Here is a 575,205-nt window from a genome sequence, read left to right as displayed (position 1 = left end):
TGGCTTACTCTCTGCTAATCTCTTTTCTTACTTTTCGAATCTAAAATCTTTGGCTTATCTGAACGCATCTAACGAAACTCAAAAATAAATATAATTACCTCCATTTATCTATTTCGAAAGATTCGAGCTCCAAGTAGCAGTTAACCCATTCATAGAAAACTAAGCCATCTTTCCGTGAAGGCAATAGAGAGCAATAATTCTTGGAAAGTTTTATGGCAGAGGCGAATCTAGTACAGCGAAAGAAAAAAAGTAAATAAATAATAGCAATTACATGTGAGACGGGCCGGGCCAATAAAACCGGCAGCAGCATTACATAAAACAAGCGCCTCTTGGCCAAGTTCGTGTGGAGAGCCTGGCTGAGCGCGCACTTGAGCGCGTTTATAGCACTTTAAGAGCCCCGCGGTAAATACATAAAACAAAGTTCTTGTCGAGCGACTGACAGAGTTGACTACCTCCCTAATCAACGGGAGTGTGCCTTCAATTTGGACACGTGCAAGTCTCGAGTGTTTTACAATTTTTCATTTAGTCGAAGCGAGCAGCAGAAAGAGAGAGAGGGGGAGAGAGGGAGCTAGCAAAGAGTTCCTGGAAAATTGTTAACAGGCGTCGAAACTAGTTTACGGTAAATGCTCAACTCCAACTAAAACTGAGAAATTCATATATTGCGACGATTAAATTACTCATCAGGAATATTTGGAAATTTTGTCATGCGTCCTCTAAGCCATAACTGAGTATCTAATGATAATTGTGGGGAATGCCGTGCACGTACCCGGCTCGTTAATTCTACGAACTCAAAAATCATACACAATAACCAAAATAATAAACCAAAAAAAAAAGAAGCCAAGACAATTAAAGCATATTTTTTTCCTGGTAAAACGCCACACGTAACCTTGGCTGCATTTTAATCATCAGCAGAGCTCTTTCTTTATATACACACACTTGTACATAATGTACTGTATATATTTCTGTAGTTCTGTGTTGCTTTTGACGAATTTCAATGGGACGGTTGCACGTGCTGCACTGTCTACCACATCAATCAAAAATAATTTATATGAGAGCAGAGTCGAACAGGCAAAGTCTTAGCCGCAGTCAAAGCTCGTGGCTTGGACATCTAAGATAGCGTTATGGTTATGCTTAATGGTTACAGTCATGCCTCGACTGTAAAGAACTGCCCAGAGACACGTTGATAATGCTCAAAAAACAGAAAAGAAACGAAACCAAATCCAAAATGCATTCCGTGGCAACTTCTCTTCACCTTTGTAGAATCTTGAGTATGCATGACAATTGCTCGCTATAATTTACGAGCTCGATTTGCTTACAAGCCTGTCCCCAATTAATTGATTTATTGAAGTCCGGACCTGAACGTGTCGAATAGTGGGGATTTGTATACGTATCTGATGATTAAAACAAGACTATGTGGAGAAGGCAGGAAAGGAAAACTAAACTCGAAAAGAAACTTTCTGTTTGACAACTGAGAACCGCAATAAATTTTTGAGTAAATATAAGTACAATAAATGGCAAAAATATACAGCTTGGGGCTCAAAAGACCATTAAAAATAAAGTTGTGAATACAAATATTTATGAAATGTGCAATAATATAATTTATAACCAAATAAAATTATCTTCAAACACTTTTAAGATAAATAAATGTAGTTTTTGTTTGTATGCATATTATTAATAATTATATTAATTTTACTGTACATTTTATATGTGTTAACATACATATAACAAGTTATATAAGTAAAGGGCAAACCTTTATATGCTCAAAATATTTTTATAAAATAAGCATACATTTTCCATGTTTATTTAAGGAATTTTTAGAAATATTTTAAATGAAATCTTGTAAATCGTTTTGCTATTTGATTGCTTAGTTTGTTTTTTAAAGTGTGTTTAATAGATTTGCACAATAAAGAATTGTTATATATGAATTTGGCAAGTCTCTCTGCACTTAATAAAATTATATATTTACAATATACCTATTTAAAAGATAATACGAAAATTTTTTTGTGTCATTAATTCAATTATTTTATACAATTGTGAAATGTGAAATCAAACAAAAGATATATAATTCTTGCACATTCTAAAGATTATTTTAAAAAAAAGTTTAAATTGTATTCATTACATATAAAATAAGATTATTTAAATTAATACAAAACAGAAATTAAGTTTCAGTTCTAATATACATATATGGAAACTGTTGCATATCCCACTTTCGCGGACTAAATTCTTTTCAATTTAAATGCAGTTAAAATCCAAATTCAAATGCTTCTACGCTTCACCAAAAACTCCTTAATACTCATAATAATAATAAAAGTAATAATAATAAGAAGAAATGAGAATGTTTGCTACGTGCGATTCGACTGTCACGACCTAGAGATAAACATTTTCAGCGCCTTAGCACATGTCAGCCAGCAGCAGGAGCAGCAGCAGCAGCAAAGGGTTACGATTTTGGGTGTACGCGGGGCTCGAGTCGGGGCTTAAGTTCTTTAAATTATATTTAGTGCGTTTAATTCCGTTATCTTGTGGCCGCAGAGCGCAAAATGTTGCCAGCTGCCAAAGGCACAAAGAGTTTTATTGTCTATTATTTACAAAATATTTGTGCCAAATGTCGAGCCATATACATGTGTATATAAAGAGAGGGAGTGGGAGTGGGAGTGGGAGAAGGAGAAGGAGCTGTAATTAGATAGTCAAATAACTTGACGCGCAGGCCAAAAATCAATAGCAGCCACCACCAGCGAGCCGTGAAACCGTGAGCCATCCATCAGCTGACAAAAGATGCTCGGGTACGTCCATTAAATTTGTCACCCGCGGCTAAGCTAAATGTCAAATAGTACTGCGAGCAGTCGCACACACGCACATACACGCACACACGCACACTCGCACACACGCACAACAATAACAGCATCAATTTGACACGTACAGGCGCTAATGATGGGAATGACCAGCCAACTGAGCGATCGAATCCTATTGACCGACCGCTCAACATGCCCACAATTGTGCCTCGACCCTGGGACTTTCCTCCACCTTTCGCTCGCTCTCCCTCTCCGTGCCTCCCTCTGCCGGTTGGGAACTTTGGGACTTCCTGCCGCTCTGTATGCCAGTTGACATTTGGAGTTGGCGCGTCTCAGCGACTGCCAATTTAATTCCCATTGACAAAATGCACAATTCTATGGCCAGTCCCTTTGTCGCCTCTCCTCCCCTCTCCTCTTGCGCTCAGCTTTATCCTGTGTCCTTGTGCTGCGTACGTTTCGCCTTTTGTTCTGCTTTGCTTGTAACTGTTGTTGTCCGCCCGTAATTTCTGTAATTTCTGCTTGTGACAGCCGCCTCAACCACTTGCTATTAATTATTTTAGAAAATCGCTTGTAATAACAATAAATTTTTGGCCCTAAGATGCCGCAACCCTCCTCGCACTCCCTCACCCGTCCCCTGCTCCAGCGCGCTCTCTTTGTTCTCTGTCTGGCTAATTTTATTTTTTATGGTGACACAACTGTTAAATTTTACACGACAATCAAATATTTGTGCGAGTATTGCTTTACTTTTCAGCGAAATGCAATCAATGCAAATGTTTATATTGGGCTTTTCAACTGTCTGCTGTGCTCTACTGGGAGGGTTAACATGACCCGCGTTGCCTCTCTCACTCTGCCTCTCTCTCTCTTTCTTTTTGGTTTGTATCTGTCAAGGTCCCAGACATGCAAAAGCAACCACTTTCAATTTTGACGGCATATCGATTTAATAAATTTGCGTGTGCGTCCCTCGCGACAATTTGATTGACAAGCCACGTCCGTCCGTCTCCCATACCCTACATACCCATCCAGTCAGCCAGCTCGCCAGCTAGTCAATCAGTCAGTCAGTCATTCAGTCAGTCAATTGTTGGGGGTTTTCCAAAAAGTGTGCTGTTTACATTTCGAGTGTGAGCTCGGGTCAGGTCTGTCACTGCGGCTATGATACCGCTGCTTCTTCTATGCATTTTTCCTATTTTTTCCGCCGGTTTCGCCTGGGAAATTGGTTTAATTTTGTTACAAATGTCACTGTTTGAGGTTGAGATTGCCAAAAAAAAAAAAAAAAAAAAAAAAAAAAAAAAAAAAAAAAAAACTGTGTTTGCTAACGATTCGTTTTTGCCTGCTTCCCTCCGTAGACAGATAGCATTTAAAAATATCAAATTGGTTCCACTTTGAATTTTTGAGAGCGGAAATAAATTGATTAAGCCATAATTCGGTTCGGATTTCTAACACATTTAAAATCCTGCAGAGGATTTAACGAAAATGATTAGATTTATTAACCAACCAATACCAATAGGTATTCTCTTTGTGTTTGCAAAACACTTTAGCTAATAATTAGATTTTATTAATTAATTAACTTTTGTATGGAAAGCTGAAATCGATGTAATATACAACGAATTCCTACAGTTGAAACCAACTTGACGGAATGTAATAATTGATGAAAATAAAGTAATGAAATATTATCTGTACTATTAGTAAAAGAGCTCCAGATTGTTTGTCAAATATACTTTCATGCTATGTAAATAATTATTGATTAGTTATCCTTCTCATTAGTAGATGTATAAAAATAATCATACATCAACAACAACACGAATATAATGCTTATATTTCAAATCTTTAAAAGAGATCCTTATGTAAATAAAAATAAATAAATAAAAAAAAATAAAATTAAAAAAAAAAACAAACATAGTACAAGTAAGAATGTTGTTCCAATAAGGAAATGAATTAAAGTGAATTTTATTTATAAATATATATATATATATATATATATATATATATATATATATATATATCTCAGCTTTTTTTTTACATTGTCTTCTATGTAAATTAAATATGTTCAGATTGTTTACTGCTCTTGCCTAATTCTCTATACCATTTTAGGGCTATTTGATTTTATTTATTCTAAATCGCTTGCAGTGAAAAACAAAAATTGAATTACATTTAAATAAATAAATAATTTATATTAAAAAATATATATATATATATTATCTATCTTGACTTTCGATTAAAGAAGACATTCTTTGCAATTATAACAAACTACAGCCCAGCCATCCAATGAGACCTAATGCATTAAGAGTAACCGTGGCCCTAGCATACAGTTGACAATTAAAAGTTCAATAGACAATGGCTTAGGCACATATCTTTAAATCAGTTTGGCATGCGACAATGGCTTAGGCAGCATTATTTTGGGGTTAGTTAGATCTCAATATATTGATGGAATTTCACAGAGTATTAGCTATTTCTGTGACAGCACTGGAACTAATTTGAAGATAGCTCTAAAGTCTCTATATATTTATAGTCAGGGAACGTCCAGTTATCAGCAGCAGCAACAACAACAGCAGCAGCTGGTGGGTGCTTGGCTTGACAATTGTCGCCCCCTGCCTTGCGGTGCACCCCTTGGCGCAATTTACAACACTTGCTGGCAGCACACACCAGCATTATCAGCACTGAACGATCTTATTTTGGGTACCATAGATACCAATGGGCTGATATGAGAGAAAATAATGGACGCGTAGACAGGCGTGGTTGTTGTCTCTCTGTCGTCTGTCTTCTGTCCTCTGTGCTCTACGCTCTCGTCCGCTTTCATATATAAAATGAATTTCAATTTTGAAAAATTGCCTTTCGAATGGCTGTGTGAAAAACGGAAATGCCATTTCCCCCGCCACCCCGATCAAATGCCACTCGTCACTCGCACACTTGGCCCTTTTGTTGTTTCCTCTCTGTCGCCCAGTCGAGCCGAGGAGCGTGCGCCCAAATTAGAAACCAAATGCAGAAGGCGTCAAGCCCTGGGGTGGGGGTTGACACTTTTAGTTTTGTGCGTTTTCCACATTATGTGCGGGTACACGTTCGCAGTTTTTCTATGAAAACTAACGGAACTGCCAACTGTGAACCGTAAGAAACAATGCCCGACTGCTTTGCATGCCCCGCTCAAGATGCACGCACACGAAATGTTGCACCGACCCCTACGAAACCATTCGGAATTAACATACATATATTCACCTAAAAGTTTTTATTGCTAAATCCTTATTATGTGGGAAACTATGTTTCGAATTTCGTATTTTAATTATCGGTTGCATGTCACCGCCTTTTCAATACCTTCATTACGAACGCCTCTTTTTGCTATAATTAAGCGCGCCTAAACATAAATACGCATACAGAAATACCGAAAAACTCTACCCAAAGCAGACAGCGAGACCGAGTTTTAATTGCTCCCCCAGTCGCCCATTGAAAACTATCTACCGAAAATTCAAGAGGTGCGCGCTCTGCGAGTGATAAACACAATTTTATTCAAATTACCCGGATGTTAACAATTTGCTGCGCGCAAGGTCTTTGAGCAGCGGCAGCAGCCGAACCAAAGTTGATTTATGTTTATAATTTGAAAACAAGGTGGCCCCAGTTCTGGCTCTCGGGAAGTTCTACCAATCGGGAGAATAATAATGCTCATGGGAATTCTTGAAAAACTGTACCACAAACCATTATTGTATCATGGAATCGTATGAATGGAAGCTAAGCCAAAGATGAAAGATGAGAGCTTGAAAATCCTGAAATAATATGATATGAAATGATTCCATATACTCGATAGTAAGAGAACTCTTGACTCTTGCCATATGCTATATGCTATATGCTATATGCTATATGCTATATGCTATATGCTATATGCTATATGCTATATGCTATATGCTATATGCCTAAGTAATATTTGTATATACAAATATAGAAACAAAGTTATTTCATATATGACTCAGAGTTTTTCTCCCTCGCTTTATAGCTCTCATCCCTACAACTGCTTCAAATCCTTGACAGCATTTTCGCCAAGTCATATTCCAACAAGCAGTCAGGTCTCCGTTGGCAACGGCTTCGAAGCAAATTGCAAGTCGAAGCAGCCGACGCACCCAACTCTGGATGCAAGCAACCCTTTCGACGTTAGCGACGAACACAAAAGCCTAAAAACAAATCAACAGCAACTTTTGCAATACGGCCCATTGAATGGCAGACTTTAACCCGATCCATGGGTCCATCCACACCCCATCTCAGCCACTCCACGCCACAGCATCAGATATACCCCTCATCGTGTTCTTCTTCTTCCTCGCTGAGCAAGGGATAACTACGTACAAACAATGAACTCATAACTCAAGTGACACTTTTTAACTTGACTGCATTTCATCATGTGGCACATGAGCGCTTCTTCTTCTTCTTCTTCATCGTATTCTTCTTCTTCTTGAGCTGCTGCTACTGCGTCTTCATCTGCCGTCTTGGACTCGAGTTTTGCTGCTTGCCGTTTGGTTCTTTGGTTTTGCATACCCTCACCGTGGGCATCATAATATACCAGAGAGTGTGAGATTGGCAATCTCGATATGATATTATCTGAATAAGATGTTTGCATAAATATTGGAGATATTCATTTGAAGCATGGATCCAAGCATTGATGGAAAATTGTTTCGAGTTACGAAAATGTACTTTGATACAGAACTGTTTATATTTTATTAAATTTTTAGTTTTAGTTAGTCAATAATTTAATCAAATAAAATTTCCATAGAGACTTATATCAAAGCAATTAAAAACCCAATTAAAATTGATCATACATGTACAGCATTTATCATCTAGAAATAAATGTTAAAACGGAAGGATTTTTCAATATACTTATGTATATAGCAGAACTTTATATTAATATTTTAGTTAAGATATAAAAGTCTAAAAATGTATAGATTGAAGAGTTTTTGCTCTAGCTAAATAGCTAGTTAAATTTATAAATATATATAATAAATAAATAAAAAAATTTTAAAAATATTTATAAAATAATTAAAATAAAAATATTCAATAAATAAATTCCATAGATTTTATATTATAATATTCTTTATTATTTATTATAGCTGATATACCTATGTTTCAGTCAATAGTAACTGAACATATTAACGTTTCCCTCTGCATAATACTTCTCTGTAGAGTATAGCTTCTTCAGATCGGGTTGAGTATATCTTCCTCAGAGAGTATATCAACAGCGCCATCTCTACGCCAACAGCTTTATCTTTCGCTCTTTTTTTTTGCGTCTTGTTTTCAGTTTCAACAATATTCAAATTGAGTTTTCCAGTGCAGGCAACGACTGTAGTCATCCATCGTCAAAGTTTCTTTTTGTTCCTGTTGTCATTGTTGTTGTTGTTGTTGTTGTTGTTGCCTGTATTTGTTAGTTGATAAAAGGCCAAGCCATTATATGCATGGCCAAGCTGCACAATTTCAAGTGCCGCCTCTGTCCAGGTTCCAAGTCGAAGGCAAAGTCGAAGGTGGTAGATGGGGCCAGGGGCTGGGGGGAGGGCTGTTCACAACAAATTTCGTATGCATACGGCTGCTATGGCTACCGCCTGATGCGGGGTTTGGGCTTGTTCTTGGGTCGAACTTCAACTCCAACTACGACCCGGTCTTTCCTTTCAATTCAAAGTAGCTCAGCTCAGCTCGGCTCAGCCCAGCTCGAACTCTGCTCGAATCTCTTTTTCTTTCAAATTGGAAACGCGCGTTCACTGTCCTTCAAAGAATTTCTTTTCTTCTTCAATTTTGCTGTTGTTGTTTTTGTTTTGTTTCTTGTTTTTTTTTTTTTTTTTTTTTTTTCTTTACACATACTACAAAATTTCGTTGTCTCATGTCGCCTGGGCTTGTCAACCTGCACCTTCCACAGCATCTCAACCCCATTGCAAGTGCAATGAACTGCTGCGCGCTCACAGGCTGGCGGCGTTGATTTATGTTACATCTTCTATGATGACATTGGTCCAAGAGTTTCCCCACTCATTGCCTCTCTGCCTTTCAATCCAGTGCAGTCGCTTGTAACCATAAGCGCAGCTCATATGTTACGAACAGAGAGAGAGAGAGTGATAGGGGAGAGAGGGGAGTGGCGCGCACACACGCACATGTGAAAATGATTTATTAGCGGTAATTGGTGTCACAATGTTCCAAAGAAACTGAAAAGGATTGCCAGCCATATCCCATTGCCCATGGCCATGACCAGCTTCTTCAGCTACAGCTACAGCTACAGCTACGGCTACAGCATCCCGCATTCCCACTTGGCTGCCTCCCCCACTCCACTCGCTGCGTTGTTTTAATTATCTTGATTTTAAACTTATTAAAATTGACAAATGATATTCGTAGACAACATCGCGCTGCTCTCTTGCAGGAAACAGGTTGTCAATGGCTGTTTCCTAGAACTCTCTGACTCTTGATAAATCACATTGAGCTATATGACATTGGGGACCATCATCATCTCAACTGTTCTGTATTCTGTGGGGCATTTTCCAAGAGCATTGGTCAGTGGAATTCATTGTGCTGTCATCTGCCTAGGATGATGGAACACACCTTGTGCATCGAGCTGCTGTGGCTCTTGCCCTGTCTCATAGCGGTTTCAGATAATCAAATGCAAGATTAGAATCGGGTATTCCAAGCTATTCAGTTACAGATAGATCGTTATCTAACTTATTCTTTAAATTTCTTCAAATTCGTTTCAAGGAACGGCTCCACTAGAAGGAAAGAATGATTTCTTCTAAATAAAATGTTAATAAAAATAAAAATTATATATTAAGTTAACTTCTGTTTCCATTCTAGTGCCTAATTATGCCCCATCGTTCACTCTCACTTTGCATTCAAATTGCTTTCATAATTTATCTAATTAGAAACACTTTCATACTTTTTCTGCCCAACACCGAAATATTTAATGCCGCATACAAAAATACAAACAACAAACATTTATTAAACATTTATAAAAGACCTCAGAGCAGTCCAGGAGTGCATGTTTTGCATAGGGACAACTCCCTTTTTAGTGGCCGCCCATGACGGCCTTGTGCTCCTTGAGGCACATGAAGATCTTGAAAGCGGTGTCGCAATCGTTGGCGCCCTTCATGTCCTTGCAGGCGTTCACGCCGGATGTGATTTCGCCCATTTTGTCCTTCATTTGCGGCACATTCTTCAAGGTGTTCAGCAGGGCCTCCGCATTGAATTGGCCATTGACCAGGTGACCCTGTTTCTCCATCAGGCACTTGGAATAGCATTTGAGATTCTCATTGGCATTGCCGTTCATGCCGCTGCCCATGAACTCCTTCAGCTCGGCCTCCGTTAGCTTCGTCTCATCCATGCACTGTTTCATTAGCTGCTGGAAGTTCGGATTGCACTGCAAACAGAAAACAGCAAACAGCAGAAATCACATGAAAGCTTCAACTGAACTCTGTTTGCCAGCTGGAATTACCTGGACAGCCGATATAGCGATGACTAGTAGAGTTGCTGCACACAGGATTGCCTTCATTTTGATCGAATGTGTTGCTCTAGCTGCGACGGTTCTGGATAAACTGACGGAACTCGGCTCTGCTTTTATAGGGCCCCATGAACAACAACTGAGCGCAATTAAGGCAATTAGAGTTTTTGCAACTAGTTCGCAATTTAATTACGCACAATGCATCACTTATGTCATAATCGAATTTAGCCATCAAACACCCTGTTGTTCGACATGTTAAGAGGTATATCCATTGCACAGGTCTTACACTGTATTATATATTCATATATTATTTATTTATATATTGTTTTCTTTACTATTTAATTTGGGTTTGTTTTTCTTATAATCCAAACTTTCTTTTAATAATATTAATGTATTTTTTAAAAAATGCAAAAAAATTTAGTGATTCATAAAATTTATTATTATTATTGTATTAATATTAATATTATCATTATTATTAGGAAAACCTGCTGTAATAAAAATATATTTAAAATGTGTGTATTTCAATTATATAAAATATCTAAAAATTAATATACTTAATATTATTTTATATTTTGCATTTGACAATAAGAATTGTTTGTCAATTGTATATTTAAAATTAACTCAAATCAAAACTTTTTTTAAATTATATATATTTATAAAATATTAAATATAAAAAATATATTAAATATGTAAAATATTTTTTTATACATATTATTAAGTATATTTTTTTCAGATATTTAATTCATATGTATGTAAAAATTTAATTTATTAAATTAAAACATATTATTCAAGTTATTTATTTTCTTTTCTTAAATTCTTTATTTACTTTTGTGAATAAGACCAAATGTATTTATATTTATGCATAAAATATTATAATAAATATGTATATTATATATATGATAATATATTAGGATTTACAGGGTATTCTCTATCCCATATCATCCAAGTTAGTTATTTAACTTTGTAATTAGATTTTAGTTAAAACTAACAGCTGTATCTATGACGCAATGCATTTGTCGCTGACTAAAATTATAAAGCACAGGGTACACTCACACTCCTACACACACTCACATTCGTACTTACATAGTTACTCACACTCACACTCACTCACACACACGCGGGCAACACATTAGCAAATCAATTATTTATTTATTGTTCTGTATGCGAGTGTCTGTGTGTAATTGTTGCTTTTGTTTAAGCCTTTGTCTAAATTATTCAGCTAGACGAAAATTACAAATTTGTTGTGCGCGTTTTACACTTGACCAACAAATCCGCAGATAATTTCTAACCAACTGACAATTGCAGATTTTTCGGCCAAGGCCCTAATTAAATAATCACCAAATTATCAACGCCGCCCACCCCTCTCCCTCTGCCCCACCGTTATATAAAATGTGAATGAATTAACGAATTATTAGTTATGGTCAATTGTTGTGCCATAATTTGACAGCCATCAATATAAAAATCCGATTTGCATTAAATTTTTAGAGGCCTTTTTTTTTTAGGGTGACAATGTTGTCAGTCTGACAATGAATAAAATAGAAAAAAAAAATTGCGCGAAGTTCTCAATCGACACGTGTCGATAATATGTCCACCAACATTTGTATATGGAAATATCTAAATATATAAATTCTATAAAATTTGCTTCTATTTTGGGTCGGGTATTACCGACTACAGAATACTTATTGAATACTTTATTCGATTTGCTACACCCGTAGGGGGCGGATCGGGATACTTTATACATATAAAAGAGTAAAGGGACCTCAAACCCAATAAACTCTTTTCATACTCTTTGAATTAGTAGTATAAATTCAAGCATTTAATGTTTAATATATTTGAAACACATATATCTTTTAAGCATCTCAATAAATAATATGTACATAATCTTTTATTCTGAATAAAACGATATTTATGCTTTTAATCTACGTCAATAAATCGCATCAAAGTGTTTTTGCCATGACAACCAAAAATTATCAATTAAATAGACAAAAAGTCGTAAGTCCCCCTTGAACTCTTGCATCGATAGCTATTGAATGAATACATAAATTGTCTAATACTTTTGGCCACATTCAAATCAATAGGCCAAACAATAAGTCGAGCCAAGTGCCTCTTGCAGGCGCCGATACGTTCGAACTATGGCTGCGAAAGCAATGCTGACAGTGAAAATAATTTATGCCTTTGTTATAAAATGCGCACCTGCTCTGTGCTCTGTACTCTGGACTCTGGACTCTTTACTCGGGGCTGTGGTCCGTGGCCCTTGCCACTTGTCACGCCCATTTGGCCGAAACTGGGGTGCAGCCCCTCTGCAGTTGTTGCTGCCGCTTGTAAGTTGGCTTTTTACCAGGCAGCAATAAGACAAACGCCATTAAACCAAGGAACTGGAACTGAATTGGAGCAGAGGAATGGAGACAGAGCAGGAGGGAGAGCGAGAGACATGGACGTACAGCAAGTTGGTTAAGCTGGCCAATGACTATGAGTAAGAGTCGTTGACAAAAAGGCAGCAGAAGCTGAAGACAGGATGCGGCAGGAATTGGCAAAGTGCTACTGCTGCCTGGCTGCCTGGCTGGCTGGCTGGCTGCTTGTCATTAGTCAGCCAAGGATAAGCAAAAGGACATGGCCATAAAAAGGGCAATGCGAGCCGAGTGAGGCAACTAAAGGTGTGTCCTCTGAATGAATTGCTGAGTAACCAATAATGAAGTAAACTCTGCTCCAGCGTCCTGAATGTGTCATTGTGGCCAGAACGAAACTCAACCGAAGCACAATTCACTGTCAGTTGCATTGTTTTGACCTGATTTACATGCCGAACCCAGCTACAGGCCAATAGAACAGCCAAGAGACCGTTCAACGCAGAGCGAGAGCGAGAAAGAGAGCGAGAGAGGGAAGGAGAAAAAGAGACATAGATAGGATAGTCTTGTGGACATTTATAAATTACAAAAGGACAACTGCTGCTACTGCTTCTTCTGTTTCTGCTGCCAGCCAGAACTCACAGACGCCGATGACAGGGCCAAAACAAAGGCCAACGTTAATGAGCCAAGAGAATGGCGCGAGCCGTAACAAACGCTCCAGCTACAGCTCCTGTTCCAGCTAGAGCGTCAAATAGAAACGGTCGCAAATTGTAAGAAAGCAGAAACTGTGTCACAATGTTTTGACACAGAGCAAAAGGAAGCACAAGGATAAAGCCAGAGGGAGACGGGGGAACAGCCAACAGCCAACAGACGGCAGCAGCAGGACTAGCTAGTTAAGGCAACAGACAAAGTTGATAAAATTAGATTTGTATGGTAAATAGTTTCGTGGCTTGGCAGCAGTTGCTGTCGCTTCCTGTTCTATTCTATTCTGCTCTGTTCTCTTCTCTTCTCTTCTTTTCCCCACTGTTCTGTTCTGTTCCACTTCCTCGACCCAGGCCCGAAGAGTTTAATAAATGTATAAAATTAATTAGCCAGTTGAATGTTCATTAACAGCTGGCTAGACAACAAACAACTGACAACTGTATTAAGCTCCGCCCCTGCCCTAACCCCACGCCAAGCTCTTCTTTCACTCTTCTTCCAGTCGGCGCTTTTTGATGCTCGCAACGGGCTCTGCCAGCTGAAACCAAATTCCCCACTTAACACTCATAATTCAATTTTAATGTAAAAATTTACAGAATAAAAACAAAAACAAAAACAAAAACAAAATGAACCGCTCTCTGCTCTCCTTTTCCGACTGTATTTTTCACACCTATCGCGGCCTCGCCAGCCACCCGCTGTGTGTGTTTTAACCATAAAGTGAAAAAAAAAGAAATAAAAACGGAAAGTGAAAAACTCCCTAAATGTTGACCTTTAACAAACGTCACTGTAGGAGCCTCATGTTGTGAGGGTTGCGTATTCATTTCTTCTTTCTTTCATTGTTATTATTATTATCATTGTTGCATTGGCTGGCTGCATTGGCAGCAAACAGCGCTGACCACAAAAGTGCCGGACAGCAGGAAATGAAATCAAAATTATTTTTGGGCATTGTGGTAGAGTAATTGGTTTTTCAGTCAAATTCCATTAAATACAGAAGACCAAAGGCTGCTGCTGCTGCTAGGAGGGGAGGGGAGCGGAGTGTGACGATGAAGGATATTGAACGGAAATAATATTAAAGCAGCATAGCTAATAGATTACGAAAGATGGGACCAGCTGAGAAGGAAGCGGCGACGGGATCAAAAACATTTGCGGTTTCTTCTGGAGAAGCTTAGTTTGTGCTTCGAATCTGTAAATAAATAAAGATGCATTCGTATGAAAACATGTACATATATCGAAGTAATTAAAATTATAATCACTATACTATAAAGCTAATCAATTAGGTATAAAATTCTAGATTAAATGATGTGAATTTAATTATTATTACTTTATTTTATTATAAATACTTTTTATAATTCAGTCAGTAAATAAATCTGACTAAAGGCTGCAAATAAATAATAGACAAAAATCAGCAGCTTTTTTTTTATAGGATTTCTAATAATTGTAAGTATTTAAAAATAATTTTTTTTTTTTTTTTATAAATTCCATATATATATTTATAATTCATTTTAAGGAAATCGTAAATAGCCATCAGTATGTTTCCCTTAAAAGTGAGCCTATCCAATATCTAATATCTGATACCAAAATATTAGTCCATTTTTAAATAATTTTATAAATTATTTTTATAAATTAAATTTTTACATCATTTACTGTAAATTTAATCGACTTTCTATACAGAAAATAGTAATTAGATTTTCCAATGACAACTGAGCTCAGAGTTCTGGTAAAAATTCTGGTAAAAATTTAATTTATATAATTCAGTGCCAACACTTTTCGCTATTGGCAGCTGTAATTGAAATTGGTTGATGGAATGGGTGTACGAATGTATGTGTACGTGTGTGTGCGCGCATGTATGAGCAGCACTTGAAGCTATTTGGCAGTCAAAGACACAAATACTCAAGAGGGCGCAAAAAGTACATATATATATATATCGAGAAAGATTAAAAAGCGAACGAGCAGAGTTATTGAAATTAAACATCAAATGTCAGTAGCAGGCAAAGAGAAAAAAAAAAATGAGGGAAGGCCAAGGCACGCACAAAAGCGCAAAAGTCCTGCCACATGCAACACAGCGAGATGGCGTTAGTAAGAGAGAGAGAGGGTGAGAGAGTAAAAGAGAGGGCGAGAGGAAAAAATGAAGAAAATGGCTGCCACTTGGCTGACAAGTTGCAAAAGAGCAAGCAATTTGAATTTGTGTGGAAATGGAGAGCTGCGAGAAGAGATGCTTCTTCTTCTTCACTTTTTGCCAAAAATAAAGTCGATGCAAGGCGCCAGTATCGAAGACAATTGCCACAGCAAATGAAATCAAGCACGAGCAACAGCAGCAGCACGAGCAGAAGCAGGAGCAGTGGCTCCAAGGGGAACAACTAAATACGACGACAAGGGCTGCGCGCACAAATACAATTTACATGCGTACGTGTGACAGGGCTGGCTGGCTGTCGGTCTGTCCGTCTGTCTGACTGTCTGACTGGCAGGCAACGCTCTATAACATGTCCTTAGGATATTTGTATGCAAACAAGCACAATGCTGCGCTGAAATCGATATGCGGGCGATGTCTGGAAAGAAGCTCAAGCCGTAGCTGCAGCTGGCTGCCGCGGCGCGTCGGCTCAAGCCGCATCCACTGATGCTCGCTGCCTGGCAGTTGACAGCCCTGTGCAGCGGCGCAATAAAATGAAAAATAGTGCGAAGACGAGCGACAGGACGACGACGACGATGACGCCGCCGCCGCCTGCAGCTAAAGGCCTGCGGCAAGAGCAATGAGGGCAGCAGGAGGCAGATTTCTGATATATCGACGCTAGGGTTGGGCAACTAAACTCTGATTTTCGGCCTGTTGTACATATATCAAATTCAAGATCTTTATTAGACAAGAGTAGTTCCAAACATCTTTTCATTGCCGAAATTTCGCAGTATGGGGGCAGGATTTATGAGTATGAAATTTGATGCAATTCTAATGACGTGACAGTCCAGTGTTGGTAAACGAAAAGCAAATAAGCAAATAGTTTCTAGAAAGTGGTGATCGAATAGAGAGGTGTTTCGAAAATCAAATTTTATTATGTTAAAGCATATAAAGCGATATCTATTGTGAAAGATAGCAAAAAATATATGATTATTTAATTCATTTATATATTTTATGTATATAGCCTGTCAAATTTTAATTATTATCTAGTGCAACTAAGACAACTGAAAATTTTTCATGGCATGATCAAAGGAAAAGCTACAGTATTTACAAGTACGACAAGCTACCGTTGGTTTTCAAATACAAAAAATATATATTATATAATTATGTGCTATATTTGATAAAAATATAAAATATATTACAAATGCATAAATTTAAGTACTATCAAAACTACATTTATTTCCCAACATATTTTTCAGAATTAAGAAAACGAAGCGCTGAACATAAATTATGTTTTACCAACTCAAGAGAGATTTTGCAATACAAAAGAGTTTTTGAGTATGCAGAATCAGGCCTTACAGCCTTAAATTAACAGCATGAAATTTTGATTTCATTCTTCCTAAATATCACATTTTCCGTAAAAAAAAATTGTTAAATAAAATTTTATAAATATATTATTATTATAAATTATTATTATAAATATATTATTTTATAAATATATTATTATTATAAGTTTTTAATGTCGAATTGAAAGCAAACGATCTTATTTCTACTACAAAAAAAAATAGAATATTTATAACTTCACATTACATTTGTACATTCACTCTCTGGCATTTGCCTCGTACTACTGTTTATACATATAATATTATTATATATAGTACTATCCTACTATTTTATTTTATGTTAACAATTTTAGACATAAATCAAGATGTTGCACATTTTACACAGCTTTTACAGAATTTAACAGCGACGCTCTAACATTTAGAGTAAGCAGTTTATGTGATTTTGTGCATCCAGCCCTGGTTACGCTCTACAGTTATTGCTGCATGGCAGTGTGTCGCGTTTGATTATATCCGAGCGCTGTTGCTTGATTTGTTTTGCACACATTACCAAAACTGGATTGTCTATGCCACGTACTAGCATATGCCTCGAGCCCCACTCGCCGGCAGTCAACAGTTGCCCCGCTGCAGGATGAGCGCGCACTCGAATATTCAATACCCAGTATATCGTAATACCCATTACCCTAAAGTCTTGCCTCATTTTATGCTGGTGCGTCATGCGTTGCCTTTACTTGCCTTGTTCTTTTCAGTTTTCTTCTTCTTTTTCTTTTTTTTTTTTTTTTTTTTTTTTTTTTTTGATTGTGCAACTTTGATAAGCAATCCTCCCCACAATTTGTGCGTGTGTCACCAGCAGCAGCAGGCAGATGTCTCTCCCGCCCCAGTCCTCTCTTTCTCTATCTATTTCTATCTCTTTCTGTGTGCCTCTTTAGATAGTCATCAAATTAAGGGCGAAGCAAATCAATGCATTGTAGCTGCCTCAGGGCCTGCTGCTCATTGTTTAGCCAAGCTAATTGCCAGTTTTTACCTTTATGGACAGGTGAAAATTGTTATGAAACTCCTTTGGCTGCGTGTCATCTTAACCCTTACGAGTGCACACACACACACACATGTTCTTTAAATGCAAATGAAAAACTTTTAAAATATGCCAAAAGCCGAGCTGCCTGCGCACTTACATGTGCTGTAAAATATGTGGGGCTTGATCTCTCTGTGTCTGTGTGAGTGTGTGTGTGTGTGTGTGTGTGTGGATGTTTTCTTTTTTTACGGTAGCAAATTGGTTACAAACACAGCTGTCGACCCTTACGGGCCATAAACTAAAAGACAAAAGGTATTTGCTTCTTCATCTCCTTTTTTTTTTTTTTTTTTTTTGTTCTTCATGTTCTACCTTGCCCCCAAAAATTACATTAGAGAGAGAACAGCAGAACACGTGACCCAGAGCTAAAAGAGGAAGCACAAACCGACAGAGTTTAAATAATGCGGCTGCGAAGTTATAAAATGTTTAGGTATTTTTTTTTTTTTTTTTTTTTTTTTCATGGGTGGTCAAAAGGTTCAAGTGGAATGCCAATGCAAATATCGTTGCCGGCCGTTACAAAAAGTTGTATAAATATTTACGTCTTACTGTCGCTATTGTTGTTGCTATTGTTGTTGCTATTGTTGTTGCCGTTGTTGCTGTTGTTGTTGTTCTTGTTGCTGCTGACTGTTGACCACAAAAAGAACTGTAACTATGTGCGGTTGCCAATTGGAAGAGAGGAAGGGCGAGAGAGAGAGAGAGAGAGAGAGAGAGAGAGAGAGAGAGAGACAAGTTTGGGAGAGCTCTTGAGTATAGCTATCATTGAATTGTTTCTAGTTTATGCATAATTCAAGTGCAGGCTTGACCTACACAGAAGTGTCCGAGTTGTTTGTTGTTTCAAAAATATTTCCAAGACATATTTAAATGTTTGAGTATCAACAACAGCCTTTCAAAGGGTCTTTGAATATTCAAATATTCAGAAATACCTGCACAGAAAACTAAAATGAAACACTTGGGACTATTTTTGTTCTTTCGATATTTTGGATACCAAAAAAGTGTAAGGGGGTTAAGGGAAATTAAATAATTGATTACAAGATAAATAAATTGATTATAAATAATTTATACATATAAAACTATTAAACAAAAAAAATGTTTTGAATATCAAACTAAATAAATATATTAATTTTAATTTATAATTTATTAATATTTTAAAAATTTTTATTTATTATACTTTTTTTATTTTTTTTTTTTTAATATTTATCCACAATTTCTTTAAATTTTTATAGCTGTTTATGTTATTCATTCAGTCTTTTAAAAAATTTTTAAAAATAATATTATTTTCCCCAATAAATTCTTTATAATATTTGTATAGGTATATTTCAAAATTTTAAAAATATATATAATTATGAACCCATTTTTCTCAAAATTTTGAGTTCATTTAAAAAGCAAATATAATAAACTCTTTATTATCATATGGGACTCCATTTAAAGTTGATATTCACTGATATTTTTGCACCTTTATTTCGAGTGCACTTCAGCTATAAATTGAGCTCTCTAAATCTCTGACAATATGCTGAATGTTTTGTAAGAATCCTTTTCAGGCAAAACATCAACATATTTCCTTAAATCTTGTCTTAATTTATAGCTCCAGCTTGCATTTCATGCACCACTCTTGATTGTCTGATGTTGTATGCCTTTTGCTTCTTCTTTTTTCTCTCCAAAAACCAAACAAAACATAAATATTCACCATCAGCTGTAGAAAACTGGCACAACAAACTACACACACACACACAATAAACTTTTATTTGTGCTGGGAACCGCCTCTTTGTCTGCCTGAATAAATATCTATATATATACGGAACAGCAAGATATATTCCACTATATGTATATGTATGTATATGTATATGTATATGTATATGTATATGTATATGTATATGTACAAATATTCCTCTGGTGCTGCCTTGAAGCTGATTACGATTGCGAATTGCAAATCGATGCCGAAGATATAAACGTAAAAACCGCACGGTAGGAAATTTGAATAAAATGCAATAAGACAAAGAAATCAAGACAAACACACTCACCCAGAGTCACACACACACACATACACATGCACATGCATGATAATTTGTAAACGTCGTCGCTGTTGTGTTGTCGGCACTTTGGGCATCTCAACCTGCCTTTCCTCGATACTACGATATATACATACATATGCAAAGCTAGCAGACGCAGCTCGTGCGTGCAACTCGTGATGATGATACAGTAAAAATAACAACGAGCGCTAAACAACCTCAGCCACAAAATACATCAAAATGATGCGGTTAAAAACCAATGCAAAAAAACAAGTTCTCAAGTGGTTAAAAGGTGTCTGAGCTCTATTTGTGTCTGTGAGTGTATGTAGTTTTCCCTCACACACACACACACACACATAGACATACCTAGTCAGTGAGCTGTGCATCGTACAATGAACTACTATCGAAGTGCTTCGACTATTTTAAGTGGAGCCGTGTTCGTGGCAAAAAGTCAGACAAATGTGTTTAAAAATCAAAACAGAAAACTTGATTGGGAGCTTTGAAAGCTGGTGGGGAAATGCCAAGGGTTTACCAGGTTCATGGCGAGTGTGTGTGCATGTGAGTGTGGGTCTATGTATGCATGTAGTATTTACTTAAATCCTTGAATTGTGTTATTGTCTTAAAGACGTGGGTAAAATACATTAGTAATAATTTCTAGTGATATGGAATATTTCAGATATTCTTATATTGAATATATTCCATTAACAAAAATTAAAAAAAAAAAAAAAAAATCAATTTAGGTAATAAGAAACATTAAAAATTTAAGAGGGTATTTTCCAGATTTTCATTAAGTTATTGCATGTAAATAAACTTAATATTCGTATAATATTGAAAGTAATAACATAATAACATATAGTACCTAGACTGCTTTAACATATAGCCAAATTGATTTAGGGAACTACTAGAAATTCCATATCATATGCACCCTCTCTCTATCTCTACCTCTCTCTGCCTCACACTGTCTCTCACTCATCCTGACCCTCCCAGTCTCCTGCTCATCAGAGTACCAGACTACTACTTCACAATTGTGGGCGTTACGAAACATGGGAACATTAGGTTTATTACCACAATTGCAAGGGTGTATGCACAACTAATGGCAGTAGTTGTGCAGCGGTCCTTGAGGATGGGCAGACGGTGCTCGAGGCTCGGGACTCGGGAACTGTTGGCAAATGCAACTGTCTGACCTTACGAGCTGTAAATTATGCATCTATGCATAATTTATAACTGGGACCCAAACCCCCCGAAATCCATATATAGACAGATGCACAGACAGACAATGATTAGAGCCCACACACACACACACATTAAGGCACACACACATAGACAGACACATACCTATTATTAATATTGTAGCCCGGGTTGCACTGCCCAGTCGTGTGGACAATTGCAATTGCTTGGCAGTAATTTTCAATTTAATTATAGTAATACACACACACTCTTACACAGACGCTCACTCACACACACATACACTGAATAGCAGACACAGTCACTTGTCTAAGTGCAGATTTGAGCGCATTTGCACTTAAGCCAAAGTTTTATGGCTTGACTTTGCCTTAAGGGCGAGCCGACGGCCCTCGTGCCTTAGAGGCTGAGCTGTGTTTAGTAATGACCGCGTGACACGAACAACTAAAAGTTGACACGATGGATTAGTGTCGAGATTTATTAATAGATCATTCTTAAAACTAATTATATACTTTGATTAAGTATAGCTTGGCAGGACTTACTGCGATCTAAAAATCACTATGAGTTAGATTATAGCATTTTTAGAGTGCTAATAAGCGACTGGTTGGTTAGATAATATAGAGTTAAGCAAAGGCTAGTATAACCCTGAGGAATTAAATTATATATTTTTTTAATCGAATATATAGAGCATATCTTATGAAATTTAATATAACTCATGTATGTAAGTAACATAATATGTATATATGAGTTATATTAGAAGAATGTCCCTTCAAAATATTTACAATTGTAGTTATGGTAATCACCTCGATTAGTAGATAAAATAGAGGTAAATTCAACTTAGCATAAGCCAAGTAGATCCTCGAAAATTCCAAAATATATTTGTCTATACATGCTATATATAAATATTAGTTGACTCGACCCAGTACAAGTTTTTCAGACACATCTGAGATATTTCTTATGTAATTCCATAGAGTTGCAGAAGCGCTGAGAAGTTCGACAATCCAACACGAATTTTCTATATATAAATTGAACTCTTACGAATCATGCAACAGTCCTTTCAGTTACCCACTCACGCTCCCATCTCTAATGGAATACATTTGTGCGTTCTGAGGGACTGACCAGTGCGTAAATCAAATGCAAATGTCGTGTGCGTGTAACAGCATTGACAGCACTGTTCTGCCCATCCCCTCGAGCCAGCCTGTTGTTCTGTTTGTCCTGTCCGCCTGTCTGTCCGTCCGTCCGTTCGTCCGTTCGTCTAGCTGTCCGGCTTGCATTTCGCCATATTAATTATGCGGTAAGTGCGGTAGCTGCCACTTAAACGCTTGCATTCACAGTTATCTCTCATTACAGCCACCCGAAAACCCCCCAACCAATTGACTTTGATTGTAGTTTTTGACCTGGCCAAGTTTTCGTAGTTTTCATTTTCGCACGTAGCTCTAGACCCAGCACACACACACGCACATATACATACATCGCAAATGAGTAATCAAGCGGTTATAGAAGAAGAAGAAGCGGGCAGTACATTGGTTTCTCTATCTCTCTCTCTTTCTCTCTCTCTCTCTGTCTCGCAAAATGATGATCACGTAGGCTGTACGTGCTGTTGATTTGATGGTCAGTTAATTATTATTTTTTCGTGTTTATAGAGCTCAGGCTCTGTACCTGGTCTGCATGTTGGCCATAATATGCATGCGATATACATCGCAAATCAGAGAGCGGGTTCGGGCTCGGGCTCGGGTTTGGCTTTTGGGTAAGTCAAGAATAGATTATGACTGGGCAAGCTTTATGAAGTGTCCCATAAAAGCGACATGGAGTGACTAACCAGATATAAGGCAGAGTGGAAACTATGCAATACAATAAAGCAGAAGATATATGACTGGTACGATGATGCGTGTGCGCATAAAAAACACCGAGTGAAGGAATATGATAAATAACAGTAACTATAAATTGTGTAGTAAATGAGATTCTTAGCGCTTCAGCTATTCAGTAGTTGTAGAGCCTCAGTACTAAGAGAAAATGTTGCTTACGGAAGTTTTTTAAAGCTTATTAAGTATAGGGTTCTAAGGTTATCATTAAAATGTCAATATAAGATAGATTTGAATATACATTTCTACCCAATCGTATATAATATATTGGGTTCCAGTATACATAATTCTACCTAATCGACTATCCATCCAGATTAATGAATGTACAATATTAAATCATGTATTTCTTCTTGGCATTATGTTCTTTATCACAACATTTATTCTATTTCAATTCATATAAAATACCAAGAAATTGAAATATATCACAAATTTAATTTTTTCCCAGATCATATTTCTCAACGAATTACGAATTAGCAAGAATAATTAGAAATTTTTACATTAGAGCACAAAAGTTCTTCTATTCATTATATTTAGTAATTTAATATTTATTGAACTAAAACTTTAAAAATTTCTTAGAGAATAAAAATTGCCAAATGGAAATCAAGATAATGAATATTTAAAATATATTTTGCGGAATAAACAGATAAGATTTCTAAATATGTAGTTCGAAAAGCGAATTATTCAGAATTCGAAATTTTAAAATATATGCCAATCGACATAAGAAACAGCAAAGTTTGAAGAATATTTACAGGTTGGACAGAAAACATTTTTAAACAGACTGCCAATTAACGAAATTCCAATATATCTAATTAAATAATAATACTAATTTAGCTATAAGTACTTTTTAGCATCTGTAACCTTACATATTTCTCAGTATAAATTTCCATTACAATTCCGTAGTTTTTCTAGCAAGCAATACAAAGTATATTGATAATCGAACATCAATACTTTAATATATTATCGATTATATAAGACAGAATATTCGATGAAATGTGCTACCACAATGAATCTCTGGTTGCGCCCAATCAGTCGACAGCACGCAGCCTGAGCCTGACTGAAATTGACCCTTAACCTGGCTGCGAGCGAAACACTTCCTTCATACTTATGATTAAGAAAGTTTTTATGGGTCCGCAGTCCAAGTTTAATTTGGCCCCGCCCGTGTTTTGCAAGCCTAATACCACAAAATTCGCTGGGCCGCATCCGTTGTAATGAGATGGCTAAAGCCACCAACGCCAACCAGAGCATTTCCTATATTAATCAATTCTATATGGAGCGCGCGCGCACACACAACACGCCGCTGGACCATAACAATCCCTAACTGGTTATCCTTGCAGCAGCAGCAGAAGCAGAAGCAACAAGAGCAACAGCAGCAACAAGAGCAACAACAAGTCAAAACTCATTTCGTGTTGCGACTTTTGATTATGATGATTATTACGCGTAATCGTTGATACATGTGCTACATGCAGCGCCATCGCCCCATTGCCACAGCCGCTTATTGATGAAGTACGAAGCTGACGCTGCCCCACGGCCAAAAAGAGACCTGGGACACCTGTGTGTATATTATTATTACACATGCCACATGAGGCATGAGGCATGAGGCATGAAGCATGAAGAGGGGAATATAACATATTCGATGTGTACGGAGCATTGAGCAAGGCCCTGAGCCTGGGCCGACGAATTAAAGCAAGATGCACACACGCTGTAAATGGCCACTAATGTGGAGGCCCAATCATATGAGCAGCGAAAACAACTGAAACAGTGCGGGGCAGCTGTATAGAGACGGAGATGAAGTACGAGGAAGATTTTGGAACTATACAATTAGGTAGACCTAGAATGGTTAGAAAATATTTTAAGTTAGAGTTTAATAAAGCTAAAAATAAATTTGAATAATAAATTAAAAATGTAAATCATGAAATTTATATATTTATTTATAAATTCTCTTATACAAATTTATAAAAATATTTCATAACTAAAATATATAATTGAGATGTTTATATAATATTTTCTTCATGTTTTTTATAATATGGCAACATCTACTATTCCATTAATAATATAAACAGTCAATATTCAATAAATTACACTTATTCACTCTAAAATTAATTATTAAAAAATAATTTAAAATTATATTACCAAAAGAAAAAAATCAATGCATGAATTCGTATTCAATTTTCATGTGAAACTTCTTCGACTGCCTCTGGCTGTCTTTATTCAGCAATCAAATGATCATCAGAGCATATGTAAGAGCTATATAGCAACTCGATATATGTATACAGATAGACACTCAAGCTCAAGAGCAAACTCACTGAACGGCTGACGTAACAACAAGTTAACAAGATAATGACAGTAGCGGCAGCAGCGGACGAATAGGTTTTAGTTAACTTCAGTCTGTGCGCAGAGAGGTTGCAACTAAGTTGCCTGCGTTGTGCCCCGCTCTGTTATTTAGCTGGGTGTGTTTGGTGTCTACATAAGTGAGTGTGTCTGTGTGTGTGTGTGTGTGTGCGTGTGTGTGTGTCCGCTTTGAGTGACGTGCCGTGCGCATAAGTGACTGATGGCCGGCGACGTCCAGCGCCCAGCCCCTTTCTTTATGTTGCCCCTGCTGCTGCCTCCTGCCCCTGCTCCAGCCACTCCTCCTTCAGCTGCTGCTGCTCTTGCTCTGGCTCTGACTGACCAAAGCCCATAATCAAGTATGCTAAAAAGACGCGCAACCGAAAAGGAAATTGAAATGAAATATGTACATACATAAGCGCCTTCATGTGTGTGTGTGTATGTGTGTGTTACCTGTACATAAATATATACGTATGTGTTCGTGTGCATTGTGTCCCAAGGTAGGCTGCGACCATTCGCGTTTTACTCTTTCATGGTATTTCGCACCTGGAGCGGCGGCTGCGAACGGCGGCGCTCGTCTTGTTAAGCACAGCGTCGTTAACACTTAAGGTTGTTATACCCTCTAAGCCAGTGGGGAAACAGGTATGACAGGGAGAGAGCGAAACATATGCAAATCAGTATATGATCTATGATAAACTAAATTTATAAATACTAATTTACGTTTGCTGGTACTTGAGCTACAGATATCGTAATACCGTGTAGAAAAGAGGTTGGCTAAAAATCTCTTTTACTTAAGTGGCATGTCCTAGTCGAGCATACTCCACTTATCTGTTATATACATATCTATAATATCTTTTACTTGAGAAAATATCAAATACAACCTAAATCTTCTTCAACTCTAGCTCATCTCATCCATCTTCACCGTATGTCCTAGTCGAGCAGACTCCACTCAAACCACTCTTATCTGTCTTAATACATATCCCCAATAAATAAAACCTTAAACAAATTTCAATTCAAATCTTCCGAGTTCTTCAACTCTAGCAACTCTCTTCCATCCAAGCGGTATATCCTAGTCGAGCAGACTCCGCCCAAAGCACTCTTACATGTAACTAATTGTTGTTGTTGCCATTGCTTTAGCTGCTTGTTTCCCGCTTCGTGAAGCTCTTGCATTGCCAACGAGCTCATTAGTTTCATAATTAGCTTTCGTTATGCTTTTCGTGTATTAATTAGAAGTTATTGCCCAGCTACACAGAGTGGAGGCGCCACGAATAGTTCCACACTCAACACCAGGCGGGAGGAAAAATAGCACTGGACACTCCTGGCCACGCCCACCAGTGCGCCCAATGTTGCACTTGCGCGACTAATGCAACACAAAAAGTGGGAGTAAAAAACTGGCTTATCAAGAGCTCGTTTCCCTCACAATATAGTCAAGCTCTTTTTATAACAGATTACAGTTTTTTTCTTCCTCTCAGCTGCTCTTTTTTTAGCCTGTACATATAGATATATATGTATGTGTGTGTGTATATATATAAATTTGTATATACACTGGCCAGCCACGACTAATGCGCAGATAATGATGCTGCGGCTTTGATCGATTTGATAACAATTTAATTTCGAGTGCACGCACAACGTTTTTTCTTGCTTTTCTCATTTTCTCAGGCGAGATTTGCGCGATGGATAATGCAAGATAATGCAATGCGGTGTGCAGGGCACGTAGACAGATTAGTTGATCAGAGCGAATTACATAGTCGGGCGAAGTGTGGGATGCTTATAGTCTTATGTAGATGGACATTTCGACTTGTTGAATATTGAAACTTAAAGCAATAAACACAGCTTCAAAATTTCATCATCTGCATTTTTTTTAATTAAAAAATATTAAACAAGTTATCCATAAATGTTGTATATTTTATGTGCAAACAGAAATGTTTAATTTGTATAATTTATATCTGTCTATCTAAAATGCTTACATATCATAAATTCCGATTGCTGCGATATTTGAAACGTGGAAATTCTTCAGCCTATCATTTACGCCTTTGTTACACATGAAATTCCTCTAAATTGTTTTCAAGAAATATTTATTTAAACAAGTAAGAAAGCTCTAGTCGGGACTGCTCGACTACGAGATCCCCTGAACCCTTGGAGTGCTAGCTATTTCAATAATTTTTCGCGTCTTTCAGCTTACACAAGAAACACACACACATACACAAACACATACACACACATACACAAACACATACACACACAAGCACCCACGCATAAACATGCATGGGCTGCAGTGTGCGCTTACTATGAGAACTTAATTGTTTAATAACTTTTTTTGTGGACGTACGATCTTCATGAAACTTTCAGATTATGATTATAACATGAATATGCATGTAATTGCTAAAGCACAAGTCTCTAGTATTTGAAATACGCTTTTTACAAAAGTGAGGGTGAGGGGGTGAATTTAAGGGTGGGGGGTAAATTTTAACAAAAACCGAAATTGTATAAATTGCATATAAGCATACATTAAAAATTTGGAGACTCTAGCAATAAAGGTGTAGAAGATATAATTTTATAACTGGTTTTCGATAAGGTTTTTTATCGATAAAAAAAGATCGGGATGAGTTATCGAATTTTAATGATAAACTTGATATGCGCGCTGTAATTACGGACATTTTAAAAAAAATTTGAAGTCTCTAGCTCTTATATCTTCTGAAATCGACGCGTTCATACATACGGACAGACGGACAGACGGACAGACGGACAGACAGACGGACAGGGCCAAATCAACTCAGCTCGTCACCCTGATCAAGAATATATATACTTTGTGGGGTCTGCCACGCCTCCTTCTCCCTGTTACATACATTTCAACAAAACCATTATACCCTGATTTCCCATTGAAAATGGGTTCAGGGTATAAAAATTGATTAAATGTGTTTATTTTGATTGTTTTGCTTTTATATCACATACAATACAACAAAGCCTTGCACAGACATTCATAGTATCGAGGACAAATGTCAAAAGTGACGTCACATTTGATAAACAGCGGCAGACTGCGTGGTGCGCACCTCTAGTTGACTCTCTCAATGCCAAACAAACAAAGAGAATTGAGCAAAGGAATGTGCATATGTATGTATGTATGTATGGAAGTGTCACATTATCGCGACGTCAAAGCAGACAGCCTGGCAACTTCACGAGTGTCCGAAAAGCGACCGAAAATTGAGCACAGGAATTGCAATAGAATCAAGAAAGAGTGTGAAGGAAGAGCGAAAATTCCATCTGCATTCAAATGTAAATGGAAGTGTGTGTGTGCGAATTCACGCAATGTAAAATACAAATACATATGTATGCCACTGTTGTTGGCTTCAGCTTACATTCCAGAGAGCAACATGTATGCACATACATATGCTTATGCATGCAAGTGTATGCGTACGTACATGTGTGTATTGATGCGCTCTGCTAGTGCAATATAAGAATTTTCTGCGTTTTACATTTCAATGAACTTAATATGTGTATTATTTCTTAATTATTTAATGCATGACAATTAATGATTTTATATGATTCATGAAATTTAAATTTAAACAGATAATTGATCTATTTATACATTCCAGAGACGTTTTGTTGTGTGTGCTTCATGTTCCTAATCGGCCAACAGAAATTGATACTTTAAATGCACTCTCGCTGTGCAATTTCAATGAATTTTACTAATAACACTTGGAAACATTTGATGCAAATGTAATTGACACCAATCTGCAATTAACATGCACTATAATTATCAGTTTTATTTTGTTAATTGGCGAATCAAATGCACTTGCTGCAATCGCGAGAGCGAAACAGTGTGACCAGAGTGCAGAAAGCGATAATTATGCAAACACACAGATAATAAAGGCGTGGCAGCATTCCGAACAGTGGCTGCTATCGATCATCATTAAATGTGAATTGAGATTTAATTTACTACTGAAAAAATACCAATTGTTTGCCAGTTGGATTTCTTTTAACACATTTAATTTATTGCGTAATTTAAGCTTGTCGACTTTCATACGTTGTGCTCATTGTGAGCTGCAGCTCAAATGAAATCAAAGTTCACTTCAGTATTTTGGTATTCATTCTGTTGTTTGCTTGCACAATTGCTTGCGCACAACAAAAACCAAATCTCGCATAATAAACATACAATATATAAATGCAGCAACAAAAAGAAATGAAGAAAAAATTGCTGAGTAAACCTTATTAAAAAGGGATAACGGCGCACGAGCTACGCTAATGACAATGCCTGCGAGGATGGCCCGAATGGAATGAATGAAAAGAATGGAAGGTTGGGTGTGATTGTGTGCATGCGTGTATGTGTGTGTGTGTGTGTGTGTTGGTTGTGCAAACACACACGTCACTCAGCCACGATTTCCTTCCGGGAACAGCACCGGGGCTTAACGCCGTTAATGACCAAGAAGAAGAGCGACCTCGCCCTTCCAATCAGAGTGAAGTCGTACGCTGCAACGGGATGGACTCGTTATGACGATTTTATTACGTGTGTATATGCCACAACAATTGATGCTGCAATGTCATACGTCAGCAGAAGGTGCGCCAAATGCGACCGAACAGGATAAACAATTGTTACACTAAACAACAGCGAATTGCGACCCACAACTCAAACTTATTCGAGAGAAGTTGAAGCCTGTTCACTGCGAGCGTAACTATTTTTCTAGTATTTAATACCAAGTCAGGTATTTTTGCTCAGCTTTATCCTTGTATTCAGCATGACTCGCTATTCAACCTAGAGTCCAACCATGTTGCTTAGTGTTCGCTTTGTAAGTAAACGTAAAAAAAACTGCAGCATAATGTTTATTTGCCCGGACAATGAAAATTTATGTGTTGCTGCCGTCTGGGCAGGGCATTAAAAAAAACTTTTGCCCAAGATTTCATTTGCGCAAAAGGGTTGCACAATTTCCACTCAACTCTCAGCATTCCACTTGCTCCCAGTCCCTCGCACTCTCTCACACTCGCACGCCACCCGCTGCGTGGAAGCTGGGACAAATCTGCGTGGCCAATGCAACTTAATTAAATTTCGAAATACTTTTTGCCCGAGTCTTAAGAATTATGCCTGCAAACTGTTTTTTCGCTGTTAATTACAAATTTCATACAACTCGAAAAAGTTCCAATTGCAATTTGTATTCATTTGCGAAGCCGCCATTAAATTTGTTTGGTAAAATTATAAATTAATGCGGGCGAGCGGCCGTCACAGCGGACACCTCCAACTCCACCCAAGCCCCCACTCCAGCCACTGCCTCTGTCCCTCTGCCTCTCTGCCTCTGCTCAAGCATTCAGCTATTCAACCACATTATTTAAATGCATTTCCTTCGGCGCATTAATTTCCTAAGCTTTTTTGCATACCGAAATCCCCGTTGAATGTAATCCCATGAGCTTTAAAGTCACGTGTGTGCGCCCCCTGCCGGAGGGCAGCGGCGGCGGCGGCGGCGGCGAGACTGACGCGCAACAAAAGCCACTGTGACTGGTGACGGCGGCTGCGACGCCAGCGCAGGCAGCGCTGGCAGCGCTGGTAGCGTTTCGTTTATTTGTTGTTGTATTTGCATGTAATAAATGTATTTGTTTATCCCCGACGTCTCTAATTTTTACTGCATGTGAAAAATATTTCACAGCCAACAACAAAGCGAGACGAAACGCTCCATGGGCAGGGATGCCTGTTGGCTGGGGGCGTGGCAGGCGCAATGTTGCTCTATTTGTTGTTTATCCAGCGCAAGCTTTTGCGTAAAGTTTTTTTTTTTTTGTCAGTTTTGTTCTGTATTTGTTGCTATACAAATTGTCCTGCGGCTGGGCAAAGGGCCAAAATTCAATACACTGGACCCGTTATATATATGTGTGAGTATGTATGTATATGTGTGTGTTTAAATACAAATGTGCATATATATTTTATTACAGTCGGCGTATTTTTAGAGAAATATGTGTGGAAATATTTGCCTATAGTCTGTGTGTGTGTGTGTATGGGTTTTTGGGTATGTGTGAAGTATGTATTACAGAATGTGAATACATTACTGAAGGTCGCTTCAATACTTTCACGACTTTCACTTGGATCTTTCGCCCTGAATTGTCTACAAAAAATGCATAAAAATTAAGTTGAAAATTTAAACTCCAATTCTTTGCGTATTTTTATGCTTAAATCTAAGCATTTAATTTATTTATTTTTTTTTTTTTTTTTAGTTTTCTTTCAGTTTAATTATTTGTAGTTATTTCGTTGCGTATCTTTAAGACTCAACCTGAATAATTTCTATTAATAACTTAAAAATAGAATAACACAAATAATTTACGATTAGATATAAAGAATTTCATATAAATATTTACGGTAAAGATAAAAATAAACTCACAAAATGAATTGGAGAATATAGATATTGAAACAAGTTCTTCAGCTCATTTAATTATGTTATTAGCTTGAATTTATTTTAAAGCAGCGCGTTGGTCATCGGTCCTGTGGCGCAATGGATAACGCGTCTGACTACGGATCAGAAGATTCCAGGTTCGACTCCTGGCAGGATCGGATCGTCATTTTTTTTTTTAATTTATTAAAATTTATAATAAAAATATAATTGTGAAACTAGCAAAAACAACCAAACCCAAAATCTAATATATGTATATGAAATTTTATAATTAATACGTAGTTGTCTTTTTTTTTTTTAAGGGCAATTATAAAATAATGCATTAGTGGTCAAGCACATGCCTTTTTAAAGGAAATATATGAGTTAAGAGTTTTTAGAAATTAGAATTATATGCATAAATATATATATAAATAAAAAACACATAATAAAAAAAAATTAAAAAAATTTACTTTCGCCCAACGTGGGGCTCGAACCCACGACCCTGAGATTAAGAGTCTCATGCTCTACCGACTGAGCTAGCCGGGCACTTGATAGCGCGATCGCCGAAGCTGTATAAACGCGAACTCAGATATTCTGGCATACATTTTCAATTGAGATTTCTTTGATAATTTAGTTTGCTCGACATTGAAACTATTTTAGTTTTATTTTTGGGCATATGATATTCTATTAAAAGTCAAAGTATTTCTTTGTAATAAACTTAGTTATTTTACTACGAGAAAGTGATCTTTATTAATAAATAGAAATATTAGCCTTATGGATAATTTAATGATATATTAAAAATATTGCTAACTGCAATTAACTAATAGAATAACATTCCTACGTCTCCAACATTCCAAAAAGAACACATACTGTAGACTGTATGTACATATGTAACTTCTTTAAACCGAATCAAATCGTGTTCATTCATAAAACTTTTAACAAATGAGTCTGCTCTGAGGTGCTCTGTAGATCAACAGACGCATACATTAGGGGCACACACAAAGGGAAGTACGACGAAGTAAATAGCCCAGCGGCATAAATTCCATTACGAGTCGGATTCTGTTCCGTTTTTCTCAGGGCAAAGCCTCTCAAAGAGGTGCCACAACGAGAGCTACATACGAAACTTATGGAGGAACAAAAAAAAAAAAAAAACACTGTCTAAGAAAAAAGATAGAAATGGTTATTCATAATCATTTGTAACGCTTAATTGTTGTCTTTGCGGTTTACCTCATGGCTGTGCTTTGTGCTTTGTTTGCCCGACCGCAAATTGTTTTTAAATTCATTTCTCGCTCACTCCGGATTCTCGGATTCTTGTGCGTTTGCGGCAAATTACAAAAGCCAAATGGGTAGCCTGAGAATTTTTGATTATTGTCATTATATATTGGTAACAAGAAAGAGAAAGAGAGAACAAAATAAAACCAAACGAAAACGATTTGAGAATACGAGTATGTTTCTGTGGAGTCATGTGTGAATCGCTTCATACTCGACTTATTTCCCACCATGGCCGTGAAATTTACGCCCCGACTCGATCAGCGCTCGTATACCCTGTACACTTCATTAATAAGAATTAATGGAGGAGTATTCAATTTATCAGTTGTACTAAGGATCTGTCAGAGTGAGGGCTTTCTAAATTGGTATGCAGGATTCTTCTGCTAGAAATACATAAATGTTAAGGATTTGCGTGAAAAAATCTCCGAAATGTATGTTGCTTGATTGAACTAGGGCTCTGTTAGACTCAGAACTATGATATTTGGTCTGCAAAAAGTAACCTGTAGTTAAAGCAGCTACAAGTAAAGTAATTTTAAAGAAGTAAATTTAAAATGCCGATTGAAGATTTTTAGAGAGATCTACGAAATAGTATAGGTAGATTTCTTAGAATTTTGATGCTGTAAATAAAAGTTTAGTTTATATTCAATAAGGTAATTTTCTACATATTGATTGCTTAAAAAGAGAGTCATAGGTAGGTACGTGACTTCATAGATTATTCCAATTATGAACATTCATCCCGCTCTTCAGCTTATATATTCCTTCAAATTTAGATCTACATTTAAATGTATTCATTTATCAAATCCTTGTGGCAGTAGTTTCATTAAAATTCTAATCCAAAATAATTTTGCTTAAGCCCTTCGCTCCACACATAGCTTAAGAAAGGATATTACAAGCGCTCTGATTTATGGGCTGATATATTCCGTGGCTGCAGGGCGACTGTTGAGTCGCTTATGCCCGACGCAATATTTATTTTTGTTTGAAAATTTAAATCCGCACGCATTCAGATTTCTGCCTTTGCTCAAACTCCTGTTTGCCTTTTCCTGTTGCTGTTGCTGTTTTATTATCCTTTGCTGGCACTTTTTTATGAGTTAAGCCAGACGCGGCTTATCTATGTGACAATGCGGTAGGCACCCAAAGGGGCGGGGCAACCACCACGTGAGTGTAAGTGTGTGTGTGTGTGGCAATTGCTTTTATTGCCAGCCTACCAGGCGTCGCAGCATTCATACCCAGCCCTGCCATGCCACACTCCGTTTTACCCCCTCGCCAGTAAATTTCATTCATAAATAAATTAAATAAAAATATTTTTTCAAGCCGCAAGCCATGCAACAATAACAAATAAGAAGCAAAAAAAAATGCGAAAATGTTGAGCGGCAAGAAATCTGCATAATGAAGCGTAATACGCAAATGGATGCGAAGTTCCTGATTCGGAGTGAGGGCGGCGGCAACAAGCTGAGGCGCCCTCTATAGATCTCGCTGGTGGGATTGGAGGGTTAAGTGAGGTTTATAGCCCGCCACGCTCACAATTGAATGATTTAAGGTAAACAGCATAATTATGCAGAAAATCAAAAAGAGGCATGAGCAGTTACGGCTGATTTTCTATAGCTTTAAAGATGCCAAGAGACCAGCATGCAGAGTAGTTAAGAGAAAGAGAGAGAGAGAAATATCCGAACCATTACTTCCCAGAGAATTATACAAATATTTCAATTATTGGATTTTGTTGTTTGGGAGTTTTTCGACAAGTCAGTGACTTTTTGATTTGAAAGGATCTCTGCTTGCCTTGATACCCTGCCTTTTACTGTAAGCAAGCAGAGATATTCTTGAGTCGATTAAAGATCAAAGACTAAAATCTTGCAATATATATTTTTGAATATCGTGATGGAATGCACTGATAAGTTCCATTATATTATACTAGCTGGCCCGGCAAACGTTGCATTGCCCTCTATATTATTTCTAGGTAAAAAATTGTTGAAAGCTATGTTGTTCAGGTTGGGATACACTGATAAATTTATTAATCGGATTTTCATTCAAGCACCTTGTTGTAAACGACATTCTTCGTTTTTTGGTCGGGTGCAAGAACAAATAATGCGGATCGTTTGCCAACACGTGAGCATGCCACGTACAATTGACCATGAGAAAAACACGCATTTTCTAGATTGAGGCCACAAATAGTCAAAGATTGGCCCTGTGACTTGTTGATCGTCATGGCGAAGGCAAGACGAAGCGGGAATTGAATTCGTTTAAATTCAAAGGGCATATCTGTTGAGCTCATCGGAATCCTAGGAATAAGAACTTCCTCATCTTTAAATTTTCCTTTGAGTATCAACGCGTGAATCACATTGCTCATCAGTTTTCTTATCACCAAACGCGTTCCATTGCACAGTTTTGGTTGGTTTAAATTTCTAAGCATGCAAATCATGGAGAATTGCTCTTTTCATAGCTGTGTTCATTTCTTGACGCCGGTCAAGTTGTTCTTCCATATTGCCCATGAAGTATATTTGCAAGAATTTTTGCTGTGCATCTTCAATAGGTTGCAATGATCCAATGCGATGGCAAATCTGGCCTTGAATCTTTAAATTCAAAGCCATAGTTATAGTTATATTTACAAACACTATTTACAGAAATCTAACAAACTACATTATTCAAAATTTTTTTTTGGCAGTCATAGAAAATAAAATTTTTAACGTAAATTACCTTAAATATCCGTCTCCAATATTTTCCGCCCCAAATTATGTCATTTGGAAACAGGCATTGTATTTTTGAGTGTTCGCTAGAAAATGTCGTGATTCTAGTGTTTCGCCATAAAGCAGGGAACGCAATGGCTATGGTGACCGCTAATGGCAATGTCACTTTACCACTAAGGCAGCACAAACCGGGCGTTTCACCAGCAAACTTCAATGCGCCACAATGCTGGCAAACAACGTCCATTGGACCAATGCAAACTAAACGATTCAAGCTGTAATCAATGGTGCAATCATATCGAAACGCTGCTCGATTCAAATCAATCCTTGAACCATTTCTTATTGCCATTTCACGGGCTGCCTCTCTTTGAGAAGCACGAATTAAGGCCCTTCTTCCCTGGGTACTAACGCGGAGCCTTTCTCGGGCGATTTCTCGCTCTTCGTCAGATAATTGACTCGCGCTATTCCGTTGCCTAATTGCATTATGGGTCCGCCGGGAAAGATTAGATCTTCTAGGACGCGGCATTTTTATTAATAGTAATACTGCCCTCGCACAAAACCATATAAAACAATCGAGAAATATAAATATAAATAATTTACACAAATTTATGTTTGAGACAAACAAATACCTGAACTTTCGAGATATTTAGCTTTTGTAAAAGTCCAAAAATACAATTTTTAATAATTAACTTTTTTTTTTTAATTTCGAATTTTGAATTTTGAATTTTTTATTTATTTTTGATTGTTAGGTTTTAATCTTTTGATTTTTTTTTTAATTTTTGCAGATTTTTGATTTGAAATATTTATAAAGTTTAAAAGTCCGAAATATAAAAAGCCAAAAATACACTTTTTAATAATTACCTTTTTTTTTTTTTTAATTTCGAATTTTTAATTTTTATTTATTTTTTGAACAGTCAGGTTTTAATCTTTTGATTTTATGCAGATTTTTGATTTGAAATATTTTTCCTTTTGATTTGAAATTTTTTTTTTTTTTTTTTTTTTTTTTTTTTTTTTTTTTTGAATAGTCAGGTCTGCTCGAGGTCAGGAGACCGTAGACTGACTGACTACATTTGTTTATTTACTTCTACACTATTGTCAAAACTGTCACTGTTACCAAGCCTACTGGGTATAAAAAAAATTTGAACATTTGGGGAAAAAACCGCGTTTTTCAAGTATTCGGCAAATTTTTTCAGTATTTTTAAGACCCTATACTAAACTCGTTGCGGAGACAAATCCAACAAATCAAAAACCATGAAAATTGGTTCAGCCCAAATCAAGTTATAAGCAGTCTTCACTTTTACACAACTTTCTTTTATATATATAGATTACACTTATGATATATACATATATAAATTTATTTTTATATAAATACATATATATAATTTTTTTTTCTTAGCTGTTATTGAGGCTGCTCGTGCTTGTCAGCATTTTTCGTCTTTCCTTGAACTGAGATTTTAGTAGTTGGTATTGCTTCCTCAATTGGTCCGCTTTTTTTTGAAGTAAAGTGACTTTTCTTTGCAGCCAATGTTCCTTCCTGCTGTCCACTTTGGCCAAGTATATATCAGCTTTGTCTATTTCCTAATCAACAATTGATAGTAACATAAATTAAATATAGAAAGACTTCAACTAATACTCACATGTGCTTCTTTTGTTGCGTTCACAAAAATCATGGAGAATACAAATGACCAGACTATGAAATCCTTGAACATTTTATAGGTCCAATTCTTATAGACTTACGTAGTCGAAATTGCAAATAGAACTGAATAGCCGGGCTTGTTAAAAACTCTCTCATAATAGAGCAATTAAATTTTACTACCGGTAATCAAGTTGAACTAATTAATTCGAAAAGCCTTCTGAACAGTTGGAATCGCATCAACCTTAGATTCTGCAGAATGATATATTGAAACGTATTGAACGTAACATATAGAGCTGAGCTAAATGCCAAATCGGAACTATAGATCTCTTGGAGTTTAGATAAAATGCAATACAATCGGATGAATTTAGCTGAGCTAGTTTATGGCTGAAATCGATGTGAACTTATAGGTTAATTTATTGTGTTTATGTTTGTATTGAGGTAGTTAATTCGCTTTACTCATTCTGGCCAGCTGTGCTTTTAGCCCTTTAATACGCTTGTTCGCTTCGATTAGCATTGTCTTGAGAGAATTAATTTGATTATTCATTTTGCCTGCTTTGTTTAAACGGCGTTCGTTTTTCTTCTTGGTTTCGTCTAGTTGATCGAGATACATCTGAATGGCACCCGTCGGCTTGGGTCTCAGTACTATAGCCATCTATGGAGAATTGATAACAAAATGAACTGATTACACAACGATTTCAACAGCTACTCACTTCCTCTGCCTTGGCTGTTTCCATACAGATACAGCAGCAGACAATCGCCCAGACTACAAAAGTAATCAACATTCTACGATTTTCGCGCTTATAGACCAGCATCTTTAAGGCTTCGAATATAACTAAAACTGCTTTTCAAACGAGTTGCGATTGCAAAAAATCAACTGTCTAGAATAGAGCATTTAGAAATGGACTAATTGTAATAAAGTTGAACTAATTGTTTTGAAAAATCATGTGATAAGAATAAAAAATTTATATGTTATACTTACATATATATTTTATTGATATACATTGAAGGAATGGATTTTGGTAAGCTTATGGTAAGTTTATTCAATATTTAATCGCATACAATTGATTAGCCGAATTTTCTAAAATTAAACATTAATTTACTCCTTAAGTGAACGAGCTGTGTGGAAACCGTTCATTTTCACGCTGCTTTTGTTCTAGCGCAACCATTTTATTTATTTATTTATTTATTTTTTTTTTTTCATATTAATTATTATACCCTGAACCCATTGAAAATGGGAAATCAGGGTATAATGGTTTTGTGAAAAAGTATGTAACGGGCAGAAGGAGGCGTGGCAGACCCCACAAAGTATATATATTCTTGATCAGCGTGACGAGCTGAGTCGATATAGCCCTGTCCGTCTGTCCGTCCGTCCGTCCGTCCGTCCGTCCGTATGAGTGCGTCGATCTCAGAAGTTATAAGAGCTAGAGAGCTGAAATTTGGCATGCATACTCGTGAGTACCATACGCAGTACGAGTTTGCTTTATTTTTTCGATAAATCGTCCGATAACTTTTTTATCGAGAATAATCGAAAAATTGATTTTGTTTTTTTAGCCTAATTTGAACATTTTTAGACCTGGAGTCTTCAAATTTGCGTTGTATATAAAGTTAATCGATACAAAGATTTTGTCATTTACAAATTTTGGATACCACGCCCCCTTCTCCCCCAAGTTGTAAAAAACGCATTTCAAGTACTAGAGACTTGGGCTTTGGAATGTACACACATATTCATCATATGATTACACTCTGAAAGTTTCATTAAGATTGTGTGTCTACAAAAGACATTATTTGACAAATAAATTCTCATAATATTGCCCACACTGCAGCGCAGCCCAAGCGCAGTCGCTGCTTACTGCGCAGTTAGCAGAGCGCAGGCTTATGTCTGCGTATGGACGCATGTGTATGTATGTGTGCATAAAAGAGGTGCAGAATAATTAGAATATCAGCTTAGAGGGTTCAGGGTATCTCCTAGTCGAGCAGTCTCGACTGGAGCTTTCTTACTTGTTTTTAAAGCTGAACTAATTGATTTGAAAAGTGTTGTATGCATGAATTTTCAAATTGATTGATAAATTTATAAATAAGGATTATATTTGGAATAGTTATATTTTAATTTGTTTCAAAATACATAGCACTTTTTGCCTTAGCTCGTATTTTGGAATAAATTCTGGAGCTTATTTATTATAATTTATTCCTTTTTAACTAAAGTCGTAGCTGCGTGGGCGCGATCTATGATCAGTCTTATTGTCATCTAGTATATGAAGCAGAAAATTGATACTTTTTTGCATAGAATTTATGTCAGATTGAAGCAAAGTGATTTGTTTACTATATGCGTCTAACTTATCCCTTTGCTGCTTAACTTGTTCTGCTTTTTTGTTGACGTTGGCTTTATAATTCATGGGATAGGTGACCTGTAGTAAACGGAAAATGGATGTAATATGTATTAAGAGAGATATTTCATATAACATATTTCAATAACTCACTCGTGCATTTAGTGTTTGTACGAAGATTATGGAGAACATAGTCAACCAGGCCATTAAATCAATTGACATTCTCCTACTTTCCTGTGTATGGACTAGCTTATTCAAGAATTGAAATATAACTAAACTGTTAAGAAATAGCGTTGTTCAAAACACTTTATGCTCACTCACAAAGTGAAAGAGTATATACATTTTTTTGCTGTGTGTCTTGATGGATGAAAAATAGGTACACTATGGGCGTGGCAAAAAGGAAAACAATAATAAATTTATCCACAACAAGATTTTGCAACCACATCTTTAAAATGCGAAAATTTAGTAGGACCCCCTCTTCAGATGTAAAGAACCAGAATTTGGAGCCTAGACCAGTATTATGCAGTCAGTAGAATTATTATTTGCTCTTTAATAGGGCATTGCGAAAGTGAATAATTGCAGCAAAGTTGAACCAATTGATTTGAAAAGCCTTTAATGCATCAAATAATAATTCCTACTAAGATCTTTCCTATTTTAACATGTGTTTGCATTTTATTTATTTATTTAACAATTAAATTAATAATAATAAAAATAATAATAATAGTAATTTAAGCTGTAATAATAATATTCTTACCTTCTTTTCAATTATATCATTCGTCACCTCCGACAAGTGCTCTCCCTCTCTCCCTCTTTCTCTCTCTCTCTCTTTCTCTCTCTCTCTCTCTTTCTCTTCACTTTCACTTCTTATTTTCAGGCACCCCAAAAACAATGAAGATTTGTAGCATTAAGTTCAGCGGGCCAACTCAATGTTTTGCATCTGAAATATATTCCATTCCCTGTAAGGTCTCACTGCCCAATAGAATTCGATATGCCCATTGCTGAATCGTTCAGATTTCCCTGTGCCTCGGTGGCAGCATTTGTTTGGGGCGTGTTAAAAGTTAAAATAAATCAAAGACCCATAAATTTTGGCCTCTTTTGGCAATATGGGCAATTCGATACGTTCATCAAATGTAAAAGGGTTCAAGCGATGCGCGTTTGCTATCTATCAATAAATGTCTCTATATATGCCGGCCCGGAAACACCCACCCATCCACATACATACATACATACGTACATATATACATATATGTATATAGATATATTTTATCAACAGCATCAGACGACGCATACTTTGGCCCCTTTCAAATTTAGCACACTTGTCAGGCCAATGGAACAAACAAGAATTGAAACTTGAAAAGGCTCACTGGAAATACCCTTTCAAAGGTATGCTTAAGTAGATTTGGTATAAATACTAGAAAAGTTATGAATTTTCTACAGAATGAAAATACGAAAAATTAAATAGTGAAATTTTTTTGAATTATGTTACATTTTTATTGGAAAATTCAAAATCAAACTTTGATTAGCAACTTAAATATTTTAAGAAATATATTTATATACATATTATCGATTTGCTTGTCAGTGTGTATTTATTTTATCTATTTTTTGCGTACAAATTAAATTACTTAAAACATGTATCTTTATATATATAAATGAAAATAAATATATGAAATACATATAGAAATAAATAATATAAGATATTTGTAATCATTGTCATCAATTAATTCAAAATCACTTTTTTTTTTATTATTATTTTAATGTGTAATAAAATATTATAATTATAGCTGTGATAAATTAAAATTAAAATTAAAATTAAATATAAAAATATTTATTTATATTCTTCCTATTCTTGATTCAATACCGTTGGCTACACTCTTAAAAAAAATTAAATAAAATAAAATAAAAATTATCATATAATAATTAAATATGTTACATAATTGCTCAAAAAATCAAAGTACTCCCTCTCGATAAGACTCGCGCAATGCCCCTTAGCCGACGCACCCAAACACAGAAGCCGCCAACTGGGCCGGCTTATGGAAAATATGGCGCAAAGGGGTTAAATGACGTATGCATTGCTGCTATATTTCTTTGCTTTGCTCTCTGGCGGGTCGCGGCGGCAGACTCTGATTTGCCTGCCGATGTCTCAGTTAGCAAAGTGAAGTGCCAAATTTATCAGCTGCCTGGACTGCGTTTGAGGCTTGCGACTGGCCAAAGGATTGGCCCATAAGTCTTCGGCCAAAAATATGATCAATAACGGTCGCAGTAGAGTGCAGCTAAGAGTAAACAAATGTGGGGTCATTTACAGTTTTCAGTGCTCCTTAAGTCCAAAAGATTAATCAAAAAGTCAATTGTAAAAGTGAGAAAGTCTAGTGAGTTACACAGTATTTAGGGCAGAGTGCTCCAAAGATATAGAAAAACCGAAAAACTCTATCAAGTAGTCAGAGATTAACTTAACTGTTATAGAAGCATATTTAAAGTTGATAGTGTTGGAAAAAATACAAAATTAGAATTATTCGTAATTGACCTAATATGATGACAATTTATAGCATAGCCTAAATTTAAATTAAAAATTCTTTAGATTCAGAATTTTTTGCAATTTAATTCCTCAAAAAATTGTTTTCAGTGTATGCCAGCTATAAATAGGAATGCTACACCTATTAACCGTAAGTTAAATTGTAAATGTCCGTAGTTAGTCTGACGGATGGCCCCGAAGTGGTCTGCAAATATTTCATTTAAATTATAAATAAGCAAAAGTTAAGTAAATAGCAAATGTGAATAACCTTTCGGACGAATGTGAATAGCCGTTTCTTGACGGGGTGGAGTGGAGTGGAGGCTGCAATAAAATATATTGTACGATTGTCTGATTATCAGAGCAACCGCAAAACAATTTAATACTAAAACCCAAACCACATGCTCTGGCACGCGCATCCAGTTCCCCTTTTGTGCGAAAACCCAAACTCTCGCGTACGGACGACCACATGCATGATAAATGCACAAAATCTGCAACAAAGTGTTGGAAACACGCACTTTCTGTGTGGTAGGGGTAGGCTATTCACATGGGGTAGGGCTACCTTCCCTCTCCCTCACTCCATCTCTCTCTCCCTTTCTCGCCCCTTGGGGTTTAGTATTACAAGCTGAGGCCGTGTGCGCTGCGCCCTTTGACAAATGGCACAAACGCATCGAGTTACAAGAGTTGTCGAGGCTCAAGATTCGAAGATTAGTATTGAAGTATTGTGCCAGGGTTACCAAACAAATTTGTGTACTACAATATCTGCCAGGTAGAAGTAATAGAGGATGCAGCGGATGAAAACCTCTATAAAAATAATAATAATATTATAATATCAGAAAAACCAGCTATAGAAATGCATATCGAACAATGCACAATGTGGCAAAAGGATAATGTCGAAAAGCCATTAATATGCCCGGAACATTAACATGCTGTTGTGACAGGCAGTCAAATAGGCATAGAATGGTTTCGGCCCGGTGGATGAATTATCAAACAAAATGGAAAAAGGTGCAGGAAATGCAAGCTGCAGTCCTCCAGCCGTTTGTCCTGTCAATGGACATGCAGCGCCTGTCGTCTGTCGTCTGTTGTCTGTCAGTGGGGGAACTTCATTTACATGGAATGCAATAGATCGATGCATTCTTAGAAGCCGTTGACATTCCAGCCGCATAAATCAACAGACACTCGGTCAGCGCGGCGAGGGGTTGCGGGCTAGCCGCTTGCCTAGCCTTTGAGACTTTTGTTATTACAGATTGCAAAAAGGAGTTGGAGTTTGAGCTGCAAATGATATTGATACGACTATGAGAACTCAAGTATTTAGTGTTAAAGTATTAGGGGTTAAAGTCCTTCGACTAAGAGTGAAGTAGATTGTGAAATACAAACATAAATAAATAAATATATAAATGTAAATGATGAGCTACCTAGTCGTTGAGACTTTTGAATAAATGAGGAATAGATTAATGTATGTCTAAAAATTTAATTAGTGAATGCAAACTTAACATTACATTTGTAAAGACAGCCGGTGTAAGCTACACTGGGCAATCCGTAAAGACTATCCTCAATTTATATAAGATTTCATCTAGCTATGACTTCACCAAAGATTGAAGATTGTGAAAGGTAATATATAAAGCATAGAGCAGAGCCGGCAAGCTGGACATAGAAAAATATAAATAAATAAGAAAATATTATTTAGAAATATAATAGTCAAATATAAAGAAAGACGCTATAAATAGCTTTTAAAGGAATTATTAAGAAATTTTTAAAGGCTTGAGTCCCTTTTTGGCGGTTTCCTAATGTTTCTCTACCTTTTAACTTCTGCTGCTATATGTTTAATTTCTACATCATTTCCCATATTCAGCTTATACCATATAATATATCTCTTTCTGTACTCCGCCCATGATTCTGTCTTTCTCTCCGTTTCCCTCTCTAAAACATCACTCCCGAGTTCTACGCTCTCGTTCTATTCCCTTCTCTCTCACACTGCCTCATTTCTATCCTCATTTTAATCCTTCTCGTTCTTTGTATCTGACTGTGTTTCTCATTCTCTCCGATTCTTTATTTCTTACAGACTTTCACTCTTTCCTTGCATCTCTTGCAACTCCACACTCCCTCTCTCTATATGTGTACCCCTAAAACTGCACTCACGTCACATATAGACTTTAAACTAAGTTCTGTGATATTATCCTCATAATTCGAAGAGATACGCTAGCCATTAGCAAAGTCTGTTGCTTGTTGACCCGGGGATTAGCAATGTTTGCCAACTTTGAATCTCGGTTAAGTCCGCAATGCAACCACAAAATCGCATAAGCACAAATAAGCTGCAGCTCGCGCTGTCTGAACCAACGCCATTCGAAAATCCAATTTGATAAATAGAAACCAATAAATGCAATAAAAAGCAAGCGAAATGAGCTCTAACCAAATATTTTCGCATTTGCGCACAAATTTAGAGCACAAATTAGCAATATGCCCGAATTTATGAAATATGGGAAAAACGTGACAACAATAATACGATACGCAGGCCATCCGAAACCGACCCACACACCCGGAACATTAACCCCAGCAAACATTTGTTGCAACTGCCCTTCAAATGCCGAATGAAAGGCAAAAAAAAAAAAAAAAATTGAAAGCAGAGAAAAACTGAAGAACAGCTGAGTAACTAAAAATGAAGCCAATATAGAGCACAGCTATGATTACAATAAAAACTGGGCTCGGTCAGTGCCACAAAAAGGGCTGTATGCAGGGTGGCTAGCGCCTGGTAGTGGGAGGGTGGGGGGTAGGGGTAGGGGTTGCAGCAGGCGTTGCGAGTGTCATAAGTGCATAAAATGTTTTTGTGTTTGGCACAAAAGCGAAGCGAAAAGTTTAATTTTCTCCAGGGCGCACAACAGTGCCGGGTAACCAAATCCGTTTAGATCGAAAAAACATAAAGAACAACATTAAAAGGTGATTGCAAGCGGAGATAGATAGACTGATAGATGCCCTGGAATTGTTGGTATATCTAAGCAGTGATCTAATAAATATTATATTATATTAAATTATATTAAATCATTAATGTATATGCATATATTTATAATTCTAGCAAGTGTTAAATATTTATCTCTTTGAACTTGGCATTTATAAAATTTAAAATGTAAGGATTTTAATTAAAGTTATTTTCCATGGATTTTCATAGAAATAAAAAGCTTTTGCCAAAATAGGGCTAAGAATATTATATGTACAAGTTAAATTTTCGTTGGTCTAAGGATTGCTGAACTCATGCAGCTCAAGAATATATTATTAATTTGGGAATGCTCATTAGGATAAAATATGAGGTGAGAAAATTAAGTAAATTTTACATATGATATTTACTTACACATCTTAAGATCTCCAATCTCTGCCATACGCTCTTTACACACACTTCCTAGGGTATGCACAAAAATACAATAATAAATGTAACAAATGACGCACACGCTGTTACACTGTGCGACTGCTCGGGTGGGTTCGCCATACGCAACACGGCACTCGGCACTGGGCCAGGGCCTGGGCGTTTGCAATTTTAGATGAAATGGCCGGTGGCGCTATATGAGAGCCAGATATCGTTCCTATATATGTGTACACACACTTATTTGACTAATGTCTTTAATCAAAAATTACACACGTTGCAGACGAGAGAGAAAAGTGAAAAATTGGCAGGCTGGCAGTCGAGCCATGTAGAGCCCATGCCTTATAAGAAGGGTAATGCGCACGCTGTAATACTTGCGGCTTACAAAAATTTAGCATTTCATTAGGCAGTCGTATAACCACCCCCGGCAATTGCCGTGCCACCCTATACTCTTAATATTTACTAATATTGACAATACTTAAAGAATTTTTTTTATACATATATATATTTTTTGGCTCGCAAAGCTGAGGGCGGCCAATGGGCCATGGTAACCAGAAACTTTGACATATTTATAGTTGACAATGGTATAGGGGAAGGCAAGAGAACAAAAAAAAAAAAAAAACGAAAACAAGAATTTGTAAACCCAACCTTGACAATTGTAAAGTGGTGGATGGGAAGCATCTATGGCCGGGTTGGGAGTTGGTGGTGGCCCTGCTTTTGGGATTTACACAATATTTTTCAAGTGCTCGGTAAAGCGACCACCGCTCGGGTCCCCTGGTGACTTATTAAGGGTTGCATTTAGCGGGCTTTTCTGTCATTTTATATGCAAATTGGATTAAAAACGAAACGCGCCCGCCGTACACACAGCAACGCATTTCCACAATCCACAATCCATATCTGTCCAGTCGCATTTTCTGCTCCACGCGTTTACTAAATTAGCATTCATCTTATTGGCATATAATGCCATAAATAATGTTGCCGCTGCCGCATCGTATAGTGCGCATCGTCCTGTACAATTCCTCAATACGGTTTATTAACTGGGAAATGCTTTTGATGTCCACGATTTTCATTGCGCATTTCAGTTTAAAATTGTTGCCTGGCGGGTGGTTTTTGGGTACAAATCCCTAAGTCTATCAGGCGATTAGATTTCCTTTATTTATAAATTTGATTAGACGATGTGTTTTTGGTTGCTTAGCTATTGTCGCCCAATTATATATTGAATGATGAGTCTATATAGTTTGATAGACTTGATTTTGAAATATATTTTGAAATGGAAAATGGAATTAAAAATAATTATTAGTGTTCAAATGAAAACTAAAATAAATAAAATATTTATGCCTATACTCATAAAATAATCAGATGTAGACTAATTTTAATACAAATAATAATGCTTATAAAAATACGAATACTAATAATGATAATGCTGATTCTTCTATTAATGAAAATACTAAATACTAAATTATACATATTCTAGTAATATTATTACTAATACTAAACATAATACTTAACTATTACTAAAAATACTAATACTTACGCTCATAATAAATACTAATATTAATACTTAGTACATTCAAATACTAATTCTAATAATTATATACGTAAAATCCTAATTGTAATACTAAAGCTAATACTCATAATAATGATGCCTAATACTACTACTAACACTAATACTAATACTAATAATAATAACAATGCTGATACTTATACTCATACCATGCATTATTAAAATGATAATATTAATATTACTACTAATAATAATACTAATGCTTAAAAGAATACAAATTTGATTAATAATACTAATTTTTCTAATTCTTATACTAACTATAATAAATTGCTCTATTTTTTTGTTAAACTCTATAAAATATATATAGACAATGATAAGGCAGATATCCTTAATGACAAACAATTCCGTTTATAAATAAACTCCGATCAGCTGTATAAATATGTCATTAAATCAGATTTGGAGCTGTAATTGGGGTGTTGGCTGTGTAGATGAATAGAGCTATTTTATACGCTATGAAAATATAGTTTTATCTACTTGATTATGGTCATCAGGGCGGCATATTATTAACTTAATTTAACAGTAGCACGTATCATATTTATTTGGTATTGAACCATGGCACATTGACAGCAATTTGTGTGTACCTAAAAAATGATAGCATAACTATAAGAATAACAAATGTGACTATGTGAGTTTCACTCTCTATCTCTCTATATATGTGTGTCTCTGTCTCTTTCTGTTCACTGTGGTTACCTATGGAGCTGCTTTCAGTTGGACTATTAAACTAATTTCCAGTTGTCATTGACAAGCACGCACACGTCCTGAACTAGGACTAGGGATTGGACTGAGGGTGGAGGGCTTGGGCTGAGGTTGGCGCTGAGACTCTGACAGGGAGGGGCAGGCTGCTTCTCAAACAGGGCACAGTCACTGAGAGGCCTGTGCAGGAGAAAAACATTTCAACTATGTTAAACTTGGCTGCTAGCCGACTCCAATCTACAGCCTTGTAACATCCTGTAGCCCCCATTCACCCTGGATGCTGATGAATGCTGCTGATGTGTCGCAATTGCCTCTGCCTGCCAATTCCTCCGCCTGTCAGCCTTGACTTGCAAATGAAGTTGACTTTGCTGGCACGATGCTGCTGTGCTAGCTGCTACCGGTGTAGCTACCTGAGCTACCTGGGCCACCTGAGCTACCTATGCCTCGTAGGCATTTTTGGGGGGCCCAGTGCCGATGCACAAATTCCATATTTACTGTCAATGTTAATTGCTCCGAATTGCACTAAAGTGTTGACTTTTGTGCCGCACAGGAAACTTGCGTTCCACATGCCACACACACTCACGCACACACACACGCAGATGCTGTTCGTGTGTGCCTCGTAGCTGACTCATGACTGTTGCAATTTGGTCAACTATTTAATGACAAGCTTCGTACGTATCGGGCAGCGCTTCCAATTATGCAATTGTTTGCATTGGCCCCATTTCGAGTGGATATCTTTCGAAATGTTTTTACTAAAACGGCATTCCAGCGGGAATTTTTTGTCATTTATGAAAAGCTTTCAACATACAAAATTGCCAGTCTTGCAGTGTTTCATTATTAACTTTTATTAGGGCCTGCGTCGAAGTTGTTGGAGCAAGTTTTGAGTTTCAGCTAATTGTTGGTTGCTTTATTTCATTTGATTGTCGATAAATTGTTATAGGTAGTGCAAAAGGTTTAATACTGAAATATTCAATTAAAATGTTATGATTTTGCAATTTATGCTATTGATATCATGTTATAGTAAGTAATAATAAAAATGTATTCTTGAAACACAGGAAAATAAATTTTCATGGCTTCTTTTATTCCATTTATCAATAATTGATTTGTATAATTTGTATTAAATACTATTTATTATATTTTATTAATTTTAGTAATTATTTATTATAAACATATTTTTATTACCTAATAATAGTCTTCTAAATAAACTATTTGATTTACTTAAATTATTACAGCTTATGTAAATAAAACAAATAAATTATAACAATATAATATAAAATGAAGTAAATTTTGTATATTATTTTTTATTTATTAAAATTAATATCTGTTTATTATAATAATAGCTAGTGTATATGTTTGCTACATTCATCTAAATTTATTTACTTATTTTTTTTTTCTAATTAATTCTTTTTTTATATATGTATATGTATAATAAAATAATTTGTATTTTAATTAATATGTACTATATTTAATTATATTTAAAAAGTAAATTCAATTGTTTTCTTAACCTTTCTACGCTCCATCCACAATCCCTTTTAAGACTCACACCCATAAGTATCAATTCAATTCCCATTTAATTAACCTACACATACACATATATGTATTTAATCCCGTGGCCTTTGCCAACTTTCACTTTCAATGTATTTATTTGTTCAATTCCTTCTTCCTCTTTTTTTTTTGCGCTGTCTTGAGCTGTCCCTACAGGACGTAAATAGACAATGGGGCAAATGATTTCTAGCAATTCACACTGAGCTGAGCTCGTTGCTCACTTACGAGCGATACTCTCGCCCGAGCATCATTTGCTACTTAAGGCGGCAACACATGTCGGCTTAAGCATCCTTTTCCTCTGGCTCAGGGCGCAGCTTGGGTTTCAGGCTCTGAGATGCAGAGACTCAGAGTTGGTTAAAGACATGTGGCGCACATTGTCATTGTCATTGTCATTGTCAGATGTCGCCTTAGTCTCGTCTTACGCGCTGTGTTAATTATACTAATTGCACTAAATCACTTGAAAATTTCTGTGCAGGCCCCGAGAAAGCAACAACAGCAACAACAACAACATCAGGAATATAGTCAATGTGTCTCGTTAAAAAATAGCTGAAATTAGGGCGTGTAGCACTCCATCTCCAGGCTAGGCTCTGTGAGAAAATTTGTCGTAGGAAGCGTTGGTAATCCTAGCATTTCGGCATATTTTTCACTCTGTTTCGACTTTTTGTGTTTTTGCCTGGCATGTGGTACCTCAAAATAAATTACGAAATCTTAGCTGGGATACTTAAAAAGCAACGGCAACAAAAATCCAGCACATTTCTTTCTCTTGCTTCAAAAAATAAAATAATTAATGGTAGATGCCTCAGGACTAATGAAAACGCCTACAGTTTTTTGGAGGTGTTTAGAATACGGCTTTTGGGCGGCGGGCACTAAAGTATTGAGGGGATTTTAAATAAATTGTTAAAGTTCAAGAAAAGACTGTGGGAGACATGGGAAATTTGACAGAAGTTTAGTTTTATTTTGCTTCTTCTACAACTCTCGTTATTCTCAGCGGGTTTCGGTTTAACATAAATTAAAAAAAAAAAAAAAAAAAAAATATTTTATTATTAGACAACAAATGCTATATTAAAATGAAATCTAGGAGAGAATTGAGCATATTTAATAAATAAATTGTTAAAGTTAAAGAAAAAACTTTGGGAGGCATATGATATATAACTGAAGTTTGACTTCAATATGGGCTATGAGTCTATGAGTCTTGTAATTCTCAACCTATTTCAATTTGATATAAATTATTAAAATGTTATGAAGTACTGGATATCTATAATAAAATATGCAATTGTCACTGTTATTAGACATCGAAAAGACTATAAAAATTTTTTGGGATATCCATAATACTAAAATGTTTTATTAGATATCTTTTATTAGATATCTAATGCATAATGCTAAAATTAAAATGTAATTTACTATAAGCCACCTACAATATTATAAGCTGCAATAAATATTAGCAGAACTTGAGCAATTCAATATCTATTCATTACTGAAGTATGAATTCCCATCAACATTGTGTTCGATAAAAATCATTGATTGCTTGCTATGGAATACGTTCCCCTAAGTTCTTTGATTCTTATGCAAAAGCAAGTAATTATTATGCATATCAAGCGATTCCCAGTGCAACCCTCTGGCCAGGGCTTGACGCTCATCTTGTGCAAATTCTTAAGGCCTACTTCAACTGGAGACGAACTTCCATTGTGCAGACAGCTCGCCTGTGGAGAACCACAACCCCTAGCGAGCATAGCAGATGTGTGTGCGTGTGTGTGTATGTATGTAGTGCCAGTCCAGCCAACCCATTATCCGTGACAGCGCGCCTACACGGGCAGTGCAACCTGTTTCCTGTGTCGTGAGATCTGGCACGCAGTGTGGGTCCATGTCGTGCATTTTCACAGAATTTATACCAATTTGTGCGCAACGTTAATAACAGTAAAAGGCCTATAACAATAACCCACATCAATACGGCGGCACGTAGTCGCCGCACGTGGTAGAGGCAAAAGGACTTGCCCCGCTGTGCGACAAACAAGGTGAGTAGGTAAGCCGGCGAATGCAATCAGCAGCAAGGCTGTCTATGGCTGTGCATGCACCACCCACACCACCCACATCAGCAGCAGCGACAGCAGCAGCATGGCATGCATGCAACCCTTACCGAGAACAGCCCCAGCCCCCTTAAACACCCCCAGCTTTCCTCTCCACAATGCGCATTGTAAGCCGGCAAACGCGTGTCCAAAACACACGCGCGGCATCTTTGACGGTCTCTGGAATCGGGCACGGGTTAGCTGTGCACAGCCGCATTTTTGGAGGCTGGGTATTTGGCAGTTGGGTACTGGGTACTGGGCCGCTCGCTGGATATCTGCGTACCCAGCACCCCTGCTCGCACTCATTATATTTGTGCATTGACTTTGCACATGCCCTGTAAGGCAGGCATCATCGTCTTTGCTGCTGCTGCTGCTGCTGCTATTTGCACAAGTGTTCCATCCTTTTGCGCTTTGAACAACAATAAAAGAGATTAATAGATGTGGGCATGGATTGTGGGTTGAATGGCGCGATGGTGGCTGCCTCGATGGTTGGGTAGCTGGCTGCCCAGTCGCATACTATGCACAATAATTGGTGCCTAAAAGGCTTGCATATTTGTCTGCCGGGGTAGCACACAAAGGACTCTCGTCCGTGGCATTCGGCAACAATGATCGATCTGCAAAATATTTCAATTTAATGAATTGCGTGCACTGTGCGTAGCGAAAGGGTTGAGGCACAGTGGGATGAGATCGCTGCTTGTTGAGAGAAACTCAGTGCTATGAAGTAATTAATGAAAGTAAAATGTAGAACATTTTGACTATAATAAATATTTGGTAATAGTAAAAATTCAAAATATAATATATTTTATATACAATTAATAAGAGGTGACACAATAAACATATAATAAATACAATGGTAGAGGGAGAAATAATAATGATGCCAACATTCTGCAAATTATTAAAAAAGATAAATATAATATAAACTAAAATACTAAATATATGTTATTACTATAATAATAATAAATTAAATATTTTGGATCATTTATTTTATCCAAAATTAAATTAAAGATATCTAATTTAATAAACATAGTATTTGTATTTAATTTCTTAATCTTAAAATAAACTTAATAGAAGTCATACTCATTGTCAATTGATGACAAATTAAATTAAATAATGGTATTTTTTATATAATTGTATATATAATATTATCAATATTATTATATTATATTAAATCAACAAAGAAAGTTTCGTATTATTTCCAAACTTCCAAGTAGATCAGCATAAGGATTTTGTAGATAAATAAAAAGATAAATAATGCAAATTAAAGTAAAAGTCGCTTATTATTTAAAATTAATATACTTTACTAATATTGAAATATATCAAAATATGAATTTGTATGATTTAAGTATGTATTATATAGTGACTCTGAAATAATTTGTTTCTGTCTATCCGCCAGAAGTGAAATAAATTAATAATCAATTAGATTTAGAATTAGAATTATTGATCAGAATGTTGAATTTTGATTTATTTGTATTAACTTGATATAAGATTAAATAAGAATTTATAAATTACTGCTCTCTTTGAACTATTTAAAATATCTACATAAATCCGAGTTTGTTTCTCTTACCCACTGTAAGCTCTGTAATCGGAGCCGCTGGCTACGTCCAGAGGTTGCTGTCTACGCATTAACTGTAACTTCAACACGCTTATCGCTTATCGCTATTAATGACCAAATATGCGGCTCAAGTACGCCGCTTATGAGTCGCTCATCACGTGGATAATGTTATCCAGCTCATCGTTGGTGGTTGCTTGTCAATCAACTTGATTCAGGGGGGGGCCAAAGGAAAAAGGGTTGCCTCTCCCGTCAGCGTATACGAAAAATCAAGCGAAAAGCCTCGAGTGCCTCTCGACGCTTAGCTCTGATAAGAAGATGCTGCAGGCACACAATGCGAGTCAATTTCCCTCTCCGCTCTTCCACTTTATACAATTGTCAAATATGACAGTTAAATGTTGACGCTCGAGTGCGTGCGTAGCAAACTTTTTTTTTTTTTTTACCTGGCTAAACTCTGCCTCGCTCCTTTTTTCTGCTATATATACATGAATATTTTTTTTAATTTCCAACTTTTTGGCCGCTTTGCCCGAAAATTTTCCACTTTCCACCACTTGGCACATAATTTAGTCATTTCATTTGAAATGCTCGGTTGAGTTTTGCTCATTCTTTCGCATCTTTTGTTGCTGTTGTTGTTGTTGTTGCTCTGCTCTTGAATGGGGTCCGCACTATGCGCGATCTGTCAAATGTCAAATGCATGTCAAAGGCAACATGTCAGAGCCATTTCGTACGCTTCAGATTGTGCTGCTTCTTCATATACAGACATATTTTTTAACATTTCAGTTTTGTGTGAATGTGTGTGTGTGTTTTTTTTTTTTTTTTGGTTAGCGGTACAGGCGTTAAATGTATTGGACAGCGCTCTGTGCCCTGTCTGTCTGCCAGGTCTGCTCTGCTCTGGTCTGGTCTGGCATCGCCTGCCCTGGTCTGTGGGTAACTCTTGGCGTTTGGTTCGGCTCTCGACTGCGCTGGGGTGGGTCGATTGTCATTTTTTGCGTTGCGGCAATTTGCGGCTTTTGATTAAAAAATACACACACAGCACTCACACATTCACACTCTTGCACACTTGCACACACACACACACACACACACATACAGAGACACACTCCCAAAAACATGTCGAGGGAATAATGCGACTGTTTTGTTCACCGCTCCTCAATGTGGCAGAGCAAATGGCTTTTGCCTCTCGCCTCCGAATGGCTTTTTGTTCTGCTCTGTTCTTGCTCTATGCGGCATGAATATTGGCGCGTAGTTTAATTTGCCCCATGACAACCTAGAAGAGCGAGAAATGTAGCGCTCTGGGCTCAAATAGAAATAGCAAAGTCCGTGGCAAATTAAGTAAAAAACCTGAAACATATTGAAATATTGAACAACCAATGCATTTGGCAGGACAACAAATTTTGTATGAAACTAGGGCCATGAATTGCTACCCAAAAATAAATATGAAATGGGCTCAATGTATTGAAAATTCAAGAGTAAAAGTTATTGGGTCTATATAAATGTAAAGTAAAGTTATATATCCCTCCCTCTCTCTTACACTCAATTTTCATTCTATCTCAGTCAGTTTCACTCTATCTCTGTCTCTGTCTCCGTATTTCAACTCTCTATCTCGCTATCGATGTCCTCCATCTCTCTAACTTTCTTTCCGTCTCTATAAATATATCTCCTTCACTAACTTTTCACTTGATATCTCTCCCCCTCTCTCTGTCTCTCTCTTTTATTCTCCCTTTCTATACTTTTCTTAGCTATCTTAGACTCGACAGTAACTAAAAAGCCATAGTTAAGAGCTAAATTAGTTTGGACGCTTATTATCATATAATCGATATTATCTTATCTTTCCTAACTTTTATATTTAGCTGAAATTGAATTGAATGGATTGTAGAAAAATGCTCAGTAACTTTTATTATTATAATGTAATCTGCTAAGCTGGCATTGCCACCTACTTGGGAGAAGCCTCCCTTCATCTACCAAAACTCACTTTAATTCAACCACCACATCTACTAAGTACAACGATTTCTTACAAATAAGCAGTTCAACAGAACTCTCAGCCAACAAGGGGAAGGTAACCATGAATTCACCGACTGCTCGTAACTCTCGATTCTAGTACCTCGATTCATATTTCCTTAAGTTGAAAGACCCTTCGAGGTCTCTTTCCAATCTCAACTACAACCAATTTCACTTAGCCCAGAGCCCACAAGGACTTTCGGAAATATTAATATAGTGAAGGCCTAACCATGTGATCATATTTTACATGCCATTTGCTTTTGTCATTGTCGCCGCAGCTGTTATGATTTTTTTCCAGGCCCTTCCGTCAGAATTGTTAGGTCCTGTCAATGCTCTAATTGCTCCTACCACAGAGCGTCCGTAACATTAATCACAAGAACTCAACTCGTCTAAAAACAAAAAGAAGAGAAGCAATGGGAAATCACAGTCATTTGCTAAGCGATTGAGGGCCAGCACCAGGTCCGGGTCCAGACAAAACCTTCCCCCGTTCCACCCACTAACACCTCTCATCCCATTCCCATGGCAGCGTTTGAGTTATTGTCAGCTCTGGCTGGGCATTCTAGATGCATTCGAGTGTAACGCGAACTTCTCGATTTTAGTTTTTTTTGCAGGCCTTTAAGCGGACACCGCAATGAAACGAAACGGAATGGAATGGTATGGAATGTTGTCGCGTGCACCGCCGGAACTGACGCAGGAAGCGCAGTACATCAGGCGAACGCGTTGACAATGCACCCGGAGAGGTCGCCCGGAATAGACAAGGGCCAGAATATACGCAGCACAGTTATTGGGCTTGATAGATGGCTGACTGGCAGATGGTCTGCGGGGAAGTGGGGGGCCATGGGTCTTATAGGCATTGCGGCATTATTAGCTGTCAGTAAACGGAATTGTCGCGACGCGACTTCAACGCTCTTTTTCTTACTCTCGGCAACATTTTAACATAATTGGCCTTTATGACATAAAGGCCGCATACTACGAGCTATATGGGGTGGGCTGAGTAGCTCTGGCAATCACTTTTTACTACCCGCTAGCCAATGTTGTATCTGCAACTTTGCGCTTGAATGCATGCAACAGTAACAGTAACAACAACAATAACATCCCCTCACACCTACACACATACACACACACAGTGAGAGACACAACAAGCTATTGCCGCAGTACGCGGGCCACTTTGCGTGGCTGCACTTTTCCAAGTTAATTTCGCAAAGGCAGCAAAGAGAAAGTTGAAATGCAATCAAGCAAACTGAAATTAGACTATCAGAATACCCTGTAAATAAATTTTGGCGCAAGCAAGCCGCTTGAAAATCAGTGTGAAATTTCGTAAGAAATTGTTGTTTAATATTATTAATATACTATTTAATATTATTATATTAAAATTAGAGAATACTATGTAATAATAAATTAATTGTAGACTTTTAATAAATATTTATATATAAAGATGTATTCAGCTGGAAAATGTTGTATAAGCTATAAGGAAGATCTTTGACATATATGTATATATATGTTATATATTCAAATATATTATATATTTGTATATATATGTTATATATTTATAAATTCTATACATACTATAATTTATAATCAAGTTTTAATAATAAATAAATGTTCATTAAGCCTTAAAGACTTTTCAATATCTCTTATAAACTCCACAAAGAAATAATCGTAAGTCAAAACCCAACTTACCGGATATTATATCTAAATAGTTCACTCTGTAAATATTTGCTTCAAATTCAGCCAATTCTCGTTAACAATATACCCCATAGAGACATTTTACATATCGAGTTAATAGCATGAAAGAAAAGTATGTATATTTGCCTCTTCTTTTGCGCAGAAAATGGCTTGGAAAATATTTTTCAATCACTTTAATTGTGAGCAGCAGGGAGGCAGCGCTTCAGATACATCAAATTGCATTGGTATATGTTAGGGTATTGGTTAGCTCGGGCATATGTTGTTGTTATTGTTGTTGTTGTTCTGTCGGGCAGGCTGACAGGCCCGATTTGATACCCTGCCACTGTCCTGACCTCACCCCGCCCCGCTCCCCGTCTGCCTTTTCCTTTTCCATAAACAAACTCCGGCAAGAGCAATGCAAATTTAATGTTGTCAAGCTGTCGTATCATACTGAAATATGCGCATGACTCGCTACCTACCCTGCCCTGCCCTGCCCTGTCCCCCCTGCCATATGAGAGCCCCCAACGGCATGGGGACAATGTTATTGGGGTTGTGTATTCGTACTAGTCATATGTCCAACCACCCAAGACGTAATACGAAACGAGGCGGCAGTCACGCCTTATAGCATGCATGGCACTTACTTAGAGCCGAGGTGGAGATAAACGAGGGGGGTTAAGACCCGAGTATAGCTTACTTATTTTAAGATAAAGCCGGCAAGTAACAAAGTCTGAAAAAAAAGGGTACAAATTTCCTGTGCTTCCGTTTCGCCTGTCTGACATTGCTGACAGTGGAGAGTGTCAACCCAGGGGCGGGAGCTGAGGCCCCCTTACCTCAATGCATATGAATACGGGTTATTATCGCCTGCAATATGGCTAGACCCCCTTCTCTCCAGCTCCAGCTCCAACTCCCGGCTTATATAACTGCCGGGCATTTGTAATAAAACTCAAGCGCATAATTGTTTGCCATATTTCTAAACCTGTGGCAGGGGCAACGGCTCCCAATTGCATACTTTTCGGGGGGAAACATGCCCTCCATACCCTAACCCTCTAGGCCAATTTATGAGCAGGTGGAATTTTTAAGTAGTGCATGTCGTACTCGGGTTGTTCTCGTAGTTGCGCTGATTTTCGAGCTGATTGCTTTAGAATTTTTGATGAAGCTGCGTTTTTACACAAACACACACACACATACGTATGTACAAACACACGCTCACCACTTCTACGCGCTCAGATTTGGAAACTAGGCAACAGCCATTGCAGCCGGTGCTAATAATTATGGAAGGTGTGAATCGCTTATGCTTCTCTGAGTAATTTTCAAAGGGTTCATATTATTTTGAAGCCCTAAACTCAGTTACTTCTATAGGCATTTGGCTTTAACTTAATTTAGGAATAGTGTGTTGTATATAAAATATTATTTGAAAAGTGTATTGCATGTGATAAAAGTTAAAAGTTAGTCTTATTAGTTTTTTATAAATGGGAAATCAGGGTATAATGGTTTTGTGAAAAGGTATGTAACGGGCAGAAGGAGGCGTGGCAGACCCCACAAAGTATATATATTCTTGATCAGCGCGACGAGCTGAGTCGATATAGCCCTGTCCGTCTGTCCGTCCGTCCGTATGAGTGCGTCGATCTCAGAAGTTATAAGAGCTAGAGAACTGAAATTTGGCATGCATACTCGTGTGTACAATACTCAGTACGAGGTTGCTTTATTATTTTGATAAATCAACCGATAACTTTTTATCGAGAATAATCGATTTTTTAAAAGCCTAATTTGAACACTTTTAGACCTGGAGTCTTCAAATTCGCGTTGTATATAAAGTTAATCGATACAAAGATTTTGTAAATTACAGATTTAGGGTCCACGCCCCCTTCTCCCTCAATTTGTAAAAAACGCATTTCAAGTACTAGAGACTTGTGCTTTGAAATGTACACACCTATTCACCATATGCCTACACTCTGACAGTTTCATTAAGATCGTATGTCTATAAAAGAAATTATTCGACAAATAGATTCCCATAATATTGCCCAGACTCTTCTCGCACACGAGGCACACAGTTACAGATTTCACTCGAATTAGTAGTATATGAGACTCATTGCATTTTACAGCTATAAATCGATGGCTCTGAATTTGTCATTGGCATAAAAGCTGTGAGCGGGCCGAGTAAATAGGGCAACTGCCTGAAACTTTATAAAGACGCTGTCAGCAACAGAATGGCCTGCATGGGTGCAGTGTTGCATTGCTGCCTGTGGAGCAACTAAGCTCTAAATAAAACTAAGCTCTAAATAGAGATGTTGGTACATCCTTTCTATATCAATGTCAGTTCGAAAAGAGAATACTTATATTAGTGGTCTAAATAATTATTATAGTTGAGATTTGGCTGAACTTACTGAATACATCTTCTTCTTGAGACTTTCAACTAGGTACATATAAAAAGAGAGGAAGAGAGAGAGAGAGAGAGAGAGAAGTGCCTTCTGCTTAATTTTTGATGTAAGTAAGACTTTCAACACAAATTCATTTTAAGCTGAAGCTTAATTTAGAAATATTTCCTGTGTAAATTTGAAGGCCTGACTTCATCATCCTTCAATCCGTCCTCTGTCAGAGCTTTAATTCCGCCTTCCGCACTCACTTGCCACAGGATTGTCTCAATCAAAATTCTTAAGCTGCTGCATCTCACTTCCCACCTTAATTTACAAAGCTCTCCAGCTGCCACGCCCACAGCCACCTCAGCTCGACGCCTCGCAGCTACAGGGCAACATTGTGATGCTTATCCCTTTTTGCCAGCTTGTGCAATTATGAGCATATTTGACGCATGCCCAAGTTTCCTTTTTTACTTGCCTCTTTTCTCCCACGCTGTTCAGTTCCTTTTTTTTTCGTAGCTTGCCTTGTTTGCAACTTACCTTTTTGCAAACTCAATCTGAGCCAATCAATGGCGTTACGCATACGCCGCGTAAGCCGCGTTGCCAACGCCTCGCTGCAAGTGCCAAGGCAACAAGTACAACGGCGTCTGCTCCAGCCAGACCAGAGCCGCATCCAAGCCCTCTCCAGCACCCATGCTGGCCCACACCTTGCTATTCATTACGCTGATGTCGTTGCTGCCTGCACAAAGGCTCTGTCGACTCTGTCGTCTGTCTCGTCTGTGCGCCACGCCCCCCTCTTAACACTTGGGCTATTGCCGCCCACTTGTTTTTTTTTTTTTTCGGGCAAGAGCTTGACAGCAGCCTTAGCAGCTGCTTTATATGCACATGGCGTATTCATCAAAGTGGTTTTTATATTACGTGATATTTTTGGTGCCTTTTCGCTTTATTTTCCATGCTTTTTCTTCTCTTTTTCTTTTTTTTTTTTTGTTTGCGTCAAACAACAAAATTTTGTTGACAATATTTTCGCCTCTTTTATATCAGTCCCGCCTTCATTCTTTTTGTTTTGCCAAACTTTTCACACTTGTGGGCGTGTGCTCTCTAACGAAATCATAAATATTCAAAACACATTTAAAATTCCTTCAACTTTTTGCTTTTTGCATTTATTTCGTCTCTTTCGACTTCCACTTCTTCTTCGCCTTCTTCTTCTTTGCAGCATAATTAGGTTTTAATCATCAAAATTAATGAAAAAACTGTCAATATTTTTATGAGCTGCCACACATTGTCGTTGTGCTAGTTAGTCTGATCAATTCTGACAAATGAGGATGAATTTTGTGAAGCAATAAGACACAGAGCAGCAGCAGCAGCAGCAGCAGCAGGAGCAGCAGGAAGAGGACGGAAATTGTGGCCTGACCGAGGAAACGCGCCGAGCGAAAGTAATGAAAGTAATTTTCAGAAAGCTGACATACACTTCTGTCGGAAAAGTTGTAAATGCAATTGCTGCTTCTCATTAAATGAGCCAGAAATACCCTCGATATGTGCCAATTAGGCAACGGAAGCTGGAAAAATGTGACAAAATTTGCCAATAAATAATCAAAGAATTGAACTGCAAATATGTTGAGAGATTGATTATATAATCTAAATGTATGAAATGATGATTTTAAATTAGTTACATCAAAATTTTGCAAAGCTCCATTGAATGCTAACGGTATTTATATATAGGATATTTAGGATAAATGTAATTAAAGCACGGACTACATCACCTCTGCAGACAGCTCCCAGCCTCTACAGAGTATTCCCCAATCCAAGCAGCCCTATTAAACGCTTTGGGCTGCGAATGCAGGAGACACTTCATCGGCTTGTGCGGCTGAGTGGCTTATCACCTGTTCCATGTGTCAGCAGAGCTGCCAGTTTCATGGCAACGGGTCCACAATGTATCAACCTTCAAATTGACTTTTATTTCGCTGCAGCTTTGAGGTCGCATCCATGCACACGGCCATGTCAGACGGGGCAGACGATGAAGTCGCGGAGCAGGAGACTGAGGCTGAGGCTGAGGTCGCAGCTGGAAGCTGGCAGAGCTGCCAGAGCTGAAAGAGCACAGCGCGTGCGGTTTTTTGATTGAAATTGGAGATTGCGCCTGAGCTGTATTTGCAGTTGGCGACGGAAATTTGACTATGTCGCGATATGCGACCAGACAATTTAATACCCACCAAAAATGCCCGACGGCAGGATGAAAATGCGTTGGCTGCCGGGGGACCCAAGCTGCCAACCGCCAACTGCCAACTGCCAGCTGCCAAGTGACAAGTGTCAGGGCAACAAGAAATTAGTTTCGAATGATTTTGCATAGTCATAAGAATGAGATTATCTGGGATTCGTGAGCACAGCCAATATAGGAGTCGTCCAAGAAATGCAATAAAAACCAAAGTGCTTTAACCAAGGAAAAGACGATTAGAGTTTTAATAACCTATTTGGAGCATTTAAAAAATCATAAAAAAGAACTTTTGTAAGCATTGTTAAGATAACACCAAAAGCTAAAAGTATATTAAATTATTAGAAAGGAAATATAAACCTACAAAATTGCATAGGACAATTTATAATTATTATTTAATGTACATATATATATAATAAAATATGTATTATATATATAGTACTAGAATGTAAAATTAAAATTCATGTTATTTTAAATGAAATACATATATTATAGAGCTTTAAATTGAAAATTAAAAATTATTTATTTTGAGTACAGAATGTATTTTCATTATATAGATTAGATAGAATAAAAAGTTAAAGTGATATCAAATTAGAAAGTATATATTTATACTCAAAATAAATTATTGTATATAGTCTTTCATATTCCAGTTTTGAATTTTATTTTATCATAATTTGATATATTTTTTACTTTGAATTCTATCTTGTAAGACAGAACTAAATGTCAAAATTATAATAAAATATAATAAATAAAAGAAAATATATTGGAGAGGCGTTATAAAGTTAAGCTTGCTTCAAATTAATTGCTTAAAATTAATAAATGTTTTAAAAAATGGAAAATATTTTCCGTTTATTTAGAAGTTTTTATGAATTGCAAAAACTATCTTAAATTTTATTTATTTATAATTTCTAAATATTTAAGATTCATGCAAGAATACATTACATAATCAAATACATTACAAATCAAAGATCTTTAGCCAAGCTACCATAACTACAATGTGTTCTTTGCTCATTGCAAACTCTTTTAACTCTTTTATTGCTGCTTTATGCGAAAAGTTCGCACACAGAGCTAATTTCTGTAATGCCCTGAGAACTATTTCCATAAATCTCTGACAGCCATCTAGGGCGCAGAGCCCACATTCCACACTTCGGCCCGTCTGCCCGTCCCCCTGCCCGTGCCCGTGAAATGCTCGGTGCAAACAAAGCGTACACTTTGTAAATTAATAATGCACGCAAGTAAATTAATTTAAAATCATATTTATAGCATTTTAGTTAATTAAATGCGCAAAAATGTGTCCACTCCGAGTGAGTGGCCCCCTCGGAGAACCAGGGCCAGGGCCCAGGTGAAAGTGTCATATGCACGAGTGTGTTGACTGTTCCCGTTGCTTTGTCTGGCGCAGTTTTTCCATAATACACGCACACACACACATGCATAGCCACATAGATACACACCTCTTTTTCGCCTTGACTGCCGCTGCCGCCTGCTTGCCGCGACATTTATGAACTTTATGAAGTCTGCTTCATAAATCATCTTACACACACGGCAGGGCAAACATTTTGCTTAGGCGAATTTAATGAAAAACCAAAAAAAGAGAAGGAATGAATGAATTCGAATACAAATCTTGGGGTCTAACTGAGCTTTAGATACTCTTATGAAAATATATAATGACAAAATATTAATAATGAAAATAATATGTACTAACACATATATATATATATATATATATATATATATATATATATATATATATATATATATATATATATATATATATATTTTAAATATTTTTAATTATATAATCATAATGGCGTGGAATTTAAAATTTAAATTTAATTAATTAATCGGAAATTTAAAAAAATTAAATTAATTAAAGTGTCTTACTAAATAAAAATCCTTAAAGTATAGTTATTCTTTTATTTATATATTTGGCTAGTTCAAATTAAATTTAAAAATATAATTATACAAAATTAAAAAAAGAACTAACAATATTTTATTATAATTAAAATAATTGAAATAAAATTATTTTCTAAATTAAATAATCAAATTTCAATTTTTGTGCATCAGTCTTTTTTTATTTTTCTTAACATTTTTAAAATTTAATATTTGTAAATTGGTATTTTACTTTTATTAATAAATAAATTTTCATTAATAAGATATTCGTAATACAAGCTTTTTCATGCCATGGAAAAATATATTTTTATAGATATTTTAAATTAAAATATCATTTTATGCTTTCAAATTATCTAAAAATATAAATATTGTTATTATATTTTGATTATATCTTAATACTTAAATTTTTTTTAATATATTATGGGTTAAGAAAAATTGAAGGGTATTACACTTGGTGCCTAATAACATCATGCAAAGCATGAAGATTTTCGCTTAAGTTGTCCGCACGAAAGCGAAAGATGAAATCATGCGGTCGTTGCAGAGACGATTCGCTCTCTAGATGCTTCAGCAAAGGTGAAAGGGGCGGGGAGTTAAATGCTGGAACAGGTGGATACTGAATGGGTGGCTGGGCTGGCTGTCCAACTGCCAGCGCTGCGATGCTCTATGCGGTTGCAACATGTGTGTGCCGCAAGCAGATTGCCACATGGCGCTGCCTGCCGCCAGACAACTAGCGACTTTGACTGTTTGTTTGCTTCGCATTTCTTCATGCTTTTATTATTATTATATATATGTATATAAAAATGTGTGTGTGTGTGTTTTTTTTTTCATATATCTACACTCCGAAGTTGGATTATTATTTTGCGCTTATTTCAAATTTTTTGCGCATTATCTTGGCTTTGTTTTTATTTATTTGCGTCGTGATTTATAAAATACATGTGGGCACATATATATTTGTGTGTGCGCTGCAAAGTTAATGTGGCGCATTATGGAGCCACATAGTTTCAGTTACGCTTGGATTATGCAAAATTATGCCCATCCGCCCAGCCCCATCTGAGTCAATAAACTGCACGAGACCCGGACGCATATAAAACAATTTGCCTACCAAGGGCCGAAACCATTTTGGACAGCAATTTAAAATTGTTTATAAAAATAAACCACCCAAACAAAAGCCGCCCCGCCCCCTAAACACATATGAGCAAAAAACTTGCATAGCGCTCGGGCCGCGGCCAAGATGCGGCCACAATAGCTCCCAGAGGTCGACATTAAATTCTGCTGCTTGGCCTATATAAAAACGAATGGAGGGAGCGATGCTGCTGGGGTGTGGGAGCTGCCGGCCAGCCTAACTACACCATGGGGACAGCAATTGATGATAGTCTAAGGCTTAAGATATGTGTGTAGCAAGAGCTAAGGCCACAGCGAATGCTGCAGGATATAAAAGGACTTAGTCGCATGTTAACGCAACGCCTACGCAAATCCATAACAACAGCAAGCCAAGCCTGCCCAAACCAACCCAAGCCAAGCCATCTCCCCTCAGACGCTGCAATGCAGCTCTTGGCTCGGGGCTCTGCGTTGGTCTGGTCTGGTAATGCCTCCCCAAAGTCATCGTCCTGCTCCTGTCTAACTTTCATTATGAAGTCATAAACGCACATGCAGCCAAGCCGACAAAAAATTTGGGGAATGCCGCGGGTTTCTTTTTCTTGAAATTGGAATGGTGGGGGTGCTGGAGCTTTACTTGTTTTTGTATTTTTTTTTTTTTTAGCACATGTAAAAATGCTTGTTATAAAAAAGGGCCAGCAGATGCGAGGACTGTAGAAGAGTGAATACGCTTACTGAGATAAATTTGATAATGACTGTCATTCCTAGCAAAAATCAGATTTGTAACTGTTTAGATCGATTGATGATAGGGCAGTAATCCGATTTAGGGTATTCGAAGTATAAGTCTGTTAAAAATGTTTTTTTTTTTTTTATATAAGAACTTTCTTCATGGTTTTAACTGTAAGAATCAAGAATCAACCCATATTGCAAAAAAAAAATAAATAAACAAATAAAAAATAAATCTTAAAGGAATAAAGCTTATGGATGCTCAATTTTTCTTTTTATATGAAGAAAAATGATTTCGTATGTATCCTGATACTTTCGTATTAAATCCAGGTTATATTCTTATGCTTAAAAGAGAGAGAGAATATTTGAATGATCAAGAAGATTTGGGTCTGATAAAATATTTTCCGAAAATAAAAACAAAAATAAATATATTTTTTTTTTTTCGTAAATTATTTTATATTTATTGATTTCCAATTCCTAGTTTAATTGGTATAATGTATTTACGAGAAAAAGTATTTAGTTTAAAGAACTTAGCAATGTCAATCTTTGTTAGGGTATATTCATATATATATAAGAAGAAAAAAATTAAACAACGAGATGTGGACAATTTTCGGGCAGTGCCTCGAGCTTAAACTGTTATTACTAGTCGGCTGAGGGGCTGCTGTTTATGAGTTGTAAAGCCCTCAGTCAGACAATAGCCTCATCGAGGCTGCAGCAGCAGCAGCAACAACAACAGCAACACATGCCAACTAAGCCCCAGGACATATTACGTAGCCAGTGTGGAGCCATTGCCCGGTCTAGTTTGCTATTTTAAAGGGCCTTCAGGGCAAAGCGGGGCTCATGTACATGTGTCGAAGGGGAGGGCGGAGAGCGAAGAGCGGTGAGCGGTGAGCAGGGGTGGCGATGAGGGGTGTTGGCATAGGTATTCACGTAGTTGTCAATGGTCTGTGGTAGCTTCTTATGCCTGGCTGCATTTTGTATTTATGTTCTTTTTTGCCGCCCATAATATGTGCCAGGCTTTTCACAGATCGGGCGCTAGAAACAGAGCGGGAGAGAGCCGGAGCGAGAGGCGGAGACAACGAGCGGGAACAGTAGGGGATTTGTGAATGCTTTGCTAGGTAAGCATTGTAAATTGTGCAAATTTCTTTGGCCTAACAACGACAGGCAACAACTCAATTTCCAAGCGACATAAAAGATATAGAAATAAATTTGCTTTATATACCTATAAAAAATATAAATTAAAATAGGTCACAGGGTTTTAATATACATATTTAATGTTTTATTTCAGAATTTATATTGTGGAATATTTTACTTGGGATGCTCTTAGAATATTCTTACATGGTCGTATTATAATAAAAATATATTTTATTTATAGAATTTCCTTGCTTTGAATATTACTTTATTTTAATTATGAATCTCTGAATTACTTAAAGCGGAATGAATTAATTTATTATTAATACTATATACTATATGTTTATATATATATTATTTTTTATATTTATTATCAAATACGAAAAGGTGAAAAATCATATATTATTTTACACATTTCTTGGCCATTCTGCTGCTCATGTATACAAGACCCACTGCTTTAACAACTAAGACGTTGCTTCATGCTCTTCATTTGATACCACATAAGTATTCACTTAATTTTATTAACTTGTCACTTGATGCCTATTAAAATTAACTAAAAATGCATGTAATAGAGTTTATTTGCCCGCCAATAATTATATGCTCTAGGTTCGCAAACATTTCCAGCCCTAATAGGTAATTACAATGTTTCTACATATCCACTTTCATATGCAGCACACCCACATTTTGCTGCCAGCGATTTTTGACCAAGCTTCGTTTTTAACTGCATATCGAGTTTCATTCACTTGCTTCTGTAGCTTTACAAGTATCTCTCCGGCCCCTTTCTGATGTAAGATGAGAAGCAATTGTTGAGCCAGCACTCCGTAACCCCCATCGATGCCAGCCCAGTTTTAATACCTTGGGGGTGTTAAACTAATTGAATGGCTCACTCTGCGAAAAGTTCGTTATCTCAAATTTCGCTCGAGCAATAGGAAGACGAGGCCACGCGTCAATTAAATTGAAGTGCATGTAAAATGTATTTTAAAAGCTTGGCCAATATTATTTTACTCTCCAATACATTTGATTCGTGTAAGAAATCGCGTGAACACCAAAGTCCAGAGCTGGCTCAGCACGTGCCTCGCAGCCAAAGAGCTTGTTAAGCATTCAATTTTATGGCATTACTTTAAGTTCCACTGCCCAAAAGGCCAACAGCGCGACGTAGATGTGTGATAGTTGATAGAATTTAAAATACTCTGTGATAGAAAAAAAAACGAGAGAACAAACTTCATTTGAAGCAATTGTTAATTTGGCTTAAAAGTTTTTAGCTTTACTTTTTATTAAAAATTTATTTCTTCAACTTTATTGCTTAAACTACCCTCTTTACATATTTTTCAGGGTATACAAAAAGTAGGTTTTCGTTGGACAGTTTACAACACATTTTTGGCATACTTCACACAATCTACTGATGAAGTCAACTGGAAAACTCGCATTGCTTTGATGTTCCGACAGCAATTGCAATGTGTATGTATGTGTGGGTGTTGTATACACCACCAACTCACACCCTACACACACACACCCACACAAGCACAAAGCATGCCATTCGTTAAATGTCCTTTGGCGCATTTCAAAGCCCAACTTCAAAGCCCGAAAATGACCTTTGTATGTGGCCAAAACTGCGGCCAGGTGGCCAACATCGTATTTCTCGGCCAAATATATAAAAGGTGCCCACTAAATAGTAATTTACTAAATTAGTTTGTTTTTCTAACTGGACCACACAGCGAGAACGTGCGAAGGCAGCAGGGCTCTCATCTCTTGCGGCATTGCATTGCAATTTTGCCTAATTACTCTAAAAGGATTTCAATTAGTGCCTGAAACTCATGTTAAACGCAATGCGAAAACCCTCTCAATACCGGCAAATTATTAATAATAATATTGCAAATAACTAACTAAATTATAATAAACACAACAGCAAATGCGAAGGCAATTAACACAAAATCGTCAAAATGCAATTAACGTTACATTAATGCAAAAATAATGAAGCGTCGCTCGCAGAAAATATAGAAATGGTGGGAAAAAATAGATAATTGCAATGTATGAATAATAACAATCAAACGTTTTTAATTAATATGCCCAAACGCTTTTTGCATGTTTATAAAATGCTTGCAAAAAGACAAAAACAAAATACATAAAACAACTGTAATCTAGATATTTAGTGGGAAAACACTAAACTGAAAAGCGTGCATTTTATTGCGGTTCAATGGACAGCCCCGGGGCATTGGACGGTAACAAATGTATTTCGGCAAAAAATCTAATATTTATAGATTTTAATCTTATAATTAAACTAATGTGTGCAATAATTAAGAATAAAATAAAATTTGTAAACCAGAAACTAAATTTATTGAACAGACAATGAAATAGTTGTGAAATGAATTTTTTAAAACTTTAATAAATTACAATAATATATAAAATATAAATATAATATAATTATAAAAGTACCGTATATTATATAGAATATATTATAAATCTAGAAATGAATGAACAACTTTTTAATTTAAATACTATATCAAATCTAAGCGGTAGCTATAAAACGCATAAAATTAATCAATTCGAAAATTTTCAATTTAGGAATTGTAAAGAATTGTTTTAAGAAAAGAATAGGGTAGAGAATGTTAAATATAAAATAATAAATACATAAATAAATATAAACAAATATGAAAGTAATTAATTTTAAATTATGAATACAAACAAAATAGAAAATATATAAAAATATACTTTTTATAATGTAAGCCTTTGAAAAAGAAGTATATAAAATTTATAAAAATATAGAATTTTAAAATATTTTTTTTTTGTAGCCTTACAATTTATTGTAAACTGTTACAATAAAATAAAAAAAATTAAATAAATTAATATAGCGTAAGATACTTTTTTTTATCTAAACTTTCATCCTAGCTTAAGTTCTAGCTATAAAAAAATTCTATTCTCCTACTCAAATACAATACTAAAAGTTTATAAAAAATTTTTTAAATTCGCTGTCATTTCAACAAATTGTATTTTAGTAACATAGAATCAAATCATGTTCTGTAATAACTTTACAAATTGTATTTAGTCAATTAGACTAAGCCGACTTTGTCGCTTATCTGACACGCTTATCAAATGATTTCAACACTAATTACACTCGCGCATTACGACACACTCTGGCCATGGCAGTGACAATTGCAGCCACTGTACTCATATGTGCAGCGAGCGTAACTAGCTCTAGATCCACATCATCATTTGAAATAAAGCATGAAATGTGCAGTTAGAAAATTCGCCGAATGACTATAAAAGTGCAGCTCGGGCTAAGGGCAAATTAGTGTGATACGAACAAGCTCAGAATGAAGTCCAAATTTGCATGCATTTTGCTTTTCAGCTGCCTGATTAGCTATGTGGTGGTAAGTTCGAATCGAGTGAGTGAAGCTTACAGATTAAATCTCATATATTTGAATTTAGGCTCAGAAGCCCGAAATGACGCAGCAGGTTGTCTCCAGCTGCATGACGGAGAATGGCGTTACGGAGCAAGAGCTGAATGGTCTGAAATCTGGTGAGGTGAAGCTGGAGGATGTCAAGGACAATGTGAAGTGTGCCTCGCAGTGCATCATGGCCAAGCTGGGCTTCATGAATAGCAAAGGAGTGCTACAAGACGATAAGATAATGGACTTCTTCAAGGACGGACCCATGCAGGGGCAGGCCGAAAAGGCTTTGGAAGCCTGCGGCAGTACCACCGGTGCCAATCCCTGTGACACGGCGTTCCAAATTATGGTCTGCCTAGAGAAGCACGTCAACGAGCTGATGAAGGCATAAATGGAGCTGCAAAAGGGGAAGCCAGGGCATATATATATACATATATACATCTATCTATATATAGAATGTTTGGACATTCGCAAAAACTAATATAAACACAGAATATCTACTTGAGCGGAGCAAATAAATTTCTTAAGCATGCTTTTATTAGTTTCAAATTTAATATGGAATTTTAGCAGTGCAAACTCTTCGAATATTTCCAGCATCGCTGTGGTTTCGCTTGCGTAATTGAGTTCCAGCAACTGCTCAACAGATGGCGCCACCATGAAAAACTTACAAGTTTTTCCTTTCCTTATATTCCCTAATAGCCCAGAAATTTAGTTCATTTACGCTGCAAATATCTTCAATATTTTGTTGTATTTTTTAGTTTTTTCTCTCTCTCTCTCTCTCTCTCTCCCGCCACTGTCGACCAACAGATGGCGCCACTTGCCACTTAAACAAGTTTCTTGGTTAATTTTTGATCATATTTTAAAAGCATCTGCAAAATGCTAACAATTTAATTATATATTTTGAACTCTTGGCACAAGACAAACGCAATACTCATAAAATCATAGCCCCTGGCAACAATTTCAATCGAATTGGCAGGGTCGGGACAGTTCGATGGCTTTGCTGTTGTTGTTGTTACTGTGTTATCGGAAGGCTAAGGGCATAGAAAGTTTTGTTGTTAAATAGACAACGCACTGCTCTGACAGCTTGCGGGCTGAGTATGCGCCGCTCTATGGTCGTGTTCTATTATTATTGCAAAGAATTTTTAATTTGTGCATTGCGAAAATATTTATTGAAACCGAAAAAACGCCAAGAGGCACAAGAACTTGACTTCCAAAAGACGAGGATGTAGCAAAAACAAACAGGAAGCATGAAATTGTGAAGTTAAGTGTGCTTGGCTGAAAGTTAGGCTGTGAGAAAGTCTAGAATATGAATACCCTAAGACGAGTCAGATATATTGATTGGTCATAAATAAAGAAAAGTATTATATATAGAACAAGTATTTATCTTTATAATTATTATATATTACTAAGTTGATAGATATATTTATTATTATAGCTAACTCATAAAAATTGTAGTGAATTTTAAACTATACCAAGCTCTTAAATATTAAACTATCTCATGATTAGTAAACAAATATTTTTATTTTTTTCTCTTTAATTTTAATGTGTATTACTAAAAAACTAATAAGCTCTTTCTTAAGTTCTTTCTCAGTACAGGGTATCCAAAGGCCAAAGAAAAACAAAAATCGGAAAATAAAAGAAATTGCCGACTTTGCGATTCACTTGTTCATACACACACATACTTGAAAATATATCTAAACGTACATATATATATATAGAGAGAGAGAGAGACAGCTTTAATAGAACAAGCTGCAGCTTAAAGTGCGTCTAAAATATATATATATTCAAGTGAATTGCAATGCGGTGGCAACCCTTTTTTCTGCCAGCTACTAGGAGAGCTCTGTTTGTCAGTAATAGCCACTGAAACCTGGGCAAACAAATTGAATGAAATCAACTCGTTAAAAAGTAAATAACTCTGATGAATGGACTGGAGCACACAAAGCACATACCTGAACTTTGCGCCCAGGTAGCCGCCAGGTAGGCGGGCAACGGACTCTGTCAGTCAATTGAAAATGAAATACAAATAAAAATGCAAACAACGGAACGACTGCCGCCTCCCCAAACGCATTGCCCACATACAAATGTTGGGCTAAGCAGACAGCCCAGCTCTGGACTGCCTGGCTGGCTGGCTGCCTGGCTGGCAGGATATGCCGCTGACGACGTCTGGACTTGGCCGAGGAAATTAGTCGACGACACAGAGGCTCAGAGCACCAGAGCCGGTGGCGCTGGCAACTGCTTACAATGTGGCATCGCATATATACAAAAGAAATTGAAAATTGTGAAACGGGCTACAAGGAAATGGACTGTAAGCAGCCGCAAGGAAACAGGAGGCTCACAACTGCAACTCGCAGCTCGAAACTCGTTCGGTTGAGTATTCCGGGAAACTGAAAACTGGATTTCGCATTCATCGATGAACTTTCAATAACAAAACTTTCCGTTTGCCGTTGATATTTTTCCCCCTTCTTCGTTTTCTATTTGCTGGCCTTTTTTCTTAGCCATATTCCATGCTCTGCTGTTTTTAAGTTTTCAAGGATATGACATTGAATTGCACTGGCAACTAGCTGAAGTGCCCCTGCAGTCGGGCAACCATATAAAAAGAGAAGAAACGAAGTTTTACCACCCACGTGAAGTGGTATTTGAAAAGTTTTTTTATTTTTTATTTTTTGCGCTCGAAAAGTTTTTATTACAAAAAATGAAAATGGCATAAGAACATATGGTTGATTAGTAGCAGTAGTAGGCGACAGGGTTTCTATGAAAGAATATTACAATATAAGTAGAGATTCCAAGAGAGGATAAGGTATGGTAAGGGTTTCAATGAATTTTAGATCATATCTGCAGAAAATATATAAAATAATATATCATATATATATATATATATATATATATATATATTAATTTTAATAATTAATAAAAAGACATAAATAGGAATAAGTGCAATAATTAAGTATAATAAAAACAAAATAAATATTTATGACTATAACCAGAACTCGATATAATAATAATATATACAAGACATTAATTTTCTATAAGCCTGTTCACTTACTTCAATCATAATTCATAAAGAGCAATTACCTAGAACAAATATATAAGTAATTATATCCATCATAATGAATAGACTTATAATAATAATACAGCATATACATTCACTTGCCTTGCTTTCAAAGGACTCGAGCCTCATCAACTGATAGAATGCTTCACTCCAACTTTATGGCCATTGATTGACTAAGTGCTGAAACAAGTCTCAATTCCAGCTGCTAAACAAATTCAAATGTAATTCATGCTGAAACTGAGTTCCTTCCACCCAATGCTTAGCAGCATAAATGCACAAACATTTAATCGCCCTTGACAGCTTTTGCATGTACACCTCATAAAGTTAATTACATTCCATAAGCGTTCAGTAAATAAATCGCATCATGCAGAAAATTCATACCCAGTTACGCACCTTGGCAACGCTTGGGTAGCAAACTTTTAGCAGCTGCTGTTGACAATTGCCAATTGGGGACCTTCCAGCTCGGAGAGAGAGAAAGAGAGAGAGCTGTATATGTAAGTATGTGTGTATATGCTCTAGATGCAGTTCCTCAGAACTCACTCCATAGTTAATTAAAAGCTAAACAGTGAAGTTCTGACTGCTGCCACTACTACTGCTGCTGCTGCTGTTGCTGCTGCTGGGGAATGCAAATGCAAATGCATAAGCGTTACCAACAGCTACGAAAGTCCCCTCCCGAAATCTCCTCAAACCAAATCCGTAAAACCTCCGAGCAAGTCAAAACCCATTCAACAACAGTTTCGCATAATTGTAAATTCAAGTGGAAATGAATGAATTTACGCTGAACTCGACAGAAAATACCAAACCAGCAAATGCGAATATGGTGCCCGTGCTCTCACTCTCTTTGTCCTCTGATGGTGGAAAAGCGGAAAAGAGGTAACGGTAACGTTAACGTTAACGGCAATGGCAATGCCATTGCTAACGGTTACGTTCACCTCCCCCCAACCCCACCCACAGCAATATGGCGACGCGTCGCTGCGAATCACGTTGCCTGCATATTTTCATTCATTCATTTCAACGTCAACGTCTGACGGCGACGACGACGACGACGTCGACGGGTGCGACGACTACTCCCAAGTTATGGAATGCATAACGGTACGCTCTTCTTTTTCTGTAGCTCCCCTTCACATGGAGTACTATAAATTTGTCGAGAAATGTGTAACGCTTAACCAGAGGGCTAGAGCGGGCAGCGAAATAAAGTTGATTTTTAATTAGAAAACTAAAATTGTGCTGCTCTAACTCTGAATAGTTGTCCTCGTGAACTGAGATCTCCTTGGGCATAGCTGCATTGATATTGGTACATGTGCTTATTCCAGATGATGTATAATGAAATTAATTAAATATCGCTGACTTGCCACTAGTTAATAAAGTTATGAAATTTCGTAGAGATATTTCATTTGATTCTATCTTTAACATCTATTAAATGGAGAATATTCCTAGTATTAGTCAACTGTTGAGTATTATAAAGTTGAGGATTATAAGAGTATATTACGAAATTTAAATATGTATTATTATTATACTTATATTATATTTCCCTATATTTTAGTATTATAATAAATTAATCTTCTACTCAAAATATTGTTAGCTCAAAAAATAATATTTAATAATAATAAATTTATATATACATATTCAGTCAAAATACTAAAGTATTTTACTTAGATGTCATGGAAATCCGAATTATAAGTAATATAAAGATTTCATAAATGAAGGAATTATAATTTTTTTTTATTAACAATTCACTTTTAGTGTATTCAAAATTCGACAAACCTAACTTTGCTATTATATTTTTTTTTTACTATTTGTACATACACACATACATTCACATATATATGTATATCCATAACGTCCAACACAACAGCATTTGAATGTTGTGCCTTGTCGCTGCTTTGCCCTTCAAGTATTTACGCCTTTATTTATTTAACATTTCAATTGCATATTTTCGCACAAAAGCGCGTATAGCTCCCCAGTGTCAATGGCTCTGAAAGGGTTCACATTCTGTGGTTTGGGTATTGCAAAGAGAGAAATTTCTTGAAATCTTGCACGTTTTTTCATAGGCGTGAGCTATGCGAAATGTCCAAAGACCAAAGCGTTGCACTCTACTACGTGTTGCAGTTGACTAAAGTGAACGAAAGGGTTGCTGCTGCTGCTGCTATTGCTGCTACCACAATGAGGGGCACCCAGGCATCCGAGCAGCAGTGCTAAAGAGTCTTCAAGACATTTGGCTAGCGATAAAGTGCCTGTCAAAATCAGCTGTAGACATTTCTAACATACTTCACACATATGCAGCACATACTAAATAAACCATCGAGATGAAAATTATTATTTCCAGTTTGCAAGGGATGACAACATAAAGGGCGCTGCCATTGGGAATCGCTGAGTCTGCCATGATTGCATGAAATATGTAGTAAAGCTTGAGCCAAATCATATAAAGGAAATTCTTAAGCTATAAGAATGTGCAAAAATAAATTGCGGTAGAAATTTTAATGCAATTTATCCGTAGATTAACTCGAAAGTTATTAATATTCTGTTATACTTCTAATAAAATATGTAAATATTGATATGTAGAAAATAAATAATGAATATTATTAAATTAGTAAAATTTTAAGAAATATTTTTCAAAGAAAACGAAACTAAAACTTTTAAAATTATAAAGAAAATGTATTAATGATGAAATAATCGTTAAAAACGTGTTCAAAATGCTAAACAATAATATTCTTAGGATTAAAGAAAAACATACTACTTTTAAATTTTTATAAAAATATTTTTATAATCTAAAGAATCAGTATATATAAGTAGTAATATATATAACTTTAAATACTTAGAAAATTATTAGATTTTATGTTAAATATTATTAATATTTAATATTATGCGTATATGCATGTATATGTATTTTCCAAACAAATGTACAAAACATAGTAGTGTTCAAAAAGTAGGCCAAAAATATTAAATATGATATACTTAAATAATCAATGTAGCAATACCTTTTATCGAGCAAACACCTCTTGTACTTGAGGTCTTTGAAGCACAGTTCAAACAAAGAATACACCCAAGATGTAGAAGTAGTGTTTACCTTGTATGCTTTGTGTCTAGAGCAGACAGCCCGATCCATTCCATTCTTTTATATGTACCTAGACCATATATCATCTCGTTCCACATATTTGCGACAATTTCGTGTCGCGCCTAAAAGTATGCGACATCAAATGCGTTTTCTACTGCTGCTGCGGCTGCTGTTTGGGCTTTTAGTTGAGTTTCTTTTGGGCTGCTGCTGGTGACATCGATTGTTATTGTTGGGCAAACAAAAGGCATTGGCATTGCCATTGGCATATCGAAATCCACAGACATTTGCCTATCAGACGAGCGCCCACACATAAGTGTGAGTGTATCTGGTATCGAGTCTGTCTGCGTGTCATTCAAGATAAAGTAGCTCAAGATTGATGGTTGTCAGCCTAAATGATACCTGATTGAGTGTGCGTGTGTGTGTGGCATATGTACACTGTATTGCCACACACACTGCTGCCCCTCCCAATTGCTGCCACCTTTAAGTGTCATTTTGTGTTCTCGACACGCATTTTTGTCAAGCGCTGCTCAACAAACTTTTCGAGCAAAAATTTTTGCACGCTTGATATGCTGACACTGAGTGTGATAAATGGTAACAAGTTTGTAGGCCAATTTGCTAACTACAGCCAACTAACAGGCGCCACACACACACACGTACTTCTTCTGCTATGCTCAATCAGCGTTCAGTTGCTTGGCTGCTGCTGGGCAACACTGCACTGCCACGCCCACAGCAGCAAAAGCAACAACAACAACAACAAGAGCAGGAGGCAGGCAGCGATCATCAATTGTGCTGCACAATTAGCCAGGCCGGGGTCACAGTCAGGCATTTTAGCCATCATCAGGCCGCATTGGCTGCGGGCCTATTTCACAGTTGACTTGACGCTGGCTTCGTCTTCCTAACGGTTTCTGCCTAGCTCTCGACTCTTAGCTTGGCTTCTTGACTTTGCGCTCGCGGCGTTTGTTGTAATTTTCGCGCCATCAATTTAAAAATTACTACCCGATCGGCTTAGCTGCAGCGAATTACATGCTACATTTGGCTAGCAACAACAACAACAACAACGATGACAACAACAGCAACGACTGCAGCTGGCTTAGAGTCCAACCAAATGGCCAACGGCTGCATCTTGGCCAGGTGAGCAGCGTTGTCTTTTTCTCTCTGCATTTTCGTTTTCCTCTTTTTTCCATTGCATTAAGTAGCGCAAATGTTATGCATTTTATGCAAAATGCACTCAATCAACATTCTGCCCAAGTGTTGGTAAGCGACGCAATTATCGATAAATGGATAAATATGTATGCATCCACTTTACGTTTCGTTATGAGAACGAGTCGTGGGGAGCACAATTGATATTAGTTAGTGCTGCAGTGATACGGGACAATTATAGATTTGTGATATATTATTGGTAACAATAGCTGAATGAGGAAATTTCTATAAGTGTATATAATATTGTGCAATGGTAAGCGCTTCACTTACATCTGCAGTCACATTGTCTCAGCATATGGAGGCAAATGAAAAGCTGAAAATCCCAAAAATAAATTAATGATAGTTCTACAGATTTATAAAATATTGTACATTATAACAAATATGTATTAACAATATAGAGTAATTAAATGTCTTATTCTGTTTATCAGAGCTGCTTAGAGTACATAAATTTCTTCAATGCCGTGCGTAGTAAATAAAATACTCCAATTATATTTTTTCCCATGTGCCCAGTAAAATACCTGTGACTCTGTTTTCAATTGTATAGTTATAAATAAATAATTAAAAAACAAATTAAAAACTCCCTCATTATACCTCATCATTTGTAAATGTTTAGTACATTATGATTTTTTGGACGCAGCTCATATTATTTGCTTGCTAGACATGAAATAATAATTTGTGTAAACATTTTTCTAGTTAAAAACTGTATTATGAGTTATTTTTGTTAGCGAGCGAAAAAAATGAAAAGCTAAACAACTCTTCGCTCTAGCCACGGGCTGTAACTCCCCAAGTCTCAGTTTCATTCCTGGTAAAAGTCAGAATTTATGCTTTTTAGCGCTGCCAGCTAAGGGAGCGAAGGGTCAGCACACTCAGCATCAGGCTGCCCACCCCGCTCTAACCCCTTCGTATGCTCGTTTGCGAAATGGGAAGAGTATATTGGCTGCGTGCAATGGACGACCTACTCTTCGTGTCGTCTTTCGGGTTGATGAGTGAAGTTTTCAGAGTAAACTATTAGAGTATTTTTTATATATTCTAAAAATATGATAATACATAATATAATATTATTATGGTAGTGGTAACTCTTGAGGCAGACATGTTATACTATATTTTAAGATTATTTCAAAGCAAAGTCGAGTAAAAATATGCAAAAAAAAAACCTTATATATATTTCTCAACGCATGATAAATGAATTCTGATTAAATATATTATATATTTGTAGCACCGCTCTGGTATTAATCAGTCAGTTACGCCCTAGTGTAGCGCACTTACTTCATTTTCCTGCCGCTTTTGACCCCTTTGCGCAGTTGAACAAAAAACTGCATTCATCTGGATGCTGGCACAAACAGTGGCATGCCTCTTGGGATCGGGAATGGGCATAAGAATGGACAGGAGAACGGTATCCAGCTTGGTATGGTGGGATACTTGGACGCATACTTTGTGCTCGCGACTACTTTTTACTTTTCTTTAACATTATTTTGCACTTTTCAATTAAAAAGTGTGCTGTACGCTGTGCGCGGCCCACGCAGCAGCAGCAGCAGCGGCAGTCGACGTCCAGGCATCAGGCACCAGCTATAAGGGCGAAAGTAACCCCAAAAGCTGATAAAACCAAGTTACCAGCTAGCCCGGCCATCCAGCCAGAAAGACAGGCAGTCGGACAGGCAGCGAGTCAGCCAGCAAACCAGCTGCCATAATTATAATTTCTTAATGCAAATAAAAACTCGCTGCTGATTTTTCACTCTCTTAATGTATGTGTGGGTGTGAGTTTTTGTTTGTGTGTGTGTGTGTGTGTGTATGCGGCAGTCAGAATACCAGCCACAATTTAAACATAATGGAATTTTACTTGGGCGCGTCGTTGTACGCTTATTCTTTCATTTGTCTAAATACTCTAACCGCAAAGGTACTTTAGATCGAGCTTGATTTAAGAAAATGAGCTCTTATCAATCTACGATTGATCCATATGTATGTATGTACATGTGTATGTAAAAAAGCTTGAACTGATTTCTATTGCAAACAGAAAGTAAAAACTAAAAGAAATAATTCTTATTTATAAATATATAATAAATATTGTCATTATATTTATATATGATGAAATTAATTTATTTGATTTAAATTAATATAAATATATAATTATTCGTATTTTCTAACACATTTTATTATATCTCAACTTCTTAATATTTATTTAACCCATATTCTTTTTTTAATTGGTTATACTTATTGTATTAAAATGATATTTATTGTAATTATATATATAAAAATTTATAATAATATATTCTTACAAAATTTAACTGGTTTTTTCGTATTTACAGTAGTACGGTAATGTTTAACATAAATTAAATTCTACATACACAACAAAACTTAACAACGTCTGAAACTTAAAATATATATAATTCTTAAACGAATTTAATTATATATATATATTTTTTTTATTTTATTTTATTATAAATCAATTAAATTTATTTTACATTTTTTGTAACCTTCATGCCCATATTTTTATTTTAAACTGGTATATTTTACAAACTGCCCTCGTAAAATGCCTTGTATACATTTTTGCCAATACATATTTTATTTTAAGGTACAAAAGCTGCGACTTTCTGTATTTTGTAAGAACTTACATTGTTATTATTCGGTTTTAATACCCTGTAAAAATTTGTTTAAGGTCGTCATAAAGTTGTGTTAATTTAGAGCCGGCAGCCGCATTTTGATTAATAAGAAAGCGAAGCTTTAGTGAATCCATATTGTAAAGAGTTTAATGACTTTTCCAAACTGTTACCAAAGATCGCCACAAAATTTGATATCGGCTACAAAATTTCAATGAAATATGCGAGCGAGATAGAACAAATAACTCGCTTAATAGAAGAAATTATATTTATTATAGAAACCTACATATGTATAATATAATATAAATAATATAAATAATATAAAGTACATCTAATATTTTATATAACAAAAATGTTTTTTTTTTTAAATATATATATTTTTTTTATTTAAATTAAGCACGAACATATTTCGGGCATCCCACAGTCATATCACGAGGTCGTATATATGTATATCGTTTACCTATAGAGCATATTTAACTAAAATGTTTAACGCACTTCCGCTCATGCTCTGTAAAAATAGCCTAAAGTTAATTTGAATCATAATATAGTTCACTAGATTAATTTACAGGGTACCTTTTAGTCTACTACAATCCCTACTGACATTTTTATTTCTTGCGTAAGGCCAAAGAGCAAGTGAGAAGGGTTAAAAAGTGGATTGCTTGAACTGTTGCGCCCATAGACTCCCCCACCTTAAGCTATTTCCCCCCTCGCCCTCTGTGGACCCTACGCCAACTCCAGCTCCTTCTCGGCCCTACCACAGCCAGCTGGTGTCCTTTATGTCCTGGTCATTGTGGCCGCAGCTGCAGTGCAAATAAACATGCATAGTTTATGAATGAAATGAAAAGCGGCTGCTGAAGTTGGCCAATGCACAAATACTTATTTAAGCGCTTGGCTTTTCAACACGCTGCGCAATGGGCTTACATGGCGTATAATTAATATTAAATGTTATACTTATAAATTAAATAAAAATGTGAAAATGTGATTGCAAAGAAAGCAAGCAAACAGAACACATATACACACACACACCGACAAGGGGAGAATAGCAAAAAAATGAAACTTTTGCCTCTTGTGCTAGCAGGATTGATGACTATGGCCGTCAAGCTTATTGCCAGCGACACGTATGTGCGGCTGTGTGTGTGTGTGTGCCACCCTCTTGTTATAAATGTGGGTTTTGCCAAGTTTGACTTGGAGCTGAGCTAGCGCCAACTTCCGCTGTGCGGAAAAATGCTTTTGATTTGATTTTCACCAAATGTCAACTTGACGTCACGTCGCGACGCTGACGCTGACGCTAACGACGACGCCAACTGCGACGCCGGCGTCGACAATGTCGCCGCCTTTGTTGTGCCGTTTCCAACTGCATGATTTATTGTTTTGATGAAATTGCGTGTAAACAATTTAGTGGCTGGTTGGCGCCCTGCCCCCGCCCCCAATTCCATACCTCTCCACTGCCTTTCTTCTGCTTCTGCTTCTGCTTCGGCTTGTGCTTGTGCTTCTGCTGCTGCTTCCTGTTTGTCCCCGTTTCAATCCCCGTTTGCGCTTTAAGTTTATGAACTTTTGAAAGACTTGATTTAAGGTTAAATATAACAATATTTCATGGCCCGGAAGCATATAGACAAACTTATAAGTTGCTGTCAAATGAGCCCTAAAAATGAACTCGATTGAAATCCTTGTTATGCCACATGAGCTGAGTTTATCTGGGCAACTGCTCAGAGCTCTAACTACATAATAATATTTCTTATGGACTTTTTATGCTAATTCACTCACACGAGTTGAGAGTGAATATACCGTAATGTCTTAATTAAGTATTTAATAGTGCTTCAAACTAAACATAAATCATTAAGAAAACTTGATCAAAGTGGAATATTTAACTGTTCAGTGTGACTTAGGTAGGCGCTTGTCACTCAGAAGAAGCTCAGCTCAGATTATTAGTTAAGCTTAAAAAATTAAACAAACGTTATTTAATAATGAAATCTCTTCTTAATTTTCATTATTTTATTAGTCCTGACTGCTTGACTATATATTTTTTAAAATCTTTGTATTTTTATATCATTTTGTATTTTTTTTTGACCATTTGACTATGGGTTGGGGATAATAATATATCTCTTTAGATAGTAGATTATGCAGATCAAATATCTTAAAATTCAATGCCTAATAAAATGGTTTGAATTCAAACTTGACTTGTAATAAAAATTTTAATTTTAATTTTTTTTTTTTTAATTAATGACAATCAGAAATATCTCTTCACTACATACAAATATTTTCTCTCCAAGTCCACAAAACTGAATAAGCTTGCCACTGCGAAATAAAAAGTCCACAGCTAAAACTTAATTACATTTCTCAAAACTTCAAAGAAGTGTGCTCAAGGTTGGTCACACTGTTCTACAGTGTGACTGTTGCCCGCTTTGAACTATGTACAAAAGCCAAAGTGAACTTTTGGCCATGTGTGAAGCAGTGCAATAAACGTGATTACAAAAAGTAACTCATCTTGTTGGTTTGTTTTAGCACAAAAGTTGCTTTGTGCACATTCCTTGGCGCTTTGGCCAAATGAAAATGAACTGAAAATGTGATATTGGAATTCCAATGGCTTGGCCAATACGGACAGCTGGCATTAAACAATTGCAAAGTTGCAAAGTCTTGACCACAAAGACCAGCCACACGCAGTCAGAGAGCTTAAAAACCACACACACAAACACATACACACACACACACACACACACATACACGCACATGCAGTTGTCTTGGCCGAATCGAATGGTATTGCCCTGCTGGCCATAGGTAACACTTATCTGGGCCAAGTTATGTGGCACTTCAAGCAGTTGGCCAGTTCGCACTATCGCCTGCAATTTTGACTGGCAATAAATATGCCATAACAATAACTAAAACCAACTAATATCCGATTACTTGGGCTAAGGCCACAGTGGAAATGTAGCGTGAAAAGCTGCAAGCCAATTGCGACAATAAACCAACCCCATCTCCCACTCTCTCCAACCATCACACTCTCCCTCTCTCTCTCTCTCTCTTTGCATCAGCATCATTTTGCCAAACATGAAACAAATGCATAAGTAAATACCAGAAACGAGTGACTTTCAATATCCTTACAGGCTTATTGCTTACAGCAAATTTCACGCCAAAACCCAAGCAGAATGGCGAGTCGAGCAGGCGAAAGTCGAAGAGGAAGCCAATGCGAATGCATTTACACATTTGCAAACACAACACACACACACGCACACACAGATAAATACCCACATAGCAGACAGATGCAAACATGCAACATACAAATATGCGTACATCGACAGAGAGTGGAGCCGCCCCAAGGGATCCGCCAAGGGATCTCTGCTGAGGCTGTGGAGAGGTCCGGAGTCGGAGCATGGCTGTGAACGTCTGGAGCATGCGATGCGATGCGATACGATACGTTACGATACGATTCGGTTTCGGTCTGCTCCATTTCAGTTGGCAGGGCTATGTGAGAGTCATGTGTCTGAGTGCGTCGCTGCCTGGAACGCATTTACGTTTATTGCATTTGTAAATTATTCACACAAGGATATTAAATGCAAATTGTGAAATAGACGACACATACAAGCGCTCCCTCTCAGTCGCCCATCTATATATACATATATGTATATGGCTACAATATCCGGCGCTAGCCCCCGCCCGACCCAATTCGAAAGCCAATCGAATAGCAAACCCAATGCATAGCGCCACGAATTACTCAAATGCTGCATATGATTGTCGCATTGACAATGCATTCATTTTTGTTGTGCAGACGAGTGTGTGTGTGTCGAACTGTGTGTGCCGACTGCAAATGCAAAGAATCTCATTTCATATAAAGCCATTAACGACAACTCAGACAGCAGCAACACCCGAGCGCCTACAGCCCACTGAATTAAACACAATCGAGTCACGACTTTCAGCAGTCGGAGGAGCCGAAGGGAGTCGAAAGCAAAACGTCAAGTAGCTATTTAGCAACCTGAGTATTTGATTAGACACTCAACAAATTGAGCCTTAGCCTTCGGAGCAAGCTTTGAAGTCAGCAGAATCAGCATCGATTGTAAATGAATAGTATTTATAGCCTAGGATTACGTTTGAGTATCACAAGTCCTCAGTAAAGGCTCAAGCAAGCAAAAGCAGGTCCAATAGCTAGTTAGGTAACTTCAAATTTAATAAATTGAACTCGACACATGGAAAAGTTCTGCTTTGTATCGTGTGCAATTGGCATGTTCAATAGAACTTCTGGTTGTTTGCACTCGCATCGTGATTATATAGAAGAAAGTTTCTTAACTTTCAATTGTATTTAGAATATACGCAGTCAAATTCGATTTACATTATATAAAACGCGATTTACCTGTTGCTCTAACGACTAAACTTTTATGGAATTGCAGCTCGGGGTTTCTTACCTCCGATATGACGTCAAGAAATAAATCTTAGACTCCTCAACATCGAAGCTGTTAATAGAGCAATCCCAAAATTTCAGTTTGGATTCAGACTACAACACGGCACTCCGGAACAGCTACACAGAGTTGTTAATTTCATCCCAGAAGCCCTGGAAAAAAAGGAGTATACAGTCGCCGACATTTTAGACATAGAACAAGCTTTTGACAGAATGTAGCACCCTGGACTTCTTCATAAAGCTGAGCGCCTGTTTCCACCACACCTGTACGAGCTTATAAAGAGCTATTTCGAAGAGCGTACATTCAGAGTAACAGTTGATTGCTTCAAGTCCTCTGCTAAAACAATAGCAGTCGGAGTCCCTCAAGGCAGCGTCCTTGGCCTGTTCGTCCTACTCAATTTGAAAGGCACGTTACTTCGCTGCAACAGTCGTTCAGGTCCAATGTGGCTAAGTTGTCTTGGCTGCTAGCAGATCGTAATAAACTCTCTTTGGACAACAAGGTCAAGGTATACAAACCCATATAAGATAAAACTTTGAGGAAGATCACTGGGACTCCTTGGTACATAGGAACCAAAAACGTCGAACGCGACCTCAACGTTACCAAAATTGGTGACAAAATCCAGGAGCCAGCCAAAAAATACCTTGAAAGACTAAACTCGCATCCAAATAGCTTGGCCAGGCGCCTAGGTTCTTCAGTGCAATACTCATTCAACTGTCGTACTGGTATTTGGAGGAGACTCAAACGCCACCACCCCCAAGACCTGCTGGATCGGCTCTTGACCTGAACATTTATGCATCTTATAAATTCACTAAATATCTGTTATTTAATAATATATACATACTAATACATTATAAGGAAAGTATTTCGCAACGAGCTATAAATATAAATGTGCTCTATCTGGTCTGTATAAATAATCTTCATATTTTTCATGACACAAAATTAATAATGTTTATTGACAGATGCTATTAAAACCGAGGGTTGACCAAGCACAGGTACATCACAATTATTAGGAACTGATTTCGGGTTCAGAAAGGTCGGCTGGCGAAGCAAAACCAATAAATGTCTCAGTTGAAGATATAGTAAACCTCTTTTAAAAATTAATTAGTATCAAAGGGTATATATATATGACTATTAAAATTTTCATGCTACGGAATTATACATAAATCCATTGTTTTACTATATTAATAAATTTTTAAATAGTTATCTATATACTGTTAATTAAGAAAAGTAGTGAAAAATAATGCAAAACGATTAGTTCATAAGCTTGTGCACTCATTATTAAATTATCTTGATTTTGTTTAGCTATGAAACTCACGTTCTCTTTGTATTTATATCTTAAAACAACCCAGTTTCAACTGTCAATTCTTTAGGCAAGCTCTCAAATAGATGCTGTCCTTTGGAAATTGTTGTTCTTAACTTGGGGAAAATTAGATTTGCATGTTACGCTCGCTGGCACCTTTTTGGGCACAAACTTTGTCCACATGCTGCTGCTGCAGCTCCTGCCGAACTAAGAACTAACTGAAGTATATCTAAACAAAAGTCTAATGTCAAATGGTTTTAGTGCACAGCATCTGCATGCGTGTTAAATTTCGTTAGTGAAATTTCAACTTTATGAACTTTTCCACAGCCCGTGTTTTCCGATCCTTCTTTTTTCACTACCGAGCATTGCCCTGTGGGGCCTGGGTTTGTTTTTTGTGTGTGACATGTTTTTGACAATGTTTCTATTTTGTTTAGTTTATTTTATTTATTTTTTTTCTGCTTTTTAGGCTAAAGGAGACTCAAGTTTATAAGCTAGTTAAAACTAAGGAGAGTAATGGGGGTGTTGCAAGGAAAGTAGAATAATCTCTATATATGAACTATTTCTATGAAAGAAATTCTCTTTCTATTCAGTAGTAATTGCATAAGATGTAAAGCTGAATCTTGATCTACGGAATGTGTTACATATTTGAATAAAATGAATAAAAACCACAAGGCTATACTTTAGTATTTATTAATTAGTATACTCATACATAGCAATATATACTTCAGTATTTACTAATTATATACAACAAATTTGTCTTAAGTGCATTATACAATTTTAATATACAAATATATAATATTTATTATTTAATATATGACATGCAAAATGTTATTAGAATTATAATTGCATAAGAAAAATTGTACTTTATAAACATTTAATAAAAGCGTTCCGGTGGAAAATGCTCGACTAGAAAACTACCTAACCTTTTTTTGGCTGAAAGGAATGTATGTGTAGATAATAACTTTAGGTGTAGCTCAGGGTAACTTCTTGTCAGGCTAATACTTATACATAAATGGATTTTATTTAACTATATATATACATATGTAAAAAATTATGTATTCTTAAGTATTTATATATTATTAAAGAGACACATTACAATTGTATAATATTTAAACGTAAAGTTAGGTTCGATATGTAAATGCGATAATTGCATGTTTTGCCTGAGGTCCTGTGGGGAGAACTGTAGCAGCTGTCAACCGAAATCAAATTAAATAGCAGCTATTAACTGACAATTATCTACTATGCAATTTTCCTCACCTTATTTATTCAAATTGCAGTCCACTTAGCTCGCAGCAAACAGCCAAATACGAGGCTATAAAAAGCTCAAATTATGCCAACGCTTTTCACAGTCAAAATGTACAAGGTGAAGGAGCTGCAACTGACGCAGGATAGCTTCGATAATCCCATTTTCAGCCTGCACTTGCGCTGTTTTCGCTGGTATGGCTATGTGGCCTCCATTGAGCAGCGCCATCCGTGGCTCTCGCTGATCCGCTGCACCATCTTCACGGCCTCCATTTGGGTGAGCTGTGCGATGATGCTCTCGCGCCTCTTCTTGTCCCGCGGCTATGAGAGCATCAACGAAGACGCCACCAGCTGGGCAACTGCGGTACAATATTTCGCCGTCTCCATTGCCACGCTAAATGCCTATGTGCAGCGAGAGCGTAAGTAAGATATTTCACTGGGAGCTGTTTCAAGAATTTTCTCTCAGGAATCTCTATTACCTACATTAAATATTTGATAAGTATCCATCGGATCGATTTTCTCAATCGCAAATCAAACTAAAGCATTTGTTTAAAAAATATCCTCTTGGGAACTATATTCGATTTCAATGAGTGCATTATTTTTCATGTTTTGCTTAAAGCTAGCCTTTTTCAATTACATAATTGAAATACTTTATTTTATTATATATTTTATCTTTTTATACAATATATCTTTCAGAATCTTGAATAGTTGAATCTTTCTCATAATATATATATAGTCGTGTCCCGACAGTTCGATTTACACAAAAATTAAAATTATCAATTTTTATCGAGTTTTATATATCTTTCTTATGGTATTAATTTTTTTTTTCTTTGAACAATGTTGTATTTTTTTGTTGGCAAAGGAAAGTGAAAGATCACCTTTTTAACTCAATTAAATATATGTATATAGACGGCACCAGCCAAATATCACACATATAATTTTACCTATAATATCGCTTACACATCTATTCGTAAAATTACTCACTGAATAGTTGAATCTTTCTTATAATATATATATATATAGTCGTATCCCGACAGTTCGATTTACACAAAAATTAAAATGATCAATAATTATCGAGTTTTTCCATATGGATTTCGATTTTCGATCGTGATTTTTGATTTAGATATTTCCTAATGAATCGCTCGTGAAATTCTGTACCATTAAACTAATTTTAGAATATTTCTTGATAATCATAGTGGAATTCAGTAAGCAATCTCATTTACGTATCTATCTCACACAGTTCTATTATAACTTTGTCTTTTTGAGTAATTTCCCCTAAAAATTCTGTTAAATATGTTTCTGATCAACCTATTACATTTATGTCTCTGTAACATCCCTTCACCACAACTAGGCGTCATCAGGATGCTGCGCACAGCTCATGTAGATCTGCAGCAATTGATAGTCGAGTCCGATGCGGAGGAATTGGATTTGCTGCAAGACACTCAACGCTATGTGAGGACCATAACCTTTTTGCTCTGGGTGCCCTCGGTGGTGGCTGGCATGATGGCTTATTTGGATTGCATTTATCGCATCATCTTTTTGCCAAAGACCGTTTTCAACGTGGATGCGGTGCGACGGGGCGAGGCACAGCCCATTTTGCTCTTCAAGCTCTTTCCCTTTAACGAGCTGTACGATCAGTTTATCGTTGGGTATCTGGGGCCGTGCTATGCCCTGGCCCTGGGCATTACCACAATTCCCCTCTGGCATACTTTCATCGCGTGCCTCATGAAGTATGTGACGCTCAGGCTGCAGGTGCTCAAAAAACGAACACTCGCCATGGATGTAAGCGCATTTATTTAGAAAGTGCTCGCATATCATCTTATAATTTACAGATTAGACATCTAAAGCCGAATCTCGTGGATCATCACTTGAGTCCGAACGAACGCATTTATTGGCAAATGCAGCTCTGCAAATACTTTGTCCAGGAGCAGCTGAAAATACGTGAATTTGTCCGGCAAATCGAGCGGCTCATTCGGATACCTGTGATGGCCGACTTTATCATATTCTCTATACTTATTTGTTTTCTGTTCTTTGCGCTAAATGTGGGCGTAAGTATCGACGGGAACTATTATGATTTATTTGCAATCTGCTAGCTGACAACATAGCTAATAGGATTCAAAAGGTAGGCTTGGGTTAATAATATGCTTTGACTTCTTTTCAGGTGCCCAGCACTATGGATTATTCCTTTATGTTTCTCTATTTGTTTGTCATGGCTGCGATCTTGTGGATCTATCATTGGCATGCGACTCTAATAGTTGAAAGCGTAGGTTGAAAAATATAAAAATTAAAATTATTTTTAGGGTCATTCAATTAATGTAAATTCATAAGTTTAAAAAAACAAACTTTATTTGAAAACAATTTTATTATATAAAAAAATCTTTTAGTTAATTTATTAGTTATTTTAGCAAAAATGCATTTAAAGTAGTAGTTGAATTGTTTTAAAATTTGTATTGTTGTTAAACTCGAATTTTTTTTGCTATCAATATTTTGTTATTATTTTTGTTAGATTTTTTATTAAGTTTTTTTTTTAATTAAAAAATTTTTTTTTTCTTTTTATTTATTTATTTTTTTTTTTTTTTATTTAAACAGGCTTTTTACTACCTAATTGGTAGCTTAACAAGTTGAACATAAAGACACAATTATTTACAGAACAACACTACAGAAATTTCATAACAATAACAATTTACAAAAACATCAACAAACAATAACAATTTTTAAGTAAATCACATTCAATTTTACTTGATACATTTTTATAGCAACCTCGCAGAGAGGTCCTGTCGATGGCACTTCTTTAGTATTCTTTTTCTGACTGCTTTCTCGCCAAAGGATTTGAGTGGCCTTCGAGTCTTGCAAGGTAGCTAGCAGCTACCTTTCGCATTACGTCTCCAACTTTGGGGACCCTGAGATCTTTTTCAATGTCCCTGGTACGCATGTACTAGGGAGCATTGCAAATTTGCCAGAAGATTTTTGCTTGCGCCACTCTTATTTTATTTAGGTTTGATTTTGCCGCAATTCCATAGATTTGAAGCGCATATCTCCATATGGGGCTGAGTATTGTTTTATAAATTGTCACTTTATTGTACAGTGACAATTTTGTGCGGTAGTGTTGAACCCTGCATGCTAATGCGACCACAGTTTAAAAGCCTTGTGGTAAACGTAACGTTTACGCATTTGCTCCCGTTAATTCCAATGCGGACCCAGTCTTCAAAACTGCTCACATACTGCTGCAATGACTGTGTAGTCAGGTTGCAGGTACTACTTGTCAGTACGGCTGTATCGTCGGCATACGTGGCTACCCTACATTTTTGTGAAAAAATTATAATTTTTAATTGTAGTACAACGCAGCTTATTTTTTTTTTTTTTTTTTTTTTTTGTTTGTATATATATTTTAAGCGCTGAATCTGTACAATGCAAGTTTAGTACCTTAACAACACAATTAGAATTTTTATATAACACCTAACCTTCTGATGTATTCAGGAGGACTTACAAATATATATTTACAAGTATCCCTAAACGACTTATCTCATATTTTTGGCAAAACCCAAGCGTTTTAATCGCCTTAGTGGTCTCGCAGGAAGCAATCTTCTCGCTAGTCTGCTCCGGTGTCTAGCCAGTCTGTCACTATATCGGCTAGTGTGTCTCCCAATCTGTTCCTCCACAGTAAACAGTTTCAGATCTCGATGTAGAGTTGAGCCGCGCACATACCATGGGCAGTTTGTAATTTGCCGCAATACACGATTTTGCAGGACCTGTATGCGTTTATAGTTTGATTTTGCGCATATTCCCCAAATCTGCACACCGTAGAGCCAAATTGGGGCTACACAGTGGACATAAACCGCTCTCTTAGCTCTGAGTGACATGGTGCTGCGTCTGTTGAGCAGCCACCGCAGTTGTTGCATGAACGCAGCTTATAAACAAACTTCTTTTTGCATAATTTTCAAATTTAGTATGCATTCTGTTTTGTGGAATACTTTTAGGCATGGTCTAAAAACATATTTATTATTTCTTGTATTTGTTGCTTTGTGATTTAATTATAATAATATATTAAACTGTTTAAACGCTTTTAAGCACCTGCCTTCACACTTCTTTGAATACATTAATTCAAATTTGCACATCGAAATAACAGAGCAAAAGGCAAAGAGTCAACTTACTACTACCATTATGTCGAGCCCTAAGACAATGCCTTAAAGCTTCTTCATTTGCCATCCTCTTGACAATCAGAAATACCTCCTTTAATGAATAGCTGACGATGCTTGACGATGCTATGTTCTTTCATTACAAATCGTTTTTGTTGTCCAATCAATCGAGCTGACATTCATTGGCCATGTTTAACCTTTTGTGAATTGCAGCAGAATGAATTGTGCTTTGCCTTTTATGATGTCGATTGGTACCAGTTTGGCCTACCTGTACAGAGGATGCTGCTGCTAATGATGATGCACACCCAGAGGCCATTGAAGATCCGCGCTCTGCTGGTCGAGCTGAATCTGAAAACCTTTCTCGATGTGAGTCTGGCGTCCAAGTAATTCAATGACTGCTTAACGAACTTTTTCACTCTATCTGCAGATTATGCGTGGCGCTTACAGCTATTTCAATTTGTTGCGTAGTACGAATTCGTATTAGATTTGCTTTATCACTCGCAGTGCGCTTTACGCTCTGCGCTAATCAAATGCCGTTGCGCTTGTCAACTCGTCGTTTGGCTAACATGACAGTTAACATGGCTTGCAATTCATTTGCAAGGGAGAACAAAAACGAGTTGATAGACGACGAGTTGGCAAAATGCTAAAACATTTTACAGCGCAAATAAACGTGATGCCTGCTACTCAAAAGCCAATGGCAGTAACAAGCAACATCATTTATCACTTTTGAGTTGCGTCTCTCGAAGCGAGTGTCAGGCGCATTGTGTTTGTTTTATTGTAGAAATGTATATAGGTATACAGTATTCAGTATACATATATGTATTTGAGTATATAGCCAAAGATTTTTGCAGTTTTTACTTAGATGTAAGTATGCACATGACAAGCAGCCAGGCCAGCCAAACCCACCCGCCCACCGGCCAGCCAACCACCCGCCCAATTTCAGCTGCCTTAGTTCTAATTGTCTGGGGGGTTTCTCCAGTTACAGAATTTATGCGTCTGGTCTGCGTAATATCGGAAAACGGTCTGTCAAGCAACCACCACCAGGTCCAAAAAATAGAAACTAACCGAATCAACCGAATTGTTGTACCCTTGGGTGTATTTTTTAATAATATTAAGAGTATAGACAAAAGCAACCGCACTCAAAACAACAGTCACCGAGCCAAGCCAACAAACAATAATAAACACGCATATTGTTTGCGGTTGTTGCGCGTCCCGGGGATTATATACACAAAGTGGCTAAATGGCTGATAAAGGCGAACACACAACACGCTTAAGTGTGTCTCACTGCCACACAGCGAGGCACACAGAGAAAAAATGCAGATACTAATGAGTATTAATGGGCTCAAGCCATGGCAGGTATCCCTGCAGAAAGGGTGAGGGTGCATATGGGGTGCCAACTAACTACTCCTAACAAGCAACAGACACAAAAAAAGGGTTGCTCTACACACGGCTCAGATACGCATCTCTGAAAAGTGAGCTGTTGATGTGAAAAAAAAAAATTAAATGAAACAAAGGCACATTTAGCGGCATTAATATACGGAAAAACATGTACTTTAAAATATATGTTTCTCAATTTTTTTACTAAAAATGTTAAACTTTATATAACACTTTATTTATTATCAACAAAGAAAATGAATGTTATTAGAATATTAAATGAAAATAATTAACGTCAATTGACGAGGCTCGGATTCGAACCCGAGTCTCAAGAATAAGGTCAATAAGAGCCATTTAATTTTTTTTTTTAATTTCAGCGAAAATTTCTCTTAATCGCCGTACTTGTAGAGAAGACTCAAACCTCACCACTCTGAAGACCTACGATGGATCTGATCTTGACCTGGACACCTCCTCATTCTTAATGACTATATATCTTGTATACATTTAAATATATTTTCTTTCCCCTACATAAGTATACTATATTAAAATTAATATAATATAATATACTATATATATATTTTATTTTGATTTATTAAAGCCATACGGGGTAGTTTAGAACCCCTTTGTGTGCTTTTTTGCTATTCATTCAGCCCATTCGGGTGCGCCGGCTAACTGGAGTTCGACTTACTGTTAGCATATTTGCTAGCCGATTTTTGTGCCGCTCCAACCGGTTATTGTACCGACTCGAGTGCTGGTTTATTGTATCAAAGACAGTGGCTAGTTTCAGGTCTCTGTGCAGTATGGCGTTTCTAACAAACCACTCACATCCGGTAGCCAATCTCGTGATTTTGTTCTGGGTGGTCTGAATACGACGAATTTGGCTATCGCAAGCCAGTCCCCAAATTTGGCACCCATATCTCCATATTGGCGCTATAATCTGTTTGTAAATTATCATCTTATTAGTGAGTGACAATTTACTGTGCGAGCAGAGAAGCCAATAATGCTTCTTCACAGCCGCTCGTAAGCGCATTGTAATATACTATAAATAAACTTCTGTTTAAATTAAGTTGTCTAAAAGTTAGCTAAGCTGTAAATATATATATTTTATATTCTCGTTTAAAAAATGTTAAATTTTAAATTGAAAAACTAACCTAAGCTAACACTAACATTATTAGCCAGAAAACATTTTACTAAAATAACTCACAGTCGGCTAGCAAGAAAGATACGAATTATTCGAATTACGCTGCAAATATATAGTGTATATACTCAAATATATAAGAATATATTTATATAAACATAATAAAATATTTAAAATAATATTTAAAATAAATTTTAAAAAAATTCCACAATCTCTCCCCGACGGGGAATTGAACCCCGGTCTCCCGCGTGACAGGCGGGGATACTAACCACTATACTATCGAGGATTGTTGAACACCACCGGCGAAAACTTTTATTTATACTCAACGCTGTGCTCGCTATGTTGCCTAGCACATTCTGTTCATTTGATGCGTAGCACAGCGAGAATCTATAAATAGACTGGCTGCGAACCATTCGCTCGTGTCCAATTGTTGCCATCTGTTGCGGACTATTTTTAGCAATATTGGCAAATTTTTTATGGTTTTCGCTACGCTGCACGTTTTGCGATTATTTATGACAACGCATAACGCTGGGAGTAATGGATGTTCATTAAACACAATGAATGTCATGCATATAGCTCCCCCTAGATACGCATACTACACATGTATGTGCAGTCAACCCTCTTCGAACTGCCAGCTCTTGAGCAAAAGGCCATTAGTCACCCTATTTTTCAGTTTTGCCAAAGAATAAAAATTAAAATTGTTTGCCTTTGAACACGAATTTGCACACATGTAATGAATATTTATCATTGCAAGTCAACATTTTTTGGAGCACAAAGGGAACTGAGTGCTGGGCGGAACCAAATATATATTTGACTAATAAAATTGCACTTCTACTATGCACATGTGTGTGCCTGCATTTATATGCATATGAATTGGATTTTATAATGCATATATTTTAAATAAATTGAATACTGTTCAGCCCGATTGATAAATATTAATAATATGAAAAACGAAATAGTACTTTACAAATTAATTTCAATTATAATTTTTATTTTTCAAATAAAATAATTCAGTACATTATTGATATACATTTTTTAAAGCGCAATATCGGTTTAAAAATCAGTTAAGATATAAAATATAGCACAATTATCAATCTATTGATTACCATTAATATTATCGCAAATTAATAAATATATAGAATAAAATCAAATTTAAAGAACTTTTGGATTAAACCAAATTTATTTAGGTAAAAATTCTTTCTAATAATACAGTAAATTTAGAATTCACAATTAACTTACGCTAAATTTTTCTACTATGAATTAAAATGAATTTTTTTTTAATTAATACACTATTTATTGCAGTTTGCATCACTGCATTTTGCTCAACTTAACTAATTAGTCGGATAGAATGTAGGTATTATTTATTGAAGCCCAATTCTAAGCCTTTATGCAATATTTAAATTGGTTCGCCGACGGTCCAGATGATGAATATCTTTATTTATATATATACATATATTTGGAAAACAACAGTTGGTTATCTAAGGAATGTCTGCAAGTTTCACATGCAAAGTTCATAAATCAGTCCACATACTGCCTGCGCTCCTCCTCCACAGCCCCTAGTAGTAAATAGAATAAAATTCTTGAAAATTCCTGGAAAAGAGCTGCCAACTATTTCAGTAGTGCAGCCCCCGGCTAAGTCTCGAATGCATCCATACACAACATTCGATCCAACTAAATATTTTACTGGCTACGTGTCTAATTCAAGCTGTTTTTTTTTTCTTTCTGACTGCCACCCTTTGAAGAAGAAGTTAAAGCAGAGGCGAGTGGGCGTGTTTAGGGGCGTTCATATGGGCGGGTCAGTTGACGCTATTGTTTTCATAAGTTGTTGTTGTTGTTGTTGTTATTGCTGCTGCTGCAGTTGTTGTTTTGGCATGTTTATTGCACTGTCAACGGCAATGCATGAAAACTTTTAGTTAGCCAAGTTAGTAGCTGTTCCTCGAATGTTGGTGACAAACCCATCGCCCTCTCTGCCACTACCCCACCCTCTCTCTCTCACTCTCTCTGCGTGCAAGTTTACAATTTTTTCCTTTCTCTATTTTTTTTTTTTTTTTTTTTTTTTTTCAACATCGACCGTAACTGTTAATGTGTTTGAAGTCAAATTGTTTTCAGTCACGTGAGCGGCAACAACTGTGAACACACAACAACTTTATTCATGATTAATCAGTTGCATTTAAATATATATTACGAGTATTGCCCCCCTCCGTGGGGTCGGCAATGCAGCTAGCACGGCTCCTTCTTGGCTCGGATCCTGGCAGCTCGACTAATTTGTGCGTTGACTTTTGTTTTTAGACAAGCTTCGCTGCACATTTGGGAACAACAGATGGGCTACCCCTGCCCCCCTACCCTATGCTTGTTGGCTCGCTCCTCATCAGCATTAAATATTTAAATTTTGTGCAACTACAACTTCATTCATTTTATGGCGCTGGTCAACAAATCGGCTTACATTACATTGGGTAGTCTAAAAAGTTTTTTCGTATTTTGCCAATAGATGTCGTTGGCGTCATATATCTCCAGTGCTACAAATCACATGATGTGCACATTATGGTGTTCGATTGGTAGCACTTTAAGCTTCGATTGCCAAAAAAAAAAAAATGTAATTCAAAGAATTTGAAAAAAGTTACAGCTGTTCAAAAATGAGTGAAAATAAAGAAGAAATTCGCTATATTTTGAAATTTTTGTATAAAAAAGGGAAGAATGCCACGCAAGCCACTAATGAAATTTGTGATGTTTACGGTGACGATGCTCTATCAGTTCGTGTAGCACAACAATGGTTCGCACGCTTCCGTTCAGGAAATTTCGATGTGAAAGATGCACCTCGCTCTGGTCGACCAATCTTTGAAAAAGTCGATGAAATTATGGAAAGGATTGACCAAGACCGTCACATAAGCAGCCATGACATCGCAAATGAACTAAACATTCATCATCAAACGGTTCTGAACCATTTAGAAAAGGCTGGCTACAAAAAAAAGCTCGATGTATGGATACCACATGAATTGTCTGTGAAAAATTTATTGGACAGAATTAACATTTGCGATTCTTTGCTGAAACGAAATGAAATCGAACCATTTCTGAAGAGAATGGTAACAGGAGACGAAAAATGGATCAAATACGACAATAATGTGCGAAAAAGATCATGGTGCAAGAGTGGTGAAGCTCAACAAATGGTCGCAAAGCCAGGATTGACGGCTCGAAAGGTAATGCTGTGTGTTTGGTGGGATTGGAAAGGAATAATCCACTATGAGCTGCTTCAGCCTGGTCAAACAATTGATTCGACACTTTACTGTGAACAACTGGTGAGATTGAAGCAAGCAATCGAAAAAAAACGGCCAGAACTGATCAAAAGAAAGGGCATCGTATTCCATCAGGACAACGCCTGACCGTACACATCTTTGATGACCTGGCAAAAACTGAGAGAGCTTGGCTGGGAAGTTTTGATGTATCCACCATATAGCCCTGACCTTGCACCTTCGGAATACCATTTATTTCGGTCAATGCAGAACTCCCTTAATGGAGTAAAGTTGGCTTCAAGAGAAGCCTGTGAAAATTACTTGGAGCAGTTTTTCAAAGAGAAACCACGAATGTTTTACACGAATGGAATTATGTCTCTAGTGGAAAAATGGCAAAAGGTGGCCGACCAAAATGGTGCATATTTGATTTAATAAAGTTTATTATAAATATTAAAAAATATGATTTGAAGTTTCACTACAAATACGAAAAGACTTTTTAGACTACCCAATATATTTAATAACCAAACGCGTAACAAACAGCTGGCAATTTTTTTTTTTTTTTTTTTTTTTTTTTTTTCATTTTCATTTTTAGCGTGTGTCGCTTTAACTGTGCCCCATAAATGTTTAATGGTCCAAACACTTAACGTGTGCCGTGAGTCAAAAACAACACGGCCAGAGTTCGTAGGTCAAGCGATACCCAATTTCAGGGCTCATTTTAGACAACTCAATGATGTTGTAAAAAAAAAAATAAAATAAAAAAAAAAAAAATAAAAAAAAAAAAATAAAAAAAAAAATAAAAAAAAAAAAAATAAAAAAAAAAAATAAAAAAAAAAAAAAATAAAAAAAAATAAAACACACGCACGAAAGTTACCAAATTGCTAAGATTATTTTAACAAATAAATTTCAATTTAATACAAAAATTAAAATTCAGTGTAAATTGAATAAAAGCTGATCTTACCACAAAACTGATTTAAACGTTTAAACGTAAATTAAAAAGCTTCTATTTTTCATCCTTCTGCTTTCTTTGCCTACATTTAAAAAATTTCATTAGATTTTTTGATTCATGAACACTAGCAAAATAACCTAATCAAAATCACAATCAATTAAGGTTCCTGAATTAAGTAACATTTCATACTACAAGAACCCACCTTAATGTCATCTGCTTTTAATTATGTTCAAGATACTATGATACGATTCCCAAACTCTATTCAGACTCTTCAATACTTTGGTATTATAATTGATGATATTGTATATAATACAATAATAATAATAAGCAAGATTACGCATTCAATAATCAATCGATCCCATATATAAACCTTCCAGCCGTTGCTTGATTTATACAATGTCAATGCTTACAAGAGATCGTTACCTATAAATTTCAATTCGTTTTGGGAGTACATTGTTTTTATGTTTTTTTTTTTTTTTTTTTTTTTTTTAAGAAAAACAAAACCCCTTCCATTTGGTGGATTTGGATGCGCTTTTTAATTTAATTTTCGTAGGCTCGCCATGCACTTGAAACCGCTTTGCGTCGCTGACCAAGGGACACTCACTACACATACAAACAAAAACAGCCATATAGAACATTGGTTCACCCGCGTTGTCAGCTTACAAAAGCGCAGTCGCCCAATGCGAACAAAAATAAAATCACCCAAAAAGCCGAAAATAACAAGAGAAAACTCTAGTCGAGATGCTCGACTAGATACTACCCTGAACCCAACAAATAAAAAGGCCCATTTAGTAAGGCTGAAATTTCAATTTCGATATATTTAACAAGTAAGAAAATTCTAGTCGAGAGTGCTCGACTAGATACTACCCTGAACCCAACAAATAAAAATGCTCATTTAGTATGGCTGAAATTTCAATTTCGATGTATTTAAAAATATAAATAAAATACCAAACTCATTTAATAAAATATAAAAATATTTTGAAACAATTAAAAAAAACTAACATCAGTTGCATCGACCGGGATTCGAACCGCGACTCCTCGATCGAGCGTCATGCAGCTAACACACTAGGCCACCTCACTCCTGCTAGTGGCGCTGGCAAAACTCAAATAGATTCACTGCTGCAGCGCCATCTACCAAAACTAAACGATACTAGCTGCTGATGTGGTTCTAAGAATCTGCTAGAATAACCAAACTATTAAAAACGCACATAAAGTATAGTTAAAATTTCAATTTCGGTGTATTTAAAAATATAAATTAAATAGAAAACGCATTTATGAAAATATAAAAATATTTTGAAACAATTAAAAAAAATTAGCATCAGTGTTGCACCGATCGGGATTCGAACCGCGACTTCTTGATCGAGCGTCATGCAGCTAACACACTAGGCCACCCCACTCCTGCTGGTGGCGCTGGCAAAACTCAAATAGATTCACTGCTGCTGCGCCATCTACCAAAACTAAACGAAACTAACAGCTGATGTGATGTTTTTGTTGTAGCTGCTGCACGTGCGTTTGTTAATTGGCCAAATATTTGATTATTTTTTATTAATTTTTGACTGAACGGAATTTAATGAAACTTTCAGCATATGATCTACATATTATATTGAATATTTGAGAAATTTTAAAAAAAGAAAAATCATTCACAATTAGCTATAGAGGAATCTGATTTGAACTTGAATGTTTTTACTCGATAAAAACATAACGGAATGATTTATCTAATTTTAAAAGCAAACTCGACGTCCGCGCTGTATATACGGTCATTTAAAAAAAAAATTCAAGTCTCTAGCTCTTATATCTTCGGAAATCGACGCGTTCAAACATACGGACAGACGGACAGACGGACAGACGGACGGACGGACAGACGGACAGACAGACAGACGGACAGGGCCAAATCGACTCAGCTCGTCGCCCTGATCAAGAATATATATACTTTGTGGGGTCTGCCACGCTTCCTTCTGCCTGTTACATACATTTCAACAAAACCATTATATCCTGATTTCCCATTTTCAATGGGTTCAGGGTATAAAAATATAAATAAAATACCAAACTCATTTAATAAAATATAAAAATATTTTGAAACAATTAAAATAAAATTTAATGAAACTTTCAGCATATGATCTACATATTATATTGAATATTTGAGAAATTTAAAAAAAGAAAAATCATTCACAATTAGCTATAGTGGCATCTGATTTGAACTTGAATGTTTTTACTCGATAAAAACATAACGGGATGATTTATCGAATTTTAAAAGCAAACTCGACGTCCGCGCTGTATATACGGTCATTTTAAAAGTCTCTAGCTCTTATATCTTCGGAAATCGACGCGTTCAAACATACGGACAGACGGACGGACAGACAGACAGACAGACGGACAGGGCCAAATCAACTCAGCTCGTCACCCTGATCAAGAATATATATACTTTGTGGGGTCTGCCACGCCTCCTTCTGCCTGTTACATACATTTCAACCAAAACCATTATACCCTGATTTCCCATTTTCAATGGGTTCAGGGGTATAAAAAGCCCAAAAACCAAACTCGAAACTCGAACCACGTGGTGCCCGCTTTCATGCGCTTCGTTTAGCAAAGTGGATGTTAAGTGTAATGCGATTTTTATGTAAATTTTCGCCCAAAGAAAAAAAATGAAGGAACACACGCCAAAACCACTGCTGCCAATTTAGCTTTTTCCCCGTCAAATCTGGCTTTTTCCGAAGACCAATTGCGGGAAAAATTTGTGAATTGCGGGAAGCGGGAATTCCGGCTTTTTTAGAAATGAATTTCGCTTTTTTTCGGCTTTTTTTTAATACTGCCACCAATTTTATGAAAACAAGGTTGCCACTTGTAAAAAAAAAGTTTGGTATCAAAATCTACCATTTGCGATCAATTTTTGAAATTTACCAGTTTTGATAGAAATATACCAAATGTAAAAGAGTGGCATCTTTGTCATACGTTTATATCGATATTCGACAATATCACCACCACTACTTTACGCAAAGTGTGTTCAAAGTAAGTGTGATTTTTCAGAGACAAAATTCAAAATGCCAAAAGAATACAAACAAAAATACCGAGATGCTTGGATAAAGAGCGAAGAATTTAAAGCGTGGCTTCGCAGGGATGACACGGACGACACAAGGGTCTATTGCAGTTATTGTAAAACCACAATAACTGCAAAGCTGAGTGATCTTCGTGCTCATGCAAGTACAAAAAAACACACAAGTGCGTTGGGTGGCTTCCAACAAAAAAATAAAATTGATTTTAGTAGCTTGCCTACAAAAACTTTGGAGCAGGAAGCAGCATTATGTCTATTTGTTGCACAGCACACAGCTATGGCACAAATAGATCATTTGGGCAATCTATGCTCCAGTCATTTTGATAGTGCAACGGCCGGGCGAATTAAGCTCCACCGCACAAAATGCACCGGCATCATAAAAAATGTTTTGGCGCGACATTTTGACGAAGACTTGCGTAGCGATATAGGCGATTCTAAGTTCAGCCTTTTACTTGATGAATCAACGGACATTAGCGTTACAAAAGTTTTAGGTATTTATCTTAATAATTGTTTTTGTTATTTTAATATATTTAATTTAATATATTGCATGTATGTGCAATATTTATTTAGGTTTGGTAATTAAGTATTTTTCCTTACCGCGAGGTGAATTCGTCTCCACATTTTTAAGTCTAGTAAAACTAGAAATTGGTAACGCTACTTGCATTGTTGATAGTGTAAAAAATGTGTTATTGTTACATAAATTAGATATAAAAAATCTAATTGGTATTGGAACAGATAACGCTTCTGTTATGGTTGGCACAAACAAGAGTGTCTACACAGAATTGAAGAAGGAGGCTCCACAGCTAATTTTGGTGAAATGTGTTTGTCATTCTGTGCAACTTGCCGTTAGCCAAGTCTGTAGAAAACATTTGCCTGAGAAATTGGAGTTTCTAATTTATGAAACCTATAATTGGTTTTGCAAAAGTTCAATTCGGCAATTGGAGTATAATAAAATTTATAAATGTATTAATGATGATAAGGTTTGTGTGAAAATTTGCTCATATCTCTGTTATATGTCCTTGAATTTGTGTTTAACTTATCTACTTAAATGTGAGTATTTTATTTTTAATGTGCCGGTTTGAATTTCGATTATTAACATCGTTATTGTACTTTTTTATTTTTCAATATTTTTGTTTTTTGTGTCTCGTTTCGTTGTTGTCAACAGAGTGTTTTCTCAAACGTTTCAGTTTATTTTTATTTGAACGTTCAATTTTTTTTTATATTTTCCAAGGCTCCATTGAAAATACCTAAAGTGAGCGACACCCGGTGGCTATCCATTGAGTTGGCTGTCTCATGCATTTTGGCGCAATGGGACGAACTTAAATTGCATTTTCAATTGGCAGCGACAAAAGAAAAATGCTTTAAATCACAAATTCTTTATGAATTGTATAATGACCAAATAAATCAATTATATTTAATTTTTTTAAACCCAATTCTGTCGGACATGCAGAAAGTTAATAAGTGCTTTCAAAGCAATAAAGCAAATGCCACAGAATTGCTAAACGATTTAATGTTTGCAATTAAGTCGCTGCAAAATTTAATTATTCCACCTAACAAGGAAATTGATGTTTTGGAAACTGACAGCTTTGAAGAACACGCAAAATCCGATATGTATCACGCAATCCGATATGACTTTGAAAAGAAAATCAAATCCTTGAATATCGATGCAGGCCTTGAAAAAGAAATTCGTGCTCGCTGCTCTTATTTTGTAATTGAACTTATCAAGCAGCTAAAGCAGAGGTAACCAATTTGTCAGATTCTTCTACCGACCTTTAAATAATTTTGATTTTATTTTCAGGCTCCCCGACAATTTTCGAATTTTGAAAAACATTAACGTTTTTTCCGTTGACCAAATTCTGTCAACTAAAAAAAAAGGAATTACAGAACTTTTAGAACACCTCCAAGTAGACAAAATAGCAGACATTGAGCGTCAGTACAATGATATAAATCTTATTAAGTGGGAAAACGTCAATGACAGCACAAAATTTTGGAATGAGGTCTCTCAGTACAAGGATTCTGGTGGCAACCGCAGATTCCTTGACTTGGCAGCTGTTGCCCTGCAAATGTTGTCTTTGCCATGGTCCAACGCGGATGTTGAACGCCTATTTAGCCAGCTTAACTTGGTAAAGTCCAAGTTAAGGAATTCAATGAGCCTAAGCACGATAAACAGTATTCTTAGCATAAGGTAATATTTTTTGAGAGTGAATAGATGATTATGATTAATATATTACTTTTTTATTTAATATAACACACAGATATGGTTTGCAAAGACTAGGCAAATGCTGCTATGACTATAAAGTCCCTCCGAATTATCTGCGCATGATAGGTACTAACCTGTCATACGATTCCGAAACCGATGCTAGTCGCGAAGAACTAGATAACATTCTAAAAATCTTATAAATTTCAAAATAAAATAATCAAAAAATGTAATAAAATAATCAAACCATAAAAGCCGCTTTTTTTAACGCTTTTTTGCGAAAATTTTCAGCTTTTTTTCCCCTTGCTTCCATCCAGAAACAGCTTTTTTTTCTGGTAAAAAGTTGGCAGCACTGGCCAAAACCCACACTACTATAGACAACATGATTGAAGAGACAGAGCAACCGAGAGAGAGAGATGAGGCAACAGTTCTGATGGCTCCGTTGCCACGGCCACACGCCAGATTAAAAACTGGAGATGCCGGATAAACAGCAGAAGTAGAACTTGACAGACGGACGAAATATCCGCGATTCGCACCTGTGTCAAACATGCTTTTCCATACAAATCTTAACAGAGTTTATATGAATTAAATGGAAATATTTGTATAATTGACAACAAAAAATAGAGCAAAATCAAGCACATAATACAATACTAGTGCTGCAAAAATATCGGATCGAAATCGTTATAATCGATATTTTCGAATTTTGGCAAAAGATCGATATGGTTTTCTTAGTATCGATATATCGAAAAAATGGTTATTCTTGGCGTTGGTTTTATATGTGAAAGAAGCGCATTTATTTAATTTTGCTAAATTGTATACAAAATTGATTGATTTAATTTAATTGCAATAGAAAGAACAAAAATGGATCAGTTTTTGGGAAGAAAACGTAAGTACCATTGATATATCCTATTGGAAAAGCTTGAAATCATAGCTTGTGTGTTTTAGGCGCGGCGGGGGTCGACTCCGATGAAGAAAATAAGACCGTGGGAACCCCAAAAAAATCCGAAGTGTGGAAATATTTTGACAGAGGAAAGGATGGTTGTGCGGTGTGCAGAAAGTGCTTTAAGGTCTGCAAAACAAGTGGAAATACCACAAACCTTAAAAATCACTTAACACGCATGCATCCATCGCTGCAAGAGAGTGAATTGGTACCCAAGTCCGGTAGCATTTTGCACTTCGTAAATAAAAAATATGAGGCAACGTCCCAAAGGAAAAAAAAAATAGACGACGCATTAGCTGAATTTGTGGCCGCAAGTATGCAGCCCTTTAGTCTAGTGGATGAGTCTTCATTTAAAAAATTTTGCCAAGTGCTTGATCCACATTACGAATTGCCGTGTAGGAGTACTTTAAAACATGTTCAAATGGAGACAAGATATATGTCTATGAAGACCGCATTGTTTGATATTCTTGAATCCATCGAAAATTTGGCCATTACTACCGACTTGTGGACGTCTTTGGCAAATATGTCTTACATAACCGTAACTTGCCATTTTATTGATAAAGAGTTCATATTGCGTTCCGCAGTGCTGTCGACGAACACACTTAATGAACAGAAGAATCACACTGCAGAGAATATTGCAGATTCGCTGACAAGCATTTTAAATGAATGGAACCTACTCCATAAAGTGGCGGCAGTTGTCACTGACAATGATGCGACTATGATCAAGATGTGTAAAATTATCGCAAAGAGAAATTTGCCGTGCTTCGCGCACACGCTTAATCTAATAGTAAAAGAATGTCTTAAATTAGATAATGTTCACGTAATAGTCGCCAAATGCAAAAAAATTGTTACTTTTGTCAAACAGAGCAATATAACTTATGCTAAGTACAGGGAAGCGCAATTGCCAGAGGCCAAGGTGTACAGCCTTAAACAAGAAGTGCCCACCAGGTGGAATAGCACTTTTGCTATGGTGGAGAGAGTATTGGCCACCAAGGATGCCCTTGCTAAAGTTCTTTTAAACACGGTTAAGGCACCGCCACCCCTGACTGCAGAGGAGATAGATGTTATGCAGGATCTCGTTCATCTTTTGCAACCATTTGATGTTGCCACAAAAAAATCATGCTCCTCAAATACAGTGACGGCGTCCATAATAATTCCTCTGGTCTGCGAACTCTTGGATAAAATGGAATCTTTCAAAAACACGCTTCTAACGCAGGAAGGTCTACAAATGCGTGATCTTTTCGTGGAGAAAATAAACGCAAGGCTCCTGGACTATGAGTACCGCACACCAACGAGATTGGGAACACTGCTGGATCCAAGGTTCAAAAGAGAAGGATTTTCGTCACCATTCCACACGAAAGAGGCTATGAAATTGTTGGAAAATGAGCTAACACTTTTAAATAAAGATTTGCAGCTGCCAAGAGAGATCTCTCCAAAACCGAATGAGGCAACCGAACCCAGCCAACCATTTTTTAAAAGAGTAAAAAGAAATATAGAGCAAAAAATTCAAAACGACAGAGCTGACTCCATAGTTCACATCCGGAATTATTATACAAATCGTAATCTTGACGAAAATCAGGATCCCCTAATGTATTGGAAGGTAGTTATTGCGCAAATATATTTGACTATATTAATAAATATAAATTTTCGGTAACGATATAATTTTTTCAGAACGCCAACAACGACGTTGCATTTAAAAAAATTACAAAAAAATACCTCTGTATCCCGGCAACATCCGCTGAGAGCGAGAGGATGTTTAGCAAAGCTGGAATGATTGCTAATTCCAGAAGGGCGTCATTAAAACCGGAAACAGTCAACAAACTAACTTTTTTAAATAAAAACCAATGGGTTTTGTCTTAATTTCTTTTTTTTTCAAACTGCCATGGAGGCAATTGTTTTTGTTATTATTATAATATAATTTTAAGGAGCATAGTGAATTTGAGCTTTAATGAATTGCTGTTTTAGGTTTAAGTTAATGAAAAATAATTTGTTATACGACTTTGTTCGGTTGAATAAATTTGTTTTTGTTTTGATGCTGTTGCTTTTATTTTAATCTTGAAATGGTTGCCATTTTATCCATTAAGAAGTCATAATTAATATAAATATTATAATAGATTCTAAGCAAGAAAATTAACATTTAAAAGAAGTGTTCGATATATCGTTTTTATCGATCTTTTTCTCTGAAAATATCGTGAATATCGATATTACGGAATATCGATTATTTTGCAGCACTATACAATACTCGTACGCCGCAATGAAAAACATAAGAATAACGCGCTTTACACCCCCCTGACACATCTTCTCTTCATAAATACAAATTTATAAGAGAAACCGTCACTTTCGTTTTTAGTATATTTTTAGAAGAGAAATTGTCATTAGTTGAAGACCATCAGTACGACCGACAACTCTAGGCAGGAGCAACCCCGTCAGAGTCGTGGTATTAAATTATAATCACAAAGAATCATAATTTTGTATCATCAACTGGCCTTTTAGTATTTGGGTAGAACGTCAGTCTACCTCTACTAATGACAATCGTTTCGTCGCAACGTACAAGCAGTCTAATAGCCAGTTGTCAAAACACATTGAGAATTCTAAGGCACAAACGGTAAAAAAAAAGAAACGAAACACGTTTTGATCGTTGTTTCCATGACATCACCAAATTTATTTTGAAATAGCTAAATATACCAGTTCTACATATGATCAAGTATTTTTGCAGACCCTTTAAAGATGTTTTCTGTATTTAATGGATGAATATGATTATATATTATTATTAACAAAAGAAAAACAAAAAAATTGCTTCCCATACCGGGAATCGAACCCGGGCCTTCTGGGTGAAAGCCAGATATCCTAGCCACTAGACCATATGGGATACTTATACAAGAGTAACCATTGCCGGTTTTGTTATATTTATATTTCCAAGAACACAACTTTAGATTTGCTTCAGTTTTCATTATAGTTACAGTATATAACTTGATAGTTTAGTTACAATGTTAACTTTACTTTCATTATTCCATTACCATCATTCAATATTTCAAATATAATGGAATTTCCAAAACAAGAATATTATCAATTAAAATTAAAACAACTAATTTCATTCAAAACTGAGTGGCCATAGCAATAGCAAAAGTAATAATAATTCTTTTATACAACAGAAATAAACTAAATTACTCTAATAAATTACTATAATAAAAAGCAAAAAAAAAATAATAATAATTAAAAAAAAAAAAAACCTGCGCTTTAAGCAATCTTCCCATACCGGGAATTGAACCCGGGCCTTCCGGGTGAGAGCCGGATATCCTAACCACTAGACAATATGGGATGTGACTTCACGGCATCCAAATTCTCAATATATATTTACTAACACAGCATATTTTTCATGTATTATTAAATCAAACAGCAAAACTTTGCTGATGTCAAGTAATTTTTTTTAAATATTATATGAATTCCAAAAAACATAGAAAGAAAAACATGTGTATATATATACAAAAACAAATATGTATACTTATTTAATATATTATAATTAGAAAATTTCTTTTATATTTAACCTCGAGAAACTCTAGTTACTGTGTATAATTTAAAATTGTGATTTTCAATCGCCATGGGCTTAACAATGAAACAAAATGCCTGAATTGCATTAACCATCCAAGCAGAGTAGTTGCCAAAGTTTATGCTTATTATACTATATAACAAATTTGGCACGTCGACAAGCACATCCCATATTGTCTAGTGGTTAGGATATCCGGCTCTCACCCGGAAGGCCCGGGTTCAATTCCCGGTATGGGAAGCAATGGCGATGAATTTTTTATTTTTTTTAAGTTTAGATTATTAATTTAAATATGTATTCACATGCATGTATGTGTGCACATATGCTACAAATGTATATTATTTCATGTGATACAATATGTAAATGAATTTCGATTGGTTTTAGTTATGGCCTTCAAAATTGTGACTCACAAGCATTTGTTAATACTCAAATATGTTATTTGACAACACAACCACCGGTCCCATATGGTCTAGTGGCTAGGATATCTGGCTTTCACCCAGAAGGCCCGGGTTCGATTCCCGGTATGGGAAGTAACTTTTTTGTATATTAATTAATATATATATTTTTTTTGATTTCATTTTTCAATTATAAAAGTTATCAAATTATTCCAAGAATTTATAGCGTTCTCTCCAGGTTTGTATACAATTTTTTATGTAGAACTAATAAAAAAAAAAAAAATTGGAAACCCATTTTCCAACCAACTATATTCTAGCAGAGCAAGGTTTCGATCCTCGGACCTCTGGGTTATGGGCCCAGCACGCTTCCACTGCGCCACTCTGCTTGTTGTCTGGGTTTCTGCTAATGTGCAATAAAAGACTGCAGCTGCTCAACACAGAACAGCTATTGTGGATATTGTATAGTATTTTGGTCTCTCTCGCACACATGCGCATCGCTGCTGTGCTCATTCTTTGAGTCGTCGCTGGACCACGGATTCACGTGGATTACGTATTTACTTAGCTGTGGCCACACACAAGCGTTGACGACTCTTATCGCAACGTTGCATGCGGACGCTGCTTACACTCTCAACTATGCCCCTCTCCAACCTTCTTGTTCTTACTGCTGCTGCTACTACTGTGTCGACAATTTTCGCCTTTAGCACAAATATGACTTTAATAACCGCGTGTCCGTGTGTCGCGTGCAATTTCCTGTTGATTCTTTTACGTTTCTGTTTGCTCTGCTTGCAACGGTAGCCCAAGTCAGCAAGTTGAATTTCAGGTGACTTTAAATATGCTAAAAATAGCTAGCATATACTAGCTGGATTGACCAAATGATATATTAAACTTAAATATGAAAAGAGTTTTACTAGTTACAACTTAGTAAATCGTTAAAAAATTAAAATTTTCGTAACAAATTTTTTGTTGCCCTGACTCGCAGTAGCAACTGCTTGTTTAGTGAGTTTTGAGTGTCGAAAATATTGATCAAATTATATGAATGAATGCGGGCCTGTAATTATATTGCAGAAATCATGTTTTTCGATTCAATGCAAATCAAAGTAATTTGCAAATAAAGTCATATTTTGCTATATTTGCATTCAAATTTTCTGTAATAACTATGGCTCAACTGCAGCGTAAATATGATTATTTGCTACCCAGTTGTTGTTCTCCATGAGGGGGTATGCGAAATCAAATTGACATATTTTGTCAATAAATTCCACATTTTAATTAATTTTCGCGCGCCACTTAAAAGGCAGCAGTACCGTTACTGCAGTGCACACACACGACGGACACGCCCAATGCCCATTTCAAATGGGAAAATGTTCAGAGACCGCAAACACTAAATTGCAAATAAATTTGTTTAAATATGCAATGGTAAAGCGTCAAGTGTGTGAGTGTGGATGCTTGTACTCGTATATATATATATATATGTGTGTGTGTGTGTGAATGGAACTCCAAAGCTGCGGCATGCCACCTGCTGGGAGGGGATGCTGCGGTGCCTGCCTGCAGCAAGAGACATGAGACAAGAGACAACGTGCGCATCAAATTTTAATAGGAAAACCCCAAAAAGTTCAAGCCACAAAGTCCATTTCCATGGCACCCCTTTACGACTCGCACAGTAACTCCTCGCTCGCATCCACCCCCCACCCCCCATTTCCCTCAGGCACTGTTGCTGCTGCAATCCCGTTGGCCTCGACATGCCTGATGTACGTTTCTGGTTTCGGCCACCAAGATGTTGCATTGACATTGAATATTGATGAAAATAAATCGAATTTCCGCCAGGCAGCAGAATTTTCCATGGCCAAAGCCGGACGATGCGATGGATCTGCCTGCCCAGCAGCCAAAAAGAAAAAAAAAATTGCCGAGAAAAAAAAAAAACTCTACAATATCTCCATATGTAGAGCTCCATGTCTGTTTATATTGATTGCCAAATGGTTTGAGCCGGCAAAAAGGGTTCCGGCTGAATACATCTATCTGTTTGAGTGTCAAAATCCCACGATGTGTGTGTATGGGTTGAGTGTAGCTGTGTGCATGTGTGTGTGTGCTGCATTACGAGAAATTTGCGGTTTTAGAGATTCAAAGTTTTGCTAGAAGACAAATGAGTGACAGTCAATATGGCTATAAAGCAGGAACGTGTTAAAGAGATAACATCGGAGAGTGATTGCAATACTATTGGAAAAATATATTTCGAATAATCTAGGGAGTACCTATATTATAACTATAGAAAAGTATTTCTTTGGTTGATCGAGATCTAGCGATCAAAAATCTGCTCAATAAATTAATATTAAAATGTTTAAAATTTGAATGTAGTATTAAACTTTAAATTCTCAATAACATTTATTTATTGACTTATATTGATTATATTAAATGTGCTATAAAATACAGAAAATTAATAATAGTTAAATAATATTAATTTTAATTTATTAATTTTAATATTTTCAAACTTTGATATGTTTCGTTATTCATGCAATTCAAAATAGTCTTCAAATTAAATTTCTCTTCAATGCCATTATTCGTCAGTATAATTGTAAATCTAACAGTTTTCTACTATAAATATATTTTTGTAGGTCTTTAATGATTTCTACTCATTTAAATATTTTACAAGAATTTAATTTCAAATGAAATAGTATATATAATTATTATATAAATATTTGCACTTCCTCAGCTTTTCACCTAAATCTTAGTATATAAAACTTCAATTTCAAATATCGCACAAATTTGCACATTATATAAATATATATAATAAATGCATAAATTTAATAGCGGATTTCCACTCACTTCCTCAACTTTTTAGCCTTAATCTTAATACATCACGCTATATCTACCATCGGATATTTGTAACAAGCGCCAGCCTCCTGGTAATCAATGTGCAATCAATTCAAATTCAAAGCGAAGACTCATAAGCCCATCGTCAAGTGCCTGGCCTCATACATCATTTTTCGATGAAATTTTAAATCGTTGCGCAAACAGCTTTGCAGCAGCCCTTCACTCCCTCGTTCTTTCGTCCGTCCTCGTCCTCATCCTCTCCCTTGCCCTCGCCCTCGCTCACAAATGCTGAAAATTGGCTTTTGATGTGATGCTGGGGCATAAAGCGGCGCAGTTAACACTTGATTTGTATTTAAAAATTATTGACCAATTCATGGTTGCTGATTAAGTTTGTGTTTGTGCTTGTCAAACGGTCAGGTGCAGATGTGGGTGGGCGTGGCACTGGATGGGGCGGAGGCGGAGGCTGTAAGCGCTTGTTTGTTTCAACATTGGCAACCGATTGATTTTTGCAGCCACAAGGCTATGGCCACGGCCACGGGAAATTGCATAAACGCCACACACACACACAGACAGACACGGACTCGGGCCCATATGAAAATCCAATTTTCCAGTGATTGATCATACAAAGAGAGAGAGAGAGAGAAAGAGCAAAAGAGACCGATAGAGAGAGAGAGGGAATGAGCTAGGGACAGAGCGTTGCTTGTGGTTGGAGGTAGTTAACCACACACATGAACACACACATACACACACCAGCACACACACACGTGGCTATATGTCAAGTTGGTTTGTCTGCTGGACCATACGCAAAAATAATGTAATTAAAGCAATGTTTGCATAATAAAAACAAGTAAGAACGTTGCAGTCGGGCGATACCGATTGCAGAAGACTCATTCACAGCCCAAACGCTGTCAACCAGAGTATATAGTGCAATTTTCAAGTCTAGTGCGCAACAAAAAACAGGGCATGATCCCATTTAAAATGGGAAAATCATCGATAGCTATTGCTATGATCATTGCATAATTGCATTCAAATTACATGCATATGTATATAATTTATACAATTTTGACTTTTAATAATATACATGTATTTATATCCATATATTGGATACCGGCTTCAAGCTAGCAGCAGATCAGCGCGATTTTACTATACATGTGCACACACTCATCGTCTATTCTATGCGTACAGACAGAAGCGCGCCTTTTCTCACATTCTTAGAATTTCGATTGATTTCTGGACTTTCTAGCCGTTACTGTAGTTTTGTCTGATGACGCTCTCTTATTAAGCTATTCTATTTTAGCAGCTGAGTGCTCGAGCAAAGCAATGGCGCGGGTGCTAAGGGCGACGCAAGTAACGTTAGAGTAGGGAGGTTCGAACCTCTACTATGTTTTTTTTTTTTCATACATTTTTCGTTTTTTATAAAATAGATATTTTATTGGGAAGGTGCGAGCTTGACTGAATGGCACTTAATACTTTTCATTTTCTTAGTCGAATAATTTTATAAGTTTAAATTTGTTTCTTCTTAAATAGCCCTCAAATACATATATGCAAATACATACATATGTATATATGTAAGTCTGCACGCATAGCATCAAGCATTCCAGCCTTATACACGCGCTCATTTGTATGTGTGTATGTATGCACACATAAATGCGTACTCTAGCATATTCTAAGAATCTCGTTGCGATTGATTTGTCTTTGCATTGTTTTTGAATTTCCAGCCACCACTCTGGCTTTTCTTTGCTATGTGGCGTCATAACAATAATGTGATTTCGTTTTAACTTCTATTGATCGAAACGACGCGGTGGTGCTGTAGGCTGAAGCGCCGACGATCATTATTTTAGCTATTTTGACAAACATGCTGTTTGGGTTGGGTGCGAGTTCAAATCCCGCGGAAAACACTTTTTTGTAAATTGCAAATTTTTGTTATTTTAGCTTCTTTTAAATTTTTTTAAATTCATAAAAATGTTTCCTTTTGTATTATGAATATCTATTAAGCTTATTTATATGTACAAATGCATAAATAGATGGCTGACGCATATAAATGTCGCGATACGGGCACTGTAAATGCCGATTGCCACGCCCCTAGTGGCCGTCAACTCCTCAATTTTAGCCAGTTCTTAGAACGAGTAACCGGTTACCTAAATGCAAAATTTGAATTCTTACGCTAAAAAAATGTGAAAATTACAGGGTATTTTTCGATATGCCACGCCCCTAAAGAGGCTTAAAAATTATTTTTGGGGCATCGATAGAGGAGGCTACCAGTAACTTAACTATCCAAATTTGAAGCTTCTAGCTCTTAAATTGTAGGAGATATAAACTTTTGCGGTTTGCCACGCCCCCTATGGGCGGACATATATCTACCATAGCTCGTTGGACTTGGGTGATCAACCCGCGTATATATACCAAATTTGAGATCTCTAGCATCAATAGTGCCTAAAATATAGCAGAATTCGAAAAATCACTATATCTTCAGGTCCGATTTGCCACGCCCCTAAGGGACGTAGATATATAATTTTTTCACCCATCTTCATAGAATTAAAACATTAGCTTACGTGCAAAATTTCAGCATTCTAGGTTTATAACTTTAGGAGATACAGTTTTGTCCGATTTGCCACGCCCCTAATGGGCGGAGATATATCCGCCATAGCTTGTGATCTTGGGTGGTTGGCGCGGACCTACATACCAAATTTCAGCTTTCTAGCTCTTCAACAAACATGATTTCTGGTATATCGGAAAACGCATTTTCCGATTTGCCACGCCCCTAGTGGGCGGATCGGGAAAATTTTAACACTTTATAAATCGGAGATATACACGAGTATGTGTTCCAAATTTCAAGTCTCTAGCTTCAATAGCGCCGAAATAGATTGCGTTCATACGGACAGACGGACAGACGGACAGACGGACAGACGGACAGACGGACGGACAGCAAGACGGACATTGCACAAAACCAATATACTCATTTCACTTTCGTGAATGAGTCTAATTAATATTTGTTGCATTTTGTGCGACGTGCACACTCGCACACACTCAGTGAAAGGTCCAGTCATTGCATTTATGACTCCTGCTCTGTCCTCCTGCGTCTATCTGCTTAACTCCTTTACATGTTTACCTAGGTGGCGGCAGTGGCAGCGGCGTTGTCTGCCCAGCGCTTTATGCGGGCTGTCAAATTCAGACAGTTTGCACACATGATGTACAATCCGCCCTCGTTGCCCTCTCCTAAAATCCCTTGTGGCGTTAAATTCCCCCTGCAAAATCCAGAGATTTGGACTCTATTGCAGCTGCTACTGCTACAACTACTCCTGCTGCTGCTGCTCCTGTTGCTGCCCCTGCTCCTGCTGCTGCTGTCCAGAGCCCGTCTGTTTGTTCAAGTTTCGTTTCAGCAAATTATGTTCGAGCATATGGAGGGGATTTACATTGGTCCGGCAACTGTTAACAAACACTGGACAACACTGACAAACACTCACAACACTGGCGCAACAACACTGCTTCCTGCACACCGGAGGCAGAGTTGTTGTTGTCTGTGTTGATTGTCTGGGCTGTTGCATTCGACGTATGCAAATATTGAAATAAGTCTTAATTGAATACAAATACTCAATTACATTGCGGCACATCTATTTTGTGGGCCCGGCTCAAACAGTTTCTCTTCCAGGCAAACACACACGCACAAAAGCAACTCCACTTCTTTGCAATTTTGTCAATTGTTCCACATTTTTGCTTTATAATTTCAATTTTGTTCATGGTCATAAGTGTCGTCGTCGTCGTTGTCGTCATCAGCCTCATCGTCCCCCCCCCCACCCCTTTTTTTCAATCAGCTAACAGAATGGTTATGGTAATGTATTTTGGCAGGCTGTGCCTGCGTTTGGTAAAAGGGTTAAGGATTAGTCTGTCATATTATGAATGCGGGCTCTATGCTAGACTGTTGTCTGCCGGTGGTCAGACAATTATTTTCAAAAGCAAGGGCAGAGGCTACAGACTTTGTTTAATAAACCTACATATATGCTGGTTACCTTGAACGGAAATGTTGAATTATGCTTTCAAAATGTCATTGGTTTAATATATGAATTAAATGTTTGTTTGTTTATAATTATAAAATGTATAATATTCTTGTGGTACTTTGTTTTATTATTTATAATTTAATTTTTTTATCTTCATTAAATATAAAATTAATTAGTAATTTTTCCTTTAATTTTTTTTTGTATTTTACTTATCAGATATATTATAAATTTTCAAAGAAATAACAAGAATTCCTCTATTTATTTCAATCAAATCGAATTTTAAATGATATTAAAAAAGTGAAAAAAAAAATAAATAAAATAATTGAAAATATGTATTATGCTTAAAACACTTAAAAATAAATTTTACAAAAAAATCTGGTCATGGCCCATGGGGGGATCGAACCCGCGACCTTCGCGTTATTAGCACGACGCTCTAACCAGCTGAGCTAATGGGCCGATGTGAAGATGTGCAGCTCAGAGCAGTACACGAAATGAGCGTGCAACGAAATGTATTTCGAGGCATACACATTTTATTGGCCACATTTTATTTATAAATTATAATTATCTCTCTTTCTGCTTTAACGAGATAAGATTATTCTTAATTTATTTTACTGCTCGTATGTTTATATTTAGTGAACATATTTTTGCTTTTTTTTCTGTTTAGTTGAGTGAAATAAATAAAAACGAAAAATTTGATAAGCAAATTTAGTTTCTGTTTCGTTTGCTATATATGACATAGTTTACTCCGTTTTATTTATTTATTTATTTATTTATTTATTTATTTTATTTTATTTTATTTATTTTTTTAAATAATATAAATATATATAGCTAAATTCTATTTATATAAGAATTAATGTCAAAGTGTATCAAATATATGCATATACAAGTACAAATTAAAATAGAATATTTGTATATTATAGAAATAATATACTAGCTAAATTATCTGCTCAGATTTCTTCAATTTAATTTAAGCTCTTGCCGTTTACGACAAACCGTTTTCAGTGTAGTTTCATTGGAGTCATTTGGGAGTACAAGGACTTAATACTTCATCAGCCATTGTTCTGTAGCATGACATGCATCTTGAAGCTATGCTCCGAAGCGAAACACAAACCCAAACCAAGTAACACGCATTTGACACTTCATTAAAAAGCAACATTACCAAAATCAATTAGAGTGTAGTCCCCTAAGCCCAGGACATAACCAGCAAAAGCAAATAGAGATGGATGGACAGAGTTGTAGATGGATATATAGATACAAACAGAGAGAGATGGAGAGAGTTGCACAGTATCTTTGTTGTTTTTGGCTAGCAAATAAACAAACAATTGAGCATACACGAGCTGCTACCCATTGTATTTGTTGTTGGCTCACCCAACTCTGGCGCTGATTCACAAACTGTTTGAGAAACAGGCGAACAGAGTAGAGCCGAGACTATGTTTGCATTTTGAATTGCCGGCACCGATATTTGCACTGGTAAATCGCCAGACGGCAAACGGCAAACGGTAGACGGTAGACGGCAGACAATAGACGGTGCTGGTTAAAGTCCTAAAAAATTAATTAAAAACGTGTTTATTCATAGTTATTGTCTGTGAATGCGTTAACATAAAAAACAAATCACTTTTTCACAAATATGCAATCGGGCGCACTCTCTTTGATAACCGTCGCTAACCAATTTCTTATCTGTTCTGATGGCTGCAGCCCCTCCAAGCGATTTAGCTCCTGGCCCTTGTGCATAATCAGTATCGACGGCACAGTACCCACATTATACGATAATGCCAGATCTGTCAATTCATCGATATCAATGCGCGCCATCTCCATATTGCCTCTCTGCTCATTTATAATACATTTGAGGCGGGGCATGAGAGCTTTACAGGGCGTACACCAACTAAACGGCATTCGGATAAAACACTTGATCGATAGCTGGTATAGTTTAGTCTACGGTTAGTGCACTGACCTGGCATAAAAATTTACTAAAACTGGTCTCTTTGAACGTCGTACTTTCTTTTCAAAGTCGCTCAAATTGGATATGTCAAATATGGTCCGGCTGGCAATTGTTTTGCGGGAATTCAACAAACTTTTCAGCAGTTTAATTTGTATGGAATTCCTGTTTAACGACATTTTAGCGGTAATTTTGAAGACTTTTTATTTTTTATTTTATTTTCGGATTCTGTTCTAAAGTTATATAGCCAAAAATTAAAAGAAAATGGGAGGAAAATTTTTCTGTAAATTTGTGAGGTAGGTCGAACGAATAAAAACTGTTTTATAGAGAAACATGAATTTATACTTGAGCTTAACACTAATAGAAAAGGTTGCTTAGTAATATGCTTAAAGATTTATTTCAAACTACTTAGCTAAGCTCTAGGCCCAAGCCCGATTCCTATAGAAGCATCGATAGATCTGAAAGCCGGTGTCGCACTTATTGGCACCTTTGATCGACGCACAGGTGGCCAGAGCGGCCTTCACTTGATCCGCTCCGGCGGCGGGCGCCAGCTTCTGCAGCACCGCATCTCCGTTGATCTGACCCTCGACTATAAAGCCAGCCCTCTCCAAAAAGCAATTGGCATAGCACTTGACCTTATCGTCGGCATCTTCGAAGTTTCCATTGCGCAGCGCAATCGCTTGCTCCTTGGTGTTGCCCTCCTGCTGAGTTCATTGCATGGCATTTGCACGAATCGTAGACCTTTGTTCAGCAGTTAACTAAGGTAAGATTAACAGGTTATATTCATATGAAATATATGTTATTATTCTTATTGTAATATACTAAAATAAAATATTTATTAATATGATATATATATTATATTTAATTATTATGTATTATAATACATATACAATGTAACAAATAATGTACTTTTATATATTTTAATTATTTTTTATTTTTTAATATAAAATCATAATCATTTACTCACATCGGCTGCCAAGGCCATAGTTAGAAAGCCCATTAAAACTATTAGCAATTTCATTTTCAATGAGTTTTTTATATATAGTCTATATGTTTGTATATATTTATTATTTATCTATATATTGATAGTACTTATATTGTAGAATATTTTCGTTGGCCTTTTGTATTCCTTCTGTTAACTGGTTTTGTTTTGCATTGCGCTTTTATATGATTTTTGCATTGATTTTTCGATTTTAATTTCGTTGTGGAATAAGCTTTTATGTACTTATTGAAAATTAATTTTGTCAACAATATAATTCCAAGAATTATGTTAATTCTTATAGTTTTTTGCTTCCTGATTATTTCATGAAGATAATGAAATTTAATTAATATGAAATTTCATTTATTTAAAAGTCTTTTTATTAAATTCAAGGTGGTCAAACCGGGTTTTTATGTAACCGATGAAGTATATTCGAGCCTATGTACTTCCTTCTCCTCAGATCACATCTTTGTCTTTGTGTGCTAGAGTAAAATACTTAATTTATTAAATATAAACCTCTTCTCATTAATGCACTCTGATATTTATCCCAACGCTTAGCTCTACAGTTTCCTTTCAGCTTTATTTATATATATTCTTTTATATTTTATTTATGTGTTTTCTCTCGCATCTCTAAAATGTATAGACCCGTTTGCTCTATAGCTACAAATATCTCTTGGTGTCTTGGCCAGCTTCCAGGCTAATTATGTGACCTACTTGCCAAAGCGTCAATGAGATTGCTTTAAATTTGTTTGCCTTGGTCAGCAGCTACTTATGCCTCACATACACACATCCACCCACCCACACACAAAATATATACTATATACACATATATATTTGGGTCACATTAGATCGCATAAGGCTGATAACATTAAGCAGGCACTTTCTTCATTTGGCCATGTTTGCTTGCTTGAAATGAATGATGAGCTCTCTGACTATGTGTGTGTGTGTTGTCTAAACATTTTTATGATTCAGGGTTAGAGATAGGATACATTGCTGTCATTCAGCTAGGCTTTACATAATCTACAGCCTTTCAGCAATTAGTTTTTGTTTTTGTATGCCACAGATGATAAGTAGCCAAGTTCTGCAAAGAGTTTGCTTTCAGAGATGGATGGCTGGAAGGATGCTTGATTGACAGGCGTTTTGATAGAAAGTGGGTTAGGGTTGCCTAGGCGAAATCAAATTTAATGCAAATATCAGCAAAATATAGCTGGCTTTAAAGACAGTCTATGATACAGCCCATTCGGTTATTCTGCATGAATATGAACTACAAAATATTTGCATGCTGATAAGAAATTAGTTTTTTGTTATCATTTTCAAATTGTTACGAAATTAAATGAGTTTTTCCACACACAATCATAAACCATAAAATATAATATACATAACCATGCATATATATTTATGCGCTATGAGAGCTTGTAGCCTGTGGAGGCGGGGGGAGGGGCCGGCAAATGTAATTAAAAAACTTTCCAACCGCATCAACATAAATGTATGGCGCATAAAATACTGTGCATTTGACAATTTTTGGTTGACATTTTCTCACTCTGGATGTGTATGTGTGTGTGTGTGTGTGTGTGGGCGTCACAGAAACCGCTAAAAAGTTGGGCGTGACGCATTGTATTTAGCCATTTTGCAGCTAAATTAAATGCTCGAAAAGTTATTATTGTTGTTCATAAATAAATGCCGGCTGGTTGGATATTCATCGATGAGCGGGCGCTCATTTAATGTGTTAAATGCTTTTACGAGCCAACAAGCTCCTGCCCTGTACTCCTTCTATATTTATTGTTTTTGGTAATCGGGTATGTGCGGGTGGGGACCGTACGCAATTTCATTTATTTTAATTGAAGAGAACGGCTTGGCCTTTTGGGCCATTGCTGTGGCCATAAAGTGTGTCCAAAAACCGTTAAAGTGCTCTGAGCAGAGGTAAACGACTGTTAACTACCCTGTAGAGAGCTTTAAGTAAATGAAGAATTCTGTGGATGAACTTAAATTGATGTATGTACATATTATAGGGGTAAAGATAAGCGACTGCTAAAAACCCTATAAAATATATAAATTCTTCATGTATCTAACTTTGTATTTTGACATGAAGTTTATACCAAATTAGTTAAAATCTTAATGGACTACTGGTACCTTGTATGTTAAAGTATCAACAAAGGCATTTATAAGGGAAGTATAATGTAATCTACTTATAAGTATAGAACTAGCTCGTTAAGTGTGTTCGGAAGATATGCTGTAAGAAAATTGAACTAACCTGAAGAAATCTATATATTATATCTATATATATAAAAGAAAGTTGTGTAAAAGTGAAGACTGCTTATAACTTGATTTGGGCTGAACCAATTTTCATGGTTTTTGATTTGTTGGATTTGTCTCCGCAACGAGTTTAGTATAGGGTCTTAAAAATACTGAAAAAATTTGCCGAATACTTGAAAAACGCGGTTTTTTCCCCAAATGTTCAAATTTTTTTTATACCCAGTAGGCTTGGTAACAGTGACAGTTTTGACAATAGTGTAGAAGTAAATAAACAAATGTAGTCAGTCAGTCTACGGTCTCCTGACCTCGAGCAGACCTGACTATTCAAAAAAAAAAAAAAAAGAAAAAAAAAAAAAAAAAAAAAAAAAATTTTCAAATCAAAAGGAAAAATATTTCAAATCAAAAATCTGCAAAAAATCAAAAGATTAAAACCTGACTGTTCAAAAAATAAATAAAAAATTAAAAATTCGAAATTAAAAAAAAAAAGGTAATTATTAAAAAGTGTATTTTTGGCTTTTTATATTTTCGGACTTTTAAACTTTATAAATATTTCAAATCAAAAATCTGCAAAAATTAAAAAAAAAATCAAAAGATTAAAACCTAACAATCAAAAATAAATAAAAAATTCAAAATTCAAAATTCGAAATTAAAAAAAAAAAAGTTAATTATTAAAAATTGTATTTTTGGACTTTTACAAAAGCTAAATATCTCGAAAGTTCAGGTATTTGTTTGTCTCAAACATAAATTTGTGTAAATTATTTATATTTATATTTCTCGATTGTTTTATATGGTTTTGTGCGAGGGCAGTATTACTATTAATAAAAATGCCGCGTCCTAGAAGATCTAATCTTTCCCGGCGGACCCATAATGCAATTAGGCAACGGAATAGCGCGAGTCAATTATCTGACGAAGAGCGAGAAATCGCCCGAGAAAGGCTCCGCGTTAGTACCCAGGGAAGAAGGGCCTTAATTCGTGCTTCTCAAAGAGAGGCAGCCCGTGAAATGGCAATAAGAAATGGTTCAAGGATTGATTTGAATCGAGCAGCGTTTCGATATGATTGCACCATTGATTACAGCTTGAATCGTTTAGTTTGCATTGGTCCAATGGACGTTGTTTGCTAGCATTGTGGCGCATTGAAGTTTGCTGGTGAAACGCCCGGTTTGTGCTGCCTTAGTGGTAAAGTGACATTGCCATTAGCGGTCACCATAGCCATTGCGTTCCCTGCTTTATGGCGAAACACTAGAATCACGACATTTTCTAGCGAACACTCAAAAATACAATGCCTGTTTCCAAATGACATAATTTGGGGCGGAAAATATTGGAGACGGATATTTAAGGTAATTTACGTTAAAAATTTTATTTTCTATGACTGCCAAAAAAAAATTTTGAATAATGTAGTTTGTTAGATTTCTGTAAATAGTGTTTGTAAATATAACTATAATAACTATGGCTATGGAGCAATGTGATTCACGCGTTGATACTCAAAGGAAAATTTAAAGATGAGGAAGTTCTTATTCCTAGGATTCCGATGAGCTCAACAGATATGCCCTTTGAATTTAAACGAATTCAATTCCCGCTTCGTCTTGCCTTCGCCATGACGATCAACAAGTCACAGGGCCAATCTTTGACTATTTGTGGCCTCAATCTAGAAAATGCGTGTTTTTCTCATGGTCAATTGTACGTGGCATGCTCACGTGTTGGCAAACGATCCGCATTATTTGTTCTTGCACCCGACCAAAAAACGAAGAATGTCGTTTACAACAAGGTGCTTGAATGAAAATCCGATTAATAAATTTATCAGTGTATCCCAGCCTGAACAACATAGCTTTCAACAATTTTTTACCTAGAAATAATATAGAGGGCAATGCAACGTTTGCCGGGCCAGCTAGTATCTTATAAGTATAGAACTAGCTCGTTAAGTGTGTTCGGAAGTTATGCTGTAAGAAAATTGAACTAACCTAAAGAAATCTATATAATATATATCTATATAATATATAGTATATATCGATTCTAATGCGTATTTAAATATATTTGAAACCCTTCACTGCACGGAAAGATAAGAGACGTTGGAGAAAATCACATAGGAATACCGAACATATATATACGAAAATACATACATATGATAAATAAATGTGTCTGTTATAGATAGTACTTATCTATAACGGACACATTCGTATAAATAAGTACTAAGAGCATCATGTTCATTTAAAATACATATATATCATAATTTAATGTTTAAATTCTGGCTATAAAATTTGATCGAAAGCAGATAAAAATGTACCTATAATAAGGTTTAGGTTATTGACTAAGAGATGCTCTATAATGAAAAGTATTTAAAGTCAAATATAAGTTAATTTTATAAATAAAACAAAATAAAAATGTTCTTCTTTGAATGACATCTTAACTACCCCATTAAATATCATATCAGTACCTTGGTGTCTAATGAGTTTTATGTTATTTATGATCTCGAAATAGATTTCAGTTCGCTCAGACATTTGTACAGTCTGGGAATGCCATTTCTTAAATACTCCGATAGCCAAAGTATTAAAAAACACATTTCGTTTAATTGCATTTAAATCGCAGGCCCAAACACGAGCCCAAAAAACACCTTAATAGGCCATTAAGGTGCGCGCACCGCCCCCAATCTCAAAAAAGGTTTACTTGCAATATGTGCAGGCAATAAACGTTTAAAGTTCGCATTTAACTGCAAATGATAGCCCATAAATTCTCGAAAGGTAAATTTAATCAATTATTTCGGGACTCAATTGCAATATTGATAAAATATAGGCTATCATTTACTGTCTAGCCATTCCCTTTAAAACCATTATATATATACATATACATATATATAATATACATGTATCTATATTTGTAATATCATATAAATAACTTGTATAGCAACAAAGTGGCGCCAGCTTCTTGGCATCTTGTCTGCTCCCTCCGCCTGGAGAAATCCCACTTGCCCGCTAGCTCCATAATTTTCCATTAGCTTTATTATATACTCATTTGCGCAAATGTCTTATATCATTGTTATTAGTAAATCTTATGCCTATGATTATTGCTTTTCTAAGTCTGTGTGCGTGTGTCAGTGTGCTCTTGTGTGTATCTTCGATAAGCTCCCTCAAAAACAGCTCCATCAGACACATTTCCTTTGGGGATATGGCGCAAGGTTGTTGAACTCTGCCTTACGGTTTTTGGGGTCAGTTGGCAAAATGTGTGGATAGTTCAGCAAGCAAAATAAAATAGCCGCGAAATGGCATTACGAATGCCTACTTAGGGGTTGGCTGTGCCCTAAATGAAATTTCGTCTTGTTTTATCTGATAATTTTGATATATATTTCGACGAATATATCTTTAATAAAGTTCTTTATTGTATTATAATATATTGACATAGATGGGGTATTTGTTTTTAGCGGTTTTTCAAAAGACTTTTATTATATTAAAAGGGGGTTGGTGGTTTGAAATATTAAAGGAGCTCTTTCAAGGATAAATAAATATAATTATAATTAATTAATTATATTAATTTTTTTTATTAGTATGATATATTTATTTATTGGGTATCTCAATATAATGAATTACAATATATAATAATTTTTAGTTTACTTTTGAATTTAATAATGCACTTTTATTATTTTTATTCTATTAACCATTTGAAAATAAAACGTAGAAACAAAATAAGAATATTAAAAAAAAGGAGAAAAAATAAATAAAACTACAACTTAATTATTTATATATAATTCGATTCAAATCTCATAGAATTAGGTAGAAAATAAATTCAGAATATACTCAGCGACAAACTCAAATTGCAAAAGCTTGCATAATAACAAATTAAACACAACTCCAAAAAAGTTCAGATGCAAATGGAAAAGTTTCTGTTGCTTGTCTGTGTAGATGTGTGTGTTTCACACAGTCATTTCGTGGGTGAAACTGGTTTTCATTAATTTAATTACTGATATTTGCATATTTTTGTGCAGCTTTCGTCAAATTAAAATACACGTGACAAAAACTTAACGTGAGAGAACTCATGAGTCTCGTCTCTTTGTTAAATAAATAATTTATCCATTTGTTGCACTCGCAAATATAAAACCTTCTGTTCGATGTAGCGAATTTGGAATGCTCTTTAAATTATGACATTTAATGATAATATGAAAATTAAACTTTGTTACTTTGAAAAAATTACAACGAGCATAAAAGGCTTTAGTTCTAAAATGTAAAATTATTTTGAGTTAAATGTTTAAAATGAAATGTTAACAAAGTTGTATAAACTTCTTATTCGTCTATCTATTGCAATTATTTACTGTCTGCATAAAAGCTTTAAATAATTGGCATACACCATTTAGCATTTAATTAATAAGAGTGCAATGTAGTGTAGCTTCAAGTATAATTTAGTAGTGTATAAAAGTATTGTATTGTATTGCGTCTTTTGGCATTGAGTTAATTATATTAACAGCTTTCACAGAGCTGTTAGCATGAGCTAACACATTAGCTTTTAATTGGTATAGACATATATTTATAGCTTATAGTCATAAAGTGCGCACAGCTTGATTTCATTCAACTCTTTCGGCATTCGGAATTTCGATAACTGTCGAAAGCTATGCGTAATCCGCATAGCTTATCATAAATTCCAAGCATAACTGAAGACAAAAATTTGCTGCTTGTCGATCCAAAAAGCAAATTAATACCAAAATGCGCATTGTTTCGGGCTTCCCTTTTAGAGACCCTTTCCCCACCTTCCCCTCACCCTAAGAAACCCGCAGGCATTGCAGCTACAACCATTTTTGATTGCATAAGATATAATAAATAATTTTTGGGCTACTTTGGCAAAGCATCTTTCTCTCTCTCTTGCCTTCCCTTTCCCTTGCTCTTTTTGGCTGTGAAAACGTAAATAGAATATTTTATGCAATTTATTTTGTTTCGAATTGAAGTGTCGAAATATTCACTGGGTGTTGCTAATGCACTCGTGCGTTCCATGCAATTGAAATTATGATGGGAGCAGTTGGCCTCAACAACAACCAGATAAAGCACAGTTCGTGTGGCCAAAGACAAATTTGAGTGTGAATAAAGCATTCTATTGTATTAAATAGAATTTATGAGTGGCTAGCTAAATGAAATTGTATAAGAAAATTTATGAAAAATATCTCTCTTATGTGGCTGTAGCGGAGCTCTGAATATTGAAAATAAATTCTTTTTGTAAGAAAATCTTACAAAGCAGATGAAAAGATATTAATAATTAATATGTAAATGCGCAACAAGGCTTGAAGTCATGGATAAGTCTTCGGTAAGTGTTTGGTTAGTCTTGGTTCAGTCAATAATTTATAAATTTGTATATTTATCTGATTTTAATATTACTTACTCATTTAAATTTTACTTGAAAATAACACATAATAATCCTTAAATAAATTAATAATAAAACAAGTAAGAACGTTGCAGTCGGGCGATACCGATTGCAGAAGACTCATTCACAGCCCAAACGCTGTCAACCAGAGTATATAGTGCAATTTTCAAGTCTAGTGCGCAACAAAAAACAGGGCATGATCCCATTTAAAATGGGAAAATCATCGATAGCTATTGCTATGATCATTGCATAATTGCATTCAAATTACATGCATATGTATATAATTTATACAATTTTGACTTTTAATAATATACATGTATTTATATCCATATATTGGATACCGGCTTCAAGCTAGCAGCAGATCAGCGCGATTTTACTATACATGTGCACACACTCATCGTCTATTCTATGCGTACAGACAGAAGCGCACCTTTTCTCACATTCTTAGAATTTCGATTGATTTCTGGACTTTCTAGCCGTTACTGTAGTTTTGTCTGATGACGCTCTCTTATTAAGCTATTCTATTTTAGCAGCTGAGTGCTCGAGCAAAGCAATGGCGCGGGTGCTGAGGGCGACGCAAGTAACGTTAGAGTAGGGAGGTTCGAACCTCTACTATGTTTTTTTTTTTTTTTTTTTCATACATTTTTCGTTTTTTATAAAATAGATATTTTATTGGGAAGGTGCGAGCTTGACTGAATGGCACTTAATACTTTTCATTTTCTTAGTCGAATAATTTTATAAGTTTAAATTTGTTTCTTCTTAAATAGCCCTCAAATACATATATGCAAATACATACATATGTATATATGTAAGTCTGCACGCATAGCATCAAGCATTCCAGCCTTATACACGCGCTCATTTGTATGTGTGTATGTATGCACACATAAATGCGTACTCTAGCATATTCTAAGAATCTCGTTGCGATTGATTTGTCTTTGCATTGTTTTTGAATTTCCAGTCACCACTCTGGCTTTTCTTTGCTATGTGGCGTCATAACAATAATGTGATTTCGTTTTAACTTCTATTGATCGAAACGACGCGGTGGTGCTGTAGGCTGAAGCGCCGACGACCATTATTTTAGCTATTTTGACAAACATGCTGTTTGGGTTGGGTGCGAGTTCAAATCCCGCGGAAAACACTTTTTTGTAAATTGCAAATTTTTGTTATTTTAGCTTCTTTTAAATTTTTTTAAATTCATAAAAATGTTTCCTTTTGTATTATGAATATCTATTAAGCTTATTTATATGTACAAATGCATAAATAGATGGCTGACGCATATAAATGTCGCGATACGAGCACTGTAAATGCCGATTGCCACGCCCCTAGTGGCCGTCGACTCCTCAATTTTAGCCAGTTCTTAGAACGAGTAACCGGTTACCTAAATGCAAAATTTGAATTCTTACGCTCAAAAAATGTGAAAATTACAGGGTATTTTTCGATATGCCACGCCCCTAAAGAGGCTTAAAAATTATTTTTGGGGCATCGATAGAGGAGGCTACCAGTAACTTAACTATCCAAATTTGAAGCTTCTAGCTCTTAAATTGTAGGAGATATAAACTTTTGCGGTTTGCCACGCCCCCTATGGGCGGACATATATCTACCATAGCCCGTTGGACTTGGGTGATCAACCCGCGTATATATACCAAATTTCAGATCTCTAGCATCAATAGTGCCTAAAATATAGCAGAATTCGAAAAATCACTATATCTTCAGGTCCGATTTGCCACGCCCCTAAGGGACGTAGATATATAATTTTTTCACCCATCTTCATAGAATTAAAACATTAGCTTACGTGCAAAATTTCAGCATTCTAGGTTTATAACTTTAGGAGATACAGTTTTGTCCGATTTGCCACGCCCCTAATGGGCGGAGATATATCCGCCATAGCTTGTGATCTTGGGTGGTTGGCGCGGACCTACATACCAAATTTCAGCTTTCTAGCTCTTCAACAAACATGATTTCTGGTATATCGGAAAATGCATTTTCCGATTTGCCACGCCCCTAGTGGGCGGATCGGGAAAATTTTAACACTTTATAAATCGGAGATATACACGAGTATGTGTTCCAAATTTCAAGTCTCTAGCTTCAATAGCGCCGAAATAGATTGCGTTCATACGGACAGACGGACAGACGGACAGACGGACGGACAGCAAGACGGACATTGCACAAAACCAATATACTCATTTCACTTTCGTGAATGAGTCTAATAATGTAGCAGCATAGTTTAGCAAGCGTAGTATAACAAAATCATTATTACTTTTAGCCGATGCCACACATAAATATTATATATATCCAATGAGTCAACGTAGCTAGACAAGTACTTAAAACTTTTTATTATTACATATTCTTTATTCTTATCTCGAAATTATCCATAATGGCTCATGATTCAAGTTAATAGAATTTTTCTTGATTTTAAATGCATAATAAATCTCCACTGAGCTAATATTTTGTGTTACTTTGCTTTTATAAAAAAATGCATATATTAACATATATTAACTTGATGCCATTATATAATCTGCTCGAAGTGTATTATAATTATTATATATGATAAAATTGCAATTATAATTTGAAAAAATATATACTATGTACCATTTATTGAGCGTAGTAATTAAAAATAAATTAGTTTATATATTATTAAATTTTACGTTTATATATTTTTATTTCTATTTAAACATTTTTATTGTCAATGGTAACGTTATCTATTTTAAGCGCTGTATATTTTAGCAATACTAACTTTCATCCACCTTAGACTATTTATTGATATTGTAATGTATCGATCTTATGTATGAATGCAGCGGGCGTTAACTTCTCTCTTCGAATTTCAGGCCCCCCGTTGGGCGCCATAAAATCTATGTAACGAGCGTACTCGAGTATGAAAGCGATCTTCGTCCATTCGCATGTTTACATATATACATATATACATATATACACATACATGTATACATACATACATACATCAACATACATCAACATACACAAGACGTGGATCGGGTAGTGGCGGGCGGAATCCTCTGGTTCCCTTAGCTCTGTCGGCGGTGGGGTGGGTCTTGCCAAACCGTCACCAATACACACAAACTTTAAAATTTTTAGGATTCCTATGCAACACAAACATTCGGACAACAAGAAAAACGAAACAAACACGGACAGTTAGAAAGACGCGGAAGCCGAGGTGGTGTTGGCTTCTCGCTGTCTTTACCCAAACCCAACCATGATCTTCAGCTTTAAATTGTTTATGAAGATCCCCTAATAAAGATTGCCTCGACTCTCTCTCTCTTCTATGCCAACGCTATACTCCTAGCCTACCATATTAATCCATCAAGGAAACTCAAAAAAATTCTAAAAGATACATTTATTCTTTAAATTACTCTAACTAGACTATTACATTTTCATGTACTCTTAATTACTGTCGCTTCATGTTCTTTAATTTATATTTATGTATGTGCATGTGTTTGGTATGTAGTTTGAGTGTATAATAAAATAAAAAAAACTACATAATATGAAAAAATTACAAATGTATAAAAAGGTTAGCAATATAGTAATAATAACATAATAATATAATAATATAATATTACAATAAAATATTAAAAGAATGTTTAAATCATATTTTAGACATTTGGGGAGTATTCGTTAATATATATTAATTTAAAAATTTAGTTTTAATTCATAGCTTTTATTTCATAGTTTTTATTTCTTAGTTTGTATTTCATTCTTTATTCAAAATTTTTTTCTTTTTTTTCTATTTTTTTCTTTATTTATTTATTTAGTTTTATTTCGTTATACATTTTGGGGACATGATAGGGAGGGGAAGACAAGGGTTAATTTAGCACTCACAGTTCTTTTTGTTGTATGTCCACCGCTGAAAGGCCTTTCGTTTGGTGACTGCTGCTGCTGCTATATGGAGGATGTGTGAACTATTGTGTATTATTTTAATGCATTATTATTATTTTAGTGGGGAATTATAGTATCATACTTTTCGGTCTTTTTTTTTTTTTTTTTTTTTATGTATTATATATATATAATTCTATCTATATATATAAAAGAAAGTTGTGTAAAAGTGAAGACTGCTTATAACTTGATTTGGGCTGAACCAATTTTCATGGTTTTTGATTTGTTGGATTTGTCTCCGCAACGAGTTTAGTATAGGGTCTTAAAAATACTGAAAAAATTTGCCGAATACTTGAAAAACGCGGTTTTTTTCCCCAAATGTTCAAATTTTTTTTATACCCAGTAGGCTTGGTAACAGTGACAGTTTTGACAATAGTGTAGAAGTAAATAAACAAATGTAGTCAGTCAGTCTACGGTCTCCTGACCTCGAGCAGACCTGACTATTCAAAAAAAAAAAAAAAAAAAAAAAATTTTTTTCAAATCAAAAGGAAAAATATTTCAAATCAAAAATCTGCAAAAAATCAAAAGATTAAAACCTGACTGTTCAAAAAATAAATAAAAAATTAAAAATTCGAAATTAAAAAAAAAAAAGGTAATCATTAAAAAGTGTATTTTTGGCTTTTTATATTTTCGGACTTTTAAACTTTATAAATATTTCAAATCAAAAATCTGCAAAAATTAAAAAAAAAAATCAAAAGATTAAAACCTAACAATCAAAAATAAATAAAAAATTCAAAATTCAAAATTCGAAATTAAAAAAAAAAGTTAATTATTAAAATTGTATTTTTGGACTTTTACAAAAGCTAAATATCTCGAAAGTTCAGGTATTTGTTTGTCTCAAACATAAATTTGTGTAAATTATTTATATTTATATTTCTCGATTGTTTTATATGGTTTTGTGCGAGGGCAGTATTACTATTAATAAAAATGCCGCGTCCTAGAAGATCTAATCTTTCCCGGCGGACCCATAATGCAATTAGGCAACGGAATAGCGCGAGTCAATTATCTGACGAAGAGCGAGAAATCGCCCGAGAAAGGCTCCGCGTTAGTACCCAGGGAAGAAGGGCCTTAATTCGTGCTTCTCAAAGAGAGGCAGCCCGTGAAATGGCAATAAGAAATGGTTCAAGGATTGATTTGAATCGAGCAGCGTTTCGATATGATTGCACCATTGATTACAGCTTGAATCGTTTAGTTTGCATTGGTCCAATGGACGTTGTTTGCTAGCATTGTGGCGCATTGAAGTTTGCTGGTGAAACGCCCGGTTTGTGCTGCCTTAGTGGTAAAGTGACATTGCCATTAGCGGTCACCATAGCCATTGCGTTCCCTGCTTTATGGCGAAACACTAGAATCACGACATTTTCTAGCGAACACTCAAAAATACAATGCCTGTTTCCAAATGACATAATTTGGGGCGGAAAATATTGGAGACGGATATTTAAGGTAATTTACGTTAAAAATTTTATTTTCTATGACTGCCAAAAAAAAATTTTGAATAATGTAGTTTGTTAGATTTCTGTAAATAGTGTTTGTAAATATAACTATAATAACTATGGCTTTGAATTTAAAGATTCAAGGCCAGATTTGCCATCGCATTGGATCATTGCAACCTATTGAAGATGCACAGCAAAAATTCTTGCAAATATACTTCATGGGCAATATGGAAGAACAACTTGACCGGCGTCAAGAAATGAACACAGCTATGAAAAGAGCAATTCTCCATGATTTGCATGCTTAGAAATTTAAACCAACCAAAACTGTGCGATGGAACGCGTTTGGTGATAAGAAAACTGATGAGCAATGTGATTCACGCGTTGATACTCAAAGGAAAATTTAAAGATGAGGAAGTTCTTATTCCTAGGATTCCGATGAGCTCAACAGATATGCCCTTTGAATTTAAACGAATTCAATTCCCGCTTCGTCTTTGCCTTCGCCATGACGATCAACAAGTCACAGGGCCAATCTTTGACTATTTGTGGCCTCAATCTAGAAAATGCGTGTTTTTCTCATGGTCAATTGTACGTGGCATGCTCACGTGTTGGCAAACGATCCGCATTATTTGTTCTTGCACCCGTATCATTATTGTCTATTAAATCAAGAATTTATTTAACCAATAAGCATTTAAAGTTCTTTTTTTTTTTTTTTTCGTGTACTTGCAGTTTTATGCTGCACGTTCACTTTTATCAAATTGTCTTGGAAGCTTTTTTTTCATGTTTTTTTCTTCACATACACATTGCGCACACGTGCAAATATATATACATAATTTTCTCTAATTTTTGTTTCTTTTTAAACCGCACATATAATGATTTGTAATTTTTAGTTTATATATATATATATATTTTTTTTTCACTAATATGTCGTCAATAATCCCTCGCCGTTCTGCGATCTGCTATACATTTTATTTCGGGTGCTATTTTTCGGGGCTCTTTTTTTTTCTTCGGTGGCTAATCTTTTTTTTTTTTCGGGGGCTACTTTAATATATAGCCCTAACCTCTGCACAGCGCATATGTGCATGTGGCCTTCTGCTGGCCGAGAGGTTAGGGTTATATTAAAGGCTGCAAAATACAAAAAACCAACTTAGTTTCTGTAAACTAAGTTTTAATTTATATTAATTTTGATCGAAATACCTTTTTTTGCCTGCTTGCACACTTGTTGTTTCCCACGAATAAAAATGCGTGCGGCTGCGCGCACCAAAGTCAATGACTGACTAGCTCAGCTGGTCACGGTGGGCCAAATTCAGAAAATTCCAATCTTTTGTGGAGGGCAATAATCTTTTGTGTATGTTTCTTTTTGTTAAATATATATATAAAGATAGATATATATAATTATTAACAAAAATTTTAGCTGGATAGCACTCCACGCTGAGGGTATCTTCTTGAAAATGTGGGCCGGAAAAAGATGGAGCTGGCAATGTGGCCGCTTTTTATACGCCCACATTCCAGTGTTCTTGGTTTCAATGTTTCGCTCTCAGCGAAGCTTCGGACCGCGGGATGCTAGTGAGCGTATTTCTCCCACTGTCTCCGACGAGCGAGCACAGCGTAAGCTTAACGAAAGCTCGATCGCTAAAGCTCCGCTCTCTGTCTCTCTCGTGCATTGCATTGCAGCGCAGGCGACAATGTTGTCGCAAACGACATGCGCTGCAATTTGCAATATTACAAATTGGCAACCATTACACCACCCGATAATATACAACGTTAGACAGTATATTAGCGGGAATCAGCTTCTAATATCTTTGGCATGGTAAGTACCGACTTCTTGGCCTTGCAGGTTCTTAAGCAGATAGTAACAATTTCCTAACTTTTTCTTAACTCGGCATTTTAGAAATTGTGGTCCTAGTTTGGCATTAATATTTTGCGAAAATTTACTCAAAGCAAAATTTCTTCTAAAGACTTCTTGTCCTTCTTTGAAAGTAACCGATTTAGCTCTGAGATTATATTGGCCTGCGTTTCGTTCATGGGCTCGACGGATATTGATCTGGATATCGTGTCTCAATAGAGCCAGATTGTCGGATCTAGAGATCGGGATTATTGGCTCTTGGAGCAAATGCAAATCTTTTAATAATTTATAGTCCGCTCCGTGTGTTATCATATCGAGTCCAAAAAGTGCTCGGTATGGCGAACAGTTTAGCGATTGATGCAGTCCTGAGCGTAACGCACATGAAATGCTCGTGAGATGAACATCCCATTCAGTTTGATCGTTTTGCAAGTATGAACGAATCGCTGCTAGCAAAGATCGGTTTACACGTTCGGCCGCGTTACTCTGTGGTGAGTAAAGAGCGGTGTATACGTGTTTGATGCCTAGTTCCGTCAAAAAGGCGTTAAATTCTTTTGACTTGAACTGAGTGCCATTATCACTAACGATAGTTTCAGGGACCCCAAAACTATGAAATATGTGCTTTAGCAGATACTCTTGAATCTTTGCAGACGTGAACTTCTTTAATGGACATAGCCAATGGTATTTGCTAAAATGGTCCAAAACTATAAGCAACCCTATATGACCTTGTTTACTACGAGGATATGGTCCAAGAAGGTCAATGTAAAGTCTTTGAAACGGCCTATATGAAGGGATATGATCACCCATTGGGGGTTTCAATGTATAATTAGGGGCTTTGCTTTCTTTACAAGTATCGCATGAACGAATATAGTCTCTCACATCTTTTGCTAGACCTGGCCAAAAGAGATGCCTACGTAGCTTTTCTATGGTCTTTTGCATTCCGGCATGGGCTGAAGTACAACTATTATGGGCTTGTTTAAGGGCACTTGCTCGAAGGCTCTCGGGGACCCATAGCTTCCAAGATAGTTTTTCTTGTTCTTGCTGACCATTTGCATGTTCGGTGCGAACATATAAAAAGTTTCCAACCAATTTCAGATCGGGAAATCGAGACTTTTGCTCGGAATATTTCTTTATGAGCTCTAAATAAGAATCTTCTGAAAAAGCATTTGATGTGAGGTCTATAATCGGGTTCATATCAAGTTCTAATATTTCATTTTCGCTTAATCGAGATAATGCATCTGGGACTACATGTTCTTTGCCTTTTCGATGACTAAAAGTAAATTTAAACTGCTGTAAACGAAAAATCCAGCGAGCTAGTCTACCAGAGATATTCTGCTGCCGCATAAGCCAAAGCAAGCTAGAATGATCGGTAACCACTTCGAATTCTTGCAGTTCTAAATAGCATCGAAACTTCTCAATTGCGAGTATCACTGCGAGACACTCGCGCTCGGTAACACTATAATTGCGTTGAGAGCGATTTAATTTCTTCGACATAAATGCGATTGGCTTTTCGTCATTTGTATCTGAGAGTTGCACAAGCACGGCACCAATACCAAAATCGCTGGCATCGCAATGTAAATAAAATTTTTTGCTAAAATCTGGATTTGTTAAAATGGGAGCAGTAGTCAATACTTTCTTTAACTTATCCATAGCCATTTGTGCTTCGGGAGGCCAGACAAATTTTGACTTTGTTGAGAGTACGTCAGTAATTGGACAAGTAAGATCTGCGAAGTTATGTATAAATCGTCTGTACCACCCACACACTCCTAGAAATCCACGAACTTGCTTTAAGTTTTTGGGCGGTGGCCAATTAATTATACAAGATACTTTGGATTGATCTGGGCTAATACCTCCACTTCCAATTACATAGCCTAAATAATTAATGCTTGTAACGCAAAAGTGACTTTTATCTATGTTCAGAGTTAGATTCGCTTTTCGAAATTGATCTGCTAGACGGACTAAAATTGATTAATGAGATGGAAAATCTTCTGAGACGACACAAAGGTCATCCAGGTATCCAAACACACAATGCCTCAGGTCTGGTGGAATAAGCTGGTCCATTAAACGACACATTGTGGAGGGGGCATTGCATAAACCAAAGGGCATAACTTTAAACTGGTATAAAGGGCGGCCTGGGACTGTGAATGCAGTCAAATGCTTAGACTCCTCAGTGAGTTTAATTTGCCAAAAAGCATCCTTTAAATCTAATTTTGAAATAAGATTAGCTTTAGGTAATCGCGAAAATATCCCATCAATGCTGGGCAAAGGATACGCGTCCTTTTTAGTAGCATCATTTAGTCTGCGAGCATCTAAACATAAGCGAACTTTATTAGGTTTTACTACGAGGCGCATAGGTGAACTCCAAGGGCTAACAGAAGGTTCAATCACATCCAACTGAAGCATTCGATCAATTTCTTGATATAACAGCTTTTCTACAGCGGGACTGACTGGATAGAATCTTTGTTTCACTGGCTTTGCGTCTCCAATATCTATGTGGTGCTCTATAAGTGTTGTACGCCCCAAACTATGAGATGCATTTGGAAATAATCCTTTTACTAGCTCTAGTTGTTGAATCTCTGTCTTCGTTAAAGGATATGATTGTTCGTGGGAATCATGCTTGCTTGTATCAGCTATCTCTATAGCGTTAATAATGTTTGGTGCAAGGCGAAAGGATTTCCAGAAATCGTGTCCTAAAATGAGATTCTGCTTTATGCTGGGAATAATATATAATGTCATTGGCTTGGTGACAGAGTTATATGTCAGTTCTACGTCTAAATATCCAATAATGGTTTGACTTTCTCCTCCTGCTGTTTTTGCTTTCGATTTTATAGGCTTAAACTCGGACAACTTCGAAAAATCTTGTGTTGCTAATTTCGAACCTATACAACTAATATTCGCTCCAGTATCTAACAGACCAAGTTCTGTATAAGTTAAGAACGAAACTTCAGCATAGCTACGAAGGTCGGTTCCATTATTGAAAATCGTAGATATTTGCAAATTCCGGTTTTTCTTAACCTCTGTATAATATGTCTTTAATCTTTGAGTTCGCTTTCTAATAGCAGGCGGGTTATCTTGAAATATTCGATTTCGAACTTCTACATAATTTTGTAAGCGTTCTTCGTAGGGACGAAAACGAAGTGCAGACGTATTCGAGTGCAAGTTTTGCAACTCGGGTGTATCTGTATCTGTGCTTTTGGGTTCTACATTTTCGTGGGCATCCGGCTGTTGATGGATGCCTTCTGCCGGTTTTCCGACTGTCTCTGTAGGCAGACTTTGCACTGTGGCTTATATACATTGGGCTGTCCACAACCGTAGCAGAAAATGCGACGTTCAGATAGACAGTTTTCCCAGATATGGCCTATTTCTTCGCAATTCCAGCAACGAAGTTTCTGATGAGAGGCGCGTATAGCTGCAAGCTCTGCATCTAGTGAATCGCCTTCTACATCATCAGCTATTTCTTCGACAGCATAAACTTGTCTGCGCTGTACTACTGGCTTTGCCTGATTAAAACGACAGCTAGTCTCATACGCTAAGTTTTCGCTCATTTGAACTAAACGGCGTAAGTGTCCTACCGAGTGAACTGGCTGATATAATAGCTTCTCGCGTATTTCAGGGAGTAAGTTATTCTTTAAAATTTCCATTAATTCTTCTTCTGCTACCTTGAGTGAAGATTTATCTATAAGAGAGGCTACCGATTCATAAAAAGTTGAAAAAGACTCTCCTGGTTTTTGCTTTCGAGCTCTGATCATCTCCATCTTCATAAAGCTTGACCGATAATCATCGTACTGTTGACGAAGGGATGCACAGAGGTCAGACCAAATAATATGATCAACTTGTTTGTGGTATCTCCAATACCATGATCGAGCCTTTCCAGTAAATAACACATGCATATTCTTGCACATGCCTGTGAAATCACTATCTAAGGTCTCATCTGTTAACGATTTAACGCGATAGATAAATTCATTAACCCCTAATCCATCTGATGAACCATCAAATTGAACTCCCCACTTTTGCATAATGTCAACGATCCTTCGACTATTCAAGGAGCAAGAGCCTATTGATGGGGATTCGCGACTGTTCGCTACCGGCAATGGTTCGATTGGCGAAGGGCGATTGTTTATGGACAACGAGGACATGACCCTAGTGACTGTTTCTTCAATCATGTTCTGTATAACATTGTAGTCCGGTTGCTGCGATCTTTGAGGATTCGCGCCACGGAATGGTCGAGTTGCTCTAGGTCGTCCCCTAGTAGTTCTGGGTCGCGCAGCTTCAGCCTGACTCGGGCTTTGACTCGCATCTAAAGCTGATGACTGTGCGCCACTAGCATTCAACAAAGCAGCTTCTTGTACATTAGCTGTATTGTTGGCCTCTGCTAATGCTAAAGTTCTGGCAAGATTTCTGGTTGTAACTCGACGAGTTACTGGAGCTGGTGGCGGAGCTGTCTCGTGCCTCCGAGAGGGTGAGCAATTGCCTACTACTAGCTTCATTTGCTGCTTATCTATTGGTGTCTGGCAAGTATAACAGACGGTATTTTCTGTTAACCACGCTTCTACGCAGTTTTTATGAAAAATGTGCTGACACGCTAACAAATAGCAAGGATATGTATCATCCATTTCTGTCGCACATAGTGCGCATTTATTTTCTGTACTACCTACAGATGCGACGTGCGGCGGTGTATTTATAACTGGCATAGTTACTAAAAAGTGTTGTTAAGCTTGACTATTAATGGCATAGAGAGAGAGAATCGAGGTATTCTTATTAGTTCTAACTGTTCCGAATTATTTCTTTTTTTGAGCTATTGAAACTAAATCTAGCAGGTATTTACAAATTTATTATCGCTACCATCAAAAACTATACTATTCGGCAAGGGAATGCACAGGCAGCATATCTCCGAGTTCCAGACAATAGTACACTTAAAGACGCAACGACAACAACTTATCAACACACAACTAGCATTGCTTAAGGCTTCTACCATTCTTCATTTAAGTAAAGAATACCCTCCAGGGATAATCAGTATTGGTATCCTAGCCGAATACACAATATTCTGGAATTATTTAGAGAAGTTTTTCTAGAACTAGATTGAATTGTGGCTTCATCCACAGCAAACAAAAACGAGCTACAATTGTGAGGGAAGATGTTCTTTTCCAAAGCAGCGATGCTTTAATTCATTTAAAGTTGAAAGATACTTCAAGGTGTCTCGGTCTGCGATCCAGGCTTGAATCCAGCAGCTTCGTAGTACCTATGAAAACAAATCTATTCCTCTCAGCAGTCACTGTTGCGATAGCTAGACCAACCAAGTCTAAGTCTATTTCAGCAATACAGGCTACTGAGACAACTAATATTCTCACAAAAGGGGGTGTTTTGTATAACTACTACTCCATATAGAAAAAGTGGCCATACAAGAAAATTTTGGTTCACTGAAAGCGTATCAACTCACAGTGCCTCACAAACAATTTCGGTTCACTGAAAGCGTATTAACTCACAGTGCCTCACAAACAATTTCGGTTCACTGAAAGCGTATTAACTCACAGTGCCCCACGTTGGGCGCCATAAAATTTATGTAATGTATCGATCTTATGTATGAATGCAGCGGGCGTTAACTTCTCTCTTCGAATTTCAGGCCCCCCGTTGGGCGCCATAAAATCTATGTAACGAGCGTACTCGAGTATGAAAGCGATCTTCGTCCATTCGCATGTTTACATATATACATATATACATATATACACATACATGTATACATACATACATACATCAACATACATCAACATACACAAGACGTGGATCGGGTAGTGGCGGGCGGAATCCTCTGGTTCCCTTAGCTCTGTCGGCGGTGGGGTGGGTCTTGCCAAACCGTCACCAATACACACAAACTTTAAAATTTTTAGGATTCCTATGCAACACAAACATTCGGACAACAAGAAAAACGAAACAAACACGGACAGTTAGAAAGACGCGGAAGCCGAGGTGGTGTTGGCTTCTCGCTGTCTTTACCCAAACCCAACCATGATCTTCAGCTTTAAATTGTTTATGAAGATCCCCTAATAAAGATTGCCTCGACTCTCTCTCTCTTCTATGCCAACGCTATACTCCTAGCCTACCATATTAATCCATCAAGGAAACTCAAAAAAATTCTAAAAGATACATTTATTCTTTAAATTACTCTAACTAGACTATTACATTTTCATGTACTCTTAATTACTGTCGCTTCATGTTCTTTAATTTATATTTATGTATGTGCATGTGTTTGGTATGTAGTTTGAGTGTATAATAAAATAAAAAAAACTACATAATATGAAAAAATTACAAATGTATAAAAAGGTTAGCAATATAGTAATAATAACATAATAATATAATAATATAATATTACAATAAAATATTAAAAGAATGTTTAAATCATATTTTAGACATTTGGGGAGTATTCGTTAATATATATTAATTTAAAAATTTAGTTTTAATTCATAGCTTTTATTTCATAGTTTTTATTTCTTAGTTTGTATTTCATTCTTTATTCAAAATTTTTTTCTTTTTTTTCTATTTTTTTCTTTATTTATTTATTTAGTTTTATTTCGTTATACATTTTGGGGACATGATAGGGAGGGGAAGACAAGGGTTAATTTAGCACTCACAGTTCTTTTTGTTGTATGTCCACCGCTGAAAGGCCTTTCGTTTGGTGACTGCTGCTGCTGCTATATGGAGGATGTGTGAACTATTGTGTATTATTTTAATGCATTATTATTATTTTAGTGGGGAATTATAGTATCATACTTTTCGGTCTTTTTTTTTTTTTTTTTTTTTATGTATTATATATATATAATTCTATATATGTATAATATTCATTATTGTCTATTAAATCAAGAATTTATTTAACCAATAAGCATTTAAAGTTCTTTTTTTTTTTTTTTTCGTGTACTTGCAGTTTTATGCTGCACGTTCACTTTTATCAAATTTGTCTTGGAAGCTTTTTTTTCATGTTTTTTTCTTCACATACACATTGCGCACACGTGCAAATATATATACATAATTTTCTCTAATTTTTGTTTCTTTTTAAACCGCACATATAATGATTTGTAATTTTTAGTTTATATATATATATATATATTTTTTTTTCACTAATATGTCGTCAATAATCCCTCGCCGTTCTGCGATCTGCTATACATTTTATTTCGGGTGCTATTTTTCGGGGCTCTTTTTTTTTCTTCGGTGGCTAATCTTTTTTTTTTTTCGGGGGCTACTTTAATATATAGCCCTAACCTCTGCACAGCGCATATGTGCATGTGGCCTTCTGCTGGCCGAGAGGTTAGGGTTATATTAAAGGCTGCAAAATACAAAAAACCAACTTAGTTTCTGTAAACTAAGTTTTAATTTATATTAATTTTGATCGAAATACCTTTTTTTGCCTGCTTGCACACTTGTTGTTTCCCACGAATAAAAATGCGTGCGGCTGCGCGCACCAAAGTCAATGACTGACTAGCTCAGCTGGTCACGGTGGGCCAAATTCAGAAAATTCCAATCTTTTGTGGAGGGCAATAATCTTTTGTGTATGTTTCTTTTTGTTAAATATATATATAAAGATAGATATATATATAATTATTAACAAAAATTTTAGCTGGATAGCACTCCACGCTGAGGGTATCTTCTTGAAAATGTGGGCCGGAAAAAGATGGAGCTGGCAATGTGGCCGCTTTTTATACGCCCACATTCCAGTGTTCTTGGTTTCAATGTTTCGCTCTCAGCGAAGCTTCGGACCGCGGGATGCTAGTGAGCGTATTTCTCCCACTGTCTCCGACGAGCGAGCACAGCGTAAGCTTAACGAAAGCTCGATCGCTAAAGCTCCGCTCTCTGTCTCTCTCGTGCATTGCATTGCAGCGCAGGCGACAATGTTGTCGCAAACGACATGCGCTGCAATTTGCAATATTACAAATTGGCAACCATTACAATATCAAAGCTCATTAAACCCAACCAACCTTATCAAATGGGAATATATAATCTATGCTATGATTCCATGCAAAACTAATTCACACAAATAGAGTTCAGTATTCAGTTGCACCTGCACTAGCCGAGAGCCACTTTAACTTTATTTTTCTGTATTTGGCGACAAAATAAAACGCATTTGCTGCCCAGCTCATTACACACTAAAAAGGCAATCGAGCATCAAATTACAAAGCAAATAAAATGCAAATAGCATTTCTTTCCACTTTGCTGAGATAATTTTCCTTTTGTGCATGTATATATATATATATATATATATATTTTTTTTTTTTTTTCAGAATACGCTGCCTGAGGTGGGTATAATGGCATTGTTAGATAAGTTGGAACACTAATCAGAATACATACATAATTATATGAAAAAAGCACATAATTGATTTTCAGCAAAAACAACATCATAATATTTTCAGCTCAAAAAAGTATCCGGACTGTATAAATATTATAAAAATTCTACTATAAATGAAATATAAAATGTAAATAAATTTTTGATGAATATAAAGTGCAAATTTTCTTGATAAAATCGTAATAAATTATTTTCTTTATAGTCGTTAAATTAAAAATTAATTTCCATTATGCCTATAATATTATATAACTAAGGCACATACATAAAAAATACAAAAATAATTTTTAGTTTGTATATTATATAACTAAGGCACATACATAAAAAAATACAAAAATAATTTTTAGTTTTTATAACACAAACATAAATAATTAAATAATATATTTTATTTAATATAACAATAAGACTAATTTTCCCATCTTGTTGCTTCAATTTGATTTGATTTTATAATTTATGTATCAAGTTTTTTTTTTCAAGATGGGAGAGCATACAAAGTGCGCTTTTGTATAGCCACAATTTTACTATTTTCCTTTTTTTCTGTTTTGGGTTAGCGTAGTCAGCTCCCAATTTCATGCAGCTGACCACGAGCGCTGTGCCTTGTAATTGCTAAGCTCTGGATTAAACAATTTCCACATTTAACATGGAGCATCTTTAACCTTTGCTACAATAAATTTCGGAGGCTCTCTGTCTCTGCTTCTTCTTCCTCTTTATTGTGAGCCCTGTGCAGGGGCTTAATTTTTGGCATTGCGATAAGAATTTTTAGCGACGCTGTCATTTTGGTTGGGCTTTGGCTTTTACGAGCCGGCGCTAAAGACGCATATACTTGTTTTTTTTTTTTTTTTTCTGGTGGAGAATCAGGTTGTGCTTGTTGTCTGTCTAATTAGATGCTTTGCCTAATTAGTTGGTTTTATGTGAGGGCTCTTTATGCCTTTGGCTTACCTTTTTAGATGTCAGCCAAAGCACAGCGGCTGCGGCAGCGCTCCGCCCAGTCCAGGCCAAGCTTCTACTCTCCTCCCTCCCCTTGTGCTCGGCAGTGTGTAGGTGCCCTGTCGATATGCTCGTATATGGAGAATGTTATAAACTTTAACGTTTATTAAAAAATTCCATGCACAAGCAAATATCCACAAGGACCAGGACAATAATGTGAACTAAAGCAGCGCATTTTCTGCTGATTTTTTCTGGCAGCGCCCGGCGCCCTTCCCGAAACCCCAACTTCTTTATCGAGCTGCGAAGTTTGCTTGTACGCTTTCTCTTAGATTTTTCAATTTCTTACAAAACGTTTACTGCATTCCTTCACCTGACTGTCTTTGATGCGTTATATAAGAAAGAAAAAGGGAGAGAAAAAGAAAAGGAAACGAAAACATCTCACAGTTTGTTCCTTATATGAAGTGCTCGTAACTGGCTCGAGGGTTCTCGGTCTCAGTCCTAGTCTGATTCTCGTTTGGCTCATCTGGAGTTTCTCTGCTAAACTAAAATGAGCTGAACCGAACCGAACTTGTCACAAAAGAATTCATTTTGTCGCGCTTGGAATTTTTGCGCAAAATATGCGCTCGGCTGCTGCTAGTGTGTGTGTGTGTGTGCATCGCTCCTAAACAATACTTTTTCTTTATTATTTGCTGGAATTCAATAAATATTACTAAAACACTTCGCAATCGGGCAAATCAACAGAATTTTCACATCATTTTCATTTTGATATTGCCTTCGCTTCTGTTCGTTTTCTATTTTTATAGGCATATTTTGTGACCCTTTTTTTAAGTGTCCTGCGAGTCCTTGGCGGCATTTTATGACGCGTTTTGTTACCAAAACGAAAATTTTTGGTAATATGCGCACATTTAATTGCCTAATTGTTTTGTTCTTGGTATTTTATTGCAATGCCTCCACATTGTTTTTGTTTTTTTGTTTTTGTTTTTTTACGAGCGCACGCATTCTTTTTATGACTTAATTACTTAAATGCGTTTTATTTTGCATGCGGTTATAATCATAAACAAATTATAGAAGTGGAAATTATGATATCTCTCGTTCCCTCTGCGGACCTGGCCATTCACCTTTTATGGCCGCCGATGAGATTTTTATCAGCCTCTGGGGCCGAGCGAGAGAAGCTTAAGTATATATAAATATTTATAAATTATAAAAATGAAAAAACTTTTGGTACTCTCCCGAATAATAATCAATAATCCTCATTCATGCTTGACTGTGTTTTTATTTACGGCTGGCATTGAACGGTTATGCAATTAAATTAAGTATACAAATAATTCTCGTTCTCCTCTTAGCAAAGGTCAAGCAATTATTATTGCCCTTACATTTCCAAGCCAATAACACATTGAAATTATTGACATATCAATATCATTAATTTAAAAAAATATTATTTATGAAAATAGTAGAGCTAAATTTAGCTATGGGTGAATATTCTATTCATAAATATGTGTTTAATGCCTAATGGGATTAATATTATATACACATTCGAATATGTTGCAATATCGACTATTGATAATAAAATGATAATAATATTATATTCACAAATTTAGTGCCTAATGGGATTAATATGATATACATAAATGAAAATGTTTCAATGTTGATTAATGATAATAAAATGAAATAATATACTATAATATAATATGTTTATATTTATTCTATATTTTTCTTAATTTGGGCAAGCTCACTTTTAGTTGTCAGGGTTTTACTAATTATATAAAATGGAATAATTTTATTCTGTTTAACAATATTATTTCGTAACTTTCTTATATTTATATTTCATATAAAAATTTTATAAGTGGATATTTGAATTTAAAATTTTTATATTGAAATTAAAATAATTAATATTTTCACATAATCTAGAAATATTTTAGCTACTATTCGAACTAAAATTATTTGGATATTAACTTATTAAATATACGGTAAGTAATAATACTAGTATATATATTTAGTATATATATTTACTTTATTTTCACTGTTAAAGGAATGTTAAGCACATTTGTGGATTTTATTATATAATATATTTTGTACTAGATTAATTGTACTCTCGCACTATTCGTAGTACTTTTGATACTCTAGCATTTTCCCATAGCTAAAGCCATCCCCTTCTGAACTCTTCTTTAAAACTGTAACCAAATTAAAGGTCCTCAAACGCATGTAGGTCACATTTCGAGTGAATGAAGCACATCCCACTGCAAAGCCCACTTTATCTTAGCATCAGCAAACGCAGAGCTCTGCCCTGCCCTGTCCTACCCTGTTCTCTGTTCTCTGTTCCTGGCCTTAATTATAATTTAAATTAACTGAATTTGCTTTATTTGATTTGGCTGCTTTAGTGTTTTAGTGGTTTGTTTGGCCCGTTTCTGACTTTGGCGCACATTTTCGCTCTAATTGCGTAGCCCCAAAAGCTGAGCTTCTGGCTTAGATAAGCCTTTTGCTGATGCTGACGGCCGGGCCCATTTGTGAATTTATTAGCCAGGTGCCTAGCCGTCCTTTCTCCCATTCGATTTTTTTTGTGGGTTCGAGGCTCCCGAGTTTTTTGTGAAATTAATGCGGCAAATACTAATTAATTGCGCAGGTGTTGCAGCTGCTTTACCTGCTGTTCTATGCTGCTGTATCTGTTGTTGCTGCACGGGATAAGCCTAATTGAATTTCTGTACGCATATTTTTTCTCTGTCCAACCCAGAGATCAAGCCCCATGCAACGTGACAGTAATAAATGATATATAGGCCATTCGGTTATTAAGGCTTTGTTTTATATAAATTTTTAATTATATAGACAGCATTATTGTAGTAGAAATACTGTTTGTTGCAAGACAAGTTCTTTCTATAACATTTATAAATTTAAAAAATATAATTATTTGGTTTTGATGGAAAAATATGCTTTTGTTTTAATTTATATACTTTGTATAATTAATTAAAAAATACATATCTGGGTTTTGGTATTCCATTTTCATATATTTCTCTGTGGATTAATTTAATATAAATGTAAAATTATATAAAATCAATTTATTTCTGCTATATAATGCATAATACTTAATTTTTGTTGTTTTGTATTTATTATTTATAGCTTGATTAACAATTTTTTTAAATTTGTTAACAATTAAATAGTTTTATTACAAATCTAAATTTTTCAAGTATATAGTATATAATCATTTTCATGATATTTATTATATTATATATTGTATAAATTTTAATAAATCATTCATATTTATTTTTAAGTATTTCTAACCAGTTTGAATTGTAAAATTAAATGTTTCTTTTCATTTAGCTTGGCTTTTTTATTATTCTCCTCTTTATGAACAAAATTAAACTTTATGAATCTTAATTTTTTTTTCTTTATTTTTTTTTATGTAATTGGTTTCTTCGTATTACTTTTAATTTTCATAGTTAATAAATTTATTTGCATGACTTGCCATAAAGAAGCTAATAAAATTTGCATATGACTCTGAATGCTTAGCAAAGCTTCAGCTCTCATCACGTTTCGGGACGGTTGACTACAGGTAGTGCTCCCGTGTGTGTGTGTGTGTGTGTGTGTGTGTGTTTGGCTGGGTCTCATGGGCCGCATATTCTTTTGGTCATATCGCATTATAATGTCAACGTAATGTTGTCGTCAAATAGTTTTTCGCGTGACATTTGCATTTCAGTTTAGCCTGACAGCCCGAGTCGCGTCTCAGCCCCTCCCGGGTCCAATGACATTTCATTAGCTTTAGCAGAACTTTCTCCTCTCTCTCCCCATTCTCTCTCTCTCTCTCTCTTTTTGTAACGTGTGCCATTGTTTTCATAGTCGTTTTATGTGCTGTTTATATTTTTATGGCATGCCATATAGTATTTAATATAGTGTATATGTATATGTATTTATATAAGGTAGATCTCGCTATTAGCCCCCAGTCCTTTGCCCTAACAGTCTATCATGTCTGCAATAAAAGAATTTTATTATTTTCTTATATGAAGTTATAAAACGTTGCCATTTCCATCATTTTATCTAGTTTGTTTTTTCTTCTTTATTTTTTTTATTTCACAGATACTTTTGTTGTTGCCTTTTGATACCCTCTTTTCATAATGATTATATATTTTCGGAAAGGATATATGTATTTAAATTAATTCTTTATATATTTCTAGAGTATGTTGAAAATAATTCAAAAACAATTGATGTTTTCTATTTTGAAAATAATAAATAAAAAATATATAACAAAAAAATTAATAAATATGTTTATGCACTTTATAATAATCAAAGATAATAAATTTTTTTTTTTTAATTATATTTTGATATAAGAAATATTTATTTAACCTAGTCAAAGCTCTTGAAGAACTTTCACAGAATGAAGAGAAATTTCGGTGCTTCATAGAGTATCAGCAGGGCAAATTGGTTACCATTCTAATATATTTGTTTTTTACTTTACTTAAGTCACAGGTTCCTTCAAACTTTCTTTATACATACATATATATATTTCTGTTGTCTTTGGTTGTGGAAGGCGCGTTTCGTGTTTGTCGTTATTATTGTCTATAAATCTATGGCAGTTACAGCAACAACACGTTGACATTATGAATTTATTACTATTTAAATATTTTATATTTGTTATGGCTCTGGCAGGCGACGATGGCACCCAATAAGCAGCGTTGCCAGAGTCCTCACATTTTGTCCTTCCATTTCTTTTAGTTTTATTATTGTTGAATTGTTTTTGTTTTTTTTCCTTCTTTTGGTTGGTTGGCGTGCGTAACTATTTATGAGTTTGTCTGGGTAAGTTTTTGGTTGCACTGTTAAAGGTAGTTTGAGTAGGTCATGAATTATCGATGCTGTCAGCAGTAAATATTTGTAATATATGCGATATAACGTTATTTGTTGCACGACTTGCTTGGAAAATACCCAAATAGAAAAAAAGGGAGAGACAAAACATCAACTTTGAACCATTCGGTTCCAGACACACTAAATGCCCGTTGTATAATGATTTAAATAGATTTTTTTAATTGTCAGACAGACAGAACTTTTATTTATTTATTTTTTTGCTGGGCTTTTTGGCAAACCAGTTTCGGCATTTGGACTTTGGCATATTTCAGTTAGTTCTGTCTATGGACTTTGGCATCAGACACCGATTCGAATTGAGATCAATCACACATATCGCTGGCCCCCTAGCCAGCTCATTATTAATCAATTTGAAACCGGTATGCTTAAATATATAACAGTTTGAAGACAGTTCAAGCGTATCTGTCGCATCTCATTTCGATTGGGTTAATTATGGAAATGTACCTAGACACATTGATCGAGTAGCTGCTGTATAATTGGCTAGCTATACACTGATTATTAGGTGGATATTATCAGACGATGGCTACCTTTGAGCTGTCATATATACGTGCACTGAAGTAGACAAGGCTGAAAGCTTAGCTCATCAAACAGCAATTATCATTAAACTGTGCACAGTTTAACTGTGGCAATCGATTTAATTGTGGAATTTTTAAATGACATCTCACTATTCAGATAATTAAACTGAAGCTAATTGGGAAAGTCTAAATGTTATTAAATGAAGCGAGAATAATGTGAAATCTATAGTTTTCTTTCTCTTCATAGTTGCTGTCAACAACAATCTGTAGATTGTTGTGTTTATGATTATTTTCATAGTTATTGAATATCATTCAGATTACTGATGCATTCTAATGAATAGTGTCATTAATTATGCATATATGAGTAGTAGATGTTATTGTATAAAAATTTGTTTGCAAAATACTTGATTGATTCAAGAGCAGAGCCATTGTATTTTTCAATATATTTTAATGAGTATTAAAAAACAACAATAATAAACAAAGGAATATAAGAATTACTAGAGATAATGAGAATTTAATTCTGAAGCACATTTCGCTGTTCTTATACAAATCTTTTACTATTTTAAATGCACTAAAAATTATTTTAATTATTTTGATTATAGACAAAAAAAGTTAATTTAATTAAAGCGACAATACAAATGCTTACACGTGCTATTTTTAGTAAAGTAAATGATTACAAAAAAAAAAAAAACTATTTTCATTTTTGTTTTTTAGTACATGCAATTATGTCTCATTAGTCGGGCTGATTGGACGAATTAGCCCTGAATAATGAGTACAAAAATAATATCGAAAAAAACTAAGTATCAAAACTTTCTGCATCGCTGAGCTCAATGGCACTTAAAGTTACTTAAAATACACAACAAATTAACGTTAATGCTAATTTTACAAATTACAATAAACAATTAACAGTGGGCACTGCGAATAACAATAAACCTAGGTAAATCACTGGCAGCAATAATTGCAAAGGTCGTCAGATTACAAAATAAAGTGCAAAAAAATAATTATAAATTAAATAAAAACTAACAATCTTTATGGAGATAGAGAGAAGCGTTTAGAACGTGACGCATTGACAGCAGAAGCTGAGCATCATTAAAAAAGCGCGAATCAAATAAACTACTTCTACACATTTTATTACTCTCTTGTGATCAGCCAGCTATAAACATAGAGAAAGAGAGTAGGAGAGAGAGAGAGAGAGACAGAGAGAGAGAGAGAGAGAGAGAGAGAGAGAGAGAGAGAGAGCGAGAGGGAGACAAAACAATCTAGCCGAACCGAAAAGTGGGCAAAGTTCGCCAAGTCAAATGATATAAAAGCGTATCGCACGATGAATCAAACAAGCAGTGTAAAAAGCAGATACAACCAAATATCATGAAATACCTTATCGTTCTCGTTGCCTGTGTGGCCCTGGTCGCTGCCGACGTAAGTGTTGCAGGCTATGGAGTTCTTATAACTACTACATGTATCTAAATTCATTACAGGAATTGCAGCTGTCGGACGAGCAGAAGGCCCGTGCAAAGGCCAATGCTGGAGCCTGCATTGAGCAGGAGGGCGTCACCAAGGAGCAGGCCATGGCTCTGCGTGAGGGCAAATTCGAGAATGTGGATGAGAAGGTGAAGTGCTTTGCCAACTGCTTCCTGGAGAAGAGCGGCTTTCTGGCCGATGGCCAGATCAAGTCCGATGTCGTGTTGGAGAAGCTGGGTCCGATTGTGGGCGTCGACAAGGTCAAGGCTGCCCAGGAGAAGTGCGACTCGCTGAAGGGCTCTGACAAATGCGACACCGGCTTCCAATTGTATCAGTGCTACTATAAGCAGCATACTCAGATCTAACTCAATCGAAATCCAGCTCCAAGTCTAACCTAACCTAAAGCATCTGTGAAGTATTAGCACGAAATTGAATAGCAACCGTTAATACAATGAAACTGTAAATAAAATAAACCTATCAAAGCTTCCTAAAAATACATAGTATATAAATAATATAAAAAAGAAAACTATTTAAAAGTATCTCTTGAATACTTTTCAGAGTCGATTAATTAAATTTGAAATTATTTCCTATCGATTGTAAAAACCCAGTGAGATATATATACGATACGATATTATATATACTATATTTTAAATATGTATATGCACACATATTCGATATACTTGATATCTCTTTAAATATGGAACTAATTGCATGGCTAATGCGATATATGAAAGGCATACTATAAAAGCCATATCTTCAAGCAAACAAAGAACAGTAAGAATAAATTTATCAAAAGAGTAGCTGACTTTAAGACTAAAAGCAAAAATAATGAAATATATATTATTTTTCTTAGACTGCTTAATTTTAAGTTTAGCCTGTGTAAGCATTATAGATATATACACTATATACTACCGGCATATACAAATGAGAATTTAATTAATGTTCTTTCCAGAATCCCAAGCTGCCGGCAGCTCTGAGGGACCAAGCAGCGCGAACATGCCTACCATTGGGCTTTAGTAATATTCTGAATTATCGGTGTTTTCCCTACTGCTTCATGAACAATATGGGCTTCTTCATAAATGGCCAGATTAGTAGAGATACGGTGCTTCTAATAATGGCTCCCATAGCCGGCTTAGAAAAGGTTAAAGCTGCGCAAGCCAAATGCGATATTGAGCGATCCAGAGAAAAAAAATGTGATTTTGCCGTAAAATTAAGCAAGTGCTATGAGGATAACGATGTGATAATATTTGATGATTTGTCTTTTCTGTATTCGGATCTAGTAACATCATATTTTAATAAAACAAATTCTACGAAATAAGTGTTCCTCCGGCGATACCCTATACTGATTAAATAGTTAAATAAATTTTTGCATAAATGCATATACCAAAAATAGAATTCAATATTCATAATAATTAACTATTGAGAATTTTGAAATATAAATATATTTTCTAGTTGCATATACCATGAAAGAAGTGTTAAAAACTTATTAAATTTCAATGCAAACTAAATGTCTTTTTGATAGGGTATTTCATAATGATGAATTAGGGTATAAATAAATAAATATTAAACTTCAATAAAATATTATAAAATATATTTGTTTAAGTTATACTAAGTTGTAAATAAACAACAAATATTATAGAAACAAATAAATTAATAATTAATTAAAACAAAACAAAAAATTTTAAGAAAAACTTCTTTAAATAAAGTTGAATTGAAATTGTAATAATAATCAAATTTATATTGAAATTTTGTAAAAAAATATAATTATTATAAATAAACGCAGATCTTAGTAAAATACAAATAAATTAAGTTCTTCAGAATAAAATATTATTACCAAATTAAATTTGACTAATTTATTAATTGAAATCTGAAATAAATAAATAAAATGATTTAAAATATAATTAATAAATGAAACTCTGTTAATTTTGACTAATAACTGATGCTGTTTCTATTTTAGAATTCAGTTGGAATATTTTAAAGAAAATTTGCATAACAGTTGGGGATCATTAGATGCCAACTGTCAGACCCGCATCAGACGTTAAGTCCCAGCGTCCCTTAGGTATTTGCACGTTTATTCAAATGCATAAATATTGATGAGCGTCGCTTGAAAAACTTTCGATTTCGCCTCAGCCTTAGCTTTGCCCTTCTTTCTTTTTTTTTTTTATTATTTTTATACAAAGTGCGACCCACACGACGTATGCGAAATGTTTGCTACAAATGAATGGGCACAAGTTGAGGGCTTGACCTTTTATTGTCGTTGTCGTTGTCGATGTTGCTGTTGTTGTTGTTATTGTCGTTGTTGTTGCTCAAAAGCCAAAATCCAATTAACAAATCATTAAACATTCATTGAGCACGTGGCGCAATTGCAATTGCCAGTGGGTCAGTGAGGTGTGCGCAGAGTTTCGATTGGGGGATGTGTATGAAGAACACCTTTTTATAGGGTTGCGAGCTGCGTGAATACGTTAAGTTACTTTTAGCACTGGAAAGACAAATGCTTGGGGAATTTGGCGACCATTAGCTGGGCGCCAGCCAGCTGACTGTGTGACTGGCTGACTGGCTGACTGACTGACTGAAAGGCTGACTGATGGTCGGGCTTAGCTTGGCGTCTATAATTCATTTTGTCACTTCCTGGCAGTACGAACTGTGCTGTCACTTCCATTTAGCATCCGTTTCAGTTGCAGTTGTCTGCACAAAAGCCTTGGCATAATCACTGATGCGTTTACTAATGTCTATTAAAAAGCACCCTCTGCCACACCCACTCCGCCAAGACCGCCCATGCCTTCGATGCCGCCCACTCACCCCGCCTCCTGCCTGTCCGGCTAATGCATTTAAGTAGACAGCTCGTGGTTTCTGCGCTGGCGGCTTGTCAAAGAAACCCCAACACGCGTGCTCTGCGGACGCTGCCAAAGGGACAAACACATTGATGCTGCTCTAGCCTTTGTCTTGACAGACAGCAAGACATTGAGACGGCCGGCGGGGGGCGGACGGACGGGCAGATAGACAGACTGGCACAGCGACAGCCAGGCTGAGCATTTCAGAGCGGGCAACTTTTCTTATTTCGCCTGTCCTGTTCGCCTTGTTAGTTGGCTCAATGAGTCTGCCCTGGCGTGGGGCTCCTGGATTGGCTGCCTGCGGTTCTCACATTAATGTAATTTAATTTTATAAAAACTCCGCTCGGGGGGTTGTTAGATACACTATATACATTGGCATTGTGGCATTGACAGTTCAGCTGTCTTTACTTTGATCTTAAAGACATACATGTGTCTGCGACCAGGTCCTGTTGCCGTTTGCTGCTCCAGATAATCAGCCCACGTCTCTTGTCGAGTTCATCAATTAGGTATTGCTTTTAAGGCCAATACCACTAGCAGCCGAGACTTCAATGGACTGCGATTCGAGTTAATAAAAATCTCCGATTTTACGCATTTCTTGAGTAATTGCCAAAAGCATCCATTGAGCTAAGTAATTGCTGGAAAAGTAAAAGAAAATATTTTTTTCACTTCTGTCGTAAGAGCTAATAAAAAAAATATGTAATAAAACTTATTCTTATAAAATATATGAAATTACTGTAAATAATTAATATATAGAAGTAATTCAATTTATTTTCTATCATCATCAGCTAACCTTACTTAATTTTTTAAATTTAAATTATTAAATTAATGGCATCGTTCATAAATTTATTTTTATAAACTATTAACTTCCAATTATGAAATATGTATAATAAAAATCGATCAAATTAAAGTAAAGCAAGCCCAAATTATTGAGCTCCTTAACATTAATAATCGATGTTATTTGCATTGCTACAACAACAGTTTGATAGCATTTAGATCATTTGGGTGTACTTTTAGCTGTACAAATATACTCCATATTTCAATGTGTCATATTTAAAGCGTTACATAAACGTGGCTAATAATCTGTAGCCACGCACTGATGCGCATCCTTTTAAATGTTATTTATCTGCAAAAAGTAGCTGGACTCATCGCAGTCATTATAAATCATTATAAAATAAGCTACACAAAATTGGAGCATTAAGCATGAAATCGTGGTATTATATATAATTTGCTGTCTTTTCCGTACGATAGATCCGTTTCCGATCAGCGTCTAGTCAGGCGTGCGAATTTTAAAGTTATTTATAGCTATTAAACACGAATTAAGCCCAACATTCTGTACCTTATATAAGGTTAAACAGTGCACACGTCAGTGTCATATATAGTTGAACACGTTTCCAAGTGCTCAAAAAAAGTGGAAGGAAAATCAAATACGATTGAAATCATTTTAAATGCATACTCGAGTCACCCTGTTGTTCTTGGCGCAGAGTCTGTGTCTGTGTCTGAATCCAGTTTGGGTAAGAAAGAAATTGATAGGACGGAGCTCTTAGCGTTGATCAGCTGCCATAATATCTTCTACCTAGGCACGTTCGGTCTCTGTGTCCCTGAACATGTCCCTGACGCGCAGCGTTTTGGATGTACAGACTGTGACCAGGCAGCAAGCGAAGCTCAATCAGGAACTGTTGCAGTCCTGCATGCGGGAGACGGAGATATCCATGTCGCAGTTGAAATTCTTTCGGCTCAGCCTGCTCTTCAACGACAACAACAACTCAGACAATGAGCTGGCCATTGCTCCAGTCGATGGGGAAGCTGAGCTGAATGCCGTCAATAATGCGCCTGAAATGGACTATAGCAGTGGCTCCCCCTACCTGGATATGAAGCGGAACGAGCCGTTGCAGTGCTTTGTGCGCTGCTTATATGAGAGTCTGGGCATTGTGCACTACGACATGATGCTGGAGGAGGCCTTCAAAATGCAACTGGACAATCTGATGCAGCGCCTGAAGCCGGAGCTGAAGGAGTGCAAGAATATGAAGAGCAGGAATCGCTGCGAGGCTGCCTACAAACTGCACTTGTGCTACAATCATCTCAAGAACCTGGACACGGAGCAGCGACTGCGCGAGATGCTCGAACGTACCGAAACGAACAGTGATCTGCCAGACGCCGAGGAGAACGAGACCGACAATGACAATGAGACTCAGAACGAGAATTCGAACGACAATGAGAACATTGTGAGTGCAACGGACAAGGCCAATGAGATCATTGATGCCATGCAGCGCATTAGCGACGCAGCGGAGGCGGCAGCAGCAGCGGTAGCGGCAGCGGCAGAAGCAGAGGCCTAGATCCTATTCATATATTTATAAACTATACCATATTTTATATAAATATATATCCCGCACATATAAATAAATATATGTGTGTATGTAATATGCAAAGGTAGTTTTTTATGGCAATATTAGTATTGCGTGGTTACAGGCATAGCTTGATATACTTTCATATTTTATTTTTATTTGTTATTGCATAGCTTTGGGCGATATTTGAATTGCGCTGATCTTATTCTTAAAAGCGATATCTATATACAATAATAATAATAACAGAGCTGTCAAGCAAAAATAATTGGTTACAGAATATAGATAACATGATGTATAAAATGTTATTCTCATTTTATATACACACTGTTATATATACAACAGTTAATCAGCAGGGCTTAAAAAGAGTTCTCCATATTTGAAAAAAAGATAGAAAACAATAAGAATAAATATGTAAATATTTTATTATTTATATATATTTGCTGGGAAGTTGTAACAGTTACTTAACATTTTAGCTTTTGCATATATTACAGCATTACTTGAATGGCATTACTATTTTAAAGTATTTTATAAAATATGATAAAATATAAAAAATATTTGTTTAATTTTTGACATATTATATATATATTATTTTAAAATACTAGTGTTATTTAACAGTAGCGTAAAAATAACATGGTAAAAAAAACATAAATTTTTAACTTTGAACTTTGAAATATATATACCTATAGATCGATTAAAGAATAAAATTACACTTATTATTATTATATAAATATCACACACATAAATATCACATAAATTTCTGTTGACGAAACAGTAAACACGAGAGGGAAATACAAATTTAATGCTAGGCTAACAGCGTTAACTAGCAGAAATTAAAATGAAATTTCAATTTAATAATTTAATTAAGATAATTTTCAACATTTCGGTCAATAACTCTGGGCTCTTGACTATTTAAACAGCATGAAATAGCTCCAAAAATATCAGTGTTCCAAATTCGACGCGAAATGAAAGTTAACATTTTTGTGCAAGTCTTAATCGTATGCTCCCTCTACGAGCTGGCTGTGGTAAGTTCGGAGTGTAACAGCAAGGACATTGAACTATTTTAATAGACGATTTGCTCTCACAGTCGCAGAGTGCTGCTGACTTGGCTGCCTATGCGAACAAGCAGCAGGAGTGCATCAAAGAGCTGAAAATTCCGGCTAACGAAGCGACTCAAATCACGGCCAACAAGGATGTGTCGAATCCGTCCGCTGCTTACAAATGCTATCACGACTGTCTATACAAGAAATTGGGTCTGATGGCCGCAGATGGTAAGGCTAACGAAGAGAGAATTGTGAAATATGCCCAGGCTCGATTCAGTGCGTCGGTGGACAAGATCAAGACCAAGCTCACTGAATGCATGACTGGCGTGAAAAAGGTTCCAAATGCCTGCCAACATATCTACAACTTGGAGCTCTGCATGTCAAAGGCACTCACAGCTTAAATATATGGAGCAGGGGCCGAATGCACTTTGCATAAATGACAAGCGTACAGCGCGGCAATCACGCAGCGAAATCCGTTAAATAATAAAGTTATTTTACAATATTAACGCATTTGCCGCATAATCGTGGGTGGTTGGGGCACGTGCATTGTGCATTTAATTATGCAAATTGAAAATGGCAAATGAGCCAACATGCACACACACGCACACACCCGCTTTTATCTACATAGTAGTTGTTGTATATGTACATATGTATGTAGCAATATGTATACATAATCCATTTAAGCTGCTGGCTTATGCCCAGTCCAGAGGCCAGCAAAGCTGCAATTGAGCTGTGACAAACTGTGACGCATTACAAAGAATACCCAACTGCACAGAGAAACAATACTTGGGCCTTAACTAGACGCGAAATTAATGAAATATTGTACAAAATAAAGACTTTCTTATTATAATGTAAGGTAAAAAATTTAAAGTTTAATATCAGAAAGGTGCTAAGTTAGCTGTATAAAAAATTATATCCTAAATTAATAGCATATATTAGTACATAAGCCCAATTTTTATTTTAGTATATATATACTATTTTTAGTATGTCTGTCTAGCCGTTTTCTTTAAATATTACCATAATTTATATCTATACTAGGTATAATATGTGTGATAAATAGCTCTAATAGCTCTAAATTTTCGTATCTTTCGCTTAGATCTATAATTTCTACTTACAGTTGCCACAGCCTTTTCTTAATATTATGAAATCTCTTCAATAACAAGCTAAAATATTTTAGCTTATAGAGATTAGTGTGTCTATATATTTTAGAGCTAAAGTACCTAATTTTCTAAAAAAAAAATAAAATCTTTTTAGCAATAGGCTACGACATTTCTGTTTTTAGAACAAACATAAAACATTCTGAATTTGATCGCTGACCAATCTCAGTTGGTTTGCCTGCCAAACAAAACAAATGCATTTCGCGAGCAGAGCTTCATTTAGCTACCCCTGCAAAACCCACAGCATTAGCAGTGCTTTTCGCATGCAACCCTATCCAGCTAGTCAACATTATGCACACTCACACACAAGTAGACGACGTTTTGTTTTATCTATTACGATATACAGTTATTATTATTGTTTTTCAATGCAAGCATAAATTAATTACAATTTGTCAGCATGTGAACAAAATGTTGCTTTAAGCCTTAATCTCGACGGGATTGAAGGATTCGAAGCATTCGTACAATTTGTTGGCCGTATCGCATTTATTCTCGCCTTTGATGCCGCTGCACTTGGTAAGAGCCTGGCGGGTCTTCTCCTCGCCGATGATGGCGCCGAGCTTCTTCAGCACCACCTCCTCTTGAACAACACCGTCCTTGAGTGTGCCCGTCTTCTCGTAGAAGCAGTTGGCAAAGCATTTGATGTTCTCGCTGGGGTTGGTGAAGTCCTTGGCCTTCACCTTGGCAATCTCCTCCTCGGTCAGTTTGACCTCCTCTGTACACTGTGCAACATGTTGCTTGATCAGTTGTTTCTGCTCGTCGTTGAGCTCAACGGGCTGCGGATTAGAAATTGAGAAGTCGAACAAATTCAGCAATTGATTTAGATTAGAACTGCCAGGAGTAGGCAGAATGCGAGTACATTTTATCTATCATCATTTTCGTTTATATTTTGTATTTTTCTTTGCATATTTTTTGTTGATTATCTTTCCTTGTCACTTAGCCTCTTTCAGTGCCTTTTTGATTTATCTTTCTTAACAACAATTGCTTGCAATTTGTTTCATCATTAAGATCATGACACAGCTATACCTTAATAATATATATTACACTCTTTCTTCAAATCATCTTTATAATTACACATTTTTATTTTCATCTTTTTTACCTTCTCGTTCTTTCCATATCTGAATACAACATTTACTTCAGAATAATGTTTTTTTTCCACTTATTTTATTTTAAATTTTCGTATCTTTCGCTTAGATCTATAATTTCTACTTACAGTTGCCACAGCCATAGCGACGAGGAAGGCGGTCAAAGCGATCACAAAAATGGGATTCATGTTTGTAGACTCAGTTGCGAATTGTTAGAACACTGAAGAAGTTCTGATGATTTCTGTGATTTTGCGTTGGCTTTTTATAGTCGAATTTTTCGGTAGTCTAAGCCGGTTTTTATTTACTTTTTTTCTGTATTTTTTTAATGGGCCCGCGGCTGTGATCTACCCAAGCTGTCACTTTTTTTGAGCAGTTTGTTTTATAACCATTTCATGTTCGTTTGGCATTACGCCCAAGTACTTTCAGACAACTAGCCTGCGGGCGTGCTCTATGAAAGCAAACCTTCTTGAGTCTAGCTTTGGTTCATTAGAGGCGAACGATCGAATCAATTATGCATGCAGACTGGCAGAAGGGGCAATATTCAGATGTCTGAAGTGTGGTCTCCAGATCAATAAGTCTGCTTTTACCAATTCATGTTTGTTTCGTATTTGTTTTTAATTTTCTTCTCTTTTTCTTTATTTGTTACTTGCCTGGCAGCTGCTTAATCATTATCGCACTACTCAATCAGCGAGACCAAATGAAAACTTTGCACTTTGCCAAAACGCGGCCAGAGCTCGGACTGGCGGGGAGTTGGCGAGATATGTATCTGAAAGGCGCGGTGTAAGTCGTATTGAAAGTTGAGATGAGCGAGGAAAAGTCAAAGAGAACGAAGAAGTAGAAGTAGTAGCAGGAGCTGTAGCTGTAGCTGTAGCTGTAGCTGTAGCTGTAGCTGAAGTAAAAGACAGACGACGGCAAAGTTTTTTCATTTGAATCCTATTATTTCAACGTAGTTGTAATCTTATTATCCACGAGATGACAGCAAAATGACATTTAGAAAATTTCACGCTGTGTGAAATGTACAAAAACAACAAAAAAAGACGCATACTCGCACACCCACACACACAAACAAACGCAAACCAAAGCAAATACGGGAATGCAAGAAACTCAGCAGCAGAGCAATGCGTGTGGGTGTTGTTGCAGAAGAGCTCTGCCTGAGACCAAGAAAAAGAGTGAAATAGAGAGAGAGAGAGAGAGAGAGAGAGAGAAGATGTGGTAGCTGTCGCTGCTGCGTAATGCGGCTGCCACTTCTAACTGCTGATGCTGCTCCTGCTTCTTCTTCATGTTTTCCACCAAGTTTTGCCCACTCTCGTCTGCCTGTCGCTGGCTTCCTTTTAATTTCAATTCTGACATTTGTTTGTCTGCTGTCAAAATAAAGTAGCTTTTGCGCCAAAGAAATAAACCAAAAACAACAAAAAAACGAACGAAAAGATTGCGATTGAAAATTTCCAACAAGCAACCACCTAACCAGAGAGCCACCTAACCACCCAGCCACCCAGCCATCTAGCGCCTCCATCCACCCAAACGCCCGAACAACAATAATAATAAACTAAAGCTGGTTTGACTTTGTGTAAATTCTTTGAAATCCTCACGTGGCAAATCTTAATTCAATTTGCCTGCGGTTCGCCAAACAAACTTCAAAATTTCTGAGTCGAAAGTCAAGCTGACAATGTGTATAGAAGGAGACATACCATATGTACATATAAATATAAATATATACACATATACACATGCAAGTGACATATGCTTACCGCAATTTTACCGTGCGTTAATTTAGAGGGGAATAAAACTTCAGTTAGGAGATTAGAAATCGATTAGAAATAAATAAGTAAAGTATCGTTAAAGACAAATTTTATATAACATTAAAATAGAAATAATTAAAAATACCTCACTTGACAAAAACAATACTAAATATGCTACAAAAATATATATAAATAAAACAAAAATAAATATATGAAAAATAGTAAATGCTTTTATTTCATATGCATCATTATTAGAACCATTCGATGTTCTTTTTAAATAAAAACGGCAACAAAGATAAGAGCGATAAGATAAGATAAGGATAAGAAAAATACTTCGAATAATCTATAAACTTTCTCTTCAGTCAATTTTTAAATTCTTGTCAGTAGTTAACTTAAGAGTTCGATAATGCAATATATGTATATATATGTCTCTGTGAAAAATAAAATGTAGCTTAAACTCTATATGATGGTCAAAATAATGTTCTAGGGAAATAACGCACAACAAAATACAATTAAAATTCAACAAATAGAATGGATTAAATGAAGATATTCAAACTAATTTTAATTTTGTTTTATTAAGTTCTAAAAAATAAAATATCAGAAAGTTTCTTATATTATATATATTTATAGCAAATTATTATATTTTACATCTATTCAATCATCTTACTATTACTTATATATGCATTAAATACAGAAATGTATGTTACGATATTTTTTGAATATGCTTTTATTATTATTATTATTGTTATATTATTATTATTTATTTATTTTTTTTGTTATTGTTGTGATATGTTTATTGTAAGTAGTACAGAAATATTGCCAGTTAAGTTTAAAACAAAATCCGCTATAGATTTACTAATATTATTATAACTTCATAAATTCCTGAAATAAGCCTTCTTATTTAGAAACTAGGCCTAATAATCTCATATTTTGTATTTAATACACTAAATGATGTACTATGTGCCTAATGCTTGAATTATGCGCAAAGCGCTGTGAATAGACTTAGGGTTCGAAGCCCAGCTAGAAAATGAAAGAGCTCTGCTCAAAGGCAGGCGAGTTACCGAATGGCTTTTCTATAAGCTCTCACTCTCTCCCTCCCCATCCTACCCGCTCCCAGACTCTCTCTGTCTCGCTTGTTAAACAAACAGCAGCTGTCTATGCTGCTCCTCCCCTCAGCCTCTGGCCCGGCGAGCTAGCTCGCCTGCTAAGCTACGCTAGAAATTAAGTACAATTTTCATTTTAAATTAAGCTGCCAAGACCCCGCCGTCTGCTTATACAGCATTCGACGTCATTAATCACCACAGGAGCAACAGCAACAACAGTAACAACAACAACAACATTAACAATTGCCAGTCTGGGCATTTGTCAGAGCCTTTTGGTTTTACTTTGGCTCTCAAGCATTTTCTAATCGTCCAAAAACTCAGCCGAAAAACTTGTGCAGCACATGTCAGAGGGTGCCACGCCTCTCCAACTCGCGTCCGTGCTTTAACTATGTAAACTCAAACAATTTGGTGCCCACCTGTCTAACGAAAAAAAAGGGAGACCTGCCTCCCTTTAGAGAAAAATGGTCGCTAAATTTGCGTGAAAAGGCAAATAATTTGGAATTCCCGTGGGCTTCTAAATAAGTAAATTTAAATTGCATTTGTATGCGTTCAAAAATTTGCTACCTTCTTATTTATACCTATATTTTCCACTTCCATTTCACGTATTTGTATTTTATTTTTATTATTTCGTGTGGTTCGGTGGGGCTTTTGTGTTTTTTTTTTTTTTCCGCTGTTGGCACCACAACAAGTTTCTGCTGTTATAAATTTGCGTGTCAAAAGCGACGCGGTAAAGTTTTTTATTTTTCTCTGATGTACCGCATACGAATTCAAAGTTTCCAGAAACAGAAAAAGAGTGGGAGTCGAAAAGAGAGAGAGAGAGAATGGAGCCAAAGTATTCCCCATTAGTTCTCTCCACAGCTCTATCATGTGTTTGTGCAAATGTTAATGTCCTTATCAGCGCTTCAGCATTTTTACATGTGTCCCGTTTGAAATATGCGACGCTGTTTTTCTGGCGCTTTGCATGCGGTTGAGGCCAGTCCAGTTGAGTTTGGCGGTCTAATACCCTATCTTAAGCCAGCGAGAAAATAAGCATGCATGTTGGAGGCGGATAAGCTACAGGTATAGAAAAGAGCAAGCTTCTCAAAAACATAAATTTATTTATATAAATTATGTACCATAAAGAGGTATAAATTATGTATTATGTTATAAAGAGGATTACAAATTAGTTTTTTTTTCTATTGAAATTAAATGATTGTTTATTTATGAACAGGTTATTATATTTTGCTTCAAATTTTATAAATAAATGTAAACTAAGTTATATTAATAAAAATAATTTTGCTTAACTTATTTTGTATTTACTTTAATTTTTTTTTTTTTTTTTTTTTTTTTACTTTAGAGGCTCAGTACTTCAAACACCTTTAGATTTTAGATTTGATAAGAGATTAAAAAAAATATATTCAATTAAATTATGAGTATCATAAATATGTATATATTTTTAAATTATGTATGTCTTAATAATTTGAGAATTTTCTAGCTTACCAGCGTGTTTAAATAAGTAAAGATTAAACAATTAAGTCATATTTATAAAAATAAAAAAAAATAAAATAATTTCAGGCTTTTATTCTTTTTACAGATATTCCAGAACATATTTTAAGTTGAAATATTTTTATAATTTTATTAATAATTAATTTAACCTAATTTTTATTTTTTACTTTTTGGTGTCATAAAATGATTCAAATAAATTTATATGCGATATATTTTGAATTATTGTTTGCTTCTATTTTTACATTAAACAATTTTAACTATATTTATTAATTACTATTATATATATATATATAGCTTAAATTATACAAGTTCTCATAAATGAATATATAAAGCATTAACGACAGCTTACTGTCAATCTTCCAGCTATTTATCTTTTCCAGGGTATATGCAAAGGGTTTACCAATTGATATTCGTTCATTCTGGTAGTTTTTTGTGTGTTCGCTTCCGTTGCAGTTGATGTCAAGTGTCAAGTGTTGGACAGTTGAAGTTATTTATTATAACGACAATTACATAGAAACCGACGTTTGTGGTGCTGGCCGGTCGGGTGCACCACCATGGCCATGGTGGTGCTGCATATGTTGTCAGAGCGTTTTGCCTTTTGTCAATAATTACATTTGTGTTAAATGTAAATTAGAAAATGCTACGAAAGTTGGCGTTAGCGAAAAAGCGAAAAGAGAGAAAGGTGGCTATAATGTGTGCTTTAGTCCGACGGCGTAATGGCTGGACACGCCCACTCACACTTCCACGCACACCACACATACACACACACACATACGGACCGTTCTCAAATGTAATAAAATTGCAAAGAAGTGGCTGGAGTCACGCCCACAATTTTTGCCCAAAAATCTCTTTAGCTCACATTTTCCTTTTGTATATTACGCTGCTGCTAAAGCTTCTCACGCCGCCCCTCTAACACACCACTTCTTACACACAACACCACACCACCCCGCCCCCTCCCTGCCCCTTTTTGTTGCTTTTCTGCATAGCGTAGAGAAAAATTTGCTAATGTAATGATGCTTAAAAGTGTTTCAAAGTATTTCTAACCATTTGGCATGTTTATTTTTATTTAAATGCCAACATGTGTGAGCGCGCGTGTCTATGTGTGTATGCGTCTGTCTGTGTGAGTGTGTTGTGTGTGTTTTGTGTGTCTGTCTTTTGGGTATTTGCATTTCTCTTAGTGGGCGTTTGATTGAATTGAAAATGCTTGCCAAAAAATGTTCCTCCCATTTGGCCGCTGCCTTCGTCTTGGCTTTAGCATTGCCATTGCCTTGGCGTCTTCTTTGTGCTGCTGCTTTACTTAAGGGTTAAAGGAAGTCGCACATAATTTGCTAAATGGCTTTAAGTGTGAGCTCTGCCCCAGCGCTGATATCCGCAAGCCAGTAAAGGCAAACCAAAAGCAGCACAAGAGATTTCTATGCAAAGGACTTGTTACCAAAATTAGAATTTAATCAGAGTTTCTGTTTGTGAATTTGATTCATTTTTAAGTAATTGCCTGCGAAGTGCGGATCTGTTCTTCATAATCCAGGAAAATTGAGAAAATGACAATTTAAATAATATATTTTCCAATTAAATGTATATTTGTTAAGAATTATTGATTTTTTAATAACATTTTTCTTAAATTCAATTTGTAAATAATTTTCTACTTGATTGATTTCTACTTGATTTCGAAGACATGACGGCCAACATATTTAATTTTATTAATTAATTCTATTTATTAAGTTATTAGGTTAGTTTTTAACCCTATTACAACAATGTAACAAATACAATAATATCTTGTAGATATACCACAAAAAAAAACTTACAAAAATTTGTATATATTCTGTAATATAATACTATATATATATATAAATATAATATATATATAAATATATTTACTATAGATCTAACAAAAATTCTTTTTATACCCTGAACCCATTGAAAATGGGAAATCAGGGTATAATGGTTTTGTGAAAAAGTATGTAACGGGCAGAAGGAGGCGTGGCAGACCCCACAAAGTATATATATTCTTGATCAGCGCGACGAGCTGAGTCGATATAGCCCTGTCCGTCTGTCCGTCCGTCCGTCCGTATGAGTGCGTCGATCTCAGAAGTTATAAGAGCTAGAAAGCTGAAATTTGGCATGCATACTCGTGTGTACCATACGCAGTACGAGTTTGCTTTATTTTTTCGATAAATCATCCGATAACTTTTTTATCGAGAATAATCGAAAATTTGATTTTGTTTTTTTAGCCTAATTTGAACACTTTTAAACCTGGAGTCTTCAAATTTGCGTTGTGTATAAAGTTAATGAATACAAAGATTTTGTAATTTACAGATTTTGGATACCACGCCCCCTTCGGCCCCAATTTGTAAAAAACGCATTTCAAATACTAGAGACTTGTGCTTTGGAATGTACATACATTTGAACATTATGATTACGTTCTGAAAGTTTCATTAAGATTGTAGGTCTACAAAAGAAATTATTCAACAAATAAATTCTCATAGTATTGCCCACACTGCAGCGCAGCCCAAGCGCAGTCGCTGCTTACTGCGCAGTTAGCAGAGCGCAGGCTTATGCGTGCGTGTGGATGCATCTGTATGTATGTGTGCATAAAAGAAGTGCAGAATGATTAGAATATCAGATTAGAGGGTTCAGGGTATCTCCTAGTCGAGCAGTCTCGACTGGAGCCTTCTTACTTGTTTTATTTAGCAGTTAAATGTACTCAAAATTGATATTTATATATTGTATCTAAATAGATATTTATATTTACTTTGTTCCATTTTATTTTGAAAAAAAAAAAAAATTTTTTTTTGAATCAGAAATTTGTATAATATATAAATTTAATATATACTTAGTTATTAGTATAAATAATAAATATTTTATTTGAGGAACAAATATAAAGAATAAAGAAAATTAATTGTATTAGAAATTTAAAAAAGTATTTAATTTTGAGAAAATAAAGCATAAATTTTTTTAGTTATTTATTTATTACAATTTAAGTAAAATAAGTATAACAATGGAATAAGTTGAGCTATACCCAAAACTATATTTCGAAATCTCTTAAACTTTGCCCTTGCTAAGTTTGGGTGATTCATTTAATTCAGTTGCTATCGTTGCCTTCTTTTTGGTGAGTCTCTCCCTTATTTCTTATTTCTTATTGCGGGAGTTCAATGCCAGAAGTTTCAAGCTCAAGTGTTGTTAGTCTTTGCCATTGCCAGGTCTTTTTCACTTTTTTTCGCTGTTGAGTGCATAATCTCCCTCTTTGAGTAGTTGTGCTCACATAATACCATATGCTCATATCCATATCCGTATCTAACGAGCGCACGATGCGCCACTACAGCCACTATAATATGCCAAATTAAAACTTTAACTAGCGCGCCGAGTGTCCTACACCGAGCAAGTGCCACGCGGCGCAGAGCAGCGCAGGAGCAGCAGCCAAAGCCGGCGACAGACTGTCATCATTATCATTAACAGACGCCACGGTTCGCACCTTCTGGTCGGGCAGTCGCATCCGCTGACGCTGACGCTGAAGCTGACGCTGCTGTTGTGGCGCTTATTATTGTCGCTGAAGTGGCCCGCCATGAGCAGTCGCTGCTCCACTCATTCCGTGTCATCCCAGCCACCTCGCGCCTTCCTGCTTACTAAAACTGACAACGCCCGAGCGCTCGACAGAGGCGCAGCTTCCGTTGCAGTTTGTTTTTCCGATACCCATTGAAAATGACCAAGAGGGGTATAACGTTTTTACAATGAATTTGTTGGTTAATATAATAAATGCATATTTTGAATTATTTCAATCCAGATATGCAAGGGTCTCTATAGTCCTCTACATTGAGAAACTGAAAAATTAAGCTCTATCAATCGCCGTTTATGGTCTATATAATCCATAAAAATATGTATGTTTTTTATCGGCCTTATTGCTTCTACATTCAGAAACGAGAAAATAATCTTGGCTCTTTTCATCTGTCTTTATTTGCGATTCTAAATCTATATTCACCTGTCTGAGTAAATCTATCTCGAAAAATTTAAATGTCTTACATTTCTAAGTCAGAATACTGTAAGCCGAAGGAGCTTATCAGCTCTTGTAGATACCTGCCTAAATTTTCCTTATATACGTCAAAGCTTAGTGGCAGTATATCTTGGTATTTTAGTTTCATTGAGCTATAGACAAATGAAATAAATTTCAGTTATTTCAACAAATTAATGAAGGCTCCATTTTTTAACATTACTTCTGTCCATATGGTATCTATTAGTCGTGCAGTCCTAACTAATGCAACCTCGTTTAGTCTGAACGTAGACGGCTTAGTTTTAAGTATCTTCATGTGTGTGTGTTTATTGGTGTGTTTTTATGAGCTGTTGGCATAAAAAAAAAAAAAAAAAAAAAAAAAAAACAAAAAACAAAATGCACGCGTTAATCTTTCTAACAAACCAAGGCTCTATGTCTCTATGACTGAGTATGTGTGTATGTGTTTATGAGTGCAGGTGTGTGTGTCTCTGTGTGTGCTCGTGGCAAGGTTTATGTTGCAAATAACTTTGCTTGCACTTTGGCCTAACATAATTTATGCACTACTACGTTGCAGGCTGGCTCGCTGGCTGACTGGCTGGCAGGCATCCGTACTTAAGCAGTGGGCGTGGCAAGCCAACACACACACACACACACACTCAACACTCGAAACACTCACATTTATAATTACATGCTTAGGATATGGCTGGCATTATAGCCCAAGCACTTTTCAACATAATGGAACTACCGAGCACATAATTAAATGCAACGTTCCAAATGAAGCGAATCGCAAGGTAAAATTAACAACCAGAAATTATGAAAAATGTTACAAAATAGTTAAATATCAATTTAACTTGAGGGTACTAACTAAAAGCTTTTAATTTTGATATACAAAATTATAGCACATGGTTTATGAATATGTTAAAACAACATTTTGCTATTTATTTTAAGTCAGGTTAATAGAATATAAAAAATCTTGCATATTACAATGTCAAATTACGATGTCAAAATATATATTGAACTTCGATCAGAAATGGAATGAATAAATGAGTCATGAGAGAAAAGGTGATGCTATACTAAAACTAATATATGAAATAATTTTAATTATTTTTTTAAAATTAATATACAAAAATGAAAAGTAAGAAAATATCAAGATACATAATTAAATCTAGACTTTTAGAGTTACTTAAATTCTTTCTTATTTTTATATTTATTATAATTATTATTATATACAAATAATCAATTAATTAATAATTTTTATTTAAGTTAGGGTTAAAATTTGTTAAAAGTATTTTAGAAAGTCCAGAAGTCGACGTATGCTAAAATTATAGTTATTTTATTTTAAGCTGATTTTTAATTGATAGAATACAAGGAAAATTTTCCTTCTTGTATCAAGTTTTGATTTAATATCAGATAAAAATAAAGTTGTGAGCTGGGAAGAATCTCCTAGGGTCTATTTATATATATTTTAAATCTATGGACTAGACAATAAGAAATTTATTTTTTGAGCTTGCTAAATTATTGATTTTATTATCGAATTTCGTTGGGATAAGTGGTGAAGAAAACTTTTTTTTTAAGTTCTATTGCTGTGTGATAGCTGCTTTGACATTGAATATTTGACAGTTAATTTACTTTCAACAATATCAGCTCATTAGCAAAATTTGGTAGCCCTCATGTCAATCAATGCCATAAGAAGCTTTTCAATCCCAAAGACATCTAATCAAGAGCATTAACAACTTAAGCACATGAATCGATAAAGCTTTACGCAATATGCACTTAACGCTAGCAAAATGCTGATTGCATTACCTCAAGAGTCTTGAAATATTTCAGTGACAACATATTTGTGCATATTCGACTCTCGACTCGAGTCGACTCTACGCAGTTTATTCGTCTTTTATCGAGCATAACAATGACGACGATTTCTTATCAAGGGAGCCATGAATATTATCTGAGCACCCAAACCTGAGAGCATGCGACAAAATACTAAATCGAAATTCGTTTGAAGTCGCACGTAATGCTCTCTGTTTATATTTCACTCGATGGGTTTTTCGGGCGCAGGCGTTGCTTAGTACAGCAAATGGCCGCTACGCTGGCAATTGGCGCCACTGTGCGAAACTCTCTCTCTCACTGAGAGACTTTTGGCTCTCTTGGCCAGCTGTTGACACGAGTTGAGGTCGTGTTTTTGCCGCCTCGGCGCCTTGAAGCGTGCTTCGGGTTTTTCCTTTTTAGATATATATGTATATACACACACATATATATATATGTTTATATATTGTTTTTTTCTGTTTTATTTGGTTTTTCCTTCGCCAGGCTCGTTGCCTGTTGTCGTTCAAATGCTTTGGGTTTGGCCTGTGTGTGTGTGGGTGAAGAAGGGAAAGCATGCAGCGACAGTGTGCCTGTTGTTGCTGTTGCTTTTGTTGTTGCCTTCAATTCAATTTTTCGCCAGCTGTTGTGCTTAATTTGAACTTTAAGCATTTTCCTTTTGGCCAGCGTTGTTGTTGCGTTCCTTTTGGCTCGTCCTTTTCAGCGCATACGCTATTGTTGTTGCTGTTGCTGCCGCTGCTGCTGCTGCTGCTGCTGCTGTTATTGCTGTTGTTGTTTTGGGCACTTCCGGCTTTAACGCTGCGGCGACAGTTCAATGCGTATGAAAAACCCATTGGCAGTGCCAACTAACTGGCCGTCTCCCCCATTGTAGGTCAGCCTTTTAACCGCTAATGAAGACTTATACCAAAATGAGCGCTACTTGTTACGGATTGCTCCCGACTTTCTACTCTGCTCCTTTCGTTTCTGTTCGTCTTTTTTCGGCAGGCTAATGCACTTATTTATAGGTAGTATATTGTAGCGTTGGATTCCGTTTCAAATATAGCCAGTTGACAGTATAAATAATGTGTTCCTTTGCCAAAATTTATGGCACTTGTATGTCTTCTGGTCTGCTCCAACTTGACTGCTATAAATTAAAGCCGTGTGTGCCTGTGTGTGTGTGTGTGTGTGAGTGTGTACCGCGCCCACCCACCAATGTTCTGTGCAGAAATCGACACGCAAGGCCACACACTCACACGCACACACACTCAGTCAAACATATGTATAGATATAATTTATATACGCTTATATAAAAGTAACCGCCGTGTAAGCGGCTTTTGTGGTTTTAAAGTATTTAGGCATTGCGATTAGCCACTCATTAATTGTTGGAGCCACTTGATTTGACTAATTAAACAGCTGTTTAACAGCCACTTTTACTTTGAATACGTCTTCGACTCTTTCTCTCTTTCTTTATTATTGACACATTAAAACTAAATTGTAACTTTATTGAATACGCCTAGGGATTGGCGCCTTCGCTCTATAAAATCGTGCAGCATACGCATGGCCTTGGTCCACGGCCGTGTCCGTGATGATGATGATGCGGTGGTCCGTGGTGATGCGGTGGGCCGTGGTGATGCGGTGGACCGTGATGATGCGGTGGTCCAGGTCCATGTCCTCCATGATGTGGCCCGCCATGGCCATAGCCAGGTCCTCCATGCGGCGGTGGCATTGCGTTTCAACTGTCTAACTGAAGACTCCACCTGCGAATCGCACTAGCTGCAGACGCTAACTAAAGCCCTCAGTTAGTATACTCTGATAGCACACTCAATAGATAAAGCCCGATAAGCACTATCTAATCTCAATTATACCATTTTGCTAATCAATATAAATATCAAATATTTGGGTGAACTACATGACATGACTAATAGCAATTAAGTAAGTAAATAAGAGCAAAATTTAGTCATACGCAGTAAAAATATTCGGAAAACCCTAAGATAGGAAAATATGATAAGAAATTTTAAAGGAACAGCTGCATTCTTCTTAAGAAAAAGTAAATATACATTTTAACGTCGAGCTATTATTGAATCAATTTAACAATACTTTTTTATTTTTATTTTTATTTTAATTTTTTTTTTTTTACAAATTGAATATTATGTAAATTATGAGGTGAAAATATATTTTAACTAGCAAACAACGTCCATTGGACCAATGCAAACTAAACGATTCAAGCTGTAATCAATGGTGCAATCATATCGAAACGCTGCTCGATTCAAATCAATCCTTGAACCATTTCTTATTGCCATTTCACGGGCTGCCTCTCTTTGAGAAGCACGAATTAAGGCCCTTCTTCCCTGGGTACTAACGCGGAGCCTTTCTCGGGCGATTTCTCGCTCTTCGTCAGATAATTGACTCGCGCTATTCCGTTGCCTAATTGCATTATGGGTCCGCCGGGAAAGATTAGATCTTCTAGGACGCGGCATTTTTATTAATAGTAATACTGCCCTCGCACAAAACCATATAAAACAATCGAGAAATATAAATATAAATAATTTACACAAATTTATGTTTGAGACAAACAAATACCTGAACTTTCGAGATATTTAGCTTTTGTAAAAGTCCAAAAATACAATTTTTAATAATTAACTTTTTTTTTTTTTAATTTCGAATTTTGAATTTTGAATTTTTTATTTATTTTTGATTGTTAGGTTTTAATCTTTTGATTTTTTTTTTAATTTTTGCAGATTTTTGATTTGAAATATTTATAAAGTTTAAAAGTCCGAAAATATAAAAAGCCAAAAATACACTTTTTAATAATTACCTTTTTTTTTTTTAATTTCGAATTTTTAATTTTTTATTTATTTTTTGAACAGTCAGGTTTTAATCTTTTGATTTTTTGCAGATTTTTGATTTGAAATATTTTTCCTTTTGATTTGAAAAATTTTTTTTTTTTTTTTTTTTTTTTTTTTTTTTTTTTTTTTTGAATAGTCAGGTCTGCTCGAGGTCAGGAGACCGTAGACTGACTGACTACATTTGTTTATTTACTTCTACACTATTGTCAAAACTGTCACTGTTACCAAGCCTACTGGGTATAAAAAAAAATTTGAACATTTGGGGAAAAAACCGCGTTTTTCAAGTATTCGGCAAATTTTTTCAGTATTTTTAAGACCCTATACTAAACTCGTTGCGGAGACAAATCCAACAAATCAAAAACCATGAAAATTGGTTCAGCCCAAATCAAGTTATAAGCAGTCTTCACTTTTACACAACTTTCTTTTATATATATAGATATATTCTTCTTTTTTTTTTTTTTTGTATATTTAAAATAAATATATATTAAAAAATGTTTACAATGAATAATGTTTATAGAATGTATATATATTTAATATTTTATAAAAAGAATCGTTTCCGTATTTGCTTCGGTCTTTATATTTTTTTATAGGAATGTTAAAAATTGAAAAAATTAGAAACAATCATAAAAATATGGAATACATTTTAAATGATTTTTTGCTAATTATACATATATATTTGTTGCCTTGATATTATTTACATTTTTAAATTATAAGAAAGAATTACATATACATAGTAGAGATGTATAAAACTTAATTGAGCATAAATAAATTATATTTGACAACACCGCGCCAGAAGAATTCACATACTAGATGTTCCACCTTAGCGTGGTTGCGGGCACGGACCATGATGATGGGGCGGAGGGCAGCCGTAATGTGGTGGCGGCACATACTGAGGTGGGTGGTGTGGCGGTCCATGGTGGTGCGGCGGTGGGCTGTGATGATGTGGAGGAGGGCCATGATGATGTGGAGGAGGTCCATGATGATGTGGTGGAGATCCATGGTGGTGCGGTGGGGGTCCATGGTGGTGCGGCGGCGGAGGTCCATGGTGGTGCGACGGCGGATTGTGATGATGCATTGCAATTTGCGAATAATTTGTCTTCAATTAGTTCGAATTCTGTTCCCCAAAAGTTATTTTGCTCAACTGAATTTCGTTTGGCTAGGTGCAGAAGTTTTATATTATGCCAAAAGTTAGTATTTTTTATGGTCTATAGATAAGTGTTATCTTATCTAGGCGTGTATGTCATCCAAATCTTTTGTTTGCCTATTGAGCCAGCTAGTTCATAATATTTCATTTTTATTAGCAACGTTTTTAAAAAAGAAACGTTTGTCATGGACGGCTCAGTGTCTTCCCTCTGTGTTGGAAATATTAGCCCAAACGGGACTTTTTCAATGTGAATGATAAATGAAAAATACCAAAAAGTAAACGACGCTTCAAACCATTTTTTAATATTAGTCAAATGTTTTTTTATTTGACTAAATATTTTTTTAATTCATTTATTTATATAAAAAGCGTAAATCTAATGTGTATAATGTCCTGGATGTCCTGGCGGCCCAGGGTGATGAGGCTTTGGCGGCTGATGATGCGGCGGATGCGTTTGATGGCCATGTTCAGGCACATGTCCGGGATGATGGCCGGGTCCATGTGGGCCATGGTGTCCTGGTGGTCCATGTGGTCCTGGCATTTCTTAAGCAACTTTAAGCAACTTAAATATTAAATAGTGCAATGTTCGTTCAGCTGCTTACAAGTCAACTCTATCGATTGGTTGAACTTCATTATATATTTATAAGAGGGCAAAGCTTTTTCAAATGTCAAAGTTGGGAAAGTCCACAAAAGTTTGGTTTTTAGCTATGAACCTGTACAGATAAACTTTAAGGTAAATTTACAGGTGGAGTGGGTGGGCAATTATCATCGATTTATCAATGTTCTCATAATGCTTTAAGTAAGTATAGAGACAAGTGCCCGACATATTTGCAAGTCTTTATATGACAGCTATATAATTAAATTTTCTATACACATATTATAATGACAATTTCAATTTATCTTCGCTTCCTCTATTTGATAGATAACTTTCCCTAAGCATGCAGCACATATGCGTATCTAGCAGCGATTGAGTGCGCATTCAGGACTTGTGCTCGCATGACCTAACCAAACTAACTAGCCAAACTATCGAAAAAGCAAACGAAAAATAGAAGAAAAAAATTCGACCCACTTGTTAAACTCGCCAACTAAAGAGGCAAAAAAAGACTTCGAAGGAATAAGTAGGAAAAAGTGGAAGAAGCCAAAAAAGGGCAGCGGATTTGGCTTTTTGAATTCAATTAATTTTATCTGCATCAATTTAGCCTTTATAATCGCATCAGAGTGTGCCACATACTCAAAGCCAGCAGCACAAGAACGAGAACCAAACCGATAAAATCCCCAAAAAAAAGTATATATACATATATATATATATAAATGTATATATATATGTATATATATGAAAACCCACTCGAATGGCTGTTGCTCGTAAAATGTATAAAGTCATTGCAAAAGCCAATTTGTATATCAGCGCAGGCAGTGCGATGGAGGCCCAACGATTATCAAAATGCGAATATGGCACAGAGTGCCAGCAAAACTTACTTAAAATGCCCTTAGCTCAGGGTTTGGGTCTCCCCGTGGGTTGAGTTCTTTGTGGGGTTGAGTTTGCCATACTTGAGTTCTAGTTCGAGTTCCAGCTCGGGCTCGGGCTTTGGCTCTGGCGTTTTCTTCATGGCAACAATTACATTTCACAGATTTACGTTTCGGGGCGCTTTGGTCGCGTGTGTTGCATGCTATTAGTGTGTGTCCTTTATTTGGCTTATGGAGCTTACATTACCGCCAACTTTCTGAGCAGTTGGGGTAACAGGGCACTGGCTTTCGACTGTCGCTGATGTGTGCCGTCTAAATATGAGAATGTTGTGTGAAAATGTTTAAAATCCACGCGAGCAAATCCTTAGCACGCCACTGGACGCTGACAGTGGCGTACGCACGCAGGGGACTGTCCGACTTACAATGTGCTTTATGCGATACAAGTGAATAGAAATTAAGATATAAGGGAAATATATACTCATATAGTATAATTACATTACACTTGAGAAGGGCTTTCAGAATATAATGCATTTTTGTGGGCCAACTCCTTGAAATATAAATATGCAACAATAGACTAGACGTGAAAGTCAAGAACATTGTCTATTATCTACTATATTCTATCGCCTTTATTATTTATTATACATATGTCCTATTTTTTAACCTCAGTATTTCATCTTCTATCTTATATGTATTTATTTGTTTTCTTTTTATCTATTATTTTCCACTTATTATCTTTTGTCTTTTATCTCATCTCATCTGTCATAATTTATTTTCTTCTGTATATAATTTATTTATTAGTTAATAATTTTTTGGCACATCCAGTGCATCTTTATTAATTGACTCAGTATAATTCCTTTAGATTCATTTTTCTTTCCAAGAATAATAATAGAAGGACTTGAATTTTTGCCTGGTTCCCCCAAAGACCTATGAAACATACAATTTAAATGACATATCTGTTTATCTCCCTAAGATTTCCCTGGGCGAATACAGAAAGCACTTTAAAATCAAAGATATTTGTGAGTCACCCGCTTGCTCTCTCTCTCTCTCTTTCTTTCTTTCTCCTTGACGCCCTTTTCCAAACGAATTTCTGTCTACGCCTCTGGCCATGGCAAGCTGCGGTTAGACACTGTATAGGGAGTGGTTCGCGTCCACTTTTGCATACTAACACAATGGCGTGTGAGCAGCAACAAAAACAACAACAATATAATATAAATGAAAAAAAAAAAAAAGAGGAAGTAAATAGTGGAAAAGGCATAAATAATAGCAAATAATACGGCGACAATGCGCACAAATTTGCCGCTAAAGTGTAGTCATTGTCGGCCTCCACTTTAGCTGTGTGTGTATGTGTGTGTGTGTGCGTGAGACAGCCAAAAAGTGGGCGGACCCCTTGGAGGGGTCTGGTCACACTCGAGTTGCCATTTTGCATGAATTCGCTATTTAAATTTATTATACATTAGATTTATGTGCGCGTTGAGTTGCCTACGCCTGCGACTCTTAACACTTATCATTGGCCTTTTGTGGTCGCTCTTGTGGCTGAAATTTTACCATTAGAGCGATGGGAGATGGGAGGCTCACTGTATAAAATCCCTAGCTGAAACCTCTGCCGGGCTGTGTGTTTTAAGTGATTTCTTACACTTGGCTGAGCCACTGGGCATGCACAATTATTATTGTAAAGCCAATCGCTGGCACAGTGGCTCGGTGGTTTCGGTGGCTCATGTGTGTGTTTGTGCCACTTCTGTCACATGAGTTGCGGTTTAGTATTACTCTCTTTCTTTCACTTGTGAGTGTGTGTGTTTCTTTTTTTTTTCAGTAATATTAATAATAATATGTTTGGTTGCCTTGCATGGCAAGGTGCTTATTTGAAGTGTGACAGAATTCAAAGTTGAAACGGAAACGGAAACCGTGCACGCTTGTCCCATAACACGCAGTCCACACAGCTTGTAAAACGAATTGAGGTGCAATTATATTATTAACGTTAATCAAAGCTCGTTTATTTCAAAACTTTACTTTTATGGCTAAATAAATAATGCGATGGCAATCGGACAGAACTTTCCTATATGAAGTCATTCGAAAAATATTTTTACACTTACACAAATATAGGTATAAATTGAGAGATTTATGAATTATATTGTATGTATGTCATACGATATTTATATGTTATTTTTGCATTATACATATATTTGCAATACAAATTATTCCACGAGGTTCCCTTAGACTTTATAAAAACTCTATACAAAATTTTCTTCATAGGTAAAACTCGACTGATCTTCTCCGATTTCAATTTCAAAGTGTTCTATTCTGTTAATTTATTGCATAAATTGCTGAGAGGGGAAACTACGCTAAAAGTGTCCGCTCCTGCCAAAGTAACTGAGTAATAATACAAAATAGCAAATAAAATTATATCTACAATAGAGTCATTATAATGAAGAATATGTAAAATCTATTTAGTTTTGATAATGGTATGATGTCATAAAAGGGAGTTTGGTCCAACGATTAATATATCTCGTAATAGCTAAGGGCGATTTGCCATTATCGAAATCGCACACATTTCATTTTATATTTTTATTTAATTTCTACATAATTTTTATTGGATTTATACATTATTATTATTGTTATTTTCTTAAGTACTCAATTACTTATTCAAATATGATTTATTTTTTTTTTTATAAGTAGGCATAGTTTTTGTTTTAGTTTTTCTAAAGTTTGATTAGATAGCGTTTGATTTATTCTGTTTTGATTTTGTTGTAGAGCAACAGCGCTGTTTTCTAATTCTTTATTTCATTATTTTGTTTTATTCACTTTTACGTTTCCTACATTTTTACGAATCTTTTCAAATTTATAGTACAAATTAATGAAAGTGCATTTTTAGCAAAGTAAGTAAATACTTTAATTAGGATTCGCGAATGGTCTTATTGATAAGAACTTAAACTGAGTGTCTTTTATAAAAGTTTAATGAAATAGTACATAATTCATGAGGATTTTTTTTTTTTTTATTAAAGTACTCAACTCTGATGAGATCTAGTCCATGAAATCAATTAAATTAATTCAATTATTTCGATTGATTTTTTGTCAGCTTGATACCTCAAATTTCCTAAAACATGGCCTCAATTGTCGGATATGTGCCCCTCTTGGGAGAGGGAGAAGCTATGCCGGCATGGATGCACTTTGACTGGAGCGCTAAAGTGCAGCATGATATCTATAGAGATTGGGGCACTTACTACTCCAGTCGGCGTCGCGAGAACTTTGCACTTTACTACCTGACCCAAGCGCTGTTGCTGCAAAACGATGATTGGAGTACGATGTACAGACGTAGTTTAACCAGGGGCAAAGCAGCAGACATTCCGGCGGCATTACTGGATGCCATTACAGCTGAAGGTAAATCTAGATATTGAATTGACAGCAGTATATTCCACCCGTTTGAATATTCAATAGAAATGGCCTTAAATGATGTGGGACCCAATTGTCCGATTAATTTACAAATATGTGACTGTCTATTTAATCTCAACAAGTTCGAAACGTGCAAAGCCACTCTGCATAACAATTTAAGGCGATTCATGGGTATTAAAGCCAAGAACTTTGAGAAGCGTCTCATCGTGGTAAGCTTGAAAAAAACACGAAATCGTTTTAAGGATTCAAAAAGTGTATTCTCTTATTTACAGATTGACGATGTAATTCGAGACGTTACGGGCAAGGCTCTGTCTTTATTCTATCTGAGAAACCAGAAGCTGGTGCGACATGTGAGTGAATTGATCAGGGCGAGTGAAATTGTCGATGATCGTCCGAAGTGGAAGATATTGAAAGAACAAGGAAAATGTGATATACAAAGCATACCAGATGAAGAGGTTTGTACTTAACTATTATCATGTATATACCATTTTCATATCCATTTCATGCTCTTTCATGCACAAACAGGAAATCTTTTTGTCTCCTTTGGAGATAGCTCGACGAAAGCGCGCCTTCAATGTTATCCATCAGACTTATTTGAATGAGTCGTGGTACGATGTTCTATTCCTGAAAAATCTACGCACAAATCCCAGTTTGCTGCTAAGGCAATGCAAGAATTCGAGACAGTTTCTTGAAACACTGGTTAATAAACAATATGATGTTGTTCGACGGTTCATAGTCAGTATTAATCATAAAGTGTCTAAATATATAATAAATCGAATCCTCGTTATAGAAAATGATTCATAGCCGCAGTCCACTTTACTATGTGAGCTTCCTCAAGTTCAAGAATAAGAAAATGCTGGAAAAGAATAAGGAGGCATACCTGTTTCGCATTCAGTATCAGACGCATCGTAATATGATTCATGATTTACGTCAAATTCATAAACTGAGAAAGGAGAAGAAAGTCAAAGTATGTATATTTAACTAAATTCTGTTTCAATTATGCATACATATATCTATATACATATACCTTAGCAACTTTCCTCCTATGTTGAGAAAATCATGGGCGATTACTATGTGACGAAGACGAATCGTGTTATGTGCTGGAAGTTTGAGTTCTACAACGAGGTCTACAATAGCGTGGCCCTTGCACTTGCCGAGCAGTATTCGGCGCCCAAGGATATCAAAAAATCGAAAATAACATTGCTTGAAATGCTCCTGCTGCCAAAGGACAAATTCAAGGAAGCTACACCATTCGTGTTTGGCGATCGATCAACGTATACAGATGGTGATTATCAGGATCCGGTTGCAATAAGGTCAAGGTAAGATACAGTGGACTCTTACACAGCTTCCATATAATAATGATAATAATATGCAATCCAAAGAAAACTCATATCTCGACTGGAGAAACGTATTCGATTCGCCAAATTTTCGATTGAGAAATGTTATCTATACCACCAGATAGGCGACATTCATTTGAGCCAATTACGTTACGACGAATGCTGCTTAAATGCGCGTAGAGCCATCAAAGGTGACTTTTATATTAAAATATGCCTTTAATATTAGAATATGTTGAATTTTGTCAAATTCTATTAACATCTTCAATAATTTTATAGAAACACAAAACTGCAATAGCAATATCTGGAAGTTCCTTAGCATGCTGCTGATAATCAAGGCAAACGCCTTGCAGCAAAAGGTAGAGAAGACGAAGGAAGCTGCCGACGAGGCAATACCTGTTGCCGAACAGCTGAAATCACCAAGACTGATGAAATTTATAGATGCTTGCTATAATTTCGCAGTCGACGACTTCCGTCGCAAAGCAGCCTCATTAGCGGTCGCACGGGCCAGCCGAGCATCTCTAGGAGATTCTCTAGGTAATGAAGCGGAATAAATTTAATACCAAATAAACATATAACTGATTTTGCGCACACAATTAAAAATAAAAATAATTTATTAAAAAAAAAAAAAAATAAAATAAAATAAATAAAAAGAAAATACAATAAAAAGTTTAAAAAAACAAAAAAAAAGTTAATAATAAATATACAAAAATATAAATCATATTGTTTTTTAATATTCTCTAGATTGCGTCTTGACATGCCTTGATATATAATTTTTTTAGAAATTGGTCAAGTAGATTGCTTTATAGACGAAAAGAAGTCATTTATATTTATAAATATATATTGAAGTATACAGTACAAAGTAAACATAAAATAAAATATAAAATGGAAATTTATATAAAGATAAATCATTGAAACAGCATACTGATGGTCATATGTCTATTGATATTATTATCGAATCTAAAAAGACGACGCCCGAACAGATATAGAATTGAGTACGAGATTGCTCTAGATGAGTAATCAATACATTGATTACAACAAAAATGGTATATATGTTTAATACAATAATATGAACAGCACCAATAGATATAATTATAAATAAACTTAAAATACAATCATATAGCTGCAGAGAAACATTCTTGAAAAAGAAAATACCACAAAATATAATTCCATCTTCACTTTAACAAATGACTAAATTTTCATTTGAATTCAATCTAGAGCCCTTTGACTTGCCTTATCGATTACTTGACTTTGAACTACACTACGAATTAGCTTCAGTAACAACACACAAACAGAAGGAAACAGTTCAACACAGAAGAAAACATTTCTAAAAATTGTTTTTTTGTAGCTTTACAATTTTATAATTTTGCAAAGGATCTAACCATCAATAGCAAAAATGACATCAATTGTGGGCTATATCCCGTCCCCGACGCTAGATGGCGCAATACCGTTATGGCACAAGTTCGATTGGAGCCCGGAAATTGAACATGATATATATAGAGATTGGGGCACATACTACTTTAATAGACGTCGAGAGACTTTCGCCTTGTACTATTATACGAAGGCATTGGATATCGACAATTATGATTATATGACGCTGTATCGACGCAGTCAGGTGCAACGCAAGGCTGCACGCATCGAACAGGCCCTGACCGATGCACGATTGGCTGCCAGTAAGTAGAATATGTTCCTATAATTGCTTAACACGAGGACGACTGTTGATTGTGAATTGATCACAGAAATCGGCATGGTGGCGCGTGGTCCGAACTGTCCCATCAATTTGCAAATTTGCGATGCGTTGTTCGAGCTGAACCAGTTCGAGAACAGTGCGATTGAGCTGCACGATAATATACGAAGTTTCATTGGTGTCAAGGCCAAGAATTTTCAAACACGAGTCATGGTGGTAAGATATCACTGTACATAGGGATGTAACATATATACCATATATGCGACTCATAATCTTAGGTCAACGATGTCATCAAAGATGTCACATCGCGTGCCATGTCCTTGTTCTTCATGAAAAATCGAAAACTCATTCAACGCGTCAGAGAGATTAACAAAGCGAAGGAGTTCGTTGACACGCGGCCCTTGTGGAAAATATTGAGAGATCAGAAAAAATGCGATGTGCTTAGTATACCCGAAATAATTGTAAGCCTAAATACGCGCGACTAAATACATCTATAAATAACTGTATGAAATGCCTTCAGGAAGAGATTTTGTCACCTCTGGAAGTATCGCGCAGAGCGCGTGCCTTCAATGTGATACATCAAAACTATCTCAACGATTCGTGGTACGATGTTCTCTTCATGAAGAATCTGCGGAACAATCCGAGTTTACTTTTGGATCAATGCAAGCGCTCTAAAAGCTTCCTGAAAACCCTGGCCTTCAAGCAGTACGAAATCATAAGGCAGTTTATAGTAGGTTTACTATCGTATAAGGCGTTAATCTGTTTTAACTCATTATTAACTTCTCGCAGAAAATGTTGCAAAGTCGCAGTCCTCAGTATTATGTGAGCTTCTTGAAGTTCCCCGACAAGAAAATGTTGGAAAAGAATAGAGAGGCCTATCTATTCCGCATACAATATCAGACGCATCGTAATATGATTCACGATCTTCAGCATATACGAAAGCTGCGGAAGGCCAAGGACCTAAAGGTAAATATATTATATATTATTTTATATTGTTATATATTATGTATGTCATATTTATTTGATAATCTATAGGAGCTTGCCGCTTATGTTGAGAAAGTAATGGGCGATTATTATGTGACGAAAACGAATCGCGTTATGTGCTGGAAATTCGAGTTCCACAATGAGGTCTATAATACCTTGGCTTTGGCTCTTTGTGAACAATATCGCGTGCCAAGGAACTTTAAGGTAGCGCAGAGAGCCATGTTGAAATTGTTGATGCTCCCTGTCGATAAGGTGAAAGATATTGTGCCGTTCGTGTTCGGCGATCGGTCGACGTATCAGGAGGGGGACGAGGATGTCGAAGGACGAAAATGCCGGTGGGTAAAGAACAAAATTTAATAAAATACACTATTATATATGTCTTTTATATACAGCAAAATGTCAGCGCGTCTGGAGAGACGTATGAGATTTTCCAAATTTTCGATAGAGAAATGTTATCTGTTCCATCAGATGGCTGCCATTCACTTGTCTCAGCTGCATTACGACGAGTGCTGCTTCAATGCACGCAGATCGATGAAGGGTGCGCATAGCTCATATTATATTATGTGTAAACATCGTTATTATTCATTGGTTCCCCTTAGAGAGTCAAAACTGTAACAGTCTCATCTGGAGGTTCCTGGGCGTCATACAAATGATCAAAGCAACAACTTTGCAGCATAAGATTGAGCGCACCAAAGATCTTCTAGAAGAGGCTCTGCCGATCGCCAAGCAGCTCAAATCTCCACAACTCATCCGATTTATCGATGTTTGTCTATTATGCACTGACGACGAATACAGTCGCAAGATGAGCTCGATTGCCAGCCAGAGGGCCAGCAAGGCATCAACCATATTCTCTGGACAGGAAGTGGGTGAAATTTATTAACATATTTCAGCTAGCGATACTTGAACAATACATTTTCTTTACAGGCTGATATGGATTAAGAACTATTCTTATGATGATTGAAAGTATAAATAATTATCAAGCTTAAATAATTATTACCCTTATAGTAAATTACCACATAATGAAAATCATACAAGATTCAAAGAAATCAAACCATTTCGACAGAGGCACTTTGGGATTCAGGGATCGTTTCTATGACAAATTGAAAACAGATCAATAGATCCATAATAATTATATATAATTTTAAATCTTCATACCTCGGAAAATAGTTTGCATTTTACGGAAAATACAGAAGAAACCAATTAAAATTGGCTGTATTTTCTGTCACATTAAATACTTTAAAAATACGTGCTTTGTTTTTTATTCTTTATTTTAACTGAAATAAAACTGTGCTTTTGTGAGCCTAGGTGCCGACACAAGGTCAATTATAGGTCCTTGGACTCGTATGCATTTCCATTTCTAGTCCTGCTCTACCAAACAGATTTAGTTTATAGCCATGCTATCTTTGTGGCCGCCCATTAACTAGTCTCGTGTGATAACAGCTTTTATGTTAACCTACATTTAAAATGAAAAAAACACATATAATATATATGTATATGTATATATAGGAAAATTTACGTGAAAAACGCGTCGTCGTAAAATTTCTATCAACTCGATTAAATTATAACAAGTGGATTTTCATGTTTTTGTGTCGCATTTATGGCTTTTTATTGTGCTAATTTTATGCGCAGCCCGACTGAAAGGTAGCTCCTTGAGAAACACAGACTCGCACACACACACGAGCACACTCACACATGTATATAGGCACCTGCAATAATACTTGGCACACATTTAGTGGCAGCATTTAGTGGCACATTGCGGTGCCAACGTTGGCGCTGAAGTTCATCCTTAGGACATTGCCACGTTGCTGTTGTCGCAGTTGTTGTGTGTGAATGTGTATGTGCGTGTGTGTGAGTGTGAGTGTGTGCGGCACCACACTTGGCAAACTTTTTGGCCTACCTGCTCGGCACGGCACAGCGCTGCTCTCACCTGTTAGCCTGCCAGTCAGCCAGACAGCCGCCCACTCGTGTGCCTTTTGTCTTATCAAACTTTGCCGCGCATGTGTTTATGCCACAAATGGCACTTTTGCGGCAGCGCATTTTATTTTTTACTGCCACTTTTCGCCATTTTGCTTTATCATTTTTATATGCGCTGCCTTCTAGGCAGCTGGGCGTGGCTGAAGCTGGCGCTAAATTATATAAACATAAGTATATTACAGTCAGCCGCAAACTGCCCTCAGTATTTGCAGGCTCAACGTCTCAGGCTAGCAGTTCTAACAAGCAATATTATTTTTATTTATTTTTTACAATATTTAGATTTTTACTAGTACTACATTTGAATTTTAAATGAGAAGCTCTATGTTGTAAAAAATCTAATTGGTAAAGAGTCAATTATTAAACAACAAAAAATATTTGTATGCGCTGAAGTTTAAGGAATACAAAATAATTTATTTTTAATTTGTCCTCACGAAATTTGTGTTGTGTAAATATAAATTATATATATTATTGAAAAAAAACTTGTATTTTCAGGTTGCATTATGAACACTATATTTTAAAAAAACATTTATTAATTTAAATATTAAAACATGTTATATATTTCCGACTATTTTCTCTTTTATTTTCATATTGTTATTTTTAAATATATGTTTATTATTATATATTAAATTGGATATTTAAAAAAAAATTTAAATTAAAATAAATAACCATATTAGGGTCACGTACAGTGTTTCTTTTTTTATTTTTATTTTATTTTTTTTTTTATTCTTAATAGTTTTTAGCAAAAGAAATTACAATCATTATGATTATGTTATTTATATTATATTCTATATTTATATTTGTTTGATATTTATATATATTATATTTATATTATTTTAGTTCTTCAGAAGCATTTTATTAGTATTCTGTATTCTAATTTGAATTATTTTAGTTTTGCTTTCTATGAGTTCTATGTATAAAGGTACACAAAAAATGTTTGCATTGTTTTCTTTCTTATTTATTTTATTTTATTTTTTTAAATTTATAATTTATTTTTGAATTGTATTCGTTTTGAAATATATTTTTAAAATACTGCTGTGTAACTTCTTAATTATATAGAATATCTGGAATATAATTACTTAATTATTTTGGTTATATATTCATTTTAAACTCAAGTTCTCAATCTATAATTACACATAATTATAAGCAACAGATAAATATGCTTTACATAATATACATTTTTTATTCAAGATAGCATTTCTTAGCATTTCTCCTGCTTGTTATTCCGACTTGAGTCTATCTTTAGCTGCTTGAATAATTCCTTTGCTTAACTTATAAGCTCCACCGAGCTGCTACTACTGCTGTCAAATTGGCATATAGAGCCGCGAGCATTCAAATGACCGTCTAGTTGGATTTTATTGTCCTGAAGGGGCTTGAAGCTCAAGCTGGAGCGAAAGGTGTGCGCAGGCAACTAATGACCCGGTATTTATATGACAGGCCAAAGTTTATAAATATTTATGGGCCATGTTGTTGTGCTCCCTCTCTCTATCACACTCACTGTTGTTGTTGTTATTGCAGTTGTTGTTGCTGACTTACTTCAGGCTCCAACTCATTTGCTTATTTTAAAATTCCGAGCAGGCGTTGTTTCATTTTTGACACCCAGGTCCCAAATGCTATCCCCAGTTCGAAGTCCTCAGTCCTGTCATCGCACGTTGTTGCCATTGTCACGCACACACGTACTATATTTTTTACGCGCATATCATATTACACACACACACACAGATACACAAAGCACCCCTTTTATACATTTTCGAGGGATTTTTCGGCTGTAGCTCGCCAAGCAAATAGAATCACGTACACTAATTATCATCACCATTGCGCGCTCAAAAATATATTTTTATTAATTTCATTGAGGGCCACAAAGGTAATGCACATACCCTGCCAAACTCCTTCCCCCACAACTAACCCTAATTTTTAATTGAGATCTGGCAAATGGGATATACCTACCCATATGACTATGCGACTCGCCACACAAGCTGTATAAATTGGTTTCTCTATGTGAGGTGGTGCATGTAAATTTGGTACTTCTAGCTAGTTTTATAGTTAGATTAGATAAGATAACATACAATTAGCCATTATATGTTTCACTTTAACACGCACATGACATTGAATGCGAATCGTTCGCGTTATTAAAGATAAAGCCTGTTAAGCCAAGGTTCTTTTTATCGACGTTGTGGCTAAATTTCTTAGCTATTGAGCAGCAAACAAAATGCAAAATGTCTTTAAGTACATACATACATTTATACAAATTTAATATTCCCGATATCTACAAATTTATTTGAATAGTCCAGTAGAAAAATGTCTTTACTATTTACTTCTTTAATTACATTAAAAAAAAAAAAATAATAATAATAACAACATTTAAGCTTCAATCTCTCAATATTTTTATAACAAACTGGTGTCTGTGCATTTGTACTTCCGAAAAAAACGATTAAATGCCAAATCAGAATGCCATTGTCGTTTAAAATACCTCGGAATTCGAATAAAATCTATATTAGGCTTTAGTTATTCTTACATTTTAAGATCCAGTCAAAAAAGTTTATATATTGAGATCGTTAAAAAGAATAGATAAGTCGAAATTACTTCCAAAAGCTCAAAAATGCTTTAATGCTTTTATGTTAATGTTATTTTTTATTTTTGTATTTGTATTATTAAATTATAACTCAGTTCTTACCATAAAATGAAACTCAATTACAGCAATAAAAATCTGTTCAAAGCTATTTTACTTTCTGATAAAAGTTCCAGCGTTAACTGATAATATTAACCCATTCACACATTTCTAATGACGTTGAGTGAAGTGAGTAGAATTAGTTATTGTTTGCTTGACAAATATTTAAAGCAAGCAATATATATATAACTATATTTTGTATATATGTGTCATATATTTTATTTTATTCATGGAACTAGTTCTTTTTGTTATACTTCCGTGCACGTTGACTATTTGAATGTGCAATCTGTGTTGTTTTTTTTTTATAACAAAGTGTTTGCTGCAGATAAGAGGACTCACCTGCTCGGGCCAGCGGAGATAATAAGAGCGTGATAGTGTTTTATCTACAGATAAGACTATTTTGCTATTGCAATACCCACACACACACTCACACACTCACTCTTGCGTATACTCGTGGAGAACGTTGTCCACAGATTGGCACTGAGTGAATACAATAATAGGGCGATCTGGCATTATACAGTAGTAGGGTACAGTCCGTGTAACGTGAAACAAGTCGCAGTTCGAACAACTTGATCGCAGCTAAATAGTTATTAATAAAAACTTAACAATGGATCGCACACGTGTTGAGGTGGTTAACGTGCCCCCACCGGCGGGCCCAACAACGGTTATTGTCCAGCCTCCACCGCCCAAGGAGAAGGGCTGTTGCTGCTGCCCCTGCTGTCCCTGTTGCTTTAGCTGCGGCGATTGTTGTTTCTGTTGCACGATAATGTAGAGCAACAACAATAACAACAACAACATTTGACAACGACCACAACAATACGAACTTCAAACAAAGGCGCTGCAAATCCTTTAATGCTTTACGTTAAATTAAGTTTCTATGGCTTGTGAAGCAAACACACACACACAATACACACACAAACACACACTTTTTTCGTGCAATAAAATTTTACGATTTGTTATAAATAATGTTTTCTGTGCGGTACTCGGGGCTGTGGTTGAACACTTGGGCAGCACATTGTCTTGCATAAATCTCGAATGTGTTTCTAGCCTTCTCTAATAAAAAGCCAAATTTAATAACACACACTCACACACACACCAGCACTCACACAAACCGCAAAAATTTGTAGTTTTATGAGCGGCCTTATGGCAACCCTTTGACATAGCTTACAAATACGTATATATGTATGGGTGTACATAAACTTGCTAGTGGAAAACTTAGTTCGCATTCGCAGTTATTATTTATATATGTTTTTCAATTTGCCAATAAAAGCGAAAATGTGTCAAAAAGTGCCGCCTGCTGCCATTTGATAAAACATTTTATGTGAGTTCTTTGGTAGATCTTTGCGTATTGCAACCGCAAAGCTAAAAGTTTCTTCAGTTTTCTTCTCTTTCTTTCGTTTTTTTTTTAGCAGCAGTTTTGACAAGGGTTCGACTGGGTGGGGCGAGTGGTGGCATTGTGGGTTGCTGGTTCACCCATTCACCGTAATTTGTGTGTACTTTATTTCCACTTGCCGTTTATCTATAGCCCAAACCATATTACTCATACGCACTGTTGCACGCGAGGCACCGAACAGTGGTGGAGATAGCAGTAAATGTTTAAATCATAAATTTATAAAAAATATATAAATACAATTATGGGAATGTACCTAATTTCAGATTGGCTAAAATCATAGCACGTATACGCACTGTTGCACTTTATTTTCTAGTATGAAAGTGGGTATACGATTAATTCAATAATGACTAAATAAGATAAATGTAAATTATAATTTTGAGCATTCATATTTTTAAAATACTATATAATATGTTTTTTTTTTTTTTTTTATTATTTAACTCTAAATATTAATTTTCAGTTTAATTCATACTGTGTAATGAGTAGATTAAACAATAAAAAAAAAATATGAAATAAAATTGGTATATAATATTAATTTTTAATAATTGGAATATTTATATAATATTTTTGAGCTTTCTGAAAACAAAAAAAATTTAAAAATAAAAATCTTTAATACAAATTTAACTTTTTTTGAGTAACTTAAAAGTGAAATTATTAGATTAAAATAAATAAAAATGGTCTTTTTTTAAACATTTTACAAATCTAAGTCTGAATCTGAATAATTTAATTTAAATTAATGGAAATCATAATAAGTAGTTTCCTTCATTTCTATTTAAATTGCCACACGGTGCCTTATGTCTCTAATTTTCCGACACTTACACAAAACTGTTTTATTATCAGAGCTCATTGATCAAATGCCTGAAGCTTATGATAAAATAAAAAAATATGTATTCAGTGCGAAAATTGTACCCAAAACAAACTGTCTGCGAAATAGAATTTTAGTTTAAAACGAGTCATTGCGACGCACAACATAACATTTATTCAATTAAATTAGTTGCTCACTCGCCGGAGTCAAACGACAAATAAGATCATGTACAACCCGGGCTACCAAGTGGATGTCATCGATCCATTCTATCCACCGCCAGTCGAAGTCGTCGAGGTCGTGCCGCAACCAGCCTACACGCAGCCAACTGTAGTTGTCACACAGCCCCAAACGATCTATGTGGAGGAGAACAATGGACCCACAAGAGAGCAAATGGAATGCTGCCTGCTGCTAGGCGCCTGTTGTGTGGCGGAAGAGGCCGGCTGTGTTATATTATAACGTTCCATTTCCTTATGAAATTTCAAAATTTGTGTAATATGAAGAGTGTTTAAGAAAAATGTGTGTGAATAAATTATAGTCGAAAAGTGAAGTTGGTTTGTTTTTACTGTTTTTAATACTCAATTAAAGCGGTGACTAAAAATCTTAAATAATCTTACTGACCAGTATTAATATAAGTAAGACCTATACTACTTGTACATATGTTGTAAAACAAAGCTATTAGCTATTAACGAATTAATATTTATATCAGCAGAAAAGAATAAAATCGTAGATTTTTATAATATATGTTACAAAATATATTCGAGAAGTTATAATAATAATAGTGATAGTAAAAATAAACATATATTCAGAAGTACAAATCAATAAACTCTTGAATATTAAATAAATAGAATTTTCTTCCAAGCATTTCCCCTAAGATTTGACTCCAAATATTTGTCGCAAAGTATTTCATCTAAATATTTTCTCTATTTCCTTTTTTAATGCCTCTAAAATTGCCTTTAAGTATTTCTTCTAAGTATTTGCTATAAATATTTCCAAAAGATTTTCCTCTAAGTATTTCCTCTACAAATATTCTCCAAGTATTCCTTCATGGTATTTCCTCTATGTATTTCCGCTAAGTATTTCCTCTGCCGCTAATGCTTAGCTGAACCATCTCAATTCACTTTACGCACTGTACGACTGACCCCCACTAGGCCTGGGCGACTGAAGAAATGCTGCAGCTGCTGCCCTATATATAGGCCGACTCCCACTCAAGCACAAAGTCGCTCTCAAATGTTGAGCCTTACGCCAGGTAGAGATCGAGTTTTAAGTGACCAATGGGTAGAGGTCGGTGCAGTCGAGAGTAAAATGACCAATGGTCACTCTCTGTTGCTGCGAGCATTCTAGCTTCGTTTTACTCAAATATAAATACCAAATTAACACGGCTGCAGATAAGAGAACTTAAAATTAAGAGAGCTTAAATGATCTTCTGTAGTTCTTCTTCATCCCTTGCGCTCATTAGGCAGACAGACAGAGAGACTGTGTGAAAGACAGGTAACAGAGAGAAACAGATATACTCACATATTTATGTAAAGGTAAACAAATCTGATTACTTCATTGAGCTTTTTTAAGCTTTTTTCTGTATAAATATTAATATATTAATATATTAAATAACCATATTTTATTCGATATATGATTTTAATTTTTTATGTACAATATATTTCCTTTAAGCAACCATTCATCGCAGTGAATTAATAAGCCCATGACTAATATTTTATCAACATACTTACTTGTATATATATTTCAGTACGATAACTTCATATGGCTTCATTTTCTTTTGAGCCATATGCCTAATACGCATAATTTGCCAAAAGCAAATACATGAGTAACTGACTCCTGACTCCCGACTGCTGCTCCCTCCAATTAGACAGATGCGCAATTGAAATTTGTGTCAGAGTCTTGTCACAGGCTCTCAGCCGTTACATTTTGCGGCTAGGACATTAAAGCCCAACGCCCTGTGCGCCAAGTTATCAACAATAATTAAAGCCAAGTCGTGTACAGTCTTAGCCAGAGTGCGACATTATGTCCTTGCTTTTTTCCACTCCTGTTTCTGTATCTCGACTTTTTTTGTGGCATGGGAGGGGGGGCTGTGTAAAATGTTATTTGAAAATTTTGTGCGTTGTCTTCGACATGGCCGCAAGTACATGGCGAAGGCAACAAGAAAACGAGAAGCCCAAACCAGGAGCATATCCAGGACAACTTCAACAGCTTGGCTAACAACGGAAACAGGCCAACAACAACAAAAACAACGACAACAACAACAGCAACGACAACAACAACTGGGTGCTATATGCCTTTTTAACTTGATTTAATGAGTGCAGGGAAAAACATCAACAAGAAAAATGAAATAACTGTCATTGAAGACATAAGAAAGGGGGGAGGCAAGCACAACGTAAAGGGGCGTGGTGCTGCCATTGACGGCTGCTTGTCTTTGAGACAGCCGAAGGAGTGGGAGGCTGTGCTACTTAACTAGAAGCAAACGAGCTGCCAGACACGAAGGGTCTACACGCAGCGAGTGGGCGTGGCACGGCGCAATTATGCAGCAAATTAACGCTTTATATTTATTAAAAAGCTAGCTAACTGGAAAGGGGAGTTTCTCGTTGTTTGTTTTTTATTTTTCGGGGTTGTCTTCATAGTGTCCAAAAATAAAAGTAAAAATAAAAGTTGCTCGGGCTGCAAGTACATGAATTGTTTGACAGTTGCCCAAGTTATGGCTGGAAGTATGAGTGCCCCAAATCAATTTGGTGGGGCAGAGGCTAATTAAAATCTATTATTATTGAGATTTATGTAAGTGTTATAAGAAGAATATATATTGAGTTATAGAGATAATGCAATATGTCGAGTGTATCAAAAGTTTAAATAACATATATTTATGGTGAAAACTTTCAAATATAATAAAATATTTTAAATTATGAAGCAATGTACATATAATAATATAGCATTGACTGAGAACAAAAGGTTCGTTCACGATCGGGCAGAAAATTTTTTTTTTTTTTTTTGCGGTTTCGCGTATCGAACGTCAATCGTATCGCTACCTAAATATTGTTGAAGAGAGCATACGACGAATAGTACAACTCAAGGAGCTCCGCTCTAAAATGAAACGAACTGAAGGTTCATGCTCATAGAGAGGAAGAGGGAGACAAGAGAGCTTAATTATTATATGATATTTTCGGTTGATTTAACGAGTAGAGCACACAGAATAAAATGTCACACATATTTACAATAATATAGATAATAATTCTAATAATAGCAAGTGACGCTAAATTTTATTTATTTTTAGTTTGAACTTTTTTTGTATGGGTATGTCCAAATAAATAAAATACAACAGGATAAATTATGAAAACATTTATTATGATATTTTTATGAGTATGTATAAATATAATAAAGAATTTATTATGATATAAAGGATTTTTATTTAATTAATTAGCATTAAAGAAGAAAGAGTAATTGAAATTAAAAATTTCTGACCGATGAGTATTACCACAGATTTACTAACTTGCTCTTAGATTGCCTCTCACCTCGTAGAATGGCGTTCGCTTATTATATTATATTATTATATTTTCTACTTTAATTTTACTGATTAAGATAAGGGAGAATATAATTTTGTTTTTTTTTAAGAAATTAAAAATAATAATAATACATTTAAGACCTCCTGCACTAAAACTAGTATTTCAAAGCATTTTTTATAAAATTAATATTAATACTGCTAATAATAATTTGATGTAGTAACTTTCATACTAATACTGAAATACCTTGTATAAAATAACAATCATCATAAATGATATACATTTTGCTTAAACATTTCTCATTGATATTAACTACATTTTAATTAGTTTGACTTTCCGTTTGACTTGAATTTCACTTTAATAATCTATTAAGATGCATTACCTACTTATCCTCTACGAAAATCAATTAATTTGTGCCCGACATCTTCTCGAGCTCAATATTATATAATTTTGCTACATACGCACTTTCTCTAGCGCAGCGAATACATTTGGGTCAGTCCAGCAGCAGCCCTCAAATCCGTTAAGGAAATGGCAAAATAAATATATATAAGAAAACATCTAATCATGCGCTACAAGTTGAAACTAATGCATAATTCGTGTTCTCTCCTTAACAAAGGCATGTCAATGGATAGCGCCAAGAAGTCAGCTAGCAATGCTACCCCTGCTAAATAGAAGACGCTTAGGGGTGGCTATAATACTGATGCTAGAGCAGAGTTGCGACTCATGGCTGGGCCATTGAGCTTGTTGCATTTCCTGCAAGTAATTTCGTTATGAGTTTTTACTGTAAGGGCTGTAATCCTTATAAATGAAGCAGCAAATTTGACGCCAATGCAGCAACAGCAACAACAGTAGCAACTGTAGCAGCAGCATCATCAGGGACTGTATTGTAGTTTATATAGTTATATTCAGGGACTTAATGCATTTGTCTAGAATGCTGGGGGGACACGGAATCAAGGGTGGTTAACACACGTTAATATCCTATGTCCTTGTACGGGGCTTCTCTGATATTTTCGCTCATTTGTCAGGCTTTGGAAACCCCAACGAATATTGCAATTGTATTTGTTGGTTTTTCGTGCAATGATGATTTATTTGCCACGCACGTGAAAGATTTGTACATCATCGCATTCATGGCTGGGCGGTTTGTTTGGCTCGAGGCTCATTAACTTTTGCTTAGTCCAGACTCATTAAAAATAAATCCGTCATGGCAGGCGATTTTAATAAGGCCATGTTAAGGATATCAATGTCCAAGTAGTTGGCCCGAGAGCGCAGCTTGTTAACGTCAGCTAAGAGTCTAAAAGCCGTTTTGCCGCTCCAAAAGGGTGGGCTAATCGTCTTGGGAGGATATATATATGTATATACTATGTATATAGTGAATAGCACTTTAGTAATTAAAAAGTGATTTACGTAGAGATTTGCTCAAATAGAAATTTAGTTTTGATTTACAAACAATTTAAGCTACATTTTATAGCATATTTTCTAGAGCAAAATGGCAAAAGAGATAATTATATTTAATCAAGGCAATTAGAGTTATATATATATTTTTGTAACTATATATATATATTTGTAACTAAAATCAAATTAATTATAGAACGTAAAGCTATAATAATTATTTCAAATAACTGATTGAATATTATTGAAGCTCTATAATTAATTTGATTTTAGTTATTATATAATTTTTATAGATTAAAGATTGTTTTCAGTAAGTTTTAGAAAATCACATCATGTCCTCCATATATTCTAGTTATACTTACATTTTATTTACCTATTTTTTGTTGGTGCAAATTCACACTTTTAGTCATGAGGAGCAAACATTTTTTGAAATGCTTGAATGTTACCATTAAAACGCTCAACCCAGTTACATTTAGGATTCTCTTTGTGGCCTACCTTTGTCCACCTTTGCCTGCGTGCCAACCTACAGTGCTCTCTCGCTAAGTGCCGTTCGACGAGGCCTCGGCAACTGCGTTTGCCTTTTGTTTTAACGTCAAGTGCAAAATGTGCAATGCATAAGACAAAGCAACCGCACAACAGTTAGCCCTACCCCTTACACCTCACCCCTTACCTTTCCTCTGCTTTTGTGTCAGTTGCAACAACAGCAACAACTTTTGTGTGACACATTTGGCAATGCGTTTTTAAACTGCAAAATACAAAAACGAAATGTGGCAGCCACACAAAAAAACAAGTGAAAAAAGAAATTCAACAACAACAGCAATGAACAAAGTCAGTTGCAAGTAGGGGAAAAAGTTTTTAGCATTTTTTCGCTTTTGCCTCGGCACTGAATTGCACTTAAAGTCAGCGCCAGTTAAAAACTTTGAAGCCAACGACTACAAGGAAACCGAGAAGAAGTAGAAAAAATATAAAACTATAAGGAAAAACTAAAAGGAAAAGAAGAAATAAATACCAGAACATTGAATTGATGCAGCTATAAATACCCTTACAAATAAATTTGAAAAAAAAAAAAAAACAGAAGTTAAGAAGCACCCATAAATCATAAGCGAATCTTTAAGAAATGAGACCTAAAAAATATGGACATAATAATAAATATAATAAGATTATTAACAAAAATAATTTAAATTTTATTTAAAAGAATATAAAGGGACTTATTAATACTTAAGTAAAAATAAAAAATATATTGAAACGTTATATGTTTTTAATTAATATAGATTTCGAATAACGTATGTTTGTTTTATGTAGTACAGATAATAAAATATTTTTTTGTGGCTGAGGAAGGTAAAAGTGCTTTATTTAGTATCAGTCAGCTCAGTCATTAATCTATAAAGTGGACTATTTATATATTAATTAAAGCTCTAATATAATCAATAAATAAATAATATCTTATCGATTACGCTTATTTCTGTAATTAATATTAATCAGATAACTACTAAAAAAAATGCTTATAAAATCATTAAATTTATAATATAAGATAACATTTATCGAGCTATATCGAAATCTCTGGCCTGACACAACCAAAAAACATACCCTTTCCTAGTGTGTATTTGCGAGAAATAAAGGAGGAATAAAAAAAAAAACGAAAATAGAGAGAACCGCATTGCATAGAGTGGCAGAGAACAATTGAAAACTTTATTGCTTTTGGCTTTTTCACTTTTGTTCGCAAGTATGTTGCACACGAGGCGCGTTGACAAAACGACAAGGAAAACCCGAACAAAAAGCTGGTGAAAAGCAGGCAAGAAGAAAGTTTTGCACTTTTATTAATTTTTAGAGCTCAGCGGGAGGGACCACATGCACATACATACATACATATGGACCCATGCATAAGTATGGAAGAGATGGCCAAAAGGACAAGGAGTCCTTGTCTACAACGACAACAACAGCAGCAGCAACAACAAGGGCAACAACTCTCGGCAGCTGTGTGGTCAGCTGGTCAACTGAGGGGCTGCCCACTAATTGGGCTTGTGAAAATATTTGCTACGCTTATGAAAACAGTTGGCCGCATGCCACATGACCCTTGACTAAAATGACACACCAAAACGACACACACACACACGCATATATACAAAGAATCAGAGTAAGAGAAACATATACATAATTATAGGGCACGTTTATGGGCACGCAAATTCATGAATTAGTTGTTTAAAATTTGTATTAATATTATTAACTCAAAGCTACATTATGATTTAAAATATATTTTAAGTTACAATTATAGATAATAATAATATATATGTATATTAAAAGTGAACATATGTACGATATGTAGATACAAAATAAATGTGATGAACGCCTACAAACAAATTCAAAGTATTAATCTCGCCAACAGACTGAGACGGCTCTCTTTGCGATTTTACTCTCCTGCTCACACTGATTCCCGTGACAATGTTGACAGACGCCTACAAGTTAATTTTAATTTTCAATCTCCCACTCACACTAATACAAGTCCAATATATACTCTCTTCACAATATCCAACACACTAAGCTCAATGTCAGCGTCTTGCTCTTGCGCTCTCTGTCGAATGAGCAGGCAACTAAAGCAACGCTTGTTTTGTCTTAGTCTTGGGTGAAGCAGTGCTCAAGTACACTCATTATCCACACGATCCACAGGCACTGCTCTTGGTGTCCGCGCCCTCTATCGGTGAAATGAACACCTAAGTAGATGAGCGCACATGTGTTGAATATTCTTCATATGCTCAGTAGATCAGAGCAAGACAAAGTAAGACAATCTAAAGCATGAGCTTTCTTTCTCTCTTTCATGGTGAAGTGCATAAAAGGTGTAAGAATGTGGAATATAATCCACAGCACACACAGAGCAACTCGCTTCAAGTTTCCAAGTTCACTCAGATCATAAAGTGTCATCGTGTAAACACAACTTTAACTGTATGCGAGCTGACCATACGCAGGCATTCAAACAACGCACACACTAACTCAGCAGTCGACCCAGTCACATTCGCCATCATAAACACACGCCAGGGCTAACCACAGTAGCCGCCTGCTACACTTGCTCCCCCTCTTCATCATACAGCTGCCCAACCAGTGGTTCGGTCCAACCGCCTTGACTATGCCCCACCAATTTTTGTCAACTGAACTAATTAATTAATTGTGGGGCGGCCACCGTAGCCGTCGTCTGAGCCGCCCACACGATAGCAAATGGTCAAGCGTAGCACAGAGCCCCCACCCCCGCTCGGCTCCACTCCCCGTCCATGTGCCTTTTAGCCACCCACTTGCTAACTGACCAGCAACTAATTTTTATATTTATGAGGCCGGGACATTGGCCTACTGCGTCATAAACTGTAGAGTTTTGCCTAGCCACAGGGTAGTTGACTTTGTATACGTATATGTGCGTGGATATGTGTGCTTGTGTGCATGTGCGTGTGCTTGGTCCAGCAGAACATTCGATCCTTGTAGCAGACTCCAAATTTTTAGTATCTTTGTGTGATTTCATGCGTTTAAGCTGAAATTCTTTTTTTATGTTTGCCATTGCAGACAACCACATTAGGGCGTCTGTATAGAGGCGGGGGTGGTGTGGTAAGATGTAGTGTGGGCGTGGCCGCTACTTAATTTTCATGTCGCGTTGCAAGTTTCGTACAAGTATTTATGGCATATAAATGAAAATAAATGAAATGCGCCCCAAGTTCAGATTTGACAACATGTTTCGCAATGTTTGCTAATGAAGGAGTTCGATTTGGTTTTAAATGGTTAATTGGCTGGGGCTTTGCTTAAGGGGTAGTAAATGGGAAAAAGGACGAATGGTAGAGTCCAATAAGAAACCATTTCAAGTGGTAGAATATTCAAGGAACTTGGGGAAAAACTTTAAGTAATGAGAACTGCTACGGAATTTATAAAGAAAACATTTTAAGAACATTTACATATAAACAAAACTGAGAAATTAAATTGGTTGAAGACGCTAATTTATTAGTATTTTCAAAAATGTAAATTTCAGAAAATATCAAGACTTAAATTATTTGGTTTTTTTTTTTCATATATCATTTCTAAGAATGTTTTACCATAATATAAGTACAAATATTTTTTTATTCAATTGTAAAAATACTATTTTTTATAGAAATATAAATTTTAGTTAAAAACATAAAATAAAATAAAAATTACTGCAACTAAAATGTTTATTAAATACAATTTAGTAAATTTACAAGTTATTTAATTAGATTTAATGCAAATTAAATGTACCCTAAAAAATACTCAATTAAATTGACTGTAAATCAAATCCCTAAACAATTGTTGATTGATAATATAGATTGAGTGACAACAATGTAAATTGTTGAACAATCAGGAAACATCATCTGACTAATTGACTTCAATTTTGATTAAATCAATTGAAAATCATGTTTAAATTATGCATAAATCACAAAGCCCTTGGAGAAATATTTAGCCCGTTGCAGAATTTAATGCATTCATTTGGCCAAATGTCATTTAGCTCAAACCCCTAGATAATGTGCTCGAGGAAGATGTGAGCAGAACGCACGTCTCGTATATTTAAATACCCTGTACTTGAGAAGGCTGTGAATAGGGTATATTTGAATATCATTTTTATTTGAATATTTATTAAAATTATATATGTATAAATATTTAAAAATATTTATTTTCTGTAATTGAAGAAGTGAAATGTTGAAGTTTCCTATTTGTACATATTTTATTTATTTTAATTGACCTCACTGAACTCTGATTCTATAGCTACTAGCTTGGCAGAACTTGGTACGTGAGTTCAATCAAGGAATAGTAAGCCGATTACAGAAGTTTGAGGCTCTACCTACATATATGCATGGTATGTAACACCCTATATCATTCAAATATAAGTCCCGTGTATTGTTCATGACATCTGTTTTAGAGTCATTCCCCACTCTTAGTTATATAATGTTCAAATTGTAGCTCAAGGAATTGTCCTGATTGAACTCAGAAAATATAAGACCTAGAATCCTAAAATTTGACTTATAAAATCTACTCGAGTTTCCATAGGGAATTTTGTGATTTTTGACTCCAAATTCTCAGTTAGCCTACTACATATATCTTTAATTAATGCTATAATATAAGCCTCAGTCTTGTTACACCATATCTTCGAGTCGTGTAGTGCCCATTCTTCTGTCGATTTTAATATTTTATTTTATATGATATCCGATGCGACAACAATTTTAATGCATATTTAATGCAATTTTTAAGAGCCAACGCATTATATGGAGTTATTTGGGCTTTTACGGCAAATATAAACATAGAAAACAGAATGAAAATTCGCATGCGACAAGAATTTCAAATGAAACCCGAAAAACAGCAACGCGACAACAACAACAGAAACAATTTTCATACAAATTGACAAAATTTTTGCGAAAACCCAAATTGTTTCAGCGTATTGTTTTGATGAGCTTTCCTTTCCTTTGCCTTTTTTTTTCTTTTTTCGCTATTTGTATATATATATTTTGGTTTTTGGTTTTTGGTTTTTGGTTTTTGGTTTTTGGTTTCAGTCGATAATAAAGTTCCATAAATTGTGCGGCGCCTGCAAATATGCAACGGAAATTGCGAAAGCCACACGACAACAATATCAAGTAAAAGCAACCCCCACGCAGGACCTCCCGCACTCTCCTGATGTCCTGATGTCTTTTTATAGGCTGCCTGGGGAGTGCTTGGGCGTGTGTCGCTTATCCTGCGGCTAAGCTGCCAGCCTGACGGTGTGTGGGGTGCTGTAGAGCGGTGGACTGGTGGGCTGGTGGGCTGGTGGGGCGTGGTCTACTCGCTTGTCAATGCATTTCGTCTTTTTGATAATATCAAAAACTCATTTGCCTGGGCCACTCGCCCGGGTATATCACTCCGATTTAGTAGTTAGTTGGCTGATGCTGATGCTGCTGCTGCTGCCAGCAGATGATTTATTATCGTACCCCCTCCACTCGGCTACGCCTCGCCCGCCGTGCGTCATCAATTTTTGCATAAACAAGACGCAAGGACCATTAGGCGAGCGCTGCAGCTGCAGCTGCCACAAGCTGTTGCAGCCGCAAATTGGAGCAAATAAAAAGCATTTTAAATGAATTCAACTTTGCTCATTTCCTAAACAATTTAACAATATGACAATTTAACAATTATGTGCGCAAAATATTAATTAAAAGCCACTCGTAAAAGCCAAAAGTATCTGCAACTGCATCTGCATGCAGTCGAGTATCTGCGTATCTCACGGATGCGTGACCACCAAATAAACGCGCTTAACATAAATCTACCGAAACCCATAAGCAGAAAATAAAAATAAAAACAAAACAAAAACAACAACAACAAGAATTACATTTAGTTGTTTTAGTTGCAGTTGAATGGAAAAATGTGCGGTCGCTCGGAAAATTAATTGTAATGCATTTAAAGTGCAATTGTTAAATTATTCGCTTTTTAGCCACGACAAACAACAACAACAACGATAAAAAGAACTCCATAAAATTTAACAAATTGCAAAACATTTTCCACACATAACATATGTGCACAGAGCATTAAAAAACGCTATGAAGGACTTTGGGCAGGGGGCGTGGCAAGTGCGTGAAACATTAGTCAACAAGTTGACAGAGTCAAGTAGGAGCTAGCCGGAAACTAGATACACTTACAGCTTGGCGGAAGTTGGGGGTATAGTATTGTATAATAAAGTAGTTATCTTTAAGGAAATGCTCCTCTTATAAGGAGAAGAGAAAGGAGGAGTACGGAGGCGAGTCGAAAACTAAATACGTTCACAGCTTTGACGAAGTTAAATGTCATATATGATACAAAACATGGCATCTATAAAGAAATATCCAAATATAATTAATATACTTTATATAAATAATATAAATTCTTCAAAGAAGCCAGAGTATAAATGTCAATATACTATAATTTGCATATAACTGTCGAGCACTTTTCGATGTCTGTAAATAAGGGTATCATCAAATGTGTCTTATCACTATCGAAACAGCGGTCTTGTGCATAATCCTGACAAAAAAAATTAAAGACCATCTGATCTGCAACTAGTTTGCCCATGATCAGAGAAGATCCATTTTTTTTTTCGCTCTACGTTTCCTCGACCATTTGGTTGAGGAAGTTATATTTATATATATTATATTTATATATAATTTATATAATATTTAAAATATATATAAAAAAAAAAAGAATTTACAATATCAATTCAATGTATGTTCACAATATACTGTATATTAACCTTTTAACTATAAATTCATATATGTAGTATAAAAATACTTATATAATATAAAATTAATTCTACAAATAAACATATCAAAAGTGGGCTTCAAAATATGAACTAAAAATGTTTTCTAATAACAATCAGCTAAGCAGTTTAGGCTTCCGACTATTTCTTATTTCCCCACAATACCCTATAAAATCAGCATTAAAACGAAAAACCTCACAAAAGACAAAAATAGAATGTAAATATAAAGCTATTCAAATAAAATTTACATGCTAATATTTCAGAAACAGAAATACCATTCAATAAATATTAATTAAAAGCTATCAACCATATTTGGAAACATTTTCCCCGATAGAGACATTGGGAGGTGCTTGTGATAGATGGATAGGAGGGTTTCCACATAGTGGTTTTGTTTTATCAATAAATCAAATGGGAATGATTCATTTGATATGAATTTGATAACTCTAGAGATTACATATGATTCACATAGTACAAAGGCCCACTTGATTAGACAAAAGTTTTTATGTAGGCCAACGGGGCGTATGAGTAATTGCTTTTTGTTGTCAAATATAACGCGAGATACAAAGTATTGAGAAGGCATTATAAACACGTTTTGCGCTTCTAATCTCTAGCTATGATAATCATTTTGAAGGTATTTCTGCGAGGGTGGTCCTAAAGAGTTATGTTTATATATTAATATTAAAGAAAAGAAATGGAAATATAAAACGAAATTTAATATAATTTAACTATATATAAAATAATTTTGTAAAGCTTTGAATCCATTAATACTTCTATTAAATATTACTTATTAGTTAAATTTATGTTGAATAGATAATATATACATGCCAGAGGTTGTGCTGTTAACATTATTTGAAATGCTTCGAGGGCTGAAAGAAAAAGTTGCATATGTGTATATCTATTGTGGATTACTTTGAATGGCATGCATTATTTAAATTAAATCTTTTTTAAATTAAAAAATTTGCAAACAATTTTCAACAGGCCTCTCATATCAATAATATGGATTTTGTTGATATAATATAAAAAAAATTAAATTTTCTAGATATGAGTACATATCATCATAAGTACATAGAAATAAATTACTCATAAAATGTAAACAAGTTATCTGTAAAATATATACCAAGAGCCACCCAATGCAGACTTCGTTATTGAGAGTAGATCATATTCATATTTGAGAGTTTCAGAGTAACACCTTTTGCGGAGAGACCAATGGCGAGTGAGACACAAATCTTTGTATGACTAGCCAATGCCATATATGTAACTATAATTAGCTCTCAACATAAGCAAGAACCATCGGTTCTTTTCACTTCAATGCCTATCCGATCGCAAACGAATTCATTGAAGAACCGTGACAATCGGCAGCTCACTGAGTTATTTCTCAGCATCTTTAAAATATAACTGTATATAGAGAGGATCGCCAAGAATTAATATTTAGTTATTGGATAATTCCAGGGAATTAATATTTAGTTATTGGATAATTCCAAATGTTTTAGAATAGTAATATTCATAGTATACAGATATTTGACGATTTTAAGAAAATAAGCAAAGAATCTGTATATATAATCTAAAGGTCCAACGCAGAGGTGAAAGACGACTAAAATCTTATCAAAATCTGCATTTTAAAATCGGATATATGAATAAACGAAATTCAATAATCGCGATTTGTTTTGTATAGACCTCGTATACAAAGCACGGTTAGAATTTCTCTTTAAAACATTCTTCATATTTGCACCTTCACAGAGATCGTAATATCATTATGTATATCTATAAATAAATATATACCAATTAATTAATCTTTCCCATATCTTTTCATGACAACTTATCTTTCTTAATTATTGAAAATATGTTTCAATTTTACAAAAACTAATTATTTTTATTACTTATAAATAATAGAGATACAATATTTGTTGTACAAAATAATACTTAATGCGCTCAGTAGCGCTTCTCCATTAGCATTTGTTCGTTTTCACTCTTTAGTTTGACAAATTTTACAACTAAAATTTTCTTTTAAGATAATAGGATTAAAATAGTTGTGGGAAAAGTTTTGTGCGAGTTTTACAATACATTCGAGATAAATGGCGAGAGTTTAGAAAACATGGCATGACTAGATGATAAATGATATATTATATATATAATATGTATATTTTATAGACTAATGCATTTCGTACTGATCGGTAAGCGTTTGTAGATTGCAGCCAATGTGCTCTGTGTAAGCGAAGCATTTTGCATTTTTGGCTTGGTGCAATTTATTTTATTTTTTTTTTTATTTACTTTTTGCTTTAATTTTTTTTTTTCATTTTTTTTCTTTGTTTTTTTTTTGTTTTTTGGCTACAAAAATACTCTTTATACAATACTTGAGGCTTCAATGCGCTTAACTGTAAAATATGTACTGATCGTAGCTATATAAGTAGTATATATACATATATGTATGTATATATAGATGAGTGTATGTATGTATGTGTGTGTGTGCGGGTGTCTGTGTTTGCTTGTCTCTCTCTCTATAGGTAATTGTATATGTATATATGCATGTATAAATAGAATTTGGTTAATCTCAATAATTAGGCCACTATTAAAAAGCATTCGACTTCACCAGCGATTGACGTAGAACTGATTGATGCCCATCACATGCTTCTCCTCATGATACTTCTGCAGGATATGTGTGATAACGGAGGTGGTGTCATTGTCGCCGCGCCACACGCGTATCGCATTCTCGTTCTCCAGTATGGCCAAAAAGGCTAAATGGAGGAAAGAACAATATTAGAAAATAATTTATGTATGGAATATAATTTATCCTGATAAGAGACTTACTAAGGGAAAAGTAAAGGTAACTAATTTTAATATATAAAATTAATTATTGTCTACATATACATATAATTTATACTGAATTTATAGCTACAGAATAGATGGTAAATGAAGCCTCAGCATCCGACTACAATATACCAGGTGAAATTAAAATGTTTCATACTCATGCAGAGTATACATTATAAGGGTTTGGATTTTCTTTAAGCTGATTCTCATCTTTATATCTCTTTAAATAAATATAATATATCTGGAAATATACTATGCTAACTATACTATGAATGTATATGGTATGGGACAAAGGGAATCGCCCAGTGTTCTTTTGATTTTTCCTATACGATCAATTTTTACTATAAAAACCAAATGTTCTCTAAACACATGGCTCATGTGTGTATGTTTATATGAACGTCAGCAACGTTGAGCTACTGATTCTCAGTTACTGATTCTCATCGTGGGAACGTCAATCGTGTTTGATAAACGAATAGGTCAACTCAGGGCGCTCAACAGAAAACAATAACGAACGGATCCAAAGGCTCTTGAGCGCGAGAACGAATGAATATACTTGAATCCCCAATACACACTTACCCAAAAAGGTTTTCGGATTGCTCAGCGTCAATTGCACTTGCGGCATTTCCAGTATTACTTTAAGTATTGGGGAATCGGGAGCGAGACCCTCGCGCAGCTCAATGACACTGCCCGAGCGATTTTCGCACAGCCAGTCACAGGCGGAGGCCTTGTTGTTGCCCGTCTTCCTGAGCGCGGCAAGCACGGCATCCTCTTCAAAGCCCATTTCAGTCAAGGACTCGACAATCTCGTCATTTGGCGGCGTATCGCGATGGCTGTAGATGCGCACAATTTGCAAAAGAGCAGCCGTGTTCTCAATGGTCTCCTAAAAGACAGAGAGAGAGTTAGGAATTAGTATATATAAGATGTAGTAAGTAGTCTAGAGCGCTACATTATCGGTAACTATGGTTGAGGGCGATATGGAGGAGACACTTTGATGCATATTCATGGGCGCCGTTACGGAGCTTGAGCCGCCCTCCTCCTCCCTTTGATTCTGTATGAGCCACTCCAAGGTAGTTGAATATACGCCATTATTGGAACGCAAAGCCTGGGCAGAAATCTCACGGGTGAAGCCCATGTCAACGAGGCACTGCAGCGTATCCGCTTGATGATTGCGACGATTGACCAAGCGCTGCTTCAGCATGCTAATCAAACGTGGTGCAAACGGCCCAGCTCCGATAATGGCAGCCGAAGCCTGAGCGAGCGAGATGAGCACCTTGCGCACATCGTATTGTATCTACAAAGAGACTGCGTTAAGGCTTCCCATATAAGGTATTGCTGTCCACTCACATTCGACTGCTGAAAGATCTCATTGATGTCGATGATAGGCAGCGAGTTGGTGTTGGCGTGCACAAAGCGCGTTGCACTCTCCAGCAGCGCATCGTTTGGTCCAGGCACCTCGCGAGTGCGCGTCACAGTCTGTGGCAGGGTGTTTCGCCTGGGTGACAGGATGAAGGTCTCATTGTCGCGCACATGCAGCTGAGCAAGTGTCTGCGCCTCGTTGAGTTCCCCGCCACAGTATTCCGCCTTGAAGAGGCGATAGCGTGGATTCAAGTGACGCACATCGGGCGCAAATAGCTGTATCGACTCTGGATCATCGCTCAGCTCCAAGATGACTTCACTCTTGAGATCGTTCAGGCGCTTGTTGATGTCCGTTTTGAAGATGAGGACACGGGAACTAGGACAGATAACACGCACGGTTATTGTTGCGCCAGCTTTGCCCACATCCGGATCATCAACAACCGAGGTTGAGGCTGACGCTAGCCTGGCATGGTTTTTCCTATCAAAAGAAAAAACAATATAGTAAGTAGTCGATCGACTTTGTTGTACTGCCTCCCACTTACCTAAGAAACAAACTGCGCAATTTTTGCATAGTTTGTTTTATGGTGTTATTGTTTAGTGTTTGTGGGTTCCAACAGAGAATTTGGATGAAACAAAATAAAAAAAAAAAGACAAAATTATTATTTCACAGTGATTGTTTATTTGATTGGCAACTTACGCATTCGCCTGCTGTTCCGCATGCTTGACCTTCTGTTCCTGCTGCAGCTGCAGCTCCAATTGAATGCGCCGCCTGCGTGCCGGCGACGGAGTGCGCAGAACGCAAATGCCGCCACCGACGGCGACGCCGACGTCAGCGACATCCGTTTGCGTTTCCATCTCCGTCGTTTGCACCTGGCTGCCGCTGCGCAGGCTAAGGCTGCTGCCTGCATCGCTGCCGCTGGCACTGCCATTGGCACTGCCGCTGACTCTGCTGCTGGTGACAGTGCGTCGACTTGAATCGGAATTTGTTTCGGTTTCGTTTGTTGTGTTGCTGCGCTGCTTGTTGCGTGCTAACCATTTGGCGCGCTTCTCATTGAACTTTTCGCGCATCCAGGGTATCATATTGTGGCTGCCATCAAGTCTGTTTGAAATGCTTTTACATTACATGTTGTTTCAGTACTTCTGTAGTGTTATTTTTTCCAATTCACTCAAAATACAAATAAACTGCACAGCTGTTTTTCGGCGTTGCCACACCGTTAGACTCGCTGTGGATCATATTCAAATGGGAATGTGGCCATTCATACGTTCCACATTACAATAATGTGCAGAAAACATAAACATAGACACAAATACTGGTTTTCTCAAATTGTTAATTGATTTTTATAAAAATACTTTTTTATACATGTTTCTTAAAACATGAATTAAAAATAGCCGATAGCGAGAACTCAAACGTCTGCACGTGAATGGCCAGCGATATCAAACCGCGCAGCAACTCTGCATCTTTTTGGCTTCTCTTTTATTTTCCACATATTCACACACACATGCGTATCGTTCGTTGCGGTTCTTGGCATATTAATTTGTAGAACGCGCAAATCAAACTGTAAAACGGAAACCGAAAATGAATACACACTAGAAAAAGTAGAGAAAAAACAACACTACGCAATTTCATCAATGCAGTGCGCGCGTCCATCATATTGGAATATTAATAATTAAATGAAAACAGATTTGTGTTGTGTATGGCGTGCGTCAGTCAGCGAACGAGTCACACAGTCACGTAGCATACAAAAAACAAAAGGAAAAAACAGAAGCAGGCCAATAGAAAAAGAAAAAGTTACATGTGGGTATAGGCATAGAAGCGAATATGATATGAAAGAGATGAGAGCATGAAGAAGACAACGCGCGACGAATAAAATACATTCAGAGCGCGACACAAATAACAAATACAAGCGGAGCAACAAAAAACGAAAAGAGGAGAAAAAGTGCTTCGAAAAAAGCCGGAACGACACAAATGAATGGACCTCAACACTCGTACGCTGCCAAACTACATACATACATACATATGCACACATATTCATACAAAACACACGCATACACTTGAAGCACTACCACCACCACCACAACTACAAGAACAACATACATATAACGTAACTTCAGCCTCTAAGCCCAACTGTAAAACAACAAAAAGCGCAGGTAAGTGGGCAGTAAACAGAAGTAGTAACCAAACGAACGGTACCTAAAAGTTCCTTACGCAGCGCCATTTGTTTGTGTATACGCAAGTTCTGCCTGCATCTTTTATATGTGTGTGTGTTTGCGTGTATATATATGCGAGTGAATTTTTGTCCGTTGTCATTAAACCAGTGAATGTGAGTGTGTGTGGGTGTCTCGCAATATCGCATGATTTGTGATTCCGCTTTGATTTGCTTTTACTGTTGCTTTTCTGTTTATGTTTGTTATGTGCCGACAATTAGCTTGCACTTTTATCCAAATACAACACAAAATTGATATCTACGCATTTGTTTATGCTGGCAAGCAGAGCAGCAACAAAGAGGAGAAAAGCTCTCACTCGCGGTTCCGTTCTTGAGTGTGGCCAGCTTTGTCAAACAGTGTTGCTCCCTTCAGCTTTTATTTTATGTGCTCTGTTGTCATCGGCTAATTTGATATTGTGTTTTTTTAACGTAAATAGAACAAATTTTCTTATCTGCTCATTATACAACTGTCATAAGGCTAATAAGTCTATATAACTCTTGACAATTTCAAAAAAATTAACGTATTCAAACAAACTACTGCTTCGGTATTTAGCCTTTTTAGCTATGATTTCACACTGAGCTATTTAGCTTTTTACAGCTTTTTTTAGTATCGCTTTTGAAATAGCTGAGCACTAACAGTTTTTGCTTTTTTCGAGCATCAATATCTTTTGTTTGTTTGTTTATATCGTTTTCGCTAGCATCTAATGACCGAATACTTATCGTACAAAAACAAAATACAAACAATTGCATTGCGATAAAGAAATATTTACGAAACCAATGCGAAAATTTACCGGAAATTTGGAAATGTATATGCATATAAATAATTTATTATACTATTTTTGGAATTTGAATGTACATTATAATTGGTTGATAATTTGAAAAATAAAAATTGCGACAGTAAAATACTAAAAAAAAATGCAAATAAATTAAATGTTTTAATTTACTGGAAACATAAAATTTTAAATTAAATTTTATGAAATTTTAATAACTTTATAATATATTTTATATATATATATATTTAATTTGCAGCATTTTAATATTGCGCTAGAGGGCAAGAAATAGAATTCCATTTATTGCTAACAGAGCAACAGCAACAACAACTGCAACAGCAACGTAATTATTAAGTTTATCAAAAAGAAAAAAAAACAGCTAAATTGTAAGACTAGTTAGGTGAGTAATATTTAATCCTCACTAGATAGCTTAATTACATTACAAATATCTTGCAGTAATTAAATATATATATACACATATATATAAAAGAAAGCAACGGCACCATGTGGAATTCCGAACCAACACAACGCCAGCAGCAACAGAATGGCAATTCTACCTCGGGCAGCGGCCAGACTACCAAACAATTGGGCATTACATCAGCGATTAGCTTGGCCGAGCCGCGTGCCGAGGATTTGCAGAGGACCGAAGAGCTAAGCAAATCCCTGGAGCCATACAATGTCTTCGAGACTCAGGAAGAGCTGAATCATCGCATGGAGATCTTAGCCAAGTTAAACACGCTCGTCAAGCAGTGGGTAAAGGATATATCCGTTAGCAAGAATATGCCCGAAGCAGCGGCCGAGAAATTGGGCGGCAAAATCTACACTTTTGGCTCATACAGACTGGGCGTGCATCATAAGGGAGCGGATATTGATGCCCTGTGCGTGGCACCACGCAATATCGAACGTTCAGACTACTTTCAGAGCTTCTTCGAGATCCTAAAGAAACAGCCCGAGGTCACAGAGTGTCGATCTGTCGAGGAGGCATTTGTGCCCGTTATAAAAATGAATTTTGATGGCGTGGAAATTGATTTGCTATTCGCACGACTCTCGCTCAAAGAGATACCAGATGACTTTGATCTGCGCGATGATAATCTGCTGAAGAACCTGGACCCACGTTCGGTGCGCAGTTTGAATGGTTGTCGTGTAACAGACGAAATACTTGCCCTGGTGCCCAACATCGAGAACTTTCGCCTGGCCTTGCGCGCCATCAAACTGTGGGCAAAGAGTGAGAGCAACAAGCTTACATGTTTGAAGCAATTATTTTACACATCCCTTTTGTGTTTTAGGGCATGGCATCTATTCGAATTCACTGGGCTATTTTGGCGGCGTCACCTGGGCCATGCTGGTGGCACGCACATGTCAGCTGTATCCGAATGCAGCTGCTGCCACGCTGGTGCACAAATTCTTTTTGGTATTCTCACGCTGGAAGTGGCCCAATCCTGTTTTGCTAAAACACCTAGATAATGTGAATCTACGATTTCAGGTATATAGCAAAAATATATCATCTAAAATATGTGATCTTTAATTGTATAAAAATCGATTCATTTTTAGGTTTGGGATCCGCGTGTCAATGCCTCGGATCGTTATCATTTAATGCCAATAATAACGCCCGCTTATCCACAACAAAACTCCACATTCAATGTATCGGAGTCTACTAAGAAGGTCATATTGACCGAATTTAATCGCGGCATGAGCATTACGGATGAGATAATGCTTGGCCGTGTTGGCTGGGATCGCCTGTTCGAGGCGCCCAGTTTCTTTTACAGATATCGTCATTTTATTGTATTGCTCGTCAACTCTCAAACAGCCGATGATCATTTGGAATGGTGCGGTCTGGTTGAGTCGAAGGTGCGCCTGCTAATTGGCAATTTGGAGAGAATTCCACACATTGTCTTGGCCCATGTGAATCCGAAATGCTTCGAGCTGAAGAAGGGCGCTGCGACTGCTAATAATTCGCAGAATAACAGCGGCAATGAGGATGATTTGAAGCAGCAGTCGGCCCAAGCAGCCGTCACTACAGCGCCCTATTGCTCACTTTGGTTTATTGGGCTGGAGTTTGAGCGCTCCGAGAACCTCAACATCGACCTCACCGAGAGCATACAGAATTTCACCGAACACGTGAATATGCATGGCGTAAGTAGCAGATGGTAGAGAGATATAATCCCGGTCATTAATCATAAATTCGATTGCAGGTAAATATTAAAATGTTGAAGGAGGGCATGTCGATTGTAGCGCGCCATGTGAAGCGCAAACAGCTGTCGGTCTACCTGGACGCCGATTTTCTTAAACGTGAACGCAAATCGATGGAAAATCACAATAATTTCAATAATTCGATGATGGCGAAACGCAAGCGCCTGTCGTCAGAGCTGGCGCAGTCGCAAGAGCAGGTGCCGCCCACAAATCCAAGAGGACGCGATAGCGGCAATAAGGTGCAAAGATTAAGTGAATCGGTAAATAGCTCCTAACATGGCTATTGCATTATATAAATTTATATTAATTGGACTCTTTATAATTCTGCAATAGTTGACTGAGGAAAATTCGAATGCCTCTAGTGAAATGGGCGGTGTAACGCCCACGACGCCAACAGCTGCGCAAATGAGTGCACCCAATTTCAAGGCAGGCGCGAAGAATGGCTCCGATAACAACTGCATGGACACCACACCAGAGCAGGCAGCGAATGGCAGCGGCAGCAACAGCAGTAGCAACAACAACAATAACAACAGCAACAGCGCAACGACAGCTGAGGTGGCCTGCTCGTGACAACCGCCAATGCCACAAGCACATCAGCATCAGCAGCAACAACAGCAACAACCACTGCAGCATCATCATCATAAATTTCGCAAAAACAACAATGCGGCCGCGGCGGCTGCTTCCAATAGCATTTTTAATCAGCGTTCTATATTGCATGCGGCTTCTAGTCTAACGGCCGCTCTAAGCATAACCGGACACAAGCGCAAGCATCCAGCAGCAGTAGCAGCAGCAACAACAACTACAACAACAACCGTTGTTGGCAATAAAAACGGCAGCAACAACACAAACTACAGCTACTATATAGATGACGATGATGACAACAACCAACAGCAACAACAGCCACCACCTATGCAAAAACCACAAAACAAGCAACACCCACATCAACAACAGCAACAATCAGCTGCTGCCAGAGGCTTGCCAGAAGCAGCAGCAGCAGCAACAACAACAACAACTGCAGCAGCAGCCGCCGCAACTGCGGCATCGACAATTTCTTGTAAGTTATTAATCTGTTGTCTATTCCTCTTCTCCATCTATCTTCATTCTTTTTCACTTATTTTGCTCAAGACTGTTTTCTTTATTAATGTAAAATTAGTTATGCTTAAACAAAAATGTTTGTTCCTAGTATTTGGCTAATATAATTATGCTTTTCATGGCTTTAAAAGACGAAATCTAAACTTTTAGTAAAAACAAAAAAGTCTCAAAAGAAAATTCTTCACAATTTATATTTTATGTTCAATAAGTTTAAGACAAATATTCTAAATTCTGAAGCTAAGAATAAAAGTTAAGTTTTTAATAAAAGAATAAACATATTTTTAAATTTATATCGTACATCATTTATTTGTTTAATAGCTAAGTAAAACTTAAATAGCAAACAAAAAATTTAAAACGAAAATTGCAAATATTGTACAAAGTATAAATTCAAAATTGTAAATTTAATAATATGATAGAAACTTTGTTAAAAAAGAAAATTTTAAGTTTTTTATAAGAAATTTTATTTCAAAGATTCTTAACTTTGTTTTTAATAATTCTATTCTATAATATTCAATGTTTCTTTAATTAAAATTTTGATTTGAAAATATGACAAAAGAAAAATAATTCAAAAAACGTTTTGCGTTAAAAATTGGCAGGCAATAAATATTTTATGTATTCGAAATAAAACATGAAAAGGTAAAAATAAATTTTCTAATTTAAAAGCATATCATTTTAAGTCTTTAAGCATTTTACACATATAGAAAATTTCTATATAAAAATTAATTTCTTTACCTTTACAGACTTCCTTAATTTTAAAGTTTTCTTTGGAGCACTAAGTTTCAATAATTTCTGTTCTTAGTACTAAATACAACTAACTATAAATATGTATTAATTCAGTTCACTTTAATCCTAAAGCTGATTAATTTGTTTAAACTTTTGTATTTGCAGTGTAAAAAGCTATTACATGTACCATTAAGGCTTAGTTTTTCATAGTTAACCTACCCATTGATTTCCTTTTGGCATTTTAATGCTAACCAACATGATGGAAGCCCATATATTTTATACAAAACGGTGAGTGTTCAAGAAGAAGAGCTAAAGAAAGAAAATGTAAATATTAATTGTATTTCCTTCCTAGGTTTCCATTTTAAAGCTGCAGAGTTTTGTTTTTACTTTTAGTCTACAACGCCAAGTGCGTTGGACATATACATACCATAGAAAACGGACAACAACAACAACAAGAACAACATTTAAAGCGGCTTGAAGAAAACAATTCGCTAATATTTTGTCTTAAGGTTTTCTTCCCAATAATATTTGTTGTACATCTTTTTTACTTCCCACAGCTGGTATTAAGGAATGACTAGAGTGCGGATGAAGTAAAGAGTGTGTAAGAAAGAGAGAGAGAGAGAGAGTGAGACAGAGAAGGAGAGTGAATAATATCAACAACAACAACAGCAACATGAATCACAGAAACGAAAGAACAACAACAACAACAACAAATTGCAAACCAGAAAAGAACTTAGCTATGAATTTTAGAATCTATTCTCTTCTATTTGCCCTATTTTCTTTCTGATTTTCCAATTTTCATCTGGTTTTATTTCAATCTTTGTTTTCTTCTTCTTCTAGTTGTACGCTGAAAATTTGAAACAATTATGTTCGTTTTTCTAAGAAAAGATAACTGAAAAAAGGTAATAACAAAAAATATATAATTGAAATGAAGATATTGATTTAATTTTACCAAATAAACAAAACAAAAACAAAAAAAATAAATAAAAAGTAAAAAAAAAAAAAAAAATTATATGGCGAAAGCTAAAAAAAATTGTATGTGTTTTTATTTATTTGTGGGGCTGGTGCATTAATGGATTTTGTTTTGCAGGTTTATATTATGTGTAGGCGAAGGTGATATATAAATACCTAGAAATCAACTGAAGGTTTCATTTGGTAATAATAATATTGGAATAGCTATGTATGTCAATCCATTAAGGTTCTTCACCACTTGAATGAGACCCATGGAAAAGATTAATTCTACATGAAGTAGGAAGAAATCGGAAACATATACATATTTGAAAAGGTTCAAATACATTTAAAAATATGTAACCTAATCCAATCTAGTTAATAAAGTTTAATAAAAATCTAGACTAGAAATAAGTGCAGAGTTTAACTATGTTTTATTCAATTGCTTTCTTTGGTCCAAATGAAGTTTCTATGTCCCGATGGGCAAATCGTATATTTTTTAGGAAAAAGTTTAAAAATTATCCTCGTACAAAATTAGCTGCATTTAGGTCATATATAATTATAATTTATGCATTAAGTCATCTGGAGAAATACAAATATTATTTCAGTTGAGGTTAATAGTAATTGCAGTTGATTTTTGTGTATATTAAAATTTCAGTGGGCAATCAATCTTCAGAGTCAAAAGCTCTTCATTTGTCATAAAAATTCTAGTTCCTTAATTCCTTAATGGGATATTCAAATTTACAGTTGAAAAGCTCAATGGCTAAGCCTAAAAATCGTATGACTCATTGGAACGAAAGGGAAAATAACGATAAACTCGTCAAATAGCTGGCTGAACAGCCACATGAAATATCCCAATGGGTTTTAGATAATACTAACATGATTTTGTATGCATTATTATGCTATACAATTATTTTTTTTTTTTTAGTGTTTCTAAGTATGTAAGAATATTGTGTAAATATATTGACAAGGTATTTATATTGATATTTCATATATGTTGTTCATAGCGATCTTTCTGGACTGGATAGATTTTAACTATCAAACTCATAAAGTGACAAAAGCTTACTAATTGAATTTTTTTAGTATCCATGTATTAAAAATAATAATAATAATAAAGAATAAAATAGAAGTTCTTCTTCAACGCAATTCTTGTTGTTTTAATTTATAATTTAAGTTAAGACGACCTGACAACATAAATCTTGTCTCTATCCTCTTAACTGTCAATCTGTTAAAGCATGCTCTATGGCGCTGCAAAAAGTAACTTTGGTTTCTGGAATTTACGGATATTTTCCATGAAAAATTATGTAACTAAATGTACAGATAAATATTGATGAGGTCTAAAGAGTCACTGGTTGTTATGACTTTTCTGGATAGTTCAGGGGACAATTCCTATCTCTAATGAAAAGAAAATTTGAACATCTTGTAAACTCGTACACTGAGAGATCCAAAGCGGACAACTGATCTTGACAAATCCAAAGGAAGCTGTTTATATAAGAGTTCGGCTGTCGGCTGGCCTGCTTTAAATGTGAAGTACAGTTAAGTTTGGGAAACACCATAATATTCTCATAGAACAAACCGAAAAGAAGCTGCATCAATGAGTTTATATGATATTTGGTCTCCGTTTGGGTTTCCGTTTGGTCACAGTCTTCCCAGAGTACAGTTGCAGCAAGGACACCATAAAGGACCTAAGCACAGTAGCCGATCTGCACAAGCCAGACACACTTTACGTACAGTCCGTACAAAAATCGAGTGGCCGGACGATCGATGTGGGTTTTTGGGCGAAGTAGTAAAATGGAAGCAACTGTGCTTCGCACTAACTGAGCAATTAACCAAGCGGCGATCCGTATGGCTGAAATCCGGGATTCCGGATTCGGAATTCAGCATTTGGTATTCAGTATTTGGTATTCGGGACCTAATTGCACTTCTGCGAATTTATGCCGCGACACAGCTGCGCGTTTTTACCCAGAATATGCGAGATTAATCCGTTTATGGCCACGGATTAAGTTGCAAAATTTCTTCACGAAGGCCGAACTGCGAGTTCCAGGGAATGCCTCGCTAAGCACAGGTAATTCCAGGTACCAGGCACCTAGTCCCATCTCAGGTACGCCTACGTCACAAGGTATATAAGTTCAGGTTGCGCTCATCTAGGACATCAGTTGACATTCAAGTGTTTGTGTGTAAGGATCGGAGTGGCACAGTGCATATATATATACAAGAACAGAATATTATAAGGTAAACTTTGTTCAGTTTTGCCGGGTTCTAAGTTGTGCGCATCACTGGGTGAAGTTTGTCGTATAATCGAAACGAAACAGCAAGGAAAAAGTCCAGTCATTTCAGTGGAACTCTCGCAGCTCTGCTTTTGGGATGCATTTTGTGCAGTTATGTCTAACGATTGGAAACCCATCACTGGGCAAAGTGTGTCTCAAAATTGGGGCAACTAGCACAAAGGAGGAGTGTTTCAGTTCCAGTGTTTCACTATCAGTGCTTCACTTTCAGTGTTTCCTTTCCAGTGTTCGAAAATTATAAAATTTTAAAATTAAATGGCGATTGTCGGTATGGTCTCTTTTTCAACATATACACCAAACATTCTATATAAAGTGACTAGACCGAACACTCGTGCTATAATTTTAAAATGTTCAACAATTTCAATCATAAAATTTCTAGTGCATGGTTCAAACTTAAAAAGAAAACAAAATCTATATCGTATAGAGGTTGCAATTAGTTTCTTTGGTCGTCCAGCCTTAGGTGATTTCTCTGATCATAAAGCTAGACAACCATTGAAGTTCGTTGTGGCATAAGCAGCGCCTATATATAATATATATATATCAAAAGTTTTTATGACAGTTCAAAACTTAAAACACGATGAATGGGCCATGCGCTAAAAGGAACGATCGTTGTGATATGCGTTAATCGACCGTTACATATCACAGTGATTTTCCTTTATAGTGCGTGCAGTCCGTCAGACTACAATATGAATGTGAATATATATAAGTGTGTATATCTATTTCTCTAGTGTTTTTTCGCCTTTAAAGTAGAGAGAATAGATGCTGTGAGTATATCTGTTGCATTTATATCACAGTGGCTGTTCTTTTTGTACCTAAATGGCCAGGCAGCATTATTTTTCGCCAATTGCCAAATATAAAGTGAAACATGAGCACAGTATTCGCAGACATATAGCCAGAGAGATTGCGTTTAACCGCAGGGAACTGCTGCTGCTGATATACTATATGTATTTGTCAGTACTCTATATCACAGTGGCTGTTCTTTTTGGTTGCATCGCAAATAGCCAACAATTTGTCTGCGAAATAAATCTTGAATAGTGTTATCTTAAGTATGTGATTTGTTCAGTTTCAAATCGTGGCCGTAAATTGCTTAAAGAGAAGAGAACGTTCGCTGTTGATGTAGTCGAATTCATTTAATCTGTATATCACAGTGGCTGTTCTTTTTTGTTTAACAATTTTTCAACGTTGAGAATGGAGAATTTGGAAAGATCCAGTCGAGAGAGAGAGAGAGAGTTACCTTTACTGTGAGCTATATGGAGTTGTCTTATATGAACTTATTGTAGTTTAAATTGATTATTCATTAAATAAAAGGTTAATGTGTATATATATTCTTTTAATTAAAAAAAACTGGGAAGTTATAGAAATTTCAAAAGTTTTTCTTATGATCAAAACCTAAGCCTCAAAAGCAATCCCATCCAAAGTGCTTTGAGAAAATTCTAGAAACAAGCAGAGTCTCTCTTTCTCTGTCTTTCTCTTTCCACTCATTGCTCATAGATCGATAACTTCACTGTTTAAGCAGAGTTTGAACATCAGAGGACGAAAATAAAATACAAAACATTACAGATTTAACCTATTTTGGGGTTGAGGAAAAATTACCCACTTCCTTTATACTCTTTTCAAGGAGACTTGAAAATATATCCTGAATTTTTTGATATTTATTAGAGTCAACAGTCTATATATATGTATATATCTATAAATAAAATCGTTTTGAAAATCATGGAGCTTTAGATAAAAGTAACCGAGTAACTAGAAAATACTTTGACCTATTAAAGAGTCTAACGTTCTTTGTATTTTTTATTAAAGAACTACAGTTATTGTAGATCTTGTTCTATACTATAGATTGAATTCGTAGTTGGTATTTCTTGTAGGTCGTCTTCAGTTAATAAACATTTTTGCACGCATATTTGCAGCGAGTTTTGCAAAATCTTTTTTTTTTTTAGTGCAAAATTTTATTCGCACTTCCGGCATTTAGTTTCCTTTTCCTATTTCTATTCCGTTGGCCAGACACGTGTAGCCATGTGGCATGTGGCAGCCAGCGGTGGCAGCAACAATGGCAGCCATTTTATGCACTCTTGGAGCTCCGGTTCTGTGTGTTTGTGTGTGTGTGTGGGTGTAGGTAGCCTTGCTGTCGATGAATGTCATTCTACTTGGCAACACGTCCCCACATACTCGACACACATTGTTGCAATAGAAATTTAGTATTATATACTTTTTACAAAGAAAACTGTTTAATATTATATAGAAAACTAGTTTAAAAATTGAATTTATAAATTAATGTATATTATTTTCTGCATTTAGATTATTTTTGTTGGTTAAGAATGCTCCCATTTGCTGAAATGATAGATGTATGTATATTCTAAAGATTAGAATCAAATATTATACTAAAAGTAAATTAAAGTTAAAAGTAACCAAAATATCGATTTTTTATAATATATTACAACTCCTACATTATTTGTTTAGTAAAATATAAATTTTATTTTAAGGCCGTTAATCCGTTAAGTTGCTCATTTAGCGGTCTACATTATACAGTAATTTCTCAACGATTTAACTAAAATTTTGGACTGTTATTTGAAGGAACTTAAGAGATTTTAGAATAATAATAATAAAGTTTTTAAATTTCAGGTAAAATGAGGCGTAGCATAGGCTGCAATGATTTAAGTGATTTAATTAATTTCCAGTGCATATAGGATATATGATATGATTGAATAGAAATTGACTACTAGAAAGGGACTACACTTAACTTTGGGTTATACCACCTTTAATAAGTGTGGCACAATTATTTTGTCAAAATGCGTTGCTCCTAAAAGAACTAGAAATTCGAGACTTTGTGTAGGTCGATTGAATTTAAAACTATATGGGGTATGCCACGCCGACTCCTGCCTGTTAAATACATTAAAAAAACTGTAAATTGCCATTTTATTTTACTACATATTGAAGCTCATATCTTTATTTATATGTGAAATCTGTTTTATACTTAATACGTTTGAATATGGTATAATAATATGTTACTCTCAACTATATCTGTCAGCTAGTTAATATTTCTAATTAAATTTTTTGTTGGGTTTTTTTCTATACCAAATAAAATGAAATGTTTTTTGTTTTCTGCTTTCTGTTCACATTTTAACTTTTAAACTTGCAGGAATATGCAAATGATGACCTTTTTTCCTGCTAATTATTTTATGCCACTTTGCTGGCAAAGCGATACAAATAGTTCTCGACGCGAATCTTTGTGCGTAGCTCCCTGCGTGAGGTTGTCTCGGTGGCGGCGGTGGTGCCGTTGTGATCGTGGAAGAAGCCGCAGTAGCGGGCGGGCACAAACTGCTTGATGTACTGGCGCTTGCGATACCGCTCGACGACGCTCAGGGCGCAGTGCTTGATGGTCCCCATCTGCTCGGCCATGCACTGCCTGCACATGTCCTTGTCGCTGGCGAAGCTGTGGAAGTAATCGCCTTTGGGCGTCTCATGGCAGACGATGCAGACGGCATCGTGCTTGGGGCCACAGAAGACGGCGACTGCGGGCCAGATAAGGCGACAGCTGCCGAAAGCAGTTTCGATCTTATAGTTCGGATACTTGTTGTGAATCGAATAGGTGGAGGGACTGTAATACCGAAGGCAATAGATATCATGAGATGCTTACAGAATCAAAATGAATGCTTTACCCGGGAGTTAGCCACTTGGGCAGTGTGGACACCTGCCGGTCGAATGTATATCCAGCGCGTAGAACCCAAGGCGAGGGCTCATAGGTGCCTAACGGGGGAATGATCTGATCCCGCACAACAGGCAGACGGGGCATCTTGTTGGCCAGTGCCGAAAATCCAGCATTGGAGGGATACTGCAAATGGAGTAGTTTAAAAGGGTAGAGGAAGATAAGCATATAAGAAATAATAAATAGATGAAATGGAATATAGAGATGAATTATAAGATGTGTATTCCAGAAAGGATAAATACAGTAATATAGATCTCGATAGATAGATAAATGGAGATAGCAAATTATCGATTATTATCGATACAAAGGATGAGCTATCGAAAAACTCGAATAAACTCGAACTTCGTATACATGAGTATACTAGTCAAATTCCGTCTCCAGCTATTGTGGCTTACGAGATCTCGGCGTTCGTACGCTCAGACAGACGGATAGAATGGCATACAACTAGAAATGTGAACAGACAAACATAACATGAAACATATAGTTATTAAATAATAATGGGTCGAAATATTTTAATGGATTGAGACTAATGTATTGAAGAAAGTAAAATAACAAACAAATAAATATTCAAGAAGCGATACAAATAAAGAGAAAGTTATCGAATACAGAATATTCCGAATGGGCACTGCTATCAGCGAATATAGTCGCTTGGCTTACCTTAAATCCAATTGGCTTTGCGCAATCATAATCCAGTGGACCGGGAAATTCCCGTAGCTCCGTCTGTAGGGAACGCATGTAGCTGGACATAGCTGGACCACTAATTGGCATTACATCGCGGTGCATCGTTGAGCCAAAGGCCACTTTTGACGCCACGGGCGGATTGACCACATATTCAAAGCCTGCAAGAGACAGAGACGGAAGCAGAGACACAGACAGAGAGAGAGAATGTTAATTTGATTTTCCTTTGGGCATGGCTTGCGTCCTTAATAAGCACCCAATGCGCGATAGCTTGCCAAGATCATCCGCGCCTCGGAGCGCTGCCGGCGCAGCTGCTCCCGTTCCTGGGCAGTTCTCTGTTGTGCACGCATCGTGGCTTGCCACTAGACTGAAATTGGCTGGGGCGAAAAATTGATGGCTGACTGGCAGCCAGGTCCTGCTTTGACTGACAGGGCGACACGCATGGCACGCACCTGCCCAAAAGCCTGCCAATGCCTCAATACTCATATCTCCTGCACCTGCTATCAATAATCATTATCATCATCATCACCGTCATCGTCATCGTCATCAAAATCAATACGATAAACGCGATGGCATTTGAATTCCTGCAGGCAGTCAGAGGGTCTAGACAGCGCTTTATTCCGCTCCACTTTGACCCAGTTTTGTCTTTTAATAACGCTCAATGTGGCATTCACTCGGTAAGTGGGTCGAAAATCTGACTTTGATTTTGATTTTTAATGGCAAAAATTGCGAAATTGATATCTCAATGAAGTTATGCACAAAATGGAAAAGTTAGGTAGAGTACAAATTGGTTTGTGGAACGAAAAATATCAATAATTGTATTAGATTATATTATTATTTATATTTGTTATATATTATTATCTATTATTTATAAATTTATTTAAAGCCTATAAAAAAAGAAGTTTAAATCCATATATCTAATTAAGACTGAAGTAAATAAAGAATTTGAAGGAGAGCATTCCGGATTATTGCATTAGATATTCATTAGAAATTTGCCACGTTACAGTTAGCTTTAAATTTGAATTGATTGATGTAGAGATGTAGGTAAAACTCAAATATATTAAGGAGTTGGAGAAAAGATTTCTGGATCTTCCATCCGACATTCGCTCAAATAATTCCCTACTGAAAATATAATCTAAAAATTTTAAGTAATTTTAAGCTTAAACATAAAATATAACTAAGTCTCTTTCACAAAATGTCAAGTCTATAGAAAAATCTGAAACTACAGAAACCAGAATCATTAAATTTGATATGAAGTATCTTGAAAGCTATATCACAATATTATTAAATTATTGCTTGAACATAATGCTTGGTATTTATATTTTTTCTTTCTTTTTTGTGATTTGTAATGTCTGTACCAACTTTCCTATGGTTTTTAAAACTAGATATATAGGCTAAAAAGCCCACTTACCCTCCATTTTAAGCACTTAAAAATTGCTTTCTATATATGAATACGTGTTCTACTATCTATTCACTGTCTGAAATGCAAGTACTTAAAATTTATGCAAACAACATTTAATACACGACGTTGTGACTCCGACTACGATAAATAAAATACAAAATCAACAAATTGTGCCAGATGACAGGCAAGTCGTTGACATATATGCAAAGAGACTGGAAGCAAAAGCTACCGAAAAATTGTTGAGAAATAGTTGAGCAAACATGGAAAATTGTGGCATGCAACAGGCGCAGTCAGATAGCAAAATAATGCGTTGCATTTAAATTCAAATGTCGAGGAGTCGGATATACGAGCCTAAGATACACAAGCAAACTTTTAAATGGCTTTTCGAGCAATTTTCCAAGTGGGCTGGTCGAATAATGTTGAGTGGGGTGGGCATGGCAGGGCGGCTCTTGCAACAACCGCAAAGTGTGCACCTACAAAATGGCAGAATGGCTGCATGACATTAATGCCAGTTAACCCCAAACGTTGTCCTCGTCGTCAGCTGCAGCTGCATGGCTTTGGCTTTGGCGTTAGCTTTTTCGGCAGGCAGCCCGAGCCTGCTGGCAACCATCTCTCTCTCTCGCTCTCCCGTTACCCATCCCATTAGGGCCGATGCTCACGCACATGAATGCTAATGGAGGTGACAACGGGCGAGAGAGAGTGAGCGATAGAGGGTAAGAGAGACAGGCAGCAGTCAGCAGGCAGCACGCAGCATTGCACAACCACAGAAGCTATGTAAGGGGCCCCTCTTGGCATACACAATTCACCCACCCACGCACAGTAGCCGCACAGTGCTCAAATGTTAACCTGCACAATTATTTAAAGAGTATTGAGTAGTTGACTCTCATGATTTATTATATTGGAAAACTCATTAAAAGCGCGGTAACGATAATTAAGCACGGATCAGCGAGCTGCCTGAGTGCGGCCAGTGTGGATGGCGTTTGAGCGTGACAGATAATTAATTTGTTTACGCTCTGGTCGCTGATGCTATTGTTTCCTATGTATATGTTGGTTGCACTCACAGCGACCATCGTGTGAGCGAATGAAAAAGCAAAGATTACTGCATGTTACAGCCAAGCCTTTGATCCTGTTATACATTAGTTACTCTTTCATCTCATGCATTCGTTACTTGCGCAAAGCGACTATTTTAAGAGCGGGAGAGTAAATTCATATGCTCACTATAGCACTTAAGATCGCATGCTCTTCATCAGCCTGCAGCTATTTACACTGAGCAGCCCCTTAAAGTGTGAGCGAGCTGGCAAATTCTTATGCTTACTACAAACATTTGTCCATTGATCCCGTTATATTATCGTAGACTTTCGTTAGCATTGTATTTGTTCTGAAAGAGAAGCAGCTCAAATTTGCACTTATAATTACGCGTCTCTCTCATAAGGCAGTGAGAGACTAAAGGCAATTCTTTAGTCTGTGTGTGTCCGTCGCCTTTGCTAGGTGATTTCCGCGCTTGTTCGTTTGTTTGTTTTATTTTTGTACATTTAACAGTGTTTCTCATGCTTTTAAAAATCAATAAAGCTATTAATCCATCAACGATCATGCAAATAAATATGCGTTTAAAATAATATTGATCAAATTCGTGCCTGCAATTTTATGCATAGTTTTATTTCACACAGGCAAAAGTGTTTGCGCTCGATCCACAGCTGTAGCCTGCAGCTAAAGTGTGAGCGAGAAAGTATATTCATATATTTTCTGCTTTGCAATTATGAGTAATTTTGCTTTCGATTTCGCTGCTTAAATCAGCTGTCATTGTTTTAGCATGAAAGTCGAGCAAAGGAGACAGATAATTATCGTGCTTTAGTTAGAGTACGTCTGTCTTCAGTAGTGTTTGCGAGTGGTTAACAAATTACCTTTTGAGTGTATAAAAAAGAATAAATTTAATGTGGCCGAAATTAGTTTTACATAATTTGTAATGCAAAGCCTTTGTTATATTAACTAAATGTTAGCAGCTATGTGTATTGGTTCCACATATGTCAGCTGTTTGAATTACCTAAGTGTGGATTGTGTTTGTGGATTACAAAAGAGAGCTTTTAATTTGAGCGTGGATTACAATAGAGGGAGAGAGATAGAGTGAGAGTGCTCTCAAAGTCAGCTAAAATTTAGAGAGGTAAGTCCACACATAAGCACTTGATACCACTGTGCGCAAGTAGCGTGATGCAAGCTGCTTAATTTGTGCAAATAAAATGATTGTGCAACATATGTAACTGGGTTCGCTTGTGGCTCTATTATTCCAAGTACAGTCCTGGCAGCTGCTCAAGCAGCTGCTTCGACTAGTCCTTAAAACCCAACCCAAAACCCCAAGTCCCAACCTAAACCCTAATTTGACCCGCCCGCCCGCCTCTCTTTAGATAGCCGCAGAACTTACAGTGCAATTAAATTGTAATTTGACATTATTTAACTGTTTTGCTGTGTTACATTTTGGCTGGGAACATTTTAGGCAACGTCTCTGAACGTTTGTTTATTATGTCAACAATTAGTGTAATGCAAATTAAACTGTTGTCATTTGTCATAATTTATATATAATGAAAAGCTCGCAAACACAATATTGCTACGATGTAGTCTCTAGATGAAAAATTACTCGGGAAATTGTGGAAAGCAATTTACTTGCACCACAAAGAGTTAGGTATAGATTTTGATATTTAATTCAAAGTTAAATTTATTGTATTTAGTTTACGATTTACGATAGTTATTCTTCATGTGTAGATTATATATTAAGTTTTTTATTTGGAGAACTGATTCTTTACTCTTGTTCTTACTTATTAATATCTGTTCATATTCCAATTTTTAATTTTAAAATTTCGTATATTATTATTTTTATTTTTTTATTTAAGATTATTATATACGATTGGGTAGTATTCATATCTCTTATTGAGATATTCTCAAATTCCATATTTCCATATTATTTTTATACTCCATTTTCAAACACTCATAGTTATTCTATTCTATAATCCACTTGAAAATACTTTTAAGATCACAGATCTGCCAGCGCCAGCTTTTTATTTTATATATATTTTTTCTATATATATAATTTGTATATTTCATTAAATGCTACTTTTTTTGTTCGAATAGATCTTTTATAATTTGTTTTAAGCTGAGCAAAAAAACAGAGAAAATAAGTTCAATGTTGTTTTTTATTTTTTTTTTATTACACTTTGACTTTGAATTAGAGATTATCTTGAACTCTGTAATGCAATCAATAATAATAAATCACATATTTGTTCATTAAATTAGAAAGACTTTAATTTTAGCCCACCGTAAAGTGTTAGACAAGCATTCCACTTCCGTTTACAGTGAACTGCCACAGTCCATAGGAATAAATAGAACTCAAATATTCAAATCAGTTTTAGAGGGTATTGCACATAAAACTTCGTGCCAGCAAGTGGCATGTCCTACACAAGCAATTACAACAACAATGGGGCGGGCAAATAAAAATGCAGAAGACTTCGGTTGTGTGGCTTTTCAATTTCGGCCAGAACAACATGGCTATGGCTATGGCCATGGACATGCTGGCAACGAAAAAGTGGCCATAAACGTGCAATTCACATGCAAAGCACAAAAACTTCACTTCGAAAGCAACACTGGATGGGCGGAAGTGCCAAGCGGCATCCTTCCAGCACCAACAGCAGAAGCAGTACAAGCAGCATCAGCACCAAGGACATCATTGTTCTTGGTGTTGTTGTTGTTGTTGTTGTTCGCTTCTGCCTTGTGGCTAAAACGCAAAATTTGCCTCACAATAAAAACAAAAAACAATGACAAAGCTCACAAAACAGTTTAAGTCTATTTTGGGCAGGAAGTGCCGCTTATTACGCAGGATGTGGTTAACCGGAAATGAAACGAAATAAGCCAACTGCGACGCTCCTTTCCACCTCTCTTCTCGGAGTCTGCGAAAGTCTGTGTATGTTTAAGTTTGTGTGTATGTGCTTGTGAATGTTTATGTGTGTGTGTGTATGAAGTGCATAGGAAACTAATTAAACATGCGCTTTAAGCTTATCGACTTTTCCATCAAATAGCGCAACGCATTTTTGGCAGCCATCTAAATTTATAATTACACTATGCAGCAAGTATATAATAAGATATATATACATATATAGAATTTATAAAAATTATCTATATACCATTTAATTAAATTGAATATTTAAATGGTGATTAAATTGACAACCTCAAACTAAGTTTGGTCTCTAATGAGAGTAGCCAAATGTTTTAATGAGCAAAGTCATATGTGAGCGAATATGGAGTTTGTTTATGTATGTAGACTCTCTATGAACAAAATTTGAAGTAAGAAGGCATCTTCAAGAGTATTTCATATCATTTATATATTCAAGAATTCTTTTATTTAGGGAGTTGAAAAATGGAGATTCAGTTCCGAGGTAATGTGGAAAGCTTCAGGTGCCACTGCTGATAAATAATAAAATTGATTATTAACAATATTTTTAAATAGTCATCATAGTAATAATAATAAAATTAAAAATATTTATTAATTTTTAATTTTAATATTTAAATAACAATTCAAAATAAAATAATTTATTTTATAATAATAATAATAAATATAATAAAAATATAATAATAATAAATAAATAATTAATAATAATGTGTAATAACAATAAAAAGTTCTTTAAAGCTTAAACTTCTAATTTAAAAAAAAAAATTTTTTTATTCATAATAAATAATTAAAATAAATCTAGTTTTTGTAAACAAGTTAAAATAATTCCTTCATGGTAATCTTAAAATTCATTTTAAAATATATATATATATAGCATTATTCTTCTTGTTGTACAGTGCAATCTTGTAATCCAATGCTTTATGGAGTAAGCACAAACAAATAAACAGCAGCAGCAGTGGCAGCGGCGAAATCAGTCGAACGACGAGGTCGTTGAAATCAAATTACAAGATGCTTCTGCCATTTGCCTCATGCACTCAAACGGCTAACGCCACGCCCCTTGCCGGCCCTTTTACTCGGTTTGAGTGACCCAAATGCAATGCGTCTGCAATTTGCTCGTGTGTGCGTGTGTGTGTTTGTGTGTGTGAGTTTGGCATTGCAGGGCAGCTAATCATGCTAATAAACACCAAGTTGCAATTGGCCAACGGGCAGCAATGGGCAACTGGCAACTGCCACAAAAAGCATTGCATACTTACAGGCGGCCACTCGTGGCACTCGTTTGCATTCAATGCGAGCTGCTGTTGCTGGTAGTGCCGTTGGTATTGCTACTGCAAGCTTTCACTGCAAATCATACAAAATTGCATTGATTATGCATTTGGCAGTCAATTGTGAATTTGGCGATAGCCATTACCAATTGAGCGCTGTTATGAGTGGCCCATTAAAAGTCGAGCAGTGCATTTCGAAAGTCTATATAAATATCGTAGCTAAAATGACCCTTAAATAATGTTCTAGTTCTAATAGTGTGGATTCTTAGCTTTCCGGTAATCTATCCCATTTATTTATTATGACGGACATTATTGCTGATCAAGCGTGTATATCCTCTAAAGTGATCGTGCTTAACCTTAAATATAACCTTCCATACTCAATGGAGTATTTATCCTCTAGATGTAATACAAAATTTATGTATGAATAAAACATGGACTCTTTCTCTCACATGGTTAATCACTTTCTCTCTAATAATTTCGAAATTTTCCAATTATCAATTCCAAGTGCTGTGTGTTACATTCTTGAATGTGTTAAGAGCATCTGAGCCTCCCCGACTTCTTCTATCTGTCTCCCTCTATCTATCTCTCTCACTGTGGCACTCTGAAGTTTTCGATTCAGTTGTTTATTTTTTTGTTTACCACATTCGTAAAAGTTTTAACCTCTCTGAGTTACAGCACGAAGCTAACTTATTTTGCTTCTCTCTCGCTAGCCTAAAGGCATGAAATTTCTGTAACTAAAACACATCTCTTATTCACTTTCGAACATCATATTACATATCAACGATAGACAGCGAGATAAACATGAAAGTTAGGCACGAATGAGCGTTGCATATCAAAGCAAAAGGTAAATAGAAAATTCAATTTAAAGCAATTGCAGTCTGGGCTGCTGGATGTCTGAATGGCTGGCCTTCTGTCTGTCCTCCAGTCTGGCGTTTGTTCAATTTTGTTGCCAGTCCAATTCGTATAGCATACGTTCTTATCTGGCTACCGACTTGGCCGCAAACAAACTTCCTGTATCGATGCGACCACACGTACATCTATCGACCACGCCCCCTAACTCAGCCGCCCTAACACACTAGACTGCCCTGCGGGCCAATATCTAAGTGAAAACACAGATCAACAGCACGACAATCAACAGCAGAGGCAAAAGCAAAGACAGGTGACTTAGGCAAGGGAGGGGGGAGGGGCAGTCGGTAGCGGGTGTGGGTGTGGTGCACGTGGCATGCCTCTAGTCCCAGTTGTGGCAACTGCCACGTAGGCAGCTTTAGACAAGGTAAAGACATGGCCCAGCCCCAAGGCTCAGCCTGCCTGTTCCTCTGTCTCTCTCTCGCTTGCTCGTTCTCTGCACTCTGGTAGATTGGTGGGCATGGTCACGCCCACAACATGCAAAAAAAAATAGGGAAAACGTCAGGCATATGCAAAGGCTACAAATTGCATGAACTTAACTGCCACGCCCACTTTGATTGGAACTTGAGCTCGAGGGGAATTTCACTCTATTTTTGCCAGTTGCATTTCTTGAATTGCATTTAGGTAACATTTATGCATTTTTAATGTGACAGCTGCAAATGATGAGAAAGCAACAAACAGCCAGCCAAGTTGCCACTGCCTATGCCTGTATCCTGGCCATGTCCTTTCACCTTTCGCTTGGCCTGCTGACAGTTTGTGCATTAGAGATATGCCCATTCCATATGCGATTCATATCTGAGTCGCTGTTTGTGTGTGTGTTTGAGCTCATGCAATTTGCAATGTTGTGAAATTTCTGAAAACTGTCACCGATCAAAGTCTTGAGACAACAGAAAATCATGTGGATAATGTGTGTGGGATTTCAGCTTGAAGTTAAATATTTTATGTAGTAGCAAGTAATGTAAAAAAAAAAAAAGTTGAAAAAAAAAAACAAACGAAATATTTTTGAGCACTAGCTTGAAGTGTTCATAAATTTAAAGATTAGTTTGCTTCAATAAACATTATTAGAAATTAAAAATATATATATATGTATGTAAATATAAATGTTTAAATGTGTACAGTATAAATGTATATGTAAATAGTATGTTAATATACATGTGTAAACGTTTGAATTCAGATTTTGCTGAAAATTAGTTTGACGATTTAACTATTTTATAATATAAACTGTTTTCGCCGATTCCATATTAACAATTAGTAATTAAAAGATATTTTCTGATAACCTAAATAGGAAAAAATAAAAAAAACAAATTAATAAGTATTTTTTCAATGTATTCATCAAAGTTAGCAGCTTCGTAAATTTGTATATTCAATTGTGCTAAATTTTACTTGAATGATGATAATGTGCTCAGATACTCCAGAGATGTGTTTGGTAAGTTAAGCACAAAACAACTCTAATCAGTTATTTCTGAGTTGAAAATGTGAGCTGTATTTTTCCCTTGCATCCTCATAATAACCTGACATTTATTAAATACTTTATGTTTAGCTTTGATTGGCTTCGGCATACTTGTGGCCACAAATATATATAGGTATATATACAATGCAGTCAATACAATACAGTCATCGCAGAAAGTATGTACATACATAGCATATAAATATTTTAGTTTCTGCCCTTACTGACTTAATTTTATGAGTGGATCTGCATTAGAAATACAATATTTAACTTTTAAAATATCCTCACATATCAGTGTCTTCATAGAGTGATTCATGGTATTATTTTATCATCGTAAAAAAAAATTGTTTCACTTATTTTGTGAACTAAATTATGATCTGAATGATTTCTTCACTCTAAGCAAATGTTTCCTCACGTACAGTAAAGTAATATAAATAACCTATGCCAAGTAGTGTAGATACAATTTAATATACAATTTTATCAGGCATTCGATATGAAAACTCCAATTATAGTTTGTAATTTTGAACTCAAGGTATACAGTTATTTGAACAATATGCTGAATGGAACATTACATTTAAAGGACATATCTTATAATAGCTCTTGGCTCGCTGCCTATGTAAATCACTTATAATATCAATATCAATGACTACTAATCTTGGCTTGCAGCAGTAACTCAAATATATCATATTCACATCATTGACACTGAAGTTTATATTATATGCAATGTAACCGACAGATTCAGTGGACCGCAATTGCTCGCTTATGTTGGCCTCCCCGCCGCCCATATGATTGATCTGCCCGAAGCATTTTGATGGATGTTTGTTTGGCTTTCACAATATTTCTATATGAACTACACAATGTTGCATGTGCCACACGCTTGGCAGCTCATTTAAAAACTTTCCAATAGTATTAATAGCAAATGTCACTCGAGTTTAGCTGGCAACAATTTTAAATTATTACCTCTAATATATCCAGGAACTTGGCAACTTTAAAAAAAAGTTTACATTGCGCAAATGTTTTGTCACGATAAAGGTGCCAAAACGAAAAAAAGACAGAAATAAGCGAAGGTAAAGCGACATAAATTGTGTTTATTTTTGGTTGAGCTACAAAGTGTAGCATACTTTTGTGCGCGCAGTTTTTTAAGGTGACAGCGACACCTTATGCCACGCCCCGCACGCCACTCCACGCACATTTCATTAAAGCACAATGAACACATTCCAAGCGGAATGCCTGTTGGCTCTGAGAGGAGCTGGGGCTGGGCGAAGCAGCGTCAGGGTCTTGGAAAATATTTGCAACACTTGGATATTTCTACAAGGCCTAAGGCCTGAGTGAGGGGAGACTTGAGTGCGGGTGGCTTGAGTGAGGAGGTTGAATCGTAGCCCATAAAAAATAATAAATAATATTTATGTGCTCTTTGATAAGGACACGCTGCTAGACGTGTTTAAACATATATGTAGCTGCAGTGTTTATTTACAGGGTATTTTGGTAATGTGAGATAAAACTGCTATATGTGATATTTAAAAAAAAAAAGAAAAAAAAAATCAATAAAATATATTAACCTATTTTATTAACTTATTAAAACAAAACATTCCCATTTTCTTTAATTCACATTTTATTAATATTATTAATTTTATTAATATTTATTAATAATATAGTATCAATACTCCAAAGAATTAGGCTTTTTACTATTATATATTTTTTAAGAAAAAAAAAAAAGAAAACTTTTTCTTCTTCTGTCTTCCATTACTAGAAAATAATTTTTAAAAACCATATAAATGATATCTAAATAACACCATAAATTCTCATGTGTGCTTCTTTGTACAGAGTATCTGCCAGCCGCTTTCTTTGCTTTTGCTACCTCACATTTCCTTTTGAAGTTTATGTAACGCATCTAATCGCTGGTATTTGCGGCATGCGGCAACTTTTTTAAAACATGCCGTGAATTGCCTTTGAAATGCGTTGCTATATGTGTGCATAGTTGGCTTTAAGAGTACCGCATAATTAATGCAATATACGCACGCATACACATAAGTACATAGGTACGCACACACACACATACACGACCACACACACGCATACATAACATTTTAAGCACCTGCGTCACATAAAATGAAGCCATATACGAGGGCAGCTGTATCTGAATCCTTCTGCCTGCCTGATAAATGCGAGTAAACATACTCACACACACAGATATACCCATACACATCATATAAACACACTCTCTGCATTACACACACACACATACTCACACACACAATCTCCGACACTTGTTTATTTTAATAATGTTCACCTAATTAAGTGATTAATATGCAAAATGTGCGCAGAGATTAAAACGCAGCGCACGGCAGCCGCGTTAAATTTTACATAACGTTGATTTTTATTTGAAGCCTTCGTCGTCAGAATTCATGGGGTTCAAGCGCATTAACCTAAAGTAAATAAATAAATAAAATGTTCAGAAATATTTGACCGAAAGTATGAGCGATTAGGCTCCTAGCGCAGTATTTATTATTTGTGCATCTTACTGATAATATACCTAAAAATTAGTGAAATTTTGAGTTAGTTTAGTTTAGTTTCAAATTGTTATTTTTCAAATGATGAAATATTTTGAAAATATTAATCATTATAAAAAAACAATTTTATTTTTTTAACAAGTTTTTATCTTATTTATTTATTTTAATTTAAAAATGTAAAGTATATATATTTATTTTTTTATATAATGATATATTTTGAAATTATTAATCAACCCAAAATATTTTTTCTGCTATTATAAAAAAGGTTTTCTTAAAAAAAAAAATAATTTTAAAAGGCAATTTTTAATAAAATAAAATAAAAATAAAATAAAATAAATTGGTTAATATACATATATAGAGATATATTTTTATATTTTTCTAGCTAAATTCACTCAGAATTTTTTAATTAATTAAGTAAATGATTTTAGTTAAACGAATATGTGTGTTTTTATGCCTCCGGCCTATTGGAATTGGAGTTGGAAGTTCATTTTCAGTGTCCCTTCAGTTCAAGTCTTTGCAACGATGATTAATGTCATCGCTTAGCTTCATTGAATGCCAACTGTCACCTGCAAAATGTGGCAGTCACTGTGCCTCCTTCATCTTCACTGTGCATTCAGCTCTTAGTCAAGCCGGGCTTAGTGAAAGGCCTAAAATCTCAGCGAGCAATTATTTGTTCCCCAAGTACTAAATGCCTGAAAGTAGGCAATAAAAGGCGTAGCACCCAAAGCCTTTTTCAACACTAAAAGCTACTCAACGCTCCCCTTCTTTTTTTCTCTGCAACTAATTGATGAGCAGCAAATGGCGCGTACGGCAGGAAAAAAAAAGGACGACGGAAGAAGCGGAAAAGTGAAGAGCAAAATGTGAGCAGAGAATGCAAAAAAAGGGCTCTTACCGTAGGCAACTGTCAAGCGAGATCTTTGGGCATTGCTCAAACGCTTTGCGAACAATTAAAGGTGCAGCCAAAATGGCTAAATGACAGAAAGTGGCTAAAAGTGGCTAGAAATAGCTACCATTTAGCCAAAGTCCTTGAGCTCCGGGCTTTAGAAATTAGAATTAATATTTTTTCGCTGAGTTAACACAATTTCAAGTTGGTTGCGCGACCAAAAACTGAATAACGGTCAGCTCTTCTTCTGGATGCTGTTGTTGTTATTGTTAGCACCTGTGTGTGCCTATACTGGTGTGTGTGTGTGTGGGTGGGTGTTTGTGTACTGCTGCTCCTGCCAAGGGAAATGTAAGCTTTTGCACGTCTTGTGCTGAGCCAGCTGCAACGATGGCAGCTGCAGCTGCGCTGATAATAAATTCATGATGAAGTGCAATTTATACACTTCATATGCGAGCCCCGGCTGGACCCAACCCACCCAACCAGCCGCCTTGTCCACTCTTTCTGCTGAGCTTCGCAACGTCCAAACAGAAAAAGGCGAGCGAGTGGATGAGGGAGAGAGAGAGTGAGAGAGAGGGAAAAAAATAATTTCCAAGTTTTTCCCAGCGATGCATTAAGCCTTGAAATGTTTGCGGCTAAAACTAATTACGAATGCGACGTCTCTTGCTCACCCGCAAAAGTTTTCCTTGGCCAAAAGTGTTCGCAGTATGAAAATGTTCCTCTTTGAACGCAATTTCATTTGCAACTAATCTAATTTTTAGTGCATTTTCTTTCGTTTGCTGATTCTGCATTCTGTAATTCTCCAATTCTCTAATTCGGTATTCAGCGTTGCAGTTCGCCTCTGCATGCAAATGAGCTGGCCCTTATGTATCAGCCAATTTGTGCACCACGCCCACAAATGCGCCGCCACCCTTCACATCTGAATATTCTTCATCATGCAAATGATTTCCTTTCGGCCAGGCAGATGGCCAGGTGGCCAGATGGCCAGGTGGCCGGTAATGGACTTGCAATAGGCTCGTCTCTTGCATATATTACAATTCGACGCATATATTGGTTGAGCGCAATATTTCCTTTTGCTATATTAAAGATGAAAATGAAATTTTGGTGTAATTTAATTATGCTCAAATTATTTGTAATGAGAAAATTCAATTTTCACATGACCCGAATAAGTTTTGACGTGTCCAGGCGAACTGTAATTGAAACACAGCTAATTGAATTATGTCAAAGGCAACTGCAAATGATTTTCTTTTTAATTAGTACTTCAATTAGACTCAGAATTTCTAAAATAAATATGTCATATATGTATATATTTAATTATTTGCTTAGTATTCAGTCAGGTAACTCTTCTTATATCAATGTGTTGATTTTGGCATATAAAAGAGTTGGAGACTTTAAGTTTTACATTAGCTTAATTCAAAGAGCTATGTCTTTGAAATAGAATATCATCATCAAAAAATAATAAATTTTCTTAAAATTGGGGAAATTTGCGGATTAACCATATTATTTATCGATCTACTTGGTTTGCTAACTTGTTAGGATTATATTTTATTTAAGCTAAAAGCGGACAGACAAATTGAGTCATTTTCATTTCGTATTTTCTTATTTTAAAAATAATTCAATATATTTCATGTTGGCTTATTTAATCGTTTTATTTTATTTGAAATTACTTACTAAATATGAATAGAAAACAATACATTGCAATTAATCGCAATTGATTATTTGACTAATATTTCTTCCATATTCCATCGAAGTTTAATATTTAAATTGCACTTGGCCAGCATCTGAACACTTTTCTCTATTAGTACCATAGCCACAGCACAATTTAGTTAGCCACACAATTGAACCTTTCAAATCATTTATAATTTATTCGATTCATGTTTAATTACTGTAGCAGTCAATTATTTGGTATCGAATTAAATACAGAGGTAAATGTGCATTGAACAGAAAGCAGAGAACTTTTAGTTCAGAATATACATATATAAATACTATGTGTATATATAACTATATTCTCATTGCACCAATTTGATTGCCTGGCCCGCATTTTGTATGCCTAATTTGGTACTCAAATTATGCACGCATAATAACAAATATTTATATTAGTGCACGTGTCCTTGCAGTGCTTAATCTGAACTATTAATGCGGAGCAATCTTGACGTTCTTACACAAAAACAGCTTTTGAATATAATTCAGAATATGTTAAGTTTGTCAAAGCAATTTGTGTATAAGTTAAGAATCAATTTAAACTTCATTGTTCATAAATTTATAATTTGCTTTAATAATAAATTCGTTGCAATTCAAATTATTTCTGTCATGCATATGTCACTAAGTTTCTTGGATAAAGATTATCGTTATTCCATATGCAATTGAAATATATTTGTTAATACAAATTTTACAAGTATTTCTTGCCATTCATATATCTAAAAACAAATTTATAAATTATAGTCAGTCTGAAAATTTTGCTTTTTATTTATTTGTTTATTCATTTATTTATTATTTTTTTTTTTTTTTAATTTAATTAATTTCTTTGAAACCTCTTAAGAGAGACTCAGTAAATATGAAAATAGCTGGAAGACTCAATGTAAACGGTCTTCATATGCACGTACACGTACACGGAACACAAGTCACGCATAACAACCAAAACCAAAAGTTTTGGCTTCATGTAAATCAACCAAAAGGTTGGGGAAATTCAGAGCGAAAAAAAAGTTTCTATCCGATCGCAAACGAACTCGTTGAAGAGCCGGCACGATGGGTTGATCTCGGAATGTTTTCTCAGAGTGGTAGTAAAAGACATTAAAGAGTTATTTGTATGATTTTTTTCTAGGCAAATACAAACTTTTAAAAACAATCATATAAGTAAAGAAAATTAAAAAAAAAAAAATAAAAACAAACAAAAAACAAAAAATAAAAATAAATGAAATAAAATATATATTCCAATTGAAATAGATATAAGTTTTATGTATCATATATGCAGAGCAAAATCTTTGCAGAATGTAAGTACCTAATACTTACATTACATAAAGTTATTCTGTATAATTAAATATGTGAATTTAGTGAATTATTTTGTTAACGACCTTTCTCTGTGAATACAAAAAGTCTCTGCATCTTGATATTGTATGAAGTGGCTTCACTAAGCCACTTTAAGAGCATCGTCGGCATTCACATTCCTCCCATTGCATTTCAATTAGCATATCAATTAAGGGAATATTCAAAGAGTCAGTGAATCTCCTTCATGCTTAAATTGTCAACCAAGCGCATATAAATTTGATAATTGATACACATCATGATCAACTCGCGATATTTATTATTATAATACCAAATTAGAGTGCTTAAGACTAACAAAAAACTGCGCAATCATGTGGAGGCAGAGCTTAAGGTGAGATCTGTAGACCATGTCCATGAGCATGACGATTGCCAGCAAAGGGCAGCGACACCAGCATGCTGAACAGCTTTCTTCTAAGAAGCGAAGGTGGAGAGAGATAGAGAGAGGGAGAGGGAGAGAGCAAGCAAGAGGTGGCATTGTAAGAAAGAGAAAGAGAAAGACACATTTGATAAGCTGATTATAAATTTGAAGATTCTTTGTTTATTGATTCGCTTACAAGATGGAACCGGAGTTGCGTTTGCTGCGGCACTTGCCCTGCGCATCGCGGAACTGATGGGCACGACAGCGGGTGGGCGTCTCAGCTGGTGCGGCACGTTGCACTTTGACCTTGAATATGGGCGAATCGTGACCCTTTCCGGGCGTATACTCTATATGGGAGGGATAGGGCGAAGCAGTTGCAGCTGCAGCAATCGGTGTTCTCGATGTTGTTGTCGTTAGGGGCTCGTCTTTGGAGCGCGCATGCAGCCATTTGGGCAACAGCGTCGATGGTCCGCCTATGGGCGTCTCCATGATAATTAAATTGCTCGCCTTGGGCCGCAACCGCTGCGTCGCTGCAATGTCTGCCAAGAGCTGAGCGCTGTATGTGCTCATATTGCTGCTGGGCGTTGGTATCGATGCAGCAGCAACAGCAGCAGCTGCCGTTGGAGCGACAGTTGTTGGTTGAGTTGCTGTAGGTGTGCTTGATGTTGCTGCTGATGATGCTGTTGGTGTTGCTGCTGTTGTTGTTGTTGTTGCAGCTGCCGCTGCTGCTGCTGCTGATGGTGTTGTGCTGGCTTCAGTGGTAAACTTGATGGGCTTAATGGTCAGCGCATTATCATCATAGTAATAATCATCGTACTCCTCATTATACGATTCCTAATAATATGAAGAAAAAGGCAAATATAAGAGTTGCCATTGGGCATAATCAACTGCAAAATACTCGTTCAAGGTTGAAATATAGTTAAATTCAAAGTAAATTTGCCCTGCAGAGAAGATCCTATAAGATATTCGCTATTATATATATATTTTAATTTACTAATAAAATAAAGTAAGACTTTCAGAAATCTGAAATCTAAACTTTTCAGCTTAGATATCCCTTAAGAGCAACCATATGCTAAAGCTTATCCTATTAGAGATGGAAATCTACCTGACAGAGATCTACGTGAAAGAATGATTTGATCCTCGATCTAAAGTCTTTAAGATCAGAAGTCACCAAGTTTTTCAGTTAGACATTCAAATTATATATTGTGAATCCATGGTTGACATATTTTATATATGTATTTATAGAGTATAGAGTACATATATTTTCAGATTTGCCCCATTGACGTTATGTAAGAGGTAAGACAAGAGTAGCCCAGTTCGAGCTCCAAAATTATAGAAGTTAGAATATTTGCAATTATAATTTCAAACCATGGAGCTTTTTTAACTATATTCCTTAACACAGTAACATCAGTTCATGATATCATACAGCAATGATTTCATTCCCCATTTTCCAGACCCCTATCTCTCTATATAGTCCAAATCTAATTACCAGGTGTACTGTCTTCCATTAAACTAATATACTCCTCTCACATCATGCACAAGTATAACAAGTTATTTTTAGCCAACAATCATCGTTCAACTTGTCGCAGCCACATTCCAGCACAAATACTTACATCGGCCAGCTCATTTTGATCCACCTCTATGATGGCCACATCCTTGATGCTCACGTGTATATTGTATTTGCCCGTCTGGCGCTGATCGTAGAGCGCGTGAGACGATTCATTCTCCTCGGCTGCTTGCTGCAGCGGCTGCATTTGAACGTGCAGCACGCCAAACGTTAACAACATCAACGACGACAGCTTCAGCATTCTGCAGGAGATTGAGTGATGCGAGAAACCAGTTCTTGGGCAGTAGCTGTTGCAGTTAGTCTTTCAGTCTGTCTTCCACTCAACACGATTTTTTCAGAACTGCTGGCTTGAACGATGCGCGAGCAACTGAGCTGACCAGCCACTCGGAGGGCTCTACTTAAAGGTTCTCGATGGCACCTACTTAGCTGCCGAGGTGTAAGAATATGTGTTATGTGCTGCAAGAGGCGCGACCAAAAGTGTCAGCTGCTGATAAGCTTAAACGAGTTCTGCACATGTCTTACTGCTACAAGAAGAAACTTTTTATCGAGTCTAATTTGGCAAAGAAAAGTATTTTTGATCTCTTAAGTAAACGTTTAAGGTTTGGAAGTTGGGTAAACAAAATAAATGAAGATGATGAAGCTATTAATTAAGAGTAAATTTATTTCTATCTTCTAATTTATAATGAAAACTATCATGCAATGAGGCAATGTTCTTTAATGTCAACAATATTTCTAAAATATATACAGTCGACTCTTGTTATTTCGACCCTGCGTTATTTCGAACCTCTCATTAATTCAAAATTATCACTCAGTAATTCGAACTAAAAATCATTGCTAAGACATATGGTTAAACACTCAACAATTCGAAATATTTTAAGAGTCCCTTGAATTTCGAAATAACGGGATTCGACTGTATGTTTATAAGTAAAAATTGCCTAAATATTGGGTTGCCAACATCTTTCCTCCTTTTTTTCTGATATATAAAAGTATTCCTTATTTTTCTATCAAACTTTAAAATAATTTCAACTACAGTTTATTGCTCTATCCCAAACATTAAACGCTTGGTTCCTTCTGAAAATATTTATATTTAATTTTAAAAACTCTCTGCGAACTCGACACTCATAAGGAAGGGCTTGCTATTATCAGAACTATCCTTTTTTTGTTCAACAACAGTTAACATCAATATTTACATGCACTATGCAAATGCAAACACTCGAATACCATCTTAAAGGTTCTCGAGGCTCTCGAGCGGTTGTGAGGGCCAGCTAGGTGGTTGAGAGGGGGCGGCTGAGCGGGGGCTAACCGCATGCAATGTGTACCCATGTAATTTGAGTTGAGTGGTCAGCATGAAATGAACCATCAAGCAACACCAACTAAATGCTCAACTGCATCTAATCATAAGCGCAAACAGCTAACAGCACGCACAAATAGTTCTCGACACTTGATCGACGAGCTATGAGCTCTGATTGGCGTGAGAACTTATTGGCTACAAAGTGGGTGTATGCAAATAGAGAATGGCTTAGAATTTAAAATGTTATAGATGCTGTGGAATAAATGACTATTTGAGGAGGTCTTTACCTCCTAAAGAATAGAATAGAGGAATTCTTTGTTACGAGCTTTGTATGTAGGAGAGCAAAAAGCGAAGTTGAAAACAGAAAAGTGGAAATGTACTTAAGGAAGTGAAATTTAAGTAGAAGATGAAATATATAGAAAAATATGTTGAATAATATATATATGTAAATAAATTTAGTTTAATTTAGTTATCCATATGGCAGATCTAAATTGATTTTAGATGTGTTTAGAATAGTCGGTTGGTTTTTAAGTTTATCTTAAAATTTTCACAGCTTTTGTCTTAAATATGTTCATATTCATATACTGTTAAATTAAACTATTTTAAATATTAATTAATGATAACATAAAATTGTGTTGAATGTATTTAATAAATTTAAGTATTAATTAACTACTGTTTAAGGATGATATTTAATATAAACAAAAAAAAAAAACATATTTTAGCTTTTATATAATATACGTATCGTAAATTAAGTCAATTGCCTTCACAGCTTTGCTGTATATTAAATACAATAATATAATAATAATAAATAAAAGAAATATTTTATAAATATGCTTTCTACGTTTACCATAAAAAATTAAAGCTCAACTCTTTAAAGGTTCAAAAATTAAAGGCATTTATTTAATGACACAGACGTTTCACATTTCCTTTTAGTTTGAACTGTTAATTTAAGCAAATAAATCTGATAATATTTACAGCAGAATTTAAAACACTTTCAATGTTCGCCGTCAGCGCGTATTTTAATTTACACTTTCCATTTCGTTTTTGTTTTTCCCATTTCCTTTTCTTTTTTTTTTTTTCTTTTGATTGCTTTTGGTTTTAGTAAAATGTAGCTGGTTTTTTGTAAGAAAAATGTTCTTTAATTGAAATTGATGAATTGCACTGGCAGTGGCATTTATTTACTTAATTGAGGAGTCAATTGCATTTTGTAACGGTGAATGCAATGCACAGCAGTTTTTCTTACACAGGCAACAGCAGGATATGTCGCTCCCGCACCTATCCCAGCGAGAGTTGCGTTTGGGATGCATCGTTAAATCATTTTTCATCTTTATATAAAATGATTTTTTTCTCCGTGTATACAAATATGTGTTTGTGTGTGGGTGTTCTTATATACGTGTATACATTAATTTGTGTTTGTAATTTCCGCCATTGCGAAATGGCTGATGGGGCAGCTGCAATTGCAACACGACAGCTGCAACTGCAACTGTAGCTGTAATTGCAACTGTTGCATGCGTGGATGTGTGCGCACGTGTGTGTGTGTGTGTGTGTGTGTGTGTGTGTGTGTGTGTGTGTGTGTGTGTGTGCATCCCTGTACGCAGTGCACTAATTAAATTAATTGCTTAATTTTAACTTAATTTGCCACATGTGGCAAGTTGTGTTCGCCTCGTTTTGTTTGCCCCATTGCTCACACGTGCATTTGCCTTTGCGCTTGCTCCTCCTGCCAGCCAATTACTGCACGTTCTCTTTGGATAACCATAAAATTTGGTTTGTTGCCATAACAACAACAACAACAACAACAGCAGCAGCAACAACAACAGCAACAACATCATATGTGTCTCTGCGGGTGTGCATGTGTGTGCGGTTGGCTAAGTGTGTGAGTGCGCTTTAGTTGGGGTTTTTTGCATGGCTAAACTTTAACACCTCTATCACTTGGTCAAGTTTTAAATGCTATCATGCCTGAAAAACAGTTTGAAAGCATCCAAAGGAATACGCCACACGAATTTCTCATTATTCTTTGAATAAAACATTTTAATTGTGCAATAGTTATGAACATTATGAAGACATGGCATCTCTAACAAAGACAAAAACTATGAAAATAACTTTAAGCTGCAAGTATTATAAAAAAAAGTTGCAGTAAAATTTTGAATACATTTTTATGTAAGAAATTTTATTAATGAAATTTTAGGCCATTAAATATTTTTATAATATAAAATATTTTAATAATATAATATAAAACATTTAAGTGTGTAGAAAATTGAATATATTATAAAAATATTTTATAACAAAAATTAGATAATATAATAAAATATTTAATTTATCATTAGATTAAAATATAAAAAAAATATAAATATCATTTAAAAATATATAACCAGAGCTGCATATTGTTGTTGATATAGCTGGATGTTCATAAACCTTAAATTTAAATTAAATTTTTATATATTATTTTATTATCATGTTTTTTTTTTTTTTTTTTTATCAATCAAAGCATTTTGCTCTGATATCATACAGTAAATGAGGATTCATTTTAGAATTCTAGAATTCACCTTCTTCTGTTGCTTAAACTGATAGTGCATTTATTAATAAATCATTGCTTGATTACTTCATTCTTAAAAAAAAAAAAAATAAAATTATTAAATTTTATTTGCAAATTGCAAACGCTTATAAAATTCTGCATTTATAGCAACTGAATTAGGGATTTTTTATAAAGATGAGTTAAGTTTAAAACCTGAATTTTTAAAAGATTTTCTTGTTTACTTTGACCATGTTGAGAATTGTCTAGTGTATTTGATGATAGGGAGTAAAATAAGACTTGATATTGATATTGATGACAAATAAATACAACACTTAGTAGAGCTGCTCCTTGCTGTTAGTGAAATGCAGGTGAAGAAAATTTTAACATTAAATTTGAGTTTTTATTTAAAACTTGCACTTGTAAATGAGTTTTAAAGTTGTTGAAACTTATGAAGTATTATTGTGTAAAGTTAGATATGATCACCACGTTATTTTTTTTAGCCACGATAAGGGCATATTTCTATATTGTCTTCTGATAATATTCAAATGAAATTATCCGGTAAGTGGGATGGGTAGTCTAAAGACTTCTGATTCAGTTTCTGTGCTAGAGTCATTTGGGAAGCTTCTAAAGTTTTCTTAAGATTTTCGGGTTTTTGGTAAACAGACAATTCTTAAAAATTTCATACTCAGCCGCACTATTATTTTCATGATCAGAGCTGTAATGATGCTTTAGCTTCACTGAGCTTTCCTTGCTTAACATTTCACGCATTTTAAAGATTTTTTTTCCTCTGGTTACATTACATGCAAAATTTTCAGCATGCAAATCTCATTAACTTTTCGCTATGAAATTGTTATCCTGTTTTCCTTCTTGTCTTCCACTACTACTTCGTCTCACCGTTAATCCAGTAGTCCGAAAAGTACGAAATACTCGTAATCCTTCAAAAAGATACAAAGTTGTCGCTGCCAAGGCACCTGATTATGCAAATTGACAGCAGCTGCTGCTGCGACAGTTCAAGTTGTTGTTGATGTTATTGTTGTTGTTATTGTTGTTGTTTTTGGTGTTGCATCTGCTGGCGCTGCAGCTGTTGTCTTGGCCAACTTCAATTTTCTCGCCGTTATTTTTTTATTTTTGGCAGCTTGCAACACTAATTACCTACATTAGACAACCTGCACAGCATCGCAACTCAATTAGCAACTGTAAGCGGCACTCGGCGAAACCGTGCAACATTGTTGTTGTTGCTGCTGTTGTTTGCTGCATTATTCACGGTATCCTTTGACCTTTCGGCCATAGCAGCAGTTGCAGCAGCAGCAGCAGGAGCAACAACAACAACTACCTAAATTACAAAGCGCTTAAATACGCTGTTTTGTCAAATTAAACCAAAGCTAAATAAGCCAGTTGGCCAGGCAGCACCAATGAGGGCTGAGAAGAGTTGGCTGGTGTTGGTGAGTGGACAGGAAGTTGCAGTTGAGCAGCCTGGCGACAACGGAAGCTGAGCCCAAAAACAACAACAGCAGCAACAAAGCTGGACAAACTTTTGCCAAGCGGAATTGTAGCAGACACCCAGCAACAACAACAAGTGGTAGGAGGAGAAACTACAGTGAAAGTGTTGCGGAAGTGCTGTTGAGGAAGAGAGTGAGAGGGGGGGATGGGGGAGGGAGGGAAACGCAGAGATGGAGCTCGCTCAGCAGTTGGCATTAGGTAGCTGGGCGCTTTAACGGATGTCGGACGCCATTTTGCTGTTGTGCACAAACATGGCCGCCATTTGGTAAACCATTTTGATTGCGAGCTTTATTCCGCTTTCAATGTTTGCAACACAATTATAATAAGTTCTTTTTTTTTTTGTGAAAAATATCAAAACAAATACAAACTCCCATTTGATATGATGGGATATTTTGTATAGTAATTTATAAAGGTATAAAATAATATTATGAAAAAATCAAATATATCAATCTTTTTTGTTGCAGTTGAATAGTTTTATAGTTTAGTTATTAAATTAAATATAGAAATAACAAATTACCATTTTTTCTTACAGTATCACCTCGCTATATAGGGTATTTTATGTTCGGCTCTTTGAATTTACCTTTGCCTCTTGTTGTTTAAGTTTGCATCTGAATGTATTTATCCATTTGCATACCTGGAGGCGTTTATGCGTTTCAACAGCAGCAGCAACTACTTGAAACCCATTTCCATAGCCATTTACAATCCATAAACCTCTCGCTCTTTCTCTCTTTTCTTCCCTCCTCCTCCTCCTACTCCTCCTGGTGTCTGGCTCTTTTCGTTTACTTATGCATGCGCTGCGAGAGTCCAGCATAATAATTACAGTGCGCTATCAGCACCGACATTCAGCATGAAAAATTGCCTGGCAACGCCACCTGTTGGGCAACTTCTTCTTGGCTGTTGCTGCTCTCTTCTAACTGCAGTTAGTTCTGATTCACCACCACAACAATAACAAGAAGAATAATAACAACAACAACAACAATAAAAACAACCAACTATGCAAAGCCATAAAACGCAAGTGTCACACGGATTATTCATGAATGGAGCATGCAAATCGAGAAGCCAAGCAAACGCGTTGGGCGGCTGAATACAGAATGCAGTGTTGAGAAATAAGAAAAATGCTGTGAAGCTTTCTATGAAATATCTATCGGAAACTTACTTTAGTAAAAGTTTATTAACTATTGAATTGAAATATTAACTTATGATAACAACTTTTGAGTAATAAAGATAAATTGATGCATATTGGTCGAAACTAATCGAAAACTTTAATGAGAAAGTTACATTAAATTCGAGAATGAATCTTTACCATGGTAGTTTTTTCAATAAAAATATGCATTATTGAATGAAAAGAGATTAAAAGTCAAGCATCAAATAATGAATTAAGAGATTAGTGTATTTAAAAGTTCCTTTACTCATTTAATGTATTTTATTTTATTTATCTAAGAGATAATAGAAATTCCTTACAATTAGGGCGAGACTATCCCATTTCTAATTCGCAGCCATATACTTTCAGTTCCGTTAAAACATATACAATAACTATAATAATAGTATTAATGAAAGTTGTTCATAAAGATTTTAAAATGTTCAAAGGTAGAAATAGAAATAAAAAATAAGAAGAGAAAATGTTAGAAGTTGGTAAAATTCGAATCTTTTGGTATATCATATAAAATAAAAAAATAAAAAAATACAATAGTAATAAAAATAAACAATAATAAAATTTAATAAAAAACGAATAGCAGAAATGTGAAAATTAATAAGAAACAAACGTTAGTCCCGACTATATCCTGAACCCATAAATCTTGATGACTTTTAGATTGCTCACTCTTCTTCATTATGAAATAATCGTAATATTATTGATATAGTCACAGCACAAAAAGTGAATTAAATGACGCATATAATCCTTTATTTGTTATCATTTCCAGTTTAGTGTACAACACGTATATATGGTACCCGTTCGGCCCTCATATAATACAATATTGAATTTGATCGAAACTGTTGAAAAATGTTTCAAATTAACATATAACATATTTGTATACATATATAAATAAATATGCATATAAGTATACATAAAGTGATATACTTCACAGTGCTTTCGGCTTAACGATTGCCAACTTTCCCTTGTTGATTTTATCGCGCTTATACCAATCCTCGACATACTCCTTGTTCACCTTAGCAATGCTCGCCAGATAGCCCACATAGTCGACATCGCTATCGAGTGCCAGGATTTCGCCATAGAGGCCACTCATCTTTAGGCTGTAGCGTGCCAGGGCATCGGGCACTTCGTATTCGTTCATCTCCGTCTCATCGCAGAACTTGACCAGCACCTTGTGGCCTTTGGTGAAGCGTTGAGCGGCATCTGGGGCTTTTAGCTGACGCTGAAGGTCTAGCATATCCTCCTTCACCTGCCGCAAAGCATCCATCTTCAATTTGACCTGCTCCTTTAACAGATTCGTAATATCCAGGCACTGCTGCTCTTGTCCAGCAATAAATTCCGTTAGTTTCTCAATACTTGTATTCTTTGATTCGCTCATAAATTTGCGGATGTCCGTAATGCGCTTCACGTCGGGCAATGCTAAATGATTGGTGCGACCGCTCATGGAGATCAACTCCGGCATCTCCAGATTTGCGGTACCCATTTTAAATAAAATATATTTTATTTAAATATATCTGAATAGTTCAGATAGTTATTTTATGACAAATATTTCTCTATGAATCGACTGCTTCCTTAATACAAAGAGGATTTAAGGCCTGCCTGCCTTGTTTCATTTTAATATTGTATAATAATTTAACGCTTTAAAGATTTGTGTGTATTTTAGATTAGATTATTGGCACATTTCGTTTTTTCCGCCCGCCAAAAAGTATGCAATATTTTTAGCCATTGTCGATAGATATTTGTATTCAATTTATTTGGAATAATACTGCCTTTTTGACAGTTTTCCACGAAATTTTTGTTTTTGATATTCAGCAATTTAGTATTCTGTCCACTATTTAATTAACGATTTCAAACATTCCAATTGACACACACATGAAAGCTGCAATTTTTTATCGTTTTTAGTGTTGATTGAAAAGAGCTCAATTAAAATGCTAATTCCCTGCCAGAGGATACTTTACCTTGTTCACAGTTTGTAAGGCGTATTTAATATATATATATATTATAGATATTCAACTTTAATTTCCATGTAGAAAAACTTAGATAAATCATAAAGCCGACATATCTATCTTAGAAATTATTTAATAAAATGTAAAAACATCAGTTACTATAGGATATCTATCACTTTGGTAATTCACTGCCTCTGTCATTTCCAATAGATATTTCACTTCATCTCAAAAAAAAAAAAAAAAAATTAAATACTAAAACAAATAAACAAATATTCATGCATATTTTTCGACGATAAATCTATCTATACGATTTAAAATTTATTTATTTATTATTTATTTCTTTTTTCAATTTAATTATATATGTATATATAAAGAATAAAAATAAGAAAATAGTTAACCAAAAAAATATTAAAATATATTATAATATATATAAATAATTATTAAGTGCTCTAACTTTTATATATATATTGCACAACAAAATATTTAATATGCATAATTTTTCTGATTTTACAGAAATAGACCAATATTCAGAATTAACAAATTTGTATTAAATATTTAATAAATGACTATCAAATATGGGTAAAAAATATAAATAAAATTTTGTCAAATTTGTCTGTAATATTTTTAAAGATAAATGGTTGACACTGCGAAAATTCTTAGTTGTGCAAATACCTTTGACTATTGCTGTGTGCATATAAGTAAATTTATATATACAATATATATATATTGTACATATAATAGCATTTTGACACACTTCTATTCTGGTATGGCCAAAAAGTCAATTTATGCAGTTGACTTAATTTGATTTTGGTTTGATCACAGAATTGCATTCTTCATTCCTCATTCATTTTAGCTAAAGGCAATCTGTGTACTAAATTGTATGTGTGTGAGGATGTGTGTGTCTGAAATGTATGAGTGTGTGAATGCCGAAGGTATATTAAGTGAAGAGATTAAAAATTGTTAAAGCTGAATTGGTTATGACCTGAATATGATGTGTTGACGCTTTTTTATGCCATAAAATTTCCAAATTTTAATAGAAGTTCCATTGAAATAAAATATATATAAATAAAAATATTAATTATTTAACAATTAGAAGTATAGAAATATATTAAATAATGATAATAAAATAAAAAATAATTTCAAAACAAAAAATTATAACTATAAAAACAATATATATTTTAAAAGTTTTTTTGAATCCAAGAATATTTGATAAAGAAGGCAAAAATATGCAAATATTTGTTTTTGCTATTGATGGTTTATTGGCAATTATATCTTTGGTCTAGGACTGAGCTCATCTAAAACTTAACATTTTTTATGAATGCTACGGTTGTAAAAGCTTCAATGTGCTCTGTGCATATCATTTTCTCATTACTAAAACACATTTTCGATTAAGCTCTGCTTGCTCCATAGAGGGTATGGCAAAGTAAGTAATCGTACGTGTGGAAAAGAAGCTGGCACTGATTGCTGCATAAATGATTGAGAATGTGTGTGGGTGGCTGTCGGCTAGCTGGGGCATAGGTTGGGGCCAAATGGATTGGCTCTGTCTGCAGCTGCCACTGGTGGAGCCAGTAAGCCCTTGCCACTGGCATTTTGGGATGCTGCACGGCTGAAACTATCAGCATGCCGCATTCTTGCATGCAACAAAAGGTTCACATGCAACGAATTGACATCTGAGTAAGCGTTATATGAAAATTGATGGAAAATGCCAAAATATTTAAATCTAATTTCTGTGGCGGCGCCAGATGAACAGAAAGCGAGCAAGACATACAGATTGAGAGGGAAAGAGAGAGATAGAGAGGGATAGCGACAGCAAGACAGAGGAACTGCGGCCAGGCGAGCTAGTTGCAAGTCCAACGATTTAAATATGCACTCGCATATATATTTTTAGCTATCAGAAGACACAATAGAGCAGACAATGTGAATGCACAATAAATCACCAAAAAGCGCAGCCAGAAAAAAGGAAAAAGAGCAGAGAGAGCGAGCAGGGAAATTAAAAGGGAAAATGCGTAAAAAGCGAAAGAAAATGCAGACGAATCGTCGTTCGTCGTTCGCCGTTCGTCAGCGTCAGCGAAAGCAAAAACCAAATCATTTAATTGAATTATTCGCGATAAAATTGCAATTTATTTTGAGAGACGAGTCGAGTCGAGTTGATTCAAACCAAACGAGCGACAGTTGCTGGCAATGCTGTCGTTGTCCTTTCCACAATGAAGACAGCAACAGCCGCAATCAGCAGCAACATCAGCAGCAGTGCAGCAGCAGCAGCAGCAGCAGCAGCAGCAGCCAACACGCACACACAAAAGTTGCATGCCAGATTTGCCCCCAATGTCCCGTTAAAGCGAAATGCGTATTATTAGCAACGCTCCGGCATATCTATGCCACCATCTATCTTGCTGCTGCACTCTCTTGCAGTCGCACTTTGGCTGACCCATGCTCAGCGCGCTCAGCGGACAGAGTCAACTCCTCCTGGCTGCCATTTGCCTCACACAAATTGCATTGTTCTTGTTTACATTGTGCATTGCTCGTTGCATTACACTGTGTATGATTGTGCGTGTGTGTGTGTGTATGTGTGTGCGTGTGCGTGTGTGTTCTGCATCACAAATTAATTGCATATTATGTGGCACTTAGTTGCTAACTGTATTGTGCCCTGGCGCACATTATGATGCTGAATATGAGCGAGATTCGGAATGGCTTAGAAATTCCAGAAATTGTCAGGAATTCGCTAAAAGCTTCCACTTGAGATATTTATGAAATATGCACGGAAAATATTTAGTTGTTGTGCTAAATATTCGAATTTTATGAGAGCGAAATGCATTAAAATTATTATAATATATAAATGTGCAAAGTGAAGTTATGTAAAATGTTTTAGTAAATATATGAAATTGCAATTGTTAAGAGTCAGGGCTATGATATACGACTAATATTACTGAGTAAATTATTATACTTATAGAAATCGATAAAAGGGGGTAGAAGATACAATTTAAAAATATTTGAATGCATCTCATCTCATCAGCCAGTCATGAAGGCAACTGACATATAATCGATATATTTATAAATTTTAATTTTATATAATTATTTTACTTTTATATCAACTCTAACTTATAAATAAATAAATACTTACATATATATAAAATACACTGCGCAAAATTAGCAAAGCACATCCTTCACGTTTTCTATTATTATTTTCTAGTTCATTCGATCGGCAGTTCGAAAAATTTTCTATTGAGTTCTGTTCATTTGATCAAAGTTTCTGTGAGACTGTGCTGTACTTCCGCATATCTGTAAATATTTGACCATTTTAAAATTAGTTCAACGGTTTCTCGCAATCCATTTCCTCTCTTAAAAAATGAAGAATAATTTCTTTAAATATTATACCCTGATTTCTCACTTTCAATGGGTTCAGAGAATAGAACGAAACTCGTTACATTCATGCAATTTCGTCAAGAATTATATTTAATATACTCAAACATATTCAGATCAGTTAAAATATATTTAATGTTTTTCCAAAAATAAGAAATTCATCCCAAGAGATTAATTTTTGTATACAACCAAATGTATTTTTTTTTTTTTTTTTAATTAAAAAAATGTCAAATATTAGCTGTTTCAAATAAAAATCCATTCGATTAAGAATTTTTAAGTAGCTTTTGCTGCTCACAAAGCAATTCATCAGATAAACAATTCACTTCTTAAATAGAAATCTCATTAAATATAATACTTAACAATCAGTTTGCAATATTAGCTTTAGCCACTCGGCTTAGCTATTTACCATGCTTACTCTTTCGCCTGCCATTGATCTAAAAACTTTTGCTGTATTTACCTTTGTGCTTCGCAGTTTCCTCTCGCTCTCGAAAAACCATTTAAATGGAGAACTTGAGAATCAAATTTAAATACCGAGCGAATTGTGTAACTTGGCGTTTCGTTTTCTTTTGTCGGAGCTCTGGCAGCTTTCCCTCACTATCTCTCTCTCTCTCTCTCTCTCTCTCTCGCCTCCGCTGCTGGTCTCAGCTCTTTTGGCTTTGTTGCTGTAAATTTGCTGTCCACATTTCTGTTTCCGTGTTTCTTGCCGTGTTGCTGTGTTGGCATTTCATTTAGCGCACAACTTCACATTTGCGTTGCCTGCAATTGCCATTTCCGTTTCCTGAAATTTGCCACTCGTTACACACTCTTACACACACACACACACACACATCTATATGTATATAAAGGGAGAGAGAGAGAGAGGCAGAGAATGGCAAGGCGGGAGGGAGAACAATCTACCAGCCAACCGACATTTTCATTTCCATGCTTGGGCGCTTCGCACGAATCAATTATTCATCATCATCGATTAAGTAAGAGCAGCTACCAGCCCCCAACTGTCACGCCCCTCCCTCGAATCGCAGCACTCTCCTCTTTATGCAGTACTCCCCTGGCTGGGTGTCTCGCTTTTATTGTTATGATTTTTGCCGGCTGTAATGGCCTTCCCTTGAAGGACTTTGGCCAGCCAGGCAGGCAGTCAGCCAGGGAGGAGGCAGCATGAAATCCCGTTTAATGATACCAACTAAAAGCCGAGATTTATATGTAGTATATAGGCATACACAAAGCTGATATATAGCATATATATGGATAAGTGTATGTGTATGTGTGTGACATATGTGCAGCTCATATATCTATGCGATACATTACAATACACGGAAAGGACAGAGACAAGTCAGGACATCTGCATCTCTGTTCAGATATCGTCTGTCCCGTTTCAGTGTTGCTCTGTCCCGTTCTCTGCTCATTTTTTCCGCCGTTATCCATTAAATATTTATGAAAATTGCTTTTGCTGCAGTTTTATTCACTTTCATGTTCTCGCCGAGCAAGTCCTTGCTTTGCATGCGCTCCTTTTTCGGCCTACAACATGGCAGCCAGGAGCGGAGGCCAGTAAAACAATAAAGCTTAAGAATTCAATTTCCTAAGAGCTTAAAGCTGGCACTTCCTGCTATCTTCTTCTGCTCCGTCTTCTTCTTCGTTTTGTGTGTTGTATGTGTGTGTGTGTGTTTGATTCTTGACACACATAAATCGTGGCAAGACATGTGCCCAGATAATCCCACATTATGAAAAAATATCTTACAATAAATATTTTGGCATCAATAGCGCAGCATTTTTAACAGTGAATCGTTAAATGGAGAAAATTGTAGTATACAAGGTTTCTCATAATGATTTATGCGAGGGGGTTATCAAGGGATTATATTTATAATATATTTGTATTTATGAAAAAGTCAGCTGTGCGAATGTTGAAACATAATTAAAGGCGAAAATATGCTTAAGCAAGGAAAACTGAGACTGCTGGGAAAATATAATAAAATTAAGCTGGCTTTAATTCATAAATGTGAAAATTTCCATTTGTTAACAAATATTAAAATCAAATAAATAAAATGTCACAGAATTTGAGCATTGTCAATTCTAGACATGAATGAAGCTTTGAAACTTTATTTTCGAAACTAATCTAAAAATGTAATAATAAAATAATAATAATAATATTTATAAAATATATATATTAATAAAAAAAAATATAATAAAATTTTAATAATAATATTTACAAAATATATATAATACACAATCTAATACAAATTATAAATACTGAATGTACATTATAAAACTAATTTTTAAAATAATAAATGCCACTAAGCAGAACAAAAAAATTAATATACATACAGATAAATTTATCTATATAAATAAATGGTAAAATAAAATATGTAACATTTGATTATGAACATTATGCAGAAATTTAAGAGAAACATTACTAGGTTAATTTATTTCATTTATTAATTAAATTATATTAATTATATTTTGTATTATATTTACTAATCCTTTAACGAATGCTTTTATGGTGGAAAATGTTTATAAAAATCACAAAAAGTTGCTATTTACCAAAAATATTTACAATTATAAATACAAAAAAAATTTATATAAATAAATAATATAAAGATATGTATTTTGGGCATTAAAAAACTTAATTTATTAATTTTATTTCTTAATTTCATAGATTCCATAGCTAGGGGGTACTTTATTATTATTGTTATTATTTATTTTATTTTTTTTTATTTTTTAAACTGAAATATTTTCCTTAGCTCACCATTGTGTTTGCAGAGTGTTTTTATTGGGAAGGATAATCCCTTGTCGATTGTATTTATTCTCCATGTATAATATATAACGTATTTTTCATCATTTCCTATAGTTTTACTAAAACTCATCAATGGCTCTCGCTCTAGGCAAGGCAAAAACAAATTGAAATTCTTTAAATAAGCCCGCACAGAGCAGCCTTTCAATTTAGACATTGATTAATGCAATGACAACTCAGTGACAGCTTTATTTCAAATTAAACTTGATTTACTTTTCCGCTCTGCCATTGCACAACGTTCTGGGCTGTAAAAGAAAGGCATCTAAGGGCAGTTGAACTCTCATTCACTAGTCGAAGGAATTTCAGCTTTTATGAGCCAACTACACGTAGCTGCGCTCTAAATTTCAATTGAAATTTAAAGCTAAGACAAACGCCGAGCATCTGAATTGAGTTTATGGCAGCAGCTAGAGCTAGTGCTCTGATTGAATGGGACAGGTGCTGGTGGTGTGGGTGGGGCAATTCGAGCTCCACAAGCTCCACTCATTAGTTGCATGTTCGTGTGCTTATATCATTTAGAGATAGCACAGATAGCTCGCGCCCACCACGTCTGCACCTTTTCATATATTTACAATATAAATTTGTGAGTTTTCGTTTTCGTTTTCTTTTTTTTTTTTGGAAAATTGCGCATCATAAATTCTTGTGAGGATTTTCGGTACACACTTTGAGTAACGGTACTTAATAAACTCGCATCATTTTCCCATTTGGCGCTCGCACTTCATCTCGGGTCTTCCTGCCCGGCATGCCAAAGCCCACGTCCACGCCCACCCGCCTGTTGTTGTGGCCCAAATTACCTGTCATTTCGAAATTATGATAGCAAGAACCGTTGGCTGTGCCGTTGACGTTGCTTTCCGGCATCCTTCCTACCGCCCCCTCGCTGCCGCGTGCCATCCAGCCAACTCCTGGGAGGTTTTTTATGTCTGCCGTAGCAGGTGACTGACTGAAATGGGGGCGGAGGCACCTAATTTTATGTGCCCCGCTCATATATCTAATGTACGTATGTATATGTGACTCAAACTAATGCCGCATCGTAAACCTTATGCGCGTTTTCCGATTGTAATCTGTAAGCATAATACTTAACCGTTAATAACCGTGAGGCTACTCTTAAAGAAACATATGTGTATACATACATATATCTTTCCTTCGATATGACATGCTGACAGCTGGCTGACATCGCCTTGAAGTGGACATTTTTTTTTTTTTAAGGCACCAACAAAGGACGGGCAGGAGAGTGGGCGTAGCAGTTATGTCAGGCATTTGCTGATGGCCAAAGTTAATATGAGTTTTAGCTGACTTCAAATTGACAGCCGCCCCAGCCTCAAAATGGGCGTAGACGTCAGCTAGCTGATGCCATAAATGAAAAAGCTTGCAAATGCCATAAGCTCCTGGACTTTTGATTTGCTTTGATTAACTCGCCACTGAAAGGAAAAGCCAGGCTGGAGGAGACTCTTGAGAAATATGCTTTGACATCAGAAGTAAAATTATACATATAAATTATGTCTAATGGAATTCAAATAATGCATGTCAAGCAAACAGAAATGTTGCTGCTGGGTGCTACCAAAGTCATAATAGACATTCGCGATTCAAAAATAAAGCGGTGTGCAGTAATTTAACTATTCCTTTATCAATGATATAATTTTGATTTTCGATTTATCACTGCATATACATATTATATATAATGCGTAAATAAATTGAAGAGATCTGCAGTAACTTGTATACTCCATTTTTAATTTCTTACTGTACAATATTCCCTTAATGAGCGCACTTATATGCTCTATCTACTATACACGATCCATTATCTCCAATCTAAAATTCACTATCCACAATCGGAAGGATGTATGAACGGACAAGACAATACTTTTACATACAGACTATTAGCAAATAAATTAAAGAGAGCTGCAGTAAGTTATTTCATCCGTTTTGAATGTCTTACTGTAGAGGATTCACGTAATGAATCCATTATAAATATACCTTAAACGATGCACAATCAACAATCCACTTTCCATTATACATTATCCTAGATGGTCGGATGAATGGACGGAGAAGGCAAAGAAATATCACAAACAAATATACTCTTTTACTTTATAAATGAAAAGCCAATTCTTTATAAACTTAATTTGTTAATTATTACATCCCAATACAAACCCTCCATCCTCTACTTTTTGCTATTCTTCAAGCAATAAAAAAAGTGCTACCAGCCAGTTTTCCTTACTAACTAATCAGCTTTAAATATATAAATCATAAAGAGCCAATCCAACACATTATGCAAATGTTAGACAATAATTAGTCATCTATCAACTAGCTTTACCAAGAGCACATGTGTCTACAAAGTATTTAACCCTTTCCAATAGATCTCTTCAATTTGTTAAACAAAAACCCCAGCAATAATCCCATATTACTTGCAACAAATGCAAGCGGTTCTCTTTCCAAAAATACATCTTGGTAATCTGTGTAAAAAGCTTTCATTAAAAAAATTTATTTACGAATATAATACTCAATTGTTTCACACAATTTGCAATGCCAAATTAAGGGAAAAAGATAAACTTTATGTAGTCCTAATGCCATTCCGCATACGACTTAATTTAGGACTGCAGAAGCTTTTCAAACTGGACCGACAGATTTGGAAAGCCCTTTCCTAGACGTCTCAGCACACATATTCCCAAAACAAAGAATGCACTACACTTCATGAACTCTCCGAACGATGGATCATTGTATAGGAAATAGAACCAATATTTGGGACGCAGACGTAGACGTTGCCATGGTAACATTCTAATTACTTGTTCTTCCAAGGAATTTCAAATGTTATCTGAAAAGAGTCAATGAGAATATTGAATGGCACAAATTGATTGTGCATGGTACTTACGAATAATATTATTCACTTATCTTAGAACTTTTCTTTTTTTGAAGATGTTTTTATATTACACTTTATATGATTTAAGGAAATATGCTTAGGTTTTGCTAGCTAAATATATTTTGAGTAGTTTCTCAAATATATTATTCGACCAAACCCGAAAGCTGAAACTAGTCGACTAGACCTAAGCAACTGCTCGTAACTGTTAAATTAAGTTACTCGCAGTTACTGAAGTTTTGGAGGAGCAGAAGGTAGAGCAGCTAACCGACTTGAATATACCCTGACTCAAAACATTACGGTGTTTACGGTGTGAAAATGTATGTTACAAGCAAAAGGGGGTGTGGCAGGTTTCGGTAAGTATAGCTAATGTTGCTGATAGGGAACGTGAATATCATGAGCAAACCTGGACTTATACATAGATTTTATAGATTTTATTTAATTTTTGCAATTTTTTTTTTCTTAAGTAAATTTATATATTGATGAGCTGGAAGTTAAAATTAAATACATTTTTTTAGTACCCTAGAAAAAAGTTCAATATAACTATCTGTGGGTAAAATCCATTAAATGGGAAGGCATGATTAATAAGATTCCTCAATTAATGAAAACTTAAACAAAAAATAAAATAAATATATATTATTTATTATATATCATATTTTTATTTTTATCGGTAATTGATTAATGCTATTGTAAATATATTTTTATTGTTGACTAGAAGACAGATAAGGAATAGAAAAAGAGAAATATATTAGCCCAAGATGTAATTTAATATCAATATTCAAATTAATTATTATTATTACATAAATTAATCTTTGCCGCCTAATAAATTGTACAAAATCACGTAATTGCATTTATAGTCATCATTTCAGTATTTTAAGAGCAATGGAAAGCTTTTTAATTATTTACTATTTTCTTTTATATTTTTAGGAAATATTTATTAGTTTTACTAAAAGTAATAAAACACTAATTTAATAAATTAACTTTTAATTACCATGAAACAATCCATGAAAAGAGCCAGCGAAATAGGCCACCATCGATTGCTTTACAGGTATACTAAACCCATTTGTAAAAATACAGTAAACCCATATTTAGAGAGCTGAAGGATTATGCTTTAGCAAACCAACACGTATAAATGTAATTTTCACACACTAAGTTTGATTAAGAAAGTAATTAAGCATAACAATGACCATTAGCGCAGCTCAAGGAGAGAGCATGATTATGTGTGCGTGTGTATGTATGTGTGTATGTGTTGCTAATATTTATCTATGCATTAAAAATGATTTCAAATATAATTTCTAAGCAGAGCTTAGGATATCGTCTGGTCAAGCACTCCCGACCAGAGCACTCTCACTTGAATCGTAAACATTTTACAGTTGGCCTATATAACAACAATGTAATTAATTAAACAAATACCTTTTGTTTGTGCATAAGAATGTATTTATTTTGTAAATATTGCCGTTCTATTAATATTGTAGGTCAATATATAATATATAAGTACAAAAATATTTAACAATCAAATAAAGCACATATATATATTCGGTATATATTTATATAAAAAAGTGCTGCAAAATTTAGACATTTGTCAGTCAGAAGAATTTGGGATCTCTTTCAATTTCGCACGAAACCAAGCGCAGCGACGTTCTTTTGCCAAGCATGACAGACAAATGTGCGAGAACCTCCGTCAGAGGGTGAAAATGTCGAGCGTTTGATATGCCACACCACACAAGGCAGCCTGGCAGGCTGGCAGCAGTCAAAAGTGTTGATACAAAATGTTCAGCAAACTTGTTAATTAGCAGAATAGAACAAAAGTGCATGTTTATTATATAAAACATTGAAGAAGAAGAAGAAAAGAAAACCAAGCTATAGAAAAGAATTGAATACTTAAAATCTAGTTAAACTATTTGATGGAGCTGCTGAAATTCTTCTCATTGCTCAGGCACTGATTGCAAATGGTGCAGAAGATTTGCTGTAAGAGAAGAGGCAGTTATTAGTATAATAGAGGGCGAGTCAGAGCGTGGCAGTCGGGCGTTACCGACTGCAGAATACTCATTCACAACCCGAATGCTGCTAGATCCATTTTCCTGTTAGCAATGCGCCGAACGGGCGTATATATGTATATACGCCGTATCTTTTTGAACTTGTATTGACAGAAATATCGGATATCGCCAGACGTACAGACGGACAGACGATCGGACGAACAGCAGGGCGGGGCATTGTTCATGACCAATATACTCGTTTCACTTTCATAATTGGTAAATATAAATATAGATAGATCGATAGATCGTACGGGAATGGAGGAACGCGCCGTGCAGCCGCCCGCTTGAGAGGAACCCGTGCACTCAAAGTGCCGCAGCCAGCTCTTGATCACATTTGTGGGCGGGATCTGATAAATGCTGAACTGTTTCTTAAACATGCGCTGCGCTGTGCTTATGGAATCATTATTTCTATAATAGGCGCGTATTATGAACGCCCGATGCACGCCCGTCCACTGATCCATTGCGACTGAGCTGAAATTATTTGTGCTCGAACAGAAACCTTGGCGGCATTTCCGGTTCATGAGTGACATAAAAAAGTGCAACAAAAAAAAAAAAAAAAAAAAAAAAAAAAAAAAAAAAAAAGCGAACGAACATGAAAATTTAATTGGTCATCTGCTGATGCGTTTTCACTCTATTTATTAATAACGCGGCGTATGAGTAATGCAAAATATAAATATTTTCCCTCTTGTTTTTTTTTTTTTTTTTTTTGGGTAATTTTCAAGTGTAAATTGTACATTGTAAATTGTCGATTTGTGCCTTGCCACGTCTGCCAGCCCTCCGCTCTGCTCAATCTCTATGTGCCAGCCATCAATCAATCTAACAAAGTCATCATCATTACGCTTCATCGGGCACGCCCAGCCTCACACAAATGGTGGGCGTGGCTGGGATAAATCTACAATCTTGAACTCATTTAAAGTTTTCCTACAACTTGAATCCGCTTAGGCATTCGGCCATCATGTCAGTAGTTGGCCAAAGTCTTTAAGCTTTTTTTTTTGTTTGGTCGCCCCTCTGTCCCTATAGACGGCCATATATATACTCTATATTTTTAGAGGGTGGCTCACACAGACAAGATTGATGGGCTGTTGAGGTTATTTTAGCCAAATATTTAATGTAACTACGGTGCATAATTTATTGAGTTCGTGCTACCAACTTACTGTTATGGGCTATTAAAATTTTATAGAGTTTATTGATGAGAGTTTTTTTTTTTTCTTTGAATATAGAATATTTAACAGGTAGGCTGAAAGGTTCGTTGGGTAACAGCAAATATTTGTTTTGTTTCAATATTACTTGGTTTTAGTAAGTAATTTGCCTTTAAGATGATAAAATGATGATACTGTTTATAATATTTTTCGAACATGTTTAACCTCAAAATAGGCCTCAATTTTGGCAATTAAATTTCAATTTTAATATTAATTTCTTTCTAAAAGACTCAGAAACTCAGCTCTAGAGAAAACTTTTTAATTTTATAAATTTTATTTAATTTATTTTTTATATCATAGGTGATATATTCTTATATGCTTCTAACTCCTGTAAACATTTATGAATATGCTATTTCATCAACTTGCTTGCTTTTACGTTAACTTCACGCTGTTAACTATCATTAATTTCATTTTAATTAAGTTAATATTTTAATATATTGTATATCTATAGGCAAGTATAGATTTGAAAGTTGTTTGGCTTTGAATTAGGAATATTTTAAATATATTTTTATATATTTTATGTTATTTTATTTTTTTATACTTATCAAATGTTAAGCCTTCAACTGTTAAGTATTAAATTGTTAGTCGTTTAACTGTAATCTTAAACTCTGGTCTTAAACTGTTAAGCCCCTGTTAGGTATTAAATACGTAGTCCTAATAACATACAATTATACAAATGATAGTATCTAAACTATAATACTAATACTAATAATAAAATTTTGTTATCCTCTTTTTAATCACACAATATCACAAATTTCAATTTCATAGTCTATTATATCCTTTATCTTTGTTATTTAATTCAGTTTATAAGCAATATATATTTCATTTTAACAAATTCTTCTAAGCAAATCCCTGTTGAAACCCATTCACTGAGAGCATTTGCCATTCGTCTTAGCCAACGGTGTCACAAAGCGAGTTTTTAGCCATGGCTTTAGGTCCCATTCATTCACTTTTTATTTCGCCATTTTGCTGGACCATCGAGCACGTAACTGCAACACAATGCACGGGGTCCAGCATATAGATACATAGAAACAGATACAATTATGTAGTCTGTGTTTTGTTATTGTTTTTGTTGTCCTTGTTGATGGTGCAAGTTAGCTGCTGCCGCTGCTGCTGTCGTTTTGGCGTTTATACAGTTAACCAGGCAGACAGACTATCCCATTGCTATACCCTCTATATATATATATATATATATATGTATGTATATACCCTGTGCTATGCCATCCACTGCAACAGAGCCATCCATCCATCTGCACTGCACGTCCAGCCAGGCAGGCGTCTATCCATGTGTGTGTGTATGTGTGTCTGTCCGAGGCCTTCGTTTCCTTCCTTGCTCTGTTTTTATTTTCTTTTTTCCTGCTGCTGCTGTTGCTGCTGCTGCTGTCTGCCTGTCATTTTGACACCTTCATTTGCTCCGAACATTCAGTGCCAGAGTCAGGTCCCTGATTCTGTTGCTCTCTTAGCTTTTATTTTTTTTTCTTTCTTTTTTGTTTCGTATCGTTGGCTAAATTGTGTGCGTGTGAGTCTGTGTGAGATTGTAATTTTTGGTGAAATTTCTTTTATAGTTTTCTTTACTTTTTTTAAATAGATTTTTTGAAGCGATACCCTGCACGGATTTTTTTAGATTATTGATATGAGCTTAGCCTCAATTTAGTACTTAGGCATAAATTGTTTCATTATTTTATTATTTTATTAAATTATTTATGATATATTTTTTAATTAGGTAGAAGTAAACTTATTATTTTTTTATTTATTTTTATATTGTTATAATGTTATATTATTATATAGTTATATTGTTACATTAAAATATTGTTATATTACTATATTATTATATTGTTATATTGTTATATTTATTTTTACTCATTTAACTTCTGTTCTATATTAATTTCTTTAAATAGCTTTAACGAAAAAATTCATTTCATTATTCTATTTATTTTTTAATATTTTTTTTTTAAATGTCTCTTGCTTCTGTACCAAATTTTTCTTAACAACCTATCTCGATTAACTTTTTTATATCCCTTTTTTATTCCGTTTGCCAGCCCATCTCTTCTTAAGTGTTTTCTAATACTTATTGACTCGCTCAAATGTGTTTGTCTATTTATTCAAAGTTATCTATTTTTATCTGTCTTGACTTTTTTGAGCAAAACTTTACCAAACTGTCAAGTACTATTTGCATACTTTCATTTTCGGTTGCTTCGGCTGTCCTATAAGCTGCCTATAAACTCATAAGCCCCATTGCAGCTCTACGAAGCCGAAACTTTCATGCAACAGCAGCAGCAGCAGCAGCAATAAAAAGCAGCAGGAAAAAGAAATCTGTAAAAAACAACAATGCCAAGACAAATGATCCAATGGCTGTCTGACTGCACTTTAGCCATGCCACCCACTCATCAGAGCCCATATACCATGCACCTAGCTCCTAGCCCCAGACCGACTCTAAACGAAAAGAAAACAAAACAGAAATTGTATTATAGTCAAATATATTGGGTTATATACATGTATGTGTGTTCGTGTGTGTGTGTGTTTGTGTGTGTTCAACGGGGCAAAGCTGTCTCAATTTTTGGGTTAGCGCACATTTCTGCATGTAAACTTGGCGGATTTTTCATCTCATTCTTACGAAAATTTCGTTTTTCTTATACCCTATTAAAATACTTTTGATTGGGATACAAGGAAAGTGAGCAAGATTTGAGAATCTTTATTAAATTTTATGTTTATTTTAATTAATTTATGTATTAACTAGAGACTTAATATTTTATTAGGGTAAGCGATACTATATAAATAATTTCTCTTCTATTTCGTCCGATTATCATAACGATCCTGCCGAATGGCTTAACTAGCCATCTCGTTCTCACTCAGCAAGGCCTCGGACACAAAGCAACAGCTCACTCTCTCTCTCTCTCTCTCTCTCTCACTCACTCTCTCTCTCTCTCTCTCTCTCTCTCCCTTTCTCTCTCATTAAGGGTATTTTAGGATATTAGCTTAACAATTCTCTACAGGCTCTCAGTTTTACACTAATATTTCTGTCATAATAGGGACTAAGTATTTAACAGAATAGGGAAACTTGGATAACCTCTTCTATTCACTTCAATATATCAGCTCACAATATTATATCGATACGATATATCTTTTAATATTTTCTGCTTATTTATATTCTTAAAAATTATAAAACCCAATCATTATATTTACAATTTTTAAAAATCAACATTTTTAATTTCCCCTGTGCACTTAAAATCATATATGCTCTCCATGCTTCAATAATTGCAAATCATCAAACTTTTTAGACATACAGATATTTAATATATAACTTTACATTACACTAAAAGATCAAATATTGAATCCATTGCCGATACATCTCACTTAAATTTTTTTAAATTTCTTGAAATTGTTTATGAATATAAACTTGAAAATATTCGATGTGGAATGAATAAATATATTTTAAACTATTTTTCACACTTCTTTAATCGCAATTAACTATTTCAGTAGCTAATTACATAAAATTTTATATTTATTATTATTTTTTATTATTATTATTATTTATTATTATTATTATTTTATTAGGCTTTATTTCCTTTACATAAAGCTTTGAATAATCACATAAAGCTTATGCTACAAATTTATTATTATTATTTTTTTTTACAGAGTATAGAGGCTATTAGCTGAGATATTTATAATTTATTAATTAAAGATTTTTTTTTTATTTCAACATTTTTTTTTTATAGTGAAATTTGGAGATAAAATCACTTTGTTACTAACTTATTTAATAGATTTAGTTTATATATAGTTGTATTCAGCTACAGGGCATCACTGCAGCTCATCATGCTCGCTTTTATCATATTTTAGTTGTAGTTTTTTTCTTGTGACTTGTCCATGTCAAAGCTGCTGCTGCTTTTACTGACGATGATGATGACAAAGGGCAAGGCAAACGAGTGGCATAGAACTGGGTCAAGACTTGATTGTTTATCTTGGGACAAGGGCCAGTGTGAGCTGGAGAAAAGGAGAAAAGGATTCATGGCTACCATTCACACTTAGCCAGCGTCCAGTGTTCCAGGGGCCCGTCGAAACGAGTAGGATATTAAATTCTTCAAGCATTGTTCAGCTAGCGAAATTAGCTGATGAAAGTTAATATGAAATTTAGCATGGCAGAAACCAAGGAAGGTCATGCCTTAAGGATGTGTATGTATGTAAGTGTATGCGTGTGTGTGTGGGCTGTGGTATGCCTAGCCGGACGTTTTCATAAACGTTTCACTTTCCGGCAACGCCACAGATAAACACACACACATACAGCACTCACACACACAGACACACACATGGTATTTCAAGGAGTTTCAGCTGTAAATCTGGGCAAAACAGGATACTAAGCTGACGCTGCAGCGCAACGGAAGCGGATGCTGCGCTGCTTGATGTGTACCAGCGAGGGGGGGAGGGTTGCCTTTGGGTGTAAGGCGTTGATAGCAGCAGCTTATCAGCTACAGCTACAGCAACAGCAACAACAACAGCAACAGCATCGGGCTCTGTTAGCATGTTTGAGTGGTAGCCAACTAGAGAAGCCAAGCAGAGCAAGCCCATGCTTCATCATATTCAGACATTTAAAGGTGCATTAGATTTTGCATAGAAAGTGGCTTAAGGCGTGTGAGAGTGAGCGAAAGTGCAGCACTCAGAAATCGGGTGAAAGTTGAGGATTTGGGTTAGGAAAATAAGCTAAAGATTTGAGCGCCAGCAAGGACTTTACTCGATGATGTAGCGAGAAATGGTAAAGTGGCCAAACATAAGATGAACTAAAATACTGAAGTAGCTAGAGAACTTAGATGTATTTAAGTTAGTTACTCTTTATTTACTTTCTAGTTAAACTTAAAAAATATTGCAGAAAAATATTAAGTTTAAAAAGAAAGATCTTAGGTCTTTACGATAACTTAATGTGAAATAAATACTGAAATAATGTGAGAGCTCAAGAATAGCTATTTACTAGAAGTACTTATTACTTTTAATATAAATTAGAGACAAATATTGCATAGTTGTTGTATTTTAATGATTGATGTACAAAGATCTAAGAATTTTAAATGCATTATTCTTAGAGCTTTTTACATTAATCCTTCGTATTGATTACGTCTAGAAAAAAACTTATTCAATAACACATTCACTTAAGTAGAGCCCCCAATTGCGAGTAAACGCAGTTTAATAAAAAGAAGAACCAATTTCCTCAAATTTATATACTTTTTATAAATTCTTTATGTACTATCTTATAATTTGATTTTAATTTTATTTTTATACCCTGAACCCATTTTCAATGGGAAATCAGGGTATAATGGTTTTGTTGAAATGTATGTAACAGGCAGAAGGAGGCGTGGCAGACCCCACAAAGTATATATATTCTTGATCAGGGCGACGAGCTGAGTTGATTTGGCCCTGTCCGTCTGTCTGTCCGTCTGTCCGTCCGTCCGTCTGTCCGTCTGTCCGTATGTATGAACGCGTCGATTTCAGAAGATATAAGAGCTAGAGACTTCAAATTTTTTTTTAAATGTCCGTAATTACAGCGCGCATATCAAGTTTATCATTAAAAATCGATAACACAGTTCGATATTTTTTATCGATAAAAAACTTTATCGAAAACCAGTTATAAAATTATATCTTTATTGTTAGAGTCTCCAAATTGTTAATGTATGCTAACATGCAATTTATACAATTTCGGTTTTTGTTAAAATTAACCCCCTACCTCTAAATTCACCCCCTCACCCTCACTTTTGTAAAAAGCGTATTTCAATTACTAGAGACTTGTGCTTTGGCATTTACATGCATATCCATGTAATAATCATAAAGTGAAAGTTTCATGAAGATCGTACGTCCATAAAAAATGTTATTAAACAATTAAGTTCTCATAGTAAGCGCACACTGCAGCCCATGTGTGTTTATGCGTGGGTGCTTGTGTGTGTATGTGTGTGTGTGCGTGTTTCTTGTGTAAGCTGAAAGACGCGAAAAATTATTGAAATATCTATTGCTCCAAGGGTTCAGGGGATCTCGTATTCGAGCAGTCTCGACTAGAGCTTTCTTACTTGTTTAATTAATTTGTTTGTTCTATAAATTTTTATATTTCATAAAGCAAGTCTTCTACAGCAAAGCTGGCCTCTCCATTTAATTTACTTTGCTGCTTTTGTGAAAATAAAATCACATTCATTATGAAATAGCTAATTTTTCAGTAAATTCGATTTGCTTGATATGTATTTTGTGCAATTTGCTCCAGTTATGGGAATCTAGTTAAAGTAGTGTGGCTAATTGATGATGATAATTTGATAGGCTGAATGTTTTCCTTTTAGGCACGAAAATCTTTAGCGTGGATGAAGCAATTTAGAACTATTTAAATAGTAGCTCTAAAAAACGAAATCGAAGCAAAATACAAGCATAAATTTAATAATTCTGTTAAGATATTAAATATATTTTTGTTAAACTGAAGACTGCTCGAATTCGAAATTCACAAAATGTAACAAATTATTTCTTACCCATGTATGTACATATGTTAAGCACAGTCTCTCTCTCTCTTTCTAACATAACATAACATAATAACTCACTTTCGTATAATGTTAATCTCCAAGAATGACACAAAGCTGGCTGTTATGCAACTGCTCAATAAAGATTTGAACACTCGAAAGAATGTTTGCCTTGGCTAAGAAAACTGCAATTCGTTTTTTATATAAGCATTTTAATTGTATGGGCTAACAAAGGAACAAGAAGAAGAAGAAGAAGAGCAATAATATTATGTAGAAGAGGAAGAAAAGATTGCATTCAAAGACCAGCGGGCAACAAGTGTGAATGCGATGCCAACAATGACAACAACTGCAACATATTTTCCATCGATAAGTGCGTTCGACCGTTACATACACTCATATACACACACATACATGCCCTTCCATACACACTCACATATATATACGCATGCAGAACTAAATCCATATTTTATGATGCAAACATTGGCAAAGAGTCTTGCTCGAATTGCCAAAGGGGAGACTTAAGCCAGGTCAATACGAGCAGCAACTGACCTGAAAATATCCTGTAATTTTTAGTATAGAGACAACTAGCACAGGATATATGCAATTGGAATTGATTTTTGTATGACATAAACTCCCACAAATACCCTCTTTATTTATATATGTATAAATGGAGCAAATCAACTATATGGAATATAGAAATTTACAACAAAAACTTAGCGTAAAGCATACCAAAAATTTCCTGAATAAAAACGTTATGGTATTTAAGCTATAGGACATCGATTGGATCTACTCCAAATTTAAAGACATATTTGAGTTATTGTTCCTATAATAATTTATACTTTGACTCAAAATATCTAAACAAAACTTTTTTTGTACACAAAACAAGTAAAAGAAAACATATACAGTCGAGTCTCTATGATTCGTACCCCGCTAAATCAATAATCGCGATAAATCAAACAAAATTCTATACCCTTGAAAGAAATTCGTTCTTAATAATTCTCAATAATCTATTCCGTATTATGGGGATTCTACTGCATATATGTATATTACTTTTTTTATACCCTGAACCCATTTTCAATGGGAAATCAGGGTATAATGGTTTCGTTGAAATGTATGTAACAGGGAGAAGGAGGCGTGGCAGACCCCACAAAGTATATATATTCTTGATCAGGGTGACGAGCTGAGTTGATTTGGCCCTGTCCGTCTGTCTGTCCGTCTGTCCGTCTGTCCGTCTGTCCGTCCGTCCGTCTGTCCGTCTGTCCGTCTGTCCGTCTGTCCGTATGTATGAACGCGTCGATTTCAGAAGATATAAGAGCTAGAGACTTCAATTTTTTTTTAAAATGTCCGTAATTACAGCGCGCATATCAAGTTTATCATTAAAAATCGATAACTCATCCCGATCTTTTTTTATCGATAAAAAACCTTATCGAAACCCAGTTATAAAATTATATCTTCTACACCTTTATTGCTAGAGTCTCCAAATTTTTAATGTATGCTTATATGCAATTTATACAATTTCGGTTTTTGTTAAAATTTACCCCCCACCTCTAAATTCACCCCCTCACCCTCACTTTTGTAAAAAGCGTATTTCAAATACTAGAGACTTGTGCTTTGGCAATTACATGTATATTCATGTTATAATCATAATCTGAAAGTTTCATGAAGATCGTACGTCCATAAAAAAAGTTATTAAGCAATTAAGTTCTCATAGTAAGCGCACACTGCAGACCATGTGTGTTTATGCGTGGGTGCTTGTGTGTGTATGTGTGTGTGTGCGTGTTTCTTGTGTAAGCTGAAAGACGCGAAAAATTATTGAAATATCTATTGCTCCAAGGGTTCAGGGGATCTCGTAGTCGAGCAGTCTCGACTAGAGCTTTCTTACTTGTTTTTTTTTAAATTTAGGACGTGTTTAAACGTGTTTATGATTGTAAGTTCAAATAAAATATTTCGGATTCTCTAAATGTAAAACCAAAAACATATTTTTTATTTGATTAAATTTACATTGACTTAAAGAACTGATATGCCTCATTGCCATTAGCTCCAGTGCTGGGTATATGCCAGCAGTTAGATGCCGCCCACGCTTGTTACCAATGCATGGCCACGCCCATACACCCATACGCCCATACGCCCACACACACGCACGCATAGACTAAATAGTTTATGTTGTTTACCAGGCAGCTTGCAGCAGTTGTTGTTGTTGTTGTTGTCGCTGCTGCTGCTGCTGCCTCTGCTGTTGTCCTGCACTTTGGCATTAAGCAAAAGCGCCTGAGCCTCGGCAAGGATGCCAATGCCAATGCGGCGGGAGGTGAAGCGGCAAAACACGTAGCGAACGCCATCGAGCGGCATTCATGTGCACTGTATGCGACTTAACTGGCAGTGTGCTGGGTGCAGCGGGGCAGCGGGACAGGGGGCGTGGCATGTCCTGCTATTTGACTGTCCTGGTTACCATTGTTGTCCAGCTGGTTTCTCGAAGCGCCCGCATCTGAAATTTAATAGAAAGAAAAGAAAAACTAATAGAAAGAAGGAAAAGCACGCAGCATCTCGTGCCTTTACTATTATTCTTCTTCTTGTTTCGTCTTTCTCTTTTGAGTGCTGCACAGTTGATAAGAGACGTGTTAATGGAGTGCTTAGGTGATGAATCTGTTTCACAATACTTTTATTTTTTGGCCCATTCAAAAATAAGTATATCAAAATATTATTAAAATATTTTATTTATTCACAAATGATATTTTATATTATTTTACTTGTCGCTATTTAAATATTTTATATATAATATTTTAATAGAATATAAAATTTCTTGTTTTTCAATAATTCAAAATAACGTTTAATGCAATTAACATAGCTCCATACGCTGTTAATGTTAAACCCAGTGGCTGTTAGAATAACTCCACTGTTGTTTAACAGCACACTGTTAAAGCATTTGTGGCGTCTGCATAAAAATGCAACGAGTTGCAGAGAGCTGTTGAAACACAAACGTTGTTGCGCGTGGGTGAGCGAGAGCGAAATGAAAAGAGCAAAACGTACGCTTAAGAGCAAAGCAAAGTATTTTCGCTCTTTGCTTAACAGGCAATCAGTGGACCTATCGATAAAATTGGAAACTATAAAGAAATTAAAATGTGCATAATATTTATATAAGTATTAAATGTTTATTAATTGTGTAGCGAAGAAGAATAGAAAATGATAAAAACTGTAAGTAAATAGTACTGCTACAAATAAATTATATTTAATTACACATCAACAAATTTGAATTACTTAGCCACATTCGTTCTTCTATAACACGACCATGACCACTGTGCACGATTTTTGCCAGTCACAAACAACAAAAACAACACACTGAGCAAAGCGGGCACACACAAACACACACACGCACACTAAATATACATGCGTATGTTTATGTACATTGAAAACGACGCTCAGGCGCTCATTACAGCACTGAGTGGGAGAGTGGGAGCGAGAGAGCAAGCGTATTTCACTTGCGCGCTCTGGTTACGCGCTCTCAGCAAGCACAGCAGGCAGCCGCCAGCCGCTAGGCAGCGGCAGCACTTGCGTTGCGTGCGAGTTTGTGTGTTTGTTCCGTTCGATTTGTGGCTGCGGCTGTGGTGCGAGGTGCGCACGCTTGTAAAAGAGAGTGTGCGTTTACACGAGCGAACGAGCGTGTATATGCCGGACTGCTCACACACAATGTGGCAAATGTGGTTTTTTACCGCTGAGCGCGCCGCTCATTTTCTCAGTACGAATTGAGACACTGTGGCGCACGGTTGAAAACCTTTTCAGTAGCAAGCAGCAGAAAAGCGCACACGAGAAATCCAAATCCAAATCCAACAACAACAACAGCGAGAGACGGCAATTTGTGTGTGTATTGTTATAATTGTATTGTATATGTGTTTATATACACTTACGTACATGTGTGTGCATTTTGCATATAGCCATCAATTTAAATTAAATACTTTTTTTGGGCTTAATTAAATACTTCCGCGCGCGTCGTCGTTCTCGTCGCCGCGCCAGTTTTTCCATTGCGTGCGGCTGTATTCGCTCTCTCGCCTCGCCGCATTGACGTCGACGTCACACAACCACACATATACACTTACACACACACAAACAGACCAGACACTCTCTCAAACACACACACACAGCACGCAAACACGTTCGCATAACTCTCTCTCGAACTCGATTGTTGCTGCTCTCGTTCTAGCAACACTCTCGCTGCTTTTTTTGGGTGCCAACTATCTCTGTCGGTTGTGTCACTGCCTCTGCTCTGTTGTTGCTGTCTCCGTCTGACCACCGTGTCGCATTCGTTTTGTTTGTGTTGTATTTAAAAGGGCCGCCGAGAAGTAAGCAGCAAGCAGCGCGGACACGCGATAGTCGTAACAAAACAACAGTAAATTATCGTTTGCATTCGAATTTAGACAACAAAAAAGCAACAAACACTATTTATATTAATTATAATTAAAGTGCAGCAGCAACAATATAATTTGCAGTGCGGAGTATATATACAAACAAAATAGAAAACATAGACAACAACCAGCCAAAACACAAGGTAAGCAGAAAAGCCGACGCCTAACGGGTGAAAGTGTTATTTTACCGTTTCATTGTGCCTGCACTTGCATCGAATTGCATACATATGCAATTATGTACATGCATACGGTTATTACGTGTTTACGTGTGTGCTCGTGCGTATCTGTGTGTGACTATGTGTCTCTGGTTTGTGCATTGCAAATATCTTTTCTGAAAAGTTTGTAAAGTTTTCTTAGCGCGTCGTTTGCTTTGCTATTTTGCTTCGCAGCAACAACAAAACGTAACCGGTAGGAGCTCGCTTTGCCACCCACGAAATAGCCAAACAAAAAGGGCAGCATAAAAAAAACACAAGGTACTTTTACTCTTGGCTGCCTGCCTCTCCCACACTCTCCCGAATTTACGTTCTCTCGCTGGCGTTGTGCCGCTCTTATGCTGTAGTCGTCCTCTCCAATTGCAACCCCTATCAAAACGCGTGCAGCTGCTGCTGTTGCTGCGGCTGCTATTAACAGCTACCTGTGCGACGTGCGTGAGCCAACTCTCTTTCGCTGCCACCGTCGCTGCTAACGCTTCGTATTTTTGCTGCACACGACAAAAAGAGCCGACGTTGACGTTTGCGAACGGCTCTCACAGGTTTTCATTTCTTATTTGACCGTCATTCGCCAGCGCGGCGCCGAAGTGTACAACAGCAGAAGTCTTCAATATAACGGATGAAAATCACTTTACACACCACAGAAACACACAAAAATAAATACAAATTACAAAGAAAAGAAAAAAATAAATAAATAAGTAAATCAAATTAAAATCAAAACGCAGTTACAATTTTCCTCACATATTCGCATATGGATGTGTCTGAGAGCGAATTTAATTGTCAATTGTCAAAGTTAACTGTAAGTAGGCGCCGTCTAACTGTCATTGCAAATACCAAAGCCCATTGACAGTTTAAAATTTACAGAGTGCAGTTTTTTTCTTTCGCAACAATTAAAAATTAAAAAGCTAAAAAAAATTAAATAAATAAATTAAATTAATTTAAAAAAAACTTTGAAAATAATTACAAACGAAACACTGTGCATTTAAAATATTTTAATACTTTTCAATTATTATGGACTTATAAAAAAATAAAACAAAGTCTGTAAATTCTAGCCATATTCATAGAGTGGAAAACAAAAACAAGAACTGACAAATTCAACAGTTTCTAGCAAAATTAACTGTTGTTCGCCGCCATTTTTAAGTGTGGTAAATCGCAAGAGAAAATTTGTGAAAAGCTTAATGAAATACAACAATATAAGGCCTTGTGTGTATGTGTGATTGTGTCCCTGTGTGCGTGTGTTTAAAAAGTTCGTTCGCTTTTCCAGCGCGCGGCTTTTTTGTGTGTTTCATTAATGAAAATCAACCCCCGGCATTTTTGGCCAAGCGAGCGCCCCCACAAACAAAGCAGAAATCAACAGTGGCCGCTGCCGTCGCCGCCGCCGCCGCCGACGTTGTGCTGCTTCTTCTTCGTCCTCTGTTTCTTCATTCTCTAGCAATTCTATTTTCCCATTTTCCCTTAAGGGTTGCAGCAAACAAACAACAAAATATAATAGAAAGAACTAAGAAGGAAAGCAATAGCAATAGCAAAAAAATAGCAACAACTTTTTCAAGTTTACTTTTGTACGCGGTTTTGCCGCTGTGCAAAGTTTATACGCTGGCCGTGTTTCATTTCCATTTCGTTTTTCGCCATGCACATTTGCTGCTGTTTCGCTGTTGCTCCTTCTGCCACACACTTGTCAAACTGTTCGCCTGTGTGCTTTGTTACAGCTATCCGTTTACCGCTATCCTTCGCATTCATTTTGACATTTTTCGGCCATATTTCTTTAATTTTTCTTCCTTTCGAAGCGTTGCCGTTTTGCCGGCGCTTTTTGGCAGCGGCTGCTGTGGCTGCCTTTACCGTTACTTCTTCTTCTGTTCGTCTCTACGAGGGTTGTTTCTGCAATTCACGTCTCACTGTGTGCGTGTGCTTGTGTCTGTGTGTATTGTGTTATTGTCTGCTGTTGCGACTGATTTATGCTCTCGAGTCTCCAATTTGAATGAATCCCCATTGTTGCAGCTTATCATAAAAATATATAACAAATATATATATATATATTATCTGATTAATTACACTATATATTTGGCTGTTATGAAAAGCTTCCTGTTGCTTTAATAATATTATTCAAACAAGGTTTTGTCATGCTTGCCTTAAATTCTGAGACATAGCTGCACAACATAATATTATAAAATTAAATTATATATTTTTAATAATTTTTTTTTGTCGTATAATATTCAAAAATTTATGTTTTAGGTATAGTAATTTGATAATAATAATTCATTTGATTTATCTTCAAAATTAATTCGTGCACACATACATATGCTGTGCCACATGCGAATCGCCTCTCGTATTATTTCCATATTTTCTTTCGCGTATTTTGCCATATGTTTATAACTAACCATTGTTTATATATACATATATTTGCGCTAAACAATACGCACATAAAATTATCTACATCTGGCATATACAATATTTTTTTGTTTATTGTTTTGCTGATAAGTTGAAATTTGCCTATTTGAATAGGGCAATCGATATGATTGATATGATTGCTGATAATTCAGTGTCTAATTGAGCATAGTTCTGAGATAAAATAAATGATCAACAGTTAGATAAGCCACACAATATATAGTATATATGTATAACTTACTATGTATATCATTTCTTTGGCCTTTCTTCAGCATGAGCTTTATAATTTATATAGGCAATAAATTTTAAATGATGTATTTGCATGGCTATAAATATAATATTTGTTTATATTTTGCTTAGAGAATTCCTAATGCAAATAATTATATAAAATGTATATTTTTATTTATATAAATATTTATTTTACTAGTTAGGCTGTGGACCGTGGATACTCGCTAAAGAGGCTTGTGATTTAATATGAACAACTTCTCTCTACTCTTAGTGAATATCCACCGTATCAACAATTTGCATGGCCTACAAAAAAAGAAGAACAATATTTACCTATAAAATTAATTTTCAATTATATATTAGAAAGTTTTCCCCACATTTACCACAATTTGCATTGGCGATTTTCACTCAATGTGTCTGCTATGTTTTGATATTTTTCTTTGAATTCACCTGTTTTATTAACCTCATTTTCATTCTCTTTCTTTTCCTGCCTATTTGCAGCTGATTCTACAAACACAACACAAAGCAAGCGATTAAAATTAAATCTCGTTCAACACGCAAATTGAAAGTGCAATAAGAAGAAGAAGACGACGAAGAAAACGTCAAATGCGGTTGAAAGTTCAAGTTGATGCAATAAGTGTTTGAAAACGGAAATAGAGCTAAAAATAAAATCAACATTTCAATACCTATATATATATATATATCGATAAAAATATATATATTTACAACTCTTCAAATTCGGAGGAGCTTGGAAAATCGCGCGCGAGTTTAATCAACATTTTTAGCAATCAATTTTTGTCTCCCCCCTCTCACCCGAAATACAAGTTTTGTGGAGTTTCGTGTCAGGTGCATAAATTCTGTGTTACGTTCTGCGTTCTCAAGTGAAAGTCACACAGCAAAAGCGACAAACACCCTCACACACACTCAAACACAAGCTAACATACATATATTGACACACACTCACACACATACACATCGACAGACACACACACACGCCCGTGAGTGTGCATCGCATCAGATTGCTAGTTGTCCACTAAACTAAATTGTGAATTGTGCAAATAGGCTGCGGCCAGAAAGTAAACGTCAAGATTCTATCGAAAAAAACACTGCTCAGCACGACGGAGGCTTCGTTCAACTATAACACGGCGACCACAATGCCCTATAACGGTGCTAGCAACGGCAGTGGTGGAGTCGGCGGTGCCGTAGCAGGCAGCAGCGTAAGCGGTGGCGGGGCCACCATCGTCGTCAGCGAGGGACCCCAGAATAAAAAGATACGCACAGGCGTGCAGGCTGGAGATAACGACGTCACCATGCATTCACGGGTAAGTGCCATCAATGACATAGCACACATCGATAAATATCGATATGCGATAGACGAATTTTCAAAATCGATTAAATGATCAATTTTGGCAATATAAATAGAGGATGGTTTATGGTGCAGCAGGATATTTATTTATAATGTGTTATCGATAAATATCAATCGATTGAGTTGATAGAAATGCTCTGATTCGATGATATATTTTATTTTGTTTTAGAAATATGTTAACTATGTACAGGAATGAATATAAAATATATGTATATAGACATATAGTTAAGGCTTTTGATAATTAAGTCAAGTCAGCTTTTTCGTATATAGAATAACATTCTATATAATATTATAATATTATATCTATATGTTCTATGTATGTATCGATAACTTGAACATAACAAATGTTGCTTTAATTTTGATCGAAAAGCAATTACAATTATATCATATATAAACAACATATAATTCAATAGGAAACTTCATAATTTATATTGAGAATGCTTTGAAAATGGCATGAAAAATAATTGATCGATAAATGGTTTTCGCCAGCTCAAATTCGAACTATCAATAAAAAACAGACTGAAAGGTTTTCAATTCTTATAAAATGTATAGAAGACTCTTCTTCTCATTCGTCTTAGCTAAAACTTATCGATTTTTCGAGTTTTTTTGGATACGTGACATCGATCACAAATACATACTAAACTTTTTCAAGCGCTCAACTAGTAATTATTTCTTTACATCGTTAGTGAGTGGTTTTCGTTATCAGCGGGAATATTTTTCATAGAATTGAGCCACCCCACAGAATATCTGATAATAATTACCTGCGAAACGACTCGATAGACTCGTGCATTGGCTCCACTTCAGCCACCCCTATCAGCTAACGATTGCAACACACACATACATATAAGTAAACACACACACATACATTCATCTATTGGCTTAGTTGTTTCATTCAATCAGTTTTTGGGGTAAGGCTCTCACCCATAGTTTGCCCAGAGCCCGCACCCTTCGGCTGACATGTCAAAGGGGATGGCGGCGGCAAAGAGCCAGAAGCTGAACCAAAATTCTATTCCTGATAAAGTTTTCGACCATAACTGTAGTTGCTTTGCTTGTTGTTGTTATTTTGGGGGTTGAAGTGCAGTTGGCAAGTGAGACTCGCTCTTGAGGCTATCAACCAGCAGCAGCACCAACAGCAGCACCAACAGCAGAAGCAGCAGCAGAAGCAGCAGCAGAAGCAGCAGCAGCGAGTACTTTCTGTACTTTCTGGTCTTTTTTGATTTTCAACTGTCATATGAATTACATTTGGTGCAACGCGAGAGCTGAAAGGGGTGCTCTCTCACATTATTTGAATTACATTCAAGTTTTCTAACGGTTGCCAAGGACGGCAGCAAATGTTATTCATTGCGATGGCGATGCCATTTATATTTTTATCCGAATTTTCTCTATTTCAAAGACATATATATAAAGCTTAAGTTGAATTCGAGTTGCGAATGATTTTATATCTTAAATTATACGAAAAACTATTATAGTCTGATTTCTAATTTATAATTCAGGGTATATAAAGTAAAATTGATTGAATCTAAGATATCACCTTTGCCAATAATTATAAATAAACATTTACTTTACATAAATAAATTTAAAAAAATAACAATTTATATAATTTATAATTAAATCTTTTAAAAGATAAGAAAAAACGAAAATGGTAATTTAAAAAATAAATCAAATATTAAATATTTATGAAGATAGAAATTACGATATCATGTTTTGAAATTATTATATATTAATATATTTTAAATAAATTGGAAAGGGTATTTTTCAGTGCAGTTCACAAATAATTTTATTATAATATATATAATATTATTATAATATATTTATATATTAGGTTCTATACAAATTTATTTCTCTTGTTTTGCAAAATACATATTGAGAATATATAGTGATTACATACTTTTCTCGTATTTCTTAACTTGTTTTTATAGTATGTCTCATTCACGTCAAGCAAAGAATTATTTTGGATCCCCAATTACAGTTCAACGTTCAGCTTTCTATTATCACTTGAGTTTATTTTTTAATGCTGATCCCTAATTTTCTAGTAGCTCTTTAAGTTCAGTTTAAGCTTTTTCAAAATAAAAAATAAAAAATGAAACCGTTTAACCCGTCAGCGAAGTGCAGTTAAGCGTGTTGAACTTTTACATAAGATTTTGTTTTAGCGCATCCGTCGCAGGCCAAGTGCACTTAATCACATGGAAGTGTTGGCCAGGATGCAGGACGAGGCATAGCGAAAGAAGAGGGTGGGGGCAGGGGGGGGTGAGAGTGAGAGAAAGAAAAAGAGAGCGAGAGACAGTGACAGTCAGTCAGGTGTCCATGGTGTCACGTTTTGGGGCGACAGATGCGCTGCTTCTAGCAAGGCACGTACGCAGCTCGCGGCGCCCGTTGTCAGAGAACATAAGCGAAAAAGGAAAAAGCTTAAACGATGCCAAGTGGCAAGCGGGCCCAGGCTTGGCCTGGCTGGCCTGGCGTGCTCTGAGCCTCGCAACTACAGCGAAAGGGCCAAAGAGCAACATGGCCAAAACTCTTCAAATGTTGAGAAGATGCTGCTTCATGTGCTAATTGCACTGTCAGCTTGAGTGTGTGTAGGGCAGAGAAAGAGTGAGAGAGACAGGGGTAGAGACAGTGAGAGAATGAGCGCAGACGGAAGCAACAGCTCAAATGCCAAATGAGACAAACACGCACGCACACGAGCACACACACACAGCCGCATCCACACCCACACTCACACAAACATAGCAAAATTTGTTGCATACTTTGCCACAACAACAAAAATTTCGCCGCATTGAAAATATCGCCGAAATATTTTCGCATCAAATTTCAGGCCATTGAACAGTTTCACATTTGGTTTACACCTTGTTCTATCGGCTCTACTCTATATATATATATATATAGATCTATGCATATTTATATATATGGGCGAAAAAGTAGACACCAAAACAAACAACAGAATTTTTATCGGCATGCCGAGATAAAGCGCCGGCAACAACAATAGCAGCAGACACACAAAAATTTGTAGCTCGAACAGACGCCGCTGGCACTAGCCAAAATCGATTTTTCCAACCCTCAACATGTGGCACAGCCGGCCCTTGCCTTTTGGCTCTCTGTCTATCTGTCTATCCGTCTGTCCGACTGTCTGAAAGTACCAAAAGGCGACGCAAATAGCAAAACAAATGCGACGACAGCCGACTCTCTGCAGCATTGGAAGTTTGTCAAAGTTCTGCCAAAGGCAGCGAAAGGTCAGAGAGCGAAAGAGATTTGGTCCGAAGTAAATAAACCAAGTTGGAATTTGTATGCGATGCGATATGGGTAGATCTAATAATAACTTTTGTTAAGTATCGATACAGACATAGCAAAAAACAAAAAAGAGAAAATGTTGATAATGTGTGGAATCAGCAATCAGGCGCATTCTGCTAAAAAGGTTGCATTAAGGTGAATTAATTATGTTTTTAGGGTGTTTTACAATACTGCAGAGTGAATTCCTGCGAAACACTCAAGCGCACTTGCAACACTGTCCAACAATAGCGAATATCTAGATCCTAGACAAATCTTCGTTCATCTATCTACAAGTATTTACAACACTTAGAATAGTGATTAGCAACACTGTTCCAGAAAAGCGAATGTCAGTCAATGGTAAAAGCGATTAGTTTCGTGTAGCGAGTAGTGGAGTACACATATGGAGCTCGTCTAAAGCAAGTGGATTGAACAAGCTCGAGATTATATCAACCACATCCCGGTAGATCTTCCAATTTTCATACAAAACTCTGTGTTTAAAATTTGAGATGAGTGAAAAAAAACTTAAAATTGCAAATTAATTTCAAGCGTGCAAGAATTTCTTAAACTTTGCTTATTGGCATTTGGCAACACTTAAAATACCGCAGAAATAAATACTTGCCTGAAAAAAGTGTTGGAAAACATCTTGGAAACTAACAACGCTTTGCAACACTGAGCTGCAGTCATATATACATAATAGCATGTATTACAACACTATATCAATTGTGATAGTAAACGTAATTTGTGAAAATTCTCTGGTTTTCTACGGCATTAATATGGTATGTTTTACAACACAGTTATTAATTTGTGAAAGTCATCATGAAGTTTGTAATTACATAGTTTAAAATATGCAATTTATATCTATTTAATTTATTTACCTTCATACACTTGAGACTTCGTTGTCAAAGCTCAACAATTTTTGATCGCTGCCCGCTTGACAATTTGCTGTCATGTAGACGCATCTTTTGCCACGCCTCCAACGCCAGTCACCAGAGCTCCTTCTGCTCGTTTGCCACGCCTCCACGCCGAAGAGGCGACGCCGTTGCGTCTGGCGGCGTGACGCAGCACAGCAACATCAACAGCCATAGCGCATAAATTTTGCATGCAGTCAGCCAATGTACACAGAGTGGTGGTGGTGGTGGTGCTGCTGCTGCTGCTGCTGCATCACCACCCAACCACACCGCAGCCATCTCCAATCCGCTGCCAGACAGTTAAAAATAGATTGCATACTCGTCTGACCGATGCTGCATTAGCAGCAGCAACTGGAATCGTTTCAGTGCCGCTGCTTAGTCAGCGCAAACCAGCCTTTGCCTGCCATCCTTTTCCACTCACACTCCTTCGATGGCAGCCCCACCATCCCCCCCTCTCCTAATGAAGTAATCATGTGCGAGTGCGTTTTTTCGGTGGTGCGTTTCGAGGCCATTCGCCGGCGGCTGTAATGCCACCACCCATTGGCGCAGCTTTCACAATTTCCATCAAGCATTCGTTTACCTGGCGCAGCCTGGGCCGATGCACCACCCCAAACCACCCAACCACCCACCACCCACCCATCCATCCAGTCGAACGACCACCCACTCACCCACCAAAACCAGCCGCCGTATTCGCCGCAAGGTCTTTTGCAAATTATGTGCGTCCAAGGCCTCGCAGCAGTAGGCAGAAGCTCATCCGTCATTGGAGCATTCTTTTCGCGAGTCGTTTGTCTGCATCGCAGCTGCTTCACCTCTTGCCACCACTCTCTTTGTCCACCTCCTATTCTGTACTTCGTGCTCGGCCTCTCCGCCTCCGCTGCTTTTGGCCTTTTTTTTTGCTTTTAATTAAATGCATCGTCCGGACGGCGGCGTCCGAAACTCCGGAACTGCTGCATTTTTGACCATTATTCGATATGGGGGTGGCACTTATAGCACTCGTATCCTGAAGCGAGGGCTGTCAGTTAAGTTTGCAATTAAATTAATAATTAATAATTAAAAAGGGCTTTCAGAGGCGTCCACTTTTTGATGGCACTTTAATATAATGAATAGTAATATTTTTGTATACGTCGAAAAATATTTTATATTTTTTATAAAAAGTAAAATTTTATTTACTTTAAAACAAAAATAAAAATCTAAAACTAAAAAATAAATCAATAAAACACAAAAAAAATGAAATAAATAAAAAGTATACAAAAATACAATTTCTTAAAGATCTATTTAATATGTAAATAAAATAATAAATTATATTTCCTTATTTTAAATACGGTTGCTTTTTATGGTAAATAATTATTTACTTTGATGATTAATAAAAGATAAAATTTAAATATAATTGAAATATCCGCTTTCATTACATTCTGAATTTTACAATATTAGCTAAAAGCTTATACAAACTTCACGTCTTTGACATTTAATATTTTAAAATAATTTACCTTAAATCATGTTAAGTGGGCTCATATTTATATAAAAATATAATCGCATTAAAAAATAAAATGTTAATACTAATAGCAGGTGAAAGGAGTATTTCATTTTGATTTCACTAAAAATAATAATTAGGTAAAAATTTTTAAATTAAAAAAAAATTAAATTTTACTGCAATTTATTAATTGTATATTATTATTATTATTATTATTATTATTATTTTTTTTTTTTTTTAGATTAAATTTAATGAAAAATATTTGTTTTTATTTCACTTATAAAAATAAGTATTATTTGTATGCAAAAATATTAAATAATCATAAAATATTTAGGAAAATATTAAAATATAGCCCGATTTCTTGAGATTAGTGCAGGTATATTTAATATATATATTTTTATTACTATTATTTTTGGTTCGAATGCTCTGTATTATTAAAAGTAATAATTGATTTTTACTGTGCTTTTATTTCACAAGTTTTAATTGCATAAAGTTGTCCGATTCAGTTGCCATACAGAGAAAGAGAGAGGGAGAGAGAGAGAGAAGAAAAGGGTTGATTTGTCAGAGTGTGCACACTTACACTTACATATGTAAATTGTGCCCTTAACTGGTCTTCCCATTTGTTGTTTTCCCTTATTTATTTTTTGTTGTATTCGTAATTGAACTAATTGAAATTGGCAGCAGCTGGCGGTAATGGCGATGATGATGATGGCAGAGATTATGAGTACTGAAGGCGTTCGTGTGTGCCAGCTTAGTTATGAATGAATTGGTAAAATACCTTTGACGATGACGACTCAGCAGGTTTTATGGCCAGAGAGCAAGCAGCAGCAGCTGCAGTATTAGCCAAAAATTCTCTGTCACACATATAAGCCAAGTTAAGACCGCCGAGCTGAGTCGAAGTCTCAGTGCGCGCAAAATGTGATTGGGAGAAAGAGATGGAAAGAGAGAGAGAGGTTAGGAGAGTGTGCAGGTAATGAAAGTGTTGGCCAGCTGAGCTCCATCAAATTGCATGCAATTTGTCATTGTAATAAAGCCAGATCTGGCCAAAAAATGAAGACAAAACCACCAATTGGAGTCTGTTATATATTTGCGGTTGGTATTTCGAACAGCCAATTGTCAACTGATTGCTGTTCTCTTTTGCTCTCTCTCTCTCTCTCTCTCTCTCTCGTTCTCTCCTTGTGTGATTTGTATCGATGTTCGATTGCATTTTCTTTTACCAGTTTTTCGTTTTCTACTATTTATTTCACTTTGGTCACACTTAGAGCGACAGCCGGGAGTAGCAAATGAAATTTCATGCCTGACTGGCATACAAAATTAACAACTGCTGCTGTTGCTGTTATTACTGCAATATATAGCTCTAGCTAGCTTTCCATATTGATCGAGTACATTTTTTTTAATGCTGTTGCCGTCTATCAAATTGATTTTCATACATATTTCGGTCAGCTGTGTATTAGAAATTAATATTGTAATTTGACCCACATACTAAATTGCTGCTGGTTCTTTGGAATTCGGTTTGAAAAGTTTTACTGAAGTTTTTAATGTTGTTATTTTAGTCAAAGACAACAAGAATCAGGATTAGACTTGACTTAAAATATAAATATTTTTTAAATATTTTTCTTAATTTTTTTTGGTAACAAAATAACAGAAATTTTTATTATGCCTATGGAATATAATATATAATATGATAATTGGGAAATATATTTATTTATAATATTTTTAACAGAATATTAGAGAATATAAATGTGTATATATATTAGTATATTAGTTGTAGTAGAGCAAATATTTATTTATTAATAATTATATACAAAATAATTAAACAATTATAAACAGAATGCAATACATATAAACATATATATATATTTATTAACTTATAAAGATAATTTTAGTAATTATTCCAATACATTTTTCATAAATTTTTGGTAGTAGAATACTCATTATTTCCATACTTATCATTAAATTTTAATGTTCATCTTGCTTTGAATAAGTTTTTCGGATGCCCCTTGAGCATTTCCTCCGCCCTTATATAATATTTACTTAAGGCTCTTTTTACTTCTGCTTTTTCTTTCGTTTAACTGCGCTCATTTTTGGGCATTCTTTTGTGCTCATTAAAAATGCTGAAACCCTTTTGTGCGGGGTCTTTCTTTCAGGCCTAATGAACTGTTAGTTGGAATTATCAATTGTCGCACCTTTTTAGAAATTAAAAGCAAAAAACAAAATTCTTGTCATGAAAAACAAAAGAATTTTCAAATATAAAACAGCTACCCAAGTTTTTCCCTCATTTCACTTGTTGTTGTTGTTGTTGTTGACATTTTAAACTCCAATTACAACAAATTATGAGTCCGTGCTTCAAGTGCTAAGCGACGCACAAGTACCAAAGGGGCAGGGTCCCTCTCTCTCTCTCTCTCTCTCTCTCTCTCGTTCTCGCTCTGTCTGTTGCTTGTTCTTTTGCTCAAGCATCTCGCGTTTTCAGTGTGTGCTTGCGACAAGTTTCAGCAAAAAGTTCAATTTATGTCGCGCTGTTATGCACTGCCCTGCTCTTTCTCTTCCATCTAAGCCCTGGAACCCCTCCTTCAATACCTCGCGCTTTCTTTCTGTTTTATTCTTTCTTTTTTCTGAGTTACTTTTCCCTTTTTTTTATTTTCTTGTCATTTACTTACAAGGCGAACACACACACACGCACATACAGCTACAATATGTATCTAGATACATTGGTATATATAGTGAGTCGTGTATTTGCCCGGATGTCATGCTGGGTCTCTCTCGAAGGTCGGAAGTGTAGTTTCTTTCTTTTTTTTAAGTACACGTTTATATAATTTGATATATGGTGCATTGTCGTTTGCCATCTCATGTGGCCACATTTATATATACATATATATATATACATATTGTTTATGGTGTATCTGTAGCTGCAGCTGCACATGTATCTCTCTATCTGTATCTGTATCTGTATCTGCATCTGCATTTGTCGCCTGCATATACACACACATGCGAATGGGAAAGCTCGCTTAAGATGCTGGCGAATCGCTTGTGAAATGGAACAGTTGAACGAGGTCATCTACATGCATTAATGAAGTAATATTTTCAGAAGAATAATGCACTCACTGAGAGGTAGAGCAGGACGGAGAGTGAGCGGTGGATGGAGAGTGAGTGAGAGGAATTTCGCTTTGTTGTTAACTAGAAATGTTGAAGCTTAGCTTCAGAGTCAATTCTCGCTGTGTGTGTGTGAGCGTGTGCTTGAAGTCAAGTTCAAATGGAATGCATGTGCGCATCCCTTTACATTTATGAGTGCTGCTGCATGTATTGACTCGTGTCTGGGCTGCAATTGAATAATGGATCCAAAAGTAAAAACTTATTGTGAACTGCGGCTGAGACTGAGGAGATTGCGAAGATGGATGCTGATTGCAATGAAGCTGTATTTAAATATACCTTTATGATAGGCTTATTATACATTATTTTTAAATTCACAGTACACAGTTAATATTCATAGTTCTGTGATATTCTATCATATATCATATTCATATCAATCAATATCATCAATTTGATATAGCACTACGATCTATGAGTCTGCCTGCTGATTTCATACATTAAAATGTAATTTTAATCACAGTACTGTGATCACACTACTGTTATGTATAGCCACAGTACTGTGAATTGTATGATTTTTAAAAAGATTATTGAAATTGAGTATGTAAAGTTCTGTCATTACTATATTCATAGTACTGTGAAATATTTGCCCTTATAACTGATTATCTCAATATGAATAATGTTATATATCGTATAAGTAGCCAAAGTACTTTATCATTCATACACGCATTTCTCGTATTCATTCCACATTTGCCTCATTCATTTTCATTTAACGTCTCCTACGAAACTTTTACTTCACACCCTGTAAACAGGGTGCTCACATATTATGTTCTCTCCAATATGTCACTCTTATTGACTTGCTAAGCTTTCACTTAATGATTCGTAGTGCCTCCTAAATTATCTCGTTGCTAAGTGCAGCCCATTTGTCAACTATGCTTCGCTACGGCTCTCCAACTCAAACGATTCGGTTTGGCCCCCTTAAACCACCTTTAATACACTCTATTGGCGGACGCCTTGACACCTTCACGTCGATTCACACACGATGCACGGCTCATCGGGTTTTTTGCTGTTCTGTTTCTCGTTCGCTTTTCTATTTTTTTTTTTTGTTTCTGTCAGTTTTTTTGTTCTCTTTTTGTTTTTTGTTTTTGGTGTGCGACATACTTTTAAATGCCAATTACCAGCCACTGCTAACGGTTTTCTATTACCTGCCTGCCTCTGCCACGCCTTATCTGAATGACACTGTCGTTGCCTTTTGTATTTTTTGTTGTTTCTTTTTTTCAATATGCCACGCACACACGACTGAGCGAACGAGCTACCGTTACCCTCCTGTTCGAATCGCTGGCGTTGCAGCACTTTTTTCTGTTTTGCTTCGAAACTTGCGTCAATTACAGACGAGCCTGTGTGGGTGGCTGAGGGGGTGATGGGTAGGTGGGCGTGGACAGCCTGCGGCTAAGCCGTGACTTGCATAGCAATGATATATATATTTTTGTTGTTCTTGTCGTAGTTAGGTATTTTCGTCGTTCTCTGTATGCCGTTTCCTATTTCATCTGCGCTGCGCAACTTCGATGCCTGCCTAATTCGCTACGCTACAATTAGTTTTTCATTTGCCATGCTTTTCCTCACCTACAGCCCTACAGCCCTACAGCCCTTTAGCCCTCTGTAACCCACTCCAGCAAGCTGCATACTTTCCTTGCCTCCAGTTAATTTTCACTTGCGACTCATTACAACATTTGGGGTCATGTTTGTACTTCTTCTGCTTCTGCTTCTGCTTCTATTTCTCCTTTTGCTGTTTATTATTGTTATTATGATTATTGCTTGTGCCACGTTTTCTGCTTGATTTTGCCCTGTCCCTTCCGCCTCTTTCATCACTTCTTGCTGTTGCTGCTTACGCTCAGAGAATTCTAATATTTTGCCGAAATGAAATTCGTGAGTGAAATAACCCATGAATTATGTTCGACTAAACAAAAAAGGGGCGCAACCACGCCTCCCAATACGCAGGGCGCCAAAGTTTTTGCGTACGCGCGCGGCTCTTCACAACTTCTGATGGAAAGTATCTTTTAGTTTTGTGGCGCCTTTTGTACGTTGAAATTGGTTTTGATTTGCCGTCAAAATTTATAATTAATATTTTTGCCTAGAGAATGAAAATGTATCTTGAGCTTTGACTTTAAGCCACAAGAGCTTTGCACAATTTATAGGCAAAACTTTTTCATGCACCTGGCTTGAGTTTAGCTAAAACTTATCTTGTCTATCTGTCAGATACGTTTTTTTCTTAGCCTTTTGCAACATATTTGTTGGTGCTCAACGTTGTCAAGTGCAAGAAATTGTTGTGAATTGTATGCGAAAGAGCTTATGGAGCTGTCAGTTACGCATTCATTTTTTTCTTTTCTTATAAAGTCAAGTTAGTTGTTTTTTACCTTTGTAACTCACAGATAGTTTTTTTTTTTTATACTGCTGTGCATAAATTGTCTATCTTACGATTTCTTTTGCAATCTTGGTAAAGTGAACAGATTGTTTGGAATTTTTCCAGATACTTTCGTATCTTTTAGATAATTTTGTACCCTTAATATACGTTCGTATACTTTTGTATATCTTTGAAAGAGTTTTGTTTAGATATTTGTGTATTTTTCCAGATAATTTTGCATTTTAGATATTTTTGTATCTATTGATATTTGATCGAATTTTTGCTACCCTTTCAGATATTTTTGTATTTTATTTTGGATACTCTTGTATCTGTTAGATACTTTTGTAGGTTTCAGATATTCCTGTATATTTTAGATACTTTCGTATGTTTTAGATACATTTTTATCTTTTACATACCTTTACATGTTTAAAATACAGTTGTATCTCTTAGATAATTTTCACCTTTTAAATACTTTTGTATCTTTTCGTTAGTTTTCTAACCTTAGATACTTTTGTATCTTATATATGCATATTTGGAGATACATTTTTCTTGAAGATACTTTTATAAATCATAGATGTCTTTGAGTATTTTAATGATACATTTGTAATTTGTAGATACTCTTGTAGACTTGTTAATCTGCACAGATTCTTTCGTAACAACCCTTAGATATTTGGTATCTTAGGTATATATTTATATCTTAAAGTTATTTTTGCATTTACTAGAGGTTTTGGCATACTTTATATACTTTTGTATCTCTCTCTTCTTTGTATTCGTTCTTGAAAGCATTTCACTTGACCTAGACACGCCCAGCCCTTTCGCGTCTTTGGCTTAATGGATTAATCAGCATTTGAATTGATTTACAGTTTACAGTTGCTTAATATAGTATTTAGCAACGACGCCGAACAGCAGAAAAGGGAATCTTTCTCAACAGCGAAATGCAAAAGCCAAAGCAGCGCACAGACACAGACACAGATACGCAGATACATATATTTGTATACATTTGTATCTGTAACTCAAATCGAATTTCTTCGTATACAGATCAGTTTTTACGTTTGTTTTTTTGTATTCCCAGATTTTGTTGTTTCGGCTTTGCCCCTTTTCGAATGTAATTTCGATTGCGCGTTTTGTGTTTTATTTTTTATTTTTTTGGAAACGTTTTTTCTTGATTTTTTTTTTTTTTTTGTGTTATTGTTTCTCATTATTTGTGCTGTGAGTCGCTCTCCCACTCGCTCACCCGCTCGCTTGCTCTGCTGCCGCTCTCTCTCTCTCTCACTCTCGTACTCTCTCCCTCTCACTCGCTCTTCCTGCTGCTGCTGCTTGTGCTTTGCTTTACCGCTGCTTAAACATTATTTGCTGTTATGTAAGCAGTCCGCGAGCGCATATTGTGTTTCAATTTACTTTATTTTTTTGTTATACATATATACCCGTATGTATATATATATACATTTCTTTTTGTTCTGCTTCTTGTTCACAGTTTCAATACCATTTTTTTCCGGCTGAGATTTGAGTTGTTGTTGCCTTTCCTTGCCGGCGTTTTGCTTCATGTCCATGTGCCACATTATTTGGTAATTGTCTTTGTGTATGAGCGAGTGTGTGTGTGTGCATGTGCGCGAGTGTAACTGTTGGCCAGGTTATTGAACTTGAACGTCGTCAAGTGACGTGTGGCCCCCGTCTCTGGCTTTGGCTTTACGTTTGCTTGGTCTCTTTTTTGGGTTTATATATATGTATTTTTTGTGTCGTTTTAATGCTCGCTTTGGCGTTAGTCAATTGTCATGTGTGTGTGTGTGTGTGTGTATCTTCGTATTTTTATTGTAACTGCAGCTGAGGTTGAAGCAGCATGTAGAAGCGTAGCCCTGTTAATGATCATGGCTCAGAGGCAGGGCAATGCCAGCAAATGATCTCCACAATATGCTGAGCCGCAAGCTGTTGCACATGGCAGGCATACGTAGAGAAAGTGGGAAAGAGACAGGGCCGAGAACGCGAGAGAGAAAGATAGAGACTGAGTTGGGTTCTTATCGCTACGTTCATTCATTCAGAAATCGATCTTTACGTTCTACAGCGTCTATTAATCAACAAATTATCTACGCCGCGCTGAACTTAGAGCGCACTGAAATGGCCAGAGAAGACAAGAGTTAAATAGTGCAAACGTTTGTCGTGTTTCATGATTAGAAAGTGCTTGGCATTTAATTGGTATATAATAAGAATTGCAAAGGCAATTGTATTTATGATTATAGAAACAAGTTCTTGCGTGGAAAGTTTTTGAATACATGTTCGACAGCAAGAAACTAGTTTTCTAACAGTTGTGTAAAATATTCAACAATTTTAACTAATTATTTGCCACTTTCACTATTTATCCATCAATGGCTGTCAAAAATTAGTAGAATTAATCCAAAATTAACAAAGTCAATTCAAACAATTAAATAAATAAAAAAAAAAAAAAAACAAAAAAAAAAAAAAAAAAAAAAAAAAAAAAAACATTTTTTTTTTTTTTTTTTTTTTTTTTTTGGTATATATATTTTAAGCGCTGAATCTGTACATTGCAAGTTTAGTACCTTAACAACACAATTAGAATTTTTATATAACACTTAACCTTCTGATGTATTCAGGAGGACTTACAAATATATATTTACAAGTATCCCTAAACGACTTATCTCATATTTTTGGCAAAACCCAAGCGTTTTAATCGCCTTAGTGGTCTCGCAGGAAGCAATCTTCTCGCTAGTCTGCTCCGGTGTCTAGCCAGTCTGTCACTATATCGGCTAGTGTGTCTCACAATCTGTTCCTCCACAGTAAACAGTTTCAGATCTCGATGTAGAGTTGAGCCGCGCACATACCATGGGCAGTTTGTAAATTGCCGCAATACACGATTTTGCAGGACCTGTATGCGTTTATAGTTTGATTTTGCGCATATTCCCCAAATCTGCACACCGTAGAGCCAAATTGGGGCTACACAGTGGACATAAACCGCTCTCTTAAAATAGTTATATACAAAAATAAAAAAAATAAATGAGTATATTTAATGTGTTTTCTTTAATTTAAAAAATATACAAAATAATAAAAAAAAAAAGCATATATGGAACAAATTATGTTAAAAAATAAATAAATAATATTAAATTGTAAACAAAGGTTAATTGCAATTTTTCAATTTCTATTGAAATCTTTCTACTTTTCTTATATGTATACATATCATATTATATCATATCATAGCGAAAAATTAAAACTTTAAAAATCGAAATTGTAAGCCAATTCCAAATTTTATTTAATCAAAAAAAAAAAAAAAAAAAAAAAAAAAAAAAAATATATATATATATATACATATATATATATATATATATATATATATATATATTACATAGAGCTATAATAAATATAGGCGGCATAGAATAAAATGATAGCTTTTAGCTCTTTTCTTGAATCATTCTGCTGTCATTATATTCAGATGTCATATCATATACTAAAACTGATTCAATTATCGTGCATATACCAGAAATGCTTAACCCTAGCCTAGATATTCAATCGTTTGTACTTGAACGTTAACTGATTCTGGTTCTTCTGTTTCTGCGACTTCTTCTTCTTCATTGAAATGAACTTCTGAACCACCCACTGAGAGCTATTTCGCAAAACAGTATCTTTAGAAATTTTGTATCTGTTGCTCTAGTTCTTGGTATTCTTTTCATAGACTTAAGATGATAACTTTTTGCATTGTTCTCGCTAACATTGAATAATGGCCAGCAGCTGAGAATGAGTGAGAGAGAGAGAGAGAGACAGAGAGATAGAGAGAGAGAGAGAGAACGCTGCAAGTGAGAGCATTGCTTAAATGTATCTACGACCTGTAACGTGTGCAATTGCCAACTAGAACAACACGTTCACCTGTGACGAAGCGCACGGACAGGTAAATAAATGTTGCTAGCTGGAAAAGGAGGGCGCGGGGGGCGGGGCTGTGGTGATAAGACTATGGTAACTGAGGGGGTAGCCTGGGTAGGGGGGGAGCGGGCTAAACGATAAAGTAGAAACGTGTTTTGTATTGCAGCCATCGCTCGTTGTACGCTATTTATCGAGCCGCCACGCCCCACCAGCCCCCCTCATAGGCCAGCAGCCCCTCGCTGCTGTCTGCTTGAACTGGGCAGAGAAAACGTGCTTTTAGAATGGCATGCCGCAGCAACTGGAAATTGTATCTAATTAGTCTACCGGTCTCGACGACATAAAAACTAAACCAAATTACAAAACAAAATACAAATTACAAAAAAAAAAAGAACAAAAAAAATGAAGGAAAAAATGTTAAGGAAAACCAATTGCTGAAGCTTAACATCTAGTAAGAGCCACCCCTTTCCCTTTTCGTTCCCCTCTGCCCAGCAACGTGTGCCGTTTTATTCCGTAGAGAAGAATTTGGTACGCCCCCCATTTTTACGTGTTTCAATAAATAAATTGAAACGAGAATGCGGCAACGTTTCGTCGTATCATAAATATAACAACAACAACAACAATAAATGCAACAACAATGACAAGTTGTCAGCTAATTGTTAGTGCTGCTGCTGTTGTTGTTGTTGTTGCATTCGAAAATTATGCTTTTAGCTTTTGCATTCCTGTTGACGCTGCAATTAATTATGTTGTTTATTTATGAAATGTTGCACTTGATTTGTTTTTGGAATGCATTTTAATATTTATTATTCATTTTTAATATAACCACACGAATAACCTCAATACTTTGCAATTGAATGCGCAGCAATTCAACAATAATGTATTTAAATAATAAAGAATTGTGGATGCACTTAACAATAACAAAATGGAAAATAAATATAGAAAATATATAAAAATATTGTTATATAAATATATAAAAAAATATTGTATTGTTGTATAAATAGAAAATGAATATAAATTAATTTTAAAATATTTTATCTTTTATATACATATACATATACAATATTATTCAAATATAATGGAATATATTTTTTTAATTATACAAATTTGAGTATAATTTTTTATATGAATAAATATTTTGCAATACTTATTTGTTTAGTTGAGAAAAAAAAAAAAAAATCTATTTTAAATATTTTATTCTTTTAGTTTATTTTGCTTATATTTCAATTTTTTTTTTATTTTTAAAATTTTATTAAATTTTAAGCTACATCTTTATAAATCAGTTGTCTTAAATTCTTTATATTATTTCTATCAAAAGCTCACTTAGTTATTTTGTTCAGTTTCTTTCAACATTTGAAAAGTTTCTGTAGCCTTTCTCTTGGCCAATATGACTCTTACAACTGTTATTTACAAAGTGTCGAGCAATTTGTTAATGCCAATTCTTTGCGCTTATTTTTGGCGCGCAATTTTTGGCAATTTTGACTCATCGCTTGCCTAGCAGAAGCAGCCGTCGCCGTCGCCGTCTCATCAGCAGCAGCAGTACTGGCTGCGCAGCTTTAAGTCATGCCCCTTTGCATAATTCGTCACTGGGTTGGCTGCGAGCAAAAAAAAAAACACGAAGAATTCTATGTTCGCTGTTGTTGTCGCTGTTGCTGCTTTCTTTTGCCACGCTCGCTTGGCTTTCTACGCTTACGCTCTCGATCCACACATACTAACGCACATGTACGCCGACTCTCTCCGCTCGGGCTCTTTGGAAATGTGCACTCTCTTTGCTTAACTTTGCTCTGAGAACATTTTGGCGCTCACTCTCTTCTCTCTCGTTCTGCTTACGCTCTTGGGATTCTTCTGGCGTGCGTGCGCGAATGAACAAAAATTGTTTATCATAACTTTTAATTGCTTGGATCTCTTTAAAACAACAGAAGCAACAACAAAATGTTGTTGCGTTCTTTTGTTGCCTTTGCACTGCTATTTTTAGGGTCTGCACTGCGCTGTTGTTGTTAGAGAGTGTGTGTATGTGTATGCGTGTGTGTGTGGCTGTGTGTGGTGGAGGAGGCTTTTGTTGTCGTTGTTTTTGCGTCTGCCGCTGCGCTGTCGATTGTAATTACTCAATTGCTCATACGGCAACAACGTTAACACCAACAACAGCGTCGGCGTCGACGCCGCAGTTGTAGCGGTATTTTTTCTTCAGTTAAGTACGTAGATAAAATAAATGGAATTGTTATGGTAGCCGCATTTCAGCTGCTGTTGATTTACTCATTTATTTCTTTATTTTACGTACTCTTTATTTATATATGTATGCAAGTATGTATGTATTTTTTTGGGCAGGTGCTTGAACTTTGTGGTCGACTTCTTTGGAGAGCTTTTTCGCTGTATTTCTCTTTTTTTATGGGCATTTTTCTTTATATTCATTTAAATTTGTTTTTGCTCTGCTGCGTGGCTCGGTCAAAACACGTTTTAAGCCTTTTTTGCTTTGCGAATGCAACGCTAAATGCAAATACAAATTCAATGCAGTTTTCGTCTCTGCTTCTTCTTTATTCGCTTTTTATGCGCCGGTTTACCTTCAATGCAATCCTATACAGTTGTTATTGTTGTTGCTTTTGAAATCCAGTTTTGCGCCGCTGCAGCAACATAGCATTAATAAACAGCGCAGCGACTGCGATGGCGACTGCGACGCCGACGCCGTCGCAGCGTGCAAAATACAATTTCGCTGACCTACTAAAAAAATAATAATAAGTAATCATTAAAAACGCGCCAAATATAATTAAATGTAAGTGCTTTTCAAAGTACGCATGTATTATGTTTGTGTGTTCGTCTATGTGCATAAATAGCTTCAAAAGATAAAGAGCAGCAACAAATGTCAACAACAAGAACAATGCCCAAGTAGAGCAATGGCGACTGCGACTGCGACCGCGGCGTCTCAGTTGATTTGCGAATGCAGCTCGTTTCTCTTAAATACGCAAAAGCCCAGCTCAGACAATTCAAGCCGCTTGAGCACAGAAAAGAGACAGCTATAAAAAGAGCGGCGTCGCAGTGCCATGTGCATTGGCAGCAGCGTCACCGTCAACTGCACTTTGGCAAAGCTTTGCTGTGGCGTTGCTTACGGTTTTATTTTCGGTACTGTTTGTACTGTTGTTGCTGTTTCTGCTGCTTATGGCAACGCTGTTTCTTTGTTGGCCATTCCTTTTGAATATACTTTTTTGGCGTTGCTAACGGTGCTCTGGCGCTTTATTTATATACGGCTGTGCGTATGTGTGTGTGTTTGCACACATAAACATGTTTTCGGAGCTGCGCTTTTCGAAATGCCAATGATATGCAATAATGCCTGACGCAGCTTTTAACCCGTTAACTGCCGAGGACACTGTTAGGTACACTGTTAAGTTTACAGAGCAAACTTTTAATAATAAGGAAAATGGACTTTTTGTAACAGAGCTGTATCAAATATGGTGAAAAATTGATACAAAAGTATAGAAAGGGAAATTATTTTTTAATAATACTTAATTATAATATTTATATGTATAAAGTTTTTTAAAGGCTATTAAATGCTGCAAATTTCCATATGTTTTAAAATTACTGTTTAAGTTTACTTCATTAAAGATCATAAATTATTTTACAATCTGACATTACGAAATTCCGCAAATTCTGATACTTAAGGGGTTAAGTTATGTGCTTACTCGGTCTTCCTCTCTGTCCTCTTTCTCTCTCTCTCTCTCTCTCTCTCTCTCTCTGTCCTTCTGTGTTTGCCTTGTTGCTTCTGGCATTGGCATCTGCGCCAACCGTTTGTGGTAGCTCTTCCTGCATGCCTCCCGCATGCCTCTTGACACTCCTTGCTTTCTTCCCTCAACTTTTCATACCTCAAACCTTTGTATATATATATATTTTGATTTTTTTTGTTGGTTTTGCTGCATTTTATTTGGCGACTCTTTGCCCAAAAAAGAGCAGAGCGCCGAAATCTCAACGTTTTGTTCGAAGTTTCATTTCCTCTTGACCCACTTTGAGTTTTTAACCAAATTGAATGTTGGAAATTTTGTTTGCGAAATATATAGATATATATTTAATTCGTTTATTGGTTTCGCATTGCACATTCATTTGGATCGAATTGTTTTAAATAAATAAAACGCTCGAGCCTTGCATTTAAAAATGAAATTTATGCCTTGTCACGCATTTGTTGCAGCAATTAATCAGATTAATTTTGAGTTATGGCAATGTCACAAATCGAAATTCAATTTGCATTTGTCGTCAACTCTTGCTTATTGAAAATTGAGCTATCAAACTTGGAATCTTTCTCTCTCAGCTTTGCTGAGTTTTTTCTTTTTTCCTCCTTTGGTTTTTGCTGCTTTGGCATTTCATTGAAAGTTATTAAACTGCATTTTTATTTAGAAGACAGAATGTAGATATTTATTAATGTATAATTATATTTGTAATTCTATATGTATGCAGGATTATAATGAACACGTGTAGAACGACAGGTGTCGATTGCAAAACGGGGAAAGTTAAGTTAAAAGATATATTGCAAAAGATTAAATTCATTTTAAATTTATTTTATTTTGTTTTATTAAGAAGAAAAGTGTTGAATATAAAGAAAAGAAAGTAATGTACATAAACAATATATCTATAATGTATAAAAAAGCTAAACGAGATTATATAATCTTATAATTTAAATATGGCTTGGACACAAATCAAATGGAAAAGAATATTATACAAATCTTTAACCCATTCTATCTTTAATGTATGGTTATATTGATTATAATTCTCATAATTCAACTTATTCTCCTATACATATCCGATTTGTTTATATTTTTTATTTATACTTCCAAAAGAAAATCGTGGGATATAAAAATAATATAAATGTTGTTAAATATCTTGTATATAATCAATAATATATATTATAATTATGCATACAAGATGTGTAGTATACCTAGAGTGTCAGCTCTTCGATGGGTCGATCAGTCTCGACTGGAGCTAAACAATTTAGTTACGATTTTCTTAATTTGATTTTTAATATTCATTAATTTCTTTTATATTCAATTTCTTTTTCTATATTGAAATGCATCTTCTATATACAAAGATTACCTCTGTTTCTCTCTCTCTCTCTCTCTCTCTCTCTCCACTCCAGTACAGTGTATCTCTAGGCCATTAATTCCCGTCATTCACACTTTGCACTAATAATTTATTTATTTATTTTGTTGAAGCATTACATATTTATTTATTTCCTTTTTATTGTTGGCTCTTAAATTTTATTGCTGCATTGGCATAAAATATATACATCGTGGTCAATGAAAAAGAGCAAAATGAAATGGGCAAAACAAAAAATTGCATTGATTTATATAAAGGTGGACTTTTTATTTTGTGCATTTATTATTTGTTCAGGGCGGCGAATGAAAATTGCAATTGCAATTGCCATTGATTACGAATACGATTAATTGCAATGCTGCAATGTGGTATGGGGGTGTGGTCTTTAGGGGGAGATGACGTTACTTAATCAAGTTATTAATGCCATCCGCATGAAAATCAAATGTGTGCAACGCACAGAAAAAAAAAAAAACATTCACATAAATAAAATTATAATCAAAATATTGCCAAATTTATTAACTGTTGAGGTCAGCAGATTTTCAAATATATGTATATTCGTAAATATATATATGCATATCTATATAGATATTTTTTTCATGCACATTTTTAGCTGATTGAATCATTAAATAAATATAAATATGCTTTTTATTGTTAACCATTGTTTATTAGTATTTAAGCACATGTTAAATAATATTAATTGTTATTAATTATCAACTCTCTCTCTCTCTTTCTCTTTGTAGGTAAGTTATGTTATGCCTGTCCATTTGATGTTAATTAATTGTTGGTATGTTGCATCAAATATTTAAGTGCATTGCATTGGTTTTATCTTGCAGCTGATTATTTAAAATTGAATGCAAAACAATTGTTCTCTTTTTTCCACCCATTTGTTTTTTTTATTTATATAGAGATTTCTATATGATTTTGATATGATTTCTGGCTTTAATTTGTAATTAATCTTTATTTATATTTCAACCAAGGTAATTTTCATTGCCTTTATGCCTTTAGCCTCCATTCCTACTTTAGATATTATTCAGTTTATTCAGTTTAAATATACTTATGAGGTATTTTATTTTATTTTTATATGCTTAAACTCATTATCTATATAGTGCATGCGCTACTTTATAATTTATGGGGAGTAATCTGTATTTTGTAGAAATATAAAATTTTGAATGTAAATTTATGATTTTCGTGTTCTCTATTATTCACTTGGTTGGCATTATTATGAGGTTTAAACTATTATTACTGTCATTAGGCTGAAATTGTGTAGCACGTTAAGGGTAATAGAAATCAATTAAGTTTAGCTATTTTTTGAAGGCTCTCTCTATGCTAGACTTTTATAAATATATTTTTGGTCTCATATAAAAATAAAGAAAACTCTCAGAAATATTGAAATTATTAGTTGAAACAATTACGAAAAGTTAGTTAAAGCTTTTCTGCTTCACGTTTACTCTTCACATGATAAATAGACAAATTAAATAAATATTCAAAAAAATATATAAAGAAAAAAATAAACAACATATATATTTAAAAAAAAGATAAAATAAAAATAAAAATACAAAACATATATGTATAAATAGTTATATAAATAAATAAATACATAAAAAATAAAATTAAATTAAAATAAAAATATAAATAAAAATAAAAAGAAATAAAATAAAAATAAAAAAATAAAAATTTAAATTAAAAATAAATAATCAAGTAATTAAAACTAAATAAATAATAAAAAATAAAATAAATAATTATTTAAATAAATAAAAATATACAATTTTAGTAAATATAACATTTAAATAAATAAGTAAATTAAATAAATACATATTTATTTTGCTATATCACTAGCATCACAAGTTAAAGCAAACATCAAGAGGCAAATATTTATGTTGATTTGGCGCAACTTTATTTGAAATGAATCAGGTTTCTCCTTCAGTTAACATAAACTTAACTCGAATTCGTATATCAGGAATAAAGCAATTTATAGTCTAATGTAAAGAAGAAACATCAATATTTAAAATTCCATAAAAAGAAACAAATTTGATTTGCGGATTAACATATATTGCTTTTAGTTAAGATGTCTATATTGAGTAATTAATTACTAAATTTTATATCCAACTTGACTCTATAATATCTTCGCATTCTTTTTTTTTTGGGCTTTTATCAACTGCAGCAGCTGCTTGGCTTTTGCTGAGCAGGTTGCAGCTAGCGGAAGCGATTGCTGAATGAAGCGACGCTCACGTTTTTGAACTGATAAAGAGCTTAACTATGGCCCGATAGCAGACGATATATAAATGCTGTGTGCATATAGTATGCTTAAAACTGAATACTTGTGCGTTGGCCTCGTTTTCTTGTTTTATTTGTTATTATTGTTATTTGACGATTGCATTTGATGCAGCGAACCATGAAAATTGCGTCGAGCATTCCTTCGTTCATTCGTTTGCTTCATATGGCCAGATAAAAGATAAAAGATATACGCGTAGTATTTATTTTTGCAACGAAAATAACGATTGACAGTTCGTTCACACCAAATGCCAGCAGAAGCAAACAAAAATTTCACTGCTCTTCCACTTTTCCTCTCTTTCTCTTTTCTCTGTCTCTCTCGGGTTTTATCGTAAAATATTTAAATTGTGCCACGGCTCAATTTTGTTGTTATCAGTGGAACATTTCACAAGACCGGCTACAATAACAACAACTACAGCAACAATAACAACAATAACAACAATAACAACAACAACTGGGCTGCAAAACAAACACCTATGAAAACAATCTAAATATATACGTATGTTTGGATATATGTACATCTGCATGCATATGTTAAGTCTGTGGGCTATACAAAAGTCGGCTATAGAATACTCTCTGAGGTTTAGGCATTGGAGTGCTTAAGTAAATTTTATACGAGTTTATGGGAATGTGTGGCATCAGTGGAATGCACTTTAAGCATCAGAGGAATGCAATTCATTTTAGTTTTTTAGTGCCAAATTGTTGGGCAAATTGAGGGGAATAAATTGAAAAACAATTTAAAAATATATATAGCTAAAAAAGTTGAATTTATAAAAGAAATTTTCATAGAAATTTTTTAGGTTTTGTTTAATATATTTATAAATTCTGTAAAATGAGTTGGAGAGCTACAATTGAAGAATATCTAAACAAAAACAAGAAGAAGCATATTGTGAAAGCATTTTATGTTTTATATTTATAAATATTAATAATGAATAATAGAGTAAACCAAAGTTTTATCTAAATAAAGTAAAGAATAATTAGGAATATGCGTAGGTTTATATGTATGCATATGCAGCCCACATTCAAAGTTCAACCAACTTATCAGATTATATAGGCAACTGAAAGAAAACCCATTTAGCTTAGTCGTCTATAACTTTTCCTATCGTATCCGAAAGGAGAGTCTAAAATGTCGAAAGTATGTTTAAATATTGATAAAAACAAAAGGGCAAACGGGGAACAAGAAGCAGCTGAAAAATTGATGCAACAAGAACAACGACAACAAAAGCACAAAACGAAGTAAAGTAAAAATATAAAATGAACAAACAGAAACATGTGTTAATTTGCAAACTTTTGTTTTATTTTCTGCTGACAAACAAATATTAAATGCAGTTAAAAGAAGTACAGGTGTGTGCATGATTGTGCATGACTGTGTGTGTGTGTGCAAGAGTTCTGCTCCATATGATGATTAACACATTTAAAAGTTTCGGCTGTGGTTCGAATGCCACTGCACAGAGCGAGTTGTGGAGCTAATTTAGTAGTCGCAGAGTAAAGTAAATATTTGTTCGGCGTGGAGTTTTCCGGCTGGAAGAAGGCAGAGGCAGACTTCCTTGCACCTACTATGCCTCCACAGGGCGCCCTCACACACACATACATACGTTTCGCACTTTTCGGCTGCTGTTAAAATGGGTGTTGAGAGATGAAAGTGGAAGGGGCAGGGGGAAGGGCAAGGCGGCGAGGGGCATTCAGGCGTCGGGCATTGTTTGCATAGTCGTTCGCTGCGTCCATCGTCGCAGGTGGTGTTGATTATTATGGGTCTATGCCGGAGCCACAAAACCACTTTTGGCCGTGTGGCTAAATGTAATTTTTTATGGCGCAGCAATTGCTTTTGTTATAAATTTTCCACGCAGCGCCAACATGAAGTACTTTTCATTTGCTTGCTCAGCAGATTTTCCAAGGAAAATGTGTGTGCGCCGTCTTTATGGCTGCGCACGCTGGCAAGATTGTGCACGTATGCGTGTATGTGTGCATCTGTGTGTGCGTACAGTTTAGTGGTTGTTTAAGTTGCCAAGTGGGCAATGCAAATGATCAACTTCAACAAAATATAGCAGGCAGTCGCATTAAATGAAGATTTTTGAAGACTTTGCTTAAGGTTTACGAGACAGCAATGGATTATAAAGGTATTACAGGAATGCATACTGTAACGCAGAAAATGTTTTGAACGTCTTGTGAAAGATTTATTTGATAAGCAAAGAAATCTGGCAAAACCATTTCACTAAGTCTATAATTGAGAGTTGAATTTGCTTTGCCTGTGCAGTTTTTCAAGAGTTTCCATTAACGAATCATTTAGCTACATCAAAATTGTTGCTTATTTGATCGAACTGTAGCCTTAAAAGATATTTATATATGTATTTACTTGTATATATATATATATATAAATTTATAAATGTGTATAGAAGTTGGCAGAGAGCCTAGAGACCATAAGCGGCTAAAAATGTATTTTTAGAGGTTGATGTGGATGAGGAATATGTAGGAATTGACTGGTTATAAATAGTCTTAAATATGTAGATAAACAGATAAGGGCTTTGGAATTGAACGGGAAATGAAACACAAGTTTCAATATGATTAAAAATTATAAATAAAAAAAGAGATGAAATAATGAAAATAAAATATGAAAAGTATATATTCTATATTATATAAGAGATAAGATAGGATTTTGAAATGTAAAATATAAAATATAAACTATAAACTATAAACTAAAAAAAAATATAAAATATAATATAAATATAAAAATACAAAATGTAAAAAATTAAATTAAGTAAATGTGAAATGTAACACATAAAATTATTAGAGATTAGGTAATTTAAATAAAAATAAATAAAAAAAAAACATTAAATATATAAACTATATATTACTATGAGTAAAAAAATATATATTAAATACTAAAAACTATCAAAATATACAGTATAAGATCAACCATATATCAAAGCAGATTAAACATATACATGTCCCTTTAAATTAATTTAATACAAGCTTATGTCTTTCAACTTGACAATGATATCTGAAGATCTTGTGATTCCAAATAGGTATATCTTATAGATAAGTGATATATTGAAGACATCGTTTTTTTTCTTGCACATATTTCTATTGTGTCATCTATTGTATATTTCAAAAGCATATTCGTAAAGGCGCCGACACGTGCCAAAGATTTATATAAGACACTTCAACATGATCCGTTATGCCCAATTTCTGTCAGACCGCAAAAATATGTTTCGAAACAAATTTCTTGAGGTAGCTTCAAGTACGTACGTATAATTCATTTATTTCTTTCAGTTTTCAGTTTTTAGTTTTATTTTATATTTTTGCTCAAATATTTATTCCAATTGTCAACAAAATAGAGCGAATATTTTTGAGGCATTGACGTAGAAATGCTAAAAAAAGAAACTGAAAGTAAAAGAAAATTCATCTTGTAGCTGAAAACACCTTGAGTTCAACAGCAGCCACAACAATAACAACAACAACCACCACAGTGACAACATTTGCAACAACAAACAAAGAGAAAACAAGTCTCAGCAAAAATTTCTGATCGAGGGAGAGAGGTCAGGTGTGTCAGCCTCTGTTTGGCTGCTGCTTTCCCACACATGACAGTCAAACAGATTGTGTGAAAATCTGTCAGATTAGCTGCATTTCCACTTTTCCACAACAATTTTCCAACACACTCGGCAATAAATAATGTTGTTTTTTTTCGAGTATTTTAATTGGATTTAATTTTAATGATATGTTAGGCCCAATAACTAAGTCAATTTGATAATTCAGGCAGCAGCTACTTTCATATTAAATCAATATGCTCAAACACATACACACACACATGCACCCACACACTCACAGTTTTATGCTCATTTAAAAGCATTTTCCATAAATAAAAATTGTGAAAATCATAAAGCAAAACCAACAGACGAATTAGTAAAGATTTTTTTTTTTTTTTGTTCACATGAAACGCGGGCGCGTAAATTACGCGCAAAGCCAAAAGTCAAGAAGAAGAGATGCGTGTATATACATACACATATGTATGTATGTATGTCAGTATGTATTTATATGTACGTACGCAAAATGAAAATTGTTTTATGTTGCGACAGAGTTTTCCACATAAATTACATGAGCAGACAGATACCCAGACAGAGACAGAGCTAGACTGAGGAAAAGGGATAGAGTAAGGGATAAAGACTGTTGTCATAAGTGATCAACGCTTGCTTTGCCGCTGGCTCTGTCTATATAGAGACAACGCTCTCATATGAGGTCTGTCTGCTGCTTCTTCGGCTGCTGCCGCTGCTGCTGGGCACGTCAAGAAACTGACATCAAAATGACGAAAACGCAAATCAACAGCAAACAGCAAACAACAAATAGAACAAAAACAACAAAAACTAGAAAATAGTGTACAACGTAAAGCAAAGAAGATTTTTTGTTGAAAAGATGGATGGATTTATGGTCAGGGCATGGCTCGGTTGCTGGGTGGGTGGTTGGGCTTGTCTGCGGCATGGCGAGACCATAAATACATAAATATATATATACACTTAAAAAGGTCTTCCTCTTCCCCATCTATATGTATGCAGCATGTAAAAACATTTTTCTTGATTTCGTGTGTCGTTTTTTTTTCTGTGGTCTCCCGCCTGCGGTCAAGGGGTTAAGTTATGCCCTGTAATTGAGTGACCTTTTTGGCAAAAGGGTCTCGTCTGGCTTTGTTTATATTAATGAGCCGAACGGCTAGAGAGGGGCTGCCAGATGGGCGGCTTGCTTTAACAATATCTCTTATCTTTGATTATAAATATCTGTTGTTATTCTTTTTCCTCTTTTTTTCGGGTTTAGTTTAGTTTTATTTTCTTGTCATTTTCACATGTGCTGCTGGAAAAACATTTAATTGTCTTGTAGCTTTTTTTTTTTTTTTTTTTTTTTATATATATTTAACTTATATTTTTATTGTTTTAAAAGTATTTGGAATAGAATTAAATTTACTGCAATTTTAGTAAAATTCACTTTGCTTAAAGTTGAGTTGTATTTGGTTCAATAATTCTTTGGTAGCTTTGAAAAATTTAGACTCTATTTTCTCTATTATCGCTTGCTCTATTCTTTTACTCTAACTCTTAAAGAACTTTTTCCATTCGAACTTTCATTTTTAAAGCCCGAATTCAAGATTTTCACATGTAATCACTTTGATATCATTCTCTCCTCCCCACTCTCTTGCTCTTCACTGTAAATCCCTCTACTTGGAATTGTGTTCATTCTTCATTTGGCACAACTCGCGTAAACCTCTTCATCAATAGACGGCGGATTAACCCGTCACATAAATCCCAATTGCGGCTCGCCCCGAGACAATCTAAAGCTCTGCACGCCTTTTGCTCGTAAGAAAAAGTGTCGGCAATCTGTGAACTCTAATTGAAAATCATTGAAAAGCCAAACACAAACAACACACACACACACACACACACACATACACACGTAAGCACACACACATACACACACACCAGCGAAAATCTATTGATGCCAGACAGCTGAAGAGTAGATAGTGAGATGGAGACAAAACAACTACGACACGAGCAAATAAAAAAAAAAATAGTACAAAAAAAAAAAAAAATCAAACGTTGAACTAATGACAATTTTCAATGCTTCACGCGTTGCTGTGGGGTAACGTAACCACGCCGCCCTCTGCAACGCCCCCATGCTGTGACTAATGAGCATTGCCGACTTAGATAAGAAATGAAACGGCCGGAACAGAACGCTGCTAGCTAGGCTGGTTGGTAGCAGGGCGAGGGTGTAGGAGGCGTGGCAGTTGTTACCAAGTAGCACCAAAAAGATTTGTGCCAAATGGCGGGCAGCAAAAAAATGAGGGAAGAAAGAGATAGAAACTAAAAGAAATACACATACAAAGGCAAAGACACTACAGAACATGAAAGAAAATTGATATAGAAGTTTTCACTTGAGACTAGAAATCTTGTTAGTGAAACTCTTCATGGTGATATTTTTAAGAAAGTTCTGTCATCGGTGAATATGAGAATCTTGTTGATAATATTAATATTTTTATGTGGAAGGATGAAAGGCGTAAATGCTAAGATTATTTATTCCGACTCTCTAAACAAAAAGTTGTTGAATAATAAATATTATCCCAACAAGGATATAAGACAATTTTGTATTAATGTAAACTATAATTACTGCTTAACGAATGTAAAATTTAGTTTGGATGAACATATCCAGGCCCGGACTAATCCTCAATGGGGCCCTAGGCTATCATCAATTTGAAGCCCCTTTACGTTCGTTCCCTTCATTTTTCGACTCTTTCATTTCTTTGCGTCACCTAAAATCGAGGGCCCCAGGCAACTGCCTATTATACCTACATATCAATGTAAAAAACATTCTTTAATTTTCATATAAGCTTTTTTATATTACTATATTTTCTATATATATTGAATATATAAAATATATAGAACATTTGCAACTTTATCTTAAAGTATTTAAAGTAAATGTTATATTCATAAAGCAGTTTTATGCAATATAGTGTGATGCAAAATATTTTTTTATAGTATATCATAAACACGAGCTTTATGTTGGGTATATGTAGATAGCAACTACTATCAAAGCTTAGTGATTCCAATGGCAAATGATACGAAATAAACGATGCGCCTAATTGCAGTTCAAGTTCTGCTGTAATTCGCAGCTACAATTTTCAATTGAGACTTCAGAAATGGCATGACACGATGCTGCGCGGTAATATATATACTTAAAGTGTTCGCATAGGGGAATTTCAACTAGAAATATATGGCTGTACTATATAATCTTTACTACATTCAATTATGCACTGCACTTTGCGTGACCGAAATATATCTAAACCTAAATAAATGGGTAATATGTGTGATATGTGGTATACTGATAGATTGATATATATCTACATGGCATAGATATATAGTCTAGTATAGTGTATACTATATACAATATATGTATATATTTCGTGATATTGTACTTATGTCATTGATGAGGCCGCGGGCCAATTTGCTCTGACGTGTTTTTGCTGCTGCTATTGGTCAAATACAGGCATCTATACACACACACACAATCACACACAGACTTCAACAGTTTGCACAAGTGAATGAGCCGCGATGAGCAATGGCAATAGAATGCCAAAAAAATACGAAAATGTTTTTGAACTCTAAATAGATATTGTTTAAAGGTTTGCTGTTATTTCTATTTGTTCAGATCTCTTTTGCCCTGCTCTCTATAAGTGATTGATTGAGACAGCATATTGTAGCCTTTGCTGATGCCTCTATGACTTACATACATACATTGTTTCATTATCTTGTAAGAATTCGGGCATTGTATCTCGCTCGCTCTCTTTTTTCTCTCTTTTGCTCTGCATGTGTGTGTGTGTGTGTGTGTTTGCTGGCCTGCTGCCACTTGACTTGAACTTTTTGATGTTTTTACTTGGGCACAAAATGCAAAGACTTGGCCAAATACAGTTGCCCAACAACAACAACAACAACAACAACAGCAGCAACATATGTACAAAAAAACTCTCGAGTCCAACCAGGCGCTCTTGTCGCTCACTCAACTGCAGCATTTAATTTCATTGTTGTTGTTGCTGCTGCTGGTTGTTGTTGTTGTTTTTGTAGCGGCTGCTGTGTTTTAATTAAATTTCGCAATGCAAACGTTGAAGAAAACATTTTGTAAATTGCATTTCATGTGCAATTCTCGTTCGACATTTGCCGGCCTCGTCTCGCGGGCTCTTGCAGAGTGTGATGGCCTGAGGCGTGGCGTGGCGGGGTGGGGTGGTCTGTTGCATGCAGCGTCTGTTGGCAAAATACAGTGCAACTAATTGCGAGTAACAAATGCCGCCTCGTGTGTCGCTGTCGCTGTCGCCGTCGGCGCACGCAGCTCTAGCCAAAAAAAAAAAAAAAAGAAAAACCTAACGAAAAAGAAAAAAAAAAACATTATTTGCATTCGTAAATATGTTGCATTTGTGGGCCGACGTTGAAGGGCAGCAGCATGTGCCTAGCATGCGGCTAGGGCCGCATTAGCGTCACTCAGTCAGTCAGTCACTCTGTCAGTCAATCATTCAGTCACTCAGTCATTTATTGAGACAGTCGTCAGCAGCCGTCCCTTGGCAGCCTGGCCGCAGTAGAGCTCACTTTGCTTTTGCCGCACGCCCTAATGAGCTGCGATTTTTAATGCAACTTTTGTTTATGGCTAGAAAGTTGAAAGCAAATTGAATTTAGAGGGTTTTTAAAGTTTGAAAATAATTGCTTTCTTACACATATACTATACTAAAGAAGACATTTCATTTTTATAATATATAATATAATTGTTCTTAACATTTTTAGTTAATTAAATTACATTAAATTAGTGAAAAACTTCTCTTTTGAAGCAAAAATTAGATTTGATTTTTTATGATGGACTTAAATATTACAATTTTTTGTTTGTCAAGAAAAAATTTGAGTTTTCTTGAGATATGAATTTATATATTTATAACTTTTAGTTTTCAAATATTGAAAATAATTTATAATTATTGATAATAAAAATATTGATAAAAGAAAACTTATTGACCATTTAATTTGACAATTTACGTTTCAATGCAATACTTTAATGATGATTATTGAGTTCCTAGGAATGTCTGAAGCTTAATCTAGCTAAAATTTTTATTTTATTTTGAATTTCTAAATTTTTTACTTGAGATTATATTTAATTTATGTTGTAAAATTCAGATTAGAATTTTTTATCCGTTTGTTTTTTTTTTTGCCCAAATTTTATTTCATTAATAATTTGATAAGCAGAATAGCGATCTGAAAGAAACCGAGCTAAAGGAAAATAAACTTTCTCAACATAAAATAATGCTGTCTTCTAATTCTTAGTACTCCCTGCTATTACTCCCTATAATTTCACCTACATAATACTACTACTACTACTACTAATACTACTACTCTAATATTTCAGGCTTATTTTCTTACACCTGCTTATTTAATATGAATTTTTTATTTTTTTCTCTCGACCAATCATCAAATATCTTTTCTCACATTTCTCTCTCGGCAAGTCTTCAACAATTATCAACTGAACTACAAATCAGGAGACTATGGATCTGCATAGACTCAAGTCGATTTGATGAATGTCAATTCATCAGTCGGCACTGACAGAATGATAGATTGACTCTCTGGCCATATATCTTTAGCTATTTATATTGCCACGAATCTTTATCTGAGATTTCGCAACTTGCAACTCGACGCAGCTTTTTTATTTCATTTATTTATTTTTTTTATTTTTTTTTTTGCTGTGTGAAATTTCTTGGCAAAGCATTTTGTAAATGTATCTGTATCTGTATCTTTAGCCCGTCGCTTGTATCTGTATCTTTTGGTTGTGTCGCCGCACTTTTCTTGTTTTATTTCATTTTTATTTTTTGTTGCTGACCATTTGATCAACTGTGAGTGCAAATCTTTTTTAGCTCGATGCAAAACTTATTTGTGATTTGCTTGCCGCAACGATGGGCGCTGACGCGTCTATCTGTCTGTCCGTCTATCCGTCCGGTCTGTCGGTATAGTCCCTAGCGAATAGTTCGTGGGTAATTCATCTTCATTTCGTTGCGGTTCGAGTTGAAATGCGCCGTGGTATGCAGCCGCACGGCTATTTTCAAATCGTTCGCGCCGTTGTGCCAGAAATGTTTCAAATGCTTTTTCTGAAAGAAAGAAAAAGCAAATCGAAACTAAACTAAAATACGAATAGAACTATTCGTTTCACAAGAGAGACGGAGAGAGAGAGAGAGAGAGTGGAGGAAAAAACAAAATAAATTAAAATTTGAAATCATTTTCCACTTATTTTTTTTCTGTTACTAGGTTGCCATGCACTTAAGCCTAAACCCGGCCAGGCATACATCCATCAATCATTTCACTTACAGCCTCCACTTTGTGATGCTCTGCTTTTTTTGTCTCTCCCTCTCTCACTCTCTCTCTCCCTCTCTCTCTGGTTTGGTTTTTGTTGTTGTAATTTAATCAACAGTTTCCAGTGTCGTCGGCTCTTCCTTGCGGGTGGGCGTTGAATATATGATCTTTATTATTATTAAAGGCAAATTTGACAGAAAACAAATGTTTTTGTAGTCTCTCTCTCTCGCCTTGAGGTTTTCCTCGCATACAAATTGTGCGTCAAAGCTGTTGAGATATTTCGTCGTCGTCGTCGCCGTTGTCTCCTGTTATTTTTTTCGTTTCCTCATTCGTTTTCTTCTTTGGTTGGTGTTTTTGATTGAAAACCCTCACAAGCTGCTAGGCTGCTTGTTGGATTATGTTACAAGGTAAATACACAATTTTGTCGGCACTTGAGGCCACTGTGGGAAAAGGCAATAGATAATGTGTGGAAATATTGAGAATTGCTAATGATAGTTCGTTCTGCTGTGCGGCACATGATAAACTCTTTGTACTTCAGATATTTGAAGGGGTTTCGCCTTAAGACTGATGTTGTTAACCCTGTGAGATCAGTGGAAAACTTGAAACTTGAGAAAGTCCTGGGGAAACGACAACTGCAACTGCATCCAAATTTATAGCAAAACTCAAGCAAGGAACTTATCCAAATACTTTCGCACCTTCTCATTATATATGTATATATAGAGCTGTCATAGCTGTCACGATGTCAATCACTTAAGCAATTTATAGCCAGCTCGTGACCTTAAGATAGCCTGCCCCCACCTGCAGAGTGTCAATTGTCGCTCGTCAACCCTTTGGGTGCTATGTATGCGTCACTGCTGCAGCCAACAGGCAACAGCGATCCATTAACCTAATTGTAAAACCCGGCTAAAAACGAGAGAAAAAAACACAAAACAAAAACAAAGCTCAAGTCAGAGATACTTAACTGCGGCAGATAAAAATAAAATGAGGAAAGGGTTAAGTGTGAGCGACTCGAGTTGTGGCGGGAATGTTGTGAAAAATGCAGCAAATTAAATTATATATATAATAAAACCGTAAACAGAGAAAAGACACGTGAAAGTGCGGCAGCAAAATTCGCAACAACAGCAGCAGTCGCAGCCGCAGCCGCAGTAGCAGCAAAATGGTGTGGGAAAGTTAATCATGGCAAACGCTAATTAGTTAATGAATTGCAGCTCAAGGAGACAGACACACACAGCGAAAGTTATGCAAGAATTGCAAAAGAGAAATGAAGTCAATTAGAGTGAAGACACAGAGAAAGAGAGAGAGAGAGAGAGCTATGATAAGAGTAATATAGAAAGATATATAGAGGGAGGAAGTGAGAGATGTAGGATTCCGAGAGAGGGAGAGAGAGAGAGAGAGAGAGAGAGAGAGAGAGAGAGAGAGAGAGAGAGAGAGAGAAAGAGAGAGCGTGCAAGATATGGTTATCAGGGGGAAATAAGGAGAGGGAGAGAAATCAGATACAAAGACAGAGAGAGATAGAAAGGGAGGGATAGCAACAAGAAATTCAGAGATGATAATAAATATGAAATGAATATAGACTTATTAAAGAGTTATTATTTATTATATATGACATCAGATTTCACTATTTTAAAATCCTATATTTTTCAAACATTTCTCAACCCTTTAATATAATTTGTACATTTTCCTTCAATGATATTTTGACTAAAGCTTTTTTGGCTTAAAATTTTAAATGTGTCTTTTGAAAGACTAAAAAGAAGTTAGTTATTAATAGTCTGATGCATATATAAATTTATAGACCAAGTCCGTCTCCAATTAATAGTAAATGGGATATGTTCAAGATCGAATGAGCTTTCCTTCATTTGTCATGCAAATATTTGTGCATTACATTTTTTGTAATTTTTCTTAAATTTCCACCTTGAACAGCTACAGAGTATCACTGAGTATATCATATTTCACTTAACAAAATAAATGAATATTATCTTTAAATTACAGAATATACATAGCTATTAGTAATTCTAAAAGCATTGACATACTTGCAAAAATATGTATCAGATCTCTATCATACACAATACTTAACTGTGCTAATATATAATATTTTATTATGGATCAGGTTCTTTGTAGTGCCGTTCCATTTAAAATTTTCTCTAATCTTCTCTTCACACATAAAAATATGGCATTCTACATTTATTTCTTATCTCTCTTCCATATACAAATTTTTCTCTGATTGTAACTCGTTTATTGTACACAATACACAAGTTCAGATACTGATTAATAGTTATAGAGTATGCAAATATTCCAAATATACATGTTTCGATGCGTTATCATCATTTCCTGGCATATGACCTACTTAATTAGCGCAAATATCGGCGCATGTCTGGCATTTTGATGTCAAGTCTATGAGGCTAAAGCCAACTCCTGGCTGCTCCCCGCCCGCTAGCACCCACCTGTCTGTAATGTGCTGCCTCTCTCTCTCTCTCTCTCTCTCTCTCTCTCTCTCTCTGTCTTTCTCGTCATGCATGTGCAACAATATTTTTCTCACCTGAATGTGTGACGCCTTACCTGCCCCTCCGCAATCATCCGCTTGGCCTATCATGAGCGTTGATTGACATTTGAACGTGACATGAACATGTTTTACCTAAATTCCGCAATTATTTATAGAGCCCCTCGAAACAAATTATGCTAAGAGAATTTACCTACTTTTGTTGTTGTATTTTCTTTGTATTTGTTTTATTTTTTTAAGTATTTTGTTGACAGCGTCAATTATCGTGAAAACGTATGCAAAAAATATGAAGAAAACTTTGTATTATTTTGACTTGAATTTTTTTTTTTCGCATTAAACGAACGTCATTAGAGCCAGGAAAAACGAGAAACTGAAAAATCAATTGCATTTTTGGGCTATTGGAAACGGTTGTGCACAACAATTTGACAGGCAGTTTGACATGTGGTCTGCCAGCTAATGGGCAAAGACTTTTAGTTAGTGCATTGATTTTTTAGCTATACAAACACAGAGAGAAAGAGAGCGGTGAAAAGGAAGAGGAGAGATACAGAAAGAAATGTATATTATGTTTAGCCAAAAATTTCAGCTTGTGAAAATATTTTCTTCTTTCAATCTCGAATGCTTCGATTTAGAATTCATTTAAAACAAACATTTTCAAACGTAAAATTTCGAATTTTTCACTAGATTTGCGACTTGCATTTCTTTGCATATATAGAGCTTTTTATACTCAATTATCAAGTATATAAAATCTAGAGATGGTGTCCTGTATACTGTGGTAAATAATACATTGAACAAATGAAGCGCTGTGAAATTTCTAACTAATTAAAAAATCATTTGTAGTGCTCGCGCCTATGTGGAACAGTTGAAAATTATTGGGAACAAATTGTATGAAATTATAAATAAGAATAATTTTGATAGTACGCTATTAAAGTCCTCGGTGTTTTTTGTTTTGGGTATCTTGCTGACTAGAGAATTCATAGAGCATAATACATTAATTTAGCTGCATCTTTGTGTTAGTTTCTTTTAAAATTTTGTAACTGTCCAAAATGATTTGTGTAAAGTAAAAATGTAAATGTAAAAATATGTAAATGTCTTTTTATTTAACAACTATAAACAAAAATACACCTGACAAATACGTTGATATCTGACTATATAAAAATATATATATTACTCTTTACAGTCCACACAAAATCAGAGTCAGCAGCAAGCACTACTGAACAAGTCAAACGACGACCTAAGGAGAAAGCGTCCTGAGACTACACGGCCAAATCACATTCTACTCTTCACTATCATAAATCCTTTCTATCCCATCACAGTTGTAAGTACACACCAAAATTATTATATACATATATAAAGATAACCATATATGTATATATATATATAGCTATATAGTTAGATAGATATACATATAGATGGATGTACATAAATTTTACTTTCATCCAATGAACTTCTTTCGCCTGCTTGTTATCATCTTTATTGTTGTTGCTTATTTTTGGCCAGAGCCTTAAATCGCACGATATTTTATATGCCCTGTAATCGAGTGTGCGACGTGAGAGTCTATATTAAATTGAAGGGGATTTAGTTGAAGTATATATCGGAAAATGCTGACCAAGCTTGGGGTTTAAGGGGTTTTATAACCGTGATACATATGCATACATATTTATATTGAGTATAAAAATCTGATATTAAATGGAAATGTAAATTATAGTAAATTATGTTTTGTCATATTATATATTTGATTTTTTTTTTTAATTTTAATATTTTTAATTTTTAATTATATTTAATTTTATTTATATATCTTTATTCGAATTTCATTATTTTTAATTTTTATTTTATTTATATATATTTTCTTAATTTTTTTTTATTTTTTACTTATTTAATTTATTATTTATTTATTTTATTTAATTTTCTTGTGATATTTTGTTTGTAATGTTTTATTTAAACAAAATTTGTTTGCTTATTGTGTTTTTATTTTAATTTATTATATTACATTATTATTCATTTATTTAATATGCAGGGTGTTTTCAAGTCGCCTATTCTTTATATATATATTTTTTAAGCTACTTTGTAGTAAAGTTTTTTGGCAAGGCGATGAAAATACCTAAATCCATGGCAATTTGTTGTGAGTGGCTGCAAAAACTTGTCACACACTTGAGCAGAGCTCAACAAGAAGCATATATATATATAAGTATACATAGATGGTATAAATATATACATATGTGTGTATGGTTATGTGTATGTGGATGTGGCTTGTGGTGTGACAACAGTTATTTGCCACACTGTTGCCTCACTGCGTGTGCTGTGTGTTAGCTGAGTGTTGGCAGCTGAAAGGCGGCGGTTCGGTTTGCTGTTAGTTTTTCTAGAGGATTTTCATTGGTGTCTTTTGTGGAGCACTTGATGTTGCTTGCTTAGTGGCTTTTGTGGCCAGATATGCTGTATATATATACATATATATACGTATATATATGTGTTACTTTTTAGCCATAACACTGGACACAAAATGTGTGACATATTAAAGCGCCAACAAATATGGCTCAAACACTCACAGATTTTGTTTGTGTGTGTGTTTAGCTGAGTGTTTAGCCAGAGTGCATTGTTAGACGTGCAACAACCTACAGCAGCAGCAGCAGCAGCAACAGCAGCCCAGTTGCACCAACAATATCAACAGCAATTACAAAAAAACAATGCAACAAAAGTGCATAAAAAATGCATGAAGAACTCAAGTGTTTGCCGTGCTGCAACACAGTTACAGATGCAAAAACAAATACTGCTGCAGATACATTTAAGAAATGTTAGAAGAGAGTCATCTTCGAAACGAATTTGAAATGCCCTGTAAATGCAGTTAGAATATAATAATAAATTAATGTAATGATATAAAATTAATTATATCATTTTGTACATAATTTGTATAGGTTTCTAATAATTATAAGTGACTAAAAATTGCTTTAAATGTGCAATTATATAAGATAAAATGCATTCAAATGTAGCTCTATATTTTATATAGGGTATACGCATGCTTACACAATATTTAGGCCGTTAAACAAAGATGAACCAGGAAGTTAGTATATATATATATATATATATATATATATTTTTTTTTTGTATTTCTAAAGATATCATAAATACGTCACTTTTGATACTCCGACACGCTTTGACCATTATGCCAGTTTACAGGGTATATATGCTACGCACACATGTGTTTTGGCCCGCACTGACACAGTTTATTGTCTTTTTTAGCAAAGGCAAAACATTTGGCGGCACAACACAAACAACAACAGCAGCAGCAGCAGAAAAAAAAGAAACTAACATCAACAACAAATGCGGAAATGTTTTTTTTTTTCGCTCAGTGTATGTGTGTACGTGTGTGAGCTTGGCAATTGTATTTTCCAACACTTGAGCCGAGCGTAGTGGCACATAAAATCCTGTGAAGTGGAAAACATGCAGCATAAAAGCGCTGAAAAACTGTAAAACTGCAAATTATTTGTGCCAGTCGTCAGTTGTGAACCTACATGTATATATGTGTATACATATGTGCATGTATATATGTGTGTATGTGGTACACATGTGGTTATACAGCGAGGGATATTGCTGGGGATATAGAGCACTACTGGCTGGCTACAGTTGGGCCAGACATGTTATTTCGCATGCAACAAAAGCAAGAGCTCTGTCGCAGCTTTACCAAATTTACCCCCTGCCACGCCCTCTCGCCCTGATTCAACTGACTGACTGACTTTTAGCCGGGCGCTATTTTGGTCCTTACAGATTTTGATGTTGCTGTCATTGCTGTTGCCGTTGTTGTTGTTGCCGTTAAGTCCGACTCGCAGGATTTATATACGCCTAGCTTCTTTTTCTGTTTTTTTTTTCTCAATGCAACTTCTGCTCCTGCTGTCCCGTATACTGCTGTCTGGCATAAATCTTTTGTTGATTTAAGTCATCGCCGTGGGATTCGGAGAGCTGCTGGCTGACTGGCTGGATAGCTGGCTGGGATGGCTGGCTGGCTTGTAGAGCTGTCTTCCCGTCGGGGCCTATCCTTTATATGCACTCCAGCTGCGAGTGTTTGTCATGGAATTAAGCAATTCCTTTTTCGTCTTTATGGCACAAATTAAAAGGCTTTCTGCAGCTGAAGTCAACTTCACGCCCCCACTCAACCAAATTTTTATGCATATCTCACTCTCTCTTTCTCTCTCTCCCTCCTTCCCTTTTCGTATGCATTTCGCAGTGTTGTAATGTTGTCCCAGTGCAAATGAAGATTAAGTGCACATTATGCTTTATGACTGATAAGCGGAAAGTACAAGGAATACATATATATATATATATCTTATACGAGCTGAACGTGTGCAGGAGGTGAAGCATCAATAAATATATGTGCCAAAAAAAAAGTGCATCAACATGTTTACGACTTGAGTAATTGTTAATGAAATGATAGGGGCGTCATTATTCGAGTAGTTTCTCCCAGAGCAAAATATATGTTTAGTGTGTGCTTAATAGCAACTCATTTTCACTTTTTATTAGGAGCACGTTTCAATAGCAACAGATCGCTATAAATTTTATCATCTATATATCACGAGTTTTAGCCGAGTACAAATCAGTGAGTGAGATGCACTTCATAGTTCAATCAAAGTACAACAAAAACCAACAAAGTTAAACCAATTTGTTGGCCTCTTAGCCAAGTTACGTTAGTTAGTTATTTGGCTGGATCGATTTAAATTAAAAATTTCAAGTATTTGCCCAGCCTAAACAATGTGCGAAACCACTTTAAAATTAATACCCTTAATGTGATTGAAGTTTTTCGTATATGTTTTCGTTTTTGTTTCTGTTTTCTTTGCACAATTTCAAATTGAGACATTTCCGAATTCTAAAGAACTTTCGAAAACTTGCAAAGTAGGCAGGAAGTTTGAGCATCGTAGACTGACTTAGCCGAACTAATCGCAAGCTAAACGACCCCTAATAGCAGCCTCAACTTTTGTCAACAATGTAGACAGACACACACACTCGCGCACGCACACCAAAAAAAAAAAAAAAAAAAAAGAAAGGACACTTAGTGTACTATGAGCTAAACTTTTGCCATTGCAATGCTTCAGTCATTTCCGCAGCTTTGTTATAGATGGAGTGAATGAGAAAGGGAGCAGGAGTCGGGACCAGAGAATAGATGGTAGGAATTTTAAGAGCTTATCAGGGAATAAAACGACAACTGTGTGGGCGCTACGCAACGCAAGGGAAGACGACGAGAAGCACGAGAAGTAGAAGAAGGAGGAGGCTGGTTCGCAGATAAGATTAAAAACTTTTTAATAAGACGACACTAAAAGCATCAAACGGAAAATTTTTGCTGCATATGTGGAAAAGTGCAGGCCAAAGTTTTCAAGCTGGCAAGAGCACGACTTGAACTTTAAGCTGATCTCAGAACAACTGAAGACAATCATGATGATGTAGATGATGTGGATGATGACGATGACTATGTGTAAGAAGAAGCTGTATAGAATGCAATAAAAGTATTAGCAGCATGCGCAACAATGTTCAATCAAATATTAAGCGAGCTCCATGCGCCACAGCTGCCACAATACGTTGCAGATGTATGGCTGGCAGACGGTCTTTCGCTTTGAGCTCAGCATATGTAAAACCCTCTTTCGAATGGCTTATCAGGGCGCTGTGCTCGACTTTGTTGGCCGAAAGGCAGTCAGCCAGCCAGTCAGCCAGGCCAGGCAGGCAGGCAGTCAGCCATAAGCCAAAAGACTGCCTGACTCTGGCTGCTGTGACTGCTGCTGCACAATTTTCAATATGTGACACATGACTGGAAAGGCAGCTGCAGCAGCAGAAGCAGCGGCATCCACAACGGCAGTTGCAGCTGAGAAATGTAAAGGTTTTTCCGTTGGGGATGCACGACTAGTTGATATAAATATAGAAAATTGAATATAGAAAATGTTGAAGTTTCAGAGATATGAATTATTTTTATAGGATGAATTAAAATGGAGCTAGATATATGTGTATAATTTTTTATTCAGCAGGGTACAATTTATCGAGACTCGACTGTATAATATAAAAGTTATTTGCTCTGGTTTTTTTTATTTTCCTAATCTTAACCTGAATTATAAATTTACTATTATTTTATAATTATATAGGCTAACCACAGATAAGATCTGCATATATAATTCATGTATAGATTTATCCTTTATTTCAATGAAAACTGTAGCCATAGTAAAGATGCATTCACAGCTTAAATCGACTTGTCTGCCTGTTCAGGCATTTATATAATTTCTTGCCTTAATTTTGTCTTCCGCTGCCTGCACGAATAGAGAACGCCCCTACTACACCCATTTTAAAAGCATATACTAAAAAGAAAGCGAACGCAGGACATGCGTTGACGTCTAAAGCCAAAGCCAAAGCCATAGGACATAGACCATAGAGCATAAGCCCCTAGTAGACCAAAGGCAGGTCCTTTGGCTTGGCAGCAGCAGCAGCAGCCGCCTCCGTTGCCATCGCCTAGTGAAAAAGTGCGATGGCTGCTTTGCATATGGCGGCAGCAACGGCAGCTAAAAGCGTAGCCAACTGCAGTTTTCAATAATGCAAGTTTGAAGACTGCGCCAGGCTCCGACCCGCTCAAGCCCCAAGCCCCAAGTTTAGCGTATTGTGTTGCATTTTGTTTATGCATGCTAGAGCAGCGTCAAAGCGCAAGGATGTTGGCAGCTGAGAGTTATCTAGAGGGAATGGCTTCGTTGGGGTTAGGAGAAGTTTTGCATGGGTTGCCTTTGACAAATCATGGCGGGTGGACTGGGTAGTGGGGGAGGCTTTCATGCTTATGAACTGCTTGCAAAAGAAGTTTATGAAAATTGTATTTTCCCGATTGCGATTGCAATCAATATCAGATGCCGAGGCAGCTCGAATAGAACAAGCGAGTAGGCTAAATAATTCTTAAAGACATTTCCGAGATAGATCTGTTTATTTTATAATTTTGTTTATATAAATTCAATGCTTTCGATGTTTAACATAACTATTGAATGCCTTTGTGTGAATTGTAGTCATGAATTGTAGTTTATTGCTTGGGGTTTCATTTACAATTATTTGCTTCGTTCCGGGCACTCAGAGATGACACTAATTTCGATTTCATCGGGCGTCACATTTGCGCTGCTTTAGCCAATACGACACAATAATTAATTTTATTCATGTATTTACCAAAATATTCTGTACTCTGATATCTTCCGAAATGCTAGTTGAATCTCCAGCAGAAAAGCACATGAAAATGAAAGATTTTCATGTTGGTTTTTGTTTTCGTGACAAATTTTTTTTTTTGGTTTAAATCCATATTTTATGTTACAATTTCGAATTTTTGCGGCAAACTTACACTTAAAATTTAAGTTTATTTAAAAGACTATGGTCTTTGAAGGTTTCAATAACGACGAAGTACGCTTCAGATTTTCCCACATAGTAGTAACTGTACTTGCTCATTGGTGATGCTGATGATGATGATGGCGTTCAGATTTATGCGATAAAGAAGATTCGGAAATTACTTTTCAATGCAGATCTTGAAGATATGCAATTGAATGGGGTTTGCTTAGAATGCTGCGAGCTGAGGCACTCACCAACTCTCTCTCTCTCTCTGTCTCTCACTGTCTCCCTCTGTTTGTCGGATATGTCTCATTCAAATGCAATTTCAATTTCAAATATTCTTCATTCAGTTCATTGCCACCAACATACTTTCCTTAGCCTTTTCCTTATCAGTATTATTATTATATTTGTTATAGGAATTATAAATATTTTTATTGTTCATTTGATGGCGCAGTATTGAATACAGAAGATTTGGAAATAGTCTAATATCATTTTTGGTTAGATCACCGCGCTCGTACATTTCATGGAACAGCTAAGAAAATAGCTCGAAATTAGTTAACATTGAACAGTAATCATCTTTTTTGAACTACTATATCAGTATTGTTGAAATCGTATCGATCAGTCAACGAAGTACATTGGACTCATATAGCTATATGTTAAAATACATACGATCGAAAATTCTCAAGACTGGATCAAAAACTACGTAACTACGAACTTGACATGTATCGAACTCAACTAGCAAAGTCTAGTTTAACAAATGCATCTATGATATAGTAGTTCTTATCTGTTAGAAATCAAGAGGAACAAGTGATCTTAAAGGGAACTGTCATTCCGTGCGATCGATTTCATTTACTTACCACCTCCTTAAACATGCTGTTCTTGACAGCCATTTCGCGCTCTGATCGCCACTCAAAGTGCTGCTGATTGTCCGCCTCGTCGATGGGTTCGGGCAGCCAGTCAACATTTTGATCGCTGTACTTGCTGAACGTGAGCTCCTGATAGGACTTTAGCTCGACTTGGTTAAAGGCATTCAGCTTGGACTCAAACTCGCTCAGTTGGTGTGGCATTTGCACAATGTTGCTGCACATTTGCGAGGTGGCGGAGGTTTGAGGCTTGGAGCTGCCCGCCAGCAGCCGTGCAGTAGCCACAATGCTATGCTTGGCCAGGAATTCGGCGTCGAGGCGGGACTCACGCTCCAGACGACGCGATCGTTTGATTCGTTGCTGCAGCTTGCGATGCTTGGCGCGTCGGTTTGCCTTGGCGTTGGGCACGTGGATGCGTTTGATGCGGCTGGGCGAGATCTCTGGCAAAGCTTTGCGCCGTTTGAGCTCGCTTGTATCGGTTGATTCGTCTGAATCCGTTGGCTTTCTGAACTGCCTCGAAGAATGCCTCGAGGACGGCCTCGGGGATCTCCTTGAGGACGGCGTCGAGGAGTGCCTCGATGGCTGCCTCGAGGATTTCCTAAAGTTCTCTGGATCCTTGCGCCTCTTGACCTCCGTTCGTTCCGGCGTATTGAGCATCTGCCATAAGCCCACCTTCTCTTTACCCTCCGTCCGCTTCAACATCTTGGCCTTCTGCTGCTGTATGTCCTTGATTATGGCCAGTGTTTGCATGCGTTTCTCTTTGAGCACTTGCTTGTTCAGAAGAGGTATCTGCTTGTCGTTGCGCAGCTGCAGCTGCGCATTCAGCTGACAGCGTTCGTCTTGCAATTGGCTTTGGAGATGCTCCTGCCTCAAATGCTCACGAGTGAGTTGATGGCGAGTATTGCTGGCTGTGTTGTCCTTGAACATGGGTATATCCTTGTATTGATTGTAGAACTTGAAGTAGTAACTGACCCGATTAGTGTCGGTGGGCGGCATTATGCGCCTGTAGTTGCCCAAATGGCTTTCCTCCCAGGCAATTTGCTGCGCCAGAGCGCCCAGAGAGCACACTGGATTCTCGTCGGCGCCACCGGCCGGCCGCTGTCCTGACCCGTCCTTGGGCGGAGTGACCACACGGCGTCGATGCATCTGCCTCATCAGACGATCGCGAAGCAGCGCACGATCCTCGCGTATGATCTCCTCCTTGTCGACCAGGGGCATGCTGATCAGGTTCAAAGTGTCGCGTATCAGTGGACGCTTTACTTCGAAGTCAACCGGCTCTCCGCCCGCCAAACTGGGCGTATGATTCACCTCCAGTATGTACGGCTTAAGCTTCCAGTCGACGAGTATGTCGAAGCCCAATAACTGAAAGCAGGCCTGTATCTTATCGTGCTTTGGGAAGCAAATGTGATAATTGTGCTTGAGCACCGGCCAAGCGCTGATCACGGTCTTGATGATCGCGTCGTCCACCGTCGCCCAGAACTCGTCCACATTGTAATGGTGATCGGCGAGCCACTTGTTATATGCACTCAATTTCCGTTTGGAGCCGTTGTCATTGCCAGTGCCTGCATCATAGTTGCAGCTGCGGCGATTCACACAATAGTTGGTAAGGTGCATAAACATATTGTTGCTGTTGCCCAAGGCCGGCGGCTTGTATTTGTGGGTTGCAAAACGAGCCAGGCCCTCGTTGTAGACAAAGATGCGCAGGGGATCCACTGAAGTGACCAGCGTATAAACACGCAAATCAAACTTAAAGCCATCGATGAGGAGGGGCTAAAGAAGGGGGTAATAGTTGGGAATTAGAATATAAAATTTGTTGATAAAATGGATTAAGTAATTAAATGATAAATGATATAATGAGAATGAAATGAAAAAGGGAGAAGAGAGAGACAACTAAATAAAGCTAAAATGGAAAGTAAATGAATAAATGAAATATAAATAGCTAAAAACAAAGAAAGACAAAAATAGAGAGAGAGAAAAAGAGAATGTAATTAGGGAAGGAGAAAAAAGAGGGACACAGAGAGAGATATAATGAGTGGGAGAGAGAGAGAGGGAGAGGAATACAGATATATATGAAGAAAGTGAGCGACATATTCATAAAAACTTTACCAATAAGGAGATAAATAGGCTAATTATGAGTAATTAAGAGGAAATGAGAACTGAAATCTGATCACCAGCATTAAATAAGAGATTCAACGAAACAAAGTACAGTAAAATCCAGTTATAACGACTCCGTTTATAGCGAATGTACGGTTGTTACGATATTCGTCTGGTCCCCAGACAAAGTTTTATAAGCAAACTTATATACACATAGTGACGTCCAGATATAATGAGCACGTCGTTATTATCGGATACTACCGTAGATGAACCTAGATTCCTTGACTCACCTTTTCAATGTACGTCTGGCAGATCAGTTTCTCCTGTCTGCCCACCGTGCGCAGATTGTTGGTTAGCCAAATACCACGCCCCTGCCCCGATGAGTAGGGTTTGAGTATAAACGTGCGCTTGTGCTTGCTAGCATAGACAGCCACATCGTAGGTGCTGAAATGAAAATGTTAGCCGAACATTGAGATCAAATTGAAGTTCAGCACTCGCAACTCACTCTGTGGGCAGTAGCCAGGTCTTGGGAAATATGCGATAGTCGCCCGGATACATTTTGAGCATGCGATTCAGATTACGCGAGAGTAGATCCTTGCGGCAGATTTCCATCATGCCGGGGAAATGGTTGATTTGCTGGAATCGCTTCATACTCTTCAGTAGATCGAAATGGGGCGTATTATCGCACCATTGAACATTCCACAGGCGATGCTCTGGCACGTGGGTGAGGCCCAGACCCTTCGATACCTTGGCAATCAGTGGAAAGTGGGTGTGCTCGACACAAATGCTGAGCCGTATGCCGCGCACCAGGCGCTTCACATCAGGCGCATCCAGTTTCAGCCGCGGTTCATGCAACACATTGTGACAGGTAGGTGCTCGTAGCTTCTTTGCATTTTCATTCACCTGCGAATAGTCGTCCTCGTCCTCGGAGAGCAGCAAGTAGGGACTGCCTCGATCGTCTGGCATATAGCCACCATCGATCGGCCGCCAGTCGGCAGGCGCTCTGACATATCCACGGACTCTTGGGTCTATGTAAGATTTGGCTATGGGCGATTTCACTGATGCGGGTCCTTTGGTGGTTTCGGGATTCCGGAAGTTTTTCCGGGGCTTAGGTATTAGCTTTGTGATATCAAAGTGACGTGTGCATGGATTGGGAACCTTCTTAGACCTAAAATTTTTTTTTAATGTAGTCATCTAAGGTGCTTATTAGTTGGACGATGTCACAATGCGTTCATCTCTCATATATTACCGTTGCCTGGGAATTGATAAAAAGCAAAAAGATTGCGAGTACCTAAAAAATTTTGACAATCAAACGGCTGACATTGAATGCAAATGAATTAAATTTTGTAAATTTTTTTATTCTATACACTTTTCATATCCATAAACATTTCCCAAAAATATGTTATGGCATTTGTTCTGAATTTACGACTGATTAAAAAAGAATGTGTATAACACATTGTGTTATGTCTTTTTGTTAAGATTTTTATATTATTCCTACTTTATTGTCAAAGTCTTTGATTTCTGGTTTTCTCAAATTAAAAACTTTTTTTTTTTTTTTTTTAATTTTTGTATAGTTTTATTTTAGATTGAAAATATAGTTTGAATGTGCTTAGAGCTTATCTCCTAATTTAAATGTTTCATGATGCTTTTAAATCATTTTAATGCATAATTTGAAGAGCAAGTGTTTTATCTTAAGAATAATAAACAAATTTCTATTTGCCCTAAATTTTTCAAAAAATCTAAAATGTTAATGGATATTTTTAATGGAAAATATATTGCCTCATGATTATATTAAAAAGTATTATATTAAAAAGTATATTAAACAAAACAAAATATATTGTCATGATTTATAATATAAATAAATATCTAAATGATTATTTATGAATTATTTATTTTATATATTCATCATCAGCCACATACGAAAATTCGAAGGGAAGAATATTTATGTATATACATATGTGAAAAATTATATATTATAGCAATTATTATTTAATTTTTGGTATTTACTTATTATTTTAGAAAATAGGGGAGTGATTTTTAGGAATATTCTCTCTAATTTTTTAGAAGATAGTTTGTGCTCAGTGTCAGCTTCAATAGCATTTTCATGATCTTATATCATATGCTCAAACCCGAATATGAACTTGGCCAACGCCTGTGTTTACCTTGCCCTTGTCGGCTGGCATCGCATCACATCGCGCAGCCACCTGTCGCATTTGGCTTCAGTGTCAAAGCCAAGCCACAGAAAGCGAGTTATGTAATGGCGCGATGTTAGCTGATATGCCAGCATGAGCTGAGCCATGATTAGGCAAGATGTTGATCGTTGAGCACATAGAGTGCCTCATTAACCGCAGTTTAATCAAGTTTTAGACTTTTGCGGTTATTAGTTCAGGCAGTTGTGGTAGTAGAACAGCCAGCTATCCATCTACATGACGAACAAATATTTGTTGTTTTTGTATGCTTGGTTAACTAAGCTACAACAATAACAACAGCTACTTTTTGTAACCCTCTGACAATTGGCTTACACTACTGACACCACATTACCCCGTGTCACTGGCTGCAGGCTATTGCAGTTGTCTTTTGGCCGCTTTATTGTTAATTGTGATTGCTGCTGTATCACATTACAAACGTCTATCTCATTTTGCATTTCGGTTAGCTTCGGAAAGTGGCTTAGCTGCTATATATGTATGTACATATATATCTATATATATCGTTTTTGGTGCATGGCAAACGGAGCGTGTAATTTGTCAAGTTTATTTGGTTGAGCGACGTTCTATTTTTTTGTATGCTTTATTTTGACTGCACACTCTTTCTCGCTCTCCCTATCTGTGTTTTTTTTTTTTTTTTTTTGGGCACGCCCTCTTTAGCTCACTAATTGGCTGCCCAGTTTCGCTTAGCTATTGTTGTTGTTGTTGTTGTCGTTTTCTATTTGTTTTTGTATTGTTGCTAATTATGCGCGCTTTGTCTTTGTACATTTTTTGGTAAACAGAAAGAAAGAGTGTTGGCTACTTTTAGCTCTTTTAAATATTAATGATAGTGCACGCACAGATGAGAGCGGCTGTTGACATGAATAAGGATAAAGCGTGTCTGGCAGGCGAACGAACAAATAGATAAGCGACAGAGAAACGTCGAGAAAATAACGATTAACAAACTAGAAGTGCTGCCGAGTGAGTGGTGCGAGAGTGCATAAGTGCTGCTGGTGCTGGGGGCGGGGACGTCTATAGTTGGTTAAGCTGAACATTTTAGCTAAATTGAAAAAGTTTCTTTATTGTTGATATGCTAAAAGTATATTTTTAGCTGCAGAAAATCTGTTATGGGTAGAGTCTGAAAAAGAAATGCATTTAATAAATATTAATTTGGTATATAATTTAATATAACTTTTAAATGAGATCGTTTGTTTTATATCTTAATATAATTTATTATTTAATTTTATATATATATTTTTTTATTATTTTTTTATCATGATAATATTTAATATATACATATTTAATTTAATCTATTTATCTATATATATAAAAGAAAGTTGTGTAAAAGTGAAGACTGCTTATAACTTGATTTGGGCTGAACCAATTTTCATGGTTTTTGATTTGTTGGATTTGTCTCCGCAACGAGTTTAGTATAGGGTCTTAAAAATACTGAAAAAATTTGCCGAATACTTGAAAAACGCGGTTTTTTCCCCAAATGTTCAAATTTTTTTTATACCCAGTAGGCTTGGTAACAGTGACAGTTTTGACAATAGTGTAGAAGTAAATAAACAAATGTAGTCAGTCAGTCTACGGTCTCCTGACCTCGAGCAGACCTGACTATTCAAAAAAAAAAAAAAAAAAAAAAAAAAAAAAATTTTCAAATCAAAAGGAAAAATATTTCAAATCAAAAATCTGCAAAAAATCAAAAGATTAAAACCTGACTGTTCAAAAAATAAATAAAAAATTAAAAATTCGAAATTAAAAAAAAAAGGTAATTATTAAAAAGTGTATTTTTGGCTTTTTATATTTTCGGACTTTTAAACTTTATAAATATTTCAAATCAAAAATCTGCAAAAATTAAAAAAAAAATCAAAAGATTAAAACCTAACAATCAAAAATAAATAAAAAATTCAAAATTCAAAATTCGAAATTAAAAAAAAAAAAAGTTAATTATTAAAAATTGTATTTTTGGACTTTTACAAAAGCTAAATATCTCGAAAGTTCAGGTATTTGTTTGTCTCAAACATAAATTTGTGTAAATTATTTATATTTATATTTCTCGATTGTTTTATATGGTTTTGTGCGAGGGCAGTATTACTATTAATAAAAATGCCGCGTCCTAGAAGATCTAATCTTTCCCGGCGGACCCATAATGCAATTAGGCAACGGAATAGCGCGAGTCAATTATCTGACGAAGAGCGAGAAATCGCCCGAGAAAGGCTCCGCGTTAGTACCCAGGGAAGAAGGGCCCTAATTCGTGCTTCTCAAAGAGAGGCAGCCCGTGAAATGGCAATAAGAAATGGTTCAAGGATTGATTTGAATCGAGCAGCGTTTCGATATGATTGCACCATTGATTACAGCTTGAATCGTTTAGTTTGCATTGGTCCAATGGACGTTGTTTGCTAGCATTGTGGCGCATTGAAGTTTGCTGGTGAAACGCCCGGTTTGTGCTGCCTTAGTGGTAAAGTGACATTGCCATTAGCGGTCACCATAGCCATTGCGTTCCCTGCTTTATGGCGAAACACTAGAATCACGACATTTTCTAGCGAACACTCAAAAATACAATGCCTGTTTCCAAATGACATAATTTGGGGCGGAAAATATTGGAGACGGATATTTAAGGTAATTTACGTTAAAAATTTTATTTTCTATGACTGCCAAAAAAAATTTTGAATAATGTAGTTTGTTAGATTTCTGTAAATAGTGTTTGTAAATATAACTATAACTATGGCTTTGAATTTAAAGATTCAAGGCCAGATTTGCCATCGCATTGGATCATTGCAACCTATTGAAGATGCACAGCAAAAATTCTTGCAAATATACTTCATGGGCAATATGGAAGAACAACTTGACCGGCGTCAAGAAATGAACACAGCTATGAAAAGAGCAATTCTCCATGATTTGCATGCTTAGAAATTTAAACCAACCAAAACTGTGCAATGGAACGCGTTTGGTGATAAGAAAACTGATGAGCAATGTGATTCACGCGTTGATACTCAAAGGAAAATTTAAAGATGAGGAAGTTCTTATTCCTAGGATTCCGATGAGCTCAACAGATATGCCCTTTGAATTTAAACGAATTCAATTCCCGCTTCGTCTTGCCTTCGCCATGACGATCAACAAGTCACAGGGCCAATCTTTGACTATTTGTGGCCTCAATCTAGAAAATGCGTGTTTTTCTCATGGTCAATTGTACGTGGCATGCTCACGTGTTGGCAAACGATCCGCATTATTTGTTCTTGCACCCGACCAAAAAACGAAGAATGTCGTTTACAACAAGGTGCTTGAATGAAAATCCGATTAATAAATTTATCAGTGTATCCCAGCCTGAACAACATAGCTTTCAACAATTTTTTACCTAGAAATAATATAGAGGGCAATGCAACGTTTGCCGGGCCAGCTAGTTTTATGATAATATTTCATCAACAAATACCGACAAAATCTCTTATAGTAAATTTTGCAATAAAATCGACTTGAATATTTTTCTATAAATTATATTGATACACAAATTAGACAAACAAATTAGACCTTTTTAATATTTTAATATATATATTATAAAAATATATATCTGAGTTCGGCTTGTCAATAATTTATCAGCCAAAACAAAAAGCTATTTAGTTTAATTATAAATCACATTTTTTTCTTTAGTAAATTTTTAATGCTTTTCTGTCATCTAATTGGCTCAAGCGATAAGCGCAAATCAATTAAAAAATAATAAAATTCATACCAATTATTTATAATAATAACTTGTTCATCGCAGTGCGCATCAACGCGTTTGAGTTTGCACAAATATAAGTATTTTTTCAAAGTGTATTTGTTGCAGCTTGTTAAATATTAAATGAACTACCTTTTTAATCAAGTGGGAGCAACAAAAATGTGTATGAAATAAGCTTATGCCAAAGTGCATTAAAAATTTACAGGTGTGCACATTTAATTTTCAGCTGCAAGCAAAAGCGAAAAATCAGAAATAAAGGAACGCAAAGGAAACAAAAAAATATATATAAAAAGGAAGAGTCGAAAAAAGGCTGGCCGAAACGGAAATCTCTCGCGTAATAATAAAAAATTTAACACAAAACAAACAAAACTGGCAAGAAAGAGAGCAAAGGCTGCAAGCGAGATAGACCTATTTAAAATATTAGCTAGAGTGAGCAAGAGAGAGAGAGAGAGAGTGGGAGAGCTGAGCACACAAAAAATGGGCTCATAAAATTGCACTTTGATAAAAAAAAAGAAACAGTGGGCCGAAATGGAGCATAAATTACAATGTGTGTATGTGTGAGTAGCTGTGTATGTGTGCATGTTTGTATGTGTGTGTGGTAGCTGCTAAAATCCTTTCTATTTATATGCGCCAGCGGCAAATGCTCAATCTCTAGCTTCGTTTTCCACTAAGCGCACATTAAAAATTAATCTTTTAATTACAGCGCCCAACTACAATAGCAATAAGGCGCCCAATAATCTGTGTTTGTGTACGTGTGTGCGTCTCTGTGTGTGTGTGTGTGTTTGCATAGGCACTTTTGTGCAGCTATTAATTACTCGTACTTCCCATACGATATAGATCTTTTTAAAGGCACGGCCACACACCCACACAGCCCAATGCTACCACGCCCCAATTGTATATGCTGCTGCAAATGCTTTGTTAGCCGGGCGGCCATTTTGTGTGCATTGGCAGCCATTTTGTAAGTCCGCCCCAAAAAAGTATGCAATAAAAATGAATTTCGCGCTGCTGCAGAATCTTGGCACATATGAAAACAATAACAAAAGGTAGTGAAACTATAACAAGAAGAAGAGGAAGAAGAAACGGCAGCAGCAGCAGCAGCAGATTAAGCAGCAGCAAAAACAACAACGAAAGCTGTAATAATAATAACACGAAATTTTTACTGCTGCTTTAGACTGACTCAGCCACGTGACTTTGCAGTCGAAAATCCACAACAACGTAGCTCAAATTTAAAGTTCTTGTGCTAAGCACTTGAGCTGCTTAGGGGCCACGCCCAGTCACACACAGCTATTGGCCTAATCCTAAGCACAGTTTTCACTTGAAAACGATTTAGGTTTCTGTCACAATTTCTGGATTAAGACAGAGAGAGAGAGAGCCGCCCACTTTTAATTGCTTTCAATTGACCGCGCCCAGCCAAAAAACTTCGGACATAAAGTTAGCGCAACAATAGCTCTAGCACACATTTGATTTTAATTGAATTTTGACCGCATTCACTTTAAGCATTAACATTCTGGAGAGGGCGACGGGGGCAGCTCTCTCCATTGAATAGAACGCGCTTTTAATGCCAAAACTTTGTGTGCACTGGGTGTCTGCCACCCCGCCTACACACGTACACAAATGCGTTAAAATGTCCTGTAAAGTGGGCTGAAACTTTCCTAATGGAATTAAAGAACATACTCGAAATTGCTCTAAACGCCTGTCTAGTTGAATGAAATAGTTAAAACATTATGTTCTGACATTAGATTTGTAGGATGTAGATAAGAGTTGAAGAAGGAGCGAGAGAGCTAGCGAATGAGAGAAGGAAAGGCAGATAATAAATCTGCAGTAGAGTAAAATTCTATTGTTTGTTTCATAATACAGAGAAATGACTTTTTCAGCTGAGAGTTCCAATTGTGCTTCGAATTGAGTTAAAATATAATTTTACTTAATTCCAAAAATCTTTGTTAAGCCTATACTATAAGATAGTCTTAAAGTTAAAATATTTTTTGGCAGAAATTTTTGCTCTATAAAACAAAAATTTCTTTAAAACTAAAATGGACTTTATAAGCGTAATTTGTTTTACAGAACAAAAAAAAAGCATTCACTATATATGTACAGATATAAGTATGAAATTCATAAAGTTGAGCTTAAAAGAGCTTATATGATGTGCTCGTATTTTGTTGCATTTCAAATGGAAATGGAATTACATAAATATACAAATGAAATGCATTTGTTGACGGAACGTATACAACGTATAATCCGGCATTCAGAGGACATTTGTATGTTGGGATATATATATGTATATAGGGGCTCAAGTTGTGTTGCAACCGCAGCATGACAATCATTTCAAACATTTGGACAATCCGGCGGACATTTGATTGTTGTTTGGTCGTTGATTTATATGCCAGTCAGTCGGGCGTGTGCCTACACACATACATATACATATATCAACGTTCTATGCATATATATAAAGGCACTCACTATAGCCGTAATTATGCATGAATCACGAAAATCAACTGCTGCTGCTGATGTTGGCTGCTGCTGCAACAAGGCGGAGCGATGCGAACACTGTGAATCTCGACCCGGAACGCATGAATGAACCGCCCCAGGAGCATAAAACAAAAAATAATAAAAATATAAAATATATGCACATAAATTTCATCAGGCTGGGCGCAATGAAAATGTTGAAATGTTCAAATGCTCGCACGTAATACTAAAAAAAAAAAAAAAAAAGAAGAAGAAGAGGAAGAACAAACAACAACGAGTAAATAAAACAACAACAAAAAGTTCATTTGTAATGCAAAACAAAAAGGCGAAATGGAAACAAAACTAGAAAACGTGGCCCGCAAAACAAAAAGTTGTGCGCAAATCTTTTGCTTTTTATTTTACAGCGAATTTTACTTGGGCTTTGTTTTCGTTTTATGGCATTTATTTTAGTTGTGCTCGAATTTAACAGCAGCTACAGCAGCAACAAGAACAGCATGAAGCATGCAACATGCTTCAGAGCTGCAGCAGCGAAAACGACAGCAAGGACAAGTGGCTGAGACGACGCTGCTAAGTATGCAACACTTTTTTGTTGTTTGTTTTGTTTTGCACTTTGCCTCGTGCACACTTACCGGAGCGAACCAGCGAACGAGCGAACGAGCCAACAAGAGAGCGTAACATTTTTAGTCTATCTATAGTATATATGAGTTTGTGCCTTACTCTAGATCTGATAGATTTGACTGCATAAACAGTTGATTTTATGTGTTTACACTTGAGTCAAGAACTGATAACGCCAGAGTTGGGCGTCGAGCTGAAATTTGAAGCAAATTTTAGTGTGAAGCTGAAGATTCGATTTAGATATTTGATGTAGATTTTATCATGTATATATATATTTGTTTTCTTTTTTTTTTTCTTTTTGTTCATTTGTTATATTTATTTATGCAAATATGCATATGCAAATGCATATTTGTTTCCCTTTTTAAGAGCAAATTCGTAAATTTTTCATTTTATTTTTCATACAGCCTTTGTGACATAGAGTCTTATGAATTTATTATTTATGTTTAAATATTCATATATTTAATTCTATTTATATACTACATATTTTGTATATTTTTTTTATTTATGCATATTCTAAGTAATTTTTGCTCTATAATTAAGAATCGGGCATTCAAAGCTTCACATCTGAAATATTTCGCTCAATAAAAAAAAAAATATTTGTTAGTAATTGTTATTAAAAAAATAAAAATAAAAAAGAAAAAATTAAAGAAAAATCTTTACTGGTTCTCTCTAATAATCAAAATTCTTATATACTTAGCTTACTTCAATACGACTTGAGCTCTTCATTCTTCGCTAAGTCAAGAAGTCGCGTGTATTTTTCTTTGAAAAAAAAAAAAACTTTTTAATTTGCTAATGCCTGAGAATGCTTATAAAGATTTTTGGAACTTAAGGAATTTTTAAGCTAGGATAAAGATCAGAGTCTTTCAGGAACACGAAATATAATTTGACTATATACATTATGTTTGGTCCCATAATATATTATATTATATTCTCCAGATTTTTCATATCAAATCATTCCGATTTTCAGTTATTCAGTAATCATATATCAGTATTCAGTAATCATATAATCAAGCTGTAAGAGAGTATAAAACCTATTTCAAGACAAGTTAAGCTCCTTATTGCTTAGTAAATCAAGAAATTCGTTTGTGTTCTTTCTCGGAAAGTAAACATTTTAATTTGCTAATGCCTGAGAATGCTTATAAAGATTTTTGGAACTTAAGGAATTTTTAAGCTAAGATAAAGATCAGAGTCTTTCAGAAACACGAAATATATTTTGACTGTATACATTAAGTTTGGTCCCATAATATATTATATTATATTCTGCAGATTTTTCATATCAAATCATTCCGATTTTCAGTTATTCAGTAATCATATATCAGTATTCAGTAATCATATAATCAAGCTGTAAGAGAGTATACAACCTACTTCAAGACAAGTTAAGCTCCTTGTTGTTTGGTAAATCAAGAAATTCGTTTGTGTTCTTTCTCGGAAAGTAAACTTTTTAATTTGCTAATGCCTGTGGATACAAATCTTGAACTTCTGTGGAAACTTCCGTTTCGGCTTTAAGTTTGGTAGCGCTCAAGTTTTGTTTTCGTTTTATTTTTGTGTCGAGCTCGTTTGGAGTGTATTCATGAAATATTTATTTAGATGTGTGTCTGTGTGTGTGTGTGTGTGTGTGTGTGTGTCTGTGTGTGTGTGTGTGTGTGTGTGTGTTTGTGTGGCATGCCGCAACAAATTGCATGCAAAATGACGCCTGGCAACGGGGTCATGTTAAGAAATGTGACACCTCTGCCAAGGTGCGGGGCAGGCCGAGGTGACGGCTGAGCCAGGACACGTTATGGCCAGGTGAAATTGCCAGGGCATTGTCAATGTCATAATTTGCCATAATGTGAGCCAGAGGGCTTACGAGGGAGAGGTGTGGAAGGAGGGGGCATCTGCAAAAGTTGCCCTCCATTGTGAATGTGGATGCTGATGATGTTGCATGTCCATGTCGAGAGATGTCGATGGCGATGTCGAGATGTCGATGTCAATGTCGTTTAGCTTTTGCCAACGGCCACACGGTTTCCCTTTTCCCTCTTTATTATATGTGCATGTGTGCACGTATGTGTGTGCGTGTGTCTGTGTGTGTGTGTTCAACTTAGTTGCTAAGTTAACGATGCGCCATGACAACACTCCATCAACATGGACAGCAGCCCAGTTAGGCAGCGATGCAGGCGAGGAGGCGAGGGGGTGAGGCCGGCCCTTCATCTCCATTTCCTCCGCACTCACTTCGCTGTGCAGCCGAATCGTGCCATGTCCTTGGCAGCGCATTGTCAACATTAACAGAGCCGTGAGGCACAAAAAGGCATATCCAATTGCAAAAAAAAAAAAAAAAATACAAGAAAGCAAAAAAAAAAAAAGTAAAGGCAAAAGCAAAGGCAAGGCAGGCACGATGAGAGGACGCATGCTGATAACAAAGCGTATGTCGAGCCAAACGCAAACATTCAACTAACATTAGTGCCACGCCTCAAACATGCACATACACACACACACATCGACACAGAGTGAGCGGAAGAGAGCAGGCGGGGCGAGGCAGGGCACTTGCTGCCTCTTCGCTTCGACTTTGGTGTCTATTTTACTTGGTCATTAAATTTGGATTTTGTGCTGTGCATATCACAAGTGCTTGACTTTCCTGTTAAATACACACAGACACACACACACAGACACACACACACACACACACACACACACACATACATACATACATCTGTGCACACATGTAAATACACGTGCAGGTCTTTAGTGGCCCCTTTTGTGTGTGGCAACCTTCGGTGCAACAGCAGCTCGTCTGCTTCCACTTTGCTGGTTGTGCTTTTTGCATGCTAAACACACACACACACACACACACACACACACACACACACACACACACACACACACACACACACACACACACACATAGACACACACATATTCTACACATTTGCCTTTCACACACTGTGCTTCCGTCGAACTGGAACCACTTTTGGCCAGTGCTAAACAACGTTCACGTTGTCTGTCCGTCTGCTCTGTAGAAGTTTGTTTTTGTTTTACTTACGGTTTTGAGCCTTTTGTGGTTTTAGTGGTTATTTCGCCCACATCCCACTAGCATCATGGCTGAAATCGGATTTTTAGGCTCTTTATGCGCCAACAACAACATCAACAACAACAAAAGCAACTGCTAAATGCAAAATTGAGTTGTTCGGAGAACTGAGAGATGCCTATCAGAGAAATCGATTCGCAATATCAAGGTACATCAGTTCCGGAAAGTGGATAAAGCTTTGTGTGATATTCAGAGATAGTTAACTGGAAAATAAAATAAAAAAATTAGAATTACTACAATAAATATTTGTTTTGCTCACTTCTTGCACTTCACTCACTAAATTATGCAATATGAAAGTGTTATTAATTCTTTAAGAATGATCTCATGCAATTATATAAAAGACCAACAGAACCTCTAGCACGTTTTTAGCTGATATGCACTCGAGAGGGAGTAAAAAATCAATAAGCTCTATTAATTAACTTGGAGAAACACGTTCCAAGACGACTTATAGCATTGCGATCAAACCAAACTATGCTCGACTCGGTTCTCTGTTATGTTAACCGTTAGTCGCAGCTTTTGTTCTAGGCGAACATAAAAGGCATGCGGGTCTTCTGGACTTCATACAGTTTCGGAGTTGTCAGCGCCTTAACATGTACGCTATACGTTTCTACCTCATCGCCTGTTTCATCGTTCAGAGCACTACGAACGGCGCCGATTTATATCGGGATATAGGAATGAGCATGTTTCGGCTACATCGTGTAATACAGGGCATGTCGCTATTGGCTGACCAATTTACTGATGGTACGGATGGCACGGCAGTAGCAGCTAGTAGAGCAGCAGCGCCTGGAGAGACTTTTGCAGTTATCGCTCAGGCGACCGTTATGACGGCTGCTCCTACAACTGCAACAGACGCAACTGATCCACCAACAACCGTTGCTCCAACGACCGTAACAACAATTGCTCCTCCAACAATTGCTCCTACAACAGTTGCTCCTACAACAGTTGCTCCTACAACGATTGCTCCTACAACAGTTGCTCCTACAACAGTTGCTGCTACAACAGTTGCTCCTACAACAGTTGCTCCTACAACAGTTGCTGCTACAACAGTTGCTCCTACAACAGTTGCTCCTGAAACAGTTGCTCCTACAACAGTTGCTCCTACAACAGTTGCTCCTACGACTGTTGCTCCTACGACAGTAACAACGGTTGCTCCTACAACAGTTGCTCCTACAACAGTTGCTCCTACGACTGTTGCTCCTACGACAGTAACAACGGTTGCTCCTACAACAGTTGCTCCTACAACAATTGCTCCTACAACAGTTGCTCCTACGACTGTTGCTCCTACAACAGTTGCTCCTACAACAGTTGCTCCTACAACAGTTGCTCCTACAACAGTTGCTCCCACAACTGTTGCTCCTACAACAGTTGCTCCCACAACTGTTGCTCCTACAACAGTTGCTCCCACAACTGTTGCTCCTACAACAGTTGCTCCCACAACTGTTGCTCCTACAACTGTTGCACCTACAACCGTTGCTCCTACAACCGTAACAACAGTTGCTCCCACAACAGTAACAACAGATCCTCTAACGACAGTAACAGTAGATGTTACAACAGCAACAACACCAATGCTGACAACAACAATTGCGTCCACGGTATATATTTATTTATTTATTTCTAGCATTCTCTCTTCCCTCTAACTATGTTCTCTTTTTCTTCAATAGACAAACAGAATCTTTATAACAGTTCGAAATAATGGTGTTGTTGTCTTTCGATTCGAAGTGAATTGCGAAAGTCTTCACTTGATATTTGGTGCCACAAACGTCTCGGCTTGCGATCTCATCTAAGCTTAAAAATATATTTATATTTTATATTATATTAAGATATTTAAATGAGAATAATATTATAAATATTGTATGCTGTTAATAAATATAATATCTATGTAGCTGAGCAGCTGAGAAACAGTTGAATATCGATCTATATTAGTTAAATATTTGAGAGTTTAGTACATGGTATATATTAGTGTGTTTATATAGCAGGCTCAACATCCACTGATTACAGGGTATGTGCTAAGCATAGCTCCTATATTATTTACAAAAATTGAATTCTTTGCTTTAATATATATTTATACAATATATTAATCATACATATTTTTAAATTAATCAATATTATATTTTACTAAAATCACTTTCTTTACTCTCTCTTCTCTTTTTAGGTAAGTTGATTGCCTTTTCATCTGTATTTAATTAATTTGTGCGTGAGTTTTAGTTGTAAGAAATTTATTTGAGTATCCTTTTGACTTTGCTACGCTTTGGTTCGCCTTATCGAAACTAAGCTACAAACAGCGCAGCCAATCAATTGACTTTTGCAGCTTATCAACAAACAAGCTGCCAGGCTTAAGCCATCAAAGGCACATCAAACATAACAGAAACAACAACAGCAACAACAACATCAGCAACAACAACAACAAGCATCAACAAATCCAACGGCTGACCCAATAAATCACTAGAAATTTTCACACACAAACAACACTCGAATATAATCTTTGAAGTCTCCCCGAGGGCACAAAAAAAAACAACAAACAAAAAAAAAAGCAAAAAACAACATGATAAAATATAAAGAAGGCAAGACGGAAAAGCTGATATAAGGACCTAAAACTTGCTGTGTAATTCCCACGATAATAATCATAATAAAAATCAAGCGAGCGATAAAGCATAAAAGCAAATTACAAATAAAATCTACACAAACTTCCTGAAAGGGGGCAACTCTGTGCACTCGATGTGATGCCAGATTGTTTGAGTTGGATGTTGTCGATGTTGTTGTTGTTGCTGATGCTTTGGGACGTCGCACATAAAAATAAAAGTTTTTTCCGTTCAGCATATTCCATGAGCGGAAAACTTGCACATTGTCAAAAAATATGTTTCAGCCTGGCCAGCGTTGCCAGACATTTATGACATGTGTGTGTGTGTGTCTGGATGTGTGAGTTGCCCTCGCTGTTCTCTTCTTTCGCTCTTCTTCCATTTTTTCTGCTGCTCACGTAGTAGCCATTTTTTCACTCTTTCGAGAAAACTTTTCTCATAAAGCGTCCGCACGAATATCGCACGTATTAGGGTTAAACTGCCGCTGCCGAACGTTAGAGGGCGCCACTTGGCGCTCAAAAAATGATTTATGCTGATGAATTACTTGAAAATGTCATTACATTAAGAGTGGGCGAGAAATTCATTAAGTTGTCAAATGCAAGTCAACACAATACAATTTTTTTTTATTATTATTATTTTTTTTTTCCATTCTCCACTTGACAGGGACATGACACTCGCACAGCGCAACCGAGTCGATGAAATGGGAGGCTGCGAGCGTTATTGGCGCATGAAAATTTTATTGAAAATATGCAGAGAAAGGCGAGAGAATAAGAAGAAGAAAACCTAACGAAAATTAGATTCTGTGCGCACACAATTGAAATGTCAAAGTGGGCGCCAAATGCTCTGACTGATTGGCATTAAATAGATTTTGTGGGCTATAGGCCTTGGCAACAGCACACAGCATATGATATGATAGTGCTTAAGAGATTTAGTCAGAGATCTCATTGAGAAAATGTGGCAGAAATCTCGAAATATATAAATTCTTGAATGACATTTGGGTGCTTATACATTTGGGTATCTATACAATATACATATATACATATTTTTTTTATAGTATTGATACCACAGCGCTTAAAAGATTTGCTAAGAAAATTATAGAAAATTGTTTAGATATATTAATTAAAACTATTGAAGTTTTTAAAAAATTAGAAGAAAAGTTGTAGAAAATGTTTTATATATACGAGTATTACTTAAAACTATTTAAGAGGTCTTCAAGTCTATCTAGGCATTGAAAAATATTTTTTTAATATAAGTCATATCTAAGAGCCAGCCATATCATATATGACTATAACTCTCGTTGTTTCTCAATAAAATGAACAATTTTTGTCAAATTTGAATGGCTTTCGCTCGCATTTCTAAAAGGTTTTCCATGGAAAACAGTTTTTGCCCGGATATGGAATTGCAATTGCATTTGCAGTGACTGCCGCCATTGTGTTTCCTGCACGAAATGCGCATTCATAATCGAAAATTATGTGCTCTGCTAAACATTTCGGTTAGCGGCCACTTTCAATAATGTGCAGGCCAACTGCAACTGGGCTATGCTCATTAATCAGGCAGACAGAATCATGAACATAAAGCGCTAGGGAGGCGACTTAGATGCCCTATAAAGAGTTGACTGGGTGGAGGAATGAATATGAAATTTAAAGAAAATTAAAAATATATTTCGAATTCTGTAAAAGTAATTTTTAGTTTGCCTGAGAAAACTCAAGGGTAAAGTCAAAATATCTAAAGTTGCACATTCAATATACCCTCTGCTCATTTATTATAATAGGGTATCTGGCACTGTTTATTGACTGGGCTGCAACATTTGTTTCAATCATTTTGCAGCCAGCAGCAGCAGCAGCGGCAGCTCGCATGCGTCTCATTGTTTCCATTGTGTCCATGCGGAGCGCATAATTAAAACCGCAAATAGTGCAAGCACACAGACCCACATATGATATGTGATATGCATCACTCACACACACACACACACACACACACACACACACACACACACACACACACGCTCGCACAACAAATGGTCACCATGGCCAACTAATAACTAGCGCTAAAGTCAGTCCAGCCCAGTCCAGCAAATGGGCTGAGTCGGGTGCAGCGGGCGTATTATTCATTGTTAGCTGACATGTGAGCTTGTTGGCTGGGGCTTCAAACAAAGCACCTTTCGAATTTTAATTATGCGCCTGGCAGTTAATTAGCCAGGCCCAAATGCAAGCAAATCCAAATGCTGGCCAAATGCCTGGCCGGGCTAAAAACATTTAAATGCTCTGCAAATCAACCACATTGCGTATACGCGCCGCATTAAACCTTAAATATAGCCCGCTGCTCATTTATTGCGATTCGATTTCAAATGCACGGCGCGTGGCTATAGCAGGGGGCGGAGCGGGTGTGATTGCGGCACACCTCCTGCTGTCTATTGTCGCGCTTTAATTATACAAATTAAAATTTGTCGCATGCCAATTGCTTGGGCCGGCATTGATTAAGTTGCCCATTTTAAGCCCATTTATTGTGTGCCTTTCAGCTGATTTGGTTAATTTAGCCAACCGAAACAAAAAGTTGACCCCGCCAACAGCGCCAGCTGCTGTTTTTGGTCACTTTGGTAAGAGGCTTTGCGGCTAGCGTGGCATTCGTGTTCGCGCTTTATTAAATTTGCTGCCTTTTTAGTGTGAATATATCGCAATGGATTTTGGCGGGCATCAAATGCGCTTAGTGTGTATGTGTGTGTGTGTGTGAAGGCGAAAATTTGGAAAAGTTTATTAAATGTATTCCATTTTGAAATATATTGAATGCCAAAAATGTGTAATAGAAAATGTTTTGGACAGTTCAAAATATACTTGAAACTTTAATCAGATTTATATTGAATTAAACACTGAGAGGATTTATTTGTGAAAACTGATTATGTTGAAATGAGGCTTAAAAATCTTTGTAAAATTAAATTTGAAACACTTTAGTAAGATTAAAATATAATATTTATATATGGATTAAAATATTGTTGTTATATAATATTTATAATATATATATGTATTTATATTTATGTCTACATTAACTGACCTTCAAGAATAAATATATTTGAATTCATTAACCATAATCCTTTAATATAGTCTATATAGAGACTTTTATAGAGGCTGTACATATGTACTAAACTCTTCTAAATTGCGTCGTTTAATTAAACACAACTGAGCCGAAGATGAATTTTGTTTATTTATATTTAGGCCATTTGGCATGTCTTAACCCTTGGCTCTGGTGTCATTATCTATGGCCATTTTGCTGAAACTATGGCCCAAAAGTAAGGCAACGCTTATCAGGACCTATGACAGTTGCCTTAGACTGGCCTCTATCAATTTTTCACCTGCTTAAGCATGCTGGCGACCCCCAGCGCAGAGCGCATAAATACGTAAACCGCAGAAGCTCTTGAGCCCAACTAAAATTGTACGGTCAATCAAGTAGGAGCACAGCTCCAAACTAATGCCTAATGGGGACTAAGCCTTTTCAAACAGCTAGTGAGCGGGCGAGTGAGCAAGAGGGGTTGAGGGGGGCGAAGGTGGGGCCTCAGGGTGCAAAAAAATTAATGTCTGCTAATAATTCAAGTGTCGAGGCATTTCGGACAGGAGTGTGCGTAAATATCCTAACGCACAATTAAATGGAATGTGCCATAAATATTGCGTATACGACACGTAAATCAGCAGCGTCGAGGGTGGCCCAACCCCCAAAGACTGATTATGCAAACAATTAATCTCGAAAATGTTTATTACCAAAGCCAAAGCCAAGACACACGCATTAGTTAGCACTCCCTCGGGTGTATCTATCAATGTGTGTGTGTGTGTGTATGTGTGTACATGGATTCGTTTAGTGTTCGGGTAATTTACGCAGACCCAGCAAATAAATTGGTTCTTTGTCTTCTGTACGTGCAGTAGAAAATCAATTGTTAAGTGGCTTTTGGCTTGAAGCGTCAACTGCAGCAGCAACAGCAGGAGTAGAATGAGTAGAAGTAGCATGAACAGCAGCAGGAGTAGAGTGCGCAGCAGCAGCAGCTAAAGCAGTAAACCGGATGCACGCCATTTTGCAATCACATTAGCCAAAGCGAGCGCCAAAGCAGGAAGTTGCATGACAGTTGTTCCTCTTCTTCTCGTCGTTGCTGTTGTTATTACCAGCCGGAAATGAAAGCCACAGCGGTTAAGAGCAGCAGGAGTATTTGTCGCCTCCCTAACACTCGGACAACTCGGCAACTCGGCAACTGGCAACTGGCAACTGGCAACGTCAGTTGACCGCAGCATTAAGGCAACATTTGTTTTCGACACAGCCACATCTGAAGGCAAAGAAAGAAAAAATAAAGTTGGCATGCTTTGGTTGAGAGTACTCGACTGCCAAATGCCTTGTGAAGAGAAAGGAAAGAAGAGACGCAAAGCAAAGCAAAAATCCGAGTGAAAAGATTAGCTTTGTGTGGGAGTGTGTGAAAGTTAAATTGAAATATTGTTGAGCCGCCTGTATACCAAAGCTGTTCAGCCTATTTTTTATAGACTAGGCCTTAGAAAAGATATAGTACATATATTATGTTTAATATGGATATATACTCTGTTAACTACTAGTTGTTGAAGAAATTTCCAAGTTTTGTAGTCACCTCCTTTAGCTTACAGATACTGATTATAAAATCACATTAACAACTATATTAATTATGGTTTTACATCTTAATAACTGACGAAATATTGAAAAGTGTTTATAAATGAAAACGAAACTATAGGAAGACTGCACATAATTCAGCATTCTATCTCTTATAGATTCCTAGTTCATTTGGGTTTCAGGTTTACTGTAAATGAATGTAAATGAAATTTTAGCATTGCAGCTTTTATAGATTTCGAGTTCCGTTGTATCGCAAATTGACGTCAAATTGAAAATAAAACCTAGTTTATGATGCTATAAGGAGACTGCATGTCGACTTTCAGCCTTGTTGCTTTAGTAGATTCCGAGTTCCTAAAGGTCAGGGGTCAGCTGCTGCAGGACATGGCTTGTCAGATGCACGCTTATTAAGCGCTTATACTCTTAACAGCAGAGCATGCCTAATTTCCTCCTTTTTTACACATTTAATGCTGCCTGCGGGAGGTATCAGAAATGTCGAGAGTAAAGGAAAGGAAAAAGGGAAAAACGGAAAAATACTTCTACTCAAGTCTTTGTAACCGAAAAATGTTCAACAATGCAACACAAATTGCATTGCAACCGCAGCAGCAAGCGCGGTTTTTGTCCTGCGCATCCCCGCAGGAGGCGGGAGTCTGTGTTGACCGCAGCTGGGAATAGTTGACCAGTGCAATATTTTGACTTGGTCAGCTTTAAAATGGCTGCACAATGAGCTGAAAAAAGCGAGAGAGAGAGATGGAAGAAGAAGAAGAAGGAGAAAAGACAAATGACTTGAGGCCAAGTCGGATGCAAAAAAGATGCAAGCCGGGTTAAAGTGTGACCCTTTGTGTCATTTGTTATGGTCAACGTAATTGGCGTGGGCCGGAATCGAGAGAATTGAAGGCTGCGGAAAAAGTGCGGGGCGTGGCAATGTGAAAAGGGAGAGTAGCACGCTGCATGTCCATTCCGTTGATTAGGAGGAGGTGGCTTAAATAATTGACAATGACAGAGCAGAATGCAGTGACAGGAGAGAGTAAGAGGAGAGAAACAGAGGCGTGCGGATAGCAAAACAAAAGGTGCCGGTTAAGTGACATGATAGATTGACTAAAGATGTTTGCTATGATTATGAGATTAGTAAGGATTCTCTTTGCAGGATACTGACACTGTTTGGTTAGGATGTTGAAAGAGTAATGCCTTGCGCTCTCTCATTTGATAGAAATTTGATAAATACTTGTGAGAGGCTTTGAATAAGAATAATGAACTCTCAGAAAAATTAATTCAGTTAATTCATTAATTAGAAAGGTATAAGAAAGAGAAGAGATTCTTTTCTAGAAATGAGTTAAGAGGAGAAGCGATGCCTCTTTAGAAATGACTTAGAAAGAGAAGAGATTTTTTTTCGAAAAAAAAGAGATTCGTTTTAGAGTTGATCTATCTGAAGACTCGCTAACAATTCGTTTATATTCTTCAAAATCTCTTTCAAGTATTTCTCAGACTCTTTTTCTAACTCTATTATTAATAGAGAATTCATTTCGTTTCTTCAAGTATTTGCCACATTTAAAGCTTAAAGCTTCCAGGATTTCATTATTCAACCTGCTGTCGGACTATTCAACCCTAGAACTGCTGGAAATATCATAACTCTTTATCTATTGTGTAACCCTTTCCTTGCACTCTTTCGCTCTGCCATTATTTTCTGTCCATCTATTTCGATTTCTACCCCCAGTTGTGGCCAAACCTTTTTTTCTGGCACATTTATTGCTGGCGCACGCATAACTGAGATATCTCAAGCTTTTGGCCCTAACTATTATAACACTCCTGTGACGTCCCTAAAGAACACACAGTGTAATAGCAGAAGCAGCAGGAGAAGCAGCCGGAGAAGCAGCAGCGGTTAGGTACTCATTTTTAAATGCTTCAACATTGCATAAAATTTGCATAGATTTCTTGCATAGTTTATTTAGCGTCCATTGTTGTTGTTATTGTAGTTGTGCACAGTGTCCATTTGCCCGCCCACGATTCACGCCAAATTGTAGTCAAGCGTGTGCGCCCTTACATTGCTATACATACAGACACACATACACATACATATATATCTATTATATAGTATGTAGGCAAGGAGCATTGGAGCTGAGTCTCGCAGTTCATATTATAACTCAATATCTGCGTGAGGCTTTTTTTCGATTCGCTGCCGCAACATTGAGCGCGCCCCGCTGCAACATTTATATTCATATATGCGGCGTGGAAATGAATCGTAGCTCAGGATGTGGCCGACGCACCGCAGGACGCTAACCAAACCAAAATGAAAACAAAAAGACAGAGAAGAAGAGAGTGGCAGAGAGTGAGAAGGCATAAAAAAATATACCAAACACCCACAGAGGACAATTCAATGGCTGCTCTTTAAGTTTCTATCGTTAAGGAATTTGCATTGCTTTTTACGCGCATTAGCATAAGCACACAAAGAGGTGATTTGTGAAGGTGGCAGGAGAAGTCGCAGGCATCAGCTTGCATCAGGTTTCCATTATGTCAAATTTGGAGCACGCACTGTTTGTTGGTGCTTTGCTTTATTTTCATATTCCGCTCCACTGTTGTCTGCACTCAAATGTCAAGTGTCAAGGCAAATCAAAGCTCTCTCGCTCGCTGTCAGCTGCAGCATGCTGACTGCTGCCACGCCCACACTGAAGCCCCGTAGCCGGCTGGCTGGCTTTCAATAACTAACTGTCCGTATTGGTTCATTCAATTAATGTCAATATACGTCAAGCCAGGCAGCTGAGCACACATGCATATATATATATATATATATAGAGATGTATAGATATATATATCCTTGGCATCAGTTGGCATGTCCTTTAGTTGCACTAATTGCATCAAGGGCTGTGAAATAAGCTCAATGCCTAATCAGTCGCATTCCAATTCAATTTGCTGTAAATTGTAATTTCGGGTTATGCATTACGCTTTTAATTGAGTTTCCAGATTTACTAATGGATCTTTGTCAGAGAGCTTAAGTGGATTTTGGTCTCGAGTCTTGGCCTCTAATGCGTATTAAGGTTCGATTGTTTTCAAGCGGCTGGCCTAATTGTTATTTGTGGTTGAATTACAGTTATTATTATGGGCATGCATTAGGCCAGGCTTCTCCAATCAAATTTGATAAAATGCATATATTTACATGTAATATATTATATTGACTTTGCATATGTGCTGAATAATTTTGTATGTGAATATTTGTTCATTATTTGCTATTTCTATATACATATAGAATAAAAACTTATGGTCTTTCACATAGTTATATATTTTGAGGCCAGGCTTGCTCTGCACTCGTAACCAAAAGTTTTTTAATTAAAGATAAACACAAAAGTTTGTTATACATATGATACGGGCAAAACTTGCTGGAATTCGACTTGAATTCCAAAACTTTATTGAGGCAGTATTTAACATGGTACTAACTCTAAAATTGCTTTGAAAATGAAAAGTTTCTTTAGTTAAATTAACACTGCTATACAAAAAATATATATTGTTTCTGAATAATTTATATAAACATTTTTTATAATATTTATATATTTATTGTCATAATATTTATAAGTAAATTCGGTCACTTTCCATTCTAATTGTATTCTTTTATCACTGTGTCCAATAGCAGCCTTGCAGCCTTTCACTATGTGCGTTTCCATATTGACAAGTTCTAGGCGCATTCTCTCTTCGACCAATGACAATTACAGCGACCCTGGTCGATCGGCGCAACTAGTCATCTCGCTCGCACTCAGCAACAGGCGGAACTGCGTTCGGCCACAGTTATCTTTGTCTCTCTTCCTCTCCCTGGGTAGGATGCAAGCCAGATTTGAGCAGCGTGCGTGCAGCGCAGACGCGAAAGTACTTAGATCATATTTGTACAGCAGTTGGGTTGAATAGTTCGCAATCTAGCACATAGATGGCGCCACTACATGATATAAGGTCCACATGATTTTAATAAGCTTTCAGTCAGTAAGTATTACTACTGCAGCTTGACGAAATGAACTAGGAAAATTGAAAATAAATAACTAAAGCAATGAAAATCCAGCATCAGTTCTACAGTATCAAATCATTATATAATGATAATGAGACTTGTATGAGTAAAAAATGAATCCAAGAGAGTTTTTACTGTATATTATATATACTAAATCTTATATATAAATGTATATATTATATTTTATATCTATATCTATATATAGAATAATACTCTATCCTATACATGCTTATATATAGATTATGCATTGTACATATCAATTAGGTATATATTACATATTCATATCTTTCATATCTCTTCTACAATAATAACAACCTTTATTCCAATTAGTTTTCTACACTTTCTCACTGCCTGGCGTTCAGTTAATTAACGCCGTTGATCGCAAATGATAGAATTAAAGGCGAATTTAGTAATTACAGTAGTCTCTGTCTGTCAACATGTCTACTTTTATGTATACTTAGAAGAGGGCCCTTTGTGGTCTTAAGCTGCAACAAATTGTTGCATACGCCAAGGCGGCATTTGGCACTTGATGTCGAGCTGAAAGCAGCAGCAGCAGCAGCTGCCACTTTAACGCGCACAGGCAGCAGTCACGCCCCTAGCTGAATGGCTCACGCCCACACACACACATACATACAGAGACACACACGCAAATCAGTCCACCTACACACACACATATGCAGGGCCCACTCAATTAACGCAACTCATCAGAGGCGTAGTCGAAAAGGCTGAGAAAAAGGGGTGAAGAGCGGGGAGCTGAACTGTGTGCTTACGCTTGTATTTGTCTTAACAACTCTTACATACACTCTAAATGGGGTCTGGCCCGGGTGTGAACCTGGCAGCCGGAACTCGGAACTCGGCCTGGATGCCATGTATTCAAGCTACCACTGCTGCTGCTGCCTCTATTTCTTTTTCTTCTTGTTATTACCCTGCTGCCGCCGCTGTTGCTGCTGCTGCCGCTGCTGCTGTTGTTTTTTCACTTGTACTGGCGCTGCCGCTGTTGCCTCTCGCATAATTACTTTGACTCGACTTTTACGACCTTTCCTATGAATTACTCAAGACGAAGTGTTGGGCGCACGTCGCGTCATCAGCAGCCAGTTGTTGCCAGGATACAGCTCTCTCTCTATCGCCGTCTACTTCTGTCTCGTTCTGTTCCAGTTTATCCTTTATTTTTACAGCCAGTCTTTTGCCGTTGTCGTTGGCTTTATTTATTTCTGTAGCCCGTGTGTTTGCCTGCTAATTTCTCTCAGCTGCGTCCCACGCAACAACACGCACGACGAGTCAACGGGGTTGCCAGCCGAATGCTGCCACTAACTGTTGTAATACGCACACATTTACACGCAAACCAACACACACACACACACACACATTTATATGTACATACAGACTCTGACACGTAATTGCATAATGCGCACATATATACGCCTCAGCAGCTGGCAGATTGAGACGTTTGTACGACAGGGTTATCAAGCCTTCAAAACGTTGACATTTTGCCAACAAATGTTTAAAGCTGTCTTAGCTAAGCAGGCAAAAGTCTCGTGGTATCAAATTGATATATAAATTCATAGGTTGTACCTGTATAAATTTAAAAAATTATATGAGATTATATATAAACTCATAGTTTATATATATCATTATATATTATAAATATTCGCATTCTTTGTTCGGTTTTCCTGGCATTTTCTCTACAACAGCAAAGTTTTCATTCTTCCAAACTGCTTCAAGCCTTTGCTTTCATTGCAAACTGCTGTACTAAAGCTCCTGCCACATCTCTGCATTCTCAGCTACTTCTAATGCCTTGTCGTAGATTGTGTGTTGTCTGTGCACACATTTGGCCCTTAGTCAAGCTCTGCTCTGCCCCCGCAAATACATTAACTACGTTAGCTTTTTAGCCTAACGACCGGCGCAACACCTTTATCTGTAAGCCACCTACATCTGTTGTCCCTCTCACTCTCCCTCTTTCCCTCTCTTTGTCTCTCTCATACTGTTTCTCGTGTCCATCGCATTCGCATTGTTAAACTGAATTTATGCGCCCAGCAGCAACAGCAGCTGCGTCCACTGCGTCGACTAACGATACTTTTCTACTTCTTCTTCTTCTGCTGCTGCTGCTCCTTCTTTGACTTTATTCTTATTCTACATTTACTTCTTCTTTTACTTGGCTGGGCTGCCATTACGTTTATAATTGTCTTGTGCAACTTCTGGCCATTCACAGCTATGTGGTGGGTGGCCGCAGCACCTGTGCACCATCCACCCACTCAGCTAGCCCCTAGGAAGTCGTTACAACCACGTGCTCCTCTCTCTCCCTTTTTGCTGCTTTGGCTTGAGCTGCTGCTCTTTATGTATGCTTCTCAGCTTTTCTCACTTGGTCTCTATTTTTTCTCATTTACTCTCTCTATTTACTTTTTCTTCACCTTTTGCTGGTTTTACTCACGTCTTCTTGGCCACTTTCAGACTCATTGGCTAACTGTTGATTTTGTTGTCTTCTCTTGAGCTCTAGCTCCCTCTCTCTCTCCGTCTGTTCTTTCTCTCTCGCTGTCGATCCAATTTGCGACACACATTTTCAGTTTTGCATTTCTCTTTTTTATTTCTTTTTCTCCGTGCCTTTGGCTTGTTTACATTTTCACGCTCGAATTCGCCTCTTGTGCAGCAACTTTTAAGCAGCAAAATTTTAAGCCAACTTCAAACACGCACACACATTAAGCGGGCTTCCCTCTCCTCCTCATCCTCCTCCTCCGCCTCCTCTCTGCCATCCATTCGGGAGCACCCTTATTATTCGATGTGCCCACAAGTTTTGTGCTCAGCTCCTTCCTTTCTTAGCCCCAGTTCCGTTTCCTTTGCTTTCAACGCTCTTCTGCTCTGGATGCCGGCCTGCTCTTTGTGCCACATAAATTTGGTTTAAAATGTATCTGCTGCTCTCGAACTCTCAGCACACTGCTGCCCCTGCGGCTTACCCAGCCACAACCCGCCTTCCTCACACATTGTGCGCCGTTCGTGTCCTGGACTTGGTCCTGTAGTTGCTTTCTTTTCATGTTGCTGCCTGCTTTGTTTTCTGTGTGCTCAGTTTCAATTTGAACATTTTAATGTTGTGGTCATAAAATTCTTTTTATTGGTTGTAAAACCCACTTTGGCAGCCATCCTGCCGCAAAGCAGGGCCGGGGATCGGGGGTGCCGCACACAACAACAAAAAATTAGCAGTCTCTTTGCCTGGCTACTTAAGAGCTGCGTTAAGGTGCGATAAGGATGCCAAAGTATTTGGCAAATTAAACGAGTTGCGTTTTTTGCTTCTCTTCTTTTTATGGCCGCCGGGTCATTGGGCTTTATACTACATATTTATGGCAATCTACACGCACACATAGACATCTACAGAGACACAGATTTTTTTTTTTGAGAGGTCTGTTGCAACATGAAAGTCATTTGCATTTCAAATTTAATTAAAATACAAATTGAAAAAATAAAAGTAAATATATATATATATATATATATATATATATGTAAAAATGAAATCAAGAGAAAGCCAGACAAAATTCAATGGGGAGCTGTAAATGTGGACTTCCTATAAATATGCAAAAAAAAAAAAAAAAAAAGAAAAAAAAAACAGAAAAGGAAATATTTAAAAATGTTGACGGAAGTCTTTAAAGTATAATAAGCAGACAATAAAATATTTCATAAATTTACTTTTTAAAAGAAATGTGCTGAGAGTGAGATGTCGGTGAGAGAGAGAGAGAGAGAGAGAGCGGCTCATAAAAGTGATAACAAAACGTTTAAGGACATACAGCAAAGCGGAAAGGACAAAGCAGAGAGATGGAGGAAAAAATAATTAAAACGCTGAGGTTGGAGAACTGTCAGCAGAGTGAAACATCATAATTTAATCATATCTATCATACAAAGAGAATATTATAAAACAAATCAACCCACTTCATTGATTGAATTTTTTCGAAACTAACCGAACTATTTCTATAACAAGTATATAAAATATGTAAATCTAAACCATTAAATTGCTCCATTATAGAATGACGGAAAGCATTTTGATGGCATTCCATTTCCTTTAGCATTTTCGATAAATTGACAAATTTACATAAAATGAAATGGGGAATTTTCAGTTTCAATGCTCCTCCCCCAGCACTCTCTCTCTTTCTCTCTCGCTCTGCCAGCTAGCAGTCTGGATGGCGTAAACAAATCATAATGTGAGCAAATATTTGTATTTTGCTATCATTTCATTTGCGCGAACACGCCCCGTGTGCTTAGATTTCGGCTAACTATAAATTAGCATAATGCAAATGATGAAATTATGGCATGAATAACAAAATGTGCATAAATCTATTGGGAAAAGAAGAAAGACATTTTTAGAAAAAAAAAAAAGAAATGCGAGAAAGCGACCGGACGTTGTGAACATGAGAAAGTCGAAGGAAAAGCGACGCAGTTAATAGCAAATGGAACTGCAAGGCGATCAAAAAGAAAAAGTGCCGTAAACTGAAGGAAGTGTAAAGGCAACGACTCAGAGACATTTCCGGCCAGATTGAGAAAACTCTGTGAGGCAGTTGAAAAGCTGAAACTGGCAATAAAATATCATCATTAACACATAATTGGAGGCGCAACACAGCAGCAGCAGCAGCAGCAGCATCAGCTGAAGTGAAGTTGCCTTTGGGCCACGTTGCTATGCTGCACTACAATTTACGTTTACAGATAGCTCAATTAAATGCTAATAGATATCCCTCGATTAGGAGCCGGTGTGAGGGAAAGCGATACTGAGCAAGAAATGAAGAGCCTGTTAAGGTTGATATATTATTATCCTGAATGGTCCCCGGGATGTATCAGCTTACAAATTGTGTAATTCAAGTGCGACACTTGAGAAGCGAAAAGCTCTCAGTGAATCCGAAATTAACAATAAATTAAGATTTATGATGTACTTTGGATTACAATTTAATGTGTATCTAAGGTGGGTGCTTCAGGGTGCGGGTACCACTTAGATTGGGCGAACTTTAAGTGGAATTTTATGTAAATAATACAATGTGAATTGAATAAACTTGTACAGGCGGCTGTATGAAGTTACACATTTCATAAATATTTAAAGCGAGACAGCTTAAGTTATTTATATAAAAACTAGTGCGTGTGAGGTAGAAGGACGTAATCAAAGATTAATAAATAGCTAGAAAATTTAGGGGAAACCATTTAAATATATTATAATATAATATTACTCAACTTAAAATTGAAGAGAGATCTGTAGAGTTTATGTGTAATAATATTCCCTATGTTTTTCTATACTCTACTCTATTGCGAGCCTATGCGAACCAATTGAATACATTTAAACCCAGAGACAAATAGACTTTTCACTTAAGTTCGCGCAATTTAATTCCCAGCATATGAAAAAGTATTTGCACTTCCTTTCTCTGGCCTTACTTTTGTCTGCTTGACCATCGCAGTCGGTGCTGCATTTTATCTGCACTTTTATGCAGCAAGACGTAAATTGTTAATATATTGCTACGACTTCTGCTGCTGCTACGACTTCTGCTGCTGCTGCTGCTGGTGGGGCCAGGTAGCTGCTTGGCATTGTCAACGCTTTGTAGCCTTGATATTTTATGCCATTTGTCTTGGCCAGCTGCATTATGAAAGAAACACGTTTGGATCGCGCATTGTCGCTTGCTCCCTCTCAACTCTCTCCCTATGCTACTCTCTCACTCTAATTTCGTTGAAATGTTGACCATGTTTCAGTTGTTGAAGTCAATGAACTGTTGAAATTCGCGTTGCCCGAAGGCGACGCAGCTTCACATTTAACCAGGCGTGGGGCAGGAGCAGGGGCAGGAGCTAGCTCGCAGGCACTTTAATTTCTTCTCTGTTTTCGTTTTTGTATTTTTTGTGTGTTCTTTTTAGCGGATTTTGCTTTTTGTGCATTTGAATTTCTTATTGACCTATTTCTGCTGGTGGCAGCAGCAGACTCGACCCGTTCGTTCAAAGCCCTTTTAAGAAACCGGTTACGAGTAATTTGCAACACTTTTCGCTGTATGCATTCAACAGGGGGGCAATAGCAGCAGCAGCAGCAGCAGCAGCCGCAACGACTGCGACAGCCGCAACAGTAAGGTCGCTCCTCAATCTTCGCAGCCTCGGCCATGGCTCAGTGAGTAACTGCGTCTACGTTCGGGCCATTGCCTTTTTCTTCTGCTTGTGCCTTATTTTTCGGGCTTTTTTCGGGCTGCCTGCTACCAAGTGCCGTTAGTCGTTAGCCAACCACTTGACAGTCGCAGCTAACTGGTGTGGCAAGTTTCTGGCTGCGATGCTCGTCGTGTTGCATTCGAGTCGAGTAACTCTTGCAAATCATTACGACACATTAAACATTCAACATTGGACAGAAAACTGAGCAGAGCATAACTATCGCTAAATGTCTGTGAGGAAATATATACGCTTTCACTTTTCCACAGCTCCTTGTCCTTAGCAGCTCTTAAATGAAGCGGCGAAAATTGAAAAAAATATGGCTATAGACTTATTGAATTTAGCAGAAAATTCAAAACTGTTAAAGATAAACGGATTGCAAAAAGATTGTTTATAAGCAAAAACCCATTTAAGAAAAGATCTTTACTAATTTTGAGTAATTTCTATACTTAAGAATATTATATTAAATTCCTGAACTAGGTTGATATAGTTCCTATTTGATTTATATCGAATTTAAAATATATATTTGTTAACCAAAAGTTCATTTAGAGTTTATTGTAATTGATTTATGAAATATTTGTAATTATTATATTGTATTATTATTAATGTAATTAAAATGTATATAAATTAAAGTAAATTTAAATATTTTAATATATAATTCGATAAAATTTAAAAGAAACATTTTAGTTTGAAAAATGGTTATAAAAATATATATATAATGCAATTTTAAAATATGTTTAAATTTATGAAAATATAATTAATAATTGCTAAGGATTATTATATTTGCAGCTTAAAAGTTAATTACTAAAATATAAATTACTTTTTATTTCCGCTAATTAGGAAAATTAAAAAAAATTAAATTCCAATATGCAATTATATTAAATTGAAGATCTCTTGAATTAGCTAAAATGATCTACGCTGCACTTATATATTTTTATTTCATCTTAAGCTTTTTACTATTATTTTATATGAAATTCTGTCCTGAAAATTCAGCGAATATCTTTTCTGCTCTCTCAATTCATATGCCATTAATTTATGTGGTATTATCATTATTCTCAGCTGTCGTCTCTATATAAGCTAAGCCATAGCTAACATTTTGGGCCTCGCTTGTGTATTCAGAGCAGACTTTCTCATTGCTCGTAACATGACATAAATCGCAATTTTTTATGACATTTGTTCGCCTTTATCTATCTATCTCTCTCTCTCTCTCTCTCGTTTCGCTCGAAATTGATTATCAAATAAAGGCCAAGTTCTTTTGACCACTAAATTGTTGATATTAGAACTAAGCACACAATATTATTAATATTTAATGCTCTTGCCCCGAAATGAACAAGAAGAAGACGTAGAAAATTTTATGAGACGGCATTTTTATCAGAAGCAAACAATAATACGAAGCGTTCAGGTTGCAAGAGCTGGTTGAGGGAAGGCTGGATAGGGGAGGGACAGGGGTTCGTTCGTTGACGAACCTGGTAAAGCGGCTTAAATTGTTTGCCTGTCGCTCGGCTGGCTGCACGAGCTGGTTGCACTAAGACCCACAAAACCACCCACCCACCCCACACACCTGCAGCCGCACAGCCCGCTGCCCTTTGTTGTTGGCGTTGCCGTTGCTGTTGTGGTTGATTTAATATTTAGCACGCCTGGACACAGAGCTCCTGGGAGGGAGCTGACCATGGGTGCCCAGATCCAGGCCGTTGTGATGTTGATAAGGGGGAGACGGAGGATGCCTGCCTTAGTAAAATTTTAATGCGCTTTTGATGATGGCCATAAAATGGCCAAACAAAATGCATGTAGGCGGTGCCGGCAGCGGCGGGGCAGTGGGCGTGGTCGGTGGCATTGCATGTAGAATCTGTGCGCTAGATAAAATATTAATTTATTTTTTCCTTTCCTGTTTTTGTTTTTGTTTTTTTTTTTTTTTTTTGTATAACTTTTTTTTTGTTTTGTTTGGTTTGTTGTTTTGGGGCACGTCGTATCCTTGCGGCTATTGCAGCGCACAGCTATAGTGGCTCATAAAACTGTACGTACGCCAGAGAGCACTTATTTTTAAATAACTGTTTCATGTTCGCCACAGCCCTATCTATCTGACACACCATTCTGCCACCCACTAGGCAGTCCATCTCGCCATCGCTCGCTTAGAGAACGTGTTATTAATATTTTCATTTTCATTCTGACGCGTTTTATTTGCGTTTCTCTTGTTTTTCATTTTATATATATATTTTTTTATTCTGGTAGTATTTTATTTTCTTTTTCTCAGTTTTATTATCACGCCTTTTGCATTAGTTATGTTCTGTTTATTAATTTTAGCGCCTGGCTCGTGCTTAAGTTTTTATGTATTTATTTCTACTGTTGGCCTGCAGCTTGACAGTGGGTCAGTAAAGCAATCAACCCTCCTCAACTACATTCCCAAGCAGTAGGAATTAAGCGCGTTGTGTTTATATATATATATAATATTTGGTTTAGCCCCGTTTTATGGAAAATTGAAAATGTTTTTCCATTTCGTTTTACTGTTTCGTTTAATTTATGTGCAGCAACCGCTGAGCAATTGAAAAAAGAATTTGTATATGTCTAAAGATGATTTAAGAGCTAAAATTCTGAATTCAAATGAATGCTTCTTCAGCTGCTTTTGCGTCGCTTTTCCAATTTCCGTTTACAATTTCAGTTTTGTTTAAAAAGAGATTAAAGCTATTGAATGTTGAAAAAGAAAAATAAATATAAAATTGAAACACCAAATAAAAATATATATAAATAATAATAAATAATATTATTCAAATAAATAAATAAAATAAAACAAAATTATAAAAATAAAAAAATCATAAATAAAAATTATAATACAAAACAAATAATAATAATTCAAAATAATTAATATATACAGAATATGATAAATATTTAAAATAAATATATAAAAATTACAATATAAAATAAATATTATATATATAATAACATATAAAATATAAAATAAAATATAGCCAACTATATTATAAAATAAACATAATATTTATAATACCTAAGAAATAAAATATGTATATGTATAATTATAGTATTAATAACAAAAATTTAGTTTATTGTAATAAATAACATAATAAACATAAATACATATAAGTATAAATACATAATGAATAACTTTTTAAAATTTCTTTGATCATAACTTCATGGCCCAATCAATTTGGCATATACATACGTCTAGCACTATTTCCATATAATTATTCCTATGTTGGTTAAATATTCATAGTGAATTCCTGCTAAAACAGTAGGTCCTTGGGTGCTAGTCACTTTCTTCGCTGTTTTATTAGCCACATTTTCATTTACTAACACACACACATGCGCTCGCACACACACACATACACCAGCCATACATACTAAGCAAGCATATTAAAGTGTGTGTTCTATTACTTAATTATTAATAATGCCTGCTCATCGCTTCGCATACAAAGAGAGAGCAGAGACACACATACACACACACTCAGCCATCCACAACACTTGCCAGCTGCTGTGATGTCCACAGCTTGTTTCATTGAAAGGAAAACAAGTATTTCCTCTTTCCACTTCGTCCGCCTGCACCACAGAACTTTTCTAATTAGTTTTTGCTGGCAGTGCGCTTTATAGTTATGCATTTCACTTCTTGGCCGAGTTGCCAGCTGCTGGCTGCTGGCTGCTGGCTGCTCCCAACTTGATAATATTTTATTTTATTTTCCTTCTTTAGTCTCCACAATTTTCCAGCATTTATTGCAATTTACACCAAGTCTAGACCAGCCAGCTCTTTGGCTGGACATGTGGGTGGACGGTCGAAATGTGCGCAATTATTGCAAATGTCGCAATCATTGAGCAGCTGAGAAAAGTGCAAGAGAAGTAAATGAGTCTGGTTAATGAGAGAGACAGCTTATTCACTGAATGAATGTGTGAGTGCATGAATGAATGAATGAACGAATAGATGGCGCGTGCTGCTTTCTGATATGCTAAAAGCTGAAAGGCTGACCGTCTCAAGTTGTATATGTATTGTCCTAGTGGACAAGGGCGTGATTATGTTATCATGGTAGTCAACGTCAGTTTTGTAATTTGAGTGTATGTACGGCACTCTCATTGTTCGCTGGTAATTGGATAGGATTAAATATGACTCAAGTGTAGTCACAGCTGAGTATATGCGTGCGTGTGTGTGTGCGAGTGTGCCCAGATACGCTAATTAATGCAAAGCAATTTTCCACTGCCATGGCAAACACTTCAAAAGCCAAAGAAGATTTGAAAACCAAGCAATCGAGCATTGCATTAATTTCTAATACATACAAAAGAGAGAGAGAGAGAGAGAGAGAGAGGGTATAGAGAGCATAGGCTAAGCATAATAATTGATTTGTTTATTCATAAATTGACTTTAAAATTTTTCTGTTTTCATCAATAACTTGTTTATGCTGTGGGATCTGCTTCTAGCCAACTGGCAGTGCAACAAATTAAAAGTAATCCTTGCTAACGGGCAGAAACCGCCCTAAGTCCTGCCTTTTAATCTTCATTTTGTGCTAAGCCAACCACACACAAAAAAGAGAGAAGAAAAACGAAAAGCATAAAGCAAATTCTTTAGGCTGGCTCTTCTTATAAGCCACTTAATCAAGCCTCCATTCGCAACGCCCAGCCATTCTTTGTGCTGTCAATTACTGCCGGCCCCGCCCCAAATCGTCCTTTTCGTGCTGTTGATTGGAAAATCTGTGCAAACATTTTCAACAAGAGCGCCAAATTTGTTGTGCCCGACTTATCGATGAATTTCATGAATAACAAAATATATTTAGCCTCAGCGCTCTCGACAAGATTTATGCGCCGCCTGAAAGACAATGAGAGAGCGAATCCACTTCTGGGCCCCATTCCCCAGGAGGAAAACTTCTACAAATTGAACATTTAACCCATTAGGGGGAGAAACATCCTGGTTGCCTTGTAAATATTTTGTGCTCTTAAATGAATAAATAGGCACGCAACGAAATGAGACGAAGACGAACATTTTGCAGCTTAAATTTAGCATAAATTTCCATGCCAAAAGCAACTCATTATAATTTGCCATCAATTCAGAAATACATATATATATATATAAATTAAGATATATATGTATGTACGTAGGCATAAATATATATTTATGGTATTATGTCTTAAGACACGTCGCGCTGCCTGGCGGCTGCTTGGAAAACTCATTAACGTAATTTTCGAAAATTTATAAATGTTAATTGGAAAATGTACTTTCGGCTGTGTTCTGTCTGAAAATTCTTTCGCACTTGGCCCTAGACAATAACTGCTTATTAAATTATGCTAATGAGTTTTACCAGCGCCAACTGTCAGTGAAAATGCCAACAATTTTTCGGGTCTAGGCTAGCGGGCCGACCGAGCCAGGCAAACTGTAAACCAACCAAACGAAAAATTCCAATTATCGGGCCAAAAAAGAAAAGCACGCAACAAAGCAGTTAACTACAGATGCCAGAGAACTTTAAATGTGCTGCTATTATTATTTTATTTATCATAAAATGAGAAAAACAAAAGCGGATGAAGATTAAATATTCTTGAAAATTAATTTACCGGGCTTAACAATACGATGAAAAGTTTTCGACAATATTTTCCGCTCAATGTTTTGTTGTTGCATTTATTCTGTAAGGCATTCGTGAAGCTATAAAACGAAAATTTGACTTACAGCACAGATTGTTGATAAGATTTATTTAATTTCAATAGTTTACAAATATAAATATATATATGCAATTTTATATGTGAGATATAAAGTGAAGTATAATATTTTATAATATTTTTTAGAGTACAAATATATAGAATATTCTATACAATTTTACCTGGTTTCTTAGGACTCTGCAAGTGCCTCTCACATTTTTCTTGAAGAGCGGCAATTGATGAAATAGATTTATAAAGAGATTGAGGTCATTCCATCAGTTTTATCTTGATTCCTTATATACGTATGCATTCGGCTCGGCTCGAATCGTGCTCAGCCAAGGCTCGTATGAGTAGAGAGCAGCTATTGTTCGATTAGAGCCGATGCTCGTGTGCCGATAGCTCTGGATATGCTTTAAATATACTCTCCACATATAGCAAAAGACAGTACGAATAGCGCTTGCTCATGATTAGCAGTAACCTAAGATTATAATTAATTCTGGTTTAAATACTGCAGCTCTGGGTGTATCGATAGGTTAAAATATTACCATTTGATGGGAGCGAACAGCAAGACATAATTGTTGCTTGCTGGTGCTTAAAATAAATTGTGAAAAATAAATATTATAATCTACGTAGCGGAACAATGTTTTTATTTTATGTTTGAGACTATATATATTTCTCACAATTTTGTTTACACTGCAAAAAACTAAGGAACCTTTGTATGGAAAATATTTATGCTAGTGCAGCTGCTTTAACTACTGCTTAATAACGCTTTATATCACAAATCTTTGCTGTTCCGATCCATAACAAAACACTTATATCTCGATTTACCAGCTTTTCATGGCTTAATAAAAAATGGTTCAAATGCTTCGTTATAATAATTCCTTTAGCTCAGAAACAATCAAAAAGAGATTAGCTTATAAAACGCCGGAGACAAAATTCCTTTAAATCTCAAAAGCTGTGTGTTTTCCAGCCTAGAAAATTAGCATTTTTGAACCGTTGCGGAGTGCCATGTTATTTGCAGCTCGACTGAGAATTGTTTCTACTGAAATGTCAGTCAGACTGTATATGTCAATGTGTGTCTGTGTGTGTGTGTGTGGTAGAGACTGCAGCCATTTTTTGCAGTTGTCATTGCTGTTGCTGTTGCTGTTGCTTTTGTGTCTGCTGCATGGTGCTTGTTTATTAATTAGTCAGAGGACAGTGCGGGAGGTTGCTGCGGGGGGTTAGGGCAGAAAACTCGTTGGCAGCTTTTTGGCCTGTTTTTGCTTTGTTTGGTTCTCTTTTTTGTGTGTTTTCCATTTTTTTTTTTTTTTTTCGGGGTCGGGTTGTATGGCCGGCCTGCATATGACAGTTGGGACTGCCAGCGGCAGAGGCTTTCAATTTGATGTTAACTCTCGACTGGCTTCAATCTCAATTTTAATTTCGTTTCGTTTCTCTCTCTCTCTCGTTTTGTCTCTTGCAGGATGTCTTGCATAAAATTTGCAATCCACATGGCCAAGTGCTGCGCATTGTCATCTTCAAAAAGAACGGCGTTCAGGCCATGGTTGAATTTGATAGCCTCGATGCGGCTACACGTGCACGCGAGAATCTCAATGGAGCCGACATCTATGCCGGATGCTGCACTCTTAAAATTGATTTTGCCAAGGTGAGTTACCCGAATGATCCAATCATATTCATATATATATATATGTATGCTATATCAAAATGTGTCCACTTTTATAGCCGGAGAAATTGAATGTTTATAAGAATGAGACAGACACCAGCTGGGACTATACCCTGAGCACAGGTGAGATTCAACCAAGTGCGTTCACATTTTTTACTACTATTTCTTACTAGTTTATAAGAGTACCTATGCACCTCACAGAGAATACTATATATATATAAATACTTATAAATATATATATCGATATATCATGACTACACTAAACAACATTTCGCATATTCTCATAATCCACACTGATTACACGCACACGCCCACTCTCTCAAACACATGAAGAGGAAGACACACACATACACACACTTGCTTTTTATTGCCCACATGTGGAGAGAGTTGCGTAAATATATATATATGTATATACATATACACCTCACAGAGATATATATATATATCATCATATATGTATATATACATAACTCTGTTTGGCCAATTAGTTGGCCAAGTCTTTATTTTTCTTTTTTTTTTTTTTAAATTATCTTTTAGGTGAAATGTTAAACTTTTGTAAACATTTTCAATTGCCAAACACATTCACAACATTTTTATTAACATTAAAATTTATTTAGAGATTAAACTTTGCCACTCGAGTGCTGAAATTTATAAATAACATATCAAAATGTCGAGAGTGACGAGGCGTCTACGTAATTTGATTACGATTTGCACAATGAATTAAATGTATTAATAGATCAGGCTATGCAATTTAATTAAATCTACTTTTTTTTTTTTTTTTGTTTTTTTTTTTTTTTTGTTATATAAATATTTAAATTTGACACGAGCTGTAAAATATTCAACCAACATTAAAATTAATTTATTGTAATTGATTTATTATATTCTGTTGTTATATATATATATTTTTTTTTTTTATATTTCTTGTCTGTTTATTGCAATTTTTGAATTTTGTATTTGTATATTTTTATATATTTTTTGCATAAATATTTAATAATTTGCCGACGTTGCGCATACGTAATAATTAATGTTTAGCTGAACATTTTCGCACTTTGCCCCGCGAGCGTCTGGAAAGTGAAACCCACACAGTATGCGCTACGTCACGTATACGTAATATTCATATGAAATTTAATTTGAAAAACTTTGCTCTCTCGAATCTGTTGAACTGATTTTCCACCTTACCTGTCGTATGCTTGATATATCAAACAATAAACTATCTCACACACACACACACACACAGAATTCTATGAAACTGCGTACCCTTATCACGGGCGCTCTTGACGTATACGTAATGTGAATAGCAGCATGGTTTACCTGACGTATGCCTGATATGTTAGGATAATATTGCAAAGTTGCTGCAGTCCTTTGTGTCTGCCAGAGAATTTATTTCATGTTTTCTTTTAATAGTCTAGATAGACACAATATTTTCACATGCTCTTGTCTGCCCCTAAAGTTTCGTCTGTGTTTGTTGATCTCTTTAACGGACTGGCTTTAAAGCCTTTTTGACTGCCTTAGCGCCTGTCACACAGGTCATGCAAAAGGCGCCGTGTCGCAGCTCTAATTGCCACAGCCGAGAGCTTCTAGCGCACAACAACATCAAACATTAATGCTACTCAAGAGCGCACGAGCATCGTCAAAGTTAGCAAAGCAACAGGAACAGCTACAGCCGACGCCCAACGTCCCTGTCATAATATTGGCCACATCAAATGAAAGCTACAGCAGCAGCAGCACCTGGCACCGACATCGGCACCTCCGTCCTGCCCACCTTTTCCGTTCGCGTTGTCCACATTCAACACGCTGCGGCACATGTCTCGCTTTATGACAGTCGACAAAGTTGCGCGCGTTAAATGCCATTTTTAATTTTTATATTTCACTTTGAATAAAAATGAAATTAAACGTTCGTTGTTGTTGTAGCTGTTGCTTGCCTGCACCGGCCTGTTGTCTGTTGTCTGTGTGTTGTCGCAGACAGCGAGGCGGCAACGTTGTCGTGCAATTTGCCCGAACTTCAAAAGGCCGACAAACTGCAGAAAATCTGCCATTCGCGCGACATACAGCACTTCCCAGCCATGCTGCTCCCCGCTTCCTGCTGCTGCTGCTGCCGCTGCTGCTGCAACATTGCAAATGTCAACAGCAACAACAACAACACCAACATCCACTGGCTGGAATGGCCAAAGCCACAATAACTCAGACGATGCAGCCACACGGAGTGTGCCCACTGTCATATTTTGCTACTTTTTGTTGCTGGACAAACTTTTTTTGTGTTTGTTGGTTTTTTGTTTTTGTTTTTTGGCTGTGGCATGTGCCTTGCATTCAGCTATTTGTTGCTGTCTGTCGTTGCTCTTCCTCTTCTGGTTGTTTGCACTGCATTTGCATGCCGCGTCAGCAGCAGGTGGAGGTGTGCGTGCCTCTGGTGTCTGTCTGTTGCATTGCACTTAGGCCTGCCCAGTCCAGCGTCGCCCACATCGCTCGCTCAGTTTGCTTTTGCCAAGTCCAGTTGCCATCAATGAATGCCAAAATGAATGAACTTGGCGGCAGCCGGCAGTCGGACGACCAGCCAGCAGCATCTGGTACCACATTATGTGGGCGTGTAAATTAGAACCGGACACAGGCACAAAGAGAGACAGACAGAGATAGAGTGAGAGAGAGTGGGCATCTCACATAATGAACATGCCACAATGATATGTGGCCAGAGGCGCATGGCGCCGCATCTCTGTTTAACTTCTCTTCTCTTGCTCATTGTCCGTGTGTGTGGCTGTAAATGTTGTTTGCTGCTGCTGCGCTTCTCTTCATTGCCAATTTGTAATGGATAGTTTCATTGCATAACGCTGTTTGCTTATCTTTGAGATTTATTCGATATTTATTGGATTTATAATACGAAAAGTTTGTAATTATTAGTTGAGTTATTTGAAGTACTTCAGTACTCAAATTAGCATTGCATTTTGTGAGAGTTTTCCAATTGGGAATATTTCAAGAACATGTTTCAAAATTTACTAGAGTTGAAATGGTCTTTTCTGTAAACAAAATCCATAAAAAATAAAATGAAATGAATAAAAAAACAAAAAATAAGAAAACTAATTTATTCATCTCTTTATAGTCAAATTGAAAAAAAAAAAAAAAATCCTAATCCCATTTCCTTTCTTGGCTCTATTAAATATTTAGAGCATAAACTACTTTGGGTGTCATGTTCAACTATTTGTTCTAAATTCGTAAATAGTTTTAAGAGAGATATTTTTATCTGGTAAAAACTTTGTTTTTTTTTTTTTATTTCATTTCATTTTCATTTAATTTTTTCTAAATAAAATATCAATAAGAAGTTAAAAATATATACATATTTTTAGGGCTTTACCTTAATAAATTGTTAAATGCGAAGAAATTTGGCTAGGCAAATGATGTTAAGCTGTTTATATATTTAAAATAATTTGTAGATTTAGCACAAAACAAGATATTTAAGTTTACTACTATTTTAATATTTAAATCTAAAGCGATTAGCTTCAATATCCAGGAACTTGCTTTCTTACTACAAATTAAATATTCATAAAAAAGAAATAGCTTCGGCTGTCGTGTTTAACAATTATTCGTTATGCATTTGCAATTAGCTGCAACTAATCTATATTTATAAAGTGAAAAATTTGCTTTCAATATTTTCTTAAATTATGCAGGAGACTTAAGAGAGACCGCCGCCTCCGGAGGCGGCTGTTGTCCATTCATTTGCTAATAGAATGCAAATCAATAGCAATTTCTGCTCCAAGTGAGCTTTCGCTTGCAGTTTGACGTTTAATGTAAAGCAGCAGCAGCAGCAGCAGCAGCAGCAGCAGCGCCCCCCACTGACCTTCGACCTTATATGACAGGCATTATAAACTGGTCTGCGCTGGGTCTGGCCAATCAATAGAATTCATTAAAAATGCTGCTGTTGCTGGTGACAGGGGGCACGCCCACAGCTGACGCACAGCCATAAATTGTGCATGACTGGCAACAATAATAGACAGAAAGAAGTTAAATGGACGAGACAAAACAAAGGCGATAACAAGTTAAATATCAAGTGAAAACTGCCAACAAAAACATTTGCATAGGGCCCAGGGCAGATGGGGTCTAAGCGCGGATGGAGCAGAGAGTGCCTTCTGCAATCGATTTAGAAGACGTACTGAAGTTGTTTTTAAACACCGTTTACTGTAGTTAACCCACAAAAAAAAAAAAAAAAAAAACCTCAAAAGCAAATAGCCCCAGAAACTAACCGCAATATATATATATATATCTATATGCTAACTTTATAAACTCTAGTGTTAAAAAAAGAAAAAAATACAAAACAAACAGAATTTGTGTAGTATTTGCATTTGCCAAGCGTCAGGGTCGCCTCTGGCTAACCAAGCTGACAGACAGACAGACATATATATATATATATATATATATGTATATACTGAGGGCTGACTTTCTCTAGGGGGCTTTTTCGCCTGCATATTTACGAGTGGCTTGTGTCTGCACAGCGAGTCACTTCACGTGCAATTTTATCTATGCGCGCGGTTGGCGTTTTGTTAATTTTCCACTCATTTTCCATGGCATCCTAGCTGCGGTTTTCACCCCGCCCGCCTTTTGGCTGCTTCCGCTTCCGTTCTGCAGTCAGACTTATTCTTGTGTTTTCTTTCCCTTTTTTTTTGAATTTCTTTTTATTTAGATAGATTCTTATGCTCATCGCATTTGGGGCATGCTTCGTGCTGTCACGCGATGTGTTTTTACGTTTTGCTTCTTTGTGGGCGAACAGTTCGCTCTTTATTTGACAGCAAATTGTTTTTGTGTTTTTTTTTTTTTCAAGTCGATGAGTTGCTTGAGTTCCGTTTTATTTTTCCTCTTACTACCGTTGTTAGCCAAGGACGTTCGATTTTTAGTGCCACTTGACAAACCGACGAATATACGTGCAGCTAGTTCACGTATACGTAATGTCTAGCTACGTATACGTAATGCAGTTTTGCACTCGGCTCTTTAAGTAACAGTTGCAATTGGACTCCAAGTTGGCTACGCTTTTGGCTTATTACAGAGATACGCTTAGTGCAAGGCTAATATGACTGCAAATTGGACTTTCTTTAGCTGGAATTACTATATATATAGTTGCTAGGAATTGTTTTTAGCAGTGGAAGCTGAAGGTTAGTGATAAATTTGTTTGCATGCCAGCTGCCAAGTAGGGCTTCCATATAAATCCTTAGGCAAACTTTGTCAGGGCTAAATTCGTGATAGCAACATTTGTTTATTTCGCTCTGTTGTCGTTAAATTTTGCCCGCATATCCATAACTTAATTATATTTATATTTTTATATGCATATGCTTATAATACATTGAAGGCCCCACCACCGAGTAGCAACCACAGCCCCTATTGTTATGCGATCAATCACTTTAATACAAATATGGCCACAGTAAACATTTAGTCCGGAAAACTCATAACAGCTGACACAAGCGCCATTTTCTGCTGCTATTATCGTATCAGCTAACAAAAGCAGACCAGAAAAAAACAAAATACAAACAACAAAACAGAAAAATATAACTGAATGCCATCCCCCAAAAACTATGCTATAATTAACCACAAAAACTGGCAGCAGCGACCTCAGCGCCCTTTGCCTTCGGTGTTTTGTACGAGACCACAACACAGAGAAAAACCTGCATTGTAATGGATGTCATTATTTATTTATGAATGCATGACAATAACAATAACAATGTGGCGTAATAAAGCAGCCTAGACTGGGCGTGATAATAGACGAGCAACAGATACCCTGTAAAATATAAATATATTTATATATTATATATGACTATATTACAATAAGAGAGCAGCTCAAACTCTTTATCTCTCTCTCTCTCTCTCTCTACATACCCTCTGTCAGTCCTTAGTTACAGGGTATATTAGGTACCACAAAGACACGATATAGCTGCAAAAATTACAATCAAAAAATAACCAACACATTAAAATAACAATCAAAATGCCAAAAGTCATCAAAAACAGAAACAGAAAAGTGAAAAAAAAAAAACAAAAAAAAAAAAACACAAGAATGCCAGCACGAAACACATTTAAAAGTCGCATAACAGAACAATTTGAATACTGAGAAGCGCAGAGAGGGCAGCTGACATAAAACATGACAAAACTACTTTACGTTTATGATTAAATCATGCCTGACGGAAAGCCAGACCGTAGAGCTCAGCGACGGATGGAATGCAAAAGGTGTTCTCAGTTTTATGATGTGACTAGCAGGCGATGGCACACACAACTATCGAATTAAATGAGCATAAATAATTCATATGGGACAACACACACACACACACCAGCACAGACACACACATACACACACAGACATGCGAATGGCCATGTATGCAAATGACAATGACAACCCTAATGCGTTGCGTTGGCAACTCTGTCTGTGTGAGTTAGGTTATGTGTGTGTGTGTGAGCGCCTGTGATTTCAATTATTACGCAAAGCATTCAACTGAAGGGATGTCTGTAATGTGAGGCAGTGCTGATACCCTGTAATGCGGTAAATGGGGTCAAATGTGCTGAAAAGGAAGCACTAAATAATACATACATGTATTCCTTATTTGAATTTTATCCCATAATGTCGTATTTCTCCCCTCATTTTCTCTGCTGAGCATCTTCTAGTCTTGCTGCAACCCTTGGCAAGTAAATTGTAAACAGCCATTAATCATATTCTTTCCTGCATAAAAACCCATTCAGCATTGATCAAACTTTCCAAGTTACTCGAGTCACTGCCTTTTCAATGTGCTCCCATTACTGGGTATCTTCTTGGCATTGCACTCCTTGAGTTCAGCCAGCGCCACTTGTTATTTATTTAAATTGGAATCGAAGCATGGTGGTAAAAAGGAAAAAGAAACATGTTCGTTATTTCATCTGGCCCGACTGGCTGCTTATCCTAAATCAACATTTGTTTGCCCGATCCGTTGCCATAGTCATGGCCATGTCCATGTCCTGCAGGGCTTCAGCCACGCGTCCCCCACGCCCTCGCCCCTCCTCTCCCAGCATGGCAGATATTCCCAAGGCTCTTCACTGTTTCTTAGGCACTTTATTTTTATGACACGACAATTTCTGGGTGTAAGTGTATGTGGATGTGGATGTGAGTGTGTGTGTGGGTGTAGCAGTCCTTCAGCCTGGCTGGTTGCTGATTATTTTCGTTTTATCTAGAGCCTTGCGCTATTTTGGATCCTCAATTTGTTTTTAGTGGCACATTCGCCCAGCCATATGCTGACTCCCACTCCACTCTCCCCCACGCCTTACCCACATATAATGCAACGTAATTATAACGGTTTATTTTTCAGCGTAGCTTAGTTTATGTCAAGCGGCAAACTTCGTGTAATCAGTGTGAATAATTTGCTTTTATACCCTCTCAGATATGGGCATTTTATTTGCTTTCGGCCATAATGGCTGGGGCAGGAGGCGGGGTCTACCAAACGAAGCCAGCTCACAACATTTTCGCCATGATATTCTGTCTGGTATAATTGTTGCGGACTGCCTTTTCATATGGCCCACGCATAGGCGTCAACTTTAGCATTTAGATCCAATTAAATTGGTTTTTATGACCATCCCTTTACCCCCATATAATATCAGATTTGCTATTTGTGGGTGTGTGGGGGACAACTTTTCGGCTTTGCGAATGACACTTTAGTGCCCAGTGAATACATTTTGGGGACACACGTTCGTCCTCCGTCGATGGCTCGTGGGTTGACCATCGTCTAATCTGGTTACATGCTTTTTGTTTTACCCAAACCTAATGTGGCGCATCAAAAGTGCTGTCAACTCTTGAGGTTGTCACCCATCATTAGGCTAAATTGAACAGATGGCTGGATTTAAAATCAGCGATGCAAATACTCAAATGTTTATCTTAAAACTTTTATTGATTGATTGCACAAGTTTTCCTTTAGTAAAGACTTAGAATTCATCTCCACTGAGTTGGATTATCTAATGAAGATTGATTGATTAGACAATTTGTTAGTATGTACTTGGCACTAATCTTAGTCAGTTTGCATATTCATTTTGACAGTATTCAATTAAAATGTGTTGAATGGCTGACTGCTCAGAACAGAGCTCAATTAGTTGGCATAGGTGATTGAAGAGTGTTCAATCTTTATATAGATGGCTAGCTATGAGGTATTATGATTGATCAAAATAAAATTCACTCTGAGTTTGAATTTTTTAGTTAATCTGGATTTTACCTACCATACATCATGATTGATTCAATGAAAATGAGTGGAATCTACTAACGCAAATATCGAGTAAATATCTTCAGATTTATGAATGAGAAAACTCACAGATATATCCAAACTGATTGAATGATTGATTTATTGAAGCACCCTATTCCACTATTATATAAATAAAAAGATGATAAACTAAATAACTAACAATCTTTCATATTTAGCAATATAATGTCATCTGACATGATTGACTGATTGATTGATTGATTGATAGATTGGTTGATTGATTGATTGATTAGGTCCTCTTGTACAAAAATACATATTAAACCTCCAACACTTGTATGATAAACTCTTATACAATACAAATCAATCCTGACTGGGATATATTTCTTTGGCTTGATCTATTTTATGTTTCTACCGGCTTTACTAACCAAACTCAAACCCAACCCAGCCTCACATACTCATCACACAGCATCATTCAGTTACACACACACACATACACAGCTTTACACAAGAACCACACACAAAACCTAAAAGTGATTTTCTAGCTATAAAATCTTTAAACTTAAGCTTAGTTTAGCTCTTTATAAGCGAAATATACTCCTTACAAAACTTTGACAAAGAAACGTATCAATACATTGTTTTTCTTCCAATTAAATGCATAAATATTTTTTGTTCGATTTGTGAGAAAAAAATTTCATATTTTATTCACATGGTAAATATTTTTATATAAATACATATAATATTAAACTATAATAAAAAGAAATTAACTATTAGTGAAAACAAATGCAAAAAGATGAAACTCTATCAAATGCAGCTACGACTACTTCAACGTTCAAATTTTTATCCTGTCGACACGAAAATTCTCTCTCTCTCTCTATCATTTAACAACAAGAACAACAAGCACAAGCAGTTCAAGCCAGCAACAACTACAACAACAACATGCAACACACAAAAAACAAAACAACAACACAGCGCCTACTAAAACCAACAACAACAACAAAAACAATTAACCCGAAAAAAAAACTCTTTCGAGAATAAAACTGAAAATTCAAAAAGAAAAGAAAAAAACCTAAGGAAATATCTTCACTTGCTACTACTAAAAATTATTGAACACACTGTATTATATTACAAAAACAACATAAAATACAACATCAACAGATACAAAGAAACATTGTGTATTATATGTCAAAGTACCACAACATCAACAACAACAACATCAAGCCAGCAACAACAACAAGCAACAGCGCCAAAAAAAAAAAAAATAAAGAATTTTTATAAGCAAGCGCAGCAGCAAATTGAGTGCAGTAAACCACAAGAACAGCTACAACAACAACAACAACAACAAAATTCAGTCCAATCTTAAACAAGAACAACAACAAGTACAACAATAACAACCAGCTTTTTGATCGCACTGTACAAAAAAATATATTAAATTTAAAAACAAAATCTGCGCGCTGAAACTCAAACTTTACTAACTAATTTTAATTGCTAATTTATTTATGATTTTTGTTTGTATATTCATGATTTTATTTGATTTTATATTTCTTTTATTTTCACGGCAGTGTTTTTAAAGGTAATAACAACAATAACAACAACAACTACTACTACTACTACTACAACAACAACAACAACAGTTACTATCACAATAATAATCTAAAGAAAGAAATAATAAAAACAGCACACGGATCCAAAACCCAAACCTCGATTTAGCTAGCATATATAACAATCAAAATGCGTTGCCATAGCTCGCACCCAGCCCCCGCCCCCGCCCTTACTAAAGCCTGCCCGCCTGCCTGAACAAACAACAAACGCCCAAACCAAACCAAACGCCCGCCCGCCTGCCTGTCTGCTATCCAACAAAACTTAACTTACTTCTTTACCTTAACCTCAAAAGCAACAGAAAATGCCGAAATACTAAAAATACTATTAAAAGAAAAATACTAATACTACTATTGTTCTGTTTGTTGTGTGTGTGTAGAAGTTCCAGAACAGAATGAAACCCAAAGCAAAAACAAAAGTATTTTAAGTATATATTCCAACAACAACAACTACAATTACTACTACTACTACTACTACTACTCCAACTACTACAACAACAGCTACAACAACAACAGTTATGCAACTAAAAAATCAAATATATGAATGCACCAAAACTTAAGCAAAAGTACAACAAAATATTTATATATATTCAATTTTATGCAATCTATACAAAAATTCAAAAACCAACCACGAAGTTTGCAAGCAAAGTATATGTATATATACATATAGAGCTATATGTTTATATATGTATATGTATGTATGAAAACTCTATATCTGGGCAGGACTAAGCATCACAACAACAACAACAAAACGCAAAAAAACTCGCAGACAAGATACAAAAAATAAAAATAAAATCAAATAATAATAATAATGTTGCAAGCAATCAGTATATGCCTACTCACTACAGTCTCTATATAGTCTCTCTTTCTTTCTCTCTCTCTCTCTCTTTCTCACAATCACGAAAAAAATACCAAATACCCAACACTATTCTACTATCTATCTCTATCTCGCTTGTGTTTGTCTGTGTGCAGGGATGCATGGCACGGGCAGCGACGCAGCAGATGCAGCAGCCGCAGCAGCGCTAAAATTGTTGTTGTTGATGGACAAGATCATCATCATGATATAATACAGATGATCTGTTTGATGTTAATGATGATCGTGATGATCGTGTGATCGTGTTAACAGCGCGGGATCGGATTATGGATACGCACATGGATAACATAATAACGACTGCGAGAGCTACTACAACAGCGACTATGGCCAGTAGAGCTAATGCGACTACAGCTGCTGCTACAGTCCCGATTCGCTAGTCGCTATAGAGCGTACAATTTGAACAGATCCTTGAAATGTTTGGGGCGGTGTATGTACGCTGACAAGTTTTTGAATTTTTTGCATAAAACTGAGATAAATGAGATAACTGAATCGATTTATCGATCTGTCTATCGTTATCGGAAGAAAAATGTTGCCAATTGTGGTTGTTGCTGTGCCTGATGTTGCAAATCCGACGAGTCGAAGCTAACCGAGAGAATACAAAAAAGAAAATTAAATCATAAAATATAAAACATAATGAAATAATAATTCAAATATAATTTAGTTTTGGAATTATTTACCCATATAAATATAGATTTATATATACATATATATATAAAACTTATATATATTATATAATTTTTGTTCTGTATTTCATGCCATGAACCACAAATTTTCCAAGCTTCAAATTTTATTTAATTTGTCAAAAGTTAACAAAAAATCAAAACATTTATCATTGGGATCTGTTCAAAGTTATGTAACTATATAGCTCTATATGATCGAATTTTTGGGGCGTGTAGAGAAGTTGTATGTGGCGGTTGGCCCATTGGTTTTCGTCGATCGACAAAGTAGTTTCTGACGGTTCTCAAAAAGAAAAGTATTTTAATCATATATATATAAATATATAAATTGTGCACCGTTCTTTGGAGAGAGACCGCGACGTCGACTAACGTTGCGTATTATCACACACACACACAGCGACTGTGACGGAGGTGAGTCAGTTGAAGCACTCTATACTAAATATAACTACCTACCAAATACCAAATATCATAGTTTGTAAGTGCAAAATCAACGTAAGATAGCCCCTACCTATCGAAACGTGTAGAGCAGCACCTAAAATTGTAAGTGTTTGTGTATATTCCAATACACTAAACTTTATGGAACTTTACAAAAATGCATCTGAGGAAATATATTAATAATCAAAAGCCTCTCAGGCTTTTCTTTATGGATAATATCTTAGATAATCTCAGAATAATAATTTGCTTTCTGTCTGCAAAGTATCTTGAAATATTTTTTTATCGAAACAGTCTTTTTTACATCTTATGTTCATAAGTAGTAAACATAAAAAAAAAAAAAAAAAAAAAAAAAAAAAAAAATAGATATTTTGTCAATTTATGAATTTGAAACAAAAAGATTTCCAGCAATTTTTATGAACTCTATTTCAAGATTTTTTACTTTTGATAGATTCAAGTAAATTCAAATATTTAGCTTAAATTTGGGAGACAAAACTCATATGATTATAAATCAGAATCTATATTCAATTATGCCAATATGTTGAAAAGAACTTCAAGATCTTAGCTCATATATCCATAAGCCATGATTGATTGCATAATATGAACAATTCTTTATAGTTTTTCAATTTTAAGTTTCGTAGACAATCGATTTCTGCTGACTTTGTGGTTCATGGTTAGATTACATTATTTGTGAGATCTTTTTCAGTAAAGTTAGCTTTTATCGATATCCATAAATCTTTAGTGTGTTTGCTCCGCTGTCAGCGCAATTGTCGCCTTTAAAGTCGCTAATATTCGTACTCAATGCAAGACATTAGCCCACTTAGCCATAAAAGTCGATTTCAGTAAAAACACAAAATAATTGCACATGAAAATTAAGTTTTTCTATTTGTTGTTTGCATTTGTAGAACAGGTTCTCATTGTGGACCCGGCCAAAACGAGCTACAGAAAAAAATTTCAAGCTAAAACAAAAAATAAAAGCAAATGGCAAAAATTGGGGTCGCAGTCGCGATTTTGTTGGTCAGGTGGCCCTGAAACTCAGGTGTGTGGAGCGTGTGAGCGTAGTTGGAAAATCGAAGGCAAATGTTGCAGCAGCTGCGGTTCAATAAATGGTCGATAGATGTCGCCTTATCGAATTTCCCTTCTTTATCTAATTGTCGTTCTTGAACTTTGCTCATCAATTTGATTGACAGTCCTGTTGTCGTTGATTTGGCTAATAAACCGCTAAACTATTGTCTGCGACTCGCATAATTTCGCTAAATATGTGTTGGCTGTCATAAATTATTGTTATATAAGCATTTGTGCCGTGTTTCAAATTCAATGCGACGCGTTGCCCACAATTTGTTGATGTTGTTGTTGTTGCTATGGTTATTGTTGTTGTTGTTTACTGACCTGCCCCAAAAAAACTCAAATGAAATTAGTTGCCTACACGTTGTGTCAAGTTCTTCTACATATATATACTTGTATATATATATTTGTAGTATATATCTTTTTCTTTTTATCTCTTTCTTTATCATAAAAAAATATAAAAGCAAAAAGAGCTAAAAATGATTCATTGACATGCAAAAACACAGTGAATAACACAAAAGCAGCAGCTGAACCGGGCGAACGACCTGCCAGATTTTATATATATATATACACATATATATTCATTGCAGACTTTCTCATGCTCATGATCTGGTCAATCTCCCTCTCCCTCTCTTTCACTGTCTGGGTGTATCTGTTGTGTCCCTCTCTTGCTCTCCCGTTCGGCTTAAGTGCAGTTGTTAAAATGCGTCGACTTGAATACGTGTTGAATATACATATGTTTTTGTGATGTTATTCCCGGGTTGGAACACAGTTAACCTACATTTTGTTTGATATTTTTCTGTTTGATTACCCATTGTTTCGTTTGTTTGTTACTCAACTCTTTTAACAGTTCAACAGAACAACAACAAACACACGCTCAAACAGTCTCTATTAGTTAGCTATTAGTGTAAAACAATAAGAATATACGATGCTCAGACACAGATACACCACAACAAAACTCTATCCAACTCAATTCAATTCAACTCAACTCAACTCAAATCAGCTACCAACAATGCAAACCCAACAACAATTCCAACAACCAACAAATTCAACAAATTTGTGGAAACATTTATCACGCGCAAATTGTTTGCCATTTGCTCTTATCTCATTTCAGTTAAGGAGATTGGAAATGGTCGCTCGCCATTACTGCAGGAGCCTCTTTACGGTACACGACCTCAGCCCTACAGTGAGTAGAAGGCGCCTATTCATTTGTAGTTTCTGTTTAGCTGACAAATGTTGTACCCTTCGTTTTTTTCTTTTTCTTAAATAACTTCCCCCAAAAAAGAAAACAAATATTAAATCAATTTGTATTCCCAATGCCTTCTCCCATTTTTAAACCCATAAACTGCATATGGTGTGTGAGGCTGTGTCAATTTTTATAATTTATTTGCGTTTCTAACCAGTTCGTTTTGGAATTTATTTAGTTATTTAGGCTTTAGCATCGGCTATTGAGGTAGGTGAAGTTACATTTCATAATGTTGTTGAACGTTGTTGCTTTTAGTATTTGGTTAGGTGAGTCTAATCTGATTCTCTGGGCTGTAATTACTTGCAAACAGTATTTAATTACTTCAGTAATTACAATTGACTCAGGAAATTCAAACTGAGCTACTACTGTTCTAGTTACTAATAACTATGCGTTCAATTACAGCTTTAATTACATATATTGTTTGAATAAGTAATTGTATTCGATTTAAGTAATTACCGCATGATTTTAAATATTTTTAACTGAACTAGAGTCTTCTAACAATGTCGAATTCGTCAATTATAAGTAATTCAAATATTACAACTTCTTCCTTTGTCCTATGTTGACAATTACTTAGGTAATTATGTCTGCTAATGGTAATTACTTTAGTATTTATATCTTGTGCCTTGCATTTGTGCAACCATTTGTAGAATGTCGGACGTCTTTGCCTGAACTTTTGTTGCTGACATTTATGTCTTGGGCTCTGCCCACATCTTTTCTTGAAGTAGTTCACATGCCATTTGGCAAATTGTCTACATAAATTCATTAGTATGTCAAATACAGCGCACATTCGGTCTCTTGGAGTGAACTCTTCTCAGACTTTTTCTCAATTTCTTGCGTTTACCAGGTAAACTTTTCTAATTGTTGGCACTTGAGCGTGTCTTGCGCAAGGAGCCCTCATAAAATTGCAATCATTACATTTTGTATGAACCTTCACTTTGTGCTTCGAGGAAGTTTTTCTTCTTCTTTGCCTGTGACATGAGCGCAATTAAAGAAAATTAAGAGCTAACAACAAATATTGTTAATTAACTGGGCCAAAAGTAAAACTGGAAATGTTGTAAATCAACATTGGCAGAGCATTCGACCGACTCGATTTGAGTGCAGGCCCTTCAAGCAGTTGCAAAATAATCAAACCACAGTCCACAGATAATCGAAGTGCACACGTTTTATAGAGGTCCTTAAACGTGACAATATACTCGGCGCTATGCTATGCTGTGGTGAAAGTGCTCTAGGCCAGCGGACGCTTGGCAAAGTTCAGATTTCATTCGCATTGCTCGAGTCTTTGGTATTTACCGATTGGCTTGCGACGACGAAAATTGTGTCAAACGCAAAGACCTGGCTAAAGGAAATGCCAAAGCCCCAATGCAAAGGAAACACATTCCAGTTAGAGCAAGAGGGAGAAGCCGTAAAGAGTGTGGGAGATAGAGAGAGAGGGAAGGAAAGAGGAAGGAATAGTGTGGTTGGTGCCTTTAGAAAGAGCGTGCTTGATTGCTGGGAACATGTGTATTAATTTTCCCATTGACTTTGCGGCCTGCCATAACACCGCCGCCCCACGCTCACGCCCACGCCCACTAATTTTCGTTTCAATGGGGTGGTAATCGATTTGCTGCAACAGCAGGAGCAGCAGGAGCAGCTTTACGTGTGAAGCACAAAATTAATTGATTTTTTATGGGCCAAGCACTTCGAATTCAATTGCATTCGAGATGATTGTGAAATTTTGTGGCTTTCGTGTCATTGCGGTCAGTCCGAAAAATGCCAAGCACAGCTTTCGGGACTGCTAAATGATCTATCATCAAGTTGATTAAATGAACTCGTAGCAGCTGCAAATTGCTAAATTACTAGATACATACTCTGCAAGACCTATATCCAAAGCCTGATTTATCTGCATATTCTTATCTAAATTTATAGTTTTTTTTTTTACTTGACTTTTCTATCAATTTTAATTGCTTTCCTAACTTTCTCATAGATAAAACTCAATTAAAATTAAGTTTTAAACGGATTTAAGCTAGCTTCAGCTATCAAGTGAATTGAATGCTTAAAAATACAATAAAAATCGCTTGTAATTCCTAAAAGGTTCAAGTCAAAGTTGTCTTAATAGCCTCTCAGAAGTTCTATTCTCACGCCACACTTTATGCGAGTTTCACTCATTTAATTAGCTTAAAGTTCTTAATATTCAGGAACTTGTTATTCCCCACGCCCATATTTATTAGCCCAGCTAATTGGACTATATATATTGAACTTAACCAAAACAAAAACAAAAATCCACTCGAAAGTTGAGCTGAGGTTCATTTGGCAAGGCCATGAGATAGAAAGAATAACCAGGCAGCGCCTCGAGGCCGCACCTAGTTACAACTTTTGCATTATCTAAAAATCGCAAAACTATAAACTAGGCAGGCAACCGCACCACGCCCTCCGGTCCTGCATACCTCCCTCCCTCCCCTTTTCAGAAAACTTATGTAAGCTGCCTCGAGGCGCAACATGGTGTGGTGCGCTTTTGGCTCATAATTCCGAGTCGAGCATTTTCCTTAGCCTTGATATTTTAATTTGTGCGTAAATAAAATTTTAAGCATTGCTTTGCTTTTGCATTAGCCAAGTGAAAAGTTTTTAGCCATGACTTGTTGTTGTTGTTGCTGCTGTTGCTGTTTGTGCTTTGGGGACAGCAGCAGCCGAGCAACTCTTGATGTAAAAGATTAAGCAGAAATCCGTCTCTGACTGCCGCTCGGCTGCTGCTTTTAATTGCATTCGAGGCAAAAGTTGAAACCAAGTTCTGCTTTCAATTAGAGATGAGACGGGGAAGGGGCCGGAACGGGGCCAACTTGTGGGTCATATCTATGGGTTAGTATCTGTATCTATATACGCTTTTGTAGTTGTATCTTACATAGCAGCGCTCCCCTATGTCAAGTATTTGCTCTGAACATATCTCTCACTCCGTTTATTTGTTGTTGTTTATTTCTTGTCTTCGCTCTGCTCTGCGGGGAATTGCGCAAAAGTTGGGGGGTTTTCGTCTTCTTTTTTTGCCTTGTTATTTCACTTGTTTTTCTTGATTTTCCGATAAAAGTTTTCGCAAGCAAATTTGCTTCAATGCTCGTTGTGTGTGATAATTGGCCGTGGCCACGCCTCCTTTGACCATTGTATTTGATTTTGATGTCCAGGTCAAATGTTTTCTCCTCTATTTTTCTCTGCTGTCGACTTTAGCGTCAAATTCAATTGATTTTACTTTCCGAAGTTTTTGGCAAATTCCATTGAATACCTGCGGCTTCTTGTTGTTGCCGTTAGTTTAGCTACACTTCAATTTTCTGTCTGGTTGGCTTGCATGCTTTTGGCTTAAATGTTTGAGGTTTACAATTTGGGTATAGTTTTTCCGGTTAACAAGTGTGGGTTTTCTTTTTTTTTCTCTTAGGTTTTGTTGCTTACAAAAGTGAAGCATGTTAGATATATATACTTTAATTGCTTATCGGGAAAAGCAAATACGTAAATTGAATTTGTTGTAGCGAAAGTGTTGTGCAAACAAGATGTTTTTATATCAAATACATTTTAAGCTTACACAAAGAGCGCAGCAAGGGAGAGACAGAGAGAGAGAGAGAGAGAGAGAGAGAGAGCGAGACAGAGTATGCACATGCGGCTGCTATGATTGACCAAGCAAATGCCCAACAGATTTATTTTAATTAATCGAATAAAAACTAACTAACTTTGCTAAACTAAAAAGAGCATTTTATTTTATATATATATATGTACTGCAATAGTTTTAATATTGACACAGAAAAATTCTTAAATAAATGATATGATTAAAATCTAAGGATAAAAAGTTTCATCATTAAGCTTTTCACACCTTGCATTCATTCAGCACAGTTTGATAACTGTTTTGCACTGTTATATTTTCCTTGCTTCTTTCTTAATTTTCTTTGGCCTTTCGCCTTGACTGACTCTATGCATATTTAATATTTTCTTAAGCTCCACTTTTATTGCCCTGTTGCTGCAGCTAGCGCCCACGCTCACGCCCACACCGACGCCCATTCCCACGCCTAATCAAGAAAATAATAATATCAAGTTCGGGTCTCAGTTGCACTTATGACAATGCAGCCAAGTCAGATTGTGCTTGGGCATGGCAGATGCCTTCAGCCCGAGGATTTCACTCGTCAAATGGAATTCTTTGGGGAGCTTTGTTTGGCCCGACTGTGCTGCTTGGCCTAATAAGCATCCTTGGGGAAATTATGATGAGCAGAATTCAATTTCGTGTTTAATTTGGCAGTGAATCCGTTCCTTTGTGCACCCACTGCTCAGAGTGCTCACAGTGCTCTGAGTGGTTGGGTCCACGTCTTCTAAAACTTGCTAGAGTTTTCCTTTATTCTGCTTGCACAAGTTGTTTTCCTCTCTTTTTATTTTTTGGCAATTTTATTGCGGCTCTTTGTTTAGGCGAATGTTTTCTTATTCGTTTTTTTTTCCTGTTTCAGTTCTTTGCATCTCTTCAAATAATTTCGCTCTTTTGCCACGACTTCAAAATGCAAATCTGCTTTGCATTTGTTTTTCCTATATACCCCTCCTCCCTTCTTCTTCTTCTTCGTTTTTTATTACTCAAATAAATTTCAATATAGTACTTATTATACGGTGCTGCATTTGTTGGCTTTTTGGCCTCGCCGTTAACCACAATGAAAAGTATTTTTTAATTTCACCACAAAGTTTTCTTTATATAAAAATCTTCTTCTTTTGGTTGGTTGTTGTTGTTGGTGTTTTGTTGATTCTTGCAAATGAAATGCTAAAGTGATTTTTATTAAAAGTTTCACATTTTGTTTAAATTTTTGTCTTTTTTTTTTTTTTAATAAAAAAAAGTTTACTTTTTAATCTGCTTGCTGTTACTTTACATTTTGCGGTTTCACTTTGCAAAAGGCTAATTAAATTTAAATTGTTGTTTTTTGTGGAATTCCATTACTTTTATATATTATATATATTTTACATTTAATATGCGAAAAGTTGGCCAGAAGTTAATTAGACTGCATTAAAATGCAGACTGAAAGAGAACATCAGACTATATTCGCTTTCTCTGGAATTTGTTCCTTTGGCCCCGCATAGTATGCTACGCACAAAGTGAATAATACCTTGCCGCTCTGGGCCCAGTTGGTTGGCCTCCAACGCAATTTCAATTGCAATTCATTAACATTAACATATTTATGGCCTGTGTCGACGCTTGGGCTTTGTTTGCTGCGTGCCTAATCAAAAATGCCAAGCAATTGCTGTCTCGTCTCGTCCTATCTCTCTTTTTCTCTCTCTCACTCACTCTCTCCTATCTCTCTGTATCGCTCGTACAGCAGCAATCATTCACACCTTTTTAGCTGCAACTGTCAACGTTTCCTTGCCACACCTCAGCTGCTCTCTGACCCCTCCCTCCGTCTCCTCCAGCTGCCTTTGTGTAGGTTGTGGCTCCCCAGGGCTCCAACGGCAACAACGCGTTAGGGCTGCAAAACCCTACAGACTCAATGGGCCGCAGCGAAAATTGTTCGTTCTCTGAATGGGCTCGCAAATCCCAGCCTGTAAAAACAAAATGGCCAACAGACTCACTCGGCCCATGCCGGATGCTGACGAATGTGGTGGGAGGAGTGGGTGGAGTGGGCTGGTCGTGGTGCTGCTTGGAGAGTGCGGATGGCGACATCACATTGTGCCACTTTTTACAGTTGTTTCCGCCGCAGTCGGAAATGTTTTTAATTTTAATGCAAGTGCTGCTGCATGAGTTTTTCATTTCTATTTTGTTTTAGACTTATGCGATTACTTCTATATGCTTAAAAAAAGCCAGCTTGAGTGTCGGACAAATCGTTGAGGTATTAGTGGGGCTTACTCTTTGCTCTCTTTAAAGTGGGCTCTGAAGTGAGCTAGGCTAGATATTGAAAGGACTTGACTGATTGGAATGTAATAAAATCAAAGTGGGGTTGGAATAAAATTAATATTATATAACAAATAAAATATAGGAAAATAGAAAATTAAATACATTATAACAATACTAATAAATAAATGAAAATATATCATAGATTAAAAATTTAATATATTTGTAATGGATAAACTGAGAGAAGAAATTGATGTATTTATTTTTATTTTATTTTTTTCTTGTAATTATTATATTAATCAAAAATTTTTTTTAAATTTTAAAATTTAAAATAGGTTTTTTTTTTTAGTTTAACAAATTTTTTAAATAATTATTTATTAAATTATAAAAATATTTTTATTTATATAATGTAATACAGATATATTATAAATTAAATTTCAAACTCAACTCAATAAAAAAATCTGATTTAATAAAAGCAGAAAGAATCTAACTAAATATGAAACACAGAATTTATTAAATTATTAAATATTTGACTTAGAAATCTGTGTGATAAATATGAAATTCCGTAAATAACTAAATGGAAATGCAGATTAAGGAAATAAATTCCAAGTGGCGTCAATACAAATGTTATAAATATTTGCTTTAAGTTGCAAAGTTATTATACTCATATAAAATGGAGAAAATTTTATAGAATTTGTACATTTTGATTGAAATGTTGCGCCTGATTATGAAACATGTTGAACTTTTATTTTTTCCATTTTCCATTTCGATTTGAGCGCCTTATCAAAAATGCAGCAACATGAAATGCAATTCTCAAGTTTGAATTGTGTGTCATATATTTTGTTACTGCTGCTGCTGCTGTTGCTTCTGCTTCTGCTTCTGCTTCTGGTGATGGTGTAACTGCAACTGCAACAGCAACTGATGCTGCTGGCGGTACCACTGATGCTGGTGTTGCTGCTGCTCCTGCTGCCTTTGTTGTTACAGCTGCCAAAGAAACTTTTATGAGAAATTGAACGTCAAGTCAGAGTTGTCTCGTGGTCGTCGTCGTCTCTTCTACATTTCCATTTCCACAATGCCACGCTCCACTGTTACTGCTGCTGCTGCTGCTGTGTTTTGCATTATTGGCAAGCCATAACAGCCTTGCGGCATTGCATTTGAAAGTTATCAGCCAAAAAAGAAATGGAAGCAAAACTAGTAAAGAACTAGAAATATGGATGAAGAAATTGTTTCATTTTATTTCATATTTTTTTCTGTGTTAAGGCAGCAGATGTTGCAATTCACAATGCGTATACCCTATAAGAATCCAAAGCGTCCCTGCTGAGACTTAACAAATTTGATGGCAAGCAATGTATTTGGAATACGTTTCACAACGAGGGTACAATCTGGGTTTACTCTCTTGATTGTTTGGCTCTTGTGGCAGAGCAAAAAAAGTTACTTACTTGTGCTCGATTTCAGTTTGCTGAGTGTTTTCCAATTGCCATGCTGCGGGCGTTCGATGGTCGGTGGGCGTGGCTGTCATACCTCAAATGCTTGTTGTCAAGTTTCTCAACTGCCATATCCGATGATATGTTCTCGTTATTCTCTGTGTGCTATGTGTGTTTTAGTGTGTGTTAGTGTACGTGTGTAGCTGCCATCAGCAAATCATATTTTTTTTTGTTTTGTTTTTTTAGGGCATTTTATTGCAAAATATTGGCAACAGTTGTTGCCGCCTCTGCCACATTGTTAGCAGCAACAGCAGCAGCAGCAGAGGCGCTTTGTCAGGCTCAGCTGCTTCATCTTTCATTGTTGTACACAGCCGATAATAATTTTGCTTTATTATTTTCTTCATTTTTGTGTGTTGGGAAGCCCTTTGTTATTGCATCAGCGATAATTGGCGCATTTTGGCACTTGCAGCTTTTGGTGGCTTTTGTATCTCGAGTTGAGATCTTCATTGCTGACAAGCGGCCATTTTGCTATATATACATACATATGTATATCTATGTAGACATTTGTTGGCCTTTTTTTTGGAAAAAGAGATATACGTATGTATTGTTGGCCAATTCGATTCATATCATCATCATCATCATCGTTATCGTTATCGTTGCTCGTCCATCGTTATGTTGTCCATGCTGGCTGGGCATTGTGTTAAGTGCGTGTAATTGAGTGCGACTTCCAGTGGCATTGATGCCCCTTGAACAGTTGATTGAGTGCCTACAGTTGAGCTGACAGATGGACGATGACGACGACGACGACGACGACAAGTAGCCACAGCCAGTTGAGTTTTCTGATTGACCAAACAATATACATAAATGTCAATGTGTCCTTTAGTTTTCTCTCCACACTATGAAAGCAATGGAAAGTTTTGACTTTGATATAATTCGTCAGATTAACAGTGTAAGGTTTGTAACTAATTTGTACAGTTAAACAAACTTGACGGAAAGGCTAGGCATAATTGCCATAGTTTATAGTTTTTTAAAAAGTGTTTTAGGATATAGACTTGAGGAATGATTCCCAGAAGTGCTATAGCTATGTTTATTCAAGCCGACTAGCTTGATGATTTTAAATTCTTTGTTAACGTTTTACTGGCTACATATGTTTTTAGTCTATGTTCATTATAAGTCAAATTTGCATGTTTAAGCACGCCTGCGAACTCTATTTATGCAATTTCTCTCATTGCCATGTTCGTAAACGTTTTACTGGCTGTTAATGTGATCACTCACTTTACGGTGTGCAATTAATGCATAAATGACCTTTAAAAGGCACTTATAGTACGCAGCTTTGCTGCCCTATGCAATGCTATTCCCCAACTGCTACAGTTATCATTTTCTCCCCTTTTCTCTGTGCCCTTCACGTGGCTTTTTCCCTTTACATTTTCCAGCTGCCTTGGGGTAATATTAAATCCCAAAATGCTGGGCCCCGAGCAATCACTTGCAAAACTTTTCGCATGCTTTTGCTCCCATACCACTTGTCTGCGCTTAAAGATGCATGCGACATAAATTGGCGTTGCCACATCGCTTACGACTCGCAACGAGAGAGAGGCAGTGAAGGAGAGAGAGAGAGAGAGAGAGAGAGAGAGTGCGAGAGAGACGGAGGCAGTTGACAGTTGTTACTGCAGCGGACATTGTGCAACTGTCATCGGCGCTTGTCAGCCCAACAAACCATTTAATTTCGACGACAATTTTAGTGGCTGACAAGCCAGAAAAAACAAGAGCAAAAAGACAGTCTAACCCCGCTATCGCTACCCCAGCGGCTACTTTTGATGATTGTTACTGTTGCGCAATATGCAAACTGTTTAACGGTTGACGTTGGGAAAATCCGTCTGTAACTGTAACAAAAGACAAACACAATGCCGGATGGCCAGGAAATTAAATTAGCTGGGAAACTGCGAACAACGCGAACTGCAGCTGAAATAGCGAGAAAAAAACTAAACGCATTCAAGTCAAGATAGTTACCGTTGTCCTAAAAACAAAGTGCTGTAATTTATAGCGTTTAAATACCCTGTAAACATAGAAATGAGTATTTGGAATGTGCAGATTTATTTATATTTATATTTATATTTATATTTATATTTATATTTATATTTATATTTATATTTATATTTATATTTATATTTATATTTATATTTATATTTATATTTATATTTATATTTATATTTATATTTATATTTATATTTATATTTATATTTATATTTATATTTATATTTATATTTATATTTATATTTATATTTATATTTATATTTATATTTATATTTATGAATTATTTCATTTGGGGTACAGGGTATTCTCTTAGTCTGCCACTCGCTGGCTACTTCTGTGACCTACTCAATTTAATTGCATGCACTGACAGAAGTATTAAGAGAAACACCAAGAACTGCAACTCTTGCTTACTTTTCTGCCCCGCTGCCACGCCCCTTACAGCTATTTGGCTAACAACAAAAAACTTATTCAATTAAACTTTTGCGCGCGACCTAATAGCAAAAGCTTCTAATTTTGTCAGTACTGTTGCTGATGCTGCTGCTGCTGCTGTGGCTGCTCCGGGGCTTCTTTTAGTCGTCCTTCAGCCAAGCCAGGCGAAGCCATGTTAGAAGGGACATCCAACTGTGTGTGGGAGCATAAATTTCATTTTAAATGGAATTTCATTAAAAAATAATATTTGCTGAGCGCAACTTCATTTGTTGCTGCACAACCGCCCGCCCACATGCTGTGCTAGTTGGGTGTGGCACCAGACTGTCAACATATGTGACACGGGTTTTAAATGCTGGCAACCAACACCAGCCAGCGGTTTCGCCCAGTCGCCTCTACCCTCACCTCCCCTTGCAGCCTAGCAGCTGTTGTCCTTCTGCCGTTTCGCCTTCAGCTGCATGCAAATTAGTGCGTTATTATAACATACAGCAGCATTGCAATCTGGCAACTCTGGCTGCCGCACTCTGATATATACTATTGCACTCTTGACTTCTGTGTGCGAGAGTGAGAGAGGGAGAGGGAGAGGGAGTGGAAGAGTAAGGGAACACTTGGCATCCATTTAAACAAAACTATTTCCGGGCCAGACTGATTTATGTGTGCCTTGACTTTTGGCTCATTTGATTAATTTTGTTGCCCCATCGAGGAGGAGGGCATTGCTGCCACATGTTGCCCATGCTCCTAATTGCCCTGGCTCAAATTCCAGTCGAATCTTTCCGCAGGAAGTACTTAGCTTCCAAAATTCCTTTAGCTACTAATGCTATAACCATTTTCCATCCTTTATACTTTGCTTTTAGCAAGCTAATTGAATGGATGCTCAGACAATGCACTCCCAGCAGAGCTTCGCTCAGCTGCCCAGCAATTTGCTTGTGCCTATGCTGCTGTCCCTTCTTCTGCTACTCTATTGTAATTGTTTAAGAGCAACTGCCTTTGAAAATCAACATCTGCTCTCATTGCCTGAAATCTGATTAGAACTCTGTGCTGCATTTAGAGCTAGTAACTGGAGAGTTGATGCAAAATAAGCCATAGATGCAGAATGAGAAAATATATTGTGTTAGATTTGCTAGAGAAAAGTTGGAAAGCAAGTTATTATAGCTTATATACATATTATATGGAAAACCTAAATAATACGATAATAGAAATTTTTGTTTAAAACAATCGGCTTCTCCTATTTTCTAAATTAAAAACAAATATTTGACGGATTTATACAAAGTTAAAAATATGAGACAGACAGAAAAACATTTATTTACAAAAGAGAAAAAAAACTTTGAAAAAAAAAAAATAAATAAATAAAATTAAAAGGTATTTATAAAATGAAAACATAAAATAAAATATATTGGCATTAAAAAATTATATTAAATAATATAAATAAATAATAATAATAATCAAAGCTTTTTTCCTCAACCAACATAAAAACAACATCAACAACATTTTAAAATTATATTAAATAATATATTTACAAAAATATAATAAAAGAAAATCATATCTAATAAATTACAAAATTAATTACAAAGCAAGTTAAAATTTATTTATAAAGAATTATATTTTATAAATATTAATAATAATAATCAAAGCTTTTTCCCTCGAGCAACATAAATAATTTTAAAAAATGAAGAATATATTAAAAAATATATTTACAAAAATATATTTTAAAAAAAATCAAATGAAATAATAAAAAACCAAAACTAATTACAAAACAAGTTAAAGTTTATGAAAATAAAGAATTATATTGTCTAAATATAAATAATAATAATCAAAGTTTTTTCCCTCGAGCAACATAAAAAAAATTAAAAAATATGAAAATTATATTGAATAATATATTTACAAAAATATAATAATAAAAACAAAAAAATCAAATCAAATAAAAAGAAACTAAAACTAATTTCAAAACAAGTTAAAGACATTTTATAAAAATAAAGAATTATATTAAATAAATGTTAATATTAATAATCAAAGCTTTTTCCATCAATTTTTACCTTTTACACCTTCCACATTTTCAGTTAAAATTAAATGGCTCTCCATTTCCATAAGCTATTGTCTAACTGCTTATTTTCCTGCACAGTTCATCTGCCTTGGCCTTACAATTTGGTCTGAACTGATTTGTGCTACGTTGCAGCAAATGTCAATGGCATTGAAATGTGCTCTGTCGATTTATCCTCGTAGCTCCTCGCCTCCCATAAGATTGTGCAATTTGTGAAGTCCTTTGGAATCCGAATCGTCATCCTCAAATGATATGCAACAGTTTCGCTTGCTGCTGATTTTGGCTTTTGTGCAATTTCTTGTAAATTTAATTTCCTGTTTTACATTTCTGCTCACTCTGCCTGACTACGTGAGCTGCTGTCAGCCGAGCGAGATAGACACCGAGTGAGTGAGAGAGATGCTCTCCATCTTGCTCTATTTAGTAGCTATTTAGCTGCCTAGCTGCTCTGTCGCCAATTGTTGACATTTCATTGGCTGTCTTTTTTGGGCTTTACTTAGTATTAGTATTCAGTTCTTGGCATTCGCATTCGCATTCGCATTCGCATTTGCATTTGCCTTCGCATTTGCACACTTTTGTCTTCATCATGATGATGATGATGTTTACATTTCGTATGCAGCATTAATTTCCTCATTCGTTCGAATTACACAACGTTCTCCCCGCACACACACACACACACACACACATTTCACTATTCTATTTCTTTTCTCTTACGGGCGGCTCTCAATGTTCCACGTACTCGAATATATTTTCTATGAATTTCGAATTTAATTAGTTTTTCATTCATTTAAAAACTCGAATGTGCCTAATTGGCAATTAGTGCTGAGTTTAACTCAGTTATTTGATATAGCCGTAAAACTCTTGAAATTTGCTCTTACCAAATCAATTTGAAATGAAAATTACTCAGCACAATATATATATACATGTATATATAGTATATATGATGCATATATATATATATATATGTGTGTATCATCTATATGTAGGACAACACACAAAGAAAGCTGAACCGAAATATTGTGCAAAAATGCTTTTTGCCTCTAAATGAGACGTGAATTTGATGTCTGCGTCTCGAGCGCAGCGTGCGGGGCGGGGCACAGTCAGCATCAAGGCAAACTAATTGATTTTAAAATAAATAATGACTAATCACCACCTGCAAAATAGCAGCCGGCCACAAATAGTACAGTTTTCTAGTATTCTAGGTGAATTGTATAAATACCCTGACATGGTAAAATGTGCCTGCCTTTAGCAAAGTAGTAAAGTATAATTTCTTTAAGTAACTGTACATTTTCTAAATTGATTAGCTTACAGGGCATTTACTAGTCGTCTACACCCTTTGATGCCTTTGCTATTTCGCTTCTCAATACTTCATCTATATACACCTGCACTTTCCGCTGCCTTCGCCCAAGCTCATATACCACCATCAATTTCGATATACCTTAAATGTCGACACGGGTTAGCTTACCCTTTACTTTCAACCTACCACCCTTTGCTCTCTGCATACAGTTATCCCTTACCCCGCTGGAAAACGCGCTTCCCTTTTCACCTGCTTCTGCAGGTTTACTCAGTTTCCCATTCATTCGCGCTCACAGCTTGATTAATTGAAATTTCACTCACTGTCAAGGTGTGTGTTATTCTCTGTCTCTCTCACTTACTCTCTTTCTCTCTCGCTCTCTGTAAACTAAAGTGTTGGCGTTTGCTAGTTGCTGGGGAAAACAGTTTGGGAAATTAATTGAGTGCGCTAATTTTGGCAAAAGGGTTTTCTTAATTGATGACGTGCCCTCTGTATGCTGCTCACGAACTAGTTCCATGAACCAAAACTGAATTTTCCAAACTAATGAATAATGCTTTAGGTTAAACGAATTCAGCGGTTCAAATGATGTTAACATTTACGATCTAAAAAACTTGTGTTGCAATTAAAACATTTTAATTGTTATTTATTAAACGACGGAGATTATTTAAAATAAAATTTATCGTTGCTCACGAAATTATTATAGTAAATTTTGTTGTTACTATTAATAATATATTATTTATTATTTTATTATTATTTATTATTTTAATTTAATCAGATTTAAAGAAATCTCTTCACATAAAATTAACTCATTGTATTTGGTTACTTCATAATTTAAAAATTATTTTCCGCAAATAAATATATTTATATACATATATGTATTTACGGAATGCATACTTTTCTGTTGCTTTCGAAATGATTTTGAAAATGTTTTCATCAATGATGCGTGGGCTGTTTGCAATAGCATTTCCACTCTCTGTACGTATGTCTGCGGTAATTGCGTTTTAAGTGGCATTTTGGCAGAATGAATAATGCGCGAAAATCTGCGGATATCGCTGGCAGAGACAAAGCCATTTAGCCCCCAACGGTCATGTGGGGATCTTCAATAGATTTCTCATATGCCATCGTATAGGTTGAGAAATCGAAATCAATTTAATTTAAAATTTGTTGTTTAAATTGATATCCAGCTGTTGGACGTCAGTGAGTGAATGAGTTGACTAGGTCAGAGTGCTCTATAATGATAAATTATCAGCTCTAAGGCTATTTTATGGCTGAATTCTGAAAATAAGCTGAATGAATTAAAGTCTGTCTTACCTCTTACATCTCTGTTCTATAGGTCTTAGAATATTATGTCTGGTATAGTCTATTAAGTACACAAAACTCAACTACCTTCCATAACATCTTCGTTTATTACTTCAACACCCATTACAGGGTATTATATTCTATACAAATGCTAAAAATATACTGTATACGAATAGTTGAGCTGCAAAACGTAATGAAGCAGAAATCTAAATTACACTCCTACTGTTTTCTTGGCTAGAGCCACAGTTGAGCAAACAAACACCCACATACGCTGTAATCATCTGGCAACCACCTGCCCCGACTGCTCTCTGGACCGCGTTCAAGTGAAGCGTTGCCGTTGCCTCTGCTGCAGGATACACACAGCGCACAGACAGCATAAAAAGCTGGCAGCGAACTTTGTTTGGCTTGTGCCAATATTCAAAAACTGATTTTCATATGTCTTTTAAGTTTATTTGCGCTCAAGCGTAGCAGCCAGCAGCCAGTAACAGCGCCCACCCTCCAGAGCACGCCCCTTCTGGTGCTGGGTGCTGCGACCGTTAGGCAGAATCTGCTTCTGCCCTCTGGCGTGCTCTTATCAATTTCTGCACACGCATAAAAGTTGTTGTTGCCGGTTTCTTTTAACTTTTTTTATTGGCCGGAATTAAATTCGCTCTTAAAGACAGGCACGCACAAACACACATATACACACAAACACCAATACACATAAACATATATGAAATAGATACTACGTTGAGTTTAGCTGATGCGCCTGTGCCAACTTTTTCTGTTTTTTTTTTTTTTACTTTTTTTTTAAAGCGATTTTGAATGCAAATTTTATTGGCACGAGAAGAGGCTGGCAGAGCGATAGGCAGAGGAGATCCTGTCTCTCTTGGCTGGGGAATCGTTTCCTGCAGGAGCTCCGACTTCATGTGCATGCAGATTAAAATCAATTCAATTTGTGCTGCAAGCGAAGTAAAAGTGGTAATCATTTCGATTCGGCTCTTTGTTTTCGTTGCTCTCATCTCTTCTGGTCCACCCCCAACCCACCTCTCGCTTTACACGCTCCCCTCGCTTTGTACTTTACATAATGAGATTTTAAACAAGTGCGCGTGAGTGTGTGTGTGTGTGTGTGTGTTGTACATTTGGAATGTTGGCCACAAATTTCGACAGCAGCTTAGGAACTCGCATACTTTTACATATGTTTGGCAAATTTGCTTTTAAGAGCGCCTTTAGATAGTCAAACAGAGAACAAGAGTGTTTTGCATCTAAGTATTCCCACAATGATGTCTGGAGATTTTCAAGAATTTCTGTGACTCCCGATGTACCTAATTCGATGCCATAACAATTAACAAACTACTGATGCGAGCGCACACACACACACATACAAGCAAATGCTTTTATTTCAATCGAATTTAAGTACTGTAAAGTAACCATGTTTTGCAGAGCATTGCAAAGTAGTGGCACGTATTGAAGCGAGAAGCAAAGCAAGAAGCGATGCGAGACGTAAAGCGAGAAAGCTAAACCATAAAGTGCTAACCGCAACATGTGTTTTTTCATGCGATGATCAGTCAAAAGCTGTCTGAAAGGAAGCGAACCGAGAAGCGTTTGTGGGATAGCTCTGATGATAATAAAGACAATTAAACGGAAATATTAAGAGCTCTTAATGGAGCACAGATGAAACGATTTCTAGCTTAAAGACTTAACTTAGAAATGTAGGCAAAACTAAAAGGAAAAATTGAGAACAATTTAAATAAGTAAAAAGCATTTATAAAAACATCTGAAAATACTAAGATAAGCAAAAAGAAATAAAATTATTACGAAGAAGCAAAAAATGAATCAAGTTTCATTTTCATTGCTTCTCTCTTATTATTTCTCTTCTTGCTTCATTTAGTAAATACTCTCTCACAATTTCTTCGTTTATTCTATAACTTCTTTATGGATTTCTTTCAACAATTTCTTAGATTTTGCTTCGCAGTTGCTGCTCTCACTTTTGCCACTTCCTCCTCGAGCAAAAAATTCAATCTATTTGCGTTGTGCTTTACTTTCGTATTGATTGCTGTTTTCCTGGATTTCCATTTACATTTATTCACATTTGGCTTGCCCACTTACATGACCATAGCAAAAGTCAATTACACGCCCCAAAAATGGCGTGAAAATTTCCACCACATCGGCTATTCCATTCCATTTCCATCACATCGCAGGCAATCAGCAAATTAAAAACTAGCTGAAATTGTTGCATCATTTCAATGAAATGAACAAAGGCAAATGGCGAATGGCGGATAGCAACTGCGGCTTATCGACTTGCAGTTCCCACTGGAGAAGTGCAGCCGCTTGAAGGCTCGAGAGATTTCTGCCATTTATTAAAATCGCTGACACATATGGCTAGAAGGGGGCGTGGGTAGCGGAGGACGCGAGGCTTGCAGCTTTGGGCTGTGGCTGAGCTCGTAGTCTGACAAGGCATGGCTGCTGCAGCTGACACAAAAATATTTCATAAACATTGCGACGACAAGAACGACGCAATTAAATATGAAAGCGAGCACCGCAACCTAAGGCTCTTTGCAATACCCTAACATGGGTAGGGTATATGAAGAAGAGAAGAGGCTTATATTCATATTGATGTTTGAATTATATATAAACGTTTCTAATGTAGCTAATCTGCTTCATGATAATTTGTATATTCACTTTGTGATTTTCACTAAATATATGGGAATAATATTCCCATTGCTAAACGTCTAGGGTATTTAGTTTTTATGCTCTGTTGGTTCACTCTGAACTTGTTCTCTTTCATATTTGATAGCCCGCAGGCGTAGCGTAGCAATAAATTTGCACGTGCACACGAAATATTGTTGGCTACCTGGTTATACACACTATCTTGTTCCCTCTCTCCAACTCTCTCTATCATTCACTCTCTCTCTCTCTCTCGCTGTTTATCGAGTGGAGAGTCTTAACTTGTACAGTTGCCAAGCAAAGTCAAATGAATGCGGCTAATTGAAATTTCGTAAGCTGTGTGTACAGCACACGGCGTATACGTAATTAGTCAACTCTGAGCGTAAAACATACGATTCCTTTTTGCATAATTTTTCAACACTCGGCAAGCATAAATCACGCATACGCCACGTTATGCGCGGCACATTTATTGATTTATGTGCGCCCAGATATTCACGCTGCAATTTTTAAGTAACTTTTATTATGACAAACGTCGCTGTTGGCTGTTGCTGCCATCCTACGGCCTACGTGGCATCTGTTCGGCGCTTCATTTATTTTTTATTTTCTTTCTTTTTGTATTCCCGCTTTTTTTCGATTCGCCCAACTTTGGTGAGGAGAAGTTTCTGGCCGCATTGGCTGAGCATTTGATAAATGTTGTGCTATAAAATGGACACTTAATGGAGCATGGAGCAGCGCGATATATTGGCGGAGCAACGCGGCAATTAAGTAGTATAGCGAACACTTCCCGAGAGATCGAAGACTTTAATGAAACATAACGTAGAGATAGAGATAGAGATAGAGATAGAGATAGAGATAGAGATAAAGATAGAGATAGAGATAGAGATAGAGATAGAGATAGAGATAGATTGAGATTCTTTATTAAATGTATTCAATTCATAGATAATTCTAAATGCCGCCGTTTTTTTTTTTTTTTTTTTTTTTTTTTTTAACTTTATTTTCGTCTTTTTTTTGGCGTAGTGGAAGTCTTATTCTTATGAGGACGATAAGGTACTAAACGTCTCAATGGCTTCGGCTCAATAACAGATATATCTCTACCTGGGTCATATCTGTAGGCATAACATTTCAGGTGTGCGTTTTCAATTAAACAAATATAACTGTGAAGTCCATCGTATTTAGTATTATCTTCAGTAATTGTAATCGGTTTCTGAATTCCAGTATTGGAAACAAAAGTTGGTTGTTTCGTTGTAGTAATATTTGCGGGTGCCAGAAACCTTGCATACTCTAAGTAATCTGGGTCTGGGCCGTTTTCGTCTGGCTTATCGGTTTGTTCATCCGTAACAGCGTTGTAGGCATCGTCGCCATAGGCCTCATCAGAATATTGTAAGTCACCATAATTATTATTAGCTGTGATATCACCTCGATTACTCTGATTTTTGCAATAATTAATCTGAAATATGTCGGTTGAACTGTTATCCTCACACCATTTCACCATTTGCCATAGCATTTCCTTAATCGTCTTGCCTGAAAAAATCGACTTTGTCACATTTTTGGTAATATCCGTAATTACTTGAGAGCTGAGAGCTTTTCCATAATTGTACAACTCCATCTGCTTAACAATGACCTCTGTGGTAGCCAAAATAGCCGTTTGGTACAAAGCCTCCTTGTCGGGTAAATTGATAGCCATTACCATCGAAGTCCATACTGTAAGGTGGAGTACCAGATGCTGCAGAGGAGAAACAAATAAAATTAAAATTAACAAAAGTGTCTCAATATCCATTTTAATATTTTCTATATTTACCATTCCGATTAAGATTTTCTGTTAAGATATTGTTGTTATTTTGCCCCTGCTTGAAATGAATTTGAGAAGAGAATGAGTTAAGAAAAGTGTTTTTGAAGCGCCTCAAACCGAATTCGCTAAGCTAATTAACTAGAAATTCGACATGGCTCAGTCAGATTTGCAAACCATACAATAAATTATATATTTATTTATTATTATTATTATATTTTGGATTATTGCAAATCTTTTGACTGCAGCCTTGTCAAAAAGTTTCAGCATTCCCTGACATTGACCTCGCTGCCAATGCGAAAGTCAATTGTTTTACCAGCACCCGCTGGTAGTGCGAATATCGAAAAGAATAACAAAAATATCTGAAAATGCAATTAATGAAAACTATTTTGTTTTCCTCTGTTCAGATCGAATCGTATCGAATCGATTCGAATGCGATTGAATTGTATTGGCGCTGGCCTCCTGGTCTACATCATAAATATAATATTTAGCAGTGCAAAAGCAATTTTCGTATTTCGAAATGCTCGCGTTCGTTGCTTGTGTTTATAAATTGAATATATGATATTGCTATCAACAAGAGCTCTAGCTCTTGTTCTCGAATACCCTATAGAAAACGGACTGATCTCTGCTAACTTGGCGCTGCTAGCAAATAGACTTAGGAGACTTTGGTATATGAATGGAATAGGCAAAATAAATAATGAAAATCAATATTCATTTTGTATAATGATAATATATATTTATTATGTATTATATATTGATTATATTGATATGTTTAGTTGGTACATCTTAGTCGCATTTAAAATTGTCATCCAGCTATTTCAATGAAAATTTTCACACAAATAAAATTGGCAAATTATGCAAGGGTTCAGGTCTCTCTCGCACATTTGTTTATTTGTCTATTTGTTTACTTGCGGCAAAGCAAATATGCAGCAGACACTTAAATCGCATTGATGTATGCTAAGTTTTTCTATATATATATAAGTGTATATTTATACATTTTAAATATATATATTCAATTATCTATATATATAAAAGAAAGTTGTGTAAAAGTGAAGACCGCTTATAACTTGATTTGGGCTGAACCAATTTTCATGGTTTTTGATTTGTTGGATTTGTCTCCGCAACGAGTTTAGTATAGGGTCTTAAAAATACTGAAAAAATTTGCCGAATACTTGAAAAACGCGGTTTTTTCCCCAAATGTTCCAATTTTTTTTATACCCAGTAGGCTTGGTAACAGTGACAGTTTTGACAATAGTGTAGAAGTAAATAAACAAATGTAGTCAGTCAGTCTACGGTCTCCTGACCTCGAGCAGACCTGACTATTCAAAAAAAAAAAAAAAAAAAAAAAAAAAAAAAAAAAAAATTTCAAATCAAAAGGAAAAATATTTCAAATCAAAAATCTGCAAAAAATCAAAAGATTAAAACCTGACTGTTCAAAAAATAAATAAAAAATTAAAAATTCGAAATTAAAAAAAAAAAAAAGGTAATTATTAAAAAGTGTATTTTTGGCTTTTTATATTTTCGGACTTTTAAACTTTATAAATATTTCAAATCAAAAATCTGCAAAAATTAAAAAAAAAATCAAAAGATTAAAACCTAACAATCAAAAATAAATAAAAAATTCAAAATTCAAAATTCGAAATTAAAAAAAAAAAAGTTAATTATTAAAAATTGTATTTTTGGACTTTTACAAAAGCTAAATATCTCGAAAGTTCAGGTATTTGTTTGTCTCAAACATAAATTTGTGTAAATTATTTATATTTATATTTCTCGATTGTTTTATATGGTTTTGTGCGAGGGCAGAATTACTATTAATAAAAATGCCGCGTCCTAGAAGATCTAATCTTTCCCGGCGGACCCATAATGCAATTAGGCTACGGAATACCGCGAGTCAATTATCTGACGAAGAACGAGAAAGGCGCCGCGTTAGTACCCAGCAAAGAAGGGCCTTAATTCGTGCTTCTCAAAGAGAGGCAGCCCGTGAAACGGCAATAAGAAATGGTTCAAGGATTGATTTGAATCGAGCAGCGTTTCGATATGATTGTACCATTGACTACAGCTTGAATCGTTTAGTTTGCATTGGTCCAATGGACGTTGTTTGCTAGCATTGTGGCGCATTGAAGTTTGCTGGTGAAACGCCCGGTTTGTGCTGCCTTAGTGGTAAAGTGACATTGCCATTAGCGGTCACCATAGCCATTGCGTTCCCTGCTTTATGGCGAAACACTAGAATCACGACATTTTCTAGCGAACACTCAAAAATACAATGCCTGTTTCCAAATGACATAATTTGGGGCGGAAAATATTGGAGACGGATATTTAAGGTAATTTACGTTAAAAATTTTATTTTCTATGACTGCCAAAAAAAAATTTTGAATAATGTAGTTTGTTAGATTTCTGTAAATAGTGTTTGTAAATATAACTATAACTATGGCTTTGAATTTAAAGATTCAAGGCCAGATTTGCCATCGCATTGGATCATTGCAACCTATTGAAGATGAAAAATTCTTGCAAATATACTTCATGGGCAATATGGAAGAACAACTTGACCGGCGTCAAGAAATGAACACAGCTATGAAAAGAGCAATTCTCCATGATTTGCATGCTTAGAAATTTAAACCAACCAAAACTGTGCAATGGAACGCGTTTGGTGATAAGAAAACTGATGAGCAATGTGATTCACGCGTTGATACTCAAAGGAAAATTTAAAGATGAGGAAGTTCTTATTCCTAGGATTCCGATGAGCTCAACAGATATGCCCTTTGAATTTAAACGAATTCAATTCCCGCTTCGTCTTGCCTTCGCCATGACGATCAACAAGTCACAGGGCCAATCTTTGACTATTTGTGGCCTCAATCTAGAAAATGCGTGTTTTTCTCATGGTCAATTGTACGTGGCATGCTCACGTGTTGGCAAACGATCCGCATTATTTGTTCTTGCACCCGACCAAAAAACGAAGAATGTCGTTTACAACAAGGTGCTTGAATGAAAATCCGATTAATAAATTTATCAGTGTATCCCAGCCTGAACAACATAGCTTTCAACAATTTTTTACCTAGAAATAATATAGAGGGCAATGCAACGTTTGCCGGGCCAGCTAGTATGTTATAAATAATCTATAATATATGAGTGCATTTTGAGCTAGCGAAATATTTGTGTGTTTGTTAAATGACATTTTCAGAAACGGCTCTTGGCAATATTTCCATTTGCATTTTCGAATGTCACGAAAAATATTTATGCATATTCCTAGTTCTGTTTGTGCAATGAATGTATTAATTTAAGCTGACAGCAAGCTGATTGCAAAATATTTATGCACAGATTTATTCACGCGACTTGTGCGATAAACCATTATGAGACTTTTAACGCATTTGTCTGCTCGTTTGTTGGTTTGCAATGGGGTGGACATTAGCAGGAGGCGTGTGTAATAAATGAGTGTATTTCACATCAAATAATATAGTTGAGGCAAATGTGATTAATGATATAAGGTGAAATATTTATGTGAGTGCTAAATGAGGGAACTTTTGTGTATTGGATTGAAAAAGAGCTAATGCTAAAATAATTAATACCCTAAATACTCAAAAAGGAACCGGAAATACGGAATACCTTTTCCTGTCCATTCTCTCTCTCTCTCCATATCCTTTCTTTTACTGTTTCACTCTATTTTCGTTTTCATTTAGTTACGACTTTGTTTTTTTTTTTTTTTTTTTTCGACTTACCAACTGTGCCCCAAGCAGAGCTTACATAAGAAATTCGTCTAGGAGTTTAACAACAATTTCCTGGCTGATATTTTCACTTTTCTTGCAACATGTGACAGTTATGAGGGGGGAGGAGCTGGTTGAAAAGGAGTTGACTCTAGCCCAAAGGCCATAGCCAGCAAAGATAAACGTGTGTGTGTGAAAGTTTACAAGAGTTTGTCATGCAATTAGAGCAACATGCGACTAAAAGTGGACAGCTCTGGGAAACTCGCGACTGGCGGCTGGCTAGGCAAAATGCGTTTCTCACAACGAGAAAATCAAGTTTTCCAATCTGGCTGTCGCTGATGCCGATGCCGATGCCGATGCTGATGCTGATGCTGGTGCAAATAAAAGCAACAATCAGCCAGGCAAAAGTGGTTTTCGCCAATTGAACATGTTTGCTGCTCCTGCTGGCTGTTGTTGCCGCTGCTGCAAACGAAATCGAAATCAATTTCGGGCTATGTGCGCGTGTCCATTCATGGAGCCATTGAACCGCGCTCATCAAAGCCAATGGCCATAACCCAAGTCTCTCTCCAGCTTATATAAGCCAACAGAGAGCGAGGGGCGCTTCATGACTTTATTTTTTGTTTATTTTCGTTCGTCGCTGCTCACAGCGAAATGTGCGTAAGACTTGCAAGGCAAGGAAAACAAAATCAAAGTCAAAACATTGTTGCAGCGAAAGTTGCCCTAGCCCCCGCACACATAGTTTGAGAAAGACAGACTGAGAAGGATAGAGTGAAAGAGAGAGAGAGAGAGAGGGTGGGCAGAAGTAGAGGATATGTGGCCATTGCCATGATACTGATAGCTCTTGGTCATAAATGTCGCTGCTTGCCATATAAAAAGCAAAGCGTAGCAATTGCGCCAAGTGGACGTGGACAAAAAGGAAGCGAAGTGTAACCAGTGTTGGATAACATGCACAGATTTTCAGCTTAGCAAATGGGGAAATAACATTTTATACACATATATGAAACTTTGTCAGCGTTTGGCGCTTTAAATTGTTGAAAACCAATTTTAACTTTTTACTATGTATGAAAAATAAAAACAAATATGATGAAAATAAATGACTTAGATATATGGAAGTAAAATATATATGTATAAAAATAGCAGAAAACAGTATATATATACACTATAAGCAATATAAAATATTTTTAAAATTCATACAAATATTAATTTTAACTTTTAGAAATATTTTATATAAAATTTTTGTTTTAAATTTCGTTTAAGAAACTTTCTTAGTTGAGCTAAATATCTAAATAATTTTCTTTTTATTCTATGACTATAAATATTTGTGCTCAGCTGTTTCGTTAACCTTGTTGAGCAGTGTTTAGACCTAGAAAAATATATAATTAAAATACACAAAAGAATTTTTAGAATACCAGACGCACGAATTACAACAGAAAATAATTTTAAACTAATTAAATTGAGGCACAGTGACTAGAATGTGTGTTGCCTGTATAATGTCTTAGTTCTGGCAGTATCTATATGTGTGCATGCGTGTGTGTGTGTGTGTGTGTGCTCACCATAAATATGCCAAAATAACAATGGTCTATTCCGGCTGTCTGCCTTACCTTACCTACCGCTCCCCCTCAGCTTGCATTATACTGACAGGCAAATCTAATAAGCATAATGAATGAAGCAGCAGCCGAGAGGATAGGCCAGGGGCGGGGGGCCACCAGCTGAGTTTCTGTTTTCGCTCAACGTGTTGAACTTGTGCTGTCACCTGTAAAGGCAATGACAACACCGTCTCCCCCCGCCCCGCTGCGCCCCCCTCGCTAGAGCAGAGCAACGTCGAGCGGCAGAGCCATGTGGCGCATAGTTACAAATATCTTGGCTGAAATTCACACCGCAGAGATACTTCGCCTGGTGTCTGTCTATTTAATTAATTTATATATTAGATACACTTCATTAAAAATGTTTTCAGATATGTTGCTTTGACCATTGTGCTTTCGCGCGTTGCTTTTGTTCTGTCTGCTCGACGTATTTGTTGATTGAGCGGCACAAATGTGCGACACCAAAAGGAAACAGAAAACAAAAGCCAAACTACTCGTGTGTATCTGTGTGTGTGTATGTGTGTGCGTATCTGAAAGATACACTCGTATCGCCTGACTGCCTAATGGCTTGTAAGTGATCTATGTGCCGCCTGTGGGCATATTTTGCGTTTTGGCCAAACCGCCTTACATAATTCATCATCAACGAATTGCTTCCTTCCTTCTTCCAAAACAAAACAAAAACGAAAATGGAAAACAAGTGACACTTGCACCGCTGACCCACTCGAATAAGGCTTTTCGTCGTCGTGCCTGTTGTCAGCTCCTCACTTAAAGCAGTCGACGAGATGCCAACAAACATCTGCTCTCTCGCTCGCACCGCCTGCTTTGGCCAGCAATTAACGCACTTTGAGCTACATAAACTGGGTCAAGTGTGTTTCTGTGGGTGGCGCTTGTTGGTTGAAGGTTCGGTGAAGTGCTCGGCACTTCGTAGTCGTCTAATGAAATGCATTTCAGTTCTCATTAGGCAGGCCATTTTGTGATTTAAACATGAAGGCCTAAAACACTGTGAGAAAGGTGTGTGTGGGAGTGTGAGTGTGTATTTGTTTAGGGAAGTACAGCCGATAAGTCGAAAATTCAGCCATTTGAGATTACAGCGAGCTAAGTTTAAATCAGCTGTGCAAAATTTCTAAGCTAAGCTTGGTCGTATATCGAATGGAAAGGGTTTTCCGAATAAACTACAACGGATATGGACTTCCTCCTTCAGGAAGTATATGAAACTCAAAGAAATGTTTTTTTATATTATTATAGAAGCTTGAAGCTTGAGTATGCTTCAATGCTTAATTTATTCAGGGGTCAGCTATGACACAATGAAATATTTAATATTTCTTTTGTTTTACAATGAAAATTTTGAGAGAAAACCTCGATATGAGTTTCTTAAGGAAATATTTCAGTTAGATATATCATTTCTACATAATCTTTCAATATTCCATCACCGACTCCTGCTCTTTAATGTCAACGCTGACCAATGTTGACCAACCTGTTTATGCCACGTAAAAGCGTTCTTTCTAGCAGTAAATATAAATGCTGGTAAAGTGCTTTTTCTTTTGTGTGTGCTTTAACAACACCCACAAATACTCACACACACACACCTTTTGACCCCAACGAACCCGAGTATATATGTATGTGCACACAGGTACACTTCTTTAGTCCGCAACGCTCTCTCTCTCTCTCTCTCTCTCTCTCTCTCTCTCTCTCTCTCTTACTCTCTGACTCTCCTCTACTCTGTTAATGTTGCATACAATTAAAGGGCATCTCTCATCCTGTGTTTGTTGTTGTTTTCTTCTTGTAATGCGCTGGCACTTAATGCAATTTTGATGTTTTTGCGTCACCTGCTGTTGATTTGCAGCAACAGCAACAACAACGACTAGGTGAAGTAGAAGAGCCACAACAACAATATTCAAATAAAACTTTGCATTTGCGATTGTGGTTAAAGTTTTCATTGTTTTTTCTCCCTTTATTTTTTTGGGTGCTATGAATTTTCTTGCAGCATTCGGAAAATGCGTTGACTGCCAAAGCTAGCCATCTCTGTTGCACCAACTGCTCCTCTGTTTCACATCCCTTTGGCCTTTCTGGCGCTTGCCACAAATGCCACGCTCCACACACACACACACACACACGCATATGTCGAGTCATTCTCTCTGTGCACTGTTCCATGCCACGGACCTTTCAATGGGGGGGAGAGGAGTTCCGAGCTCGACCAGCCAACACGCAGCTGCGTGCTTGGGGTGCTGCTGGGGAGTCATGGTTAAAGGTTTTTTGGCATCAGCACTCGCAACATCCTCCGCAACTTTGCTTTGTCATGTGCAATATTTCTTTCTTGTCTTTTGTCTAAGAGCTCGAAACGCCGAGTTCGGCAAATGGCAGAAGCAATAACCCAAAAAACATTCAAAATTACTTGCAAAGGGAGTTGACTTCACAAAAGGCGAAGTCGCTGCGATGTGCATTATGCTAGTAACTGCTACTAAATAATAGTGTTAACGACTTTATGCACATTGAATAAAAATTTAACAAAATAGGGAAATTTAATAAAATCGGGAAATAATAACTGTTTATGAACTATAAATGATCTGCAGCAAATGAAAGAAAGATTATTTGCGAATATTTAGGAACAATGTAAATAAAATTTAACATGCGTTTTTTTTTCATAATTATTTTCATGGGAAATTTTATATATTTTTTGAGGAAAAATTATGTTTCTTTTAAAAGAAACATTGCTTGATTTCATGTACGCTTTTATTATTCATAAATATTTTATTATATTCATAAATATAGAACACCTTCTTGAAGTTATGGGGAATTCTAATGAATTAAAAAAAGAAAAAAAAAAATAATCAGAATTTTCTACCTAAGTTTACGGAGCCTTTTATATTCTGTTACAGTTTGAAGCAAATTGTGAAAATTTATTGAAAAGTTATAGAAAATTTAATTCATTTTATTTTTGCAGAATACATAAATTCATAAAAATTCTGTTGATTTCTTTTTATAAAAAATTATCAGCTAGTCTAGAAGTTTTTAGAAAGTTCCATTTGTATGCTTTAGATAAATATAAAATTCCGGAAATGGTCACACTTTTTTGTTGATTCAATCAAAATTCTTATGCGGTCACACTGAGCAGTGTTACCGTTGAAAAAATAAAGCTGGTCGGTATTTTCTGCAGATTAACAGATTAATTAAGCCACTATCGATAAAACGAAAGGGAAAGGGAAAAGCATTAACAGTGCTCGATAATGAGATAACAATATACGATAGCAGGCCGTGTCAAAATCTCTGCTCTGAGAAGTTACAAAACACTTTCTTTTATTCGATTAGAATCGAAGCAGGCTCTGCAAATCATTTGCAATCCACAGAGCCCAGCCAGTGTCAACTCATTCGTCAGTGGGACGGCTTACTGAATAGAGTTCTGAACCCAGTCATCTCGGCAAAATAAAAAATCAAATAAATTAAAATAAAAAACATTTACAAAAAAATCAAAAATCAAATAAAGCGAAAACAGGAACTCAAACATAAAATCATCGTAAAATTAAACGAGAATTTGTGCGCGTCGTAAGCCTTCAGTTCAGACTCTTTCGGTTTTACTTTCTCGAACTCGAAATATTTTCACACTTTTTCTTATCCGCTCGCTCGCTCGGTCGTTCGTTTGTTCAGTGCATAAAATATTTTATTTTTTTTTTTTTTGCCATTCGTGTGTGTGTGTGCTCTGCCGTTGTCTTTGTTGCTGAAAAGAAGTTGCTGCTGTTTCTGTTCTAGTCTGAGTGGAGCATTAATCAGCCATTTACAGTTACGCAATGGATAACTTGAAGGCCAACACAGCGGGCGCCTATTTGTGGCATCCGCCGCAGCAGCAGCAGCAGCAGCAACAGCAGCAGCAGTCGCCGCTAATGCAACAAGCAGCGGTGCCGCCGCCACCGCAGCAGCAACCGCCGCCGCTGCTGAGCGGCATGCCGCAGCCGGTCCGTCGGTTTGCCGGCAACAAGAATAATTACAACTATATGCAGAGCCAGGCCCAGGCGGCCGCCGGCCTCATGATGGGCGCCAGCAATCCGGGCGGCCAGATAATGGGCATCGGCTCGCCCAATCCCAATGGCTATCGCAAGCGCCAGCCGATGAACACCGGCTACAGCCCGGGTGGTTTTCAACATAACGGTAAGAGACGGCAAATGGTCGCCAAATGCAGAGACACACACATTCAAGCTCACACACACAAATACACATATAAGAATTTTTTTCGGCAGATGACATAGCAGAAAAATAGTTCAGTGTTGGGTAAAGCATTGTAAAAGCAACCCTATTGTAGTGTTGCCTAAGCAGTGCTGGAAAACGTGTGAATGCATATTTTCAGCAAGTCGTGTTGGGAAACGTATGATAAGAAGTCATGCAGCTGGGGGGCATAAATACTAATGAAAATAATTATATAAAAAAAATATATTTATATGATTTATATTAAAAATGAATTTGATTCATTTAATATTTATTATGAGCGTTAATAATGTCTCATATATCTAAAGCTTATTGCCCTTTTATTTTATTTATTTCATTTTATTTGATTTATTTTTTTCATTTTTGATCTGTCCTATCTACAACATTTGTCGCTAAGCACATCCAAATTGAATTCTTGTACTTACTACTCACTCACTGTTTGAATGGTGTCTTTCTATATCAATATTTATATCTACTTGTATATATAAATATATATTTGTTCTAAAGTATATATAATATATATTTATGTATGATAAATATATATTTTTTATATAGTATATATTTATATATATATATATTTAAATTCTTTAACCCTGGAGCATTATAACTAAACCATTTTCTTTTCCATTTTCGCACTCTCTTTACAGGTAAGTCGCTGTTTTCTATACCCGAAAATGTTGTTGTGCTTGAGAGCCGTAAGTACATTTCAAAACTTATCAAAAACTATGACACAGTTCGAAACACACAACTGTCTAAATACACTACACTACACCCACAGAGACACACACACACACACTACACTACTCTACTACACTTTAATACACCTGCTAAAGAATGATTGCCAAATGTTGTACAGTGCGCGCCAGGTGAAGTGCAATTCTGCATCCATTTCTATGATTCATTTCCCAAGTTCTCTCTAAATACCCGAAAAAGATCAAAAAGCATTGCAATTTATTGCATTTTGTGGAGAAACTTTTGCGTTCAATTTATTTTCATTGCAATTTTGTAGAATTTTTCTCATTTTGTCTTGTCTTTGAATTTTCAATTGCATTTTCCATAACAATTCATGACGCCATCAACTTTTATATATTTTGAAAGATATTTTGCTATTTCTATTTTTTTTTTTACTCTTTGCAATTTGCATAATATTCAATGCACACGCAATTTTCGTAGCGAGAAACCATCGAATGGGCGAACCACTTGCCACGAGTAGAGAGTATCATCGGCAGCGTATCGATTAGCTAGGGAGACAACGCACGTGCCTTGGGTAATAGAATTTTAGCATTAGAGCCCCAGCCCTGCCTTTATTTTCGGTTAGCTCTTTGGTTTTTAGCATGCACTAAGGCAACGTAGCAAAGCAACATATGCATTGCAGCACATTTCAGCTGCAACGGGATTTTTATGGTCTATTGTGGAGAGAGGTGAAGACAAGCCATAGAAAGTAAATACTACTACAATAACTCATTCTTAATTCGTCAAACATTTTCCAATAGAAACTTGTTCAATTGGAAGAGCATATGCTACATTCTTCGCATATAAAATATGTTCCTCAAGCTGTCTCTCTTTATCCCATACACATTTTCGCCAGTATATGCTGCAAATAAATTCTAAAGTTTTTCAGAACCAAATAAATAATAAATTATAATAAATTAAACATATACTTCAATCAATATATGCGCTCCCAGCTTTTTCTCTATATTCCATCCACATTTTCCATTAGAAAAATGCTCAGCTGGAAAATTCCAAGCGCATAATTTGTTCAACTACCAAATTACCGCAATTTTCCTAATAGGCCACAGCAAAATTTTACGCCCAGCTCATCAAGAGTGTCATAAAAATATGAAATTGCCATTTAAATAATCATGCACACGTACGCCACACACACACACACACATTCTCGCGCGCGCACACACACACGCACATTGCGAACATATTTGCACCATAATTAAAATAAATGTTTTCAATGCTTAATAATAGCCAAATAAATTAATTTTAATTGCAAGTCTGAGAAAAAGCCGCTAAAAATAAATAGCCAAAAACAAGCACGCGCTCTAGCTAGCCCTCTCCCTCTCCCTCTCCCTCTCTCTCTCTCTCGCTCGCTCGCTCTAGATCCGTCTATCTCTTTTACACTCTCTTGCCAAGAATAGTATATTTTTGGCTAGCCAATGCGCTGCCTGCGCCACGCCCACCAAACCAAATGTCGCAGGTGGCAAGATGGCAAATATACAAAAAACAGCCAAATAAATATTTATATTCCACATATATATAGAAGCAGGAAACACTTAAAAATACATAAAAATACCAATGGGCCATATCTTGTGGGGGCGGGGGAGGCGTGTTGGTGTTAATATTTTGGCATATTTATGGCTCTGCTGCCACCGCCGCCGCCGCCGCCGCCGCCGCCGTCGCTTCCATCGTCACCGCGTGAAGATTTCGCTCGTCAGCGAAGATGTTGATGGCTTTTCTGTAAAGGGATCAACATCAAAACCACTCGAAGATTTATGCGTGCGTTCATTAAACAGCAGCAGTCAACCCAATCCCCCAACCCCCACATACCCCGTCCCCAAGTTCGCCTAGCTTTATAAATGAAATGCGCGACTTTATTTGCTTTTTGGTGTTTTCTGTTTCGGTTCGGGGTTGTCAGTCAGTCCGTCAGTCCGTCACTTTGTCAGGCAGGCCTTATCACTGTGGTCGAGTGCCAAAAAGGCAAAGTTGAGCTGTGTTTGTTTATCTTTGCGCCTGTGCGCAGCTGTTGACCCAACGCAACACAGAAAAAAAAAACACTCCCACACATGTAGATAACGTATTTTCATATGTGAGCATTTTTTCCCCCTATAACAACTTTAGTTGCTTAATTTTCAGCTCTCTGTGCGTTGTAGGTGCGAAGTATAGACACGCCCCCTGCCCTTGCTCTCACGCCCTCACGTCACACTCGCACCTCACACTCACTCAATCTGCCTTTATTTGCCTTCTGGTTTGTTTTGTGGCTTGCTTTCGCTGATTGGCAGCGTATGTCCACTGTGTTGTCGTCTCCCTCAGCCTATCCCCCCCTTTCTCCTCCCCATCTCTCCCAATTATATATGTTTTTTCTGTACATATTTGCAGTGTACTTTCCTTCATTTTTGTTTCGTTGAATCTACTGTTTATATTTGCTTACGTAATGCAATAGTTATTATATTACGAAGCGCAGCTGAAATTAATTGAATTAACTTGGCTTTTTTTTCGGTGTGCAGAGTTCTTTTCTGTGCTGTCTAATCTTGGGAATTTGTTGTGTAAATATTGTGGGCGTTGCTTATTTGTTAATTAATTAAAAATAAACTAAAAGAGAGGTTGTAGTAGAATGAAGGAGGTTGAAGGAGGTTGATCTCGAATAGTTGTACAATGGTAAATATTTTTGTAGTAGGATGTCAGCAACTGAAGGAGAAAAGATATATATATTCATATATACACATTTATATATACACAATCATAAATGGTTTCTCATAGTACTTCATTTCATCTCTTGCTTGTAGCCTGTATCTGTCAATCAAATATAAATTCTTCGTCAAACATCGTATTTCATTTACTTTTTAAATTTTCTAAATGCGCTCCATTTGTGCATTAAAAAAAACCTTTGCAATTTCAAGATTAAATTAACCTTTGCACCAAAAAAAAAAAAAAAAAAAAAAAAACGAGAAGGGAAAAACAATTCGAGAAATTCTTCGCCTGTCGCTCGTAAATCATTTGCTATCCAGCAAAAACTCGCACAATAAATTAATTCATAGTGCAATACGAAAAACAAGGGCAACATCGGCTAGCGGAACAACAAATTTGGATAACCGCAGTTGTATGGTAGAGAGGTTAGGTCGAAAAGGGGGAGAAGGGGGAAGGAGAAGGTACGCGTAACCAAAACAGAAATATAAATTGTGTCGCTTGCACATTTTATGGTAATTCAATAAAATTGAAAATGACAAATTGTATTATGTTGCGGTCAGTTGAATGGGCCCCGGGCCAGTGGAGCGAGTTGTTGGACTGTGGTAATACGATTGGACAGGGCCATAATTAAATCCCTGTTGAGAAACAATCAAAGTTGGCAATGCGTAATGGTTTTTAACTTGGCCTACTCGACCCCCCCACCTCACACCTCTTCGACTACACGCCCCAGCTCACTCTCTGTCTCACATCAATCAATCAAAGGCGATCAATCAAAATGGTTGTCAACGGTGCACGCATCAGGCTGCTGCTGCCTCTGCTGCTGCTGCTGATGATGTTGCTACTGTTGCCGTCGCCTGTCGCTAGATGGCGTGTCGAACAAGAAGAATGTCGCTGTCATCGCCTGACCCCAACTTTTCGATAAACCCTCCCCCAACAAAACCTCCCTAGAGCACTAACGAGCACTAATGGGCAATAAGGCGCAGCCACGCCCCTTGCCGCTCTGCCCTTTTTCATGCTCTTAAGATGAAAGAATGTGCGCAACTATTGAACCAAAAATATTGTTCAAGTGACTTTCATGCTAGTGTGTGTGAGAGAGAAAGGGCAAGGATTAGAGAGAGACACGCAATATGGCTTCGATTATCTCCAATCAAATGCACGTGATTGATGACTGCAACCGGAGCGTATAAACAGATAATATCATCATGTCCAATATTACGCTCGCTTTAAATTTACCAATTTAACCCAAGTTGTGGTTGACTAAAATAACTTGATAAAGCAATTCATCAGGTTGCTCCTCGAGCATCGAAGAGAGAAATTTATCGCTTGGTTTAGTGATAGGAACTGTTGAGGCTTTACGGTGAAAAGGAGGTTCACAAGATATTGATTTAAGAATTATAGTTTATATAATCAGAGTTCCCTTTCAGGCTGGAAAAGGCTTGTCATAGGCTCTTTACACTCTGCATTATACATTACATTTCATAAATGTTTGCTTTATTTTACTTTCAAATCAAAATCACTTTCAGCAAATATCTTAAGCAAGTTTTCCTTTATATTTCAGTTTTCAGCCTTGACTGCTTTAGAAATCAATTTGATGACATGCTCATCAAAATTATATTTAAACAAGTTCCGTCTTGAAGTTGTTCTTGTCTCTTCCTGTGCAGCGCTTTCTCTAGCTTTCTTGAGATGTTTCATCTCACTCTATCTCTCTCTCTCTCTCTCTCTCACTCACACTCTCTCACTCTCTCTCTCTCTCTCTCTCTGGCTGCACCAATACTTCATCTTCTACTTCATTTGCATACAAATTATGGTCTAAACGTTGCGCATAATCAACAATTTGCACAGAGAACCTCTTCACACTCCCCCACCCTGCTTGACCGCCACATGAAGGCAACCTGTGTGCTGTGCATAGCTCAGAAGTAATTGACCACATGCAGCCCCTATAAAGCATCTCCTACTCTACTAGCTGCTGCTGCTGCTAAATGTTGCTTGATGATTTTCCTTAATGTTCCATTTCATAATTTTATGAAGCAAAGTACCAGCGCGCCCCGCCCCCAGTCGAAAGCAACGCCCTCAACGGGCCCCTGCTCTGGTCATATTTGCTTAATTTATGCCGACAGCGGCTGCTGTGGCATCTCTGCAGCTTCCTCTTGCTCTCCCCCTCCCTCTCTCTCACTCCCTCTCCCTCTGCTTTGCTACTTCTAATAATTTGTAATTAATTTTTGCAGCTGGCTTTTCGCATGCATAAAACCAAAAAATGGCTTTAAACTTTGCTTCAAACAGCAATTTGTTGTGATATCATTTTTTGTCCTTAAAGCAATTAATTCTGCATTTAACTAATGCGTTTGGCGTTTTACAAAACTTTCCACTTGCAACGCGCATGTGGCACTGCCACAGCAAGTGCCACAGCAGCAACTGCAGCTCCGCAAATTACAATATCAAAATTGTCCATCAATTTGCTTGCTGCTTGGCTCGCCCCCCTCCTCCCCCTTTCGCTTATTAGCCATGCCGCACGCTAATGCCAGAAGGCATTATCGATTTTCGCTTTTTACGTGCAGCTTCTCCCCGTCCAAACGGAATTGCCGCCCACTTTTTTGGGCTCTGGCACAATTCGTTTATTAAATAAATATTTGCTTGTCACAGTAGGCACTCGGCAAGTGTGACAGCTATGTGGGTGATATATGCCCGACTAAAGCTAGATTAAATCTCATACAAAGTGAGCTAGATTCAAATTGTTTTGTAAGGTTCGTCTCAGTGGCCACTCCTCACTGTACTTGATTAGTAGCACACAAATGACGACCATTAAGTAGCAAAAACAAACAGCTGGAAAAATAAATAATAAAAAGAGCCGAATCTCCTCTCTCCCCCACTGAGGCAAGCCAAATACAACAAACCGCAAGTGCGGCAACACCCGGGAAGTTGTTGGTTCTAAGTTTTTGGGACAGACAGACAGACAGAGGGGCGGACGAGCAGGCAGGCAGGCAGGCAGACAGACGAGCAAACAACACATGCCATGTTATCAGTCAACTAACAATCTACCCAAAGACTATTCTTTGCCCACCCCCAGCCAGCCCACTACAGCTATCGCATCGCATCGCATATGATAGTACTCATAGTTTCATGCTGCAAAAGCAAGCTTTGGCCCAAATGTCTCTTCGGCATTCCTCTATTTTTTGGCCAATTGCGACAAGAGATAGCTGCATGTCAGAGCAGGATAGCTAGTTTTATATAGCCAACATTTCAGAGTATGTATGGAACTCTTCAGCTGTTGGTGGTGAGCTGGAGTTGGCTTTGAAAATTGTTGATAGAGCAAATTGGAAGCCTTTGATGCCACAAATGTGCGCCAGTGTGTATGTGTGGGTTGATTGCAGATTCATGTGCGCGTGTGTGCACGTGTGTGTGTGTGTGTACATGTGAGTGTTTGCCTAGCATTAAAGAGCAGCTTTTGACCATGGCTATAAATGTTTACCAGTGCGTTAATTAGGCCAGGCCAAACAGCTTGAGTAAAGCTAAATGCTGCATCAATTTGCTGCGCACACACACTCCCACACACACACACACACCTGCTCACACACACTCGCTAATGAGTTAAATTATAAACTCGACCTTTATTCTCACTTCAATGCCATTTGATATTTCCAATTAGCTTGCGCAAAAAACTAAGCCAAAAGGAAGCTCAAAAGGTGAGCGACAATTACACGCGTTTATTCGTATTCAAATCCGACCCGTAAATGTAATTAAGCTCATGAGAATTAAACGTAAATTTATTTACCCAGCCAGCTAGAGCACAGCAGCGGGTCGTAAAGCATTCAACAACAAACAAAAAAAAAAAAAAAAAGAAAGCAGCTCACGCGCAAATCCTTTCCCAAAAGTCCTTTGGCTCCTTCGCGAGCGGGGCGATTACGGTTAATTTCTGGTAGGGAATTCTGTCGAATACTTAGGGGGAATTGGCCGGTCGATGGTTCGGTTTCTGGTCGCGTGTCGCATATAAATTGGCTCATTGCTGACTTCGTCTGTTCTCTAATTTCTCTCTTTTTCCTGATAACTCGCGTTTCTTTATGTTCTTGCTTAACTCGTTTGCATTCCTTGCTTGAATGGTGCGAGTTTTCAAAGGAGCATATCAAATGTTTATGTGAACAATTCTTTTTATAATTGAAAATATTTTGTATCCAGTTTGTTTTTAGTAGCAATTTTTCAAGATATATTTTAAGATTTTTTCTGCACTTTGGTATTAAATAATTAATATTTAATTAATATTTTAAAATCCAAATTTTTGTTATTATTATTTTTATATTAATTTTATTCTATTTTTTTTAATTATTTAAATTTGTTAAAAAATTTTTTTCTTTTTTAATATCGAATAGATATATAAATTTTGTTGTATAGAATCAATAAAGCAATTAGAAAGAATATTTTTTAAATGAAAAATAAAATCTTAAATTTAGTAAATAAATATAAAGCCATCAGCTTACATGTTTCAGTTATTTATTTATTTGGTTCATGCATTCATAAACAGATTTCATTTTTATCCCAAAAATTTCTGCTGTTGCTCTTCCGAGTCGTCGACAACATTAAAAACCAATCAAGCTCATTGTCACATAATCAAGCGAAACACAACTTCTCTACACTCACACACACACACACACTCGCATATGGTTTATATTTTATAGTTTTCGCTAGCTTCATACACACTCTAAGGGAGTGAGAGAGATAGTCAAATAAAAAATAAAAAGGGAAAGTATAGAGCTCTGTCGCATAATAGTTTTGGCTTATGAAAACAAATTCAATTTGGAAGCTGCTTATGAAAATGTTTATGCAAGACGTGCGCAAAATGTGGGCGGGTTAAGGGTTGTTGCCACCGATGGAGAAGTGGAGGAGGTGGGGGATGGGTCACAGTAGCTGCAGCGCATTGCTGGAAAAATTAATGTCACATGACAGCCAGAGTGAATGCGCGCTAGCGAGGGATGCTGTTGGAGTGGGGCGGGGGGAAGCAGCAGTGCATTTTAGTCAGATAAACAAGCAGAGGGCAAGCGAGCAGGAATGGGGAGCAGGAGCAGGAGCAGGGGCCTGTGTGTGTGTGTGTATTTGTCATGACTCTTGGTACAGTTTCGCAGCAAAGTTGACTCTAACAAATTGAAAATCATTGAACAGCGAAAGTAAAATGCGCACCTAAGCAACGACGAAGGGTGAGGGGAGAGAGGGTAGCTCTTTCACTCCCCCTCCGCCCCCCCCTCTCTCCCCCAATCTCTCTGTGGCTTAGTGAAAAATAGTGTAGCATACATTTAAGCAAATTGCAATTAAGGTTGGCAACGTTTGCACAATGCTTTGTTTGGCTATCCGATATTCAAGCCAGCTGCAGCCGTTGGCATTGCCATTGCCATTTGCCAGTTGCCAGTTGCCATTTGCCGCTCGACAAAGTGCGCCAATATGCCACAAAGTATGCAACAATTTGTAGCATAAATACTTTGTGCGCGCGCTCTCTCTCCCTTCGTCCGCCCTCACACTACAGTGTGCATTCGCAATAAAGGCCACACATAAATGTTGCATATGCCGAACGAGTTGTGTTTTTATCCATCTCGTTCTCCCCCCGCTCGAGTGGCAGCCCATTTTAATGGATCTATGTGTGTGTGCCCCCTTTAGGTATCCATTTGTCAGCAGCAGGAGCAGCAGCAGCAGCAGCAGCAGCAGCTGGCAGGTGAAGCATTTCCGATTCGACTTGGGAGCTCTCGGTGTTTATGGGCTGTACGCCTCTGTAGTGGTGGCGGGGGGCGGCTGCTTATTGCAGTTGGTGATAATGCTTGCAGCAGCGTGAGTCTAGTTTATCTTATGCTGTGCTATGTTGCATGGCCATTTGTTGCAATATTGCGCCCACACTCTGTTTATGTAAGCATATGGAAAGGCGTGTGACTGGCACGCTTAACGACGAGGATAGGGATCATTGCATGGTTGCCAGAATGAGCTTGAGATCAGAATGGATTCTTCGCTTCTAGTCTAGCCAAAATATTACTCTGTTGTGCCATGCTTAGTTTTAAATGATAAGCGAATGAGTTTTGTTCCTTTTTCTTAGCTGTTGCCAAATTTTACTTCGCCCTGTTGCCGTGCTTCAACTTAATATAAATATTGCTCTGTTGCCGCACTTCATTATAGATGAGAAAAAGGTTCCTCTCTCAAATGAAATATACAAAATACACAAAATATCGCTCTGCTGCCCATACCTCGCTTTAGATGAGATAGGAGAATGAGTTTCCTCTCTATTTCTTAGCTGTTGCCAAATTTAAGTTTGCCCTGTTGCCGTGCCTCACTAAACTGTATATAAATATCGAAAGAGATGAATGGATAGCCATTTTTACGAGTTGTTAGCTTTCTGCAGTTGCCAGAATTTATTAAACCAATACAAATTATTATTCTATTGTCACACTTATCGTATATGAGTGAAAACTCTTTGAAGTCTGTTGCCAGACTCTACTTAACGAAATATCGAATATATTGCCAAGATATATACAATAATATTAACAAGATATATTTACACATTTTATCTTGGCTAAAGGAAGAATACTTTTCTATAATTATTGTCAAATTTAATTTTGCTTTGCTAAACTTAACGACATATCGAAATTATGCATTTAGCTGTTGCCATAGCTCACAAAGTCTGGTAAATTTCAGCAAGCGCTGTTGTCATACTCAAGCTAAAGTAAATATTCAAAATGCTTCGTTTGCCAAACTCTATAAAAGTTTTTAGGAGCGTAACACCTGCCGCTTGCTTTGCACTTACTTTTATATGTTTACTGAAATTTATAATTTTAATACGTTCAGAACTTTCTCTAAATATCAAAATTATAAACTTGGCTAAGAGCTGCGCCTGCCTTTTGGCAATTATTTACAGTTTGCTAACCGCGCGCTGACTGCTGGCTAAGTTGTCGAACTTCATTAATTATACCATTATTTGCAATTTCCGCACTTAATTGTGGTCGCAAGAGTGTGTGTGTGTGTGTGGCTTGCATGCAAATCCAGTCCAGCTCGAAGGAGTTAAATTGCCATCGCGCGCGCACAGTTCGCGCTTCATAAAAACTAAACTGCAACTTCCGGAGCTTTTGAGCACTGCCACGCTTCCAGCAAGCTGCCTGGCGCCTTGGCTCTCATAATCTAAAATAATTTTGTGTGCGCACTAAATTTACACCTGAGGAGCGGCGAGAACGGCGCGCGCCTTCGCACCTGATGCTTGCGTGTGAACACATTTTCCAGCAATTGCATGCAACAATTTGCCTGCCGCGAATTGCTTAAACATTTTAGGCACGCTTCCGACCCCCACCCCCCGCTCCCTCGGACACACACAATGCTCCCCTTGGGGGCTGTGAAATTCTTTTGCTCCAACTCTCAAAACTGACCGAAAACTTGAGCTTCGCGTCACGCATACGCCCCGTGCGCCGGGCAACAAATCAGCGAGCCGTCTGTGAATTTCAATTAAAGCTGTGTGTGTGTGTGGGTGTGTGCCAATAGCTGAGGATGAATGACTCTGTTTACCTTTTACTGTAGATGCGGCTCCAGTCTAGCCTCTGGCTCTGGCACGTTCGGGCATTTATTGACTGACCCAGTCCAAAAAAAAAAAGAGAAGTATATATATTTGTGGCTTATTTGCTTAAGGCCAAGTTTTAAATTGAAACGTGCCCCAGTCGACGCAATGCTTTTAAAGCTCCTAAATATTCGCATGCAAAATGCAGAAGGATTAAAAGCTTTGTCGGCTAGCAAAACCAAGCAGAGTAAAGCAGCTAGCGAGGGGGGCAGGCAGACCAGGAGGCAGGGGCGGAAGTCTGAAGGCAACTGTGCGAAGCGCAAATCAAATCGAAAAAGTATTTGCGAGGTGCCAGGGATTAAATAGCCTGTCCGAAGTGGACATGGCTATAAATACAGCGAAATATTCTGCCATAAAACTTTCGATGCAAATGTCAACCTCAATATCCTTTGGCTCTGAAATATTGCTTCCAATTTGGTTGGTGGACAACAAAATAGCAAAATAGCTAGCGCGAAAAACTAACAAGCGTGAATAGAACAACACAAACAAATGCCATCAAGTGGCGAGCGTTGTGCGCGTGCAACCCTGGCTAGATTTTTGTATAAATATTTTGTCAGGTAGCAGCCAAAAAAAAAAAAAAAAAGCTAAAAGTAAAAAAGGAAAACAGGGGAGAAATAGCAGGACTCTACTAAGCGAAACACAAACAGTTGCGGCGCTTGGCACTTCAGGCGCTTGGGTCCGGCGACTAAATCAAATCAAAACAACAACAAAGCAGCTGAGTGAGAAGCGCAGAGAGCGGCGCGCCATAAAGTAAATGGCAATGCAAATGCTCTGGTAAACTTGGCCAAAGTCCTTGATGAAGTTTAAAGTGTTTCTGGCTTAAATGGCGTTAAACAACTGATGCAACTTCGGCTCCCCCTGCTCCCCCTGCTGCTCCTGCTCGTTCTGCTCCTCTTCCTTCTCCATACATGTGTGTTAAAAGTTAATTAAGTAAAAACCTTGGCAACTTTATGCCGTGCAGAAACGGCTACACACGGCGTATACGCAACATTTTGACAGCTTGTTACGCTTCTTGCTTTAATTATAACGCTCCCGAGTTTCAGTTGAGGCGAGTGGCTTTGGTTTTGCGGTTCTGGCCGCGTTTCAAGTGGGCCGTAAATCTTTGCGCTGCCTGGTTGTTGTTATTGGCCCTGTCAATGGGTTATTGGGTGGCTTAGCATGTTGACAGTTTTCGAGCAACCACACCCCCTACTCCCTCCCCTCGCAAATACTGTTGCTGCTAGAATTTTATCGATTGCGGCGATGTTTTGGCTGTGGCTTTGGCTTTGGCTTTGGCTTTGCTCTGCGTATTTTTATTGCAATTTCCATTGGTTTTCGGAGCCTTCGTTTGTGTTTCTCGCAAAGCGCGGACTTTTTTCAATTAGCTTAGTTTTTCAGCAACCGCATTTCGCTCCTCTCTCTCTCTCTCTACCCCCTGCGAGCCGCGAACCGCCAGCTGCCAATTCAGGTTATTGCTCCTTGTTAATAAAAGGCAGTCAAAACGAATTTTGTTCTCAGCCTCGTTTCACAACTTTTTGGCGCTTCAACAACAACAACGAACAGGCAAACAAACAAACACAATTTGCATGCAACAACAATAACAGCAACAACAACAACAACAATACGACGAGAATAAAATAGAAATCTGCATATAATTTTTAGCATATTTTTTAATTTGTTTTAATTTTTAAGCTTTTCATTAATATTTTTATGCGTTTTTTGTTTTTCTATTTTATTTTTATTTCGTTGGTTTCTCGATTCTTGTTTAAATTGTTGTTGCATGCAATGTGTGAATAACAAACTGTTTGAAACGTGCACCACAAAATGTAGTTGCAACAATCCAAACACAACATCGCAACAACCACCACCACCACCACAACAACAACCACCACCACCAACAACAACACCACCACCAACAACATCATCACCAACAACAACAACAACACCATCAACAACAACTTGTTGCCCCAGCTCAAACGCACAATCTTGTTCCATTTAAAGAGCCTCCACTATTGGGACCAGGCACCGCCTTCCCACCATTCGGGGCACCCGAATACCATCCCACCCAGCCGGACAACTGGAAGGGCGCCGCCATCCATCCAACTGGCCTCATGAAGGAGCCCACCGGTGTCGTCGCCGGACGCAATGCGCCAGTGGCCTTCGCCCAGCAGGGCCAGGCACAGGTGAGTATCGAAATGAACTGGAGGCACCTCCTCCCCTTTGGCTTTCTCTCTCTCTCTCGGCCTGGCTTGGCTTGGCTTGCATTTCTATTCATAAATATAATTTTAATTTTAATGTACAATTTGTGCGCACACTGCAATCCTCGCCAGCGCCAGAGGCAGAGCGAAAGCCACAGCCATAGCCGCTCACAGCCCACAAATCCCCTCCAGCTGCTGCTGTGCCGTTGTGGAGCTGTGTGGAGCTGCTGCAGCATCTGTTGGACAGCATTTTAATTAATTTGTTGTTGCGTTTTTTCTCTTGCCTTTTTTGCATCCTCAGGGCGCTGTCATGATGGTCTATGGCATGGACCATGACACTTCCAACACAGATAAGCTCTTCAATTTGGTCTGCCTCTATGGCAATGTTGCCCGGGTAAGTTCTCCCTCAATTAATTTGTTAAACATTTAAGATCTTACGCAGAGATAAGCCTAGCAGTGATATATTAATTAATTATATATCAATTTATATTGTGGGAAACGTAGATAATCTGAAAGGGAAATGAGAATAAACTTTGTTAGTTGGGTTAGTGGAGCATTCCATGATCTTTATAAGGAAATCTATGTAGGAAAACAGATCATGTAAAGAGATCTATAATAAGGATAATTTTTGTATATTAGATCAAGCATTTCCTTATCTGTGTATTAGCTGTAACTTTACATGGCATTTTATGATCTTTTTTCAATGAAGCCTTAAACTAAATAAATAAATAATTTATGAGTAAGTTGTGAAATAATTTAAACAAATTTCAAATGAAACTCGACATAAAAATCGCACGAAAGAACTGGCTGCAATTGCATAATAAAACTTGTGAATAAAACTGCTAGAAACTCTTTAGTTTGACGGCCGTGCGACAGTGGCTCATAAAAGTGCGAGAGCAACTGCAAATTTAAAGAGGAATTTATTTTATTTTTGCTCAACTTAAATCTCTTCAATTGCCACTTAAAGACACGAGTAGGCGGGGCTGCTGCTGCTCCCGGCAGTGAACGGGGGGAGGGCAGCAGCTCTTAAACTTGCACTTAGCAAGATGACACGAAAAAAGCGAGACGCCGTTTCATGTTTAGTCGTTCTCTAAGAGGCCGTTAAAAAAAAGGTGTTGCTATAACGGCCGCAAAAACCGCAAGAGTATATACCAAATGTGTGTGCGTATGTGTGTGTGTGTGTGTGTGAGTATTGCTCCATTTGTAAATGCGCAAATAAAATGAAAGGCAATAAAATTGAAGGCAAAGGCCAAGCCAGGACACAGGACACAGAAGCCAAATGCCCTTTAGGCACATACAAACGTGGGACAGTTGGTCCACAACCAAAACACATTTAGATAAAGCGTTTTAGATTAAAGCCCCAGACACATGTGCAGAGAAAGATGCGAGAGAGCAGAGGGAGGGGGGAGCATAAAGAAATTGGTGAAAGTAGAAGGCGTAGAGAGCGCGTAGAGGTCCTCGGGCAGCAATCAATGCAGCATCATTTTGCTTTCGCCACATACTAATACCGAAGAAGGAAGAATAAAAGATGCGAGAGGAATTGATTCCATTTCGGAAGTACCACAAAAGGCGCTGCGAGCAACAATTCTCGCTTGAAAAGTAAATCAAAATATGCCACAAAAAGTCATCCATTAATAATGGGAGAGGGCAGATGCTACTCCACCTTTGCCCAAGTGACAATTGAAGTGGACGCTTGGGGAGCATTTAGCGCGCAACTATTGTGAATCCCACTCCCTGCCACTCTCAATGGCGATCAAAAGAAAAACTTAAAAAAGAAGAGAGAAAGCAAAAGCAGAAGCGAAATGAACTGGACCCGCGAAACATCAAAGCCAAAATGTTAATAAAGCGAATGCAAGAAAAGGAATGAAGACGGAGTAGGAGTGGAAGTGGAAGTGGAAGTTTCCTGCTAACTGAGGATTCGCTTTCACTTTATTGCCACTAACAGTTGCGCGCTCTGCAAGTCCTTTGATAATTGCAACCCAACAAGGACAATAAAACGAAAATACAAAAAAAAAAAAACAAAACAAAAAAATCCAAGTTGCTCGCGGCTTTTGTTTAGTTTAATGCTTGCAGCAAAGCGCGAATCCCGCGAGTTCCTTAACGGGCGACGGGCGACAGCGGGAATAGAGCGCGAGGGAGTCGAAAATAAAAAGCGTTTGAATTAGTGTCTCGAGCTAGGGAATACGGAATAGGAATAGGTGAAAGGTCACTAGTGTGTGATTCTTAAAGTTCAAGCATAGTTAAACAAGAGAGGGAACAAGCTTGGGGTTTAAGGGAAGTAGATGGAGGGCTTAGCAACGTTGATTACTTATTTGATACTGGAAACTAGAAACTTGCTATTGAAATTTGTTAAACTATATACTTGGCAAGTATTTAGTATTTATTCTTATATGAAGTTTATTCTAACTCTATTAGACAATGTTTGTGTTTGATCATGTGATTTGCAGTAATTGCAAATACAATAGCTGTATAAACTATGGGAACTCTATGGAATTTAAGTTGGGTAAACGATTGGGCTTGTTTATCTTTGTTTAAATTAACAATGGATAAAATATTTCTGTGATATGGCAATTACAAATTCATGTTATCTGTTAACTTGTCAGCTATTATTCTCATAGTTTATATAAATTCTCGCTTAGAAATATTATAAAACAGGCTTGATAATGTTTAGAAACTGTAGGAATAATATAGCTCAAAAAAGAGTTTCTTATTGTAGTATGGCAACGCTTGCCCAAAATGTCAGTGTAAAAGTTTCAATAATTATTCAAACATTTAAATATAATCCAATATGAAACAAAACTCTTAACAAGCATTATGCCATCTGGCAGGTCTTGATTATATCTGCCTAGAAAATATAGCTCCCTAATATCTGGCAACTCCGTAAAATTTAAAATATTACAACGTTAATTAGCGGTTAACTCAGATATCCAAGCGAGACTTTCTATAGTAAATCTGCTAAATTAAAATATTCCAACTCTATAGATATATTTGGCTGATGTGCCACGAAGCTTATCTCGGCAACATATGGACATGGTGGCAACACTTCTTGTTTTTATCTAAAACGCAGTTTCCACTTCATAAAATCGCAGCTTTCGCCGCCAGCCAATTTTTCAACAATTGCACTCCATTAGCCAATTATTTAACAACCTTCAAGCGCGCACTCACACACACACACACACACAAACACACACACACACACACACACTTAGGGCAGTCACACACTGTGGTGCCACGCCTTGGGTGCTTGCGCACGCCCTTCTACAATTAAATGCAATTTACGCGCAAAACAAAAAAATAGTTGAGCTAAAAGCAAACTGACAGGCAGCCAGCCTTGGACGTTGGTCAACAGCAGCAGCAGCAGCAGCAGGAGTAAGGGGGGACTAGGGGTAGGGAAAGGCAGGAATCAGGGCAAAATAGTTGGATTGTTGGATAGTTGGGTTTAGCGCTAGCAGCAGCAGGAGCAGCAGGACGAGGGATAATGCGCCCAGGCAAAGGCAATTTCGTTGTTGTGTGTTGGTGAGATTTATTACGAACTTCCTGTCCGAGACGGAAACTACTCATTAGCCATTAAAAATGATTATGCGCAAACATTATTCATTGCGACCGAGAACTCTTAAGCCACAAAGCATGCTGCTGCAGCTTACACAATGTCAGACAGTAGGAGATTGCCCACTGCTTCTCTCTCTTTCTCTGTTACACGCCTCGCTAAAGAAGCCGTACACGGGCTCATTATAAACCAACTTATGTGTGTGCAGTCTCTATATACGCTCACTCTCTCTTTCTCTCTCTCTCTTTCAACTCTCTATCTCTCTCCCTGTCTGCGTGTGTGCTCACATCAGTTTATGTCCGACATGTTTGAATTGCGAATGAGAAATTGATGGGCACTCAATCAAAGTGCTGCATGAACCTGAGGCCGCCGCCGCCTCTGCCTCTGCCTCTGCCGTTGCCTTTGGTGTTAATGTGTGTCCCTAAGGGATTAGAGGGGAGGAGCTCTTTCTTCCCACCCACAGTCGGATCACATTTTAAAGGCATGTGCTGTAGATTAGCGATAAAAATACTTCTGTGTGCCTTGCATAAAGAATCATGAATGCGCTCTACGTGGGGCTCAACTCGTTAAAATCAATATTGACAAAGCAACATGAAATATATATGTGGCTCGGCTCGCTTCCGATTAATCTTTTTACAGTTACTTGGGGCATGCTAAAGAGGTCCTGAGATCCTTAAGTCAGTTGAATACTTTTCATCAAAAATTAGATTTAATATCTTCCTTATACGAGCTGAATCAAGCAATTCTCACGTTTCCTTTCAATCCTTTGAATGAGATTTTGAATAAATTACAGAAATTCTTAAACCTTCTGAGAACATATATAATAATTTCTTTGAATATAGCAATTTGCTACTCCATGTTTTAATTATCATAGCAGAAGGCCTAGAAGATTCCAAAATCTATTTCTCAGGAAAATAAAATCCAAAACTATTTTTTTGTATATTTAAAATTATTTATGAATTCACATTCATCACTCGAATATAATTCCAACAAAATTAAATCCAGAAATTCAATTCATACAATTGCCTTGCCCTAAATAAACTCAAAACGCAATCAATATTGTATCTAGGACACAGAAATCACGCACTTGCCATAAATCAAGCCTGATAGGATTTGGCTAAGCATTAGCTTAGCCCAGCCTAACGGAAAAAAGCTGAGATTCGTTTATCCCGCTTTCGCTTAGACGCAATCAACCCACCAGTTGAGGTAGCTAAGCCGAGTCAAGTGAGCAGTTAGATCTCTCTCTATCTATACCCTGCACTTGCTATGCTTGCACCTGACTCCAAGTCTCATCCAATTTAAACTGACTCTGACTCTGACTAACTGCCTCAGTCTCTGCCTTCGCTTCAGCCTCAGCCTCGTCCTTTGCCTTTGCCTGCCTGTAATTTCCAAGGCATACTTCAAAGCGAATATCCAACTACATTTTGCTGATGTCTGCGATGTGTGTTGCATATTTTATGAAAAAGTTTTTCCAGCCAAGTTGCTTCACAAAAAAATAGAAAAAAAGAAGAAAAATGAGATTAAAAACAATTTAAGTAACGAGCTCAACGCCGCCTGGCAGTCGATTTAATTATATTTTTTGTAGGTGCCGTGATGAAGTCATCGTCCAAATTGATTTTCAGGTTAAATGGCTTGACAAATACGAGGCGAGAGGCCAACAGCAGCGCAGCTCGCTGTTGCACACGACCAAATTGGTAATGTCTTTAAAAGCGACAGCAACAACAGCAGCAACAACAACAACAAGAACAGGACGACGACCTGCTACAGCAATCACACGCACTCAATTAAATGCGCATTAAAAAAGCATTTGGCTCGATTATGGGCCTGGAGAGAGAGCGTAGGAGTTGTGCTTTTGGGGCTGCCCCTTGGGAATAGTGGGAGGAGGGGGTGGTATAGATATGCCCATTGGGAAAGTAAACCTGGCCTGGACACAGAAGCATTCGGGCTGCAGCCAATATTCTTTCTATTGTTGTCGCTGCTGTTGTTGCCGCGTGAGCAATTAAATCAAATGGCAGCAGACGCCACGCCACATTGAGCAGCAGAACAAAGAGAGTGAGCCCAGGGTAGCAAGGGGTATGCTGAGCTCCCAGCAGGGTATATGAGAGCCAGTTACAGTAGCCTTCAATGTAATCATAATTTACACACAATTTAATGCTATTAACAATATGTTAATCGATGCAAAGAGTGCTTAAAATATAGGGTATCTCAGGACACATCATCAGCCGCCCCTACTCCCTGGTCTAGGCATTGTTTTTAATTAACGCAGCATACGCATGAAAGTAACTGATACCAAATTGCCATTTATAGATCAGGAGAGAGAGGCTGAAAGGGCGCGCACTGGGCAAAGGGCGGGCGGGGGCGGTTGGCTAACAGCACAGCTCATTAGGCACGCACCAAATGTTTGTCGCTCCACTCGCTGGCCCACTCACTTGGGGCAGCTCTGCCCCGCTCTGCTCCACTCTGACCATTGGCCAGTGAGCCATGAGGAGCGAGCAGCGCTCTTTGATTTGTGATTGTCCTGGCGCCTGTTTTGCGTGTTCGCCTCTTAATATGCCCTGACCGAGTGCCCACTGTTCCACTGTTCCACTGTCCCATTGCTTTCTCTCTATCTCTCTCTCGTCTCGTATAAAAATGCCTTTTGTTTTAGGCTGTGTCTGGCCGGGCCTGGGAATTGGCAGCGCCTATCTGCACGCTTTCTGCCTCACTGATTTATGGTTTATATTTATTTATATATTTTTGGGGCTTTATTTTTATATGATTTCTAGCCAAGCGTGTTGCTGTGGGCCTACCTTTCGATAAGCCTCATTTAGTTTTCATTCACTCTCTCTCGCTCTCTCGCCCTCGGCTATCTCTGTCTGCCTCTGGTCATGTTTTATTCGCATTCGTATTCCTGTTTCACTCAAGCGTATATATCTATGCCCTTCGATATATTTATGGGAATGGAATAAGCTACAGCTGCTGCTCCGTTGTCTGTTCTGTATTTGGCTTGATAGCAACCTTTTCTGTTTCTTTTTTCCGCACTCTATAATCTGTTCCTCGTGCTTGTTTTTGAGAAGCAGTTTAAAATATTTACTAGTTAATTATATTCACATTTAGTTTTAGTTTTATTTTGGGCTTAGGTTTAACTTGCAAATTAAACAATGCATATTTTATATTGATGAGAAAATCTCTGCTAAGCAGACACAAGTTTGATGTAAGGTTAGAAGCGGAAGATAAATATATATTGTAATGAAATAAATTTAATATATATAAAATCAATATTATTACAAACAAACGTGTTGAAAATTTGTATAAAATTAAAGTACAGATATACTAAAAAATAAATTTAAATAAAATGTATAATATTCACGTAAATAATGACAGTGAATAAAAACAAAATATTCATAAAATATTTAAAATAAATAATAGAAATTATTTTATATATTTTATATAATATAAATTTTATTTTAAATAATAAAATATGACAAATATTGTGAATTCTTCTGTCAAAATTTAGAAAATTAGTCGTTATTTTAATTAAATTATTTAATACACTATAAACTTCACCTCACATAATAAGATTGTCTTCAAATTATATTATTCATATTATCTTTATTATAAGCTCCTTTCGTTGCTTTTCTATTTATCTTAAGCCGAACCCCACTTCTCAGCTAAATGTCTTGTTGAGAAAATATTGCGGCACTTGAGTTGATTGCCGTAGTTTTTCTTGGCAATTGTTGCTGTTGACTGGGGAGTTGCTGCTGCTGCTACTTGTTGGCAACAACGACAACAAGAAAGAGACAGCAAACTAAAGCAACGGGCAGACAAAACAATTTAGCCTGTCACTTTCAAGTGGAAAAAACGGGCCCAAGACCGAAACAGCCTGCAATTATGTGTGGCATAAATGCCCGCAGTTATAACTCAGTAGTTTTGGCCCAAGTGAGGCATTTTCCTATTTTACTGCGGCTAAATAAATCAAAAACCAACCCAGCAAATTAACAGCAGCCATTCAAAATGACAATTAAAGCCAAAGCGATAGGAAACTTGACTCAAATGCATTTGGCAATAACAAAAACAAACCAAAAATTGAGCGCTGCCAATTTTAGTGCAGGTGCAAAAACCAGTTTTCACTTAACGAGTTCATTGCCTCACAGCAGCAGCAGCAACGGCAACAACAACAACAACGACTACTGCTAGCCAAACAATCAGCGAACCAAAATTGCAAATATATTTTCCATAGATTTTTCACTTTCACTCGCATTTGGCTATTATGGCTAATTAACTTAACGAGGCTTGGCAGCCAAAAGGCCCGGCTAGCAGTTGGCAGTAGCCGCAAATAGTTGAGGGCCTATACATATTTATGTTAACAATTAGTTTGGAAAGCGCGCGATGCAATCCAGCCATAAATAACATTTGCGGAAACCACATGGATCTTTGCAGCCAGAAACCGCGCATAAATAAACGTTTTCAATTGAGGCTTAGTTAACTATCGCAGATGAAAACTTTATTCAGGAAATGCTGAAAATCATGTATGCAAGATTTTCCTAATGATAATTGAACAATGAAAGCAGTCTAAATTAAATGAAATCTTGTCAAGTTGACTTAAACGAACAACCTGTCAATCCTTTGCCAGTTTGAAATCCTTCTGATAGTTTGTCACGTACATGCGGAGAAATATTTCTTGTATATAGGTATATATAATATAGATATAATTGGACAATAGAGACACATCGGCAGATCCCACAATGGACAGCAAATTAAGGGTGTCATTCAATTTGATAATTTGATTTCGGACTAAATTTTAAATTGAATTCAATAAAAATACACACACACATACACAGATGTTCGGCAAGAGTAACAGCTTCTGTGTCGGCTAAGCACAAGGGTAGTAGGGTTAAGACCCACACATACACACACACAACACACAAACACATTGCTGGAGAAAATTCAATCAAATGGCAAACGACAGGTCAACACTCGACTGTGACAGTCGATGAGTGTCTCCAGTGCCTGATGTGGCGTGGATGGGGCTTGCGGTTAGCAGGTGTTCCGGCCATGTTCAGAATTGAATATAAGTGGACGTAAGTGTGCAGCTGCAACATAATTGCATTTATTTACATTTGCGACACAAATTGCGGTGACAGTTGCTGCACTGGACAGCTGACTGCTCTGCACGTTGTCATTGGAATAGTTTTGTGGCTTGAAGCATGTGAAGCTACATATGTGTGTAAACTGTAGCTGAAATACCAAAATGACATAATGAAAGCAGAGCTAGGAAGGTTAGATGTCAAGTTGAGTGAAGTGAAGGGGTGAGGAGGGGAGAGTTACGTTTAGTCAGAGGGAGAAGTTAACACCCTTTTAACAAGAACGAAAGATTTGAGAGGAGCGACGTGAACTCCTCCCATTTGGAAGTAAAGCTAGTATGGGGGACATAAAGGAAATGCAGATATGTTAGCTAACGGACTATTATTATTATTATTATTATTATTATTATTATTATTATTATTATTATTATTATTATTATTATTATTATTATTATTATTATTATTATTATTATTATTATGATTATTATTTCAATACCTCTACTTTTACTCCCCAATCATATTACTCAAATATCTAAATATCTACTCCCTCCACTTACGTTCTACAGATCAAGTTCTTGAAGACAAAGGAGGGCACCGCCATGGTACAAATGGGCGATTCGGTTGCCGTCGAGCGTTGCGTTCAGCACTTGAATAACATTCCCGTTGGCACTGGCGGCAAAATACAGATTGCATTCTCAAAGCAGAACTTCCTATCGGAGGTGATCAATCCATTCTTGCTGCCGGATCATACACCCAGCTTCAAGGAGTACACTGGCTCCAAAAACAATCGTTTCCTATCACCGGCACAGGCCAGCAAGAATCGCATTCAACCACCGAGCAAAGTAAGTGCCAAGCAATCAAATTTCTGATTATTATAACTAATCATCTATTTGCTATTTACTATTTACCTTTAGATCTTGCACTTTTTCAACACACCGCCCGGTCTCACCGAAGACCAGCTCATTGGCATATTCAACATTAAGGAGGTGCCAGCCACATCCGTGCGTCTCTTCCCCTTGAAGACAGAGCGCTCCTCCTCGGGGCTGATCGAATTCCCCAACATCTCGCAGGCCGTGCTCGCCATCATGAAGTGCAACCATCTGCCTATTGAGGGTAAAGGTGAGATAGTGCTGTGTTTAAGTGTTTTACGAAAAAAAAAAAAGCAAGAAAAGCACAAATTTAAAAGTTGGCTATTCGAAAATTTTATGCATATGGCCAGTAAAAATAATCAAAAAAACAAAAAAAAAAAGAAATTGACAAAGCAAAAGTTACACAAAATTTTCGCAAAAAAAAAAAAAAAAAAAAAAAAAAAAAAAAAAATTTCCACATTTTCCCACACCAAAAAAGCGGGCAATATGCAAAAGTTTGGGCGCCATTCCCGGAATGGCCTCTTGACTTCTGTTGCCGGCCCGCTTGAGCCATCACACCAAACCGTAACCAAACCAAACCACCAGTACACTCCCCATCATCCACATATAGAACCACCCAGCAACACCCTACCGCCAATTCAGAAAACTTTTATTAGACTTCCTTCCCAGACTAGGCACTGACACCAGCAGAGCATCAAAGTTTTCCCAGTTGCGAGTCGCGCTGAAAATTTTAATTTGGTAATTAAGATAAACAATTTCGGTAGCCAGTTATTTTTATAGAGGCGGCCGCAATCTCTCACGGCATAAGCAATTACAACATTTACCCCTGTGGCGAGTTCTTCTCCTGCTGCTGCTGCTGCTCCAGCTCCAGCTCCAGCTCCTCCTGCCCGTTTTATGTCCTTTGCCTCGTTCTACCCATTAAACTTTTGCCATAAATACTTTTTGAGCAAAAAGTACGATTATTATTACGATGTTTACATTTGTTTTCGTGCTGTTCGCCTTTATTTACCTTGTCAACATGGCCTAATAAATTTACAGTAAATGTTCATAAAATAATCAACATTTGATTTCCAATTGATTGGCCCAGTTTTGTTTGTATTTGTGAAATACCTTTCTCTTCGATTGCTCTTACATATTTTTTTCCCAAATATATGCGATACCCCTGATTCCCTTTCATTGCCAAAGTTCTTATGTCAGTTACTTGTTGTTGCTATGCTATTGCATTGAGGTTTGGTTCAATGGGATTTTTACTACGAAACAGCGATAAATCCAACCTACAGTACAGCGGATTTTCCGAGAAAATTGTATGCTATAGAAAAGTGTCGAACTAGTTTTTAAATTAAAAATGGATATTTCTAGATTGGCATCGAGTTCGTAGAATTGATTTGAGAGGAGTCGTTCGATAGGCAATCTTTATCGTAGTAACCAACGCAGTTTTACTTTTTTTTATAATATTTTCGCATTTTAAAAGGTAGTAGATAGGGATATGCTTGCTTTGAAATATTACGGTTATAAATGCTTCAGAATCACATCCTTTATCTATATATAAAGCTTCTCTCTAGTATTTTTTTCTACTACTCCTGGTTTTGAGTCTCGATTAAAAACAATGTGGCAAGCAATACCTTCTGCTAACGATTCCATTATAAATCTCTATTTCTCATGTAAAGCACTTAAAGTCTGAATTCAAATCTATTCGATATGCTGCACCAAAATATCAATGGCCTTTCATTTCAAGTGCTCCTGCTGTGCACTCTCTGCAAATACTAGAAATATTATTCGACTGGAGCATGTTAACCTATTTATTATCTGCTGCGTGCTTTAGAGGACACGAGGACCTGGTACTCTCATTCCCAGTCCCATTCGCATTCTCATTCGCATTCGTATTCGCATTTAATATGCACTGCCCCGAATAATTTGCATGCATTGGCCTGGCATTGGCACACCTTTTCACAGGTGCTGTGTGGTGCACAAGGGTATATTCTGGTATCATTGTTCACACCTAGCGTAAAAATCTTTTATGCAAATAGCAAAGCCTTGCGAGAAAGTTTTGTGCGACGGGCGAGGAGAACGCAGAGCAGAGCAGGCAATGCCAACTCTCGTGTGCGTGTATAAATATATATGTAGTGTATATATGTTTTATTGTGTATGTGTGTGCATATGTATTTTGTCAATATTTTGGTGGGTGTTGTTTGCATATTTGATGTTGATGCATTTCTGCTGCTGCTGGCAGCGCTGCTGCTGCTGCTGCTGCTGCTGCTTCTGCTGCTGCTGCTGCTTCTGCTGCATCGAGGGCCCGCTCGAGTGCATGGTAAATAGTAATTAAAAATGTAAGGAATGCAAATACACTCGAATAGCACACACACACACGTACGCACTTCACACACGCACACACACGCACGTATTGCCCGCAGACGCGCGTGCACACAGCAAATGCTAAATGTAAACAGATGCCGTTGCATACTTTCAGGCTGCACAAATTATGCATCTAGCAAAATATTTTTAACGCTTTCTCCTCACTATAGCATGCTTATAGATTTATGTGCGTGTGCGTGCGTGCTTGTGTCTGTGTGCTCTGCTGATGGTTGGCAATTTTTACATTCGAATGATTTTGATTGCATTGGACCCCAAAGTATTTTTATGATGGTGCCCGCATTTAATTGGCACATAAAACTCGCTTAGTCGGTTTACCAAGTACCTTAACGATCTATTGCGTTTGCCAAGTCCTTTCGCTGTGCCCCTTTTAGGAGTAGCAGCAGGGTATATCAGTTTCGTATCCATTCTATGGTAATAGTACAGACGGCGTCAGTCTAGCCCCACTTTGCTATTATAGGGTATTATCAGCATCACAATGATTTTTAATTGCATGCAGCTTCATATAAATTCAGGCTCGATGGCTTTTATTGCCATTAAGATGGTCAACTTTGGTCCTGATTGTGCAACAAAGTGGAAATTAAATAGCCATTTTCTATATAGCCGATACCCCCAACTCCCCCTCCTTCATCTCTCATCCGCCTTCGTCCCTCCCAACCGTCCTCCCATCAATCATTCATCACGAAACTCTGCGAAAAGCAAATAACTTGATTCAGATATACAACACTTATACACATTACTACAACAATACTATGAAAATACATTTATTAGCAACGAAGGAACCCCATTTATTCTATAACTATGCATTTCTTTTCACCCCGTTCTTTATTTTTTCGGTATGTCCACCAACCACAATCCTGCGACACAAACAAACCAAAAAAAAAAAAAAAAACAAAATCCAACATCAACAACAAAATTTTAGGCACTAAATTCCCTTTCATCATGAAGCTGTGCTTCTCCTCGTCGAAGAGCATGAACGGGGCCTGGAACAATGCGGCCAACGAGGGCATGATCGAGAAGGAGAATGACGGCGATGTCAAGGTGGAGATTTACAATTGAGATTTGATTACCATTGTGTAAGCAGCCAACAACAACCAGCTAAACGACACAACAAACTACAACAGCTACAACAACCAACAAACAACAACCAACACAAACAAACAGTACAGGAGGCGTATAATTGATTATGGAGCATATTGGAGCGCGACGGGAACAGAAGCAGATCCCCACACTTCGGCAGCAACAACAACAACAATATGAATATTGAACACATAATTCTATATATATATATCTATATACAAATATCTTGATGGAACGAACAACTAAACTGTGGTAGTCAAGAAAAACAAGAAACAGCAACAGATCTGATTGCATATGCATATGCTTAATTGAATAATTGACAACCAAACTGACACACATATATATACACACAAACACACACACACACAAACACACTAACTTTAAACTTAAACTAATACGAAAATATATTTATAAATATATTAAATAAAGAAATCTTTACACAATTCGCAAACGCATGTAACTTTTCAACGCGCCATTTACTTGTATTTAAAAGGAATTAAGTCTAAATCGAATCACAATTAAACATAATCCCAACACATTCATCTACAAAATGGCGTCGTTCAAAAGCAACACACATACCCGCTCGCTCCCTCACACACTCTCACAAAGACACACACGCACACATACATACCCACACTGTCACACATTTAAACTTAAGCACTTTTTACATGCGTTTGCGTCCCCAAACAAGGAAATGTTATTAAAATTGTGAAAGAATAGCAAAAAATAAAAATTAGGTTATAAATTGTTTAGTTGCATTCAAAACAAAACAAAACAAAAACAACAAATTTAAAACTGAAACAAACACCAAAACATTGACATACAACAAACAACAACAAGAACATCAAAAAATAAATAAATGTTTCGTTTTTTCTTGCTTTGAGTTTGTAAAGTTTCTCGTGTGTGTTGCACTTGATGAAATTCTAGAAAAAACATTAACAACAACATCAAACAAAAACATCATCAATCATTACAAACAACAACAAATTGTAAACAATGTAATATGCAATTAAAATATATTATAATAAAAACATAAAACACACACAAAAAATGCAAAGAAAAAATGAAAACAAAAATCAACCGACTTTTTCAACTACATTATACTATATATATATATATAAAATATATATAAAAATATTTTAGTTAATTATATATCATTTATTTAGATTATATATGGGATAAAAACAAATGCAACAACAAATTTCTTTGGACAATATTTCGACAAGTATTTCACGTGTGAGACAAAAATCTGATGCTAAAAATAAAATATTAAATCAAAATACTAAAAAAAAAAAAAACGAAACAAAACAAAATTAAATGTTGCGAGAGCGCAAAACGTGTAAAATTAAACCAAAAATTTAGCAATTTTAAATCAAATTTATTAACTTTATTTCTAAAACGTAAAACAAAAGGGAAAAGAAAAAGAGAACTTGCACAAGCCAACGTTTTTTTCTTTCTCTTTTTTAAATTATGATTTTTATTTAAATTAAATATATATATATATATATTAAAATAAAAACGACAAAAAGACAAGAGAACATTAACATAATTTATGTGCTTAATTTACAAGAAGGGTTAAAACAAAAGGCATAAATTTATATGTATGAGCTGTATATGTATTTAAATTAATATTAATTATAATTTTACACTAAATGTAAAAAGCGACAACTAAAAAAGTATATTAAGTGCAGAGCGAACTTGAGACAGGCATATAAAAATAAAATACCATACATAAAAGCTAAAAAATTAAAAATATAAAAAATAAATGCATATTTTTGAGGCGTTTTAAGACAAGAGAGCCAAACATTTCACAACTCCAAGTAATTTTTGGCGTGACGCATTAAAACAAAAAGTAATTATTTAAAATTTATAAAGAAAAATAAAAGAAAAAAAATATCAGCAATAAAAGCAACAACAACAACCATATCAAAGGCGTATGTTAGATTAATGATAATATGAAAATGAAAAAAAAAAAGAAACAATAATAAACATAATAAAATAATTATTTTCATTTATTTTAAAGCAACTGCAGCTAGTTATAAAAACTAAAAGAAAAGCAAACACTTTTTAAATATATTATTTTCTAATTTTTAGACAGTCTGTATATTAAGCAGGGCGAAGTTCTATGTTCTAAAATGCAAATCAACGAATACTATATGCTATATAGAGCCGTTAAACGAATTTTTCATACAAACAGCAAACAAACACACACACACAATACACACACCCACAAAAACAACAACAATACACACATACACATATATTTCTCATTCTAATGTGCAATTATTGCTTTAACAATAAAAAAAAACTCTCATTTCTAACTAATTTATTTGCAATTTTTGTGCTCATTTGATTCGTTTAGTTTTTCATCTAATTTCTATTTTTTTATTAGTTTTTATGTAAATTGTTGTAAATCGTATAAATTGTAAAATATTTTTCTATAATTAAGTATAATTGTACTTAATTTAATGATTTATGGACAAGAGCATAGAAAAAATTAAATGAAATGAAGAGAAAATCTCGTTAATTAAATCAAACAATTTATTTTCTTAAGAACTTAAAGCAACAACGATCTTGAAGCTCCTAATTAGTGCATAAAGAAGTAAATATTATATACTTAAAATAAAAATCTAAATATATAAACAAGCTAAATTAATAACAGTAACAAATACAACTTGGTAGCTATATAATTTATATATATATAAACTGAATAACAATCAGAGAAAGAGACCATTCAATATGGATTTTTAAATGTTAATTAAAAAATATAATTTAATTTTTTATTTCTTATGAGTTAAAGCAAACAATCTATATATCTATATATATATTTCGATATGTATATATATAAATATATATATATATATATGTATGTGTATGTTTAATTTGTTTTATTTAATATTTAAATTTTGTTGTTATTTTTTAACGCGTTTATTGTGTGCCCAAAGTTTGTAATACGCGCGCTCGATTTTTTTGATATAAATATATATATGTATATGTAAAATTATTTAGCAATTGTATTTTTTTTGGTTCATCTCATCATCTTAATTATCTGACACACAACATGGCAAATCGAAGATATATGTATTATGAAATATGTGTTTTTACAGGAATTGAAACGTGACAAATAATTTGCTTAAAAGAGAAACTAAAGAAAACTCGCAACAAGCCACATCCTAGCAACGCACAGCCTTACGCCCGACGCCCATTTTAGTTCTTATTATTTTTAATTAAATAAAAGAAGAAAAAAAACGAAAAAAAGAATAACAAATTACCATAATAATGAACTAAAAACTCTATACCAAAAAACGATATGCCAAATTGTTAAATCCTGAATTTTTAACATATCGAAATTTATAAGGCCGATTCAAACGATTTTACAATTTAGGCATAACAAATGATGATTGAAATTTGAGGTAAAACTAAAACGAGAGGAAAAAACCAGCGTTTGAAAATGCTCTGCTATTTCGTAGCATTTCGTTGAGCTCTCGCTACCGCTCTCATTTTTGACGAGAGCCGTAGCAGAGTTGTAGCCTAACAATAAAAAGTTTGTGCTCTGCTATGCTCTCAGTTTCGTCTCGTCAAAAACTACAGCAGTAGCGAGTAGCACAAAAACAACTGATGTGCTACGCTCTGCCGTAGCGGTAGCTGAAAACAGATAGCGAAAGCGATAGCTGAAAACAGCGAACGAGATGAAATCATAGCGAGATGAAAACGGAGCGAGATGATAACAGAGCGAGATGAAAACAGAGCGAGATGAGAGTCAAACAAATGTGCGAGAGCGATATGAGCAGGGCTGTCATTTTAGATTTTTTGCCGTCAGATCTGGCAAATGGGAGCGATTTGAGCAGCCGCATTTTGTTTTGTGTTTATTTTTACTTCAATTTTTGATTGATGTCAAATTAACGTAGGGATAAATTGTGTAGTTACAGAAATCAAATAATAAAAAACATTTTTTCAGTTACTAAATTAGAAATTATACTCAAAATCTTTATTTATATTCATTTTCAAATAAAGACAGATGAAAACAGAGCGAGATGAAAACTAGTAACTGAAAAAATGTTTTTTATTATTTGATTTCTGTAACTACACAATTTATCCCTACGTTAATTTGACATCAATCAAAAATTGAAGTAAAAATAAACACAAAACAAAATGCGGCTGCTCAAATCGCTCCCATTTGCCAGATCTGACGGCAAAAAATCTAAAATGACAGCCCTGCTCATATCGCTCTCGCACATTTGTTTGACTCTCATCTCGCTCTGTTTTCATCTCGCTCTGTTTTCATCTCGCTCCGTTTTCATCTCGCTATGATTTCATCTCGTTCGCTGTTTTCAGCTATCGCTTTCGCTATCTGTTTTCAGCTACCGCTACGGCAGAGCGTAGCACATCAGTTGTTTTTGTGCTACTCGCTACTGCTGTAGTTTTTGACGAGACGAAACTGAGAGCATAGCAGAGCACAAACTTTTTATTGTTAGGCTACAACTCTGCTACGGCTCTCGTCAAAAATGAGAGCGGTAGCGAGAGCATAGCACAATTTTTATTGCTATTGCTGCTATAGAGTAGTTTTTGCAAACGCTGGAAAAAACCCAGAATACTTTCACTGAACAAAACTGCTAACAAAACATAATCCCCATTTGTTAAAAACAAATAGAAAACCTTGAAAAAGAAAAAAATATATATATAAGGAGAAACGTATGTAAAATATGTGCTAGGCCTTCGTAGCCTAAGCAATGAGTTGAGTTAAGATAAGTGTGGTGGTTCATTTGAAAAGAAGAATCCTAGCCAAATTGTTTTTATTTGATTTGTGTTCAACAATTCGAGCAATTAGCCAAAAGAAACTTGAAAACTTTAGTCGCAATTTCACACACAATTTTGTTTGAAAAACATTGGAAATCAAATATGGAACTAGCTAAATTTCGTTAAACGCAAATTGATTATATATTGTAAGGTTGTTAAAAGCGAACTGAAGAACGCTCCTTAGTTCGGCACAATTTTGCATTTGATTTGAATTATTTTCAATTTCATAGCAAATATTTTGCAAATCTCTTTTGATTGCTCCTCCGCCCTATTTTTTCTGATTTGTACTGCCGCGTAGTTTTCAACTCTAAATAAAAAATATGCGCATGGGGCACAAGGTAGGTGCTGTTTATAAAATAACTCGAATTCGATTTCTTTTACCCCCGTCGTCGTCCCCCACAATTAAATAACTTCCCTGCTCGAAACGGTTTTACTTAGTTCTTGTAATTCGCATACACAACACAGTGACACAACCACAAATACAAAATATGGACCAGTTTATTCAGCACTGAATTGACAGCCACCAAGAACAAAACAAAAACAAAAAAGCAAATAAAAGAATATGAAACAAACAATTATATACATTAATTGATGAAACCGTCCAAATATGATGAAACAGCAACAACAAAAACACCCGAAACACCGAAGACACGAGTTGAAAACTGCTATCCCACTAAACAACAAATCTTAAATCGACTGCGTTACCACGAAACGATTTCTTGCTATCGATAATGCAACGATAAGACAAACAAAATCGATATTTATCATAAATTGCATTTGCTAAGCAAAATGGCAAGACAAAGAGGGGCATTGATACGCTGTACACGAGCGCAGATTTCTCTTTTTTCAATATATTCCTTTAGTCAATTTACATACTGTCGATAGTTATCGATAGCAAACATTCTTCAGATGTCTACTTGCCTAACAGTATGCCACAATATTTATCGCCGATTCAGCGCTTGAAATCATTTTCAGTCCAACGCAGTCGATTTTTGAAATATTTCTATACCATGCTGCTTACACGAGTTACAACTACAAAGCTTAACAATGACAAAACATTTTATTTGCTAACCTCTAAAACAAAAACAAAAACTTGCAACAAAATTTTTCTATGAATGAACTTTTTACTTGCTAAACATTTTTCTATGATTTTGGTTTTTCCAGCAAAACGAAAGAAATTAAAAACGAACAAATGAAAACACTATAAACAAAACCAACAACTTTGTACACCGAAACGAATTCATAATAATCGTATGATGAATATGCATATTGAGATTAATCCAAAACAGGAAGAAAAAAAAAAAGAAAACAAAAATTGAAAAGCTACATATGAAAAATCCATAAAAGATACAACTACAACTATATTCTTATAGGCTTATAGTTTATACTTACATACACATACACACGTACATACTTATATATATATCTATATATATATAAACAAATATTTACATATAAGCTATATATGATATAAACACGCATAGTAATACAATACACACACACATGCATATATAGGCCATATATGTACATATACATATAAAGAATTCATTATATATCTATATATGCCTATACATATATACATATATATATATATATATATAGTTTTTAACAAAAATAAAAAGCAGCGCGTGTCAATTTTAAATGCAAGCAAAAATATTTAAAAAAATAATAAAAATCAAAGCGAAAATTTATTCGCTTTGGCCTGTTGAGGAGAACATAACCAAACGTTTACATAATTACACCACAAATTACACAAGCTACACACAAACGGCTACAGACATACAGACACACTGAGACACAGACATAGACAGACTTCCGACAAAAGTTTTAAAACTAAAAAAAATGAGAAAGGACAACTGCATAGTGTGGTCGTACGCGTAATTACTGGTGATAATTTTGCAAAAATCTTTAAAAAAAAAAAAAAAACTTAAAGAAAAAAAAAGAAATTATTATATACTCGTGCATAAAATTTACACAACGTACTGTAATTGCTACGTTTACTTAGAAGCTATCGATTCCCATAAGCCCCCATTCGCCCCATAGATGTCTATACTAAATACACACACTCACACAATACACACATACATATTATGTATAATATATGACCCGAAACATTCCCCATTTTGAGTGTCTCAATTAAAAATTTGCCAAATATTCGTAACTGAGGCATATTTTATTTCAGTGTATTAGCGAATTAGGCAAACAGTATTTCAGCCTTTATCGTAATTGCAATATATGGCACATAAAACAGTCCAATATACACACACGTGCACATTCATACACACACACACGCACACATATGAGGGCACACATATTTTAACACATCTGGGCTCTCCGTTGGGGCATTGCTTGCGATTTAAGGCAAATACTTGAAATAATTTATTGTTTCATTTTAATCGCTGGCAATTTCTCCACATGTGCGTTTGTATATAAATGTGTGAGTGTGTATGTGTGTATGTATGTATGAATTGGTAATAATTGGAAGCATTTCAGACTCCTTATAACTGCTGAGCGTGAGTGTGTTTCTCTATGTTGATAAATAGAAGTTTCTATGTGAAAATGAAAAAGTTTTCTGTACTATCGATAGTTTTTTGAGAACTATCGAAAATAAATTTAGTGCTTCGCAGTTTATTTGTCAGCATTTTTAAGAGAGTTCACTTCAACGTCCAGCAGAGCAGACACGACTCCTAGATTTATGTGACAGGACATCGACCGGTTGTAAACTAACACACACAGACACACACACACACTGCATACAATTTAGATATAGAGCTCGAAAGCAAGATGTAGAGCATAGAGGAGTCGCAGAATAGAGTTGTTTAATTTGGCGTGTGCAATATATATAATTTGACTTGTGTTTAGCTAACACAAATTCTTAAAAAATAAATTTAAAAAAACTAAATAATAAAATAAAATAATAGTAATGTTAATATGCAATTTAGTTGAATTTGCGTTGAACGTTTTAGTTTAGTTAATGCATAAATTTAATTTTAGTCTCGATTGTATATGGCGGAAATAGTTTATATAATTTCGCACACACTAATACACACACACACACATAGCCACTTGTTAAACTAATCCACCGAATAAAAACAATCTCATTAAACTAAATTTAATTAAATTAAATTTTAAAAACAAAAACGAAACATGACAACAACAACAACAAAAACACGAAACTATTTCCGCTTGCTTACGTAATTTGTTTTGTTTATTGAGTAGGACTAATATTTATGCCGCGACTGTCGAGACACGCTGAATGAAGTGTAGCATACCTTTGCGGGCGCATTCGAATCTAATCATAAACAACAACAGCAACAACATAGCAACAAATTTAAATTGAATTTTCTAAGTGTTTAGTCGAAAAAACGTAATTTATTTAGATCAAAATAAAAAGATAAAAATGAAAAAAAAAAATCGAAAAGAATAATATACATTCACACATAATACTTAACACTCATACATTTATACATACAAATATACACACATATATATATATATGAATAACATAATATACTTATTACACACACACATAAACAAATACATATACATATACACATACAGTCATACATATTAACAAAAGAGAAAGCCTACAGAAAAGCCGCTAAATTCGTACTAACCATGAATTTGTATAACTACTTTTCAAATTTGTATGAACCATCTTTCCGAAATACACGTTTCTGCATCTCGTATACACACACACATACATACATTCATATACACACACAGGCATAGAAGTCATTCAGTGTTCATCAGAGTTAAAAACTAAATCCACAAATTATATCACGGCACAGCATATTTGTTTACACACATACTCACACACAGACAAACACACACACACATTTACATACACTTATACAGTCACATAGTATGACAAATTATAAACAATTATAAATAAAAAAAACAAAACAAAACAAAAAACTACTATTTATTAAATGTTGTTAGCATTTCGAGAAAAAAAAAACATTAAAAAAAAACGCTGTAGTGCAAAATACAAAAAAGTAAAATCTTAAAAAAACGAAAAAAATTGTAAGCGAAAACATTAAAAAACTTACTTAAATTTAAGCAAAAATACAGTCAAAAAATACAAAAGAGAAATTCGATGCAAACGAAATATCTCTCATAGAAATACAACCACAACAACAATACAACAAATACAAAAACAATACATAATACAATTCTTTGATCTTGAGCGAAACAAATAAATGAAATACTTAAACTTATACACAAAAAAAAGAAAAAAAAACTCAAAAAACTTTGTTTTATTTCCCCAGAAATAAAAATCCAACAATATCTTATTTTCACAAAAGAAAACTCACATATACTTTTATCATATTTACAGTTAACAAAACGCAGTACAACAACAACACAACAACAACAAAGTACAGTTAGTGGCCGCATTACAACAACAACAACAACAAAAAGCACCACAGTCACCAAAGCCCCAATCAAAACAAAATCTTCAACAACAACAACAACAAAATACAACAACAGTAACAACAACAACTACAGCTACAACAACAACAAGAACCACCTCCATTACAAGAACTAGTCCCAAGTACAACCACCGATGTATTTCTAGTCCAAAATTTGAATGTAGTACCGAAAGAATAAACAAAAACATCAACATCGACAAGAAAAACAACAACAACAACATCTGCATGAGTTGCACTTATAGAGATTTGATTTCGAATGCATGTGAGAGATTACGAAGAGATATAAAACATATATTCTAAAGCAAACATGTTTAATAATTCCATTCGTGTCACCTTCTCATAGTTTAAAAGAGTTTAGGCCAAAAGACATTCAGAAATAATATTTTTGATTAGAATTCTCTCATTTAGCTTTCGTATATTCAGTTGATTGTGGAAATGTTGAGGGAATGAAGAATCAATCATCGTTTCAGAGTTCGTTTTACCACATTCCATAACTGTTCCACATTTTGTATATATTAATTACTTTAATATGTTTAAGTACGAGCTGTAACTGTTTCGGCTTAATCAATATCAATAAGTTGCTGTTGCATTTATTTACAATGTTTTTAGATATTATATTAGCATAGCTCGCAAATAGTTAACCATTTTATTCTTTACGCTGCGAAATTAAAAAAAAAATTCACTCGCTCACACTCTGAGCAAGAGCCCTTAGCTCATTTCGTTTCTGTTTTCTGTTAATCGGCTTCAGTTGAACTTTTTATGGGACGCTCTTTCAACGAACCTCGTTAGAAAACGATACGACTGACGATCGCACGATGAGCCTAAGTGAGCAGAGACTCAACGAGCAAATACTCAATGCATACGGTCTTCACATTCGCATAAAAGAGAGCTACCGATGTGTTAGGGTACAGAGCCCTCGCATACATAACAATAGATGCAAAAACGACTTTTTACTTCGTTTAAATCGGAGATCCAGAGCAAACAAAAGATTCTGCCCGATCGTTAATGAATTCGTTAAATAACCGACGCAATCGCTTTGCTCTCTGATATTTTTCTCAGAGTGTCAGTCGACGGTCGACGGCCCATTGGGAGCTATACTGTTCAGCTTCTCAGAACTGGATGTGCGTCTTACTGTACTGGAAAAAGCACAAAACAGGCAAATAGTCAATTGAACAACTCTTCTAGTACAGCCTTTTTAAGGACTTATGAATCTCCATACAAACATAGAATTGTTTCAATTTTATATTTTAAATTTTCAAATGTCTGGACTCGAATTAAATAAAAGATTATTAATACCTTACGGTATTAATTTTATTTTATCTGTAAATATTTCTTCAACAAATCTAGTAATTTTTATTATTATAGAAATATGTTTCGAAATCTTAATAACAAAAGAGAAATCGAGATTCAATTAACCAAATTTTTAAATTTTCTATCTGCCTGCTGCATGCGGTAAGTAGTAAGTTACCGTTATTTATAGAAATTCTTTAGTAAATAACAGAAAGCCCTGAAATTTAAATGGTTGATTTAAATCTGAATGCAAAAAGATTCTTTCCGCCCTTTGCTTCTTAACCCATTTTCCGTTTAACAATAAACCCAATGGGGGTTTCGACAATGGCCAATGGAGCGCATTCAATTGTTAAATTAAATTGTTTTCATTTATAATCGAATTTATTATTGGGCTAAACAAAAAAAAAAAAAAAAAAAAGAAATCGGAAATAAACTCGCATGAAATTAAATTCAAAAGCCTCAACAATTTCATTTAGTGCAGGCGCACACTGCTCATAGACATATAAACAATAATAAAATGCGTGTGACAAACCGAAATGCAATAATGTGGAAAATTAAGTTAAAGCAGCGCAAGGCAACGACTAAGAGATACCCAGCTTAGGTTGAGCTTTGATATATATTATAAATATTCTTTACATTCCGAAAAAATAAATCTGGGCATATATGGCTCCCACACTTGTTAAATAATAGCTAAATAAATAATTTTATTAAATCATTCCAGAGTTTATAGATCTAATGCAATTGACTCTAGCTTGGCTGATTATTAAACCGTAAAGATAGCTAGAAAGATTACTGACTGCCAGCATCAACATTTTTCTCTCTTCTCCTTCTTTGCTCTTCACCTTGCACACCCCATCTTCCATTTGCTAACAATACAGGGTATTCTGAAATTCAAGCGATGCGTATTTTCATTATTGGCCAAAATGCAGCTGAAAAATGGTTTAGGCTAACAGCAGGCTTTGATTTCGCCGAACTTAACAAGTTTTAACTTTTGCCCCAAAGAACTTCAGTTGAATTTCGTACGCTTGAATGATTTTTTGTGGGAAATTTCGTTGAATATTGTTTAATTAGGATGGGCCTAAGCCTACTGGGGGCTCCCAAAAGAAACACAGCTGCTGAGCTGAGCCCTAAAGAAGGGTTCAATTTGTTCAATTTATCAACTGGCTGCGTGACATATGTCCGTCCGTGTGTCGGTGGGTCTGCCCAGCCCTTTAAAGGCTGAGCATCAGGCTAAGCTCCTGTCTGGCTCAATAAATAATTTACTTAAGCTTAAGTTTTATGCAAAGCAGCAGCAGCAGCAGCAGCACCAGGAACACCAGGAGCAGGAGCAGGAGCAGGAGTAGCAGATATCTCTTGCATTGCATTGGTAGCTTGTGTAATCCTTTGTCTATTATTTCATTTGTCGAAACCCGACTTACATAAATATTCCATTTAAAATGCATGCCACTGGGCAGTGGAAAGTGGGCAGTGGGTAGTGGGTAGTGGGCGTGGCTGGGACTGTGGCTAAAGGTTTATCCCGGGTATTTGCCTGCCATTGTCATTCCGTTTGAGTCTCTCTAGCTCTGGTATTTATCTTAGCTCGATGTATTTAGTTTCTCTTTTCATTGTGTTTCATCTGTTGCCACAACATGGGCTGCGGTTTTCTTATTTATTTTCTGGCTAGTTTTAGCCTTTTTTCTTGGCTCGCTTCGTATGGTATCACGTGTTGGCTATTGATTGATTGCAATTGAGCAAATATATATTCAATTCATTTATTATATATATATTTTTATTGAATCAATAAAATCGTGTTGCCAGTAAAATTTTAGTTTACACATTCATCATTCATTAAACTATCCAATTTCGAGAATGAAAAACTGAGCTTATTTACTACAAACCGAAACTAATACACACACATATATAATACTATATCTTGATGCAATATTTTCTATTTCAGCTAAGTGAATTTATCTGCCAATTAAAAAACAAACACCTGAATACATAAATCTGTTTAGTCTTTCCGCTAAAAATCTCAACAAATTATGATTATAAACAAGTAAAGGGACCAAACTTTTGTTGCTTTTAAATCAAGTTTAAGGAACATATTTTGAAAGCTTTAGTTGTTTCATTAAAGACGAACTCCTATTTTAAGCTTTTCAGCAATTTGGTTGCATAACAAATATAATAAAAAAAAATTAAACATACAAAATAAACTAAAAATTTAACATATTGCCTTGATAAAAACAAAAACTTTTGCAGAATTTACTTTAAAAATAAATGAAAAAAAAACCAAAAACAACTATATATATACATATATCAGAATATAAAATAAATACTTGATATCATAAAAAGCGTCAATTTGTAAATACTAAAAAATTAAATAAATGTATTAAATTATTAGCAATGGAAATGAAACAAAAATTCATATAATTTTCCTTAGCTTTTTTCGTATTTATTTTGTATTTTTATAAATGGGTTGCTATAAGAAATATGAAAGGAATATAGTATAAGCAAATTATTCAAAACATAAAAATTAAAAAAAAAAAATGGGTACAATAATTTACATTTAAAAAAGAAGAAGGTAAGAAGAAGCACAAGGTCCAGTTAGGAAAATGAAATCAAGTTGCTCATAGATTCTAGTTTTCTTCGCTTGATGATATGAAAATTAGAAGAAAAGAAAAATTATTGAAAATGAAAATGAAAACTAACAATTAAGCATTAACAATAACAATAAACTACACCAATTAACGTAAACGCACTTCAATTAAACCTAGCTTAGTGTCAATTGTCTCTCTCAATTATTTTTGGTCGTAATTTAGATGGAAAGCAACTGCACAATAATCAATTAACTTAAGCCAATTACATATAGTATATATACACCAAAACACACACACACGCGTATATATAGATATATAGAATAAATGCACTAAAAGATATTATTTGAAAACTTCGGGTGTAATTAGAAAACTAATTTTGTGTATTTAAGCAAGAAGGAGTTCGATTGAATGCATTTCCCGATGCGTGCGAACCAAACGATCCTAATGTCAATTTCAAGTTAAACTTAACTGTAGTCGTGTAATTATATATACCATATATATATTTACACAATATATATATATGTATACAGTTAAATAATTAAGCCAAGAAAACAAAAGTAAGAGTAAAAAAAACAGAAATACAATTAAATTCGATGTGCAAAACGAGTTACTTTAGCCACAAAGCAAACGTATTTTATGTAGTAGTTGCAAAAAAAAAATAACATAGAAACAAACTACTTTGTCGTGACACACACTCCCACACGGCTCTACACCTACACACACACACACGCACAACACACTTCCGCTTCCAAACTCAATTTGTATTGTGTATAAAACGAAAAACAGAAGTTGAACAAAGCAATTCGAAAGAGCGTGATGTATTTCATTTAGTTTTTGTGTTTTTCTTTTGTTTTGGTCAACAAATCAAATGTGATTTTGCTATATATATATACATATATATGTATAAAGAAAAAAAAAAAAAGATTTATATATATACAATACATATGCACTTAACTATGTACAATTTATGGCTCTAGTTTTTGTGTATGTGTGAGAGAAATTATTGTAGCATACTTTTAGGCAAAGGCCAAGGCTTAGCGAATTTTCACACAAATTATATATGTGTATGTATACTCGTTATATAGTATAGAGTGAAATTGTGACTTGATTTTGTTCGTTCAGTTCTTTAGCTCTATCATTTCTGTTCACTGAAGTTTTTTCACTGACTAAATGTATAAATGGAGTCCAAATAAAAGCCACCGCCTCTTTATCTAAACGAAAACATAAACTTAGAAAAAATTGTGAACAAATTGTGTCTATGCTATATAACTGTAGCTATAACAACAACAAGAAAAATAAGAAGTATAAGTGAATGGAATAGCTCTACTCTAACGTAATGCCAGTTCTATAAACGTACGTCTATGTATAGCTATAGTACTACATACTGCAGCTCGAGTAGTCGTGCTCGCTCTTGTAACTAAAAGATACTTATATACAGCATATATACAGCATATATATATATATATATATACATAACTATTAAATACTATAGAGATAAACATATATATATATATGTACTTATACAGGATAATCTTATATATATACACATATGCAAAAACTCCTTTTTGGACAAATTTTTCGATGTTGCTAACTACAGTGAACACACACAACAACAAACGACAACTAAAAGATAAATAAATTATTAGAAAAGAAACAAAGCAGAAAATAAAGACATAAATTTGTAAGTAGACGATTTGTAACTGTTTGTGCTGCAACCTGGTCGAGTATAAAAGAAAAGTGAACAAATGAATCTCAACTTTAAGAGAGAACCTATAAGAAGCCCCCTCAAGCAAAACTGTATAGAGCAATTGGCTAACAGCTGCTTCAAGTCTTATCAATACTTCAATAACTCAACTCGAACTCTGTTCACTGAATGGAATTAACTCTGTGTACATTTCTGAATAAGTCTCGCATTTGATGCCGGCGAATCCACTTCGAGCACATTCAAGCATTCTAGCATTATCTATATAAATGTATCTATAACTTTGTATCTATCATGTTTTAGAACTACCCACCAGCTGCTCTTCCAAACAAGATGCATAACAAAATGATAACCTTTACCAAATCGATATACATATATAAATATATATATATATATATACTATATGCTGGGTGTGTATCCAGATCTTAAGACATGTTTGCCATCACCTACAAGAGATGCTCTTCTCAACGCTGACTGCAGAAATACCACCATGTTTAACTAAATATTAAAACTCAAACTGAAAGACATAAAGTAAATCTTGAATATATATATATACATATATGTATTTTAAAGCGTAACAACTGTCTCTGTAGGACTCCAAGGCGAGGCTCATGTATACAAAAATTAAAATAAAATGAGAACATCAAGTAAATACAATTTAATAGCATTAATTAAACTATAATTAATAAGAATAATAATTATAATATACATACATCAAATATATTTTATTAGTAGCAAAATTTAACAGAACCGACTACAATACAATACAAACAGCTAAAATGAGAAATAATAACAAATTAAAGTAACAAATTAAAAATAACTAAATAAATGTTATATAGCTGTTAAGTGTGTATTGAAAATCATAAAACAAAAACAAAAAACAAAATGAAATGGCAACTCAACCAACAAAAAGTTGTTAAGTTTTTCCGCTTTAAGTGTCAAATTAGCTAAATATTGTAATTATAAAAATAAAAATAAAATAATGAACACAAATACATATAATTGCTTGATAAAAAACAACTCTATGACAACAAAGAAACCATTTTTAACTGTTAGCGCAAATTTTAATTGTAAAGAAAATAAAAATTTAAAATAAAACAAAAAAAAAACTATTTAGTTAAGCGCATTGCGTCATTTGTTAACAAAATTATGAAATTTTATTTAATTTTTAAAGAAAATGAAATTTAAAAAAGAAATGCCAAATATGAAGCAAACTTAAGCAAGGTAAACATTTACTTTGAGGCCCAAAACAAATGTTGTCTAATCTTAAAAAATTAAAATTAAAATAATTATAAAATACAAATTATCAGACAACACTTAAGCAAACGCATAACAATAAACGTTAGAACGGAAAAGCAAAACCTGGAAAGCCGCGGAAATTCCCAAAGAAAACCAAGGAAAACGAAAAAGAGAAATATAAAATTGTTCATACATAAAACACGTAATCGCATTCGTACTCGTAATAACACTTGCGCGATAAATAACCGAAAACAGAATAAAATACAGCAAATACAATAACAAAAACAATTACCAGAGTAATACGAACGCATTGTAAGCCGTGGCGAGGCGATAAAGAAAACTTTATGCAGACAACAACAACAACAGCAACAACAAAACATATTGTAAAAGCAAAACCGAAATGCGAATAAATAACAATTAAAATTAAATATTAAATTAAAAACTCACAAGCTTTTTATTCACTCTGGTTGGCGATGGGGCTTCAGCTTGTGTTCTCTTTCCCATACATATGCTTTATATACCCTGTAGACGAGATGTTGCAAGGAGGCTGGATTTGTTAGAGACTGAAGATGACAATACTTGATGTTTATATGCCTTGCATTATATTTGTAACTTTTCATATAGAGTAGCAATAATTCAAAATAGCAAGGAAATCAGTTTTTTTTTTTTTTTTTTTTTTTTTTTTATTTACACAGAAATTCAAATTATCGAGAATTACTGAGAACGAATTTGTTTCAAGGGCATATAATTTTTTTCGATTTATCGTGATTTTCGATTTAGCGAGGTACGCATTATCGAGATTCGACAGTACAACTAGTTGTATAATTGCATAATTCTCAGTATACATTTGTAGCTAATTTTATGCTCTTCTACTACTTATATGATAATGTGTTGGATGCTCTACCGTCTATCTAGCTCATATCTGTCAATTTTAAACTCTGATTTCGAGGCTTTAGAGCAGGCAGATCAGCTCAAGTTTATAGTGAATAATCAAAAGATTATTCATTATTCATTTATGTAAATTAAACTTACGACTGAAGCAAATCTTCTCAAATCTTAAAATCGAACCTAAAATTGTAATGATATATAAATTAGATTATTTCAGTTTTGTATACCCAATTTAGAGAGTATCTTTTCGTTCACATTCCTCTCCCTCCACTGTGCTAACTCCAACAACAAATCATCCCCACTCCCGTTCAGCGAATTGCAAATGTTTCAGGTTCAAGTTGTTTTTTCGTGTGGCGCGGTGCGTGTTTGTGACAGCTACGCGCTGTGGCATGAATGGGGTTTGCTCCGTTCCATTCCGCGTGGCATTGTGATGCAGGTTTTCAGCAGCGTGAGTGTGGAACCACAAATTTGTCAAAAGCACTTTTTGATAACAACTCGCCAAAAGCACGAAAGCCATAAACTTTGTTCAACTTTGAATGACCAAAACTCGGGTATTTTCAGTCCAACTTCAAATTAGATCAAATATTGGTATTCTAACTAGAATCTAATAAAACTCCTTCTGACTCATCTGAAACTTTTACTAGAGTCAGCTGGAATTTGAAAATATTATTTATTTGTGAATATTGACTAGCTCAGCATTGATACCGGATCCGGTTCTCAAATGAAAGACTTAGAATTCAAGAGTTGGCATTTCTATTGATTCAACTAGGAATTTCAACCCTCTGTAACTTGCGATATTATAAAGGATTTCTTAGAATTCGGCATTTTAAATGCAAATTAGAAATTCTATTCAGAAATATAATAGCTCTGTCTGCACATGACCTCCTTGGCCTGTTCAATGGGCTCAATCACAATCATATTTTGAAATTATAATTTAAGATTCTTCCACGCTGCCAGCTGATTGTCTGATTGTTGTCTTGTTACATTCAATTTCATTTGGTAGCAGAATAACCAAGCCAATTAATAAAAGTCAATGTCAAAATGTGACACTTAACAAAAATAAAAGTCGCAATAAATGAAAGTGGAAAATGGAAATGCTCAAAAGAAAATATCAAAAGACGCAATTGCGGCCAAAGTTGAGACAAGTTTATTAAAAGACGATGTCCTCTGTGGCCGGCATCGAAATGGAGTAGCACAGAACTTGAAGGACGAGGACAGTGAGTGGCGTGCGGTGGGGCAAAGGTCAGCTGCAAATGACTTCATTAGTTTAATTGCAAACATTATTATAGAGCACCACGAAAAAGTTGCACACAAACGAGCGTGAGTTGCGAAAAAAAGGAATGGAAAATGGGGAAAAGTAAAGAAAATGCCCGAAAAAAGAGTTGAGTTGCAGTCATTTAGCGGGCGAAGCTTGCGCTGCCTGCAAACAACAATTGTTGCTTGCCAAAGGAGATAATGAGCCCAAAAGGCACTGAACCTACCGAAAATGGCGAGAAAACACAGACTCCCACAGTCCGTCTCTCTCTCTCTCTCTCTTTCGCCTCTCTCGCTCTGTCTCTTTTAACTGCATAAAATGGCTAAATTATGCAGTAAGCAGAAGGCAGCACAAATCTTTGCCAGCTGCCAAAAAAAAAAAAAGAAGAAGATGTAGAAATGGCAAATGGTTAAAAGAGCAGCTGCCAAAGCTTCAGCTTTTCCAACTTTTCCAACTGCTATAAATAAAAAAGTTAATCAGTTTTTCTCACTTGACTTTCCAGCTACATAATTAAGTGTTGGAGTGTTGGATAAAAATTTGTTTAATTTAATCTACACCAAATATGCCCAGCATATACGAGAGTAGCTCGATATGTCTCACATATAGATGATAATGGGATTAGAGATATATATAAGCCAACATTACATATTTATTTGTTTACTGTTTAGTGAAAAGTGTTTTTATGGAATTTCATTATTACAACTTTTTACTTAACTAGTTAAATGGATTGAGACAAACCAATTCCTCGATTATAGACGAGACTTTCACATAATATCTTAACGAATAATCTATAGATTTATTAATAATGACTGACGATTTGAGTTTCTAAACTGAGCTAATAACAGTGAATGAATGTACTGTGGGGAGTGTGGAGTATTCCGCTTACAAATACCCTGAATATCTTGGCCGTAAAATTCATTGCTATCTGTAGATTAGTATTTTATATTTGTATATTCTGCAAGGTAATCTATCCACCATATTCGATTCGAATGTGAATCATATTGGAGAAAGTTTTCGAGTATTTGAAAGTAAAGACTATTAAATATATGAGTATAAAATATATGAGATCGACCTCTTGGTCTATACAACAACGGAAAGGATTACGCGATTATGCTCTGTCCCCTTTTTTCTGCCTGATAAAATACAAATACCTAGTCCAATCATAGAGAATCACCCGTAAATCAATTTATCATAAGATATTATATTTATTGTATTTATTTATTATATATTAATATGCTCAATTATATATCTGTTTAAGAAGTGAGCCAGATTTGTTTAATTTTTATTTCAATTTTCTATCAAATCAATTGGCTTCACTTGTGCTCAGTCTTTGGAGAAGCCAAATCCCATCACTCATTTCAAAATTAACCAAATTTGCTGCTGCTATGCCCACAGTGCAGCCCTTTTAGGCACAGCCTCGCACATTCGATTACTTATCAGCCTCATAGAAACTAAGGGTTCCCATTGTGCCCACACATAGTGTCATAACGACACTTTGAACCTTTTTCTAACGCCTAGATTCTATAAACACATATATCTCGTATCGAATAACGGCATTAACGCTCTTATCCTCTTTCTCTCAGTTTCTCTATCTCTCTCTTTCTCTCACTATCTGTCTGTTTCTTCTCGCACATTTTGCCTGGCACACAAACTTTTAGCATAATGGCACATCGAGCCATGAAATGCTGTCCGCCTGCCTCACTACCCCACCAACTCCTGCCGCCAGTCGTTCACCTTCAGTTGGCAGCTATCCGCTCAACTTGGCCCATTAAAGAATGCATCAAAAAAGCGGAAATTGCCTTTTTACCCAAAGCTTTTGCCAGCTGTAAGTTTGTCGGTTTCATATTGAAAATTAGCTGCGCTCCGATATTAATGTGCAAATTGCATTTGCCAGTGATGCGCAGCCACCACCAGGTGAAAAAGGAGCAGCAAAGAAGTCTCGCTGCAAAAGATGAGCACGGAAATGACAGACTGACAGATAGCCTAAAATATTGCCAGCAATGGAGAAGTGAATAAAGAAAGAATTTTTGCTGTCATTAGCGACGGTAATGACTGACTAGTAGATACCCTAACTCAACTCCTTCTTGCTCTACTCAAAATATATAATATTTTTTTTAATATAATATTATTTAACATAATATTTTGAGTAGTGGAAGAGTAAGTTGAGTTAGGGTTCCTGTTGGCACATATTATCCGATCCGAATTGCCAATTAACTGTTCTTACCTTTTCTTATACGAATAATTATAATTGCAGTAAAATTGAGTAACTTTTTCAATATATATATATGTATATATAAAATACTTGACTTATATACACTACGCAACAAGACTAAATATCATAATTAATTATTAGATTTAGATGATGTTCAGGGAAATTGCTAAAAGTTATAAACTATTTCAAATAAATAAACATCAATTGACACGAAATAAAAGAAGAGAGAAAAGGAAATGGGAGTAGAATGAGGGAATACGAATCCTAGTTAGTCATCCGTATTCTCTCATTCTCTTAAAGAATAACTAATGAACGAACGAATATAAATCTGTATTGAAAATAGAAAGATGGATTGATTGTTTGACTAAAGGCTAAACTATCACACAGAAGAACAAAACAGATGTACGCACAGTGTGTGACAGACGTTAGAGCAACTGAGAGACGAATGAATAATCTGACAGAAAGATAGATATGGTAAGAACTCCTCTATGCAAACTAAGCAAATATGCAGATCCACAAAACTGCTTTTCCCAAAGTTATTTTCAGTCTCTAGCCAACTGCATACATTTCATTTTCATTAAAGAACCAATTTAGCCACTTAAGACCATTTGCAATGTGTTTCTAGTTATAACAGCGCTTTGCACGTGGTAAAGCCTTTTAGCTTTTATTTTTGTCTTAAAGCCACGGAAAAAAGTCCACAAAAAGAGTAAGTTTCAATGGCAAAATAATTATATTTCATTAATATTGCAGGCGGGCTAACAGGCCGCACTTACACACATTACATACACCTGTTGTCCACACACACACACACACACACACATGTACATATACATTCAGATAAAAGCCAAAATAAACTTGGTCAGGCGAAAAACACTCGGGCAAGAGAAAATTAGAAAATACATTTTTCAGCATTAAAAATTGTTCGACGTGCGGAGATTGCGGTAATTTCGCTTAACAGTTAGTTGCTGTTGCCGCACACACACACACACACCATCACAGACAGAAACAGCGGCCAGTGGTTGGCAATGTTTCGACACATGCTGCGGTGCCAGTCAAACACACCTGCTCTAGCCCGTTGAGTGGGCTGGGCAAGGTGGTTGGCTGGAAGCCTGGATGGCTAGGTAGGAGGATGGCAGTTGGCGGCTGGCGGCTGGCGGCTGGGCGAGGTCTCTAAATGTCGAGAGTGCAGCCCAGCTGTCAGGCGGTGGGCGTGTGGCGCAGACGGACGCAGGACGCAGGACACAGCTGGCACTTGACATGAGCAACGGGCAACGAAACAACTCGAGGGCCTTCGTTCAACTACTTTTGCACACATTCGCAACATTTTGCTTCCGTTTCCAAATAGCAAGAGCACATACAATACAGAGTCAGAGCCACTCACACACACAGGCGCACACACATGTACAGTTGATACATTTAGACTCATGCTCTGGGGTAAAAAAAAGTGTAACTAAAACAATTTGAAATAAGATACTTCATGCAAACAGAAAATACAGGATAAAAATATATAAAGAAAAAAAAAAACATTTTATATGCACTATGGTTGCCAAATTTATAACTCAATTTCGGAGCTGTTCTACAGGGGCGTGGCTGCATTGTAATAGAGCAGCTAGATTATAGCTGGCCAGATTTTAGAACGTTAGCAGAGCTGCAAATGTCACGAAAGGAATAGGAAAATACAAAAAACAAAAATTTTAAATAAAATTAGCAAAGCTTAAAATAACATTATAGTAAGTTAAAATAATAATGATAATGAAAATATGTGTAAATATCATATTTAATATAAACATTATAATATGCAATTTTAAAGTAATTCAATTTTGAACTCGATTTGAAAAATACAAATTTGTTTAAATGTAGCTTAATTATTATAATTTTATATTATAAATTCCTATAAGTCATAAGTATATTCTTAAGAATTAGCTTAAATTTTTCTTTTCGATTTTGTTTGATAAGCACATAAAATATATGATAATTCAAGGCAAGGTGATTTTCTTTTAATTTTAATTTTTTAATTTAATTTTTTCTTGCTGAGCAAATTAAAAATATATAAAAATTTTAAAATATGCGTTTTTTCTATTATGTCCTTAAAAACAAAAAACTACCTAATACAAATTTTAAATATTATAAATTCCATATTAACTTAAAATAATATTAATGTAAATAAAAATAAATAAATAAATAAAAAGATGTAAATATACATATATGAAATGTTTATTATTTATTTTATTTATATTAAGTTATATTAAGTTAAAAATATATAATTTTATTATTTATCTAAAAAACTAAAACTATTTAAATGTATTTTAATATTGATTAATTATTTTAAGCTATATAAATATTATCATTTATTTTGTTTACGTTTTTCAAAATGTCTCTGCGAACAACAAACAAAAAGTTGTTTTGCAGCCATAAGTTAACACGAATATAATCCCGCAAATTTGATTTGTCACTCGCTGACTTCCCGGGCGTGACACACCCCTTGAACACTGTGCAACAAAGCAGCAGTTGAAAGGCATACAAGAATAAATAAAAACTGAATGCGGCTCAACAAGCTGGCTTAATGTATTTTAGCGCTAGCGGCGCAAGCATTAAAAACCACACACACATTCACACAAAAGTAAAAGAAAATCTTGAAAAGAAAAGAAAAATAATATAATAAAATGCTAAAATGCTGTCATATGATGCTTCCGAAACACATGTTGACACGCCCAACGCCCACAGCTTTACGTCTACTGCCACGCCCCTGTGCTTTAAGTGAAGTGTAGCTTCAGGTGCTGGCCAGCTGCCATAGTTCGCACGATACTTCAGTTCCAACTGGGAGGGGGCAAGCGTAGGTGTGTGTGTGAATGTGTGAACAACTTTGACTTAGAGCAAAGCGCATTACTGCACATTACAATTACGTAAGCAGCAATTCGCAGAAATTTGTAAAATCATCGAGCAAACAAAGGCATGCGCGCTGTCAATGTGGCATTAGAGGGCGAATATAGCAAGCCAAAAACCTGGACTAAGCCAGCATCAATCATAAATATTTTAAGCTCCAAGCCAGGCTAACAATATGAATGACTCCCTAACTTTGTGCATGTGTCTGTGTGTGTGTCTGGCTAATTGCATTTTGCTGGCCATAAAAGCCAAGACGTAACCCGATAAGCCATGCCCGGCTTATGGCCTTGTCTGTTGGCATTTGTGCACATTTATGAAATTTCACAGCAATTACACAGCGTCATGTAGCCTGCATCGGATTTTGTTGTCAAAGTCATGCAAAGCACATTTCGAACACCTAAAACGCTGCTAAGGCTGCCAGCTCACAGCTGCCAGCAGCCGGCAAAGTAGGCAGCCTACGGGTTTTTGGTGCGTGCGCGTTGCACGCTGCGTATGCGTGATTTTTAATTGCGTTCGCCGCGTGAGCCACAAATCGGCTTCAATGCCAGATAGTTAAAGTGCGCACGCTTTAGGGCCCTCGCATGTCCTGCAACGATTTGTCCAATTATATGAACCGTTCCGCATAAATACGGCTAAATAGCGCATATGAGCGATTTGCACTTGAGATAAACGCCAAAAGGGGTTTTCGCTTTTTATGACTCAATAAACAACTACGGCCACACAGCATTTAAATCAGGAGCGCTACGAATGTAACTGAACGTGGTGGGGTTCATAATAAGAATACTGTAAATAATATAATAAAAATGTTTGAGTAATGTGTGAAATAATATACTACAAAAATAATAATTAATTATGGCTCAAGCAATAAATTTGATATACTTAAAATAATACTCTCATTTAATTGGGTAACTAAATAATAATAATAATAAATAATTAAAAAATCAATGATTTACAATACATAAATCAACTTAAATGACAACAAAATAATATTGAAATGGAACTTTGTATGCTATGATCATTCTATATTTTATATAATAATACAATAATAGCCATAAGAAATAATAAAAAATATAATATTTATTATTTATGATTTTACAAATTTAATAAACCATTTAAAAACTATTAATTCATTTATTTTTTTCACATTTTATTTGAAATAATATTAACATCAATTTTATATAATTTTTGCATAAATTTTCTATTTAGAAGTTGTTTTAAATTCTATTAATGTAAAATATAAATACATGTTATATTTATGAATTTGTTGTATAATCTTATAATCGTGAATATATATGTAATTTTATATATGTAAAAGAAAAAAAATAAGCATTTTAAATATATTATTAGTATTTTTTACAGAACTTGGCTAACATCATAAATTTAGCCAAAAATCTACTAGAACCCTCTCGCTAACTGAAACGCTCCTGGTAGGTCAGCTGTCAGCCAGTGTAAACAATTTTGATTGCCAGCCAATAAAGCGCTCGGTATGTCCAATATGTCAAACTTGGTGTTTGAATGCAATAATCAAAGCCAGCTCTGACCTAACCCACACCGAGTGGACCACACGCGAGCCGGAGAGACAGACAGACCGGCAGGAAGACAGGCCGGGGATAGCAAATCAGTTGCGCTTCGACAATCGTTCCATAAAAATGGACAAGCTGGCAGCTCAGCTCATATTGCGCCCAGCCCGACCCGCTCAGGTGGCTACGCCAACGCCCCAGACGGCTGGGAATGCGACCATGGCGAGGCATATGCAGAGCATCAACAATGATTTCGTCATCGATGTGGTCACACGCATCGACAGTGTCTATCACTTTCACAACCTCCTCTTCTACATATCGGAGAAGCTAAATTTGAATAGTCCGGCCGGTAGCGAATTCTTCAGGAAGTTCTGGAAGCAGTTTCCCCTCGTGCCGCGCATCATCGTGCGAAACAACCGCAGCTCGATCAACACGAACACCACGATAAAGAGCCTGATAAGCACGCCATCTCTGGTGATGGTGTTCACCACACATCACAGCGATCCCATCATGGAAGTCGCCTCGGAGACCCTCAAGGGCATACGCTGGCTGAAGACGATCTTCATTCTGTTTCCATATCTGAGCAGTGCGAACTATCATGAGAGCTTTGAGACGTTTACCCAATTCTCGCAAATATTCCAGGACGTTCTCCGCTGGAGCTGGACCAAACAGTTCACCAACACGCTGCTGCTGACCATCAACGACAACGTCTATCAGCTGAATCCGTATCCCACGCAACACTTTGTGAATAGAACCGAGCACTGGATGGCTCGAGACTTCTTTCAGAAACTCAGCCATAATATGATGGGATATGTGGTGAATACACCGGTGTTCTATGATATGCCACGCGTGTTCAAGGGAGCGGACCAGAGGACGGTCTACGGCACCAGTGGCAAGCTGTTTCTGGGATTCCTCGACTTTGTGAATGCCACGATGCATGACACCTCCGCTAACCTAACCATAACTACCTTCAATCTGCCGTATCTCCTAGAGCTCGTCGGCCAGGGCGTCTATGAGACGCTGATACACACCTACACCGACCTGATCGGGAATTACTCGGTCAGCTTCAGCTATCCGATTGGCATCAACGACTGGTGCCTGATGGTGCCCTACCGCAACGATTCGGTGCAGGAGCTGTATGTACGCGAGGCTCTGCAGGACAACGTCTGGCTGCTGCTATTACTGACGATTCTCTATGTGGGCTTTGGCCTTTGGCTCTGCTCGCCCCAACGGCCGAGGGATCTCAGTGCCATTCTGCTGCAATGCATCCTCAGTCTGATCAACAGTCCGCCCACATCGATAATGCGGACTAGGGACAGGCGCATGCGCTATCTCTATCTGGTGCTCACCATCATGGGCATCGTCGCCTCGAACATGTACATCAGCAAGATGGCCAGCTACTTCACCTCGCCGCCGCCCGTGCGTCAGCTGAATACCCTGCAGGACGTTATCGACGCCAATCTGATCATCTACGTGCAGGACTTTGAGTACAAGTTTCTGGCCCGTAAGAGGGATCAGTACTCGGAGCGCTTTCTTCAACAAGTCGTCGTTGCGGATGCGAGGTTTATTCAGCGGCATCGCGATCTGCTGAACGCAAGCTACGGCTACTTTGTGTCCAGCGATCGCTGGGATCTGATCATGATGCTGCAGAAGCATCTCCGGGTGCCGGTCTTCAGGCTAACGCAAATCTGCTCGGGTCCCTTTTACCACGTTTTCCCCATGCATATGGACTCGCATCTGCAGTCGCCGCTGCAGAACTTTATACTGATTTCCCAGGAATCGGGCCTCAGGCATCACTGGAAGTGGGAGTCCTTCTGGGAGGCACTGTACATGCGCGTCATTCACTTTATAATTCTGCATGAGCAGCCACAGCCACTGAGCATGGCCTTCTTGTCCAGCATGATGCGCACCTGGTGCATGGGTCTTGTCCTAGCTGGCACGGCATTTATCCTGGAGATGAAATGGCATCAGCATGTGATGCAGGCGCATGGCCACAAGCTGTGGCACAAACTGAGAACTGCAGTAAAAAGGCGCCGAAGCTGCAGGAGATGAATGTGGAATAATGTTGAATGTTTGAATTTAGCTAAGGTATCTCTTTATATGTGTATTGATTTATGAAAATTAAATGTTTTTTCTTTATTTGATACTTTAGTTAATGTAAATTAAAATTAGCCTAATATTAAGCACTGGCCACTGAGGCCTTCGGCTTTATATCTTTAATTAAATTTTGTAACTGCTTTAAATTTCATCTTTAGACCCAAGAGTGTACTCCACTTGAAACACAAAATATAAGATATTAAAAAATAAATTTATTAAATGTATTTAAAATTTGTGAAACTTAGACATCCAGTGTCTGGGCTATGAGTCTTTCAACTCCATCTAGTTAAAAATTCAATGAGAGGCTGAGAGGCTTTCAGTATAGATAGCATACTTACCTTTTTAGACTCATTCATGAAATTGAAATGAGTATATTGGTTTTTTCCGTCTGTCCGTCTGTCCATATGAACGCAATCTATTTCGTCGCTATTGAAGCTAGAGACTTGAAATTTGGATTTATAAAGTGTTAAAATTATCCCGATCCGCCTATTAGGCTTTATAAAATTATTCGGCTAAGAAAAAGAAAAGTATTAAGTGCTATTTAGTCAAGCTCGCACCTTCCCGATAAAATATCTATTTTATAAAAAACGAAATATGTATGAAAACAAAAAAACAAAAAAGAAACACCGAAGAGGTTCGAGCCTCCTACTCTAACATTACTCGCGTAGTTGCTAAAATAGAATAGCTTAATAAGAGAGCGTCATCAGACAAAACTACAGTAACGGCTAGAAAGTCCAGAAATCGATCGAAATTCTAAGAATATGAGAAAAGGCACGATTCTGTCTGTACGCATAGAATAGACGATGAGTGTGTGCACACGTATAGGAAAATCGCGCTGATCTGCTGCTAGCTTGAAGCCGGTATCCAATATATGGATATAAATATATATTATTAAATGTCAAAATTGTATAAATTATATATGTATGTAATTTGAATGCAATGATGCAATGATCATAGCAACAGCTATCGATGATTTTCCAATTTTAATGGGATCATGCCCTGTTTTTTGTTGCGCACTAGACTTGAAAATTGCACCATATACTCTGGTTGACAGCGTTTGGGCTGTGAATGAGTCTTCTGCAATCGGTATCGCCCGATTGCAACGTTCTTACTTGTTTTTACGTGGATCGATATATAGAAATTAAATTATGTTTTGTAACTTCATTGAATGCTTAGATTATAAATATCAATTTATACTTGGCTTGATAAATATATACTACATATTAAATTAAATTTTATAATTAGATTAAATTTTAATAATATTAAATTAAATTTTATGAATATTAAATTAAATTTTATAATCAAATGGAAAATGATTGATTTTTATTATTTTATTTTAATATTTTATTTTTATTATTATTATTATTATTTATTTATTTTTATTTATTTATTATTTTTTTTTTTTTTTTTCATATAATCTCTAAGAATGCCTTTTATACTATTGGACACAATCTGCTCTCCTGCTCTTTATTTAATTGTGGCAGCAGTCTGTCATTTTTCATTTGATTGCTCAGAGTTAAATACAAAATTCGATAAATTCATTTGAAATTGACGAAACAATTTACAATCCACTTCAGCGCCCGTTCGACACCCAGCAGTCGGATAATTGGGTTTGAGGTCAACTGAATCTAGTTTCAAATTTAAATTTCATTTCAGCCAAATGCGAAATGCCAAATGAAGCGCGTGAGTTATACAAATTTTGAGGTCAATGGCAAATCAATAATCAAATTTCGCTGAGCGTAATTAAAACTTGAATCTCGTTAGCAGTTCGATGATGAAAACGATGAAGGCCAGAGCCGACATGGTCATCAGCATAATGAATGCTATGGCCAAATGCTGCAGGCCCGCTGATGCGTATTCGTTGTGCTCCTGCAGGCGCTGCACGATGCCCGCACGCAGCGCCGACGCGAAGCTGAGCCGGCCGTAGTAGTTGAGCAGGCCGGCGGAGTGAACACGGAACGTGTAGTACTCGAGGTCGCGCCAGAGCGAGCAGTCGCTCTGTATGGGAAAGGCCAAGTGGAAGGAGCCGAAGCAGATGTCGCTGAACTTGAACTGGCGCTGCTTCAGGTGCCGCTGCTGCGCGTCCAGGAACTGCCAGTTATCCTCGGTGACAAAGTAGGCGAACGAGCTGTTGAACTGCATTCGGTGCTGGGCAAAGACTCCGCTGTCCACGGGGCGCAGCAGTTTGATGAAGCCGGCCGGCAGCTCCTTGTGCAGCTGCAGCAGAAACTCCATCTCGTAATCGATGATCATCACAGGCAGCTGAGCGCGCAGCAGATCGTCCATGGTATTGAGCTGAGCATGGAACAGGTTCACGGTCAAAATGCTGCCCAGGGTAGAGGTGTAGTTGGCCGACAGGAAGAAGCCGTGAAAGAAGACGGCCAGCAGCAGCAGGAAGCGCAGCAGCGAGGGCTGCAGCAGCTGCCTGCCCGTGGATATGTTGATGATGTAGCAGAAGGAGTTCAGCAGCGCTGTGGTCACTCCCGCTGAGCCACGGCCCCTCCTGTGCCCCAGTCGCAGCCACAGCAGCTCCAGACAACTGAGCAGCACAAAGGCGGCCAGCACAAAGAACCAAACGGTCGTGTCGAAGGGCTGCAGCGCATAGAAGTAGGTGGAGACGCTGTTGTAGAGCGGCACCATCAAGCACCAGGGCACCACCAGCAGGGGATAGCTCTTCTCCAGGTCGTCGTCCGGCATGAACAAGGCGTAGGCATGGGCCACGAACTGCACCTGTCGATCCCTCACCAGCTGCAGCGTTTGCTTCATGTTGACTGCGCGACCTCCGAGCGCGTCTGGCGGCATTTCCAGCTCCTTGAAACTCCCGTTGAGGTGCTCCACAAAGGTGCTTAGGATGCGATAGAAGCTGCCCTCGTAGCGGTCACCCACTCGGAACAGATTCGGCGCATCTTCGCGCATGGGCGTGGCAAAGCGATAGCCGCCCACATCGTGAACGGCACTCATCACCTGGCTCATCTTGGTCCTCAAGAACTTCTGCAGGTCGGTGCGATTCTCGATCTCGTACGATGGATATTGATTTGCGCCGTACATCTGATTGATGCCGTCAATCGATTCGAAGTACAATAGCGAATTCTCAAATTGATTGTCGTAGAAGAACTGGCAGATCTCGTAGATGTCCTCCATGTTCGCCACCTTCCCCATCATCATGAAGACGGCGAGGTAGAAGTGCTTACCCCGCAGCACCTTGTTGGTCACCTCCATGATGGGATCGTGCAGGCCCGTGGTGAAGATCACGGTCATCTGGTTGCGCCTGACCGCCGAGTGGGTCATTCGCATATCCGAGTTGTTGACAACAACGACTTGGGATAAGGCAAACGCATCGTGATGCAGGCGAATGAATTGTTCCATGTCGTCCCTCTGCTCGTTGTCCAGCTGCTGGCTAACGAACCAGACCAGATCCTGGAACGCAGCCATCCGATTAATGCCGATTAGCAGTTTGCTAATGTATGTGCTGTTCCAGCCACAGCTCCATGGCAATGGCAGCACAATTAAAACGATAAGCCAGCGGGGCGAGTACATAACTGCGAAGCGTTCACGTTGCGTATGCGTAATGTCTGCGTTTAGTTAGCCTTTATAGCGTCCTAAATGCCTAAATGCCTTTGACTATTGCTCAAGGGATTACATTCCCCGCTTTGACGAACATCACAATTAAACAAGGTCATTTCTCGATGCTTATCTTAAATATCCATAACATTTGACATAATAATTGAGCAACTGAACAAACGACTCAAGGGTGCGGGCTCTTGCATTTATACCTCCTTATGAATAGGTTTAATTAAACCAACATAAACTGATTTGTTGTTATGCCATCATAATATTGTTTTTTGTCGAGGTTACCTGCGAACAATCATTATTAGAGAGCAGCAAAAATAGTCAGAGCTATGCCATCATAATATTGTTTTTTGTCGAGGTTACCTGCGAACAATCATTATTAGAGAGCAGCAAAAATAGTCAGAGCTATTTCGATGCGTAAAATCATTATTTGAATATGTCAACCTATATTATTATATAATAAGTACATATTTAAATATAATTTTAAAATCATTTTCGATCTAGTCATCATAATCCGAATAATCGTAAGCCTAATTGTTTTTCTCATAACGACCATTTTATTTATGACTCTGACTTTATAATATTAACATTTTATCATAATAACAGTCGCGAATCAGCATGAAATTTCCCAATGAAATCGTGCCTCATAATTATGGTAATCATATTATAGAAAATTGTTTATACAATAATTTTGAAAATATATATTCAGTTTCTCATTATATATGCTGAACTTCCCCCTGCAAGCAACTGTTGCTCTGCCCGTCCATCCAACGGCTCCACAGATGCTCCAAGAGGTAGACCACTGAACACAGGGGCAAGCCACCGATGATCACAATCCATGCCGTGTTGAAGAACTCCAGATTCAAGGGCTCCACGGGATACGTGTCCAGGAATATCTTTGCGATGTTCGCACGCAACGCAAAGACGAAGGCCATGTCCTCCCAATAGTCCCACAGACCAGATTCCCTTATGTAGAACATGGTACGATCTAGTTGGTCGGCAAAGGGCGCATCCCGTTGCAAGGGAAAGGCGTTGAAGAGTCCCCCAAAGCAGACTCGAGACATGTGGAAATACGGCTGGATGAGCACGCTCTGCTGTCGGTTCCAGAACTCCCACGCATTCTGGGTGACCACATAGGCATATTCGCGAGACGGATTCACCATGAGCTGCTGAAAGTCGTGGAACTCGCGTGGCTCGAACTGGGCGTCTAGTGAGGAGATATTTACTACGGGTAAGGTGCGCAGCTCCTCCAGCAGCGTGTCCGGTATGATAATGCGCACCCTCGACTCTATCAGATCCAACCACGTATCGATTGGCTTTACGAACACCGGCTTCATGTCGAAGGAGGTCATGTGGCTTATGTGGTAATTGGACAGTATGAAGCCCTGTGTGTAGAGCAGCGTGTAGAAGATGAGCATACGGAACGGCGGCTGGTAGAGCTGCACCGGCATATTCATATTCGGGCTGTACATGATGATGCCCATGGCGTGAAGCAGGTTGCGCGTGTAGGAGCGAGTGGCTGCCTCGCCGTGGTGCACGTAGCGCAGAAGCAGCGCCACATAGAAGATGGCCAGGAAGAGCGTGGCCCAGACGTACTTGCCCAATGGCCAGACCATGTACATCCACTTGGGCAGCTCCGGCGCCAAGGGCACCATCACGCAGTACTTCGTCACCTCGATGGGGTAGCTGTATGCTGTGATGCTCGAAGTGGGATCCTCCAATGTGCTCCTTATGCCCACGCCGTGCACAGATGTATTATACTCTCCTTGGGCAATCTGCTGGAGCAGCAGCGACTTCTTCGTCATATTTTCCACATGCTCCAGCTGCAGCTTATAGTTAAATCTCTCGGCAAAGGTCTCCAAGGAGCGCAGATATGGGCCACAGTATAGAGTCTCTCCAGTCACTTCATCGGTATATATAAAAGCGAGCGGTATTTCCGAGCTGAAGGGCGTATAAATGTTATCCTGCATTTTGCCTGACTGCAACTGTTCAAACGGTTCGTGTTTCGTGTCATATTTATAGTCAAGCGCTGATATGGCAGCTGAGCTGGCAACTGGCGCACGTGTTCCCCCAATGCCGGACAACTGCAAATTATTAGAACATAAAAACCTATCCCACAATCCAATCCGAGACTGCAAAAAACCGAATAAAACAACATGAATCGATCAATCGTGACCCTCAAACGAGGCAGACTAGTTGGCGGCACAGTAAACACAATACAGTGAGTAGAATGGAATGAATTGCGGATGAAAACTGTACATATATGTGGAACAATAGCTATATACGTATACAGGTAGGTAGCTAGATAGGTATAACAATAAATAAACTAAATAGTAGGTATAGACTTGTACATGTATGATGCATACTGCTCTTCTACGTAGTTCTCATTGACTAAAGGGTGCCCAGATATGATGTCTACTTCTGTGATACTGAAAGAGAATTTCTTTAGCTCAAGTTTTTTGTAACTTTGACGACAAAACTCTTTCTTTTTTATTCTGTACTACAAAGCGGTGCTCAAATAAAAATTGTAATCTAAGCTATTCTTTATTTAAACTATACCTACATATCCTCCTGACGTTTTTCTCACTATATTGTTGCTCCCTTTCTATTTCTGTTTTTCTCTTCTCTTTCTCTCCTAATCCTCTTTTTGGGTTCCTCTTTAGCCTTTAACTATCTAACTCTTGTGATCTCTCTATATTCCTCTTTATATTAGATTTCTATATCTCTCCCTATCTCTCTCTCTCTCTCTCTCTCTCTCTTTGTTGCTCATACACTCTATCTCATTCTGTTTCTGCGTTCACCCTCTTTATTTCACCTTAACTCCCTCTCTATTTCACTCAGCTCTTTCTCTCTCTCTCTCTTTCTCACTTCCTCTCTCTCTCTCTCTCTCTCACTCTCTCTCTCTCTCTCTCTCTCTCACAATCTGTCTTTCCCGCTAATTCTCTGCCATTCTTAGTTCTTCTTTCTCTATATCACTACTATTACTATATGAATCGCTTGTCCCATAAGCTTCTTAAATTTTGCATATTCCATAATTTATTGGTTTATATTCCGATTCTTAAATATTTATCTCGTATATTTTTACTGATCCCACCCACTGTAAAGCAATTATGAAGTGCACTTTTTGTTGAACTTTGGCCTCTTCATGTAAATTACAAATCCATAATGTGTATATTTATTTTTTATTTATTTTATACTCATTTATTTATTTTGATTTTTTTTTTTTTTTTTATTCCCATAAATGAATTTGTAAAACGCGTTTCCTTATTTCATAGTCATACGGTCAATACTTGTATTTAAATAGCCCAACTCTTTTGCGCAATTATTAGAGCGCGAATATTCACACACACACGCTCTCTCTCTCTGTCTCTCTCTATCTCTCTCTCTCTCTCGCACACACACACAGAGACAAGTGCAGGCTTTTTTAATATTTCAAAAGCAGGCCACAAAAAATTGCACAAACATTAAATCCGTGCAAAAATTTTACGCTCTGTTGTCTGTGTGTGCAAGTGAATGAGTGTGATGCGTGTGTGTGTGGGATTGAATGTGTGTATGTGTGTGTGTGTATTTCATAAATTTTCAGTTTACATGTAAACACTGGTATTTTTTTTAAGGGCTTTGCCGCACGTAACGCCAAAGTGGTGTTAAAAAAACTAACGGCCACGCCCACATTGACTTCAGCCCCAGCAGTCACAGTAGGACTCACCCAACCGCCAATCCCGTTCCATTTTAAATGACGCAGAATGAAAGCGAAAAAGACAGAAAATACCATTGAAATAATATTGTACACTTAATCGTAATTACAAAATCATGGAATGCAAAAATTATACGAAAACTGGATACAACGGGATATTTGCAGTGTATTTAAGTTGTCGGCAATTGAAACTTGTTTGTTTGAAAATTGTTATAAAAGGCGCTTGGCGTGTTTTCCGGTAAAGGCTAAAGAGGTCTTAAGTGTAATTGAAATCAATATATGCAAATATATTTTGGCATTCATTCTATTAAAGTGATGGGTATTCAATCTGGAATGCCACCGAAATGAAGGTTGGGTCAAGTTCCATATTTTCATATTAAAAGGGAGCTATATATGTTATATAGTAAGACCAAGGATAAAGAAAGCAGCACACTAACACATGCAGACACACAGGCCACATCTAGCCTATTTGAAAGTTGTCTAGTCCATTGAAAATGAGTATGAGATGCAGAACAAATAATCCTTAAGAGAACTATGTATATAAGAGAAAAAACTGCTTGTCTATGCTGCCTAATAATTATTACTATTAACATTAATGTAGCATATCAACATTTAGCCTATCAAGCACATACAAATAATCTTGAGCGTAATGAGCTAAACCGATTTAACTATGTCGTATATCTCTCTTTAAATGTGGAAAGACATCTGTCTCCCTGTTTATCTCATAGTCTGCCTCTCAATCTGTATGCCTATGAAATGCAGAAGATCATTTAAGCTGTATATGTATGCAGCAGTACTCATTTGGTATTTATATTTGAGTAAAATGAAGCTGGAATACTCGCAGCATCAGAGAGTGCTCCCATTGGTCATTTTACACTCGACTGCAACGGCCTCTACCTGGCACTGAGCTTAACATTTGAGCACGTCTTAGGCTTTGAGTAGAAGTCGCCCTATATAAAGGGCAGCAGCTGCAGCATTTCTTCAGTCGCCCAGGCCTCGTGGAGGTCACTCGTGAAGTGAAGTGAAGTGTGTTGCCGTTCAGCTGAGCATTAAAGGGGAAATACTTGAAGGAAATGCCTGGAGGTACCCAGAGCAGTCTTCTTCTTCTTCTGCGTGTGGTAAGCATTCACGTACTTATTAATATTAAATTAACCAAAATTGTGGTGTTAATTATTAATTTAATGATTCCCTTTTAATAATATTTACCATATTTTGTATACGTATAACTTATGCTTTTGCTAATCACCCTTCTGATAATAATTGTTAAGCGAATAGGTATTAATGTAACGATCTCAGTAATAACTTTATTATTCAATTTTGTTAATAATTACATATAAGACAATGATTAAGGTAATAATAATGCTGTAATATATACACAAGTGAGACAAAATAAGCAAAGAACTAACAAATAAGCCCAAGGCCATTTAACTAATTATGAAGACATAAACAAAACCTGATTAATACCTAGGTCAAATACGCACTGAAAAAAAAAAAACTTTGATAATTTCGTTTTTTGCAATTATAATTATAATTATAATGATAATCATTAGATTTATAGAAATTGACTTTGGAATCTTGGTTTGTTGAACGTTCGTTCTGGTGAAGTTTAAAAATACTTCATATAAGTATCGTAATCATTATCTTCATAATAACTATCAATGTTATATTTCTCAAATAATATAAACTAATGAGGGCTCTCCGAATAGCTTATCACCAACTTTTAAATCAATCAGCTTACAAAAATCATATTTTACATGCTGCTTATCTCTGTATTTATACATATAAATTCATATAAATATAATATATATACGTATGTACATATATTTCTGAATGATAAGCACATCAATATTTGCTTATCTCCCTGGCTGCGATAAAGTTCTATCAATTGGAATTGCTTTTTCGTAATATTCGTAATTTGTAATTTTCGCAAAATAGATGTATTTAAGTGGAGGCAAATATAACTCATTAAAATGCCTCCAGGGAAATATGTAGAACGTCGCTCACAAGTCAGCACCTCATTAAATGTGCGTGTGCACAGCTCATGCTGTATGCCCAGTCCACTCAAACCAAGTAGAGTATACTCGACTTTAAAGCACTTTAGAAAATATAATCAGCCAGAATTCTATAACACTTTAAGAAACATTTCCAGTCAGGCATAAAATTAAATTTCAAATATGAAGGGAAATTTGTAAGTGCGTGTATACCCCACTCCCCTTAATAGCTTAGCTCATTTAGTAAATGGAATTAACATGTAATGACAACAACAAAAAGACTGGAATAAACGATACAAATCCAATTGTAACGTAAAACGGTAAACACAAAGGAATTGCTTTTATCTCTTTAATGCAGCTAAAACATAAATACATTGAAATTATGTTCCCTAAGGTGCAAATGATTTATGATTGTTTTTAATGTTCTGCAAATTTATTTCAATTAGTCATCTGCACTTTTTCATTGGATTGGCTAATAAATAAGTTATTTGTTATAAATTGATGTGCTAATAAATAAATATCTCACACATATTTAATTCCATTGCAATCAAATCTGCTCTTCGCTTAAGTATAAACATAATCGCATTTATATTCATACTGTGCTCTAAATTTATGCAACATTTTATTTTGACTGAACTTATTATTCGTATTCATATCTACCCGGCTCCCCCTCTGCCTAAGCAGCGCTGCTAGAATTCCCCCTTCACCTGTGCCCTCGCTTCTACAATTACCCACAGGCAAAGCCGCAAAATGCTGCTGATAGCAAAATGAATTGAAATGCCAAGTCAAGCAACACGCCCTGCCCTGCCCTTCCCGCCCCTCCTCAGACCGTTACCCTCACTGCCGGTATCTTTGCTTTTCTAACTCTCTCTCTCTCTCTCTCTCTCTCGCCTTCACTCCCTCTCTCTCTTTTACTCTGTTCTGCATCTGTGCTGCTAAAAATTTACATTCATTCATAAACCAAAATCTTGTTTATTGGCTGTCGGTCTGTCTGTCTGTCCGTCCATCTGTCGGTTGGTTGTTCAGTCTGTCTTCCGTACTTGCTCCGCTGAGTTGGGCGGGTTTCGCTCAGCTAGCTGCCATTCACCGTTGAATTTACTTTTCTTTATTTTGCTTTTATTATTTCTCTTGTTGTTGTTGTTGCTGCTGTTATTGTTATTGCTGCAGCTGCTGCTACTGTTGCTGTTGCTGTTGCTGTTTGTTATTGTTGCCGTTATTGCTGTACTTGCTCCATAAACAACTTGTTTGAAGCACGAGAATTGTAGCAAAGCTTGACCAAAGCATTGATATAGACGCGCGCACACACAAACATACATATGGTGCGTTGATATGAGCTTTTTTGCGCTGCCACTTCAGCGTCTTCAATAGCCGTGATCGTCTAGTGGTTAGGACCCCACGTTGTGGCCGTGGTAACCCAGGTTCGAATCCTGGTCACGGCAATGCTGCAATATGCATTGTCACGGAGAAGATCTACTTTTTTTATTTTTTTTATTTTATTGATAATGCATTAAAAAAGATTTATTTACTCTCTGTACTTCTTTGTTTTTTTTTTTTTAATTTTACAATAAATGCAACTTTCAAAATTACTTCTTATATTTATATAAATATTAATAATTATTTTAATTTTTTTTATTTGTTTATTCATATAAATAAATGCTCTATTTATAAACTATTTTTCCGTATTGCTGGTAGTAGTATTTATACCCAAAAGTTCAACACTTCTAATAATAAATTTTGCTAACATATTAAAAATAGAATTCACTGAAATCAATTTAAACAGAAACAAAAAAAAAAAAAATAAATAAATAAAAACAATATTAGAAGATATTAATTAACGTTAATATAATAGAATCACGATATTATAGTACAAATAAAAAATTAATAGAAATATGGAAAAGTATACGATGGTAGTCAGCGACTGCGATATGCGACTTTAACCTAGAGATAAACGAGAACAAATTTACAAAAATAAAGAATATAAATATGAAATTGACTGTGCTTCTTTCCATTATGTGTTGACAAAATAACTTGATAATTATGTAAATTTATGTAAATTTTAGCTGATCTTTACTGTACTTGGCATTTAATATTTAATATAACAAATTTGTGGTAATACTCGTTTATGAAGTTAAAGATTATTTAGGTATCTTGATGTTGGCCGAAAATAGGAAATCGACAAAGACAAAATTGGATATATTTACTTGTTGGCCTATAGTTTTAAAAGACTTTATTTCCTAAAACATAAATCAAAATGCTTAACTAATATTAAACCTAAATATTTTAAATTCTAAAATGTATTCACTCAGTCTATAAAGTATTTTAGGACACACCCTATATGGATGAATACATATGTATATACTAAGGGAAACACTATATCCATGTGCCTACATATATATATGTTAATTATTCTTTAAAATAGATCGATATAATTTGAATTAATATAAATAGAATGATCAACAGTCGAACTTTGGCAAATTTATGAATTTTACAATAAACTGTGATTCTCAATTTGCTATATATGTACATATATGTATATACGCAACCAAATATTTTATGATGATCACTGTTACTTGACAGATAAACTTAAATTTATGGTCTGTGTGTTGGTGTTTATCAAATATAATAAATTTAGTAGCATGGAAGCAATTTGGAATCGATTGGGTCCAATCGCAAATTTCTTACTTGTATTATTTTGCATCTCTTGTTTTTCTTGTTATGGTTATTTCTACAGTTAATTGTTCTGCTGTTGCTTTTTATTGTTGTTGCCGTTATTGATGTTTTGCTTCGTTTGAAAGTCAAGAAACTGTAGCAAAGCTTGACCAAAGCATTGCTACACACACATACACATACATACAAATGCTCGCTGCGCTGTTATACACTTATTTTCGGCTACATTCCAAGTGTCTTCAATAGCCGTGATCGTCTAGTGGTTAGGACCCCACGTTGTGGCCGTGGTAACCCAGGTTCGAATCCTGGTCACGGCAATGCTGCAATATGCATTGTCACGGAGAAGATCGTTCTTTTTATTCCCTGCGATCATTTAATACGAGAAATTGCGGTAAATACATTTTTGCTTTAACTTTTGTATTTATAAAGCCTGCAAATTGTAAGAGAAATCAAATCATTATCGAACAAGAAAAATAAGCACCTTAAATTATTAAGAAAGAAAACATACAATGTCAATAAATAATTATTAGATATATTTTCTATTTTTGTCAAGTGTGAAAATAGTATTAAAACATATAATATTCCTGATCTATCTGAAATATCGCTGCTGGATCTGCATATAATTGATTTGTTAGAGGACCACATGATAATTTGACCAAATTATCGCTTAATTTATCAGCTTGATTGACTCGCTTCTTGTCAATTCCCTTTCATATTTGTCCATTATCCTGACTGGCTTTATCCCGTCCATTAGGTCAGCTGCCATTACACACTTAGGGGCTGCAATTAGTTGCGCTTCGTGATTGCGGATAATTGCATAAGTGTGCAGACAGGTAGATTCGTATGCCCGCAGATAAGTTCAATTAGCAGTGCGATTAAATTGAATTAAATCAATTGGGCGAGTACCGCTATAAAGCACTGGCTGTTCTTTCGCATAGTCCACTCGCAGCCATGGAGCTGACCAAGAAACTACTTCACCTTCTGCTGCTGCTGCCGCTGCTACTGTCCTTTACCTGGGCCATGGGTCAGCAGCAGTTGTCGCACAACTTCAGCTTTATGCAGGAGATAACAAGGCGCGCAGCTGGCCAGCAGAGATGGACGACCACGCCCATCTTCATCAGTCGCCATGTGCAGCGAGACCAGGTGAATGATTTGGTACGCTGGCTGCACAACAACCTGAGCAGCTCCAGCTATGTCTTCGATGGCACTGAGGGGAAGCCGGATCCGTTTAATCCACTGAGAAATCACATTAAGACGGACACCTTGAGTCTTCTGTTCTGCTACAGCACCGAGGAGCAGATCTGGTGGCATCTGGATGAACGTTTGAGGAAGCTGCGCCAGAGTCGTCTCGTTGTTTTTCTGGCGGCTGAGAGAAACGAGGTGGCTCTACGCAATATATTTCTCAAGCTGTGGAGTTTGCAGTTCCTACGAGTTCTGGTGTTGCACAGGCAAAGGGTATACGGATATACGCCGTATCCAACGGTGCGTCACTTTGAGCGGCACCTGGAGAATGAGGGAGAGGAGGAGCACCTCTTTCCAGCTGCTCCACGAGATCTGAAGCAATATGTGGTCTCCACGCCGGCGGAGAATGATCTGCCTCGAGTCTTTCGCCTGCAGGACGAGCGCACGGGCCTGCAGCTCATTCGCGGCTACGGCTATCGCGTCCTGGCGGAGTTCTGCCACAGACACAACGTGTTGCTGCACGTGAGCAACGGCGGCCAGTCTCTGCCCATCGACAGCAGCGTCAACATGAGTCGCATCACGGAGCTCATTGGCGAGCACCAGCTGGAGATCACTATGCATCCATATGTGGGCATCGATCGGCAATTGGGCATCCTCAGCTACCCGCTGCACATAGCCCAGAATTGTCTTATTATGCCGGTGCGGAATGAGATTCCTCGTTTCATGTACCTGCTGCGTCCGTTCCAATGGAACAGCTGGCTCCTGCTGCTGGCTGCCGTGCTCTACGTGAGTCTCGTCCTCTACTTTCTGAGTCCCGGGCCGAACGAGAACAGAGGACTGCGTGCCATGCAGTGCCTGTTCGCAGGACTCGCTCAACTGCTCTTTCTCAGCTCGCCCACACGCATTTACGGGCCGTCGATCCGCTACTTCCTTGTGGCGCTGCAGCTCTCCGTGCTGGGTTTCGTTGTGACCAACTGGTACTCGAATCAGCTGAGCAGCTTCCTGACCACCACCTTGGTGGGCGAGCAGGTGGACACGTTTGAGCAGCTCATTGCCCAGCAGCAGAAAATTCTCGTCAAGCATCACGAGGTGGAGATGGTCCTGCAGCAGGTTCCGCCACACCTGCTGCAGCAGGTGACCCGCCTGGTCGTTGGCTCCGAGGCCGGTGAACAGGTGAGCGCATTGCTTAGCTTCAACCTCAGCTACTCGTATCCCTTCACGGTCGAACGCTGGGATTTCTTTACGCTGCAGCAGCAGTATGCCATGAAGCCCATCTTTCGGTTTTCGTCCGTCTGCCTCGGTGCACCTGTCATTGGCTACCCCATGCGCCGGGACTCGCACCTGGAATCACCCCTGAAGCACTTCATCATGCGTATACAGAGCATTGGCCTATTTCAGCATTGGGTGGTCTCCGACTTCAATGACGCCCTCAAGGCGGGCTATGTCCACTTAATCGATAACTCGCTGGGCTTTAAGGCCCTAGACCTGGACACGCTGCGCTTGGGCTGGTTTGTCCTCCTCTGCGGTTGGCTGCTGGCCGCTGTGGCTTTCGTTTGTGAGCGGCAGCACCGCAACAGCAGCAGCACCAGCACCACCTGGCATTGACTTACACTTTAATTCAATTCAACACAATTGACAGAAATACACAAACAGCTTCGACTTGAAGCGTATCAGGGTGACAGGAGTGGGGCAGGACCTAGGCAGGAGCTAGGCAGGCTGGCAGTAGCAGCAGCAGCAGCAGCAGCTGTCGTTGACATAAAAATGCAATAAAAAATGTCAAGAAAGCTAAGGGAATCTTGAGTAATAGCTCCTGCCTCGCCTGCGCTCCAAGCCGACGAATCGCAAATGCACTTTAAACTGAATAAATATAATGCGCAAATATCAAATATTCCAATTACCATTTTAATTGCCGGCAATAATAACTGCCTTATTGACAATTCTAATGAGACTTGACGTACATATATTTATTATGCAAATATAGTTACAAAATTGTTTTAGTAATTAAATTACAAATCATTTCCGATTAGCCGAAGTCAAAACTTCATTGTGGAATATTGTTAAGAAATACTAATGGGTTTTTACAAGAAATTGTAGTACTTATGTGTGAACACGAATTTGACTGCAAAAATAAAAGAAATTAAATTATTTTTTTAAACACACTGTAAATAAAAATAAACAAAAAATAAATAGACTAATTAAAATATATAATTTTAATATATTGTAATTTTAAGTACAAAAAATAATCATGACAATCATCATAAATAATCATCACTGACAAAGAAAAAAAAACATTGAAATAAAAGAGCAAATTTTTCAAAATAGTATAATAAATAAAAAAATAAATATGCAATATAAACATTAGAGGAATTAATATTGCCAAAAAATAAGTATATATACATTTATTGTTATTATTTAAAATTTTTAAATAAAATCAACCATCCAGCGCATATGCTTATAATATTTTATCCTCCAATGAGAAGTGAAAAAATGGCTCAAAATCAATTCAATGTGACCAGCGCTGCGTGCAGTACAAATAGTACAAATGGAATACCAAGGTACAAATGGCGACAACAATACGTGGTGCTTGTTGCTGTAGTTGTTGTTGTTGTTGTCAAGGAGCTGCTTATTGGATTTTCACTATGAGTAGCTGTTGACAATATCTGGCCGTTGGAGGGCGCTGCTGTCACAAAAATTTAATTCTTGTTCTCCTTTTCTTCTCCTGCTGCTGCTGCTGCTGCTGCTGCTGCTGCTGCTGCTGCTGCTGCTGCTGCTGCTGCTGCTGCTGCTGCTTCTTCCCGCTCGTCAACAATTTTAATTGCATGACAGAGCAGCAGGCGAGAGCAATGGCACACCTAATTTCAGCATCATAATGAAATTGCATATTTTGCGCGAATAAATGGCCTTACCATGTGAGACAATCATATTATGCTAGACAATATAAAATAATGGCCGTTTCCACGTCGTTTCATTCAATTTAAAAAATAAACCACAAAAGCGTTGCTCAGCCGCCTTCGCACTGTCTCGCTTACTCCTCTACCCCTTTCGCGGTGTTTGGGTGTGTGTATGTGTGGGCATTCGCCTGTGTGCGTGCATTTATATTCGTTTGTTTGCTTGTAAATATGCATATTGAATGGATAAAAAGGATTTGCGTTTGTTTCGTGTTTCGTGATTCGCCTGCCTGTTTGGGTGTCCGCCAGCTCCGCATTCTCTCCCTTTCGCTCCTGCAGTTAACATGCCCACACAGCGGAAACACTGCACATTTACCGTTGTTCTCGTTTTCATTGTTCCACACACAACGGCAGCAACAGCCGGCAGTAGCGTCTGTCACTACATGTTTTATGAACCATTCGGCTGTTGCATCTGGTGGCGCCTCATGAAATACGCAAAATCTGTGACCCCATGCATGCAGGATGATATACTGACTTATATGCTTAAACACAGATCCTGCTTTTTGAACAGAATATCGCTGCAATCCAACAGCAAATTCATTTCAAATTTTAAGCCGAGACAACAACCCGAGCGCCAGTCCGGCAATGCTGGGCAGTGCTTGACTAAGTGATTTACTGCATTAGACAACACTAAGCAATTACAATTGTTCATTCGTTTAAGATACTCTGTAAAATAGATGAAGTTGTAATCAAACTTCCTCCGTATATAGTATATATATATAGTTGATTTATTTATCTGTATATTAATATAATAAAACATGTAAAGCTAAGATAGCAAACTCGATAGTTTAATTCAAAATATGAGGCAACTGAAACAACAAACTTTTAAATCTGTTGTGCTTACAGAAATGATGCGCTCATGTAAAACTACATAGATTTAATGAAGACCCCAATTTTCATAGAAAATTATCCTTCTTCACTAACGCTCTACTGTTGGGCTCTCTTTAAAGCAAGCACAAGCAGCTCTGTTAAAGGACTCGGTGCTTCAGTGGCACCGTTAAAAGACTCAGTAGGTTAGGCATCCAATTTCAACTTTGGCGGGCACCACTAACCAGAGTTAGTGCGGGCACTCAAGCATCTAGTTTACTCAAATTGCTAATAACATGCCACTTTGAGTTTAACATACAGATAGCACATTACATGCTGTAACGTAATTGGCGGGCTTTGCTCACATTTTAAATTTTGAATATTGAAATTATGCTATATTGTTAGTTTAATAAAACCAGTTCAAGTCAAATCAAGATTAAAATTTATTTTCAGTTTACACATATTCATTTTAAATTAAATTCACAAAACACTGTGCTACTAAAATTAATTTAATGTTTCATAATGAGGTGCAATCGAAAGTTATAATATTATGGATTCCTATGGAGGATTGTAGTTTACAATAGTTGTCGAATTTGCAGAGTGAATATGCTTTAGTTCTTAAATCGATGGCGGTAGACTAGTTTAATTTGCATTTCAACTAAAAATATATATGTAATTTAATTAGGAGGTATGAATATCCATTTAATGAATTATTTTTTGGCATACATTTAGATGTTCAGTTGACCGAACAGATGCAAAGATATAAAGCGACAAAAAAAAAAAACTAAACTGATTTCGAAAACAAAATCGATATCAAAACACACAATACATATGCCATATATATATATATATAAATCAAATGCCAAATTACTAACAGGATTTTACTTTGTTTAATCAGTCCATAACATTCGTGCTTAACTTTCACTCATATCCTCAACCGTGTGTGTTAAAAAAAAAAATGAAAATGGGCATAGATATATATAGATATATACATATATATGGCTTGCATTGCATTGTACATATATATACGAGACTTTCTAGCGTTCATCGTGTCCAATTATTTCAATATCATCGGCCAAGGGACTTTCGATTTCCTGCTTGCTATCGCTACCATTTTGTTGATTTGCATCCAAATTAATCAATGATAGCGTCATTTTGCTGCTGAGTATGACCTGGAATAGCAAAGTAATTTAAATATTAATCTTAATATTATTATATTATTGATATTATACTTACAGCCGGCTCCTCAGATGATCCATTCAGCTCGGAGTCATAGACCTCCTCGCGTTTCGTTTGCGAATCGGCTACCAAAATTTGCGAGTCGTGAGCCAAGGCGCCTTCCAAGTAAATGGACTGCGGCTCGGGTAGATTCTCTTCCAATTTGGACTGCAATGGAAGAGGAGGAGTTAAATTAGTTACAGACAAGACATATTACGATTTTGATAGCTGCTTCAAAGGGTTTCGCTGCTTGGAACTTTCTTTGACAGGTGGTGGCAGGTGCGAACGGAGCGGAGCCACTTACATGTTCACTGGATGCGCGATAAACAGGTGTTGGAGGGCGTCCGGTCCACCTCTGACCGCCCTCACAACTAGCTGTTAGCTCCATGCCAAGAACCTGCAGCTCATACATGTATATACATATATATCAAATAATAGAATAATGCGAATTTCGAATCAGATTTTTACCGTCATTTCACGCTCAGCGCTGATGTCGCGTCGCTTCCTCTGCTGCTGCTGTTGTTTGGTGTTGCTCGACTTTGTGGTACCCTGCTGGTCGTTAGCTGTATGCCCATTGGAAATGTTTTGGTTTTCTACATTTGTCAAATTCGTTTTTTCGATGTCGTCCGGTTGCTGTGCGAAAATAATGTTCGAAATTAGTATTCGAATAAAATTACAAATTGTATCAAAAGACAAAGAAACAAATTGAGCATTTTTTTTAAAGATATTTATATATATTCTTGAGCTCAACTAGAAGTAGAACAGTTAACAATTGTTAAACAAATTAATCAAATAAACAATAACAATATTTACTCAAAACAACAACACAAACTCGTAAATGTTTCGGTTACTTGGCTGGGTTAAAGTACAAATAAAACAGAGTTAGCAAAATAAAAGAGTTAAATCAAAACGTTCAACGATTGCTGCGGGCCCATTTGTCGGCGCTAACCTTATTCAAATCAGTTTCAGTTTCAGTTTCAATTTCAGTTTCAGTTTCGATCCTCGCCCCTCGCACGTCTCGCATGTTCAATTGCTCATCGGCAGCGTCTATAAGACCTTGTATAGCCGTTACAACTATTTTATTTTACATATTGTAATATATATATTTTTGGAATGGGAAGAGATATATGTATATATATAATATACATGTGTTACATGAAAACGAAGAATTAGATTTGGCTCAGAACATTGGCATGTTTCAATATGAATTTGTGATTTGCGATTTGGCATGATTGAAAAGACTTTCTATGACTTGATATCATTGATATAGCTCATATATATATATGTGTATGTATATATAGGTTTTATTTCCAAGCTCGTTTTCATTTTTATAAAATATGTCCCCGTCATATAAATTTAATATGATAGTAGAAAGAGAGAGAGAGAGCTACTTATTAGTTTTAGTTATTTGTGCTTGGTTAGTATGACTAGAGTTTGGCATGCCGATCACAGACGAGCAAGAGTTAGTAAGGCAAGAAAGAGTTTGACAGCGAAAGAGAAAGGCAGAACAGGCCTGAACATGCAACAGTCGAAGCAAGTGCAACAGAGACGAAGAGAGACAGAGAGAGACAATACCGAATGAGGCAAGGCCCAAAAGGCATGCAACTCAAGAGCTGAACTGACTTTTTAGCTACAGGTTTCATTCACAAGTAAAGGGGGTTGGGATTGACAATCTCTAAAAATCAAAATTAGAAACGAACTTATGTCTTGTACTTAGTTTGGTCTATTCTCTGTGATCTGATAGTAACTAAAATGTTGGGTTTGCACTAGAAATTTTGCTGCCGCTTGAGAAACTTCATAGCAATCATCTTGAATAATAAATGAGAACACAAAAGAATATATAGAGATATGTATGTATATGTATATATAGAGAGAGGATAGCATATTAATATCGATGAGATCGGAACTCACTAAAAATACAGATTAAAAGTAAAGTAAAGAATGTGAATGTGTGTATGGAGTCAATGGAGATTGTTCTTTCTGGGTGGGGGCTACGGTGGGAGCGGGGGACCACCAATTCCAGCTAGCGCTACTGTTTGGATGCTAACCTTAGCCTCATACTGATCGGTGTTCATTTCGGCTATCAACTTGGCCATCTCGCGTTCGGTATCCTCGAGCTTCTTGCGCAGCTTTTCAATTTCCATCAGCTGCTCCGTCTCCTTATTGAACAGCGTCTTCTCCACCTCGGCCAGGGACTTGGGCGCATGGCACTGCTGCTGGTGGGCCTTCAGTGTGCTGGACAGATTCGTGGCCAGCTCCGTGGCCGACAAGGTGGCATTGTAGAGCTCCTTGTCGTTGCGTCTGCCATTCGCCGTTGCCGCCGCCGTCGCTGCACTCGTTGCAGTTCCTAGAAAGTGGTCGTAGGATTTGCTTTAAACTAACAATTATGTTGATTGGGGATCGTCAAGGACAACGAAACAGCATTCATCATTTATGTACAGCAAATAAGAAATGATTATCAACAAAACATAAATTGTGTATTTACACTTTGGTATATGAATAATTTCCTTTAGCTACTCAAGTGTTTGGGTTCGGTTTGTGGCTTTGGTTATGGCTAGTGTATTAGTAGACACTTAATTACATCCATACATACATACATACATCATACATACACACATACAGTTACATGTACAACTTTAATTGATTGATTGATGCACTGGCTAGCTGCTAAGTCAAATGACGAGGACATATCTTAAAAAACTGAACGGAGCAAACAAAAACAGATCAAGGATCCAAGTTCTCTATATGTGTATATATTTCTCATATAACAACTCAAAAGTATTTCTAGCTTACTTGTCTGATGTTCACGCCAACCTTTTCGCAATGCAGCAAAATACAATATTACAAAGAAAATAGACAAAAAAATAAACAAATGCACGATTCGATTAGCATTGATTATGAGTTAAGTACGTGTGCCTGTATATGTATATGTGAGTGTGTGCGTGTATATGTGTGTGTGTGGATGCAGTATTGTGCAACTAGAAGAGGTCTATGTAGAATCTAAAATCTATATATTCAAAGCATCAGCTTACCCAATTTGGTGCCATTCAAGTCCTCCACTTGACTGTGATTCTGTTGCTCGAAGACATCACGGCGGAAGCTGGGATCCCCTGGAGTGGGTCCATATGGAGCATTCGGTATTTGTTTCTTGAAAACAATCTGCAACAACAATTATTAGCAAGCAATTGGATTCGAGTAGCATCAACAAGTTCATACCTTCATAATCGTATAGCCAAAGAACACCACAATTCCGATCGTATAGAGTGGCATCAGGAAGCCCATGCTGCTGCCCGCCCGCTGCTGTGGCTGGTGGAAGGCGCCCGCGCCCATTGGCGGCCGCATGCCAGGAATGGGTCCCGGCTGAGGTGGGCAAAAGAATACAAGAGTTTAGATGATAATCACAAATTTAATCATAATCAAGTTTATAGTTCGTTAGGTGAGTTTAGATTAATATACAGCGAAGACTCTGCATAAATATTGTAAAAGAATTGGTAAGCCACGGAGATAGCTTTAATGTCTTTAACTGAAAGATACCCTACACCCTTGTGGAGCTGGTCTGGTATTACAATAAATTAATTATTAATTATTAAAAACTGGTCTTGTTTTCTTCTTCAAAAGCACTAGCCTTTACATTAAATTTTATTTTCAACAGTCATTATATACTGATTTCTCATTATAAATAGGTTCAATTGTATTTTTTTGTAAATTATAAACAATGTATGTATGTAGTTATTTATGAAAGAAATTTTTTTTAAATCGCTAACATTTATTAAAAATCAAAAATTTTAATTGAGTTGAAATAAAATATAAATATAACATATAAAATATAAATGTGTTGAAAATAATCCAATACATATATGTATGTACAAAAGCTAATGAGAAAACTGCCAAAACGCATAATTCTTATTGGAACACATTTCTTAGTTTAGCTGGCTAAACTTATCAGACAAACAGAAAGCTACACTACCTCTGCCTCTCTCCCATAATAAACAATTTGTCATAGAAATGCTGAAGCATCCATCATAATATGATTAAAAATATAAATATATTGCGCTGCAATTATCCAACTTGATTGCTTATCAAAATGAAATTGTGCTCACCATATGACAGAGAGATGTGCATAGTTATATGTTAAAGGTCGGCAGCGCTGGCAGCTCTTTACAAGATCTGTGCTCAGCTAATCGAGCAAATTGGATGCGCGGGCAGGTGGCGCATTGGATTTGGCACAAGTTCAATTTGAACAATATTTTCTTTTATTTATTTATTTTTTTTTTTTTTTTTTTTTTTTTTTTTGCTTTCTCATTTCCCTCTTGCTGTACGCTGGCTTTTGTGTATAATTTCTTTTGCCTGTCTTTTGCCTTCAATTTGCGTGCAGTGTCATAAAAACAAAAACCAAATCCAAATAAAATAAACGCATCTATTTATAGCACCTGGCCGATGTCTCATGCCCAGAGTTTCCCCTGTTCCCCCTCTAGACCAAATGCCGACCGAACGCCGCAAAGCGACGAATCTTTGCAGCGAACTGCAAGTGGAAATTTGAATTCCAATTGGAAGTCGAAATCGAAATGGAAGTCAAAATGGAAGTCGAAGTAGAAGTCAATGTCGAAGTCGAAGTCGAAGTCGAAGTCGAAGTCGAAGTGGAAACTAACCCGTCCGTCAACGATGCGCGGCGGTGGATTACTCGGCGAAGTCTTCCGCTCCACTATGGGCACGGTGGGCGTGGCGGGTATTGCACGCCCACGCTCACGCATTGCCTGATAAATGGATTCCGGATGCAGGTGGGCGGGCCGTTCCTGACGTAGGCCTACAGCAAATTAGAACTTAATTAATCAAACATGAATCAACACGTGAAACTAGAGAATCTATAAACACAGTGATATTAGTTGTTAATTATATTTAAGCAAATGCACCGTTAGTATAGCTGAAATATTAATCAAAGCAAAACCAAACAAACGAACTCAAATAAAAAACTTCCCCGAGTTTGTAGACCTACTTATTTCGCCCGTGTACAAATTGATCTGCTTGCGATACAAATGGGGGCCAAATGGCTCGACGCTGGGCTTCGAAGCATTCATGAACTGCTCCCTGTCAAGCACGACATCGCAGCAACCTGGGCAACCACAACACCAGCAACAACAACACAGACACACGTTTACAATATTCAAAGATAATAAATAAAAATAAATGAAATTATAATAATAACAAGTTAGGCTGCTTCAATCCAGACTCACCGCCAGGCATGCCGCGTTGTGGCTGATCCTTGTAGCTCGGCTTGGGCGGCGTGCCGCCAAACATCATGGGGTGGAACACCTTTGGCCAGAGGATGGCCACGCAGCCAACCACAGTGACCAGCGCAATCACGCCCATCTTCTTGGGCGACATGCTCTCCTCGCTGGCAGCGCGTGGTTGCTTCTGCTTGGCGGTTGCTGTGGACATGTTGCTGGCTCAGTTGCTTCTCCCTAGTCGTCCGTCCGGCTATGAATATATATGTGTATATATAGCTGATGCTGCAGTTGTGTCTGAGTTTTATTGTGTTCGATTCCTTGAGGTTAGCTTTGGCGTTGGCTCATTTTTGTTACGTTTTATTTTAGTTATTTTTATTTGTTTTTTGCTCTAGTCGATTTGTAGTCCTATTATTGCATTATCTGAAAAGAGTTATATTATATTATATGTTTATATAATTTATTATTTTCAATTAATAAAAATTCACTTGGAGCTCTTTGACTCTGTCAAATGGCAAATTAATTTTATTTCAATTTTAATCGTATATAGATATATTTTTGTACTATATATTTATATAATTTAAATTGCTCAATTACTATAAATTCACTTGTAGCACTTTGTCACTTTCTCTAATCACAATTAAATTGTTTTAAATATTAAACAAAAATATTTTTTATTTTTATCATTTTATTACATAAATATCAGTCCCGATTATTTTATTTTTAGCGCTCGCACTTTTCAGTATTGTGTTTGGCTGTCTCATAATTCTTTTTCCGCCGTGAACCGTAAATTATGCATTTTAAATGTTAGCACAGCTCTTGCTTTTTGCAATCAACAAGTAAATGCAAAAAGATAAAATCAAATATCATAAATTAAAATTATGGTTCACTGACAACGACGACGACGATTGCCTACGCGAAGCTCCAATGTTATTGCCGAACTGGCCAAGCAAAATTTTGAAACTATTAGCGAATTTTTAAAAACAGCATCACGATCACGACATGGACCACTGCGACTACGACGACGACGTCGACGTCGACGAGTCGCTCGTCGCGGGCATTCATAAGGCGCACGGTCGGCCATAATTTGGGTGTTTGTCTGTTATTTTTGCCGCATTTGCCGCCAGTTGTTGGCTACAAACTAAAATATAACGAATACGACAAAATAATTTGCAATATGTTCGGCCTGTATTTTGACAGCTCACCTCCTCTCGCTCGCTGGCTGGCTCTCTTTCTCTCTCTATCTCCCATCACTCTATCCCGTTCCTCTCTCACTCGCTCGGCTAACCAGACGGAATTTTCATAGATACAAACATACATACTGCATATACATATATACATAAGTGGGAATGTACATATGTATCTACATTTGTTATTGTTTGTTTTCACATTTACTATCATTTCCATCGCACGCTCTCTGGACTGTAAACATGCAGACTCAACACACTCACACATACACACGTCGAATTTGTTTTTTTCGCATCTCTGTAACAATTTTCATTTCGCTTTCAAGCCCATTGACTAGCGAAAGTGCTCTATGTGCAATAAAATAAAAATATACATATTTATGTATACATTTATACATAAATTTTCTCATTGCTCGTCTGCCATTATTTTGTTACTCTACTTAGCAAGTCGAATGGCAAAGCTAAATATTTTTGAATACTTTTGCCTACGTTGGCTTATTCATTAGTGTGGTCAAGAAGTGACATTCCGTTGTCCATGTCCAGCACTCACATTAGTTATTTATAGAGTCACGGGCATTGTAACAAGTCAATGTCGCACAATTCACAAATGTTTTCATCATTTATTTATAAATACACAGAAATACATATGTTGCGCTTGACTTGTGACACTTTCTATGCAATTGTATTGATGAGCATATCCATAAACCAGACAATGCCCATCGTTCATTTAATGTATTTTTGTACACAAAAAATTACCTTAATTTTAATTAACCGTTCGAAAGCTCTTATATACTAAATTCAAACTACGTGTTTGTCGTTATGAAGTGTGTTCGAAAAATCAATATATATCAGACGATATCTATTGGTCTGCCGCCACAATTTATCGAAAATGAAGTCGGTGGGTGTGCAGTGCTGTAAAACGTTTGGACAAAGTTGTGTTTAATATCAATTCAAACGCTAATATATGTTGAATGCATAACTCAATAATATAATTTAATATCTTGTGATTTTAAAAACAATATAATGAAATCAAATATATGTATAAATTTAAGATTTTCCTACGTAAACACATGTAGCTCAGGTATCGGCAGAGCAGGTGGTTGTTCGTGCGTTACTTATGCAGTAGAGTTTGACTGGGCTTCACGCCATTAGAATCTTTGGCAGCCCTGGTATCTGCACTCTCCCGGCTTAAATGTCACAGCGCGTACTTAATTTTTGTGAATTGCTAAATAATGAGTTAATTCAATAGACATTTATCAATAAGATAAACAGCAATCATTTAAATCAATTGCAACAATTTTGGGTAAGTTAAAAATCAAACATTATTGTATATAAACGCATATTTCGCCTGTGTCGCGTTCCATATTAAAAACAGCTGTTCCCCTCGTCAGAGCTGCCATCTTGCGGTCTGAAAAAATCAAGTGCTTATGTTAATTGCGTCTTGCAAGGCAACTCTGGTAGTGATGGTGCTCTTCTTTGTGTTATTATTGTAGACAAAGCCAAAATAAAATTAAAAATTGCCAACTATATTGCTGTTTGCCCATTGAAAGTGGAGTGCAAATCTGGACTTAGTCCAAGAGAATAGCGCGTAAAGACTCTGCAAATTGTAATTGGTGAAAAATCTAATGCGCGCTGTTGATTGGCGTCGCTCCAAATTTACCAAATTAATTGTTGAGCCGCAGACGGAGTTGGACATCATGGACGACGAAGCTATTGTTACTGTGGAAAAAGAGTTGGATCGCGTTGTGAGCAAGTTGGAGCAGCTGCATGAGATTGCGTCTGCCGAAATCGGAGATGTTGCTTCGCTCATGTCGGAGTTGGTTAATGTATTGGGCAATGCAGGTCAAATGCTGGTCACCACGCTCAATACAGGCACACAAATGAACGCGCCTGGCACTGGAAGCACTGACGATCCCATGGACGACACTGTGAACATGCAGGTGGAGACAGAACCAGCCGCTCCGCAGCGTCTCACTGAAAGTCAGATGGAGATAATCAGAGAAGCCATATCCAAGTGCAATGTTCGCGTGCAGAAGCTGTCGACGGAGCATCGCGACTCCCATGGCTCTGTTTCAAAGATTGGCAAGGCCATCGATCGCAACTTCAGCTCTGACTTCAGCTCGACGATGCGCGTGGACGCGCTGCAGGACGAGGACAACTTAATGCTACTAAATAAGGCCATTGCCAAGCACTACTGCCGCCAAGGCATGGACGACGTGGCTCGCACACTGATCAAGGAGTGCAAAATGAGCGACAGCGATGCCCAGGATGTGTTCGACTCGGAGCGTGAGTTTGCCGAGATATACAACATCTGGAAACAGATCCAAAAGCGAGATCTTACCGAAGCCCTCGTGTGGGCTGTTCGCCACTCAAGTCAGCTGCTCGAGCGGCACTCGCTCATCGAGTTCAGGCTGCATCGCATGCGATTCATGCAGCTGGTCTCCTATGGCCTGGAGTCCCAGCACGAAGCCATCCTGTATGCTCGGAACAATTTCCAGAAGTTTGCCGTGCGCTACGAGCACGACATTGCCAATTTGATGGCCAGCTTTATCTATCTGCCCGGTGGCCTGGAGAAGACGCCCTACAAGATCTTCTTGGCCCAGGAAATGTGGACCGAACTATCGTTCACATTCCTCAAGGACGCTTGCCAGCTGCTGGGCATTAGCATAAACTCTGCCCTCTCAGTGGTCGTGAACGCGGGCTGCACCGCGCTGCCCGCCCTGCTGAATATCAAGCAAGTGATGCAATCACGCCAGGTGCTGACCATGTGGAATGGCTGCGACGAGTTGCCCATTGAGATAGACCTGCAGCCCGAGTTCCGGTTTCATTCGATCTTCGCCTGCCCGATCCTGCGCCAGCAGACCACTGAGGACAATCCACCGAAGAAGCTGACATGCGGCCATGTCATCTCGAACGACGCCTTGCACAAGCTCAGCAACGGGCACATTCTGAAGTGTCCCTATTGCCCGGTCGAACAGAATGCCGAGGAGGCTGTTCGTATTTACTTTTAATTGTAGAACCTATCTTATAAAGCAATTAATCATAATAACATATATACTATGTAATTGAATTTGAGCCTGCCTGTTGACGCGCTTAGAGCGGTTCGAGCGTGGACACTGATGCGGAGCACCAGGAAGGACGAAATGGCGAGTGGCTGACCTGAACCGGGGGACGGATCACACTGGGTTACTGATGTTGAATGTTTGGGCAGCTTTTTCCTTAAATGTTATTTGCGATTGTCAGCTCATCTAGATATGTTCTTTAGCTAAATTGGTGAGGCGGATTCGAACTACTTGGAGTCGCGCAACTTGAATGAGAGTAATAATCCTAACCAGCCCATTTAAAACCCATTAGCTCTTAGTAATATACATACATAATAAATAAACATTTATCTCTAATACAGCATTGTTGTTTATTGCTTCATTACTGGACTCTACGGATCAATAAAATGGTCATATTTATTTGACTAGTGAAAATTAAAAAAAAATTATTAAATTTAAAAATAAATATAAAAGATTATCATTTAGTTTTGCGAAAAATAATTTTGCGCCATCCTAATAGATGCTTTAGCCATATAAATTTAGAGGAAACAAAATACATATAAAATTGGAAATTTAACTAATTACAATTTGTTTTCAAAGAATTCACTCTCAATAATTAATTAAAGTTTCCATCAATATAAAACTCTCTTGTAGGTCATGTATTGTGTTTTACCTTCTATCAATATTATTTTTTTATATTTTTTATAAGCTTACATTTTATTATTATTTTCTATATCAATATTTTTTTTCGAATCCCAATAATTGCATCGATATAGCCCATTCGTCATCATGCTTATTTTTTCATTTCTAGGACTCAATAATCAAATCAATATAATTTATGTCCTATTTATGGAAAATATAGAGATTGATCTGAATCCCTATATCAAAGATTTATCATTATCAAATATTATGAAACCTAATTTCTTTAAAATATTTTACTTTACCAAAAACAAGCACATGTTAGCAGTCAAATATTCATATCCCATAGAAACTTCCAGGCAATTCGTGAATTTCGCCCACTGTGCGCTCGGTGGGTCAACAGTGGCCAGCGTCGAACCGGTTTCGGAGTCGATCGTGTCGCAAACACGCTCTCAAATTTTCATCGGCTTTGTTTGGTCTGCCTTCCGTCTCCGTCTGCAGTGCATTTTAGCAATCGCTGGCAGACGGCAGACAGCTGATCTGAGGCAACCACACGCACTGTCTGCAATCGTATCATACTAAATTGTGGTCTGCTTCTGTCTTTTTGGCTTTTAGTTGTTTGCTAGAGTGGCCAACGAAACTCGAATACGCAGAGACGAGCTCGCCTACAGCTTTTGGCCGGTCGCAGAGATTGATCACTGAAATAATACTACGGATTGTGTAAAATGAAAAACGTCTTGGATGTGATGTCGTTGCAGCAGCACGTGGAGACGAGCAAGACACAGAATATGAAACCCATTGATTATCGGTGAGTCGCTCGTCTGCCAACAACTCCAATTGCAGACATGAAACGCTTGGCGATAATCACATGTATTCATTATATACACACCTTTCAGGAAGTCCACCAAACCTGGTCTGGTGCCTCTCTACATTTTCGAGTGCGCGGCGAAGCTAAAGATGAAGCCGCTGACAGCCGCCTGCGCCGCCATCGTTTACCATCGCTTCTTCAAGGAGGTCAAAGCAAGTGACTACGACGAGTTCGTGAGTGTTCAATGGAATCCTTTTCGCAGTCGGAATTTATAATTGTGTTTCATATACAGCTAATAGCCGCCTCCTCGCTCTACTTGGCTGGCAAAATCAAAGACGACGACGCTGTCAAAATCCGCGATGTTATCAACGTGGCATACTGCACACTGAACCGCGACAGTGCTCCGCTGGACCTGAACGACGAGTACTGGGCCATGCGCGATGCCATCGTTCAGGCCGAGCTGCTGATAACACGCACCCTCAGTTTTGATCTGAACATCGAGCTGGCACACAAGGTAAGCCTGGAGTCCCCTGCTGAAGCAGCCATTTAAGCATGTGCTTTCTCTTTTTGGCGGCCGTGCAGTACCTGCTGTACTACATGAAGACACTGCAGGATTGGGTGGGCACGGACATATGGAACTCTGTGCCGATTGCCAAGACAGCCGCCTCGTACCTGCAGGACTTTCACCACAGCCCTAACATATTGAAATACAAGCCCACCCACGTGGCCATCGGCTGTCTATCCCTGGCCCTGCAAACATATGGCGTGCAGGTGCCGCTGACCGACGAGTCGGACGAGGCTTCCATGTGGTATAAGCCGCTCGTTAAGGACTTTACTCGAGAGAAACAGTGGGAAATTATCGAAGACGTCATTGAAGTGTACAAGCATGAGGCATCCCTCATGGCCAACTGAACCTACATCATCATCATTTTCACCAAGAACTGGCTGTTCGATATCCACTCGCCATTCCCATACGATTTATTTATTTGCATTAAAAAAAAAAAGAGAAAAGTACTTGAATTACTGAATATATGAAGATTTAATTACAAAGAATTCTGGAAAACTTTAATGACGATGTTTGTGCTTGTGCTTGTCCGACCGATGACGCCCCGGCGATGCGCTGCGTCGATTCGAGCGTGAGCTATACGATGATGCTGGCGACGGAGATCTACGCGATGTGCGACTTGAACGCTCTGAGTAGCGCTTGGGCGAGTCTGATTGGCTTCGGGAGCGATTGCGCTTGGTAGATCTGGAGCTGCGACTGCTCTCGCCTCCACTCAGTGGGGAGTGGGAGCGCTTGCGACTGCCGCGTGGGTTGGGACTGGAGCGAGAGTTGCTACTGTAGTAAGAGCTGGGCACATGTCGGGGATCAGGACTCTCACTGCGCTGCATGCTCTTTGATTTTGCGTGTATGTAGCTCAACGGCGAGTCGACAGAATTCGTAGGAGAGTTCTATGGATGACAATATTTTGAATTATATAAGTGAGAATAGCTTAGATAAGCATGCCAGGCGTCTTATTAGTTAACTCACCCGCTTGAGCAAACGCTTGCGATAGTATTCAACCTGTTCGGGCATTGAATAGCCAGGTTCCAGTCGTCTCTTTCCCGACTCTAGCTCATCTTGATACTGCATAACTTTGACTTCGATTTCGCGCAGCTTTTGCCGCTTTTCATCATTGAATTTGCTTGAGCTATCTCCATCACTGTCCTCATCAGAGCTGAAGAATTTCGGCGGATCTGGTGGATCGAGAGTGTCCCATTTGCTAGTGGTTATTGCCTGCGCCTCAACTTGTTGTGGGTCAACCGTTTCCCACTTGGATGGTATAAAACCGGGCATTTTGGCTTGCGACTTCGTGTCTGAGGATTTTCGTATTTGGTCCAGTGGCACACCATCCAGATCATCATCCACTGAAAGTATTTTAACTATTATTATATATGCCATGGCATATATATTATGACAGATACTTACAGGGCACGCCATCGATCTCGTCGTGATATTGTTCCCGCTTGGGCGTGTCTCGCTGTTGTGTAGCTACCGCTGATTCCGGTAGAACAAGTTTCAGAGCGCTCTTTAACAAAGCCGCACCATCAAGCGGCACACCATCCAAATCCTCATCGTCCTTATCTTCTCCTGAAAGTGGAGCACCGTCAATGTCCTCATCCAAAGCCTCTTCGGAGCGAGATTCTTCAGCTTGGGCTGGTGAAGTGGCCTGCAATGGAAACTACGTTTGCCCTGTTTATAATCTAACATTATGAGTCACTGCCTGAAATGCATACCTGACGGCCCAGGAATATGGCGTGCAATTGTGATAAGAAATCCTTTGGGTAAATTGTCCACTCCTCCCAGGTGCGTATGACATTGCAGACTCTCGTTTTGAAGCCCTCTGCCTTCAGACGACTCTCTATGGCCAAATAATAGCTATGTAGACTCTCGAAAATGTCCACCAATTGCTTTTCCACGCTGTAAACGATCCAATTAGTCAGGATTATGTTTTCCCTTTGTTAACATCAACTTACGATTTGCGGAAGAAGGAGGCATTCGATACCTTCACGGTGCAGTTGTGCAATATATCAGAGATGAGATACAGCCGCGCAATCTTCTTGGAAGCCAGGGTCTTTTGGTTCGATAACGATTCGGCAATGCACTCGCAAATCTCGTCAGCTGCATCAGCATGTTCAATGCAAAATATCATCGCATCTCCGATTCGTGCACGCTCTGGTGTTAAATGTCGTATGAGATCTTCTAGACGATCGCGTTGTCTGCGGAATTCGATGCGAAGTATAAATAAACCACTATAAATTAGTTACAAATAACATTATTTACGCGTTCGATAAGGCGCCCTTGTGCACGACGGGGGCATCGGGATCAACAACCAGCTCATCGGGCATGCCTTGCGTGTAGAAATTTGCAACAGGAGGCTTCCATACTGGCCCATCTTTGAACATACGGAACTGCTGCTCTCGCCACTCGCTGGGCGTGTCGCCCTGCAGCAGTGAGAACAGCTTCCAGCGATAGTAAATGTGCGCCGGACTCTCGTTGTCAAAGAGAAACGAAAAGAGCGGATTTTCCATTTCACGGCTCATAATCAAGGCTTCGAACATGGGTCCCTCACGAATGACAAACTCGATCATGCGATGTATAATATTCAGCACAGATCTAAAATTGAGAAAATTCAATATAATCAAATCTAATATTACTTTTTAATGAAATCATACTTCTCAGTCGGTATAAAGACTTTTACAACGGACTTGCTTAGAACCTGCGGGTAAAATAAATATTGTTATTTAATTATTCTGATGGACAGTGTATATGACTTACTCTCTCCATATTCTCCTTGTCCTCAATGGTATCATAGTCCTTGTAGTTCTTCTTGGGCAATGTATTCGCCTCGCTAGGTGGCGGCTGAGCATTAAAAGGCAACCCCGACGGCGGTGGCGGCAACGTGAGCTCGAGTAGGGCCTGCGGCGCAAAGATGGGCGTATTCATAATGGGCACTGTCTTGCCCCAGCCCAGGCGCATTTCATAGCCCATTATGTAGCGGCCATTCAGAGTCCTCAGCGCGCGCTCAGCATCTTTTCGACTCATGTACGCCACAAATCCACAATTGCGGCCACGCTGCTTCTCTTCCTCAGAGCGTGGCCACATGATCTTAATGCTTGCCAGTGGACCATAGCGACCAAAAATTTCCATTAATTGTTGTTCGGAGATCTTCGGATTCAGGTTGCCCAAATAGAGATTCGTTGTATTCGGATCACCGGTGTCAAACGAACCGCCCGCATCTCGAGAATTGGTCGACTGAGACTGAGAAGTGCTCGGAGCTTGCACCTGTTGCTGTGGCTGCTGCGCCACTGGGGCACTCGCCACCGCCATATGCTTGTACTTGTGCCGCTCCTCACGCTCTTCCTGTATTCTGCGAAAGATATAAGGGAACGGTTAACCAAGTTATTAACTGAATAGTCCGTCATCTTACTGTCTCAATTCCTCCTTGAACAGCTCTAAATTGCTCTTTTTCTTCTCCTGATTCTTCTTTTTGAGAGGTGTGGGATCTTTCTTAAGATCAGATGCCAGAAGTTTTGCGTAATCCTCTGCCTTTTCAGATGCGCTCTTTTCAACCAGCTTGGATCCCGGTTTGTACAGCTTGCCTTTCTCACTTTTGTCCTCTCGCCTGGAGCCCGCATCGTATGTACCGGCCTTTACCCACACTTTTGATGAGGCCGTTGGCGCTTCTTGAAAGGTCTCAACAAACTCTTTAAACGCCTGAGCATAAACAAAAGACAACAATTACAGTACGCTTCTATCATTAAATCGCTTTTACTCACGTGAGCCGCAGCCGCTTCATCTTCCTTCTTTTTCTGCTCCTCCAATTCCTTTTTAGACTGTAAAATCAAAAGTTTAATAAAAGCCACACAAAATTGGTCTTGGACCTTACCAATTGCCGCTTGGAAAATGTACCGACCGTAAAGGCCTCAAGCTTTTTCTCGCTGATGCGCTAAAATAAACGAAACGTAAAATACTTGGAAATGGAATACCTCTTGTATTATTTTTACCTTCATACTGCTGAGATCTCTTTCAATTTATCACTTTAACGCATCTACTTTTTATAACTCAATTTTCCTCTTCTCTCTAATTTAATCGATTTCAATTCTTAATGCCGATATCGATATATCATACAAATTGGCAGCTGGAGATTTTTAAATATGCATGTCATGCATAAACCGATAATCAGTGAAGTACGACCTCAAATAACTTTCAAACCTTAAATTACTAATACAACAACGGCTATATCTAAAATTTATGTACAACATTTCAATAACAAATTTTAATAATTGAATTAATCAAAGACTTTATACTTTAAAATTCCGTTTTAGAATACTCACAATCAGTATTCGAACTGCCCTAAAATACATAACATATTCATATATAAAACAAATTTAATCAATTATTGGTTTGGTAGCGCCACTCAAGAGTTTTGCAAGACTATTGAATTTGAAAATTGTACTAATTAGTTAAATTATAATTATTTTAATAATCGTTATATTGAATATCGCCCCATAGTCACGTTAAGTATCGATAAATTGATACGATATCAACATCCCTAATCACAATTAACTTAATAAATTTTGTACAACAAAATATACGGTGGTCGCTTGCTGCCAGCGTACACGCACAGATCTCAATCGCTTGGCGCAGCGTGAAGAGCCTTACTGGGATTTTTTAAAATGGAACCACAAATTTGTAGGCTATGCTTGCGGGGTTGTGGTTCCCAGATGTGCCTCCAAATCTTTAACAGTGAAGCAGGTGATGCAGGTGTCGAAGGTAACGTCCCAAATGTTGCGGAAGTTCTACGGCAACACTTTTGGTTTGAGGTAATCCAAATTGATTATTCACATTGAAATTTGTGCATAGTCAAAGGCGTCTGTCTCTTATAGGTTTCACCGAACGATGCAATATCAAAAGTCGTGTGCAATGTGTGCTGGACACAGGTGTCTGAGTTCCATCAGTTCTATGTATCGATACAAGAGGCTCAGCTTATTTTTGCCAATGCCCCGAAATTCAAACAGGATCCTGATCCGGATATGATGAACACGTCATGGCCAGAGGAAGTTATGATGCCGGCTGAAGAGCTTACAGTGGATGGGGATACAAATAATGACTGTACTAGCACACAGGTCAACATAAACCCTTTGGATGGACTTGACCTGGAGATGGCAACGTATGTGCACGTTGGTACCGACAGCAAGCCGGAAATCAAATTGGAAAGGCTGACGCCCGACGAATTCATGAACCAATTGGACGATGTGGACATTATTGTTACACGAAGTGGTCGAAAGCGAAAACGTGATACCGAAACGATTGATAAAGAGCGAAGAGCCAAAGAAAAAAGGTCAGCGCAATCCAAAGGCCATGAGAAGCGTAAGACAACCGCAAAGCGGACGTTCAAGAAACAGCAGTGGCCTCCATTCTGCAAAGAGGACGAAGACTTGATAAAACGCTATGTCGTAATGGGCTGTGAGCTGTGTATTTTCCTGGCGGATGATTTCGACGGCATTCGAGATCACTTCAAGGATAAGCACCCAGACGAACGGCCATATGTGAAATGCTGTGGGCGAAAGCTAAACAAACGTTGTCTAATCGTGGAGCATGCAAGACGCCACGAGAATCCTGAATATATTAAGTAAATTAATCTATAGAGAATTTAACAAATATATTTCTGTATGATAATCTCCTTGAACTTTTGCAGGTGCAACGACTGCGGCAAGGTATTTGCCAATTCGAGCGTGTTACGCGCCCATTGGCTGGTGCACCATGTGCCCGACGAGGAATGCGACTTCCAGTGCGAGGAGTGCGGCAAGCGGTTCTCCCGGCGCAATCTCCTTGAATTGCACAAGGGCTCGCATGTGCCAGCCAACGAGCGCAAGTTCATCTGCCCCGAGTGCCCCAAGCATAATGCGTAAGTAAAGAGAGAAAAGAGATTAATTATTCAACACTTCAACTTATTAAATTTCAATCAATAGCTTTGCCACCGAGTACCACATGCAGGTGCACATTAGCATGCAGCACCGAAAGGCGGCGAATGTGTGCCATGTGTGTGGTAAGGAGATCAAGGATAAGGCTGTCTTCGAGAAGCACGTCCGCCTGCACTTCGAGGAGAGCGGGCCACGTATTAAGTGCCCACGGCCCGACTGCGAGAGCTGGCTGAAGGATGAGGACAACTTAAAGCAGCATTTGAGGCGCCACAATGATGAGGGTAAAACCTTCATCTGCTCCGAGTGCGGCAAGAGTTGCAAGAACTCTCGCGCTCTTATTGGTCACAAACGTTATTCGCACTCAAATACAATCTACACCTGCGAGCAGTGTGGCAAAACCTTTAAAAAAGATATTAGCCTTAAGGTTTGTAATGAACACTATATATTTGAGTATATATGCAATATTATATTCCAATTTCAGGAGCACATGGCTCAGCACACTGGAGAACCCTTGTATAAATGCCCGTTCTGTCCCCGAACATTCAACTCAAATGCGAATATGCACTCCCATAAGAAGCGAATGCATCCCAATGAATGGGATCACTGGCGTAAAACAAAGACGGGCAGCTCCCAAAAGGTGCTTCCCAGTGCTCAAGTCTCGCAAATGTTCAGAGAAGATACTGAAACGTTCGCCATTCCGAATATTTCGAATGTGTTTTAAAAGAGCTAGCAGACTTTTCCTATACTGTTGTATATATATTACTTCTCTTGAGTGTATAAATATGTATGTATATATGCATATAAATGTTTAAAGAACCAATGATTACAAATGTAATAAAACGAAATAGTAAAATACTTTAATGAATTTTATTTTTCAAAAGTATATAGTTTATTGAAAAATTATAGCTTCTAAAGCTCAAATATTCCTTCAAATCTGCGTTAACTGATAAAAATCTGTGCTGCCAACTATTTCCAAAAGGTATCTTATCGTCAATCGATAATATCGATAATTTTTACTTTACAATACTCAAAATACCTATCGAACCATCGTGTACAATGTTCCAGCACTGATAGCTCTTAACACAAACAGCTACGTCAACAACATTAAAATGAATGTAAGTTTAATTGTTTTGCAACTAAATAAAGATTATGTTTGAAGGAATTTTAAATTTAATTACTTTAAAATGTATGATTGTTATGATTATATATATGATTATATTTAAATATTAGGAGTCGGAAATACCAATTGACATTCATACGTTGAAGCTCCAGGATTGGCTTGTGAGCAGGCGTATTGTTCCGAAAAATATTCAAGCCGCGCTCAAGGACATACACTCAAAGATCAGCAATGCTCTGCAAGACATGCCCGCCAATGATCAGTTGATCAAATTGTTATCTGGTTCAAGTAGGTGTATCAATATTATCCATGGAATTTAATTATCCATACTTAAAAGTTATGTCCTTTGCCTTATTGCAGATATAAACTATTTGCACGTCAAGGAGATAATCGAAATACTCAAGCAAACTGAAAAGGATACCAAAAGCGTCTTTGGCACCTATGGCAGTCAGCGCATGAAAGACTGGCAGGAAGTTTGCCGTCTGTATGAGAAGAACGCCACGTACCTCGCGGAGACTGCGCAGATATATGTGCGCAATGTAAACTACGAAATACCTGGAGTACGAAAGCAGATGCTCAAACTTGAGCAGCAAATTGATGAGTCCTTGAAGCGCGCCCACGACCTCAATAAGCCAGAGGCACAGCTGCTCGCAGAGCATGCCGCCTTGCTGGAACAGTTGGGCGTAAAGGGCGAGAACTTGCATTCGGAATTCATTGAAGTGCTGGCAGGACTACCGGATCTGTACGCCAAGTCCTTGCAGGACATTGGTAGAGTGCAAGCAGGCATCGATTTATATGCCCAATTCAGTGGACAGCAACAATGTTTGCCCATTCTGCGTCATTTGGTGGAGCATGGAAACACTACAGTCTATCAGTACATTCACAAGGAAGCACCTCTGGCCATTGAGGAACCAGAGCTGCGTCTCAACTTCAGCGGCTCGAATTCGAGCAAAGAAACCGAGGGCAATGAAATTGACTTTGGTACTGACGACAATGGAGGAACATCCTCGACAGTCTCAGCGGAAATGATTGACTATGGCGACTTCCAGGAAACCGACGGCGCCAACATAGATTGGGGCATTGAAAGTGCGCCAACAAATGCCGTCGAGATCAACTTTGACATACCTGTCGAGGAGTACGGCATTGTGGTTGAGGGCACCGGCATGGATGGTGGCACAGCTAAAGGTCTGCATGGAGAATTGACTATTCAAATCACATTCTATAAATTTCCAATATTGCAGGTGATCAGGCCTACACGCTGCTGGACTCGCCCAACTATCGGGATCGTTTTCTGGACGAGATACACGAGCTGGAGGCATTTTTGCGTATGCGCCTCTATGAGCTGAACCACTTGGATTCGTCCAGTAACATTATGTTCTCACTGATGGACAACATCTCGACCCACGACAGCGAGAGCATTACCAAAATATTAAGCGATGTTGAGAAGATCATACAAAAGACCTCGGATGAGCAGACGCGTCACCTCTTCCAACTGAAACACTCACCCAAATATGCCGATTTGCTGACCAGCAAACTGCAGCAGATGACGAAAGCCGTGGAGAAGCTACGCACGACTCGCGAGGTGCTGAAGCAGCGTGCCGTCGAGCTGCGCGAGCAGCGCCAGCAATTGAATCCAGTCTTGGACGAACTGATAGCACAGACCCGAGCGTTACAGACCTATATTGAAAAGGATATTTCCAAGCGTTACAAGAATCGCGTTGTGAATCTAATTGGCGGCGTAAATTAGATGTGTGGCCATAAATGTTTCTGTACAGTTTTGAATAGGGTATATGTTTGTGAAGCTATGGAAAAGTGCAAATAAAATGTTGAAAATTAAATTTTTGTAATTAGGAGCGTTGCTGACATTATGACATATAAGTATATGAATATATACGGTATTTACTGACTTCTATCTAGAAGATTATCTATCAACCTCTGAGGTTATCAAGAGCAGGCGATTGACTACGTTTATGTGTGGTGGTTGAAACATAATATAAGAAATATTTAAAAAAAACATTTTGTTTTTGACTGCTGTGAGTCCGTTACAAAAAGTCTTCCTATTATATATAAAAATAGATACAAATTTTGGTTGACTTTCTTTTAATATAAAATTCTAATCTGTTAGTAAAATTATTCGTATTAAATTTACATACACTAGATCTTTAAATAAAGACAGCATATATATTGATCAATAAAAAATTCAAATTTTTGAATATTTTTTAAAAGAATTTTATTTATTTTTATTTTGCTATTTTATTAAATATACAAATTTTATTTATATTTTTGTGTGTTTTAATTTGTTTTTGTTTTGTTTTCTTTTTTGTTGGTTTGCTTATTTTTGTATCCAGAATACAAATCTAATTTAATGTAGTTGTTGTTGGTTGCTTGTTTGTTTGTTTGTTCATAAAAGTAGCCTTACACTTGTATTGTTTTAAACTTTCACTTATGTAATGTTTGCTGCTTAGCTGAATTGCATACACAATTTGTAAACAAACGAACAACGCTATAAACTAATACGATTAACTTAAGGGGGGAGGGTTCGAATAGGGGGTGGTTAAGGAAATACATACATACAAACTAAACATGTTCCTTTCGCTTTTGTATTTAGTAAGGAGATTTGTGTGTGGATGGTAGGGTGAGGCTTACGATTTATACAGATGCTGATTGATCAATGTGGTTTGTTTTAAACGGGTTCGACGACAGACGGGTTGCCATTAATTAAGTAATTAATCAATTAATTACAGGAGTTTGGGTGTAAAAAGCCACAAAATGGATATACATACACGATACCAACTAGACTTAGGCACTAATCTAACAAAAAAATGTGGGCTCAATCGGCATTTTGGGTCATGTAAATAAAATCAAATATATTTGCATGTTATAAGTGTATGTATGTATATAGCTATATATAATCATTGATTTTTCAACTAAATAGAAAATAACAAGCACTATCGAAATTAAAATATATATATATATAGATTTGTATATTATATTAGTTGACGGCAAAGGGCCTCATGATATGGTTTGAACAACTTTTCTGTTATCTGTTCTCTGCTTCTCGGCTCTGGCCTAGGCCTATCCTTATTGTGATGCAGGCCCAAAACTCTTTCGAATCAATCTACAATCTTTCATATTTTTAAGGTTCTGCATTTATATATATACATATATATAAGGTTGCTCTGATTTTATATTAACGTACGTATTTCTGTTCTCAATTAAGTTAAACTAGCATAAATTATGTTGCAAAAATTTGTTCGAAGGTTTGTTGTTTCTGTTCATCTTGTTTTTGTTGTGGTCTGGTGTTATGATGGTGTTGTTGATACTTCCTTACAGGCTACATATTACATCGTTTACGTAAATATTTATAGTGTTTATTTCTCTTTGTTTGTTGTTGTTGTTTTCCTTACTCGCTACTATGTATATATGTATTTATACGTCTGTAGTCATGTTCTTGTTAATCTTCCTTCAATTATATACTTGATTTTATCTTGGTGCTGTTTGTGTGAGTGTGTGTGTGCTATGTGTGTGTGTGTGGATGTGTTTCCTGTTTTGATTTCAATTTATTTGTATACACGTGTCTGATAGCGTCGGTCGGATTAGTTATACTGAGCATCGGCGAGGCCCAGTCTTCGAGCTATTTTACTCGACCTATATCATAACACTCCATAAACTAAATATATATTTATATTTATAGAGTTCGCCTTCTGTTAAACCTTATCTAGATAGAATCATCATCTGGCACGCTCTCAACGTGCAGACTAAACAAATGTGAATGCTTTTCAATGAAAAACATCGCCTCTCTTGGCGCTTAAACTTGCTGCTGATGCTGGCCACCAGTGCGTGTGATTATGATTATGATTATGATTATGCGCGTAGTGGTGGGGCTGCTGGTGGTGCCCTGGGGCACCACCCAGCGCCGGCTACTTTGGTTGTCAATCGTTCTTCACTGGATAGTAGATCAGATCGGGCTGCTGCTGCATATGATGCATGTAGTCATTGATCGGCGGCAGCACGGACTTTGAATCGTCGCCCAGCATCGGATAGCCCACACCTACGCCGACGCCCACGCCCACGCCAATCGGCGGTGCCGTCCGCTCATAGACGCTGCCATGCGGCGGAGGCGGGGGCAGCAAGTGCGCAGTGCCCGCCAGCGAGTGCAGCGGCTGTTGCAGCCCATGCGGATGACCCGGATGGCCGTGGTATGGCTGAAAGCTGTTGTGCTTCTGCTGATCGCTGACCAGCTGGTCGCTGAGCGCGCTGTGGTTGTGATGCTGTTCGTAGGAGACGCCGACGCCGCCGCCGCCGTAAACGTTGCCCGGGCCGCCATGCCGCATAAGGCCACCGCCATAGGGGCCGCCCGCATTATGATGCTGCTGCGTCGGCTGCTGTTGCTGCTGTTGTTGCGACTGCTGTGATTGCTGCTGCTGCTGTTGTTGCTGCTGCTGAGACGTCTGCTGCTGCATCATATCAAAGTTGTACTCCATAGGCGTGGGATTCGTATCGATGAGATTCGTGAGAATACTGCCAATGTTGTTGTAATTGTGAGCATCTCCCGGTCCAATTTGATTCGACTGCGACTGCGGCGTCGGCGGTTGCTGCTGCTGCTGTTGTTGTTGTTGCTGCTGTTGCTGCTGCTGCGGCTGCACCTGCTGTGGCCACATATGCTGGAAGCCCAATAAGTCGCCAGCCAATGCTGGGTCTTGTGGTTGCTGTTGCTGCTGCTGTGGTGGTGGCTGTTGCTGCTGTTGCGGCTTGTTGACGCCCACGGCTGATTGTTGCTGCTGGGCAGACGACGCCGGAGCACCAACGCCCATTGGAAGCCCGAGAAACTCTGTTGAGTCGACAATGTAGAACTTGTTGTCCTTGAGCTCGACTGGCTGGCTGTTTGGTGGGCCGCCAAAGCCCATATTGCCCCAGGATTCATTCGCCTGTTGCTGTTGTTGTTGCTGCTGCTGCTGTTGCTGTTGTTGCTGCATGAATTGCTGCTGTGTTGCGGATGCAGCAGCTGATGGCGATGGCTGGGGCTGCGGCGATTGCAGGCGCGAGTGCTGATGCTGCGGCGAATGGGTGTGGCGATGCTGTTGTAGTATCAGCTGGTGCTGGTGGTGCATCGGGGGCATGTGGTGCGGCGAGGTGAAATGCTGCTGCTGCTGCTGTTGCATCTGCTGCGCTTGGAGTGGATGTGGATGCGAGTGCGGATGTGGATGTGGATGTGGACTCTGAGGCGTATGGCTACGCATATGCTGCTGCTGCTGTTGCTGCTGCGGCGGCACCTGTGGCTGCTGCGGCTGTTGTTGCTGCTGCTGCTGTTGATATTGGTTTAGCAACTGATGCGGATAGCCACCAGTCGGATTGCCGGGATTGGGCTCAAAGTGAAACTGACTCTCCGGCCCACCAAAACTGTTCATGCGCTGCATATGCATCTCCGGCGTTGCATTGTTCGGCGTATGCGGCGTATGGCGATGATGCGGTGGCGCCTGCTGCTGTGGCGGCGGCACCGATTGCTGCTGCTGCTGCGAGGGCGGCGGCGTCGCTGCAGCGTGCTGTTGATGTTGTTGATGCAGCGCATTCTGCTGCTGCTGTTGCGTTGGTGGTGGCTGTTGCTGCTGCTGTTGTTGCTGCTGCTGCTGCTGCTGTTGCTGTTGTTGTTGTTGTTGCTGCAACTTGTCCACATTAAAGCTCTGATTGTACATGGAATTCTGTTGAGATTCGCTCGTAGAGACCGAGTGCTGCGACGTGGATGCCGTCGAGGACTGCGAACTATTGCTGCTCACAATGGCATTGAATTGATCCTGCTGCGAGCAGCCCGGCGTTGTCGATAAGGGTGGTGGCGGCGTGGGCGTAGCACTCGCACTAGCCACCTTGCCAGCACCCGGCAGCATCTGCATCTGCTGTTGTTGTTGTTGCTGCACTGCGGCTACGCCCGCCTGTGACTTGGCCTTGCTGACCGCTGACTTTTTGCTTGCCTTCACCGGCGGCGGTCCTGGCATATCAGGCAGCGAAGCCATATCTAGAAGAGATTACCAAAAATTATTACAGTTAACCTAGCTGTGGAATAAAGGAGCGCTCACCTTCTTCGTTAGCTTTGGGGAAACGCTGTTTGCCCTTCTTAGGCGGCGGCGGCTGATTGCCATGCATCGTCTGCTTGTGGCGCACCAAGTGAGTTTTCCACTTGAAGGTCTGCAGAGCAAAAGAATTTGGGATTTAATACACTCAAACAAATATGTATATATCTTATATATCAACTCTACCTGATCGCAGTGGTTGCAGCAGTGCGGTCGCTCCTCCGAGTGTGATGGCAAATGGCGCTGCAGGGATTTGGCGGAGCCGAATCGCTTGCCGCAGAGCGTGCACTTGCACTCGGAGACATCGACGTGGGCGTTGCTGTAGTGCTCCTTGAGCGCAGGATATGTAAAGTAGGAGGAGCCGCACAGGTCGCACACATAGGTGCGCTTCACCTCGGTGTGCAGCTGCACGTGCCGCTCCAGATTGGCCTTGAGCGTGAAGCGGTTATGGCAAATGTGGCACTCGAAGAAATTATCTCGCTTATGCACGCGTATTATATGCTGATACAGAGCATTCTTGGAGGGGAACTCGGCGCCGCACACCTCACAGATGGCACCGTCGGCCTTGTGGCCGGTATCTTCAAAGTGCTGCTGCATCTTCTTCTGGGACAGCTTCAGGCCGCACTCGCCGCACGGAAAGGCTGCAATAGAGCAGCAAAAATCTAGATTAGTTTTACATTTAACATAACCCATTTAATAATATATTGAAATGCCGTTTGACTGGCTTTTGGCAGACATCGCTGGCCTTGGTGAAATTTACATTCACGTCGACTCACTTTTGAAATCCTTCTTGTGCGACTCGACGTGCGCATGGAACTGTTGCCGGCGTGAGTAGGACTCGCCGCACGTTTCGCATACGAACGGAAACTCCTTCACGTGCATCGTGCGATTGTGCTGGATGATTTCCTGCAATGAAATTGTACAGATTAATATGGCTTTGCGATTGCAAACTCAATCTCATTCGCACCTCCAGCGTGTTGCCGTTGGGCTGGCCACAGTCGTGACAGTAGCCGGGATGCAGCTTGTAGTGATCCAACAGCGACTTGCGTTTCCTGTACGATTTGGGGCACAGCAGGCAATTGTAGCTGGGCTTGTCCTTTTTACTGCCCGGCGTTTGGCTGCCGCCCATCTGGGAGGGCGGCGCCTGCAGCGAGGTGCTGCTGCTGCTGCCGCCATCGATAAGCTGCTGTTTGGCCGCGTCCATCTCGTCCATCTCATTGTCCAGCTCGTCGTCCTCCTCCTCGCCGGACAGCTCATTGTCGTCCAGCTCCAGCGAAGAGTTCAGCTGCGAACCGCCACCAGTTGGCGTCAGATGCGATGTCTGAGACTGCGACTGCGACTGCGATTGCTGCTGGTGCAGCAGATGTGACGGCCGATTGTTCATCAGCTGCGCATGCTGATGCTGTGGAAAGGGGCTCTGTTGCTGCTGCATTTGCATCTGCATCATCTGCTCGATGATGGGCGGCATTGAGAGTGGATTATTGCTTGAGTTGTAGTGATTCTGATTCTGATTCTGGTTCTGATTCTGATTCTGGCTCTCGTTCTGCAGCTGAATCTCACTGCCAGACATCAGCTGCTTCGTCGCCGACATCGCAACACCATCCAGGCCGTAGCCAGTTCTCATGGGCATGGTCAAATGCTGCGATTGCGACTGTGACTGCGACTGCAACTGAGCCTGGCTCTGCGACACCGACTGCTTGCCGGCTTGCTCCGGGCCCAGCTGCTGGGCCAGCACGTTGTTGTTGCTCTTGCTGCAGTTGATGTTGTTGTTGATATTGCTTGACGATGTAAGGCCATTGATTCCGAGATTCCCACTGCTACTGCTGCTGCTGTTGCTGCAATGGACATTGATTAGTATTCAAATCATCATTGATTATTTTATTTGGTCAACTTACAGATGATGCGAATGCAGCTGCGTCCCGTGACTGGAGTCCATGAGCAGGGAGGCGATGCCATTGTCATGCACAGCACTGCTGTTGCTGTTGCTGTTCCCGCTGCCGGTGCCAGTTACGCTGCCCAATCCGCTGCCGGCGCCCGCCAGCATCTCATCTATTTCCGGCTCCATTTCCAGCCCATCGATGAGGCGACCTGCGCCCACACCCTCGTCAATGAACTCCTCAAACTTCATAATCTCCTGGGCAGCCGACGATAGCTGCGATTCGGTTTCCGACTCCAGCTCAGAGTCACCAAACGAAATGGATCTGAGCTGGTGTGGCTCTTGGTGCTCCAGCTGTAGCGGCACTTCGAGCTGTTGCTCCAGTTGCTGGCTTGGCGGAAGCTCCCGCTCCAGTTCAAGTTCTTGTGATTGCTCCAGCTCCTGATCCCGTTCCAGCTCTTGCTCCTGTTCCTGCTCCAGCTCCTTCTCCTGTTCCTTTCCCAGCAATCTCTCAGCAGCCGCAGTAGCTGCCGCTGCCTTGGCCACCTCCTGCCGGCGCTCACGCTGCCGTCGCCACTCGTCCAGCCGCTGCTCGCGCAGCTCCTTTAGCACACGCGTCGAGGGCGTGGTGCCCAGCAGCCGGCCGGTGATCACAAAGTTGTCGTAGAATTGCTTAAGGAAGGGCTTATGATGCTGGCTCAGCGCCAGGCGAAGCAGCACACGGAACTGCGCCTTGAAGGCTCGTTCGCTGAACTCCCCGCTGCTGTGGTGGTAGCGCATCGTGTACTTGCCGTCCTCGTGGAACACGTAGCCCTCGCCTAGGAGGGGGCGCGTCTTGGCGACAGGCGTGGCTATCACCTCCACCAAGCTGCCCATGTGGCTGTTGTTGTTGCTGCGTTTCCGCTTGACCAACGACTTGGAGCCCATGAGCTTCTCTTGCCGGCGCAGCAGGAGCTCCGCGCAGCTGCTGCTTCTATTGCTTCCGTTGTCATAGTTATCGCCAGTGTCGTCATCGTCCTCCTCCTCCGTTTCGTCATCGAACGTCGCCGAGTACTTGCGCTTCACCAGCCCACTGGCCACTGCTGCCGTCTGTATCAGATCGAGCGGATCGCTGGAGAGAAGCATAGGACTCGTCCCGGCCGTCGCATCCACATTGTTGTCGGCACAGGCGTTCGAAGCGCTGTTCGTGCGGTTAAAGTGCAGGCGCTGCTTACTCATGGAAGAAGAGTTCTCTGTGTCCTCGGCGTCATCTTCGAGGAAGTCATCCTCCTCGTCGCGGCACATGTAATCCTCCTTGTAGAGGATCTTCTCAAAGTTCTGATTCAAATCGATCGCGGCTGCCTCATCCTCTCCCTCCCTTTTGATTTTCGCAATCGACGTCGACTCCGACTGTGACTCCGGCTCCGTCTTCTCCTTCTTGGGGGTAAGCAGCAGCTGCAACTGCTCGCTCTTCGCTAGCTGCGCTGCGTCCGGTGCCAGCTTCGATCCGGCGCCATTGTCATTGAGATTGTGACTGAACAGATTCCTGACGACTCTGTCGCAGGCATCTGGATATTTGCACTTAAGCGTTTGCAGCAGAAATGTGATTGCATCGCACCGCGACACCGCACTCAAACTATCCAGCAGATTCACTGACTGATCCACCTGTAAAGCAAAGAGCAGGAATTTTAATATGGAATGTGATAAAATTCATATTTAAATTAATATTTATGTCAAAATTATAAAACTGCGTGTATTATTTATTAAAGTATACATAATTATTTTAAATATTAATTTTATCTCTTTCAAGGCATTAGCGAATTATTTAAACAAAAATTTAACATGCGTAAGCTAAATAATTATAGGAAATAACTAGAAATGATAGATCGTTATATCAAAATGCGCTTGTCATTTAATTCCTAAGAGTACAACAATGAATTCGTTCACGAGTTCCATTTAAAAGATTAGATCATAATTGACATTTTGTTTTATTTAAATGGGTTTTATATTTGCGGCATTTAAATAGATTTATTTCTTATCGTTCCATCTTCATTCATCATCAAGGGTCAGTGCCGACTCTTAGAATCGCTTTTAATATCTCGAACACCTCACTAGAGCATTTTGTTGTCATTAATTAATAAAATCAAAAGGAGATTACTGAAGTGTTGCTAAGCGTTGTCACGTGCTCAATGGTTGAATGGCTGAATCAATGAAATGTCCAATTAAATCAACGGAATATTTACCTACATATGTAAGCACTGTCAATGTAAGTATGTGTATATGTGTGCGAGTGAGTGTTTTACCCCAATTAAATTGAACAGAATAAACACTCACACGTGCACTCAAAAACTGTCATTAAATGCAATTACTGATTATGATTTTCCAAACAATTTAATGCAATTAGAGCGCCAAGAGCGCGCGCGCTTAACTCAGCCTGCGCCGGTGCCAGCGTCGCTGTTGACGTCGACGTCAACGTCAACGTCAGTGAGACCATGGGCAGACAGCGCGGCGACAGCGACAGCAACTGCTCTGCTAAAGCGAACGATTAGCGCACAGCATAGTGAACGAAGATGGCAAAGGCAAAATTGTATAAAAATAACAGGAAAAATAAAAAGCTATATATAAACATACATACAGACACACACACATATGCATATACACAAGCACATGTACAACAATAACAAGAAATTTAAAAAATAAAATAAAAGAGCGCGCAGCAAGGAACGTTGTTGGCCAAAGGGGGGAGAGAGCAAAGAAATTAAAACAGCGCACAATTTGTGCTACTTTTTCCCCATTCCACAATGTTGCCATCTCAATATATAATGTGTGTGTGTTCGTGTTTATATTTATGTGTGTGCGGGAGTTAAAGCAGCGAGTCAACAAATTATTGTAGTTGTAGTTGTAAAAACATGATGGCGCTCTCTAAATTGCTCTCCCACAACCCACCCACTGGCTGACATTTGTTTAGAGAGCGAGAGAAGTTGAGCAATATATACATAAACATGTACATATGTATATATAAATGGGGTACAGAGAAAGAGAAGGAGAGAGAGAGAAAGATGTACAAAGAGAGCGGTAACTGGGAAGAACGGGTTGGGGGCAACGGCACTGAACAACACAACTTTGGCCCCGCTGGCACTTTTCAAATATTCTTTCAGCAGAAGCATAAAATTAATATGATGTTTATCAAATTGAGAGAACTAATTAAGAGCAAGCTCAGAAAGAGGAAATGAGATGAAATTTTAAATGCAGTCGTTGGCGAAATATATTACATTTACTAAATTGATGTTAATTTAACTGTGATTTACTTTCTTGTTAACAATCAAATTTGGTTTGATACTTGGATTATGTAGATATTTTTACCGTTACTAGGGTAACTATTAAATGCAAATGAAATTGGTAAAATATCTAGTTAAGTTTGTATTCCCAATAAATCTACATATATTAAACAAATTAGCATATTTGGCGGCTCAAGTTAAAAAAAACCTTTGTGAAGAATCAATTCATTCGTGGAAGCCATTGATGACTCGACATAAAGCTGATATATACCTGTGTATACACAGATACATACATACATTCCATTCAACTGGATATTAATGTTCAAAAAATTATAATAATCTATAAAAAGAGGCAAATACTTTATGAGCTTCAGAGCTACCTCACTTCTAAATTGGCGGGAATGATGCCATAAGGCATAAAGTTATTCTTAATAGATTTTTCCAATTCGACTTAAATTTTATGTTGTTCCGAAATATCTCAATTAGAGTAAACAAAACCACTGTTATTATTGAAATCATAATACAAAGTCCATTTTAATATAATCGATTGCCACAATATCTATAATATTATCAAAGTAAACGGGCATTTTCAACTTTCAACCCGGTGGCAACTCTGTATGCAAGTATGTATTCTAGTCGAAATTGACAGTTCACATTGTTGCAAGTTTAGATTAAAGATAACGCGAGCAACTGAATGCGCACGTGTGTGCGTCTGTCTGGGTGTATGTCTGTATGTAAACATTTGTGTGTGCGTGTTACAATGTTTATGTGCGTGTCTATATACAACTTTATGAGAAAAAGGCACAAACAGACAGACAGAAAAAGAGGGAGAGAGCTTATTATACATGCAAACAAATATTCATTTATGTATGTGAGTGTGTGTCTGTGTGTATGCCTGTTGCAAAGCTGAGCGCAAGACAAAAACAAATTACATTTTTAATTACATAAATACATACATACATATACAATTATGTGAGTGTTAGTAATTACATATATTATGTTGTTCATATTAATTGAAAACGCATCTGTATATATTTACTATGTAATTAAATACAGTTTTAGATTCTTAACGGAGCGTGAGAAAAGGGGACAGGGGATAGGGAATAGAACATAGTTTGAAGAGATTGCGAGTTATGGGGAATTTCTATCAGTTGCTTTAGATTTAAATAGAAAATAATCTAGGAAATATTCAAGCTCGCTTTGCCCCGCTTTATGCAATTCTCGATTTTTGATATATTTAATATAACTATAAAATAAATACGATACAAATTCAGTAAACTTTCACGTAAAATTAATTTTAATTTAATTTGAAATAAAATTCCGGTTTCTGCATTCTATTCTATTCTGTTTAAGTTAGTTGAAATGAAAAGCTAACAGGAAATTAAATTGCCGGTTTAATATCTTATAAATGTACTCACATACATTCATACATACATACATACGTATGTACATAGATATATAATGGAATACATAATACAATGAATAGCTGATAAATAAGGCATTTACATACATACATATATCTACCGAAATTGTTCTCTTCTATGCATGCAGGAAAGTATATGTATGTATGTATAAATAAATAGGCATGTAAAAGTGCTTGAAATATCTATAAAAACTAAATTGAGCACAGCAACTAGGTGCGTGTGTGTGTGCACATATACAAACTCTCACACACACACACACACTCATAGTACAAATATTTGAAGGCTTAAGAGATCTATGGCATAAGCACGAACTATACAAACACACACACACACATGTACGAAATTCTTGTTCTTTTGTTTCACATAAAATTTATGGGTCTTTCGCTCTTTGTTTCCTTTTATCGTATTTAAGTCGTAACAAGCTTTCCATGCTTAACATTCAGAGTTTCGAATTCCGAATTCGAAGTTCGGTAACGAAACGTAGTTTTAGCTATTATGGGGTGTGGCATCTGACATTTATCAAGATAAGGTATAAATTATAGGATTTCATGTAATTGCAGAAGTATACAAAAATATACATATGTATGTACATACATATACAACTGTGTTCATGGAAATACAATAGTAATGCTGCACTATACAAAGAATAGAGAGGAAAGAGTATTGTGCAATTCGAATTAATTCAATTGGTTCAATAAAAAGGAGAATACTTATCAAAGAGTATATTAGAAAAAAAAATTTATAACTGAAATGGAAATAGGTGTCAAAACATACCTTCCCCAGCTTAAAATTATAATCTCAATCAATATTTTAATCTCTATTTTATTTATCTATTTTCTGTTTGTATTAAATTAAGACAATGTCTATTTTTTCTAAATTGCAAAAAGTAACACATAATAAAGATTTTCATCTCAGACGAGATAAACAGTTAGGAACCAACTAATTGTGGTATTTAGCGAGATGATAATAGCTCTTTTCTATTTGTTTATTAATTAGCATCTGTTCAAGATTAGAAGTAATTAACATTTATGTGCATATGAACAGAAGTATATGGACAATTAATAATTTGCTTAACCTTATACTACTCTGCTGCTCATAAGAAACAAGCAATTAAGAGTGTTAAATTTTAATAAAAAAAATATATACATTAATAGAAAATGAAAAAAAAATAAATAAAAATATAGTAAAAAATCATGAAATAAGACTCTTTGAAAGACAATTGTTAGGTGTACATGTATTAAATATACATAATAATAATAAACATAGAAATATATACGATCTTTAACATTAAACGATATTTAAACGTCTGTATTTTATCATATATGATTATAATTTGATTATTAACTTCTTATTAACTGACAATTAATATGCATTTGCAATATGCAAATATAATCTAATGTTAATTTAAATCAAATAAATTTAAAATATTAAATAATTCCTATTTCAGACATCCGGAATATGCGACAAATGTGTTCACAGAGCTAATGGACTCCTCTTAAGTTTATTCAATAAGCGCTTGTCTATGTGCACATGTATTATAAATACAAATGCAGCTTGTCTTGATTTATTGGATTTGCTGCATCTTTTTCGGCTAGTTCGTTTTAATATTGTTATGTACCTGTTCAGCACGCACAAACACAGCGATAAGGAAACAAGGAAAGAGAGATAGGTAGAGAGAGCACACACACACACACACACATGCTTCAACATATTTGTTTACATACATAGCACATATTTAGGTTGCCAAACTGAAAACGTTGCAGCTGTAGTTGAAGTGGGGCACGAATTGCGGCTGCATTTTTAGCAAACTTATGTTTTAAATTTGGCGCTCTGATGTATGTATATACATATATACATATATGTAAGTATGTATGCATATAGGCGAGCACACTAACACACTTTGTACACTTGTCTATGCAAATATGTATATGCATACGTACTTATATATGTATGTATGCTTGAGTATAAATACATACTTGCATAGTTTTACTAATCAAATAAAAATAGCATTTACGTTGTCCTCCTTTATTAATGAAATTGGCACAAAGCGAAACAAAACGAGCTACACACACACATCCACATACAAATATACATGCATATGCATGAATGAATGTACAGTGGCCGACAGCTTAAGCGGGTGATTTGATTTGAACATAATAGCTTTAATTTATGTATACAAAACTAAATTTATACATACAAGACAGATATATATATATGTATTTTTATATATTTATTGATTTGCTTAAAATGTATAGTATAAATTGGTCAAATTGGTTTCGTTTACATAAAAATAAAATAAAATATAACTAACAAAATTGTACTTCACTAATTTAATTTAATGTTCAGTGTACATAAGTTATACATGAATATATATACACATTAAGTTTCTTAACAGGTTTAAAGTAAATTAAGAGCAATAAAGTATTTAATTGAGAGTGCAATTAGAAACTTTTTCGAGTTTTACGATTAAAAAAAAAAAACCATTAGTTTCAGCATCTTTCAATTTCTCTTTCCCTCTTTTCCTGTTGAGCAAAGAGACAAATTTATGTGCTGCATTCCAACAAGAACAAGATTGATTCAAATTTCCTACAAGCCTGATATTGCACCACTGTGCGTGCTGTTTACAATTCTTCACTTGTGCTTTGCTCGTCCATTCGTTCTCCCCCTCACACAAGCACAAGCGCACATACACAAACTTATACAAATACAATCAAATTCATGCTCTCTCACTGTTGTTTTTATTGTATTTGTAGTCAGAGTGGCGCGCACAAGTTGGATTTCGTAGTATTCGTAGTATTTATGCACATACATACAAACATATATTTAACTATGTAAATGCGATTGTTCGTTCGTTCATATAATGCATAAGTGTTTGTATGGATGTATCTCAGCCTGTACGTGTGTGTGTGTGCATTCAAGTAATGTAATGTTGTTATAAACTAATAAAAATAAAAATAAATATTTTCTCAAAACGACGAGGAAAACAAAACAAAAGTGAATAATAGCCAGCCACAGCCAGCTACAACAATGACAAAATGGGTCGAAAGTGGGAGAAGTAAAATTGACTGCTTGGCTTATGGGCTGCAGAGGGGAAATAAAAGAGAAGGGAGAAACAAAACTACAATTCATTTTAGAAAAGAAAGAAATAAGAGAAGAATGCCTTTATGTAGTACTGGTGTGAGGGAAATAAGGAAAGGGAGTGCTATGGGTTAGTAGGTGGGTGGAGAGCTTAGGAGGTGGAAGATGGGGCAGGGGTAGGGTAGGGTAGGGCGGAGCAAGGGCACACAACTACACTGCGGAAGTTCATACACAGCATAAGCACAAAATATCCATGTCGACTGTATGTGTGTGTAAGCGCGCGGATATTGTGCAAGAACCGATTGAGGGACGGGAAATGCGGAAGAAAAACAGACTAAAGGAACAAAGATTTTAAATACTAAAGCAAGCTGCCTCCATTACACCAAAGGCATTGTTAAAACATAACGGCGACTGTCCGAAATTATTATTGATTGCAGATCATTAACAAAAATAATAAACAATTCCTGTGTGAGCTCTCAATTTTGTTTCTACACAGTTTTTGTAAACGCAGTTTATAAAATTCTACTTTTTTTTAAATTTAGCATTACACAAAAGTTTATAGCATAACATTGCGACAAAAACAAAAACAACAGCTGAAATTAAACTGTTAGTGCACACTGTACTTCACTTCATTTGTTATCTCTCTCTCTCACTCCCTCCCTCTCTTTTGGTTCTACATGCGACTCTGCCGCTCTCTTCGTTGCCTACGCATTACACGTTGTTTTGCCACTCTCATTTGATAGTCGCACGGAATGTAGACTTACATATACATACATACATACATGCCAGCATGCTTGTGTGTGTGCGTGCGTGTACATGAATGTACACATTTATGTATTTAGTTAAATGAGAGTGGTTGGGGGTATGCACAGCATTTTAGAGAAAACATTATTTAATTACCAGTAATTTAAAATCCAACTGTGTAGTTTTGTTATCCATTTTGTTGTTGGTTTCTGCATTTGGCTGAATTTTATTTATACGTTTCACTTACATACACACTCACAAATTCATTATTATTTCGATTTTTCTTTGCTTGTGTTTCGCGTTTCTTATACTTGCTCGCTACAGCGCAGCTCTTTTTTTTTGTGTTATTTCATTTTCCTCATTTTTCTTTTGCCTTATTATACGTTAACGTTGACGGCTACTGCGGATGTCGTTGTTGCGGCTGCTTCTACACAACTTTTCTCTTTATTGACAACATTGAAATATTGTCATTGGTTTCACATTTTATTGCATAAATTAACAACATCAAATGATTTATGAATATTTGTACATTTAACTATTGCTGCTGCCTGATTGCCACTTTCTGTGGCACACGCACGCACACACAACCACACACACTCACACCGAAGCGCGCTCAATGATGATCTGCTGCGTAGGAAAAATGTCTTAAGATTTGCTGTATTTCGTACTCCGATATGCGTAATATATATTTTAATTGTTTTCCATCGAGAGAAACCGATTATTTAATATTTTTACAAATATAATTAACTTTTTTTAGGAGCGAAAACTGCAAAAAGCGACGGAATTTCCACTAAATGTTTTCTATGGTATTTTTTAGTGCATACGGAAACAGTGGCCATTTTTAGGTATTTTATTACGATGACTGCCAACTATTTCTATTTTACAGAGTTGCCACATCACACATTTATCGCTATCGTCATAGCTACCGCTATCACCATTCAATTTTATTTCCTAGCCCGTAATTTTGAAATTTTATTTCACATACAAAATTAACGCCATTTCAATCAAATTAAAAAACTATTTAAGATTTTGACTGCTGCTGAGCTTGCTTCTCCTTTTTGGCGGCCTCTGCCTCAGCTTCCAGTTTGTTGTACTTCTCAATCAATTTCTCCACATCGGGCTTCTCCAAAATGCTGTAGACAGTCGCATTGTTGATGCGCTGCAGGGTTGCCATTTCCACCTTCTCTGGGGTCAGCTTTGTGGTATCCAAAGTCTTGCTGAGCACCTTAATGGCCAGATCCTTGGCTTCATCCAATTTTATGCTCTCCTTATCGGCTAACTCCTGCTTCAGCATAGAAATAGCTGCACCAAAGTTGTTGCCAATGCAAGTCGCCTTCCAGCCGCCATAGTTGCCACTGGGATCCGACTGATACAGCTGATAACCATACTTGCTGTCCCATCCCATGTAGAGCAACGAAACGCCGAACGGACGCTTGCCACCATACTGGGTGTACGCCTGCTTAATGTCACACAAGTGAGAGACGAGCTGCTCGCATGGAATCACCTCGCCGTAGCTGAATTGGTAGCGCTGGGCGATGAGGCGCAGCTCTGAGGTCAACACATTTGCATCGGATGTTATTCCTGCCACGGAACAGACCATATTTCTGAAAGTTGAATTCATCAATTAACACTGTTTATATACATTTACAGTTATATAAATAATTCTCTTACTCATTTAGACGGTAAATTTTCTCCGATGGAATCGCATTGTCGAGCAACTTGTTTGTGCTGCGGCACTCGGCTGCAAGCACAATTCCATCTTCTGCCAGAATACCGAGGCATGTGCCGGCATGCGATATAGCTTCCATGGCGTACTCCACTTGGTAGAGACGGCCCTCGGGCGAAAATATTGTTGTGCGAGAATCATAACGTCGAGCCTGAAAAAAATATCCAAAAAATTATTGTAGCCGTGATTAGGCAAATTGCACATGTAAATGAAAACAGAACAACTAGTTATTAATTTCAGCTGATAATTTAGTCTTCTTTTTGTATTCATACGAACTAAAAAGCAATTACCATTTTTTGTTAATTTTACGAATTTGTAGTTTATATTCTTTTGTAAATTCAGCAAATATGCGGCGTCGAGGTTTGTTTCTCTCAAATTATACTTGTCATCGCCGAGACCAGAGTTGTCGCCTTTTATTCATGTTTCTAATCGATAGAACTAAAAATGCCGATAATTTTAATACCTCAAAATATAGAAAATATTTAACATATATACGTTGTTCCACATGTTATTAAAATCAATAAAATTTGTTTTTAAAAAAGACATAGCGTAAAAATTAGTTTAGCCACATATTCGATATTTTCGATATTTAGTGAAAAACGGTATCGATATAATAAAATTTAGACAGGGTCGGCTCCAACATTATATGATTTTGACAGCTCACACTCAATGAGCGCCATTTTTAAACTAAGGCTCAAACGCTTAACGTCTTGCGGTTTTAATTTAAATAGGTTTTTAAATATACGAAATGTTTATATTAATAAATATAGTGTTTTTGAGCTAATTCAAAATGTTGATTTTAGTACAATATTATTGAAATAAATATTTAAATTTAATTGCTAATTGTTTAATTTTTGTGTATTTCTCCACTCATTAATTCTGTTAGGAATAACATAGGAAATATTTAAAAGCGCTATGTTTTTCATATAAAGATGTTTTGTTTTTCAAGGTATATAGAAATATTTACTAATAAAATATATATATATATATATATATATATATATATATATATATATTTTTTTTTTTTTTTCTTTTTACTTAAATATACATACATATTTTGATATATTAAAAGGATTCTCGAACTAACTGAATTTATAAATTTATTTAAATTAAGAATTTTGCTGGAAAATCTTTACAGATTTTGAATACGTTTAAAATTTTGAGACATTTTCGACAGGAATTAAACTTTTTACTGGGTCATAAAGTCAGCTCAAGCAGACACGTTTATCGCTCGCTGGCAAAAGTAACAAAATGAATAGAAACAGAGAGCACAGAAGGGATATGAGAAATCCCACCCTCAGCAATAGAGACGCATTAATTGTTGGCGGCACGCGACGCGTTTTATTAGACTGTTGCTCCTTTCGACGGGCAAACACTTTAAATTCAAATGGAGCACAACAACAGCTTCAATGGGGCAAAGGCAACAAGTGAAAGCAGATGCGAAGTGTAAGTAAACCAAAAACAGTGAGGACTCCAAACATGGACAGACATGACGACATCCAAATTAAGAATGTTAGCCAAGGCAGCTGATAAAAATATTTTCGTAAAAAGTAATACATATTATAAAAATACTGTTTTTAAATGCTTTGATTTAATTGTTTTCATTTCAGCTTTGATTTACATCTTGTCTCAAAGTTGATTAACTACAACAATTGAAGTTCGATTTACATATTAATCGAATCGAAAAAAATATCGATGACTTTTCAGCAAGCGGGTTACAGCGCCATCTACATATCAAATTTCAGAATTTTATGATGAAGTATGGCAGGCGCACGCACAAGTTACTAACAAGTAAGAACGTTGCAGTCGGGCGATACCGATTGCAGAAGACTCATTCACAGCCCAAACGCTGTCAACCAGAGTATATAGTGCAATTTTCAAGTCTAGTGCGCAACAAAAAACAGGGCATGATCCCATTTAAAATGGGAAAATCATCGATAGCTATTGCTATGATCATTGCATAATTGCATTCAAATTACATGCATATGTATATAATTTATACAATTTTGACTTTTAATAATATACATGTATTTATATCCATATATTGGATACCGGCTTCAAGCTAGCAGCAGATCAGCGCGATTTTACTATACATGTGCACACACTCATCGTCTATTCTATGCGTACAGACAGAAGCGCGCCTTTTCTCACATTCTTAGAATTTCGATTGATTTCTGGACTTTCTAGCCGTTACTGTAGTTTTGTCTGATGACGCTCTCTTATTAAGCTATTCTATTTTAGCAGCTGAGTGCTCGAGCAAAGCAATGGCGCGGGTGCTAAGGGCGACGCAAGTAACGTTAGAGTAGGGAGGTTCGAACCTCTACTATGTTTTTTTTTAGACTCATTCACGAAAGTGAAATGAGTATATTGGTTTTGTGCAATGTCCGTCTTGCTGTCCGTCCGTCTGTCCGTCTGTCCGTCTGTCCGTATGAACGCAATCTATTTCGGCGCTATTGAAGCTAGAGACTTGAAATTTGGAACACATACTCGTGTATATCTCCGATTTATAAAGTGTTAAAATTTTCCCGATCCGCCCACTAGGGGCGTGGCAAATCGGAAAATGCATTTTCCGATATACCAGAAATCATGTTTGTTGAAGAGCTAGAAAGCTGAAATTTGGTATGTAGGTCCGCGCCAACCACCCAAGATCACAAGCTATGGCGGATATATCTCCGCCTATTAGGGGCGTGGCAAATCGGACAAAACTGTATCTCCTAAAGTTATAAACCTAGAATGCTGAAATTTTGCACGTAAGCTAATGTTTTAATTCTATGAAGATGGGTGAAAAAATTATATATCTACGTCCCTTAGGGGCGTGGCAAATCGGACCTGAAGATATAGTGATTTTTCGAATTCTGCTATATTTTAGGCACTATTGATGCTAGAGATCTGAAATTTGGTATATATACGCGGGTTGATCACCCAAGTCCAACGAGCTATGGTAGATATATGTCCGCCCATAGGGGGCGTGGCAAACCGCAAAAGTTTATATCTCCTACAATTTAAGAGCTAGAAGCTTCAAATTTGGATAGTTAAGTTACTGGTAGCCTCCTCTATCGATGCCCCAAAAATAATTTTTAAGCCTCTTTAGGGGCGTGGCATATCGAAAAATACCCTGTAATTTTCACATTTTTGAGCGTAAGAATTCAAATTTTGCATTTAGGTAACCGGTTACTCGTTCTAAGAACTGGCTAAAATTGAGGAGTCGACGGCCACTAGGGGCGTGGCAATCGGCATTTACAGTGCCCGTATCGCGACATTTATATGCGTCAGCCATCTATTTATGCATTTGTACATATAAATAAGCTTAATAGATATTCATAATACAAAAGGAAACATTTTTATGAATTTAAAAAAATTTAAAAGAAGCTAAAATAACAAAAATTTGCAATTTACAAAAAAGTGTTTTCCGCGGGATTTGAACTCGCACCCAACCCAAACAGCATGTTTGTCAAAATAGCTTAAATAATGGTCGTCGGCGCTTCAGCCTACAGCACCACCGCGTCGTTTCGATCAATAGAAGTTAAAACGAAATCACATTACTGTTATGACGCCACATAGCAAAGAAAAGCCAGAGTGGTGGCTGGAAATTCAAAAACAATGCAAAGACAAATCAATCGCAACGAGATTCTTAGAATATGCTAGAGTACGCATTTATGTGTGCATACATACACACATACAAATGAGCGCGTGTATAAGGCTGGAATGCTTGATGCTATGCGTGCAGACTTACATATATACATATGTATGTATTTGCATATATGTATTTGAGGGCTATTTAAGAAGAAACAAATTTAAACTTATAAAATTATTCGACTAAGAAAATGAAAAGTATTAAGTGCCATTCAGTCAAGCTCGCACCTTCCCAATAAAATATCTATTTTATAAAAAACGAAAAATGTATGAAAAAAAAAAAAAAAAAAACATAGTAGAGGTTCGAACCTCCCTACTCTAACGTTACTTGCGTCGCCCTTAGCACCCGCGCCATTGCTTTGCTCGAGCACTCAGCTGCTAAAATAGAATAGCTTAATAAGAGAGCGTCATCAGACAAAACTACAGTAACGGCTAGAAAGTCCAGAAATCAATCGAAATTCTAAGAATGTGAGAAAAGGCGCGCTTCTGTCTGTACGCATAGAATAGACGATGAGTGTGTGCACATGTATAGTAAAATCGCGCTGATCTGCTGCTAGCTTGAAGCCGGTATCCAATATATGGATATAAATACATGTATATTATTAAAAGTCAAAATTGTATAAATTATATACATATGCATGTAATTTGAATGCAATTATGCAATGATCATAGCAATAGCTATCGATGATTTTCCCATTTTAAATGGGATCATGCCCTGTTTTTTGTTGCGCACTAGACTTGAAAATTGCACTATATACTCTGGTTGACAGCGTTTGGGCTGTGAATGAGTCTTCTGCAATCGGTATCGCCCGACTGCAACGTTCTTACTTGTTTTTTTTTTTTTTTCATACATTTTTCGTTTTTTATAAAATAGATATTTTATTGGGAAGGTGCGAGCTTGACTGAATGGCACTTAATACTTTTCATTTTCTTAGTCGAATAATTTTATAAGTTTAAATTTGTTTCTTCTTAAATAGCCCTCAAATACATATATGCAAATACATACATATGTATATATGTAAGTCTGCACGCATAGCATCAAGCATTCCAGCCTTATACACGCGCTCATTTGTATGTGTGTATGTATGCACACATAAATGCGTACTCTAGCATATTCTAAGAATCTCGTTGCGATTGATTTGTCTTTGCATTGTTTTTGAATTTCCAGCCACCACTCTGGCTTTTCTTTGCTATGTGGCGTCATAACAATAATGTGATTTCGTTTTAACTTCTATTGATCGAAACGACGCGGTGGTGCTGTAGGCTGAAGCGCCGACGACCATTATTTAAGCTATTTTGACAAACATGCTGTTTGGGTTGGGTGCGAGTTCAAATCCCGCGGAAAACACTTTTTTGTAAATTGCAAATTTTTGTTATTTTAGCTTCTTTTAAATTTTTTTAATTCATAAAAATGTTTCCTTTTGTATTATGAATATCTATTAAGCTTATTTATATGTACAAATGCATAAATAGATGGCTGACGCATATAAATGTCGCGATACGGGCACTGTAAATGCCGATTGCCACGCCCCTAGTGGCCGTCGACTCCTCAATTTTAGCCAGTTCTTAGAACGAGTAACCGGTTACCTAAATGCAAAATTTGAATTCTTACGCTCAAAAATGTGAAAATTACAGGGTATTTTTCGATATGCCACGCCCCTAAAGAGGCTTAAAAATTATTTTTGGGGCATCGATAGAGGAGGCTACCAGTAACTTAACTATCCAAATTTGAAGCTTCTAGCTCTTAAATTGTAGGAGATATAAACTTTTGCGGTTTGCCACGCCCCCTATGGGCGGACATATATCTACCATAGCTCGTTGGACTTGGGTGATCAACCCGCGTATATATACCAAATTTCAGATCTCTAGCATCAATAGTGCCTAAAATATAGCAGAATTCGAAAAATCACTATATCTTCAGGTCCGATTTGCCACGCCCCTAAGGGACGTAGATATATAATTTTTTCACCCATCTTCATAGAATTAAAACATTAGCTTACGTGCAAAATTTCAGCATTCTAGGTTTATAACTTTAGGAGATACAGTTTTGTCCGATTTGCCACGCCCCTAATAGGCGGAGATATATCCGCCATAGCTTGTGATCTTGGGTGGTTGGCGCGGACCTACATACCAAATTTCAGCTTTCTAGCTCTTCAACAAACATGATTTCTGGTATATCGGAAAATGCATTTTCCGATTTGCCACGCCCCTAGTGGGCGGATCGGGAAAATTTTAACACTTTATAAATCGGAGATATACACGAGTATGTGTTCCAAATTTCAAGTCTCTAGCTTCAATAGCGCCGAAATAGATTGCGTTCATACGGACAGACGGACAGACGGACAGACGGACGGACAGCAAGACGGACATTGCACAAAACCAATATACTCATTTCACTTTCGTGAATGAGTCTAATAATAAATAATGTTCAATAAAGGTATCTGTTCGTCAGAGGCGATTTCACTGTACATCCTATCTACTGCTTCGGTTGCTTCTGTTGCCCTAGAGTCTGTGCCGCTGGCATTGGCGCTTGGCATTGCTCGCCTAACCTTCGACATTCGCATTGAAATTGACGATGCCGCGCTTCAAATTCGACTTCGGCTCAGCGAGGCGACGCTTCACCCACTACAATCACATTGCCGCCCACTCCACCCGCTGACGAATGCCTGTCATTGGTCAAGGAGCTCGAGCCCGATTGCTTAATTATTCCGTAGCCGAGCAGCCTGGGCGACTATATAAAAGAGCTCCAGAGCCTGTGCATCGAGTTCATTCGATAAACGGGACTTGCAAAGGACAAAACTTTCGGTTATTCTTCAAAAGAGTTTGTGAAATTCAAGTTTCAATTAATTTGTTAAAGGTGCATTAAATATTTTAATAGTTAAAGCTTATGCTTAAAGTGAACTTTAGTTTATACAAAATTTATAAATTAAATAGTTTTCATTCTTATTATTGAATAACTTTAAATGGAGCTATCTAGTTCCATACATATGTTTATATAAGTATATTTCGACTTAAAGTTTTCGTAGTTTTATATAAATTATTCAAATAAATTAGTGACGCCTCATTATTTTTTGTAAATGTGAAGTGAATTAATTTCTCATTTCTATGTCAAAGTGAATTGGTGGAAAAATACTTTGAATTGAAATTAACTTGAGAGCAAAATTTTCGATTTTAAATAGTAAATTTTTATAAAAATTGAAATACTTTTCGGCGTAATGTGAATTTGAAATTTTATGTGTGCACTTAAATCAACATTTTCGATATCTGTAATACTCAAATAAGATGATAAAAGTAGAGGAACTTAAATATTTATAATACTTGATCAATTTCAACGGATTTTTGAATGTGAAAACTTGATTTTATTTCATAAAATACATTGGCAATTTAAATGATACAATATTTTATGGAAACTAAAACATATTTGAAATATCCAATTGTAATTTTAATATTGTTTGTCAAGCTTTCAGTTTGCTTATAAAAATTTGTGATATTTAGTTTGAGACTCTGAACTATTTCTGAAGAAGTTTTTACTTTATTGTTGTTGGATGCATGAATAAATAATACAAATTGCTTCGGTTATAATACATAATACCAGGAAACCAAACGGTTTTTGTGGTCTGAGACCAATTAAATGTGAAATCGCTTTTGGTCTATTGTGGTCTTAGGCTAAACTATATATCAAGCAGAATCAGGCGTGACTGCCCCTTGAAAGTATATAGAATCTTGTGCAAAACGATGAAAACACCGAATTGACCTGACCATGTCTGTATATTCGTCCATAAACTACAACAACTAGGCACTTAAAATCTTAAATATTTATTGTGTACCATACGCAATTCAAATTTATAGAGTTCAATTTCAGCAACAACAACAGATATTTTAGGACTAAGAAGTCAAACTTTAAATTGATAAATTTATTATACATTTATATTCTCATATATAAAAAGTATTTTAATTTAACTTCTCATAAATATTTTGAAAGAGGTTGCCATTCCAAGCACCGACTTGGAACTTTATTCTTAAATATTTTATACATTTCTATTATGTTTGAAAAATTGCATTAAAGCAGTATATTTAATTGGCAAAATCCTATAACTTTACCCTCTGCACAGTTCAGAATATTATGTCCTAGTCGGTTCAGAGTATTATGTGTAGTCAATTTGTACTTGAGTCTATATTTAGTCTGTTCTTATGAGGAGGCCTGCATATTTTACAACCTGTTGCTGCCTAGCCGCATTTCTAATAGTATTAATATAATATTTCACATGTATATACACGGATTTAAGGATTCAAACTCTCAAGCCATTCATAGACAGCATGTGGCTATTGATGCTAACTACGTGTTTGGGTCTGGTGCTGTTCGAAATCGGATTTGGCTTGCACTTGGCCGGCAAGCGGAGCGACATCGAGTCGTGGGAGGGCATCGAACGGGCTGTGGACGGCATCAGTCACCAGGCGAGGTCGAGCAATGGCAACTTCAATGGCCACTCGAATGACAGCATCGATATCAAGGTGTTCGAGCGCATCCGGGAGACCAAAAATCAAGCGGGCTCACTCAACGAGAGAGACCTCAGCCGAATGCGTGTCTATAATGTGGGCGTTTTAATGGCCTCCCATTTGGGTAAGTGGATGGGGGATAGACGATGGTGGATGGAGGATGGAGGAGGGTGAGCATTGAGCTCATTCTAATGACATCTTATTACAGACTCGCCCTTTGACCTGGAACGTTGCGGACCTGCCGTGGACCTGGCGCTGGATCAGATTAACAAGCGCTTCCTCAGTCCGCACAACATTCGCCTGGTCAAGAAGAAGGCTAGGTAAGGGTTCTGGGAGTCCTGGGTGGTCGCACCTGTTGCGTGCTGCACGCTTTAGTTAATTACTCGAATTTCATGGCCGCACTCTGAGCCTAATCCAGGATATGCACTTCAGCCACAAATTGTTAGCTCTTCCCATTTTCCCATTTTTAATTGCCGATTTGCCTTGGCAGCTATCCGTCTTGCTCGGGCGCCAAGGCACCGGGACTGGCAGCCGATATGCATTTCAAGGACGATGTCATTGCGTTCATAGGACCTGCATGTGCCTTTGCTCTGGAACCAGTTGCTCGCTTGGCCGCCTACTGGAATACGCCCATTATCACGGGCATGGGCGATCAGGTGAGTGCGGTGTCACAGCACGTATACGCCCTGGCTACCACAATCCAGCCCAGCTGCAGCTCCAGCTGGATGAAACAGCGGGAGTCCGTCAATTATGTGCCTGCTCCGCTGACCTCCTAAATGCCAGCTAATCCCTCGCGGAACAGTTCCAGCTTCTGAATCATTGTGGCAACTAGCTGATGAGACTGCGATTCAATATACCCATTTCTATTTCCTTCTCTCCCCAAGCCACCGTCATCAGAGGGCGAGCTCACCGTCACCTCCGGCATGCTGGGCAGAATACACAAGTGGAAGAACGAGAGCACGGTAAGAGAACTGCTTCAAAGCCCATTAATTAGTTAAGCTTAATTACAACACGAAAACGAGAAACTGACTCGACGACAAATAAATGCGATTGCAGGTAAATGATTCGAAATTAAACGAATGTTCGTATGGTAACTATTAGCATATAGATCAATTTCTGGATAGAATACTCTGGGCATTAAATCAATTGTCGGTCCTTTGATTACAGATTGAGAATTTGTAGCTAGGGATGAAAGATCTGCTACTACTATTCAATTTACACTTCTGCTTCTATTAGCCACTTCTATTATAATTTTCTGATACACTTTCTATACCGACTACCACTTTTACTACTATTCTGTTAGTACTACCAGCTTCTAGTATTACTAATGCTGCTACTAACTCTTTCTAGTACTACTACTAATTCTACTACCAGTTCTACTACTCTTTCTAATGCTACTACTACTTTAACTGCTACTATTATTTCTTGTACTACTACTAGTACTACTCTACTACTCTTTCTATTACTATTAATACTACTCTTTCTAATACTACTGTCACTATTAATACTACTATTTCTAATAGTACTATTACTATTAATACGACTCTTTCTAATACTACTATTACTATTACTGCTTACTATTGCTGCTACTATTATTACTTTTACTACTACCATTACCACTACTCTTATTAGTATTGCTAATTATTTTACTGCTTCCATTACTACTTGTACTACTACTACTACTAGTAGTATCATTACTACTACTAGGTATATTACTACTATTACGTTTACTACTACTATTACTAATTTTACTGCTAATGTAGCCGAAGCACTAGCAATAGAAAACTACTTCTACTACTATTGTTTAGATAATTATTCCAGCAACATATTTTATTATTAGTCCTTACTTTACTACTATTACTACCTTCTACAAAAAAAAAGTACTACTGCTACTTACTGCTTACTTACTCTTATGCCGAGTACCTCCGCGAACTATTTAGCTCTTTATTTATTTCTCTCATTTTATCCAATTTAAAAAAGTTCAAATTCTTAATCAATCTCATAATTAACTAATTAATCAATCTCTTACTTCAGGGCATGTTCAAAGACAAGTCAAAGTACCCCACTCTGACCCGAATGTCCTACTGTCAGTGCCGCCTGAAGCTGGTCTTCGCCAGCGTCTTTCGGCAGTTTAACTGGAAGCATGTGGCGCTGCTGGTGGATCGATCGGAGCTGTTCTCCCTGACGGTGGGCAAGAATCTGGAGTACGGGCTGCGACAGGAGGGACTCCTGAGCTTTGTGCGCGAGCTGAATGGCAATGAGGAGGAGATATACGAGAACTATCTCAGGGATGCCAGCATGTATGCGCGAGGTAAGAAGAGCTTCACCTCATATACATATAAGATGAATGCAAATAGATCCCTTGTGAAATCCCTGCAGTGGTCATATTATCTGTTCGTGGCGTCCTCGTGAGGAAATTTATGTTGGCCGCCCACAGCCTGGGCATGACGAATGGGGAGTGGGTTTTCCTGGACGTGGAGATATTTCAGAGTGCCTATTGGGGCGACAAGGACTGGGAGCTGGGTGACGAGAATGATATGAAGGCGCGCAAGGCATACGAGGCGCTGCTGCGCGTCTCCCTGCTGCAGCCGACCAGCCCCACCTTCCAGGACTTTGCGGACAATGTGCGCGAGAACGCGCTCACCGAGTACAATTACACCTTTGGCGAGGGCGAGGAGGTGAACTTCTTCATTGGGGCATTCTACGATGGCGTCTACCTGCTCGGCATGGCCCTCAACGAGACTCTGACCGAGGGCGGCGACATCCGAGACGGCGTTAACATCACGCGTCGCATGTGGAACCGCACCTTCCACGGGATCACCGGGCATGTTCGGATAGATGACAACGGTGATCGCGATGCTGACTATTCCATTCTGGATCTCGATCCCATCAATGGCAAATTCTCTGTGGTGGCACATTATTACGGTCTTCATAGGTGAGTGCAGGAAATATATTTTAATTATCCCCTCGTGAGTTGAACGTTTCCTTTCCGTTCAGAAAATACGCAGCGGCTCATGGTAAGAAGATCCATTGGCCCGGTGGTCGAGAGGAGCCGCCACCGGATATTCCGCCCTGCGGCTTTTTGGGCAACGCTCCAGATTGTCATGGCAACGGTAAGTTTATCTAGGTATTTCTATGAAATTCATACAATTCTATCTAATATGCCCTTTAGAGACCACAATCATGTACTCCGCATTCGGACTGGCATTGTTTTTGGGCCTTGTGCTTCTGGTTATTTGCTTGCTGCAAAAGTAAGTAAAAAAGGAAAATAGTTTTAAATAAAAAGGTTACTTTCTAATAGAGATAAATATTTAGGACTTCTTTATTCTCACTCTCCTTACTGAAGGCAGTGAAATATGAGACACAGGGTCCATGCGAACTTCCACTATCTCAACACATTTTATGCCCCTCACTCCTTCACTCAGTCTCAATTCGAATGGACTTAATTTTCTATAAGCTATTATTTACGATATTGAATATCGTAAAAGACTTTTTGAAATACTTTTTAAGTTTATTTACTATATCTAATAGTGTATATAAAGAAAATCCTTCAAAATGATTATTTACCATATTGAATATCGTAAAATATGGGAGCTAATTATTAACTGCATATTACTAATTTTGAAAGAGTTACTAAAACATCGAGCATAATTTAATTCATAAGGATGATGTGTTTCAATCTAAGTTATTGACGCTTTAAATAACGTTACAAACCTAAATTGACCTTTTTCACATTAACTTAAGTTATTGAATATCGTAAATTATGAAATGTTTAGTTTGCAGATAGAGTTAAGGTTAGTCCCTTATGAAAACCCATCCCTGCTCACTCTCCGTTCCATTTGGTTTATTGCAGGCAGATGAAGCTCAGCAAGGAGCTGCACAATATGTCGTGGCGCGTGCGACCGGAGGATGTGCTCATCGAGATGGGCGGCATGTTTGGCTCCAAGGGCGGGCTGCAGCGGCTGGACGTGGAGAATATATCGTTGCAGCAGTTCGGCATCCACTCGGGCCGTGCGTCGATTGCCAGCTTCGCGTCGCTGCCGCCGCAGGTCTACACGACGATTGGACAGTTCAAGGGCGAGCGCGTGGCCATCAAGAAGGTGAACGTGAAGAAGGTGGAGGTGACCTCGACGCTGCTCTGGGAGATCAAGCAGGCGCGAGATGTGAGCCACGAGAACACGGTGCGCTTTGTGGGCGCCTGCATCGATTTGCCCAGGCCAACGGTGCTCATCCTGACGGAGTACTGCTCGCGCGGCAGCCTGAAGGACGTGCTGGAGAACGAGGCCATCGAGCTGGACTGGAACTTTCGCATGTCTCTGATCCACGACATCGTCAAGGGCATGAGCTATCTGCATAACTGCGATGTGGTGGCTCACGGCAAGCTGCGCTCCTGCAATTGCCTGATCGACGGACGCTTCGTCCTCAAGATCTCCGACTTTGGCCTGAGCACACTGACCACGCCCTCCGACTTTGTGCGGGATCAGAACTATTATACCAGTAAGGAGTCAGCCATATTCTCTTCTTGTTGCTCACAAAGTTGCTTTTGCAGAGCTGCTGTGGATAGCCCCGGAGCTGCTGCCCATGACCTCGATACCCGGTTGCCCGGCCACCCAGCGTGGCGATGTTTACTCCTTCGGCATCATTCTCGAGGAGATCGTCAATCGGGGCGGACCCTACCAGGAGGCGCGTCAACAGGGCATGGACGTGCACACCATTCTGCACAAGGTGCGGCAGTGCGAGTATCCGCCTTTCAGGCCACTCATACGGGAGCGGGAGTGTCCGCCGGATTTGCTGGTGTTGATGGAGAAGTGCTGGGCCGACAACCAGGAGGAGCGGCCAGCGTTCTCTACGATCCGAAGCAACATACGGACGATTATGAAGTGAGTGGGAGTCGATCTCAGCTATCCATTGGCTCTCCTATATATATTGTATTTCTCTTCAGAGGATTCTGTGAGAATCTAATGGACGATTTACTGAATCGCATGGAGCACTACGCCAACAATTTGGAAAGCCTTGTGGAGGAGAAAACACGCCAGCTGAGCCTGGAGAAACAACGCACCGAGGAGCTCCTATACCAGATCCTGCCACGCCCTGTCGCCCAGCAGCTAATGGCTGGCGATCTGGTGGAGCCCGAGGAGTTTAGCAGCGTCACCATCTACTTCAGCGACATTGTGGGCTTCACCGAGCTCTGCGCACGCAGCACACCCATGGACGTGGTCAACTTTCTCAACGATCTCTATAGCACATTCGACCGCATCATTGGCTTCTATGATGTCTACAAGGTGAGCTACCCATGCCCCGAGGCGGATAGGAGTATTCATTGTTGTCTTAACTGCTGCCCGTAGGTGGAAACAATTGGCGATGCTTACCTGGTGGTCTCTGGGCTCCCGGAGCCCAATGGCGATAAGCATGCTCGAGAGATTGCGCTGATGGCCCTGGACATACTTCAGGCTGTCTGCTCCTTCAATCTGAGACACAAGCCGGACTACAAGATACAGATTCGCATCGGCATGCACTCGGGCTCTGTCTGCGCCGGCGTCGTGGGCAAGAAGATGCCACACTACTGTCTCTTTGGAGATACTGTGAATACCGCTTCACGTCTGGAGACGACAGGCATGCGTGAGTGAAAATTAGTTTATTAACCATTTGTATGCAGATCCCAGTGAAAATTGTTAAGCTGAGCTGGGCGGGAACGATTGTTGAAAATAATGTTGAACAGGCAAACGATTATGTACCTCAAATATTATATAAATCAAATATGATTTTTACACTTGAGCACCACTTAATAGATCTCACCCGATATTTCTACTTATTTTCTCACTCTCCGTGTGTCTATTCCACCTTCCATCATAGCTGGCAAAATTCATGTTTCGTCGGCCACAAAAGCCATCCTGGATAAATTTGGCACCTTTCAGCTGGAGCATCGCGGCGATGTGGAGCTCAAAGGCAAGGGCACTGTCACCACCTATTGGCTAAATAGCACCACCGAGGCGGATGCACGTGCACCCACTCCGCCTCTGCTGAACAACGACGAGGTGCCTTTCCCCTTGCTATTTGCCGGAATGGGGAAGTGAGCCAGCGCTGAGTGTTCCTTGCCCATCAGCTCAAGTACAAATCCTGCTTAGTTCATTTCGTCTAAAAAGTTGCTCTAATGTGTTGCTTATTTATGCTGATGCTCTGTAAGTTATTTGAAGTGAGTATATTGGTTTCGGCTCGTCATCTCTGGTTTGGTTTGTCAGACCTTACAAAATTGGTGTCAATATTCATATATTTATACTATATATACTCTTGATTATAGTCAATTCGTACTCGTAGTTAGCCAATTTTAGAGCTTAGTGTCGGCTACGGTCGATTCATTATTGCATCCATGTGCTTTACATCTATAAATACCTGACCCAGAATTGAATTCAATGCATTCATAAATTAAAGGCGCTGTGATAGTTATATGAAATCTAGCGCACAACTTTAAGAAGAAATCACATGCATATATATCAAAATATATATTAAAATTTAATAGGTATTTATTATCATACTAGTATCAACGAGCTCAAAAAATTTATAACTCAATAATTTTTTAGTAAATTGTTTATACATATTATATATATATATATACATATATATATATATATATATATATATTATTCACTCTGATGTGACTGTATACTACTTACATCTGGAGATATTGACTCATGTATATCGAAGTCTAATGAAATTTTAAGAACTTAACACGTAAATTAAAAGCGTGTGAAAGCATTTGGAAGTAAAACACCCAAGAACTGTAGTTGTTTAACTTCTATATTCTTCTATATATATTAGCAATATCATTAGCTTTGGTCATTCCTGCTTAAGTGTACTTAACTGTTGTAATATTGTCTGAAAAGAATTAGTAAGTTATTTAAACAAATGCTGAATATTTGTACATTTGAGATATCAAATCTTGAAAAAAATTAAATTATTAATTTGTACGCTCCTCAATATATACTGTTTTTAATGATGTTTGTTGTATTCAAATAATTATTCGAAATAATTATTTCCACATATTTCTGATGATTTTCCAAGGCATATAACTTCATAAATCAAATATTATATAGTTATAATGATATGTGTTTGTATGCAAGGTGTAAATGTGTATATGCATGCAAATTAATTGTCTATTTATAAGATGGTAGTCAAAAAATTGGTAGTCTACAAATAAAATGTATCTGTATATGTATATGTACGAGTATATATATGTATATATATGTACGAGTATATTATCCTAATAACATATATATTTTACTAATAAAGTATAAAATATAACAAAATATTATACTTTCATTATTTAAATAAAAAATATATATATATGTCTAATTTATATATGTATATTTATTGATAAAGAGTATTTTTTCAAAATTTATAATAATAAATATACTGAAAAATATACTACGTCTCTGATCAAATTTATGAGTATAATAAATAATTATAAATTAAATAATAAATAAACTAAAAATATTGGTTAACTATATTTTTAAATGAATACCAATTTATAATTATTTATTATATTTATTCTCTAAAATCCAATGAATATATTGGTTTTTAGCTAAAATTTGTAGTTCATATTTTATCTGAATTTAAAATAATTTTTGATTATATTATTTATTTTTTTTGTTTTATTTAATTTTTAGTTTCTTTTTAACAAATAAACATGTTGATATCAGTTTTTCCATAATGCTGTTGCTTTTGGTAGATAAGGGAGTTTTTTGATGAGCTTGTTTCTTATGGCCTGCGAGCATTAGGGGTATGTTGCGCATCCTTAGTTATTTATGAAAAAGCTCTGTCGAAAGCTTTCGCAGGACATCCCTAACGGCACTTTAGCTTATTGCCAAACCAGCTGCTTTATTCCACCAGCAAATCAGCTGTTCGAATGCCAAAAGCTTGTGAGATGAAAAATATTCGTGAAAAGCTAGTTGAAAAGGAATCGGAAATAAAAACAAATGCAAGAAAATCTTAAATAAAATGTATTTCCTCTGCGAAAAACTAAAAGTGAATACGAGTCGCGCCTGTGAGATTCCAATGATAAATGGCCAATAGAGTTGCAAGCGTTGAGCTCAGAGATACTCAAGGCTAAGCCGCTGGGCAGCCAATCAAACAATTATCGCAGGAAACTGGACACAGGACTCACAGCATCATGAAGATATTTAGATTGCGCTCCGTGAAGCTGGTGCTAATTGGCTTCATCATAGTCAACTTGGTGTTCTTCTATTACACCTGGAACTCGTTCCTCTGGCGGCGCATTAGCCGCGCTCTGACGGGCGAAGCCACCGACACAAAGCCAAAGAGCGAGGCGGTCCACGGGCCGAAGATCTCGCCGAAGGACAAGGCACGCAATGCCAACAAGCACATAAGGAAGTCCATAACAATTGTCTTCTACGGGCACTACAACTTCGAGCAGGATCTGCGGCCCAGCATCGAGAGGTGAGTGAAGCTCAGACTAGATACAGCTTATCCATATTCACCCTTGACTCTCTCTCTTTCTCTCTTAGCATATTGGATGTCGTGCCGAATATGCCCATTCTGGTGCTGCAGGAGGGCGCCGCCGAGTACGCCTATCCGCCGGTCAGCTTTGAGCGCAATCTGACCAGCGGCGAGGAGCAGACGGTGCACTTCATGAGTCTGGCCTTCGACGTGCGTCGCACGCGTGAGCAACTGAATCCCCTCTCGGCTGTGCACACCAAATATGCTCTGCTGATGCCGGACAGCGTGCGGCTGAGCAGCAAGAATCTGCTGCAGAAAATCCTGCGGGAGATGAACACAAAGTCGGGCAAAGCACCGGCTCAGCGTGTCACAGTTGCGCCGGATGAGCAAGTGCGTCGCCTGCTGCTCATCCCATTTGCGGGCAATTCGAAAACCTACAGCAGCTGTGCGAAACTCAACCTGGACTTGCCCAATTGGACCATGGAATTGGAGGCGCGCAATGATACTACGCATTGCGATTTGGTAGGAGATTGATAGTTGATATATGCATATGTATGTGTTTATGTGTTTATGATCTCTTTCCAGTTCTTGCAGAAGCATGCGATACTCATCGACGTGGCCACACTTGGCGCCATGCCGGAACCTTTCGGCTTGCCCTTTCCGGAAATGCTCTACGTGCAGGCAAAGATTGCCAATCTAACGGTAATGTATATATATCTGCCTACGAAATTGCTTTGTATACTCGTTCACAAGGTGAAAGGGGTATATTGGCTCAGTCCAATGTCAGCTAGAAGCTTAAGCAATCAACTTCTGAATCAATCAGTCCCCGAATACATAGGCCATTTAGGGCGTAGCGATGGGTACCTTCTATCGGTATACCTTGTATTATTATCAGATATGTATTTGTCATGAGATGATTCCCCAAATCTATTATCCGCAATAAATTACATTTTCTGCTATTCCAGCGATATATTTAAGGAAATTAGGCTCGTTGGTATCCTGACTAATCGAATAAAACCATATCTTTAACTGTATTAGCGCAAGAGAAACGTAACAGATTGCGTATGTAATATATACGTTAACCTGTTGAGCCTCTAGGCCGTTGGGGGCGTGGTAAGACATTCTCTTTTCAGATATCTATCTTGCGGATCTCCAAGTATTGCACATGAATTACTGTTGACTTCCCCAATTTACAGTCTGTATTATGTTATACATAGTTTCTAGAAGCACTTATATTCGACTTCAAAGTTCTTATCCTTAATCATGATTATTTCTAATCAGATTTTCTCCTCTTCCACAGACGAGTGTTTTCCCTCAGTCCTTTTTGGAGGGCCGCAAGCTGTTTGCCTCGTTCCACACCAAACAGCGGCGCCTGGAGCTGCGTCGTCGTCAGTTTCGTGAGATGTACAAAAAATTACAGATCAAGCGCTTGGTAAGGCGCACCCACCGACTGGGCGGCAAGGCCGCGGCCCGTGAAGGCAATTGGCAGCCGCACAGCCCGGTGCTGGATGCACAGTTCTCGTACTCCAACTTTAGTCTGCCCGCCGTCACGGACATCGATCTGTTTGGTTGTGAGCGAACGACAAAGTCGTGCATTGGCACCGTCTACAACAGTCGCCCGTTCTACTACTATCTGGGCAAGCACACGCCGCCGTGTTGCCTGGACAAGCTAAAGACCACCTTCAACCACGTGCTCGAGGAGTTCGAGAATGTGGGCATACGCTACTGGCTGGACAACTACGCGCTCAAGAGCGCCATCGAGACGAATCAGCTGTCGCCGGATGCCTACGACATTGACATCAGCTTCAATGTCCAGGACCTGGAGCGCTCGAACGCCATGAAGAAGTCGCAGAGCAAGCCACATGTGGACAATGAGGGCTTCTACTGGATCAAGGCGACGGACGGACACTACTTCCGCGTGCAGTTCTCCAAGGTCAACCAGGTGGGCGTCAATCTGCTGCCCTACGAGATCAGTGGGAATGAGGTGCGAGCGAGCGGCTTCTTCGGCTGGAAGGCGACCACCTTCGCCTCCGACTACTTGCATCCCATGTCGACGGTGCTCTTTCTGGGCAAGAGCATCATGTGCCCCAACAATGTCTTGGAGTATCTCGAGGGAAAGAACATCAAGGTCAAATCTGATCATGTGGCCCCCGAGGAGGAGTAGATAGATAATCATTTACCTTAGCAGAAATTGCATTCAGTTTTTAGCATCAGTTGAATTTTTGTAAAAGTTGAACAACTTTCGACTATATGCACACTTCCTGTACTTGTACGATAAATGAGAGCGTTATTTTAAGGTATTTGTAAAATTGAGGTTATGTGTTCCTTTCTCTATACTTTTCTCTCTGTGTTGATAGCTAGTTCACGTCGATGTCTATATATATATATACATATAGGTATAGCTAAGTTAGTGAGTGAGCATGTAAATTTCTAAAGCCAAAGTTCTCGGAACTACCAGTCTATACAATAAAGAACTCTGTACTATTCGTACCAATTCAATATATGTTAACTTATCAAAATATAATACACTATCACACAAATACAAGTAGGCTCCATTAGCTCTAGGTGTTCACAGTGGTAGCGGCATCGGGTGCTTGAGCACCTTCCGGCAATTCGCGCACCAAGGATAACAACTTTTCCAGTTTGGCATTTTGCAGTGTTAGCTGATCGAGATAGAGCTGCTTCTTCGGCGGCTTGACCATGAGGCGGAGATTCGGTGAGAGCTTGAGCGAGGTGGTAACGCCCCTGGAAAGCGAAAAAGGAAAGGAGTATGTAAGCCAGGTAGAGCACTCTCTCACGGCTCATACTTACTTCTCGTCGCCCACAATGATGAAGGGCAGCTTCTCGTTGAAGGCCAGGCGAGTGAGTTTATTCTTTCTCTTCGGCACTACCGCCTGAACGCATATGGGCTGGTACTTATTCACGTTCAGATCGAAAACATGCACCTTGCCCTCGGTGGTAACAGCAGCGAACACGGTGCTGGAATACGGTGCCCACTTGACATCGCCCACGGCGGAGCCGAGGTCAAAGATGAATAGCGGATCAGGTCGCATATCCTCCCACACCTTAACGCGCCAATCCCCGCTGCAGGACACAAATATGTTCGAATCGAAGCGGTTGTAGTCGATGCGATAGACGGACATATTGTGCGCATCATAGGTCATCAGATACTTGGAGCTAAACAGCGTGCTGCACTTGTAGATCAAGCCGATCTCGGTGCCGACGAGAAAGACGGTTGTATTTGTCGGATGGAACTGAACGCAGGAGCCGCCGGTCCTGAGCAGCACCTTTGTGCCATCTGGCCCATCCGCGATGTCGTTCTCGATGTAGAGCGTAATTATGGTGGTCACCCACAGCTTATTCTGCATGAGAATCCAGCTGAACACACAGCCATCGGAGGATACCGAATAGAAGTTGATTTCGCCATCGGCCATGTCCGGACCCCACTTGATTTGCCACACGCACTCCGCGTGCTTACACTTAACGCCCCTGGACACATACATCGGCGCCTTGCAGCCATCGCGCAAATCGTAGACGCACACGTTGCCGTCGTAGAGGCCAAGCACCACGAGGAAGGGGTAGCTCGGATGGATGTCACAGCACATGACACCGCAGTCAGTTTGAACTAGAGTGATGAACGCAAGAGGAGATATAGAGATAGAGAGAGTGAGAGAGAGAGAGAGAAAATTGAGAGGGAGACAGAGAGATAGAGAAAGAGAAAAAAAAGAGACAGACAGAGAGAGAGATATAGAAGGAGATAGAGAGAGACAGACAGAGAGATAAAAGAATGGAGTGAGATAGAGGGAGGTAGATAGAGAAATATAGAGAGAGAGACAGAGAGTGTGATAGAATGATATACAGATGATATACAGATCGTGATAGAGGGAGGTGGATAGAGAGAGACAGAGAGTGTGATAGAGCGAATGAGATAGAGAGCGAGATAGAGGGAGGTAGAGACAGAGAGTATGATAGAGCGAATGAGATAGAGAGCGACATAGAGAGAGAAAGAGAGAGTGAGAGAGAGAGAGAGAGAGGGAGAAAAGGAAGAAGGGATAATAAAATATTAATAATTTATGTACCTAGACCTATACTCACTTATGTAATCTGGATAGGCTGGGTTCTTGACAGTAAACAGGCACAGATAGCCCTCATTATGTTGCTTTAGGAAATCATCTGCAAGAGAGAATTAGGCTATATTCGTACTTCAGATAATATCGAATCATCGGCTACTCACGTGAGCCATAGCAAACGGCGAAGAGATCGTAGTAGCTTGGGTTGAAGGTGAGCTCGGTGACATTCATCTTCTTGGTCTTCTCGTATTGGAATTTCCACAGCGGCAGCAGGTTGCCCTCGCCGTCGCGATACTCATCGGCTGGATCCTCCCAGTAGCGATAGTCGTTGCCGATGTCATCGAAGATGTTCTGGTTTATCATGCGCTCGAGTATCTGCCAGCATCGCATATACTTGCGATTCAGCTGCTCCGCGTAGGCGGTTTTCTTCTTGAAGTTCTGCTTGGCCGTGGGACGGCGGGCAGCCGCGGCGCCGGCCTTTTGCTGCTCCGCATAGTCCTCGTTGTAGCTGTCGTAGATGGTCCACTGCAGCACATTGGCCCCAAATTGCGAACGAGGCGGCGGAATGGTCTGGGTGTCCACATTCTATGGAAGATTCAGAGATTGAGATGAGGCGAGATGATGTGTGATGAGTGCTGCTCGCTACTTACACGCCTCGGATTGACATAGGTGAGCGTGGCTCGCTCACAGTAGTTGAACTGATTGATGAGCTTCTTCTTTTTGCCAGAGGCGGGTACTACTGGCCGTGCTCCAGTTTGCTCGTCGTCTTCGCCGGCCGCCTCGCCCTCCGTGGCCTGCTCACCCTCAGTTTTGCCCTCCTCATCCTCCTCCTCTTCGGCCTCTTCTTCTTCGCCAGCATCGGCTGCTGGCTTGGCACCGGCGTCGTCCTTTTCATCGTCCTCGCCTTCGCCTTCTTCTTCGCCCTCCATCACAGTCTCACGCTGCTCCACCACGGCATAGTTCGGCATGGGCAAAGGATAGCCGATTTCCTCACATTCCTCCACCTGGAAGCGCGCCTCCTCCGAGTCCACGTGCAGCGAATTGCCCGGAAAACTGATCAAGGTCACAGTATTGCCTGGTATCGGTGCCAGCACAAATTCACCCAATTTGAAGTTGTACACTACCAAATTGCGCAGCACATTCGTATTGGTGGGTGTCAACACCTTGGTCACCTCCTCGGCCAGCTCAGCGTCTGTCAGGTCCAATTGATCATCTGGCTTGACCAATTGGCGTGATTTCATCCAAGCATCGAAATCATCTGCATCACCACCGCCACCTTCCCCCTTGGCCTTGGATTGCCTATTCTGTATTTTGATTTCGAATAATACATATATAGTGGGTTATTAGATTCATAATTGGGGAGACAGTAAAGTCGATTGTGAATTGTGTGCTAATAATTTTGATAGTGCGCATCTGGGAGCAGAACCAACCGGTCAAAGACTTACCTTCCATTTGGATAGACCATTACGCTGCTAGGATACTATAGGGCAAATCAAACATCAATTGCTCGAACAAAATTGTGCACAGATTTGGAGCTATGTGATAAGTGAGAACGAGTCAAGTATAATGGCCCATAGCATGCATATTCACAAGTATCTGAAATTTACTCTTTCCAAAAGCCTAAGTCCAAGAGAAGTACAATGTTATATGGAACTGTCTTTAACCTTCATTACAAATTAAAGTAGTATCGGTTTGCATTTGATAGCACTTAATGGAATGTAAATAAATATTGGCTTAGGTTGCATTTGTGGATTGCAGAAAGAGGAATATCGATTGAACAATATAAGAGTTATCTTATAAGAGTTATCAATAAGAGTTATCTTTGAAGAATTAAAATTATTGGCTTGGGAAACATTAGTATATGTATTCCAGGAAAAGGAATATGGATTGAAGTAAAAAATGTAAAAACTTTTGGTTTGGGAAGCATATCTGTAATACAGAAACGGTAACACAATTAAATAAAATAGTAGTATCTTACAGTTAATATCCAACATTAAGTCAGAGAGTTAGCCGACTACTGCAGACCAAACTATACCCAAAACTTATGTGTAAAGTAGGCATATATTGACTACATAGCAAGTTGAATAACGGTATTCTATACATCTATATAATATGTGTTATAAATAAAGGCTATCTATTGTTATTATTATTATTATTATTATTATTAGTCTATTATTAGCATTAAGGTTGCTTGGCTAACTAGTATCAGGAAAGGGTATCTTTGTTCGGCAGACCGAATGCTAGGCACTTGTCGCTCTCTCAAATGGGCGGTGCTGGGTGGGTGGGTGACAGTTGCAGTTACCTCCTCGAGTAGCTGTTGCTCCGCCACAGTCAGCTCGTCCGTGCTAGCGCCACAGGCACCAGCCTCATCCTGCGCGACATCGATGTCTGACATATTTCTCTTTACTTTTTTGCGACTGTACAAGCTAAGGGTTAATGTTTCGAGTGCGGAACAGAGAGCGGGGGCAGACAGCTGGGGTTAGCTACTCATAGATGATATGCACTTATATACAGTAGACTTGACTGAATGACTAGATCTACATACAATTGAATTGGCGAAAATAAAATCTAGATTTGTATATACAGAGCTGCGGTTGTTGAACTATACATACATATATATCAGGAATTCGATTCTAAGATTGTATTTACATATTTGTTTGTGGCTTGTTGCTCAGACACTCATACACAGACACACACACACGTACTACTGAAGCAACTTGCGTTAGATCTAGTAGTAAGCTGCTCAGTTGCAGGTAGAGATACAGATACAGCTAGAGAGTTGCAGATACAGTTATAGTTACAGTTGCAGTTACAGATATTTTACGATTGGAAGTACTCATATACCGCCATAGCCTTATTCGCTAGCTTCCACATCTCGGAAATCTGTTTTATTTGATGGAGAGCACTGTGAAATGTTTCAAGCACGAGGCCTGAACCTCTTGAAGAGCGCAACACGACTGAGCCTAGGGGCCTAGGACCAGCTCGAGGTAGGCACTGTCAGCGGGCCCATTCTGATGACGTTCGCGAAAGTTTCAAAAAACTTCCGTCGCTGACGTCGACGGCACGTCATGGGCAAAGGATGCGCTTGGAGTCGAGAGGGTGCCGACATTTCCGGTAGGGCGCGTAAATAGTTATATACAAATAAGCGACTATGAGTTGCGACCTATTACGGCAATGCCCAGAGGCGTCGCTTGGAGTTACCTATTTACTTTTATGGCCCAAGTCATATCCATGTCTGATTTATTGACTCTTTTATTGCGTTTGGAGCTGGTAGGTGACGTTGATTACCATCGACACTCAATTGGCCAAGGCTCCGCAACATTTTTATATATAGTCTGAATAAAGTTGTATTTAGTTTTTGTGATCTACCCTCTGTCTGAAAGCTGGCAGCGCCATCTCTTTTGTGAGCACGCACACGACAGCCCAGTCCAGCCCAGCACATGCTGCTGCTCATCCCCCAGCTCTGTCCTGGTCGAGCTGCGCCGCCTTGGGCACATTGCAAATTATGTTTCGTGACAAACTTCCATCAGAGCGCCAATAACTTTCGCTCAGCTACGTTCCAGCCAACTTATTAAAAAGTAATCGCAAATTTTTAAATACGAAAATAGAATCATGTAACGAAGGACGACCGAGAATGCGCCATCTACCCAAGGCGCAATCACACCGTTGACAGCTCCCAAAGTGTTCGCATGTGCTCAGAGCTCGCTGCTCAGAATTGTGAAATTGTGGAATTGTGCAAGTGCTCTACCCAAAATTCTCAGCATTGTGTGGATTCTTGCTGTCAAATTATAATATTGGAGTAATCGCTCACCTTCTTCTTGTTCTCCTTGGCCTTTGCGCTTTGCATGTTGTGGCCGTATCCTTATCGGTGAACCAAGTTCCTTAACTAAATATGTCTTACTTTGTTCGTTTTGCTGTTTTGTTGTACCCACAGTGAAGCCTGTAAACCTTTTCCTAACATTAACTGAACCAATTTATGTTTTTCACAGTCTAAACTTTACGTAATTGTGAAATAGAACAATGGAATTCGACGCTTGCTTTGCCTTTCATTCCTTGCCTTGTTTACTCGAGTTACTATAGAAATCCCGAGCTCCCACGCATCGGCTGCCATTTGCATATTGATTTGCCAACCGCCCAGATATCGCGACTGTCAACGACCTGGTACTGAGCAAGGTGGCTTTAGTGGCATCTACCTCATTCACAATGAACAATTAGAAGTATCGGAGGGACATTAGCGTAATTGAAGGATTCGTGTGTATATATAGAAAATTATATACATATTTATAAAACCTTGGTAGGTTAGTAAAACTCTCAATGAAACCCTACAAATCTTTCATTTAAGAAAAACTCTGGCTTCGCATTATCATAAATGACCAGAAAAATTTCTGTGAATTTTTATAATATAGTTTCTATAAGTAAAGAAAATATATACATATATATTGACATAAAATATTGCGTTTTATGTAATGTCCATCGGATTAATTTCTAAATCTGTTCATATAATATGAATTCTACTGATCTCTTGATAAGCTCTGTTAATGAAAAATTACTCAGCAATTCTGATTATTAAGTTTTCGCAGAATTGTAGAATTATTCGTACTGCGAAATTTCATTTTTTGCTCAATATAAAACCTCTATGAATCAAGAAACGTATAAAACTATATTCTATACATATATATTGCGTTGATATTTAAAAATGATTAAAATGTAGTCAATTGCTAATCACTTTTAAAATGGGAATTCATAGGGCTAATGGTAATGATGATAGCTGTAAGGTTCGTTACAATAATAAGAGTTTGTACTAAATGTTTGATGGATCCGGAGAACAAGGAATGAATCTTGAGAGGGACTAAGGAAAGAACTGCAATCCAATATTTTAAAAATAATTTTGTATAAAGTCTTACAAATAGTATAATTACTACAGTAATTTCTATACTGAAGCATCTGAAGAATATATAATGTAACTATACTTAAACCGCAAAGTTGATTTATCAATGTAAAAATATAGTTTAAATAGCTATATATGTAGCTATGTAGTACTTCATGAACTTAAACTTACGGCATGATTTCCTATAACAAACGCAAAAGTACAATCAGAATTGCTCATAATAACAAAAGCTATATAAGACTGCACTCAGCTACTCACCTTACACACTCATTCCTAAAACACTTGAACAGTACCATGAGTGTTTATCCGTAGTGCCCATAGAATGCGTATACGAAGTCAGCTCTAGAGTGCAATGCACTCTCAAGTCTCACTGCGAACGTATGAATACATTTTTAATGTCTGGCTTCAAGGCCAATGGGCGATGCCTCGACTAGATCGAAGAGCTGAAACCTTGTAGACGAGATTGAAAGGCCTGAATATTCCACATGAATATAATTTTATTGTGTCTATACGAGTACATCAGTAGTATCAATATCAGTATAATATATAAAATATGCGCAATGTATATATTCTATGTACTGCTTACATATATGTATATGTGTGTATATTTATATTTGACAATTAAGTTAGGTGTATAAGACCTAGGTTTGCTGCCTCAAGCTCTTCACATATCGCACTGGCACTTCAGGTAAATAAACACAGACAAAGAACATCATCGGCCCAAATAAGAACATGCAGATCAGCCAATATATCAAGCCAATAACAGTTAATGCATCCATATATAGGTTAGAGAGAGGCCAGTCTCGATCAGACAATTATCAAATATAATTACAGATTACGAAATAACGAATTACGAATTACAAATAAATAGCTAATATCACTAAACATCGGTTATGGAGATTGTGCAACAGGACAAAACACGTCTGTCACAGCGCCGATGTTTCTAATTTTAGATGAAATCAAAAACCGCTGCAGGTAACTTTAGACTAATATGGCTTCGCTTGCTGCTGGAATATCGTCTTTAAGCCCGCCACCTGAAAAGCAAAATAAAGATCATTAGTTATGAATGATATAAGGGGCAATGGAATTATATATAGAGTATAAACGGGCTGGGGTCAACTCAGGGCAGTAATGATATGAAGAGTAATAGAGATGAAACTATTCTAATCTTAATGAATCATGGTTAGTTCCATATCGAAGCTTACGCGCTGCTACTAATCCTGCCCGTTGGCCAGTTGAAACTGTTTCACTGCGCTGCTGAATCACGCACTTTATACTTGACTTCAGATCAGCTGGGGTTATTTTCGGATATTTAACAGCTTCCAGCCTTAAAATAATTTTAGCGAGCAGAAAAAAACCCGCCCAACTGAGGCTTGGCGCTGTTAATTCGTGACTGAATTGGAAATCAGAACAACGTAATCCCCCAAAGCGAGTTTTCCTCTCTCTCTGTCTCTATCTCTCTATTTCAACACAAATCTCTGCCTCTCTCTTTAGACAATAAGCTCTAACACTCAAAGCTTTTGTTTTGCTTCTGATTTGGAATTGTTTGTGACGAAAGTTGGTTTTATAACGAGATACTGGTATTTTTCAAGGCAGTGACAGTGATTCGTTCGTAAAACTGGTTTACGTACTGAGTACCAACTGGAGAACGTTTGAGAACCAATTTAAATGTTAAATAATATTCGCAAAAATTTTGTACACTGCTCACAAAAATTTGAACTTCCATAGCCAAAATTATGATCCAGAGATTACAGTGCAATTTATACATATATAGCTCTGATAAGGGAATCGAAAAGAAATTTATGAGTCAAGTGTGTTGACAGTCTTCAGTGCTGATTGGAAAAAGTCAAGATAGGTTGTACCTAATCTATTGCCACCTCTCATTATTATGTTACTGTTATTTTTATTATACCTGATATTCATATATTCATATTCATATTCATAAATGTATTTATAATTTTATTTCCACGATCTATAGGACTTGTTCTGATTACGTTTGTATCTTTGCCTCTGATAGCTCTTCTAACATTAGCCAGTATTATTTTGATTATATCTGATTTAGATTAAATTTATATTATTATTATCATTCTTTCGTATATCCACTGGCATAAGCCTAAACCAATTCTATGGCTTGATATTTGCTTTTAAATTTCCAACAATTCCCAGTATTATTTTCATTACATATTGCGTATATAATGGGGAAGTAAATATCAACAATGTTTCATTTGGCATTGCAGAAGTTACTAAAAAAATGTAATACCGATTTTTCTCAATCTAGACATGAATAGATAGAACTAATTAGTGCCTTTACTAAATTTGTTTCATTATTCAGTATTTTATTTTAGAACAAGAAGAATAGTCAAAATTATGAACCCAAAATTAGATTCATTATATTCTATAGTACTCCCTTAAATTCTGTAATTTCTTAGACTTTCCTGTTTTTTTATTTTTACATTCAAGCAAAATTAAAATTTCATATCTGCATACCAGATTTTATTTTTACGTTTTTTCGATTTTAATAAAATTTAGACAAATAGATTTGATTTTTATACAAGTAATTCAAATTATTCTTAAATTTGCAATTCCCACGGCTAGTATAATAAATAAATATAGAACCCTTGCCAATTATTTATATGATGTTCTATATAAAACAGATATTATTCGATTTGTACTTACATTATGTAGAAATAACTATCACTGTCCTTGCGTTTAGCATCGCCGCGATTCGTGTCTCTCCTAGCTTGGTTCACTGAACCGGGATCCGAATGCGCCTGCATATTGCCATTCCAGGTTGCCCACCGACTTAAGACGCCATTTTGCTGATTGTTCAGATTGTTTTCTTTGTTGGGATTGACAAAAAACGACTTGACGCTATCCATGGTCGTTCCAATTAATATGTGATACGAAAAGTGGGCAGAGACAGCGAGTGTGTGCGTAGATATGTCGAGCCTCCAAGACGAAAACAAATTGATAAAGCTAAAAATATATCAGATGTGTTGTTTTTTCTGAATACGAGTTTTTTCTTTGGTGTGTCGTCAAGTCGAATATGAAGGCACATAAAAATACATTTTTAAATACATAAAAAATTGTTGTTTTCTGTTCGCGTCTAAATGGGCTACTTGCTTTTTATTTTATTTTTTATGATAATGCTGATAATCGTACGATTTCATTTCATTTATTTCAATTTTTTGAGGAAGCTTTCGGGAACATTCCGTAACAAGTACGGGCTTTTAATGATCGTAAAATGATACATTTATTAAATGCTGTTTTTATCTTGTCAAACAAAATTATACAGATTAGAAATGCAACGAGAGTATTTTGAATTAGTATAATTTTGATAATTGCGTCTTAGATTCCATATAGTTAATTTTTATCAAGATTAACGCGGTATATATGTACATATTATCAATTAGCACTTGGACACTTAACAAGTTCATAACAGTTCAGTTCGCACCACTGATAAGCCACTGTGAGCAGCGAGCACGCGTCGCATTCAACAGCAATTTGATTTGTTATTAATAAAACGAATAAAACTGAACAACGTGGCATGATAAGCAGGTCCTAGGACGAGGCCAAATGGCGCTACTTCTGCCACAGCTGATAGCCCCATGCAGCCTTGAAGACGGCATTCTGTTACTGGGCCACTATTCGCTAGACGCGCGACCTACCTCAAGCTGCTGTAATTCGCTCAGCTATTTGCGCGTCGACTGGTTCAGCTGGTGGCGGGGTATAACGCCCTCCGCAATGCTTTCAAATTGGTCTGACACAATTCCTTCGGCTAGTCGCGCACTTCCAATTCAAATTTGACTTCCAATTCCAGCGTTCAGCGTTCCAGGTTTAGCTTTTTGTGTTTAGCGTTCGGCTGCCTCTGTGAACCGTTTTGCACAATGTCTGCGATCGCACTGAACGCTCCAACGACGCGACGCGCTGCCTGATGGCCGATGGCCGATGGCCGATGCCGATGCCGATGTCGCAGCCGATGCCGATGCCGATGCCGGGTGCTACGTAGCTACGTAGTTTTAATCAATTGCGAAGGCGTCACAAACACAACATTGAATATGCATGTTCACATACATATGTATATGAATTTGTTCGCATGTGTGTGTACTACTTATGTACATACGTGTGAGTGTATACCGTCACAGCGATTACATTATGTCTTACTGCACATGGATTTCTTTGGCTTTGCTGCCGACATCTGGCCGCGTAGTTGTTGTTGCTGCAGTTGGTTTTGTTTTCACTGCCTTTCGTATATCTACCCTGGTCGAGGCAGTTTTTCTGGTTTGTTTTGATCATTGCTTCTCACTTTTACACATATGTACGTATGTACATATGTGTGTAAACACTTACTCTATTTACACTTCCATAAAATCACATGCACATGTATAACTGCAACAGTTTTTAATGGGAAACTCATTAAGTTAAATGTTTATATTTGCAGTAAAGAGTTTATTTTGAGAACAACCAAATAACGAAGGTACTCTCAATGGCACTTAAGCACACACATGCATGCGTACACATACATGTATACATAATGTGTTATATGGTAAACGTGTTACACAGCTTATAAAGAAACGCCGTTGGTTTAGCAACTGCAGCAATCGAATATTGTTATACAGTATAACAAGTAAGGCAGGCCCTGTGCATAGCTACATTTAAATATGCTCGCTTTTGTTAAAATATACAATATAAACTATATGCATATAGACATTGCAATTCTTTGTCTATACAATAATCAGATATATTTACATATGTATATATAACCATATAGTATACCTGTATACCTGTCAGACAACCAACCTTTGTATTTTGCCCCCAACTTCCGTACTGCAAGTGTCTTTCTAGCCTCTTCTATTTATTGTGGTCCGGCGTTCCGCGTGTCGTTGATAAGCCGAATGCTTTTGTATGACACAAATGGCTGCAGCTAATCGTAGATTGCTTGGACTTTGTACTTTACACACATTTTCTCAGACGAACTCTCGCATACACACGCGCAAATCTCTACGTTGATGAACGTTTATCAATATGCATAGAAATAAATAATTGATGCGAATAATTTTGTGTAACTATGCAAATGGACTGTGTGTTGTGTGTAAACAGCTACAAAATAAAGCTGTTTCAAGTGTATCTCAACTGTTTGCTCTGATCTCATTTGAGTGCTATTGACTATTGGGTACCTTTGAAGTGCCTTTTCACTCATGCGTAGATACATCTGTGTATGTACATTGTGTATACATACATACATACATACATATATACGTATATATACATTTGTGAGTTTATTTTCTAATATTGACTGTCATGTGTATGGTACGTACATACATATGTACATATATAAGCATAAATGTGTGTAAATTATTTCTGAGACAGGCATATACATATGTACATGCATATTTATGTACGTGATCACCTATACTATATGCATACATTTACCTGAGCACTTCAAGCTAAAAACTTGAACCTAATTCAACCCAAAACTAAGTTTCTCAACTCAAATAATTTCCGTCTTTGAAATGCCCTTCAAAGCAGTTAACTAACTTCCTAATATATAGATACACACATATGTATATATACTATCTATATAGGTATTTATTATATATTTTTTATTGGTTTGGCAACGAAAAATAATTTGAAAAAAATTAAAAAAATAGTTGCATACTTTTCAGCTGAACCAGAAATTTTCCAAGAATCCAGTGAACAAATTTAAAAGCATACTTCACTATTACTCATATCTACTTATAAATAAATAACCTATTGCACATTTAAACTATCAATAAAAATCAACTCTAATGTATGTCATAAACAATTAGCTTTCTATTTATGTATTACATTACAATGTTCGCATTTCTTTTTTACAAATGCTGCAAACGATTTTACAAGTTGCCGGAGCTCCGATGCCAACTCTGTGGTAGACCGTTGCCGCCTCTTCGGCCATCATCCTGCTCCTGCTTCTGGCCAGGGCTCTGTTGTGGATCTGGCTGCGGCTTGGCGTTTGCGATTCCACACAACAGCAAAGCAGAAAGCTAAGTGGCACCGCCTCACCCTCCTCCAGAGTCTGGGGCAGGTTCCTGCCACGCGTCTCTGGCAGGAAGAGACTGGCAAAGCCGCCGACAATCAACAAGGCGCCCATCACAATCAGCGGCAGCACCAACATCTGCTGGCCCTGCAAGCAGATGGAAGTCATTTTGGGAGGAATAACTATGAGTACCCTAAGATCTCACCATGTGGTTGATTATTGGAATGAATATGGGACCCGTCATGGCCACCACCGAGCTGAAGCTCATGCCCAGGCCACGCACCACGGTCGGATATAGCTCGGAGGCGAGCAGCGGCAGCACGACAAACGCCGACGAGATGCCCATCTTGCCAATGCAGTAGAGCAGCAGCATCACCTCCGCCTGCTGCTGGTAGAGCACGGTGGCCACACAGGCCACGCCTCCAACTAGCATCGAAATGAAGAGAATCCAGCGGCGTCCAAAGTAACTCAAGCCCGGCCACAGCAGCAGGTACGTGGGCAGCTCCACTGCGCCAGCCAAAAAGAAATTCCAGATCTCGTCGCCACCCAGCGCCGGGGCATAGTAGCTGAGACCCACATAGACGCTGGTGTTGGCGAACCAGATCAGGGTCACAATCAGAGTCTTGCGCCGCATGTTCGTGCCCCGGAACAGATCCAAGATGCCGTAGTGCGTCGTCTCTGCTGGCTGTGTGCGGACCAGGCGCTGCTGCATCCGCTCCACAAAGTCTCGGGACACGTGAACGCCGTTGACACGCGCCATGACCTTGAGGATGCGCACGGCCCGCTTCGTCTGACCCACGGCGATGAGCCAACGCGGCGACTCGGGCAGCACAAAGAAGCAGGAGAAGAGCATCAGTAACGGCAGCGATACGGCCAGAGTCAGATAGCGCCAGTCGCGCACCAAGTAGACCACGCCCTGAATTCAATTTAAATTTTATTTGCTATATATCAAATATATTCTGTAGGCGCTTCCACTTACTGAGAGCAGCACCAGTCCCAGGGAGTAGGCAATGTTGGAGACGATTGTGCAGAAGACGCGCCGATCCGGACCCACCAGCTCGATGGCCAGCACGTAGGGGCTGGCCAAGATGGCGGGCACAGTGAGCCCCACGACGAAGCGCAGACCCAGCCAGGAGTAGTAGTTCCAGGCAAAGGCGCTGGCAGCACACGCCACTATCTCGAGTAGCAGATAGGCGTAAAAGGAGGGACGTCGACCCCACAGATCTACCAAATAGCCAAACACATAGTTGCCAATCAAGCCGCCCAGGCCAAAGAGCACCAGTGCCAGGGTGACATAGTAGCTACTGCTACAGACCAGATTCCACTGAAAGGAATATATGTATGTAGAATCAGTTTATGCTGGAATCGAGTCTTACCTCTTGCACCACAGTGCTGGGATACATGGATCTGTCGTAGTGCCAGCCGTGCTGACAGGCCACAATGGACTCCTGGTCTACCTTCAGCAGCCGAGACGACTGTTCCCTCTGCAGTTCGTATGGCGTGCGGTACTCTAGATAGCGCACCTTTAGGAGAGAGAGAGAGAGACAGAATATATATTAAATGGTAACTGTAAATTGTACATTTTAAATGTTTGTTAAAGTTGGTATAACAATTCTTTTCTGGTGAAACTAACTGCTTCTGCACTGCTTGCTCTCAGCATATTCCGCACTGCTTTATGTTTGTGGCATGCATATGACAGTTGTAGCACAGTTAATGAGAATAGTATAACTGCTTTAAATGATAACGAAATCTTTTTTAAATTTTAACTAAATTAATTATTTCAATTGAATTTAATTAATTATTTAAATTATATTTAAATGTTAATTAGTTAGGCCAATTTTTTAAATTTAATTATTTATTGAATTCATATTTATATATTGTGCTTAGTATAATACAAACTAATAATACAATTTTATTTTTCGTAAAATATTATTATTCATTTAATTTTATTTAATAGGTATTGAAAAAAAGTAAACGAAGTACGAGTGATGTATTTGGTAAAATAATTATTAAAAAACTACTAAATAAAAATAATAATAATTTAAAAAAAAAAATACGATAAATAAATATAATAAATACCACAAAATAAATAAAAATTTAAAATAAATACAATAAATAAATAAAATAAAAAACTATATATATATATATAATAAAATACATAAAAACATTAAAGTAAAAGATAAAAATCAAATATATGAAGAAAATAAAACAACAACAAAATTAAAAATATAGTGAATAAATAAAGTAAACAAACAGATAAATAATAAAATTGTATATTATAAATAATTTACACATAGCCAATTAGCTATACCAAAGCCTATAAAGTCTATAAGACATTTCATTGAGCATTTTAGCTTGAATTTATGAAGTGGCATATGCCATTGCAAATTGAAGATAATATATTATATTATCATTCGACTGAGTTATTGACGGAATACTCGTATTCCGCATTATATGATATACATATAAGACACTCTCAACTAGAAATAGACTCTTCTTCACTTAACTGATATGTAATAATTATTGCTTTGCTCTCCACTTCGACTCTAGAAATTTCTTGATACGCGAAATGTTTATCACAGCAGTATGATTATTGCTAATAGATGTCTATATGTATGTACGTGTGTACGTGTGTGTATGTATATACTCATATGTTAATTATTGAAAACACGCACTATTTCACTGTAGTTGCGCACGAACATGCTGCACTCAGCGTAGGCTCCATGCTTGTCCCGGGGAATACTTAAATTCTTGACCAGCTGCAGGTAGTCCTGGGTCCAGGGCTCCAGTTCGGGTATGCGGCACCAATGCTTGGGCGTGGCTGCAATAAACAACTGACTGCACAGCCATTAGAGTGCATCGATCAGGGGATCAGCAGCTAGCACCTGGGCCCCACCTGTAGGCGTGAAAGGCGCAGGGCAGCGCCGCCGGCAGCAGCACCGAGCATATGATGATCTTCTGATAGAGCCCGAAGGCGCCCACTTCCTTAAGTACTTCATCGAAATCCATGGCACCCGATGATGATCTGCTGATCTGCTGATCTACACACGATTTGAATGCGCGCACAACTGATCGAGTGGACAGATTTGTGGCCAGCGCTAATCCAAAGGGGCTGCAGTTCCGCCACGCGGCTCCCAATCTCAATTGAACATAATTACATTACGGCCTTTCGTGTGTTTTAATTAATTGGACACCGCTGCGTGAGACAGGGTCGCAGCACGGCCAACCACCGGCCCGAACACCACAAATTGGCCAGGCAGTCGCAAAAAACCACAGCAAATAGCAAATAGCAAATCGCAAATAGCAAATAGGTATGCATAAAGTCAGCTGTAAATATATTTCTTGAACGATCCCGCGACACGTAATCTCAGTTGGGGTAATAAAAAATAATAAATAAGTCTAGATAAAGCAACGACTAGCCTAGCCTAGCCTAGTCCGGCCTAGTTGCGCGCCAGCCCAATGATGGTCAGAATGTACATGAAGATGTTGATGATGTCCAGGTAGAGATTGAGCGCGGCGAAGATGTACTCCTCGGGGCTGATCGCATACTTGTGATTGCCGCCCAGCATCAGCTGCGTGTCGTACACCAGATACACGGAGAAGAGCAGCGCGCCCAGCGACGCATAGACCAGTCCAATGATCTGGCCCGGTACGCAGATGGCAACGATGCCGAAGATGACGAACACCACCAGGCAGGCGACCAGCACGCCGCCGCACATGGTGAAATCGTATTTCGTCTGCAGCGCAAAGATCGTCAGTCCCAGGCTGACCGACGCCGTAATGCCCACGGCCATGAGCACCTCCTCCGCCTTGTACTGGCCGGCAATCATGCCCAGCAGAAAGGACTCGGCCAGCGTGAACAGAAACAGGAAGATGAAGTTGAGCGGCGTCTTGCGGCGCACGCTCTCGCAGCAGGCCATGCTGATCATGGTGACAATTAGCACTGCCTGTGGGAGGAGATATCAATCAATGCGAATCCTTCAACCCTGCTCTAAATGAGTGACCTACCAGTGCTATCCAAAGGAGCGCGGGATTGCGCTCTACCCAGCCCTGTGCAGCTGACGAGAAGGTGAAAATGCTCACAAAGCCAAACGTGATCAGCAGTTGCACCTGGAATACAATGGAGGGATCATTAAATGGGGATCTTTGGAGCGGACTGATGCTTACCATTAATATCATATAGACCTTCCGTATGAAGCCCTTGCGTATGCTCTGGTCATCGAATGCAAAACTTTTGTCCGCCTCCGGATCACCGTAGACGCCATTGTTGTCACCTGTGCAGAGGGAGAGAGAGAGAGAGACAGGGAGATGTTTGAGCTTGTACCAAGATCAAGAGATGAAATCAATCCAAAATCGAACCGTATTGAAAGTGCGTATCACCCATGGCTAAATTTCCCGTGGAGCGCGTCTGGTTCGTTCGACTAATGTATATTACCTGAGCAGCAATTCGCTTGGTCATACGCCAGTTGGACTGGCAGATTAGCTACAAACACACTCACAGATGCAGATAGCAAGCCAGATGGTAAATAAACTATATATATATGGAGGGTATATGAATTTGTTACCCTTTTCTCATCTTTGGTATTGGTGGGCACTGATAACGCGTCACTCTCATATCTCGCATATGACACACCTGTGTATTCTTTGATATATACCAATCGATTGGTATATTATGTAAACCGACCCTCTGAATCACCCACTGGGCCCTAGTCTTATCAAAACCTCTGATAACACAATCAACTTGGACCAGCACATAGAGCACTATTTCACACCAGGTGGGACATATTTGTAATGTGAATGAATCCAGGTATATATATATATATATATATATATAGAGAGAGAGAGAGAGAGAGAGAGAGAGAGAGAGAGTGCGAGAGAGTGAAATGCACATTTTGCAGCTGAACCGATTCGAGTAAAAATACTTTTTTGCTTTGCCGATTATCTTATCTCGCGAACTTTCTGTGCAATTGATTTGACTTGCCTTGCTGGTAGTGATACATTTTATGGCATGTACCCGATATATGTAGATGTTCTTCGCCGATTCACACTCGCACTGCCGTTAGCTTCCGAATATAACTAAGCAACTATGTTGGGTAGCGCAAGCTCCTAAAAATTTATTTGCTTTACTCGCACACTTATCGAAAGATAAGAAAACAACCTAAATAGTACAGATAGTGTCGGGCCGGGTCGACACAAACAACCAGACAAAGTTGACTAATCCAGCGCTGACTACGAACTGCTGTCACCTTAACTGTTGCATTTACTTTCGGCCTGGTCCCTGGTGCATTGCCGGCCACGCCCCAGCACGCTGTGTGGGGAAGACCTACAAGAGTCGCACAAAGCGCCGTCATAGACCTCACAGTTGATATACATACATACATACATACAGCATAGACGATAACCCTTGTTTTTCTCGTTGCTTCTTCTTTTTTAATAAATAAATAGATACACTTTATTGTTGACTTTACCACAGAGTCGTTACAGAATACTTGCGGGAGGTTTTGGATTGAATTAATTTTTGGATAATTTTTTTTTGGTTTTAGTTTCCTCTTCATATAATGATTAACAACTGCAAGCGACGCTGCATATATATGTATATATAAGTAATACACGTATATATAACAACTATTAAATGTTTAAGACTATTTATTGTTTATATGCGGTATTTGCTTTTTTCTTTCTTTTTTTGGTTTGGAGCGTTATAATCAATTTCAGGTATGTTTAAATAAGTTTTTTGAAGCTAATAATTTAAGGAAACCGAAACGACATAAACAAATGTGCATTTCTCTTAGCATAACAACAACAACAAAAGAATTAATTATCCATTTCACCTTAAAATTAATACAATCTATAAGGAAAGTTGGCAACAAATTACATACTGTTTTTAGCAACCAAACATATTGAAATATTCATTTTGAAACGCTTTTGCTTTCGTTTCTGTGACTTGATTATGAGATTACGCGGTTATTGAAAATATATCTGATTGTTAGGGCAACATTAATAAGCTATTTGCCTATATTGCCTGTTAACATAAAATTCAAGTATGCCAAATAGAAGTTTAATTCCTTAACGCCTTCTAGTCCCGCGATGCTCCAATAATGGTTAGAATGTATATGAAAATGTTGACCACATCCAAGTAGAGATTCAGCGCGGCAAATATGTATTCCTCGGGGCTAATCGAGTACTTATGATCGCCACCCATCATCAGCTGAGTGTCGTATATCAGATAGATTGAGAAGAGTAGCGCGCCAAAGGAGGCGTATACAAGCGTTATGATTTTGCCCTTGAAGAATATGGCCACGATGCCAAATATCATGAATACCACCATGCAGGCCAGCAATATGCCGCCCATCATGGTGAAGTCCACCTTGGTTTGCATGGCAAAGAGCGTGAGGGCCAGACAAACAGCAGCCGTTATGCCGACAGCCATAAGCACCTGCAAGCGAGATCAATAACCGTTAAAGGGGAGTTGAACGGACATGGGAGAGACAGTTCATACCTCAGTCGGTCCATAGCGACTGGCCGATACGCCCAAGAGAAATGATTGAGCCACCGTAAATATTCCCAAGAATATAAAGTTGGTCGGGGTCTGACGACGAACACTCTCGCAGCAAGCCATGCACAACATCGTCACAATCAACACAGCCAGAGCCACCCAGAAGAGCCATTGATTCCTGGCGACAAACATCCTGGTGCCACTGTGAAAGACAAACAGGGCTACTGCTCCAAAGGTTACCAAGAGCTGACCCTGCAATACAAATACAAAACAAATTTAAGTCAAATTGAAATGAAATAGAGATAAACTAGACTACGTACCATTAGAATAATGTAAACCTTGCGTATAAAGCCACGTCGGATGCTCTGGTCGTCAAACGAGAAGTTTTTGGGCTGACCCTCGGGATCATCGTAGGCCCCATAGCCCGTTGCAGGTGGTGGTTGTATGAAGCCCGGCTGTGGAGCATAACCGCCAGGCGGTGGGCCCTGACCATAAGGTCCCTGGCCGTAGGGTCCTTGCGGATACGGTTGCGCGCCTCCCTGGCCGTAGGGTGGATAACCGCCTTGCGGCGGCCCTTGCGGTGGGTAGCCCCCGCCGTAGCCACCTTGTGGTGGATACCCGCCATAGTTGTACTGCTGATTCGGATCTGTGAATGGGGAATCACTTATTCATCTCATTTCAATTAGCTAATTATTTGCTCATGCTATTTTGAGCTCTATAAAAATTAAATATTCTAAAACTGAACTCCACTCATTTATGAACAAAACAATCGTAAAAACATCTAATAGATGACGTCAGTTCCTAATGAGATATTTCATTCAACAGTCTATGCAGAGAAATAATATATAATAAATTGATAAATAAGAAAAATGCATTCTTGGAATCAGCTTTAATCAGCATCATGAATATGAAATACAAAGAATAAATACAGTCGTCTCTCGTTATTTCGAAACTCGAGGGACTCTTAAAAGATTACGAATCATCGAATGCTTGAAATGTTGGAGAGAAAATAAATAAAACATCGAACTATCAATTATCGAGGATATTTTTAACAGCTGGCATTTTACATATTCGTAATGTATGTTCAATAATAACATAATAATAATAATAATTCTTTGAAAAGAACTCATTTATTCGGGTTTGCTTCGAAACTGGAGAAAAAGTATCTGATATGCCGTTTCATGAGTTTCGTTTTGTTTTATACGTAACACGCATAAACCTAAAATTCAAGTTCAAAGTTCTTACTAACACACCATATGAGTACGAATTACAAATCGCAGGTTTGAAACAACGAGAGTCGACTGTACATATTTATATTTTTTTATACAAATATGTAGTATATATTATTCAACCTCATACGTAAGGTTGATATGTATACGTATCATATGCAATTGCTTTAAGATTTCATTTTGTAAAAAGTACAGTCATAAGTAAGTTATTTTAAATTAGTTTTTCAATCTTAAAAGTCTTTGACTGGCGGATAGATAAGAAACTTTTTAAGAATATTATTTCTTATCTTAAGCTGTTTTTCCATTGACGTATGGGGCCGAATGAGGTATAGAATATTTTAAGTGAAAATATTGTATGTATTATGCAATTAGATGATTTCAATATTTCATATACAGTTTATCTACTCTGTGAAGATATGAATGGTAAATGATACTTGTTTACAGTTTTCCTGAGTTATGAATTATATGTATGTCTTTCATTTATAAACTCTGCGATAAGATAAGAAACCATCGAACCAAGGCGTCGCTGAGTTAACTAATAAAACTAACTTAAATGGGTGTTATATGCAAGAACAGAGAGACTCGACAGAAGCATGCGTAGGGGTGGTACGAAACAGAAAGCAAAACCATATGAATTAGCCAACAAATTTTTTTAACAAAAACAAAAAAAAAAATGCAAAATAAATTAAACCTTGATATTGAGGATATTGTGGAACGCTTTGCCACGACATTGTTGATATTGTTTTTGTCGCTGTCTGAGCTCAACTGAACTGAACGATCCGCTCCTACAGATAGCTATAGACAAGGGGTCTCTATATACGAGTATTCACTGCAAAGTAGACCCAAGAAACCGTTAGTTTAATTTGCATATAAAAACACTCACCTTGCATTTCGTTATTGGTGTCGCTCGATATTTACTGTTAGAGATAATCGTTTACCTGCAAAAGAGGATTAATATCGTAATGGAATTGTCGCATTTAATTATGTTTAATTAATTCACTTCTTTTAATAACCAGTTCCGCTTGTGCTGCCTAAAAACACGTAAATATGACGTGTGAACTTGCTGCAGATGTTCACACAGTCGTACGCATATACAAATTTCATTTATGTACGAGTATACTCATACATACATATGTATACACGTATGCAAGAGGGTGTGTAGAACAATACAGTTTTGAATCACCAGTTAAAACCCCACTGGAACCAATGCACTTATTCTAGAAGTTTTCTTTTTTTAGTTCCTCTATTTAGCGTAATTTAAATGTTATATATTGGTTGGTGACTCACTCGGCAGCCCACTTCCCGAACGAAATTGGGGAACAACCAAAAACACTACAAACACCTGTCTTGTCTTTGTTTATCAAACAAATATGTATGTTCTATAAATAGATGAAAACAACGAAATATACCTTGTGAAATACGCACACAAATTGCTCTATAAACAAATAAAACAAACTTCGCCTCAACTGTGTTTCTTCTGGAAAATCTGCTATTCAGTGATGAATGAAATATCGATACAGTAACATTAACTAGAGCATCGATAAGTTTTATTGAGCTGGGTACGGTGACCGCACAATAGCTGGAAAACGCTCTGTTTAGGAATAAAAATTCGAAGGTAGACATGATATTTATTGCACAAATTTAATAATTTTGAACATTTATGTATGCATAGGTTTTATTTATTTATCAAAAATAAAAACTATACAAAAATTTGCAAGCCATATCAATAAAATATATCGAATATATATATTCTTTATTGCCAACTATCGATATGAGTAGAAAAAAACCACCTAAATAATACCAACTGCACAACGGCCGAGCATGCTGCAATAGCTTCCGACACTCGTGTAATCTTTTCGTTTGTGTATTAAGAGGCTACGAATTATCTGGTAAGCATAACTGCAAGTACCATCAAAATCAGGAAGTGCAAAGCAGTAAAGGCTAATCTTGTCCTCAAAGTGCCGTAGGTTTAGGTTATGTGTGTGCCGTGCACTTAAACAAAGAGGATGTGGCTCCCATTCCATATGTAATGGGAAATGCGTGGGGGTGACTGAACTGCAGTATGAAACCGGCAGAAATGGTTTGCAATTGTAATACATATGCAAATTGGTGCACGCTACATTAGAGACTTTTTATAAATAGAACGAATCTGTTTGTGCATGTATTTATTTGCATGAATGTGCGTGACGCAATAGTTGAGTGCCGGATGCGTGCCCCCTCTCGCCTGTTGCTTATCAAGAAAACTGTAAAGCTATATACGTTATTTTTATTTCACAGCCGCTTTTGTTGCATTCCAAGAAATGGTTGAGGACAAGGAGAATTCAGCCAGTGCTGGGCAGGAGCCGGTCTCCAAAAAGGCAGCCAAGAAGCAGGCTAAATTAGCCAAGGTAAGCGGCGACGTGGCAAAGTCTTTGCTGATAACATTTATAATTGATGTCTTCTATACTATCACTCACTCACTCTGTTTAGAAAGCTGAGCACAAAGCTGACACTGCCGCTGCTCTCGCTGCAAATGAGGCGGCTGGCGACAATGCAGCGGATCATGCCGCTGCCCGCTATGGCCTCTCCGAGATGATACAGTCGAAAGATAAGCGAAGCGAGCGCGAGTTCGTTACGGTGCCCGAATTGAGTGCTCATGTGGGCAAGGGCCTGGTCTGGGTGCGTGGCCGTGTGCATACGACTCGTGCCAAGGGCAAACAGTGCTTCCTCATTCTGCGTCAGCAGAGCAGCACGGTTCAATGCATTCTGGCTGTGGGTGACATCATTTCCAAGCAAATGGTCAAGTTTGCCGGAAAGTAAGCAAATCAATTCCAACCTTTGATTAAATTAAATAAAATGAATTCATTTATTCATTCATTCCCTTGTTCGCAGCATACCCAAGGAGAGCATCATTGACATCCAAGCGAAAGCAGTAGCTGTGCCCACCAAAATTGAATCCTGTACGGAGCAGTTGCTGGAGTTGTCCGTGGAGCAGATATTCATCATTTCGCAGGCAAAGGCTCAGCTGCCACTGCAAATTGAGGATGCATCTCGACCCGAGAATGCCGACGATGCCGAGGGACTTAACATACGCGTTAATCAGGACACGAGACTGGATAATCGTGTGCTTGATCTACGCACACCAGCCAATCAGGCCATCTTTCGCCTGGAAGCTGGCGTCTGTCGTCTCTTCCGCGACATTCTCACCGAGAAGGGCTTCACCGAAATCCACACGCCCAAGATAATTTCCGCTGCCAGTGAGGGAGGTGCCAACGTATTCACCGTGAGCTATTTCAAGGGTATGTCGCTGCAGTAATATATAGATGTGTATATGTATAGCATTTAATGTGTAACCTTTGCAGATTCTGCGTATCTGGCACAGTCTCCGCAGCTGTACAAGCAAATGGCTATCGCAGCCGATTTCGACAAGGTTTACACTGTTGGCGCCGTGTTCCGCGCCGAGGACTCAAATACGCACAGGCACTTAACTGAGTTCGTTGGACTCGATTTGGAGATGGCATTCAAATATCACTACCACGAGGTGCTGCACACAATCGGCAATACGTTCACAGCCATCTTTAAGGGTCTGCGTGACAAGTACAGTCGAGAGATCGAAGCTGTTGGGCAGCAGTACAAAGTGGAGCCGTTCAAGTTCTTGGAGCCGCCGCTAATACTGCAGTTTGCTGAGGGCGTGGCAATGCTGCGTGAGGCTGGCATTGAGACGGGCGATGAGGAGGATTTGTCAACGCCAAACGAAAAGCTGTTGGGCCGATTGGTGAAAGCCAAATACGACACCGACTTTTACATCCTTGACAAGTTCCCACTGGCGATACGACCGTTCTACACCATGCCCGATCCCAACAACCCGATGTATTCCAACTCGTACGACATGTTCATGCGCGGCGAGGAGATTTTGTCGGGCGCTCAACGTATACACGATCCAGAGTACTTAATTGAACGTGCCAAGCACCATGGCATCGGTGGGTTTTCAATTATCTAATCCTGTCACATAATTGCATGGCTCATTTTTCCTTTCTCTTGCAGATATTACAAAAATTGCGGCTTACATCGAGTCCTTCCGCTACGGCTGTCCACCACACGCTGGCGGCGGCATTGGCATGGAGCGCGTCGTTATGCTGTATCTGGGCTTGGATAACATTAGGAAGACGTCAATGTTCCCACGTGATCCTAAGCGATTAACACCTTAAACGTGATTGAGTTAAATACAAAACAAAAACAACATGGAAAAGCTCTTATCTTAATGAATGAAATTCGATAACAATTATTTAAACTTCCTCCAACTTTCCAAACTGTGAACAACCTTCCCAAGTCTCAAAAATGTATACTTTAATTGATCCCCGCTGCTCCTTAAGTTTCGACCATCACATTAAGAACTTGCATACTGCAAAGTTGTTTGACAACGAGAACTGTAAAGACTGTTTAGGGTCGGAATGTGTTTAAAACCGTTTAAAATAAATCTTTGCATGTGTCTTTAGTAATTTTCATTGCGTATCATTTGTTTTGCGGATAGACCATATATATTTTTTTAGGTAAATTAACTATCTCAAAGATGTATTTGTGCCTTATCGATATCATATCGAAGATAAGATTAATTTCTTATCTGTCTTATCATTGCAATAATCCATATCTTATTCGTAATAACTGCTGATAAATAGGCGAATATTGGTAAACAAGAAGAGAAATATATCGAGTATATAGAGGCATCCAATAATTTTTTTTGTTGCACTAACCGATCACACGAAACTGGTATATTATTCTACGAATTGGAAACTTCTAATATGGAATATATATATTTGCGCGAATTGAAGGCGTGGGAAATTGGGAAACACTAACGTGAATTATCTTAATGAAATCAAAGTCTCTAATTATACAATATAAATACTTGTGTATATCTGCGCCATATAAAAATACCAGATAAAATTGCCAAATCTGACACAAATTACTGTTTTACTGGTAAAACTCTACGGATTTTACTTACTCCTTATACTGGAAAAGTAAAATAATATTTATGTACATATAAATACTGGAATATGCCTTTCATATCTGTAATGCTAGACTCGCTTAGTTGCGAGCGAGTTGAATTTAGTAATTCAACTCCCGATAAAAACTATTCGCCAAATACTTTATTTTCTAGAACTAAATCAAAAGCACTCAATTATTAAGATTTTCATGGAAATTATTGCCACATCTGTTGGGTACAGTTACATGTTGACTTGAATAAATTATTACTTTCTTTAGCTGGAATTTCTTTATCATATAATGAGCATAATACTATTAGAAGGCCAATCATTTTGCTTCATTTGCATCCCAGATTTATGTATTAACAATTTGCTTTTCTGCACATTAGGTAAATTAACAATGCTGGGTGATCTCAATGCTTTGGTTGGAAATAGAAAAAATAGTTTTAGAATTATATAAACTAAAAATTTGAGTTGAGATTAATAACTCTCGAAATTGAAAATGCACAATAAAAGTTTATTCATTTTTCATTATTAACTACATTTTTATTTATTTTGTTTTATATTTCAATACAATAAAGAAAACTTGTAAGTCTTAAACGAAGCTATTGGTAAAAGTTTCTTCAGCATCAAGCGAAAGATGCTGAAAATAATGATTTTATATAGTATGTAAAATTGATATTCAAATTGAATTTATTTTAGAAAGTTAGTTAGTTAGTTAATTATATTTTAATAAATGGTAGATTTTACTAAAATGAAAATTGCCAAAAATTTATTTTTAAACTCGCATTAACGTTTTTAATCATTTATTAATCAAGAAGATATTTTATATATAAATACTATTTGATTATTTACTGAATATGTTTATTTCATTAAATTATCGTAAATTGTTTTAAACAAAAGAAAAATCGTATTCATAGAGTAATTTTACTACTTTTTTTATGAACAGCGAATCTTCAAAGAGAAGACAAGTCAAATGAGGAAACTTGTTGACAGCTTATTTATCTCTGGGATCCTATCCTTTCCATAGATGACGGTTTATAATATAAGTAGAATAAAAAATTCTTTCGACCTTCACCATACATCTTTCTTTTAGGTATGTGCTCATCCCGTTTGCTTCTAAATCCTTACTTAACAATAAAGAAAGAGCCTTAAAGTCAAATAATTTCTCAGCTTATCTCTGACACATTCTGTTAGTACAAGTGATTCTCTTGAATTAAATATATATTTTATTATAATAGATTTTATTTATTGACAGTGCAGAGAAAGTTACTTTAACTGCAATTAGATAAGTTAAGCATTGCGCATAATGTATATATATTTGATTGCCACAATTAAAGTTGTTATTTTGTGCAATTTATTTCTGTCGGCCATTGATTAAGAGTTCATTATAAAACAAACATGTTAATGCATTGTCCATGAGCCTGATGAAGATTCACTGAGAGCTGTTTGACATACTCTATTCAACTTATCGGATAAGTGTTCGCTATGCACGCACACACACACATACACAAACACCTTGTCAACGAGGAGAGCACAATAAATTTTATTCAGTCTCAATCAGATTATTATCAATACGACGTACGTATACGTCACGTTGTGTCCAACTGGAACACTGTTGACACAGTTGGCAAATACTTTTCGGTCAAACAAAAGGACGAATACAAATTCCTTTCAATCTGTGTGCGTTACGTACGTACGTACGTGTTGCACAGCAACTGTGCGTGGCTTCTGCTATCGCCGAAACGGACTTTAAAATCAGACAACAGTGCGACAAGCAGCCGAGAGCCCGACCATAACAGAACAGACCAGAGCAGAACAGAGCAGAGCAGAGCAGAACGGAACAGAAAGAGAGAGAAGAACAGGGCAGGAGCAAATATTTCCTGATATTCGAGTACGAGAGTCCGTCTACTTCAAGACACAATTGAGACGCACTCCATTTTATTTTCACACCGCGGCATCGTTTGTTCAGACACCGCGCACCAACACTAACAACAGCAACAGCAGCAGCAGTGGCAATAACAACAGCAACAACAACAGCCACTGCACGTAAATGGCACATTAACACACACACGAACACAAGTGGGCGTTGCTTATTGCTGGCGCACAGCGCACACACCAGTTGTCTCGCTCTGGCTCATGCATGCGACGGTCGTGGTGAGCGAGACGGCAATTGCTCGAAATGCCATTTTGTTTGCGCTTCTGCTGCGCCGCTGCCGCCGTCGCGACTGCATCCATCGAACAACAGCCAGCAGCTGGCAGCCAGTTTGTTTTCTCCCTTCCAATCGAGCGGCAGCGGCGTTTCCGCTCGCGTACTCTTCGACGCGTTCTCATCTCAAGCCCAGCCAAAAAGTGAGCGATCGCAGCAAATGCAATTCGGTCTGAGTGTAATTAAAAGATTTATTCGAAATCGGCGACGCCATCGCCGTCGTCAATGCATCTTCCACCTTCACTTGGAGCTAAACTAATGCTGCAGACGTAACGTAAACTAATTGTGAATGTGATTGTGAATGTGAATGCGAATGCGATTGCGATTGCGAGCATCGGCCGTTTGTCTCCACCATCTCCGACACAGTCTACGTCGCAGTCTCCGTCGCCGTTTGCCGCGCTGCCGAGTCGCAAGAATTTATGGAATTTGGCATTTGTGGATTTAGCGAAAATATTTTCATTGAGTGCGCGAGCAAATGTTTTTGTGTACGCTTCGCGTTCAGATCTCGTTCCCTTGCCCGTTCCCCTGTCCCGCTTACCCCGCCCCCGTTCCCCTCTGCGATCTAGCTTCCGTCGCAGCCGTAAAAGCAGCGTTAAAATCTTAAATATTCACGTGTAAATTCCGGTGCTTATAAATTTAATTACTATTTAAATTAACTGCAAGCCAAACGCAAAACGCGTGCTTTAACGACGGCATTAAACCGTCAATGTCTGTGCAAATCTAACCAAATGTGAATCAAACAAAGCCCACAGTGTTTCTCCTACACAGTACCAATGCAATTCAAAGGAATATACATATATATCTGTATGCATATATAGCTATAAATATACATAAATATTTCTGCTTATTTATAAAGTGCATGAAACAGAAACAAATTGAGAACAGCTCGCAGAGCAAAACATTTTTCACGAATTGGATTAAATTTTACCTGTTTAAAGAGTAAGTATATAGAAATCTTTGATAATGTATAATAATATGGAATGGGAGTTATATATATATGTCAATCAAAATCTAAATTGACAAGCTTAGGCATAGAATGATATTTACACTGAATGTGGAGAAGGTATTATGAAATAGATATTTGCTAAACTTTTATAGAAATATTCCAATTCTATATCTGACAATACAATGCATGAGGAAAATAATTATTATTAAATGTGTTTCTTATACGCACATATTTTCCAAATTCTTGCTTTAGATTCTTCTTATAGAACTGTGTGTTATACCTAACGGAAGTTTAAATAAAACCTTTGTCAAGTTAATGTTTTCTTTATAATAATTACGAAATACATGTTATACTATTATATTTTCAAATCACTTACAAATTTGATATATTTTTGTATTACTACATAAAATGACAATTTTCCAATGGGATTTCATAAAAGTGTAGAGCAAAAGAATTCCTTGAAGAAGCTCTAATTTATTTCTACTTTGCTTTATCCATTCTTTGTGAACACTAAAATGTTAGCTATCACAACATAACAATGATAATTATAGACTAATATTTAGTTTGAGTATATATATAAAACTGACAGATTGAATTAAAACGAATACACCTGAAGCTGAGTGATTAGTGATAGGTTTATCCAGTTGTAGAATTCATGTTTTATGTTCATTCAGGTTTAATTGAATATGCCAAATGAAATTAGCATCACTGTAGACTTGTTTTATATACATATATATATGTGTATATATATGTATAGATATTGATATATAAGTATATATGTACAGATTTCGACTATGATAAATTGCTTTTAAACATTTTCCTAAATTGAGAAATTTTTAAGTTAGCACTTGAATTTTAAAAGAATTTTAAAAGATATGTGTTTGACTTATTAAAGTATTAAAGTATAGAGAATCGACTATTTATATTTTTCGAATTTATTTTACTCTCTTTATACTAAACTGAATTCTTATACAACATAAATGTGTGTAGTTTTCATAAGATATGGCAAGCCGTTTAAATATATTTGTTTTATATGATAAATAATTTATAATTTAGCTGCAACTTTTTAATTCTCTTTAATATTTCCAAAATATTTTACGTACTCAGTTTAAAGTATCTTACTTTACTTGAAGAAAGCTTTTATCCTCACATCATATTTAAGTGACCAATAAACCAATTGTGAGATAAAATTGATAAGCGGATCTTAAATGTTGTTTTATGAATTGGTAATGATTTCTTAATACGACAGTTATTGACTTTAAATATTTTAAAAGAGAACAATAAAATATGAAGTCTTAAATATATTTATGGCAATTCGAATAAAAATTTGCTTACTTTTGTTTTGGTTTTTATATTACTTTTTTCATATATTTTGTATATATAACACATATATAATCATTTTATATATAATATGTAATAAATCGTATTTGATTTTTATAATAAATGTCATTCGAAATATTTATATAAAATAATTCAATTTAAATTTGACATATTTTTATTTACTATATAGTATTATATTATATATACAATAAATATTATATACATATATTTATTGTTGAAAATTTACCATTGATATAATGCTGAGAGAAATTTGGATGACAGAATAAATTGAGACATTTAGATAAATATTAAAATTCTTGTCAGAAAGAAGATTTGCGGTAGATTTTATATCTATTTATAGAACAAGTACACATATATTATCAAAAGTAATATTAAATTGCGTTGTTAAACTGTTATATTATAGATGCCGGTACTCAAAATACATTATAGGTCTCAAAAATATGAAGTACACCAAAAATAGGCAAATATCTTAGATAATTAGTTAAGTAGGTATGCAAAAGATATATGTCTCTATATACCTATATAGGAATAAACATTTTTAGCAGATCCGTTATAGCGCATAGTGAAATTTCTTTGAGAGGGATCTCTATTGCACTATTACGTTAACTAATTATGTGTAGAGGAACTCGTATATTTCACGCAAGACAACAATTTTAATGCATTTCATTGCCGTCTTTCAGCGCTTTTTTTTGTTTTTTGTTTCAACGGAAACTCGGACAAGGGAACGGCCCCATCATGGATGCCAGGAAAGCAACAGCAGCAGCAGCAGCAACAACAATAATAATAACAATAGCAACAGCCAACAAGCAACATCAAACAAGCAACAGCCACAACAACAACAACTAACAGCAGTCAACAATGTGGAAATGATAATTGCAATTGCCTGCGCATAGAAGCAAAGCCAAAGCGGTTGAAGAAAGCTGCAGAAAAAAGTCGAGGAAAATTCATCGAAAGAAGTTCGCTTAGCAAACAAAAGAAAACCAAAAATAACAACAACAAAAATAACAACAATAAAAAAAATAAGTAAAGACAAAAAGTAATTAAAGCTCTTGATACAAACGCGATGGTGTTTTACAATATGTAAATATAATTAGCCGAGCGGAGTTTTCATTCCTGGAATTCGCCATTGCCAACGGAGTTGGCAAAAAAGACAAACACAAATACAGTAACAAATACAAATACAACAACAGAGCACGCACACTGCAAGTCGACTAGAGAGAACCGGTCTTATAATTACTCTGTACCCCATCTCTCTCAACTGCGCCTCATCCCACTTCCACGGCGAATATAGTTTAAGAGTTGATCTTTTGTTTCTTTCGCTCTCTCGTCTTTGTCGGCCTAGAGACCGAGCTGTGGCTAAGGCCTGGGCGCGACCAAAACTGATTCCAAAAACAGAAACAGAAACAGAAAAACTGCAAACAGTAAACGGCCAACGGCAATTGGAATAGCAATTGGCTGTCAAAGCAAAAAGGAAAACTGAAAATTTGTGGCAAAAGCTCGCGGAAAACTGTGATTACTGTGATTAGTGTTGTGCGTGTGTGGATCTCTCTCTCTCTGTCTCTCTCGCTCTTGCTCTGTGTGTGTGTGTGTGTACGTGCGTTCATTATAATATACACCTGTGCGAACAAATTTCAATCGACAGATCGGGATTTGAGTGCGTTGTTGGCCACTGCAACTGCGACGATGGCAGTGTCCTGCCCAGAAGTTATGTACGGTGCCTATTATCCATATCTGTATGGGCGCGCAGGACCAAGTCGTTCATTTTATCAATATGAGAGGGTAAGTTGTCTTGACTCTTAACTTTTAACGCTTAGCTATATAATAATAATATTCCATATAAAATATAAGACCTGTACACCCTATGCCCTATACCCTGTGTCTTATACCCTCTGTTCATTCAAAGACTTTTACCGTATGCTACAAACTATCCTTGATTGACATACTTGACTTACCATTAGGTTGTTTATACGATTTGGCTCATTTCTATTCCTTGTCGAAAATGGGAGTCTCTGACTTTATAAGGTTCCTCCCAGCATATCTTATATTCAAAAGCCATTTGCTGCTTTATCTGTCTTTTGGATACTTTAGGCCTGAAAGCTATAGCTCTAGTTTTATTTTAGAGTCAGGGCTCACTTTATATTAATATATATTATTCTAGGATATTTGTTAATAATAAATAGATCCAAATAGGTACAAATAATTCGATAAGAAATAAGCAGGTCAATAGTCTCATTCAAGGCCAATAAAAAACAAAGTTTATAAGAGATAAAGAGTGTTAAAATGCCCATATTAAAATTTTCAAATATTCTAAATATAATAACAACGATAATTTTGAGTATTATTTATTAAATTTTAATTTGAAATTAGCTTTCATAGAAATTGACAGACAGAACTAGTTAGATTTGACTCAATATTTTTTCGTTTAGCATAAAAAAAAAAAATTAATTATGATAATAAATTATGGAAGACCCATACTTTTTCTTTTACATTTATTTGTGCAATATGCAATTTGAATTAAGAGACAATAGGAAATCATTAGAACATAGAATAGAGAATCAAAGTAATAGAGAATACTTTCTATTTAATAATAACAAATAAGCAATTTCTATTTTTGTCCATAAAATTCTCATTAAATATGCCTTAAGTATTTCAATTTTTCTTTTCTATTTACATAATAAAGTCTGACGAGACAATCGAAATTTATGACAGAATTCTGAAGCTCAAATTTTCTGAAATACATACTAAATACATATTTTAAATTTATAAATATATTATTATAAATGCTCTTGTGTAAGCTCCAGATAGTATTTTTTGACGGCCTAAGAATGTCTGCAATTAAAGGGGATAAAAAATCGAAATTCAATCGAAATTAAATTCAAAATTTGAATAATATTTATATTTAATCAGAAAGTGCATATCAATTTTTTATTGTATTCACTTAAATATTTTAAATTAGTAAAACAACGAATTGGTATGCAATATCTGATTCAATATAAATAATATTCAAAGCCCGAAATTTAATCGAATTTTTATTTTGATACTTTATTTAATAATATTTTGCCCAAGTTTTACACACATTAAAATATTGAATTTAAAAAAAAAATATATATATTATTCAATGAAACTTTATAATATAATAAGGCTCTATAGGCACTCTGAATCCATTAGAATTGGGTTTTCTATATATAAAGGTTTATTAGTTTAGCGCCACTGAAGCAGGGCATATATAAGGCTAGTATCAAGGTAAAAAGTTATAGTTACTAATTGCATATAGATGCTAGATGACCTCAATGTGACTTGTGTGTGTTTTTTTAATTAATCATAGTTGATTAAATGTGAGCAAACATACTAATTATAAACACGCACAATTCGAAACGCAGGGCATTGGACATTGGCACATTTAGAGAGAGGGAGACAGACAGAAACAGAAAAAGAGAGAAAGAGAGGGAGAGAGTGAGAGGGATGGCGAGTAGGTATAATTAAATCCACCTAACAAATCATAAGAATTCACGCAAAACGCAAATCGTTTTTCGATGTGGACGCAGCAGCAGCAGAGGCAGCAGCAGCAGCAGCAGCAGTTGAAGATTCAAGGAATTCCGCCAGCAAATGTCGCTTTGTTTCTTATTGTTGTTGTTGTTGTTTTTAGTGCTAACATTGATTTCGAAGATATTGTTGATTTTTTGTGTGCGTGTGCATGTGTGTGTGTGTGTGTGTGTGACAAGTACAGAAAAGTTCTCACGATGCCAGCAGCGCTTCACAGTTCTGCCCAAAAGGGACATTCGCATTGAATCTGAATCTGAAACTGAAACTAAAACTGGGTCTGGGACTGGGACTGCGTCTGTCTGTGGGTCTGCTGGCTCTGTGTCTTGGGTCTGGGTGCCTGGACTTGGGTCTGGGCCCTGTCCTGCGTTCGGCTGCTGGGAGCTTGTCGCTGTGGCACAAAGAAATTCTTGTGTCGCAAGTTCCAATTATACAAGGCCGCGGCACCAAATCGAAATTGGCCTTTTATGTAAGTAACCGATACGACACGATTCTGATTCTATGCTTTTGCATGACCATAAAGAGGTCCAGATAAACTCAAAAAAGATCCAGCTACACACACACACGCACGCACATAGTGAGAGAGAGAGCCTGGCTTCGGCTGGCCAATCGCAGATTGAGTCAGCAGCCAGCCTGCTGACCGCAGCGTTGATCGTTGATCGCTTGCCGCTGACCGGTGACCGGTTTATTTGCCCAGGCTCCAAAGCGCGGCCGAGCAGTTTTGTCGTCCCGTCGACACTTTGCCTTCTTGTATTTTTTTGGGGTTTCTGTTGGGTCTGTGTGTGCCCTTTCTCTTAATTTATTGTGTGTATCGCCATTAGTTCTTGCCGAGCACTTCAAAACGGCACAGCCAGAGCGCGTCCAGGCTCAGGCGACACAGTGATCAGGCGATAAGCCAAACAACAAACGGCAAACAGGCCGAAGCTGGAGTCAGAGATGTCGCAGGTTCGTCTGCCCCACAGGCCACAGCCAGGTGATTTATGCCGTGTGAGCCGCTCGCTGAGCGCTCAGCATAATCGAAATATCGCTGCAGCTAATAACAGACAAACAGAGAAAAAGCAAAAATCAACTGCAGCTGCAGTCGCTGCTGTTGCTCCCAGATAATTTTGTATCTGCGCATTGTTCGCACGTCGGCTACTGCACTTGGCCGGGCAGCGATCGTGTCGCCCGATAAGCGGCCAGGCGGCAACATATTGATTATGTGCTTAAAGCCGATTGACGTCTCCAGATATTGCCATCGATACAGATACAGATACAGATGCAGACGACTGAGCTCGATATAGAGAGATGCCTTGCCGAGTCCTGCTCGATGACGATGCAACTTTTGCCCTATCTAATTAGTTTTGCCTAGGTGGAGTGGGTGCGGAGGCGGAGGCGGGGGGCGTGACAACAAATTAAGACTTTTTGTAAACAGGCCGCAGCAGCATAAAGTGAGCTGTCGCAGCAACTGTGTCAGCCGCTGCTGGCAGTGCGCTGGAATGTATCCCCCTTCCCCCTCTCGCCAGTTGGCGCATTGTGCTGCTGCACATAAATCATGATTCGGTAGCCACGAGCTGCTGTCGATGCCTGCGCTGCACTTTTCAAATGGATCGTGCTGGTTAACCCATTATTAACCCCTCGGCTGTCTCATAATTGGCCTGCGCCCCTGGGCGTGGGCGAGGCTGCTTTAAATTTAGAAGCGTTTGCTCGCAAATGTGCCGTCGCGGGGTTATCGGCCACTTATAGAACGCTTGCGCTAATGGGCTCATTAAAGAGAAGCGAAGGCGAGCAGACGTCGGGAAGGTGCAACGTTCACAGAGGCGTTGGCTGGTGGTGGAGAGAGAGAGAGGAGGCGGGAGCGGGGGTTGTCGCAGCGCGCTCGTAAATTGTCTCGAGCGCCGCATTATGTTTGACACGTCGCCAAGCCGTAGAGATTGCGGCGTGATTATCGCCTTGTGAACGTCTCCGGACTGTGACCTCCCTCCCCCCACCGTCCCCCACCGACCAAAATGGGTTAGCTGCCCTTATTTTCTGGGCAACTGCGTGACAATATGCGAACGCTCGTAAATTTAATGGCCTCACTGCACATTTTCCATCAACATAAATTTTCGTATTGTGTCATTTTCAATTTGCACCGACGCGCCCATAACTCATCTAGGCTGCCAAAGTGCCTAACTCCCTGACTCTCTGACTATCTGACTGCTCAGCTAATGCCATCTCTTTCTATGCCTTTCAGTTCAATCAGGATCTGTACTCGTCCTCGGGCGTGCAGCTGGCCGCCTCGTCAAGCGCCTCCGGCAGCTCCCATTCCCCCTGCAGCCCCATTTTGCCGCCCTCGGTGAGCGCCAATGCAGCGGCAGCGGCCGTTGCTGCCGCCCACAATTCGGCGGCTGCAGCCGTTGCGGCCGTTGCGAATCAAGCCTCCTCCTCTGGCCTGCAGCTAGGCGGCGTGGGCGGCAGCGGTGTGGGCGTTGGCGTCGGCGTCGGCAGCGGACCGGCCAGCGGACTGCTCGGCTCTAATCTGCCCATTGGCAGCGGCGCCTCCAGCGCCGGTCTCGGCATGAGTCCCGTGCTGAGCGGCGCCGGGCCCGGCCACGGCCTGCACAGCCGGACACATCAAACCAAAGAAGAGGATCTCATCGTGCCGCGCAGCGAAGCTGAAGGTAAGCTTAAACTGAACTTTGTTAACAGGTGAACGGGTGATGAGGAAGGTGAAGTTCTTATTCATTGCTTGCGATGCTGGAATGCATAATATATGTCATTATATAGATACACTATATATTGTAGATGTAAATGTGTCTCATCCGTTAGTTAAAGAAAGTATATAAAGAAGTCTAGGAAAAGATAAGAAATAAAGCAGAAATGTATGAAGTATAATATGTCATATATTGAGAATTAGTTAATGAAGTAGAATAGAATCTATAATGAATTTGAAGACCTTATTGAGTGAAGTCTTTTCAATAGAAGTCGTATATATAGCAAACACTTTTACCTACCTATACCATTAGAATGAGTTCAAATATTCCTGCTACAGGCCAGTCATTCAGGCCCATGAAAATAATGGAAAATAGATTGGTTATTATATAGATATTATATAGATGTGCAACGAAATGCTATGCTTATTATAATATTGATATAAAGCACACACGCAGTAAATATATTGAGAACTTACCTAAAATTCTAATCGAACTGAAATTGATAATAAAAGATCAAATTATGTACATAAATACATAAATTTATAAAAGTTAATTTTTGTTAAGACTTTACCTAAAATAATTTGGGTATTGAAGCCCAAGAAAAATCTTAAAGTCCTCTTAAAGACTAAATTGACAATGAAATTAAAAAACTGAGGGTGAACAATGTAACAAAGATTTGGAGTTTAAAATAATACGATGAATACAAAAAACGATTTAGTAAAATACTATATAAAAACAAATTTGTTTGTAGATTTGAGTTTAGCTGGATGATACTTTGGCTTGTTGGAAAAAAATTGCATTTTCGATTGAAACTATGAAATGAAAGCAGACTTAAAAACTATTTAAATTTTATGAATTTCTAAATAATATAATATAATACTTATAATTTCTATAATATGTTCCATCCTAGTTTTTCTAGCACTTCAGTATATGTACATATATAAAGAGCAGCAAAGCCTAGAACTTAGTTTTCTGCATAGCCAAAGGAACTTTTATATATACCTGAAAAATATTCACAGATATATTGTATTTATTTATATGATTGTCCGATAGTGATATACATGTGTATTTATGCTTTTAATATCCAGCTTAGCGAGCGATAAATCCAATAAAAATAAGCATGTTTATTCACATTGCTGGCTGACAGCAGCGAAGATCGATTGTGCGCCATGGCTGAAGGAATGTGCTGCCGTTTAAATGTACCGAAGAACGTGATGGAGTGACCGAGTGAGTGAGTGAGTGAGTGTGAGAGAGAGAGAGAGAGAGAGATCTATATGTATAGAATGTAAAAGAGAGAGAGAGAGAGATAGCGAGATTGGTTAATTAATTTGCACATTTTTGAGATTGCTCGCCGACATTCCGACGAGTTAACATTTAATAATTTATATCATATTTTGTTGCGGAAATGCAGCAGCAGCAGGCAGCAGGCAGCCAGCAATGCAGCAATGCAATGAAGTTCGCACCTCCGCTCCGTTCTATGATTGTCATTGAAATAATGAAATATTTGAATGAATATACATATATGAATTTGTTTGCAGCGCGCCTGGTGGGCTCCCAACAGCATCATCACAACGAATCATCCTGCTCCTCTGGCCCGGACTCGCCGCGGCATCCGCACTCGCACGCGCACTCCCACGCCCATTCGCATCCGCACTCGCTGCACGGCACGGGGCCAGCATCCGCGGGCGGCGTCGGCTCAGCCACGGGCGCCATGTCCAAGGAGCTGCCACTGGACACCAGCAGCAGCAGCGGAGGAGCCGGTGGCGGCGGAGGCGGCGGCCTGACCGGCATCGGCGGCAGCAACAGCCAAGGACGCGCTCAATATCTGTCGGCCACCTGCGTTGTATTCACCAACTACTCCGGCGACACGGCCAGCGTGGTCGACGAGCACTTCTCCCGGGCGCTCAACTACAGCAATAAGGAAACAAAAGGTAGGTGCACACACTGGCTCCACTCACTCCCAGTCGCCCCCCCTCGACTCACACTCGGCATTTACATGCTGATCAAAAGAGCCGCACATGTCATGTACTTGTCCCGGCTGTCAGTTTGCGTGTTGGCGTTCGCAATTACCCGGAATCGGCAAGGGAATCAAGCCGGAGCCCAGGCCAAAATCTCATAATTAGCCAGGAATCAGAGCGAGTTATTAAAATGTCGCGTGCAATTCGGAATGAAGTGGGGAATGGGGAATGGGACTGGCAATGGCAATGGCAATGGGAAGTGCCCATTAAGTAGGCCTACGCTCGCTTCTCAGAAATTCAAATTGGAACTGAACTCAAACTATGATCCGATTAGATTCCGTCCCATTCTCTCAGTTGACATAGAAATTGTTCTCCTTCGCTTTGCCTCGCCTTGCAACTATTCAAATGAACCTCGCGTCTGCTGCTTTGCTTTGCTGCTTACAAGAGATGATCAGCGTCTGTCTGCCTTTAGTCAGACAATGCAGCCGACGCCCTCTCCCCCTCCCTCCGCTGGCCCTCGCCTTGCAGTTTTGCCCCATTCGCAGTGCCGAATGCCATTGCGTCGCACAATAAACCAAATAAATCAAGTTGCCACTTGCCACTCGCTTGTTCTTTCGATTTCAAAATTAATTACCTCCTTTAATGAAGATAAACGTTTTGTTTGTTCATGCTTGTCCCCGTTCCCTCAACCAGCCGCCCTCTCGCCCTCTCGCCATGCCTTATCCCATCTCTCTGTCCTGTCAGCTTTTGTGGCCTGTCGTGCAGCTTCTCCTTCGCCTCTCGCTTCTCGCATTTCGCTCTTTCATATTCATTTTATTTTTAAATTGTATGCAATTCTTTGTGCTCGCATCTGCTTAGAACACACAACAAACTAAACGAAACACCAAGTACTACATGTGCTCTGCGGCTTGCGAAAATGCTTTGACAACTTTCAGTCAAATTTTAAAGCTGTGGCAAACCTCAAACAAGTTGCTAAAACTCGAACTGAGCCGCAGTTTCTTAATATGAATATTTTACCAACATTTAAGAGGGGTAGAATAAAAGAGACAGTGGCAAACAGCCCTACTTTACATACATGCGGATGGTATGATGGATATTTTACTTAGGTTCAATTACTGAAATAAAAACAGTACAGTAATCCAGTTATAACGGCTCCCTCCACTTATAGCATCCGAATGGTAGTTCTGGTCACCAAACAAACATTTATGAATAAAGTTACATGTTTATAGCGCTGTCTAGGTATATCCATTTGGGGGCCCCTTTTGCATAAGAATGTTTAAAAATGTTAAACGACTTTTTTCAATTTTCTGGGGCCTGAGGAGTTATCTATTCTGTCTACTTGTCAATTCGGTCCTACTCATGCTTACTGTCACTTTTCAATAATTATACCGATAATTACGAATTTCACCATTCCGCAATATGAAAACTATATTAATCATGGGTCTCTTTGCTGAAGAGGTTTGGAGTTATTCTTCTGCAAAACTCAACGATTGCAGCACCTATAATCATACTTAATTTCGTGATACTAAAATCAACAAGATTTGCAAATATCCAACTTTTGTGTACTTGCTAAAATTTTATTTTATTACTATAAAACTGTGGAACAATGTAAAATATGTATATATATTTGTCATTAGAATTTCTAAGTTGCTCATATTTAAAATTCCTACTCTTAGTTATCCATTTCGCTTCAAAGTGTCTATTCAATAATTGACAAATATTTTGAAGTCCAACTAATTTAACAAGCGCATAAATTTTCATCAATAGCTGCATATTCTGCTCAATCTATCAATTAGCACCTGTTTGGTCGTCACACAGAGACATTTGCATGCTAAGCAGGTCGTTCAGGTAATGTTTATGTTTGGTACGTGTTCCTCCAGTTCAAGTTCAGCTCATCTCAGCCCATCTCAGCTCAGCAGCAACCACAAAATTTGGCCAATAAACGAGCAGTTCAACAATTTGTGGCTTTATTTCTTTTTACCGCTAATCGCAGTCGCAATCGAAATCGGAATCGGAATCGCAATCGTAGAGTCGCATTAAATGCTCCGCTGCCTTTTATTGAGTTTCTGTGGCTGCCAATTCGCCAGGAGGCAGTCAGCAGGGGTGTGTGTTGGTGCAGGGGGTGGGTGGCTGGCTGTGGAAGGGGGAGCGACAATGGCTTTGGTAGATATGGCTCACAGTTTGACGCTTTGATTGCGCAATTTTTGGCTCAGTAAAATTTGATTCGACACGCGCTTTAATTGCAAATTCACGTTTATATTGCCTGAATAAATCCAATCAGATTCAATCACTATTCCAATATCATTGAGCTACCTGAAAGAGATTGTGTGTATGGGTGTGTGGGTGTGGTATAGTCAACATGTATAATTTAAGATTTCATTTAGATGAAATTGTTGAACAATGCGGGTTTAACTAATTGTAAAATATCTTTTGGCAATTATCTTTTTATATGAGAAGACTTTGGAATAGAAAATCGGGTAATAGAGTATGGAGAATATAAAGAAAAGAATAGAATAGAATAGAATAGCAAAGAAAAGAAAATGGAGAATATACAATGAATAAAGAAGAGGAAACGGATCTTATAGCAAAGAAATTAGAGAGAGCATATGGGAAAGAAATTATAGAATTCTCATGAATTAATATAATATCAATATATCAATATAAATTTCAATTAAATCATCGTGGTCATAATTCTGAAAGATTCGGACTTTACTTTTTAGATAAGCCTAATGTTTCTAATGAGAATAATTCTTAGAATATTATCGAGGAAATCATATTCTTATCGTTTATTTAGAAAATTACCTAGGAGCTGAACTATATCCTAAATTTAAAACTTCTTCCATTAAAAAATTGTAATCATAACTAAAGAATTTTCTAATATATAAATGGGACTTGGCTCCTTGACAAAAATAATCAATTGGCCCTTTCTAAAAGTCGGCTATAATTATATTTGAAAAATGTAGATTTATTTTTTTATTATTTTTATTCAAAATAATCTGTCTCAATGCATTCTCAATTTGATAATTAATATATGACGTGATGCTATAGACATTATAAAAGACTTTAGAAAGCAAAAGTGATTTGACAACATTTATATTCATTGTGACTATGATAGTTAAGAAGTAGTGCAGTGCATAAATTATAAAATTATTATTTAAAATTTTAATTTTCTCAATCATTTTTCCTATGCTATTTGATTGTGAATGGGGCAATTGTCGAGTACTTCTGGGCATAGGCTGCATATCTCTATTAAATCTCTATATATATTTAAAATATTTGTCTTCATATTTACTCAAGTTTTATTAATATACTAAATTAAATAGTTGGAAAAATTCACACAAGGAAAAATATGAAACGCAGCAACTTTAATGATTTTTCTTTAGTAACGTGAATTTGCCAAAATAAATTCACATAAAAATATATTGTAAAAGAATTAACTGAAAAGTAAATTCTCAATCTGTAAGACTTGCAGAGCTTCAGAAATGTTAAATCTAATTATTAACTAATATTGTTAAAATCAAATGGGATTGTTTAAATTATTTTAGTTTAGCTAATGTATAGCCACAACAAAACCACTCAGCGACTGAGCAAGCTGTGAAACTTGCGCAATTCAAACGTAAAGAAAACAAAACAAAAATATATTTGAAAAAAAATAAAAATAAAATAAAATAAAAACAAAGCACGAAACAAAAAACAAAAAAACTTTATTCACGTTTCAGTTGTTGTTGTTGTTGGTTTTTTATTTAGCTTTATTGTGACGCTACTTAATGGTATTTAAAGTTCATTTTGGCCATTTGTCTATTTGAGTGGTTAACACACACACACACACATTCACAGACAGTGATTTTTGCATTGATGTGCGCACTTTTAAAAACTATTCAGTATATTTATATAGATTTTTCTCGTTGTAGCTGCGATGTGCAGCTATTTGTTGTTGTTTATGTATAATATATATATGTATGTATGTGTATATATATGTACATATATACATATGTATATGTGTATGTATGTATGTATATATATATATATATAGATATATATCTAGTTGGAATGTGCTATAAAATGTCGCCGGAATGCGATGTGGTCGATGTTGTTGTTGTTGCTGTTCACTGATGCTGCTGCTGCTGCTGTAGTTGTTGTTGTTGTTGTGCGGTTCGTCTGGCGGTGCCAATGCCGAATGCCGCATAGATTCCTCATTACGGTTTTAAAATGCATTTCAATTAACTGCTCACTCGAGATACACTCGCATGGCACACACACACACACACACACACACATGCATACACACACGTGTAGAGTGTGTGGCACGCTTGCACTTTCAGTTGTTGTGGCTTCTGTTCTGCTCCTAAAATATCATCGACATCGAGAGAAAATGTGTAGATGGCCCGAGACGTTCTCAGCTGCAGCCTTCAGCTGTTGTTGCTGTTGTTGTTGTTGCAGTTGCTTCTGTTGTTGTAGTGCGGGGCCCCCAGTTTTTTTTTTCTTTTTTCCTTTTTCTGTGGCACTTTCATATGATATTCGAATGTGCTGCGAGCATTTAATTAGATGCTTAAGGAATTCGATTTAAAATTCCTTGGCACCCGCCGCTGACGCAGATGCCGGCCGAGCCCTAAGCAGGCCTATATTAAGGCAGGCGCTGGCCAGCAAAGGACAAAGGACTCGTGTGCGTGTGTGTGTCCTGTGATCTGCGCTTATCAGCTAACTGTTATCTGCCGTGTGCAACTTCATTAGATCAGGTGAAAGGTGAACGGCTGCACAGGTAGCAGTTGCAGCAGCTCAACTTTGGCGGCTTTCGCTTTGAGAATGAAAGTGAAAACGATGCGGGCGGTCGGGCGGTCGGGCGGCCGGACGGAGAGTGTTTGTCAAATCTGGCTGCAGCTGAGGCTGGCTGCTGCTTGTTTGCACATTAATGGGAATTCCTGACCGTCAGTGGGGCGAGTGAGTGAATGATGCTCAAAGTTGGCGACGATGACGACTTTTTTGCGCAGGCTGCGCAGCTGAATGGGGCACGCGGCATCGCTAACCAACCAAGCAGTCAAGCAGCCAAGCAGCTATACAGCCAACCAAGTCAGTCAGCCAAGAGACAAGCAGCATGAGGCATAAGGCATGAGGCATGAGGCAAGAGCCAACTCAGCCACATCATCAGCATTCAAGGCACACTCACAACGTGCCGTGGCAAGTCGCGACTTGTGACTCGCGACGGCTGCTTCGCTGCATATCCTCAAAGCTGCTGCGTACCCTCAGGAGCAGTCGCCTCTACTCGATGAAGAGTCTAGCGGCGACTCAGTTGTGCAGTTGTTGTGTATATATTTTTCTCTTGAATTGAGTTTGGAATGTTGTCAACGCAAATGCGCCTATGCACTGTGCCTCCGACTACGACTCTGACTCTGACTGTGGATATGGCTGTGGCTGTCCCCAGTTGCAGTCCTTGGCACATGTGCATGCATGCATGCATGCCACAGACGCCAGCCAGCCAGCCAGCCAGTCAGCCAACCAAAAGTTGTTGCTATTTTCGGCAACAATTTTCAAGAGGCAACGGCAGCAGCAGCAGCAGCAGCAGCTCCATTACACTCCACACACTCCACACACATAATGGAGATGTCTGCGTGTTCGTCTTTTGCGATTTCATAAGCGCGTAGATTTACAACCATTTAATACAAGTGATGATCCTGAACAGGGCAGCGACAACAAACATTCCGCTCAGTTATTTGCAACAAGCCGTGGCGCCGACGACACAACACGTCGAGTACGTGGCTCCCTCAGCAGCCATTTGCTGCTCCTGCTGCTCACTTTATCATTATGCACTTGAATTGAATGGCGAATGGGGAGTGGGGAATGGGGAATGGGAAATGGGGATGGCTACACTCCTCGAGTTTTGGCCTATTAGAGTCGGCCGATTCGACTGGCAACTGGTTTGAGTCTCATGCTTTTCGATCTCTTCTCTTTGCAGATGGCAGCAGCCCAATGTCGAGTCGCAATTTCCCACCATCGTTCTGGAACAGCAATTACGTGCATCCCATACCCGCCCCCACGCATCCACAGGTAAGTGTCGGCTGCATAAACAATTGCCCACAAAAGCCGAAAAGCCGAAACGATTAAGTGCGATACGTGCCGCAATTACCCAACTCCTTCGGCTCTTGCAACTGCGGCACGCATTCGCAAAATAAGTTGTAATTCGATTTGCTCTCTCTCTCTCTCACCCATCGGCAATATCTCTCCGCTTCGACCCATCCAGGTTAGCGACTTGTACGGCACCGCGACAGACTCGGGCTACGCCGCAGATCCCTGGGTGCCGCATGCGGCCGCCGCGCACTATGGTTCCTACGCGCATGCGGCGCATGCGCATGCAGCCCACGCGCACGCCTACCACCACAACATGGCCCAGTACGGCAGCCTGCTGCGCCTGCCCCAGCAGTACAGCCACGGCACAAGGTGAGTCCGATCGCAAGACACTGCTAAAAGCATCAAATTGTTAGCATGACTCTATTAACTAAATTAAGCTAAATGCTCATACTAAATCGTAAATTAAATTTCAAATTTTGATTGCTCATTTGCAAACTAAAATATAAATTCTGTTTCTGATCAGTTGAAATGCATTTAGAGAAAACTCTCATGGCTGCAGTATGACAGCTTGCTCTAATATCTAATGGAAATTATAAATAGTTTAAGTTAGTTTTAGTGTTTCAAATTTCTTTATTCTTAAAGATGCAACGTTAAAAAGATTTTATTCATTGACAATATATTAAGCTGTTGGCAATTATAAGTCTTATGCAACTGCAATCAGTATCATATCATGCCTATACCATGTGAACCTTCATCATAATATTAGTTGCAATTTATTTTACTATTTTCGGTTAAAGTAAGTGAAAAACTCTAATGACAAAAAACATAAAGCAAATTATCTAATTTATAGATAGTAGATATCCTCTATATGGTATATGCATATTAAGAGTATAATATATTATTTATTTTATTATATTATTTATTAATTAATATTATTTTATTATTATACTTTTTATGTATATTACATTATATAGAGATAATCTATAAGAAATACAACTTTTTTAACGCAGCTCTTCACATAAAATAGTTCTCCTTGAATACGTAACATATACAAAAATATAATAATAATATATAAATGCAGTAATATTATATAATTATTTACAAAACAATATGATAATCTTATATTAAAAAAAAAAATATACATATATGTATATAAATATTAAATAACAGCTAATAATATATATTTTATTTGCTCAAATTTTTATAGCATATATAAATTATAATTATAAAAATAAACCTATTAATTAATAATAGTAATATTTTGTAAATATAAATTATATTTAGCTAGAAAATAAATTGTTTATCCTATGTATAATATAATAATATAAATATACAGTGGAATCCGGCTATACCGACGCTCAAGGTACGCTATAATCGTATAAATTTGCTCATATCAGTTTGTTTGGGGACCAGAATTTCCGTCGCAATAACCGTACAAACTCTGTAAGCTGAGTCGTTATAGCCGAATTCTAATGTATGTATATATAATAGATAACAACTCAATGGCAAGTACTTGAAGACAATGTCAAGTATTTGCATCTGCTTTAGACTGAAGCTAACTCTAACTTAAATTCTCGATCTGGTTTTTGCATATCACTCGCAATGGGAAATCGCTCTGCTTGGCATCGGCGCAGACTTCACCACGACCAGCAGACGGCACATGCCCTGGAGAGTGCGGCAGCCTACTCGAGCTATCCGACAATGGCAGGTGCGTACCCACTCGACTCCACTGGCCACAAGGACTCGAGGCATGCTGGCCATTGTCATGGCAATGGCGATGGCTTGACCTCTGTTCATTGTGATTGTGCTTTAATGAAATGTCTTTTATTTGTATTTTATTTATTTTTTGGCTTTTGCTGCTGCTCTTTGTTGGCCACAACAAAAAGGTCTGGAGGCTCAAGTGCAGGAATCGTCAAAGGATCTGTACTGGTTCTAGATGACAGGCGGCCAGTGTTATCCCACGCCACGCCGCCAGGTGTGAGGGGGAATTCTCGTTGATGTACAAATGAATGAAAGTGACACTCAACAAATAATGCAAATAAATCAACAGCAGCAGGCAACCCAAACAACAAACAATAAACAATAAACGGAAGCTCCGCTAATATTAAGCTAAAATGAATAAATCAAGAAGAAGAAGAAGAAAAACCTAAACACACAGCGCTGAGTCCTAGCCCCACTTATACATACATAGATACATATACATGTATGTATACTATATATATCGAACAGTTTAGATTCCGTTAAACGTTGCTGAAATCTGACTAGCGATAGAGGATAATTATGAATTGTTTGTTTGTAATTAAAGTGAGTCTGTGAGGATTTAAATTTACTTTTACTCTTAAATATTTGTAAAACAATTCGCGTATTAAAAATTGTGTAATTTTTGTATTCTATTGTATTGTATTGTACAACCACCACCCCCCTCCCATAATTTTAGCATCCCATATCAGCAAGTTAGACACGCATACATATAAATTATGAAGATATATACCTATATATATACAATATAATATATAACACACATATATATATACATAAATATATATATATATATATATATATATATATATATATATATATATATATATATATATATACATATATGTATTCTTATGCATAATCTGCGTTAGAGTTTTTTGGTAACAATTTACTACAGCGATAATAATAATAATTATAATTATAATAATAATGAGACACACTAATGATAATAATCAACATTTCTTGTATAGTTAACGACTTGGACATAACGATTTGAAAGCTAGAATTTATTTTGTTTAATATCTTCAAATTTCAATTTCACAAATTAGGTTATACAAATTGAAATGCAAATGAAAAACAACAACAACACACAAAAAAACACGACTAAAATAAAAAACAATTTGAATACAATCAAAATGCTTGTATTTGTTATTTATTAATTTTTTAATTTTAAAATAGATTCTAAATTATTCTCTCTTCCAATGGTAAGTATTCTGTTTAGAATGTAGTCAAATGAGGCAACTGCCTGAGTTTCTAATTGGAAAATGTAACCAATCCTAATCTTGTTGACGGATATAACTGACTGCCCAATAATCGGCCTGTTGTAAAATAAAACATCTATGTTTTAGCCAAGTTTTCATGCAGGCTCTCAGTGGGCTTTTTTCAGAATCCACAATCTGTTTGAAACACCTTTTTTTAGCTTTTCCAATTTTCTGCTATATGGCATCATCAGAATATTTATTAGCCCAATAACGTATATTTATTTGTAAAATCTTCATGCCGTAGCCAAATACACGACGCAAGTGGGCAATTCAAATACAATCACCCCCTATTATCAACAACCTCGCTACGGCCCTGATAATAGCCTCTAAGTAAGCTATTCCCTTAAAGAACATTCTAGTCTAAACAGATTATATAATTATCTAATATACATATCCATACTCAACAAATCTTTAGCTCTAATTTCATTAGAAATATAATATTACATCCACTGTGCATGTCAATCATGTTTGATTTACTATATACAGTAGAGTCCCGATAATTCGAAATGGCAAGGGAACAGAATTTTTTACGAATTACAGAAATTTTTAGTGGTGTAGGAATTATTGAGAATCAATTGTTTCTCAAAAATCATAAAGCCCCAAAAGAATAAGATACAAATGATTGAAAAACCGTTTGCATGTCTTTTAATAGACTAAAAGTTCCACTAAATAAACGAAGAGTTGATCAAGCAACCAAATGCACATTCAAGGTATCGTATAAAATCATCGCCACTTTGTAGACAATTATAAGAATTATTAATATTTGAAGGCCCCACAGCTCACAGTGCTGCTTATACCCTTCTTAAGGTGCCTTTGGTAACTGGCTAACCAGCTAAATGCCTGGCTGGTCTGTCGATTGGTTGCGATTAGAATCAATGTTACATAACATAATCAAACGAACGATTGCTCCTGACTGCGCTCGCATCCTGCCAGGCCGCAATATCGCAGTCATAATTTATGCAAACAGTCGACTAATGATGCCATTCGAATGTGGGAGAGGGGAAGGGGATAGAACGATGAGCTCGCTCCGCTCAGCTCCAACCGATATGAATCAAGAAACAAATTTAATAAACGTTCATATCACATGTTCATGTTTTCCACGCCATTTGGCCAGGCGCCTTATTAATCTCGAGCTATTTATCATCGGGCAGCGACTGCGGGGGCCCCAACAGCCAACCAGATGCATAATTAATGAAAAACAAATCTCAGATAGGCGCTGCAGTCATAAATAAGACACACATTTGTGGACGCCACTGTTGCGACTCGAAGAGCTCTACACTCTAGATACAGATACAACCGGAGACACACAGATACAGATACAGCAATACAGATGCAGGGCAGTCACTTCCTGAGTTGGCTGGACGCTCTTATTGTTATTGCTATTATACAATACGACGAAAGGCGCGTAACATATTATTGACTTTCAATGACTTATCGCGCAGTTGGTCAACTTTGCGCGCCTCATCGAGCCTAAGTTCAGACAGCCAGCCAGGCAGCCAGGCAGATCCTCTCCTGCTCATGAATTAAAGATATGTACAAACGCGCGACATGCTCCCGTGTGCGTATTTACATCAAGTCTTTTTGCCACTGCCCGGCCAAAGCAGAACGGACCAGACCAGAGGCCGGACTGGTTCCAGCTCAGACTCGGCCTCTGCCTCTGGCTCTGGCTCTGTCTTGGGGTTAAGCTAAGAGAGTGAGAGAGCGAGAGCGTGAGCTTGGGCAACAAATTTATTACCGATCGATGGCTGTGGCAGCCGTGGCCACATTATTTTAGCATAAGAATTCCATAATTCGAGACACAGCTCCGGCTGGGCCCCTAGCGTCGCCAAGGTGTTCAACAATTCGCCAATGCGTTTGCCCTGGGTTTATCGCTTTTTAATAACTGCACGGTCAGTGCTTAAATTTGTTTTTGCTTCAGTTTCAGTTTCGGTTCTCCTCTGCTACTGCTACTGTTTCTCCTCCTGCACCTTTGTTTTCTTTTCACGGCGTTGTCACTCAACTTTGGCATACGACAGATGGTTCCGTTTTTCCGTTTTTGGCGGCACTTCCTTCTTCCGCTGGGCCAGGCCAACAAGACGACATATGACTGAGGCCCAGCAGTGAATCAGCTTTAGCCAACATCACAAGTTTATTGTCGCATTGTGTGCTAATGAGCTGTTCTACCATGAGAATCGGCTACTCCAAGAGACTTGAGTACTTCAGTCCCTATATCTAGGGCTTGGGTTGCAGTGGGTCAAATGGTGTAAGGCGAGCAGACTTCAAGACATTGTAATGTTTAAAAGGTAAAGCGATTAGCAATAAATATATTTGTATACAATATACATACAAGAAATATATATACAGATATCGAATGGAGAAAATGAGCTGAAATAAGGAGTAGCGCAAAAAGAACAGAAGAGAATAGAAAATATGGACTAGAGAGGAAACAAGACGAAGACAAAAGACAAGCTCAACTGTACAGAAAAGACAAAACAAGATTGAGAGAACTAAATTGTAATGAGACTAGAAAGAAAGCTGCAGAAAGGAATAAATTAGAAGAGATATAATAAAGTTTTTATACGAAAAACCAGCGGATCATTGAATTGATGAAGAATAAAAGTGAAGAGCAAGTGATGCGAGTCTTCGAAGAATAAAAGACATGGAGAATGAAAAGCCGTCGAAAAGTAAGGAAATTAAGGAGGTGCGAAAAATCAATGTGGAAAATATATACATATATAAGAAAATATAAAATAAGTAATAGTGCAAATCGTATTAATCAAGTAATAAAAATAATTATAGACTAATATATAATATAAGTATCACATGATATGCCAACCTCTAAAGGTATTTGAAATTAAGATTACAATATTATTTTGATAAGACTTTCTACTGTATAATTTAAAGACTGAAATCGACAATGATGGTAAATAATTGAGAGTGAACGATTATAAAAGATGTGAGTATTGACTGGTATGAAAAAAACGGATATGAAATGAGACTTTGAACTACGAACGAGTACGGGGTTTTCGAATGGAACAAGGCAAGCATTTTATAGAAGAAAATCAGCATATGCGTCTATGTATATAACGCTGTATAATGCTGAATATATTGAGAATAGGCATAGAGAGAGTAGACTACAGCTACATATATAGAGATATTGCTGTACACATAAGAAAGTATAGAAATATGCTGACTATAATATATATAATAATAATAATGGTATGACTGCCTAAAACTTGGCATGGTAGATAATTGTACTTTATCTATATAGGAATATTAATAGATATATAGTGATAGAACATATAGGGAATAGATGAAAACAAAATTATAAATAAATAAAATCAATATAAATGTAAACTAACATTATAAATAATTGACTTCAACGTATTTACTCACATTTCAGTTAGAATAAGATTTCACATTGGGACTCTATTTAAGGCCATCGCATATTTGAATAGATTTGAGCATACAAATTATTGAATTAGTCAGCTGAAAATGGGAAAATTCGAATTTCTCGAATTGAATGAAAATTAATTTGGCTGCAGATAAACAAAAGAACTGTGAGCGATGTCAGCGACAACAGATTGTGGGACGTGTTAAATTATGCCAACAGAAGGAGCCCGGACAAAGTTGATAATAAATAAGATGGAAAAACAATAATAATAAAAATACGAAAACAACAACAACTGAAGAAGCAAGAGGTATATATCGTATATATATATGCATATTCCGGGGCATAGACACAGGCATAGACTCAGGCGCGTGCAGCGTGAACTATTGGAGCTTTGACATCGGAGTTTATGGCCACCGAATGTGCGTGGATCGGTTCCATGGCAGCTCGTGCCTGTCCCCCACCCCGAATGGTCTAGCCACCCCCGTGCCGTGGCCATTACCTTGCTCTCTAGCCACAAACGCAAACATAAATAAACAACGGATCCGGCGGGAGTCGAATGTTTTCTTGGGGGCATTCGCTAGGCGTTCCGTTCCAGATTTACGCTTGCCCCGCTGGCACGCAGCGATCGACGCGGCTCGGCTCTTAAATGCTTAACGGCCAATCGTAAATTGGATCGCAACTGTATTGCCAGCTAATTGAGAGTGGGTGAGGGGAGAGCGGAGTGGAGGGAGCAGAGCAGAGCAGCAGTCTAACTGCATTGCTGCGCCCATTCAAGATGTCCTTTTCCCTGCTCTGCAAACTGCAAATGCTGCAGCCGAAATCAATTTATAATTAACGTAGAATTAACACATTTCGACCACATGTTTGCTCATTTGCTGCATGTCCGTCCATTGATCCCACATGCAGCGCTGATTACGGCCAGCCAGCCAGCCAGCCAGCCAGACAGACAGTCATCCAATCATGCTGCATCAGCTACTGCTATACAGCTACAGCTTCTGTGGTTCGCTTTGCCGCAGAGCCGCAGCCGCAGCCGCAGCATCCGCATCCATGTGGCGTCACCGGCTCCTGCGATTGCGCAGACTATCAGCAGCGTTAAAAAGCAATACATCATTTTTCCAGGGTCCCGGAGATGCTTCTCTCATTTCGGGTTCATTTGTGCGCCGGCCTGTGGTTGCACTCGATGTGTATGCATGTCTCTCTGTGTGTGTGTGTGTCTGACTCTGTGTGTGTGTGCGGTTTTTGTAGGTTTGGCCGGTCACGTCACAGGACAGGACAGGAGCTGGCGTTATTGTGATTTATATGTCTGATCTCTTGCCATCTGAGAGGCAATTCCCAGCTTCTGTTTCAGCTCTGCTCACTGTCGAAGGTGGCGCAATTGACATTTCCTGCAGAGCATATTGGAAAGAACTAACAAAAAGTAGCATGGTTCATTGATATTCTAATTAATGTGTCCTAAACACACACACACACACAGATACAGACATTTCCACTCTGACTCAGACTCCAACTCAAGGAATGACATTGTTGGTTATTTAGTAATTTACACGTTACACAAATAAGACGAAATTATGGAAAATTGCGCATAAAAACAAACGCTTCAAAGCGAGAATTTCAAGTGTCTGTACCGCTCTAACACACACACACACACAGAGAGGGAAGGCGCAGATGAGAGGGTGTCCTGTCCCATTTCCATACCCACAAACAGACTCACATTGAGCACCTTGGCAAACTTTTGAAATTCAGACCGCGTTAAAATACTTTCCCCTTTGTTCTTTACAATTTGCCTAACAAAGGCAACGCCGGCAAGAACTTTTCACCGTTGCGCCGTGACATGACAAGGCAAGCCGACGGCAGGACAGGCGGACAGACGCACAGGACATCAGCAGGAGGAAAATGCTGCGAGCCTGTCTTGCCTTTGCCTCTGCCTTTGGCTTGCCTTGGCCCGGGCTATGTTGGGGCTGGGGCTCGACTTGTGCCATCTTAGTCCTCGGGTTGTTCTTTGCCTCCGTGCCAAGCTCCATTTACTTTCGCCTGAGTGAAAACTCCTTTTGGTGCGGCGCCGTTGCCAAGTTTGCTCCACAGTAAACCTAATCTGTTCATAATGGGAAAATAATTCACAAAAATGCTCCAGTTCGAGCTTCAGTTGTAGCTGCATTTGCACTCGGTAAATTTGGTTTCAGCTCCGCCCACAGCCCGCTGCGCGCCGTCTTCTTCTCCTCTTCCTCTGCTCCTGCTCAGCCTCGTTATTCGCTTTAAACAGCAATTAGAAGAGGCGCGCGGCTCGAACAAAAAGAGTCCATGAATGCGGCCGAGGATGCGAATGTGGGCAAACCGAAGAAAAAAGGCGAGTTTATTAGTTTTGCCTTGGCCCAAGTCCCTCGTCTTGGCCAGACATCAGACAATATACTGATTCTCGATTATAAACTCAATTTAGAAATATTGCGGCGCATTTTCTTAATAAAACTAAATATCTTACAGTTCACTTGGCTTGGCTCGGCTTATCCAAGAAATTTGCTTTTAGAGAGTGTATGTTTAGGCGTAATCTAATCTGCTGAGATATACCAAGGATAGTCTGAATCTAATTGGAGTTTCCTGTCTGATGACATTTTGGAGCAGTAGTAATATGAGATGCAGATGTGCTATGTAGCAAGACTCATATGAAATTTGGAACGAAGCAAGTTAGGGAGGTTTGTTGTCTAGGCAACTTAATACAATATAATCAGATCTGAACTCACTAATTGAAAAGAATTTCACACACTTCATCAGAGAAACCCGTCTAGATCATAGGCATTCTGACTAATCTATGGAAATTATCTAAATCTAAAATCAATCGCTGTTATATAGTTATATAGCTATATAGTTATATAGTTATATAGTTATATAGTTATATAGTTATATAGTTATATAGTTATATAGTTATATAGTTATATAGTTATATAGTTATATAGTTATATAGTTATATAGTTATATAGTTATATCTGTATCTGTATCTGTATTACTTGATTACTTGACAAATAGAGGCTCCAGTTAAATTTAAGTTTAGTTGAAGGTCGAACTGCATTCCGAATTGGCAACAAATTGCTAGTGAAATAACATCTGCATATCCTGGTAGATAAATCCTTTTCATCTACTACAAAATGCAATAGGCAAAGTAAAGCATCGAAAAGTTAGTTTGTCGAAAACTGTTAATTAATGCATACATTGGATATTTGTTGGTTTCCCGAGCATGACTTGCATGCTTTCTCAATTATTTTATGCAATCATATTTAAGCGGTGAAATATAAAAGCTGAAAACTGATTACCGCAATGGGGAGAGCGAGAGAGGGCGATGCACGGAGAGAGAGAGAGCGCGAGGGAGGGAGAGTAAAACAGATATGAAATATGTTTGGATCAGAGAAAAAAGTGGTAAATGGCATGAAATTGAGTTAATTAAAAGGGAATTCGTTGCGCCCACGACCCACACGAAGGCCCAAATAGACGAGTCGACGAATGCCATGAAATGCAGCTCGAAATATACAAAAAAAAAAAACACACACACACACAGAGAGACAGACGCAGAGATGAATATAAAATATTTGGTTAATAATGCACACGTATGAACATACACACAAACACACACACGCACACACACACTTATATGCAGACACACATATATGCACTTCATAACGCCAAATGCCTCGTGAATGCAAACAGAAATTGTTGAAATCGCTGAAATTCGGTAAAAATAAAATACTATAAAAGCAACAACAACAAACGGCATACAAACAAAAAGTACGTAAAGAGAAAGAGACAGAGATAGCAAGCAAAAAATATGCAACTGAGCTGCTTTAAAATGCATTCAAGTGCAAGTGCCGCAAATGCAGTTCACTTCGTTGGATCGATTTTAATATTAAAACAAACAGGCGCAAAAGAAACCAACCAAGGCGAACACACCTCAAACAACAATAACAGTAACAACAGCAGCAACAACAACAGCAACAACAACAACGGCAGCAGTTGCAACATTTGCCAAACTTTGGCCAAACAACACAGTTTGGTTATGGCTTCAGCCTCAACTCCAGCTCCAGCTCCAGCTCCAGTTCCAGTTTTAGTTTCATTCCAACTCAGCCGCCCCTGGCCGAATGGCGTGCGTGCGAGCGAGACGACCATAGTGTGCGTAGCAGCAGCAGCAGCGCCTGGCTTGATGTATTCGCATGGCAAGCAAACAATTCATTTCATGCAACATATCAGCAACAACAAGCCGGGCGTGAGGCGAGCGCAGCGAGGGTGCCGAGCGGGCAGCTTCGGGCTTCGGCTTATTGCCATCAGATAAGAGCAAGTAAAAAGGCAACAACAACAGCAGTGGCAGCAGAGGCAGCAGAGACAGAAGCAGAGACAGAGGCAGAGGCAGCGACAGCGGCAAAGTCTCCGCCCCATGGCAAGCACACAGCGTGAACCCCTTGGACGTGTCTGTGTGTGTGTGTGTACAAACAGGTTTTGCTGTCATTGTATATGTGTGTATGACTGTGTATGTGTGTGTGTGTGTGTGTGTGTGTGTGCAGGCAGCAAGCAGCGCAAGCAGACATCTTTGCCAAGGGTTGGACTTGAACAGCAACAACAGCAGTTACCTCTGTGGGGGATTCACACACACACACACACGCACACATACAGACACACAATAATGGCGAAAGGACACAGAGACAGGGACACTCGCGTATTTTGATAAACTCCATGCACCACTCAGACACGAACTCGGCTGCTGCT

The 575,205-nt window shown here is 37.1% G+C and overlaps 44 protein-coding genes, 9 long non-coding RNA genes, 11 other non-coding genes and 1 pseudogene across 133 annotated transcripts; 32 read left to right on the top strand and 33 right to left on the bottom strand.

Annotated features, from left to right (window-relative positions):
- Positions 1–9,706: 9,706 nt before the first annotated feature.
- On the bottom strand, positions 9,707–10,379 carry Obp56h (Odorant-binding protein 56h). The gene is made up of 2 exons (XM_018013437.2): positions 10,219–10,379; positions 9,707–10,143 (listed from the first exon to the last, which is right to left on the bottom strand). Exons 1-2 carry the CDS (start codon positions 10,273–10,275, stop codon positions 9,793–9,795), a joined length of 408 nt encoding a protein of 135 aa, XP_017868926.1. The 5' UTR covers positions 10,276–10,379; the 3' UTR covers positions 9,707–9,792.
- A 13,222-nt stretch (positions 10,380–23,601) lies between these two features.
- On the bottom strand, positions 23,602–28,983 carry LOC108617657 (uncharacterized). Of its 2 annotated transcripts, none has more exons than XR_001916116.2 (3): positions 28,743–28,983; positions 25,610–25,778; positions 23,602–25,520 (listed from the first exon to the last, which is right to left on the bottom strand). It is a non-coding gene; the product is annotated as an uncharacterized LOC108617657 (long non-coding RNA). The 2 variants fall into 2 exon arrangements; XR_016270400.1 differs by having other exon boundaries at positions 28,754–28,983.
- Positions 28,984–31,609: 2,626 nt separating this feature from the next.
- On the top strand, positions 31,610–31,682 carry TRNAR-ACG (transfer RNA arginine (anticodon ACG)). Its single transcript has one exon. It is a non-coding gene; the product is annotated as a tRNA-Arg (tRNA).
- Positions 31,683–31,973: 291 nt separating this feature from the next.
- On the bottom strand, positions 31,974–32,046 carry TRNAK-CUU (transfer RNA lysine (anticodon CUU)). The gene has a single exon. It is a non-coding gene; the product is annotated as a tRNA-Lys (tRNA).
- A 2,696-nt stretch (positions 32,047–34,742) lies between these two features.
- Positions 34,743–37,529, bottom strand: LOC108615234 (uncharacterized). Its single transcript, XR_016270331.1, has 4 exons — positions 37,085–37,529; positions 36,309–37,025; positions 35,461–35,990; positions 34,743–35,336 (listed from the first exon to the last, which is right to left on the bottom strand). It is a non-coding gene; the product is annotated as an uncharacterized LOC108615234 (long non-coding RNA).
- A 31,424-nt stretch (positions 37,530–68,953) lies between these two features.
- Obp56g (Odorant-binding protein 56g) lies at positions 68,954–69,662 on the top strand. Its single transcript, XM_018009255.2, has 2 exons — positions 68,954–69,112; positions 69,171–69,662. The coding sequence occupies exons 1-2, from the start codon at positions 69,056–69,058 to the stop codon at positions 69,519–69,521; spliced, it is 408 nt and encodes a 135-aa protein (XP_017864744.1). The 5' UTR covers positions 68,954–69,055; the 3' UTR covers positions 69,522–69,662.
- A 16,384-nt stretch (positions 69,663–86,046) lies between these two features.
- Positions 86,047–92,431, top strand: Or56a (Odorant receptor 56a). Of its 2 annotated transcripts, none has more exons than XM_018013478.2 (6): positions 86,047–86,377; positions 87,310–87,740; positions 87,791–88,006; positions 88,120–88,221; positions 90,308–90,460; positions 90,522–90,801. In XM_018013478.2, exons 1-6 carry the CDS (start codon positions 86,047–86,049, stop codon positions 90,576–90,578), a joined length of 1,290 nt encoding a protein of 429 aa, XP_017868967.1. In that variant the 3' UTR covers positions 90,579–90,801. The 2 variants fall into 2 exon arrangements, with proteins under 2 accessions (XP_017868967.1, XP_089326725.1); XM_089470599.1 differs by lacking the exon at positions 86,047–86,377 and adding an exon at positions 91,846–92,431 and having other exon boundaries at positions 87,192–87,740; positions 90,522–90,561.
- Positions 92,432–92,820: 389 nt separating this feature from the next.
- Positions 92,821–92,892, bottom strand: TRNAD-GUC (transfer RNA aspartic acid (anticodon GUC)). The gene has a single exon. It is a non-coding gene; the product is annotated as a tRNA-Asp (tRNA).
- Positions 92,893–101,437: 8,545 nt separating this feature from the next.
- Positions 101,438–102,305, top strand: LOC149268768 (uncharacterized). Its single transcript, XM_089470041.1, has 3 exons — positions 101,438–101,568; positions 101,627–102,013; positions 102,084–102,305. The coding sequence occupies exons 1-3, from the start codon at positions 101,438–101,440 to the stop codon at positions 102,226–102,228; spliced, it is 663 nt and encodes a 220-aa protein (XP_089326167.1). The 3' UTR covers positions 102,229–102,305.
- Positions 102,306–102,396: 91 nt separating this feature from the next.
- LOC149268767 (E3 SUMO-protein ligase ZBED1-like) lies at positions 102,397–104,994 on the top strand. Its single transcript, XM_089470248.1, has 3 exons — positions 102,397–102,911; positions 102,971–104,565; positions 104,637–104,994. The coding sequence occupies exons 1-3, from the start codon at positions 102,887–102,889 to the stop codon at positions 104,823–104,825; spliced, it is 1,809 nt and encodes a 602-aa protein (XP_089326374.1). The 5' UTR covers positions 102,397–102,886; the 3' UTR covers positions 104,826–104,994.
- A 768-nt stretch (positions 104,995–105,762) lies between these two features.
- Positions 105,763–105,834, bottom strand: TRNAE-UUC (transfer RNA glutamic acid (anticodon UUC)). Its single transcript has one exon. It is a non-coding gene; the product is annotated as a tRNA-Glu (tRNA).
- A 378-nt stretch (positions 105,835–106,212) lies between these two features.
- Positions 106,213–106,284, bottom strand: TRNAE-CUC (transfer RNA glutamic acid (anticodon CUC)). Its single transcript has one exon. It is a non-coding gene; the product is annotated as a tRNA-Glu (tRNA).
- A 393-nt stretch (positions 106,285–106,677) lies between these two features.
- TRNAE-CUC (transfer RNA glutamic acid (anticodon CUC)) lies at positions 106,678–106,749 on the top strand. The gene has a single exon. It is a non-coding gene; the product is annotated as a tRNA-Glu (tRNA).
- A 218-nt stretch (positions 106,750–106,967) lies between these two features.
- On the top strand, positions 106,968–107,039 carry TRNAE-UUC (transfer RNA glutamic acid (anticodon UUC)). Its single transcript has one exon. It is a non-coding gene; the product is annotated as a tRNA-Glu (tRNA).
- Positions 107,040–107,218: 179 nt separating this feature from the next.
- TRNAM-CAU (transfer RNA methionine (anticodon CAU)) lies at positions 107,219–107,290 on the bottom strand. The gene has a single exon. It is a non-coding gene; the product is annotated as a tRNA-Met (tRNA).
- Positions 107,291–114,086: 6,796 nt separating this feature from the next.
- Positions 114,087–114,160, bottom strand: TRNAI-AAU (transfer RNA isoleucine (anticodon AAU)). The gene has a single exon. It is a non-coding gene; the product is annotated as a tRNA-Ile (tRNA).
- A 1,094-nt stretch (positions 114,161–115,254) lies between these two features.
- Positions 115,255–115,964, bottom strand: LOC108617644 (uncharacterized). The gene is made up of 2 exons (XM_018013485.2): positions 115,656–115,964; positions 115,255–115,586 (listed from the first exon to the last, which is right to left on the bottom strand). The coding sequence occupies exons 1-2, from the start codon at positions 115,817–115,819 to the stop codon at positions 115,316–115,318; spliced, it is 435 nt and encodes a 144-aa protein (XP_017868974.1). The 5' UTR covers positions 115,820–115,964; the 3' UTR covers positions 115,255–115,315.
- On the bottom strand, positions 115,840–118,898 carry LOC108615022 (general odorant-binding protein 56d-like; annotated as a pseudogene). Its single transcript, XR_016270161.1, has 2 exons — positions 116,608–118,898; positions 115,840–116,398 (listed from the first exon to the last, which is right to left on the bottom strand). The product of XR_016270161.1 is annotated as a general odorant-binding protein 56d-like (transcript).
- Positions 118,899–119,456: 558 nt separating this feature from the next.
- On the top strand, positions 119,457–120,696 carry LOC149268766 (uncharacterized). The gene is made up of 2 exons (XR_016270165.1): positions 119,457–119,593; positions 119,680–120,696. It is a non-coding gene; the product is annotated as an uncharacterized LOC149268766 (long non-coding RNA).
- A 7,851-nt stretch (positions 120,697–128,547) lies between these two features.
- LOC149268765 (uncharacterized) lies at positions 128,548–129,706 on the top strand. Of its 3 annotated transcripts, none has more exons than XR_016270164.1 (3): positions 128,548–128,683; positions 129,002–129,531; positions 129,659–129,706. It is a non-coding gene; the product is annotated as an uncharacterized LOC149268765 (long non-coding RNA). The 3 variants fall into 3 exon arrangements; XR_016270163.1 differs by lacking the exon at positions 128,548–128,683 and adding an exon at positions 128,847–128,915; XR_016270162.1 differs by lacking the exon at positions 128,548–128,683 and having other exon boundaries at positions 128,976–129,531.
- A 795-nt stretch (positions 129,707–130,501) lies between these two features.
- Positions 130,502–139,549, bottom strand: LOC149268764 (uncharacterized). The gene is made up of 2 exons (XR_016270160.1): positions 138,749–139,549; positions 130,502–138,676 (listed from the first exon to the last, which is right to left on the bottom strand). It is a non-coding gene; the product is annotated as an uncharacterized LOC149268764 (long non-coding RNA).
- A 7,684-nt stretch (positions 139,550–147,233) lies between these two features.
- Obp56d (Odorant-binding protein 56d) lies at positions 147,234–147,926 on the top strand. The gene is made up of 2 exons (XM_018012936.2): positions 147,234–147,390; positions 147,450–147,926. Exons 1-2 carry the CDS (start codon positions 147,340–147,342, stop codon positions 147,795–147,797), a joined length of 399 nt encoding a protein of 132 aa, XP_017868425.1. The 5' UTR covers positions 147,234–147,339; the 3' UTR covers positions 147,798–147,926.
- Positions 147,927–151,611: 3,685 nt separating this feature from the next.
- Obp56c (Odorant-binding protein 56c) lies at positions 151,612–152,681 on the top strand. Its single transcript, XM_089470060.1, has 2 exons — positions 151,612–151,774; positions 151,841–152,681. Exons 1-2 carry the CDS (start codon positions 151,709–151,711, stop codon positions 152,594–152,596), a joined length of 822 nt encoding a protein of 273 aa, XP_089326186.1. The 5' UTR covers positions 151,612–151,708; the 3' UTR covers positions 152,597–152,681.
- Positions 152,682–153,556: 875 nt separating this feature from the next.
- On the top strand, positions 153,557–154,147 carry Obp56b (Odorant-binding protein 56b). The gene is made up of 2 exons (XM_018012934.2): positions 153,557–153,627; positions 153,690–154,147. The coding sequence occupies exons 1-2, from the start codon at positions 153,568–153,570 to the stop codon at positions 154,044–154,046; spliced, it is 417 nt and encodes a 138-aa protein (XP_017868423.1). The 5' UTR covers positions 153,557–153,567; the 3' UTR covers positions 154,047–154,147.
- Positions 154,148–155,121: 974 nt separating this feature from the next.
- On the bottom strand, positions 155,122–156,162 carry Obp56a (Odorant-binding protein 56a). The gene is made up of 2 exons (XM_018009251.2): positions 156,013–156,162; positions 155,122–155,575 (listed from the first exon to the last, which is right to left on the bottom strand). The coding sequence occupies exons 1-2, from the start codon at positions 156,070–156,072 to the stop codon at positions 155,219–155,221; spliced, it is 417 nt and encodes a 138-aa protein (XP_017864740.1). The 5' UTR covers positions 156,073–156,162; the 3' UTR covers positions 155,122–155,218.
- Positions 156,163–174,156: 17,994 nt separating this feature from the next.
- Positions 174,157–176,883, top strand: LOC108617211 (uncharacterized). The gene is made up of 9 exons (XM_018012933.2): positions 174,157–174,317; positions 174,518–174,819; positions 174,877–175,040; positions 175,104–175,286; positions 175,357–175,566; positions 175,622–175,798; positions 175,864–176,150; positions 176,214–176,359; positions 176,445–176,883. Exons 2-9 carry the CDS (start codon positions 174,543–174,545, stop codon positions 176,717–176,719), a joined length of 1,719 nt encoding a protein of 572 aa, XP_017868422.1. The 5' UTR covers positions 174,157–174,317; positions 174,518–174,542; the 3' UTR covers positions 176,720–176,883.
- Positions 176,884–177,421: 538 nt separating this feature from the next.
- LOC108617210 (uncharacterized) lies at positions 177,422–180,081 on the top strand. Its single transcript, XM_018012931.2, has 9 exons — positions 177,422–177,838; positions 177,905–178,068; positions 178,131–178,313; positions 178,373–178,582; positions 178,642–178,818; positions 178,888–179,171; positions 179,229–179,374; positions 179,436–179,698; positions 179,761–180,081. The coding sequence occupies exons 1-9, from the start codon at positions 177,562–177,564 to the stop codon at positions 179,773–179,775; spliced, it is 1,719 nt and encodes a 572-aa protein (XP_017868420.1). The 5' UTR covers positions 177,422–177,561; the 3' UTR covers positions 179,776–180,081.
- Positions 180,082–185,567: 5,486 nt separating this feature from the next.
- On the top strand, positions 185,568–186,217 carry LOC108615163 (uncharacterized). The gene has a single exon (XM_018009471.2). It carries the CDS (start codon positions 185,896–185,898, stop codon positions 186,124–186,126), a length of 231 nt encoding a protein of 76 aa, XP_017864960.1. The 5' UTR covers positions 185,568–185,895; the 3' UTR covers positions 186,127–186,217.
- Positions 186,218–199,633: 13,416 nt separating this feature from the next.
- Kpc2 (Kip1 ubiquitination-promoting complex subunit 2) lies at positions 199,634–203,355 on the bottom strand. Of its 2 annotated transcripts, XM_089469529.1 has the most exons (7): positions 202,649–203,355; positions 202,494–202,505; positions 201,940–202,429; positions 201,542–201,886; positions 201,172–201,475; positions 200,378–200,522; positions 199,634–200,285 (listed from the first exon to the last, which is right to left on the bottom strand). In XM_089469529.1, coding segments are annotated over exons 1-7 (1,680 nt in total). In that variant the 5' UTR covers positions 203,032–203,355; the 3' UTR covers positions 199,634–200,284. The 2 variants fall into 2 exon arrangements, with proteins under 2 accessions (XP_089325655.1, XP_017868496.1); XM_018013007.2 differs by having other exon boundaries at positions 199,634–200,522.
- An 85-nt stretch (positions 203,356–203,440) lies between these two features.
- Positions 203,441–209,596, top strand: hrg (poly(A) polymerase hiiragi). Of its 2 annotated transcripts, none has more exons than XM_018013006.2 (9): positions 203,441–204,099; positions 205,185–205,325; positions 205,382–206,150; positions 206,212–206,408; positions 206,477–207,058; positions 207,118–207,354; positions 207,449–208,169; positions 209,096–209,218; positions 209,283–209,596. In XM_018013006.2, the coding sequence occupies exons 3-7, from the start codon at positions 205,430–205,432 to the stop codon at positions 207,683–207,685; spliced, it is 1,974 nt and encodes a 657-aa protein (XP_017868495.1). In that variant the 5' UTR covers positions 203,441–204,099; positions 205,185–205,325; positions 205,382–205,429; the 3' UTR covers positions 207,686–208,169; positions 209,096–209,218; positions 209,283–209,596. The 2 variants fall into 2 exon arrangements, with proteins under 2 accessions (XP_017868495.1, XP_017868494.1); XM_018013005.2 differs by having other exon boundaries at positions 207,118–207,375.
- A 5,472-nt stretch (positions 209,597–215,068) lies between these two features.
- LOC108617615 (uncharacterized) lies at positions 215,069–218,146 on the bottom strand. Of its 2 annotated transcripts, XM_089470921.1 has the most exons (5): positions 217,956–218,146; positions 216,801–217,242; positions 216,524–216,705; positions 215,820–215,992; positions 215,069–215,758 (listed from the first exon to the last, which is right to left on the bottom strand). In XM_089470921.1, exons 2-5 carry the CDS (start codon positions 216,892–216,894, stop codon positions 215,338–215,340), a joined length of 870 nt encoding a protein of 289 aa, XP_089327047.1. In that variant the 5' UTR covers positions 216,895–217,242; positions 217,956–218,146; the 3' UTR covers positions 215,069–215,337. The 2 variants fall into 2 exon arrangements, with proteins under 2 accessions (XP_089327047.1, XP_017868944.1); XM_018013455.2 differs by lacking the exon at positions 216,801–217,242 and having other exon boundaries at positions 217,956–218,142.
- Positions 218,147–219,410: 1,264 nt separating this feature from the next.
- On the top strand, positions 219,411–435,382 carry sm (heterogeneous nuclear ribonucleoprotein L). 25 transcript variants are annotated; one of them, XM_089470390.1, is made up of 12 exons: positions 266,117–266,345; positions 268,655–269,475; positions 305,366–305,503; positions 350,894–351,076; positions 351,154–351,232; positions 365,032–365,103; positions 394,036–394,083; positions 406,350–406,531; positions 406,848–406,940; positions 415,723–415,998; positions 416,071–416,269; positions 419,318–435,382. In XM_089470390.1, the coding sequence occupies exons 2-12, from the start codon at positions 269,308–269,310 to the stop codon at positions 419,452–419,454; spliced, it is 1,575 nt and encodes a 524-aa protein (XP_089326516.1). In that variant the 5' UTR covers positions 266,117–266,345; positions 268,655–269,307; the 3' UTR covers positions 419,455–435,382. The 25 variants fall into 25 exon arrangements, with proteins under 25 accessions (XP_089326512.1, XP_089326511.1, XP_089326510.1 ...); XM_089470393.1 differs by having other exon boundaries at positions 266,118–266,345; positions 351,154–351,217; positions 365,032–365,082; positions 416,071–416,275; XM_089470391.1 differs by having other exon boundaries at positions 266,118–266,345; positions 351,154–351,217; positions 416,071–416,275.
- Positions 232,166–234,559, bottom strand: LOC108617614 (uncharacterized). 2 transcript variants are annotated; one of them, XM_018013453.2, is made up of 3 exons: positions 233,896–234,559; positions 232,479–233,116; positions 232,166–232,332 (listed from the first exon to the last, which is right to left on the bottom strand). In XM_018013453.2, exons 1-3 carry the CDS (start codon positions 234,088–234,090, stop codon positions 232,251–232,253), a joined length of 915 nt encoding a protein of 304 aa, XP_017868942.1. In that variant the 5' UTR covers positions 234,091–234,559; the 3' UTR covers positions 232,166–232,250. The 2 variants fall into 2 exon arrangements, with proteins under 2 accessions (XP_017868942.1, XP_017868941.1); XM_018013452.2 differs by having other exon boundaries at positions 232,166–232,335; positions 233,896–234,554.
- On the bottom strand, positions 241,031–241,894 carry LOC108615133 (uncharacterized). The gene is made up of 2 exons (XM_089469953.1): positions 241,230–241,894; positions 241,031–241,141 (listed from the first exon to the last, which is right to left on the bottom strand). The coding sequence occupies exon 1, from the start codon at positions 241,783–241,785 to the stop codon at positions 241,231–241,233; it is 555 nt and encodes a 184-aa protein (XP_089326079.1). The 5' UTR covers positions 241,786–241,894; the 3' UTR covers positions 241,031–241,141; position 241,230.
- Positions 248,713–249,997, top strand: LOC149268763 (uncharacterized). The gene is made up of 2 exons (XR_016270268.1): positions 248,713–249,377; positions 249,591–249,997. It is a non-coding gene; the product is annotated as an uncharacterized LOC149268763 (long non-coding RNA).
- LOC149268762 (uncharacterized) lies at positions 250,831–251,469 on the bottom strand. Its single transcript, XR_016270303.1, has 2 exons — positions 251,248–251,469; positions 250,831–251,190 (listed from the first exon to the last, which is right to left on the bottom strand). It is a non-coding gene; the product is annotated as an uncharacterized LOC149268762 (long non-coding RNA).
- On the bottom strand, positions 252,661–253,798 carry LOC108615319 (uncharacterized). Its single transcript, XM_018009736.2, has 2 exons — positions 253,520–253,798; positions 252,661–253,198 (listed from the first exon to the last, which is right to left on the bottom strand). Exons 1-2 carry the CDS (start codon positions 253,796–253,798, stop codon positions 253,130–253,132), a joined length of 348 nt encoding a protein of 115 aa, XP_017865225.2. The 3' UTR covers positions 252,661–253,129.
- On the bottom strand, positions 311,101–315,938 carry TTLL6A (Tubulin tyrosine ligase-like 6A). 4 transcript variants are annotated; one of them, XR_016270328.1, is made up of 6 exons: positions 315,712–315,937; positions 314,968–315,656; positions 314,753–314,906; positions 312,363–314,138; positions 311,760–312,037; positions 311,101–311,701 (listed from the first exon to the last, which is right to left on the bottom strand). XR_016270328.1 is itself a non-coding variant. In XM_089470381.1 (5 exons), the coding sequence occupies exons 2-5, from the start codon at positions 315,654–315,656 to the stop codon at positions 311,852–311,854; spliced, it is 2,805 nt and encodes a 934-aa protein (XP_089326507.1). In that variant the 5' UTR covers positions 315,712–315,937; the 3' UTR covers positions 311,101–311,851. The 4 variants fall into 4 exon arrangements, 2 of the variants coding, with proteins under 2 accessions (XP_089326507.1, XP_017867463.1); XR_016270329.1 differs by having other exon boundaries at positions 314,968–315,630; XM_089470381.1 differs by having other exon boundaries at positions 311,101–312,037.
- On the top strand, positions 324,110–328,406 carry LOC149268761 (uncharacterized). Its single transcript, XM_089470408.1, has 2 exons — positions 324,110–328,091; positions 328,161–328,406. The coding sequence occupies exons 1-2, from the start codon at positions 327,090–327,092 to the stop codon at positions 328,281–328,283; spliced, it is 1,125 nt and encodes a 374-aa protein (XP_089326534.1). The 5' UTR covers positions 324,110–327,089; the 3' UTR covers positions 328,284–328,406.
- LOC108616633 (uncharacterized) lies at positions 383,023–384,253 on the bottom strand. The gene is made up of 2 exons (XR_016270330.1): positions 383,926–384,253; positions 383,023–383,850 (listed from the first exon to the last, which is right to left on the bottom strand). It is a non-coding gene; the product is annotated as an uncharacterized LOC108616633 (long non-coding RNA).
- Positions 435,383–444,183: 8,801 nt separating the features above from the next.
- On the top strand, positions 444,184–446,524 carry Ir56d (Ionotropic receptor 56d). Its single transcript, XM_018009250.2, has one exon. It carries the CDS (start codon positions 444,400–444,402, stop codon positions 446,320–446,322), a length of 1,923 nt encoding a protein of 640 aa, XP_017864739.1. The 5' UTR covers positions 444,184–444,399; the 3' UTR covers positions 446,323–446,524.
- A 1,256-nt stretch (positions 446,525–447,780) lies between these two features.
- On the bottom strand, positions 447,781–450,258 carry Ir56c (Ionotropic receptor 56c). Its single transcript, XM_018009249.2, has one exon. The coding sequence runs from the start codon at positions 449,902–449,904 to the stop codon at positions 448,111–448,113; it is 1,794 nt and encodes a 597-aa protein (XP_017864738.2). The 5' UTR covers positions 449,905–450,258; the 3' UTR covers positions 447,781–448,110.
- Positions 450,259–450,477: 219 nt separating this feature from the next.
- Positions 450,478–451,923, bottom strand: Ir56b (Ionotropic receptor 56b). Its single transcript, XM_018009248.2, has one exon. It carries the CDS (start codon positions 451,905–451,907, stop codon positions 450,654–450,656), a length of 1,254 nt encoding a protein of 417 aa, XP_017864737.1. The 5' UTR covers positions 451,908–451,923; the 3' UTR covers positions 450,478–450,653.
- Positions 451,924–454,546: 2,623 nt separating this feature from the next.
- Ir51b (Ionotropic receptor 51b) lies at positions 454,547–462,213 on the top strand. The gene has a single exon (XM_089471646.1). The coding sequence runs from the start codon at positions 459,241–459,243 to the stop codon at positions 461,074–461,076; it is 1,836 nt and encodes a 611-aa protein (XP_089327772.1). The 5' UTR covers positions 454,547–459,240; the 3' UTR covers positions 461,077–462,213.
- Positions 456,990–457,061, top strand: TRNAH-GUG (transfer RNA histidin (anticodon GUG)). Its single transcript has one exon. It is a non-coding gene; the product is annotated as a tRNA-His (tRNA).
- TRNAH-GUG (transfer RNA histidin (anticodon GUG)) lies at positions 458,535–458,606 on the top strand. Its single transcript has one exon. It is a non-coding gene; the product is annotated as a tRNA-His (tRNA).
- Positions 462,214–463,651: 1,438 nt separating the features above from the next.
- RIC-3 (RIC3 acetylcholine receptor chaperone) lies at positions 463,652–471,746 on the bottom strand. Of its 27 annotated transcripts, none has more exons than XM_018011775.2 (12): positions 471,610–471,746; positions 469,676–470,089; positions 469,438–469,554; positions 469,094–469,248; positions 467,661–467,804; positions 467,477–467,603; positions 467,238–467,258; positions 466,493–466,791; positions 464,913–465,077; positions 464,749–464,841; positions 464,463–464,612; positions 463,652–464,398 (listed from the first exon to the last, which is right to left on the bottom strand). In XM_018011775.2, the coding sequence occupies exons 2-12, from the start codon at positions 469,878–469,880 to the stop codon at positions 464,264–464,266; spliced, it is 1,611 nt and encodes a 536-aa protein (XP_017867264.1). In that variant the 5' UTR covers positions 469,881–470,089; positions 471,610–471,746; the 3' UTR covers positions 463,652–464,263. The 27 variants fall into 27 exon arrangements, 26 of the variants coding, with proteins under 26 accessions (XP_017867264.1, XP_017867271.1, XP_017867272.1 ...); XM_018011782.2 differs by lacking the exon at positions 466,493–466,791 and adding an exon at positions 465,394–465,518; XM_018011783.2 differs by lacking the exon at positions 466,493–466,791 and adding an exon at positions 465,394–465,500.
- A 216-nt stretch (positions 471,747–471,962) lies between these two features.
- On the top strand, positions 471,963–479,009 carry koko (cyclin Q). Its single transcript, XM_018011802.2, has 5 exons — positions 471,963–472,156; positions 475,149–475,341; positions 475,430–475,574; positions 475,634–475,855; positions 475,924–479,009. Exons 2-5 carry the CDS (start codon positions 475,259–475,261, stop codon positions 476,251–476,253), a joined length of 780 nt encoding a protein of 259 aa, XP_017867291.1. The 5' UTR covers positions 471,963–472,156; positions 475,149–475,258; the 3' UTR covers positions 476,254–479,009.
- On the top strand, positions 472,247–474,251 carry Sou (required for meiotic nuclear division 5 protein souji). Its single transcript, XM_018011799.2, has one exon. The coding sequence runs from the start codon at positions 472,479–472,481 to the stop codon at positions 473,862–473,864; it is 1,386 nt and encodes a 461-aa protein (XP_017867288.1). The 5' UTR covers positions 472,247–472,478; the 3' UTR covers positions 473,865–474,251.
- Positions 476,297–480,103, bottom strand: LOC108616526 (U2 snRNP-associated SURP motif-containing protein). Of its 2 annotated transcripts, none has more exons than XM_018011772.2 (12): positions 479,890–480,103; positions 479,772–479,831; positions 479,662–479,718; positions 479,313–479,599; positions 478,661–479,252; positions 478,558–478,601; positions 478,166–478,498; positions 477,859–478,101; positions 477,619–477,802; positions 477,311–477,551; positions 476,873–477,249; positions 476,297–476,793 (listed from the first exon to the last, which is right to left on the bottom strand). In XM_018011772.2, exons 1-12 carry the CDS (start codon positions 479,893–479,895, stop codon positions 476,407–476,409), a joined length of 2,811 nt encoding a protein of 936 aa, XP_017867261.1. In that variant the 5' UTR covers positions 479,896–480,103; the 3' UTR covers positions 476,297–476,406. The 2 variants fall into 2 exon arrangements, with proteins under 2 accessions (XP_017867261.1, XP_017867259.1); XM_018011770.2 differs by having other exon boundaries at positions 477,311–477,563; positions 479,890–480,102.
- A 280-nt stretch (positions 480,104–480,383) lies between these two features.
- Positions 480,384–482,664, top strand: grau (grauzone). The gene is made up of 5 exons (XM_018011773.2): positions 480,384–480,708; positions 480,772–481,517; positions 481,584–481,793; positions 481,858–482,233; positions 482,291–482,664. Exons 1-5 carry the CDS (start codon positions 480,562–480,564, stop codon positions 482,528–482,530), a joined length of 1,719 nt encoding a protein of 572 aa, XP_017867262.1. The 5' UTR covers positions 480,384–480,561; the 3' UTR covers positions 482,531–482,664.
- A 116-nt stretch (positions 482,665–482,780) lies between these two features.
- On the top strand, positions 482,781–484,773 carry LOC108616530 (CDK5RAP3 protein homolog). Its single transcript, XM_018011798.2, has 4 exons — positions 482,781–482,924; positions 483,040–483,214; positions 483,287–484,111; positions 484,168–484,773. Exons 1-4 carry the CDS (start codon positions 482,919–482,921, stop codon positions 484,671–484,673), a joined length of 1,512 nt encoding a protein of 503 aa, XP_017867287.1. The 5' UTR covers positions 482,781–482,918; the 3' UTR covers positions 484,674–484,773.
- A 358-nt stretch (positions 484,774–485,131) lies between these two features.
- On the bottom strand, positions 485,132–500,192 carry LOC108616525 (uncharacterized). The gene is made up of 7 exons (XM_018011767.2): positions 499,527–500,192; positions 490,887–492,511; positions 489,959–490,826; positions 489,768–489,897; positions 489,178–489,632; positions 488,998–489,106; positions 485,132–488,936 (listed from the first exon to the last, which is right to left on the bottom strand). Exons 1-7 carry the CDS (start codon positions 499,563–499,565, stop codon positions 486,859–486,861), a joined length of 5,304 nt encoding a protein of 1,767 aa, XP_017867256.2. The 5' UTR covers positions 499,566–500,192; the 3' UTR covers positions 485,132–486,858.
- Positions 492,858–494,253, top strand: LOC149268760 (uncharacterized). The gene is made up of 2 exons (XR_016270578.1): positions 492,858–493,112; positions 493,251–494,253. It is a non-coding gene; the product is annotated as an uncharacterized LOC149268760 (long non-coding RNA).
- Positions 500,193–500,329: 137 nt separating the features above from the next.
- Prosalpha3 (proteasome alpha3 subunit) lies at positions 500,330–501,541 on the bottom strand. The gene is made up of 3 exons (XM_018011801.2): positions 501,387–501,541; positions 501,042–501,247; positions 500,330–500,974 (listed from the first exon to the last, which is right to left on the bottom strand). The coding sequence occupies exons 1-3, from the start codon at positions 501,387–501,389 to the stop codon at positions 500,392–500,394; spliced, it is 792 nt and encodes a 263-aa protein (XP_017867290.1). The 5' UTR covers positions 501,390–501,541; the 3' UTR covers positions 500,330–500,391.
- A 5,827-nt stretch (positions 501,542–507,368) lies between these two features.
- Positions 507,369–515,697, top strand: LOC108617066 (atrial natriuretic peptide receptor 1). The gene is made up of 14 exons (XM_089471645.1): positions 507,369–507,586; positions 509,032–509,350; positions 509,435–509,546; positions 509,717–509,882; positions 510,111–510,188; positions 511,261–511,537; positions 511,606–512,161; positions 512,224–512,339; positions 512,399–512,477; positions 513,080–513,723; positions 513,776–514,106; positions 514,169–514,508; positions 514,572–514,845; positions 515,080–515,697. The coding sequence occupies exons 1-14, from the start codon at positions 507,392–507,394 to the stop codon at positions 515,298–515,300; spliced, it is 3,708 nt and encodes a 1,235-aa protein (XP_089327771.1). The 5' UTR covers positions 507,369–507,391; the 3' UTR covers positions 515,301–515,697.
- Positions 515,698–517,103: 1,406 nt separating this feature from the next.
- On the top strand, positions 517,104–520,170 carry LOC108617069 (ribitol 5-phosphate transferase FKRP). Its single transcript, XM_018012719.2, has 4 exons — positions 517,104–517,680; positions 517,749–518,202; positions 518,266–518,382; positions 518,981–520,170. The coding sequence occupies exons 1-4, from the start codon at positions 517,394–517,396 to the stop codon at positions 519,842–519,844; spliced, it is 1,722 nt and encodes a 573-aa protein (XP_017868208.1). The 5' UTR covers positions 517,104–517,393; the 3' UTR covers positions 519,845–520,170.
- On the bottom strand, positions 520,163–525,805 carry LOC108617067 (dynein intermediate chain 2, ciliary). Of its 2 annotated transcripts, none has more exons than XM_018012717.2 (6): positions 525,562–525,805; positions 522,401–523,054; positions 521,915–522,335; positions 521,776–521,853; positions 520,492–521,305; positions 520,163–520,425 (listed from the first exon to the last, which is right to left on the bottom strand). In XM_018012717.2, exons 1-6 carry the CDS (start codon positions 525,595–525,597, stop codon positions 520,242–520,244), a joined length of 2,187 nt encoding a protein of 728 aa, XP_017868206.1. In that variant the 5' UTR covers positions 525,598–525,805; the 3' UTR covers positions 520,163–520,241. The 2 variants fall into 2 exon arrangements, with proteins under 2 accessions (XP_017868206.1, XP_089326213.1); XM_089470087.1 differs by lacking the exon at positions 525,562–525,805 and adding an exon at positions 524,595–524,690.
- A 1,310-nt stretch (positions 525,806–527,115) lies between these two features.
- LOC149268759 (uncharacterized) lies at positions 527,116–527,417 on the bottom strand. The gene has a single exon (XM_089472302.1). The coding sequence runs from the start codon at positions 527,415–527,417 to the stop codon at positions 527,280–527,282; it is 138 nt and encodes a 45-aa protein (XP_089328428.1). The 3' UTR covers positions 527,116–527,279.
- A 22-nt stretch (positions 527,418–527,439) lies between these two features.
- Positions 527,440–530,550, bottom strand: LOC108617072 (uncharacterized). Its single transcript, XM_018012725.2, has 3 exons — positions 530,307–530,550; positions 529,315–529,614; positions 527,440–527,672 (listed from the first exon to the last, which is right to left on the bottom strand). Exons 2-3 carry the CDS (start codon positions 529,515–529,517, stop codon positions 527,660–527,662), a joined length of 216 nt encoding a protein of 71 aa, XP_017868214.1. The 5' UTR covers positions 529,518–529,614; positions 530,307–530,550; the 3' UTR covers positions 527,440–527,659.
- Positions 530,551–532,430: 1,880 nt separating this feature from the next.
- Positions 532,431–535,921, bottom strand: Balat (Beta-alanine transporter). Its single transcript, XM_018012718.2, has 6 exons — positions 535,551–535,921; positions 535,330–535,492; positions 534,031–534,177; positions 533,634–533,978; positions 532,860–533,570; positions 532,431–532,801 (listed from the first exon to the last, which is right to left on the bottom strand). The coding sequence occupies exons 1-6, from the start codon at positions 535,661–535,663 to the stop codon at positions 532,469–532,471; spliced, it is 1,812 nt and encodes a 603-aa protein (XP_017868207.1). The 5' UTR covers positions 535,664–535,921; the 3' UTR covers positions 532,431–532,468.
- Positions 535,922–535,966: 45 nt separating this feature from the next.
- Lfg (Glutamate NMDA receptor-associated protein 1 lifeguard) lies at positions 535,967–537,951 on the bottom strand. Of its 3 annotated transcripts, XM_089472301.1 has the most exons (5): positions 537,813–537,951; positions 537,636–537,760; positions 536,822–536,928; positions 536,663–536,764; positions 535,967–536,601 (listed from the first exon to the last, which is right to left on the bottom strand). In XM_089472301.1, the coding sequence occupies exons 2-5, from the start codon at positions 537,652–537,654 to the stop codon at positions 536,095–536,097; spliced, it is 735 nt and encodes a 244-aa protein (XP_089328427.1). In that variant the 5' UTR covers positions 537,655–537,760; positions 537,813–537,951; the 3' UTR covers positions 535,967–536,094. The 3 variants fall into 3 exon arrangements, with proteins under 3 accessions (XP_089328427.1, XP_017868213.1, XP_017868212.1); XM_018012724.2 differs by having other exon boundaries at positions 537,636–537,910; XM_018012723.2 differs by lacking the exons at positions 537,636–537,760; positions 537,813–537,951 and adding an exon at positions 537,014–537,596.
- A 331-nt stretch (positions 537,952–538,282) lies between these two features.
- Positions 538,283–541,937, bottom strand: Nmda1 (N-methyl-D-aspartate receptor-associated protein). 4 transcript variants are annotated; one of them, XM_018012720.2, is made up of 5 exons: positions 541,789–541,937; positions 541,071–541,208; positions 539,471–539,796; positions 539,154–539,402; positions 538,283–539,090 (listed from the first exon to the last, which is right to left on the bottom strand). In XM_018012720.2, the coding sequence occupies exons 2-5, from the start codon at positions 541,108–541,110 to the stop codon at positions 538,731–538,733; spliced, it is 975 nt and encodes a 324-aa protein (XP_017868209.1). In that variant the 5' UTR covers positions 541,111–541,208; positions 541,789–541,937; the 3' UTR covers positions 538,283–538,730. The 4 variants fall into 4 exon arrangements, with proteins under 4 accessions (XP_017868209.1, XP_017868211.1, XP_089328426.1 ...); XM_018012722.2 differs by lacking the exon at positions 541,071–541,208 and adding an exon at positions 541,263–541,317 and having other exon boundaries at positions 541,789–541,934; XM_089472300.1 differs by lacking the exon at positions 541,071–541,208 and adding an exon at positions 541,263–541,317 and having other exon boundaries at positions 541,667–541,871.
- Positions 541,938–542,125: 188 nt separating this feature from the next.
- On the top strand, positions 542,126–544,857 carry AspRS (aspartyl-tRNA synthetase). Its single transcript, XM_018013213.2, has 6 exons — positions 542,126–542,268; positions 542,657–542,766; positions 542,849–543,174; positions 543,251–543,657; positions 543,721–544,338; positions 544,403–544,857. Exons 2-6 carry the CDS (start codon positions 542,680–542,682, stop codon positions 544,564–544,566), a joined length of 1,602 nt encoding a protein of 533 aa, XP_017868702.1. The 5' UTR covers positions 542,126–542,268; positions 542,657–542,679; the 3' UTR covers positions 544,567–544,857.
- A 2,093-nt stretch (positions 544,858–546,950) lies between these two features.
- On the top strand, positions 546,951–566,394 carry vg (transcription factor vestigial). The gene is made up of 8 exons (XM_018013375.2): positions 546,951–548,485; positions 550,514–551,612; positions 555,589–556,015; positions 557,587–557,979; positions 563,957–564,048; positions 564,242–564,438; positions 565,704–565,777; positions 565,956–566,394. Exons 2-8 carry the CDS (start codon positions 551,517–551,519, stop codon positions 566,003–566,005), a joined length of 1,329 nt encoding a protein of 442 aa, XP_017868864.1. The 5' UTR covers positions 546,951–548,485; positions 550,514–551,516; the 3' UTR covers positions 566,006–566,394.
- Positions 566,395–575,205: the final 8,811 nt, after the last annotated feature.

This window comes from Drosophila arizonae, chromosome 5 (assembly GCF_054131065.1).
Source record: "Drosophila arizonae isolate 15081-1271.41 chromosome 5, UAZ_ARI_1.0, whole genome shotgun sequence".
Classification (NCBI taxonomy): domain Eukaryota; kingdom Metazoa; phylum Arthropoda; class Insecta; order Diptera; family Drosophilidae; genus Drosophila; species Drosophila arizonae.
Note: the sequence above shows the minus strand (reverse complement) of the source record. Positions and strands in the feature narration are given on the sequence as shown.

Bases quoted from the DNA above. Each gene is read 5' to 3' on its own strand.
- LOC108615133 (XM_089469953.1), bottom strand. From the start codon at position 241,785: ATGGGTACCGCAAATCTGGAGATGCCGGAGTTGATCTCCATGAGCGGT.
- grau (XM_018011773.2), top strand. From the start codon at position 480,562: ATGGAACCACAAATTTGTAGGCTATGCTTGCGGGGTTGTGGTTCCCAG. The intron at 480,709-480,771 runs GTAATCCAAATT...TGTCTCTTATAG, and splicing joins GGCAACACTTTTGGTTTGAG to GTTTCACCGAACGATGCAAT. The intron at 481,518-481,583 runs GTAAATTAATCT...GAACTTTTGCAG, and splicing joins GAGAATCCTGAATATATTAA to GTGCAACGACTGCGGCAAGG.
- Nmda1 (XM_018012720.2), bottom strand. From the start codon at position 541,110: ATGTCGTGGCAAAGCGTTCCACAATATCCTCAATATCAAG. The intron at 539,797-541,070 runs GTTTAATTTATT...CCCCATTCACAG, and splicing joins ACAATATCCTCAATATCAAG to ATCCGAATCAGCAGTACAAC. The intron at 539,091-539,153 runs GTATGAACTGTC...TCTCGCTTGCAG, and splicing joins GTCGCTATGGACCGACTGAG to GTGCTTATGGCTGTCGGCAT.
- LOC108617615 (XM_089470921.1), bottom strand. From the start codon at position 216,894: ATGCGTGCACAACAGAGAACTGCCCAGGAACGGGAGCAGCTGCGCCGG. The intron at 216,706-216,800 runs GTGCTTATTAAG...TGTCTCTTGCAG, and splicing joins GGCAAGCTATCGCGCATTGG to GCTTTGAATATGTGGTCAAT. The intron at 215,759-215,819 runs GTAAAGCATTCA...TCGGTATTACAG, and splicing joins CCCAAGTGGCTAACTCCCGG to TCCCTCCACCTATTCGATTC.
- LOC108617067 (XM_018012717.2), bottom strand. From the start codon at position 525,597: ATGCAAAGCGCAAAGGCCAAGGAGAACAAGAAGAAG. The intron at 521,854-521,914 runs GTGAGTAGCCGA...TCTCTCTTGCAG, and splicing joins CGCCGTTTGCTATGGCTCAC to ATGATTTCCTAAAGCAACAT. The intron at 521,306-521,775 runs GTGAGTATAGGT...TCATCACTCTAG, and splicing joins AGCCTATCCAGATTACATAA to TTCAAACTGACTGCGGTGTC.
- LOC108617210 (XM_018012931.2), top strand. From the start codon at position 177,562: ATGACATCAATTGTGGGCTATATCCCGTCCCCGACGCTAGATGGCGCA. The intron at 178,314-178,372 runs GTAAGCCTAAAT...AAATGCCTTCAG, and splicing joins TTAGTATACCCGAAATAATT to GAAGAGATTTTGTCACCTCT. The intron at 178,583-178,641 runs GTAGGTTTACTA...AACTTCTCGCAG, and splicing joins AAATCATAAGGCAGTTTATA to AAAATGTTGCAAAGTCGCAG.
- LOC108616526 (XM_018011770.2), bottom strand. The intron at 478,499-478,557 runs GTATGATTTCAT...TCTCAATTTTAG, and splicing joins GTCTTTATACCGACTGAGAA to ATCTGTGCTGAATATTATAC. The intron at 477,803-477,858 runs GTAAGTTGATGT...GATCGTTTACAG, and splicing joins GCCTCCTTCTTCCGCAAATC to CGTGGAAAAGCAATTGGTGG.
- LOC108616525 (XM_018011767.2), bottom strand. From the start codon at position 499,565: ATGGATAACAAAACTACACAGTTGGATTTTAAATTACTG. The intron at 490,827-490,886 runs GTAAGTTGACCA...TGTCCATTGCAG, and splicing joins CAGCTGCATTCGCATCATCT to CAACAGCAGCAGCAGTAGCA. The intron at 489,898-489,958 runs GTGCGAATGAGA...ATTTCATTGCAG, and splicing joins CCAACGGCAACACGCTGGAG to GAAATCATCCAGCACAATCG.
- sm (XM_089470386.1), top strand. From the start codon at position 269,308: ATGCCCTATAACGGTGCTAGCAACGGCAGTGGTGGAGTCGGCGGTGCC. The intron at 406,941-415,722 runs GTAAGTTCTCCC...TACGTTCTACAG, and splicing joins TCTATGGCAATGTTGCCCGG to ATCAAGTTCTTGAAGACAAA. The intron at 416,276-419,317 runs GTGAGATAGTGC...ACAAAATTTTAG, and splicing joins TCTGCCTATTGAGGGTAAAG to GCACTAAATTCCCTTTCATC.
- LOC108616530 (XM_018011798.2), top strand. The intron at 483,215-483,286 runs GTAGGTGTATCA...GCCTTATTGCAG, and splicing joins CAAATTGTTATCTGGTTCAA to ATATAAACTATTTGCACGTC. The intron at 484,112-484,167 runs GTCTGCATGGAG...CCAATATTGCAG, and splicing joins GGATGGTGGCACAGCTAAAG to GTGATCAGGCCTACACGCTG.
- LOC108617069 (XM_018012719.2), top strand. From the start codon at position 517,394: ATGAAGATATTTAGATTGCGCTCCGTGAAGCTGGTGCTAATTGGCTTC. The intron at 517,681-517,748 runs GTGAGTGAAGCT...TTTCTCTCTTAG, and splicing joins CTGCGGCCCAGCATCGAGAG to CATATTGGATGTCGTGCCGA. The intron at 518,203-518,265 runs GTAGGAGATTGA...ATCTCTTTCCAG, and splicing joins ATACTACGCATTGCGATTTG to TTCTTGCAGAAGCATGCGAT.
- AspRS (XM_018013213.2), top strand. From the start codon at position 542,680: ATGGTTGAGGACAAGGAGAATTCAGCCAGTGCTGGGCAGGAGCCGGTC. The intron at 542,767-542,848 runs GTAAGCGGCGAC...CACTCTGTTTAG, and splicing joins AGCAGGCTAAATTAGCCAAG to AAAGCTGAGCACAAAGCTGA. The intron at 543,658-543,720 runs GTATGTCGCTGC...TAACCTTTGCAG, and splicing joins CACCGTGAGCTATTTCAAGG to ATTCTGCGTATCTGGCACAG.
- TTLL6A (XM_089470381.1), bottom strand. From the start codon at position 315,656: ATGACTACATTAAAAAAAAATTTTAGGTCTAAGAAGGTTCCCAATCCA. The intron at 314,907-314,967 runs GTGAGTTGCGAG...TTTTCATTTCAG, and splicing joins ACCTGGCTACTGCCCACAGA to CACCTACGATGTGGCTGTCT. The intron at 314,139-314,752 runs GTGAGTCAAGGA...CCCCTTCTTTAG, and splicing joins GCCAGACGTACATTGAAAAG to CCCCTCCTCATCGATGGCTT.
- vg (XM_018013375.2), top strand. From the start codon at position 551,517: ATGGCAGTGTCCTGCCCAGAAGTTATGTACGGTGCCTATTATCCATAT. The intron at 551,613-555,588 runs GTAAGTTGTCTT...TATGCCTTTCAG, and splicing joins CATTTTATCAATATGAGAGG to TTCAATCAGGATCTGTACTC. The intron at 557,980-563,956 runs GTAGGTGCACAC...TTCTCTTTGCAG, and splicing joins CAGCAATAAGGAAACAAAAG to ATGGCAGCAGCCCAATGTCG.
- hrg (XM_018013005.2), top strand. From the start codon at position 205,430: ATGTGGAATTCCGAACCAACACAACGCCAGCAGCAACAGAATGGCAAT. The intron at 206,409-206,476 runs GTATATAGCAAA...ATTCATTTTTAG, and splicing joins ATGTGAATCTACGATTTCAG to GTTTGGGATCCGCGTGTCAA. The intron at 207,059-207,117 runs GTAAGTAGCAGA...ATTCGATTGCAG, and splicing joins AACACGTGAATATGCATGGC to GTAAATATTAAAATGTTGAA.
- LOC149268759 (XM_089472302.1), bottom strand. From the start codon at position 527,417: ATGGATGCATTAACTGTTATTGGCTTGATATATTGGCTGATCTGCATG.
- Balat (XM_018012718.2), bottom strand. From the start codon at position 535,663: ATGGATTTCGATGAAGTACTTAAGGAAGTGGGCGCCTTCGGGCTCTAT. The intron at 535,493-535,550 runs GTGGGGCCCAGG...ATGGCTGTGCAG, and splicing joins TGCGCCTTTCACGCCTACAG to TCAGTTGTTTATTGCAGCCA. The intron at 532,802-532,859 runs GTGAGATCTTAG...ATCTGCTTGCAG, and splicing joins TTCCAATAATCAACCACATG to GGCCAGCAGATGTTGGTGCT.
- LOC108617211 (XM_018012933.2), top strand. From the start codon at position 174,543: ATGGCCTCAATTGTCGGATATGTGCCCCTCTTGGGAGAGGGAGAAGCT. The intron at 175,567-175,621 runs GTCAGTATTAAT...TCCTCGTTATAG, and splicing joins ATGTTGTTCGACGGTTCATA to AAAATGATTCATAGCCGCAG. The intron at 175,799-175,863 runs GTATGTATATTT...CATATACCTTAG, and splicing joins GAAAGGAGAAGAAAGTCAAA to CAACTTTCCTCCTATGTTGA.
- LOC108617644 (XM_018013485.2), bottom strand. From the start codon at position 115,819: ATGTCGTTAAACAGGAATTCCATACAAATTAAACTGCTGAAAAGTTTG. The intron at 115,587-115,655 runs GTCAGTGCACTA...AATGCCGTTTAG, and splicing joins TTAGTAAATTTTTATGCCAG to TTGGTGTACGCCCTGTAAAG.
- Ir56b (XM_018009248.2), bottom strand. From the start codon at position 451,907: ATGCAGGATAACATTTATACGCCCTTCAGCTCGGAAATACCGCTCGCT.
- LOC149268768 (XM_089470041.1), top strand. From the start codon at position 101,438: ATGTATCACGCAATCCGATATGACTTTGAAAAGAAAATCAAATCCTTG. The intron at 101,569-101,626 runs GTAACCAATTTG...TTTTATTTTCAG, and splicing joins ATCAAGCAGCTAAAGCAGAG to GCTCCCCGACAATTTTCGAA. The intron at 102,014-102,083 runs GTAATATTTTTT...TATAACACACAG, and splicing joins AACAGTATTCTTAGCATAAG to ATATGGTTTGCAAAGACTAG.
- Obp56b (XM_018012934.2), top strand. From the start codon at position 153,568: ATGAAAGTTAACATTTTTGTGCAAGTCTTAATCGTATGCTCCCTCTAC. The intron at 153,628-153,689 runs GTAAGTTCGGAG...TTGCTCTCACAG, and splicing joins CCCTCTACGAGCTGGCTGTG to TCGCAGAGTGCTGCTGACTT.
- LOC108617066 (XM_089471645.1), top strand. From the start codon at position 507,392: ATGCCTGTCATTGGTCAAGGAGCTCGAGCCCGATTGCTTAATTATTCC. The intron at 509,547-509,716 runs GTAAGGGTTCTG...TTGCCTTGGCAG, and splicing joins CTGGTCAAGAAGAAGGCTAG to CTATCCGTCTTGCTCGGGCG. The intron at 512,162-512,223 runs GTGAGTGCAGGA...CTTTCCGTTCAG, and splicing joins CATTATTACGGTCTTCATAG to AAAATACGCAGCGGCTCATG.
- koko (XM_018011802.2), top strand. From the start codon at position 475,259: ATGAAAAACGTCTTGGATGTGATGTCGTTGCAGCAGCACGTGGAGACG. The intron at 475,342-475,429 runs GTGAGTCGCTCG...CACACCTTTCAG, and splicing joins ATGAAACCCATTGATTATCG to GAAGTCCACCAAACCTGGTC. The intron at 475,575-475,633 runs GTGAGTGTTCAA...TTTCATATACAG, and splicing joins CAAGTGACTACGACGAGTTC to CTAATAGCCGCCTCCTCGCT.
- Obp56c (XM_089470060.1), top strand. From the start codon at position 151,709: ATGCATACTCGAGTCACCCTGTTGTTCTTGGCGCAGAGTCTGTGTCTG. The intron at 151,775-151,840 runs GTAAGAAAGAAA...TCTTCTACCTAG, and splicing joins TGTGTCTGAATCCAGTTTGG to GCACGTTCGGTCTCTGTGTC.
- Obp56h (XM_018013437.2), bottom strand. From the start codon at position 10,275: ATGAAGGCAATCCTGTGTGCAGCAACTCTACTAGTCATCGCTATATCG. The intron at 10,144-10,218 runs GTAATTCCAGCT...TTCTGTTTGCAG, and splicing joins TCGCTATATCGGCTGTCCAG to TGCAATCCGAACTTCCAGCA.
- Lfg (XM_018012723.2), bottom strand. From the start codon at position 537,113: ATGACCAAGCGAATTGCTGCTCAGGTAATATACATTAGTCGAACGAAC. The intron at 536,765-536,821 runs GTAAGCATCAGT...ATTGTATTCCAG, and splicing joins AGGTCTATATGATATTAATG to GTGCAACTGCTGATCACGTT. The intron at 536,602-536,662 runs GTAGGTCACTCA...CTCCTCCCACAG, and splicing joins CGCTCCTTTGGATAGCACTG to GCAGTGCTAATTGTCACCAT.
- Obp56d (XM_018012936.2), top strand. From the start codon at position 147,340: ATGAAATACCTTATCGTTCTCGTTGCCTGTGTGGCCCTGGTCGCTGCC. The intron at 147,391-147,449 runs GTAAGTGTTGCA...AATTCATTACAG, and splicing joins TGGCCCTGGTCGCTGCCGAC to GAATTGCAGCTGTCGGACGA.
- LOC149268767 (XM_089470248.1), top strand. From the start codon at position 102,887: ATGGATCAGTTTTTGGGAAGAAAAC. The intron at 102,912-102,970 runs GTAAGTACCATT...TGTGTGTTTTAG, and splicing joins TCAGTTTTTGGGAAGAAAAC to GCGCGGCGGGGGTCGACTCC. The intron at 104,566-104,636 runs GTAGTTATTGCG...TAATTTTTTCAG, and splicing joins ATCCCCTAATGTATTGGAAG to AACGCCAACAACGACGTTGC.
- Ir56d (XM_018009250.2), top strand. From the start codon at position 444,400: ATGGACAAGCTGGCAGCTCAGCTCATATTGCGCCCAGCCCGACCCGCT.
- Prosalpha3 (XM_018011801.2), bottom strand. The intron at 500,975-501,041 runs GTAAGAGAATTA...TTCAACTTTCAG, and splicing joins AAAATTTACCGTCTAAATGA to AAATATGGTCTGTTCCGTGG.
- Obp56g (XM_018009255.2), top strand. From the start codon at position 69,056: ATGAAGTCCAAATTTGCATGCATTTTGCTTTTCAGCTGCCTGATTAGC. The intron at 69,113-69,170 runs GTAAGTTCGAAT...ATTTGAATTTAG, and splicing joins GCCTGATTAGCTATGTGGTG to GCTCAGAAGCCCGAAATGAC.
- Or56a (XM_018013478.2), top strand. From the start codon at position 86,047: ATGCCAACGCTTTTCACAGTCAAAATGTACAAGGTGAAGGAGCTGCAA. The intron at 86,378-87,309 runs GTAAGTAAGATA...CACCACAACTAG, and splicing joins TGCCTATGTGCAGCGAGAGC to GCGTCATCAGGATGCTGCGC. The intron at 90,461-90,521 runs GTGAGTCTGGCG...CTCTATCTGCAG, and splicing joins ATCTGAAAACCTTTCTCGAT to ATTATGCGTGGCGCTTACAG.
- Ir56c (XM_018009249.2), bottom strand. From the start codon at position 449,904: ATGTACTCGCCCCGCTGGCTTATCGTTTTAATTGTGCTGCCATTGCCA.
- Sou (XM_018011799.2), top strand. From the start codon at position 472,479: ATGCGCGCTGTTGATTGGCGTCGCTCCAAATTTACCAAATTAATTGTT.
- Ir51b (XM_089471646.1), top strand. From the start codon at position 459,241: ATGGAGCTGACCAAGAAACTACTTCACCTTCTGCTGCTGCTGCCGCTG.
- LOC108617072 (XM_018012725.2), bottom strand. From the start codon at position 529,517: ATGGATAGCGTCAAGTCGTTTTTTGTCAATCCCAACAAAGAAAACAAT.
- RIC-3 (XM_018011775.2), bottom strand. From the start codon at position 469,880: ATGTCCACAGCAACCGCCAAGCAGAAGCAACCACGCGCTGCCAGCGAG. The intron at 467,604-467,660 runs GTATGAACTTGT...TTGTTGTTGCAG, and splicing joins TTGGCTATACGATTATGAAG to ATTGTTTTCAAGAAACAAAT. The intron at 464,613-464,748 runs GTAAGTGGCTCC...CTTCCATTGCAG, and splicing joins ATCGCGCATCCAGTGAACAT to TCCAAATTGGAAGAGAATCT.
- LOC108617614 (XM_018013452.2), bottom strand. From the start codon at position 234,090: ATGCTGAAGCTGTCGTCGTTGATGTTGTTAACGTTTGGCGTGCTGCAC. The intron at 233,117-233,895 runs GTAAGTATTTGT...TCATATTATTAG, and splicing joins ATCAAAATGAGCTGGCCGAT to GAATCGTATAATGAGGAGTA. The intron at 232,336-232,478 runs GTAAGCGAATCA...TTCGCTTCTTAG, and splicing joins CGCAACTCCGGTTCCATCTT to AAGAAAGCTGTTCAGCATGC.
- LOC149268761 (XM_089470408.1), top strand. From the start codon at position 327,090: ATGTACGCTATACGTTTCTACCTCATCGCCTGTTTCATCGTTCAGAGC. The intron at 328,092-328,160 runs GTATATATTTAT...TTTCTTCAATAG, and splicing joins CAACAACAATTGCGTCCACG to ACAAACAGAATCTTTATAAC.
- LOC108615319 (XM_018009736.2), bottom strand. From the start codon at position 253,798: ATGTCACTCATGAACCGGAAATGCCGCCAAGGTTTCTGTTCGAGCACA. The intron at 253,199-253,519 runs GTACGATCTATC...CTTCTCTTACAG, and splicing joins CGGCGCGTTCCTCCATTCCC to CAAATCTTCTGCACCATTTG.
- Obp56a (XM_018009251.2), bottom strand. From the start codon at position 156,072: ATGAATCCCATTTTTGTGATCGCTTTGACCGCCTTCCTCGTCGCTATG. The intron at 155,576-156,012 runs GTAAGTAGAAAT...TCTAATCCGCAG, and splicing joins TCGCTATGGCTGTGGCAACT to CCCGTTGAGCTCAACGACGA.
- Kpc2 (XM_018013007.2), bottom strand. From the start codon at position 203,031: ATGATACCCTGGATGCGCGAAAAGTTCAATGAGAAGCGCGCCAAATGG. The intron at 201,887-201,939 runs GTGAGTGGACAG...GTCTCTTTGTAG, and splicing joins AGATCTTTCAGCAGTCGAAT to ATACAATACGATGTGCGCAA. The intron at 200,523-201,171 runs GTAAGTGTGTAT...TCCTCCATTTAG, and splicing joins CAATCCGAAAACCTTTTTGG to CCTTTTTGGCCATACTGGAG.
- LOC108615163 (XM_018009471.2), top strand. From the start codon at position 185,896: ATGTACAACCCGGGCTACCAAGTGGATGTCATCGATCCATTCTATCCA.